Source organism: Triturus cristatus, chromosome 4_1 (assembly GCF_964204655.1).
Source record: "Triturus cristatus chromosome 4_1, aTriCri1.1, whole genome shotgun sequence".
Classification (NCBI taxonomy): Eukaryota; Metazoa; Chordata; class Amphibia; order Caudata; family Salamandridae; genus Triturus; species Triturus cristatus.
Genome location: NC_140585.1, coordinates 96,153,655 through 96,717,661, shown reverse-complemented (window position 1 = coordinate 96,717,661; position 564,007 = coordinate 96,153,655). Strand labels below are relative to the sequence as shown.

Genomic DNA, 564,007 nt, shown 5'->3' with positions numbered 1-564,007 from the left:
AGGACTGCAGGAGTTTGGATGAAGAGGACAATGAAACAGGCATGAACTCTTCCAGTGTAATGAGTTTGAAGGGCAGTTTCATTTTAAACATTGGAGAAATTCAAACCTAAATGTAATGTCCCAATTGGGGGTGTGATAATTAGATCATATGCTCATTCAGGCTCACCATATACAATTGTGTGAGGAAATTTGGAAAAAGAAGTTTGCCCAAAGAATGGCTCTAAATGACTGGAGTCTGATCCACAAACTGGAAGGTATAGTGGTGAAAAAATTGATATGCTGGGTTATCGATGGTTAGCTTTAAAGTTCAAGAATCAAACCACTAGAGGGAAGCTGTAAGAATGGTCCATTGGTATTAGGACAGAACGGTCAAGAAAAACTCCACATCACCCTTGATCTTTATAGCAAAGAGAAAGTGCTAGCTGTGGATGAGTGGGTTACTGTTGGGACAACCCTGCTAGACAAATTCTCTAACATGTTGAAAAAGGCATTAGGAAATTTGCAGAGATTTGATCATTTCACAGTCCTTAAAAGGAGTGCGGTACCTAAGATCCACAAGGCAAGAAGCACACCTTTTACTGTTAGAGAGGAGGTTTGAATGGATTTCTCCCTTGATCACAGCACACCACAGTAATGGTGAGATCAGGCTATGTGTGGATCTTCGCCATTTAGATAAGAACACTGCAGTGGACTGCATTGCGCTCCCTAAAATAAACAAAATGGTGGCATGTCTCAAGAATGTGAAGTGATTTTCCACTATTGACTAATTCTCAGAATACCACCAGATTTCGTTAGCTTTTGCCTCCTACCATTTACAGCCTTTATAATGTTAGTGGATTGTTTCCAGTTCAAGAAGATGCATTTTGGGCTGGCATCTGCTGCCTTGGTTTTCCACCATTGATGCACAAGCTTTCATCAAGGAACATGGGGTTACGTTTTTCCAGGATGATATCTTGATTTTTTGGGAAATAAAGAAACCTATGATAAGAGGTTAGAGAATGTGTTATGTATTTTACAGGCACACACCAATGTAAATTTGCAGTGAGATAAATAACTTATTTGGGCCATGTAATTGAGGATGTATGAGTGAATCCAAAACCATCTCTTGTGAATGCTAATTCCAAATTTCAAAAGGAACATATGATCGAAGGAATGATGAACAATGCAAACATTCACTCCAAGTCACAAAGATCTGGGATGAATGCACACTTCTTTTTCTCACCACGCCACCCCAGTTTGGACCCAGTGAAATGGAAATCAGTCTTGACCCTGCTCCTCATGGGAACAGTCCAGCCCGAACTGCCAAGCCAGGTATTCCTTGGACAGGAAACAAGCATCCTGGAATCCTTTTTGGGATATCACCCCTAATCAGCCAGGCTAGCTTGAATCCCATGGTGCAGTGATCACGAGACCCATGTCTGGGCATACCCTTCCCGCTTAGGGTGACAAAAGCAAAAGGAAACACTGATGGACGGAATGCTGAACAATGCAAACATTCACCCGCAGTCACAAAGATCTGGATTTAATCCATTGTTATTTTGCTCACCATGCTATCCCAGTTTGGACCCAGCCATATGCAAATCAGTCTTTACCCTGCTCCTCATGGAAACAGTACATCCTGAACTGCCAAGCCAGGTCCTCTCTGGACAGGAAACTGGCATTCTAGGAGCAGTTTTGGAACAACACCCCTCATCAGCCAGGCTAGCATGAATCCAGTCTAGTGGCGCCGTGAGCACAGGACCCATGTCTGGTCACACCCTTCCTACTTAGGGCAACAAAAGGAAAAGGAACCAAATTACCAGCACCTATCAGTAAGGAGGAAGTCAGATCCTTTTTGGCCATGGCTAAGTAGTGTACTAAATTCATGCCAATGTTTTGTTGACTGCACATATAGTATCTGGAGCCATTGAAAACTAAAGTTAGATTTGAGTGGACACTAAACTGTGAGGAAGATTTTAGGAATACAAAGTTGTGCACTTCCAGTGTTGCTAATTTAAGCAGTTTTGATCCAGAATGCAGTAACATCATCACCACCCATCCAGTAATAAGGGCCTACAAGCTGTTTTGACCCAATGGTATCAGGATAGTATAGACTCTGTGATTTCCTTAGATTCAAGGTCCATATTCCCATCTGAAGAAAAATATCCTATAATTGAGAGGGAAGCTTTGGCATGTGCATTGGACCATTTAAGAGTGTTCATATAGGGTAAACCTCAAATTATACAGTGTAACCACAAGCCCTTGGTCAGAGTGCTGACAAAAGAAGGAACAGTGAATGCCTCTGCGATATTAGCCTGATAGCCCCCAACTGACCATGTGAAGGGCCAGGGGGGATGGGGGCCCCTGATGTCCCTTTTCAACAGCTTTTTCATGCCGGAAAGGCCGACATGGAATAGCTGTTGGAAACCGATATCATAATCCCAAGTTTCGGAAACGTGTGCTGAGAGATTATAGTGCCTTTCCGATTGACTGACGGGCTCCTAGAGCCCATCGGAACCACATCTGATTTCCCCGCAGATTTAACCTCCTACTGCCATCATTTTAATACGCCGGTCAGACTTTAAACCTACCATGTGGGGTAGAAAGCCTCCGACCAGTGGAAATAGTTTAAGACAGAGCAACAGATGGCATCTGCCTAAACTTCAGATCTGCTTGTGTGAATTAGCAGTTTAATGCTTAATTTCAGCACAAGGGAGACAAGCATTAGTCATGGCAAAGTGAACGTGAGCACATAGGAACAACTGCAACTGGGGTCAGGATGGACTTGATCATTGCTACTGGGGGTTCTGGGCAAAAGAAGGCTTTGTCCCATTGGCAGGGGGTAAAAATTAGGCCTGGGCAAAATTTCCGTTCTGTTCGCGGAATTTGCGATAATTTGGCATTTCCGCGTTCCGCGGAGAGCGCGGAAATGTCAAAATTTCCGCATTCCGCAGCTTTGTGATAATTTGGTTCTTGCTCGCGCTGTAAAATAATACATTCTCGCGCCCGCGTGATCGCCTTACCTGAATCCCCGCGTTCGCCGACAAGTTTTCCCGATCCGGTCGCGTTCTCCATGAGATGTTGTATTGTTTTAGCCATTTGCGCTGTCTCGCGACAGTTCGCGCCCGCAGTGACGTCATGCGTCGCGCGATCACGTCTTTCTTCTCGCGATCATGCACCACGAGAAGAGTGAAAACAAGATGGCCGCAAGCAACCGCATGGGTAAGTTGGCGAGCCGCGAACACGCACAAAATACCGCGAACGGGCGGGAAAAAAACTTCCGCATCTTCGCGATATTTCTGCGTGTTTGCGGAGATTTTAAACATTTTCGCGATAATTTGCGAAAGTCGCTTTCGCAAATTCCGCCCACCCCTAGTAAAAATACCAGCTCCACCTCTTTTCTCAGCTCCTGTGGGGGTGACCCACTTGTGGGACACCCCCGCGCCGCACGGCCACCAGCTGCTGCGTGTGCCCCTTGCCTGCCCTCTGCCTCGCTGCTGCCTCGTTTTGCCGATTGCCGGCGGGCGCCGCTGCGGTTGTTTTTGCCCTTGTTTTGTCCAACATTTGTGCCTGTTTGATATAACTTTGGTTTTTTTCCTTGTTTTTCCTTGTTTTGTTGAGAATTTGTGCCCGTTCTGTATAATTTTTATTTCCCCCGTGTTGTGGTTTCCTTCCTTGTTGTCCGCCTACCTCGCCGCCCTCCGCCCTCCCTTCCCGCCACCGCCGCTTTTCCCCGCCCCTTTTCTATTCTGTACCCTCCCCGCTCCCGCCTCCCAGCTGCTCCGCCCACCCGCGCACTTGGCCTTAAATGGCGACCGTGCAACGCAGGTGAGTGTGACCCACTTGTGGGACACCCCCGCGCCGCACGGCCACCAGCTGCTGCGTGTGCCCCTTGCCTGCCCTCTGCCTCGCTGCTGCCTCGTTTTGCCGATTGCCGGCGGGCGCCGCTGCGGTTGTTTTTGCCCTTGTTTTGTCCAACATTTGTGCCTGTTTGATATAACTTTGGTTTTTTCCTTGTTTTTCCTTGTTTTGTTGAGAATTTGTGCCCGTTCTGTATAATTTTTATTTCCCCCGTGTTGTGGTTTCCTTCCTTGTTGTCCGCCTACCTCGCCGCCCTCCGCCCTCCCTTCCCGCCACCGCCGCTTTTCCCCGCCCCTTTTCTATTCTGTACCCTCCCCGCTCCCGCCTCCCAGCTGCTCCGCCCACCCGCGCACTTGGCCTTAAATGGCGACCGTGCGAACGCGCAGCGGTCACGCGCAGCGGGCGTGCCGAAGGCGCGCCAAAGGTAAGCCCGTCTACGCCCGTCCGCGCCTGGACCGCGCCCAGTGCCAGGACCCCTGGACCTCGAAGACCCCGACCGACCCGCCTGACGTACTCCGCCGCCACCCTCACCGCTCTCAACACCGGCCGACTCCCAGAATGCCATCAAGCCTCTCCACGACGTACCCACGGACCCTTCAGCTGCCACGCCTGCAAGTTCACCTGCATCCGGACCTGCCTCGCACCAGCACCCACCAAGCCGAACACCAGCAGCACCCACCTCAAGTGCATCCTGATCAACACACGCTCCGTCCACAGACATGCCATCGAACTCTGGAACCTCCTCGACACCACAGCTCCAGACGTTGCCTTCCTCACGGAGACCTGGATGAACGCCTCTTCAGCTCCCGACATCGCCATCGCCATCCCAGAGGGCTACAAGATCGTCCGGAGGGACCGAAACGCCAACCAGATGGGAGGAGGCATCGCCATCATCCACAGGAGCACCATCCGTCTCACGACCAGCACCGACAACTCCCTGACCACCGCCGAACACCTGCATTTCCAGATCCACACCAACCCGAACACCACCCTCAGAGGCACCCTGATCTACCGACCCCCTGGACCACGCACACAATTCAGCGAGGACATCGCCGACTTCGTCAGCCCGCATGCCCTCCCCTCCGCTGACTACATCCTCCTGGGAGACCTCAACTTCCATCTGGAGAACAACAACGACCGCAACACCAGCACCCTGCTCGACAACCTCGCCAACCTGGGACTCAAGCAACTGGTGTCCACCCCCACCCACCTCGCCGGACACACACTCGACGCTGTCTTCTCATCCAGCAAGGACATCGACTTCAGCCACGCCACAGAGCTTCAATGGACGGACCACAGCTGCGTCCACTTCACCTTCAAGAAAACAACGACCCACCACCACCAGCAACAGGCCGCCCGCAGAAGCTGGAACAAGATCACAGCAGACCAGCTCGCCACCTCCCTGAGCCAGCACCCTCCTGCCAGCTCAGCGAACCCCAGCCAGGCCGCCGACAACCTCACGAAGTGGATCAGCAACTGCGCGGACGAACTCGCCCCACTGAGGACCCCGCCCAGCAGACCCGGCAGCAAGAAAGCCCCATGGTTCACCGACGAACTCAAGAGCTCCAAGAAGAACTGCCGAGCCCTCGAGAAAGTCTGGAGAAGGGAACCGACACCGGACAACAGGACCTCCTTCAAACTTGCCACCCGGAAACACCACCAGCTGATCCGCGCCGCCAAGAAAACAGCATTCAAGGACCGGTTGGACAACAACGCACACAACTGCAAGGAACTCTTCAACATCGTCAAAGAGCTTTCCAACCCCAGCGCAGGAAACAACGACATCACCCCATCGCAAGACCTCTGCAACTCCCTGGCTTCATACTTCCACAACAAGATCGTGGACATACACAACAGCTTCAACAACCAACCAACGCACACCATGACCGAACAACCACCCCCCACCACCACCCTCCACGCCTGGACCCCGATCAGCACCGAAGACACCATCCGCACGATGAACTCCATCCACTCCGGATCACCGACCGACCCCTGCCCTCACCACGTCTTCAACAAGGCCGACGCTGTCATCGCACCCCACCTGCGTGACATCATCAACACATCCTTCGACACCACCATCTTCCCCGAGAGCTGGAAACACGCCGAACTCAGCGCTCTACTCAAGAAACCAACAGCGGACCCCACCGACCTCAAGAATTACCGCCCCATCTCGCTCCTCCCGTTTCCAGCCAAAGTCATCGAGAAGACCGTCAACAAGCAGATGGCCGCTTTCCTCGAGACGAACGGATCCCTCGACCCCTCACAGTCCGGCTTCCGAGCCAACCACAGCACCGAGACCGCCCTCATCGCCGCCACCGATGACATCCGAGCCCTGATGGACAACGGAGAAACAGCGGCCCTCATCCTCCTGGACCTCTCCGCGGCATTCGACACGGTCTGCCACCGCACCCTAGTACGGCGCCTCAGCAACGTCGGAATCCAGGACAAGGCGCTGGAATGGATCATCTCCTTCCTCGACGGGAGAACACAGAGAGTCCGCCTACCACCGTACAAGTCAGAGGCCACCGAAGTCATCTGCGGCGTCCCCCAAGGATCATCTCTGAGCCCCACCCTCTTCAACGTCTACATGAGCCCCCTCGCGGCCATCGTACGCAAACACAACCTCAGCATAATCTCCTACGCCGACGACACCCAGCTGATCCTCTCCCTGACCAACGACCCCGCCGCCGCCAGAGCCAATCTGCACAAAGGGATGAAAGAGGTAGCCGAGTGGATGACGACCAGCCGCCTGAAACTGAACTCGGACAAGACGGAGGTCCTCATCCTGGGCTCCTCTCCCTCCGCCTGGGACGACTCCTGGTGGCCTCCCGCCCTGGGCACCGCACCCAAACCGACAGACCATGCACGCAACCTGGGCTTCATCCTGGACTCCTCCCTCTCCATGACCAGGCAAGTCAACAACGTCTCCTCGGCATGCTTCAACATCCTACGCATGCTACGGAAGATCTTCTGGTGGATCCCCACCGAGACCAGGAAGACCGTCACCCAGGCCCTCGTCACCAGCCGACTGGACTACGGCAACGCCCTCTACGCCGGTACCACCGCCAAGCTCCAGAAGAGACTCCAGCGGATCCAGAACGCCTCAGCCAGACTCATCCTCGACATCCCACGAACCAGCCACATCTCCGGACTTCTGAGAGACCTTCACTGGCTCCCCGTCAACAAAAGAATCACCTTCCGCCTCCTCACCCACGCACACAAAGCCCTACACGACCAAGGCCCGAGCTACCTCAACAGCCGAGTCAACTTCTACGCTCCCAAACGCCACCTCCGATCAGCCAACCACGCCCTCGCCGCCGTCCCCCGCATCCGAAGAGCGACTACAGGAGGAAGGTCCTTCTCCTACCTGGCCGCCAAGACCTGGAACTCCCTCCCGACCGACCTGCGCCTGACCCAAGACCACCTCTCCTTCAGGAAGAAGCTGAAGACCTGGCTGTTCGAGCAGTAGCGGCTCCCCCCCCCCAGCGCCTTGAGACCCTACGGGTATGTAGCGCGCTTTATAAGTGTCACTGATTGATTGATTGATTGACTGCTATTTTGCTTAAGCTAATAGAAAAGTGACGGCTCAAGTAGGGGACAGCAAAGTCTGTATCAAGAATACCTGGCTCCCAGTCCTAGCAGATGGCGTGCCCCATGAGTTTAAATGCAACAATTACACATGGAGTTATCTTCAACACCGATTTCATTCCTTTCATAACCAGCAGAACATTCTAACCTCAAACCCCTCCCTTTGCTTGATACCGGAGTCACCTCCAGTCCCGCAATTTAGCTGATATCTGAAAACTGCTTACTTGTTTCTATCAAAGCATATGATAACTGGCCAGCAGGAGCCAAGTCGAAGCATAGGAGAAAATGGCAGTGGAATAATAAAGCAGGAGTGACTCTAGCGAGGACTCCACATCAACGGCAGAACTCTTTCACAAGCTGAAATTCAATTTGACTAGTTAACAGCATTTTTTCTTGATAAACTGCCATTAAAAACAAGGCGGTTTCCAAATGCACTCTATGGCCCAGTTGGAAGACATTCCATATTCCATAAATAAATAGGAAGAGGATAACGCATTGAAACTGCGATGACAAGGTCAGATGTTTTGGTCATTTTTACCATATATGCAAGTAAAAGAACAAGATTGGACTTTTTACACAATGGCAGACAGTGTATGAATATGAATATAAATTGCATTTTCAAACTGAAATTTTTCCTCATATTCTCCAAATGATTGGCGTAAAAAAACAAAGTATAAAGAGGCTGCCAGCGCTTTTCCCGCTCCACCCCTAGGTGCACATCCTCACCCCCCAGGCTCTAAACAGCACAAGCAAGATTTCATAAATGTAGGTATTTTTTAATTGTTATTGTTCTGCTCAGAAAGATCTTCCTGCAGTTCAATTGTAAATTCTAACATGTTGCAATGTTTTTTCACTGAGATTTCTTCATTCACAATAAGGGGCCGATTCCGATCCTGTAAAAAGGCAGTACGAATTGTCGTACGGAGCGTTTTCTCCGTACGACTCGTATCAGGTAAACACATCTTACAACCTAGGAAGTACGATTCGTACAGAAAGCCTTTTTCTGTACGAATCGTACAAAAGATCATACAGCTAAAAAATACCAACAATTCTGATCCGGAACTGCTTGTACGCGACGTCCGCACGTATTTAAGCAGCGGTTTCCGGCCCAGCAAGTACGATTCGTCCCGATGTCACTACATACCACGCTTTGATTACGGGAGCGAAAAACTGCTGGGAAAGCAGAATCCTACGCGACAGAGCCCCGGTACATTATGTACAGACATGAACCCCATCGTACGTGTCATCCCAGTCCTCTTGGCCTACGACCTGGTGCACCGCACCCGATGCACACACCGCAGAAGGTGAGAAACAACACCCAGGGGGCAGGGTGGGGGTGAGGGGCAGGAAACATACCCCATACACAAACCCAAACTTATAATATGTAGGCCATACATTACCACCAGAGTCTTGTCACTTGGGGGGGCTTGTCCAGCAACCCCTGCGTACCACAACAACGGAAGTGGATGTGTACGGTGCATACCACACGTACCCCTATGGCACAGTAGAACAGTGATGCGGACCGTACCCACGCAATGAATGCGTGGGTACGGTGCATACCACACGTACCCCTACGGCACCATGGCAACTCAGGTACGGACCGTACCCACGCCTTCATGATTGGGTACGGTGCGTACCACACGTACCCCTACGGCACCATGACAACTCTGGTATGGACCGTACCCACGCATTCATGCGTGGGTACGGTACGTACCACACGTACCCCTACGGCACCATGGCAACTCTGGTACAGACTGTACCCACGCATTCATGCGTGGGTACGGTGCGTACCACATGTACCCCTACGGTCCGTACCTGAGTTGTCATGGTGCCGTAGGGGTATGTGTGGTACGCACCGTACCCACGCATGAATGCGTGGGTACGGTCCGTACCAGAGTTGGCATGGTGCCGTAGGGGTACGTGTGGTACGCACCGTACCCACGCATTCATGTGTGGGTACGGTGCGTACCACACATACCCCTACGGCACCATGACAACTCTGGTATGGACCGTACCAAAGCATTCATGCGTGGGTATGGTGCGTACCACATGTACCCGTTACGGCAGCAGTAAATTTGGGATACGAGGCATACACACGCCAGGAATGTGGGCCTAGAGGACTGGCCCAGCATGTCACCTTCATATTGGTGTCTGTGTAGGTCCAGGCCAGCAGTGTACAGCTCCAAGGGGGTGTGTGCATATGACTCCCAGCAGCATCCAGACATATGTGGGGTGGGTGCATATCACTTCCAGCAGTGGACAGACATATGAGGGTTGGGTGCAGAGGACTCCAGCAGTGTCCAGACATATGAAGGGTGGGTGCATATCACTACCAGTAGTGGACAGGCATATGAGGGGTGGGTGCAGAGGACTCCCAGCAGTGGACAGACATATGAGGGGTGGGTGCATATCACTACCAGCAGCGTCCAGACATATGAGGGGTGGGTGCATATCACTACCAGCAGTGGACAGACATATGGGGGTGGGTGCAGAGGACTCCCAGCAGTGTCCCACTCCAAGGAGGATAGATGTCTTTCACACACTGCATGACACACCACATGTGGGTGTGAGGACATATAACACATGCATACCCACCCACGGCGGATGCAGCACAATACACACCCTGATTTCATGCCAACAGACTGTATAGTCATGTAACTGCATACAAAACAAAGATAGCCAAAGGGAACACACACTGTCACGGACATCCCAGAAGTGATAGGAATGTCCAAGTGCTGGCCCAGCCACCAAGATGTTGTCTCTCATGGAAGGAATAGGGTTCAATGCCACTAGATACAATGCCCACAATTGTGAGTCAGGTGCCCAAATACCCTGCATAACACATACCATTTGTGTGGTAGGCCGTGATTTCACACATACATAGTGCTGAAAAGGGGCAATTGGCCCCTGATGCCATTCCTACATACCCAAAAATACAAGTACAGTGACTAGCAAGGATGGCACAGACGATTCAGCAGGAGACATCGGTGAGCAGGCATGCACCAACAAAGGAAATGTTGACACAGGTCAGCACAACAATTGTGCAACTGTTTGCAGGGACGTTGTCAGGTGCCACAGAGGAAGGAACACTCCTTGGGACAATGTCTCCAAACAAAATGAACACACACTACCAATGATTATTTGCACAGACATTGTGATGGCACACAGATACCATGGTCCACCTCATGACCATCATACATAAACATATCTCATTACCAGAACACCAACTTCATGAGCCTCATCCCCAACATCAAGTACCTGAAATGCGATAGTGTTGAAAGTAAAAGAAAAGGCTTTATTCAGCACACAAAAATAATAAATTAATAAGACACTATGTACAAAGGCCAATGGCCAGTCCATTTCACAAGTCCAAGGGTGGACGTAGGGGACGGCGTCCACCCCTACCTTGCCTGCACAAAGGAACCTCAAGGTTTGTAGACCGGGGGGGGGCATCATCTGTGGGAGTACCAGGCACCACAGGGACAGGAGGGGGTTGGGTAGGTGTGGTGGGTGCAGGGCTGGACGTCTCAACCACAGGGGGTGGGGCAGTGCCAAAGGTGGAGATGAGCTCGGCGCTGCACACTGCTGCCAGGGCATCCAGAGTAACCCCTTTACCTGAAGATACCCCAGGGCCAACGGAGGGTGTGGTGGCCGAGGGATGGGGTGCAGCACTATTGGGGGAGGGGTTGGACATGGGGGAGGACTTAACTCCCCTGCCCGGGGACTTCCTCGCCCGCTTGTGGGGTGGTGTCACAGTGGAGGTGAGGGCCAGCTCACCCATGTAGACCTCCTTGGGTGACAGTTTGGCAGGGGAGCTAAGGGGAGTGGTTTTTGAGGAACTGTGTTGTGAGGACTGCGGACTCTGACTATGGCTGCGTGTCTGTCGTTTGCCCCCAGACCCTGTGGGTGTGCCTACATCCCGCTGAGAGTGCCTGCCAGGATGTGTGCGTAGTGCCCTACTTGGGGGTGTGTCTGTTGGAGTGCGTGCCCGTGAATGTCTGGGTTTGCGTTGGGCAGGCATGGGAGAGGGCAGTGTGGATGGGTCCGGGGTAGGGGGGGACGGAGCGCTGCAGGACAGTAAGTGCTGCCGTCAGTGAAGAGTCAATGGACCGCAGAATCCTGCGTTGGTCAGACATCGTTGCTGACATGCCCTCCATGAAAGACACCACATGTGTGAGCAGTCTAGTGTGGTCATGGAGGACATTCAGCACCGATGCCTGCCCAACCTGCAACTGCCACAGTATGTCCACAGACTCTTCACTGAGGACAGCAGTGGTGACAGGGCCGGGAGTGCGGTGCCTGGCCCGAAGGAGACATGGTGGGACGCTGCACCGACAGGAGGGATGGGAGCAACTGGGAGGGCGGAGATGGGAATGGAGAAGGCGGGGACAGATGTGGGGATGCTGCCACTTGGTGTTGCAGCCTCCGCCTCCTCAGGGAGTTCAGCCTCAGACCCGTCGGCATCGTAGCTGCTCTCGCCTCCAGACAGGCCCTCCAACTGACTCCCCTCACCCTCCATGCCACTGGCTGCTGCTGACTCCACAGCACTGGTGGCACTGTCGCTGGGTTCCTCCTCCAGGTCCATGCAGGTGTCTCCCTCGGTCTCGGGTGATGATGCTGTGGGCAAGGAGAAGAAACCAAAATGCATCAGTCACCTGTATACATCTGACACATGAGCACAAAACAATTGGTCACACTGCATATCCGGCAATGCATCATGAGTAACAGCTACATTACTCCGCACATATGTAAGCCCTGTACTGCCCAGTTGGTAGACCCACTATTCCACTTGGACACCAGGAAAAAAATAACACACCAGGCCACAACTTGGATGAGAAATACACTGAGAAGCTAGTGTCTGTGAACCGGTGAGCACAGCTATACAATTAAGTCATGCCACCTCTTGTTTACCCTGAAAGAAAAAGTAGTGGTGCACCCAAGGTAAACTAACACACATCAATACTCAAGGTTTCACCACACTCAGAGACCTGTAAGTACTTTGGAACACAAAACCAAAAAATTTTGTTACCTTGAGACTCACAATACTTTACACAATCGACATGTTTTGAATGTGCCAATTCGCCATCTCGTGAAAAGAACACTCATGTGCCTGGATGAAATATGTTGCACAAGGCAGTGCACACAAAAGTACATTTACCCTGTCATTGAAGAAACTGGCACCTTTTCTAAGAAGCCACTGTTAGAAATAAATGGTGTTGCAGAAAGTACATATACATGTGCCCACGGAGGTCTTGATGTCTTGAGACTCTTTAGTTTGTATCACCAACAACAAACGAGTCTCACAAAATCAAGACCACTGTGGGAACATGTATATGGAGAATCTGCAACACCAATTAATTCTAACAGTGGCTCCTTTGAAAAGGTGAAAAAGAAGGGGCACCGATGTACCCCAAACCGACCGCACTGCTGAATTATGCCACTTTGGCTAACAATTCAAGATTTATATCCATTTATAATCCACTGCTGAGCTACGTAAACCATTCACTATGTGTTTTTCTTTGCATTCCACATTTTCTTTAATCCACACGCGGGATGTTATGTTATTTTCAGGATTTCTAATGTAAAAGCTGTGCCCATCCGGACCTCTTGCTCAAACACGACAAATACAAGAGTTCATCCGAAGCAGCGTTTATTTAAAAAGACCAATGCATTTCGGGCCCCAAGAGCCCTTCATCAGGGTGCGCTGGAAATAACAATAAAACAAACATTCATTACCACCATAGAAATGATTAACATCTAACTTCCCCCCCACTTGAACATCCTTTGAAAAGGTGCCAGTGTGTTCAATGAAAGTGGAAATGCCGTTTGTGTGCACTTCCTTTGGAGATATCTTTCATGCAGGCACATCAGTGTTCTTAACACAAATCATGTAATTACCACATTTAAAACATGAAGAACTGTTGACAAGTGCTGTGAGTGCCAAGGTCCAATTTTTTAGAGTAACAACTTGAATAATGTAATTTGTCACATGGCTATCCGTCACCTGATTACACAGTTGGCTACACATATGACCTACTGCCTGTCATCTGGAGTGGCACACATGTCCACACCCAGGACAATGCATAAGCTAATGGGCCTGTAATTGGTTTGAAAAAAAGCCTAGCTGTACTGTGGGCACACCCTCATGGCAAGCCAGAATGTACACACAGATGTCAGTACACAAAGTCCAAACTGCGTAGCATCTGAACCACACACAGGTGCAAAGAATGTATGAGCAGGATACATGTTTGTAAAAAACTGACACAGGCTGCAAAGCACAAACATTAAGCACTGGCCACCATCACAAGGGTGCTGCACGGTGATTTTCTGTACAGCGAATTCTCACACACAAGTCAGACCTGGCAATGAAAAATCAGGGTTGCACATGTATGCCCCTCACGCACACACCCCCATACCTGAGTCAATGTGACTGATACAGATCAAGACGTGACACCTCTTATTCAGGGTTACAATAACTGTGCTTGAAAACTTTCTTCATTTACACAACATCACCTCGTGGGGCTGGCAATACATATTTGTGACAAACAACCATCAACAGATTGTTGTGAATAGCCACACAGGCACTGCCCAGTGTGAGTATGCACAAGCAAAATGGTGTATCCCTGTCCAGTGGACACATGTAGCACACATTTGAAAAATACAAACTAGGCCAGGGAACAATGCCACAGAGGCAGACCTATGCTGAACCCCCAGTGAATGTGCACAGTGTTGGATGACACACATGATTCGGAGGCCAGGGTGTCTCAGGGGACTGTAGCGGGCATACTGCTCCGTGGTCCTGGAATGAGCTGACTGTACCATGTTCAACCATCATGGCACTATGCATATCTCCCACTCATGCACATCATGTCTGAGGCCACAACATTGGTCATGCATGCTGCAAGGGTGTTCATTTGAAAGCTCACACTCCTCTGTTGAGAATCATCATCAGAGCCAACAAATATGAACCCCCAACATAGTGAACAGGTCATGGCACAGGCAAGGTACCAACACAAGTCACAGACCACCCTCCCACATGATGCAGAAAGCTATGTGCACTGAGATTTACTGGCACCCTAGATGAACATGTGCAAATGTGTTTACACACAGACCAGGGGACACATGTCAAGGAGGGGAAGGGATGAAAAAGAGCCCCAGGTGACATTGGGGAACAGAAAATGCACTGCACATAGAAACTCTGGGAGTGTATTCATGCATAATAGCACTTTCTAAAGCTGGCGACACATAACATGACAAAAAGCCATGTACCTACCCCCTCCTTGCTGCAGTCTCTCCTGTAACTGCCTATCGAGGTCAGGGAAGACCACCGCCAGGACACGTTTCATGTGGAGGGTCAGGCGTCGGCGGCCGCCATGGGGGCGAGGACTGTCAAGCCCCAGCTGGACCCGGGTGATCTGCCGGGTCCAGCACCGGATGTCCTGCCACCTCTTGCGGACCTGTGGCAGCTGCCGACTACGCTCCCCCGCAGTTCTCACGGCCCTGACGACGTTGTTCCAGATCACCCCCTTCTCGTAAGCAGTTACCTGTCAGGATGACAAAGTGACACAACATCAATACACCAGCTCCATGGCCCAGAGACACACATTAGAACATCTTTGAAATGTTGAACAGGGCATAGGATGCTGACATGAATAGCCTCATTCACAACAAGAAATTGGCCTGTGTGCAAGCGCCAATGCAGTACATGGCATTGAAAGTCAACAGGTGGCATAAGGGGTGCAACACACTCACTGATCATGCCACACACTGTGCAGCACATGCAACAGTAGGCTGATGGCCAGCACGTGCCAAGCAGTCACATGTCCCACTCCACTGACGCACCCTCAGCAGACTAGACAGACACACCCAGGCACAGATCACTCGCCTGTCATTGACAGCAGCGGATACAACCCTCACTCTGCACATGTGCCATTTGCCAGTGGGGAGTCACAGGTGTCGTGCTAGCTCTGCAAGTCAGACACAAAGCACGGCTTACTTGTCACATCAGATGGGTAGATCTGTTGCCTCCACCATGCAGCTGCGGTGCAACACTTCACATAGACACTCACCCACATGACAAGGTACATTCACACACATCAATGTCCATGAGGTCGTACACATAATTTGGACACTCTCACCACAGGTCCACTCAACTCATAAACATCTGTGGGTACAGTCACCTGTCACACCGGGGGGACCACTGAATCACCTCAGGACAACAGGAAAAAAAGCCACCAAGGATTTGCCAGGCTGAATGCATGAGAGCCATAAGCTTAACCCCCCCGGGACACACTCTAAACAACATTGCATGTGTGTCCCACCTGGACACAATATTGACTGTCACACAACAGGTGCGTAGGCAAAGGTAGGGGAGTCAGCACTCACCTGCTCCCCTGGTCTCCCATACAGGCTAGGGTACTGTGGGAGGAGGCTGTCCAGCAAGACCTCATTCTCCTCAAGGGTGAATGGCTGGGCCCTCTCCACAGCACGTGACATGGTCCAGAGGAAGCAGAGACAGCAGCAGTGTGGTCGACTGGAAAGTTGTGCAGGCAAGTGCCCTCTCGAGGGTTCTGGCTGCCTCATATAGGTCTTGCTGAGGGGCATTCATTTTGAGGAGTACATAGTGATTGGTCTGAATCATTCGCATCGTACGTTTACTCCAATCCCTTTAAACATACACCAGTGACAGCATTTGCATCGTTCAAATTTTGAGCATCATGTCAAGTCAACAACCACTTTGCAACATTGTAATTTGTGGCCAACTGACTTTTCCAGGACACCTGATGGACAAATTTGAACAGAAAACTCTGTATCCATGACAGCCAGCATGTATTTAGGGCCTAATACTTGTCCCTTATGTGTCCCCTATGTAATTTTGAAATCCACACACAGGTACGGTGCGTTTCACACGTACCCCTACGGCACCAGATGTACAGTGCGTTTGACACGTATGTGTACGCACTAGTAGTACAGGTATGTGTACTACTAGTGCGTGCATGTAAGGGGATCGCACTAGTAGTACACATACGTGTACGTACTAGTAGTACACATACGTGTACTACTAGTGCGTACCCGTAAGGGGATCGCACAAGTAGTACACGTACGCACTAGCAGTACACGTACATGTACGCACTAATAGTACCTGTACGTGTTCTACTAGTGCATACTAGTGCATACCCGTAAGGGGATCGCACTAGTAGTACACATACTTGAACGCACTAGTAGTACACGTACGGGTACTACTAGTGCGATCCCCATCCAGTGATGTTGCTCTGGGCGTAGTCGTCATTAATTTTACGCCTGACCGCCCTCCGCAGATCGTACCACATGGCTTGGCATTCAGTCCTGGTCCTTCTGATGGGTGCAACAGCATTCACCCTATCGACGATCCTCTGCCACAGGTGTGATTTTTCGGCTATGCTGGTCTGTCTGACCAATGTTCCAAACAGCTATGGCTCGACTCTGATGACTTCATTGACAAGGCTCTCCAGCTCTTCCCTTGTGAACTTTGGATTCTTGTCTGTGGGCATGGTGTGGGGTGAGGGTGTGGATGGTTGTGGGTGTGTGGGTCTGAATGTGAAGATGTGGGTCGGAATGTGAAGAGGGGGTATGTGTGACGGAGGTTGTGTGAAGGTGTATATGTTAAGGTGGATGGGTGCAGTTGTTGGTGTGTGCTCTCTAGCTGCAGTGAGTCTGTTGCAAAGGCTCATGCTTTGTGGGTGTGGGCCTTTTTTATTGGTCCATTTTTGGGTGGGCCTCAGTTTGAATTTTTGGTGGGTGTGTTATATGGGGTGGTTGTGAGTTTGCCCCTCTGTGTGCCTGTTTGGATGTGGCCAGGTCAGTCATTTCCATTTTTTGTGCACTGTAGACGTGTTTTGTGGTGTTGTGCGAGTCGAATAGACCCTCCTTGTGCTGTTTTACAGTGTCCGTGGTTCACTACGGTACCGGGGTACGACTCGTACAGTCACACCCCCCCATGCATTGTGTATGTACAGTGCATACACCGACATTGCATTTGTACTGTGCGTACACCGACATTGCGTATGTACGGTGCGTACACCGACATTGCGTATTTACGGTGCGTACACCGACATTGCGTATTTACGGTGCATACAACAACATTGGTGCGTACAACAGCATTGCATATGTACGGTGCCTACACCAGCATTGCGAATGTACAGTGCGTACACCGACATTGCGTACGTACGGTGCGTACACTGACATTGCATATGTATGGTGCGTACAACAACATTGGTGCATACAACAACATTGCGTATGTACGGTGCGTACACCGACATTGCGTGCGTACAGTGCATCCAACAACATTGGTGCGTACAACAACATTACGTATGTAAAGTGCATACACCGACATTGCGTGCGTACGGTGCGTACACTGACATTGCGTATGTACGGTGCGTACAACAACATTGGTGCGTACAACAACATTGTGTATGTACGGTGTGTACATACGCGATGTTGTTGTAAGGTGCTTACATATGCATGGGGGGCCTGTACGACTCGTACCCTGGGAACAACTTTTCCCTGGATAAGAGTTGTACAAAGTTCGCTTCGTAGCGGGTAAAGTCATTCCCCGTGTACGGGACGTTTTCCGTACAATTCGTAAATCGGAAAGCCGGTCCGGATCGTACTTGTGTGGTCGGACTGTATTTTTAGGCTTCGTACGGAAATGTGTCTGGTTCCGTCTCGTACAACTTTTCTCGATCTGATTCTTACAGATAGGGCAGATCCGTATGTATTTTTCCCATACGAATCGTTCTTCATGGGTCGGACGGAACTTGTAGGATTGGTACGGAAAAATTTACGGATACAGGTCGTACGAAAAAAAAAAATACAGGATCGGAATCGACCCCTTGGTGGCACCAGATTCATTGCGGCCGGCACAAGCACACCACCACGGGACAATGACTTTGGGTGCACTGAGGTAGGGGCACCTTAAGTGCTGAGCGGGTGTGCAGCCTGCGATGATGCCCCGTCCCGGCGGGCCAGACTGCTTAGGATTTGTGTGCCCTGCTGGACCGCAGTGTAGGCTAAAGCCAGCGGGCAGCGTGGGCCTACCGCCACGTGGTGTTGCATCCCATCCCAGATCACAGAGTTAGTGGCACCTCAAGGGCTGAGCGGGTGTGCAGCCTGCGATGATGCCGGGTGCCCTGGTATGGCCTCTGTCATGGCGAAATCAAGACCCAGCATCAAAAGTGAGACCTGGTGGCCTGCGGAGCAGGGCTGCATGATGTGGAGTGTGCCACGTCCGTGGGCCCCGGTCATGTGGCTTTCAGCGGCATGTGGTGGGCCCTCATTGCTACACGCCAAGGGCGGAATGTGATCGGTGAGGCCTGGGTGCACTGGGGTGGGCATGCATCACTGGATGGCAGGAAGGGCTGGGGTGCATCTGCCTGGGTGCGCAGGGGTGGGCATGCACTGCTGGGTGGTGGGAGGGGCTGGGGTGCATCTGTCTGGGTGCGCAGGGGCGGGCATGCACCGCTGGGTGGTGGGAGGGGCTGGTTTGCATCTGCCTGGGTGCGCAGGGGCAGACAGGTGATGATCTCACATACTTTGCCATTCATGTATCTGGACTCTGTTTCAGATGACAGATCTGTTTCAGATGTGTGACCTGGTCAACTGCACTATATACTGGCACGTGGCTGGAGACACACCGGTGGCAGCAGGTGAGCAGTGTGGCCTGGGTGCACATTGTCAGCACTGTCTCTCCCTGTCCATCTCTTCTGTTGTCTTTTTCTCCCTCCCCCTCTCTGTCCGTCTTTCTCTCGCTCCCCCTCTCTGTCCATCTTACTCTCGCTCCCCCTCTCTGTCCGTCTTTCTCTCACTCCCCCTCTCTGTCAGTCTTTCTCTCGCTCCCTCTCTCTCTCTCCTTCGCTCTCTCTCTCTGTCCTTTGATGTGTGCAAGACACACCTTCTCATCATGATTTTTGTCTTGCAGGCTGTGACCAATGGATTGTCCCGTGTGGAGCCGCCATGTGTCTTCATTTGGCATGAGGAACCTCCTGTGGAACAACTCCTGGTGGCCTTCGAGGGCCGGTGAGTGCCCCTGTCCTGTGCCCATGGTGAGAAACCTGGGTGTGCTGTTTGTCACTTAAACTTCTCAGCCCACGTCAATAGCCTTGCATCATCCTGTTTTTTTCTAATAAGGACTTTGCGCAAGATATTTCCCTTTATTACACCAGAGTTGTGCAAGACCGTTGTGGTGGCGCTTGTGCTATCCAAGTTGGATTATTGTAATGCCCTACTGTTAGGGATAAACAAGGCGCAGCTTAAAAGGTTGCAGGCTCTGCAAAATGCCACGGCGAGATTACTTCTGGACATTCCCAGGGATCAGTCGGTCTCTGTGGGAATTAAAACCCTACATTGGCTCCCAGTCCAACAACGGATAGATTTTAAGGCCATATGCTTGGTCCACAAGGCTGTTTTTGGAGGTGGAGCCAAGGATATCCAGAAAATATTGATCCCTTACACTCCTGGCCGTGTGCTAAGATCCAGCAGTCGGAGCCTCATCCAGATCAGCAGGATCAGGAAAGTTAGGTGGGGAGGCAGAGCCTTCTCAGTCCGTGCTGCTGGAGTTTGGAACAGGCTTCCCTGTTTGCTAAAATTAGTAGATAATCACCAACGCTTTAGGAAAGTTTTAAAAACCTGGCTTTTCCAAGAAGATCGTATTTGAAGACTGTGTTCCCTCTCTGTACTTACCAGCGCCAAGACGCTTCAGCTTTCGAGCGCTTTACAAGAACTACATCCTATCCTATCCTATTTCTGTTCTGTGTTTCTTTGAATACATTTTCATTTGTTACATCGAAGGTGAATGTGTGATGACACATGCATGTCAACAAATGTGATTGTGCGACATCAGGAGGATTCTTTGGTACGAGATTCTGTGTAGTTGATGTGGCATGACTTTGGCCAGTGGGGTAGGAGGGGGCCCTGGGAGGGGTGGTCCTGGGGGTGGTGGTGGTGGGTGTTGTGGCCCTGTTGGGGCTCCGAGCTGGTAAATAGACTAAATATCGAAAAAAATATGTATAGAATGGACATAATATCGAGTACAAAATATAGAATGGACATAATATCGAATGGACATAATATAGTTGTTAAAAATATCGAAATGCTGGTAAGTAATATCGAAGTACATAATATAGGCATTAAAAAATATCGAATTTTTATTAATATCTATTTTTTAAAGTGTTTTGTGTGTTAGTATATGTGTTAAAAGGGTATATTAGTTTTTGTAATGTATGTTTAATTTTTTTTAAGTAATGAATTTTATGTTATTTAATTCCGAAGTGGGTTGTGGGTTTATAGGGGAATAGGGTGGGAAGTGATTTAATTATAGTAAATTAAATAACCATTTTTAGAAATTAGTAATTATTTTTAATTTAATTTTATGTTTTAGTTCTGTAGCGGGTTAGGAGTTTATAGGGGAATAGGGTGGGATGTAATTTAATTGTAATTAAGTAAATATTTATTTTTATTTATTGGTATTGATAATTAATTTATTAATCAATTATTAATTGGCAATTAAATTGTATTATTTGGTAATTTATTTTTATTGACTGATTAATTGATAATTATGTTAATTGTATTAATTTATCATTTGTAGCGGGTTGTGGGTTTATAGGGGAATATGGTGAGAAGTAATTTAAATGTAATTAATTATTGAAAATATTTTTTGTGTATTGATAATTAATTTACTGTTAATTGTTAATTGTTTTTTTATTATTTATCAATTTTTGGTATTGAAAATTAATTGGTTGTTAATTAATTATTAATGTGTTATTGTATTAATTGGTAATTAATTTGTATTAATTGTTTTATTGATAATTATGTTACTTGTATTAATTTATTATTTGTAGCGGGTTGTGGGTTTATAGGAAAATATGGTGGGAAGTAATTTAATTGTAAATAATTACTTATTGAAATCATTTTTGTATCTTGATAATTAATGTACTATTACTTAATTATTATTTGGTATTATTTGTATTTACAAATTTTTGGTATTGAAAATTAATTGGTTGTTAATTAATTATTAATAGGTATTTAATTTAAAAAAATATATCGGTATTTATAATTAATTAATTGTTAAATATATGTTATTGGCAATTAATTGTAATACTTTTTTTATTGGTATTAATAATTAATTAATTTTTAATAAAATATTAAATTAATATTTTCCCTACTATTGAACTCACTGGAGTGGGAATGGTAATTTTACCCCTACGCTATCCAACGCTTTCCCTACTATTGAACTCACTGGAGTGGGAATAGTAATTTTTACCCCTACGCTATCCAACGCTTTCTCTACTGTTGCAAACTTTGGATTGGGAATAGTATTATTTACCCCTAATCTATCCAACGCTTTCCCTACTATTGCTCTCACTGGAGTGGGAATAGCAAATGTTACCCTCCGGCTATCCAACGCTTTCCCTACTGTTGCACTCTCTGGAGTGGGAATAGTATTTTTTACCCCTACGCTATCCAACACTTTCCCTACTGTTGCACTCTTTGGAGTGGGAATAGTAATTTTTACCCCTACGCCATCTGACGTTTTACCTGCTGTTGCACTCACTGCAGTGGGAATAGTACATTTTGCCCTCCCGCTATCCAACGCTTTCCCTACTGTTGCACTCTCTGGAGTGGTAATCGTAATTTTTACCCTTACGCATTCCAACACATTCCCTACTGTTGCACTCTCTGGAGTGGGAATAGTAAATTTGTACCCCTACGCTATCCAACGCTTTCCCTACTGTTGCACACTTTGGAGTGGGAATAGTAATTTTTACCCCTACTCTATCCAACTCTTTCCCTACTGCTGCACTCTTTGGAGTGGGAATAGTAATTTTTACCCCTACGCTATCCAACACTTTCCCTACTGTTGCACTCACTGGAGTGGGAATAGTAAATTTTACCCTCCCGCTATCCAACGCTTTCCCTACTGTTGCACTCTCTGGAGTGGGAATAGTAATATTTACCCCTACGCTATCCAACGCTTTCCCTACTGTTGCACTCTTTGGAGTGGGAATAGTAGTTTTTACCCCTACGCTATCTGACGTTTTCCCTACTGTTGCCCTCACTGGAGTGGGAATAGTAAATTTTACCCTCCCGCTATCCAAAGCTTTCCCTACTGTTGCACTCTCTGGAGTCGGAATAGTAAGTTTTACCCCTACGCTATCCAACACTTTCCCTAATGTTGCACTCACTGGAGTGGTAATAGTGAATTTTACCCTCCCGCTATCCTGAGCTAAAAATATTGATTATTTTTTATTAATATTACGTTAATATATATGTATTAAAAAATAAAAATGTATGTTTATTTTCTTTAACTTACGTTAATTATTTATTATATTTTAAGGTTATTTAAGTATTTTTAAGTATGTTTTAGTTCATCATATTTATTATTTAATTATTTTTTCATTACTTTTAAGACATTTAAAAAATTCGACATTTTTGCATTCTATATTTTGTCAACGATATTTTGGCCGGTCGATATTTTGGCATTCTATATTATGTCAGTGATCCCTCCGAGCTGCATGATCAGTGGCTCCATGGCATCTGTTCCCGTTCAGGTGTTGGTCTGGGCTTGGTTCCCTTTCTGGCTCTGGTCGTGGTCCGACTTTGCACCAGGTTGGAACAGGCGTTAGTTTCCTGCAGCTAACGCGCCTTATCGCCTGTTTTGTGTTCTTATCGCCGATCTGGCTGTTCATTGAGAATGTTGCGGAGTGATGTTTTCTCTGCTTTTTGCACGGGAATGCCTACCCTGCATCTCATTATCGATGGTTGCGAGGGTCATCTGTAGTGTTGTTTTTTGTTGCTGCTATCGCGGGTAAACTGGTGTTATGGGCTGTTAACACCAGCTTGTGAATGGGGCGATAAATTTATTGCAACTTTGGCTGCGATAATGTGCTGTTAACTCAGCGATAGCTCCTTGAGAATATGCCCCTTAAACTTTAAAGTTTTATGCTTTGACTAACTGGCTTTAAGGCCTTATTTGACTTCTGTATTTCTTTATCTTTATGGGAGATTTTTGCTAATTATTAATTATTGATTAGCCTTCCGAAACTCACTCTAGAATTATATTTTCTTGAAACGCTTTAAGAGATTTCTGACTGACAACACGGTGGCAAAGGTTCATCACCTTTAAGCCGTAAACCAGAGGTAAATGATGTTTTGCATTGAGAAATTACCGTGAAATTACTGCTCATACACAGCAAAGTATGTTAATCGGATACAGATTAAAGGAACAACACATGGGCTAAAATAATTGGTTCAGGAGTTTTGCAATAGTGTGTATCTAGAGTTTCCCCAACACTGGGATAGAATCTTCTGGAGCTAGTGGCGTGAGATTCTTTGTGACTCAGTTGGTTATTGGATTAATGTTGTCTGGTCAGATTAGTGTGCACGTACAGTGAATATTGGTTTGTTTTCAAGGAAAGGTGATGGATGATATCCTGAAGGATGAAGGGTACCATAGTGCTGGACAAGGAATGAAGTAGAAAGAGTTTAAGAAAATAAAAAATATGATGGTACAAAGAGGGCATGAAACTTGTTTGCAGGGAATAAAAAGTGGGTTAGAATGTGTATGTACAGTTTAGAGGGGCCCAGCATCAGACAGCCCTAGCATTGTTTTTTTCCAACTACAACAACGGCGGGCCCTTCTTGCCGCACCTCACTCCAGTTCTTGAGATAAATGTGATAATTGTTGTGCAATCCACCCCATACGCCAGCCGCTGAATGGCGCTACTGTGCTCCAGATCAATACGTCAAGAATAAATGAAAGTGCACAAATAAGATAGTCCAATGAGCCAAATTTTTTTTTAACTAAATGTCCTCTTTAATTTCCATTTCAATTTTAGTAGACGAGGAACATGCCGTCACATCTAGAACTCTGTCTAGGCAATTACAGAAATATGAAGTACTTGTGAAATACACTAGACTTCTTGGAAATCACAAGACTTGCTTTATTCACAAGAAAATACATATTGATTCAAGCCCTGATGAAGTTCCCCTTGACTGAATGAAACGCGTTGGCTGACCATTCCTTTTATCTACTAAAATGTAAATGGAAATTAAAGAGGACATTTAGTTAAAAAGAAATTTGGCTCATTGGACTATCTTATTCGTGCACCCCCATTTTCATTTATTCTTTTCCTAGCATTGTTTTAGTTGTAGCAGAGAAATGTGATTGTATATTTGCATATTCGTTTTATTGTTCAAATATGATATATAACTTACACCTCAGTCCTTCTTTCAGTTATGTAGTTAGCATAGTATAAATGCAATAAATGATGGACGGAATGCCCAATGATTCAAACCTTCTCCCCCAGTCAAGAGTTCTGGGTTAAATTCATTGTTCTTTTGCCCACTATGCCACCCCAGTTTGGACCCAGCCATATGCAAATCAGTCTTTACCCTGTGCCTCATGGGAACAGTCCAGACCTAATTGCCAAGCCAGGTCCTCCCAGGACCAGAAACAAGCATCCTGGGACCGGTTTCAGGGTATGACACCCTTCTTCAGCCAGGCTAGCTTGAATCCAGGGGCACAGTGAGCAAGGGACTCACATCTGGGCATACCCATCCCACTTAGAGTGAAAAGTGTAACTGCAACAAATGATGGATGTATTGCTGAATGATTCAAACATTCGCCCCAGTCAAGAGATCTGGGTTAAATCAATTGTTCTTTTGCCTACTACGCCACCCAAGTTTGGACCCAGCCATATGCAAATCAGTCTTGACCCTGTGCCTCATGGGAACAGTCCAGACCGAACTGCCAAGCCAGGCCCTCCCTGTTATGTTATGTTAAAAACATTTATTAAGCGCGCGTACACCAAACGGCTTCATGGCGCTAGAGAGACGGCGAGGCAGTGGTAGGGAGATAGCTTAGTCATCATATGCCTGGGAGAACAACCAGGTCTTAAGCTGTTTTCTGAACTGTGCAAGAGAGTTCAAAGACCTCATCTCCACCGGGAGGTTGTACCAGAATTGTGGGGCCAAAACTGCAAATCTTAGGCCACCGCGCTTCTTAGGTTTAAAGGAGGGGGATGCCAATAGGTTCAGGTGGGAGGACCTAAGGTCTCGAGAAGGAGTGTAGCATTGAAGTCTAGCTGAAATAAAAGCTGGACTATTGCCACGAAGAGCTTTAAAAATGGTGCATCCCAGCTTAAAAGCACAGCGCTTGATCACTGGAAGCCAGTGGAGGCTTTTCATAAGTGGTCTAAAGTGATGCCACTTTGGTTGATGAAAAATCAACCTAGCAGCTTGGTTCTGAACCAGTTGAAGGCATCTCAGTTGGTACGCAGGGATGCCAACATACAATGAGTTGGCATGGTCCAGTCGGGAGATTACCAAGGTTAAAGTGACAAGGATCATGGCTTATCTACTCAAGAATCTACTAATCTTCTTTATTCTTCGCAGTTGAAAAAAAACGGTAGAGACAGCTGAACTGATCTGGGCTTTCATGGATTGATCATTACTGATTATTATACCCAGGCTTTTGGTGGAAACAGCTGGCATGGGGGGAATGCCCAGTAGGGGGGGGGGGGCAAAAGTTGGAGTGCCACGGATTGGCTGACCCACCCGTGAGAATCAGCTCAGTTTTGTTAGGGTTCAACTTCAATTGCTTATTATTCATCCAGTCCCATATAAACATCATAGTGGCTTGAAAGTTAGACACTGATGATGCTGATGAATTAATGTCAAACACCAGTTGAAGGTCGTTGGCATAGTTAAAAATTCCAACTTTTCTTTCTCTCTGGGAACAGATTAGAGGAAGAAGATACAGGCTAAAGAGAAGCGGAAAAGAGAGAGGTGCCCTGGGGAACCCCACAGGTCATTTCCCTCTTGTTGGATGAAAAGTTGGCAAGACGCACAGCTTAAAGCTGGTTGCTAAGAGGAGAGCCACTTTAACGCCAGACCCTGGACTCCGGCATTACTGACACGGTCAATCAAGATGTCATGATCGATCGTGTCAAATGCTGCTGACAGATCCAGGAGAACCAGGGCCTGGTTATTGCTCCTATCAGCCCCCCCTTCTAAGTACGTCCATGACAGTAAGAATAACAGACTCTGTGGAATGTGCGGGTCTAAAAACGGCTTGATGGGAGTCCAAAACCTGAGAGTGTTCAAAGAAAGAACTGAGGCAATTTTCTACATGAGCCTCCAAAATTTTACCCAGGTAGGGCAGCAGAGAAATGTGGCAGTAATTGCTAAGGACCGACAGGTCTGCACACGATTTCTTCAGGATTGGAATAATTTCTGCCCTTTTACATGAGTCAGGGACAATACCAATCCTAAGCGAGTTGTTGAGAAATGATAGGGAAGGGACCGGAAACAAGCATCCTGGGACCGGTTTCAGGGTATGTCACCCTTCTTCAGTCAGGCGAGCTTGAATCCAGTGGCACAGTGAGCAAGGGACCCACGTGTGGGCATACCCATCCACTTAGGGCAAAAAGTGTAACTACAACAAATGATGGGAGGAATGCTGAGTGATTCAAACATTCACCCCTTGTCAAGAGATCTGGGTTAAATCCATTGTTCTTTTGCCCACTACAGCACCCCAGTTTGGACTCATCCATATGCAAATCAATCTTCATACTGTGCCTCATGTGAACAGTCCAGACTGAACTGCTAAGCCAGGTACTCCCTGGAAAGGAAACATGCATCCTGGGACCGGTTTCAGGGTATGTCACCCTTCTTTAGCCAGGCTCACTTGAATCCAGTGGCACAGTGAGCCAGGGACCCACGTCTGGCATACCCATCCCACTTAGGGCGAAAAGTGTAACTGCAACAAATGATCAACAGAATGCTGAATGATTCAAACACTCTCCCCCAGTCAAGAGATCTGGGTTAAATCCATTGTTCTTTTGCCCACTACAGCACCCCAGTTTGGACCCAGCCATATGCAGTTTTGACCCTGTGCCTCATGGGAACAGTCCAGACCAAACTGCTAAGACAGGTCCTCCCTGGACCAGAAACAATCATCCTGGGACCGGTTTCAGGGTATGTCACCCTTCTTGAGCAAGGCTAGCTTACATCCAGTGGCACAGTGAGCAAAGGACCCACGTCTGGGCATACCCATCCCACTTAGGGCGAAAAGCGTAACTGCAACAAATGATGGACAGAATGCTGAATGATTCAAACATTCTACCCCAGGTCAAGAGATCTGGGTTAAAATCCATTGTTCTTTTGCCCACTATGTCACCCCAGTTTGGACCCAGTCATATGCAAATCAGTCTTAACCCTGTACCTCATGGGAACAGTCCACACCGAACTGCCAAGCCAGGTCCTCCCTGGACCGGAAACAAGCATCCTTGGACCAGTTGCAGTGTATGTCACCCTTCTTCAGCCAGGCAAGCTTGAATCCAGTGGCACAGAGAGCAAGGGACCCACATCTGAGTATTCCCATCCCACTTAGGGAGAAAGGTGTAACTGCAACAAATGATGGACGAAATGCTGAATGATTAAAACATTCTCCCCCAGTCAAGAGATCTGGGTTAAATCAATTGTTATTTTGCCCACTACGCCACCCCAGTTTGTATCCAGCCATATGCAAATCAGTCTTGACCCTGTGCCTCATGGGAACAGTCCAGACCGAACTTCCAAGCCAGGTCCTCCTTGTACCAAAAACAAGCATCCTGGGACCGTTTTCAGGGTATGTCACTGATTGAGCGGGTAGTACAAAATGTTGTATACCCCCCTATTCAGCATGTTTATACTAATAAGAATAATCTATTAATTATAATACTATTAATGTGTTTGTGTGAAGTTTAACCAACATTACTAATGTACGAAATATATGTGGGATTTGTATTTTGCATGGCTAAAATAATTTGTAAATTAACATATGTACGCATACTAATACTAGGAAAATAGAAAATCGCATGATATATGTTGCTTTTGTGATGTTATTGTATGTTGTACCAGATGACATCAATGGGTGAATATGAATGCTTTAAATGTCGCCATAAGCTAGATAATTACAATCACATTGGGGAATTAGTGAGGGTTTAACATTTTATTCATTATTTCTATGTATTAATTACTTTTTGTGTTTGTTTCGCTTAAGTAGTCCTTTGGGCCTAAAATCAAGATGGCCGCCTGACTCACTTGACGCGATGGCAACCATTCCACGAGGTTTCAGACGAAGTGCGCCTGCGCCAACCACATGTACCAGTGGCCTCGACATGACCCTAGACTTGCTGTGCCTAAACAAGGTCACGACGGGAAGCTTGCCCAGTATCTCGACAATAGACTTTTATAAAAACCGGAACCAGCATGTAGAATGATATAACCCTATAAACCGTGCGAAACCTCACCGGACGATCTCGACTAACCAATGGGATGAGTCCAAATTTTGCAACATATATCTTTTAGACCTTATTTCCATTATAAAATAACGGTAGAATAGAGAGGAGATAGAATTGCGTTTTCATTTTGCTGACGGAGACTACGGTGACGCTACGTGAAGGCTGCATTCCTGAATCTTTGACAGACTGAATTGCTGCCCAATTTCTTGATGAACTAAGGACTTCCAAAAATCTATGGGCACTAATCGATACTTGCACGTCTCTGGTCCTTGACCAAATCTTTGGGACTGTAGCGTGCTGACGACTAAATTTGATGACTTAGAGGACGACTGATAGCCAGAATAGGTAAATATGGTGTTCTGTGATTTGCGTAATGATTAATTAATTTACTAGTTAGAACTACAATTCTTGCATTAATTAGATAAACGAAAATATTGATTAACAAGAAAATATGTTTGGTCGTTTATTGAAAGAGGATAGATCAGGATCTTTGAGTATGTTTTAGCAGGACTAAATTAAGGGTGGGCGTAGTTCGCGAAGTAGCACTTTGCGAAGCTACGCAAAGTGAAGTTCGCACTACGCGAGCTACGCGTAGCACTTCGCGAACTGCGTAGTAACATGTTCGCACTGTGCAAGATGTTGTTTTCAATGATTGCACAGTGCGGACAAGCAACCGGCACTGTGCAATCATTGAAAATGGCATCTTGCACAGTGCGAGCTGTAGTTTTCTGCTGCTCGAGTAGATTTTTACTCGAGCTTCAGCTTTCTCAATGCGAACTGGTAGTTTCTCATCGCGAGCGGTCGCGAGCATACGCGACCACTCGCAATGAGAAACCTGACCTCCTCGCGTTGGGAATCTCGCCGGGAGGTTTATTTTCCATGCTCGCGATCGCCAACTTGCAGTTGCTGATCGCGAACAAGGAAAAAGTCTCGCCGGGATGTCATTTTGCTTGCTCGCGGTCGCCAACTTGACGTTGAGGACCGCGAGCAAGCCAAAAATGACCGCAGCACTACGCAACACTACGCTACGCGTGTTCGCACTGTGCTACGTGCAGTTCGCGTAGTGCGAAGTAGCGCGAACTTCGCAAACTACGCGAGCGTAGCATAGTGCTTTGCCCAGGCCTAGACTAAATCATCAATATCAATCCACCAAATTGATCCATCGATCACGCGGGAGGAGTACCTTAATGTTTAGGTTTACGATGTGTAGAGATAAGGATATTAGTGTATAAAAGTGAAAATAATTCTTCACTATAGGTTATAAGGTATTCCTTTCATGTCAGCGCTTGGAACATTCATTTCTCCTGTAAGTGCAGACCAGTGAGAAGCGAAGTGTGATTGTTGGTGTTATGGGCCCCACCAGTGATTGAATGAGTGAATGAGATATCTGGTCTGTGACGAAGGGAGGATATTAGGTTCGGGTTTTGTCTTGGCTCCTGTTACCCAGGTTTCCGCGCTGCAACAGTTTTTCTGGTAGCAAGATGAGGGTTTTATTGTTTTGGTTTGGTGATTATTGCTTGTAAATAGCTTATTGAATATTGGAAAGTATTGGTTTATGTATTATGTTGAGTCGCGTTGAGTTCTACGTTGTTTGCATGGCTTCTGGGAGGTAGGAAGTCGGAAGTTTGTAACAGTTCCGTAATAGAGCAGAGGTAAGCGCTGCTCTCGGGAAAGACGGAATAGTTGTGGCCCTGTAGGTACACAGGGGAAATGTGTAACGATTGAAGTTGCACAACGCATTGTCTGGGTTCAATTCGGTGACATCGTCGTGTGTTGCATTAGAAATATATCTTGTATGAAAGAAGTGTATGGTAGCAAAGGTCACCTGTGAAATTTTGGTCTTAGGCACCAGGAGCTCAGAAGGAGCTCTGATAACGCCTATCACTGAAAAGGTAATAGGTGCTCCCTAAGCTTGCTAGAAGGATAAAGTAGAGGGAAGTCTACTTTGTTAACAAGTGTCATAATTCTGTAGTAGGACAGACTGTTCGCTGTTCTCTGGAAAAACAGAATTCTGTGTGGAGGAACTACATTTTCCGTGTGAAAGTGCGTGAATGAAATACCATTCACTATAATTGCGAAACTCTGGTTTTATTTTTCAGGAGCATTGTGTCTCCAACTAGGGAGTCGATTCCGATCCTGGATAAACCGGGTACGAACCGTCGGACGGAGCGTTTTCTCCGTCCGACCCGTACCCGGTAGAAATACCTTACAAACATGCAAGTACGATTCGTACGCAAACACCATTTGCGTACGATTTGTAAGAAACACCGACCCAACAACAAATACCCACAATTCTGATCTGTGACACCGCGGACGTGACGTCCGGACGGAGTAAGGCAGCGTTTCACGAACCAGCAAGTACGATTCGTACCGACGTCACTCCGCACGGACAATATTTTACGGGAGCCAAAAACTGCAGGGAAATCAGGACGACGCGCACAAGGAGCACCTGTACGCGACGGACAGCCATGGACCCCAACCTACGTGTCATCCCGGCCCTCATTGCAGTCCACCTGGTGTACAGGAACTGACGCAGACGCCGCAGAAGGTCAGAACAACACCCAGGGTCAAAGGGGGGGGGACAGGGGCAGGAAACATAACCCCCACCCAAGTCCAAAATCAAATATGCCCTGTACATACCTGACCCCCAGGGCCTGGTCACTTCGGGGGTGGGGGCGTCTCCACCAAGGCCTGCGTTCGCCACAACGGAAGTCAACATGGACGCGAACTGGCAACACAACAATTGCGGGACGCACCGGACCCACGCCTTAAGAGCGTGGGTAAGGGTCGTACCACGCCCACCCCTACATCACCCCAACAATGGCGGTGCGGCCCATACCCACGTCCCATAGGCATGGGTACGGGCCGTACCGCCATTCTTGGGGTGACGTAGGGGTGGGCGTGGTATGACCTGTACCCACGTCCTAAAGGCATGGGTACGGGCCGTACCCCTACGGCACCCCTACAATGGTGGTACGGCCCGTACCCATGCCCCCAGAGCATGGGTACAGCCCGTACCACGCGTACCCCTACGTCACTGCCACAATGGTGGTACGGCCCGTACCCATGCCCCCAGAGCGTGGGTACGGCCCGTACCACGCGTACCCCTACGTCACCGCCACAATGGTGGTATGGCCCGTACCCACGTCCCACAGGCATGGGTACGGCCCGTACCACCATTGCAGTGGTGACGTAGGGGTGGGCGTGGTACGACCTGTACCCACGTCCTAAAGGCATGGGTACGGTGCGTACCCCTACGGCACCCCAACAATGGTGGTATGGCCCATACCCACACCCCCAGAGCGTGGGTACGGCCCGTACCACGCGTACCCCTACGTCACCGCCACAATGGTGGTACGGCCCGTACCCACGTCCCTCAGGCATGGGTACGGCCTGTACCACCATTGCAGTGGTGACGTAGGGGTGGGCGTGGTACGACCCGTACCCACATCCTAAATGCATGGGTACGGTGCGTACCGCTACGGCACCCCAACAATGGCGGTACGGCCCGTACCCACGCCCCCAGAGCGTGGGTACGGCCCGTACCACACGTACCCCAACGTCACCCCAACAATGGTGGTACGGGCCATACCCAGGCCGTAGGACGTGGGTACGGGTCGTACCACACCAGTGGACAGACACATAGGGGTGTGTGGGCATCAGCCCAAGCAGTGCCCAGACACATGAGGGGTGGGTGCAGAGTCCCCCCAGCAGTGCCCAGACATAGGAGGGGCGGGTGCAGAGTCCCCCCAGCAGTGCCCAGACAAAGGAGGGGTGGGTGCAGAGACCCCCCCAGCAGTGCCCAGACATAGGAGGGGTGGGTGCAGAGTCCCCCCAGCAGTGCCCAGACATAGGAGGGGTGGGTGCCTATCACTCCCAGCAGTGCCCAGACACATGAGGGGGGGTGCCTATCACTCCCAGCAGTGCCCAGACATAGGAGGGGTGGGTGCAGAGTCCTCCCAGCAGTGCCCAGACACAGGAGGGTTGGGTGCAGAGTCCCCCCAGCAGTGCCCAGACATAGGAGGGGTGGGTGCAGAGTCCCCCCAGCAGTGCCCAGACAAATGAGGGGTGGGTGCCTATCACTCCCAGCAGTGCCCAGACACATGAGGGGTGGGTGCCTATCACTCCCAGCAGTGCCCAGACATAGGAGGGGTGGGTGCAGAGTCCCCCCAGCAGTGCCCAGACACATGAGGGGTGGGTGCAGAGTCCCCCCAGCAGTGCCCAGACATAGGAGGGGTGGGTGCAGAGTCCCCCCAGCAGTGCCCAGACATAGGAGGGGTGGGTGCAGGGTCCCCCCAGCAGTGCCCAGACATAGGAGGGGTGGGTGCCTATCACTCCCAGCAGTGCCCAGACACATGAGGGGTGGGTGCAGAGTCCCCCCAGCAGTGCCCAGACATAGGAGGGGTGGGTGCCTATCACTCCCAGCAGTGCCCAGACATAGGAGGGGTGGGTGCATAGTCCCCCCCAGCAGTGCCCAGACATAGGAGGGGTGGGTGCCTAACACTCCCAGCAGTGCCCAGACACATGCGGGGTGGGTACCTGTTAGAAGGCGACCTCAGAGGAGCCCGGAGGGGGCCCTGACTATCCTGAGACCAACCCTCGAGGTATCGTAGCCGGGCACTGGCGGGAGACTCCTCAGGGGAGGAATCTCGTATCTAGGAACGTACACTCGGCACCACACGACAAAGAGACGCCACACCGTGAGTTCTTAAGAACAAATCTTTATCAAATCGGAGTCATAGGATCTTTATGATCAGCAAGGCAAATATATACAAGTAGAGCACGGGCTCACAGAGTCTCAGAGGGGGGTAGGAGGTAGCGGGACAGTCTTTGAGGATATGGATCAAATGCAGGCGCGTACCTGGCGCACAGCTCACAATCCTCGAGCTGGGGGATACGCTTGTCGTCGTCGGGGTCCGGCGGGACCAGGAGAGTCTGTGGGAGCCGCGAGTCACTCAGCAGGGCTCAAGCACAAGTTCGGAGGTCTTACGATCTTTCGGGGAGCCGCGAGTCACTCAGCAGGGCTCAAGCACAAGTTTGGAGGTCTTACGATCTTCAGGGAGCCGCGAGTCACTCAGCAGGGCTCAAGCACAAGTTCGGAGGTCTTACGATCTTCAGGGAGCCGCAAGTCACTCAGCAGGACTCAAACACAGGTTCGGAGGTCTTACGATCTTCAGGGAGCCGCGAGTTACTCAGCAGGGCTCAGGTGTTTCCAAAGGCGAATCTGCCGGATCGTCCCAGAGCACCCCTTGTTATAGGTCGACCCCTCTTTGATGTCCGGAGTCTGTGCAGGCAGGGGTCTTGTCACCTGGGGGTCGCTTGTCGGGGTTTCCTGCCATTGTCTTTTGATCCTTTCAGGGCCGGGTCGGGAGGAGCCCCAGACACCCAGCAGGCGTGGAGCCAGCCCTCGGGGAGGCTGGAGGGCCGATCGAAACCCACCTTCCCAGGGGAGCTCAGAGGTGCGATGGAAACTGCTCCTCCCTCTCTTATCCCAATGGGAGAGCGATGTCCTCCAGCCGGAGAGGTGCCTCTAGGCCAGGGTCGCACTGGGGCCGGGCGGCCATCATGGTGCATGAAGTGGGCATGCGGGCCCGGTGTGGCCGAAAGGAGGAAGGCCACGGACGGGGAAGTCCGGGTCGGGTGTGTATGTGTTCTGATGGGAAGGATCAGCTAGGCCGTGTGCTCGTGGGCTGCATGAGGTGCATGGGTCAGGATAGGTGGTGCGGGGACAGGGATGGCCATGCCACGAGGCCAGGTCTAACAGTGCCTATCACTCCCAGCAGTGCCCAGACATAGGAGGGGTGGGTGCAGAGTCCTCCCAGCTGCGCCCAGACATAGGAGGGGTGGGTGCAGAGTCCCCCCAGCAGTGCCCAGACATAGGAGGGGTGGGTGCAGAGTCCCCCCAGCAGTGCCCAGACATAGGAGGGGTGGGTGCCTATCACCCCCAGCAGTGCCCAGACACATGAGTGGTGGGTGCAGAGTCCCCCCAGCAGTGCCCAGACATAGGAGGGGTGGGTGCAGAGTCCCCCCAGCAGTGCCCAGACATATGACACATGCATACCCACCCCTGGTGCTGGCAGCACAATACACACAATGAGAGCATGCAACAAGACTGTATACTCATGTGCCACCCTACTAAACTAAGAGACTCAAAGGGAACACACACTGTCGCACACATTCCAGGACTGATAGGAATGTACAGGTGCTGGGGCAGCCAACAAGTTGGTGCCTCCCATGGAAGGAAAATGGTGGAGTACCCACAGATACAATGCCCACAATTGTCAGTCAGGTGACCAAAGACCCTGCAGAACAAGTAACACATGTGTGCTAGGCTGGGAGTACACACATGCACAGTGCGGAAAAGGGACCATGTCCACATTAAGCCATGGCAAAATACTCCATACACAAGTATAGTGACTACCAAGGATGGCACAGACGATGCAGGTGGAGACATTGCTGAGCAGGCATGGGCAAAGTTGAAGGGATCCCTCACACAGCAAGGAACTGTAGACACAGGTCAGCACAACAATTGGGAAACACCCTGCCGGGAAGAAGTCAGGTGCCACAGAGGAAGGAACACTCCTTGGGACAATGTCACCATACAGTAAGAGCACACAAGATTATTTGCAGAGCCCTTGTGATGGCACACAGATACCAGGGTCCACCCCATGAGCAGCACACTACAACATTTCCCAGACACCTAACACATTATCACCAACAGCAAGACCAGGAAAGCATTAGTGTGCAAAAGAAAAAAAAAACTGCTTTATTCAGCAATCAAAATAAATTATTTTAAATGTCCACTATTTACAAGGCCCATGGGCCAGGCCAACAGCAAAGTCCTGGGGGGGGGGACACATCGGGACGTGTGTCCCCTAGCTTGCCTGCACAGTTCACATGTCCATTTCATCCACAGAATGTCTGATCAACGGATGTTGCTGACCCTACACACGCGTGTACGGACCGTATCACCATGGCGTACGCCTAGGGCTGCACAACCATAGTGGTACGGACCCTACACACGCTCTCAGAGCGTGTGTACGGTGCGTTTCACACCTTACACTGGTGACAGGCGGCACACAGAAAAGGAATTGAGCTGTCATACTTGGCCGAGGCTGGACATCAAGTCATTGTCAGTGCAGTCCTACATGTCTCGGGCCTAGGTGTGTCAGGCTGTGATGTGGCACAAATCTCCTCATGTTTGAACCCAGTAGATGTGTGATGAGCTGTGTACACATGTCATGTGTCAAGCTGCACTATGTGCCACACATCCCCTTCACACCTTTGACATGTGTGCATGTAGTACAGACTTGTTGAGCACTGCGTCACTGGCATGGCACAGTCGCCAACGCCCGCAACTGTCCCCTGATGCCAGGTACACGGATAATGACACCTGACATGTGACTACCGGCTTTGCACGATGTGAGTATGTCATGTGTTCCCATAAGCTTGCTGTTGGTGTTTCGTCAAATGCATCTGCAGTTGCTGCATCCAACATGTGCATGTGTGTGGATGGGCATGGCACACTAATATGCACACCAGGACACATGTGGAATCAGACTTAATGTGTGTATGTATGCATCGAACATGGACTTGCGAGACAAGGACATATCTGCGTAGTATCAATGTATGTGTGATCAGTTTTGACATGTACCCCTTCATGGCAAGGTGTGTGGTCTGTCCTTATTTCAGGGACATGTGACCTGTGCCTCTAGTGTTCCGCAACCTGTCTGTATGATATACACCCTTCTTCTGCACACATGTGGATGTCTGTCACCCCTGTAATGCGTCTGTCTGTTCACTTACACTGGCCCACAGCTAGTCTCATGCCATGTCATGTTGAGCTTGTGAATCCACGTTTGTAGATGGCTCTTGGTAGGAGTGTCACCTGCCTGGCATACGTGTCCAGGATATATTGCACAGACCTGACTCTGCATGTAGCATATGTGTATTGGCTGTTCAACATGTGCTCAGTACATTGACAGTGTTGTTGTACTGTACTCACTCTTCGTTGTCCCTTCCTAATTACTGCAGGGCTCCGCCTCTCCCCCGACCAATCCCAGACTTGGCTGCCCTGAGGGAACGTGACTGTATACGCCGCTACCGCTTCACCCAACGGTTGATTCTGAACTTGACAGCAAGGCTGGCACCACACCTCCAATCGCTACACAGGTATCCTACTGCACTGACACCCAAGATGAAGGTGATGCCAGCCCTACATTTCTTTGCCACGGGTACGTTCCAACATACCATTGCTCATGTTGGTGGCATATCCCAAACCATGTTCAGCCATGTCTTGCATGATTTTCTAGAGGCCATGTTGGTTCACCTGGATGAGTTTATACATTTCCCAACTCCTGAGCAGTTGACAGGTGTCAAGGGTGACTTCTATGCCATGTCATTGGGTCTATTGATGGGACACATGTGGCTTTGGTACCACCACAGGCACAGGAGGTAGCCTATAGGAACAGGAAACATTACCACTCCATTAATGCCCTTGTGGTGTGTCTTGCCAACATGGTGATTTCTCATGTCTGTGCTCGTTTTCCAGGATCATCACACGATGCCTACATAATGAGGCGTAGCAGGGTGCCTGGAATGATGCTGCAGCTGCGCAACGAACGAGCTTGTCTTGTTGGTGGGTATACTCTGTTACTCCTGTATTTAGCGTCATCTTTCTGTCTTACTGCTTCTCCTGACCCACTTCTGTCCATGATGTTTCCATGTAGGGGACTCTGGCTATCCCAACATGCCATGGCTGATCACACCTCTCCGCAACCCCAGTACGGCTGCCGATCACTGGTACAACAACGCCCATGGGCAGACCAGGCGAGTGATTGAGAGGACCTTTGGCCTCCTGAAGAGCCGATTCCGGTGCCTAGACAAAACCAGCGGCGCACTCCCATTTGCACCGGTGAAGGTCAGCAAAATCTTCCTCGTGTGCTGCATGCTGCACAACATGGCAGTGAAGAAAGTTGTGCCACTCATCCTGGATCCGGATGATCAGGAACATCCACCAGTGGAGGACGAGGGGCTTGGTGACGAGGCAAGTGATGTTGAGGAGGAGGAGGAAGAGGACATCCGGAGTCGGCTCATACGCAACTTCTTTGCTTAGTGGTGAGTTGCAGTGTCTGAGTGTACACACATTGAGCCTTGTGTAGCATGTGTTGCAATGTGTGGGTCCATCTGCATGTATGGCAAGTGAGTCAGAGGTGTGTTTGGATGTGTCACTCGAGTGATGGTGTAATGACTGTATGTCTTACCTGAGACACTATTTTCAACTAGCATGTTGACAACCTTATACGTGTCGAGTACATGCCCATGCATGCGGATGTGCTTCTTTTGGCTCACTTCTTGTGTGTCTCTCATCCCCAGGTATTTGCGCATGCTGTCTGCTGGTGGCATTGTTGTGCTCCTGCTATTCCTCATGAATACAGCAACGTGTGCTGAATCAGCGTAACATGCACGGACATGTCAAAATATCACCTTAGGGTAAGGGATGCACCATGGCTTTTTGGGTGTGCTATGTGTTTAGAATGTGTGTGCACTGCTCCTGTTCATGTTTGGTTACTTAGCATACATGTAGAATCACCATGGGTCACATGACATGGAGCTGGATTCACCTGAATTGATAGTCACACTTGGTGACAGTCATCTGTAATGTGATTGTGGATTGTGATGAAGGCATCAATGTGTGTGACACTGCCCTCGGACACATACATTTGCCTCACACATGTCACTTGTGTGCCAGTTCTATGGGTTTCCTGCATCTGTGGTGCAAAGGGGGGTGCCAGTGTAGGTTCCACAGGTTCATCCACATGACCTCTGCATCTGTTAATATAGATGCATTTGCCTTCCGGCAAACATGACTAATAAAGGTGTCCCTCAGCCAACAAGGTGCCTCATCTCTGTCAATGCAGGTCTCTTGCCACTGTGCATGCGGCATGTCTGGCATAGTTGTCACAGATTGTGCATATGAGTCTATGTGTAGAGTAGCAAGATGCAAGCTGTTTGTCAGGGATTATGATATGTATTGTGCATGATGTACATGGCTGTGTAGGTATTTTGCCATCTCAGTCCCCACAACGGCCACTTAGCTGCATGTGCATCCATTGTCTGTGTGTGCCATGTTGGACCAGACACTCCTCCCTTCTCATACTCCTTTTGCAGTGGTCCAGTCTGACATGCTTGCGTTAGTGTGCAACTTGTGGCATGGTGTCCAGGACATGGCGCCTGCTGCTGCAGGCCCTGCAGCAAGGGCACACAGAGTTTATAGATTAGCCCTCCCACACACGCCTCTAAGACGCAACCCCCTTCCTCCCTCCACCCATTCATTTTGGTGTAATCTGCTTGTGTGTGACACAGTTGCGGTGGCAAAGGATGGACTGTCTACACATGCCACGTGCACATTGCACGTGCCTCATGTCCTTGCATGTGCCACATCACGCTACACCATGATGTTGAGGCCACCCACCAAGCAATGTCCATCCAATACATCTGTTGCATGCACTCATCGCCCATACAACACCTTTGCATAATGAGTGTGCAACTCCAAATGCCTACACAGTGCTGGCATGCCTTCCAGGCCCTGTCACACCAACCAGGTAATGTCCCTCCTACTCCCCACAGGCTCTGTACCCCAACAAGGCCATGGGAGTGGTACTCCAGGCCTCTGCATGTAGTATGGTGTCGTTGTGGGACACATGGCACAGGTATCATGTCTCAGCGTGTCAGTCTACAATGTGTCCAGGATACCCCTCTACACCATGACATGCGCACTGCATCTCATCATCATCTGGTGTCCCATTGCCAGCCAGGTGCTCCTCACCCTCCCCAAAGATGCAGTCCTTGCCAGTTCCCATATTGAATAATGCATGGTATCCATTGGCAGATGGCTGCACGTTGGCCACCTGATGCTGGACTTGTACACGCCTAAGGTGTTCATCTGCGGATTGTCCCCTTACAGCTGGGTAAACTGCTTGTGTCCCACCCGCAAGGGCCCTGCACAGGCACACAGTGTCCACGCACACGAGCTGGTGTGCATCATGGAAAGCTTACCCACATGTGCTATGCTGATCAGCAGCATCTGTACCTCAGGCCTCAGCACACTCTGCATTATGCACAAGGTCCACTGTTCGACCCACCTCAAGGCAAGACAGACCATCCCCCAGGTCAACTTCGACATCCATGTCCAATCCTACCCTGCACTCTAGGGAGAAGTACCTTACAACTCCCATGACACTTGTCCACATCCAGGGTGCATCTGCACAGCTCTGCTTCAACATCCGGAAACCCAGCCACATCACCGTCCAACAGGGATGGCGGCAATGGATCACTGTCATCTGCAGGATGATCTTCAAAATCCACGTCCACACTCAGGATGCAGCCCACGACCACGCCCCCAACACAACCATGTGGCACTGTCATCCAAGACCCCATTGTGCCATCTCCATGCATCCAACCTTGGCCTGGCCACCATTCTCCACATCCACCTGACTCCTGCTTGCAGCACATAGTTCTCCCACCTGGCTACACATACCTGGGACTCCCACCCCAGGACACTCCACATGATCCCTGACCTCTGCGCATGACTGTTGCTCTTCGAAATAGGTCTGTCCGCACAGTTGTGCAGGCACCCCCTCAGCTGGTTGGGGCCATCACGGGTGAGTATGGTGCTCCATGTCTGAATTGGATGATACATTGTGACACATGTGTGTCCTGTGCCTGACTCAGACCCCAGGGTATGCATGGTTGGAGTTACTTCAAAACTCAGGCATGGTTTGACTTGCCAACACACACATGTAGTGGAATAATGCTAAATCATCTCGTGATTTGTAATGTTTTTATTGGTGGTGGGGTACGTGTTGGGGGGATGCAATTAGGTGCTGTACCAGGGGTATAGAATCCAAAGTTCACAGGGGGAGATGATATCCTTGCCATTGGAAGTCATCAGAGTCCATGCCACAGTGGTTGTTAACATTGGTCAGACAGTGACCAGCAAGTCCATGTGGCAGAGAATGTCATAGGATGAGGTGCTGCTGTTGCGCCAGGGGGCCAGGTGCCAGGCCAGGTGACCTGGGAGATGGTGATGGTCCGCTGACTTTCACGGTCTTTTGCGTGGACGACCCACCTTCCTCCGGGGACCCTCAGATGCAGGCCTTGATGATGCTGGGGACGCTCCGTCAGATGAATCCTCCTCCTCCTCCCTCCCTGTGTCTGGTGGTGGTCTACGCCTGGTGGCACAGGGAGGGTTTGCCAGGCTTTGGGCGATCTGACGGAGTGATTGGCTCACGTCCCTGTGCACCGCCAGGAGCTCAGCCAGTCTTGCCTCCATCCGTCCTTGGTGTTGTAGATGACTGGCATGATGCTCGACCTGCAGGTTCTTAACCTCATCGAGGGTCCCATGCTTTTCGGAGAGTGTTGACACGACCTGGTCGATGCCTCTGGAGTCACGCCGGTATGTGTCCAGGATGTTGCGGACGTGTGACATAACCGGGTCCTCAGCTGCCTGGTCAGGCTCGCACCTCCGCCATCCTCCACTCCCACCACCCCTGCCCACTTGAGCCTGGCCTGCCCTTGTGGGCACGTCGGGTCTCCGGGACCCCTGAGGGATGGCATTTGCGGGGTCGCCTGCCTCCTCCTGGGTGCCCGGGAGCCCTCGTCCCTCCTGGTCAGACTATCTGCGTTGTGTGCGAGCAGGGCTCCTGTGTGTATCCTGGGATGTGGCAGGAATGGGGGTGGTGGTTGGCACAGTTGTACCTGACGCAGGTGCTGCAGGTGCTTGGGCACCAGAGGGGCCAGGTTGGTCGGGGTCATCCACGGTGTGGTGAGAGTCGTCGCTGCCGTTGGGATCATCGTCACGCCGAGCCGGGTCCTGTGTGTCTTCCCCCCCAGTGTTGGGGGGAGATCGACGACGTTGCCCTGTGTGTGAGAGACAATGTTAATGGTGTTACATGCGTCATCCATGTTTCATACATATTCAAGTTGGCACAGTTGCTCTTGGTAGTTGGATATGTCTAGCCTTCCTCTCACAGTGCACTTGTGGATGGGTATGTTGCGGGGGTCAGATTGATATGTGCTCCTGGTCATTTGGCCTGTCTGATGAGTGTTGGGATGCTTAGTTGGCTATGGATTGGTCTTGTTGTGTCACATATCCATTGTGGGAGTGCAAATTTGCGTTGTGTGGGACCGGCCTCGTGGCGTGGGCCCCCCTGACCATTAGTCCCTCCAACCCGACTCATCCCACCCCCCTGATCCCTGGTTATAGACCCCCGGCCACCATGTCCCGATGTTCCGATGGCCGACCCAGGGCCCCAGCGAAACCTAGACCTTAGGCGCGCCATGCCCGGCCAAGGGAGAGGGAACCCCCCCAAGCAGGACAGGGAGGAGTAGTCTCTGTCGCACCTCTGACCTCCTCTCAATGGAGGGTTTCGATCGTCCTCCGGGCCCCCAGGGAGCTGGCTCCCCGCATGCTGGGTGTCTGGAGTCCCTCCCGGCCCTACTTCAAAGGATCAAAGAGCCGAGCGACAGGAAATCCCAACACACCGCCCCCCTCTCTGTGAGGAAGCTGGACTTCAAAGGGAAGAAGGCGTATAACAGAGGGTGCTGAGGGGACTGGGGGAGAGAAGACCTGGAACTACGAGAGCCCTGAGGACCTGGTCGCGGCTCGAGAGCACAGTGGTCCAGCTGGACCCGAGACTGCACCGTGTCCCCCGGCTCGAGGATTGAGAGCTGTGCGAAGGATACTCGGCAGTGACTCTGAACCAAGAACTGTCCCGCTTCCCCAACCACCCTATGCAAGAATTACCAAGCTTATTGTACCGACCAAAGACTACCTTGCGGATCATAAAGGTCCAACGAATCTTAGATAAAGATCTCCGTCTACTGAAACCTACTGTGTGGTGTCTCTTTGTAACGTAGTGCAAGCTCAGCACGTGCGAGGCCAAGTACGAGACCTCCCTTCCTGAAGGGGCCTCACCGCCGGTGCTCGGCCTGGTTCTGGGAGAGGCGGGTCACAGGGTGGTCAGGAACGTGTTCTGTAACCCCCCTGGGATCGCCCTTCAAACACGTTGGCTGCCCCGGGGGTGTGTGCTTGTGTAAGGGGGGGTGTGTGACCGGGCATGCTGTTGGGTGTGGTGTGATTTGTCATTGGGTCTACCAGGTGATGTGTCTATCCCCTCATGGTGCCTGCTGGCATGACAGTGACCCTCCTTCCTCCCTCTGTCTGTCACCCTCTGTCGCCCTCTGTCTCCCTCTGTCTCCCTCCCTCTCCCTCTCCCTTCGTCTGTCTGTCACCCTCTGTCGCCCTCTGTCACCCTCTCTCTCCCTCTCCCTCCGTCTGTCTGTAACCCTCTGTCGCCCTCTGTCACCCTCTCTCTCCCTCTCCCTCCGTCTGTCTGTCACCCTCTGTCGCCCTCTGTCTCCCTCTGTCTCCCTCCCTCTCCCTCTCCCTCCGTCTGTCTGTCACCCTCTGTCGCCCTCTGTCGCCCTCTCTCTCCCTCTCCCTCCATCTGTCTGTCACCCTCTGTCGCCCTCTGTCTCCCTCTGTCTCCCTCCCTCTCCCTCTCCCTCTGTCTGTCTGTCACCCTCTGTCGCCCTCTGTCTCCCTCTGTCTCCCTCCCTCTCCCTCCGTCTGTCTGTCACCCTCTGTCACCCTCTGTCCCCCTCTCCCTCCGTCTGTCTATCACCCTCTGTCGCCCTCTGTCTCCCTCCCTCTCCCTCTCCCTCCGTCTGTCTGTCACCCTCTGTCGCCCTCCCTCTCTCTCCGTCTGTCTGTCACCCTCTGTCGCCCTCTGTCTCCCTCTGTCTCCCTCCCTCTCCCTCCGTCTGTCTGTCACCCTCTGTCGCCCTCTGTCTCCCTCTGTCTCCCTCCCCCTCCCTCCCTCTCCCTCCGTCTGTCTGTCACCCTCTGTCGCCCACTGTCGCCCTCTGTCGCCCTCTCTCTCCCTCTCCCTTCATCTGTCTGTCACCCTCTGTTGCCCTCTGTTGCCCTCTGTTGCCCTCTGTCGCCCTCTGTCGCCCTCTCACTCTGTCTGTCTGTCACCCTCTGTCGCCCTCTGTCGCCCTCTCTCTCCCTCTCCCTCCGTCTGTCTGTCACCCTCTGTCACCCTCTGTCTCCCTCTGTCTCCCTCCCTCTCCCTCCGTCTGTCTGTCACCCTCTGTCGCCCTCTGTCGCCCTCTCTCGCCCTCTCTCTCCCTCTCCCTCCGTCTGTCTGCCACCCTCTGTCACCCTCTGTCTCCCTCTGTCTCCCTCCCTCTCCCTCTCCCTCCGTCTGTTAGTCACCCTCTGTCGCCCTCTGTCTCCCTCTGTCTCCCTCCCTCTCCCTCTCCCTCCGTCTGTCTGTCACCCTCTGTCGCCCTCTGTCGCCCTCTCCCTCTGTCTGCCTGTCACCCTCTGTCGCCCTCTGTCTCCCTCCCTCTCCCTCTCCCTCCGTCTGTCTGTCACCCTCTGTGTGAGACCGGCCTCGTGGCGTGGGCCCTCCCGACCAGCAAGTTACCCTACAACCACGCCGAACCTCGAGGACACGGCCTTCCGGCTTCCGTGGGCCAACATCCCGAGGGCCGACCCAATCCCCAACACGCATGCCCGGCCGAGGTAGAACGAAACCCCCCACCAAACCAGACCGAGAGGCGCCGACCCCGTCACACCTCTGGTCTCTCCCCCGAAGGAGGTTTCGATCGACCACCAGGCCCCCGGTGAGCGGGCGCCTTACCTGCTGGGTGTCTGGAGTCCCTCCCAGACCCACCTGAACAGATCAAAGGGCCGAGCGACAGGAAACCCCGACACACCGCCCCCCAGGCACCAGACCCCTCTCCGCGAGGACTTTGGACTTCAAAGAGGAGGGGGAGTATAACAAGGGGTGCGGAGAGGACGGGGGCAGAGAAGACCTGGACTGACGAGAGCCTGCTGACCTGGTCACGGCTCGATCGCTCACCAAACAGAAGAACGCTACCCGAACTCTGAACCACCTGAGACCTGCGGACGCTGTCGCGGCTCCCCGAACTCTGAATCATCTGGGCCCTGCTGACGCTGTCGCGGCTCCCCGAACTCTGAACCATCTGAGCCCTGCTGACGCTGTCGCGGGTCCCTGAACTCTGAACCATCTGAGCCCTGCTGACGCTGTCGCGGCTCCCCGAACTCTGAACCATCTGAGCCCTGCTGACGCCGTCGCGGCTCCCTGAACTACGACCCTCCGGTGCCTGCAGAGTGACTCGCGGCCCGCTCCTCCAAGAGAATCGGCAGAGATTGCTGAGAGAAGCAACATCCCCTCAGCTCGAGGATTGAGAGCTGTGCGCCGGATACCTCGCAGAGACACTGATCTAAAGACTGTCCCGCTACCCTTTCCCTTCTCACGAGATCGCTGCCGCTTGTGGCATTAATTCTGCACCTGCCTGCCGGATCATAAAGATCTCTGACAACCACCGATAAAAGCATATTGTCTTTCAACGAATTACTGTGTAGTGTCCCTCTATCCGAAGAGAAAGTAAGCGCAGCGTGTGCGATCCTAGGTACGAGACTCTTTGAGGAAGGGCCTCCCTGCTCTTGCTCGGCCTATCTCTGGGTAAGGTGGGCCTCCGGGTGGTCAGGAACGCATTCCGCAGCCTCCCCGGGTGTTAGACCCGGCCCTCGTAACATAATTAGACCTGACCCCTGCACCTCACACCGGCCCCCAAACCCACAGCCTAGCCGATCCTTCCCACCATAACTCGCACGCACCCAACCCGGACTTCCCCGTCCGTGGCCTTCTGCCCTTCGGCCACACCGGGCCCGCGTGCCCACTTCATGCAACAAGATGGCCGCCCGGCCCCAGCGCGACCCTGGCCTAGAGGCGCCACTCCGGCTGGAGGACATCACGCTCCCCTTGGGATGAGAGAGGGAGGAGCAGTTTCTATCACACCTCTGCGCTTCCCTGGAACGGTGGGTTTCAATCGACCTGCCGGCCTCCCCGAGGACTGGCTCCACGCCTGCTGGGTGTCTGGGACTCCTCCCGACCTGGCCCTGAACGGATCAAAAGACAATGGTAGGAAACCCCCAACGAGCGACCCCCAGGTGACAAGACCCCTGCCTGCACAGGCTCCGGACATCAAAGAGGGGTCGCCCTATAACAAGGAGTGCTCTGGGACTGTCCGGCAGATTCGCCTTGGAACACCTGAGCCATGCTGAGTGACTCGCGGCTCCCTGAAGATCGTAAGACCTCCGAACTTGTGCTTGAGCCCTGCTGAGTGACTCGCAGCTCCCTGAAGATCGTAAGACCTCCGAACTTGTGCTTGAGCCCTGCTGAGTGACTCGCGGCTCCCTGAAGATCGTAAGACCTCCGAACTTGTGCTTGAGCCTTGCTGAGGGACTCGCGGCTCCTCGAAGATCGTAAGACCACCGAACTTGTAACCGAGCCCTGCTGAGTGACTCGCGGCTCCCACAGACTCTCTTGGTCCCGCCGGACCCCACAACGACAACCGTATCCCCCAGCTCGAGGATTGTGAGCTGTGCGACGGGTACGCTCCTGCATTTGATCCACATTCCCAAAGACTGTCCCGCTACCTCCTACTCCCCTCCAAGACTTTGAGAGCCCACGCTCTGCTTGTATATATTTGCTGTGCTGATCATAAAGATCCTACTACTCCAATCTGATAAAGATTTGCTCGTAAGAACTCCTCGTGTGGTGTCTCTCTGTCGTGTGGTGCCGAGTGTGCGATCCTAGATACGAGGTTCCTCCCCTGAGGAGTCTCCCGCCAGTACCCTGCTACGATACCTCGAGGGTGGGTCTCAGGGTAGTCAGGGCCCCCTCCGGGCCCCTCTGAGGTCGCCTTCTAACATTGGTGGCAAGCGACGGGATTCGGGTCCATAATCTAGAGATCGTACCGTGAACGGCTGACGCACTACCGACAAAGATGGCAGAAGGAAACACCTGGGTTCTCGTAGAAAACGACGCCAGTACCGTGTTCCAGGTGGAACAGCTGGAGGAGTACACTCACAAAGAACTAAAACAATTCTGTAAGGAACTCAGAATCGCTACCACTGGTCTCAACACCAAAGAAGATATGCAAAAGGCACTGAAAGCTTGGGTGGATTCTGGAGCCTCCCGGCCAGAAGGAGCGGGGGAGCCCCACGACAAAACTGGACCCTCCCAAGGAGAACGCAGCAGCAACCAGGTGCGAGGCTTCGTACCAGACGGGGGCCTATCCCCGGAGGAACTCGCAGACAGAGAAAAAAGTCGCTATCATGAGCTCGAATTAGCCAAACTCAAAATCGAGGGCGAGCTGAAATAAGTCGAGAAAAAAATAGCAGTAGAACAATTGCGAGTACAAGGAGAACTAGAAGAGAAGAAACTCCAACGAGAACACGAGGGAAAGAGACTTCAACTGGAACATGAACGCAGCCTGAAGGAGATCGAACTGAGAGCGAGAAACGAAGAAACGCGGCCCCCGGGGAACTGGGAGGCAGCCGCCCCAGCGGAACAGAAGGTCCACATCCCCAAGGATGTGGTCAAAGAATATTACAAAAATGATGACATTCAACAGTGGTTCCGGGCCTACGAGGTCGCCATGACCTCCCATCGGGTCCCACAGAAGGATTGGGTGGCTGGGTTGTGGGGACGATTCCTGAGCGAAGGGAGAGACACCCTGCTCGACCTACCCACCTCCATGCAAACATCCTATGAACACATGAAAGCCGCCCTCCATACAAGGTACGGCCTCACCCCGGAGATGTACCGCCAGCGGTTCCGGGACTGCAGGAAGATCCCGGGTACCACCTGGGTGGAATATGTGAAGTTCTTCAGCCGCACCTTCGATGGATGGATCAAGGGCAGCAAGGTAACCACCCTGGAAGAACTAACAGACCTTATGCTGTGGGAACACCTGGCGGCCAACTGCTTTGTGGAACTCCGCCAGCATCTGCTTGATAGCAAGCGCACGGACCCAAGAAAGCTGGCTGTCGAGGCGGATCGCTGGACCAACACCCGGGTCTCCCGGGGCCCTGTAGGAGAGTACCCCCGAGCCAGTCAGGGACCACCCCGCCAGAGAGGGGGGGGAAACCAGGGAGGGCAGAGAGAGTCCCAGGCTAGTCCCCCGAAGTCCCAATCTCCACCTTTCCCTCACCCCCACCAGCTGTATCCGGCCCCCCCCTTAGACGGGGGCACCGGGTAACCATCACTTGTTTCCGTTGCCAGAAGCCCGGGCATTACGCCAACGACCCTGAATGCCCCATGGCCCCACGCACCACCCAGGCAGCACCCCCTGCTAGACAGATAGCCAATGTAGCCCTGGGGGAGGAGGTTGAGGAGGCCGAGGAGTGGGAACCCGCCGCTATGGCCCTAGTGTCCTTAGGAGATAGAGAGATGGTCCCTGGGAGCCTCCTGCCCTCTAACACAAAGAAATATGGGCAGCTAGTCACGATCAATGGCCACCAAGTAGAAGCCCTCTGTGACACCGGGGCCAGCATCACCGGTGTCCTTAGCCATTTAGTACACGAAGACCAGGTCCTCCCCAACGTCTTTTGTCCTGTTGTTTCAGCCGACAACACAGAAAGCCTATGTAAGGTAGCCCTGGTGCCCTTTGAGTGGGGAGGGGTGGTCGGTAAACTGAAGGTTGCAGTGAGAACCTCCCAACCCGTCGATTGTCTCCTGGGGAACGACCTGGAAAGTTCCCCCTGGGGACAAGTTGAGCGCAAGACCCATCTAGGGATGATGGGCCTCCCTGAGTGGGTGTGCGCCACCACTCGATCCATGGCGGCTCGACTGACCCCCCTGAGGGAAGTCGACGACGCCCCGACCCCTGAAAATAGGATGGTCCCAGCCGAGGGTCCCCCCATGTCTCTGCCAGAAGAGTCGATCGCCAGTGACGAACCCCCGCCTTCTGACTCCACCCCAGTCACCGAGTTCGGCGATCTGCCCAAATTAGCCCAGCGGCGCCACGAGGGGGGCCCCTCCCGAGAAGAGTTCTGCCGAGAGCAGGCTACCTGTCCCTCCCTGGACGGGCCCCGGCAACAGGCAGAGGCCCAGGCCGCAGGCGATCAGACGGGGACGCACCGGGTGTATTGGGAGAATGACCTCCTGTACAGCGAACAAAAGTCGGTGGAGCTAGGGTCCGGCAGGGTGCTGGTGGTGCCCCTACGCTTCCGAAGCCTCCTCCTGGGCTTGGCCCACGATGTCCCCCTCGCAGGCCACTTGAGCCAGGACAAAACGTACAGTCGCCTCGTGACCCACTTTTACTGGCCCAGAATGAGAGCAGATGTAGGAGCCCACTGCAAGTCCTGTCCCACGTGCCAGGCCAGTGGAAAAGGCGGAGGGAAGAGCAAGGCTCCCCTCCAACCCTTCCCTGTCGTCAGCACCCCTTTTGAGCGGGTCGGGATCGACATTGTAGGGCCCCTGGACCCCCCAACTTCCCAAGGGCACCGGTTCATCCTCGTCCTGGTGGACCATGCCACCCGTTACCCTGAGGCCATCCCCCTGCGCACCGTCACAGCCCCCGTGGTGGGCCGGGCATTGATGGGAATCTTCTCCCGCATGGGTTTCCCCCGCGAGGTCGTGAGCGATCGCGGTACCAACTTTATCTCCAGGTACATGAAGTCCTTATGGCAACAGTACGGGGTGTCCTATAAGTTCACCACCCCGTACCACCCCCAAGGAAACGGCCTGGTAGAGCGGTTTAACCGAACTCTGAAGGGGATGATCGCGGGCCTGGAAGAGCCCCTCCGGCGTAAGTGGGACATCCTGCTCCCCTGCCTCCTATTCGCCTACCGCGAAGTTCCCCAGAAATCCTTGGGGTTCAGCCCCTTTGAGTTACTCTACGGGCACCCCGTCAGGGGACCCCTCAGCCTGGTCAAGGAAGGCTGGGAGGCAGCGCCTCGAGGCTCGCCCCGAGATGTGTTCAGTTACGTCCTGACCCTCCGAAATCAGACTAGAAGGTTCCGAGAGATGGCCGAGGCCAACCTGGAGGCGAGTCAGGAGGAGATGAAGCGCTGATACGACCAGAACGCCACTCTGGTCGAGTTTCAGCCGGGCCAGCAGGTATGGGTCATGGCCCCCGTGAAACCCTGCGCCCTCCAGGATAAATGGACCGGGCCCTTCAAAGTGGTTGAGCGGAAGAGCCAGGTCACGTACTTGGTGGACGTCCAGTCCCCCCGGGACCCACTCCGGGTCCTCCACGTGAACCGCCTCAAGCCCCACTTTGTGCGAACGGAGCTGAGCCTCCTGCTGGCCACTGATGATGGGTCCGAGGAGGAGTCAGATCCTCTCCCCGATCTCCTGTGCACCAAAGAGAAAGATGGCTCCGTAGAGGGAGTGAACCTCTCCCCGTCTCTCACTCCTCAGCAGCGTGAGGATTGCCGCCAGCTCCTAGGGCAGTTTCCGGACCTTTTCTCCCTGGTCCCCAAGGTCACCGACTGGTGTGTCCATGATGTGGATACCGGGGACAGCCCACCAGTGAGACACCGAGCCTACCGAGTCCCTGATCGGGTCCGGTCCTGTATCCAAGCCGAAGTCTCGAAAATGTTGACCCTCGGCGTGATCGAACCCTCGGACAGCCCCTGGGCCAGCCCCGTGGTCCTGGTCCCAAAAGCAGCTGCCCCCGGGGTCGCACCAGAACTCCGCTTCTGCGTGGACTACCGAGGACTCAATGAAGTCACCCGAGCCGATGCTCACCCCATTCCCCGAGCCGACGAGCTCATTGACCGGCTCGGAGCTGCTCGGTTCCTCAGCACCTTCGATCTCACCTGCGGCTACTGGCAAATTGCGCTCACAGAAGGAGCCAAGGAGCGGTCCGCCTTTTCCACCCCGGATGGGCACTATCGCTTTCGCGTGATGCCCTTCGGGATGAAAAATGCCCCGGCCACCTTTCAGCGACTGGTAAATAGAGTCCTGGCCGGGCTGGAAAAATTCAGTGCCGCATATCTCGACGATTTCGCAGTTTTTACCTCTGAGTGGAGTGAGCACCTCCAGCACCTTCGGAGGGTGCTGACCGCCCTGCGCCAGGCAGGCCTCACCGTGAAAGCCAGCAAGTGCCAGATTGGGCAAGGTTCGGTAACCTACCTGGGGCACCAGGTCGGAAGCGGGCAGGTCGCCCCTCTACAGCCCAAAATCGACGCCATCCTAGCCTGGGAACCCCCCACTACCCAAACGGAGGTCCGAGCCTTTCTGGGCCTCACGGGCTATTACCGGAGGTTCATCCGGAATTACGGCAGCCTGGTCGGTCCCCTCACGGGACTCACGTCCAAAAAGCAGCCCAAGAAGGTGCAATGGTCCCCTGCCTGCCAAGAGGCGTTCGAGGCCCTGAAAGCGGCCATGTGTACTGCCCCCGTCCTCCAGGCCCCCGACTACTCCAAGGAATTTGTGGTACAAACTGATGCCTCCGAGCATGGCATCGGGGCAGTCCTCTCCCAGGTGAATGACCAAGGCCTAGACCAGCCCGTAGCCTTCCTCAGCCGAAGGCTATTGCCCAGGGAACAGAGATGGAGCACCATCGAGCGAGAGGCATTCGCCGTAGTCTGGGCCCTCAAGAAACTACGCCCTTACCTGTTCGGCACCCATTTCAAGGTCCAAACCGACCATCGCCCCTTGCGATGGCTCATGCAGATGCGAGGAGAAAACCCCAAGCTACTGCGGTGGTCAATCTCCCTCCAGGGGATGGATTTCACCGTGGAACATCGCCCTGGGACTGACCACGCCAACGCCGATGGCCTCTCCCGGTTCTTCCGCCTCAGCGAAGAGAACCCCCAAGAAGATGGGTAGTTCTCTCCGGCTTTCAGCTGGGGGGGACGCATGTTAGACCCGGCCCTCGTAACATAATTAGACCTGACCCCTGCACCTCACACCGGCCCCCAAACCCACAGCCTAGCCGATCCTTCCCACCAGAACTCGCACGCACCCAACCCGGACTTCCCCGTCCGTGGCCTTCTGCCCTTCGGCCACACCGGGCCCGCGTGCCCACTTCATGCAACAAGATGGCCGCCCGGCCCCAGCGCGACCCTGGCCTAGAGGCGCCACTCCGGCTGGAGGACATCACGCTCCCCTTGGGATGAGATTGGGAGGAGCAGTTTCTATCACACCTCTGCGCTTCCCTGGAACGGTGGGATTCGATCGACCTGCCGGCCTCCCCGAGGGCTGGCTCCAAGCCTGCTGGGTGTCTGGGACTCCTCCCGACCCGGCCCTGAACGGATCAAAAGACAATGGCAGGAAACCCCCAACGAGCGACCCCCAGGTGACAAGACCCCTGCCTGCACAGGCTCCGGACATCAAAGAGGGGTCGCCCTATAACAAGGAGTGCTCTGGGACTGTCCGGCAGATTCACCTTGGAACACCTGAGCCCTGCTGAGTGACTTGCGGCTCCCTGAAGATCGTAAGACCTCCGAACTTGTGCTTGAGCCCTGCTGAGTGACTCGCGGCTCCCTGAAGATCGTAAGACCTCCGAACTTGTGCTTGAGCCCTGCTGAGTGACTCGCGGCTCCCTGAAGATCGTAAGACCTCCAAACTTGTGCTTGAGCCCTGCTGAGTGACTCGCGGCTCCCTGAAGATCGTAAGACCTCCGAACTCGTGCTTGAGCCTTGCTGAGTGACTCGCGGCTCCTCGAAGATCGTACGACCACCGAACTTGTAACCGAGCCCTGCTGAGTGACTCGCGGCTCCCACAGACTCTCTTGGTCCCGCCGGACCCCACGACGACAACCGTATCCCCCAGCTCGAGGATTGTGAGCTGTGCGACGGGTACGCTCCTGCATTTGATCCACATCCCCAAAGACTGTCCCGCTACCTCCTACTCCCCTCCAAGACTTTGAGAACCCACGCTCTGCTTGTATATATTTGCTGTGCTGATCATAAAGATTCTACTACTCCAATCTGATAAAGATTTGCTCGTAAGAACTCCTCGTGTGGTGTCTCTCTGTCGTGTGGTGCCGAGTGTGCGATCCTAGATACGAGGTTCCTCCCCTGAGGAGTCTCCCGCCAGTACCCTGCTACGATACCTCGAGGGTGGGTCTCAGGGTAGTCAGGGCCCCCTCCGGGCCCCTCTGAGGTCGCCTTCTAACACCGGGGAACGCCTTCCAACATTTGGTGGCATGCAACGGGATCCGAGCCAACACCTAGAGATCGTGCAGTAGACGGCTTACGCGCTACCAAGAAGAAATGGAAGGAGAAACTTCCCTAGGTGCCGCAGGCACCAACCCGAGCACGACATTCCAAGAAGACCAGTTAGAATCTTATACGCACCGAGAACTGAAACAATTTTGCAAAGACCTTGGAATCGCTACCACCGGACTGAGCACGAAAGAAGACTTCCAGGGAGCATTAAAAACCTGGGTCGAGGCGGGAACTCCCCGGACACAAATAGAAGGAGAGCCTCCCAACGAACCACGAAGCACCCCGGGGAGGAACAGCGCCCCCGGGGGGGGCCTATCCCCAGAGGAACTAGCGGACCGAGAAAGAGGTCGCAACCACGAACTAGAACTAGCAAAATTAAAAATCGAAGGAGAGCTAAAACTGGCTGAAAAAAAACTGGCGGTGGAACAGTTACGCCTACAAGGAGAACTAGAGGAAAAGAAACGACAGAGAGAACACGAAGAAAAAAAACTCCAACTAGAGCACGAACGTAGCCTAAAAGAAATCGAGCTCAAGGCTAAGAAGGCGGAGGCCCGACCCTCGGAAACCCAACCCATCTCCTCCACCGTATAACCAAAGGTCCACATCCCCAAAGATGTGGTGAAAGAATACTATAAGAACGACGACATTCAACAATGGTTCAAGGCCTACGAAGTCGCCATGACCTCCCACAGAGTCCCGCAGAAAGACTGGGGGGCTGGGCTGTGGGGTTGGTTCCTGAGCGAGGGGAGAGATACCCTGCTGGACCTGCCCTCCACGGTGATGAACTCCTACAGTCACATGAAAGAGGCCCTGGTAGCCAGATATGGGCTCACCCCTGAAATGTACCGGCAACGGTTTAGAGACTGCAAAAAGATACCCGGTACCACCTGGGTGGAGTACGTGAACTTTTACAGCCGGGCCTTGGACGGATGGATTAAGGGCAGCAAGGTCTCCACCTTTGAGGAGCTGTTCGACCTAATCGCATGGGAACACATGTCCGCTAATTGCTTCGTAGAGCTGCGCCAGCACCTCCTGGACAGCAAGCTCACAGACCCTCAAAAACTGGCCGTCGAGGCTGACCGGTCGGTGAACACCCGGACCTCCCGGGGCCCCGTGGGAGACTACGGTCGCCACAGTCAGGGACCCCCCCGCCAGAGGGGCGGAGGGAATCAAGGCCGGCCAAGGGAGCTCCCGGGGGGATCCCCGCTCAGCCCAGAGGACAATCTCCGCCCTTTCCAGCTCCACCTCCGGCCAGCACCGGGCCACCAGGGAGGCCGGGGCCCCGAGTGAGGATCACCTGTTTCCGCTGCCAACAGACCGGACACTATGCCAGCGACCCTCAATGTCCCCTGTACCAGCGGACCGCCACAACAACCCCGCCGGCTCGACAAATGGCCTCCGTAGCCCTGGGGGAAGAGATGGAAGACTCCGAAGAATGAGAACCAGCCGCCATGGCCTTGGTCTCCCTAGGGGACCGGGAGATGGTCCCCGGAACGGCCCTACCCGCACACACGAAGAAGTACCGACAGCAGGTAACGGTCAACGGTCACCGCATCGAGGGCCTCCGGGACACGGGGCGAGTGTCACGGCGATTCTTTGTCACCTGATCTCCGAAGATCAGAACCTGCCTGGTGCCTTTTGCCCCGTCATATCATCAGACAATTCCGAGAGCCTCTGCCAGATGGCCCTGGTCCCCTTCGAATGGGGGGGAGTCACCGGCAAGTTAAAGGTGGCGGTCCGAACCTCCCAGCCCGTGGACTGCCTCCTGGGCAACGACCTTGAGAACTCCCCGTGGGGACAAGTGGAACGAAGAGCCCACCTCGAGATGATGGGCCTACCCGAGTGGGTATGCGCCACCACGCGCTCGATGACTCTCAGGGCGCCTTCCTCCGAGGGGGGAGAGGCCATGCCGCTGAGCACCGCCACCATCCCCGAGATCCAGAGTACACCACCAGAGGCCAATGACCCCCTTCTGGACGAACCGACCGCTCCCGACGAAGGGTCAGTGCCTTCCGACCCCGAACCCCTGACCAAACTCGGGGACTTGCCAGAACTGGCCCAGTGGCCCTGCGAAGGGGGCCCCTCCCGTGAAGAATTCTGCCAAGAACAATCCACCTGCCCGTCCCTCATTGGACCCCGACAACAGGCCGAGGCCCAAGCAGCAGGCGACCGGACTGGCACCCACTGGGTATACTGGGAGAACGGCCTACTGTACAGCGAACAGAAGTCAGCCGAGTTGGGATCGGCCCGAGTACTAGTGGTACCCCTACGCTTCCGAAGTCTCCTCCTGGGCCTGGCCCACGATGTACCCCTGGCCGGACACTTAGGCCAAGATAAGAACTACCAACGACTCGTCACCCACTTCTATTGGCCCAAGATGCGAGCAAATGTGGAGGCCCACTGCAAGTCCTGCCCCACGTGCCAGGCCAGCGGAAAGAGTGGGGGCAAGCGCAAGGCTCCGCTAAAACCCTTCCCCGTCGTCAGTACCCCGTTTGAGCGGGTAGGAATCGACATTGTGGGACCGCTGGACCCCAAGACCGCCCAGGGCCACCGGTTCATCCTCGTCCTGGTGGATCATGCCACCCGTTACCCCGAAGCCATCCCTCTCCGCACCGTGACGGCCCCTGTGGTAGGCCGGGCCTTGATGGGGATCTTCTCCCGCATGGGGTTCCCCCGCGAAGTCGTGAGTGACCGGGGTATGAACTTTATCTCCCGATATATGAAGTCCCTCTGGCAGTATCGTACAAATTCACCACCCCGTACCACCCCCAAGGAAACGGCCTAGTCGAGCGCTTTAACAAAACACTGAAAGGGATGATCATGGGCCTCGAGGAACCCCTACGCCGGAGGTGGGACGTCCTCCTCCCATGCCTCCTGTTCGCCTACCGGGTGGTTCCCCAAAAGTCCCTGGGATTCAGCCCATTCGAACTACTATATGGACACCCCGTCCGGGGACCCCTGAGCCTGGTCAAGGAGGGGTGGGAAACAACCCCCCGGGGGACCCCTCTGGATGTGTTCCGATACATCTTGGCGCTCCGCAACCACACCCGGAAATTCAGAGAACTCGCAGAAGCAAACCTCGAGGCCAGTCAGGAAGAAATGAAGCGCTAGTATGACCAGAATGCTACGCTGGTCGAGTTTCAGCCGGGCCAACAAGTCTGGGTCATGGCCCCGGTGAGACCCTGCGCCCTCCAAGATAAATGGACTGGACCCTACAAGGTGGTCGAGCGGAAGAGCCAAGTCACCTATCTCGTCGATGTGCAGTCCCCGCGGAATCCCCTCCGGGTTCTCCACGTGAACCGCCTCAAACCTCACTTTGTACGGACTGAATTGAGTTTACTCCTGGCCACCGACGATGGGGTCGAAGAAGACACCGAGCCCCTTCCAGACCCCCTGGGGGCGAAAGAGACCGATGGGTCCGTGGAGGGGGTAAGACTGTCCACCGCCCTCAAAGTCCAACAGTCCGACGACTGCCGCCAGCTACTGAGGCAGTTCGCGGACCTCTTCTCCCTGACCCCTGGGGTCACCAACTGGTGTGTCCACGACGTGAACACCGGCGACAGCCCGCCAGTGAGACATCGGGCCTACCGGGTCCCTGATCGGGTCCGAACCTGCATCCAGACCGAGGTGGCGAAGATGGTAGACCTCGGGGTGATTGAACCCTCCGACAGCCCCTGGGCCAGCCCGGTAGTCCTGGTTCCGAAAGCGACTACCCCGGGGGTTGCCCCCGAGCTGAGGTTTTGCGTGGTTTACTGAGGACTCAATGCGGTCACCCGAGCGGACGCTCACCCTATCCCCCGTGCCGACGAGCTCATTGACCGCCTTGGGGCCGCTCGCTACCTCAGCACCTTCGACCTGACCAGTGGATACTGGCAGATTGCCCTCACCGAGGGAGTCAAGGAGTGCTCCGCCTTCTCCACCCCGGATGGGCACTACCGCTTTAGGGTGATGCCGTTTGGAATGAAGAATGCCCCGGCCACCTTCCAGTGGCTGGTGAACAGGGTCCTGTCCGGACTAGAGGGGTTCAGCGCAGCATATCTCGACGACATAGCGGTCTTCAGCTCCCAATGGACCGAGCACCTCCAGCACCTCCGTCAAGTCCTGCTGGCTCTGCGCCGGGCCGGCCTCACCATCAAAGCCAGCAAATGTCAAATTGGGCACGGCTCCGTAACCTATCTGGGGCACCAGGTGGGAAGTGGGCAGGTCGCCCCCCTCCAGCCGAAGATCGACGCCATCTTGTCCTGGGAACCCCCTGCAACCCAAACGGAAGTCTGGGCCTTCCTGGGCCTCACCGGCTACTACTGAAGATTTATTAAAGACTACGGCAGCATCGCAGGCCCCCTCACAGAACTAACCTCCAAAAAACACCCCAAGAAAGTACACTGGACTCCCTCCTGCCAGAAGGCGTTCGATACCCTAAAGGCCGCCATGTGCGCGGCTCCGGTGCTCAAAGCACCCGACTACGCCCAGGAGTTTGTGGTCCAGACGGACGCCTCGGAACACGGCATCGGGGCAGTCCTCTCCCAGTTCGACGACAAAGGTATAGATCGGCCCATAGCCTTCATCAGCCGAAGGTTGCTTCCCCGGGAACAGCGGTGGAGCACCATTGAGAGAGAGAGACCTTCGCAGTAGTCTGGGCCCTCAAAAAGCTACGGCCCTACCTGTTCGGAACACACTTCCGAGTACAAACGGATCACCGCCCTTGCGGTGGCTAATGCAGATGCGAGGGGAAAACCCCAAGTTGCTACGCTGGTCCATCTCCCTCCAAGGGATGGATTTCACGGTGGAACATCGCCCCGGGACGGACCACGCCAACGCCGACGGCCTGTCCCGATTCTTCCGCTTCAGCGAGGAGAACCCCCAAGTGGATGGGTAGTTCTCCCCGCCTTTCAGCTGGGGGGGGCACGTGTGAGACCGGCCTCGTGGCGTGGGCCCTCCCGACCAGCAAGTTACCCTACAACCATGCCGAACCTCGTGGACACGGCCTTCCGGCTTCCGTGGGCCAACATCCCGAGGGCCGACCAGATCCCCAACACGCATGCCCGGCCGAGGGAGAACGAAAGCCCCACCAAACCAGACCGAGAGGCGCCGACCCCGTCACACCTCTGGTCTCTCCCCCGAGGGAGGTTTCGATCGACCACCAGGCCCCCGGTGAGCGGGCGGCTCGCCTGCTGGGTGTCTGGAGTCCCTCCCAGACCCACCTGAACAGATCAAAGGGCCGAGCGACAGGAAACCCCGACACACCGCCCCCCAGGCACCAGACCCCTCTCCGCGAGGACTCCGGACTTCAAAGAGGAGGGGGAGGATAACAAGGGGTGCGGAGAGGACGGGGGCAGAGAAGACCTGGACTGACAAGAGCCTGCTGACCTGGTCGCGGCCCGATCGCTCACCGAACAGAAGAACGCTACCCGAACTCTGAACCACCTGAGCCCTGCGGACGCTGTCGCGGCTCTCCGAACTCTGAATCATCTGGGCCCTGCTGACGCTGTCGTGGCTCCCCGAACTCTGAACCATCTGAGCCCTGCTGACGCTGTCGCGGGTCCCTGAACTCTGAACCATCTGAGCCCTGCTGACGCTGTCGCGGCTCCCCGAACTCTGAACCATCTGAGCCCTGCTGACGCCGTCGCGGCTCCCTGAACTACGACCCTCCGGTGCCTGCCTGCTGGCTCCTCCAAGAGAATCGGCAGAGATTGCCGAGAGAAGCAACATCCCCGCAGCTCGAGGATTGAGAGCTGTGCGCCGGATACCTCGCAGAGACACTGATCTAAAGACTGTCCCGCTACCCTTTCCCTTCTCACGAGATCGCTGCCGCTTGTGGCATTAATTCTGCACCTGCCTGCCGGATCATAAAGATCCCTGACAACCACCGATAAAAGCATATTGTCTTTCAACGAATTACTGTGTAGTGTCCCTCTATCCGAAGAGAAAGTAAGCGCAGCGTGTGCGATCCTAGGTACGAGACCCTTCCAGGAAGGGCCTCCCTGCTCTTGCTCGGCCTATCTCTGGGTAAGGTGGGCCTCCGGGTGGTCAGGAACGCATTCTGCAGCCTCCCCGGGGAACACCTTCCAACACTCTGTCGCCCTCTGTCGCCCTCCCTCTCCCTCCGTCTGTCTGTCACCCTCTGTCGCCCTCTGTCTCCCTCCCTCTCCCTCTCCCTCCGTCTGTCTGTCACCCTCTGTCGCCCTCTGTCTCCCTCTGTCTCCCTCCCTCTCCCTCTCCCTCTCCCTCCATCTGTCGGTCACCCTCTGTCGCCCTCTGTCGCCCTCTGTCGCCCTCTCTCTCCCTCTCCCTCGTCTGTCTGTCACCCTCTGTCGCCCTCTGTCGCTCTCTGTTGCCCTCTGTCGCCCTCTGTCGCCCTCTCCCTCCGTCTGTCTGTCACCCTCTGTCACCTCAGCCCAGCTTCCTGGGCAGACACACTTTGCAGGTATTTCAAAGGCCATTGTCTTGTTCATGTGGCTTTGGATGGAATCTCCCGCACCCCATTGGGCAGAGTGTCTCTGAGTCTGCGCTGCAGCGGCGGTGTGTGCTGACGCTCTTTCACAGTGTTGCCTCTTCATTGGCTGCTGTAATGTGCGAATTGGGCCTTCATACCCATGTCATCCTGCGACGCGGCCGCCATTTGCAGGTGACACAGTACAGTGTCGGGACACACTGTTTGTATAGCTCTGCCCTAGGCCATATGGGCTGAGGGCATTGGTGTCTGCTTCTGAGTTGCCCAATGTGACTTTGGAGGCCCCCCTCCCGGCATCACGGACATCCTGTCTTGTGTTGGTGTTTTGTGTGGCCTGTGACTTGGCATGGCCTTGCTTGGTGCATTGGCATGGAGCCGATAGTGGCATGTGCGTGTTGTTGGAATTTGGTTGCGTCCGGTGATGGCTTTGGGGTAGTTGCGTGCATTATCGGGAGTTGGGTTGTGGATGCGGTTCCTCCCATGTGGGCTGATTTGTTTGTGTACTCACCAGGCTCGGCGGGTCCTTCTAGTCCGTGTACTCTCACCCGCGGCAGCGTGCGCATCACCTTCTCCTCCCAGGGATGGTAGTGTACCGGTCTGTGGGCCGGCCCACCTCCAGTGATGTTGGCCTGGTTGTGTTCGTCGGTCATTTTGCGCCGGACGGTCCTCCGCAGATCGTACCACCTGGCTTGGCATTCATGCCTGGTCCTTTGGATGGGCGCAACAGCATTCACCCTCTCGATGATCCTCTGCCACATGGCTGATTTTTCTGCTACGCTGGTCTGTCTGACCAATGTTCCAAAGAGCTGTGGCTCGACTCTGATGATTTCATTGACAAGGATCTCCAGCTCCGCTGTTGTGAACTTTGGATTCCTGTCTGTGGGCATGGTGTGGGGTGTGGGTGTGGATGGTTGTGGGTTTGTGTGTGTGGTTGTGAAGGTGTGTGTGTGAATGTGATGAGGCGGTGTTTGTGAAGGTGGTTGTGTGAAGGTGTGTGTTAGACGGACCGGGAGGGTCGGCCGAGGACAAGGGGAGAGGTCTCCGGGGAGAGCCGTCTCCAGCGATCGTACAGATAAATAACTTCCCCCCCACAGACAGACACCACACAAGGAGAAGATTTAGCGTTCTTTATAGGCAATTTCTTACGGTACGATGAAATGGTACAAGGAGGTCTGGACTCAGGGGTCCCCTCGATTGAAGTCTCTCAAGATGGGGAAAGGGGGTAGCGGGACAGTCTGGTTACCAGTCTGGTAGTTGAGATGGTATGGTGGATAGCTCACAATCCTCGAGCTTGGTGTTCTAGCTGGGACGGGCCGCGGCAGCGCCAGCAGGTCCCGGTGAAGATGGTCGATATACGGTCCGCGGCAGCAGGTCCCGGGAGGATGGTCGATACACGGTCCGCGGCAGCGCCAGCAGGTCCCGGTGAAGATGGTCGTTACAACGGGCCGCGGCAGCGCCAGCAGGTCCCGACGAGGATGGATGTTGCAGAAGGCCGCGGCAGCGCCAGCAGGCAGGACGATAGTTCACAAGATAGGGCTACGGCAGCGCCAGTAGTCCGTCAAGGCTGAGTTCTCTCGGTGTCTCTCGACTCCAGGATACAACTGCCGTCCTGCTCCGGAGCTGCCCTAGTTATAGGTCTGGCGCCCTTTGATGTCCGGACCCTCGCACTTGGAGGTCGGAGGGTCCGGGATGAAGGTGTCCAGACACCCAGCAGGGGTGGAGCCAGCGCCTGGGGGAGCTGGAGGCGATCGGCACCTGGCGGGGGAGAGCCCTTGACGCTTCGTTCTCCCATTGACCTGCCAAGTGGTCCGCTCACCTCCTGGGTGGATGGTGGTGCCGGGATGTCGGGGCCGGCCAGGCCCAGGGTTAGGGTCGGGTGGAGGCCACGCGGCCTCGTGGCGCAGGGCCCAAGATGGCGGCTTGATCCGGCCGGGGGAGCCGGTGGTGGCTCGGTCCCGTGATACATGGAGGTCCGGGGGCAGGAGTTCCGTCGGGAGACGGGGTGCGGGTGATTCTTGTGGGTCACGCCTGGCGGGCCGGGGCTTGGGCCCTGTCATGCGGGGAGGGAGCAAGCCCTTCGTGTGGCCTGTCCAACAGTGTGCAAGTGTAAGGTGTAGTAAAGGTTGAGGTCTGGTGCTGTGGGTTGTCTGTGGGGTCTGGCAGCAGTGGGTCTGTTGCAAAGGCTCATGGTTTGTGTGTGTGGGCCCTTTTTATTGGTCCATTTGTGGGTGTGGCTGTGTTTGAACTTTGGGTGGGTGTGTTATAAGGGGTGGTTGTGTTTTGGGCCTCTGTTTACCTGTTTGGCTGTTGCAGGTCAGTGTATTGGGTGTCTTTGGGCTTGTTGGACGTGTTTTGTGGTGTTGTGCGATTCGAATTGACTCTCCTTGTGGTGTTTTGCAGTGTCCTGGTTCAGTACATGTTTTTTTTGCGTCTGTGCGGTGCGTACATCGGCTATGTTGTTGTACAGTGCTCACATTTGCTATGGCTTGGTACAACTCGTACATGCGCAGGGCTGGGTGAGGGTGCTGGTGTTGGGTCCTCGGGTAGGGTGCGTACAGGCACGGGCAGGGTGTGGGGGCCTGGGGGTACATGCCGTACATAAGTGAACCCAGGGTACGACACGTACATGGGAGGGCTGGGGGTACGGCGTGTACATACCGGGTGCTGGGGGTACGGTGTGTGCCCCCACCCCCGTATGGATGGTGCGTACCCCCAGCCCACATATGTAAGCACCGTCCCCCAGCACATACCCCCAGCCCCCGTATGTAAGCACCGTCCCCCAGCACATACCCCAGCCCCCTGCATGTACACGCAGTACCCCCAGCACCCGTATGTACGCGCCGTACACCCTGCCCCCCTATGTACGCGCCGTACCCCCAGCCCCCCCATGGACGGTGTGTACCCCCACCCTCCCACGTAGGTACGGAGCATACCACCACCCCCTGTCGGTACGCTGTGGACCCCCAGCGCTACGCGCTGGAGGTCCACTCCGTACCTACGGGGGTGGGGTTTGCTTCTTACCTACGAGGTGGGGTGGGGGTACGGCGCGGACTTGGGGGGGTGCTGGGGTATGGCGCATACGTGGGGGGGTGTGCTGGGGGGGTGTTCGGCGCTTATGCGGGCACATATTTGGACGTCTCCATAGTTGCTATGGGAGTTCGCACCGTACGGTGCTTTTTACATACGGTTGTGCATTCGGACGGACGGGACGGATCGTACTTGCGCGCTCGGACTTCAGTTTCCCGATTCGTAGGTAAAACTGTCCGGGGACGTGTCGGACACTATTTCCGACCCGAGGACGTGTGGGGGAATTTTCCCAATGCGATTCGTATGGATTTTTTCACATATGAATCGTACTTGCCAGTTTGTACGGGACTTGTATGATTTGTACGGTAAAAAAAACGGATACGATTCGTACGGGGGAAATTTTTGACGGATCGGAATCGGCCCCTAGGTGTCTTAATTCTGGAGAATCGGTTAGCTGATGCTTGTTAGAAGGGTAAGGTAGAGGGATGTGCTACTTTATCAACGGAAGTAACGATTCCGTAGTAGGGCAGAGGTAAGCGCTGCTCTCGGGAAAGACGGAATTCTTGTGAGAAAGGTCATTTACTATTCTTTGGTTAGCGAAGCGGACAATGGTGGCGTTTTTTATGTCGTTACTAACAGATTTGTGAATTGGAAGAACGTAAGAAGCTTACCGAGAGAATTTTGTAAAGGAGGGGTCAGCAGGAGCAGGAGCTGCGACAGTGAGAAAAGCTGATGTCAGAAAAGCCGCGCTGGGAATGGCTAGTCAGTGAGAAACGTAGACGCCCCTGATTAATGTGCTAGTGTATGCTGCGCTAGGAGTGGAGAAGTACAGGGTGACGTAGACACTGCTGATTGGTGAGCAGGTGTGAGACGCGCTGGGATTGGAGAATTGCAGAAGTGACGTAGACGCTCCGGATTGGTGCGCTAGTGTGAGTCACGCTACGATTGGTTAAAATAACAGAACAGTCGTAAGGAAAAGACTAGCGATACACGAAAGACAAAATTATGTATTACGATCCACCTGAAAAGGAGAAAAGGTCCTGGTTTGGAAAAATCAAGAAATGGTTTATAAAGGACAAACCGATTGTGACTAGGGAAGGACAGTTGCTTCTTCCGCCGAAATCGCCCGCATCCTTTATGGTTGCGAAATACGGATATCATACTTGTATTAGGTTAGACAATTGGGTAAAATACACTAAGACTGACAGATTTTTGGCAATTCCAGAGCATGGCTTGTTTAATTTAGCGGTTTTGAGAAATTTGAGAGAAAGAATGATGAACCTAGAACCGAGACCTAGACCGACACAGTTTGAAGCATTGACCGAATGGGAAGATGAAATGCATGACAGAGAGAGAGAGAGGAGTGGCGGAAGGTATAAGTACATGTTTGGTAGATATGGGCATGACACTCATGATGAGAGAATGTGAAGGTGGTGAAATGCAAGTATGACTGACGGTCTGTTTCCTGTGAGAACTGCTGAAGAAGTGGGAAGTAGAAAATGTACGGAAAAAAGACATGATATAGAATCAAGAGGGTATGGAGTGAATGAATCGGAGGATGATGTTCTTGATGACATGTTTTATAAAAATCCACCTCCGTATCAACCAGAATCTGAAATGTTGACACCAAGTGCCCCAATGAGAGAAACTTTCCGAATCATTAAGACTGAACCAGTTCCCCAAGAATTAGGGAAAATAATGCCATCAGAGAGATAGAGAGAAAATCAGATGATAAAATGAGTGGTGAAAATTCGGCAGAATTACCAAAAACAACTTTAGAATTAACTGAAAAGATAAGAGAATTGACTAAAAATTTAGAAGCTGTAACTGTTCCAGTGACTATAGGCCCTGTGATGCCTATTTTTGATAAACAGAAAGATAGTGAACATTGTTTAACAGTTCCTTTATAATAGCAATAAACAGACTGAGAAGCCAAGCAGAGCCCAAATGAAAATCCATGGAGACAGACAATGAGTATGATCGAACCAGATTGGGATTGGGACTCTCAGCTTCAGAGAGTTCATAGACTCCCTTCTTTCACAGTTAATAAGGCGAATAGATTTCCTCGTCCTTTTCTGATATATTTTGGGAATTTCCTCCTCAGGCAGGCTGTCTCACTCAAAGCTAGGCCCAACTCACCTGTCACAACCAATTCTGTTACTTTCTTCGTAAGATCAGACCTTAGCAAAACTACCATGGATAGACGCTGGAGGCTACGCCAGCTCATTGATCCATTCAAGGCTTTGGGTGGCCAGGCCTTCTTACAGGAGCCTGCTCGCCTAAAAGTCATCCACGGTGGGCGGACATATGCATTTACAGACGAAAAAGAAGCAGAACAGGTTCTAACGAAATTAACACCTTAACACCTAAGAGCTGAGAATTATACTACAATCTTTCAATATATAATCAGGGGGTAAATTTAAAATTAATAAAAAAAAAAAAAAGGGGGGATAAGAGTACGTGCACATTTATACACTCACACAACCATAGTATACTAATTGTAATTAAACTGCTTCAAAAGTAAGATCCAATTTTTGTTTAGCAGGTTGACTTCCTCTGCTGCTTCTCTCTTGCGCTGCCCAACCACCGGCAGCTGGGTATAAGAGGTTTTCCTCCTCTTTGGGATAGGGGTTCTCACTTGAACCTCCAAGGGTGGTCCTTTTGGGGTGGGTTTGGGGGGGATAAAAATGTTAAACTGATCAGGCTGGAGGGGAAGGCTATTTGTTACTATAATTTGTTGTCGTTGTTGCAATGCAGTATGAAAAATTATAATCAAAAACAGGCAAAGCGTTTTAACAGACTGAAATGACACACAGAATCAGATGTTTGGTTTGGAATGTATCGGGACTCAATGGCAGGAATAAGAGACGGCTTGTCTCCGAGGAGCTTAATTTGTATAAACCACAGATCGCTTTGCTCACTGAAACACATATCATCTATTCTGACCGCAAGCTTTTGGGGCAGTTAGGATACGACGTGCTTGTATGTTCAGAGTGTAGTATACCAACTAGAGGTGTCGCTATTTTGGCACAGAAAAGATTAAATATAGAATTGACTAAAACAAAGGTTGATAAAGCTGGCCGTTGGGCTACGGCTCAAGTGCTCTGGGACGACAATATTTTTACCTTTTGTGTATTTTATGGGCCGAATATTGATGACCCGTCTATTCTAGACAGGTTAAATATTGAACTATTGGATAGCTGTGGGGAACTTATTATAATGGGGGACTTCAACCTTATTATGGATTATAATATCGATACTACTCGACAACGAGCATTTCAGAGGATGCGCCGCTCACGAGCTGCACTTATCGAACTTGGACGTATCCATAACCTAAAAGATGCTTGGCGAACAATACATCCCTCTATTGCCGGCTTTACATACTACTCTGCCCCCCACCAACTTTGCTCAAGAATTGACATGGTTTGGGCATCAGATAATATTATAAAGAATAGCTTTATCGAGCTGTGCCCAAGAGTCACCTCGGATCACAATCCAATAGTGATATCATTTAGCCCGCCACGGACCAACCGGAAACTTAGGGCATTTACTTTTCCCAGACATCTACTATCTAATACTGATTATATAACCCAACTCAAAGCACACTTACGCGAATTCATTGCTATAAATATTAATTCTGCTTCTCTAAGTATAGTTTGGGATACGGTTAAAGCCAGTATCCGTGGGTTCACACAACAGTTTGTCTTCAATCAAAACTCTTTATATAGACGTGGCTGGGCGGTTTTGAGTAACACCATAACTATGCTTGAAAACCAGCTGTCACAGGCTCTGATACAGGATGTGCCAAACTTATCTGACATATGTCAAAAGCTAGCTTCATCTAAGCTCAATATTAAAACTAGACTTATGGAGAAAAATCTAAATAGTTTACAAAAATTCCATATATCTCAATACGAGAATGGGGATAAGGTTGGCAAAATTTTGGCATACAAAATTGCCGATGATAAATCTAAAACCCTTATAAAAGAAATTAAGGGCCCAAACAATTTGGTTTACACCCAACCTGAACAGATTCTCAAGCAATTCGTTGCATTTTATAGTACACTATATACTCCAGTGGAGCAACCTGAGCTGAATAAGATACAAGAATATTTAGACACTCACATAACTACAGGAAATCAGATTGAAAACAAGGATTTGCTCTCTGAAAATATTACTGAGCAAGAGATCAGAAAAGCAATTGCTTCACTACCCCTAGGAAAAGCTGCTGGAGAGGATACAATCCCACTAGATATTTACCAAAAATGCTCGGAGGAAATTCTGCCATTACTTACTGATGTGATTAGTAATGTTGGGATAAATGGGGAGGCTCCTAAATCCTGGAATACAACCAGGATGGTCTTTTTTTTAAAAAAAGGGTAAACCGGCGGACCAATGTGGGTCCTATCGACCCATCTCACTCATCAATACAGATGCCAAAATATTTGCCAAGGTACTTGCTTCCCGACTAGCTCCACTCATTCCTCATCTGGTGTCCCCTCACCAACATGGTTTTGTTATGGGAAGAGATACTACTGCCCATATTAATATGGCCATTACCGCATTCGATGTTGCCAGGTTTGGACCCACCCCACTCGGTATGATTCTCTTGGACGCTGAAAAAGCCTTTGACCGAGTGGGGTGGGAATTTCTCTGGTCAACAATGACCACTATGGGATTCCATGGTCGATTTCTTAAATGGCTCCAGGCTTTATATGACCGTCCTTCAGCTACGCTCTGCTATGATGGGCTAACCTCTTCTAGCTTCTTAATTTCTCGTGGTACTCGGCAGGGGTGTCCATTATCACCCTTGCTCTTTGCGCTATCGCTCGAACCTTTTCTCTTGGCACTACAAGCAAATCCTAATATTACCCCCTTCAAACACGGTCAGAAACAACTAAAAATAACGGCGTATGCCGATGATATTGCGGTATATTCAACCAATATACCGTCAGCTATACTGGGAATTACCGAGGAGGCTAACAAATTCGGGTTAGTCTCCGGCTATAAACTCAACTCACATAAAACGCAAGTTATTCTTAACTATAAACCATCGACTCAAATAGTAGGGACTTGCAAAACAGCCACTTACCTTGGTATTAAAATCTCTTCAGATACTAATGAGATAATCAAACTTAATTATGAGACTCTTCTTAAAGAAACCGCTACAACTCTAAAAAAATGGCACAAGGTCCCCTTAAGCATGGTTGGTAGGATCAACTTAATCAAAATGAACATACTACCTAAATTTTTATATTTATTCAGGTCCATACCTCTTTTTGTCAGTAACGCATACTTTAAACGGCTCGATGGGATCTTTAGCAGTTACATCTGGGGATACAAGAAGGCCCGCAGGTCAATTAGTCTTCTTAAACTACCTCTTAACCAAGGTGGCTTGACCTTCCCCGACTTTAGAGTATATTATTTCTCTGCTTTTTTGAGCCGTCTCCGTGGCCTGTTTATCCGCAACATACAAACGCTATACTGTTATCAATTCGCCCTCGGCGAGGACTCCAATATGTTTCTAGCCAAAACTACTGACCCAAACTATTTTAAACGGGTAAAATTTAAGACGATTAGAGACACTGTTAAAATTTGGCAACTTATTTTAGCCAAATGCAATACGTCTTTTTTCCATCCTCAATTGTCTCTATGGGCTAACCCCGGTCTTCCGGACATATTTCATGATGGTATATTTCATAAGTGGAAGGTTGCCGGAATTGAAACACTCGGTGATCTCTATGGTAATGATGGACTATTGGCCTTCGAGACACTAAGAGTAATCTTCAAATTACCTTCAGTTGCACAGTTTAAATACATTCAGATACATGATTACTTAATACGCAAAATAAAGCTACTTAAAATCGAAGATTCAGATATATGGAATTGCTTCTACACTGCTAAGGTTAGATCACTTATTAGTCTAGGCTATAAAGTTTTTACATCGTTCAAATCGGACGACTGCGGGAATATCGCGGATAAATGGAGCTCCCGCTTGGGGTTGAATATCTCAGCTAACCAGATATCATCTTCACTAATTAGTTTTAATCGCTGGGTCCAGTCTTCCAGCTTACGTATACAACAGTATAAAACGATATTTCAGTTATATTATACTCCGGAAAAAATCTCAAAATGGTCTAGTAATAGTTCCAGTAGCGAACGGACAAGGTGCCCCAAATGCAACCTGTTAGCTGCTAATCTTGAACATATGATGTTCACGTGTCCCCGACTTACTGAATTCTGGTCTAAAGTTAGCCAGGGCATTACGCAGATTTTGACACAACCAATTATAATAAGCTTGGCTAATGTTTTGCTTGGCATTCCCCTGCTGAATCATCCATCTCTAGCCTCACAAACTGATCTTATTAATATTTTGATTGGTTGTGCCAGACTTACTATCGCTAGGACCTGGATCTCTTGCAACCCTCCACATGTGATGGAGTGGTGGCTTCTTGTCAAAGAAATCCACACCATGGAAACTTCTCTAGCTAAGATCAGAGGTCACAAATGTCTTCAAAAAACTAATAGAATCTGGGGCGCCTCAACTCTAAGTAAAGACTGAGGTTGGTTTTCTTTTTTTTTTTTTTTTTTCTCTCTCTTTTTTCTTTCTCCGTGTTTTGTCATTGAGTTGATTCTGATAAAACTGATACGATTGCTGATCTGTATATACATGCTCTTTTTTGAATTGCCTGTTCGATTTGACCAATGTGTTTAATTGCCTGTAATTCTAATTATTATGTGCTGTCCCGTTCTCCTGTCCTGATCTCAATAAAAAAATTAAAAAAAAAAAAAAAAAGAGTATGATCGAACCAAATGTTTCAAGTAACCTATTTATAGGTCCAAATGTGGCAGAAAGACATACAATGACAATGGAATAAGTGTTAGAGACACAAAGGGACCCAGAACGAAGTAATGTAGAGAAACCAGTAGGTCCATCTTCGGAAGAATTGAGTGAATGGTTGAGAAGCTTGCAGAGAAAAGACAAAGAATCCCAATCAATAGATGTGGCCAAATTACGAATGATACTGGAAGAGTTAATAGTAGGAACTATCCCCACAGAGAAATTAAAAACTTATCAGGATAAGGAGTTACTGTTTTTGTGCAAAAGTGTAACACGGAGAGCAAAAAATCTGCATGAAAGACTAGAAGAAGTAGCAAATGAAATGGGTATACATATTGAAAAGGTGAAGGGTTTACAAAAACCATATCAAATAGATTTTACTGAAAAAGATATTGAAAATTTGAATACCACAGGACGGATAAGTCAGATTTAGGAGATAATTATTTTGTTGAGAAAATGGGGAGATGTAGATAAATGGAGAAGCAGGTGGTACCGAAAACGAGATGATGCCTCAGATAAAACATTTGCAGCATTCCCGGTGAGAGAAAAGGAAAAGGTAGTAACAGAATGCCCCATGAGAGAAATTCCAGGAGGAGGATATGTACATGTTCCATTGACTAGACAAGATATTTACAAATGATTTCCCTCAACTACGCGAAAAGGCTGTCGAGTGGTATAGGCAAGTGGACAGATTTGTGAAGTTATCTAAAGTATTATGGATTGATCTGAATAGCCTATTTGACATAATAGTACCAGCAGATTTATGGACAGAGTGCAAACTTATGATAAATTGGCAAACACAGGAATACACTAGGGATCCAAAGAGTTGATAAATGCCTATTACGAAAGGCTGATTTTGGCCTTTAAACAGTTCAGTGGTGATGAAAATTTGAGTGAAAAGGATTTAAGTCATTTTGTATACAGATTTGTATATGGTCTACGTCTAGAAATTAGTGAGATGATCAAACAACATACTGTAGATTGGCAAAATAAGAAAATAGATGAAGTATTGAGACATGCAAAATATTTCAGTGATGAGATTGAAGCAAAACTGCATAAATTAAAACAAAAAGCTATGTGGGCTCAAGTAAAAGTGGCAGAGAGGCAGGAATCTCAGTTAGCGGAACAAGCGAATAATACAGGCCCCAGACCAAAATAATTCCTGGGAAAGGTAAGGGAAATTTTAATATAGAAGAAGCTAAAAAGAAATTCCCATGTCATAATTGAGGTAGAGTAGGGCATTGGAAATCCGAGTGTAAATTTCCCCCAAGTACTAACAATGAAAATGCATCATTGAATCCACAGGTGCAGAATGAAGTGAGTGGTCAACCGCAGCGACAGCAGCGGGTTGTTACCCAACAGAATCAGGTGCCAAAACCGCCTTTTCCACAAAGCAAAAACTCACATAAATACAGTATTGAGACAGGATTCTACAACGAAGAACAGGTAACTAAGCTGCCGCACGCTATCGCTGTTTCGCAGTATTGGCTACAACACGATAAGAGCGATTCGGAAGAGGGTTATTGACGGTGCCGAAGGGAGGAAGAAGAGTGCATACTTGGCACAACTCTAGAAGTAGACCAGACAGGCCCATTTGTAGATGGAAAAATAAATAATGAAAATATTACTTTCCTAGTCGATACTGGTGCTACTCGATCAACTGTTAGGTCAGCTGATGTTAAGAATCTTCCTCTCTCGGATGAAACGATCCAAGTAGTTGGTGTATCCAACAGACAGATTAAAACGTATCTTACAGAACCAGTGAAAGTTAGCATAGAATTTTTTTTTAAATGCACCGCTTTGTTGTGTGCGACACAAGTCCTGTGAATTTGTTGGGTAGGGATTTGCTGTGCAAAATGAATTGCCCTATATTCTGTACCCCTGATGGGATAGCATTTGAGACCCCTGATGAAGATGTGCTGTATAAAATGACTATGGCAAATTGGGAAACTAAAATTACTGAAGCCTATGCTGTGTTTAACCCTGATGAATTACCTAAAGAATTGAAACAAACCGTAAAAGCAGAAGTCTGGGATTTCACAGGAGAAGATGTGGGACTAATAAGAAATGTAGATCCATAAAAATAACAGTGAAGGAAGGAATAAGCTATCCAAATGTCCCTCAATATAAATTGACACCTGAGATAATTGAAGGAGTTACTCCTGTGATTGAAAAGATGATCAAACAAGGCATTTTGAGAGAAATAATAAATAGTCCATGTAATTCACTGATTATGGGACTGAAAAAGCCTAATGGAAAGTTCAGGATAGTGCAAGATTTTAGAAAGATAAACAAAATCGTTGTATCATGTTGTCCCATTGTACCAAATCCATCTGTGATTTTGTATCAGATTCCCCATGATGCAGAATGGTATACTGTGATTGATCTATGCCATGCTTACTTTTCCATTCCATTGCACCATGACAGCCAGCAGATTTTTGCGTTTCGTTTTGGCGAACGTATTTTGGCTTGATGCCGAATTCCACAGGGGTATACCGAAGCCCCTCAATATTTAATCAGATATTGAAGAAATCATTAGAGAGTCTAGAAATGCCTGAAAATTCAGTGTTAGTCCAATATATCGACAACAGTCTTGTGGCGTCGAAAACCCGCAAAGCTTGTGAAATAGACACTATAGCCTTGCTGAATCATCTGGCTGATGGAGGACTTAAAGTGTCACCATCAAAATTACAATTTTGCAATTAAGAAGTACATTATTTGGGCCATAATATTGAAAAAGGACGGAGAAAGATAACAATAGACAGAATCAGGATCATAAAAGGAATGAGAGCTCCCATGACTCAAAGAGAGGTGAGAATGTTTCTTGGAATGGTTGGATACTCTCGCCAGTGGATAAGCAATTTCTCCCTGATTGCAAAGGTACGCTTGACAAGAAGTGATGTGAGAGATCCCAATGATTTGAACAAAGAGGAATTGGCAGTTTTTAAGCGATTGAGAGATGGTTTGTGTAAAGCGCCAGCATTGGGAATGCCCGATTACGAGAAGGAGTTTGAATTGTATTGCAGTGAGAGAAATGGATGTGCGCTTTCTGTATTAATACAGAAGCATGGAAAACTGAAGAGACCAATTGCATACTTTTCATCAATGCTAGACCCAGTAGCTGTAGCCTTACCTGGGTGCTTGAAAGTAGTGGCTGCTACCTGTCGGAGTTTGGAACAGAGTGAAGGAATTGTGATGGGATATCCTGTAAAAGTATTTGTACCTCATGATGTGGCAATCCTTTTAACAAGGAGACGCACTCAGTACATGACACATAGTCGGCTGACTAAGTATGAGAAAGTCATATTAGGTGCAACGAATGTGAGTCTTGTGAGATGCTTGAATGTGAATCCTTCTACGTTGCTGCCTGATGCTGAAAATGTGTAAGTCAGAGACGAAGCGGGTCATGATTGTCTGGATGTACTCGATTTTTGTACCAAACCACGTCCTGACATAAAAGATGTACCATTACCAGAAAGTGATTTCGTGATGTTTGTAGATGGGTCTTGCTTGAGAACAGATGATGGAATGCTGAGTGCAGCATATGCAGTATGCACAGTTGCAGCAGTAATGGAAGCATCCCACCTGAAAGGAGTAAAATCGACCCAAGTAGCTGAGCTTGTTGCTTTGACTAGAGCATGTAAGATTGAGAGGAGTGTGAGAGTAACTGTGATAACTGACAGCCAGTACGGATTTGGTGTGGTGCATGATTTCGGCCAAATATGGCTACAGAGAGGATTTTTGACATCAAGTGGAACTCCCATTAAGAATGCTGAGGTGGTTGGAAAATTGCTTAAGGCAATACAGCTGCCTAGGCAATTGGCTGTTGTGAAGTGTGCTGCACATAGTCAATCTGGCGATTACATCGCCATTGGCAACAAGAACGTCAATGATATGGCTCAGTACTGTGCACGTAACCAGAATTCGATAAACAGGGCAAAGGAGAAAGAAGTGACTTCTTTCACCTTAATGTTTACTAACACTGTAGGTACCTGAGAGGAAGTGAGGCAATTGCAGGAAGAAGCAGGAGATGAGGAAATGAAACAGTGGGTAAAAGCAGGATGTGCACCAAGGGAAAAGGACAATGTGTGGGTCTATCGGGGTGGAAGACCAGTTATGCCTGATAGCATGATGTCTGCCATGGCACGGAGGTATCATGGTCAGGGACACATAGGGAGAGATGCTATGATCAGGTTGTTCAAGCAGACCTGGTACAATGCAAAATTTAGACTTGTAGCAGAAAATCTTTGTCAAAGATGCCTTATATGTCAGCAATACAACCCTGGACGAAAGACAGTAGTGAGTTTGGGAACAATAGGTCGAGAAGGAGGGCCTTTTACCAGAATGCAAGTGGATTTCATTGAGATGCCTCCCTGTAACAGGTTGAGGTATGTTCTAGTTATGGTCTGTTTGTTTTCTAGATGGGTGGAAGCATTCCCAACAAGAAGAAATGATGGAATCACAGTGGCAAAATTACTTTTGAGGGAATTTATCCCTAGATTCGGGTTCCCAGTAACAATTGAATCAGACCGAGGAAGACATTTCCATAATGAGATCATAAAATTGATTTGTGAAGCATTGAATGTACAACCAAAACTACATTGTGCCTATCGCCCAGAGACTTCTGGTATGGTGGAAAAAATGAATGGTACTATCAAAAACAGGATAGGGAAATGTGTTTAGCCACAGGAATGAAATGGCCTGATGTCTTGCCTCTATGACTATTAGATCAATTCCAGACAGAACTATAGGGTTGAGCCCCCATGAAATCATCATGGGTAGAGCAATGCGTCATGTGTTCAAACCAGTCAACAAGCTGATGCCTATAACTGATGACATGGTGTTGGATTACTGTAAAAGCCTGGCTGACGCAGTTCATTCTGTGTTTCATCAGGTTGGAGCGGATGCCACCACCCTCGAAAAGAAGCAAGCCCATGATCTGAGCCCAGGGGACTGGGTAAGAATCAAAGTACACAGAAGAAGAAACTGTCTGGTTCCAATGTGGAGCACACCACAACAAGTAATTTTGACTACAACAACAGCTGTGAAGTGTGCTGGACTGAAAAACTGGATTCATGCAAGTCACACATTGAGAATTCCTAATCCAGTGGATAGCACAGAAAAAGAATATTTTGACGAATCAGAATCTAGTACTGAATCAGATGACGAAGAGACAAGAACAAAAGAAAACCCTGAAAGGGGGGAATCAGAGTCAAATCTAACGTTTGTCCCCAGAAGTATTTCTTTGAGGAGAAGGCTACAAATTTCTGATACCAGCTCAGATTCAGAGACTGAACAAAGAACTCTCCGTTCGAGAAAAGAAAAAGACAGTGAAAAGGCAATTAAAGAAATTACTGAGAGAGAAGATCCAGATGAAAGATTGAGAGAAATTCCACCTGAAATAACCAATTTAGATGGACAGGTGCCAGATACAGAGTGAGAGGGAACGATTTCTGCAGAAGACCCCCGAGGAGGTGTAGGGAACTCCATCATTCAGTTAGAGGTAGGGACAAGTAGTCAGCAGGAAGATTATGTGTCAGAGATTCGAGGAGGGACAGAAGTAAGGAGAACGAAAGAAGTGGTGGAAAAAGAAGCTGTTGAAAGTAAAAAGCAAGTTGAAACAGAGTCGGAGGACAGCGAAGACGAAGTACCAGAAGCTCGAGTTGAGTTGAGAGCTTGGAGAACTGAAAAGAATGATAAAGGAAGTAAACTGAAAAGAGCAGCCAAAGACGAAGTTTGGCTGAATAAGATAAAGAGGCTGAGATATCGACTGACACGAGTAAATTCACGAAGAGCTGAACAAGTGAATGAAGTAACGAGTCAAGAGAAATCAAAAGACGAAGAAATAGTTGTAATTAAAGAAAGCAAAAGAACGAGGAAGCCTAACCAGAAGTATAAGTCGCCAGAATGGACATATGTGGCCCTGCCTGAAGTTAAAGAAGAGGCGGATAGCCAAGGGAATCCAGAGGTGACTGTACCGGAAGTGGTTGAGGAGGACGAAGAATCGGAAATCCTGAGAGTTATCTTGTCAGATTTTGGAGAAGAAGCGGATGTTCAGGACATTCTGTATTCAGATCACGAAGGAAAGGTGAAAGATGATGAGATGCCAAACTGAATGAGACAAGAAAGCTGCTAATGTAAAGACAATAATATACGTGAAAAAGACAAAAACTGGTAAAACCAAGTAGGTGCTTAGAGCCTTGGGTTAGACAAACTAGTTGTGAAATAGAAGAGGCTAAGTCAAAAGACACTGTTCATTTTAACAAAAAAGGCAAACACAGATAGCAGAAAAGGTAGATGTAGATTTTTGAAAAGATGGTGTAAAATGTGTTGTTGTTGTACAGGATTACTAATGCTTCTGTGGAGTATACTTGCTCTAATGATCTCATTTAAGGTTACTATAGATACAATAGAAGGACGTAGTGAAAACTAAACTAATATAGAAAAGATTCAAAAGGTAATTCCAGCTAGAATAGATAGAAACTATTTGCATAAAGACAGGTCTATAACTGAATTTCTAACAATGTATTTTCGAAATTATTGTATGAATATGTAAAGACAATGGACGTAAGGGACTGCTACGTTTGTATGCAGTTACCTGCATCTGTATCGGAGGGAGTGACTTATCACCACCTTCCAGTAACTTATGGAATAACATGTAGTGTAATAGCTAGTTTATTTTATCAAACAGGGAAGTTAGAGTATTATTTTTTAGATGTAGATAACATATTTTCACAAGTACCATCAATTAACAAGCTAAACAAGGTAAAACCTGCAAAGGTATTAGGTGCATTTTTCTTAGAGACTAAAGAACTAACATGAAAATATATTTTTAGAAACAATTTGACTTGCAGTTTAAAGAAAGAAGAAAATACATTTTTGGATATGGTTGAAGAAAGGAGATTGAAAATGCAAAGGAAGGCATCTCAAGGAAAGGTGGAGAAGACAGTCTGGGATGTAGAAATGGAAAAACACTTGAAAGGAGAAGCTAGTCCAACTATGGCTTTAGATTGGCCTCAGAAAGGGAAATTGTGTATTAGAAGGAATCAAACTGCATATGATAATTACTTTGTAGGTAATAGTGAGTGCCATGATACATACCGAATCATGGATGGATGGGGATTTAAAGGAGGAAATGATCCAGTTTTTCCTGGGTTATACTTTATTTGCGGGAACAAGGCATATTATCGTTTGCCAGACCATTGGTATGGCACATGTTATGTAGGCCTGGTTTTCCCGAAGATTTTACATATGGGGAGAGGAGAAGATGGTGTACATAACTTAGGTAGTTGTTTAGCACGTAGGAAGAGAGAATCTTGGTCAGAGATTGTGGTTGATATCTTTGGAGCATTGATACCAGCAGTGGGAATATCTCTGAATGCAAACAAAATTAGAAGGCTATCAACAGTAGTGGATCGCTTGTCAACAAGCACCGCTGGAGGATTTTTATTGGTAAAGACTGAAATGGTTGCCATGCGTGCCGTGGTAATGCAAAATTGACTTGCCCATGATATATTATTGGCAAAGGAGGGTGGAGTCTGTGGAATGCTGAAAGTTCAACATTGTTGTACTTACATTCCAGACAAAAGTAAAGATTTGAAAATTTATATTAAAAATATAACTGAATTGCATGACGAAATTGCACCACTGGAGGTTGAAGGTGTCTGGGAAAAGATTATAAAGAAAATATCTGCTATTAAAAATTTCTTAGTAAACCTAGGTAGTCCCTTTTTAGGTAAAATTTTACTTCCCTTAACATGTGTGATTTTCCTAGTGTTTATATTAAGATTAGGATGCCTCTGTCATAAAAAGAAAAACATTCAGAAAAAGTTAAAAAGAGAAAATCTAAGGAGAAAAGATAAGAAACAAGAGAGGGAAGTTAAAGAAATAGAACTAGAAGAAGTTAAGGAAAATATGTATAAGACAGCAAAAAGAGAAGAGATTGGGGCGACTGAGTTGTGAATAAAAGCAAGAACCCACTTCGTCTCCATGAAAAGTAATACAACATTTTAATGGTGTGGTGATAAAATCACCAAAGAGGGGATTGATGGAGCGGGTAGTACAAAATTTTGTATACCCCCCTATTCAGCATGTTTATACTAATTAGAATAATCTATTAATTATAATAGTATCAATGTGTTTGTGTGAAGTTTAACCAACATTACTAATGTATGAAACATACGTGGGATTTGCATTTTGCATGGCTAAAATAATTAGTAAATTAACATATGTACGCATACTAATACTAGGAAAATAGAAAATCGCATGATGTATGTTGCTTTTGTGACGTTAATGTATGTTGCACCAGATGACATCAATGGGTGAATATGAAAGCTTTAAATGTCGCCATAAGCTAGATAATTACAAGAACATAGGGGAATTAGTGAGGGTTTAACATTTTAGTCATTATTTCTATGTATTAATTACTTTTTGTGTTTGTTTCGCTTAAGTTGTGATTTGGCCCTAAAATCAAGATGGCCGCCTGACTAACTCGACGCGATGGCCACCATTTCACGAGGTTTCAGACGAAGTGCGCCTGCACCAACCACATGTACCAGTGGCCTCGACATGACCCTAGACTTGCTGTGCCTAAGCAAGGTCACGACGGGAAGCTTGCCAAGTATCTCGACAATAGACTTTTATAAAAACCGTAACCAGCATGTAGAATGACATAACCCCATGAACCTTGCGAAACCTCACCGGACGATCTCGACTAACTATTGGGATGAGTCCAAATTTTGCAACATGTATCTTTTAGACCTTATTTCCATTATAAAATAAAGGTAGAATAGAGAGGAGATAGAATTGCGTTTTCCTTTTGCTGACGGAGACGACGGTGACGCTAAGTGACGGCTGCTTTCCTGAATCTTTGACAGACTGAATTGCTGCCCAATTTCTTGATGAACTAAGGACTTCCAAAAATCTATGGGCACTGATCGATACTTGCACGTCTCTGGTCCTTGAACCAATCTTTGGGAAAGTAGCGTCCTGACGACTACAATTGATGACTTAGAGGACGACTGATAGCCAGAATAGGTAAATATGGTGTTCTGTGATTGACGTAATGATTAATAAATGTACTAGATGGAACTAAAATGCTTGTATTAATTAGATAATCAAAAATATTGATTAACAAGAAAATGTGTTTGGTTGTTTATTGAAAGAGGATAGATCAGGATCTTTGAGTATGTTTTAGCAGGACTAAATCATCAATATCATCCAACTAATTGATCCATCGATCACGTGGGAGGAGTATCTTAATGTTTAGGTTTACGATGTGTAGAGATAAGGATATTAGTGTATAAAAGTGTAAATAATTCTTCTCTATAGGTTAGCAGGTATTCCTTTCATGTCAGCGCTTGGAACATTTATTTCTCCTGTAAGTGCAGACCAGTGAGAAGCGAAGTGTGAATGTTGGTGTTATGGGCCCCACCAGTGATTGAATGAGTGAATGTGTCAATGAGATATTTAGTATGTGACGAAGGGAGGATATTAGGTTCGGGTTTTGTCTTGGTTTCCGTTACCCAGGTTTCCACGCTGCAACATCACACCCTTCTTCAGCCAGGCAAGCTTGAATCCAGTGGCACAGTGAGCAAGGGACCCACATCTGGGCATACCTATCCCATGTAGGGCGAAAAGTGTAACTGAAACAAATGGTGGGCGGAATGCTGAATGATTCAAACATTCTCCCCCTGAATGATTCAAACATTCTCCCCCTGTCAAGAGATCTGGGTTAAATCCATTGTTCTTTTGCCCACTACAGTACCTTAGTTTGGACCCAGCCATATGCAAATCAGTCTTGACCCCGAGCCTCATGAGAACAGTCCAGACCAAACTGCAAAGCCGGGTCTTCCCTGGACCAGAAACAAGCATCCTAGGACCGGTTTCAGAGTATTTTACCCTTCTTGAGCCAGGCTAGCTTGAATCCAGTGGCACAGTGAGCAAAGGACCCACGTCTGGGCATACCCATCCCACTTAGGGTGAAAAGTGTAACTGCAACAAATGATAGGTGGAATGCTGAATGGTTCAAACATTCTCCCCTTGTCAAGAGATCTGGGTTAAATCCATTGTTCTTTTGCCCACTACAGCACCCCAGTTTGGACCCAGCCATATGCAAATCAGTCTTGATACTGTGCCTCATGTGAACAGTCCAGACCGAACTGCTAAGCCAGGTCCTCCCTGGAAAGGAAACAAGCATCCTGGAACCGGTTTCAGGGTATGTCACTCTTCTTCAGCCAGGCTCACTTGAACCCAGTGGCACATGCTTATTTTTCATCCAATAATGCTGATACCCTTAAAAATGTGGTTTAGGCAAAATTAGCTTTTAATAGGAAATCTACATAGGACGCCTCTGGAACATTACTGAAAGTTAACTCAAAATTTTATGGTGATCGTAACAGAGCCGGTATGTTGTTAGCAAGCTATCTGAAGGTCAAATCTCAAAGGTCAAGAATTGTAGAGATTACTGATGAGTGTGGTATAGACCGTTTCAAAACTGACGATATATTACAATGTTTCACAGAAATTTATAAGTCTTTATATACCCCCGAATCCTCTCTTTTTAATGCTGACTTAGACTCTTATTTCGATTCACTTCTTCCCCGCTCTTCACCGCTTCCAGATTGTTCCACTTTGGAAAATGCCATATCCCTCTCTGAAATCAAATCCCCTTTATATAAGCTACCTTAAGATAAGGCCCCTGGTCCTGATGGCCTTCCTGCAGAATTTTATTCTTGTTTCTCCCATATTCTTTTGCCTCATCTTCTCACCCTATTTTAACACTTTGTTTCTTGTAAAGAAGCTCGAGGTACTTTTTTGGAAACTATGATTTGTCTAAGCCCTAAAAAGGACACGAATCCTTCCCTTTGTGCTAACTATAGCCCCATCTCAATGATTAACTTAGATTGATACATTTTTGACACAATATTACCCCTTCATATCAATCAAGTTCTTCCTGAGTTGATTAGTCCTGAGCAGACAGAGTTTGTCAAGGGGAGGACAATAGCTGATAACACCAGAACCTTTCTAAATATTATTCATCTAGCATCTAAGAGTTCTTCCCCCATTGCTGCCATAACCCTGGATGCAGAGAAAGCATTTGACCGCGTTCATTGGCTTTTTATGATGCGCGCTCTCAAATGGCATGGTTTTTGACCCTCCATCTTATCTTTGATCAGTTTATTATACTCCTCACGTACAACCTCAGTTTTCGCTAATAGCTCCCAATCGTTTTACTTTTCTTTACAACCAGGTACTCGACAAGGATGTCCTCTTTCTCCTCTGCTTTTTATTCTTTCCCTTGAACCTTTTTTACATTCTTTGCATCATTCACCTTCCTTCCGAAGCTTTAATCATAAACCAGTTGAAATCAAATATACTGCATATGCAGATGATATTATGCTATATATTTGAGATCCATCACCACCCCCTTTTGTACCGCTTTGTTCGCCATAAGTTGGCAGGGTATGCTCAGACGTTGAGTCCCTTGCTCACTTTGCCACTGGATTCAAGCAAGCCTGGCTGAAGACGGCTGAAATGCCAGAAACTGGTCCTAGGAAGCTTGTTTCCGGTCCAGGGATGGCATGGCATGGGAGTTCGGGCTGGACTGCTCCCATGAGGCACAGGGTCAGACTGATTTGCATATGGCCATGTCTGAACTGGGGTGGCAGAGTGGGCTAAAGAACGGTGATGGATCAAACCCAGATCTGTTGACTGGGTGTGAGTGTTTGATTGGTTCTGATGCTCCGTCCATCACCACCCCCTTTTGTACCGCTATATATTTCAGATCTATCACTATCTCTACCTGCATTTTCAGATCTCCTTTCCTCCTATGCCTCCTTATCTGGGAACCAATTACATTTCTCCAAATCTGAAGTTCTTCCATTAAATAAATATTGTTTAAAGAGTAGGTTTGAGGGGTTTGCCCTTAAATGGAATACTAGTCGTATTACCTGTCTGGGGATTAAATACTTCTCCTCAGTTGCAAGAATGATCAAACTTAATTTGGACTATGTTTCCTTAAAAGTTAATAATATGACAAACAAATGGTCACCCATTTTCTGATCATGGTGAGGTGGACTGGACACCATCAAAATGATGATGCTTCCTGTTATTAATTTCTATTTGTCCATGTTACCAGTCAGACTTCCTTTAAAGTTCTTTAAAACTCTTAATGGGACTCTAAGTCAATTTCTCTGGAATGGACGCAAGGCCCGAATTTCTTTAGCCCTTTTATCTGCTCCTAAAGACTGGGGTGGTGTGCACTTCCCCAATTTCCGACAATGTCATTCTTCCTTCTTAATTCAACAAATGCTACCATATTTATCTCCCTCTGAAGGGACTTCTAGTTCCCTTTGACATAATTAGGAGGAATCGCTAATTCATCCTTTTCCTTTTTCCCTGTTGGCTAGTTTTGCTAATCTCCCTCCTTCTTTTAATCATCTGACGATTTCACACTTTATCTCTACCTTCCACCCAGTTAAGTGCAAATCCCAGTCACCTCTACAAGTACTTTTAGACTCTGCTCTGTGGCATAATAAACTTATTAAATAATTATTTTTGGGAAACCATGGGCTGCTAAATGGATATTCCTTGTCAAACATTTACTTAAAGATTCTCTTTTCCTCACCCCCCAAGAAGCACAGCTCAATTTCCATGTACCAGTCTCCTCATTACCTAGATATGATTCTCTGAGAATGCTTTTAACCGATAGATTTTCTCTCCTTTCCGGATCTTCTTCTTCTTCTTCGGATTCCATATTTGAACCCCTTTCTACTTCTTCTATTTGAGCCTCACACGTCTATAAATATCTCCATTTCTTCTCTCTTGATCGCCCTAAGACTAAAGTTGAACTTCTATGGGAATCAGATTTGCATCGTACCCTCTCAATTCTCACGTGGAATTCCATATGGGCTCGCATACATCACACATCCTCCAATGCTAGCACCACTCAAATCCTTTATTATTTTTTATAAAAGATTGTTCTTTACTCCTCTATCCCTTTCAATATATAATGTAGAATTATTCCCCAACTGTTGGTCTTGTCAACATAACCCTGGCACGTTAATGCACACTTTTTTCCATTGTCCCAACATTTATCTCTTTTGGACTCAGGTATGTAATTCTATATCTTCCATTTGTTCAATTAACTTTCCTTTCGATATTTATTCTATATTCCTTGGAAGTAACTCTGTAACATGGATTGGTTCCCGTAAGGCTGGTATCTTTGCGGATATGCTAATTTCTATTGCTTTTCAGGTAATAACCTCCAATTGGAAGGATGCTTTAAAGTTTCCTATTCCGCCTGGTGGAATCTTCTCTGCTACCATACCAGACTGGATAAAGCGTCCGTCAGCATGTCTCAACAAATGATTCGTAAAGAAGCCTTATGGTCTCCACTCACCAATTATTTATCCTCGTCTGTACTTCGTGACAATGACTCTTCTTTTGTTACCAACCGCCATTACTTTTTCTTTTCTTCTTTTACTTTCTTTCTTTTGCTGTCATAGCTTTTATTACTCAAGGTTGGGTATGTTTTCGCATCAATGATATATTATTATGTTTTTTGGTACTCTCTATATTGTTTTTGATAAGGTCATTTCTTAGTTTTCCTTCTTTGTTTCTTCTTTATCCTCCTCTGGTTTTTTTCTTCTTTCTTCTTCTCTCTATTTCTTTTTCTTTTTCCTTCTTTACTATCTTCTTTCTTTCTTTTTTCTTCTTCTTCCTTCTTTTCGTCTCTTTCTTTTCCTTTCCTCTCCTGTCTCTCCCTACTTTGAAAAATGTAAAATGCTATTGGTTTCAAGGTGGACCTTTCGTTATTGCTATATGCTGTGGGATATATATATCATTGTTAATTATCCTGTAATTTTTATTCCCTTATCATTTGTATGCTACTATATTATACTTTTGCTCTTTTTTATTGCAAAAGTTTGTTTGATGTTATACCTATGCCTTTTACTTGCTTCAATAAAAGCTCTTTAAACAAAAAAAAAGACACTTAGACCTGGTTGGAGAGGTTGGAGAGATTTGTTTTCAGATAGTAGGAACAACCCCTGAACAAATCCTCTCTCTTCAGCAACTACTCCAACTTCCCCACTGGAATTGCCATTCTAGAATGCAGTGAGGTTAGCAACCAGTTGCCAATACACAACACTCACAGTATGATGTCTTTCATCTGCCCACGTGTGCTTGTGTGTTCTCAAACTCAGTGATTCTCAACCTTTTGACTTCTGTGGACCCCCACTTTGTCAATACTTGAACCCAGGGAACACCACTGACTCATTATTGGAATCCTGGGACCACTGCCTAACGACTGTTGATGATTTGAAATGCAGAACAATGCACAGAAAATACAGAAACAAGCGTTCATCAACACATACACAAATGGTAAAATATTTTATTTCATTTGCAAACAGATATAAATTAAAAAAATATATATATTTTAAAATGGCGCAGCTCGATGCGTCATTTTAAAATGCATGGCTTGTGATGCTGCACTGCATCATTTTTTTGAAAATGATGCCCTGTGTGTTTGCATGCTATTTTCCTTCTTTCATTCCTCGTGCTTTATTGACAATCAATCCTCCATTCTTCTATGTGCCCCCTTTCTTATTGTTATTTCTCTGACTCCTCTGCGCCCCTCAGTATTTTGTTCCCGTTAGCCTCTTTTATTTTGCATTCCTGTAATCATTTTTCATCCTTCCTTGTTCAGCACAAGTTGTACAACTTCATTCCTTTCTGTTTTATTTGGTGTTTGCGTGCTTGTAGCATCTTAGCTCTAAAGACGTTCCCTGCTAGTAAGAAGCTAGCTGTAGGGCTCGATGATAAAAATGATGAAAATGCTGTATGTGCAGCTTCAAGTGAAGTGATGGCGGTTAATGCTGAGTGACATTCTTCTCACATATGACAGAAATAATCCCCTTTGTCGCCTAGGGTGCACCTAAAAAACATATTTCTGTGAGAGTCAGTTGTGTTGTTACAGGTACGTTTTCAGGGTGCACCTTGACTCAAATATCCCAGACACAATGGGGCCGATTCCGATGGCCGGTCGGACAGCTGTCCGTAGCCTTACCCTGCGACCAACACGTACCTGGAGCCGGTCCGTCCTGTAGAGTAAGTACGATGCGCATAACTGCCAAAAACGCGACCGACACGTAGGCTGTGAATCAAGCCCCATTCTCCGTCCGAGCCGTAACTCCCAAAGAGGAACCGTATCGCCCGGAAGCAGTATCCATAGCAGTTTCCGGCATGACAAGTACGATGCGTACTTCCTACACGCCGGACGGGTCATCACGAATGGCACGTCACAGCATCCGGAAAACAAGCATATCAGCTACGATTCATGCCACAAATCAATACACGGCTACGAGACGGACCAGCTTGCAGCGGCTACGAGACGGAGCAACAAGCAGCGTGTACGACACGAACACATCATGAATCCCATCGCGCAGGTCATACCAGTACTCTACATCAATGACCGGATCAGGGACCGACGCCGACGGCGCAGGTGGTAAGTCAGACACCTACCACCTAAACAAACAACACGTACCCACAAAATGGCACACACACACAGGGGATCCACATCCTGGCCACTAACAACAGCCCGCCATAGGGGTTGCATGGCCAGCACCACTAACACCCTAACCCAGGGGCTTATGTTGCCCATCACCCCTGCCACCCACACCCATAGGGGACCTGTTGCCCATCACTACTGCCACCCCCAGCCATAGGGCTTATGTTGCCCATCACCCCTGCCACCACCCCACATAGGGCTTATGTTGCCCATCACCCCTGCCACCCACACCCATAGGGGACCTGTTGCCCATCACTACTGCCACACCCAGCCATAGGGTTATGTTGCCCATCACCCCTGCCACCACCCCACATAGGGCTTATGTAGGGGACCTGTTGCCCTTCACTACTGCCACCCCAGCCATAGGGCTTATGTTGCCCACCACCCCTGCCACCACCCCACATAGGGCTTATGTTGCCCGCCCATCACCCCTGCCACCCACACCCATAGGAGACCTGTTGCCCATCACTACTGCCACCCCCAGCTATAGGGCTTATGTTGCCCATCACTCCTGCCACACCCACCCATAGGGCTTATGTTGCCCATCACCCCTGCCACCCCCACTCATAGGGCTTATGTTGCCCATCACCCCTGCCATCCTCACTCACAGGGGACCAGTTGCCCATCACTACTGCCACCACCCCATATAGGGCTTATGTTGCCCATCACCCCTGCCACCCACACCCATAGGGGACCTGTTGCCCATCACCTCTGCCACCACCCCACATAGGGGACCTGTTTCCCATCACCCCTGCCACCCCCACTCACAGTGCTTATGTTGCCCATCACTACTGCCACCCGCAGCCATAGGATGGGTGATGCGCAACACATCCAGCAAACGCAAACATCAGTTATGTCTGCAAAATACATACCCATGACATCATGACAACAGTGTGTAGTCTGTGACAAATGCCCACTACAGTGAATATGGCTACGAGCATACAATGTAAGTAACAGCACATGTGTGACCAACACATGAGTGTGACATACACAAGGCAAGCATCACCATACCACTGTGGCAATGTAAAAAGAACACCCCCTCACTGTGTAGAACAGAAGTTAAGTGGGGGCTTCCAAACTGCAGCAGATGTTGAGCATTGTGGTAATGGGGTCTAACCCCCCCCTCATCACAGTGACCAAAAGGTCAGTGTCATCATGGTCAAAGCTGCAAATAACAAACAGCATGTATGATCCCTGCTCCCAAAACATTAAACACTTCTGGGGCAAACTAGTGGTTGTGTCCCATTCCCACAGAGATGTGGTGAGGCTAACAGTGCTGTGAAAACCTAACACACTCTCGGCCATGTGCAGACAAGCACCACACATGGGGGCTGACAATGCATACACTGTACAATGACACATGAGCAGAAGTGACCATCACCAAGCATACACACATCTCGAAAATAGACACACTAATCAAAACAACCTGTGTAGACTGTAGGTGTCAGCTCACAAACTCACATTCCATGCCAGCAATGACACCTAACAACCAGGATGAATGTGCACAATGATGTGATATGACTCACAGGGACAGCAGGGAAAATCACAGAAACAGCATCCAGACAAAGGCCCACAACAGCAATACCAATGCACTGGTGCAGATGCACAAACACACACAGGCAACCTCACATTGCACATCTGACACATCATGTGTGTGTGTGTGTGTCACAGTATCCCCAGGCAACTACACAACACATGAGGGGGGGCTGAACAACAGTGATACAGATGTGGACACAGTGCAATACAAAAGTAAACCATCATTGGGACACCCTCGGTGGGCAATCAGGCATTGGGAGATGAGAGGGAGCACAAAAGACACATGTGACACAGGCCGGAATGACCACCAACTAACACAGCAAGAGACTGACACACAACAGCGATATCCCCAGGGACAAGACATTGGGGTGACACAAGCATGCATGACACCTCCACTGTGATGACTAAGGCAGATGTATTAAAAACTGGGAAACCCAGACATGTGTCCTGTGCCACAAACGTACATCACACATACACAAACACAAATCACTCAGCATGGCCCCTCATCCATGGACAAACGGGAGCTAGGGGACCATCCATGCAAACATTCACATCAGTCCCCCATCAACACCACGCACCTGAACTGCAACAATGTGTAACTGTGAAGACCACATGGACAGGTGACATTGCACATGCACCCATGAGAAACACAGGAATGTTGGCATGAACTAAGGTGCACACACACATCACACAAGGACTGTTTACAACCCTGGGGAATGACAGACACACTGCACAGTATGTGGTACATGGCCATGAACTCAAAGCTCATGTGACCTTCACAATCCCTGCCACAGTCCCAGGACTATGCAGATGCCAAGGAGGAACACAAGACACCCATGCTGACACCTGCCAGCATCGCTGCCGTGAACCCGACAAGTGGGAGCAGTCACACACACATACAAATGTCTCAATCACTGAAAACTACCACCTAGGGACAACTACATGATATTGCAAACAAACAAGTGCCTTGATGAACCCTCACTGTGTCCCATCTGTGTCTGACAACATCATCAACACTCAGAACTGACAAATCACAATGATGATATACCAATTAACAGTAGTGAGTCATGCACCCAAACATCTGGTAGCCCATTGGAAAAGTAGTGGGATTAACCCAGTGACACTCAGCAAGCATCAACAACAGGAACATATCAAGGGAACACTGTCTGTGTATGAACAGGGAATTGGACACACACATGCACATACAACACACACCATGGACCCAGGCCATGTCACTGGACAACACACGAACTTGAGGGGACACAACTCCTGTGGGAGCCCAGCTGTGCCAAACATATTAACAGCAAGTCCCACTCATGTCTGCAGAACACTTGGTCAGTCAGCCATCAGTTACCACACAATGAAGGCTCTGGTCACAACAGCCTGGGTATGGGAGTCACCCCTAAGTCAGCTGCACATACCCCAAACATATGTCTAGCAAGTTGCACAGAGGACCCAGTTGCTCCTATTACAATGATGCCCACACCTGTAGGGCCAGTAGTGATGAGCACGAAGTATGTGGAAGTGACAATTTGGACAATGGGAAGCACATCATATGTGCAGGGGTGCATACCACAGATGTGACCATGGCAATTAAATCACAGAGAGATGTACACAAAAAGTTGATCCAGACACACCCAGGTAGCTGCAAAGGATGACATGGATACCCACCAGAATAGGGTACATATCTCGTGGACCACAGGGAGTACCTCACATCAACACATCAGTATGCAACATTGTAAACCAAGCATTACATGAGCAAGGGAATGTAAAACATCATCAACATGATGTACAGCGAAATCAAGTTCACAGGGACAAAGTAAAAAGCTTTATTCAGCATATGAAAAGTGATTCCAACAAAAGGCCAATGGCCAGTCCATGTCAAAATGCCAAGGAGTGTACTAGAGTGACAAATGTCACACCTTGCTTGTCTGCACTGCTAAGGACCGGGGTCATAGCCTTGGAGGGGCATACATGGGGGCAGGCCAGGCATCGCAGGGACTGGATCAGGGCGCAGCAGAAGGAGGCAGTGAAGAGGTGGGGGATGCAGGCGAGACATTTGCAACTGCAGTGGAGATGACTGAAGTGGTGGGTGCTGTCACAACTGTGGGGCACAAGTCAGATGGTGTGGGTGCCGGCACAACTCCAGTGGGCAGGTCAGATGGAGTGGATTGGCTCACCACTGCAGTACCCAAGTCAGACGGGGTGGTCGTGGACTCCAAAGCAGTGCCTATATCCATGGGAGTGGAATGGGGTACAGGTGAGGTCTGCAGGGCAGGGGTGGGGACATGGACCCCACATCAGTGGCACCAACGGTCTGACCAGATGTGGAGGAGCAAGTGCTAGGGGGGGATGGCCTTAGCATTTTGGGGATGGTGTATCTGTGTGTGGGGGAACCTGGGGCAGGGAGTGGCAGGGGAACCTCTGGAGTGGTGGCCTGGGGGATGGAGGACGGAGACTTTGCCTTGGAGCTGCGTGGTGGTGGGGGGGTCTTGCTCTTTTTGCGCCGGGGGGACTTGCAGGTGGGCGTCTCGGTCTGACTGTGCCTGGGGGAGGGTGTCCAGATGTGAGGGGCGCTCCCTTCTGTGTGTGGGGACATCCTCTTCCCCTTGTAATCAGGATCTGCTGGGTTGGTGGGGAAGAGGCCAAGGTCACAGAGGAAGAGCTTCTGGGGGGATGGGGTTGCAGGTTAGGCAAGGGAAGGGGGCTGGGAGGGAGAGGTCTCGGAGGACTGTGTAGTGGTTGTGGATGACTGTGTGTGTGTCAGCAAACCAGCCCCTGTGAGTGTGGAATCAGTCCCCTGCGCTTGCTTGTGTGGACGTCTTGCCCTTGGTTTGGGGGTTTCTGTGCTTGGGACAGGTAGGGTGCTAGGAATCGTAGGTGCTGCAGGGGTAGGAGGGGTGTGGGACTGTTGGAGGAGGGACTCTGCTGCCGTTAGGGAGGAGGCCACGGACTGATTGGTCCTCTGTAGGGCAGAAATGCCCAAGGAAATGCCCTCCATGAATGACACCAGTTGTGTCAACAGACCTGTGTGTGCATGGAGGACCTTCAGCATCGACATCTGCCCTACATGTATCTGTCGAAGTAAGTCCACAGACTCCTCACTCAGGGCAGCAGGGGACACAGGGGCAGGGGGTGCGGTGCCTGGCACAAAGGAGACATGCTCACGAACATGGGAGCCCACAGTGCCCTCTGGGATGGGAGCCGATGGGAGGGTGGTGGTGGTGGTGGTGGTGGCAGTGGTGGAGACAGCCTCGCTAGCTGGGGTTTGGTGGCTGCTGACACCCGCCTCCACAGGGTAGTCATCCTCAAAGCTGCTGTGGTCTTCAGCTGGAGGGGATGGTGCTGACGACTCCTCTGTGTGGCTCAAATCGCCCTCCGTGCCACTGGGTCCACCTGACTCCTCTCCTTCTGTCCCTGTAAGGCTCTGTGGCTCCTCCTGGTCCTTGGAGATGTCCCCTCCTGTGGCTGTGGATGTATCTGGATAGGAATAGGAAGTAAGAGAACAACATCAGCCACCTGCACCGACGGCACACACCACAGTGAGTACATCACATCACAGGGCAAGCCCTGGCATCATCAGCTGAACACAGCTCAAAGTGCCAACACTGTTTAGAATAAGACAATTGTCATTTTCAACATCAACCATGGCACACATATCCCTCCTTGACTTGCACACATATGTATGTTGCATGTTGGATGCTAATGTCACGATCTGCCAACATGCACCACCCACACATTAGTTGTACATGCAAGTGAACATGTAGGAGTATGTCACTAGACCTACAGCACATCTCTTGTGACTGACTCAGCACAGGTGTCCGGATGAAGGGATGGGCAGAGACTCATTTCACATGCTTGGGATGCATGCCAGCAACACACACTATGATGTACTCATGTCCTGATTGGCAAGGCCACAATGGGGTGCATGGTGCACACTTGAACATAACGCAGGCTCACTCATAGCAAGTTCAATGCCATGGCACTGGGATGCCCTGAAAGTCAGTCAACACTGTCTCCTGTCACAGGGGCAGGGCATCCAGACAACAACATAATGCACTGACTCACAATCCTAGCTCAGGGGCAAATATGACTCTGCAGATGACCGGCGCACTTGCCCATCCCATGCAAACAACATATCCAGGACCCAGAAGACCCCACATGATGAAAATAAGACATATGAGTCTCAGCAAACACAAATCCATGTACATTAACACATCACAGTCTGCCATGCATATAAGCCAGCTGCATGAGGGACAGTGTTGCATACACCATTGTGCGCTGTCAGATGATCACACACCTATATGTCACACAGGTCTTGTCCCCCACAGTCACATTGCAGATGTCATGCTGACCCTCTGAATCATGGACACCGCAGTTGTACGTAGCAACAAGCCACACCCTAATGACACAGAGGCACACACCTGAGGGCACATGTCACAAAGCACAACCTGCAATTTCACACACAGGAGTGGGATTACAGAGTGTTTCTGAATGCTCTTGGGGGGGGCAGGACTGGACAGGACTAAGTGAACCAGTGTTTTGCCCCAAACAGTAGTCAGGTGGCTAAGCAATTGTGGCATACTTGATATACCTACTCCTGACGCCCTAAAATTGGAGTCATCTGCTGCATGGTTTTGTATTGAATACCCCAGAAACATGTTGCGAGTCAGACCAGCAATTGGTACACATCTCAAGGGCACACACAGTTCACATGTCAGATCTCAGGCATTGTGTAAACAATTGACCCACCCATGAAACACACAACAGAGTCACGGGAACTGATGCTGACTGGTACCTGATACATTGCTGACTGCAGGGACACAGTGCCCTAGTGACACAATCAAAAGACTGTAGGGGCCACACCTGTGGAACAGATGAGGAGGGTGCATCATAGAGATGAGGGACCTGATTTTGGGACTACAAGACCTACGTAATGTGGAAGTGTGACCCGGACAAAAGACTGCTATTTGCATGTCAGACATAGTACACAGATCAGGCATGGACTTACCCCCTTCCTGCTGCTGTCTGGCCTTCAGCTGCCTATCCAGGTCTGGGAAGACCACCGCCAGTATCCGGAGCATGTGGGGAGTCAGGGTCCGGTGTCCGCCCCTCCTGCGTGGAGGTGACAGCTTCAGCTGGACTCTAGCTATCCTCCGGGTCCAGCCCCGAAGGTCCTGCCACCTCTCCTGGCAGTTGCGGATGCGGCACTTGTAGACCCCCACAGAACGAACAGCCCAGGCGATGGTCAGCCAAATCTCTTCCTTCTGGTGGGCATCAACCTGTGAGGAGGACAAAGTGAAAAGTACATTAACACACATGCCTCAGATTTGTGCAGCACACAATTAGAAATACATGTCATCATCACAGAGGGAAATAAATTACACAGGTAGTGAAACCCTGGGGAATGAAAACTCACATGCATGTCTGACATGTTAACAATGCCTGGATAGTTTAAGTTTGCAAAAATGCACTTTAGCAGCAGGAAAACTATTCAGTACATGTACCTAAGAGTAGTCAGTGAGAATGCTTGCCACTGGTGTACACACTACTAGTACTGCTAGTCAGACAACATGCATGATTAGGAAGGCAATGGACAGCACACTCACCTGCTCCCCTGGTGTCCCATAGAGCTTTCTGTACTCTGGAAGGAGCCCGTCCAGCAGGGCCTGGTTCTCCTCCTCAGTGAAGGCTGGGGCCCTCTCCAGTGTACGTGCCATAGCAGGAGCCAGATGATGCAGAGACAGCAGCAGTGGTAGCAGGGATGTGGTCCAGTAGCATGTAGTGCAGGCAAGTGAGCTCCCTGGGGTCCAGCCAGCCTTATATCTGTGGTGCAGAGGCAGACTCTGTGTCATGTGTCCAAAGTGATAGGTCCAACACGGTTGCATTCTATGAAACTGGCCAATCCATTCAAAAGTATGACTCGTACACGGCCTCTGCATCGTTCAAATCTTCACCTTCATGGAACACTTGAAATTGCAACATTGTTGTAGGCATCCAACTGAATTTCCAGGGCACAACTCGTACAAATTTTGAATCCGCATTTGTCTCCATGACGTTCCTGAGCCAATGGGTGCGCCCGGCTCGGTCAACTGACTGTACAACGCGTATTTTGAATCTTCACATGCACCCGTCTCCATACGATTCAATGGCCAAGGCGTATGCCTGTCTCGGACCATGCCTGTCCGACGCGTATGCATGATAGTCACCCGCGTCGGACCTCATTGCATTCAATGACAAGGCGTACGCACGGCTCGAACATGACCTGTGCAATGCGTACGCATTGTCACCCGCATCGGACCTCATTGCATTCAATGACAAGGCGTACGCACGGCTCGGACATGGCCCGTGCAATGCGTACGCATTGTCACCCGCGTCGGACCTCATTGGAGTCAATCACAAGGCGTACGCATGGCTCGGACATGGCCCGTGCAATGCGTATGCATTGTCACCCGCGTCGGACCTCATTACTGTGACTATTTGACGGATGCAACACACATATACTCACCATGGACACCTGCACACACCTGCCACACTACAGCATTGGCCACACAGTGTCCCATGGCATGTGAGGCTGCATTCCCTGGGTGTTTGATGGGGCCACAACATTTTATTTGTCTGGCACTTTGTGCAGCCACTCCCATGGGGAAGGAGTCCTTTGTGTGTTGTGCACATTAGCACTGTGATGTGCAATTGGACAGTAATGGGCATGAGTGAAGGCCACAGTGTCAGGTTGGATATGTTTGGGGCATGTCACATACACCCTGAGTCCTGGGGGTGATGGCATGTACGTCACAGTGAGACTTGTAGCCCCAATACTGATGTGCACCCACAGTCTGTGTGCATGTTGTGTCTCTGATGTGGATGATCACATGTTACCAATGGGTGACAGTCTCCACATCCATGTGGTAAATGCATCAACCTTGATGATGTGTGTGTCTAAGAGATGTACATGTAGGGCCGGCATGAACAACAGTGGCCACTACCTGTGGAACTTTCGCTTGCCTTGTGGTGTGTAAGTGCTACGCCATGTCCATTGCTGTGTTGATGTGGCAATACAGGGAGCCTGGGTTTCTGCAAAGCAAAGATCTGTGATGCCTGGGAGACATGAGTCCTCATTAGTCACTGGGGTGGTTTTTTTTTAACGTTGCAGCAGCACATAGGTTGGGTGACACAGGCAGATGATTAGCCCATCGCACTACATCGGACTCATATGGACATGTCGAATTGAGATGTGAGGTGGTGGTCTTGTAGGTGACATATGTGTCCATGACCAACAGCACACACCTCAGTACATTGTGTAATGTCATGAACTGGCATGTGATAGTGATTGTGGTCATGGCCACATGGGGGGATGTACTGACAATCTTCCTTTGTGCATCTCTGGACTGCAGGGCACCAGCTGTGCATCGTCCGTTCCCAGACCTTGCAACCATGCAGGAACGCGACAACATCAGACGGTACCGCTTCACCAGGCCATTGATTGAGGAGTTGGCGAAGCAGTTGGCGCCACATCTGCTACCTGGCCGAACATACCCTGAGGTGAAGGCGATGGCAGCCCTGCACTTCTTTGCTACTGGTACCTTCCAGTACACTGTGGCTACTGCTGATGTTTAGTTGGGTGCTACGCGATGTCTTGGAGGGGATGTTGCAATTCCTCGACCTGTATATCAAGTTCCCGAGCCAAGATGAACTCCCTGAAATTAAGGATGCCTTTTATACACTGGGGAGGATGCCAAGCATCATTGGATCCATTGACGAGACACATGTTGCCCTGATACCACCACAGGCACATGATCAGGCATACCGGAACAGGAAGCACTACCATTCGATCAATGCTCTGGTGGTCTGTCTTGCTGACATGTTGATCACACATGTGTGTGCACAGTTCCCTGGTTCGGTGCACAATGCCTACATAATGAGGAGTAGTCACATTGCAACGCTGATGTCACAGATGTCAGCTCAGCGTGCCTGGCTTGTCGGTGTGTACTGATTGTTTCTCATTGTGTGTGTTTGTCAGTGTTGTATTCCACACTCTTACCAAACTCATCTACTTGTTCATTTTTGTGTGTGTAGGTGACTGCGGATACCCCAACATGTCGTGGCTGCTGACACCACCCCTCAGGAACCCTGTGACACCAGCCGAGCTGCGCTAAAAAGAGGCACATGGTCGGAGCAGGAGGGTAATTGAGCGGACATTCGGCCTCCTGAAAAGCCGCTTTCGCTGCCTGGACAAGACCGGAGGGGCCCTCCCATATGAGCCTGCAAAGGTGTGCAAAATAATACTGGTCTGCAGCATGCCACACAACATGGGGGTGCGGAAGGAGGTACCTCTCATCCTGGATGAGGATGAGGATGACCAACGTCTGGCACCTGTGGAGGATCCCGGCCTGGGCCAAGATGCCAGTGATGATGAAGACGATGGTGACATCCGCTCCCAGCTCATCAACAACTTCTTCACCTGAAAGTGAGTTTTGAGGGTTTGTTATGTCAATGTATGGAGGTAGCCTGGAATGTGTTGAGCCAGCTCTGTTGCTGTCTGAGTGTGTCTGTGTGCCACTTGACTTGATGCGTACTGTGATGTGTCCATTCAGGTGGTGTGTACTCCACAATAGGGTAGTACTGCTAACTGGTGTTTGTGTAGGTGTTTTACAACATGTTTTGTGCATGTGTATTGCATTTCTCTCCTGTTCGTCTGTGCTTTTGACTGTATCTTGTCTGTCCTTCCCAGGGTCCTTTGCCTGTTGTATGGTCAACACTGACCCCCAACACCCAGAAGCCAACACCAGTGTTGAAGTTGACAATTCCCATCAACTGATGTACCACACATCCCTGGACTTCCATTCTCCAACACATTGTGAGCATGTGTCCACTGTTACGTAGAATTACCGTGCAACTATTGTGGAATAAACGTGTTGCTGATGTGTAATGAACCAGTGCTACGCTTTGTTATGTGCGTTGTCTGTCTTCCCACGTCTGAGTGACATCTGCTTACCTCACCTGTGGACTTGTTACCACTGACTGTGCTTGGTGTTGTGTCTGTGCATGCCAAAGTGTTTCAGGTCAACATCATTGTGTGTGATGAGTCACATGGCCATGGTGAGTATGTTTTGTGTTGCCATAGTGGTGTGTCTCCCTCACATGTGTCACATCCCCATGACTGACCTTACTTTGGTCAAATTGTTGCAGTATTTGGCATGCACTGGGTTGTGCAGCAGATCGACTTCGCCCTGAACATGACAAGTTTGAATCACAACAGAGGCAAGTATGGTGTACTGGTGAGTTTATTTACAAACATGTGTGAGTGAGGTGCACAGGATGGTGGGTGCTGTACAGTGGTTTGGGAATCCAAAGTTCACATTAGAGTTGGAAGTGCTAGTAGATGAAATGTCCAGAGTAAAGTTCACAGTCATCTGCTACATTGGCCCAACATGAACCCTCCATGTCATGTGGGCGAGTTGTGTGCGATTGGACAAGGTGAACGGGTTGCCCAGAAAGAACATTGTCCAGAACAGGTTTAGAGGCCCTGGGGGATGTGCTGGGACATCTGCCTCTCACATGTCCTTCTTCGAATGACCCCTCTTCTTCCGGGGGGGGGGATCCTCATGTGCAGGCCTCTGCAGTGCAGGGGACTCTCTGCCAGAGTCCTCCTCCCTCCCTGTGGTGCTGGCAGATGGTTTTGCGACAGATGTTGTGGGCACACAGGGGGGTGGGGACAGGTTGGTGTTGATCTGGAGGAGGCATTGTAGTATGTCCCGATGCACCGCAGTAAGGGCATCCCACTTTGCCTCCATGTGGGCTTTGTGGGCGACCTGCTCCTGTTTTATGTCCTTGAGGATCCCCACTACCTGGCCAAAACCTCCGGTGCTATCCTGGTGCACATCTATGATGCGTGCCAGTTGGGGGTCATCATGCAGTCCAGACGCCTCTGCAAGGCGTGACTTGTGCCTCCCACCCCTCCCAGCACCCCTCTCCACACGGGCAGGACCAGCTGCGGTACGCACAGGTGACCCTGGGACCCTTTGGGTGGTGTTGCTGGTTGTCATGATCGCGTGGGTTGGACGGAGCGGAACCGAATCGCGAGAGATCCCACCGACACTACAACTCCCACAAGGCGTAGGGACCGAGCTCCCCCACGTGACTGGGAGCGCGGTTGGTCAAAAGACGGAACTACGCAGGAAGGCGGCGCCAATAATTCGCATTCGTAAATCGACAGCTGACCAACGACCCGCGACCCGCATCTACGGACCCCGCCAAGTTCCTCGAACCACAGCCTAACCCGGATTCCGCGACTGAAGAGTTCGCCTCCTGAAGCGCCGGACATCTCCAGAAACCCCCCTCTGAGACCGCTACTCCGGCGCTCCTCGGCCCCAAGGATTCCTGGGCCTTGAGTGGAAGCGCCACCTGCGGTGGTAGAGTGTTCCTAACACGCCCGTGTTTTCCTTGCCTGCATCCTCCGCCCCGGCGCTCCTCGACCCCACGGATTCCCGGGTCTCGAGTGGTAGCGCCTTGGAGAGGCTCAAAAGACGTATTTGGGTCCTTTTCAGCTAGAGAGAGCTCACAAGAGCTGTGCTACCCCCGTCCATCCGAACCAGAGCTCTGATCACAGCTTCACCCTACCAGGGGAGAGAGGACGAGGCAGGTAACGCAGGGGACACCAGGGGGGAATACGATTGCCTCCGGGAGAGAAGGAGAAAGTACTAAATCCTCTCTCTTTGTCTCATTACAGGTCCTATCCCAGCTGTCTCTCCCCGTCCCTCACCCACCTGTCTCCTGAGCCCGAGGGTCATTTACACGAATCCGGGCTGGGGACGGATGGGAGAGGGAACCCTACATAAGCATCAGCGTCATCCTGAGGAGAGGACCGAGTGAGCGCCACGACACTGGTGGTGTTGGCTGTAGCTTCCGGGGGGTCCTGTGTCCCTGTGCTGTGGGTGTTGATTGTCCTTGGTCTGTCTGTGTTGGCGGGGGTGCCCTGTCGGTGTCCAGATGGTGGAGGCATGGGTACAGGGGGGGCAGATGTTGCTGCTGCTGTTGCTGCATGATGGCTCCCACCGGAGGGGCCAGGTTGGTTGTCGTCATCCGAAGAGGACAGTGAGAGAGTCAGACCAGAGAGCTCAGTGTCCAACAGAGTCTGGGACTGGGTATCCTCGTCATTTGGTGCTGGGTGCCCAGCACGACCTGTGTTTGGAAGAGACACACAATGTGATTTATGTTTCTACATGCATCGTTGGTTCACAAACATGACATTTTCTACTTTTATAACAGATGCCTGCCTGTACACTGCTTTTTCCCAGCTTGTCACAGACAGAGTTTGATCTTGTTGTTGGCCATTTTCCAGCATGGCTTTGTGCTCCCCACAACAGAGCCCAGTGTCAGACATCTTGTCAGTCCCTTCCCACTCCCTGTGAGGCGAGTATGGTTCAGGTTGATCTTGCTGGGCCATGTGGGTGGGTGTAGGCTGTCTGTGACTGCGTGTCCCATCATACTCTTGGCTACACCCCCCTTCCCAGCATGCCCATGCTTCCTCCGCTTGACTCTGCTTCCCTGTGAGGGGGTGTGACATCAATGGCAAGATGGCTGACTGTGAAATCCTGGTGTTTGTTTGGCTACCAGTCCCAGCATGGCCTTGTGCTCCCTACAACAGAGCCCAGTGTCAGACATCTTGTCAGTCCCTTCCCACTCCCTGTGAGGCAAGTATGGTTCAGTTTGATCTTGCAGGGCCATGTGGGTGGGTGTAGGTTGTCTGTGACTGCAAGTCCCATCATACTCTTGGCTACACCCCCTTCCCAGCATGCCCATGCTTCCTCCCTCTTGACTCTGCTTCCCTGTGAGGGAGTGTGACATCACTGGCAAGATGGCTGGCTGTGGAATCCTGGTGTTTGTTTGGCTACAAGTCCCAAGTGAGCCCCTGTGCTTCACACAGCAGCACCCAGTACGGGGTATCTTTTGCTGATATTTCAATGAGGTGTGTGTCAATGCATTGTACCCGGTGAGTTGTGTGGAGTTTGTGTTGGGGGGTGTCTCTCCATGCTGATTAGTATGGTCAGGGCTGTCAGTCCTCCTTCCCATCATGACACGTGCTTCCATTGTAGGGCGTGCAAGTTGACTTTCAGGATGTCAGTCAGTGGTGTCCTGCTTCTGATTTGCACACGAGCCCTAGCAGGGCCTTGTGCTCCCCACAGCAGGACCCAGTGTCAGCCATCTTGTCAGTCATTTTCCACTCCCTGTGATGTGGGCATGTTTCAGAGGTGTCTTGATGGGCCTATCAGGAGGGGGAGCATTATCTGTGACTACAGGCCCCATCATGCTTTTGGATACACTCACTTCACCTGCATCCCCACTATTCCTTCCTGACAGTCAGCTGCACTGTGAGGTGGTGTGTTTGTGGTGGCAAACTGTCTGGCTTGGTGTATTTGGCTTAGTGTCACTGACTTGCTCTATTTGTTTGTAGGTTGGCGCATGTCATGACACAGTCCCCAGTCACTATGAGATGGCAGGTATTGTGTTTGTGTAACTGGCATACACATCTTGGGTTGATTATCTATTGGTTAGTGTAGCTTTGCTTGTGATGCATGGTTTCACTGTCCCCTTGCCACACAATCTTGGATATGTTGTTTGCGTACTCACCAGTCTCTGGGATGTCTGTTAGGCCATGGGCGCTCTCTGGTGGTAGGATGTCCCGCACCTTCTCCTCCCAGGTCCTGAAGTAGACTGGTTTGGCAGGAGGGCCACCGCCGGTGCACTGATTCAAGGCGTGATCTTTCTCGATGAGTTTCTTGACCCTCCTGCGCACGTCATACCACCTGTTCTGGATATCATCCTTTGTGCGCAACATTGGTGCTTGTGCGTTCACCTAGTCCACAATCCTCGCCCACATCTTGGTTTTCTGTGAGATGGGGGTCCTTTGAACCAATGTACCAAACAAATGTGGCTCTACTCTGATGATCTCGTCTACCAGCACTTCTAACTCACTATCTGTGAACTATGGATTCTTCTTTGGAGGCATGGTGATGGCTGGTGGTAGTGGGGATGTGTGTATGAGGGTGCAAGTGAGGGTGGTTTGGTGTTGGTTTTGCTGTGTGTATGTGTGTGTGCTTTTGTATGAGGTGCTGATGGTGTGTGAGTAGTGTGATGTGTGAGTTGTGGGTGTGTCTGTGGTTGCTGTGTACTGGTGTTTGCTGCTGGCTGTGTCTCCTGTTTGCAAGGGTTAATGGTAGTGATTGTAGTCCTTTATATAGTTGGAGTTGTGGATGTGTCTTTGTCCCATTTTTTTTTGTATTTATTGGCTTTGTCATTGCTTGCTTGGTCCTTTTTTGTGTTTTTTCCTTTGTGTTTTGTAGGCATGTAGGAGACGTTCATGTGTCGGAAACGGACGCTGCTGTTGTCTTGTGCAGGCTTCTCCGCCTCCTTCACGCTGCCTGTCTTCTGTGTTTGGTAGGCGTCGTTCGCGGCGGTCTCTATTGCTTGTGTGCCGGGTTGTCTGTGCGTATCGGTCGTGCGGCTTGGTCTCCGTGCGAGTCGGTCTGGTTTTACACGCATTGCATCGTACTGCGCTAATCGTACATCGCGGGTACGGTTCGGTCGGGTTGATTCCGGGTTCGTGTCGGTCGGTGAAAATCACGTCGGTTTTCCGGCCGGATCACTATTTTATCTCCGGCTGGGTCGTACGGCTTGTATTCCGTACGTGTCGGTTGTAATTCACTCGCGTTGGATCGTACTGCCCGGGTCGTACGGCGCTGGTCCGTGTCGGTCGGTATTTGGTCCAGGGCCGTGTCGGTCGGTTCGTTTTGCGGCCGGAATCGGAATCGGCCCCAATGTTGTTGAATACACAAATTATTAACATGTGCAGACTAATATATTATGATTTTCTATGAAACTAAATTCTAATGATGCGTATAAATGACTGGGTCACAGTAAAGAAAACCATATCTTTGCTGAAAGATGCAGTTTTCCAGGCCTTTTTAGTCCTGCTGAACTGGGGGATATTGTCCACAATAATCCCATGAAACATGGAAGTGTGCAAGTTTCACTGTTTCTTTTTTTATTTCTGCCCATGGAAGTAGGAAGATAGTGTAACAGGCAATGCTTTAAATGGGCAGGTAGTGTCCAGTACATAGTACCTGTGCAGCTGCAATTTTAAAGTCAGAGTACATGCACTTCTCAGCAATTCTGCAATGCATTTAATGGGAGAGTACCTGCACTTCTCAAGAGCAAAGAGGTACTCTAATGATTAAGTACCTGCACTTCTATAGTCCATTTAAAGCACTGGAAACAGGTATAAGTATAAGTATAAGTATAAAAAAGGCTTATAGAGCGCTCGAATACCAGATGGTGTCTCGGCGCTATGGTGTGTGTGATTCGCAGGAAAATGAATTATAGTTGGATCTGGAATAGGCGATGTTTGATTACCCTCATTTTAAAAGCTACCCTGGATCCTGTTTTCTCAGTCTTCCATCTTGCTTTGCTGTCACAGTAGATCACATGATGATAACTGTTGTTCTTCTTGTGCTAAAAAAAGAATTACTAGGGTCCACAATAGTAAACAGAGAGTGTTGACAGAGACTTTCTCTCGTTGAACCTGACCAAGGACACTTCAATTGTCCCAGGCTGTCACTATACAATGTACTAGTTGAATTGCTCCAGTACACTGTGAGAATGACTAGAATCCAATGTACTTTATAGTAAAATATTTCTTCCTGCTTTTTTTCTATCAGTGCATATCCCAAGAACCGTGTACTCATGTAGAATGTATGAATGTCTTTGTCTAAAGTCCTCTAATAGGACATGTGGATTTCTGTATTCAAGACAACCTTTTTCTACACCTATTGGAAGGCAAACATATATTAGATTTTACTTAGAACTGTACTGAGTTCTGTGGACTTACGATTTGTATGCTTTGCTATAAAATGTATTCATGGCATGTTCTATATCACTTGCCTTTTAATTCTTTAAAAAAAGGCTTTAAAACATCAACCATTGTCTGTCATTCTTACATGAATGTTTCAGCTCCTTCTATAGCTCTTAAGCTAATAGAAAAGGGACGGCTCCAGTTGGGAAGCAGCAAAGTCTGTATCAAGATCACTGCACTTTCAGTTCTAGCAGATGGCATGCCGCATGAGTTGAATTTTTGGGGATAATTATGCGTGTGAAGAAAAGTTTAAATTCAACAATTATACTGCCCCATGGAGTTATCTTCTACACCAATTCCTTCCATAACCAGAAGAGCACCCCACCCTCAAATTCCCTCCCTTTGATTGATACTGGAGTCATCTCCAGTCCAGTAATTTAGCTGATATCTGCAAACTGCTTATTTGTTTCTATCAAAGAATATGATAACTGGCTGAAAGGAGCCGAGTCGAAGAATAAGAGAAAAAAGCAGTTGAATAATAAAGCAAGAGTGACTCTGGTGAGGACTCATCGTTAGCGGCAGATCTCTTACACAAGCAGAAATCCCAAATGAACAGTTGGCAGAATTTTGGAGCTAGTGCTGCTGAGTAGGCATTAGGCCTCCAGCATTTTTGCTTTATAAACTGCCATCTAAAAGCAGGCGGTTTCCAAATGCACTCTATGGCCCACTCGGAAGACATTCCATATTCCATAAATAAATAGGAAGAGGATAATGTATTGATACTGCATTGACATGCTCTCATGGTTTCCTAATTTCTACCATGTTTGTAGGTAAAAAAAGACCATAGCAGATAGGGTATGAATATCAAAATCAAAGCATAAATGAGGCTGTCAGTGCTTTGCCCACTCCACCACTGCAAATCGTCTCCCCACAGACTGCACAGCACAAGCAAGATTTAATTAATTTAGTTAATTTTAATAGTTATTGTTCTGCTCAGAAAGATCTTTCTCCAGTTCAATTGTAACTTCCAATATTTTGCAAAGTATTCCGCTTTTTCCATGAGACGGTTGAATAACCACTGATGTAGTGGGTTAGTGCTTAGATGTTAAGGCACTATTACATTTTATGTGCTCTCTTTGATGAAGAAAATATATATTTGCTCACACCCCGATAAAACTTAAGAAATGTTGATTTTATATGCAAGATAATGTATGAAAACCCTCTTTTTTGGGCGATGAAACAGAACACTTTTATGGAGACTTAGATGCTTCCAGGGATGCTGTCTGATCCTGTCTGAGTTTCTATTGATTTTGCTGCCCATTTGGTCCTCAGAATAACTTCTGATCTTTGCATACTCTTTATAAATCTGCATTGAAAGACTTAATGTAATTAACAATGGAGCGCTCCATTTTTGAATTTTGTAATGAAACCCTTTAACATCTATTGACTTTGAACTCCATTATTGAGCAGGCCCAATCATTCTCAATTTGGAATAATTTAATCAATTATATTTTTTCTAATTCTGATGTTTTTGTGGGTGTCTTATTACAGGGACAAATTGCCTCATGCAATTGAGATTTAAGCACTGTCTCTGATCCAATGAAATATGGGGGATCTAGGTACATTTTGGAGTGTTTTGGGAGGGGTACAGTGTGTGGCTCCCATAAAACGTTAGTAGCACAAGATGGTTGCATGTTAAAGATCACCTTCTTTTCTGCATATACATTATTTTTCTGTCATGTCCACATAAATAGTGGATTTTCCATTGTGGATTATCCTAGTGGACTTTGCTGAGAAACCTGCTTTGCAGTGTTGTTCCTGAGTGATTTGGATCTGAAGTATGAAGAGGATGGAATCATTCTAATGATCTGAGAGTATGTTGGAGGATGTACAGGATTTTAATAGCGCATCAGAAGTGTTTAGATACATAATGTATTGTTCGTGTTTGTGATTTATATTAAAGAGAATTTTGTTTTATCATTGGTTGGTATTGGTTATTAGATTCAGCAAAATTCAAGATCTCAAGATACTGTGTTTTTACCTGTCTATACATGGTAGTGCGTTTGCGAGGCGCTGCATACACATATAGGGTTTTCCGAATTAATGAGTCTTCCTTTGCACAAAACTGAGCCTAATCTGGGCTGGTGTCCTTGTTCCTAGTCACACGGTGTGAATTATGGTTTAAACAGTGCTGACAAAGAGTGCTCTTGTTGAAAAGGTTTGCAAGGCTTGTATTACTCTACCTTGCTGATTTATTTTCTATTTAGGTTGAGAAGACAAGATAGCACCCTCAATCTCCCCTTTCGGTAAATTGGAGGAAATTGATGGATCGTATTCAACTGGATATCCAGTTATTGGCTCAGGCCCCCGAACTGAGAGGAGACGTCACGGCCGACTCCCGTAACTTTCACGTCTGGATGGATCAGATTATTTTAGAAAATTCTGACCCTAAAGGCGACCGCCGGAACTGTACCAAACGGAAGTTAAGGGCCCCATGGTATACCCAGGCCTTAACTGAGAGCCATCTACTCTGTAGAATTAGAGAACGGAAGTGGAGGAGTACATATGATGAGGCCTCAAGAGCCCTTTATGTTCAACAGAGGAAACTGTACCTCTCTAACATAAAGACTGCCAAAAAGGTGTATTACACTAAAGCTATTAACGATGCACAGCAGAAACAAAAAACTGTTTTTTCTATAGTCAAATCCTTTACCCACCCTAAAGCCCTCCAGCCCGAAATCCCGCCCTCTGAGAGTTTGTGCAACCAAATTGCAGAATTTTTCGAGGAGAAAATTGTAAACATCCAAAAGGATTTCTTGCCCCCTTTGATTTCTCCTTCTTTAGGCCCCCAAAAACATGTAGCCGCAAATAGCCACTCCATTGGTAGCTTCCAACCGGTCTCCCTTCAACAGACCCGCAAAGCGATCTTGGCTTGCAAATCTGGAGCACCCACTGACTCCTGTCCCCCCTGTATTCTACATCATCTGGTTGAGGTAGTGAATCCAACCATTAATGCCATCATAAACACATCCTTAAAATCAGGGATTGTACCTAAGGAATGGAAAAAGGCTATCGTAAAACCTCTTATGAAAAAGCAGAATAAATCGCCAACGGATCTGACCAATATGCGCCCCATTTCACTCCTGCCTGTTCTGGGAAAGATCACTGAACGGATGGTACATTTCGAGTTAAAAGCATTTGTAGAGAACCACAACATCTTGCACCCCCAACAATCTGGGTTTCGCTCTGGCCACTCCACTGAAACGGCTCTGGTAGAACTCTCTGACTCCATCAAGTTCCTGCAGGATGAGGGAAAGCAGGCCGTCCTCATCCTGCTCGATCTAACAGCAGCTTTTGACACCATCTCTCATGTCATCTTGAATGACAGGCTGCGAGAGATTGGTGTAACAGACACAGCTTTGGCATGGGTCAAATCTTTTCTGTCCAACAGGTCCCAGTCTGTATCTTTGGGCCATTACCTATCCAGCGAAAAATCTATCACATCTGGAGTCCCGCAGGGATCCATATTAAGTCCACTTCTTTTTAACATCTATATGGCACCCCTCCTTGCTGTGATAGAGGCACACGGGATCCTTGTTACGTCATATGCCGACGACACTCAATTGGTCGTCTCCATAGACAAAAATCGCACGGATACTGAATTGTGTTTTCGGAATTGTCTCACTGAGGTATTTCAGTGGTTAAACAAAAACCACTTAAAGTGCAACAGTGGGAAAACCGAAATCATACCATTGGGTCAGGACTTACCTTTCTGCCCGAGAGATTGGTGGCCTAAAGACTCTGAGGCGCCGCCCAGTGCTGTGTCTTCTGCTCGCAACCTAGGCGTGCAATTTGACGCTACCTTATCATTTGACGATCATGTTAGGATCACGGCTGGCTGCTGTTTTGGCCTTATCAAATCTTTAAAGAAATTTTTTGACTTCCTCCCCATTGCTTCCAGGAAATCGGTCGTGGTCGCACTAATACTCTCCCGACTCGACTATTGCAATGGGTTGATGGCAGGGGTAAAAAAGTCCACTTTGAAGAAATTGCAAAGTGTACAGCACGCGGCGGCACGGTTAGTGTTAAAACTCCCTAGGAAATCTTCAGCCTCAACTGCATTACATTCCCTACACTGGTTGCCACTACATAAGAGAATTCTTTTTAAACTCCTGCTCACAGCTTTTAAATCCTTGAAAAATATAGGTCCCAAATACCTTGTTAAACGTTTTATCCGCTATGATCCTGTACGCTGTTTACGATCCTCGGGGGCCAATCTTGCTAGGGTCCCGAGGCATAAATTCAAAACTAGGGGCGGAAAAACGTTCACAGTCCTAGCAGCAAGAGCTTGGAATAATTTACCTGTAAATCTTAGACTGACTGAATCCGAATGTCTATTTAGGAAACAACTGAAGACCTGGGTCTATCAGCAATCAGATACCTATGTGCTAGCAGCCATCTAGATCTTTTCACCGCTTATCCCCTATACGCATGCTCAGCGCCAAGATGCTCCTTCCGGAGCGAATGTTGCGCTTTATAAATACCCAAATAACAATAACAATAACATATTTTGTTTATTTTAGAGTAAGTGTATCAAGAAAGGCTTTTGTGGTGTCTTTCCTTATCTCCTCTCTTCTTCAAGTGGAACCTTCTGAGCGCTGGCCTTAAAATGTTGAGAGTGAGAAATGACAGTTGGAGTTTGGTAATTGAAGTCTGGTCTTTCTACCAAGCTGTGTGTTAGACTTGGCATCTTTTGGCGTGTTTCCCCCGTCTTTTTGCTTTCGAACATCCCGGTTGTGACTCTGTTTTTGCTAGTTTAGTGTCTCTGTGCACTATCTCACTGCTGTTCTGTGTTAAAGTGCAAGTGCTCCTGTTGTAGATTGTTGTTATGGATTGGTGATTCCATGATTGGTCATTTGATTTACTAGTCAGTCCCTAGTTCAGGGCACTGTGTGTGCCCATGGCTTTTAGATCAAATGCTGCTTGTGGGCTTGCAATACTAGCTGTGCCACCCACACAAGCAGCTTTTTAAAGGTAACTCAGACCTGCCACTGCAGTGTCTGTGTGCAGTCTAATACTCCCATGCTGACTTGGCAAGAGCACCCACTTGCCAGGCCCTGACCTTCCCTTTTCTTACATGTGAATCACCCCTAAGGTAGGCCCAAGGTACCCCGGTGGGAGGGTGTGGTGTATGTGAAAGGTAAGACATGCCCTGATGTGTGTGGCTTGTCCTGATAGTGAAACAATGCCAATTTCGATTTTCACTATTCAAAGGCTATCTGGCCTATAGGAAAGCATGGGAGTTAATTTACAACATCTTATAAATATAACTTCCCATTGGGAAATACAGGGAAATACAGTTTAGTATGCCTGTGCTCATTATTTAAAGGTGAATCTTTTAGTAAAGGCGATTTTTATATTCTGTGTTTAAAAATACCACTTTTAGAAAGTAGGTATTTTCTTGCTTAACCGTCCAGTGTGCCTCTGCTGGGTTTGTGTATTGACTGTCTGGCTTTCGAGTGATAGGGGCTGGGGATGTGCAGTGGCTCCAGAGAGTCTTGTGGGTCAAGGCTGGGCTGAATAAACCTGGGCTGCATTTAGATTAGTGGGAGGAGATATCCTTGCACCTGAATTGGCCTGGTCTGCCTAAGCAAAGACACTCTCTGCCTGAGAGGACAAAGGAACTTGGGGTATAAATATTGGGGCCCAAACCCCTAAACTTTAGAACTCTTGTGGAACCAAGAAGACTGCCAAGAAGAAGAACTGGAGAAGTTGTGAGGAGAGACTACCACTTTGATGTTTGCTTTGCTGTGTTGGCCTGCAGTGGCTGATTCTGTCTTGGGCAGTGAAAGGACTGGAGTGAACTTTCTGCCCCTTTTTGTGAGTTTCTCTAAGGCTTGAGGTAGAGTTTGCCCCCTGATCAAGAAATCTCAGGAACAGCAAAGACTTGAAGTTCTTCCGTGATCAGCATTGGAGACTGTTTGTTTTGTGCTGCAACAGAAGAAAAGCAACCCGACGCCATGTATGACGCCGCTGCCGACTCCGTGTCCTGATGGCATCACAGAGGGCACCACCGCACCACAACCCTGGTCTCTCCGTTGATGCCTCCTGAAGCCGCCACCTGCTTGCACGGTGACCTGTGGGAACTGTACTCCACACCACCCAGTTTCACACCGTCACCCTGGTATCCCCGTTGCCGCCGCTGCTGCAGGAACCTTGCTTCAAGGGCACCGCTCATAATTTACACGACGCACCGTTCTCATCCCACACCGCAGCCTTGGCCTACCGGCGCCATCAACTCCAGTTCATTAGCCGACGACAGCAGTTCAGCAATGATGGCGCTGCTGCTTGCACTATGACTTACCAGCACAGCGACGAACACCGCATTACTTCGCACCGTAGCCCTGGTTTCACCGATGTGGCTGGGCAACCAGCACCGAGCTGGTGCCAGCACTATGACATGGTGCACCGCAAGCCGCACTACTGCACTTAGCACCGCAGCCCAGATGCCTGCCGACACCAGCGCTCCTGACTTCAACCACGAGGAGTTCGATCTTCAACGCTTGACGCTTCAAGGGGCTGACAACTCCTGAACCAACCTCTGGAACCCGGCACCTGCGGACGCCAGTCTTTCGGGGCTCAGTGAGAGGTCACCGGTGCACTGCATTTACAAAAGGTACTGTTTTGCGGGTCATCCCGACACTGTAGCTGGCCGCCCATGTGGCGGTCAGCCAGAACTGTTTGGATTTGTTGTTCATGATGCCGTGATAGTCTCAGACGGAACTATCAACTTCAAGGAACTGTATTTCACGTCTATTTTTGACTATTGAAGATTTCTGAGAACTGAATGGTAAAATATTATCATTTTTGGTCTTCTTTTGGATGTATAAAAATACTGAATATTTTTCTAAACTGGTGTGGTGTCCTTTTGTAGTGCTCTCACTGTATTGCTATTGGTTATGTGCAAATGCTTTACACACTGCCTCTCAGATAAGCCTGACTGCTCGTGCCAAACTACCAAGGGGGTGTGCAGAGGTTTTTTTAGGAGTGTAACTCCCTTTTCCTGACTAGACTGAAGGGTCCCTACTTGGACAAGGTGCAAACCATTGCCAACTAGAGACCCCCATTTCTAACACTGGGGCTGGGGTGTCATCAATAAAAATTGAAGCTTCCTGCATTTCAGCCTCTTGTGGTGTTCGCCCGTCTCACACTAACAAGGAGGATGGGATGCAAGGAAGAACACCCCAACACATTGTGAAGTGACCTTTTCATTGTTAGGAGTTTGGGGAAGTGAGGTACTGTGATAGTGTTCTGTCAACCTCGTCTTAGTGCCTGGTAAAACCCTGTAGGAGAGAAAGTATTGTCATTTCAGCTGACTATGTGCCTCGCAGGTAATATGGCAATTTAATGTTGAGATGAAGAGAATGTTTGATCTGAAACTGCTGACCTAAGTGTTAAGTTGATGAGTAGATTTTTGTCAGCATTATTGCTCCTTTGCCCTAGGCGAGTGATTCATTTAAATGGTTGCATCCACAACAGTTTTAGTCTTGGTGACACAGTGGAAAGGCAACTGTACCGAGAGGAGAAAGATTTGCTAGGTTTACACAGTGAAAAACCATTGCAAGGTGCAGATCAGTTATTGGCAATGGGAACCCTGAGTTCTTAGAAAACCCACAATCCCTATTTATCCCCTCAACCAGAAGGGTCTAGCAGAGGTAATGATACTATGCTTTTGTGAATCGGCCATTGTGATGAGAAGTTACAAATGAAAACGTTGTCACAAATACCCATTTTTACCCGGATATAAAGTTATTGAGGCCTTAGCATGAATTACCCCAAAGAGCAAAAATAAAAAGGCTTAGCACTGGTGGGGTGGAGTCTAAAGGGTGAACAAAATATAGAACAAGAATGTGAAAATATGTCAACTAGATTTCCCCCAGTTTCACTTGGCATTAGCACCTGGTAATCTGAGAGCAAACACAGTGCCTCTGGGATGTGGTGTGCATGCAGGGGGGCACAACATGTACCCCTTGGGTGCATGCACCCCAGTTCCTGCACAGCATGGACTTCATAGCCCATGCAATTCGGGAACTTTTTTGGGGCGTTCCCATTGCAGTTCCCATTTTCAGAGGCACTGCTTTGGGACCGCCAAAAAAAGCCCGCCATACACAAGAAACACTCAAAAGCTGGCAGGCGGCCCAACCACGGGTTTTGCATCGTGAGAGCTGGCCGCCGGCATTGCGGCTTGCTCTCGCACCACCCAACTCATAATCAAACCATAAGTGTCTTTGGGAAAACCTCAAAGCATCTACCAAAATTACCTTTTCCTGAATTCAGAATATTGTCTAGTTTTCAGAAATGTATAGCTTTCCGGGATCCACAATGGGTTTCATACCTGTTTCCACCAAAAGTCATGCATTGCTGGAGCCGTGTCGCAAACACACTCAACTCCAGCAATGCATGTTGAGGCCTATACTTTTTGTACTGTGTCACTCCTTACACCTGCTTCAAGCAGCCGTAAGGTTTTGACGCAGTGCCGTCCTAGAAGTGGTGCAGTGAAATCTTGTAGATTTTACTGCATCACTTTTACGAGGCTTCTCTGCTTGGGAACGCCCACCCTGCAGGGCTTTACAGCGCGACGCATCTCCCTAGATTCGTCACGTTGTAAATTGGCTGCATTGAATCTGCTCCTTTGAGTATAAGTACAGAGGCTCACAGCCCATGATTTTAGACACTGTGTAGGACATGTAATCAGATGTTGCTGGCTCTAAATATTTTGGCAGAGGATTGCTGCACTGCCCGGAGGAACCGCAATTTAGATTGCTGGCCTTGTTGGACTGGTCTGCTGCCCACTGATTGTTGGGCTGCAGAAGGGACTGACACATTGCACTTGTCGCATCATGTGCTGGCCTGCTGCCTGCCCTCTACTTGTGCTCCATGTATTCTCTGAGGGCTTTCTTCTTGTTTTCCCCCAGAGTTCTCAGGGATACAAAAGACCTGGTTACGCCGTGATCTACAATTTTGCTGTAGATTCTAGTGCTGTCTGAGTGCTGTGGGCCTAGCACGCTGTGAGTGTTGCAATGGAGACCTCATGGTGTCTATTTGCACTGTTGAGGCCATTTTTAAGTTTGGTGCTGACTGGCGCCCTACAGCTGCCCTCTTGGCTCGAGTGGTGGCAGAGAGTTAGCAATTCAACTTGCGCCGGAATCCTGCTGGCCTTTTATTGCCTCTGTTCTTAGAACAGAACCCCCTTAGTGCGGCCCCTTGCATTGGCAAGGCTGCCAAGATGACACCAGCGAGTCCGAGCGAACACTGTGCCTGGTACCTGTCCCCTCAGCAACCTAAAGCGCAACAACGCATGCCCGTGACTGTAAACAGGGCCTGTCTTTGCTGAGATCTGCAAGATACTGAGAGTGGTGGGGGCCCACTGGGGAAACCTTGCCCTCATTCCACACTTCCCTCCTGGGCAGCCCCGGCTGTTTCATGACGGAGGGCTGCCCTGGGGGTATTTAACAGCTACACTGCACGCTTGTGGGTAGCTACATGGGCTGTTTCATTTTCTTACATATGGGGAGACCAAGCAGGGTCTCTCCATGAATCACTGTTTGTGGATGTATGACTGATGAGTCCTCTGAGGATAAGCGGTCATTGGCATGGGCATCCTATCCAAGCTACTGTATTTCATGCCTTGGTGCATTTGATGTATTTTTGTCGCCCTGTATTTTCTATCAATATTCGCTGCATTACATGACCTGAATATCTTGATATGTCATTTTAATAGTTGCCTTTGAATGCACACTGATGGTCTTTTGGTGACAATGTGCAACAGAAACTAAGGGTGGGCGGACAACTCCGTTCCGCCCACGGAATGTGTGGTGATTTGCCCTTCCGCCTTCCGTGATAATAGGCGGAGAAACAGGGAAAATCTACGCACACTCAGGGCGTAACGGAAGTTGTCCGCCCACCCTATTAAATACATAAACAAATACATGTTTAAATAACCTTACCTGATCGGCGGCGTCCCCGGGCTTCAAACCTCTTCCAGCGCGTCTTCTTCTGCGAACTGCGCATGCGCGGGAGCCCGCGCATGCGCATGCCTGCCGAGGAACCTCGTGACCCCGTGATCTACACTTTTGCTGTAGATTCTAGCGCTGACTGAGTGCTGTGGGTCCTGGCTAGATTGGTGTGTTCTGCATGACATAGGTGCATACACAAGCCAACTAGAAAGCCCATTTCTAACAGTAACTCTGACTTCCAAAATGTGACTGGAGCCATGGCCCCTCTCCTGGTGATACTCACATAATTGTCTGACGACTGCTACACTGTCAAGCCAAACCATAAAAACCATTAGGAGAATCTATGTTAGCGAATTATATCAATTTCCTGTTTATATTAAACATGGCTCACTCTCTTAATCAATTTGAGGGATACTTCCAGGATGTTGTGTAGCATATTACTCTTGCATACTTTGAACTGAGCCACCTTCTCAGATTGAGAACTCCGGAGTTGAGGCTGAAGAAAGGGCAGCTTTCTCACGGTCTTGTCAATGGGTGAAAAGAATATTCTAAATACATAGTCATCCAATCCTGGTCGATCTGTAGAGCCCATATAGCAATAGTCACCTATTTTAGTTGCAATTGTGATTCTATACAATTGTGTGTGATGGAGCTACACAGTTGTAAAAATATTGACAAGACAAAGTAAACAGTAGATAGGGTGCTTATAGGTGGGTGTTCAGTGGGTGTGCAGTGAAAGAGAAAAAGGGGTGCTGATGATAAAAGAGATAAGGTGCAAGATATTCAAATGGATGACATGTAGAAACAAAAATGAACATATATGTCTAACATGGAGTGAACGTAATGTGGAGTTATTCTAACATTCTGAAGGCCACTACCCCTTCCACAGTCCCCAGTAATGCTTAGTTCACTGTCTCAGTTTCAGTATTATTTACATAAAAAACATTGTTTCTAATTCATCTTGACTTAAAGACCTAAAAACCATTTTAGGTGCATTTAGGTGTGTGTCTGTTGGTGTGTTATGCATCCGAATGCAAAAACAGGAAGCTCAGAAAGGCACAAAAATACCAATCTAGTGGCACACTATGGATATCAAAGTAATTTAGTTTACATATTTATGCCATGCTTCCCATTACGAGTCACGTCCCATTTATATACTCCCACTTGTTTCACCCCACCCAAAGCTCTGAGCCTCTCCTGTCTCTTTGCTTCAGGAGAAACCAATGGCTGAGCTCTGGCTTGGCTGTCCTATTGCGTTCACTGCCATTTTTGCATAATTATGACTCTGCCTTTTTTGCCACATAATCTAATATCTGCTGCATAATCAACATATTTTAGCAAACAAATGTGTTCCTAGCTTAAATGGTTCAAAAGTTACTAAAATTGCACCAACACATTTCCCCATGCACTGGAAGGCCATTTGCTAAGTTTGACTGGTCACCTTTCTATTGCTATGTTTGGTACTAATGAGATGTAACCTATGCCCAAAAAGTGCTAACAAGTGAAAAAATCAATATAATGAAGTAAAATCATCTTAAGGTTTGCCACATTAAGCTCCACAATTTGCCTAATTTGGCCCTCTCTTGCTGCATAATTCCAATGGCCCTTACTGTTAGCAAGCAGAAGTAACTTCGCTATAAGCTTACTCTGGCAAGGTAAAGGTCAGGTGCGAGAGTTATTTGGGTCTCTGCATGTAGTTCTATCACACAGTAGTTCAGTAACAAGAAACAGCGGAGGAAGGTCATTTGAAGATCACACTCACCACGGACTGGCCAGCAGGAGCATCCAGCAGACCCTTCCTGAAGGTGACAGGGGCCCATATCCATATTGGTGTGTTGTGGTGTCTGTGTGTGCTTCTTTTTAAAAAAAAGTTTGTATCTATGTTTTGTAATTTGAACATACAAACAAAGAAATCATGAATACACGATGCAAATTGGATATCAGACCGTAGCATTAGGTGTAGGGAAAATAAAATAGCAACAATTCTTCTGCAAGAGAGCATGTGTGTAAACTCAAGCGCCGCAGATGCACAACGTCCGAGGGTCACATCTGGATTGCGTTTGCAGTGCTATGCGTGGATTAGCCCCGTCCCATAGAAGCAGGCGTAGCTCGCTGTTGTGATTTGCAAACACGGTCTCTGGCATTTTGCAGTAGGGTGTTTGTGTGTGTTTCCTTCACCACCTGAGCACATGCCTCCTCGTTCCTCTGTGACACCATCTGTGTGTTCACGAATGTATGCGTTTGCCTGTGGGTATTGAAGGAAGTGACCCGATTAGTGCCACCCGGGTCACTCTTGAACCCCTCTAGCCTTCCAAGAATAAAGAGTTGAGGACGCAGTAGAGAATACAAGAAAACTAGTTTATTTACTGCAGTGGAGTTCAATCAGACCAGCCTCCTATGATTGCTGACAAGGGACTGATTGTTACAAGCATAAAGTTACATTATGTACAAAGACCCGCCTAGCATGGAAAAACACTGGTAGCTGTCGTAATACAATGGGGGTACAGAATATAAGTCACGGTTCCTCAGCCTGGTACAAGGTATCTACGTTTCAAGGTTGTCTGGCCTATCCTCCCCTCTAGATAGGTGGGAGAAGGCTTTTATCACAGAGGAAAGGCATGCGCTAATGAGCTAAAATGGGCATTGAAGAAACTATACTTACCAAGAACCATTTCTGAAGTACTGGGAATTTTAAGCCCAGCGGTGCAGGGGAACACACCCTATGACTTCGGGTTCTTCCTGTTTCAGACCTACAGAAACACAGAGTCTTCTGGGTGAAGTCAAAGATCAGTTTATTGGCTGCAGACCAATTACAGGCATCCTAGAAGTACAACAGCGTGTATGTTCTCAGGAGACTGCTAAAAGTTACAGAAACGGGCTTCTCCTTAAATACAAAATATCCTGCTTCAGGCATACATTCCTTGTTTTATGATATGGCCATATACATGTATACATTACAAACGAAAAGGCAGAGTCATAATGACCATCCCACATTCCAGTTAAGCCAGCCCACAATTATTTACCCAGCAAGGCTCAGATCCCACATCAGATATCAACAGGCCCCAATAAACACGAGCATCTCCTGTTTGGAAAACAAGCCATAAAGCAGGAACAGTCAGGTGTGAAAGAGATTAGCTGGAGGCTCGTGTAGGATGAAAAGGCTTTATGGTGTGTCAAGCCCTGATGCTAATCACAGGTGGCCGTAGGACGGGGAGCTCGTGGGACCGTACTGACCTGGGGCAGCGGAGCCAAGCTGCCCAGGTCACAGAGAAGTCAAAGGAAGGCACATGTGCTCTAAAAGGCCCGTATTTGCTTCATGATATGTAGCCTATGTGAGGGCAACCATAAGATGGCCACCGCTCTAAGATGGAACCCACGGAGTCAATGTATAATAACGTATACACAGTGCATTCATTGCTAAAACGTTACACAAAGCACTTGTACATACCGCATTGACCATTCGCGGTTCGCTAATACCAGAATAGACAGGGGTAGGGCCCTGCCTCCTACGCGGTCCCAAATTTCAAAGTATGACAGACACTCCTTTTGCCCTTACATAGACAATAACTATGCTCATTTCAATCCGAGTCTAGGTCAATATTCACGAAGTCATGGAGATGTTGCTGTAGCATCATCCTATTACTTAGCTCGTCCCTCGATACAGGTTTCCTTACACATAATGTAGCACAGAGGCCACATATCGCAGGAGCACACTGTATGCACAGACAGAACAGGAAAAGGATGGCTAAGATCATTCCAATGACCATCAGAATCTTCCAACCCCAGGCAGATATCAGTTCCCAGAACCACCCCACTAGTGACCAACCTCCTTTATCCACGTGTATGGATTCAGATATTCTATGCAGTTTGGAGATGGCTTGATAAACTGTTGGAGCGTTATCTGGTATGAAAATGCAACAACTAGATTGGATAACCTTACATACCCCACCGCGGTCTGCAAGTATAACGTCTAGAACCATGCGGTTCTGCAAAGTCATGAGGCGATCCGCTTGGAGCTCAGCTGTTAAATTACCAAGGGAACCAGCCGTAACATTAACAGTGGATTCTATCACACGAGTCAGCTGTCTCAGGTTCCTACTATTGACCATAGGTCCCCAAAACGGCAGGAAACCCAAAAAGAAATCTCCCGCTTCCTGACCGGCAGTATCCTCCTTACTAATCACGCCTCTCACAACTCTGGTCTTGTGATAGTCGGAGGCAGCAGTAAATGTTGGCGGTAGCAGATTTGCAATGTAACATGTGCCCGAGAAATCAGGGGGCAACCATGTATATGCTCGGTCATTGCAGACAAAATATGTACCCTTGGCAGCCAAAAACGGAGGGGAAAACTGTGACGGAAAGGTGTACGTTTCAGTACAGTCACTTCTCCCCAGTTGAGCTCTTGGATTCTGACCATTACCTTGTAAACAGAACCGACCTATGTGGGGTACAACCCAGATTGGGGATGAGATCTTTCGCTGTCTTTCACCCAGACTAATACTATACCCCGTCGCGTTCCACCCTACATAAGCTCTCAACTCTTCTTTGGGAATAGATGAGTATGCATCGATATCTCTGCTCATATCGGCAACTCCTTTCATTAAAGCTTTATTATTGGTGCTAGGTCTGATGGAACGCGGTTGTCGCGGGGAGTAGGCATCTAGTGCAAAGAGAAACATGGTCTGGAATGGCCATGACGATCCATTGTAACTAAACGGCAGCACTAGATAAGGAATACCCTTATTAATGGTATGTGGCATTAAACCACACACCCAGCAATTGGTGGTATTCATGACTAGTTGGTGCTGGTGCAGGAGCTGAATAAACGAGTTGTTTACAAACTCTGATCGTCTAGCTTGTTCGTGTTCAGGCAGAGGGTGGAAAGAATGTGAGGAGACAGTAGGAGGAGGTATAGGCTGTACAGTGGGTGCCATGGGCTCTTGAGAGGAGAAGAATACAAATCCTACAGTAAACACTACCATACTACATAATATAAACAAACATAAAAATACAAAACGTTTGCTCGTCGTTATTTTACACATTTTTGCTTTAAAGTTCATTTCCTCAACGAGTCTCTCCATCTTGAAAAACTCCATCCTCTAATCGTGCCGCTCGCGGCGGGTGAGTATCTTCTGCTAAGGAGTACGCCTGTCAGTCCAGGGAACGCCCTAGACCAACCAGAACCGTTGACCTAACGTCTTCGGCCTGTATCCCAAAGTCTTGGCACCGCGACCCTGCGGCTGAACCCGGATGGTGGTTCGAAAAACAAAAATCAAGAAAGTCCTTCAGATGGGAGAGCTATGGTTATCAAAAATAAAAAGGTAAGGAAATCTTTATTTGTCCATAGGCCTTGGTCTTAAGTTATAGTGGAGACGGCCAGGTACTGTCTGATCTTAAAACAAGAGTTCTGGCTCTGTAGTGTCCAATCGAATTGACGGTGACACAGCTTCTTGCAAAATATCGTCACTTTCCTGTGCTGAAGCTGTGCCTCTTACGCGTGCATCACTGAACGGCACAAAACGAGGTATAGTGTCTGTTTCAGAGTCGGCGATACCCTCCTGGACCCACTGGTCATACAGTAGAGGCAAAGGTATCCTTTTGACGTGGGCGCCGTGGATCCAGTTCTTTTTCCCCTTTACTCGAACAGCTGATCTTGTAGACAGAAGTACGAGATCAGGGCCAATCCAACGGGGCTCATCGTTGCTTTTGCGCTGGAAATTCTTCACCAGAACCCACGTGCCAGGGCCGATAGGGTGTCCTGTAGCCTCAGAGGCCTGGGGGAGAGTATCATGCACCTGTTGGTGTAAAACACGCAATTTAGCCGTCAATTCATACAAGTAATCAAGCAGTACTGGATGTTCGATTTCGCTGAATTTCGTAGGTCTTGGCACACCCTATACATTGGCCGGGCGGCCAAAAATAACCTCGTTTGGGCTAAGTCCCACTCGTGAGTGTACGGTCATTCTGGTGGACAGGAGTGCTAGAGGCAGAGCGTCAGGCCATTTAAGACCGGAGCTCGCCTGGATTTTGGCCAGCTTGAGTTTTAGAGCGCCATTGTAGCGCTCTACTAATGCAGCTGATTGGGGGTGATTTGCAGCGTGGAACTTCTGCTTGATCCCTAATCCCTCACACACATTCTTCATCACTTGACCCACAAATTCACTCCCATTATCACTCCACACCATTCTTGGCATTCCAAACCTAGAGAAAAATTCCTTCACAAGGGCTTTGGCTGTGGATAGAGCAGTGTTGTCTTTTAGAGGATATGCCTCTATCCATTTTGAAAAAGCGCAGACAACCACCAATACATATTTCAGGTTGTTGCACCTTTCCATGTGGATAAAATCTAGCTGCAAAACTTCAAATGGATATGATGGAGGCGCAAAATGACCAGCTGGAGTTGGGGTTCCCCTACCAGGGTTGTACTTCAAGCATACCATACAATTCTTGACCACATTCTCTGCACACTTGGGAATTCCAGCATTCTGCCATACTGGAGCCAACAACTTACAGATTCCTTTCATACTGATATGTGCCATTCCATGTGCCATAGTAACCACTGGAAGCACATATGCATCAGGTAACAACCATCGCCTATGTTCTGACAGATCAATCCAACAACCATTCTCATCCAACTTACCCGTACTTTCTCTCCACTTGCTCAACTCTTTCTCTGTGGCTTCAGCTTGAAGGGACTTCACACTCTCTATTGTGTTTTCACACATTCCAACATCACCAACCCATCTGGCAGGGCCTGCAACATACATTCGAGTCTTTACATCTTTTGCTGTTTCTTTCGCGACTTCATCAGCAAACGCATTACCACGACCAACATCATCAGTGATTTTCTTGTGCGCACTGCATTTCATAATCGCAACTTGTAACGGTAGGGTCAGTGACTCAAGGAGATCATTCACCAACTTGCCATTCTGAATCTTAGCTCCATGCGAAGTCAGGAACCCACGTTCTTTCCACAATCGCCCAAAACTGTGCGCCACGCCAAAGGCGTTCTGGCTATCCGTATATATGTTCACTTTCATTCCTTCAGACAACACGCATGCTCTTGTAAGGGCAATCAGTTCTGCTGCTTGAGCCGAATTTTGTGGCACACGTGCAGTTTTAACAATCGTGTGCAAAGTCGTGATAGCATATGCAGCAGTCGTATCACCATTCGGAAGCTTGAAACACGAACCATCCACCCATAAAGTACCATCACACTCAGTCAGGGGAGTATCTTTAAGATCTACTCTTCCTTTCATTTCTTCTTCTGTTCTGAACAGACAATCATGTTGCTCAATCTCATCTAGGTCTGCTGGAATTGGTAATAGTGTAGCTGGATTCAACGTGTTGCATCTCTTTATGTGTATATGGTTTGCTAACAGTGTCAGCTCATATCCGGACAATCGCGCACTAGTTAAGTGTTATGTCTTGGTCCTGTTTAACAGTGTGTCCACAGCATGTGGAACCATAACAATCAATGTATTATCCATTACTAGGCCAGCAGACTGTCGAATAGACATAGCTGCGGCGGCTGTAGCTCTCAGACAACTTGGCAATGCCCTCGCTACCGGGTCCAAGGTTGACAAAAAATATGCGCATGGACGCGGTCTGTCGCCAAAAGGCTGTGTTAACACTGATAATGCGCAACCATCTTTTTCATGAACATACAATGTAAAAGGCTTGCTGTAGTCAGGGGTACCCAACACAGGAGCTGAACACAATGCATTACGCAATTCCAAAAAACTTTTCTGACACTCTTCAGACCATGGAATAGGATTCGGTGTGTCTTTGCATGTTAATGCTAACAATGGTTTTGCCAACAAGGAAAAATTGGGAATCCAATGCCTACAGTATGAAGTAATGCCCAAGAAAGCACGCACTTCTCTCTGTGTTCTTGGCACACTCAACTGTGCAATGGCTTGAATTCTTTCTGGGGTCAGTTTCCTTCCCTCCTTCGATAAGAGATGACCTAAGTAGGTCACTTCTTGTCGACAATATTGCAGCTTTGAGAGAGACACTTTGTGATGGAAGGCAGACAAATGACGCAACAATGACAAGGTAGCGTTTTTGCAAATCTTTTCAGTATCCGCGGCGATTAGTAAATCGTCAACATACTGAATAAGGATAGCGCCACTGGGTAAAACCAGTGTATCAAGCTGCGCTTTTAAAGCCTGACTGTATATTGATGGACTCTCACAGTAGCCCTGGGGAGCGCGTTTAAAGCGGAAGCTACGACCTCCTAAACTGAAGCCAAAAATGTCTCTGCTCTCCTCTGCAATTGGGATGCTAAAGAAAGCATTCTTTAGATCGATCACTGAGAACCATGCAGCGGGGGCTGGAATCATAGTTAACAAAGCAGTTATATCAGGGACAACTGGAAACTGTGGCACAACAATCTTATTAACCTCTCTAAGATCAATCACAAATCTGTAAATAGGTGGCTGTGAAGGGTCCGTTCGTTTTAAGACAGGTAAAACAGGACTATTGCAAACGTTGCCTCTTGTCTCTTCAATTACACCCTTTTTAATCAAATCACTGACAATTGCTAACAATGCTTTCTGACCTTCATTGGAGATCTTGTACTGGGGAATACGTGGCAATCTGACATTGGCTTTTAAAGTGACCACATATGGCGGTATTTCCAGGAGACCCACATCATTGGGACCAGTGGCCCAAAGGGCATCCGGAAGGGATGACAATTCAGGTGGCATTGCATTTTTAGACAAATACATTGGGGAAATCACTTTCTTACCTAATGTAAGTTGTACTCCTGAGGGAGAACAATATAGTGTTGCATGCAATCTTTTTAGCAAATCTAATCCTAGCAAATTTTCACCACAACCTGTCGTTAGGATGAGGGGTGCTTTTAGCTCACAAGGTCCAACAGAAAGTGACATAGGACTAGAAATCGGGTTCCTAACTGGGGCGCCAGAAAAACCTACTGAAACATTCATTTCGCCAGACAAAGGCGCGCCAGGGAGTTTTGAATGCATGATTGAACTCTTTGCAGCACCAGTATCCAGCAGAAAGGGCTCCGTTACATTTCTGTAGTTACTTTAACATAAGGTCCGCTCTGATCCACTGGCACTGAAACAACTCCCTCTCTCTGTCTACGGCTGTCCTAGTAATCATTATCTTCTACATTGTCATCTTCTGCATAATAATCATTATTGTAGTACTGAGCTGTATTACCAGTCGCGTTGGCTTGCTGATCAAAGCTATTTATGGTATTTTGAGGCGGAAGAGGACGCACGTTCTGGGGAGCATTTCCACGCCCTCTACCTCTAGGAGCTTGCTGACCACCCCTACCTCTTGCGCCATACGCATTACTGTTACGCTGCATTAATTTAGGGCAACTATATTTAAAATGACCTTCCTCTTTGCAATATGAACATTGGTTGGGACCTACAGGGATTCGTGGTTGATAATACCCATTCATTTGCTGATTATTCTGAAACTGTTGGGGTTGCTGATAGATACCTTGGGTTTGCCTATAATTATTCTGTCCTCCACGTGGTGGATAAGCCTGCTGCAAGAGGACCTTTGTTTTCAGTTCTTTTGTTTTCTTATCTGTTCTATCTTTCTCGTCTTTATCTCTATTTTCATAATATTGTGCAGTAGCCAGTATTTGCGCTGAAGAGGAAACAGCCCAAGAACTTTCGGAATCTTTTAATTTCTTACACAACTCGGGAAGTAGGTTCTGTACAAATTTATCAACAAATAACCGTTGGCCACCTTCAGTGCTCATGTCTTGACCACTGTGGTCGATAAACGTTTCTTCAAACCTGGTAAAGAAATCGGACACTGTCTCATCTTTCTTCTGCTTACATGCGGATAATTTATCCCAATTTACGCGCATCGCGGGCATTATGTTTTTCATGTAGGTAATAATTCTACCAGGGAGGTCTGCTACTAAAGGGTCAGGTTTCGCACCACCAACTTGGCCAGCATCTGCAGCAATGATATTAGCCCATGTGTTACCCAATTCTGCAGCGTGATCTACATTACAAATGGATCCCCATAAAGGCTGTGGAACCACATTCCCAAATAACATATCTATGTCAGCCAGATTCATGACACACGATTCTGCAGTTTGGGATAACTCCTTATAATATCCTGTAGGGTTTTTACGGGGGTCAGGCAATGTCTGCTTAAGTGCTAACACCTCAGAACGCTTCCATGGGACATGTACCCAAACACGCTGAAAATGAACTGGGTCAGCTGGATTAGCATTTAGATCAGCAGGTCTCCACACTGGGGGAACCTCACGCATCGGATATTGGCGCATTTTTACCTTCTTCCCCACAGGGAGTTCCTGTTCGAACAATGATTGCTGACAATCGCCATTCCTGAAGGACAGTAAAGTCGCGACTGCTTTATCTACATTGGGACCCACAATTGTACCTGCTTCAAAATCAAACCGCACTCGACACAATTCCTGCGGGTTGGGGTTTGAACCATTATCCTCCAATTCCTCACAGAGGAATTCACACATTTTATCAAAGACATACCTCTGTTTTGGGGCATCCCATTGGTGAAAAACGTTAACAACTGATTCCACATCATAGAGTGAAGGGAAACCAATCCACCTACGCGCCAGATGATCTAACACCTCTTTCTCGTCGGGACCAGGCAGCTGACTACGCAATTGCTTACGCTGTAAACCAGGAGTCGCACTAGATGACCCAAAGAGGGGCGACATTAAACTAGTAACTACATTAGCTAGTCGTTGTCGTGCTGTAGGAGAAGTTGAAGCGAAAACGGGGGGATAGACAGAGGGAAGAAAAACGGAGTCAGATACAGGTACCGGGGTAGTGCAAGAAAGAGCACCAGGGGAGGCAGCTGATGTGCTAGGCAAGGTCACAGGAAGCGCGGGGGCAACAGGTAACACAACTGGCGACCCTTGAGAGGGCTGCACTGCAGGGATAGGAGCCAGCTGAGGAGGAGCTGGCGGCTGTGGGAAGGCTTGCGGCATATTTACTGGGGGCTGCACATTTACAAGCTGTGGAGGTGCGGTGGCATTTTGCGCATACGGGGGTGGCGAACTTAGCAAATGGGACATTAGGGAATCTTTCTCTTTCTCTTTTGTTTTATCTTGCACAAGGGGTGACAAAACAGGGTAACATTTATCAATCCCTAGTTTGCGCTGTCTATGCAACTATTCATTCATTTGTTCCTCCTCCTTATCTTTAAATTGTACAGCTGCTTGCATCACTGACATACCTCTTTCTCTCTGTTAGACCTGGCACCTTGGCGTGAGTTTCCCTTCCACTTTTTTGATGGTGTGCCTCGACTGTTTTGCTGGTGTTGTCCGCTCAGGGCACTGCGCCACGGCTAATCCGTGCCGCAGTGCAAGTGCTCCCTAAAGTAAAGTGTACCTGTAATTGATGTTCATGATTGGTTTATTGGATTCACTGTCAGTCCCCAGTAAAGTGCACCAGGGGTGCCAGGGCTTGTGAATGCCAATGCTGCTGGTGGGCTTGCAGCGCTGGTTGCGCCACCCACGGAAAGCGGCCGTGTAAAATGTGTCTAGAGTCTGCCACCGCAGACCCTGTGCGCGGTCCGGGACCGTCGCGCTGACTGCGCAAGTGCCCCCACTTGCCAGTCCCTAAACCTTCCCTTACCTACATATTAGCCACCCCTCTGGTAGGCCCAAGGGCAGGGTGCATTGTAGGCATAAGGTAGGACATGCCCTGATGTGTGTGGCATGTCTTAGTAGTGAATTACAGCCCTTTTCGTTCTTCACTATTGAAGGCTACCTGCTCTCCATAGGCCAGAATGGGCTGCTGGGATCACGCCACCGCTGTGACCCCAGTGGACTCAGAGAGCATGGTAGAGTGTCGAGTTTAGTATGCCTGAACTCAGAATAATAAAATACTTCTTGTAGTCAAGTTTATTTTAATATCCTGGGTTTGTAAATACTGCTTTTAGAAAGTTAGTATTTACTGACCTGACCATCTCAGTCCGCCTCTGGTATGTGTGTGTGTTCTGCCTAGCAACAGTAAGGAGCAGGGTGGGGGGATCCCCAGAGACAGGTTGGCTGCCAGGTGGTGGGTAGAGAGATTACACCAGGATGGGTGGGAGGAGTACACATTGACTCTTGAATAGACCTGTGCTCTGCCACCACAAAGCCGGCGCCGCCCCCTGTGGGGCGGCTGATGTCTCTGCCCTGCTGCTGAAAGGAAAGAGCAGAGTCACCATAACAAAGTGCTCCAGAACTGGACTGAGCCAGGCCTAGGCCCCCTGGCGCTAAAGAACAAAAGAATCATGGTATAAAAGTAGGAGCCTGGCTCCTAAGAAATCGGAATCCTGTTTTACCACAAAGAACCTCTGCCCGACTAGAAGGAGAAGGAGACGCTGGAGGAGCTGGCCTGCTGCTTGCCTTGCTGAGAAAGGAGAGGAAGAGACTACTGAAAAGACTTTGCTGCTTTGTGCTTGAAACATTCTCCAAGGGCTTGATTTGAGCTTGCCCCCTGAACTGAACCCCAGGACCAGTGGGTTCTCTGTGCTTTTGCTCGTCCTCCGATTCGAGCCGTGTGTGCATCCCGCTGGAAAAGAGACTGCGCCCCTCAACGCCCCTCCTAGGGTCGTGACACTCAGGAGCTCGCCTGCCGCAATCCCGTGAGAGCCCCGCTCCGTCCGGAGCCGCTCTCTGTCCCCGGGCTAGGCCGCCTGCACCCCTGTCACCGCCTGCCACTGGAGCGCGCTGAACGCGCTATCACCCCTCCCGCCGGAAGCCGTCCGACGACTGTGATCTACGCCGGGTCATCCAGCTGCACTGATTGTGCCCTGTGACCCCGCTTCGCTATCCCCGGACATCTCAGGCTGCGCCGCCCCCGCTGTGGAGACCCCCCTGCACCGCCGTGCGGAGGGTCGCTGGCCGCGCCTGCCTACCTGCCCACACCCGCTGATCGAGGACCCAAGAACACTTCCCAAGCTGAGAGTCGCACCGACCTGTGCCGACTCTCCCCGTCACGAAAGAAGTTCCAGTATCGGGCTCGGGGCCCGCAACGCCTTATTTCCCCGTTCGCAGGAACCGATCTCTGTGAGTACTGGAACTACAAGTAACATTTGCGAGAGACTACAAAGTATCCATTTGAAACTACGAACCAAGAACATTTGCCTGCTGTATAACCTGGTGGCCTAGCAAAAACGTTATTGGTCTTGTGATAAGTCTGCTGAGATATATATACCTATTTTTACATAAAGAAGCGTATTTTTATATATATCCAAGTCTGGTGTCCGTTTCTGGGGGGATTGATGTATTTACTGTGTGTATGATTGTAAGTGCTTAACCAACAACACCTGAGGAATCGCCTTGGCTGCTCACGCCACGCACCTAGAGGGTGAGCAAGGGTCATTCGCAAGGGGTTATCCTGCGCCCTGACGTGGAGGAGAGGGTTCCCGCTTGACACAAGGGCAACCTTGCGCCAACCGGAGATCCCCGACTCTAACATTGTTGGCAGCGGGTGGGATTTCGGATTTGCACTTGTAATTTGCATACAGTGAATTATTAATCACCAGATAGTGAGAGCAGACCAAATAACGCAGCCACAGGTTTTCATTTTTGGAACTTTGTTGAGACATCTGCCATTACTGCAACCATGCCTAGCTCACTCTCCGCTGGGAGAGCACTCTCTGTGATTTCTGGAATAGATGAGGTGGATTGGGAGAGACTGGAAGGCTACTCGATGGAGCAATTGAAATGCTACAGTGTAAAATTCCGAGTCCCCCATGCTGGATTCAAGAGGAGAACCCAGTACGCCAAGGCGCTGAGAGCCTGGAAGGAGTCACGAGACCCACGGAATGCGGGGGACATCGTTCCACCCGACAACCTTGAGGAGCCCAGCAGAGTCCGGTCGCCAGAGGAGCTGGCAGACAGGGCAGCAGACAGGGCGCATGCAATGGAGATGGCAAAGTTGGCAGGACAAATGGAAATGGAAAAGCAGAAGTTGGCCCTGGAGGCACAACAACGCCAAATGGATCATGATATAAGATTGAAGGAGTTGGAGCTGAAGGCGAAAAGTTTGGACACCGCTCCTTCTGGTGGCAGCACTCCACCAGTGCAGGTAGAGTCCAAGGTGTACATCCCCAAAGATGTAGTAAAGGAGTATTTTAGAAAGGATGACATAGGGCAGTGGTTTAGAGCCTACGAGGTGGCCATGTCCTCACACCGGGTCCCTGAGAAAGACTGGGGAGCGGGGTTGTGGGGAAGGTTCCTTGCTGAAGGGCGTGACACACTGTTAGATTTACCCTTAGATCTCCAAACCTCATACCCCCATATGAAGGAAGCTTTAATGACCAGGTATGGGTTAACTCCGGAGCTATATAGACAGCGGTTCAGGGAGACGAAGAAGATCCCTGAGAGTACGTATGTGGAGTATGTGACCTTTTTCTGCAGAGCGCTGGATGGTTGGGTGAAGGGTAGCAAAGCGAATGATTATCAAGGGCTGCTTGATTTAATTGCATGGGAGCACTTGTCCAGTTAATGTTTTCCTGAGCTACGCCAGCACCTGATTGATAGCAAGCTGTCCAACCCGAGGAAGCTTGCTGAGGAGGCGGACCGCTGGCTCAGCACCAGGGTCCACAAGGGTCAAGTGGGAGACTCCGCCAAGGGTGGGCAGGGTCCCCAGCAGAAGAGTGGGGGGGACAAGGGTAAACAGAAGGGGTTCCAAAAAGGCCCCCAAAGTAATTCCCAAGGGAACCAGCAGAAGGGTTCTCAGCCTTCCCCACCCCCGCAGCAGAACGGGGCCCCGACAGGTAGACCTGTTCCAAAGGGGCCCTTCAATTGTTATAGGTGTGGTGACCCGGGTCACATTGCCTCTGATCCTAAGTGTCGCCTGTTTGGTAAGACCGCACCCACTGGTGCTCCCACCCGGCAAGTAGCTAGTGTTAACTTTGGGGAGGAGGTAGCAGTCCAGGAGGGTGGGGGTCCTGGGCAGATGACCCTAGTCTCGCTAGGAGACAGTGAGATGGTCCCTGTAACCTACTTGCCCTCTAACACTAAGAAATATGGGCAAGTAGTGACCATCAATGGAAAGAAGGTTGAGGCTCTTAGAGATACAGGAGCCAGCGTGACCTCGGTGAGGCAACACCTGGTGTCTCAAGAGCAGATTGTACCCCATGCCTACTGTAGGGTTGTCAATGCTGACAACATAGAGAGTCGTTGTCCAATGGCTCAAGTTCCCTTTGAGTGGGGGGAGGTCTCTGGTACTCTACAAGTCGCTGTGAGAACTGACATGCCTGTAGATTGTCTGCTAGGGAACTACCTGGAGAGCTCCCCTTGGGAAAAGGTGGAGAAGACCACGCATCTGAGGATGGTGGGTCTACCCGACTGGGCGTGCGTGACCACCCGGTCCATGGCAGCCAGTAGGGGTGTTGAGAGGGTCCTGGAGCCTGAGGGAGAGGTCCAGGAACCGGCCTTAGGGAGAAGGCGCAGGAGGCGCGGGAAACCGGCCCCCGAAGTTCCCACGGCCCAGGAGGAAGTAGACCCTGAGGGGGATGCTCTGGAGCCTACCGGGGAACAGATTGCCGAACTGGGAGACTTGCCTGAGCTGACCCATTGGCAGCAAGAAGGAGGTCCCTCCAGGGAGGAATTCTGCAGGGAGCAGAAAGAATGCCCTTCTCTCGTGGGTATGCGGCAACAGGCTGCAGACCAGGCCAATGGTGTTCAGGCCAAAACACACTACGTGTACTGGGAGAGTGACCTCCTGTATTCCGAGCCTAAGGCTGCTGAACCTGGGTCAGCCCGTGTGCTGGTGGTACCCCAGAAGTTCAGAACCTTCCTACTGGGGCTGGCTCATGATGTGCCGTTAGCAGGACATTTGGGGATGGACAAGACCTATGACAGGCTTGTCACCCACTTTTACTGGCCCCAAATGCACAAGAATTCAGATTCCTACTGCAGAACCTGTCAGACTTGCCAGGCAAGTGGTAAGAGCGGAGGGAAGCACAAGGCTCCTCTGCAACATTTCCCTGTGGTCGGTACGCCATTCCAACGAGTGGGTATCGATATTGTGGGGCCTCTGGACCCCAAGACAGCCCTGGGCAACAGGTTCATCCTGGTCTTGGTGGACCATGCCACCCGGTACCCTGAAGCCATCCCTCTGAGGACAGTGACGGCCCCCGTGGTGGGACGGGCACTGATGGGAATTTTCTCCCGAGTGGGATTCCCTCTAGAGGTGGTGAGCGACAGGGGGACCAATTTCATATCCACATATATGAAATCCCTGTGGAAGGAGTGTGGGGTAACTTACAAGTTCACCACTCCTTACCACCCCCAAGGAAATGGGTTGGTTGAGAGATTCAACCGAACCCTCAAAGGCATGATCATGGGCCTGGACGGTCCAATGAGGCGTAAGTGGGACGTCCTCTTGCCATGCCTGCTCTTCGCTTACCGCGAGGTGCCACAGAAGTCTCTAGGATTCAGCCCCTTTGAGCTTCTGTATGGTCACCCGGTAAGAGGACCTCTGAGTTTGGTAAAGGAAGGCTGGGAGCAATCTCCCAGGAAACCTCCCCAGAATGTATATAGTTACATGCTGGCCTTCCGAAACCAGACTCGGCGTTTCAGGCAACTTGCTGAGGCAAATCTGGAAGCCAGCCAGGAGGAGATGAAGCGGTGGTACGACCGGAATGCCACTCTGGTAGAGCTTCAACCTGGAAAAAAGGTGTGGGTCTTGGCCCCAGTGGAGCCTTGTGCACTTCAGGATAAGTGGACAGGTCCATTTGAGGTTGTGGAGCGCAAAAGTCCTATCACCTACTTGGTGGACATGCAGACTCCCAGGAACCCTTTGAGGGTCCTACATGTTAACCGCCTTAAGCCCCACTTAGAGAGGACCGAAGTGGGCATGCTGCTGGCCACTGATGATGGAATGGAAGAGGAGACCGAGCCTCTTCCTGACCTCTTAGTGGCCTCTGAGAAAGATGGGTCAGTGGATGGAGTTAACCTCTCACCCACCCTGACGCCCGAACAACAGCAAGATTGCCGCCACTTGCTGGGACAGTTTTCCGACCGATTCTCCCTGGTTCCTGGTGTCACAGATTGGTGCGTCCATGATGTGGACACAGGAGACAGCTTACCTGTGAAGCACAAGGCTTACAGGGTAACTGACAGGGTCAGAGCTTGCATCAAGGTGGAGGTCTCCAAAATGCTTGCGCTAGGGGTGGTTGAGTCCTCCAGCAGTCCTTGGTCCAGCCCCGTGGTCTTGGTCCCCAAAGCTGCTGCGCCGGGAGCCACACCTGAACTCCGGTTCTGTGTGGACTACAGAGGACTCAATTCAGTCACGAAGACTGACGCGCACCCCATCCCCAGAGCTGATGAGCTCATTGATCGGCTGGGGGCTGCCCGGTTCCTCAGTACGTTTGATTTAACGTCTGGGTACTGGCAGATCGCCTTGACCGATGGGGCCAAAGAGAGGTCAGCATTCTCTACACCAGATGGGCACTTCCAGTTCCGAGTCATGCCATTTGGAATGAAGAATGCCCCTGCCACCTTTCAGAGGTTGGTCAACCAGGTACTGGTTGGGCTGGATGCGTTCAGTGCCGCCTACCTGGATGACATCGCAGTGTTCAGTGCCACCTGGCCCGAACACCTGCGCCACCTCTGGGAAGTGTTGATGGCTCTGCGCCGAGCAGGCCTCACGATCAAGGCAAGCAAGTGCCAGATCGGGCAGGGTTCCGTGGTGTACTTGGGACACCAAGTGGGGAGTGGCAAGGTGGCACCCTTGCAACCCAAAATTGAGACCATCCTGGCTTGGGAACCCCCCAAGACGCAGACCGCAGTGAGGGCCTTCCTGGGGCTCACTGGGTACTACAGGAGGTTTGTCAAGGGCTATGGAACGATCGTTGCCCCCTTGACAGAGCTGACTTCCAAGAAGCAGCCCAGGAACGTGATTTGGACTGACACCTGTCAGAAAGCTTTCGACACCCTGAAGACTGCCATGTGCACGGCGCCCGTGCTCTTGGCCCCTGACTTCTCCAAGGAATTCCTAGTGCAGACAGGCGCTTCAGAGCATGGTGTAGGGGCTGTTCTCTCACAGATGACTGAGGAGGGCTGGGACCAACCCGTAGCCTTCATCAGTAGGAGGTTACTTCCCCGGGAAAGTAGGTGGAGTGCAATTGAGCGAGAAGCATTTGCTGTGGTCTGGGCGCTGAAGAAGCTAAGACCCTACTTGTTTGGGTCTCACTTCCGGGTTCAGACGGACCACAGGCCCCTCAGATGGTTGATGCAAATGAGGGGTGAGAACCCGAAGCTGTTGAGGTGGTCCATCTCCCTACAGGGTATGGACTTTATGGTGGAACACCGTCCTGGTACAGATCACGCCAACGCTGACGGTCTGTCCAGGTATTTCCGCCTTAGTGACGAGGAACCCCCTGGGCAAGGGTAGTTCTCCCCATATTTCAGCTGGAGGGGACACGTGTTAGACCTGGCACCTTGGCGTGAGTTTCCCTTCCACTTTTTTGATGGTGTGCCTCGACTGTTTTGCTGGTGTTGTCCGCTCAGGGCACTGCGCCACGGCTAATCCGTGCCGCAGTGCAAGTGCTCCCTAAAGTAAAGTGTACCTGTAATTGATGTTCATGATTGGTTGATTGGATTCACTGTCAGTCCCCAGTAAAGTGCACCAGGGGTGCCAGGGCTTGTGAATGCCAATGCTGCTGGTGGGCTTGCAGCGCTGGTTGCGCCACCCACGGAAAGCGGCCGTGTAAAATGTGTCTAGGGTCTGCCACCGCAGACCCTGTGCGCGGTCCGGGACCGTCGCGCTGACTGCGCAAGTGCCCCCACTTGCCAGTCCCTAAACCTTCCCTTACCTACATATTAGCCACCCCTCTGGTAGGCCCAAGGGCAGGGTGCATTGTAGGCATAAGGTAGGACATGCCCTGATGTGTGTGGCATGTCTTAGTAGTGAATTACAGCCCTTTTCGTTCTTCACTATTGAAGGCTACCTGCTCTCCATAGGCCAGAATGGGCTGCTGGGATCACGCCACCGCTGTGACCCCAGTGGACTCAGAGAGCATGGTAGAGTGTCGAGTTTAGTATGCCTGAACTCAGAATAATAAAATACTTCTTGTAGTCAAGTTTATTTTAATATCCTGGGTTTGTAAATACTGCTTTTAGAAAGTTAGTATTTACTGACCTGACCATCTCAGTCCGCCTCTGGTATGTGTGTGTGTTCTGCCTAGCAACAGTAAGGAGCAGGGTGGGGGGATCCCCAGAGACAGGTTGGCTGCCAGGTGGTGGGTAGAGAGATTACACCAGGATGGGTGGGAGGAGTACACCTTGACTCTTGAATAGACCTGTGCTCTGCCACCACAACGCCGGCGCCGCCCCCTGTGGGGCGGCTGATGTCTCTGCCCTGCTGCTGAAAGGAAAGAGCAGAGTCACCATAACAAAGTGCTCCAGAACTGGACTGAGCCAGGCCTAGGCCCCCTGGCGCTAAAGAACAAAAGAATCATGGTATAAAAGTAGGAGCCTGGCTCCTAAGAAATCGGAATCCTGTTTTACCACAAAGAACCTCTGCCCGACTAGAAGGAGAAGGAGACGCTGGAGGAGCTGGCCTGCTGCTTGCCTTGCTGAGAAAGGAGAGGAAGAGACTACTGAAAAGACTTTGCTGCTTTGTGCTTGAAACATTCTCCAAGGGCTTGATTTGAGCTTGCCCCCTGAACTGAACCCCAGGACCAGTGGGTTCTCTGTGCTTTTGCTCGTCCTCCGATTCGAGCCGTGTGTGCATCCCGCTGGAAAAGAGACTGCGCCCCTCAACGCCCCTCCTAGGGTCGTGACACTCAGGAGCTCGCCTGCCGCAATCCTGTGAGAGCCCCGCTCCGTCCGGAGCCGCTCTCTGTCCCCGGGCTAGGCCGCCTGCACCCCTGTCACCGCCTGCCACTGGAGCGCGCTGAACGCGCTATCACCCCTCCCGCCGGAATCCGTCCGACGACTGTGATCTACGCCGGGTCATCCAGCTGCACTGACTGTGCCCTGTGACCCCGCTTCGCTATCCCCGGACATCTCAGGCCGTGCCGCCCCCGCTGTGGAGACCCCCCTGCACCGCCGTGCGGAGGGTCGCTGGCCGCGCCTGCCTACCTGCCCACACCCGCTGATCGAGGACCCAAGAACACTTCCCAAGCTGAGAGTCGCACCGACCTGTGCCGACTCTCCCCGTCACGAAAGAAGTTCCAGTATCGGGCTCGGGGCCCGCAACGCCTTATTTCCCCGTTCGCAGGAACCGATCTCTGTGAGTACTGGAACTACAAGTAACATTTGCGAGAGACTACAAAGTATCCATTTGAAACTACGAACCAAGAACATTTGCCTGCTGTATAACCTGGTGGCCTAGCGAAAACGTTATTGGTCTTGTGATAAGTCTGCTGAGATATATATACCTATTTTTACATAAAGAAGCGTATTTTTATATATATCCAAGTCTGGTGTCCGTTTCTGAGGGGATTGATGTATTTACTGTGTGTATGATTGTAAGTGCTTAACCAACAACGCCTGAGGAATCGCCTTGGCTGCTCACGCCACGCACCTAGAGGGTGAGCAAGGGTCATTCGCAAGGGGTTATCCTGCGCCCTGACGTGGAGGAGAGGGTTCCCGCTTGACACAAGGGCAACCTATCGCCAACCGGAGATCCCCGACTCTAACACTCTCTTATTTCTTTTCGTAGCTTAATTTCCTTCTGTTTGGCTTCCTTTCGCCATAGGCGGAAAGAATCAAACATTGCCGGCCGGGCTTTCTTTTTAAACAATTTCACTTCCAAATTATCTAAGATATCTGTATCGAAACTACCATTTTGGGGCCATTTTAAAACACCGTCCTTTCTGGTGTACCGGATCCATACTTCATTATATGCAATGGGGCCCACGCCATGTTTTACATAAAGCTCATAAGTTGGAGTTCCAATTTTGAGGAACCGGACATGAATCCTCTAACTGGAAATCCCTTCTACAACTCAAACAAAACCAATTACCAAATACACTAGAACCAGGCATCTTCGCTCACTAGTCTAGTTCCAAACTTCAAAGGATTATCGATTACGATAGTCTCGTGAATACACGAGTCCTCTGGCTTTGGCGTTTGCAAACTTCAAATCAAAATAATCCCGAAGGATTCCAAATTCAAACTGAGAAGGAGCGCCAGGGGAAGCCGCTGGCGTGCTAGGCAAAGTCGCAGGAAGCGCGGGGGCAACAGGTAACAAAACTGGCGACCCTTGAGAGGGCTGCACTGCAGGGATAGGAGCCAGCTGAGGAGGAGCTGGCGGCTGTGGGAAGGCTTGCGGCATATTCACTGGGGGCTGCACATTTACAAGCTGTGGAGGCGCGGTGGCATTTTGCTCATACGGGGGGTGGCGAACTTAGCAAATGGGACATTAGAGAATCTTTCTCTTTCTCTTTTGTCTCATCTTGCACAAGGGGTGACAAAACAGGGTAGCATTTATCAATCCCTTGTTTGCGCTGTCTGTGCAATTGCTCATTCATTTGTTCCTCCTCATTATCTTTAAATTGCACAGCTGCTTGCATTACAGACATACCTCGTTCTCTCTTATTCCTTTTCGCTAGCTTAATTTCCTATCTGTATCGAAACTACCATTTTGGGGCCATTTTAAAACACCGTCCTTTCTGGTATATCGGATCCATACTTCATTATATGCAATGGGGCCCACGCCATGTTTTACATAAAGCTCATAAGTTGGAGTTCCAATTGGAGGAACCGGACATGAATCCTCTAACTGGAAATCCCTTCCACAACCCAAACAAAATAATTTTCCAAATACACTAGCACCAGGCATCTTCGCTCACTAGTCTAGTTCCAAACTTCAAACGATTATCGATTACGATAGTCTCGTGAATACACGAGTCCTCTGGCTTTGGCGTTTGCAAACTCCAAATCAAAATGATCCCGAAGGATACCAAAAATCCCGAAGGATATCAAACAAACTGGGAGACGCTCCACTTATACTTAACTGAATATCGAGGATCAATGGCGTCACCAGAAGACTCTCTCGATTGTTTCGCTCTACCAAAATCGTCAAGGGTCCAAAACAGGGCGATTAATCAGGGCAGCAGTCCTTCGTAGCCGTCGGGACGTGGAGAACCTCGCAGAAAAGACTTTCGGACCACGTCGAAATGCAGGGGTCGATGAAGTGGCGGCCTTCCTCCAGAATTTCCACACGAAGCTCCTCACGAACCTCTGGCTTGGACCGGTACCGCTGAAATCGCCCCACGTTGGGCACCAACTGAAGTACTGGGAATTTTAAGCCCAGCGGTGCAGGGGAACACACCCTATGACTTCGGGTTCTTCCTGTTTCAGACCTACAGAAACACAGAGTCTTCTGGGTGAAGTCAAAGATCAGTTTATTGGCTGCAGACCAATTACAGGCATCCTAGAAGTACAACAGCGTGTATGTCCTTAGGAGACTGCTAAAAGTTACAGAAACGGGCTTCTCCTTAAATACAAAATATCCTGCTTCAGGCATACATTCCTTGTTTTATGATATGGCCATATACATGTATACATTACAAACGAAAAGGCAGAGTCATGATGACCATCCCACATTCCAGTTAAGCCAGCCCACAATTATTTACCCAGCAAGGCTCAGATCCCACATCAGATATCAACAGGCCCCAATAAACACGAGCATCTCCTGTTTGGAAAACAAGCCATAAAGCAGGAACAGTCAGGTGTGAAAGAGATTAGCTGGAGGCTCGTGTAGGATGAAAAGGCTTTATGGTGTGTCAAGCCCTGATGCTAATCACAGGTGGCCGTAGGACGGGGAGCTCGTGGGACCGGACTGACCTGGGGCAGCGGAGCCAAGCTGCCCAGGTCACAGAGAAGTCAAAGGAAGGCACATGTGCTCTAAAAGGCCCGTATTTGCTTCATGATATGTAGCCTATGTGAGGGCAACCATAAGATGGCCACCGCTCTAAGATGGAACCCACGGAGTCAATGTATAATAACGTATACACAGTGCATTCATAGCTAAAACGTTACACAAAGCACTTGTACATACCGCATTGACCATTCGCGGTTCGCTAATACCGGAATAGACAGAGGTAGGGCCCTGCCTCCTACGCGGTCCCAAATTTCAAAGTACGACATTTTTGGTACATGAGCAAAATACAGTTTCGAGTATGTAAGTAACAGTTTCGATTGCATCAGAACATGGTGTCTTTTCTAACTAAAATGGCGGCACAGATGTCAACCTAACTGGCGTGACATCTGTATCAACTCATTACATCTTACACACAATACGTTAATACGATGTATTAGCCATATAAATGCTAACATAACATGAAGTAAAAACATGAGTAAAAAGCAAAACTACGATTCAATTCTATCAGTATCATGTCTTTCTCTCTATCTGCTTCTGTATGGACCTGTGTTCTCTAGCTCAGTGGTTCCCAACCTTTTGACTTCTGTTGACCCCCACTTTATAATTACTGGAACCCGGATATCCCAACTGAATTATTATTGGAATTCGGGGACCCCTAACGGACACCGTACTAAACATGGTTGATGAATTGTATCGCAAAACTATATACAAAAAATACAGAAACAAGCATTCATCAACACATACACAAATGGTAAGATATTTTATTTAATTTGCAAACGAATATAAACATAAAATAATTTAAAAAATGTATTTCAATATGAAGGTTGGAGCTTTTCTATTTCTTTGGAAACTACACATCATCCATACTATGATCTGTTTGGTGCACCTGCACTTCTCCTACGAATCAATCTGAGGGTACTATTTTAATTGTTTACCTCCAATTTCAATTCCTTGACATTTACAGGGTTGATATTATAACAATCAATGTCGATGTGCACAACAATACACTCATGTATAAAAATAAAACTGCATCCCTTCCAATTCGCCCGTCATGAACTCTCCATCAACCCAACTCAGAGATATGGTGTCAAACAAGCTCTGAGACCTAGGCCTACGATTACAGATTAACAGGACACAGCTGGGGAGCAAGTAGCCAGCAGACAAATGTGTGAACAGGAAACTCACATCAGTCCTATAGATAGGTGCAGCGACACCACAATGGTCCTGGGAGATTAGCTGCAATGAAGCACAACTGGCCGGAGGGGTGCACATATTACCAACACACCATAAAGTTAGACGTCTCTTGTAGTTATGGACAGTGAGATATTCAGAAAATAGCACACACAGTACTCGCAGCAATTACACATCCTTCGTGCCGGACATCTGGACACTTCACCCATCTAGCTAACATTGTGTACACGCAAGGTCGAGCCCCACCTGCATTTGTTATCAGGAACCGTATTTCTGACTCCAAGACAACTACCCACATTCTTTACCTAAAAAGGAATGCTCAAAGTGTTTTAGAATGTTTCATGATGCCTTGGAAAATTTATAAAACCATGTCCGAAATCATTGTACTTTGAGACAGCCGCAAACCCCATTTCTGTAGTTGTGTCCTGGTCGTAGTGTTTAATTAACCGTCTTTCATTTTTTCAAGATAAATTCACGTTTGAGCAGCAACAGTACGTTTTAAATTCTTGCCACTTTATCTATGTACACTTTGTTAATCTGTTAACACGATTTAATTTTTTAAGTAGCCGAGGATCCCCTTAGGAGGCTTTGCGGGACCACAGGGGTCTCCAGACCGCGGGTTGGGTACACTGCTCTATCCTGTGCCTGTGCTTTGTCTCACGTCTCTAGTCAGTGTATACGTGCATGTTTTTTTCCTTGTTTCATTGACAGTAAATCCTCCATTCATAGATGTGCTCCCTGTCACCTTTAATTTAAACACTCACGTTATTAACATGTACAAACAGATAGAATGTGATTTTCTTTGAAAGGAAAGGTACATGATGTGTAGAAATAACATCTTTGCTGAAAGGCGCAATTTTCTGGGGATTTTTTGGTCTCCTCGTGCACTGAATCCAGGGCTATTGTCTGCACTGTTCCCATTAAACATACAAGTGCGCATGCTTCACAGTTTCTATTAAGGTCTTGGCTGTAGACAACACGCATGCGCTGCTCAAACTGAGATGTGCTGTACCTACATTGTGGGCTTCTACCAGCATATAGACTTGACATTGACTGGCACCATCGTTGCTCCATTTTGCGAACTCTCCTTTGTCAATGGCATGCACACGTCATGCCTCTTCCGTTGTTTATTCCTCCTCGAGAGCACCGGCCAACCACCGCTAAACATAGGCAGCGACCATTATCAGGCTTGGATTCGGGACAATTTTTTCCTCCCCTCCCAAAACCCCAATCAATAACAGGTCGTAAAGGCCGCTGGCAGCACAGTCTGCCTTACTGTCAGCTAAGCAGTATCATACTCTGAATGACTGCTTGTCTCACACCAGGATCAACACTCCTTCATAAACAGCAACCTAAACATTGTTTTAACTTCTATATGATTTTGTGAGCATCCATCGGCGCATGAAGCAGCATTCAGAAACCTAGCTTTATAATCACCATGTGTTTCCTTTTGCAAACTTCAGAGCCCGCTACCCTACACCCAACCAAAGCCCTGGCTGGAAAACATTATTTTATACACAGGACATGAACAGAAGACGAGATAGCAAAAAGTCAGGGCTGCCAGGGTTACTTTGCCCCAGCGCCCTCTGAGCAGAGAAGGCAGAAGACGCGCCATCACAGGCTGGGTCTGTGCTTTCACTTTCTCTTCTGTGGCAGTTTCTGTAATACCCCGTGAGGGGACATTCTGAGAGCCCAGGAACGCCTTAGTACCGGTAAGGCGGCATTCTGGCAGCTCAGCAATGTACTGCTCTTAATTACTCACAGGCAGCTGCATGTTTTGGCAGGACAGGTCTGTCTCATTCGATCACCCCCTGTAACTATGAAACACAAGATGGCAAGGGGGGCTTACAAATATTGTGCAGTGTGGAGCAAGGTTGAATTATGCCAATAAAACTGCTGTTAAAAACACAAAAGCAGCTATTTTTCTAAGAAATCTTTTACAGCCTCCATCTAGACTAAAGCCATCTTTTTTTCATTCAAAAATAAACTCAGAATTGTAACGTGGTTCAGAATATAAAGGTTTCTGGCGAGAAGTGCAATATCTTAGCAGTTTTTTTAATTGTCAAAATTTCCGCAATATCACTGGCTGTCAATCATTGTATGATTCTGCCTCCATCACAATTTTGTACTTGTTTTATTATATTGTGTTATTGGCGCCACAATTTTCCGAGGTGACATGCTCTGTCAACTGTGTCATTCCAGTTGGTCAAGGGGGATTTCAGTGGGATGCCCCCTATTTCACCTTCCTTCCTGGACCAGCATTGCCCTGCCCCAGCCCGGCACACTGGCACAATTTTAAAGAGTGTGCCCTGAAAAAGTTCAAGGCAGAGCAACAAATGCCACCTGTCTAAACTTCAGTTCTGCTTGTGTGAATTAGCAGCATAGCGCTTCAGTTCAGCACCAGGGAGACGAGCACTAGTCACAGCAAAGTGACAGTGAGCGCATAAGAACATCAGTGGCTAATGTCAGGATGGACACGAATATTGCTACCAGGTGGGCAAAAGAAGGCTTTGTGTCCTTGGCAGGGGGTAAACCTACCAGCTCCACCTCTTTACTAGGGTCATGTGCTCAAGTGAACCATGACCATGCTTGTGCACCCTTCATCTCCACATTGCATTAATAGTGTGCATGTCTTTCTCATTCTAAGAAACAGTGGGCTGTAAAAAGCTGCTGAGTACTGCTGAGTCCACCTCTGAGTCTGATCAATTACTTTATTGCACTCTCTGCTTTTCAGTCTTTATCACTCTCATTCTCTTAGTCTGACTGTTAGTGAAAATTTGATTTTTTCTTTCCTCCCTTTCACTCTTTTTTATTTACTCTCTTCCTCTAGAATTACCATCCTGACTTTCCTGGCACATTCTGCAGATTTTACTAGTTGACTTTCACTTTTCTCTTCCTGTTTATCAGCCTTTGCCTCTCTGTCACCAACTCTGCACCACTGTATCTTGGTCTTTCAATGGTCTGTCCTCTGCTGCACTATTGCCACTCTCATAACTTACTTATTTACCACTAAGTCTGGTAACCTAGCTTCCCTCCTGGAAACTTTCTCTGAATTCCAACAGTGCAGCTCTTAGGTCTGGAACACCCTCTGAGTAGCTGTATGTGCTATACAAATCACACACACACACACACACTCGTTAATGTATGCAGTCATTCTTTCTTTAGGTTTTGTTCTCTGGTACAGATCTTATGAATTGACACTATGGGCCATCTTTTTTTTTAATGTCTTTATTGCTCTTTGAAACATGTTCAGAGGGTACATCATTTTTAGACATATTCCGAATCCTTAAATCAAGGGAAACAAACAAAAAAAACAAAAACAAAGAGGGAAAACCATATACATACAGTGCCATATCCAGGATATGAGCAGCACCCAAGATGTTATTACTTCACTTTATCCCCTCATCTTATATAACATACATTCTTAACTAATGCTTTCTTTGCAACAAAACCTTTTTGGTTAATCTTCCTCTCCCCACACCTACCTGTACCACCCCCCTCCATATCTGTGTGTGTACATTTCTCCTTCCTATCCTCCTCTGTGTGCCATCTTTCGCTTCGTAGTCAAGTATCCTCCTACCCCTTGTGACGGTCACCCTATCATCTGCGGGACAGCTCAGTTTCTGAGTTGTAGGATTGGGAAGCACCAGGTGTCTGCTCTGCCTGCATGTCTCTCATCATTGCCCTTGAAGTCCGTAAATCATCTTCCTCCTTTTACGTCACGTCCGATCCGCTGCAGTTGGACTGCCTTAGCCATAGCCCATTCATACAAATCCTGCACCCATAGAGTCGCTTTAGGTGGATTGTGGCTCAACCTAGACATGGCCACACGTAGCCTTGCCAGCACTAGCCCCAAGAGCATCAATTTCCTACTGGGGTTCTTATTTAGGCCGGGGCAGTAAACCCAGCAAAACCGTGCGTAGCTCCTGATGTATCACCCAACCCGCAGCCTCCTGAAACGCACCTTGGATATCGGTACAGTAAGGGCGTATGTACAAACAGGACCAGGACATATGTATGAAATCGGCGTCCACCTCACCGCACCAGGAGCATTGTCCCAAGCGGTTTGTATAAATCCTATTTCATGTTGTGGGAATAAAATAGGTCAGGTGGACAAAATTGTATTGTATTAGTTTAAAATGGTTATTCGAGCTCACTTGTTTCACCCCCTCATGAATTGTCATCCAATCCTTAACTGTTAGGGAGTCATCCCCTATTGTAGACCACCGTGCCAGTACAGGGAGTGTCTGAATCATCTTATCCTCCCAGATTGCCCGGTACAAATGCAATATAAATCTTCGTCCCTGGGCCATATATAACAGCACTTGCAACACATTTGCATTGGGGGGTTCGTCGGGAAACGAGAGCCACAATTCCCTTGTCAGCTGGGCTATCTTCTCTTATTGCAAAACCTGTCCATTGCCCAAATTAAATATGCTTACCGCCTGTTCTTGTGTAATATATTGTTTATTGTCATATAAATCACCCATCGTCAGGCATCCCCCCTCCTTCCATCTGTGGATAGACATAGAGGTTGAAATTTTAGAGAAGGGTTGTACCACCCACAGGGAAATATCGGGGGCATACGGTGCTCGTCTCAACACCTTCCTGACTGTGAGTTCCCATACTTCTGCTATGTGTCAGATTATGCAGGGGCACGCCAGAGGTAATCATTTCCCCATGATCAGTAATTCAGGTAGTTAGCGGTCCCTGAAGGTTCCCGCCAGCAAATTCTTTTCCCAGTTTTCCGCTTCATCTAGCTAATGAACTGTGTACTGTAACTGAAAAGCCATATCATAAAATTCCAAGCAGGGCATCTCCAGTCCCCTGGCCTGCCATGTTCTCTGCAACGTGGCCAGACTAACCGTTTTACGTTTAGCACCCCATTAGAGATTTACCAATAGGCTAGCTAGGATTACAAACAATTGACAAGGTATTCTGTAAAGAAGTGCTGCATTGCATAGAGACATTTTGGTAGGATAATCACTTTTTCTATTCCTATCTTTCCCATAAGGCACAGAGGTAATCCCTGCCAAAAGTGCATCGAACCGCGTATTCCCTCAATTACTTTTCCTATATTAAGCGTCAAATATTGCTCAGCTGTAGTCCCATGAGAGTCCCGCTTCTGGCAGCACCTCATGTGGCTGTAAATGTAACCTTCCTATCGGGAGCAGTTAGATTTCCCGGGGTTTATTTGCAGTCCAGAAATATTCCCGAACCTCCAGAGTACATCCAATAGGATAGGAATCGCTTGAGCAGGTTGGCGAATGTACACCAGATTATCGTCCGTGTATATGGATACCACATGATTAGTGGCTCCTAATGGGATTCCCCATGCAGCCAGTTCCTTTCTCAGAGTCACCGCCAGAGCCTCCATCGCTGTCGAAAAAAGGTGCGGCGACAACGGGCAGCCTTGCCTGGTGCTGCGTTGCAGTGTAAAGGCTCTCAAGACCAATCTCCCCATTCATATTCAGCATGGGGGACTGAGTAAAGTAACTGTATCCATTTAAGAAATTGTACACCCACCCCCATTATTTGCAGGACCTCCCAAATGTATGACCAGTTGACCGAATCAAATGCCTGCTCTATAACTAATAACGCCAAGGCCTAGTCGTCCTGATCCAGAGTGGGAGAATACCATACATGGGAGAGACTCCACAGATTATGGGTAGTCCTACGTTTAGGGATGAAGCCTGCCTGATCAGGATGAATTAAGTGGTGCACATGTGGTTGGAGCTGGGCCGCCAAGATCCTGCTCAGGATTTTTATATCTATATTCAATAGGGAAATTGGTCAATACAAACCCGGCAACCAGATAGCCCTGTCTGCCTGGGGAATCATAACTACTAGCGCTTCTCTCATAGAAGTTAGTAGTGTTTGTTTGTGAAGAGCTTCGTTATATACCTCCCAAAGGCGGTCCACCAGCACGGTTGCGAACTTCTTATAAAACTCGGACGGGAGACCGTCACTCCCAGGACTTTTAGATTGCTTTAGGTCTTGTATGGCTCCCAGTATTTCTTCTTTAGACATCTGGTCATCCAGCATCTGGAGTGCCAAATTTTCTAATCGAGGTAAGTCCCGGGTGGCCATAAACTCAGCTATCACCTATGGGGCCGAGGAAGGTCGACCCGAGTACACCCTGGCCAGATGATCAGAGAGGATGTCCAGGATTTTCCATTGGTTATATACTGTATTTCCCTCCTCGGACTGCATCTCTACTATGGGGGACACAGGTATGTCACTCTTGATTAACATGGCGAGCAAGGCGCCCGACTGGTCACCTTCCATATGCAGACATTGTCGGTGTGCTCTGTAATGGAACTTCTCTAAATGATGTAACGCTGCCAACAGCTGCTCCTGGACTGTGCTCCACTCATTCAAACAATGGGGATCCCTCTGAAGCGATGCCTCTATCTCTGCTAGCTACCCTTTCTGTACCCTAATGTCCCTTTCAAGCTGCCCGTGGACGCAATAAGTTGTATTAATGCAGACCCCCCCAGATCACTACCTTCATGGCCTGCCACTCCATTTCATTTCAAAATTTTCTAGAGAGCTCTTCTTCTCCCATGGCAGCGAAGGGTGGATCATTGAGCGCCTCAGCCTAGAGCCTCCATGTAGGGATCTCATATCTGAGTCTCTCAGTACCTAACGATAGCATCATGGGAGAATGTTCCGAGATGTATCTCGGGAGATATACTATTTCTCCCACAGTAGAGACTAGGTCTGCTGATGCAAAGAATTGGTCCAGCCAGCTTAATGTATCCGTCGCTGGAGTATGACAAGATAAGACCCTACTGTCTGGATGTCTCATCCTCCACACGTCCAACAGCCCCAATCCCTCAGGGCATCCCCCAGGGCTTCGGTCATCCCCGGTTTAGTATTTGCTTTGGGGGGGCTCACAGTTCAATGTCCCTCCCAGCACACAGTTATCATCCCCTAACATAATTACTCCCCCCCAGATATGGGGCTGCTGCGGCCACCATGTCAGGGAAGAATCCCAAAATATTTGAGTTAGGAGCATATACATTAATAAAACAGATCTCCTGGCTATCCAGCCTACCATATACAATTACATAAAGCCCTTCAGGGCAAATCATGTGATACAGGTGTTGAAAGGGGATCCCCGTGGCCACCCAAATGAGAGCCCCTCGGGCAAACCCCAAATGTGAATGGGCATACAGCTGTCCTCTCCATCTACGCCTTATATATTGCAGTGTGTCACCCCAGGTATGTGTTTCCTGGAGGCCTGCTATAGAAATTCTATACCCTCTTAAGTAGTCATACACCCTCCTCAGTTTTCTGAGCGTTTCCATACCTTGTACATTCCAAGTAAGAAATTTCATCACAGGGGAAAACATGGCAATACCAACCAATCATGGTTGGTATTGCCCCTTGGTTCTCCCCCATCCATCCTAAATGGAGATTAGTCACACATCAATAAATTACATCCCAGACATGGATCCCTTAAACTCCCACAAAACCATTGCACAACAAACAGAACTGATTGACTCCCCAATTACCCCCACAACCTCTGGGCAGTGAAATGGATCTGACCCTCCTGACACCGTAGAGAGCGAGCATCCCCATCTCCCACCCCATTCCACCCCCCACAAATTTCAAACAAGATACCTATCCACTGCAACATGAACCACAGTGTACGCTACATGTCCTTAGACCATTTAATGAGCAGGAGCCGTATCCCTTTAAAGAAGTGCATTGCGAGTGGCCAGGCACTCAACAAGGTGTGAGGACAAGGCCTCTTTCTCCCCAAACGGGTCCCAGCGTTTACTGAGGGGTGTGTTCATCCCCGGTCACAGTGTATAAATATATTATTTTCCCCCACGGAAAAAATGTTTTTGAAAGTGGGCCCCCCTATGTCTACTTATCTGAGTGTTCTGATTAGTAAACCTGCACGTCTTCCACGTAGCATGAGCTCAGGAAACAATAGAATTGCGCACAATGTCTGATGAGCCCGACAGTCCTTCCGTCATTGTAGGGTGCCATCTGCTCACACCCTGACCCGTCCGGTGTCCATTTGCCACTTTCCTCCGGGTAGTCGCTGCTGTCTTGTAGTAGGATCTGATTAGTCAGATGCCTTACTAGAGTTGGGCTCTGAGTTCCGGTGGTCGCCATGTTCCCCTATAGTGTCCATCCATTCAGAGGCCTCCGCCGCTGAGAAGAAAAACAGAACTTTACCTTTATGTTCAATCTGTTGTTTGGCTGGGAAGAAAAGGCTCTACTTCATCCTGGCATCCCTCATCCACCTTTTTACCGCCAAAAAGGTGCATCGCCGGTCTTGCACCCGCTGTGCATAATCAGGGTAAATTGCAATCGGAAGACCCTCAAAATGCTGGCATCCTTTGTACAAGTAGCTTGCAGGATCACATCCCGGTCACTATAATTAAAAAACAGGCTATGATGGCCCTCGGCGGTGCCCCAGGTCGCGGCGGGGGGACCACTGCTCTTTGGGTCCTTTTGATGTTGAAGAACTTGGACGTTCTTCCATGTGCAAGGACTTTTGTGATCCAGTTTTCCAAGAACAGCTCTGCTGACGGACTCTCCGCTCTCTCCGCAAATCCCACAAACCGCAGGTTGTTCAGTCTCGAGCGCCCTTCCTGATTCTCGGCCAGTTCATCAAGTTTAATTGTCTTTTTTGTAGCTCCATGACCATTTTCCATATGAAGGGATTCCACATGCTGTTCGGTCATTTCGACTCTATCAGAGACCTTGCGCATTTCACATTGAAGGAGATTGACGTTAATAACCACCACATCAATCCTAGTCACCATGTCATCCCTGGTATTCTTGTTAGCTGCAAGGACACCGGTTAATGAAGGGACCCGCTGGCCTCCAGTAGGCGCCTCTTCTGCAACATCGTCCCCCGAAGGTCACGCCGGTTTGATCCTTGAGGTCGGGGCTGCGCATAATTTAGGATCTTGGAAGACTGCACGTGGTTGAATTTTCTTTAACTATGATGGCTCAGTTTTCCCAGTGAACCCCAGGATGAAAGCAGTCTAAATAGTCACCGCCGCCTCCTTCCTCTGCAGTTATCTTGCCTTGGGTGAAGTCACCTTGGGGGCCCCTACATCCCTGCGTGCCCTTCTTCACCTGCAGAGTTGCCCCTCTTCTCAGATAGGATATGGCCCAGGGGGTCGGCTGGGTCAGATGCCCTCCAACTCCAGCCCTATCTTGCTACCCACTCCGGGAACCCAGGATCCAAAAAGTGTCACCCGGTAGGGCAGGGGATAATACAGTGACTGTAAGCCTCGGTTCACCGGGGGAGTTCACCAACCATCGAGTCACACACTGCGGTTGTCTGCCTGGACTCTCCACACTGGTTCAGAGGTTTACAGTGTGTTCAATCATAGCACGGGGACCTCTGACACCCAGTCGTCCTGCGTCCGAGTAGGCTCGGTCCCGGCCACTACAACCAACTCAGGCCCCAGGCACCTAAAAGGCCTCCAGCAGCCCCCGGTCCATCCCGTGGCACCAACAGGATTCACAGCTGCACCATCATTCATGCCCGGGCTGCGTCACATTCATTGTCACTCATCAGCCTCAGTAGGTGGGGGACCCACCCTGAGACAGCGACTCACCTCCCTTCGCCGCTGGTCAGGTCCCGTAAACTCAGCCACTGCAACCAGGCCTATTTCTCTTACTCTCCAGGCTAAGGGGGACACTGACTCGGCCAGAGCCCACAAGCGACCAACCACCACCCAGGAACATGCGTTCCTCACGCCGGGAATGGGAATCCCTGACCGATGCAGCTTTAAGTGAGGCCACCAGTCGCAGACGCTCCGCTTCAATCCTGGCCGCTGAGGCATCTGTGTTGACCCAAAATGGCGGGCTCGTGTACTCGTCTTCAGGCTACCACTGTTCGCTATGCTACATTAATGGGACCAGAGTAGCATTTCTCACACCAGGCCAGGTAATGCCTCCTAGCCCAGCCATCTTGTCGACCAGCCCCCACTATGGATCCACCTGTTTGGAAAGACAATGTTACATTTTGCTTCTCTTGTTGATATTGGCACGATGAAAAGGTTTTGAATACTGTCTTCTAAAGATATAGTTTTAACACATAAGGATAATTGATATAACATATAAATAAATAATGGAAAGAAACATAATGCATCAGCAAAGTAAAGTATTGGACGACCATCTCCAGTGGCAAAGTGCATTCTTTTCAGACAATTGCGCACATAATGAGGTAAAAATCCATCACAGTGTATTAGAGCCTTTGGCTGAAGCAGGCTGACCCATTCCCCCATGAAGTGTGCTATGGTGGGTGAAAACAAAATATAAATAACAATTTTAAGTTCAGAAATATGTTTATTAAGGGAAACACATATCTCAATACAAAAAGCAAAATAACAATACATAGTCACATGAATCACCTTTTAAATACAAAGGGAAAATAGGTGTGTGTACAATTAAAGTTGGTCTATCTGAAAGAAGAGGATTAATAAAAATATACAAATATATCAATAAAAAATCAAAAAAAATGCTGAGAAATTTCAAATCGCAAAGTACAGAGATTATGATGCGAGAGAAGAATAATCTTGCAAGTGAAAAAGCACTATAAAAGAAAGTCATGGAGGTTTGGAAACTTCTTGTTGTACAGGAGTTAAAGAAGAGGAGCGTCTAGCACTAGATTCAATGAATGATGTAATAGGTAACCATAGATACAAACATTTCGTTGCCATGGTAACAGGGTACACAAAAGCTGTATCTAATCTGTGATTATAGCAAATTGCATACCACCAAGCTTGATAAGATCATTTGGAAAAGTTTTCAAATGTTTAATAATCTGTTGAAATGCAACCACCAGTAAAAGGTCTCCAATTTTTGTATTAGAAGTGTGCTCTGACCACACCGGAGGTAAACTTCCTAAAAATACATTAGAAACAGAGAAAGGAAATTTGGAACGAAAAATTAAATTGATTTGGGCCCACACCTTTTACCAAAAATCGCAGACAAGTGGGCATGTGAACAGCAAGTGATGTATGTCCGCATGTGGGGAAGAGCACGACCAGCAATCATCCAAAACATCAGCATGTCTTTTATGCAACGCAACTGAAGATAGCAAAAACCTATTATATATCAAAAAGAGTATCTGTGTGGTATTAGCAGCTCTTGAAGATTTTCTGATTTTACTCCATATCTTATTCCATGTAGCAATGGACCAACTGACACCCAAATCCTGTTCCCAGGAGAGTTCTGTCTTAGATGTGTCTTGTGTAGTACATGAAGATTGTAAATAATTGTAAATAGCAGAGTCTTTGGAGTTGACCTGTAAAAGGAAGTGCAGTTTATCAATTGAAGGGGTGACAAGAGCAGTGGAGGAGAGTGGAGGTGTGCAACAAGTGTAAGCATTCAAAATAGCTTGTTTTAAAAGTGTATATTTAGATTGGAAGGATGTTGGTAAGTCAAATAGTCTTTTACCCTGTACAAAGGGCATGATCTGGTCCTGTAGATATAATTGATGTACCCATGTTAGACCTTTTTGCCTCCACGATTTCCAGTACAAAGGTTTGTCACGTATCAATATCATGTTATTATGCCATATCATGGAATTAGAAAGGAGTATCCCACTTATAGGTTCCGTTGAGGGTGTAGGTTTCAGAATCTTGGAAGTGTGCTTAATTATGGGTGGTGAAAGGTGTTGTGGTTTCCGCGAGAATGAGAGATATTCTTGAAAGGAAAAAGGGGAGAGAAAAGAAAGTTCAAGTTTAGCCCATAAAGAATGGTCATCAGAGGATTGAGAGAACCATCTTGATGCTTGACGAAGCAAAAAAGATTTGTGATATATAGAAAAGTTGGGAAAATTAACACCCCCTTCCAACTTTGGGCGTGTCAATTTTGATAAAGACATGCAAGACAAAAAAAAGAGGATAACAAGGAGTTTATTTTCTTGAAAAATGGGAGACAGCATCATTTTTATGGTATCGAGACGGCCCCACCAGGATAGGTAAGAGGGTGCCATTTAGCAGTTAAGGAAGTTATTCTCTGTACACAATTATCCATAGATCTTTTAACTGTGTTTGAGATGGATGGATTGAAATAGAGATCCAAATACTTAATGTATTGAGGACACCATGCAAAGGTTTAGAGAGCAAAGTCATCTTTAAAAGTATACTTCATTAGGGGTTATATTTTGCATTTATCCTTATTTAATTTATAACCAGAGACAGCTGCGAAGGAGTCAACTTCCTGTAAAAATGCAGGAATAGAAGATTGGGGTTTTGAGATGAATAACAGTATGTCATCAGCATGTGCTGTCAGTTTAATATGAGTGTAATTGAAATTAAAACCACGAATGTCCTTATTTTGACGGATTTGTAATAAAAAGGGCTCTAAGGCTAGGTTAAAAAGAAACGGGGACAATAGACATCCTTGGCGAACACCCCTACCCAAATTAAAAAAGGAGGATGTAGTGCCATTAGCGCACACTGCCGCACTTGGGTTAGAGTATAGAAGTAAAATTAAGGAAGTTATTTTGGGTCCAAAGCCAAACCACTTGAGAGTCTGAAAGAGGTACACCCATTCCACTCTATCAAATGCATTTTCTGCGTCTAGTGCAATGGCAGCTAAAGGATGTGAAACATGTGAGGATTTGGATAAAATATTAAAAAGTAAACGAGTATTATCTGTGATGGAACGACCCTTAACAAATCCAGACTGCTCCAATCCCTACAGGTCAGGCAAATGGGAATCCAATCGAAAGGCCAGAGATTTTGAAAAAATATTGTAATCAACATTAACTAAAGATATGGGCCTAAACGTTTTACAATATCTCAAGTCTTTACCCTCCTTGGTGGATAAGACAAATGAGAGCCTCTCAGAAAGAGCCGGAGGATAAACCCGAGGACAAAAAAGAGTTTAATAGAATATGTAGTTTGGGAAGTAATAGAGAGGCAAAATGTGTACACAATTCAACAGTAAAGCCATCTGGGCCAGGGGCTTTATCCTTTTTAAGTGCTAGTAGTGAAGTATGTAGCTCCTTTTGTGAGAGGTCAGATTCTAAATTAGAGAGGTCTGGTTGAGTAGAGGAAGGTCGCAGAGTATGTGTGAAAAACTGAGACATATGCTTCTCTGTGGGAAGGGCTTCTGATGTGTATAGTGTTTTGTAAAAAAGAAAAAATTCATTTAAAATGTCGTCATCCTTATATTTCAATGACAGCTGTTCGTCCATGATAGACTCTATATTGAGTCTGTTGTGTTTGACTTTCAAATAATTAGCTAGAACTTTATCTGCTTTATTTTGCCCACCATAAAATTTTGCGCTGGATTTTAGTAAATAAGTGGAAGCATTATTCGTAGACTCCTTATTAAATTGAAATTTAACGTTACTAAGTTCCGATAAACAATCTTTTGATCTTGAGGAGTAAAAAGAGTGCTCCAGTCTCTTTAGCTTGGCTAGAAGAGATGTGGTAAGTTCTTTTGACTTTTATTGCTTTTTGGAAACATAGCCAATAATAAAATCTCCAGCTGCTGCCTTGAAAGCATCCCAAATCACATGAAAAGGTCAGTCATCAGTCTGATTAAACAAAAAATACTCATTAAAAAAGGAAGTAAATGAGGAAGTGAAAGTCGAGTCCAGAAGAAGAGTATTGTTGAAACGCCACTTACGTGGAGTACAGGGTTTCTGTAAAATGTCTTACCGCATAGTAATAGGAGCATGATCGGAAATTAGAATATAACCAATCTCTGCTGCTATTAACGACTGTGATATGTTATGTGAGATGAAAAAGTACTCCAATCTTGATTGAGTATGATGGACTGGAGAGTAGTATGTGTATTCTTTAGTAGTGGGGTTACAAAGTCTCCAGGCGTCGATGAGCTTATATTGTTTAATAGTCTGCACAAATAATTTATGGGCGCTATGAGGAGCAAATGAGACCATTGAATTACGATCCAAAAAAGGGTCAAATACTTGATTACAGTCGCCTACAAGAATGAATTTGTTATCAATACAATCTGCAATTTGCTGAGCTAAGGATAACCAGAAGGGAGGGTCAGCAACTTTCGGGGCATAAATGTTTAGTAAAGAAACTTGAGCTTTATCAATCAAAAATATGGTAAGCAGCCATCAACCGCTTTCATCACAGCATTGTGGCAACAGCTTAACAGATAACGATTTACGACTTAAAGTCAGAACCCCATTTCGCTTGCCATCTCCTGGTGAATAAAAAACCTCTCCAACCCAACTTCTTTTCAATTTTATGGATTCCTCTTCTGTTAAGTGGGATTCCTGTAAACAGGCTATATCTGCACCCAACTTGACTAAATGAGTCGGAACTCTTTGCCTTTTAATAGGAGAGTGTAAACCTCTTACATTCCAAAAGACAATATTTAAAAACATTCAGGGAATAAGAACGAAAGTATGAAACAATCCATATAAGAAAACAGGCAATAAGGAATATGTCAGGAAACAGACCAACTAACTGCAACATGAAACAATTTTGCACAAAATAAAGGCAAGAATGTAAAAGTTAGTTTACATGTGACAAATGCAATGTACTGTGAGGGAGAACATGATGTGTGAGACTGAAAAAAGAATAATCAGATGAGAATAAGTCGAAGAAATAAAGATGAAGGGAAATAAGATGAGTGAGAGGAAGGATTAGGGAGAAAGAGAAAATGTGCGAAGACAAGTTGAAAGCCAAAGACAGTGAAAGGATGGAAAAGAAAGAAGTTGTTGTTAAAAAAAGTAAAAAGAGAAAAAAGGAAAAAATTGTAGCTAGAATGAATCCAGAACATAAAGAGGGTGGGGGGGGGGGGTAGGAGGCCACATGGAACGATGACACGTCCGGACTCCATGAGGTGAGATGGGGAAAATTTGAGGAGGAGCGATCACAAGACATAAGGGTCAGACAACACAGAGAAGAAGCTGTAAGGAGAGAAAAAGTTGGTTAAAGCACTTACACCAATATTAAAAGACGGGCGATTAATTTAACATTATAATTATGAACCTAGAAAGCCAACATTAAGTTACAATAGGTGGAATGAAACAGAAACTAAACTGGTAAATAGTCTATGAAATCTACGAATAACTCAGCGGAGTAGATATGTGAGGCTGTAACGAAAGATGTCATGAAGAGAGGGTAGTCAGGGACGAGGTTTAGAAATATCCATCTTCTCCAGGCAATGTGAGTTCAAGAAACATTTGAGTTTGATCGGGTCCTCATAAGTAATGGTATTATTGTTAAAAGTCACTTTAAACAGGCATGGGTGAAATAAGCCAAATCGTGCACCAATAGAACGTAGAGCCTGTCTCATGGCCATAAATTCCTTTCTTTTGTCTGCTGTAGACTTTGCATAGTCCTGCAAGAAAAAAAGTGGATTTCCTGAAGACGAAACCCGCTTCAAGGACCGGGCAGCAGCCAACGCCTTCAGAAGATCTGTATACTCGAGAAAATAGAGTATTACACCTCATGGTTTGCGCTGAGCAGATGGCGAAGAGTGGAGAGGGCCTAGCCTGTGAGCGCGTTGAATGTTCAATACAGTGGTTTCTGGCAAGTTGAGCACCGTCAGCAAGAACGATTTGAAAAAGGCTATAGGGTCGGACCCTTCTGAACCTTTCGGCAGACCATAAATGCGTAGGTTGTTCCTCCTGTTTCTATTTGTAAGGTTTTCGATCTGCTGCTGACAATATGCAACTTGAGATTGAAGGACTGCAACCAGAGCGCAAGTCGAGCCCAGGGAATCCACACAGTGTACAACTGCATTAATTCTCTCTTCCATTTTTGCCCAGCCGTCTGTCAAAACTTGTATCTTAGAATTTGTTTCCAGCAAAGCGCACGTATTTCCTCTAGAAAAAGATCCATTGAGACTGACGTAGGCTGCTTTGGTGGAGAAGGAGGGTCTTTTTTCAACCGCTTTGTTGATACCTTGGTGGCTGTAGAAGGAGAGGTAGAGACACTTTTTGGAGAAGAGGTCAAAGAATTATCCATTTTGGTATGCAGAGTATAAAGGTGTGCACGAGAAATAGATGAGCGATTTGCAGGGACCACCAGCGACTCTACTGATTTCAGTCTGCCCATAAATATGATGGCTAAAAATAGTATTGCCTCAAAAATGAGATAAGCAAGTGCAGCCTCTATCATTAGTAACAACAAGCACCTCAACTTCAGTGGCATTAAAAATGAAGTAAGACCTGTAAGAAGTGACCTGTAAGAATTATCATAATAAAAAAGATATGAAAAAAAAAATGTAATAGAAGGAAAATATCAATAGCCAAGTGTGCGGAAAAAGGTTACTGGTCCACACATAGAAGAGATTCCATGAATGCCACCGGTGTACAGAAGAGACCCTAATCATAAAGAAAGCAGTATAGCAAATATATGGTGCTTTGCATGTCAGTAATATTGCAATACAAGAGCAAAAGAGCAAACAATGCCACAGTTAATATAGACTACTTAAGATTCGTGGTGACACGGAGAACAAGAAATAAATAGGCAGGGTTAAACAAAATACACATTTGTCTTTTGATTGTGGTGAAGCGCGCCAAAATCCATGAAAAATCCGTCCCCAGAGGGTAGAGAGGATACAAAATGGCCGCTGATATTCCTGATAAGGGGGAGAAATCTCTGGTAGTAGCTTGAAGTAATAGGCAATACTTCTCTATATAAAGGATGCACAGTAAAGTAAATCTGCCACCAAGATGTTTTCAACGCAGTGTAGAAAGAGTTAGGGTGCATTGGGGCAGAGTTAAGGATTTCCACAGGGAACGAGAGTCTCCTCACGTCACGTGTAATTTCAAAATGGCGGGCGCCATGGAGTGTCAGGGAAAAAGAAGAGTTCTAACTGGAAAGCGTCTCTCTTCTGCGCCGAAAAGCACTCCAACATATACCACCTGGGTTCAAACGAGCGCGTTTTCATTTTCGCTGTTCTTCTCACTGGCGAAACATCGCTACTCCCTTGTTCACGCCGACAGCATCGGGAGCACTACAGAGACGCCGCCATCCTCCTTGGGCGCTGGCCAAGCCCCCAAAATATAAACAACAATTTAAGAGCCCAATCAAATAATAGCGCTACCCAGTGCTCTCAAACTATCTTTGTTTTTTTTCTTTATGCTTTCTTTTTGAAGGTCTCGTCTCTTGATGTTGTGCATGCACTGTCTCAAAGAGATACATGCTGTATCTACATTGTGGGCTTCTGCCCTTCAACAGGGTTGCCATTGGCTGGCACCATTTTTTCTCAGTTTAGTGTGCTCTTCATTTGTCAAGAACATGCATTTTTTATTCTCTCCTGTGTTGCATGTTTAACTGCTCCTTGTCTCATTTCTCCCAAGCTTCCCAGGAATAGAATTTCACCTACATCCTCTTCCTGTTTTTTAATTTCTAGTCTTTCATTTTCTTTTCTTGGCTTGTTCCTTTGCAGACTCTATTTGCACGCCATTAATCTCATTTGAGCTCCTTGCACCCGCTCCTGTTTTCTCTACATCTCGTTCTGCATTTTCTCTCCTGTAATTAGAGGAAAGTTTCCAGAATTTCCGAAGCCCCCGTGGTCCCTCCGTAGTTTTGTCAGTCGTGCTTTGAAAAATGAACCGAAATACCAAGCCACTCACAAACAGCAGGAGTTTATACTTTCATTCGGTGAGGTCAGAAAAGGGCCTTGGTGCAGATTCATGAGCCCCTTGCGCCACTTTTGCGTCACTTTTCCCAAGTCTGAGCAGCAGCGCTGGAACACCACTGAGGTTACTGGCAACATCTATTAAATAACAATGATTACCAAAGCCAATAGGTCCCTGCAATCCAAGAACTATAGGCATTGACAATGTAAATGCATTTGTGTACTGTTCTGTGCGTATTTTTATTCACATACACAAATGCATTAACATTGACAATACCAATAACTCTCGTAACGACAAGAAATATTGGCTATGACAATGCTTGTTTTTATTTCAGCCCATGGAAGTAGGAGGATAACACTATGTAACAGGCAGTGCCTTAAATTGGCACACAATGTCTGGCATTAAATACCCTTATGTCTTTAATTTGAAAGGGAAAGTACCTGCACGTTTTAGCACTGCTGCAAATAATTTAATGAGAGAGTGCTGTTACTCCTCAGGAGCAAACAAGTACTCTATATAGTGAGTGCCTGCACTATATTTCCATTTAAAGAACTGGTAACAGGTATCGATCATTTTATTTCCCTCATTTTAAACGCATCACAAACTGACTTAACGCTACCCTAGATCGCGTTAACTCTGTTGTCCATCTTGCTCCGACGTCACAGCAGATCACGTGATGGTTTCTGCTGTTCTTCTTGTGTCAAATAAAGCAATACTAGGGTCCACAATAGCAAACAGAGAGTGTTGCCAGAGACTGTCTCCCACTGTACCTGAACAAGAGCATTTCAATTGTCCCAGACTAACACAAGGCAATGCACCCATTGAACTGCTCGCGTAAGCAGTGAGAATGACCAGAATCCAGTGTATTTGCTGCTAAGAGAGAATCTTTAAATGTATTCTATAGAAAAAACATTATTCTTGCTTATTTCCTATTGGTGCATTTCCTGAGAACCATGTACTCATGTACAATGTATGAATGTTTTTGTCTAAAGCCCTCTGAAAGGACATGCAGATTTATGTATTCAAGGGACCCTTTTCCACCACGTACTAGAAGGCGGATCTATGCAAGATTTTACTTGGAACTCTGCTGAGTTCTGGGCACTTACGATTTGCATGCTTTGTTACTACATTTACTTCTGGCATGTTCCATGTCACCTGCCTATTAACTCTTTATATAAAGCTTTGAAACAGCAACCCTTGTCTGTCATTCTCATGAGAATTTCTTAGCTCCTGCTATTGCACTCAAACTAACACAAAAGGATCAGCTCAAGTCTGGGAGTAGCAAAGTCTGTATGAAGACTAATCTCTCCCAGGCCTAGCTGTTGGCGCGCCTAATGAGCCGGATGCTTTGGATAATTTGAGGGCCAACAAAAGTGTAGATACAGCAATTACATGGCCCCATGGAGTTATCTTCAACCACAATTTCATTCCTTCCAGAACCAGCAGAACACCCCACCCTCAACCCCCCTCCCTTTGCTTGTTACCAGAGTCCTCTCAAGTCCAGTAATTTAACTGATATCAGAAAGCTGCTTATTTATTTCTGTCAAAACATATAACTTGCCAAAAGGAGCCAAGTTAAAGAATAAGAGAAAATGGCAGTGGAATAATAAAACAAGAGTGACTTTGGTGAGGACTCCTCATTAGCAGCAGATCTCTTACACGAGCAGGAAACCCAAATGACCAGTTAGCAGCATTTAGTCTTTAGAAGCTGCCATCTAAAAGCAGGCAGTTTCCAAATGCATTTCCAAATGCATTCTGTGCCCCAGTTGGAAGACATTCCACATACCATAAATAAACGGGAAGAGGAGAATGTGCCGTGAAAGGGCTTTGACAGGGCCTAATGAGTACCTGCATATTATCCCTATTTTCACTCATTTTTGCAACAGTTGTACGTAAAAAAAGATCTGACTGTTTGCAAAACAGCATATTCTCCCCCTGTTTTGCACAAAAAGTATAAATGTGGCTGTTAGTGCATTCCCCAATTTCCCCCTCTATGCACATCCTTTATTAACTGGCTCTGTGTAGTACAGTCAAGATTTAATTAATTAATGTAATTTTTTGTATTGTTATTGTTCTGTTCATAAAGAACTTTCTCCAGCTCAGTTCTAACTTGTAACATGTTGCAAAGTCTTTCTCTTGTTTGCTGAGACCTACTCATTCACCTAATATGTTTTAGTTAATGTATCATATTTTGTTAGAACATCTCTAGCTGACATTAGCACAGAGTATGTTGAATAATTATTCGTGTTGTGGTTCAGTGCTTAGGTTTTAAGGCAATTTGAAGCTTACATTTTATGTGCTGATATTGCTGAAGAACTTTTATAGTCACTCACACCCCAATGAATTGAATGTTGATATAATATGCAAGATAATGTACGAAAATGCTCTTTTGGGAGGGGAACCAGAAGATTTTACTGGAGACTTAGGTACCGCTAGGGATGCTCTCTGTTTTTCTATTGGTTTTGCTGCCCATTTGGGCCTCAGAATAAATAATGTTCCCTGCATACTAATTATAACTCTGCATTGAAAGCCTTCTTGTCATTGACTATGTATGGCTTTGTTTTGATCTCAATTTGGATTTATGTGATCAATTAATTCTGATGTTTTTGGGGGGTGCCTTAATGCAGGGACACATTGCCTCATGCAATTGAGGTTTAAACACCGTCTCTGATCCAATCAAATGTTTTGTTTGTTTGGGGCTCAAACAAAACTTTAGTATCGGAAGATGGTTGCATGTGAAAGATCACCTTCTTTTCTGCTTGTAAATTCTTTTCCTGCCCAGTCCATATAAATAGTGGATTTTCCATTGTGGATTATCCTGGTAGATTGTGCTGAGAAACCTGGCTTGCAGTGCTGTTCCTGAACAGTTTAGATTGGAAGTATGAAGAGGGTGGAATAATTCGAATGCTCTGAGAGTATGTTAGAGGAGTTTCTGATGCTTAGTTGAGATCTTGAAGCTTGCACTGAGCGATGGATTTTTATGGTTCATATGAAGTGTTAGAATATGTAATGCTGATTCCGGCTTCAATGGGGGTTTATATCTGTTTTTTTATGTATTATTCATATTTTATATTGAAGAGAATTTAGTTTTATTGTTGGTTGGTATTGGCTATCACATTCATTGAAATTCAAGATCTCAAGAAACTGTGGTTTTACCATGTCGGCATATGTCAGCATATGGTAATGTGTTGTGCGAGGTGCCGCATACACACAGATAGGGTTTCCTGAATTAATGATTCTTCCTTTGCAGAACACTGTGTCTAATCTGGGTTGGTGTCTTGTTCCTAGCTGCCCAGAGTGAATTGTGATTGAAGCAGTGCTGACAAACAGTGCGGTTGTTTCTAGTTTTTGCAAAGCTTGTTTTATTCCAACTTGCTGATTTCTTCTTTATGTAGGATGAGCAGAAAATACTTATTTTGTTTTTTTTGGAGTAAGTGTATTGAGAAAGAATTTGAGTGGTGTCTTTCCTCATCCCCTCCCTTTTTCAAGTGGAACCTTCTGAGTGCTGGACTTAGAAGGTTGCAAGTGAAAAATGACAGTTGCAGTTTAGTGTTTGAAAATTGGCCTTCCAACCAAGATGGGGCTGAGATGTCATCAATAAAAAGTGAAGATTTGTATATTTCAGCCTCTTGTGGTGTTTCACTCATCCCACACTGGACAGGAGGATGGGATGTGCAGAAGGACACCCCAACACATTGTAAAGGGACTGTTTGGGTGTTCGGAGTTTGGGGAATTGAGGTACTATGATAATGTCCTCTCATCCTCGTCTTAGTGCCTGATAAATCCCTGTTGGAAAGGAAAGTATCATCATTTCAGCTGATTTTGTGCATCGCGGGTGATATGGCAATTTAATTTTGAATGCGCAGCACAAGCTTCAACTAGTGAAGAATGCCCTTGCGAGACTGGTTCTGGACATTGCAAAAAGAAATTCTGCTACTAATGGGCTGGAAACCCTACACTGGCTTACAATCAACAAAGACATCAGCTTCAAATCCCTATGTTTGGTCCATAAGGCTCTCTATCTCCCTATCCAAAGAGACTAAAATCCATGTTCACGTGGTACTCACCAGGCAGATCCCTTTGATCATCCTCTAATTTACATCTCCACATACCCGGAACTGTAAGGAAGAGATGGGGCCACTGCCGCCAGTAAGCTCTGGAATACCCTGCCTATAAACATTAAAGCCATTTCCCAGCATCTCCCTTTTAGGAAGGCCTTAAAGACTTGGCTATATTTTGCACGTAGCCACCCTCACTTTCACTTCCTTTTAGGGAATTTCTTTCTGGATGGAAGTCTACAGTGCCTTGACACCCTCGGGTAACTGCTGCGCTCAACAAATTCAAAAAATCAAATATATATAATTTTTTTTGTGAATAAGCCATTGTGATGAGAAGTTACAAATGAAAATGTTGTCACAAATGCCTGTTTTTCCTACTCAATATTTATTTTTCAGCACTCAGGACCTAATTAAGATGGCAGTCGGGCGAGCATCTGACCGCCATCGACGCAGGCAGAAGACCGCCCACCAATCAGTCAGAAGTCCCACCCACCCTATCATGATGAGACCGCCATGCAGGCAGTCAGAAACTGCCTTTTACTCCAGCTACTTATGCTGTGGTCCAAGAAAAGGGCTGCACAAGTTACAGCAGTAAAAGGCACTTTCTGCACATACATGCACCGTGTACCGGATACCTTGTTTTGCTCAATGAACTGTGGTGCCTGGCAGATGGTGCATGGATGTGTGGGGGGCCCCCCGGGGGCCACTCAGCAGTGGCCCCCGGGGGCCCTGCTTGAGGCCCGCAAAGTCCCTTCCTGGCTACCTTTCCATGATGGTGGGACCGCAAAGAAAGGGCCGTTGGAAAGGGACATTCTAATCCTTACTGCAGTGCCTGAGGAGGCACTGCCTTCATGGTAGGGTTAGGAGTTGGACTGCCACCCTGACAGGATCCTTAACCTGTCGCAGTCAGCAGTCCCACCGGCATTAAAATAATGCCCTACATATTTGGGAAAACATAAAATCTTGAAGGATCTACACAAATGAACCCTTTCTGATTTCAGAAATGTATAGCTTTCTGAGATCAACAGTGGTTTCATATCCATTTCCACCAGAAATTGGAAGGAGATTGAAAGCATAAAAATAGGAAAAATGGGTTATATCACGGTAAAATGGCAAATTGAAAATATGTTTCCTGAATGAAGTCCGCCAGTTCTTGAAAACTGGTAGGATGGTGATTTTAGCACTGCAAACATTTCCTTTATGCCATTTGCAGGAAAAAGCAGACACTTTGTTCTGCAGCACTTTTTCCCAAAAACCCAAAATGTACTTATGTTTTGGTTAATTCCTCGGCCCCTCCAGGGGAACCACCGACCTTGGGTACCTTTTGAATCTCTACGATGTTGACAATAAGTTATGGAGACCTAAGCGCTAACTACCCAAAGTAGCCACACAAAAAAGGCTTAGCAGTGGAAGGGGGAGCGCTAACAGCTAAAAGGGTAACAAAATGTAGAAAGTTAAAGTATGTTAACCAGATTGCCTCCAGTAGCACTTGGTTTTCCACTTAGATATCTGAGAGCAAACATTGTGCCTCATACTAGTCTAGATTAATGTCTCTTATGAAGACAAGAATCTGTGAATGGCTTATTAGGAGATTTAGCAAGCTGGATGTTAAGAGGACTGGGTCTGACTTTAAAACGGGTCCTAATCAGACTTTATGTTTATGTCTTCGGGTTCATTGGCAAAACACTGATCCATTTCACAAAAGTGACTGTTAAGATCTAATATCGTAGTTCATGTCAGAGATGTAGTTCCTGTTTACACCTCACGCTTTATGTCCTAGTGCATCCCATAAGAGTGTTTTTTTCCAGAAGGTTGAGTATCTGCATTTTTTTCCATATGCAAATTAGGACTCTTGACTAGTGCATACCATGATCAGAGCCACCTAATCGTATCCGGGGTTTTTCAGATCCAGGGTAGGTGCTTATCATGTGGTGCATGGACGGTGAAATTCTCTATGCCTCAGTGGGTCATAAATGAGTTCAGAATACATTCACAAGCAATCCTGACCTCTCTGTGGTACGCACAAACCGGTAATGAGACAGAATATCGAGGTAAAAAAATCTGAGCTACATCAATATCGAGTTGGAAATATCGTGGAATGGAAATACCGAGTGCCAGAATATGGTTGTCAAGAATATTGATTTGAAGGTAAGTAATATCAATTTTAAAAATAAAGAAGTCATTAGTGTAATTGGCAAAATATATCTTTGATTAAAATATCAATTTTTAAATTAGTGTTATTTATTTTAGTATATATTTTAAATGTATGTTATGTAATTGCTCTGTATTCTTTATGTGTTTCAATATATGAGTTACATTTCTAGTAGTTATTAAATTTAATTGAAATACATTTTGCTTCTATTAGTTCTGTAGTGGTTTGTGGGATTATAGGGGAATAGGGTGCAAATAATTTAATTATAATAAATTAATGATATTTTTATATTTAATTATATTTATTTAATTGATATTTTATAATGTTAATTGTGCTTTACATTTTTTGGGTACAATCTATATGTGGGTTTTGGGGTTTATAGGGGTAAAAGGTGGGAAGTCATTTATTTTTAATCGATTAATATTTCGTTGTTAATTAATATTAATTAATTGATCATTAATTATGGTAATTGTGTAATGTTTAAGGTGCAGGTTGTGGGACTAATACGGGTAAAAGTGGGAAATAATTTATTTTAGTTAATTAATAATTAGTTGTTAATTAATATTAATTAATTAATTGATCATTCATTATGGTAATTGTGTAAAAAACATGTAGGTGTGGGTTGTGGGGTTGATAGGGGCAAAGAGTGGAAAGTAATTTATTTTTAATTAATTAATAATTAGTTGATAATTAATATTAATTAATTAATTGATAATTATGCTAATTGTTTAATTATTTTTGGGGGTGTGGGTTTTTGTGTTTATAGGGGTAAAGGGTGGGGAGTAAAATGATTTTACTTAACTTATAATTAGTTGTTAAAAAATAGTAGTTATTTAATTGAAAATGATGATTCTCCAGTTATTATGCAGAGAGAATCTTGATTTCATTAAAGACGAACGGAGGCTAACATTATGCAAATACTTTTATTTGCTGCCCAAACATGCAGCCCTTTTAAGAATGTAAGTACATCATAATAAGTAGAACGTTGACAATATGATGAGTGGACTGCAATGACACAGCTGAACAACTTGAAGAAACTCCAGAAAAATCCAATTAGTCTTTAATATTGTTATCTGAGGACAAAAAGGCACATTGTATAGTGAAATGTATAACAACTATTAAAGTAATGTACAATAAAGAACAGTAATAATCTAAAAGCAGAAAAAGATAATAATACATCAAAGATGTAAATGAATTGAACCCAAACCTCTTCAGGTAGAGGAGGGTGGGATAATGTTAGCCTCCATTTGTCTTTAATGAAATCAAGATTCTCTCTGCATAATAATTGGAGAATCGTCATTTCATTACAACACCGGAGGCTACAATTATGCATGTTTAAAGCTATGTAGAATTACACTGCTAACATGCTCAATTGGTCTCAAGTAAAACTTAGAGAAGGTAGCTGCGCTGGACCAATCTGCTGCTTTAAGTATTTCGGGAAGAGAACCTCCTGCCCTGAATACTTTGCTAGCCATCGCACCCCTTGAAGAGTGAGCTCCAAATTTGGAAAGGTCAATACCAGCTTCATGCATAATCATCCTTATCCGCCTGGCAAGGGTGGCTGAGCTTACAGGTCTAAAAGGTCTAATATAGGATAAAAGAAGTTGATCGTAATCAATAGCTCTAAAATTTGAAACTTGTTTTCATAGCATTTCATACAATATACAACACATAGTTTTTCACATTCATGGAAGTAAGGATAAAAGATGGATTCAGACATTCTTTTTGTTCTTTTCCAGATGTCAAAATGGACCCCTTCAGATGAGTAAAATCTGTTAGAAATGTCTAGTGCTCTAATATCAGAAACCCTTCTAAAGGAAATTAGGCATAGGAGGGTAGCCAATTTAATTGAGATCTTTTTAAGGGAGAGTGCTTCGTTGGCAGGCCAGGAAAGGAAGAGATTAAAAATAAGATTAACATCCCAAAGGGAATGGTAACGTGCCTTTGGAGGTCTTCTTAGTCTAATACCCTTCATAACTCTTTTAACAAGGGAGTTGCTACCGATGGCAAGGTTATTAATGAGAGCGTGACCTGAAGAAATTGCAGATCTATAGCAATTGATAGTTCTAAAGGAAAGACACAAATCAAAGAGATGAGCAAGGTAGTTAGCTATTTGTTGAAGAGGGCAAAGTACGGGATCCAAATCCCTCTCCAGGCACCAACAAGACCATTTTCTCCAGATGCCCTTGTATCTTTTTCTTGTACCTGGAGCCCATGAATCTTCTAGTAGGCTTTTAGCTTCTCTTGAAAGATCAGAATATCTTCCTGAATTCCTGATATCCTCCAAGCAAGAAGGTTCTGTTACATTGATGAAAGTACTCTGGCAAGTAATGTAATCCAGGAGCCGTAGGTATAATTAAGTAGATTTATTCATTGTAAGTAGGATGGTAAAGAAAGCCCCACCGGGAGCAGCATCCAGCTGCTCAGCCAATCTCACTCAAACTGACCACACTTCAAACCATGCATCCACGAACATTCCGATGACATCACACACACAGGCTGAGCAGCAGGGAGAAGGAAAAGACCAGAATACAACACATCTCCCTCCTTTAAACAACGAAAACAAAGGATACAAGAGAAAATAACACAGTAAGTCCTGACGATGACAAGGTCAGGATTACAAATAAGCAATAACGAGAATGTATGAATAAATTTACATAAAATTTTGAAATAACATTACAGCACATTATAAGAACTCAACCCACGGTGAATATTTTAAAATGGTATGATTAATTGTATCACACCACATAACAAAACACCACTTACACTAAAATCAAAAGAAAAATAGGACGACACCTCTCACACAAAACATGAAGAGCAGCACAATTTCACTTAACACAACCCAATGCAAAAACAATACATGACAATACAATCCAACACTTTAATGTAAAACCTCACACGACCACACATCCGACAATAACCAATGTAAAACCACATATGACCATACGATTCAATCATTCAACTGACTCACTAAACATCACCTAACCACCATCCCTCATCCAAACCAAAAATACCCTAAATATCACAAATCATGCCAGAGTGGCCAGACCAGCACAAAAAGTGATAAACAGGAAACCCGAACTAAGAGAAATGGCGCCCCTCAGAATAACAAGGACAGAAATATATCATTTCATGAACTAAACACACACCACATTGGGAATAGGACTCCTCAAAACACTCAATGACTATTTTAAACATATGCCAAAGCATAACACGACTTTAAAAAGGTACTAGACCCCCAGCGCACAGGGTTCGCGACTCCCTGAAACGCACACCTAGGCAACACACACTTTAAGGAGTACATGACTCCCCAGCGCTCACAGGATACTGACTCCTAGAACGCACGCCTAGACAACACATTACACACTTTAAAAGGGTATTTAACCCTCGAAACCAATGCCTAGGCAACACACACTTTAAGGGGTACATGACTCCCCAGCGCTCACAGGATACATGACTTCCTGAAACGCACACCTAGACAAATAAATGATAGACTTTAAAGAGTAACTGGCACTCCAAAATAAAAAGATTGTGACCCGTCAAATGCAGAGGCCCACGCTAACTAATTAAACACAGCGCGACATCATGGTACTAGGATATTAAACTATGCCAGTGTTCTTACAAATCTGCACTCACGCCCAACTTAGAAAATAATTAACAAGCAAAACGCAGAGATTGGCAATACAATAAATATTTGATGATAGAACAAACTACTGCCAAAATGATCAAATTAACATTAAATAGCTTTTGCAAGACTTAACCACTGTACGTTCTACATTAACAATGCAGATTTTACTCTAAGTTTTGCACCGTAACTATAACATAACAAACTAAAATAAAAGAAAGTAGTCACCCTTGTCGTAACTGAGAAAGTTGCTTGAATAGAATGTCACCAGAAGACAAGTTGAAACCAAACTCATAAGGATCATCAAAATCCACAAGATGGCAGTGTTGTCAAAATGTGATAATGAAACTGTTTCACTCAAGGGCAATGCATCATTACAAGATGAGTTAATTGTATAGCGATCTTCTTTAGTAAAACCAACTTAACAAAAAAACACCTTGTCTTGTTTCTTTTTACGCGCCACAAATTGCATCAATTTCCTTTGCAGCAAAACATTTAGGATGAAGTACAAAAGATCGGTGCAGTTCTAGATATTAGGCTTCATTCGATGGAGTTTTTCCTTTCTTTTTTTTAAATATAGATGAAATATCTGACACGCGTATGCGACGCTCCTTGTAAACCTAATGGTTCATTGACCGTACTCAAAGTGCAATTTCGCAGCAGTTAGGCACACAACTCCGTGCTTCACTGATGGACAGCACAAGATGGCAGCACGCTGAATTGACGCCCGCCGGGTTGCTCAAGGCGCGTCTGTGAGTGAAGGCGTCAATCGGCAATGCGCAAGAAGTGATGTTGCTGCGACGTCAGAAAAGTACCTGCTCGTGCCCTCGGTGGTTGTACAACAGGTAAGAGCACGCGGAGTAAGCAGAGCACGCGCTTCAGTTTTAAAAATTTCACCATTTTCATAAAACTGCCAACTACAGTTCCATGGCAAAACACTTAGTTTAACACTTCAATGGTATTGCGAAACAACCCAAAACCGGCTGCCAACACTTGCGAGGCATCTCTCAGACTTGACATGACGGCAAATTAAATATGAAAAAACGACACACGATGTCTCCACCTCTTGATGAAAACGCTAACACTCTGACAGTTCACAAGGTCAGATAGTTCCATGTGATGATTCCGTGTGGCTTCACCATGTGAAACACCCTGGGTTAATGATTTAACACATCCAGAAAATACTGCGGGACATTTGCTGACCAGAGAAATAGATTAAGCATCCCCTCTTTAACCAGAGTCAGTTCAAAACTCAAAAAACGTTTTGGACAGCGTATTTTGGCATTAGCATCGTAACAGCAGTAGACAGCCAAAAAGTCCAATGTTAGCAGGTCTCAGATTTCAGGTCAAATACTGTCCAACACTAGTGGGATTTCTTTTTTTCTTTTTTTTTCGTTGTTATTCTAAGGTGAAAATATTAACAGGTTACAATCCAATTGAGCCACACAACTTCCAACGCCCAAAACATACCTCCGTAGGCTGTCTGTTATAAAAGACACCGGTGGAGCATACAAGGCGTGGATTAGCTTTGTCTTCAGGCTCCGCTTGCTTCACTTAAGCACAGTTTCATTAGTTCCTTACGTTTTCGCGTGGTTCTTTACTTCCAATCGTCGCCACTGTTACATTGATGAAAGTACTCTGGCAAGTAATGTAATCCAGGAGCCGTAGGTATAATTAAGTAGATTTATTCATTGTAAGTAGGATGGTAAAGAAAGCCCCACCGGGAGCAGCATCCAGCTGCTCAGCCCATCTCACTCAAACTGACCACACTTCAAACCATGCATCCACGAACATTCCGATGACATCACACACACAGGCTGAGCAGCAGGGAGAAGGAGAAGACCAGAATACAACAGGTTCATTTTCCCTTCTAAGACCAAAGGGTGTTCTTCTCCGTCTGGACCCTTGAGAAGGCCCGGGAATGAGGGAATCAGAAGAGGAAAGTCTACTGCTAATTCCATCACCAAAACCTGTGATTTCCAGAAGGGGGTTATCAGAATGATTGAACAAGACTCGAGTCTGACCTTCCACAATAGTCTCTGAATCATTGAGAAGGGGGAAAAGGCGTAGGCTTTGAACCCTACACAAGATTGGAGAAATGCATCCACTCCTGATGCGTATGGGTCCGGTCTCCAACTGAAGTATCTCTCTACTTGGTGGGTCAACCTGCTGGCAAAAAGTTGTAATTGTATCGGGCCCCAAATCACTTGAATCTGTGAGAAGATCTCCTGCTTCAATTTCCAATCGCTTGCATCGTGGAGGAAACATGAGTTCCAATCTGCTCTCACATTCTGAGACCCAGGGATGAATTCTGCTCTTATGGAAATCTTGTGTCCCCAGCAAAAATACCATATTCTTTTGGCAAGGTCTGATAGAATTTTTGATTTGGCGCCCCCAAGCCGATTTATATAAGAGACAGCTGAGAAGTTGTCTAAGCGTATTAGTATGTTTGAGTTTTTTAAAATTTCCTTGAAACTCATGATTGCATTGAGAGCTGCAAGCATTTCCAAAGAATTTATGTGAAGGAATTTTTCTTCCAGGAACCACCGCCTACCTGTCTCTAAGTCTTTTAAACTGCACCCCATCCTTGGTTGCTCGCATCTGATTCTAAGGTAAAGTCTGAAACATTGCCGAAGATAGCTTTCCCGTTCCAGGCTTGGAGGTTTTTCAACCACCAATGAAGATCTTCTCGGGCATCTTGTCAGAGAGGAAGGTAGTCTTGGTACCAGAGCCCCTTCCTCAGGCCCAATGCCTTTAATCTTTGTAGACCCCTGTAGTGGAGAGGACCTGGAGATATTGCCTGGATAGATGATGAAAGGAGTCCTAAGATCCTGGCCAGATCTTTTAAACAGATAGATTCTTTGGAAAGAGTATGAGAAACATGTTTTTTTTATTTTGGTAACCTTCTTGTGAGGGAGGGTTAAATTGGAAAGAACGGTGTTCACGTTGAAACCAAGGAATTCTAGGTTTTGAGAGGGAATCAAAATAGACGTTTCCATATTTATGATGAATCCCAAATCTTGAAGGAGATTCATGGTTGTGTTTAAATGTTTCGTAATTTCCAACTTGTCTTGAGACATGATAAGGATATCATCTAGATAAATTATAAAATGAATTCCTCTTTCTCGGAGGAAGCTTACTACTGGATGTAGGACCTTGGTAAAGCACCAAGGGGCTGAAGATAGGCCGAAAGGAAGGCATTTGAATTGATAAAGGGTTCCTTTCCAAGTGAAACAAAGGTATTTGCGATATCCCTCATGCATGGGAATGGTAAAATAGGCGTCCTTCAGGTCTAACTTTACTAGCCAATCCCTGTTTTGTAAGATGTCCCTCAAAAGATGGATACCTTTCATCTTGAAATGTCTGTATATTAGAAAATTGTTTAATAATTTGAGATTTATGACGGGACGCCAGCCCTTGTCCTTCTTTTTGAAGAGGAAAATGGTACTTAAGAAACTCTTTGAAATTTGTGAATGTGGGATTATTATAATGGCTCCTTTGTTTATCATTTGAGAAATTTCTATTTCTATTAATTTTGAATTTTCCTTGTCTAGAACAATTTTCTTTGGAATTTTCTTTTGGAAGGGTTCCTTCCAAAAATCTATCTTGAACCCAGTTACGGTTTCTAAAACCCATGGGTCTTGAGTGATTCTTAACCAATTGTTCGCAAAATGTTTCAGTCTCCCAGCCACTTGGAAAGGGGGGGAAGATTTCACACTTACCTTGGAAAGATTGGTTAGAGAACCTAGATCTTCCGCCACGGGACAATGAACCTCTTCCTCTTTGGGGATAAAAGTTTGATCTGGTTCCTCCGTAAGGACGAGTGACTCTTCCTTCTTAAGGGTAAAATTGTGACTTGAAGTAACCACGGCTGACAGGTTGTCCCCTCCTGTCAGCCCTTCCAAAAAGTGGTCTTCCACAAAAAACTCTGCGCATGTTGGATTGCGTCTTATTGAATACGTTAAAGATGGAAACGTATTTCCCCAGAGATTTTACAAAGTTATCACCAAACAACAAGCTTTTAGCATCGCACATGTTCTCTTTCGCAGAAAGGTCAGCTAGTTTGGGGTTCATTCCAAGTAGGCAGCCTTCCTCCGTTCAGTGATTAAGTTTGCGTTAGCATTTCCAACGAAACAAATTGCGGGTTGAGCCCATCCCCTTAAGACTTCAATGTCGAAGGGAGTATTGTTAGATCGGGCCTGTTCAGTCATATCAAGTATTCTTGAAAGTGGGCCCAGAACATCAAGAAGTTTATCTTGACATTGCTCAAAGATCAATTTGGAGGGAGAAAGAAGGGCTTAGATCCACTCAGCTTCCTTGTCTCAATATCAAAAAATCAATTGTAGAGTGGATCACTGGTCCTGGGAAACCAGGGTATTGCATGGACAGTACATTGTACCGTATAAGAAACCCTCATTCACGTTTAGTTGGGATCGAGATTAGCGGTATATCTTGATTCTCCGCTGAGTGTGGTCTTCAACGTGATCGCATAATCATTGGGTCAATCCAATGCTTCCTCCACCCGGAGGCTTTAACCACTGGTTATCACAGTAGTGATCGTGAATCAAAAAAAGAGTGGGGTGATCGTGATAAAGAAAAAATGTGTATTAAAATTCTCGTAAAGCCAGTAGATATTTTTATTAGTACTGGGTTCGAGACCAAGATAAAAATGTATTCTCGTTGTGCACGTATCTGACTGGTTATGGTCAAGTGCACTGGTTAAAAACTGTGTCCAAAAAAGGTCGACATGTTTCAGCCCTCGTCAGCCCAAAAGGGTCTAGCGGGCTTTCTTCAGGACCTGGTGCAAAACGGAGGCCCGTGCTATGGGCTCCCTTGTGGATGTGCAGGAAACTTTTCCTTTCGAATGCACATTCAATCTTAAACCCATGGATTGAAAGTGTTTGTGGGAGGAAGGAAAGAAAAAAAGAAAAGGGAAAACATAAAATCATTGCGAATTCATTCTGTATGCAATCATAAAATGGCAAAGCTTTGTTTGTAGGAGACCCCCAGTGGGGAACCCCTAGCATGGCAAAGTTCGTCCCTCCTTTACTTGTAAGAAGCAGATCTCATACACAATCCATTTTGTCATATTCCCAAAGCAATGATACACAAATCTCCGACCAACACCTCATTGTCACAAACGATGTGTATGCTCTGTACACCCCTATGCGTGAGGTGGGGCTGAGGGGTTCGAGAGAATAGCACCTACGAACGTTTTATGAGGGTGGCTGGGATCTCTGTCATCACTTGGGATCAAATCATTAATCAAAATTGAGTATGGCCTCATACAATAGTATACAGTCTTTGGATTTGGTTCAGACAGATTATGCTAGGTGGTATATACATGTTAATTCTAAACGGAAGCAGCTCTCCAGTGGAAGCGAGAAGATAGACTTATTGACCAGTGCAGTGCAATTATTTTGTTATTGTCAAACGGCTACTAGTCGTGAAAAAGCATAGAAATACACAGGACAAGGTGAAAAGATGCCGTGATTACCTTGTCTCCTTTGTTTCAGGCCACAACAGGTGCTCTAGGGGAGTCGCTACACGCTCTAGTGGTGTTTAAAGAGAGAGTAATGCTTGAAAAGAAAGTTATTTGGGCAATACGTTACGTTTTTGTTCTGTGTTCTCGATTTGTGCTCTCGGCGCTCTCGATCTCCTGCCATTACCTCTTTGGCGTCGGTCTGGGACCTGTGCTGACTCTGCCTCCTAGGACCCGGTGAAGACATTGAATCCGGGTCTGCTGGTTCTTAAATAGGCGGAGTGGTCATAGATATGGAGAAAAGACTTAGAGTAGAATTTCGACTAGGAGAAGAAATTCGTTCGTTTACTGATATATAAAGTCGAACTCTATTTTAAATCGCCAGTTTATGATCATATTGTGTAATTTAGTAAGTTTTCTGACATACAGCTTATGTCAAGAATATTCATTTCCTGTTGAACTTAAAGGAGCCGTAAAACTTCTATACAGATGTCGTATGTTATCATGTGACATTCTATTGACAGTGCTGAGTGGTGGAGAATTACTCAGTTATATACGATCCTTTCTTCTTCAGACATATCGTGATTCGGTGGGTCATATGTGTAATTGACTGTTAACTTGGTCAGTTCCAGTGCGTGGGTATAACGTCTCTGTGCGACAAAGCATTGCGGTCTCTCTACTGTTGTTCCAGGACGATGTTTGCAGCATTGGTCATTGTGCTGAACTGCAAAGGATCTTGTGAGAGGGAAATTCCATTAAGCCATCTCTATTCTATGACAAGCTGAAACGTCGGGCCGCCTAGGTCAGTGCCCATATTGATCATGTCCCTTTCTACATTTGTTAAAAGAGAAGTCAGTTTAGAAAGGTTGCTGGGGTTCCCAATATACTCTGTGTCGATATCAATCATGTGTTTTTAAAGCTGAGCCACGGGATATTGTCGTTCAGTCCTCGTCTGTGTGTCTGGAGACGGTACACCCATCTTTGTTCCTTTTCGAACAGTATCTTTTCTGCATTGGAGTTTTTGTAGGCTAGAGTCTCTAAGATTACCCATTGTAGATCATCTACTGTGTGTCCTTGCTCTATGAAGTGACAGCTCATCTTTGTGGTCATTTTCTTGCATCTTACATTGCTTCTGCGTTCTCCCAGTCTCATTTTGGCTTTTCGTGTGGTCATGCCAATGTATCTTAAACCGCAAGGGCAGGTAATCATATAGATTACATGCGTAGTATTGCAGTTTGTGTGTGTTCTGATTGTCCATTTCAGGTCAGGTAGTAGTTGCAATGTCTTGGTTGCTTTTGTTAGGTGACATACTGAGCAGGTGCCACAAGGGAAGTGTCCCGTTACGGGTGAGTTGTTCCATGGACCTCGCGGAATTTCATTGATGGTTCTCTCTGGAGGTCTTGTGTGGACGAGTAGATCTTTTAAGTTCCTGGTTCTTCTATTCGAGAACCTCGGTTTCGGCCATTTAAGAGATCCAGAGGTCAGGATCTTCCAGTTTTTGTTTATGATTTTCTTGATGTTATTGGAAGCAGTACTGTAGGTACTCACACAGGTGATCAGATCTGGTGTCGGTTCTTTTGGGATAGTTTCAAGTAGCGCTTCTCTCTGTTGATTTTTGGCCCTCTTACGGCATTTTTCAATGGTCTTTACTGGGTAGTCTCTTGCTTGCAGTTTTTCACTGAGGTCCTTGGCTTGACGTTTGTAGTCTCTCATCTCACTACAGTTGCGTCTTAACCTGAGGAATTGCCCATAAGGCAGATTGTCTCTTAATGGGCGTGGGTGGAAACTTTTGTAGGACAAGAGACTGTTCTTGGCGGTTGATTTAAAGAACGTCTTGGTGTGTATTGTGTTATTCTCGATGAAGACAGTGACATCAAGGAAGTCCAGACTGTTTGGACTTGCTGTATATGTGAATTTTAACCACATATCTCTTGCGTTCAGCCAATGGTGAAATTCAGTTAGGGAATCTCTATCCCCTTCCCATATAAGGAGCACATCGTCGATGTAGCGTTTCCAAAAAACTATTCTGTTTCGAAAAGGGTTAGAAATGTCAAAGATATGGTTTGTCTCAAAGTCACTGACATACAGCCCTGCCACACTAGGCGCAAAGGTGCTCCCCATAGATGTTCCGTGGCACTGTTTGTAGATTGTTTTGTTGTATTGGAAGTGGTTCTCTGTTAGTGCTAATCTGCAGCATTCAAGTACAAAGTGTCGTGGTGTTTTGTGTTCCCATGGTTGGTTAAATAGAAGTGCCTCTAGGGTCTCTAGAGTCTTCTGTTGGGGCAGGCTTGTATATAAGCTTTCAACGTCTAGACCAACCAGAAGCATCCTGTCTTCAGAAAATTGTAGATTCTGGAGAAGGTTCAAAAGGTTTTTTGTATCTTTCAAGTAGGTAGCAGTCTGCTGTACTAATGGTTTTAAGTAGTGATCAGCGAATTGCGATAATGGTTCTAGGATAGACCCTATTCCCGAAACGATAGGGCGGCCTGGAGGTGGTCGTTTTTCCTTATGGATTTTGGGAAGGGAATAGAAGTACGGCATTCGGGGGGATCTGGTCAGTAGAAAGTCTGCTTCTGATTTTGAAATCCAGTTATTGGTCTCTGCTTCATCGACCATTAGTGCGATCGTGTTCTTTAGGCGGGGGGTAGGATCTATAGTGATCACTTGGTAGAATTTGGTGTCGTTTAGAAGGTCTATGCATTGTTGGTTGTAACCTTCTTTACTTAGTAGCACGATACCCCCACCTTTATCTGCTGGTTTGATCACCAGTTCGTTGTTCAGACGTAATGAGTCTGATGCTCTTTGTTCAGCCTTTGAAAAATTGATGAAAGGTTTATTGACGGCATTCTTGAGATCTTCAACTTCCTTCATTACTGCCTGTTCAAAGGCGAGGATCTCCACTGGAACCTGATGGTTCAGTGGGCAAAAATTCGATTTGCGACGAAGTGTTGTGTCTGCATCTTTGGGTGTTTCTTCCTGGTTACTGAAAAAGGCTTTCAGTTTAATTGTTCTGCAGAAATCTGCCATTTCACATTGTAATTTGAATAAATCAAGTGGGGGTGTAGGGACATAGCTGAGGCCTTTGTTGAGGACGTCTTCCTGTTCTCTCGTGAGTGTGATGTCGGTCAAGTTGAAGACAAGGTTGTCGCGCTGGTCCCTGGTTTTGCATTCGTCATGCTTCTCGTGTGCACTTGACGTTCTTGGTCGAACCAGGTCACTCCTTTCCGTCTCGTTCTGTTGTTCGGTTGGCCTCTCCCTAAAAAAGGCGGCCTATGTGTATAGCTCTGTCCCATCTCTTGTGGTGTTGGGTTCCCCATAGGAGCAGGGGGGATTGGGTAGAAGGCATTTGCTCAGCTTTGAAGGTTCGGATTGAATGTATTAAAGGGGATGGGATGTGGCTGAGGGCCAAAGTAGGGGTTGAACCAATTGTTTGGTCTCCTCCTGTTCTGGCGTCTGTATTGGCCTCTGTTTCTTCTTGGTGTGTATGATTCATCGCCGCTCCAATCTGATCCATTTGAGGAGCTCATACTTGAGTTGCTTAGGTTGTCCGTTGTGCTGTCCGGGATCTTATAGTCATCCGCACTATATGGATGCATCCGTTCCATGGAGAATTTTTTAAGGTCTTTCCCTAGTTTCTGAATTTTATTGTTTGTGATGTAATCTTTAGTTTCGTTGATCTCCTTGTTGATCTCTTCCAAACGTTTCTTGTAAACTGTCAGTTGTACCATGTTTTTCAATTTGGTCTCAATAACTTGGATTTTGATAGTGAGTTCTTCTGTAAGCCTCGTGGCTGTCTTGATAATCAACACTAGATAGTCTCTTGTGCACTTCCAGGAGATGGAAGACCAGTCTTTGCGAAAGACCAGGTCATTCAGAAAGATGCGTGGGGCATTGTTAACCCAAAGTCCTCTTGGTGCCGCGTTAGCGCGTAGATATTCTGTCATTATTACGCCATGAATAGCTGTTCGTACTTGCTCTTTTTTGATCTCTGAGAGTTCTTCCCAGTCGGTGGTTTGGGCCAAGGTTTGCGTGAGGTCTTTATCCTGCAAGAGTGACGGGAGGGACAGAATTGCGTTGATTTCTTCTGTAGAATAACTTAAGCCTAGATTGTCGGCCATGCTTAATGTTCACCAGAAGAAAAAGGTATGGTTCGTGTTTATTGATGGAGAAAAACTCCCACAGCTGCACGCTGCTAAATTATTCAAAAATCAATTTGGAGGGAGAAAGAAGGGCTTAGATCCACTCAGCTTCCTTGTCTCAATATCAAAAAATCAATTGTAGAGTGGATCACTGGTCCTGGGAAACCAGGGTATTGCATGGACAGTACATTGTACCGTATAAGAAACCCTCATTCACGTTTAGTTGGGATCGAGATTAGCGGTATATCTTGATTCTCCGCTGAGTGTGGTCTTCAACGTGATCGCATAATCATTGGGTCAATCCAATGCTTCCTCCACCCGGAGGCTTTAACCACTGGTTATCACAGTAGTGATCGTGAATCAAAAAAAGAGTGGGGTGATCGTGATAAAGAAAAAATGTGTATTAAAATTCTCGTAAAGCCAGTAGATATTTTTATTAGTACTGGGTTCGAGACCAAGATAAAAATGTATTCTCGTTGTGCACGTATCTGACTGGTTATGGTCAAGTGCACTGGTTAAAAACTGTGTCCAAAAAAGGTCGACATGTTTCAGCCCTCGTCAGCCCAAAAGGGTCTAGCGGGCTTTCTTCAGGACCTGGTGCAAAACGGAGGCCCGTGCTATGGGCTCCCTTGTGGATGTGCAGGAAACTTTTCCTTTCGAATGCACATTCAATCTTAAACCCATGGATTGAAAGTGTTTGTGGGAGGAAGGAAAGAAAAAAAGAAAAGGGAAAACATAAAATCATTGCGAATTCATTCTGTATGCAATCATAAAATGGCAAAGCTTTGTTTGTAGGAGACCCCCAGTGGGGAACCCCTAGCATGGCAAAGTTCGTCCCTCCTTTACTTGTAAGAAGCAGATCTCATACACAATCCATTTTGTCATATTCCCAAAGCAATGATACACAAATCTCCGACCAACACCTCATTGTCACAAACGATGTGTATGCTCTGTACACCCCTATGCGTGAGGTGGGGCTGAGGGGTTCGAGAGAATAGCACCTACAAACGTTTTATGAGGGTGGCTGGGATCTCTGTCATCACTTGGGATCAAATCATTAATCAAAATTGAGTATGGCCTCATACAATAGTATACAGTCTTTGGATTTGGTTCAGACAGATTATGCTAGGTGGTATATACATGTTAATTCTAAACGGAAGCAGCTCTCCAGTGGAAGCGAGAAGATAGACTTATTGACCAGTGCAGTGCAATTATTTTGTTATTGTCAAACGGCTACTAGTCGTGAAAAAGCATAGAAATACACAGGACAAGGTGAAAAGATGCCGTGATTACCTTGTCTCCTTTGTTTCAGGCCACAACAGGTGCTCTAGGGGAGTCGCTACACGCTCTAGTGGTGTTTAAAGAGAGAGTAATGCTTGAAAAGAAAGTTATTTGGGCAATACGTTACGTTTTTGTTCTGTGTTCTCGATTTGTGCTCTCGGCGCTCTCGATCTCCTGCCATTACCTCTTTGGCGTCGGTCTGGGACCTGTGCTGACTCTGCCTCCTAGGACCCGGTGAAGACATTGAATCCGGGTCTGCTGGTTCTTAAATAGGCGGAGTGGTCATAGATATGGAGAAAAGACTTAGAGTAGAATTTCGACTAGGAGAAGAAATTCGTTCGTTTACTGATATATAAAGTCGAACTCTATTTTAAATCGCCAGTTTATGATCATATTGTGTAATTTAGTAAGTTTTCTGACATACAGCTTATGTCAAGAATATTCATTTCCTGTTGAACTTAAAGGAGCCGTAAAACTTCTATACAGATGTCGTATGTTATCATGTGACATTCTATTGACAGTGCTGAGTGGTGGAGAATTACTCAGTTATATACGATCCTTTCTTCTTCAGACATATCGTGAGTCGGTGGGTCATATGTGTAATTGACTGTTAACTTGGTCAGTTCCAGTGCGTGGGTATAACGTCTCTGTGCGACAAAGCATTGCGGTCTCTCTACTGTTGTCCCAGGACGAGGTTTGCAGCATTGGTCATTGTGCTGAACTGCAAAGGATCTTGTGAGAGGGAAATTCCATTAAGCCATCTCTATTCTATGACAAGCTGAAACGTCGGGCCGCCTAGGTCAGTGCCCATATTGATCATGTCCCTTTCTACATTTGTTAAAAGAGAAGTCAGTTTAGAAAGGTTGCTGGGGTTCCCAATATACTCTGTGTCGATATCATCATGTGTTTTTAAAGCTGAGCCATGGGATATTGTCGTTCAGTCCTCGTCTGTGTGTCTGGAGACGGTACACCCATCTTTGTTCCTTTTCGAACAGTATCTTTTCTGCATTGGAGTTTTTGTAGGCTAGAGTCTCTAAGATTACCCATTGTAGATCATCTACTGTGTGTCCTTGCTCTATGAAGTGACAGCTCATCTTTGTGGTCATTTTCTTGCATCTTACATTGCTTCTGTGTTCTCCCAGTCTCATTTTGGCTTTTCGTGTGGTCATGCCAATGTATCTTAAACCGCAAGGGCAGGTAATCATATAGATTACATGCGTAGTATTGCAGTTTGTGTGTGTTCTGATTGTCCATTTCAGGTCAGGTAGTAGTTGCAATGTCTTGGTTGCTTTTGTTAGGTGACATACTGAGCAGGTGCCACAAGGGAAGTGTCCCGTTACGGGTGAGTTGTTCCATGGACCTCGCGGAATTTCATTGATGGTTCTCTCTGGAGGTCTTGTGTGGACGAGTAGATCTATTAAGTTCCTGGTTCTTCTATTCGAGAACCTCGGTTTCGGCCATTTAAGAGATCCAGAGGTCAGGAACTTCCAGTTTTTGTTTATGATTTTCTTGATGTTATTGGAAGCAGTACTGTAGGTACTCACACAGGTGATCAGATCTGGTGTCGGTTCTTTTGGGATAGTTTCAAGTAGCGCTTCTCTCTGTTGATTTTTGGCCCTCTTACGGCATTTTTCAATGGTCTTTACTGGGTAGTCTCTTGCTTGCAGTTTTTCACTGAGGTCCTGGGCTTGACGTTTGTAGTCTCTCATCTCACTACAGTTGCGTCTTAACCTGAGGAATTGCCCATAAGGCAGATTGTCTCTTAATGGGCGTGGGTGGAAACTTTTGTAGGACAAGAGACTGTTCTTGGCGGTTGATTTAAAGAACGTCTTTGTGTGTATTGTGTTATTCTCGATGAAGACAGTGACATCAAGGAAGTCCAGACTGTTTGGACTTGCTGTATATGTGAATTTTAACCACATATCTCTTGCGTTCAGCCAATGGTGAAATTCAGTTAGGGAATCTCTATCCCCTTCCCATATAAGGAGCACATCGTCGATGTAGCGTTTCCAAAAAACTATTCTGTTTCGAAAAGGGTTAGAAATGTCAAAGATATGGTTTGTCTCAAAGAAGAGATCAACAAGGAGATCAACGAAACTAAAGATTACATCACAACAATAAAATTCAGAAACTAGGGAAAGACCTTAAAAAATTCTCCATGGAACGGATGCATCCATATAGTGCGGATGACTATAAGATCCCGGACAGCACAACGGACAACCTAAGCAACTCAAGTATGAGCTCCTCAAATGGATCAGATTGGAGCGGCGATGAATCATACACACCAAGAAGAAACAGAGGCCAATACAGACGCCAGAACAGGAGGAGACCAAACAATTGGTTCAACCCCTACTTTGGCCCTCAGCCACATCCCATCCCCTTTAATACATTCAATCCGAACCTTCAAAGCTGGGCAAATGCCTTCTACCCAATCCCCCCTGCTCCTATGGGGAACCCAACACCACAAGAGATGGGACAGAGCTATACACATAGGCCGCCTTTTTTAGGGAGAGGCCAACCGAACAACAGAACGAGACGGAAAGGAGTGACCTGGTTCGACCAAGAACGTCAAGTGCACACGAGAAGCATGACGAATGCAAAACCAGGGACCAGCGCGACAACCTTGTCTTCAACTTGACCGACATCACACTCACGAGAGAACAGGAAGACGTCCTCAACAAAGGCCTCAGCTATGTCCCTACACCCCCACTTGATTTATTCAAATTACAATGTGAAATGGCAGATTTCTGCAGAACAATTAAACTGAAAGCCTTTTTCAGTAACCAGGAAGAAACACCCAAAGATGCAGACACAACACTTCGTCGCAAATCGAATTTTTGCCCACTGAACCATCAGGTTCCAGTGGAGATCCTCGCCTTTGAACAGGCAGTAATGAAGGAAGTTGAAGATCTCAAGAATGCCGTCAATAAACCTTTCATCAATTTTTCAAAGGCTGAACAAAGAGCATTAGACTCATTACGTCTGAACAACGAACTGGTGATCAAACCAGCAGATAAAGGTGGGGGTATCGTTCTACTAAGTAAAGAAGGTTACAACCAACAATGCATAGACCTTCTAAACGACACCAAATTCTACCAAGTGATCACTATAGATCCTACCCCCCGCCTAAAGAACACGATCGCACTAATGGTCGATGAAGCAGAGACCAATAACTAGATTTCAAAATCAGAAGCAGACTTTCTACTGACCAGATCCCCCCGAATGCCGTACTTCTATTCCCTTCCCAAAATCCATAAGGAAAAACGACCACCTCCAGGCCGCCCTATCGTTTCGGGAATAGGGTCTATCCTAGAACCATTATCGCAATTCGCTGATCACTACTTAAAACCATTAGTACAGCAGACTGCTACCTACTTGAAAGATACAAAAAACCTTTTGAACCTTCTCCAGAATCTACAATTTTCTGAAGACAGGATGCTTCTGGTTGGTCTAGACGTTGAAAGCTTATATACAAGCCTGCCCCAACAGAAGACTCTAGAGACCCTAGAGGCACTTCTATTTAACCAACCATGGGAACACAAAACACCACGACACTTTGTACTTGAATGCTGCAGATTAGCACTAACAGAGAACCACTTCCAATACAACAAAACAATCTACAAACAGTGCCACGGAACATCTATGGGGAGCACCTTTGCGCCTAGTGTGGCAGGGCTGTATGTCAGTGACTTTGAGACAAACCATATCTTTGACATTTCTAACCCTTTTCGAAACAGAATAGTTTTTTGGAAACGCTACATCGACGATGTGCTCCTTATATGGGAGGGGGATAGAGATTCCCTAACTGAATTTCACCATTGGCTGAACGCAAGAGATATGTGGTTAAAATTCACATATACAGCAAGTCCAAACAGTCTGGACTTCCTTGATGTCACTGTCTTCATCGAGAATAACACAATACACACCAAGACGTTCTTTAAATCAACCGCCAAGAACAGTCTCTTGTCCTACAAAAGTTTCCACCCACGCCCATTAAGAGACAATCTGCCTTATGGGCAATTCCTCAGGTTAAGACGCAACTGTAGTGAGATGAGAGACTACAAACGTCAAGCCAAGGACCTCAGTGAAAAACTGCAAGCAAGAGACTACCCAGTAAAGACCATTGAAAAATGCCGTAAGAGGGCCAAAAATCAACAGAGAGAAGCGCTACTTGAAACTATCCCAAAAGAACCGACACCAGATCTGATCACCTGTGTGAGTACCTACAGTACTGCTTCCAATAACATCAAGAAAATCATAAACAAAAACTGGAAGATCCTGACCTCTGGATCTCTTAAATGGCCGAAACCGAGGTTCTCGAATAGAAGAACCAGGAACTTAAAAGATCTACTCGTCCACACAAGACCTCCAGAGAGAACCATCAATGAAATTCCGCGAGGTCCATGGAACAACTCACCCGTAACGGGACACTTCCCTTGTGGCACCTGCTCAGTATGTCACCTAACAAAAGCAACCAAGACATTGCAACTACTACCTGACCTGAAATGGACAATCAGAACACACACAAACTGCAATACTACGCATGTAATCTATATGATTACCTGCCCTTGCGGTTTAAGATACATTGGCATGACCACACGAAAAGCCAAAATGAGACTGGGAGAACACAGAAGCAATGTAAGATGCAAGAAAATGACCACAAAGATGAGCTGTCACTTCATAGAGCAAGGACACACAGTAGATGATCTACAATGGGTAATCTTAGAGACTCTAGCCTACAAAAACTCCAATGCAGAAAAGATACTGTTCGAAAAGGAACAAAGATGGGTGTACCGTCTCCAGACACACAGACGAGGACTGAACGACAATATCCCGTGGCTCAGCTTTAAAAACACATGATTGATATCGACACAGAGTATATTGGGAACCCCAGCAACCTTTCTAAACTGACTTCTCTTTTAACAAATGTAGAAAGGGACATGATCAATATGGGCACTGACCTAGGCGGCCCGACGTTTCAGCTTGTCATAGAATAGAGATGGCTTAATGGAATTTCCCTCTCACAAGATCCTTTGCAGTTCAGCACAATGACCAATGCTGCAAACCTCGTCCTGGGACAACAGTAGAGAGACCGCAATGCTTTGTCGCACAGAGACGTTATAACCACGCACTGGAACTGACCAAGTTAACAGTCAATTACACATATGACCCACCGAATCACGATATGTCTGAAGAAGAAAGGATCGTATATAACTGAGTAATTCTCCACCACTCAGCACTGTCAATAGAATGTCACATGATAACATACGACATCTGTATAGAAGTTTTACGGCTCCTTTAAGTTCAACAGGAAATGAATATTCTTGACATAAGCTGTATGTCAGAAAACTTACTAAATTACACAATATGATCATAAACTGGCGATTTAAAATAGAGTTCGACTTTATATATCAGTAAACGAACGAATTTCTTCTCCTAGTCGAAATTCTACTCTAAGTCTTTTCTCCATATCTATGACCACTCCGCCTATTTAAGAACCAGCAGACCCGGATTCAATGTCTTCACCGGGTCCTAGGAGGCAGAGTCAGCACAGGTCCCAGACCGACGCCAAAGAGGTAATGGCAGGAGATCGAGAGCGCCGAGAGCACAAATCGAGAACACAGAACAAAAACGTAACGTATTGCCCAAATAACTTTCTTTTCAAGCATTACTCTCTCTTTAAACACCACTAGAGCGTGTAGCGACTCCCCTAGAGCACCTGTTGTGGCCTGAAACAAAGGAGACAAGGTAATCACGGCATCTTTTCACCTTGTCCTGTGTATTTCTATGCTTTTTCACGACTAGTAGCCGTTTGACAATAACAAAATAATTGCACTGCACTGGTCAATAAGTCTATCTTCTCGCTTCCACTGGAGAGCTGCTTCCGTTTAGAATTAACATGTATATACCACCTAGCATAATCTGTCTGAACCAAATCCAAAGACTGTATACTATTGTATGAGGCCATACTCAATTTTGATTAATGATTTGATCCCAAGTGATGACAGAGATCCCAGCCACCCTCATAAAACGTTCGTAGGTGCTATTCTCTCGAACCCCTCAGCCCCACCTCACGCATAGGGGTGTACAGAGCATACACATCGTTTGTGACAATGAGGTGTTGGTCGGAGATTTGTGTATCATTGCTTTGGGAATATGACAAAATGGATTGTGTATGAGATCTGCTTCTTACAAGTAAAGGAGGGACGAACTTTGCCATGCTAGGGGTTCCCCACTGGGGGTCTCCTACAAACAAAGCTTTGCCATTTTATGATTGCATACAGAATGAATTCGCAATGATTTTATGTTTTCCCTTTTCTTTTTTTCTTTCCTTCCTCCCACAAACACTTTCAATCCATGGGTTTAAGATTGAATGTGCATTCGAAAGGAAAAGTTTCCTGCACATCCACAAGGGAGCCCATAGCACGGGCCTCCGTTTTGCACCAGGTCCTGAAGAAAGCCCGCTAGACCCTTTTGGGCTGACGAGGGCTGAAACATGTCGACCTTTTTTGGACACAGTTTTTAACCAGTGCACTTGACCATAACCAGTCAGATACGTGCACAACGAGAATACATTTTTATCTTGGTCTCGAACCCAGTACTAATAAAAATATCTACTGGCTTTACGAGAATTTTAATACACATTTTTTCTTTATCACGATCACTCCACTCTTTTTTTGATTCACGATCACTACTGTGATAACCAGTGGTTAAAGCCTCCGGGTGGAGGAAGCATTGGATTGACCCAATGATTATGCGATCACGTTGAAGACCACACTCAGCGGAGAATCAAGATATACCGCTAATCTCGATCCCAACTAAACGTGAATGAGGGTTTCTTATACGGTACAATGTACTGTCCATGCAATACCCTGGTTTCCCAGGACCAGTGATCCACTCTACAATTGATTTTTTGATATCTTGACATTGCTTCAGGCATCTTTCAATTCATTTTCTTGGGTCCCTGCCTGATTTAAAAAGGAAGGTGATCAATTCTGGATCAAGGTTGGGTGTATTGCAAATCTTGTCCTCCGAAGAGGGGAGAGGGCACTCATTACGCAATAAATTGCGTGTATCTCTGTCCAATGATTTTTTTACCCATTTTGATAAATATTTACCCACATGAGGCACAGGCCACCACTCTTTGCTGCGAGGGTGACGAATGGTAGTGGGATTGAACATTTCTTGACCAAAGGAATCTTTAACAGTGAGTGAAGAAGTTGAGGGTAAATCCAAATCTTCATCAACATCCTCAGCGATATCTTGTGGATCGAAAATAAATTTGTCCTCCTCTAGGTCTGAGTCATCAATAAAATCATTGGTATTATAAAAAATGCCATCCTCTATAATGCCGCTAAGGGCACCTCTTCTCCTAGTCCCAGGAAACTGGGATCTCTCTATTGTGCTGCTATGAGCACCAACATCTGTTGTAGCGCGGGGGCTACCAATTCCAATAGCATGGGTGGATGCCTCGTTCGTGTGTTTTTTCTTCTGAAGTACTTTCCCCCTAATCTTGGGTACACTGCCAGAGGGGCAATCCCCATCAGAAAGAGAGAAGTACGTCTCTTGTGGGGGGAAATTATTTTTCTTTTCAGTAGGGCAGCATTTACTGCTTCCTTAACTGATGATTTGATCTCTTCATCTATTAATTTCTTTAAGTTATCCTCCAGATTTTCTTTGTTTGTCTGAAGGGGATTAGAATCAGGATTCATTTCTATAAATATACTTATCTTCAATAAAGCTAAAAGAATAGCCTTAAAAAGCTTATAGCGTTACAAAATAAAACAGAAGTTGGTTTTTCCTCCTGGCACTGTTTACTCACGGTTGTATTAGCGCTGAGATCTATTCTCGAAATAGCTTGCAATCTAATCAGAGTACATTTAAAACTTCTTAGATGTTTTCAGTACGAGAGAAGTCCACCGGGTGGAGATCTTGGATCAAATGTCTTTGAAAGTAGTCTTTTCAGAGGTACCGACTCCGTATTAGGCTCCGTGTGTGTCAGTTAAGCTAACGCGCTCGTATAAACAGCGCGTAGCTATGGAAACTGACATCTGAAAGGAGACGTGACTTCCTGTTGAAGCCCGTCTCATTTCTAAGGATGTTGCCGGGGTAATGTGTCAACAAAGAAACTGACGTTGGAAAGGAGACGCGACTTCCTGTAGAAGCGCGTCTCGTTTCCTAGCGTGTTGCTAGGACACTGGGTCGATAAAAAACAAAGCTCCAAATCGGCTGAAAAGATAGTACATTTATTGTTAAACAACGCTTGATATTTAAAAATCCTTTATGCCCTGGAGGTTAATTCCTCTTTGAGAACAGTGCATACTGTGCATACTGCATACAGTGCATACTGTGCAACAGTGCATTCGTTAATTAATTGATAATTATGCTAATTGTTTAATTATTTTTTGGGGGGTGGGTTTTTGTGTTTATAGGGGTAAAGGGTGGGGAGTAAATTGATTTTACTTAACTTATAATTAGTTGTTCAAAAATATTAGTTACTTAATTGAAAATTAATTTTAGTTGTGTAATTAATGTGTAATTAATGTTCAGTTTTAGGTGCGGGTCATGGGGATCATAGGGGTAAAGAGTGGGAAGTAAATTAGTTTTAATGAATTATAATTTGTTTTTTAATGAATTATATTTGTTTAATTGACAATTAATTATGTTCATTCTGCAAGTATTTGTTTTTACATTTCAGATGAATTAATTTAATATTTAATTGTGGTGTGTGTTTTGTGTGGGTATGCTGTAGGAAGTACATTGATTGTATTTAATTATGAATGAATATTTAATTAATGAAAATTCATTTGCTGATGAATATTTATAATAATAGTGGAAATAATTTTTCAGGTGCAGGTTGTGAGTTTTGTGGTGGTATAGGGTGTGAAGTAACTAAACTAAATTTATGTAATAATGAATGTCTTTGTTAATAAATAATTGCTAATTAAAAATATTTATTTGTATGAACATTATTTTTGTATTTTATTTATAATAATATGTGTAGGTATTTATATGTATTTAACATTATAATATGTTTTTACTTTTTAACATTTTTAAATATATATATTCTTTCAACATATTTATATATTTTTTTATTTACAGATTTCCAGATGTAGTACGATTACAATTTATGACTCGAAAATTGCGCTCAATTGCAAGTTGCAATTTGCGAGTCGCAAAATGCCATGTATAACAGTGTCTGAAACACTGATTGCGATTCCCAATGGGGTCGCAAATTGCATGCCTCATCAGTATTCATGAGGCACTCGCAATTTGTGACTCCATTGAGAATAGCGGACCCTCTCAGTGTTGGTGGTCTACTGAGCTCAGCAGACCTCCATTTCTGGGACTGCTTTTAAAGAAAGCAGTTTTTTAAAAAATGCAGCCCGTTTTCCTTAAAAGAAAACGGGTTGCATTTAAAAAAAAAAAAAATGTTGTTTCATTCTTTAAGGGCAGGTAATGGTCCATGTGACCACTCCTTGCCCCTAAAAAATATTTTCCCCTGCATTTGCAAAGGGTAAGGGGTCCCCTGGGGACCCCTTCCCATTTGCGAATGCATTACCACCCCCTTGAAGAGGGCGCTTAATTGTGAGTGTTTTGCGACCGCAATTGCGGTTGCAAAACATTCATACATGGGGTAGAGAGTCGCTATTAGGAAGGGAAACTTTTGAAACGCCCCTTCCTAATAGCAAGTCACAATTCCTATTTAGCGAGTCGCAAATAAATTGTGACTCGCTAAATAGGAATTGTACATGGCCCTATTCATTTTTGCATGCGCAAATGGGTCGCTTACCCGTTTGCGCATGCAATTGAGAGGCGTACATCTGGTCCTTAGTTTTAAAAATATTTTTATTTTGTTGAAGATATTTTGTTTGGGATTAATCAAAAATGTACAGACCCATTGGTGTTGGTACGATCACTGGCAAGCAGTGCTTGGGAACCCACTAGGTGAGTAAAAGGCCCCTCACACACCAACCTAGTTGGTGTCATGCTTCATCATAGGGGCCCCAACCGGGTGGCCGAGCGCCTCCCGGTTGTGCTGCAACGCCTGACTACAGCGGAGCTGGTGTGGTGTGATAGTGTGATGTTGTGAAAAATTAAAAATACCTCTGAGAATCCTTGCCGGGGGAACTTTAATGATGGCGGCTCAGGATATATTAAAATTAAAAATTATGTGGAGCAACTAAGAAAGGAATTTGATTTCGTAGTTAGCTATGTGTGTGGTCTACATGTTTCAGCCCACCTTAAGATGTGTGGGGCTTTCTTCAGGACCAGGAAGTGCAGTGAGTGGCAAAACAGTGCCACGTGAATAGTGAAAAAGAAAAAAGGGGGTAATTTACCTACACACTCTCTAAGGTGTGTGGAAGCGATATCAGCTCATTGGCAGACACCGCAGCGAAAAACCTGTGGGAAAGAAAACAATACACAGACATAGATGGCAAAAGATGCTATAATAACCAAACAATTATAAAATGCAATCTTAGAATGACTGTGAAAGGATCTTTGAAGGCAGATGGTCGTACAGGTGGCAACACACACGTGGTGACATGCGGCTATCGGCTGGTGCTTCATGATATCAGATGTATAGGCGGGTGGAATACGCCCTTGGTGAGCTAACAGTGAGGCCAGCAAGGAGCGTGTGGGTCGCTCTTGTGGGGTGCCTGGACGGTGTGGCAGGCAACTATAAGCCGGTGACGGCGTGAAGCCACTGGCTAAAATAGTCGGGCTCGGTCGCAGCGAGTGAGCGAGGGTGCGACTAGTATATTCAAGTAGGTTGTGCGTGTATCGAATAATCTCTAGGGTACACTGTACTGAAAAGGGGCGATAACCCTTGAGTGGCGCTCTACAAATGGGGGCTAGAAGTAAAGAGTAAAAGCAAAAGGAAAAATATATTACACTATGGCTGAGTATTGATCGCCGATCAGGAAGGGGAGGAGTGCGCTCCTCCTGACACTGAATCTGTGAAGGAACGGTACAGGGTCAAGACAGGGCAGTAGTAGCAGTCAGAAGCCCGGCAATGCCAGAATTAGTCAGCGCGCGTCACCTTACTTGGTCTGAGAGCAGCACCCGCTTGGCACCTACTGTGGTCTCCCGGCTCCTGGATGGTGTGGAGACTAAGACTGTTGGGGATTTTAAGGAGGCGGGAGCCATGGCGTACGTGCTGACAGTCCGGTGATCGCGCGAGAGGCATGGCAGACTGCGCATGCGTGCGTGCGAGTCACTAACTGGCTGTGAGTGTGGGATGAGAGTGCGTGCGTCTAGAATGCTGCTCTCGCGCGCATGCGCAGGGACTGGGAAACAAAGTGTAAATTGGAAGAGTCGGTGCTAAACAGCGGACTTGTATTAGCGCAATGGCTAAAATATCTAGGAGTGAGACAGCCATGATGAATGGGGCGTACGTGCCCCTGGTGGGAAAGTTAATGTACGTGCCAAGTAGTTGCAGGCCAAGACTAAGACATGGAGTGTGAATTGGAGAAGTCGATGTAAAACAGCGGGCTTGTTTTAGCGCAGTGGCTAAAATATCTATGGGTAAGGTAGCCATGGTGGATGGGGCATCAGTGCCCCTGCTGGGAATGTTAATGTACATGCCAAAAAAGTTGCAGGCACACGATTAGGGTCTCCTCAGGCTGTTCCAGGGGATATTGTCGTTCAGCCCATTAAGGTGGCTAGAAAGGCGATAAATCCATCTTTGTTCTTGTTCAAACAGGCGGTTCTGGATATTGGGTAGATTGTTATCCAGGGCTTCCAAAACGACCCATCTCATATCGTTGGTGGTGTGGCCCTTCTCCAGGAAATGATTCGTCATCTTGGTGATGTTCTTTTTGCAGCGTATCGTGCTTCGATGCTCGCAAATCCTGGTTTTCACCTTCCGAGTGGTCATGCCAATGTAGACGAGATTGCATGGGCACGTTATGCGGTACACCACATTTTCTGTATTGCAATTCGTGTGTTTGCGAAGCTCCCATATTTTGCCTGGTTCTAGGTGTAGGCTTTTGGTCGTTTCTGTGATGTGGCAGACGCTACAATTGCCGCAGGGGAAATGTCCTTTGATGTTGGGCAGACCCCAGGCGTTCAGGACCGTGTTGGTAGGCCTGGGAAGGAGAGGTGGTCTTGTGGACACAACAGTGTCTTTGATGGTGCGTGCTCTCTTGTTAGATAGGAGTGGAGGTTCCCAGTTGAGTTTGCCTGTATTAAGTATTTTCCAATTTCTTTTGATAATCTGGGCAACTCTGTGTGTCACTGTGTTGTAGGTAGTGACGCATGTCAGTGGGGGATCGGTTGGTTCCTTGATGAGATTGTCCAAAAGGCCATCACGATTTTGATTCCTGGCCCTTTTGTTGGCTGTCTTGGTTATTTTTTGCGGGTAGCCTCGTTGGTGCAGTTTCTCACAGAGGTCGGTGGCCTGTGTTTTGTAGTCTTTAATGTCACTACAATTCCTACGGAGGCGGAGGAACTGGCCATATGGGAGATTCTCACGGAGAATTCGGGGATGGAAACTGGTGAAGTGCAGTAGGGAGTTCCGGGCTGTTGGTTTAAAGTGTGTCTTGCTCGTGAGGCCTCCCGAGGTTGCTTGTATATCCAAATCAAGAAAGGTGGTCTTGTGCCTATCTGCGTTGTGTGTAAATTTGAGATTGGGGTCACATGTGTTAATCCATTCGCAGAATGAGGCCAGGGACTCTTGTGATCCCTCCCAAATTAGGAGGATATCATCAATATATCGCCTATAGAACTTGATTTGGGGAATGCGTGGTGTGCTGTTATTGAGAAGGTGTTTAGTCTCAAAGTTGAATACATACAAGCCTGCTATGCTGGGGGCGAAAACGCTCCCCATAGAAGTGCCGTACTTCTGTAAGTAGAGTTTGCCCTGGTACTCAAAGTAGTTTTCTTTGAGTGCCAAGGTTGCGCATGTCAGTACAAAAGAGCGTGGGGTTCTGTGTTGCCAATTGGAGTCTCTTAGAGCCTCTTCTAGTACTCTCAATGTGTCATCTTGGGGAAGACTAGTATAAAGGCTTTCCACGTCAAGTGATACGAGAAAGGAGGTGTTGGGGTCATAGTTCACGTCTGCTAGTAGGCCCAGGAGGTCCTTAGTGTCTTTAAGATACGTACTGGTGGATTGGACCAGTGGTTGCAGGAAGTGGTCACAGAAGCGTGACAGGGGTTCAAGTAGTGACCCAATGCCTGAAACGATGGGGCGTCCAGGGGGGGGGGGGGTTTGTTTTTATGGATTTTAGGGACTGTGTAAAAGTATGGAATTTTGCCTTGTGTGGTGGTGAGGAATTTTGCCTCATTCTTAGATATATGACCAGAGCTTTCCGCATCATCCACTATGGTTTTGATGCGGGTTTTCAAGGTGGGCGTGGGGTCACGAGTGAGTAACTCGTAGTTTTTGGTGTCATTTAGTAGGCGCTCACATTCCTGATGGTAATCATCTTTATTGAGTATGACCGTACCTCCCCCTTTGTCTGCCGGTTTGATTATGATATCTGTATTGGTTTTCAAAGACATGAGAGCCATGCGTTCTGCTTTGCTGGTGTTTTGGAACGTGTGGGGTTCTTTGAGTGCTTCTATTTCTTTGTACACTGTCTGTTCGTATACCACGATCTCAGGTGGTATGGAGCAAGGTGGAGGCATGAATGAGGATTTGACCCTGAGGGTGGTGTCCCCCTGGTCTTCCAGATCAGTGGTGGTCGGTGTATTTTCAAAGAAGGCCTTGAGTTTGATTTTGCGGAAAAATTCCGCTAGTTCACAATGTAATTTAAATTTGTCCAATTTGGTTGTTGGAGCAAAGCCGAGGCCTTTTTCTAGGATGGTTATCTCTGTGGATGTAAGAGCATAGTTGGAGAGGTTGGTGACTAGGCTCAGCGCGTGCTCGGGCCTGGTTGTTGGTCTCTGGTTTGACTCCTCGTTTGGGCACCTTGCTGTGGGCTGTCCTGCCAGTGTACGGTGTTCCCTCTGCGTCTCCTTCCGCGTCCTCGTTGGCCTCTTCCTAAAAAAGCCTGTGGATGAGTTTGGTTCAGGTATGGCGGTGGGGGTCCAAAAGGCGGATTCCAGCCGTATCCGAACTGAGGGGGCCTCGGTTGGTACATAGGAGGATAAGCCAAGTTGGGTCCCTGGGGGCCGTGGGGCCATGGTGGTTGCCATCCGGGTTGTCCGTTTCTGCCTTGTTGGCGTCTGCGGTAGCTGTTGTTGCTAGAACTGCTACTTGCGGATGAGTCATCATCTGATGAGGTGCCTGTTGTGTCTGCCCGGTGGGGTGGTTGGTAATCAGCTTCTGCATAGGGATATGTCTTGGCGTAGGAGAATCTTTTAAGGTCCTTCTGGAATTTGTTGATCTTATTTTGTGTGAGGCCTTCTTTGTACTCGTTGATTTCTTTATTTGTTTCGTCCAATTTTTTCTTAAATGAAGACAGTGTGGCTTTGAAATGAGATTCTGTAGCTTGTATTTCAATGAGAAAAGCATCTGAGAGGCGTTTGGATGTTTGGATGATAAGTATCATCCAGTCACGGGTACACCTCCATGCTATTTGGGCCCAATCTTTCCGAAAGGTCGGGTCTTCAAGGAAGATCCGTGGGGCATTGGTGACAATTAAGCCCCTGGGTGCCGTGTTGTTTCGTAGGTATTCTGTCAGGATGACTCCGTGGAGTATAGTGCGTATTCTGTTGCGTTTTTTCTCATTGAGATTATCCCAATCTGCTGTTTGGGCAATGGATGATGCCAGATTGAAGTATACTGTTAACGTCGTCCAGCGTGAACCCTAGACCCGGGTTTTCAGCCATAGTGAAAAAAGGGGGGGGGAGGGGGGGGGGGAAGAGAGAGAGAAAAGAGAAAAGAACAGGCGAGCGTCGTCAGTAGATGAGGCTCTCGCAGCTGTGCGCTGCAAATCAATGAAGAGAACAATGGGAGAGCTAGGGAGGCAAGGGTGCGTCCGTATCCCCTGTAGTATATATAAGATTAATCAAAAATGGACAGACCCATTGGTGTTGGTACGATCACTGGCAAGCAGTGCTTGGGAACCCACTAGGTGAGTAAAAGGCCCCTCACACACCAACCTAGTTGGTGTCATGCTTCATCATAGGGGCCCCAACCGGGTGGCCGAGCGCCTCCCGGTTGTGCTGCAACGCCTGACTACAGCGGAGCTGGTGTGGTGTGATAGTGTGATGTTGTGAAAAATTAAAAATACCTCTGAGAATCCTTGCCGGGGGAACTTTAATGATGGCGGCTCAGGATATATTAAAATTAAAAATTATGTGGAGCAACTAAGAAAGGAATTTGATTTCGTAGTTAGCTATGTGTGTGGTCTACATGTTTCAGCCCACCTTAAGATGTGTGGGGCTTTCTTCAGGACCAGGAAGTGCAGTGAGTGGCAAAACAGTGCCACGTGAATAGTGAAAAAGAAAAAAGGGGGTAATTTACCTACACACTCTCTAAGGTGTGTGGAAGCGATATCAGCTCATTGGCAGACACCGCAGCGAAAAACCTGTGGGAAAGAAAACAATACACAGACATAGATGGCAAAAGATGCTATAATAACCAAACAATTATAAAATGCAATCTTAGAATGACTGTGAAAGGATCTTTGAAGGCAGATGGTCGTACAGGTGGCAACACACACGTGGTGACATGCGGCTATCGGCTGGTGATTCATGATATCAGATGTATAGGCGGGCGGAATACGCCCTTGGTGAGCTAACAGTGAGGCCAGCAAGGAGCGTGTGGGTCGCTCTTGTGGGGTGCCTGGACGGTGTGGCAGGCAACTATAAGCCGGTGACGGCGTGAAGCCACTGGCTAAAATAGTCGGGCTCGGTCGCAGCGAGTGAGCGAGGGTGCGACTAGTATATTCAAGTAGGTTGTGCGTGTATCGAATAATCTCTAGGGTACACTGTACTGAAAAGGGGCGATAACCCTTGAGTGGCGCTCTACAAATGGGGGCTAGAAGTAAAGAGTAAAAGCAAAAGGAAAAATATATTACACTATGGCTGAGTATTGATCGCCGATCAGGAAGGGGAGGAGTGCGCTCCTCCTGACACTGAATCTGTGAAGGAACGGTACAGGGTCAAGACAGGGCAGTAGTAGCAGTCAGAAGCCCGGCAATGCCAGAATTAGTCAGCGCGCGTCACCTTACTTGGTCTGAGAGCAGCACCCGCTTGGCACCTACTGTGGTCTCCCGGCTCCTGGATGGTGTGGAGACTAAGACTGTTGGGGATTTTAAGGAGGCGGGAGCCCGATTCACAGAACAAACTTAAGACAAAATCCTAAACTTAGTACCATTTTGGTATTCACAGAATGCACTTACTACTTCTGGTATTCACAGAATGAACTTACTACTTTTGCGATTCACAGAATAAACTTACTACTTTTGCTATTCACAGAATGGATTTACGACTCCTAACTTTACGTCTGCACTCGAGGCGGAGCTTCCGGACGGAGGCGGAGCTTCCGGCCCGGAGGCGGGGCTTCCGGGCCGGAGGCGGAGCTTTTGGCCCGGAGGTGGGGATTCCGGCCAGTGGTGGAGATCCGCCACTGGCCGGAATCCCCATCTCTGGGCCGGAAGCTCCGCCTCCGGCCCGGAAGCACCGCCTCCGGGCCAGAAGCTCCGCCCCCGGGCCAGAATTTCCGGCCCGAGTGCGGACGTAAAGTTAGGAGTCGTAAATCCATTCTGTGAATAGCAAAAGTAGTAAGTTTATTCTGTGAATCGCAAAAATAGTAAGTTCATTCTGTGAATACCAGAAGTAGTAAGTGCATTCTGTGAATACCAAAATGGTACTAAGTTTAGGATTTTGTCTTAAGTTTGTTCTGTGAATCGGGCCCTTTGTTTTTAATGTTGGATTGACTGGAGTGGGAATCCTAAATTTTACCCCTCCGCAACTCAACACTTTCCCGACTGTTGTACTGACTGCAGTGGTTATAGTAAATTTTAACCCTCCGTAATCCAGAGCTTTCCCCACAATTTTGCTGACTGAAGTGGGAATAGTAAATGATACCCCTCCGCATTCCCGCGCTTTCCCTACCGTTACACTGAATAGAGTGGGAATACTAAGGGGTCTATTAGGATGGTGGTTGGAAAACCATCCGACCGCCATTATAGCGGGAAAAGACCGCCCGCCGGACCAGCTGAAAAAAGACGATCAGATTATGATAAACCGCCAAAATATTCCGACAGCGACGGTAGGAGGCATCGAAAATCCGCCCGTAACCGGCGGAACTGGTGAAAATCCGACCGTGACGGTCAGATTCGCAGCGAAAAAGAAACAAACCGCTGCCAGGCACACGGAGTAACCGCCCGTGACATTTTAATATCCCCGATTCCACAACGATACGTTCCGCTGTATCTAACCTCCGCGGTCGCGAACAGTAATGAATGTGATATCCGCCAGATGGACTGCAGCACAGCCTTCGCTGCGGAGGCTCCGTGAAAAAAATGGCATTCAATGACAAAAACACACAATAAAGCCACCAAATGCACACAGGAAACAAGCCATGGCCCCAAATTAACCTGAAACCTCACAATGACACAACCCAATGGCAAATTCAAACCAACAAATCACAGGACAACCCACACAACTTACCTGAAAGCAATACACTAGCTTGCCACACCCACACAGTTGAGCATAAAACCAGCCCCTTCCCTGACCATGATCCTTTGTAAAACTACACAACTGAAGGCCCCAACAACAGAGCAAAAATTTGAGGCAAAGCTGCACACATCACACCACAAACATAACACATACACACACACACACACCACCTTCACCACAGACCCCACCAGCCACAAGTACACAAATGTGGTTAAGAATAGTGAACAAGGTAAATGTCGTAGGGACCACCCCCCCCCAACAAGCAGGAAATACAGAAGCGGTGGGATGACCGAAAGAGTGTCGTCAAGAGGAAAAGGGCAAAGAACCGTGAGCTGGCCGAGGGGACTGGTGGAGCCACCCCCTTCCACCCAAAACATACTCTGCAAGGGAGGAGAAGGGGCTTGCCAAACTGCACCCAGAGAGTCTTGAAGGAATAGCCGGGGGAGTGGGGGTTGGTAAGTACTAACACATGTATACCATCACACTGCTATGTACTGCCATGCACAACTACAAAGCTACACCTCCTAGGCCCAAGTCCATCATTCTGCACCACAATACCCAACACAGGTCTCACAGATGTAACCTCCATTCAACCTGATTCACCACAAAGGTACACAACATCAACTAAGTTGTATGTGTCCAAGCCAGCAAGCACTACAACTCCCACCAGCCACCCCTGTCCCCCCTCAGCAGGATGAAGCCCTCCACCCCAGCCAGAAGCACGTGTCAGCCATTTTCTGCTTCACCCCCAACTAACAGGTAGGTAGCCATCTTCACAGGGAGGGGGAATGTGTCTTGGGACCCAGCACTACAACTCCTACCAGCCACCCCTGTCCCCCCACTCAGCAGGATGGAGCACTCCCCCCTTAGCATGTGTCAGAAAGTTCCCCCCAAAATGACAACTGGACAGGTAAGCAGACAATGCATGCACCCCACCATCCCTCACCAAAAGCATTGAGCCATATTACAACACAAGGCCTCACTTCACACCAAAATATATGCAAACTAAATATATATTGACAGTATGCAGACAGCTAAGCGTACAGAACTGTGACAGAAACAGAACTGAGACTCACCAAAAATCATGTTTAAGGAAATCCGGGAACATACATGTACTGCCCTGTATGTCATCTGTAACTTCCATGGGTGCTGAGCATGAAGGACCATAGGAAAAACAAATAAGCATGGTCTGTTGTACAAAGAAATCCAAGCACAGGACATGCCCAAGGTAGACATGACATGACAATGGCTAGTTCATGCGCACATGTAATGGCTGCCCGGCAGAGTAATCAGCAAAGATGCCTCACATCAAGTTGTATTTCCGCCAGTTGTCAGATGACAACCTTTCATCGAAATGAGAAATCCCACACGTGAGGCTTTGCATCCAATTACATGTCACACCATTGAAAAAAATTAATGTAACTCCACATTATGTCATGATGCGCATCACTGTGCATACATACAATGTGTGAAAAACATGTAAATAAGAGAAATCAAACACAGCAAGCATGAAGGGTGTAAGGCAATGACCATCTACCCTCTGTCCCATAGGTGACCAACAACTGACTGCAGAGGACGACAACCGCAACCTGCTGAGCCAGTGTCTTTCCCCGGAACATGGACACTCAGATGCGGACTATCAGGAAACTGAAGATGTGGAAGACCAATCTGGACCATCTGGTGTGTCAGGGTGCAATCTGTCCCAGGCCCCCACTGCCCCATCCACCTCAGCAACAACATCAACGCTGACCCCTGCTGGAACAACCTGTGCCGCCGCTACCACCACCACCACCACTACCACTGCTGCCTGCAACACTCGCCCTGCCCCAGAGGATAACCAGCCCACCCCAACAACTGCAGATGTCAGGGAGAGTAAGCGGGTGCCTACAGTGGTGAGGCAACAGGTCCGTGACATCAGGCCATGTGGGAGGCCAAGTGTCACTCAAAGCCAGCAGAACACTGGGTCTGAAGCCCTGGCAAACATCACCAGAGTCGTTGGGCCTATAAACAGTGCCAGGGACAAATGGGCCAGGCTCAGCAAGATGCCCGTGAGCAACAACAGCTGCTGAGGTCCATAGACAACCTCATGGGCCAACTCGTGGCCCCCATGGGCCAAATCGTGGACCTCTTGGACCAGCTAGTGGCGGTACTAAGTTACAGGCCTGCGGCACAACCAACACCTCCACCTCCCTCCGGTGGCCCACAGGATGACAGTTCCACATCCTTCCCTGCAGTCACGGAGAGGGGGGGACCTTCAGAATACCATGAGCCTGCACCTGTGTCCCTCCCTGCCAAAAGATCAAGGGGCTGTCCAAAGAAAACCTTGGGATCATCCCGTGCACGGCACCTGTAAAACACAAGTCAAGGAGCCAGCCATGATGGCACCCCTCTTCACCCTGCCATAGGATTTGTACACTGTCCTCACCCACACTGCCATGGAAAAGGCATTCGTCTGTTGGACTGTGTCACCACATCAATGTCGTCCTTACTCGATTGCCTCATCTACCATCCCTGCCAAATCATTGATTCACCATTCACATTTATGTAAATATCCACTTCACTCTCACAGATACACATTGTGAATAAACACTAATCATGCAACAAAGTAATTGTGTTTGCTCCATGTTTATCACAGTATGTGCAATGTTACCCAGGATTACAATGTCACAGGAGCTGGGAATCACTGCAGGCAAGTAGAGGCTGAAGGGACCTAGGAAAACACAACAGAACATTATTCGCTACTCAAGTGGTGGCCTTTCAACCATCGCACAATACTTGTCATCAAGGTACTCCAATCTGCACACATTACAATGAGCAACAGTACTGACATAGACGTCAAGTAGCTGTGCCAAACGACCCTGTTACCAGCACATTTGCAGCCAGCACTGACTCAACAGCAGGCTGCAGTCACAAAGCTCACATAGACCTTTTCACCAAGCACAACATCCGCAGACAACATCCCCTTTGTACATTCTCACTCACCTTCAAGTGAAGTAGATGTTGATGAGCTGCTGACGCAGGTCAACACCTTCCTCCTCTCCACTATCCTCGTCACTCGGCAGTTGTGGGTTTGCAGGTGGGGGCTGCGGCTGGTCATCATCATCCAGGATCAAGGGGATTCCTTTCCGCAAGGCCAGGTTGTGTAGCATGCAGCATGCTACTACCATCTGACACACCTTTTTGGGTGAGTACTGCAGAGCCCCTCCGGTCTTGTACAGGCAGCGAAAACGCGATTTGAGTAGTCCAAATTTTCGCTCCACCACCCGACGTATCCTCCCGTGGGCATTGTTGTAGAGGACTTCAGCTGGTGTCCTGGGATTGCGTAGTGGCCTCAGCAACCAAGGACCGTTGGGATATGTCACCTAAGTGTGAAATACACATACAGATTGAGTGTCTTAACTGTGGCCGAGGACAGCATAGCACACATACAGCACACGACTTGACTCTGCGTACTCACCCACAATCCATGCCCACTCTGGAAGCAGATTGGCCATCATCTGGCGCACAATGCTGTTGCGCATGAAGTAGGAATCATGGGCTGATCCTGGAAACTTGGCACAGACATGTGATATGATCATATCGGCCTGGCACACCACCTGCACATTGATTGAATGGAAATGTTTCTGATTCCTGTATATATGCTCCCGTGCCTGTAGTGGAACCAGGCCAGCATGTGTGCAGTCTATTGCACCAACAACATTCGGGATGTGTCCAAGTGCATAAAAATCCCCCTTTACAGTCACCAATTCCTGCCTCCTTGGGAAATGTATGAATCGGTCCTTGTATTGCATCATAGCCAACAGGGCATCCCGTAGCACCATGCTGAAGGTTGGTTGAGACATACCCTCTGCAATGCCCACCGTGTTCTGGAATGACCCAGTAGCCAAGAAATGCAGGAACGCTATCACCTTTGACGTTGTTGTGAGTGCTGTTGGATATGTCCTGCAAGGATGCAGGTGTGGCTCCAACATTGCACGTAGGTTTGTTCTGTCCAGACGGAATAGGCGTAGTACGTCATTATCCTCCATGTCAGTCAGCAGGATGAAGGGATGATACACATTCGGTTGGCTCCTAGGTGAGATGAAAGGGGACACGTCATGGCAACACACTATTCGATGTGCCCAAATTTGCTATATTTTGCAGTCACAGCGCTAACATTGACTAGCATCACTTCAAGCATACAGCACAAGTAAGATGTTGTGCCACCTTGAGACGAAATTGTCGTACACCTGTTCTGTATTTGCACAGTGAGCAGAACCAATACGGGAAGTATCTCTGTGAATGCCAATAGTTACATTTCAAGCTCTTGTGTACCCAACCCTGAGAGTATATGATACAGGACATGTGGGAAGCAGAGACACTGGTGGCTTCCATCATCATCATAGGCTTTATTTCGATATGAACAATATCTTTAAAAGCAGTACAGTTAGTACAGAACAATAAGAGAATAAAAGGAGCCAGTACATTAACAAGCAATTCATATTACAAATGACCCCAATAAATTAGATAAAATCATTTAAGAACAAATTAAACAAGATAGGAACGCCTAGATGATCTAATGCGCCAGGCCCAACCCAGGAACTTAGCTATACCACAAGCAAATAGTGGGCGGGGATCATTTTTTAGAACACGTAAGGCCTCCTTAAAATGCCTTGTCCCAAGTTCTCTGCATAGTGGTTTTAACCACCTACTGCGGGGGAGAGCATAGGCCGGACATTCAAAAAACAAGTGTGGGATTGACTCTATCTTATGCTCACAAAATGGGCACATAGGGATGGTTTGAGCTGAGGCCTTCCACCTAGAGGTAAGTTCCCCTACAGGAAGTAGGCCTATCCTGAATTGAAAGTACAATGCTCTATCACTGCGCTTTATAATGATGTCCAAGTAGGGTTCGCAAAGGGGCATATCTTTTACTAGTAGGAAGTCCAGGGAGGTCCTGCACAAATTGGAGTTACCAGATCTGCTATCGGCTACCCAATTCCAATATAATTTCTTTAGCACAGGTTTAGGGGGGGCAGTTCTATTAACCCAGGCATTACCAAGGCCCATGTTGAAGAGAAGACGCTTGACTTCCCTCAACCATTGTATCTTAGACCAGCCCGGTGACTCCAACACATCAGTTAGGCCTTCCGCAAAGCAAGACAACTCTGGGACTCTCCAGATTCTTGCCCATAGAAGGAGAGGGCGGAGTCGAGCCTGATCACCAATTGAACTTAACCCCATATCCAAAAGCAGTGGGAGGGTTGGGGTACTATAAGGAAGTCCCATTAAATCTTTCAGAAACTTATTTTCCGAGCGAGTTAGCTGGTCCGCCTTATATGTCCCCCAAAGTTCTGCCCCATATAAAACTGCATTAACGCCCCTTGCCCTGTAGATGTCAAGAATTGTTACAATAGCTTTTAGGGTTGAGGCACGTTGTTCCTTGAGAAGGACACCCAAGACCCTTTTATGAGTCAACAACATCTTTTGTAAATGACATTCCCAACTCATCGAGTCACAGAGGCGGATGCCAAGATAGTCGAACTCAGTAACCCTCTCTAGAGGAACAGCATCTAAAATTGGTGGTTTGACTGTCTTTTTCGGGGGATTGAGAACTAAATACTTAGTTTTCCCAGTATTGATAACTAGCCCCCTTGCATCGCAAAAGGATTTGAACCTAGATAACAGGCTCTGCAGGCCTACAGGGGTCTTGGAGATCAGGAGGGTATCATCTGCAAATAGAAGAGTAGGTATTTTTCTGCCGGCCAGGGATGGTGCATCTGATGGAACTTCCGATAAAAATTCCACCACTCCATTTACATACAAGGAAAACAGAGTGGGGGCTAGAACACACCCCTAGCGTACTCCTCTATTTACAGGTATTCGATTTGTTTTTTGGCCCTGATTACCCCACCTGATCTGGGCAAAGTTGCCGGCATGCAACTTTATCAATAGGCTTAGAAGGTACGGGGGAATGCCCAAATCATTCAGCACACCCCAAAGTTGGTTACGCGGGACCAGGTCAAAGGCAGTCCGCAAATCTATAAAAGCGAGATACAGACTGCCTTTGCCCAGTACAACCACTTTCCAATAGAGCATCAAAAGCCGAAAAGATTGCTCTATCGTCCCCATACCTGATCTAAAATCAGCCTGGAAATCAGAGAGAATGCTTTTTTCCTCCATCCATTGTAGTATCCTACCTAAGACCACTTTGCCTGCCACTTTCTGTGAGGAGTCTAAAAGACTTATGGGGCGATAATTAGCGGGGTCGACCCGACTCCCTTTTTTAAAAATGGGAACAACTTCGGCACCCTTCCATGAGCCTGGAAAAGTTGCCCCACTGAAACTAGCATTCAGTAGGGCAGCAATAAGTTTCCCCCACTCTACTGGGTTGATACGTAATAAGTCCCCTGGCAAACCATCCGGGCCTGCCGCTTTATTGGGGACAAGACATGTAATTGCCCCCACCACTTCCTTAACTGTGAACATATGCTCCTCAGTAAGTTCACAGGGTTCTACAGAAAAGCATTCTGTCTGACATGTCCCCGCACTCAGGGCCACAGAGTAAAGCAGGGAAAAGTGGTCAAACCATGCATCCTCTGTTATATTGCATGTAATTAAGGAGTCCACAGGCTTGTCCCTTGCTCTTAGTAAGTCCCAGAAAACCTTGGAGTCCTTCCTTATGCTAGCGGCTTTTAGATCGTGCCAAAACTGGTCCTCCCATGCAATTTTAGCCTCCTTTATAATTCTCCTTTGGTTACCCCTCGCAGCACTAATCAAGGCTCTGTCCTTAGATTTAACCGCCTTGATTAGTTCCCTTTTGGCCTCTCGGCAAACAGGAGTAAACCACCCGACGTTGCCCTTTGTGGCACCTCTTGAATTACGTCTCTTTCCCACATTGGGGACTAAGAATAAATCGCCTAGTGCATGCGTGATTTGGTCGAACAATAATGAGATCTCCTGTGCACTAGCAGGGGGAGAATCTAGGCGATGGGGAATATTGGACATTATTAACTTTACCTCCTGAATCTTGCACTCCCTGGCAGCAAAATTATTCCATTTTAGGCGCCTACCACAATTTGAGGGGCATACTTCATGGGTAGCTCTCCACATATGCGGGATTCGAGGAGGGGAGTGGCCCAACCAGAAGGGGCACAGGGATAGTGACAATGGATTATGGTCACTGTCAGTAGACGGCAAGACCACCATATCCAACAAATAGGGCCACAAACAGTAGTTCAGCAGAATGTAGTCAATCCGTGAGGAATGCCCTACTCTGTTGAACGTGTGGGCCCCCATTAGGTCTGAGTTGGATCTGCCATTGGTGGCTCTAAGGTTATACTCCATACAAAGTGCATTGAGATCAATAGCACCTTGATTCCATCTCCTAATAGGTGGAAGTTGCAATATTGGAATGCCTCTCCTAGTGTCGTCTTCTCTATTGCCCAGCACATCATCTGCAGCAAGGGGTTCATACGTGCAATTAAAATCCCCCGCTAGCAAGATATAGGCATCAGATTTGATATTTCTGAGTTCTTCGTCAATGCCAGTTGAGGATAACATAGAAGAACCCCCCGTGCTCCTCTAATATAGATATTAAGAATTTCAAGTACTTTCCCTCCGCAAGGGCCTCTAACTATTAGCCTTTGGAGATCAGGAGACTTAGTGGTAATAGATTTGATAGAGTAACGCAAGGAAATATTCACCCAAATTGTCAGCCCTCCCGAAGGACGGCCTTTCCCTCCCTTAGGGTGTATGGCAGGGACAGAATAGGTGGTATAACCCATCTTGTGTTGAGGTTCCAGAGACCAGGTCTCCTGGAATACACAGATCCCAAACGATTCGATCAAGGCATTCCAATCTGGTATACCCAAATTCCGTCCAAGACCTGCTATATTCCAGCTAACAACCTTCAATGAGACACTGCCTCCCTCTTCCCGCCCTAACTCCATATTACTAACAAGGGGGGGGCTAGCAGTAGTTGGAGTTGTCTCAATGGCCGGCAGCGACAAGGTCTCTATAGTTGTGATAACCTCCTTCAGAGCAGCCTTGGTTTGGGAGGATGGGGCTAGCGTTTTTGAATATAGCAGAGGTGATTGCAATTGCTCCCTAGGGGGATTTATATTAGCTAGAGTATAAACGGGTGGCCTCGCCAATTCCGCACCAGTCAATTGACTAATTCTTAGTAGCTCCTCTATTCCCTCAGTATATATTTCCCTTGTTGGGCTGGTGGTAAGTCAATAATGTTGGAGAGGCCAATCTCGTGACTGGTATGGAGGCTTGACAGAGAAGCTAGGGTGGAGGAGGGGTCCATAGAACTGTCTGCCACCTCTCTCCTCCCGCCCATAGAAACCAGCTGTCTTCCCAGACAAGTTTGGGAATAAAAATAACTAAGATCGTATGTATCAATTTGGCCCCCACCGACGGGTGCACTATACACCCTCTGAGGCCTACTGCAAACATAACTAGCCACTCTTGGGTCGTCGAAATATACGATAATACAGTCGCCGTTTATGGTTTTTTGCTGAGGACCAATCCAACCAACTCTCCTAACATGTATAATCCGACCCCACAAGGGTTTAGGCAAAGGCCTATTTTCTTTGAGCCAAAAAAGAGTCTTATTGTATAGGTCCTCAAAGGTCTCCCGCTTGCCCGGACCAAGCACTGGCACCCCGGTCAAGACAGCTACATAAGGCTGGCAGGCAGGGGGGAGGTTGACATTAGTCGCCCTTCCCTCGCTTAATCCTTCGCTTAACGAATGTGAACCAGCTTTTGCAGGATTTAATTCTTCAGGGTTTAGGATCTTAGATGGGCTTGAAGCCACAGGCCTAATAGCTGGGGTAGTGGAATTTTCTTTGGGAGCAATACTAGAGGCTACGGAGCAAGTCTTCATTTTGCCTGACGTAATATTGGTGGTTTTAGTAGGCTTGGTTTTAACTGCAGATTCAGTTGCCGACAGGCCAGGCTTCCTTCCCACCCTTGCAGTTTTAAAAGTAGGCTGTGGGACACAAGCAGGCGCCTGGAGTACAACTGCTGTGGTGTCTATTGGAGAGACTAAACTTTGAGGCACTAAAGATGACTCCCTACTAGTATTCCCTCTCCCTTGGCCATCCTCCCTATTTCTCAGCTGTAGTTTAATAAATAATTTTAGCGAGAAAAAATTGTCCAGGGTTACCTGCTCCATTTTGTCCACCCGCTGTGAGAGGCCCTCGATTTTGTCCAGCACAGGGAGAAGTAAGGATTTCATCATTTTCTCTAAATTGTTAACAAGTAGGGAATCAGAAGGTGGTTGTGTTAAAGAGTTTCGGAGCGGTACTCCACAACCAGTATTCAATATCCCACCTGAAATACCCATCTCTAAAGCTCCGTGCGGTGGGCAGGAATCTCGCCCCACTTTCGCCCCACCCGACCTGGTGCCAATCCGCCTGGGCCGCTTAAAAACTTTAGCCAGATTGCCTTTCTGCGGGGTGAGCAGCCTTTTCTTTTTAATAGGGGCAGGGTGAATTTCTGTCTGTACCACTAAGGCTGGAACAACATTTGTTTTTGCGTGGGTGGGAAGACTGGCCAAGGGCAAAAGCAAGGTGTCCGCCTCGTTAATAGCTGTTTCTATGACCAAGTTAGATTCAGCTTGGAGCACTGCATCTGTCAGCACTTCAAGATCATCTATATTGGCACTCAGGGCAGCAACCCGGGGATGGTCCAGGGGAAAGGGGACAAGGGAAGGGGGCTCCTGGCCACGTTCAGGTGAAGGCACCAATGCTAATGAACCCAGCGATGAGCGTCGACTACTATGAGGCCCTCGCGATAAGCGGCGCTCGGCCATGCCAATTTCCTTGTCAATTACGTTGGCCACACGTGTAATAAAACGATCCATGGTGCCAATCATACTCCCCCCATCACCCTCCCCTCCCCCCCTCAAACTTTTACCGGAGCGAGTTGACATTTGCAATCAAGTACTCTGTCCAGATCAGGTCCCAAGGCACACAGCACAGTCCCACAATCGCCAACAGAAAATGGAATAATAATGTACTTATCCACAGGACTGCAGCTAGATGCAAAGAGGGTGGCCCAACCCGACCTTGTTCGACCTTGGACGGCCACAGACGGCCCGCCCTCTGCCGGGCTCAGCGGAGGGAGCCTCGGTAAAAGTAGCGCCTCCGGGCGCGTTCTCCGGCAGAAATGGGCGGAGCCAGGGAGGATGCTGGGGCCTGTAGTTTCCCCCTGCTGCGGCCTCAGGTGACGAAGGCGGCAGGGGAGACAGGCAGCCACGAAGGAGTGAAGGCTAGAATCAAACAACTCCCCAATAATGTCTGAGAACAACGTTCGCAGAGGGAGAGTAGAAATCCAATTGGAACAATAAGGCATGAAAAGATATCCGCTTTGTACTCACAGAGGCACGGACGCTCGCTCTTGACAGAAAGTTAATTCCACTTACAGTCTCTGCCTGCGAGCTTGGTAGTGCCAATTCGACGAGTCTCAGTAGGGGAAGCTCTCCACCTTGGAATGAATACAAGGCGGCTTCAGAGGACGAACTCTGTCTCAGTCAACCCTCACTGAACATGCGAGGAGCAGGTGCAGACTAATTGGCCACAACAGCGAAGTCTTGTCCTCCGTCGGTAAATTCAATAAAGTAAAAAAAAAAAAAAAAAAAAATCCTGGTGCCTGGTGTAGTTAATCCAATAGGGAAGCAAAACTTGTATTTCTGTCAGAAACCGTTGAGCCTCTTAGCGGTTCTTCCGTGATTTCCTGGAGACGGAACTTCAAGTCTCATTGACCCATTCGCTCTTCTGTGTGGCAGGCATACTGGGTTGGAATCTCGGCTCGTCGGTGTTTGGCAGTCAAACAGAGATTGCCGCAGTCCGAGCTACTGGTGACCCCCTCTACGGAGAAACCACCAAGCTTCCAACAGCCCTCTCCTCTAACGCCTCCCACCTAGCCGAACGCCAATCTACCCAGTTACCTTGTTTTAAATCACTTCTGTGGATCGTGGGTCTTAGAAGCGGGTGCCTTTTCAGGAGTCCATCACTTGTGTGTCGGATGACAGGGTCGCCTCTCTGCGCTCGGGTGCTTGACGTTCACGGTCCGACACCACGTTTTACTGGAAAGGATTTTCCTGCGTCTCCCCTCGATTCGTTTCACCAGGATTCCAGAGGGGCACAGAAAGGTAGCAGTGACAACAGCAAATCCACGGCAAGTCGTAATTGTTTAAGCATTCTTTATCTTACTTTTCTTCTGTTATTTTCTCAATTGTCAATTGTCAAGCATTTCAAACGTGCAAAGTGCAGGGTGCATCAGAGACAAACAAACGACCCATGTGGCTGCTGTACCTGCCACTCCTTCTTGTGTAATCATAACAGGGGACACATTAACAACAAAATGTGGAAAGTTCAGTAGGACTGTTTTTGGATTGAGTGCCACTTAAAATCCACGCAAGTTCAGAGACATTCACATACATATTCACAGGCATGTGCTAATATCCACTGTTATCAGTAGACATGCCACATCTGCTGCAAATTAGAATCCAAAGCTTGACAGTGACGGATAATGCAAAGCATTTGCAGAGTATGTGTACCCGTGTAACAAGACACCATTACACCACTGCCCAATAATCTCAACAAGCACACAGAGTGTCAATGTGGCACACAAAAAGTTGATAAGGTACGTGATCAGCAGGGAGTGGGGACAACCTTTATTCTGCTCTGAAGTTGAACAATGACATGCAGTATGAAGGTAGCACTGCCCAAAGACACATATGAACTGCAACAGATGACATGGAGATATTCATCCAGCTGCTTGGAGACACAACAGTGCCACTACACCAACCTACAACACTACCAGGACAAACCCACCCCAGAATACCAACAAGTCAGCGCATGAATGGACTGGGTGCCTTACAAATGCACAACAGCCTCAGACACATGACACCAGTGGATGTAATTGCACACCACATATTCCAAAGGACATGCATCCAGAACCACATTCCCCACAGGCTGGCAGGACCGACACAGCGGACAAAAAGCATCCGTCCACAGACAAAGATGCTGGCCCTGCATCACTTGTTGGCCACTGGTACCTTACAATGAACTAAAGTAAGAGTTGGATGAATATCACAAGCAGCATTATCAAGGTACATCTCACCTGTCTTGGATGCCCTCATCATCTTGATTCACCAGCACATTCAGTTCACCCACACTGCGCATGAACAGCTGGTGAGCAAGCAAGGCTAACACGCCAAAGCAGGCACATACACTTGTGTTGGTGGCAATTGACTGCACACTTGTCCTACTAGTGCAACCTACCAACACCGCACACAATTACTGCAAATTAAAGCACACCCATTCCATCAATGTGCAGGAAATAGTGGACCACTGTTGACTGTTCACAAATGTCATATCAAGCTTCCCAGGCACTGAGCACCTTCCCCAATTTTGCCTACAGTCCATCATCCAACGCAACATTCTGGATGTGAACAATGTAAATGCACTGGTCATTGTTGACTACCAACGGAACACACCACACAACTCAAATCCAATATCAACTAACTCACTATTGTTGAAATATTAATGTGACAAAATCACATACGATCGGCCCAACAACATGAGCACATACCAGATAAAACAACACAAGTCACTGTGGTAACAGGTGGCAGACATGGAGACAAAACATCCACTAAGGCATATACCCAAGTGACTATGAATAAGAATGTACAGTATGTGTGGCACTGATGTACTTAACATCCTTGAGTATGTAGAGCACCCACATGTACATGTGGACATACACTACAGGAGTTGCTAGTGTGTCTAATAGCATTACATAAAGGCTGTAATTGTTCTTACCGAAATGACAACAGGGTGACATATGTGTTCAGTGATGACATTTGTGCTTAAATTATGAGTAAAAATTGAAATTTAGGGTGAGATATGGTCTCCGAAATGCAATTGGGGGTAATTTATGGTGTCAGGTATGAAACTGGGGGTAATTGTTATGCAACATTAGTAATTACAATGTGGCATTTGGTGGGAGATATTACGTGAAGGCTGTCAATTGTAACAGGATAACGTATCAATGACATCCAGTGCCATGATTAAATGGAAGTGTCCACTGTTCTAAGTCCGTGATTTACCATTGATATTGACACAGCGTGATCCCGGTCACCCATGTCTCTGTATAGCACCCAACTTGCGGTAGCTACCACCTGGCCCCTGCGGTGTATCACCGCCAAAGCCCGGGACACAATTGCAGTAGTGACATGCATATGCACATTGTGAAATGGTGGTTGCCAATGCTCCGCCACCCAAATCCCAGTCACCCATGTCTCTGTATGGCACCCAACTCGCGGTAGCTACCGCTTGGCGCCTGCGGTGTGTCAACGCCATGGACCATGCCCTTACAGACAATGGCATCCGCAATCGTGGTGGCCTGATGCAATTTTAAAAATCGCTGTAGGCGTGCTCCGCCCCCGCTGAAACGGTCATTTGAAAATTGCTGCAGGCGTGCTCCGCCACCGTGGAGTCGGTCATTGGATGCATTTGAAAAAGAATGACCTGGAACACCAATTGCAGCAACTTAGAACCACTGAAACAACACCAGGGGCTATATATGTGTGGGAAGGAGCTAGGGGTGGGCGGTATTTGCGTAATCGCGTTACGCAAATCTCCGCAAAACGGTAAAAAATCTCCGCGAACATGCTGAAATTCAGCGAACACACGGAATTGCTTGTTCGCGATGCTTTTTTCCTGTTCACAGTTGCTCTTTGCGTGCTCGGGGAGAAATATCTTGCGAACACGCATTTTGAGAACGCGAACAAGAAAAAAATTTGCAGAATTTTGGGCATTTTCGCGTTCTCCGCGGAACGCGAAATTACCGAAATTCCAAAAATTCCGCGAGCGGAACGGAATTTACTGCCCAGGCCTAGAAGGAGCCCCACACCTCCACTGCTCACAGAGCCTGCTGCCTGAGACCCCTCATCTGCTGCTGCCTCCAGGGACTGCTGCCTGAGAGCCTTCACCTGCTGCTGCATCCAGGGACTGCAGCCTGAGAGCCCTCATCTGCTGCTGCCTCCGGGGACTGCTGTCTGGGACCCCTCACCTGCTGCTGCCTCCAGGGGCTGCTGCCTGAGACACCTTACCACCCACTCCCACCGCTGTTGTCTCATATCCACAGTGATGGCAAGGACAGAGAAGATCTGTGCCAGTCCCTTCACAAGCAAGGAGCTGGAGGTCCTGGTGGACAAGGTGCTCACACAATACCCAAGGCTATATGGTGCCCCAAATGTCGTGGTACATCCTCAACAGTGGGGGTGAGTGTGCAGGGGGGGCACACATGTAGTCGGTCTGATGCAGTATTTGCCTGAGAATGTGGGGTTGTGTCATGCACTGCCTAATATACTGTTTCCTAGGGTGAAGGGGGTGTACCCTACTCCACACGTTTCCCTGCCTGCACATCAAGATTTGAGGGACATGTCTTATCTTGTCAGTCATACAGTGACGCAGCAAGTTGGTAATGCAGGAGTCAGAAGAGTGATTGCTTGTGTGAATGGCTGTGTGGGTCCCTGTTGTCCATCTCAGTGTGAGCCCACCTGGCCTGCACAGTCACCGCCCAATCTGACATGGACACATCACTGAATGTACAGAGTGTTACTTTGTTGTGTTTTTTGCAGGACTCTCCATCAGTGAGCCATATCAGCACTGTAGATTGCACACGACTGGCCCAGTGAGAAGGGTGTGGGTTTGTGAGATCATGTTCCTCAATGTGCCCTACATGATACAGTGAGCTATTCACAGGGCAAGGTCATTGAGGCCTGCGCAGTGTTGGACACAGTGAGGCTCCCCCAAACACATTTTGATATGTGACTTATGTCTTGCTCTACATGGAAATGGACAGTAGATGTGGGCAGACTACACATGGCTTTCTGTGCTGGCATCCTGCTTGTATATGAGATGTGTGGGTACTGTGTCCCCCTCACACCTGCATGCATTAATGTGTGCTTCTCACATGCAGATGTACCCTGTGAGATGCATTCCTGTCTCTGCAAGACATACCTGTGGAGGTGGGATTAGTCAGGATCATGCTTCTGAGCTGAGAGATTTTGCTACATAATAGTATGTCACTGATGTTTTCTCCCTCTTGTCTCCCATGCCTGCAGCTCAAAGTACACCAGTGTAAGGCCGTGTGAAGGGCCATTGCAACCAAGGTGCGGGCTCTGGGTGTCTCAAACCGCCGGCGCACCCACCGCCACAAGAGGTGGGATGACATTTCACGGCTGGCAAAGAACATTGCGGAGATGACACTGGGGCTGCTCCCTCGCACTGGCAGGTCGGCATGATGCAGCATGACACCACTAATGTGCCACATCTTAGCCGGTACACAGCCTGAGCTGGATGCATGATTGAAGGAGCGTCAGCAGCAAAGTAGGGGTGAGTATTCTGGGAAGGGTGACCTTGGCTGTGAATGGCTACATGTGTACCAAGGCTGTGCCTGCGCTGGGCTATGTGATGTTGGTAGTGTGATGCAGTGGCTTGTAAGTGGCCTCTGTGCTGGGTGCAGCTGTCATGCATTTGTCCTACCTACACTTCCTAAGGAAATTCAAGTACTGGGAATTTCAATGGCATTCTGGGTGGTGGGCTTCAGGTCAGAGCAATTTGTGTTACTCTTTGAACGGAGCCACATGCAGGATGTTGTGCTGTGTGGTCATCACATGGCTCTCTTATGCCTGTTTATCTTGTTTATGTGCACTGTTTGAGCAACAAAAGTATGTTTGCAAAATGTTATTACACAGGGTGGCGTGCGACATGTCGATTTAGTCATCCTCAGTGTTGCTTTGCTTTCATTTGTTTGTTCTGTTGCTGACACTGAACTGACCCTACATCTCTCTCTCTCATGCAGCATCTCCCGTGGTCACTAAGGGACAGGGGACAGACACCAGTGAGCACAACAGTTTAACAGGAGCCCAGTGACACAGATGTGACCAGCACCTCAGAGGGGGACAGGAGTCTGCTGGAGGAATCACAGCCTGAGATGAAAAGTTCTACTTCCTCCGATGCCAGTGGTGACGCATCCATGTTGGCGGGTACATGGACCGGGGACTCTGCATCATCTTCCACAACACAGCAAACAGTGCCCACCCTCCCAGCCACTTCCTCTGGTGCTGCCCGTGTTCACACCAGTAAGAGGGGAAGAGTGTAGTTCACCCCAGGCACCGCTGCCCCACCCCTGTTCCCCCTGCTGCCATCAATGCTGAGTTTATAGACCTTTTGCACCAGCTGGGTGTAGGCAGACAGCTCTTCTCAATGCATTCATAGACCACGACAAAATATTGGCACCGGTGTTTGCTTTCATGGAGGGCATACATTCAGATGTGGGGGGGCTGCATCGGACTGTCCAGTCAATGTCCTCCGCAGTGAAGGTAGCCCTTCAACTGGCACAATCTCGTAGTCCAGCTCCAGTCCCTTTGTCCACCCCCATGCCAGTGGCCACATCTGACGATAGTGACCATGCTCCACAGACCTCATAGTCATGATGCAGCACACGTAGCACACAGCAACAGCAGCAGAAGCCCAAGTTGTCCAGGGCGCAGACACGATCCCCACAGAAAACCAAAGCCACCCCAGAGCGCAAAGACAAAACCCCGTCAGGCGACACCAAGGACCAAAAAGTGAAGAAGCAGACCTCAGGGTCACATGCCTCAGAGCCATCCCCAGCCAAGGACTCTCCTGTCCCAAAAGCATCTCACAAAGACAAGCAGACAGTTGCCGTGCCCACTGAGAAGGTGCTGCCTGACAAGGCTACACATAAGAAGGGCTCCAAGGCAAATTCACCCACTACCTCGACTCCCATTCCAAACCCAGTGAAGCAGGGAAAGGAGGGCACTGTAGGGGGAACACCTGGTAAACGGGGAATGGAGGGGCAGAAGCAAGGCTAGGCGAAGAGTATCCAGCTCATCCCCAGAGGGAGGGCCAGCCTCTGCACCTGCTGCAGCCTTCGTGTTGAGTGTGCCTGTTGTGTCCACACCACTTCCCATTGATCCAAAGTCAGGCAAGCCATTTAGAGTCCCCAAGAAGTGGAAAGGAACCCCTCCACAATCTCCCACCCACACTGTGTCTCACATCAGCATGACTCCTCCTCCACATGCCACTACCCCACCTGGTCCAAGCAGCCCTCCGGATTCCCAAGCCACTGATAGCTCTACCACAGCTGGGCCTCTCTCTCATCAGTCCAGTGCTCCGACTGTGCCCGACACACAGCCAGCTCCCAGTTCGACTGACAGCCAAGTCTGAATGTTGGTCAACCTCACACACCTGTTTCTCCCACAGCGGTGCCTGTGCTGCCCATCGTGACACCCCAGACTGTGGTGCTCACCATGGCAGGGTACAGTCTAACACATTCCCTGTGTAGCTTCTTATGGACTCACTCTGCACTTTGTCCTGCCCACTCGCCTTGTCGTTCACTGCTGTGTGCCCCCTGCCTGTGCAGCATCTCATGGACTCACTCTGCACTTTGTCCTGCTCACTGGCCTTGTCATTCACTGCTGTGTGCCCCCTGCCTGTGCAGCTTCTCATGGACTCACTCTGCACCTTGGACTGGCCACTGGCCTTGCTGTTTGCCCCCTGCCTGTACAGCTTCTCATGGACTCACTCTGCACCTTGGACTGCCCTCTGGCCTTGTCGATCACTGCTGTGTGCCCCCTGCCTGTTTAGCTTCTCATGGACTCATTCTGCACTCTGTCCTGCCCACTGGCCTTGTCGTTCACTGCTATGTGCCCCCTGCCTGTGCAGCTTCTCATGTACAGGCTCTGTACTTTGTGCCTTGCTCTTATCTGCTATTGGTGCCTATCTGTGCATTTTGCGAATAAAGACAGTTGCTCCTGTTGTCTGTTTGATCAGTGTCCTTACTATATAAAGTTTTTCCTGTGTGTATATGTTTTATTGTGCCACATGCCCTGCGTGCCACTTCAACATTGCTAATGGCTTGTCTGACTTGTTCAATTTTGTACTGGGGTGATAGGGACTTCAGTCCTTACTGACTGTGATACTTGTGTGTGCAATGATGTTGTTTTTAGATGGTGCGCCGTTGTGATTTTCATTCTTTGTTCATGTTGGCTATCTTGTACACATGTCAGGTATGGGGGCACTGCCAGCACAGTGTGGGATTTTTTCCACAGGCGTGCAGGCAGGCTGGCCAGGGTCATCATGTATGTGTGTTCTTACTTTCTGTGTCCCCAGTAGTGTAGGTGTATGGTTATGTTGTGATGGGCAGTCATCCTAGTCACATGGGTTACTTTCAATGTATGCACTTGGGTGGTGAGGAAGTGAGCAGTGTGAAGGGGTGAGATTTGATGTGTGTGTGCCCATGCAATGTCAACTACACACATGTGTCTCTCAGGAATAGAGTGCCTGTTTGTGTGATTGTTTAGGCCTGTGATTGTGATTGTGTGCACATGTTTGAGTTGTATTCTTGTGCACTGTGCAGTGTGTTGGTGTGTCCTTGCAGTTCTGGCTGACTCCTACTTGTTGCTTTTGCCAATTGTGTGTATGCAGAGTGTGTGACTGTCAAGTCAGGGTCTTGTTTTGTTGAACAGCCGTGTGTCTTGATACTGTTTGTACTCACTGTGCATATCTGCTCAACCACACTGACATTGTGGGTGTGATGTTCTCATGCATTGCTGTCACATGGTGCTTTGTTGCCTCCAGTGTGGCATGTGGTGTGCGGTGTCATACCATCCCCTATCTGTGCTTCAGATGCCTTGACATTGTGAGTCAGCACTCCCTCTATTTGTGTATGGTACACTCCTGCCATGTTCACTCATGAAGTGCACACCACTTCAGTTTGATGTCAGCTGTCCCCTTGTGTTGCCTGCGTGTGTGCCTCCCCAACACTTCATTTGTGACACTGTGCTTTGTGCAGGTCTTTGGCCAGGAGCACTGTGCCACTCATGACATTTCCCCAATTAGTTATCTGTGTTGTTCTAATACTGTTCAGCAGTCATGGTTGCTCATGTGCAATTTCAACTGTCTGTGCTGCCCAGTCCTCTGGTCAAGTTGTTTCCACTTTTGTGTCACAGATGTGTGCATCTGTGGGTGTTGTGTTTGGTGTATGTATGTATGCTGGGGTACTGCTTGACTTCCTGAGTGTGAAGTTGTCAGTGTGATATTTTGATGTGGTTGTTCATCGTGTGTCACTCAAGGCTGTGTGGGACTGTTTTATGTTTTGTGTGCACACACTGCTTGCTGTGAGGCTATGTTGCCTTGTCCTTGCCTGGTGTGCATTCCCTGATGTCCTGCTGTGTTTGCTATGTGATTTATTGGCATGTGCAGCTGTTGTGTGTTTGATGTGGCTGTGTTGTTTTGTGATGGTGCTCTTCTTGTCTGTATTGTGGTATGTTGTCTGTGCATTGTTCCTGACTGATGAGGTTGTGCCTTCCCACAGTTTGACTGCACAGGTCATGTGTGGTTTTGTTTTGGTTCTGTGTGTGTTTCTGTTGAGTGATGTGTTGGGCTGTTGTTTTTGTTCAGACATTGGTTCTGGCATCCCTGTGTGTGTGTGATATTTGTGGATACCCCCAGGAAGTGTGATTGTTTGTCTGTGTATTGACTGTACATTATTGACACCCTTCTGTGTGTCTGACACTGGGGTTGTGTGCTGCAGGTGTGAGGGGGTATGTGTGAAGAATCCTACTTGTGTTTGATAGTCATGGAGCGTGTCAATGTGCCCTGTGTGTTGTGCTAAATGGCATACTCCTGTGTAGTTGTTGTGTACATATGTGTGGCTGTTCACAGTTTGACTTGAGGGCCTTCCTTTCATCCCTGTGCCTATACATGGGTTGCCTTCCTGCCTCCCTGAGTTGTATGGGTTGCCTTGCTGTCTCCCTGAGGTGTTGCACTGAGGTGACTGTGGTTTGAGTTCACTCACTGTGCCAACCATGTGTGCTTTGCTTGGGTGAGGGTGTAATTCTCTGTTCCTTGTCTTGCATGTGATGTACACATGCGTGTTGGTTGTCTCATTGGCCTTCCATTTGTGTGCACCTCACTTTGGTTTTCCTATATGTTGTGCTCCATTGCTGGTGGCATGTGGTCTGTGTCTGTGGCAGTGTGTCAGTGTGGGGTATGTCTGTGTGACTTGGGAGGCTGTGTGTCCAGTAGGATGTTTGTTTGTTCATTGTATAGTGTGTGTGTTCATTTGGTGTTTGTACTCAGCTTTCTTCCAATGGATGTGCTGTTGTTGTGGTGTGTAGGTTGCCCTGGGCCTGTGCTTCTGTGCTGTGTGTTCCTCTGCAGCCACTCCTGCTGTGGCGGTGTCCCTAGTTGTTTGTTGTGGCGTGCAGGGTGTGGATTCACCTAGCTTGTTGTTGTGCATGGGGGTGCACAGGGTGGGCATATGGAATGTCTCTTCATGTTGGGGGGGCTAGTGTGTGGAGTGGGGAGGTGTGGCTCTGTGAACTTTATGCCCTGCCCATGCCTGTCACTGGCCCTGTCTTCTGCATTGTGCGTATGTTTTCCCTTGTCTTCACCGCTGCGGTGACGTGACCGGGACATTACTTGGAGGTCGCGGTAATGTGTAACCTGGCTGCGGAGGGGTGACTTGGTGGCAGGTAGGATATGTGTGGGTACACTTGTGGATGTGTTCCTGTCCCCACCAGGGTGCCTGGTGTGGGCCAGGGACCCTGTATCAGCCCATGAGTTGTGTGCTGTGATTGTGTGCAGGATTGTGTTGTTGCATACCAGCGGTGGCGTCCGCGATGGTCCATGAGTTGCTGGTGATGTATCAAGTACAGCACCGGAAAGACGGGAGTCAGGTTTCACGTTCCGCCGTCGAGCTTCTGCCATCTCTAGTTGGGCAGTTTCTCCACTGCGGTGTGACTGGCTTTTTGAGGCATCCTGATTGGTATGGCGGACGGGATGTCATTCCGCATGGCAGTGAGTCTCCATTGGCTCCCACTGCCGCGGTGGTGGGTGCACTTTGATGGCGGTGTGCGTCGAACCGCGGCGGACGGGAAATTGGCTGTGTTTGGCCATACTAATATGGCGGGCGTGAGGCCCGCTGCTGGCGTGCGGAAAAAGGAATTTTCCGCCACCACAGGTGCCGCAGTGGTGCCACCGCCCGCCATTCTAATGACCCCTAAGTTTTATCCCTCTGCAATTCAACACTTTTCCTACTGTTGGACTCACTGGAGTGTGAATTGTTAATTTTACCCCTCCGCTATCCAACACTTTCCCTACTGTTGCACTCACTGGAGTGGGTATTGTAAATGTTACTCCTCAGCTATCCAACTTTCCCTACTTTTGCATTTACTGGAGTGGGAATAGTACATTTTACCCCTCAGCAACCCAACTCTTTCCCTAATAATGTACTGACTGGAATAGGAATAGTAAATTTTACCCCTCAGCAATCGAACACTTTCCCTACTGTTGTACTGACTGGAGTGGGAATATTAAATTTTACTCCTCCGCAATCCAGCACTTTCCCTACTGTGCATTTACTGGAGTGGGAATAGTACATTTTACCCCACCGCAATCCAACACTTTCCCTACTGTTGCACCGACTGGAGTAGGAATTGCTTTTTTTTTGGTTAAATATACATTTTATTGCTGTGTTAACTGTGGTGGGAATAGTAAATTGTAGAATTTTGTAATGTTATATTTGATGTAATTTTATATTTATTGTAGTTAGAATAGTAAATCATATTTTTGTGTGGTATAAAATAATGTATTACTGTTGTATTGTTTTAGGTGGGAGTAATTATTTTTATATTTATGTAATTGAAAAATCTTTTCTTTTTAATGTGGTGAGAAGTGTATATATATATTTATTTTAATTGGTAATAATTTATTTTATGTTGCAATTCATATAATTATGTGCTTAATTTATTATGATAATATTATAATTTCCAATAGTTTTTGTTTGCAAATTGTAAAATATGTGTGTTGTTTAATTTCTATTTTAAAATAAATGGATTCCCTTTTTTAATAATTTATGTTTTTGGTATATTTAAATATGTGTTCATATATATTTTTTTCTTTTTATTGATAACCAACTATAAATATTCATTGACGTTGGTGTGTATATATTACAGCCGTATTACATCAAATGCACGTATTGAAATAGCCAATAATTAAACAGTCAAAAGTTCATACTTTGAACTGAGCTGCCTCATCTTATTTATAATTGGCCAAGGGTGAGAGCTCTGGGGTTCAGTCTGAAGGCAGTGCGAGTTTCTCACAGCGCCTGTCAGTGGGTTTAAAAGATAATCAGAATACATGGTCATCCAATCCTTGGTCTATCTGTAGAGCACATACAGCAAAGGTCAACTATTCTATTTGCAATTGTCATTGTGATTGTATGGGAAGGAGCTGGACAGTTGTCAAAATACTGACAAGGTGAAATAGAAAGAAAATGTACTGCTTACTGGTGAGTGTTTAGTAGGTGGTGAAGCGTAGGAGATGCAAGTATGTACATTAGGGAGAGGGGAGAAAGGGATTCTGAAGAGGAAAGAGATGAGGTGTGTTATATGAAGATAGGCAAGATGAGGTGAGAAAAAGGGCATATATGTCTAACATTGGGTGAATATAACAAGGGGATCATTCAAACACCCTGAAGGCCACTACCCCTTCCATATACCCCAGTAATGTTTAATTCACTGTCTCAGTTTCAGAATGTAAATAATTTCAATATTATGCACAACAAAGTCATTGGGGCTCATTAGGATGGCGACGGAGGCACATCCGCGGTGCTGGCAGTGGCGTAAAATGTCCTTTTCCGCACAACATTGGCGGTCCTCGCATCCGCCATATTGCAATGGGCAAACATCTGACACTTAAATCAAACTTAAACATTTTATTTGAATCTATACTATTTAGGGGGTGACAATCAGTTAGTGTATGAACCTATTCATTTAAAATGTTGGCACTCATGCGGAATGAGGTAAGCAAACGGGATGAAACTTTATTTTAAAATTCTCTCCCATTCCTCCCTATTGTTCAACCCGTAACGGTGTGTTTTAAATTTACTCATGTAGTATTGTTCCCTACATTTCCTCTTTTTGTCAATGTTTCCGCTTATTTTGTAACCAGATATTCTCTCCAGTATGTACCATTTTATATCTTTCTAACCTCAGGTTAAGTTCTAGCCAATGTTCTGTTAGTGGTGCATTTCTTTTACCTGTTCTTAAGGCTAACCTATGTTGGTTGAGGCGTAGTCACATTTCTCGACATAGCCTTTGTTACAGGGACAAATAAGTAGGTATATCCTGTTTCTTGTCTTCAATTAAACATAGCATTAAAAGTATGTTTAATGCCATCTAGTTTAATCTCTTTTTCTTTTATAATAGAACCACAATTAATGCAAGAGCTACATGTGGAATTACCTTTTATTTTGTTATTATCTATACCAACCTGAGATGATTTTGTGGGTTCTCTATAGGTATGGACAACACAGTTCCTGATGGTTCTGTTGCTTCTTTATGCAAATAGATGTTTTTCTATTGTGACGGTGATCCTATCTGTCAAAAGAGACCAGTTTCTATGTATTTGATTCTTTATTTTATTGCTCAGACCTGAGTAGTTGGTCACACAGACTAGCTGATCCATTTCAGTACTTTTTTGATGTCCATTGTTAGGGTAGCCCCTACATTTTAATATTTCTTTCAGAGTCTCAGAATGTCTCACATAGTCCATTCCGTTCGTACAGTTGCTCCTCAAAAGGAGAAACTGCCCATATGGTATATTGTCTTCGTGGCATCTAGGATGATTGCTACCATAATGGAGAATTGTGTTCCTATCACTGGGTTTTGTGAAAAGTTCTACTCCTAGAAACACCTCTCTCACAGCAATTTTGATGTCCAAAAAATTACAGAATGTTTGCCTCATTCTGATTGTAAACCTCAGATTCAGATCTCCACAATTCAACCACTTTATAAAGTTGACCAATATTTCTTGGTCGCCCTGCCAAACAAAAAGCACATCGTCAATGAAGCGCGACGAGTGTAGAACATTCTCATAGAATGGTGCTGCTTCATTGAAGATGTGCTTCTGTTCAAAAGCTCTCACATATAAACATGCCAGGCTTGGAGCACAGGTAGCACCCATACTGGTCCCCTTTGTCTGGAAAAAAACCCATCATTGAACAAAAAGATATTATTTTTGAAAATTATGTCGGTGAACTTAATTATCAATTGAGCTTGAGGAGTCACATAGCCCTCCTCATCCTGTAACAAATTCCTTATTGTCTCCTCTGGGATATTTGTATACAAGGCTTCTATGTCTCAAGATACAGGCTATTGGTTATCTGAATCGTAAGATATTCCCCATACGTTCTTTATCATCTCTGTTGTATCTTTAATGTACGACCTTTCTTCTTCTATGAGGTGTCTTAAAAAATTATCAACATAAAGCCTAAGAGGTTCAGTCAGAGAGTCTATGCTGGAGACTGTTGGGTGCATAGGTGGATCCTGTAAATTCTTATGTACTTTTGGTAGTCCATATAGTGCTGGAAGGACCAAATGTTCATTATGGAGATATTCAAACTCATCCTAACAAATTATTTTATGTTCCTTCGCTACGAGAAGGCATCTTTTTTATTTTTGCTTGAATGTTCTTCCAATCAATTTGAATGGAAGGTCTATAGTGTTACCTCGCTGATAGAAGTACCATCATTCTCTTAACATAATCTTCAGTGTCCATAACAACATTAGTACTACCTTTGTCCACCAGTTTTATAGTGATATCTTCATACTTTTCCACATTTTTTAAAGCAATCCGTTGGTTGTGTGGAAGATTGGTGTCCTGGTACGTTTGTTTTTTAAAAAGGTCTTCTAATCCCTGTCAATAGCCCTTTCAAAGGTTTCTACCCCTTTTCTACTATTTGTCTAGAGGGAGTCCAAGTTGACACAGGTTTGAGCCCTGAATGGCTTTCATTTTGTATATGGTCCTTATTAGAAAAAAACAAAATTAAATCTAACTTTCGTAAAGCAACTTCTCACATCTTTCTCTATTTGGAATTTATTAGGGAGCGCTGTAGGAGCAAAACTGAAACCCTTTTCTAATACTAAATTTTCATTCCTTGTCAATGTTCTTTTAGAAAGGATTATTATGGGTGCTTTCTCATCCATTAATCACAGTTTATCTGGCTCCGAGTTCTCATGCATTGGTTTCTGTAATATGTTTGTTGTCATTGGTAGGTTCTTCTCACCCTCCCTCTCGAGTTCGGATGAGTGACGTGTCTTTGATGTTGATCTAAAAAAGTCATTTGTCCTTCCTTAATTTGACTACCCCATTTTCTCTTCTAGTTCTTTGATCTGGGCCATTTTCATCTTCAGATTCAGTACTTGTATATGAAGTAGCTGAGAAAGTTATATGTTTTTTAGAACTTCTTTCTCTATTGGGGTACCATCTTTTATTTCGGTACCCATCATGATTTTGTCCCTCATAGTAATCTTATTGGAGATAGGGGTACACTTTCTCGATATTATATCTGTTTACATCCTTACGCAGCTTGTTTGTTTTCTTATTAATCAAATAGTCCTTATAGCCCACTATATCTTCCTGTATTTCCTCTAGTTTGCGTTTAGCTTCTTCTAGGACTGTACTGTCTTTTAACTGTGCTTCCATTTTTTCTATTTCCCTTTTCTCCTTAATAATTATTTCCTATGCTATTTCAATGATTAGAAGCATCCAGCTCCTGCTGCATCTGTTTGCTATCAAGGTCCAGTGTTCTTTAAATGTATCATTTGGCAATAAACAGACCCGGTTCATTCTTCACTTGTAGTCCTATATATACCCTTTTTTACTATAGTCCATTAAGAATCGGAGTGGAGTACAGTGCGAAACACTTTCTTCTTTAAATTCGTGCCGTGTTCCATTTTTTAGAATTCTCATACGATATCATGAGAGTACTAATGGTTTCAGAGTTACCACCTATGATTTTATTGAATTGGTCTTCAGAAAAGCCAAAGGTTTTTAAAGAAGCCATTGGATATTACTCAAAACACTATCCAGCTGACAAGCTGTATCTAACTTTTAAACTAATTGAGAGTAACCATTCAAAGGAACAAAGGGAACTGAGTTCCAATAATCTGAAAAAAACTATCGGCCCCCTTGTGCTGATTTAATTAATCTTGTGGAACACCCTATTGTTCTTCTATTATCACATTCATGCATACGTACTCAAAGTACCTAAAACCTGTTTTTTCGCAGAACGATGTCTCCTCCTTTGTTACAAAAATGTTCCTTTTATATTCATGTAACACTGAATCACAATAATTGATATATATATACAGAGCCACAGACCCAATGTCAATATTCCAAATAAATATTTCATAAATATTTTTTGATCAATCAATCTTATACGAAGATGTAAAACAAAAAAAGAAGGTTTGCCAGCTGGGTCTCCTCCTGAACATATTCACTCTGGGGAATATTATCCCCCTCCAGTCAACAGGCAGCACAGGCAACAGAGCATCCACATACCAAAAGACGTTACCAATTGTTTGAGGTTTGGTGCTGCTATGGTTATGCGCTAGCAGAAGGCACTGGTGAGGTTGGCCTGGGTTGTGCAGGTTTGTAGTAGGAGGAAATATCAGTGGTCTGTGGAAATGGGGCAATAGTGCATCACATCTGCTTTTATTAGTCTGTTTTTGTTAAGGGGCAATGTTTGGCTATCTGTGTGGTATTTTTGCTATAACATGTACTTGCTTTCTGCTTTTACTTTTTCTCATTGGAATAGTGTTGTAGGTGCTGGTTGACTGAGGGTACTCCATTTCAGCAACAGTTACTATTGGATGTGACACTCCATTTACAGCCCTGCCTAGTCAAATACTTTCTGTGAGTAATACATCCACAAGTCCTTGTGTGTGTCCACCTGAAGTAGCCCACATTCTCATGGCTTGGTAAAAAAGAAGATGCTGGTAAATTGACACGGAGTAGCTTGGTGTCCTTTCTCTGACCAGACCGTGTGGTCACTACTTATTTTTCAGTTGTGACTGGCAGCATTTTTGTATGTGTTTAGTGGCCAGAAATTGTCATTGCCAAATAAGCCCTTATAACTGAGTCCTTCAACACTGAAGGGATTCCCTTTGATTTTAGAACTTAATGACGGCTCATGCTTGCTTTATGGCTACAGTAATAGATATAGCATTGCCATCTTTAGTGCACCCAGTCAGCCTAGGACTAGACCCCTTGGTTCTGCACATACCGAACCTTTGATGTTCTACAGGAACTTGAAAGAATGATTTTGGATTCAACTCTCCTGCAGACCCCCCAGTGAAGGGACTCATTCCATCCAGTAAGTACTTGCTGACCGGATGATCCTCATCTTAAGTCCAGTTGTTCTGTCCAGTTCGTGCTACCATTGATGCCATCACAAAACCACTTGATCCTGTCCTTGTCAATAATGAACCAGACCCCGAAAGCTGAACTTCAATTGGTTGAAATTGAAGAGTCCTTGGACTTGTAAAATCTAGTCCTGGAATCTAAGCTTAAAGATGCCTAGTTGGGTTAACAACCTCTCTTAACATTTAAGAGCAGAGGACATCATCAAAAAGATTTGACTTTTACCCAACAAAGGTGGTAAATTGATATTCTAATACATTCACAAGCACTAAAGAGCACAGGATGGAAACATGTTAATCTATTTCGCCCTTGCTGGCCTTGGATTCTCTCTTAGGAAAAGAAGACGTACTGATGATGGAAACCAAATCTTAGAATATTGCAGCAACAGTGGTCTGAACAATGTACCATTAGAGTCAGATGTTTTAATCTTGAATACTATTGTAACTACAAAGGTACTCAACAGTAATTCAGCCAATCATCCGGGAATGGTAGCCAAAGATTTGCAGACGGAGATTGAGTTCACCTTAATTTGCTACAAAAACAGATGAGCACGTTTTGCATTGGAAAGACACAATCTAATGTAAAGGAAGCAATTCCCACTCACCCAGAAAGTATCACACATTCCAAGTCTCAGTCACCCATTTACTGACAAAACACCTAAAGCCTCTGAAAAGGTTAAAACAAATCATATCTTTAGGTCCAGTCCCATCCTGCTAACTTTGATCCAGCCATTCATGACTCTGTCTCACTTCCTTCCTCAACACCCCACCCCAGGTTGCAACACTGAGAAAAGTGAAAAAGTGCCCATGGACGACAACTGCCAGCCAGTACCCGTAAAGAAATTTCATCAGGATTACCATCAAGGCCCATAACACAAATACTTACCAACTGAACAATTTGTCAAGACAATCTGAGTAGACTCACTCAGTAACCCTCACAGTTAAATGCCCACACACAGGTTCTTTTCCTGACCAAAGTGGCAATTACAGGGCTCCATCTTATTGCAACACCACTAATCCTTGGAGTGTTTATGATCTGGTTCCAGAATATATCTCAGAAGATCTACATGATCTTCCGCTTAGGGGCAACCTGCATTTCATCTGTTAAAGCCTCTTGCTGGTCTACAAGATGTGCTATCAAATGACATATCCTTTGTGGAATTTGTTACTTGAGCTGGAGCAAGCAAAAACAAGAAAAGCAGGTTATCCTGGGCATACCAAAACATCACAAAATCTTGTGGGCCGCAGATTGAAGCCATTTAAGCTAGGTGTTGAATTCATGAATGTACCCCTCAAAGGGTACTCATTCTTGCTGAAGAACCCTCAGAATTTCTCAGCATCTGATTTCGACTCCAGCCTCACCATCAGAAGGGTAAGTCTGGTGAGCAGCAAACTAATTAATTTGAGGGGTCCAGAGCAGAATGTTGTGACTTTGAACCGCTATATGCAAATCTGATCTGATCTGATCTGATCATGCTTACTTCAGACAGATAACTGAACATGCCACCTATAAAAGGTGGAGAGTGAGTGGATCTTTCCCAGCTTTAAAGATCCCTGTACAGCTCCACAGCCCAACAGATATCAAAGAACCCTTCAGACAATGCCCCTGATAAAACACTTGACTCAGAAAACTTCCAGTTAAATTTTCCAATTTCTTTTCATGACTTAGGAATCAGGGGAGAGAATAAGTTTCAATATCGCTCCCTGAAAATTCAAGTTGGAACACTACTGGTCTTCACAGAAAACTAGAATGCCTGATTTGTTAAATTTGGCAACAAATACTTATTTTTGCATCATTTCAAGAAACTAGTGCAAGTTCATTATTTGGGGTACACTGCATTTAATATGTGTGTACTATTGGGCATTAGAGGTAAGCCAGTGGGGGTGCAAGGGGATTTGACAACGTAGGTAACATTCAGCCTACATTGCATTATCAGAGACAATGCAACCGACCACAGGAATATCCAACATAGCTTTTGGCTTTTAAAAGTGCAAATCAATTAATGGTTTTCAATGTTTATAACAAGGGCACAAATCGCAGGGTAGATTCAGCAATGTTGCTTTGTCTTGATGCCTGCTTTAACATACTTGATTTTCCCTTAACCAATAAAAGAAAGCCAGGTGCAACTACTAACACATACAGGCTGGTTACAAAGGAAGAACATTAGGTTTTACCTGTTCTGAGGCTATAGGGGAGCAACGTATAACATTGCATACTCTCAGGGCATCAGCTTATGCTAACACTTGGTTTGCGGGCATGCAACCGCTGTCAGATTAGATTCCCCAGACACTTCTCTAAGGCTTCACTGCCATACCTAGATGACATTCTTGGTTTTATAAAGATAGCAGATGTGTACGGTTATCATTAACCCTGGGCGTAGTTTGCGAAGTAGCGCTATGCGTAGCGACGCAAAGTGCACATTCGCACTACGTGAGCTACGTGTAGCTTCGCAAACTGCGTAGTGCACTGTGCAAGATGCTGTTCGCACTGATTGCACAGTGCCGGATGCTTGGCCGCACTGTGCAATCAGTGCAAACTGCATCTTGCACACTACGAGCGGTCGTTTTCTGCTGCTTGAGTAGATTTCGACTCGAGCGGCAGCTTTCTCAACGCGGACTGGTAGTTTCTCATTGCCAGCGGTCGCGAGCATACACGACCATTCGCAATGAGAAACCTGACCTCCCCATGTTGAGAAGCTCGCCGGGAGGTTTATTTTCCACTTGATGTTGCTGATCGCGAACGAGGAAAAAGTCTCGCCGGGATGTCATTTTGCTTACTCGTGGTCGCCAACTTGACGTTGAGGACCGCGAGCAAGCAAAAAATGACCGCTGCACTATGCTACACTACGCGTGTTTGCACTGTGCTACGTGCAATTCGCGTAGTGCGAAGTAGGGCAAACTTCGCAAACTACGCGAGCGTAGCGTAGTGCTTTGACCAGGCTTTGTTATCATTCCGTGTTACAATCAAAGGTAACATTATAACAGAAGTTACTGACTACACAGTATTCTATAGGGGACCCATCTGGAAATGAAGAAGACAAGAGAACATACAAAATGTATAGGGGCTAGACTTATGAAGCATTTTTTAGGTTGTTAAAGGACTTATTCCCAAATGCAAAAATGCACAAAGCCCAAATTATTACAGAATTGCAATTTGGCTTTTGCGATTCGGTATTTGGAAGTGGTGTGTTGAGGGCATCCCTTTTTAATACTGAAATGGAATGGTATGTCTAATGCTTTACGACCAAAACGCGATCGCAAAACATTTGCAATTTACAGACAATTGGAAGTTGGTGCCAACCCATTCACAACGAGGAAGGGGTCCCCCAGGGACCCTTCCCCCAAAGGACCCCTTCCTATTTGAGAATGGTTGGAAAATTATTTTTTAAGAGCTGGCAGAGGTCCAAGGGTTCACTGCCCACGCTTAAAAAATGAAACTTCAAAGTGTAACTTCTTTTCCTTTTAAACACATCCCATTTTCCTTTAAGGAAAACGGGCTGTGTTTTAAAAAAGAAATATTGGTTTATTTAAAAGCAATCACAGACATGGTGGTTTGCTGACCCCAGCAGGTCATCATCCCTGTGATGGAAGCAAACCGCGATGGGTTATAAATTGCAACCTACCTCTGTGTTATTCATGAGGGAGGTCTATTTGTGACCCACTATGAATCACTAATGAAACTCAAAAGTGTTTCATACATTAGGAATAGTGTTTTCCTAATTGCAAGTCGCAAACAATCGCAGTTAGGTAATCTCTGTTCTTTTTTTCGTACATCTAGTCCAGTATCTCAGCAGGGCGATTAGCATGAAGGGCTCATGACCTTCTGGCATATTATAGCCAATGGCAGTAAATATCATTTGCCATAGCAAGCGGCGTACATTACTGAAGGCTTTCGGTTAACACTTTTCATCCTTATATTTTGACTCCTCAGACACGGTTGGAAGTGATGTGCATTGCAGAGTAATAACTAATAGGTCTTGCAAATAGAGCCTTTCACTCTGAAATTTGTATGGCAATTAACAAGCAAACAAAGGGCAAAGCCCCTGGCATTAATCAAATCCAGGCAAATCTCACAAATCAGACATTGTCTTCTAGGAGCATTACATTAATTTTATAATTAACTTCTTACTGGACATGGCGCCCATACCATCTTCTTGGCATTGCGTAGATATTATAAGGGTGACAGATATGACCCAACCAACAATTACCCGATTAGTCGTCTTGATAACATAAAAAAATGCTTTGGTAGTATTGTCTAAACTTGAAGCAGGGGCTAAGATTTAGGAGATTCTGTCCAGAATCTGGGACAAGTTTATCAGATTGAAAGGGTACCTCTATGTTGTTTTGTGGATCTATGATCCACATTCATCAACATGTCAAGGTATATTCTTTTCTAGAAATCTCTACATGGTATCAACATTGCTTTGGATCTTTTGTGCATCTTAAGTTGACTCCATGACAGGAACTTGTAATGATCATATCAGGGCAGCAAGCGAAAGAGTACAACCATTTTTGGTTATTGAAGGTGTCCGACAGAGTTGCTCTGTAGCACCCCTCATATTCTGACTGTACATAAATCAAGTAGTTTCTAAGGTTAGTAACTACCACCAGAGAAGCCTCAAGGCTAGGGGGGGCTAAGATCTCCATAATATTCTGCATGGTATTTTTCAATGATGATACTATCTTGGTCTTCAAGTCCCCAAAGGGTTTACAGAAAATATGTGACCAATTTTCAGACTTCTACAGAGCTAAGGCCCTACCAATCAACAGTGAAAGGACCTGTGCTCATTCCCTAAATCATGGCAAAGTTGGTGCACACCTGAATGGTACTAGTATAGTGCTATATCAGATACCAAGGGCTAGTACTGTTAAATGCTACTAGTCGGCCTGCCGCACTGATTCTGCCGCACATTTAAGTAGCCCGGCAAAACATGTCTCACACCTGCCATTGCAGCCTGCCAGTAGTTTTAAACTGCCAATTTGACTTCACAAAATAACCCTCTTGCCAAGCCTTAAACGTCCATTTTAATACATGTAAGTCACCCATAAGGTAGGCCCTAGACAGCCCATTGAGCAGGGTGCATTGTAATTAGAAGGTTTTAAGTTTTACAGTCCCTCGTTGTGAAAAACTCACAAATTTGTTTTGCACTGATCGGAGGCCTACGTCTCCAATAGAAAAAAATTGGGTTGCCTTATAAAATTTACTAAGTTCTAACTTTTGATTGGTAGCAGGTAAGAAGGTTATGTTTGATGTCTGAGAAATTGCATTAAAACCCACTTTAATGGCAAAGTCAGGTTTTGGGTGTACTTGGCAGTTAGACTTTCAATATTTCTCTGACGCAGCCAGGCATAAGAGGACTTAGGTGTGACTGAATGGGCCTTAACTGGCATGAAGGATGAGGGTGGTAGAGCTGTGCTTAGCCCCTCTTACAAGTCAATAGGCTGTGCTCTGCCTTTACACAAAGAGTTTCACACAAGCCCATTGTGCCAGCAGCAAGGCTGGAACCAGGGCAGAGAGGCAAGGAATTCTAAGCACCTCAAAGTTAATCTCTAGCCACTTCTCCAACTCCAAAGAAAGCACCAGGTATAAAAGTAAGACTGTCTGACACACAGTTCAGATCACTTCTGGACCTTTGAAAGAAGGACTGCTCTGCTACCTGGTGCTCTGCTTCCCTGCTGCTCTGCTACACTGCTGCCTGAGTGAGAAGTATTGGACCTGCACCTGGCATCCAGGACCATCACAGTGACCCCATGGGCTAGTTGGTTGGCCTCCTGATCATAGTTTCAGGGCAGGAAAGGCTCCAACCGTCCTGAACCCTGGTCCTAGACTCTGTCTACTGTGAGTCCTAACCCCCTCAAGTGGTGTGCCTCCAGTTGTGGTCCTTGCAAGGTTGGAATAAAAGTGCTTTTTCAGCCCAGCTGTGGAATTTACCAGAACCAACTAAGTGAGACACAAACCTGCTTTGCACTCTTGGTTACTTCTCATCCTCAACACATACTTTGCATCGCTACTCAGATCCACTGCTGCACAGTGCAAAGCTCTTCATCCCAGACTTAACGTACAAATACCAGCCGGCCTAATTTGGTCCTTGTATCCAGCCTGCAGTCCATCATGTTCGGCCTGCACTTTGGACTCTGTCCGGATCCGGTGCAAACATGTAACCACAGTTGATGCTTTTTGCTTTTAATCCCTTCACAGCTAGGCCTTTGACTCACCCCCCCCCCCGTGCTAATCATTTTTTTGGCTATTTGGCGTAGCTCGCGCTTAGGCCCCTGTAACATTTGGACAACATAAGGTATCAATGCCAAATTTGCGTCCTTTTCTTCCAACATCATGGGGATTTTAAAGGTACCCAGGGTTTGTGGATTACACTGGAGGGACCCAAAAAATAGCCAAAATACAGCTAGATTTATTTTTGTGGAAAATGGGGAAAAAGTGCTGCTGAAGAAAGCGTCTGTGTTTTTTTCCCTGCAAATGGTATAAACAAAGGGTTTGTGGTGCTGAAATCACCCTCTTCCCTGCTTTCAGGAACTGGCACACTTTTGCCAGAAAACCAAACTTTTTTACACAGTTTTGGCATTTTACTGGGACATAGACTATTTTTGCAATTTTGTGTGCTTTCAACCTCCTTTTGGTTAGTGGTAGAAATGGGTATGAAAGCAATAATGAATCCTGGAATGCTATACATTTCAAACAAGTAGAAAAAAATCCAAATTCAGCAAGGGGTAATTTATGTAGATCATTCAAGGTTCTTTTTATAGAAACTAACAGTTGAAAATAGCAAAAGTTGAAAAAAAACAGCCATTTGTACCTATAATTTCACCTGTCACTTCTTCTAAGTATGACAGATTTTTTAAAGCAATAAACTGTAACACCTGCTGAACCCTTCTGGTTGTGGCGATATAGGACTTGTAGGTTCACTGAGAACCCTAGGAACCCAGTGCCAAAACCTGAGCAGCGTCTTGCAATGGTTTTTCATTTTGTACCGGGTATATAGCAATTCATTTGGTAAAATAAAAAGAGTGAAAATTAGGTATCAAAGATACCTATGTATTTCTGAAATGGGAACAAAATATAGAGTTTAGAAACAGTAGCTATTTCCACATCTCTGAAATTGTGGGTAACCATACTAGCATGTGAATAATAGGAAATTTTTTAAAATGACTTTTTTTACACACTGTCTTACATTTGGAAGGCAGAAATGTATCAAAAGTCAATAGTTAATAACAGATGCCCTACAATTCTGTGTTCCTCTAAGTCTCACTTATGTGGGTAGGCCTAGTGCCCGTGACAGGAAATGGCCTCAAACGCAACGTATACACACCACATTTTTACAGCGAAAACTGACCATTTTTTTGCAAAGTGCCTAGCTGTAGATTTTGAACCCTAGCTCTGCCAGCACCCAGGGAAAGATAGCAAACCTAGATATTTTTGAAAACTAGACACCCAAGAAAATATAGGAGGGGGCGACTTGTGTGGCTCTCACCAGGCTCTATTACCCAGAATCACTTGCAAACCTCAAACTTTGTAAAAAAAAAATGGTCCTCACATTTCTCTGATGGAAATTTCTGAATCTGCGTAGATCCAAAGAATTCCACCGACCCCTTTCCTTAAAGTCTGCCGATAAAAATGGTACCTCAATTGTGTGGGTAGGCCTAGTGCCCGTGACAGGAAATGGCACTAAACGCAACGTGGGCACACCACATTTTTACAGTGAAAACTGACCCTTTTTTTGCAAAGTGCCTAGCTGTAGATTTTGAAACCTAACTCTGCTGGCACCTAAGGAAATCTAGCAAACCTATACATTTTTGAAAACCATAAAACCAGGGAAATCCAGAAGGGTGTGACTTGTGTGGCGGGGCCTAAGTCTGGTTGTCCCTCAAAAACTGTTCAGCATACAAATTAGTCTGCTCAACAATCACAACTAAAAATACATCATCCAAAAACAACTGTACAGGCAAAACATTTTCACAATCCACCCTACACCTTGCATCACCACTAAAGGCAGTCAACAATAGCTGCACCATGTTTGGATTAACACATTGTCCAGCACTTCCAGTAGGAAGCCTTGCAGCCCCAGGCTGCAATCCAAATGCCTCTTGCTGCACCATCGACACATCAGTGTCCTCCTCTAAAACAGGCACTCCATCAGCACTGAGAGTAGCTTCATCACCACACCCTTGCACCCCCTCCTCTCCCTCAGACGCACTGTCAGTCTCATAATCATGGTCTGAGGAAGATTCAAAAAGCATACCAACCACCTGCAGAGCAGTAATTCTGCGGCTACTCATGAGCCTTAATAATAAAGCTAACAAGTCAACAACAACAAACACTTTGTAAAATAAGTAATAAACAAAATGTGGCTTTATCACACAGACCTATATACTCAAAAACTATACCACTCGCTTGCCAGAAGCAGCTAGACTCACTCTACCTACTCTGCACAGACAGAGTAAGGACTAACAATATCCCCCTAAAAAAGAAAAAGAAAGGAAAATTACAAATAAGAAAATGGAAAACACATTGCAAAGAATGTCATGCTCAAAACACTAGCTAAATATGCTGCTATTATGACACCACTTACAAAAAACGTATTTATGCATGACAATAATACTCATTTGGAGTACACACAACAAAAATGTTTTTCTTATCAAATAATGCAACTACTCAAAACTGCAGATTAACCACTGCAGAAACCGCAAAAAAGAATCAAAAGCTTTGAAATAGAATAAAAAGGATAAAAAAAACATTACAATCACATATGCAAATAATGCCCTAGTCCACACACAATCCACCAGCCAAGCTCGGAGGTAGATGGGCCTAAAAGCATAAGGACGATCTGCCCCTAAGGGGGGCAGAAACAGCCAAAAAAGTGACCCCCACAAAAGGGGAGTGACCCTTGCCCAAGGGGTCACTCCCCAACACCAACATTTAGAAATACCTGGTGCTTAGTGGCTTCTACTCCCCTTGGGTACAGATGGGCCTGAAAACATATGGCCGATCTGGCCCCAAAGGGGACAGAAATGGGCACAATAATTCCCCATAAAGGGAGCGACCCTTGTCCAAGGGGCCACTCCCTAACAACACAAAAAAAATCCCTGGTGTCTAATGGGTTCTGCTCCCTTTGGGGGCAGATGGGCCTAAAAACATAAGGCCGATCTGCCTCCAAGGGGGGCTGAAACAGCGATAATTTTCACCCCCATAAATGGGAGAGACCCTTGCCCAAGGGGCCGCTCCCCAACAACACTAAAATATTCCCTGGCATCTAATGGCTTTGGCTTGGGGGCAGAAACAGCCAAAATAAATGCTTCCCAAAGGGGAGTGACCCTTGCCTAAGAGGGCGCTACCCAAAAACATATGTAAAAAAAAAAAAGATTATCACAGGTAGCCTAGTGGGCACACAATAACATTATTTATTTATTTGGGCTGATCGGCCCTCCCAGGGGGCAGAAACAGCCCAAATAAATGCTCCCCAAAGGGAAGCGATCCTTGCCTAAGGGGCCGCTCCCCCAAAAACATATTTTTATCCCTGGTGGCCTAGTGGGCACACTACAAATGTTTTTTTTTTTTTAAACCTACCTGCCCCTACGGCAAAACAAATTGTTCCTCGACACAAAGGGGTATATTCACAAGAATGTGAGCTAAACATCACCAAAAAATGCTAACGCAACTTTACACATCGCAGCCCATCGTGGGAAAATAACCCTGTGTCAACGTGGAAATCACAACACGGCGGTAGCATGCGATAGTCTGCCGAAAACGCGTCCAATGTCTGCAATACAACCACCCCGACGGAGATAAAAACACAAACCACAACACCAGAAAACGAACGATGAGCCCATTCGTGATGCGGAAAGCAGGGATAAGCACCGCCACGATTGCGAAACAGACGGCAGGCGGGAATGAGCACAACAAAAACATGAAAAAGTAAGACAGACCAAACAGAAAACAACAGCCAACTGCAATGAAGGTGACCCAAGTCAGCAGACAACCCCACCAAACCCATTGGCAGCAAAACATTGTACATTGCAGGCCATCTTGGACAAGATGAATGCAGCCTAAGAGCGGAGGAAGACAATGGCAGAAAACCAGAACTCCAGCAATGATGCGAAAGGCATAAACAAGCAGAAACACGCCAACAACAAGAAGGCAGCAATGCACACCGGAGGTGGGAGTCCAGCGCCACACCATGAGCTGGATGACATGGAGGAAATGGTGTCCACTAACCCTGGGCGTAGTTCGCGAAGTAGCGCTACGCGAAGCCTCGCAAAGTGCACTACGCACTAAGCGAGCTACGCGTAGCACTTCGCGAACTGCGTAGTACCCTGTTCGCACTGTGCAAGATGCCGTTTTCAATGATTGCACAGTGCGGACAAGCATCCGGCACTGTGCAATGATTGAAAACGGCATCTTGCACAGTGCGAGCTGTATTCTTCTGCCGCTCGAGTAGATTTTTACTTGAGCTGCAGCTTTCTCAACGTGGACTGGTAGTTTCTCATCGCGAGCGGTCGCGAGCATACGCGACCACTCGCAATGAGAAACCTGACCTCCCCGCGTTGAGAAACTCGCCGGGAGGTTTATTTTCCACGCTCGCGATCGCCAACTTGATGTTGCTGATCGCGAACGAGGAAAAAGTCTCGCCGGGATGTAATTGTGCTTGCTCGCGGTCGCCAACTTGACGTTGAGGACCGCGAGCAAGCAAGAAATGACCTCTGCACTACGCAACACTACGCTACGCGTGTTTGCACTGTGCTACGTGCAATTCGCGTAGTGCGAAGTAGCGCAAACTTCGCAAACTACGCGAGCGTAGCATAGTGCTTTGTCCAGGCTTAGTGTCCGCCACATCAGTCTGGAGATTGTGGCAGGACTCGGGGACCGGAAACTGCACCAACAACAGACACAACAGCAACAGGGAGAGGAAATAGCAGGGACTGGGGAACGGGGAGAGATGGGCACAATGGCACACATGCACAAGTAAGCACAGCTGCAGACAAACCATGCCCAAGAGTAACAGCACCAACCAAGAACACAAGTCAACCCGGCAATGTCACACCACTGAACAAGCACAGAAGTGAAGACAACACTGCCTGAAAGGGAGAAGGGTGAGCCAAATCAGAGCTGAAACAACATCTCCCACACAAAGCAGCACACGCACATAGGAAGCAGTGTACCCCAACATTGAACACAATGTGGTACAAACACCAACTTGTGCACAACCAAACACAGGACACAAGTGCATCTGCCTGTGGCCGGTAAATGGCCATACGCATCCGGCAAAGCATGAAACAGGAACATGACAATGCACAAGTACAAACACACAGTCCTGATGGGGTAGCAATGCACATATGGCAGGGAGGGAACCAGGGAGTCCGTGACACACACATTGGCATACAAATCAAGACACAACACAGTTGGAGACAAGTGAAAGTGCGAGTCAGTATGGCCAAGAGAAGTGCCAGACAAATGTAGCAGCATGTCTGAATGAGGAACGTAGGAAAGCGCCCTTGTCCACCTCGGGGGAGTCCCTCACCAACACAAGTCAGTGCCAACCCGCGTTGGTTGTCCGCGCCTGGAACATGAGTCTTGGCCAATGCAGCCATGTCCACTGTCGTCTTGGGACATGTGACCATATCCACAACATGCAACCATGTGTCGGGACACGTGCAAAATGGCTTACATCCAGTTGTGGCAGCATGTACCTTGTCACTCATCCATGAACGCGAGTGCAGATGCGTAGGCCAACATCTCCAATGAGCGATGGTCCTCCACCACATCTGACATGTCGTGGACGTAGTCCATCAGCTGACCTGAACACATGTGCTGACTCCAACCACTGGACCCAATGTGCACCAAAGCCCAATCGGGTAGTGGCTTAATGTGCTCACTGCACATGACGACTCGTGCGATCTCCCAGGTCCAATTTCCAGCCTGCATGCCAAACAGCCATGCATGCCATAAGCTGTCACCCTGGTGACACTCCTGGCCGTAGGCCAACAAGGGGCGCACACACACGTCATAATCTAGGTCAGCTACCATTACGTTGGAGAGGCAGACATTAATGGAGCACTCGAATATGCACGAGTGACAATGCAACACAGGCTGCACGCAGGTGACGTGCGCAAGGCGGAAGCTCAGCCGGTAACTGATCCACAGCACTGCCCCAGTACATGCAGCAGACGTGCACGGTACAGCTTCATGTTACTGAAGTCGAGCATGTGTCCAAGATGGTCTGCCATTGCGTCAGTGGCTCTGCTTGAAGCGGCACTGGCTTGCCCGGAGACAGTCCGGTGGATGAAATGGCACAGCTCGGTGCAATGAGCAGTGTCTGTGTGTAACGTGTGCAAGCCTTGGGTGGGGTGGGAGTACGTGTGAAGGCCATTCCATGCACCCCAACTGCGACCAAGGACCACTGCGTGTGGGATGTGTACACGTTGTTCTCTCGTCGGGCAGTGCTTAGTGTGTGAGTCGCAAGCAAATGCTATTGTATCTGTCAGGGGGTGCTGGGCACATGCAAGTTCCTGCTCAGAGATGCAGATGTGCTGCTGCCTGATAGTACAGACAAAGGATCGTTCATCCCTATTGTAACTTCACCAGCTGCATGCATACAAGAGATGTACAGAGGCCGATGGTGGGTGTGGTGGGACGTCTGCGACCCTGGGAATCATGGATGATATGCCCAGCAAGATGCATATGAGCAAACTAACTGTGTCACGTTGCCACACAGCTGCTCCTTCCCGCCACGGGCACCCACACTTGTGTGAGCTGCATGGTTGCATCATGTGCACTCCTACGGGACACCATTCTAATGCCTGTCTGCGCATGTCCAGCGCCATGCCAACAACACGGCAACGCTGGCCTTCAAAGGTGTGTGCCCACTTGGGTGTAGGGCAGACACAGGTGTTCAGCCCATGGCTGGCAGGGATTGCGCTGCGAATGAGGCCAGGCAACAGACTCAAGCATCCGCAATACTGATACACATAACACCTGGCATGCATGTGCCAAGACCCCAAGCGTTTTTGTGCTCCTACATGTCCCCGTACCCTGTTATGTTATGTTATGTTATAACAATTTATATAGCGCAACAGCTGCCCCAACAAAGGGGCGTCCCGGCACTCCTGACAAGGACTAAGCCCTCAAGGCACCTTCCAACACAGATTAGACTTTGGGGAAGAGATGAGTCTTAAGGGCCTTCCTGAAAGGCAGATAATCCCTTAGACCACAAATAGATGCTGGGAGAGAATTCCACAACCTGGCTGCCTTATACCTAAAAGATCTACCGCCTGCCCTGGTTTTCTTAATCCGTGGCACCTTCAACAGGTTTTGGCTAGAAGATCGAAGTTGGCGCGTAGGCTCATAAGGCTAAATCAAGTCTGTTAATATCTGTGGAGAAGCCAGCTTCCATGCCTTGAAGACCACACAAAGTGCCTTGAACTCTATACGTCTTTCCATAGGCAACCAGTGTAGTCTTCGAATTGCATCCGAGGCAGAGCTAGATCTACGTAGACCCAGCAACATTCTAGCCGCAGCGGTCTGGACTCTCTGTAACCTATGGACCTCAACCTTATTGGCCCCCAAATAGAGAGTCGAAGCATAGTCTAGCCGTGACAGGATTGTGGCTTGAATAATCAGCTGTCTAGTGGGGGCATCAAAGAACTTAAAAATAGACTTAAAGCTCCTAAGCAGCCCAAAACATGTGCCAGCCACCTTCTTAGTCTGGGTTTGATAATTAAGATTGCTATCTACCCAAACACCGAGGTTTTTCACCATCGACTTTGGAGGGGGTGCATGTCCAAGGCTCTGGGGCCACCAATCATTACTCCAAAGACCCTGGTCTTTCCCCGTCAGCAGAATTTCCGTTTTCTCTGCGTTTAGCTGCAAACAGTTGATGGTAAGCCAATCCGCTACTGCTGCCCAATTGGTGCAGAAGCGGGCGGCGTCTAGGCTCTTACCCCTAACGGTATTGCTAGACAGGGCTACCACCAACTGTGTATCATCAGCATAAGAGACAAGGGTCAAACCACGGCTCTTCGCGAGAAGAGCCAGTGGCAGCACGTAGATATTAAAAAGCAAAGGGCTCAAAGATGAGCCCTGAGGTACACCTTGTTTCACCCTGAAAGTCCCTGAGGAAAACGGGGGCACAGAAACCTCGAAAGTCCTATCCTCTAGGAAGGATGCCAGCCAGCGTAAAGCCAAGCCCTTGATCCCAACTTCCTCTAATCGTCTCAGCAAAATGGCATGGGACACAGTGTCAAATGCGGCACTCAAGTCTAGCAGGATTAATGCCGCAGAGTGCCCATTATCCAAAGATGCCCAAAGATGTTCTGTCACGGCCAACAGTGCTGACTCAGTGCTGTGACCGGGGCGAAAGCCATTTTGCGAGGGATCCAAGATGTTATTAGAGGACAGGAAGTTGGAGAGCGTGGCATTGACATATGTCTCTAGAATCTTCGATGCCCAAGGTAGGCGGGAGATAGGCCTATAGTTCTCAGGACGTTCTGGATCTAAGTTGGATTTCTTTATTAAAGGCAGGACTTTGGCTATCTTCCAAGCAGTGGGCACGATTCCTGTGATCAATGAAGCATTTAAGATGTCACACAGAGGTCCCTGAATTGTAGGAAGAAGCTTAAGAAAATGACCTGGCCTAAGCGGATCAAGGGAAGAACCAGATTTTATTTTAAAACAGAGTGCCTCCAGCAGGGCGGGCACGATCAGCGGTAACTTATCCAATGAACAGGCCGTTGCCTCTACCGAATCAGTAGATTGTATTAGCGCGGGAAATTGTTTATAAATCCTTTCCACTTTGGGAATTAAATATGCCGCTAAATCATCACATTGCTTGTTGGATGAAATAAAATGCTCCGTAGGAGCTGTCGTTAATGAGGCAACTAAGGAAAATATACATTTAGCCTTGTTCCCACTGCCTGCAAGTTGTGACGCATAGAAAGTGGCTCGGACCACCTGGATCTTTTTTTGGTAGTTCTTAATGGCCAAACGATATTTTTCATTAGCCATCAAGTCATAGTCCCTTCTCCAAGTGCGTTCAAGTTTTTTACAGTCCTTACGCAGTACGGCAAGTTCTCCGTTATACCAGGGGCTGTAGCTAGATTTGCGGGATGGTTGCCATTTTTCCGAGACTAGCTCGCCCAAGGGCTGTCTGATCCAGGTAGAAAAGGCAGTATATGCCATGTTAGGGTCCGCATTAGACATGGGGCGGGAGGTCCCCAATTTTTCAGCGTAATTAGCCCAGTCGAGCTTATGCCATACTCTCTTGCATGTGAGGTGGCTGCAATCTTTGTAGCCCCTTTGATTGACAGATACATCATGATCAAATAATGATCAGTCAATAGCAATTTTAATGGGGCCGCTACAGACAAGACGTTCAAGTTGGTAAACACTGGGTCTAGAAGATGACCCGCCGTGTGAGTAGGATCTTGCACCAACTGAACCAATTGACAGGCCCAAAGGTCTGCTATAAAATTAGCTATATCGGGTTCTTCTATATTATCTAGGTGGAGATTTAAGTCACCCACAATAGTAAAATTGGCCCACCCAAGTGCCAATCTGTTCACAAGCTCTACACAGGCTGCTCTAAATACGCTCGAGCTCCCTGGTGGTCTATAGATCAAGAGCCCCGCTACAGTATAATTTTGCGAGATAGTGATTTTGAAACTTGTACATTCACTACCCGCCAGGGTTTGTTTCTCCAAATTACAGGTAAGGTAAGATTTAAAAACAACCGCTATACCCCCACCCCTGGTCTCTCTATTCACGGTCCTAATACTGTAACCAGCAGGGAGCGCTAAGAGAGTTTCAAGCATGGTACTATCGGTAAGCCATGTTTCTGTAAGAAAGCAAATATCGGGTGAATAGTTCTCCAAAAGGACAAAAATGTCCTCGTGGTGCTTAACCAGCGTACGACAATTAAGGGAAATAATCGCTATCTTCCTCATCTTTTCGGCACGTCTGATATTAGTAGGACAAAAAGAGGCAGTAGAATGTCTATTTAGTGAAGTATACCGACAGGCCCCGCAACTAAAAGGACCCTCATGAGCCTCTTGCCCAGAGTAAGTGCACGTGTCACCGATATCTCTTAGTGCTAAAATAGATTTGCGCCCCAAACGTTTCCTTACCGCAGTAGCTTCTACAGCATCTCTGGCACCTGGCAGCGGTCTGGCGCGGAGGCGAGCGGTGCGCCTGCTGCGCGCGCGCGCTGCACACTTGCATCTGTCTCAATAAATATCTGAGGCCGAAGAAACACTAGTGCGCCAACAGCCCAAAATGGCGGCCTCCGGTATCTTAAGGAACACAAAAGAAGGACACCAGGTCAGTAAGGAAATGCTAAATAAAACTTTAAAAACCTAATGAAAGCAGCCAAACTAAACTATTGTAAAATAAGGGACCAAATGTACCCTTTGTGAAATCGTTTTTTAAAGTGCAAGTGTGCCTAATAAAATGCAACAGCAGCAGGAACAGAACTTAGCAGCAAAAATCGTGGTCTAGAACAGGAAACAACCTTCTGTCAGCCTCCTGGCACATGCCACATTGCAACATCGTGGACTGTGGCCCTCGTGCCGACAACACCCCAAAACAGAGACACACTTACCGCACTTCCTGCACAAGGCCAGGGCCGGACCACACCCTGCCCCCCCCTACCGAACAAGCACACACAGCCTGTGCATGCAGGGGGGTAGGTGCAGAGTTACATGTCCAGGGTCACTGCCAACGCTGAGATGACATAGCAATTCCGCAGAAGACAGCACACTGTGATGTTGCAGGGCCCGTGCCATCATGCTGACACAATGAACACACGGACAGACTTGCACAGATAGTGTAAATGGCTACGGGCACGTGTGCACAGCCACATTTATTCTCAGGCACACTTACCGAGTGACACCTGTGTTGGATGTGTGTGGGGTGTGTGCACACCAGCCAGAAAGGGCTGCCTGGTGCAGTAAGAAATCAACAACATGTGCATTGTAAAGAACACAACCATTCAACCATAAAGGCCCCGGATGCACTGCGTCCTGCACAGGCCTGCTGTCATGCGCCGCTGACTTGCGGTGCACTGTGGCAGGGTCACAGGTGCAGAGCAGGTTCACGAGATGACAAGGGGCCTTGTTGCGGAGTGTCTTGATGGACTGTGGAAGGTGTACCCTCGGGGCAGGATGCAGAGGGCAGGCCCACACTGATACAGTCACAATGGTGGAGATGAATGGAACTGACACATGTCAGACAACAAGTCCGGTCCAGCCAGAAGAAGATGCAGAAAACCACTAGGCCATGGGCTCTGCCCCACCAATGTCCAACCAGGTGTTGCCCATAACTCATTGCGCACAGAGTTAGTGACATCCATGCTGTTAGGGGATGTCGCCTGCGATGAGGCATGTCTAATGGTGTGGATTCCTCCACATCTTACCCAAGACACAGTTCCACATGTGTGACCTACTGGACTGCAGTGTAGGCCTGAGGCAGCAGTCAGCATGGGCCATTCATCGAGTGTCGCCGGAATAGGTTGAATGGTGCCACCAGCCTGTGTAGTTCAGGTTCAGTGGCACTACGGGATGCGGACTAGCAATGAACAGGATTGATGGCACCAGGTCAGTTGTTGATAGTGTTCGGTCACCTCCGTGACTGTGACCCAGCTTTCGTCCGGACTGAGCCGCTTCTTCCTCTTACTCCTCTCCGTGCGACCACTGGTGTGGACTCTGTCATTCATGATTCTCGACTAGGAGCTGGATGTGGGACCTACTGGTTTGCAGGGTAGTCGTGGTCCCTCATCCACGTGCCGCAGGCTGGCATTAAACAGGGTTAGTGGCACCACGTGCCGCCGACTGGCATTGACAAATGCAAAAACAACAGTTGATGGACAAAATGCAGAACAACGTCATACATTCACCCCAGTAGAGAGATCGGGGCCTGAATCCATCGTTTTTTTGCTCACCATGCCACCCCAGTTTAGATCTGGCCATATGTAAATCAGTCTTGACCCTGTACCTCATGGGAACAGTCCAGCCCGAACTGTCAAGCCAGGTCCTCCCTGGACCAGAAACAAGCATCCTAGGACCGGTTTCGGGGTTTCACCCCTCTTCAGCCAGGATAGCCTGATTCCAGTGGCATGGAGAGCACGGGACTCACGTCTGAGCATACCCGTCCCAAAAGGGGTGACAAATGCAAATACAACAGTTGATGGACAGAATGCAGAACAATGTCATACATTCACCCCAGTACAGAGATCTGGGCCTGAATCCATTGGTTTTTTGCTCACCATGCCACCCCAGTTTATACCTGGTCATATGCAAATCAGTCTTGACCCTGTGCCTCATGGAACAGTCCCGCCCGAACTGACAAGCCAGGTCCTTCCTGGACCAGAAACAAGCATCCTAGGACTGGTTTCGGGGTTTCACCCCTCTTCAGCCAGGATAGCTTGATTCCAGTGGCATGGAGAGCAAGGGACTCACGTCTGAGCATACCCGTCCAACTCGGGGTGACAAATGCAAAAACAACAGTTGATGGACAAAATGCAGAACAATGTCATACATTCACCCCAGTACAGAGATCTGGGCCTGAATCCATCGGTTTTTAGCTCCCCATGCCACCCCAGTTTAGACCTGGCCATATGCAAATCAGTCTTGACCCTGTGCATCATGGGAACAGTCCAGCTCGAACTGCCAAGCCAGGTCCTCCCTGGACCAGAAACATGGATCCTAGGACCGGTTTCAGGGTTTCACCCCTCTTCAACCAGGATAGCTTGATTCCAGTGGCATGGAGAGCACGGGACTCACGTCTGAGCATACCCGTCCAACTCGGGGTGACAAATGCAAAAACAACAGTTGATGGACAGAATGCAGAACAATGTCATACATTCACCCCAGTACAGAGATCTGGGCCTGAATCCATCGGTGTTTGGCTCACCATGCCACCCCAGTTTAGACCTGGCCATATGCAAATCAGTCTTGACCCTGTGCCTCATGGGAACAGTCCAGCCCGAACTGCCAAGCCAGGTCCTCCCTGGACCAGAAACATGGATCCTAGGACCGGTTTCAGGGTTTCACCCCTCTTCAACCAGGATAGCTTGATTCCAGTGGCATGGAGAGCACGGGACTCACGTCTGAGCATACCCGTCCCACTCGGGGTGACAAATGCAAAAACAACAGTTGATGGACAGAATGCAGAACAATGTCATACATTGACCCCAGTACAGAGATCTGGGAATGAATCAATCGTTTTTTTGCTCACCATGCCACCCCAGTTTAGACCTGGCCATATGCAAATCAGTCTTGACACTGTGCCTCATGGGAACAGTCCAGCCCGAACTGCTAAGCCAGGTCCTCCCTGGACCAGAAACAAGCATCCTAGGACCAGTTTCGGGGTTTCAACCGTCTTCAGCCAGGATAGCTTAATTCCAGTGGCATGGAGAGCATGGGACTCACGTCTGAGCATATCCGTCCCACTGAGGGTGACAAATGCAAAAACAACAGTTGATGGACAGAGTGCAGAACAATGTCATACATTTACCCCAGTACAGAGATCTGGGCCTGAATGCATCGTTTTTTTGCTCACCATGCCACCCCAGTTTAGACCTGGCCATATGCAAATCAGTCTTGACCCTGTGCCTCATGGGAACAGTCCAGCCCGAACTGTCAAGCCAGGTCCTCCCTGGACGAGAAACAAGCATCCTAGGACCGGTTTCGGGGTTTCACCCCTCTTCAGCCAGCATAGCTTGATTCCAGTGGCATGGAGAGCACGGGACTCACGTCTGAGCATACCCGTCCGACTGGCATTGAACAGGGTTAGTGGTACCACGTGACACCGGCTGGTGTTGAACATGGTTATTGGCACCATGTGCCACCGGCTGGCATAGACCAGGGTTAGTGGCACCATGTGTCACCGGCTGGCGTTGAATGGGGTTAGTGGCACCACGTGTTGCCGACTAGCATTGAACAGGGTTAGTGGCACCACGTGTCGCCGGCTGGCGTTGAACAGGGTTAGTGACACCATGTGTCGCAAGATGCCCATATGGAACTATGCCTCACTGATCGGGAGGGTCTGGTGCTGTGGCCGCTGCCCCGGCTTTGGGGTCACTGCCATTCAGGACTCAGGACACAGTTTCACATATGGGAGCTACTGGGTGGAATAGAACGCCGGTGTAGTATGTGAATGAGGAAGGAGTGATATGGACCAGTGTCGGGGGCCAGCGATGGTCTGAGAGGGTGCCAGGGTTGTGGCCCGTGGGCTTGGAGCTTACACCTGCATGTAGTTGGTGCTCTGTGACACACACCGGTGTCGCCATGTGATCAGTGTTGCCTGGCTGTACAGGGGTGGGCCTGACGGGTTTGGGGTCCAGCAGGCCGGGGTACGGCCTTTACACAGGATCGCAGGCAACTCCACTCACGAGGACGGCATTAGCGTCATGGCGGGGTGAGAGGCACTACCGCGACGGTGACTTTGGGCTTTCCGGAAGAGGACCACGCCCAGGGCTACATGCTTTTTATTCACACCCCTACGCTGGCCTGGCGTACGCGGGGCCATCCCACTCTGCTCATGCTTACGGGGGGACGTAACAGGCAACATTTCCATGAACTCCCCAACTGGCCAGGGTGACATGGTTGCGTCCACTGTTCACTACACTCCATACACCAGAGGTGTATGTCGCCATGGAAATGGGTGTGTTCTGCATACTGAGGTCTGTCCAGCACATCTCCGCCACTCTTGGCATTGTGTACTTTCCCAATCATGGTTCTCCTGCTTCCTTCACACATGCCTGGTTGCCACCTCTCCCCACATTTGACTAGTGTGTGGCTGAGGTGCCATGCCGTTGATTGCTCATGTTCAAGGCTTGCCCAGGTTACCATTGTGCATTTTTCTGTTGTGTCTGGTGGGTGGGCATGTTGTTTTGCATGTTGGTTTTGATTTTGTGACGTGTGCATTGCCAGAGTTGTGAGTTGCATGGTTGTGGAGTTGAGGTGAGTGGGGTTTTCAATTGTAACTTGCCATGGGGCTGTGCATCCCTTTGTGCTGGTTGCTGATGGACTGTCGGAGGATGGAGGAATCATGGACACAGGCTGGGTATTGTGAGACGACATTGGTGGAGGTTCCGCGGTGTTCCGTTGTTGCCTGCACATTGATGTGACACGTGTCCTTTCTGTTGCGGTGATTGTGTGCTATGTCAGCAAGGGGCACAGGTATGACATGTGTGCTGTGGATTGCCCAAACACGTGCGTGCATCCACCTGGTATGGTATGGTATGGTCCTTGCTTGGTGTCCAGCAGATCCTGTACATTGTTTTGGACGTATAGGGACTGGGGTACCAGGCTGATGGTGATGTCCAGGACAGGTGTGAGGGACTTGGATATGGTTGTCTGTGTGACTCCTCTGACTCTGGTGGGTGTTGGTTGGGGGGTACCAGGGGCCAACAGGTGCAACACAGCCAGCAGCTTTGTGTGGGGTGGGATGTTGGTTGTCTGCTGTGTTAGTGCTGTCGGCCTGTTGGGCTTTGGGGGTCAGGATGCGTACGATGGTTGTCCTTTTGGTCCTGTAGTGGGCAATGACATTGTCAGGTGTTGGGTCTGTGAGGCTGGTGCGTTTCCTAGGGGTCCGCTGTCTTTGTCTGTGCTGCCTCCGTGGTGGTCCAAGGGGGGTGTTCTGGGTGGGTTTGGGGTCCTGGGGTGGTGGCGGTGGGTGTTGTGGCCCTCTTGGGTGTTCTGGCCACATGACTAGTGGCTCGATGGCATCTGTTACCCTTCGGATGTGGCTGTGGGTTGTGCTCCCTTTTGTGGTGCAGGCTGTGGTCCGACTTTTCACCAGGTCAGAGCAGGTGTTATTTTCCTGATGCTAACGTGCCTTATCGCCTGTTTTTTGTTCTTATTGCAGTTCTGGCTGGTCATTGTGAATGTTGTGGAGTGGTGTTGTCGCGGCTTTTGCCAAGGGAACTCCTACTCTGCATCTCATTAGCGATAGTTGCAGGGGTCTTCTGTGGCGATGTTTTTTGTGGCTGCTATCGCGGGTAAACTAGTGCTGTGGGCTGATAACACCAGCTTGTGAAAGGAGCGATAAATTGATCACAACTTTGGCTGCGATAAAGTGGCATTAACTCGGCGATAGATCCTTGTGAATATGCCCCAAAGGGTATTTCGAAGAAAAAAAATTCCTGGTGCACAATCGTGCCCCATGCACGAACGTGCAACAGGAATGCTGAAAAGAGACATTGGAGGAAAGGAAAACCCCTTCCTTTCTTCCGATGTCTCTTTTTAATACCCTTCACCCTTCTGGAGGAGAAACTTACCTTCTCCTCCTTGGATGAGCTGGAAGCAAATGGGTCCCAGCATGTCCGGTTTCACCTATAGACATCAGCGAGCGGTGCGCACTGAGGTCATTAGATGATGTGGCGAGGCATGTGGGGGGCAGCATGATGGGCAGCCAATGGGGGAATTGCCAGCACTTCTCCTGTAGGTGGGTGCTAGGACAGCCGGAAGCCGTCCAACACACACACCCACGGTGACATCTGACGGCTCCTGGCCCTCCAATGCACGGTAAGGATTAAGCCCTAATTATACCTACATTTTACTAAACGTTTCAAACTACATATCTCTGTTTCTATGAATTGGATTTTGTTATCAAATATTTGTATTAAAATTTACTTTATTTTCCAAAATTTCTGTGAGACTTTTTTGTGTTTCATTTTTGCTGTGTTACTGTTTGTATGCTGCATCAATACTTTGCACATTGCTTCTATGATAAGCCTGAATGCTTTTTTGGCAAGCTACCGGAGGGTTAAGCACATGTTAATTTCGTGACTTTAGTGGTTCACCCTGACAGTGATTGTGACTGTTGCTTGAGCATGGTTTACACCCCACTTAACCCACAACCCAATTTTTCACATAAACTTTTTCATTCTTTTGTCCACCATATATTACGATATAGCAAAAAAGAATTCTGTTCCCCACTAAGAGACTCTGACATCTGAAATCTGATTTTAGCCTTGAAATTATTGACAATCTCTGAAGAAGTGAATCGGTGTTTGCCATATCCCGGTACTTGTTCACTGCATGGCTCATTATCATCATTTTTATTGTACTGGGAGATGGGAGCACTCAGATTTGACACAGAGACCGTCGAAGCAGGGGCATAGCTTGGTCGGTAACATTGGGGGGGGGGTCGTAAGCTTCAGATTTCCCAAAAATCATGCTGGCATACCTTGCTAAAATATATTATTAAAAGCAGGATAAGACAGGGGTTAAGGAGGCAGTGGAAAGAGCAAGTAGCGAGGATTTTGTAGGGGTACTTAAAACAATAGTTTTTTAAAGAATTTGGGGGCATATTATCAAGAAACGGCGTTAAAATTATCACCGCTTTAGCGGCAGGAAACTGCCGCTAAAGCGGCGATAATGGGCTTGATAATATGTCCTTGAGAATTCCCATAGAAGCCCATGTTCTGGTGTCAACATGGGTTTCTATTGGAAGTCTCTGTGGCATATTATCAAGCCCATTATCGCCGCTTTAGCGGCAGTTTTCTGCCGCTAAAGTGGCGATAATTTTAAAGCCGTGCTTGATAATATGCCCCTTAGTTTGAAGGCAGAGAAGAGGGAGAGTATGTATGTGTATATGTGTGTTTTTGTCAATGTGTGCATGTAAAGATCCAGGTTGAAATCCGAGAGACACCTCACCAGACCGAAATGAAAGCAACTGTACCCAACTTTTTACTACAAAATACATTTTTAGGGGGTAATATCACTTCAAACACTACCCCAAAGATATGCTGAAAAGTTGTTCCACAGGTCCCAGGTCTGCTGATGCATCCCCAAGGTTGACTTCCTATGGGATAAGTTGACCAGGCTTGTTATGGAGACCATGCCACTTTCAAGAAGGTAGTGTTCTTTGGAGAGTGGATGCAGAGGAAGCTATTGTGAGAGTTACAGATGCCATAAAAATAGGAGGAGAAGCAGGTCCCTTTTAGGCAGCAGTGACCAGGACCAGCGGCATTGCCATGAAGACAGCTATGTGCGCTCCTTGAGCTATAATGGACGTTTCCTATGAATGAAGACTCTGTGACCAGCTTACTGCGACCACCACAGATGATGTGAGAACCGCAGGGACTGCTGTTAATGCTACTATGAATCCAGTGGTTACTGGGGGCATGGCCATGACAGCCACCAAGATGGCTGCGATATTGTGAGGCTCCGGTGGTAGCGGTCTCTATCCTTGCTGAATCAACGCCGTCATCATCCCCTAAATTGGGACAATGTGCTGCTGCTACTGAGTTCCTGACCTGCCGTATGCGTCATCTTTGAGGGGAACCAGCATTTTCCAGGCATCATACCTGACTAGAGCAGCCTGCAAAGCCCGGCATTGCCTTGGAGGCCCTGTGGCGACATGGGCTGCGGGTCGCCTAAAGCCAAGGTCACCCAATCTTGCCATTGTTGCACGCTGCCTATCAAACCACGGTGGATGTGTTGTAGTTGGGGGATGCCCCCATCCTCATTGTGCCCCCTGGTCGCCGTGGGCTGATACTGCCAGCCTTAGGACTAAGGTCTGCACTGGGCTGTTCACCGCTGGTAGTTTAGTACAGCCTTTGGTGCCCCCTGGAGTCTGGGGCTGTGGGCATTGCAGGGCTGCTTTGGCTCTAGTCTGCTAGCATCACTGGTCCCTGTGCCACCTGGCTGCGTTTGTCCGTGGTGCTGTTGCCAGTGCCGTCCACACCTTGCAGCCGTGGTGCTTTGTGGCTGGTTGTATGATGGTACAACACATGCCTCAACAACGCATGCCTGAACCATGTTGTCTCAACCACAACCGCGTCTTTACCACGCATGCCTTTATCTTGCATGCTTTTACCACTTGATTTGTGATAAAGACATGATTGGTAAAGTAACATGTGTGGTAAAGATCACACTCCTGCCCCCATCCCTGAAAACTGTCCCTTTTCCCCCACCTTTCCTCCACGCCTACACTTCCTGCTAACCGTGGCCTTACCTAGCAGCATTTCTTTGAGGCTTCTAACTTACCGTGGTGGTGCATTTTCCCCTACTACTTTCATTGCAGCTTGCATTCCTGTATAAATGGGCCACGGAGATACAAAACAACATAAACTACTATTTAACTGGGTGAAACCTGTGAGAGCACAGGCCACCCATTCCGACACAGATGAACCCGTGGATTGTGAACAAGATACTGATGCCAGCAGCGGAACAACCTCCATTATGGCGGAGCGCAAGAAAGGGTTCCGCGCTATGGACGCATGCTTCGACACACTGGCCGAATGCATGGAACGATTGAGGGAAAGTCTTGATCGCCAGGGTGTGCAGAAATATGGCACTGAGGAGTGGCCATGGGGATTGGAAGATGGCCCTGCTACCATGCTGAAATGCTTGGATAAGATGGCACGTATCCTAAAACAGGTTGCTATCAAGAATGAGGACCTAGAGGCCAGATCCTGTAGAAATAATTTTTGTATTTCTGGCATTGAAAAAACTACAACCATGGGGAGACCAGATGCTTCTGTTGAACAGCTACTCACTGATCATTTTGATCGCACCTGCTCCTTGTCTACCTTTGCAGTGGAATATGCTCCTCGCTCCCTCAGCCTGAGTGTTCCTGAGGGCACTCCATCTCGCTTCCCCATAAGGCGTCTCCTCAATTATAAAGAAAGAGACACTGCTCTCCACTTGTCTCGGGAACGTAGGCCTCTTCACTATCAGGGAGTCAATATCTCGATTTACCTAGATTTCACCCTCACAGTGCAGGAGGCCCATTTAAAATTCAACAACGAAAATAACTCTCTCCACAATCTTAGCCTGAGGTATGCAGTGCTCTACCCTGCTAGTCTACGAGTCAAATACAATGGAAAAACCCGCGTTTTTAATACTCCAGCAGAAATGACTGCTTTCTGTAAAAAGCCACCTTCCAAAATATCCTCTCCACAACAGGCAACACTGGAATGAGCTGGATCCATCACCCCTACACTGTCATCATCTCCGGAATAAACTAGATTGATGTAATGAGCCTCTTCTTTGTCAGTGAGCTACCCATATAATTTCATGTCCTTTAGGCAAGGCCTGTCATGTATGCTCACCTTTTACATACATTGTCCCATCCGCACAGCAATGACGGCTTTGAATGGTAAGCTTTTACCGACTAGTGTGCCACACCGAAGGCTACTCGGTCTCTACGAGACCAGGCTCATACATTATGCATGAAGCTTCTTTCATAATCTTGTGTGCAAGACGTACATAAACAAGCCTTTATGCACTGCACAATTATTATGTACAAGGGTCACCACATACACTTCTGTTTCATCATCCTTGGACAACAGGCCAGCATTGCATAATCATGCTGTTTTGAAAATACTCACCGTTGCTTTTCAAAACATATTGATTCAAAAGGAACCCCTGGAGTGACCACTTAGTATATAATACCCTTCCTCCCCTCCAACTTTAGAGGAGAATTCCTTCCACGCTGACACTGGGTCCTGCATGCTGATTCTTTGACATGCAGCGGTCTGACATACCTTGCAGGGTGTCCTTCTTTCTTTCTCATCAGGCCAGGGGGTTGGCTCTTCACAAGGGGATTCTTGGCTACATGCATGCACATATACCTACATGCATCACCTACATATCTAGGCTAGGCTAGGTACATTTAGGCAAAATGGGCAGGCTGCGCATTGTAGGAGTACGCAAATGCCACTGTTTTATCTGCACTACAAATGTTTATCTTTTTAGCACCATGGTGGAAATGTATCTACTGTTCACTTTATTTGTGCTTGCAATCTCTTTCGTATGCTTCTGCCTCCTGATTGTTGCAGCACTTATGTTTTACACTAGACTGACTTTTGGGCAATAAATAATGTTTGAAAATGTCCCCAGTCCTTCATTCTGTGTATTTTCGAAGAATAAGTGAGGACGAGTGACTGAGCGAAAAGTACTGTACTGTTTTTCATGATCCCTTAGGGGTCAGGATTGTCATGTGCAGTGGTTGCCGTAAGCTTCCTACACCACTGTAGGAAACAAAGGGGGTGGGAGAGGCACTGTAAAGCTCACTGGTCTAATAGCTGACACGTCCTCTGGGGGTATTTCAAATTAGTCTGGACAAGTACTCAGTATAGGTCATCCAAAATGCGCAGGTCCTAGAAACTAGACAACAAAACGGCACCTGTGCCAGATCTTTCATATTGTGCATCTTTCATTATCCCACTTTTTTTTCTCTGTGCATGTTAATATTGCATAGTTGCGACTGATTCTCCTTTACTATATAAGGATCTTTTTTTTATTAGGTCACTTCACGTTGAGCGGTCGCCTAGACCCCATGGTGAGCACCATGTCCCTACAGTTGTGATTGTTTTGTTTTTTGTTTTTCTTTGTTTAGATGTGTTTTTTTGTTTTTTGTTTTTCTTTGTTGGGATTCACAGATGTATTACTATCTGGTGTGGGTGGGCGTTCGGGGTTACACTGTTTTGCTTTTGTTATTGTTTAATATGTCTGCTGGTTGCGGCACATCACTTAATCTATGCACCACTCCCTGGCAATGAGTCATACTTTATATCCTCAATTCTTTTGCTATGCCATTCCCAGACCTAAATAGAATGACTAACGTCTCCCTTATCACCTGGAAAATGTGTGGCAATAACAGCCCATGAAAAGTGAAGCAGGTGTTATCTTATTTGAACAGGCATTGTGTTAAAATTGCCTTTCCACAAGAGACACATGTCCCTCCTGGCACTCATCCACCCATGCTGAAGTCTGGGGACCACATAGGTACTTCTCATGGTATAGTTCGTATCCCTGTGGCACATATATTCTCATACACAAAAGTGTCCCCTTCACTCTCCACAATTGCCACTCGGACCTGAATGGTCACTATATTCTCCTTCACGGTATCCTCACCGACAAACATGTTTTACTGCATAATGTCTATGCCCCAAATATAGATGACTCCAAATTTTTCCAGGAGCTCTATGCTCATATTGGATGCCTTGATATTTATTATGTGATACTGGGTGGTGACTTTAATATATTGTGCTGTCCGCAACTGACTCCACTAGCACCCAACACAGCAGTAAATCCCGAGCCCGGGATGTGCTCTGCCATATTACTGACATATATGTATTGCGAGATGACTGGCGTACTCGCTATCTGTCTGACTCCAGTTTCACTTTCTATTCTGCCCCCCCACTCTGTCTGGACAAGTTTGGACTATTGGTTCCTCTCGGCTAATGTCTATCTCTGGGTCTCCGAGGTCACTGTGAGGACATTATCTGACTATAGCCCAGTTCTCCTACAGTTGCAAATCCCATATGGATACATCTCGTACCTCATCTGGAGGTTCAATGATGAGGCCCTTCTCGCACCAGTGTTCCACGGCGAGGTCCTCGACTCTGTAAACAAGTATTTTTACATTGAATACTGGAACAGTATTGGCACAAACCGCCCTTTGGGAAGCCTTCAAGGCCTTTATTCCCAGGGTAGGCATATCCAAACAAACTGGCATTCTTCATGATATCTGCACCCAGCTACAACGTAGGGAGGCGGAGGTGTGAGATATGGATCAAGCTGTGACTTCTGGTGGAAATCCCTGGATACATCACCACTCGGTCTTGTTGGCTGAATTCCGCGATCTTGCCGATAGGAAGATTGCATATTTGGGGAAGTATACTCGAGCCCGCTGCTATGGGGAGGAGGAACATCCGAGTTGCATCCTTGCACAACTTCTGCATCCAAACTGGCTCAATAACTATGTCACTGAATAACAGAGGGACTCTGGTTCATGGGTGCTGGCCAGTGAGAATGTCATGGCCGAGTTCCAGCAATACTATGAATGCCTATATGCTTCCTGTATATCTGACACTCCATGAGCGATCTCATCGTACCTTGAGGAGGTCTTGATGGTTTGGCTCACAGGTGGCCAGCAACAGTTTCTTAACAAGTCAATTACCGTAGAAGAAAATATTCAGGTGATCGATACCTTGGACAGGTCTTAAGCACCTGGACTAGATGGCTTAACAGGAACCTTCTATAAAGCCTTCAGGCAACATCGCTCTTCAACTTTTAGCATTTTATAATTAGTCTTTAACCAGTGGTATATTGACCCCTACTTTACAAGACACAGTTCTACCGCTCCTTCTGAAATCGGGTAAGCATCCCTGTCTTTGTGCTTCCTATCATCCCCATTCCCTCCTAAACCTCAATAATAAAATATTAGCCAAGGTCCTCGTTACTAGACTATCCCTCTTGATAGAGCATATTATCTCCCCTGCCCAATCTGGCTTTTTACCCCCATTGGTCTACCTCCTTTAAGTGGTGCACCATCTTTGCAGTACTCAAAAACAATTCATGCCAAAGGTAGGACATGCCAAACACACCAGGGCATGTCCTAACTTTTACATACACTGCACCCTGCCCACAGGGGTACCTTGGGCCTACCTTAGGGGTGCCTCACATGTAAGAAAAGGGAAGGTTAGGGACTGGCCAGTGTGTGCACTGGCCAAGTCGACATGGATGTTACAAACTGCACGCAGACTCAGTAATGGCAGGTCTGAGTTACCTTTTCAGGGCTACTCATGTGGGTGGCACAATCACTGCTGCAGGCCCACTAGTAGCATTTGATTTACAGGCCCTGGCACACTCAGTGCACTTTACTAGGGACTAGCAAGTAAATAAAATATCCAATCATGGAAACACCAATCCATAACACAATATACCACAGGAGGACTTACACTTTTCCACTGATCAGCTGTACGAAAAGTGCACAGAAATGCTACGCCAGCAAAAACAGAGTCAAAACCGGGAGGTCAGAAAGCAAAAACTCAGGGGAAACACGCCAAAAGATGCCAAGTCTAACAATCAGGGTGGTTCAGTAGTGCTGATTATGCTCGATCTGTTGGCGGCTTTTGACACCGTCGCTCCCACTTGGATGGTTCAACGTCTGAAAGAGATGGGACTCTCGGGTAAGGCCTTGCAGGTCCTCCACTCCTTCCTCACAGAGAGAACCAATGCTGTTAGTTGTGGGGGGTTCAAATCTAAGGCTTTTAGCCTACCCTGTGGCGTTCCCCAGGGTTCATCCCTGAGCCCCACCCTCTTTAATGTGTATGTAGCCCTGCTGGCCAAGCTGGTCAGATCCTATGGGTTTCAGGGGATCTCCTACCCTGGCGACACGCAGATCATTGTTTCCATCTCTCATGATCTGCAGTCGGTAGCCGGGAAATGTAACCATTGCATGGTCAGTATTATCAGATAGATGCAAAATAACTCCCTTAAGATCAATGCAGAAAAAACGGAGGTCCTAGTTTTTGGTCCTCAGACTTCAATCCGGTCAAATGCCTGCTGGCCGGTAGTTTGCGTTCCCCTTCCTGTTCCTGCCAAGACAGTCAAACACTTGGGGGTTATTTTTGACGTGGGCCTGTCTTTTGAGGCTCAGGTCAAGTGAGTACTTGCTCTTACATTCTGAAAACTCTCAGAAAGATGATCTTGTATATTCCACCAGAATTCCATTGGCCCACGGTCATTGCACTGGTTACCTCCCGGCTTGACTACTGTAATGCCTTATATTTGAATGCTAGTACGGCCTCCCTGAACAGGCTTCAGGTCGTACAAAACATGGCTGCCAGGCTAATTCTTAATATCGCGAAAAGGCATTCAGCAAAGGAGGGGCTTTGCACCCTGCACTGGCTCCCTATTAGGAAGCGAATCTCCTTCAAATCCTTGTGTATGGTTCACAAGTCCCTGCATATTATAGGTCCGCAGCAGCTGAAAACCATGTTTAAATAATAAACGCCTGGGAGAACATTGAGATCTTCTGCCCAGAGAAAACTGATCAGCCCTAGAGTTCACAAAGAAAGATGGGGAAGCTACTCCTTCTCGGTGGCGGCAGCCAAACGTTGGATTACTCTACCCTCCTCGATCTCCCAGGTGGAATCCTTTCTGGTGTTCAAAACACTGCTGAAGACTTGGCTTTTCTCAGTTTAGTCAGCAGCCTCTCATTCTCCTCTCCTCTTCCTGTCCACTCAGCGCCTTGGCATCTTCGGGTTTTAGTGCGCTTCATAAATCCCTCTACTATCCTATCCTGTTATACATGTGTTAACATATTAAAGTCAGAGATATTGGCATTGTCAATGCTTGTTTCACATTGGAACTGCATGTCATTCTGAAAAGGTAATATCTTAGGCCATCTCTTTTCTGGATAACTCTTGTTAGATCAGCCTCAGTCACATTAGAATGAAAGATCACTCTATAGCAATGTTGGATGTTCAATCTTGAGCAATGTTCTGCATGTTTAGTCTACAGTGTGGTTCATGATGATATATTTATTTATTTATTTATTTTGAAGCACAGTAGACCATTTTTAATCAAGAACCATGATGTGTGTGAGTGATCTATAGTGTTACTATGTATGGCTCTCATAGAGAGCCTCTATTGTTTATTCCCATTTCTGAATCTCATATCCCACTGATATGACACCAGAACAGCTGATACAAAAATTGGTTACTTATTGTTGTGAGGACGTAAAAGCCTTCCGGGCCAGTCAGACAGGCCTCAGTGAGAGCTTGTCAATGCAGTTCAGCTTAGCTGCATTGTCTGAAAGCTGAAAGCATAGCTGCAGGTGGGGAAAAGAAGGAAGAAAGGGTGGTGGTGAGTTGGTCAAGGATACCAAGTAAGTTTTGTTTTTATGCTCTTCAACCTTCTTATGGAGCCTCTAGACGAAATCTTGAATTCCTATAACACCCACTACCACATGTATGCGGATGGCACCCAACTGTACCTGAAAATCTCTTCACCAGAAGATATTATTTCCCTCAACACAACCTTACTAACAACCCAAAACTGGTTAACCTTCAACCACCTCAAATTCAACGCCATAAAAACAGAATTACTTCTAATAGTCCCGCCCAATCACTCGCCCAAAATCAATATATGGATAAATGATCTAACTGCTCTCAACTGCACACCACACATTATAGACTCCACAAAATCCCTGGGAATGACACTTGACAAGAACCTGAACAGGCGGGAACACATCAGTTCCACAGTCCAAGGTGCAAATGACCAAATGAACATTTTAAGGAATTTAAACCCCTTTCTCCCTCAAGACAACTTCAAATTAGCAGTCCAGGCTCCAGTCATTCTCAGATTAGACTATGGAGGTGCAACCCTCTGTGGTTTTCCTAGAGCTTGCACCTCTAAGAGCATCTTGAATTGCTGCGGCCAAGTTCATCACAGGATCAAAAAGAAACAAGCAAATCTCCCTGGATCTTAAAGGCCTAACTTGGCTCCCAAATGAGGAAAGAATACAGTTAAAAATTGCCTGCGTAAACCACAAAGCACTACACCACGACATCCCAAAGTACTTGGCACAAAGCCTAGAATTATCTGGTGGATGTTGAAGCAACAGCTCGTTGGAACTGAAACCACGGAAGATCCATAAAAAGAAAACTAGAAACAGAGCCTTCCAGGGTATTGCCCAGAGAATATGGAATTCCCTGCCAACTGAAATCAGACAGATTCTCTCAACTGCATCTTTAAAAAACAAGTGAAACTACTACTTATGAACAAATTCCTGGCCTAAGTCATTTAATTCGATTCGAGATTTATAACCAAAAGGATTATCACTAGACTGTCCGACCATATCTATTGTCTCGTCGACTTGTCCTAGAGACATTACCTTCCACATTTCAAGAACTTACACACTTGATACATTTCTAGATTATGTTGTTCTTTGCTTTACTATTTTTCTTCTTTCCGAACAATTGTGAAGCGCATGTTATGTATGGCTGCCCAATTACTCCCCTGCCACTTTGTAGCATTTGGAAGCAGGGGGAGATGATTTTGGGGGCCATACATAACATAAAATTACAGATGGGTAAAAAGTGAATTATGGGGATGTTTTTCACCTCTTGATTGTGAGTGTCATCATGTACAACTTGGGCTTTGATACTGTTGTCTATTTGATGTCACTCAGAACCCCTCAGTGAAAAACAGCCCCGTAATTCACTGTTACACATCTTTAATTCTATATGTTTGTCCACTTTTATTATAGAGCTATATTTAGCATGTTATTTGAGGTACCTCTTGGACAAAAGATTCTTGAGGCTCCCAGGGATCTCGGAATATTGAAAATGTGCTAATGCAATTGAATGACTTTTCAAGGTCACAAGAGGGTGGCACATGAAGCATAATGCCAGGTCCGTAAAAGACCTGCGTCGCAGAAACTAAAAACCCATTTGACCTCATGAGTCCTTTAACAATATCGACAACTAAAGATACTAAGTGTAGAACACCTGTGTATAGAAATGATAATATTTTCTGTTGGAAACTTGGATTGATTTAAATATCTATTTATTTGCAGTATTTTCCTACTTCTACATGGCAGTGAGATAAGTAGAAAAGGCAGCAAATGAAGGCAGCGGTTTACTTGTTGATGAAGGTGGATGGATCCATGGCTGTGTTCCATTATATTCTATGCAGCCTTTATAGAACACGTGGCTAACCATGAGCATCCCAGAGCTATTAGTGCAACATAGTCTAAACCAGAGTGTTCTAGAGGGGTATAGTCTCAAATAGACAGGTGTTTAGAAGTCTTCAAAAAGATATTTTATTGTCTGCTGTCCAAAATGTGGAGGTGGGGTCCATACTTTGGCCCCATTGTAGCCAAAGGACTGCCCCCGCTTCTCACCTTTCTGATGGTGAGGAACACAGCCAGTTGGGCATTGGAGGATCAAAGAGTTCTACTAGCAGTGTATAGAGGAATCAGAGGTTGTGAAATAGGGGGCTGTTGTCTGAAACTGCCTTGTGGACTATGCAGAGGGCTTTACATTTGATCCTCTGAGGAACTGGGACCCAGTGGAGGGATGCCAAGGTATGTCGGGCCGAGTTGTGTCTGGGGTTATTCAACAGAGTCTAGACTGCAGAATTATGTACTACTTGAAGTTTTCTGGTAACAAATTTTGGAGTTCCCAGATAAAGTGAGTTTTTAAAGTCTAGACAGAAAATGATAAGTGCCTGGTCCACAAGAGCAGGGGGGAGCAAGTGCAGGATTTCACAGAGCATTCTGAGTGTTCCATGGCAGCTGGCCAAGAGCTTTGTTATCTGGGCTTTCATGGACAGAGATTCGTCTAGCCATACTCCCAGACTTTTTAGAGCCATCTTGGGGGCGGGAGGCGTACCCGGGCAGTCTGGCCTGCCGAGTATCAAGTGGGGATTGAAATTGTTTCCATGTATCATCAGCTCGGTCTTATCCCTGTTTAGTTTAAAGATCATGTTTAGGAGTGAGATAGAAGACCAGTTGTGTATCATCACTGTAGGAAAATATACAGAGCCGAAATGGCAAGACAATGTCTGCCAGTGTGCACATATATAGGCTAGAGACGAGAAGCTCAATAGGGTTACCTTATGGACAGAGAGAGCCACACCGCTTTAAACTTGTTCCTTGAGTGCATTTAAGATGCCGGTGAAAAATGGAGCAGTGTGAAAGCTGAAAAGTCCAAAGTTTACTTTTGAATAGTCCCCCCAGTGAGTGGTGTCATAATATATATTATAATATGCCACAACATCCTATCAGACCTCCTCAAACGACGGATCATTCTATATTGGTGACTCTTAGTGATGCAGGACTGGGTTAAGAGAACTCTCTATTCATTGGATGACCCTATAAAAGATGCAGATGCATTCCTGACAGTAGAAACCGATAGGTGCTGTTCAGTGGGACTAACACCCCCACTCTGTAGAGAACAGAAGACTGTTGTGGGAAAATACCAAGTTTATTATCTATCGCTCATTGTTTATTTGTTTTGTATGGAAAAAAGTTACAGCTTGGAAAATCATAAGCATTACATTCTGGCTTAAATGATCACATCATCTTTTCATACAAGGTATAAAGATGCACTCAAGAATACAGAATTTAGGTCACTGGGCTGGCACCTGGGGTCTCTTCATCTCCCTGTCTGTAGTGAATCATCTACTTATTTGTTCATCACTGATTTCTTAGGCATTTCTTGGGCACCGCGTGCTGCTCACAGTCGCTGGGGGTGTTTCCTGCTTCCTTGATGCAGCTGGAATCTTTAACAGCCAAAATGAACTATCACAAAAAAATGGCAAAACCTTTTTTGAGATATGAATACAATTTACAGTGCCCAAAAAAGCCACAACTAATATCCACGGGTTGTTTTGGTGCAAAAACAAGCAAGATTATTAGTTGTGGCTTTTTTGTGAACTGTAAATTGTATTCATATCTCAAAAAAGGTTTTGCCATTTTTTTGTGATTTTTTTGTGATAGTGCATTGATAAGAACCATTGTATAAAATAAGTAGCGGTTGTTTGGTCATGATCCCTGGCATTTATAATTAATGTCATTAGGTCTGGTTGGCCAGGTTGAGGTTTTTTGTATGATTGTTGTCAAGTGTGGGTTATAAATGCTTGGTGAATGGAGTATGTGAGTAGAAAGTTGGAACAATTGGCATGAGTGTTTTTTTATTGTTCTTTTGTTCAATTATGGTATGGCTGGGTATATATAAAAATGTCTCTTTTGCGTCTCTTTTTGATACATTTTTGTGGTATATCGAATAAAATAATAATTTTGAATTGAAAAGTAAAAAATCGATTTACTAAATTTAAAATAAGCAAAATAAGGCTTGATGGTGTGATAAATCTTTTCTATGCACTAATGAAGTAAATGTTTGATGTATTATCAGTATTGGCAATTCTTTGTTATGTTGTTCCTCTTCTTTGGGCCATTCCTAGTCGTGACTCTGTGTGGGATTCGGGTGTAACGCCGAATGGGGGTCGCCTCAAGGCTCTTTTTCCGGTCTGGGAGGGGTTCGTTCAGGATCAGCGAGTCCTGCGGATTGTCAAGCTTGGATAGCAGATCGAATTTGGGGTTCATCCGCTGGATGTGTTTAGGGCTACCCCTCTTCCCCCATCTCAGGTCAAGTGTCGATCTCTGTTGGAAAGGCTTTAGGACCTGGTTTCGAAAGAGGCTGTGGTGAGGGTGCCAGTGTGTCAACAGGGTCGGGGGTTTACTCAATCCTGTTTCTGATTGTTAGAAATGGGATTTCTGGTTGGCTAGGGCTTGCGCCAAAGCCAGGCAGAAACCACCACTCTAGTCAGGGCAAGGAAGGTACACGCCAAGGATAACCCCTGCTCACCCCCTTGGTAGCTTGGCACGAGCAGTCAGGCTTATCTCTGAGGCAATGTGTAAACAACAACACCCAAGGCCCACCACAAAAGAAACTCCACACAAGGTATTATATAAAAATAGCCTTTGTATTATACCAAAACACATTAGATAAAAACACACACTTTACAATGTGCCAACAGGCACGGGCGGAATTTACAAGGGATTATATGTACAGGGGACAGGGCCACATGGACCACTGTCAGGAATTAGCACTTAGAGCATAGGATATAAAATTACTGTAGCACAAAATAACACATGTAGCACACTACCAGTAACTACTGGTAACAGGTAAGTACCACCTCCGCAACCCTAACCACCTTAGGAAAATATTACGCAGGGAATCAGGATCTCTCCTAATACACCTTTACTGGGAGAGAAATAACCACCTAAGTATCACAATACCTGTAGGGGTAAAAGCACATTACACATGACGCATAAAAGCACATTCAGAGGTGTAAACACAAGGCACATGACGCATAAAAACACATTCAGAGGTGCAGGTTAGGAACAATAGCGCAAAACTCACATTAGCCACCACCTGTGGCAGTCCCTAGGCCAACTGGCCTTGTAGGGGGGGCTAGGACGCCCTATGTCAATGTCAGGGGAAGGCGGCGCAGGCTGCGCAAGCCAGGGCGTACAAAGCACAACCTACACGTGGCAGTTGCCCACTAAGTGCTGGGCAACTGGAGAAATGTTGGGGCACCACTGTGCCTTCTCAAACCAATATAGCAGGGGTTGGAGCCTCTCCTGGACTCTAGACAAATGAAATGCCCCCTAGAGCCTGTCAGGGCTCTATTAAAATATTGCCCCTGACGTTGGAGCCTCACGGGCTCTAGAGCAAAGGTGGGGGTGACGGTGGAGCAGCCCGTTGCCTTTCGGGGCCGCTCTGCTCACCAGGAAATGCAAAAAGTTCAGGGGTGAACCTGCCAGAAGGGCCAAGTCCAACACTGATCATAAAGCTGAATGGGTCTTCTGTCCAGTTCTGGATCTGAAGGCTGCGAGTTTGTGCATCTCTCATCGGTCCTTCAAAATGGTGTCACTGCAGATGATTCTGCCCTTCCTGTCAGTGGGGGATTTCCTGGCTTCTCTGGATCTCCGGGACGCCTACTTTCATGTACCGGTTCACTTGGCTTCCCAAAGGATCTGCAGTTCTACGTGGGCATCGGTCATTACTAGTTCCAGGGCTTGCCTTTGGGGATGTCTGCCTCTCCTAGGATGTTTACTAAGGTGTTGGCACCATTGGTGGGGTTGTTGCATGCTCAGGGGATCCATGTGTTTCCTTACTTGGATGACTGGTTGATATCGTCTTCTTCTTTCCTTAAGGCTCAAGCACATACCCAGGAGGCTTGCCGGCTCCTTCAGCAGTTCGGGTGGATTCCAAACTTGGAGAAGTCCCATCTGTGCCCCACTCAGGAACTGCTGTTCATTGGGGGTGTGTTCAACACCAAGATGGGGAAGGTTTTCCTGTTGGAACCCTGCAGACTGACTCTGTTGCGTGAGCTGAGAAAGGTGTTGTTAGCCCGGTCTTCCATGGCTCGGCAGTGGTTACAGGTTCAGGGGTTGATATCTGCTACCGTACTGATTGTTCCTTGGGCCTTTTTGCACCTGTACCCCCTGGTGAATCATGTTCTGGGGCATTGGGATCCAGTTTATTCTGGGGGGTGTGGACATTGCCAGGAAATTGCCCTGGTGGCTGGAGGATCAGAACCTCTTGCAGAGCTCTGCCTTTGTGGCCCAGGAGCGGTTTATGCTAACGACAGATGCCAGTGCGCTGGGATGGGGGCGGTGTTGGCTCAGGAATTTGTGCAGGGTCTGTGGTCTGTCCAGGAGGCAGGTATGTCTTAGAATTGGAGGGAGTTAAAGGTTGTGCAGTTGTCCTTGACTCATTTTCTTCCTTGGGTCCTGCAGCGGGATGTGCTGGTGCGGTCAGACAACACAGTCGTGGTGTGTTATGTCAACCGACAGGTGAGTGCGAAAGTGGCTTCCTTCAACTTGTTAGCGCAGCAGATTTGGCAGTGGGCAGAGTTGAACTCTGAGAACGTTGCATCTGCCGGGGGTTTTGAACTCGGAGGCAGATCGCCTGAGAAGGTTGTGTCCCTCCCTGTCTGACATGTGCCTGATGCAGGAAGTGTACAGGGGCTTGATGGAGAGGTTAGGGGTTCCAGTGGTGGACCTGTTTGCTGCCCCTGGAAACGCCTTGCAGGAGACGTTTTGCTTCCTGGTTCGGTCGGACTCGGTTTGGAGGGTGGATGCGCTGTCCTTCCGGTGGGAGGAGGGACTGATGTATGCCTTTCTCCCGATTGCCCTGATTCCGCTGGTCCTGCTGAAAGTCAAGTGAGATCGGCCTGTGGTTGTCCTAGCAGCTCCCGCTTGGTCCAGGAGGCCTTGGCTCCCTCTGTTGTTGAGGTTGGCAGTGGGCCCTTGCTGGCGGTTGCCAGTGGTTCCTTGTCCCCTGTCGGTTGCTCTCTGCTCCGGGATTGTCTTGTCCGCTTGCAGCCTGGGGGGTTTGTCTGTTGAGAGGCTGAACCTGGTGGCTTTGGGGTGTTCTCCTCCTGTGGCTGAGTTTATCCAGAGTTCCCGGCTCCCTTCAACTCTCAAATCCTATGCTAGGCATTGGATGTTGTTTCAGGGGTGGTGTGCGGCTCTGGGTTGGTCTGCTTTGAAGGTGGAACCCGTGGATATCTTGGATTTCCTGAAGGATAACTTTGACTTGGGTCTGGCTGTGTCTTCCTTGCGGGTGCAGTGGGTGGCTGTGAGGGCCTTTAGGGGTTCGGCCTGTGAGCCTGTGGTTCCGTTGGTATCCCGGATGTTGTGGAGATGTTTCCTCCAGAAACCTGCTGTTAAATCCTTTGTGCCTAGTTAGGATCTTCCCTTGGTTCTGGGGGCCTTGCAGGGGGCTCCCTTTGAGCCTCAAGGTGATGTGTCTGTGTTTTTTTTATTGTTCAAGGTGCTTTTTCTTGTCACTATTACCACGGCCCGGATGGTTGGGGAGTTGAGCTCCTTGCTTTGTCGGAACCCTTTTTGTGTTTTTGGCCAGATCGGGTTGTATTGCGGCCTGATCCTTCCTTTGTGCCCAAGGTCTCTTCCTCGTTTTACTGCTCAGAGGATCTGGTTTTGACAGTATTCTTTCCGGATCCTCTTTCAGAGGGCGAAGTGCGGCTTCAGTTTGGACATTAAGCGGGCTTTCGAGGTGTACTTGGTGTTTTTACACCTTTTCATAAGGTAGATTCACTTTTTGTGACCTTTGGTCTGGCTGGTCAGGGTCTAAAGCCTTCAGTGGCTACTCTCAGTTGTTGGCTGAGGTGGGCTTTGGGGGCTGCGTATGAGGATTCTGACATCCTGGTGCCTGGGTTGGTGCAGGGGAGATTGACTCGGAGGATGGTGGCTTCCTGGGCTTGTTTTCAGGGGTCTTCCATGGCGGAGATGTGCAAGGCTGCTACTTGGAGTTCTCCTCACACCTTTATGTACCATTATTGTTCGGTGGTTGGTCGGACTGGATTGGAGGTGTTTGGGGACGCTGTGTTGCGTTCTGTTCAGGTGGTGTAATTTTCTGCTTGTGCTAATAAAGTCTATATTCTGCTACTTGGTGAAGCTGATTCTTGCTTTGGTATCGGCTCACTAGGTATTGACTGTGACGGGGAGGTCTGACGAGGAGGCAATGGCAGGTTACTTGCCGGTAATATTCATTACTCCAAGTCGTAGACCTTTCTGTAGTCGTAGTTCCCATCCCTCCCTCTCTGTTCAGCTTCTTGTGCTTGGGTGTACAGGATGATTTTTTGGGGGTCAAGGGTTATATGCTACAGGATGTTGGAGTAGCATGGAGGGTAGTGAAGGGCTACACAAGTTTTGTTTGGAAATTCTGGGGAGGAGCTATGCTTATTAGGTATTGACTGTGACGGGGAGGTCTACGACTCGGAGTAATGAATATTATGGGTAAGTAATCGGTCATTCTCCAGCATAGGCTTTATCAAACAAGAACATTGCACCCATTTACCTGTGTAATAATCGGGACCGTGTTTGTACTAATCCGGACCATGTTTACCCTTGTACTAATCTGGACCGTGGGTTTCCAGACACTCAGGTCCCAGGACAAACACACATATACACACACACACACCGGTCCATCTTTTCACTCCAGTATGTGTTCTTCAGCATCGTGACGTTGTCTGATTGGCACTTCAGTGAGAAGAGGAGGGGGTGGTGATAGTGAGTTGTAGATGTTAGCTTCTGCCCCACCCCCTTTTAATTAAGCAGCTCGCATCTCCTCCGCACAGGTTGTGGTTGCTTGTGGAGGCCCCCGCTCCTCATGTTCACCTTGGGTGGTGTGGATATGTCAGAGCCAGCCTGGACTGTCTCTTAGGAGACTGCGACCTTCATGGTTTGCTAAAAGGCAACAGGCGAAGAGTTTGCTGCTCCCTCAGCCCAGCAGCAGTTTTCTATTTCCTCTGTGTGGGGGTAAGAGAGGACCGGCCCCTACTGCAACTTTTCTCGCTCTTGGAGTTTGCTCTAAGTGGTCATATCGCTGCCCTTTGGCCATGTTGGAGCTGTGTAAGCCACTTACATAGCATGGCATTCTATAAATCGCGTTAAAGGACGCAGAGCGTTTAACCATGTGCAGGCAGAGTGTCTTCCATTTAGCATTTTATGCTATTGCCATGTCTATGTTCACTTGACCGATAGAATGAATGTGTCTGGCAGGAAGTTCATCATTTGTATACGCTAAAAAATGAATGGAGAAACGAATATGCATTAACGTCGAGCTGTTTCGCTAGTTTCCCATATGTGAAAATCTGAGAAATTGTCCTTTCAGTCTTACATGCGTTAAATAAAAATTGTAAAGGCAGAACTCAGCAATGTTCTCCTTATGCCCCTCTGGGACAAATAGCTCATCTCCTGTGTGTGCATAAGTTAGTTGGACTCTTTCAACGTGACAACAGTCCCTAACAAAGTCACTCAAACACTGCAGAAGGGAGATTGCCTTTCGGACAGTCAGAGTCCCGTCAGCCCTTCACCTGCAGCTTCACATCAATGGCACTAAGGGGTCCCGGAGTGCGAAGCCAGCTGTATACACTGATCAAAGCCCTTTCATGCCACTCCCGACTCAACCATTGAAAAAGCCCTGGCACAATGGCCGGCTTGTTGCACTTCGTTATCCTAAGTGGCACGTGGAATCATTCCGTGCCTGCAGGAACATGCACTGTACTGGGCTTGCAAAGCACAGCGACCTTGCAAGAATGAAAATGTAAAATAAAAACGTACTTTAGGTCTGAGGTCTGGTCATTGACTTGAGTTTCACTTCGCTTTATTTAGTGACAAAACCAACCAATCATTACCATCCACTGTGTGCGTTTCACCTCATCAACAAATGTTGGGTCACCTTTCAGAATGCAAGGAAATGTCAAAGACTTAAAACTCTCCTTCAGACTTGCAATTCAGATGTGTTTGTGCCACTATTGTTTTATGTCGCCAAACCAATGATTTTTCATGGAGTGCAACATTTTCATTGGTTACAACTATATCAGGACAGTCCTTCCCCTGTTTTCACAATGCTTCATCATGAGCTGCTTTCAGCAGAGAGACGTACATTGCCACATTAATGGCCTCACAAAATGTAGATTTTCCTAGTAGTCTATGTCGGAAAGTCTTAATTTTATTAAAGACACGGAGGCGAGTATTATGCTTTCTTATATTGCTTTAATTTCCAATAGCAGCCAAGATAAGCAAAAACTACAGTTCCCAGGGGGCTCAGCGGAACAACTGGCCAGTGGGAACACAATAAAACTAAAACCATGTAACCAATCATAATGTAACAGCACCAATAACGTCACTTCTGACTGCGAACATTCCTCTTTTCGTCGGCGAGCAGCTGATAGAAAGTCACTAAACAGTGGAACAATCGCTAAAAAAATAGAAAAGGCTAAAGTCCAGGAGCAGAACTCTTGACCCAAATCCAACCAGGAAAGTTGAGATACAGAAGACACCGTAGGAGGCTCCGAAGAGGAAGAATAGGAGACCAGCTGAAGTGGAAGACGTTCCTGTCTGTTGGAATCGACGTCACGAAGATGCCGGCGGCAACGCTGGAGTCATTAAAGGGAGGGAGAACACAGATTAGAAGTGTAGAAGTGGGATAATACTCGCCTCCGTGTCTTTAATAAAATTAAGACTTTCCATCATAGACTACTAGGAAAATCTACATTTTATGGCAAGCCCGGAGACTCCTATTATGCTTGTTTAAAGCATATGAACCACCATAGAAGCCACAGTATCAACAGGTTTGCAATAAAATATTCGAAACACATTGCCATTAGACCAATCCGCTGATCTCAGAATGTCCTCTAAACGGGAGCCAGCCCAAATGGCCTTAGAAGCCATTGCTCCCCTGGTGGATTGGGCTCCGAAAGTGGAGACATCAATGCCCGCAAGGGAAATAATCCAATGGACCCAACGGGTAAGGGTAGCAGAGGAAACAGGGAGATGGGGTTTAAGAAAATAGATGAGAAGTTGGGAATGAGAGGACATTCTGAGCTCAGCAGTTTTTTGTTCATACACTTTGAGACATTGACCCACACATAGTTTAGGATGGGAAGGAAAATAAGGTTAAAAAACAGAGTTCAAATTTGTCTTTGTCCTTCTATTAATATGAAATAAAACACCTGTAGGAGAAAACTGGTGAGAAGAAACATCAAGAGCTTTAACATCTGACACCAGTTTGATAGAAACCAGGCAGAAAGAGCGGAATTATCTGGCCAATCAGAAAACAACTTATGTACCACATTAACATCCCATGAACTTGAATACTTAGCCAACGGAGGTTTGGAAAATCGAACTTCTCTTACAAGGCGGCAGATTAAAGGATGCACACTAACTGGCTTCCCATCAATAGGGGAATGGTTTAGAGAAATGGCCGATCTATACAAGTTGACTGTTCTATAGGACTTACCTGCACTGGCTTCAGAAGCCAAGAAATTGACCACACAATTTAGAGGGGCTGAAAAGGGATCGCTATGTCTTTCCAGACACCAGCATGCCCATAAAGACCAAGCGGACTTGTAAGCTTTGGAGGTCCCAGGGGCCCAGTCTTTGCTGATAAAGAGAGAAGCCTCTTGTGAAATGAGGATGTCAGGAGGGACAGGCCGGAAACTTTCCAGGCCGACAGAACCAAAGAGTTGTCCAGGATCAAATTGTGAGGAAGACCCAAGGGGTTCTGAAGCAGATCTTTGCGAACGGGGAGGAGAACTGGGAAATCCATTGCCATTTCCAGAAGGGAAGGGAACCAAATCTGGGACTGCCAGAAAGGAACCACGATGACTAAGGTTGTCAATTGGCGATGAACTTGGGCAAGAACCCTGTTGATCATGAGGAAAGGGGGAAGGCATAGTTGAGGTGAAGGGGCCAGTCTTGAAGGAAAGCATCCGTAGCTAGAGCCGAAGGGTCTGGACGCCAACTGAAAAACCGAGGCAACTGGATGTTGAGGTGAGAAGCAAACAAATAGATATAAAAAGGGCCCCTTTTTTGTGAGAGAGATTGGAAGACGGATGGAAGAAGCCCCCAATCACTGGAGTCCTGCAGATAGCGAGAGTGCCAGTCTGCTACCGCAGTTAGATCTCCTGGGAGATACTCTGCTGTCAAAGAAAGTTTGTTTGACAGGCAATACTCCCAAAGGCTCTTCGTGAGCTCCACCAGGGGTTTGGATTTGGTGCCACCTAGATGGTTGATGTAGCGGACCGCAGAAACATTGTCCATGCTCAGAAGAATGGAACACCAAACCCTGTTCTTTGTGAGGCTTTGAATTGCAAAGGAACCTGCAAGCATCTCTAAACAATTGATGTGCAATTTCGATTCCTCTTGAGACCATGTACCGCCAGTCGATATTGGACCACAGCGGGCCCTCCAACCTGACAGGCTTGCATCTGATTCTAATACAAGATCTGGGGCCGAAGCGAAAATTGTTCGCTCATTCCAAGCGTCTAAATGGTCAATCCACCATTGCAGCTCGACGCAAGACTCCTGATCTAAGGAATAACATCTACGTAGGCCTGCCCCTGACGAAGATGTCTGATTTTTAGACGTTAAAGGACCCGATAATGAAGGGGGCCCGGAAAGATGGCTTGAATGGAAGCGGAGAGAAGGCCTACTATTCTCGCGAGAGATCTGACAGAAATGAGGGAGGTCCGAAGAAACTGAGCAATTTCTGACTTGATGGTTAAGACCTTTGACTGTGGAAGCAGGAGAGATGCCGTGGAAGAGTCCACGAGGAAGCCCAAGAACTCTATGTGCTGAGAAGGGAGGAGCATGGACTTCTCGCGATTGAGGAGGAAACTGAAATCGAGGAGAAGAGATCGAGTAGTACTGAGGTCGGACAGAAGAGGCAGTTTGTCTGTGTTCTTAATCATAATGTCGTCCAGGTAAATTATGAGTCTGATCCCCAGGGACCGAAGGAAAGCCACCACAGCTTTCATGACCTTCGTTACGCACCACAGTGCTGACGACAGACCGAAAGGAAGAGAGCTGAAACAATAGGTTACCCCTAGCCATTGGAATTGAAAGAATTTGGTGTGAGATGGATGAATCGGAATAGTGAGGTAGGCGTCCTGTATGTCCAGTCTGATCATCCAATCGTTTGGATGGAGGGTGTCTCTTAGGTGAATTATAGTCTCCATTTTGAAGTGACAGTACACTACAAATTGGTTGAACCATTTTAAATTTATCACCGGATGCATCTTTTTGTTCTTTTTCTGTACCAGAAAGATAGAGCTGAAAAACCCTGAGCGATTAAAATTGCCCTTTTTTGAAGAAGGCTTTGGACCTCCAAGGAAATGAGTTGGGACATTTCTTCCGAGAACACCAATGGAGGAGGGAACACTGTTTGGGAAGGCAGCTCGTAAAGCTCTATAAGATAACCTTGGACAGTATTGAGGACCCAAGGGTCTGCGGTGAGAGATCTCCACTTTTGGAGAAAGAACTTTAAACGACCTCCTACTTGTGGGGGTGAAACATAACCTACCTTGTTGGTTGTTGTTGTTGTTTCTGAAGTTCCTTTGTCCTCGACCCCTGAAACCACGACCTCTCTGAGGGTAGAATTGGGGTTTGTAATCTTGGGAACCGGAGTTGAAGGAACCTCTGGAGCCTTAGTTGGAGGAGGAACGTCCGGTACAGCGACCCCTGTCTCTGCCGGCTTGTCCAAAAACCCAAGGAGAAAATACTTTTTTAATTGCATGTTGAGCCTTGTCCAAAGAGGCAAAAGTAGAAACGAATCTGCTGAGATCCTTGATCAAAGAATCACCAAAGAGGAGACCATTAGCTTTAATACCAGGGTCCTGGGAAGCTAGATTCGCCAATTTGGGGTCAAGTTTAATTAATAAACCTTTGCGGCATTTGTGGGTGATCGCAGAATTAGCGTTTCCCAAAAGTCAAAAGGCACTCTGGACCCACAGGGAGATGACCTCTGCAGACAACTCCGTACCTACCAGGCGAGCAGAAACAGCCAGATCAAAAATGAGAGCCAAAGGACCCACCACATCAAGCAACTTATCCTGGCAGGTAGACCAGGCCTTGTCCACCCCTTTGCGCGGGTCTTTACCAAATTTGGAAAATAAAGTCAGCAGGGGTTGATCAATGACAGGGACAAGGGCGATTTTCTCCACCAAAGAGGGTTTAGGACATTCAGATTTCAACCTGGCCCTAGTAGTACAATTCAATGGAAGGCGAAGCCTGGTGGAGATATAGTCACCCACGTGTGAGGCAGGAAACCACTCAGTGGAGTTCGGGTGACGAATGGAAGAAGGGTCAAACATAGGAACCTCTTCGGAATCCAGGAAAGGCTCAAAATTGAAAGAATCCACGGAGGACCTGACTTGGCAGTTCAGGCTGGACTGTTCCCATGAGGCACAGGGTCGAGACTGATTTGCATATGGCCAGATCTAAACTGTGGTGGCATGGTGATTAAAAGAATGATGGATTTAACCCAGATCTCTTGACTGGGGATGATTTTTTTGATTTGTTCTGCATTCCGTCCATCAATTGTGTGTCTTTCGCTTTCTCGCCTAAAGTGCGCCGGGTATGACCAGACGTGGGTCCAGGGCTCAATGTGCCATTGGATGCAAGGTATCCTGGCTGATGAGGGTTGAAAACAAAAAAACAGTCCTAGGATGCTTCTTTCTGGTCCAGGGAGGACCTGGCTTGGCAGTTCGGGCTGGACTGTTCTCATGAGGCACAGGGTCAAGACTGATTTGCATAAGGCCAGGTCGAAACTGGGGTGGCATGGTGAGCAAAAGAATGATGGGTTAAATCCAGATCTCTTGAATGGGGATGAATGCTTTGATTTGTTCTGCATTCCGTCCATCAATTGTGTGTCTTTTGCTTTCTCACCCTAAGTGCGCCGAGTATGCCCAGACAGGGGTCCTGGGCTCACTGTGCCACTTGATTCAAGCTATCCTGGCTGATGAGAGGTGAAACCCCGAAACTGGTCCTAGGATGCTTATTTCCTGTCTAGGGAGGACCTGGCTTGGCAGTTCGGGCTGGACTGTTCCCATGAGGCACAGGGGCGAGACTGATTTGCATATGGCCAGATCTAAACTGGGGTGGCATGGTGATTAAAAGAATGATGGATTTAACCCAGATCTCTTGACTGGGGATGAATGTTTTGATTTGTTCTGCATTCTGTCCATCAATTGTGTGTCTTTCGCTTTCTCGCCTAAAGTGCACCAGGCATGCCCAGATGTGGGTCCCGGGCTCACTTTGCCACTGGATACAAGCTATCCTGGCTGATGAGAGATGAAACCCTGAAAACAGTCCTAGGATGCTTATTGAAGGTCCAGGGAGGACCTAGTTTGGCAGTTCGGGCTGAACTGTTCCCATAAGGCACAGGGTCAAGACTAAATTATTCTCACAGACTTCCAACCGGATGCCCTCTTTCTAACTGAAACCTGGCTCAATGAGAGTTCCGGACCTGACATGGCGTATGCTCTTCCCCCTAACTATACTTACCATGGAAAAAATCGCATTGATCGAACTGGTGGGGGCATAGCTATAATTTTTAAAACGGACTACACATGTAAAGGGGAAGACTTGGACTTCAAGGACTGTGAAGCCGGGTTGTTCAAACTCCTGCTATCTCCCAATTTTACTTTCTCCAGGGCCCTTATTTACCGCCCCCCTGGCCCCGCTGGACCTTGGGCAGCGATCTTCCCTGACCTTATTGCTCCCCTATTATTAGAAACCACCAACTTTATGATTCTAGGTGACCTGAACTTACATTTCAATGATACATCTTGCACTCCGAGCTCTACTCTTTCAGCTGATTTAGCGGCACTGAATGTTCGTTTACATAATTCAGGCCCCACGCATAAGGCAGGACACCTATTGGACCCTATTTTCTCCAACCTTGCTATCATTTCCTGTAAACAAGCCATTCCCATCCCATGGTCTGATCATTTTCTTGTGGAATTTATGATTGAACAGAAACAAGGTCCGACACCTTTTGCCCCTCTTGCCAAATCCAGTACTCATAGAAACTGGAAAAATATAGATATTAGTACTCTGAACTCAACGCTGAATAAAACTATGCCGACTATCACGAGTCTAAAAGATAACAGGGTCATCTACAATTGGCTAACCTCTGCCATTGATGAATGTCTTCCTCTATCTAACAAAAAGAATAAACAGGGCTACCAGCACCTCCCAGCCCCCTGGTTCTCAGAAATACTTAAAACAGAAAAAACTAAATGTAAAAATTTGGAAAGAAAATGGTGAAAAAATTATGAGCCAGACAGGAAATCTACTTACAAATTAGCCCTTCATAACTATCATCTGATGTGTAATACCGCTCGAGCCAAATACGCCACCCAGATTATTTTACAATCTCAAAACTGCCCCAAAGTGCTGTTTGGAGTGGTAAAGGAGCTCTCAGGTGACACTCGCCTACCCAAGCCTCCTGACCTTAACTCTAAAAAATGCAACGATCTGGCAATTTTCTTTGTGGATAAAATAGACAAAATCTACTCCGAATTCCACAATTACTCTAATCATCCCAATGCCAGTACAAAACCCCAATCCACCCACTCCCTACCTCCTCTTCCCACACAGGAAATGACCCAAGCTAATAGCACTAATCTACTTAATGAACGGCTTCCCATGGACACTGCTTCTTTTCATAATATCCTCACAAGCATTGAGTCTGGTTCCCCGCAAGATCCTATCCCCACTACTGTACTCCAAAAACTAGATCCCCCCCATACTTCTCTCCATCATGCAGCTCCTAAATATGTCACTCATGGAAGCTTGTGTTCCTGCAACCTGGAAACATGCAATGGTCCTCCCCTTATTGAAAAAAGCCAACTCCAACTCTGAAACTCTCTCTAACTTTCGCCCAATCACTCTCCTTCCCATTTTTTCCAAGATTTTGGAAAAACACTTTAATCTTCAACTGACCCAGTTTGTCGAAACTGGTAACATCCTCCACTCCTCCCAATCAGGCTTTCGTGCCGGCCACTCAACAGAGTCGACCTTACTGGGTGTGACTGAAAATATCGGCAAACTAATTGACAAAGGAGAAACGGTAGCTCTTCTCCTATTGGACCTAAGCGCAGCTTTTGATACCGTGTCTCACTCCTCTCTCCTAGAAATTCTTAATGCTAAGGGCATCGGCGGCAAGGCCCTCATGTGGCTGTCCAGCTTTCTATCCAATAGGGCTTTCCAGGTCTTCTCCTCCACAGCTCTTTTCCAGACTCACGTATCCCCATATGGAGTCCATCAGGGCTCCATTCTCAGTCCACTACTCTTTAATATATATGTTAGTCCTTTGGCTAGTATAGCAGAACAAGCTGGTCTGACTATTTATTCTTACGCTGATGACACTCAGCTTATTTTCTCACTTTCCCCCAAAGAAACCTCCAACCCACCCTCCTTGCAAGCAGGATTATCTAAGATAGCCGACTGGATGCAGACTAACAAACTCAAGTTAAATGGAGGAAAAACCGAACTCCTCATTTTTGGAAACAAAAAAGATCTCCCCATCCCATCTCTTTCAGCACGTAACCTGGGCATCACTATCGATGACCAACTGACTATGAAACAACAGGTGATCAGAGTAGCTTCTACTTGTTTTGCTATCCTGAAGTAGCTTCGGAAAATCCTTTGGATGCTTCCAGCAGCTACCCAAAGAACTGTCATCCAGGCTCTGGTTATTTCCAGACTGGACTACGGAAATGTACTCTATCTGGGTGCGAAAAAAGAAGTGCTCCACAAACTTCAAGTAGTCCAGAATTCTGCGGCCAGGCTTCTTTGCCAACTTCCCAGAACCGCCCCAACCTCTGGTGCACTTCGTGAACTCCACTGGCTGAGAATTGAGAACCGCACCAAATTCAAAGCCCTATGCTACATGCATAGAATAAATATGGGCTCAGCTCCCAACTACCTTAGAACTTTGGTCCAACACTACCAGCCCTCACGATCACTCCGATCCTCTAATCAATTAAAATTCCAGGTGCCCAGAATCAAACGTGCCAAAATGGGGGGACGTTCTTTTGCCTTCCTGGCTCCTTCTCTCTGGAATTCTCTTCCTACTCACTTACGTCACGAAAGGTTGTATCTTAGATTTCGAAAGGAACTTAAGACATGGCTCTTTAACCAGTAATCTTACCGAGTTGACTTCCTGACCCTGCCTCTGTCTTGCAATGTCCTATGCGCCGGGAAACCTCCGGGTAGCTGTACGCCATATCAATCCAATATAATAATAATAATAATAATATGGCCAGGTCTAAACTGGAGTGGCATGGTGAGCAAAAGAATGATCGATTTAACCCAGATCTCTTGACTTAGGGTGAATGTTTTTATTTGTTCTGCATTCCATCCATCAATTGTGTGTCTTTTGATTTCTCACCCTAAGTGCGCCAAGTATGCCCAGACGTGGGACCTAGGCTCACTGTGCCACTGGATTCAAGCTATCCTGGCTGATGAGGGGTAAAACCCCGAAACTGGTCCTAGGATGCTTGTTTTCAGTCCAGGGAGGACCTGGCTTGGCAGTTCAGGCTGGCCTGTTCCCATGAGGCACAGGGTGGAGACTGGTTTGCATATGACCAGATCTAAACTAGGGTGCCTAAGTGAGCAAAAGAATGATGGATTTAAGCCAGATCTCTTGACTGGGGAAGAAGGTTTTGATTTGATCTGCATTCCATCCATCAATTGTGTGTCTTTTGCTTTCTCACCCTAAGTGTGCCGAGTATGCCCAGATATGGGTCCTGGGCTAACTGTGCCACTGGATTCAAGCTTTACTGACTGATGAGGGGTGAAACCCTAAAACAGGCCTAGGATTCTTGTTTCTGGTCCAGGGAGGACCTGGCTCAGCAGATCAGGCTGGACTGTTCTCACTAAGCACAGGGTCAAGACTGATCTGCATATGGCCATGTCTAAACTGGGGTGGCACGGTGAGCAAAAGAATGATGGGGTCGATTCACAGAACTAACTTAAGACAAAATCCTAAACTTATTACTTTTGGTATTCACAGAGGTTAAGATTTTGTCTTAAGTTTGTCTTAAGACAAACTTAAGACAGACTTAAGACAGACTTAAGACAGACTTAAGACAGACTTAAGACAAACTTAAGACAAAATCCTAACTAAAGTCTGTCTTAAGTCTGTCTTAAGTTTGTCTTAAGTCTGCCTTAAGTCTGTCTTGAGTTTGTCTTAAGTCTGTCTTAAGTCTGTCTTAAGTTTGTCTTAAGACAAACTTAAGACAAAATCCTAACTTCTGTGAATACCAAAAGTAGTAAGTTTAGGATTTTGTCTTAAGTTAGTTCTGTGAATCAGGCCCGATGAATTTAACCCAGATCTCTTGACTGTGGATAAATGTTTTGATTTGTTCTGCATTCCGTCCATCAATTTTGTGTCTTTTGTTTGAATCTGTGCAGCATGACAATAGACACTTTCTTTCCGAGAGGGGCAGCTTGTCTGTCAGGTGGCCCGAGGGCACCAGAGGGTGTAGGAAAGAGCGCATGGGTTATATAACATCTGAATCATTGAGAGGCACATTATTATGCCTGATCCATAAAAACAGTGACCTTCTTAACCCAAGCAATTACCGGCTAATCACCTTTTTAGATCTAGAAGCAAAATCTTATGCCCAAATCCATCTGAAAAAACTAGAAACCTGGGCAGAAGATAACGAGCTTCTCCCCTTATTTCAAACAGACTTTCGCGGAGGTGCAGTCACAAGCGACAACATAACGTCTGCCCTGTGTCATCAAGCCACCCTGTTGAACCAACCACCACTGTTTTGTTGCTTTGTCGACTTAACCACAGTCTTTGATAAGGTCGACAGACAAACTCTCTGGAAGAAACTAGTAAACTGGTGCACTCCATCCTCGCTCCCAATGGCCATAACGTCTCTATACCCGGAAACCTGGGTACAAGTGAAAACAGGCCCTACTTCCCTCTAAGCTAAAATCAACATGACTGGCACCCTAAAAGAAGGCTGCGTGCTTGCTCCCCTTCTTTTCAACCTGTACACAGTGGACTTGGGAAAAGATCTCTCCAACAGTTGCCTTGTGCCTCCTAGTCTTGGCCATCATCATTTCCATATTCTACAATTACACGGATGACATTGTCATTATGGACCACACCAAAGTGGGGTTGCAACACACTCTGACAAGCCTGCACAAATACAGTATGATGAATTATCTTACCAATAATCCAGATAAAACCAATATCCTCGTATATGATAGGCAAAAGACCAAAAAATAAATCACATGCACCATAGGCTCCACGACAATCAACTCAGCGCAGAAATATAAATACCTGGGGTCTGGTTCACATAAACCACTGAAACTACCACTCGTAAAAAAGATCTGATTAAGAAATTGACGACCATTACCTACGGTTTATCAAAACTCAACAACAGACTGAAAAGTTTGTCAGCACAGGGTATGAGGAAAGTCACCAAAGCTTCCCTCCTCCCAGCTCTCTCATATGGGCATCAAGCGTACCCGGGAACCTGCTCGGAAATTCTGGAGTGGGCACAGTGCATGGCGTCTAAAGAAAATCTTTCAACTCCCTCAACATCTCTCTAGGGCTGGAGTTTGAACTGGTCAGACAAACATTAATCCTCGGTAACCGCTCAGCCCTCCACAGGGCTTGGTCGCCCCACTCACTGCTGCCGCTCCTGCCTGCCTTTGCCGCCTCCTGCCTGCAGATTCCTTCGCTCGCTGCCCGCTGCTCCTGGGAATTTCCCGCTGCTCCTGGGAATTTCCCGATGCCCGCTGCTTCTTGGAATTTCCCGCCGCTGCCTCCCTGCGGCCCCGCCCCCCTGTGATTCCATTCGCCGCCCCGCTCCCGCCACCCAGCTGCTCCTCCCTCCCGGCTCCTTACTTATGACGCCCCCAGAGCGACCGCGCAGCGGACGCGCGCAGCGGGAGCGCCGATTGAGCGCCGAAGGCACGCCAAAGGTAAGCCCAGCGCCAGACCCCCTGGTCCTCGCCCTCGCCAGCACACCCTGCACATCTACGACGCCATAACCCTCCATGCACTCAACGGCGGCCGAAACACCGCCTGCTACCAAGCCACCCCGAGACGCACCCACGGACCCTTCACCTGCCTGACCTGCCGCTTCACCGGCCTCCGACCCAACACCGCACCTGCTAAACCGAGCCCAAACAACAAACACCTGATGTGCATCCTGCTCAACACCCGCTCCGTTCACAGGCATGCCGTCGAACTCTGGAACCTCCTCGACTCGACAGCACCAGACATCGCCTTCTTGACGGAAACCTGGATGAACGCCTCCTCAGCGCCCGACGTCGCCATCGCCGTCCCGGAAGGCTACAAAATAACCAGGAAGGACCGCGTCAACCAGACAGGAGGAGGCATCGCCACCATCCGCATCACGACCAACTCCGATGACACCTTCACCTCCGCCGAACACCTCCACTTCCAGATACACACCGACCCCAAGACCACGCTCAGAGGCACCCTCGTCTACAGACCACCGGGACCATGCACACATTTCAGCGAAGACATCACAGACTTCGTCAGCCCGCACGCCATCAATTCCACCGACTACATCCTCCTGGGGGACCTCAACTTCCACCTGGAGGACAACAAGGACCGCAACACCACTGCTCTGCTGGACAACCTGGCCAACCTCGGACTCAAGCAACTGGTAACCACCCCCACCCACTACGCCGGCCACACGCTTGACCCAGTATTCTCATCCAGCAAATACGTCACCTTCAGCCACTCCACCAATCTCCAGTGGACTGACCACAGCTGCGTCCACTTCAGCTTCAGTAAAACGACGACCCACCACCACCCTCAACAAGCCCCCCGCAGGAGCTGGAACAAGATCACCGGCGACCAGCTCACCACCTTCCTCAGCCAGAACCCCCCCACCAGCTCAACCGACCCCAACGAAGCCGCCAACAACCTCACACAGTGGATCACCAACTGCGCAGATGCCCTCGCACCACTGAAGAAGAACCCCCCCAGCAGACGCGGCAGCAAGAAAGTCTCCTGGTTCACCGACGAGCTCATCACCTCCAAGAAGAACTGCCGCTCCCTGGAGAACACCTGGCGCACCAACCAGACCACAGACAACATGACGGCCCTCAAACACGCCACCCGCAAACACCACCAACTGATCCGCGCCACAAAGAAGACAGCCTTCAAGGAACGACTGGACAACAACACCCACAACAGCAAGGAACTCTTCAGCATCGTCAAAGAGCTCTCCAACCCCGACGCCGGAAACAATGACATCACTCCCTCGCAAGACCTCTGCGACTCCCTCGCAGCCTTCTTCCACGACAAGATCGCCAACATTCACAACAGCTTCGGCCCACCAACCACGAACCCCACCACCGAACCGATGCCCCCCACCGCCACCCTCCACACCTGGTCCCCAGTCAGCACCGAAGACACAACACGCACAATGAACACCACCCACTCCAGATCCCCTACGGACCCCTGCCCACACCACATCTTCAACACGGCCGACCACATCATCGCACCCCACCTCCGCGACATCATCAACGCCTCCTTCAACACCACCACCTTCCCGGAGAGCTGGAAACACGCCAAGATCAGTGCCCTGCTGAAGAAACCAACTGCAGACCCCTCCGACCTCAAGAACTACCGCCCCATCTCGCTCCTCCCGTTTCCTGCCAAAGTCATCGAGAAGACCGTCAACAGACAGCTAGCCGCCTTGCGTTCGACACTGTCTGCCACCGCACCCTGGTACAGCGCCTGAACAACACCGGCATCCAGGAGAAGGCCCTGGAGTGGATCACCTCATTCCTCGCCGGAAGAACCCAGAGAGTCCGCCTCCCCCCGTTCCGTTCAGCGGCCACCGAAGTCATCTGCGGCGTTCCACAAGGGTCATCGCTCAGCCCCACCCTCTTCAACGTCTACATGAGCCCCCTCGCAACCATCGCACGTCAATACAGCCTCAAGATCATCACCTATGCCGACGACACCCAGCTGATCCTCTCCCTCACCAGCGACCCGGACGCCGCCAGAGCCAGCCTACACGAAGGGATGAAAGACGTCGCCGAATGGATGAAGAACAGCCGCCTGAAACTGAACTCAGACAAGATGGAGGTTCTCATCCTGGGATCATCACCCTCCGCCTGGGACGACTCCTGGTGGCCCCCTGCCCTGGGAGCCACCCCCAAGCCAACGGACCACGCACGCAACCTAGGCTTCATCCTGGACTCCTCCCTCTTGTGACCAGACAAGTCAACGCCGTCTCGTCTTCATGCTTCAACACCCTGCGCATGCTTCGAAAGATCTTCTGGTGGATCCCCACCTAGACCAGGAAGACGGTCACCCAGGCCCTCGTCACCAGTCGGCTGGACTACGGGAATGCCCTCTACGCCGGCACCGCCGCCAAACTCCAGAAGAAACTCCAACGGATCCAGAACGCCTCAGCACGACTCATCCTGGACATCCCCCGACACAGCCACATCTCCGGACACCTGAGAGACCTGCACTGGCTCCCCGTCAACAAAAGAATCACGTTCCGACTTCTCACCCACGCACACAAGGCCCTCCACGACCTGGGCCCCAAGTTCCTCAACAGCCGCCTGACCTTCCACAAGCCCACCCGCCAGCTCCGTTCCGCCAGCCTTGCTCTCGCCACCGTCCCCCGCGTCCGCAGAGCCACCACCGGAGGAAGATCCTTCTCCTACCTGGCAGCCAAGACATGGAACTCCCTCCCCATCCACCTCCGGACAACGCAAAACCATCTCGCCTTCAGGAAGCAACTCAAGACCTGGCTGTTCGAGCAGTAGCGTCCCCCCCCCCAGCACCTTAAGGGTGAGCAGTGCGCTATACAAATGCCTATGATTGATTGATTGATTGATTGATGCTGACTTTTTAAAATATGACATTTGAATTTTTTTCAATCCACAGAGTAATCCCTACAGAGCAGTCTGTGAGACATATTTGAGAAACGTGGCTCCCCATGGAACACACAGCTCGAGAGATCTATGGTTGCCACATAAATAAATAAATTAGCACTCGCTCTGTCTTACATCTCATATGGTACCTGGAATAAGCACATTAACAAACAAGTCTAATTAGCTTCGTTTCTGGCAACACTAAAAACTTGTCATTTCCTTAGCCCACTAAATGCCCCATATCTGGTAATCAAACCACAGCCATATCTCCCTGTCTCACTGAATTAAAAAACCAGAAGAAACATCATGTATATGCGACTGCATGCATTACCAATCGTGGACTTTAGGCAAAACAATATACAGGAGGAGCATGTCAACTGCATAGCTACAAACATGAATCATGGCTCCACCTCCTGTGTTGCTTTTCGACTTTAGCTAATGAAATGAGAATCTTCCTTAGGGAATTATATCTGAGCAAAAAAGCATGCACCTGTCTCAAGGCCTCAGCAATATGTTTCACACAAAAGGAACCTCATATCCTGGCCGCTGTGGAAGATTCATACAATCTGTCAGGGATGCTCTCCAGCCCTGTACTAGTCCCCGACATCGCCCACGCACAGTCCAAAAGATGATATTGGATTATTTTAAACACATCTCGAAAGTACGCTGATCCTGCCTTGAAGGAGAAAACTGAGAACGGAGAAACTTAATGGTTTTATTCAAACAACGGTCTAACTTAAATTGGTAAATAGCCACAAAGCTCAAGCACTTTATAAGAGAATTAGGCCCCAAGATAAAACAAGAGGAGCTTGAGGAGTACTGAAAAGCAGGAGAACAAGGGCATCCGATGAGCCAGTCGGGTTTCTTCACTAAGGCTGATCAGAGATTTGCTGCTAAAGTGGCAAAGCCCAAGCGCTTTACAAGAGAACTGGGTCCAACGTTGAATACGAGGTAGATAAGGACAATGGAATACAAGGAAGAACTGGGAAACAGATGAGTCAGACGGACGACATCTACAGGGGCCGGCAATAAAGAGAACTAGAATTTGATATGGGTCACCTTGATACCTCTCAGACATCCCTACACATTAACAAGACTGCGCCATATCACACATCATCAGGTGCCCCCATAATGTGCTCTCATGTGCAGTGCTCCTAATCAACAATCCCACGACGCACGGCATGCACTATCCTCATGAAGCGCAACACCTAAATCTCCCTTGAGGTACATCAATCAATCAATCAATCAATCATGGCATTTGTAAAGCGCACTACATACCCGCGAGGATCTCAAGGCGCTAGGGAGGGGGAAGCTGCTACTGTTCGAAGAGCCAGGTCTTGAGAAGTCTTCTGAAGGTCAGAAGGTCTTCGGTCTGCCGTAGGCGGATGGGGAGGGAGTTCCATGTCTTGGCGGCGAGGTGGAAGAATGATCTGCCGCTGGCAGTCATTCTTTAGATGCGGGGGACGGTGGCGAGGGCGAGGTCTGTGGAGCAGTGCTGGCGGGTGGGGGTGTAGAGGCTGAGTCGGCTGTTGAGGTACATTGGTCTGGTGTTGTGAAGTGCCTTGTGTGCGTGGGTGAGGAGTTTAAAGGTTATCCTCTTGTTGACAGGGAGCCAGTGAAGGTCTCTCAGGTGGGGTGTGATGTGGCTGCGGCGAGGGATGTCGAGAATCAGGCGTGCGGAGGCGTTCTGGATGCATTGAAGCCGTTTCAGGAGTTTGGCTGGGGCTCCTGTGTACAGTGCGTTTCTGTAGTCCAGTCTACTGCTGACGAGGGCCTGGGTGACCGTCCTTGTTTCGGTGGAGAGCCACTTGAAGATCCTGCGAAGCATGCAGAGGGTGTTGAAGCAGGAGGAGGAGATGGCGTTGACCTGCTTCGTCATGGAGAGGGTAGAGTCAAGGATGACCCCTAGGTTGCGTGCGTGGTCAGTGGGAGTTGAGGGTGTTCCTAGTGCAGTCAGCCACCAGGAGTCGTCCCAGGCCGAGGGGGTGGATCCGAGGATGAGGACCTCCGTCTTGTCCGAGTTCAGCTTCAGTTGGCTGATTCTCATCCAGTCGGCGACAGCCTTCATTCCTTCATGGAGGGTGGTTTTGGCGGTGTGGGGGTTCTTGGTGAGGGAGAGGATCAGATGGGTGTCGTCGGCATAGTTGATGATGTTGAGGTCGTGCCGTCATGCGATCTGGGTGAGTGGTGCTGTGTAGCCGTTGAACAACGTTGGGCTGAGGGATGAGCCTTGGGGTACGCTGCAGATGATCTTGGTGGCTTCGGAGTGGAAGGGGGGGAGGCGGACGCTCTGTGTTCTGCCAGAGAGGAAGGAGGAGGTCTACTCCAGAGCTTTCTCTTGGATTCCGGCATCGTAGAGGTGTGTTCGTAGTGTGCGGTGACAGACCGTGTCGAAGGCAGCTGACAGGTTCAGGAGGATGAGGGCCGCGGTTTCTCCGTTGTCTAGCAGGGACTTGATGTCATCGGTGGCAGCGATGAGGGCAGTTTAGGTTCTGTGGTTGCTGCGGAACCCAGACTGGGACGGGTCCAGGATGCTGTTCTCCTCGAGGAAGCTGGTCAGTTGTTTGTTGACGGCCTTTCATCACTAGAGCTGCACTAGTGAACATGAATCACTAGAGTTGCACTGGTGAACACAAATCACTAGAGTTGCACTAGTGAACACGAATCACTAGAGTTGCACTAGTGAACACGAATCACTAGAGTTGCACTAGCGAGCATGAATCACTAGAGTTGCACTAGTAAACATGAATCACTAGAGTTTCACTAGTGAACATGAATCAATAGAGTTGCACTAGTAAACATGAATCACTAGAGTTGCACTAGTGAGCCTGAATCACTAGAGTTGCTCCTTTCTTGCACATCACCTTGTGCCCGCATGCTATACACAGCTGTTTGCCGTGTGCTGCACACTGCATTGTACCCCTATGCTACACATTGCTGCTGCACTTCGCTCTGTACAAGGTCATAAGTGATCACTGCCCAGTGTGCATTATTGCCTGCATGTGTACGGGACTTTATGAAAATAGGTGCCCATGCGTGTTATCTTTGTGCTTTGCACCTACTTGTTATGTGTCTTTACGGACTTACACTATACACAAGGAAAAACCTATTGCTTTAGGCAATGCTTGCTGATGTTATGTGTACCCAGGGCTTTAAGTGGGCCGGGTCCTGCTATGCTCAGCACCAGCAGTTCTAAAAAGCAGGCACTGACTGCTGAGACGGGTCCCTATCGGGCTCTCCATTTTTGCTCTCAGGTGAAAAGAAAATCTTAACTCTGCAGCTGTAGCACCCTTCACTGCCTTTGAGGTAACTTCAAAGAGACTCGTCATAGTTCTTTCTCAATCTCATCATTTCAGAACTGAAGCATTTTCAATATTATATACAAGGAAGCTATAGCTGTTTATTTATCTTCTACAACTGATAACCATTGGCAAAGCCAATAGCCCTGACATCTTGTAGGTGTAATGTTAATGACAGAAACAGCAAAATATCAGTCAGGCAGCACACTATGCTGAGAACCAATTTTTAGCTTGGATATTTTTTAAGCCATGCCTTTAATTACTTCAGCCACGACCCTTTGAGAACCCCCTGGGTTTTTATTCCACTTAAAGCCATGTGTGTACCTATAAATGAAAACCAATACAACCAGTGAACACAAACCAACTAAAAAAACAGAAGAAAACAATAACTGATCTTGCAATTACAGGGCTTTAATGAAAAGACACATTTAAACTATGCCACCAACTAGTCCAGTGATTACTCCTCTTATACCATTACTTTTATAACACAGGGGCATATTATCAAGAAACGGCGTTAAAATTATCGCCACTTTAGCGGCAGAAAGCTGCAGCTAAAGCGGCGATAATGGGCTTGATAATATGCCCTGGAGAATTCCAATAGAAGCCCATGTTCTGGTGTCAACATGGGCATCTATGGGAATTCTCGAGAGCATATTATCAAGCTCATTATCGCCGCTTTAGCGGCAGTTTTCTGCCGCTAAAGCGGCGATAATTTTAACGCCGTGCTTGATAATATGCCCCAGAACCATTTAAGGTTTTCATGTAGCAGGTAATCTTTCCATATTATAGAAATGTATTCTGCTGCACAACACTTGCATACCATTCACCTTCTTTCAGGCACAGCTCACCCTGCACACTCACCAAACATTTACTCTGCACAGTCTTCCTGACATTGGGCTGTCAGTCACCTACCACTCACACAGTGCCAAATCTGCACTTACACACCATTGACATACCTCTCACTCACCAGGCACGCAAACCTCTCACCCTGAACTCAAACCGATCATCCTGCTCTTATACTGGTGACATACTACTCACCCTACACTTGCACACCTCTTACCTTGTACACGGTAACACCTCTCATCCTATACATTCATACAATTCTCATTCTGAAGTAAACATTCATCAAACACAATGCATTCAAGCACTTTCACCCTGCACTCAAACACTCAATCTTGATTCATGCACCACTCACAATACACAGAGAACACCCACACCACTCTCCCTGCACTCGTACACTGCTCCAACACCTTTGATTATTAATCCAAAAGGCGAAACCTAATGTATTGACCAATGCTTGTTATGGGTAGGAACTAACACATGTTGTTCCCTTTTAAGGCCATTTAAAAAGTCTGTTAAGTTGTAAGTCTTTTGGAAGTTGCTCTCATTATTGGCCCAGCAATTAAAATCACCTAAAACAAGTATTTTTGCAAAATCTATCAAAACAGAAGAGTTTAGCTCAGAAAATTCCTGAGGAAAAGAGGGCATACTGTCTGGGGTCCGATAAGCAAGAATGCTAATTGGAGGTTGGTGCAAAAACTCTATTTTTATAATTAAAATATTGGTGCCTGAAATGCTATGGCAAGGAAGTTTGGAAAATTGACATTTTCTTTTTATTTATTATTTTCTTCTCAGGTATTTTTCTTCAAAAATTCTCCTAAATATGAATGTAAGGCGGGCCCGGGCCCAATCCCCTGTGTGTATCCAAACTGCTCTCTATTACGGTTGGCAATAACTTTCCACTTTGCCACGTTCTCGCATGACCAGATCGCTGTGGTTGGCGGTTTGTTATCTTTTGCGCTATTTTTAAAATACATTTTAAATATCCATAACTCCGGTTCTCTTAATTGTTTTTTTGTCATTTCTGCTGTCAAATAATTTTTTAAAGTTTATTCTACTTTTCTAAATTACTGTATGTTCTTGTGTTGTGTTTTCACTTTATTACTGTTTGAGTACTGCATAAATATGTTACACATGGCCTCTAAATTAAGCGTAACTGCCTTAGTCCCAAGCTATCAGAGGATTGAGCAAAGATTAATTTTGTGACTTTTTTGGCTCACCCTGACAAGGATTACAGCTATTGCTTGAGAACCGCTTACACCCTCCTCAGCCAACAACATCTCACATCTGCAAACACAGTAGATTTGCTTTTCACAAATAAGATTTGATGTAGTTTACTAAGAACCAAACTTTGTCAGGCCAAGAGTGCACTCTGTATCCTCATATATTAGTGCTCTAATGAGAAAGTCAGCTAGGTACAGAGAACAATGGCATAAATGCACCCTTTGGGTCAGGAACTTGGCCAAGACCGATGGGGAGGTGCTGAAACTGTGGCAGAGTTCTCTAATGATAATGGTTTCCTGTTTTGACAAAGCACTACATTCTTTGATCCTCCTTGATAGGTAGATTTAAGTAGGCATTCGAAAGGTTTCAGCCTGTTTATGTTTTGAACAACTATCACCACCTGATCCTAAGCCAGCATCTTTAACTTCAGTATAAATGGAAAAGGTTAGTCATAATATGTTTAGGGTGGGGTGAAGCCCACATCCCCTTTTCCTTGCAATAATACTGATGCACAAATCTGAGAATGGGATCAGCTTGATTGCTCCTAAAAGGAGAAGCTGTCTACTTTCTTCTGAAGTTCTTGGGATGCAGATACTGGCAGCAGAGGCCTAGCTGTGTGAAGGCATAGCGTTGTAGAGCAAATTCATTTTACAGCAATAAGAGGCCCCATGTACCTCAAGCTAGTTGAGTTCAGTGATGGGTACAGAAGGCCAACCCTTCCCAAAATAGAGTAGGCCTCATGAGTTGGTGGGGTTGAGGGTACATCATCGCACAGATAAATCTTTGGGACTTGTTGAAGGGTGCTTCACAGAAGGTTTCTGAGCATGTTAGTGCATCCATGTGCAAATCTTTGGGACTTCTAGAGTGACAACTGCTGAGATGGTCCTGAAGAGGGTGTCTCATTCACTGGCAAGAATTTCTGATGTGGGCCCTCAAAAGATAGTGGTGAGGGAGCTAGGTGGCTTCAGTGCGGAAAGCTTTTGTGAATTTCCGAAGTGGCACCATGAGATAGTGCTAAGGAGGGTGGCTCCTCCACATGCAGGTCTCTGACACTTGTTAACTTCTGGTTATATTGTGAGATTGGGTTTTGTCTTCCCTCAAAAGCACCTCCTCTTTGGCTGCCTGTTGCCTGAAAAGAAAGAGGAGGTTCTAGCCAGGGTCTTTGAGTCAAATACCTTCCTCCCCTACAAGGAGGTGAAGCCCTTTGTTGGCCTTCACTGGCAGGAAGAGACAGGTAGCTCCTGATTCAACTTCTCCTGTTAAGAATCAAATGAATCTATCTGCATGGAATAAGCATCGTCATACCTTATATTGTTATATCACAATATAAGGTATGACGATGGGGAGTGCACAGGTTGTTAATTTGACTACCACAAGTTCTTCTCCGGTTTAGAGCAGCCACTCACATGAAGAAAACATGTGACAGGGAGAGGGCAACTACCCTCAGAAAGACATCCTACACTAGAACTGATGCCTGATCAATGAGACTTTGCCCTAATCTTGCCCAAAATTCACAAGAGTTGGGATAGGGTGACACCTGGGCAGCACAATGAAACTTCACTCCAGAGAAGGGTGAACGTGCAAACAAAACACTAACATTAATGAAACCAACAACAGACATTATTCATATCTGAGGTTGTGGTATCCATTTATATCAAATTACGCATGCAGAACCATGACTTCTGTCCACAGCTACTCACATACCCACTGCATAACAAGCACAATGAATGCAGCAAAGAATATATGTTTCACCATCCAAGCATTGATTTGAAAGCACTCCTTTAACAGTGTTAAATTTAAAATATATTTTCAATAATCCACCAGCCTCATTCAGTCAAGTGAAAGAAAACAACACAAAAGTCTGTGCCTAATAATTTATGAAGTAATAAAAAGCAAGATGCCATTCCCCAGTTAGACACACCCAACGGCTGCACTGATGAAATGCTTGTATGACTGCATAATGGCAAAACTTGTCATGTTACAAACAAGTACTTACAACAGCCAGTGACTGTTGTGGATTAGGCTGTTGTTTCTCCATGTGTTGACCCTAGTAACTATGTTAGGTTAGCTGGATTTTTATAAATAGCACATACATCCAGAGGTTGTCTTGGGACTAAAAAGAGACACCCTAAACTACCGGCCTTCCCTCCTTTAATGAACGCAGTGATCTAGAGCGGTTTCGAAGTAACCACTGCCAGACCTAGCAAGTGTCTTGTCAAAAGACATCAGTGGCCAAGTCACATAAAGGAGCATAGGAACTGTTGGTTTGATTAAAGGCCAGTGCCATAGTTTGTGCCATATGGTATTCTAAAGGTATAGACCAAATTTCATAAATACATCATGTGTTCCTGTCATTACTTTGAGGATAAGAAACTGTAACAGGTTACAGTATTTGTGAATCTCTGACAGTGGTAACTATTTTGCTCCACTGCCTTTGGCAGCAATCCTAGTGTTATTTCTAGTAGTCTATAAAGGAAGCTACTTAACACAAAAATAACATAAAAGAACAAAAATGAAACAAAGCAATAAAGCAACACAGCAAACAAATAAGAAAAACAAAAGAGCAACCCAATAACAAGACAGCACAAGCTCAACCCATCAAAACACAACATAAAAAACCGAAATGCATAACTGAACTAAAAAATACAGAAGTTCAGTGGTGGTGTGTTTTACTGTTGTGTTGCTGTTATGCTGTTAATTGGTGTGATGGTGTGTTTTGTTGGCATTTTCTTGTACTGTATTACAGTTGTGTTGTTGTAATTTAGTGTTGTTTTACCTCCACTGTAGCCCCTATAATTAAACAACTTATACATGGACACAGTCTTATTACACAATGCTATGGGCACAAACCCATTTTCACGATACAGTGATTGAAAAATTATGCTATTTATCACTCAAGTCTTATAATTGGAGACACTGTAACACAAGGACTAAGTGTTCAGGTCCTACCAGTCTGCGGCACTTTAGAAAAATCTTGTAGATCTGCTGGCCATAGGCCAGAGCACCACCTGTAACATTAAGACTTCTTGGGTTGAGTCCAGTAGGAACACCACATTCTGTGATTTGGGTCGTTGTATTCCTTTCTTATATTATACTCACCTTACCATCTACAACGGGAAATAACAGTTTTGTCCTCGACCTGAAAGAGACAACATAACAGATTTAGACCAATACCTAATCAAGGATAAACACACTAATACAACAAAAGATGCCACGGACAATGCAGTTACATTTGCAGCTGAATAAAACGGTGGTGTCAAAAAAAGGAGATAGTGTGTAAATCCCAAGGCACCATCCCATGAAAAGTAGAGAGAGTGGGGTTTCATTTTTCAGTACAGGTCATTTCAGTATCACTCACCATGGTCATCGTTCCTTGTGACAATAGTGAATTTCAAGACATGCGATGGATCCCCATAAGATTAGCATCTCAATTACCAATCCATTCCTCTTCACTGTCACAGCCTTTACATCATGAGGGCGAGTCATGCCCAGAAAATAGACAACTGTGCTAGCCCTTTAAAGCTACCAAACTTTTTAAGTCCTCCTATTGACATTAAGTTGAGTAGAGCTGGTTTGAAAAGGAACCCGAATGGTGTGCAAAGCATGTAGACCGTTTCCCTAAAACTCCAGATATTTTGCAAGGCTGTGCGCACAGTCACCAAAGCACCCATGGATTGGGTTTGTGTGGTGTTTCTGCTGGAAATTTGGGGTTACCATAGAAGGACTCTTGCCCAGAAATTGGGGTAACAGTGTATATTGTTAGGAAGAAATTATGACATCGCCAGTTATGCCTTGGACTAGCCTTGATGATTGACAGTGCCTGAATCTGCCTGATTGGCCAGGGAGTGTCTGAGTGCTCTGATGTTTCCAGAGTAGAAATATTTTTCAGAGGGGGATTTGAAAGGTGAATTCCCATCATTGTATTACTGCGGGACCTCAGCCCTGCACCCCTAGCTTTGCCAAGTGTCTCTTGAAGGAAAAATTGGAATCCCAGGGGACAAAAGGACTTAAGGGCTGAATGGTCTAGCACCAGACTAGGTCTCAGACACCATTCGGTAGATTACCCAAGGCGACCCGTGTCCAAAGACCATCTTCAAAAGCGGCAGAGAAGAAGAGAACAAAAAGAGGTTGTAGGGGGCCCAAACGCAAAGAATTATAAATGGCAATATGCATGTGACACTCTATTGTGCATCACCAATTGTTACGGATACCAATCTCAGAGTATGAGACAGGGTAAGTTGGAGCAGTGGTCTATTGTTCAGGATACGGACATCCAAGTCTGGTCCATCAACTAAGTCCCGGCCATATGCATACCTGCCAGGGATTTAATGTATGGCATACTTTGGTTTTCTTGGATCCTCACAGGGCGCAGGAAGATCAATCCCTCATAACGGCTTACATTTGTCTGCTACAACCTCATTGCTTATTTGTCATCAAGGGAAAGTAGGGCACATCTAGCCAACAACATCAACATGCCCTCCTATGATGACAACACACAACTCATACTCTCAATCTTGGACAAGACCCCCAGGACAAGAAACAATTTCACCACTTGGATGACGGAAGTCGCCCACTGGATGAAGTCCAACTCTCGCAAGCTCAACACAGACAAGACAGAAGTAGTGACCTTCGTCAAGAGCACATCACCATGGGACTCTGCCTTCGGTCCACACCCACCATCCAAGCCAGGAACCTCAGGATCATCATTGATAGAAGACTGGAGAAGATTGATCAATTTAATGCTGTTTCAACATCATGCTTACACACCCTGAAGATGCAGAGGAAAATTGTTAAATTGCTCCCTAACAGCACCCAAAACCAAAATCACACTTACTCTTGTCACAAGCAAGCTGGACTACAGGAACACACTCTATGCCAGAATAAGTAGAGAAATTGACCAGACCACGTTAAACCACCCAGAACGCTGCAGCCAGACTCACCCCTATCCTCTGAAGAATAATGCACATCACAACACATCTTAGGAGCTCTTCTGGCTCCCAAAAAACAAACACACCCAGTTCATACTTCTTACTCACATCTTTAAGGCAATATACATCCTAGCTCCCGCCAATCTGAACAGACGCATCTCCTTCTACTATCCCCCAAACACGTCTGCTTTGCTAGACTACTACTTGCACACATTCTGCATATACATCTAAACAGATCCAGAGGTTGAGCCTTCTACATTGCTCCTAAAGTATGAATTAACCTCCCACTTCACATTAGAGACTCCTTCTTTCCTCTAGAGTTCCATTAGAAGCTGAGAATCTGGCTTTTCCCTAGGCTGGTTTAGGCACACAGAGCTGCTAAGCGCCAGGATAATTTCCATCTGATAACCCACTCTACACATATGCATAACATAACATTACAATCTTCTCTGCACTCTCACCAACATTTTCCCCATTAAAAATGCAAGCATGTGTGGCACAAAAACGAGCAACTTTATCCGTATGTCGGTTTTCTGCGGTGACAAAATTAGGCCTGGGCAAAGCACTACGCTACGCTCGCGTAGTTTGCGAAGTTTGCGCAACTTCGCACTACGCGAACTGCACGTAGCACAGTGCGAACACGCGTAGCGTAGTGTTGCATAGTGCTGCGGTCATTTTTTGCTTGCTCGCGGTCCTCAATGTCAAGTTGGCGACCGCGAGCAAGCAAAATTACATCCCGGCGAGACTTTTTCCTTGTTCGCGATCAGCAACATCAAGTTGGCGATCGCGAGCATGGAAAATAAACCTCCCGGCGAGATTCCCAACGCAAGGAGGTCAGGTTTCTCATTGCGAGGGGTCGCGTATGCTCGCGACCGCTCGCGATGAGAAACTACCAGTTCGCGTTGAGAAAGCTGCCGCTCGAGTAAAAATCTACTCGAGCAGCAGAAAACTACAGCTCGCACTATGCAAGATGCCATTTTCAATGAGTGCACAGTGCCGGTTGCTTGTCCGCACTGTGCAATCATTGAAAACAACATCTTGCACAGTGCGAACATGTTACTACGCAGTTCGCGAAGTGCTAAGCGTAGCTCGCGTAGTGCGAACTGCACTTTGCGTAACTTCGCGAAGTGCTACTTCGCGAACTACGCCCACCCTTAGACAAAATCATCTCCCTTCCCATGTGCAGAGCACCAAATAACCACCACTTCCATTGGCAATTGTAATGCTTCCAACAGTTGTCTCACATATTCCCCGTTCCTGATGGGAGAACCTGATGACGTTAGGAACCCTCTCTGCAACCATAGCTGTCCGAAGTCATGAACCACAACAAAACCTTTCTGGCTCTTGGTATAGATGGTGACTCGGATCTGCTCCGAGATAAGTCATGCACGGGTCAAGGCAAAGATTTCAGCCACTTGTGCAGAGTGTACTCCTTGTAAATGAACAATATCTACAACTCCAGAGATGGGACAAACACCAAATGCTGCTCTCAGATTACCTTCATCGTCTCTAAGACTTGAACCATCAACAAAAAGGACTTGGTCTGGATTATACAATTGTTCAACGACTATGCTAGGTCTCGGCTTGGTGCAAAGCTTAGTAAAGTCTATTCAGTCATGGTCTTCACAATCTTCTCCATCAGCATTTGGAACAGGTAACAAAGTAGCAAGATTTAACACAGAACAGCGCTTTAGAGTTACATTTGTGTATGCTGAAAGCAGCGCTTGTTCATTTCAGGTCAGCCAGTTATTGGTCAAACGCCGTGTTTTGGTCCTCGTCATCAGGAGTTTGACTGAGTGCGGTACATTTACAGTAAGTGGATGACCCATCACAATGCTTTCACATCGTTCAATACTAACACCTGTTTCAGAAACGGATTTGATACATCCGAGCAATGCTGAAGCCACAGGATCTAATGTAGCTGAGAAATAAGCCACCGGTCTACGGACACCTCCATGTGTCTGGGTGAAAACAAAAAGAGCACAACCCTCCCATTCATGACAGAACAGCAAAAACGCTTTGTTGTAATCAGGAATTCCTAAAGGTGGAGCAGGACACAGCCACTCTCTCAGCTCCAAGAAGGCAAGTAAACAGTCATAATCCCAAGGTGCCAGATCACTCACAACCTTGTAGGTCAGCATCTGCAAAGATTTTACCATCAAGGAGAAGTTCGGGATACATTGCCGGCAGTAGCCAACTATTTCCAAAAACATCCTGACCTCTTTCTGGGCCGTAGGCAGATACATTTTTATGATCACCTCCACTCATTATGGTGACACCTTCCTCTTGCCTCTCTCAGTTCAATCACCCAAGTACTGAACTTCAGTCAAACAGTACTGAAATTTGCTTGGGTACACTTTATGCCCAGTGTCAGCCAAATGGTTCAGTAAAGCGATTGTATCATCCCTATAAGCCTCTCGTGTTTCAAATGCAATGAGGTCAACAATTAACTGAACCAGTGGAATGGAGAAAAATGCTTGACAGAGGTCAATCACTATGTACCAGACAGATTCACATGGAATGTGAAATAGGATCACAGATAGATTCTGTATCACAGGCTACATGGAATCACTATGTTATTTACATTTCTAAGGTCCTGTACTGTGAGATACTTTACGCTCGATTTCTGCAATCCTATGATGGGCGAAATGCACAGTCTTCCTATGATCTCTTTCAGTATGCCCTGAGCGATCATGGACTCAATTGCAGGTGCAATCCCTGCCACCGTTTCCGGGGTCAGGTTGCACTGAGGTATTCTCAGAAATTCTGCATTAGGCTTGATCTAATATGCGGACTGGCTTAACTTGACTCCTTACCCTTTGTTTCATGTGTTGTATGTGGCTTCTGTACCTCTGTTTTGGGCAGTCCTGTTGCTGGAACAGCTTTGTGCTTTACAAGTTCTCTTAACATAAGATGACCTCCAAAACTTCTTTTGTAAATGAAAACACAGTAAAATAGTTCTAATAAACAGGGCATTAAAATTCAAAAAATGTTTATTTTTAAAACTAAAGACTAGTGCATAAAATATGAACAGTAGGTAATGACACAGAACTAAATTTTTTACTTAAGGTAAACTTTACGACTTTTGGTATTCACAAAGAGCTTATAGGAGTAGTAAAGTTAGGATTTTGTCTCAGTTAAACTTAAGTTTTACTTAAGCTAAACTTAAGACCAAAACGTAAGTTTAACTGAGACAAAATCCTAACTTTACTACTCCTAAATGTAAAGTTAGGATTTTGTCTCAGATTACTTCTGTGAATCGGGCCCATAGTTTTGGAGTAACAGAATGACTATGGACTAAATAAATTGAATTTGAGAGTCAGTCCAAATATTCCAAGACTTCATATATCTTTCGGCTTCAAATTTAGGATCTCTTGCTCTGATGATAAAACCTTCTTTAACTAAAGGCTGCTGTATTCTATTAATTATCTTTTATGGGCCTAACAACATGCCCGGGCTTTAAAGCTTTAAAGCCCGCTTATTTTTCATAGTTTGACTAACAGATTAAATTCCAGTATTTTATGTTTAAGTGCAATGCTCTTATTGCTATACAAATGTTTATCAAATGAATACACAGTTTTAATGATGTTTGGTGAATCAGTTTTAGCTTCAGCTTTTAATGGCTTCTTTATCTTCTTGATAATTAGTTTATACAAAAATAATGCTTTCCATTATAACCAATGTACCAGGTTGTATATTTGCAGTTTAGTATCTAATTCATAATATCACCTGACGACAACCTTAATGCAACTGTTGACGGCCATTCTTCTCCATTTTCGTTACATTGATGTGTGACTAAACTTTATCTCATTTTTACTCCATTAGTGCCATCTTTGCCTCTCCTGGAACTTTTCTGGGGACTGCTTCTAAAAAAGATTGTTTTTGTACTTACACTACTTTTAATTACCCTACTTACATCTGAATCTGCTGAACTAATGTTTATTTCTCTTGTATTACCCCATTTCATACAGTTGCATCTTGCCATTCTCATCTTGTAATCACTGACTAATTGTAATTGGTGATGCCTTCATAATTATCCGGATCATGGTAAATCTCCAAAAATGTACACAACTTACTTTGTTTAACCTCTTTCTTGTATTTTAAAAGCATTTCATCTAGCAGTTCAAGTGACTCTTTGATGTCATACCCAACTCAATAACTTAAACTTAATTTGTTGTTATTGAATAGTTATAATGACTAAATAAAGTGATCATTTATATGCACTATTACTGAAGAAGTACCTTCCTGTTTTCAAATAGTAAGATTTTCAAGTCTTATGGTATCCTGTAGTATTTGTGTTACAATATGTAGGTTGTGCCTTGTATGTCTTCCTAATGCTTATTTCAATTGTTTTAAATCAGATTGTGATGCCACCACAAAACTCCATGTGTCATAAATGACATTTATAATCAACCAGTGATTTATGAATATGGGTTGATTAATACGTGGCTGACACTCTAAAAAAAACAATGACTTATGGGTGCTAACTGTTAGCTCTTGACTTGCTTGGAGGGAGTGACTTTGGTGGGGTCAATCTGCTAAGAATATATAATTATATATCACAGAAATATAAAATATATCACGTTTTGTCACATGACTCATCTATTTCTAAATTTATACAGCATCTTCACTTAATTTTTCCAACCTGCTTCGTCAGTAGAGATTCTCTGTCCTATGTTATGGGTGTGTTTCTTCTTGGAAGGGACTGAATGGGATATTACAAGGAATACAAAACTCACAATCAATGGCCAAAGACAACATATCTACCTACTGATGTATAGCAATACATAAAGATTACAGGATCAGGAAGAATACATAATTGCATCCAACAGCAGTAATGATAATATCAGAGAGAGCTTTGTAGTGATGAAATGACTCAAAATAAGTCATGAAATAACTAGGTGTGGAAAATTTGGTTTGTGATTTTTATATGAAACTTGAGGAAAATCCTGTTAAAGAACATGAAATGCAAATGTATAAGTGCTCTTTTTTAGCATGAAATGAGTTATTGCGTGGGGGCGTGGCTTGCGCCCGCGGAGTATGGCGGCGTCCGAGTGAGGCTCCGGGCTCACCTCGGCGAAACCGCGCTTTCCGCTTTCCATCTGGGAGTCTTCCTTTAGAAATGGATACTTGAAGGTATGCTGCTTGTACTGCGTGCAATGCCATCTTCGCTCGCACGCTGACTCTGTGACATTATTTGCCTCGAAAGTCTCTCAGAAGTGGTGCCCTGCAGCGGCCGCCATTTTAGCTCTCTGCCGTGTCTGGAGCTTACGGGAAATGAGGCTCGTTTTTTAATGCTGGCTGCCTCAACTTGCTGCAGAACAGTGATGGGGCTAATTTAATGTTCCTCCTCCTCATTTGACTTCTTTGTTCCAGCTACATTTAACAGCATTTCTGTGTGCTTCTCCTCATTGAGTCAAGGTACTACTGGCCGCCATTTTATGATGCCCATTTACAAGGAATCCTGTCTGCAAAGTTGATGGAATGTTGCTTGGCGATTTTTATACCACTTTCAACATTATTTTTTAGTTAAAAGTTTCATAGCTATTTTTTGCTCTATATATTGCATCCTGGATTGACTTTTCCTGGTCATTTTGAACAGAGTTTCTGTCAACCTCATCCTCACGTCCTCATGTTACCTGAGCCACATAAGCCTTTCTACGACAGGGAGTGAAGCTACATACTTTCTGAGGAGTGATGCAGACAGCTGTGTGCCTTCTGCTGTCCTGTTATTGGTTTTCCCCTCCTTTGCTTTGTGTGTAACCTTAATTTTAAGCACTATACTTTGCATCAACCGTCTGGGGAACGATAGGATTTCCTGGTTACCTTGGAACACGTAACCCGTCTGGGTGCATCTTCATTATTGATCCCTAATTTTTTCCCTTGGGGTTTTCATTAATTTCTTTTTTTTGATGGGCAGAATCAGAAATTCTGCTAAAGTGAAGCAATCTTTTGTCAAAAACTCAAGACTCTTCAAGCAATTTTCTAAGTTTGAGGATTCACTTTTATCTACGCAGCTGCCTCTCGATTCTAAAATGGATCCTCCTTCAGCAGTTTCAGGGAAATCTGTCACGAAGCGATTGAAAAAGGACCCTCCCTCCCCGCCTAAATCTGCCTCACCAGTCTCTATGGAGCTCTTGTTAGAGGAAATAAGAGCTCTCCGTCCCTTCATGGAGGAGACTAATGTTAAGCTGCAAGTCCTTACGGATAACTGGTCTCAGTTGGATACTAGAGTCTCGGCAGTTGAGCACAGCGTTTCCTCGCTCACGGCTTTGTGCGAAGGTGTTTCTCAATTGCACTCCCAGGTCTCTGTGCTCCAGCGCCAAGTTGAGGACCTTGAAAATCGTAATCGGCGAAATAACCTCCGAATTTATGGTTTGGTTGAAGGACTTGAAGGGTCGGACGCTGTCTCCTTTTTTAAGTCTTTTCTCCCTCAACTGCTTCACCTACCAGATGATACTGCACTTAATATCCAAAGGGCACATAGACTGGGCAGAGTTGCTTCTAATGCTTCGTTATCGCAGCGGCCGAGAGGTGTAATCCTGTACTTCTTGGAGTATACGGATTTGATCAAAGTGTTATCAGCTGCCAAAGCCATCCCAAAAATCACATGGTCTGGTTCTACTGTATTTTTTGCTCAAGATTACGCCAAAGCCACAGCAAATAGGCGTAAAGCATTTTTAAATATGATACCCGATCTTCGTTCTCTAGGGGCTGCTATGGTCTGTTTCATCCTTGTCTCTTCAAGGTTACTTACAACAACAAGACTACTACATATGAAGATCCGGTGAGATTACAGAGCTTCATTAACTCTTGCAGACCAGTCGACATGGATTCCCCAGCCTCTTCATCGTCCTTTAATACTTGATTTTTCTTGTCATCTTTTAAGGGTGTTCCAGTCTCTCTTCTAAATGTCTATGCCCCTACTTGTGGAGAGCCTTCCTTTTGGCCCACACTTGCCAAACAAATTTCTCTCTGCATCAGCGATAACTTTATTCTCGCTGGTGACTGTAATCAAGTTTTTGATCCATTCATCGATAGGAATTCAAAAATTCCTTTTGTACCCAACAAGCCTCACAAATCCTTTTTCCACACCATAACTCAACATAAACTCCTTGAGGCGTGGCGATTGTGTAATCCGACCATCAGGGAATTCACCTTCTATTCTCCGACTCATCATTCTCAATCAAGAATCGACTATAATTTTGTCTCCCATCATATTTCACAGACTCTCACTCATGCAGACATTGGCCCCATTTTGTTGTCTGACCATGCCCCAGTTTCAATTGGTCTTGACATATTGCCCAACACCGTAGGCCCAAGGAGATGGCGCTTTAATAATTCCCTTCTTTTAGATTCAAAATTCACTGCCTCTTTCACCAATTTCTTCCTGGAATTTTACGCGATAAATCAAAATGATTCCATGCCCTTTCCTACTCTGTGGGATGCCTTTAAGGCCTCAGCTAGAGATTTTATACTATCCTTTGTTGCGAGAAAGTGCAAGGTTTTGCACGTAAACAGACTGCAATTCTTCTTCAAGACATCAAGAGACTGGAGCACTGTTATTATACTTCACATTCAAAAGACTGTTTAAATGCTTTGATTAAAGCCAAAATGCAATTTAATAAGAGCTCTACGGCGGATGCTTCTCTTTATCTGTTAAAATCTAGCGCAAAATTTTACGGGGGTAAGAATAAGGCTGGGAGAATTTTGGCTAATTACTTGAAAGTCAAGCACAATAAACTAAACATTGACTCTATTTATGATGCAAATTTAGATTTGAAGTTTAAAGATGATGATATTCTGCACAAATTTTCTATTTTTTATAACACACTATACACTTCTGAAACGCAACCCTCTGACCAAGCTTTATCGGAACTTTTCTCTACTATTCAAAAACCCCACGGCACTTTACCGGATCTATCTTCACTAGAATTAGATTTAACACAGCAAGAGTTGATGACCGCGCTGCAGTCTCTCAAACATGATAAAGCACCTGGCCCTGATGGTTTCACTATTGAATTTTATTCTCACTTCTCTAAACTTTTATTGCCTAAACTGTATTCACTATTACATTTCTTCACCACGTCAGGATGCTCATCTGGCTCCTTCTCAGATGCTCATATCTGTCTAATTCCCAAAGAGGGTAAAGACTCTAAGTATTGTAAGAATTATAGGCCTATTTCTTTGGTAAACATTGACTATAAGATCTTCTCTGAAGCATTAGCCTTACGCTTAGATTAATTTTTACCAGATCTCCTAGGGATAGAACAATCTGGATTTGTTAAAGTCCGCTATATAACTGATAACACGCACCTTTTGTTTAATGTATTGTCAAAATCTTCACGTGTTAAAGATTCTCTTGCTGCTATAGCTTTAGATGCTGAAAAGGCATTCGACAGAGTCGAATGGAGATACCTGTTTTATACCCTCAAATGGTTTGGCTTTGGTTCCAATTTTATTGCCTTGATCTCTCTTCTCTATTCCAATCCTAGAGCAGCTGTCTGTGCCAATGGATTGGTATCCCCATTTTTTGATCTAGGGAGGGGGGTGCGTCAAGGCTGTCCTCTTTCACCTTTCCTTTTTAATTTGGCTTTGGAACCATTCCTCTCAAAATTACGTCAGAATCCCAACTTGCATGGTTTTAAAACACTCCAGTCGCATATTAAATTAGCAGCTTATGCAGACGACATCTTGCTCTTTATTTCTCAACCAATTGATTCAATACCTGCTTTTTTATCGGAAGTACAAGCTTATTCTCCTATTTTGGGTTATAAATTAAACAACGATAAGTGTGAGATTCTGCCGTTAACAAAATACACCTTTAAACCTGACTTTACGGCTTCTCATTTTACTTGGAGTCCTAATCACATAAAATACTTGGGGCTTCATATCACACATTCACTTTCAGATACAATATCCTTGTGCATGGATAAATGCATACAAAAGATTTCGGACCTCACTACTAAATGGCAACCCCTCTTTCTATCATGGTGGGGTCGACTAGATACTATTAAAATGATGTTATCACCTATAATTATTTACACCATTTCCAACATCCCAATTCTTATCCCAGCAAAGTTCTTCAGGAAGATCAATTCCATTCTTCTTCTTTCCTTTGGAATAAGAAGAAACCCCGAATGTCAATACTTAGGCTATCTCGTCCCAAAACTGAAGGCGTAGTCAATTTTCCCGATTTCCCGACATATCAAAAGGCATTCCTTTTACGTCAAGCTTCTTTTTGGTTGCGTGATCCTAAAGAGAATTGCCCTATGTGGACCACAATTGAACTCCAGTTTGTATCCCCTTTTTCCTTCAATGAATACCTTTCTTTTTCACGCAAACCTCAGGCCCTATCTACTCCCATTATTAAAACAACTTCCAAGCTTTTATCGCCTTTATTCCCTTTTCCCCATAATACTGTTGACTCATTTCTTGGTTCTACAATATGGCATAATAAGAATTTGCTTATCTGGAACAAACCATTCTACTGGAAGACTTGGCACCGAAGAGGTCTCATTTGGATTTCTCAACTTTTTTCAAACTCAAATTTTTTACCCTTTTCCTTACTCAGACACTCTTTCAACTTACCTGCCTCATTCATGCACAAGTATTTCATTCTCAAACAAGCTGTGTTGGACGCATTGACTCATTTGACAGCGGCACCCATTGCTTCAAATCTTCCAGCCTCCTCATCACAACTGCGCACTCTATTAGTCACAGCTTCCAAAGCTTCCATTTTGTATAACTTTCTGCATGTTCAGGGCAAAGTCCGGCAGAAATCTACAACTGAAGAGGCTTGGGAACGGGACTTCACGATCTCTTGGTCAGTGTCTTTATGGGATAAGTTATGGATTAAGATACGTAAATCTTCCAGAGCCGCAAACACGTCACAAACACTGTTTTTTGTGTATAATAGACTCTTGTTGTCACCTAAGGTTCTGAGGAAAAATTACACCACGTTACCTGATACTTGTTGGACCTGTTCTTCTGAAAAAGCTGATCTATTTCATATGTTTTTTTCTTGTCCTTTTGTACTTGATTTTTGGAAGCGAATTTGGTCTCAAATTAACTTGATTTTTGGTACTGCTTTTCCCTTTTCTTACACTCATGTTTTCCTAGGGAGTCTCGCACCTTGTTGGGCGAACAGTTTGTCTAATGTTAAAATTGTTGATTTACTACTCGCAATTGCATTCCAGCAGATCACAGCAAACTGGAAAGACTTTTCTAAGATCTCCTACAGAGCATGGTGGTACGCTGTTTGCCATAACCACAGGTTGGATACATCTTTTGTATACCCTATACATTTGGCATCGAAAAGACTGGATTTATGGTCGCCAATTACATTGTATTTGAATGCTAGTGCTCTCCGTTCTTTTATGCTTCATCCAGCCCAACAGGAAGTTTCAAAACCCCCCTAAAATACCCCTAATTGTTCCTATATTATTTGATACTTCAGTACGTGCACCATTATTTTAATTATTCTTTTTGTTTCTATCTTTCAACCCAATTCATTAATTGTATTGTAACTCCTTTTTTGTGCGATTTGAATTTTACTTGTTGTACAATGATGTGATGCCTTATATTTCTTCTCAATAAAATCTTTTTGAACTTAAAAAAAGAGTTATTGTGTCACTTTTTTAACACAAGAGTGCATTTTCCGGTAAAAAGCATGAAAAACACAATTGTTGCATACCCACTAGGGCTCTGTTTGTTCACTTTGTTCCGCTGCTACTAGGCTATAATTTTGCAGTGAACAGCAGCTAATTATGCAATGTGGTGTAATGGTGTAATGTTGGGAATCTCACCTTACAAGCATAAGGCAAAATTCTCAAAATTACACAAACCATACTGCTGTAATTTAAAGTTAGCTCCGGGCTAGAAGTAACATCCATAGCAATAATCATCATGTAATTGCATGCAACCAAAAATGGCAGTAAGCCTCCCAAACTCAACATCTCTCTTATCCATTCAATAGTAGCTTTAATATATGTTACAACAAAGCCGGTCACTTAGAGTCTGATTACGATTTTGGCAGATGGGATACTGTGTCACATACGTGACGACTTTCCAGTCGCGGTATTACAAGTTCAATAGTATATAACGTAATTGTAATATGGTGGGCGGGAAATCCGTCACATTTGTGATGGAGTAACCCTGTCCATCTAGATCGTAATCAGGCCCTCAGCCTGTCCAGCATCATACTCTCATGATCAGAGCATCAAGAGGCCGCAACATATTCAGTCACATCAATTAACTGACATTTCTGGAAGCAAGGACAACATTTGTTTTGACTATAGTGCAGTGCCACAAGCACAAATCTTAACTTATTCCCACTTGTGCTAACTGTTTCAAATAATTGTAAAGCTATCAAACATAGTTTGTCCAGAGTTGTAACTGCAGTGACACAGCCACCTACACTGTTTACAATTGCATACACACCTAGAGTAGTTTGGGTAATCTTACCTTTTTCAAGTTGGTGGGTCTGGGTTAAGTATCAGTGTTGATACAAATTCCTTTTCTTCATGGCCTTATTTCTTTATAGCCATGGAATATGCTCTTATAGCACATTTATTTCTTTTGTGCAGTTGTTAATATTGACTTTCTCACTATATTGTGTGTCACGACTCGCAAAACAGGGTCACATACTGTATTCACAGCTCATTGTTTGAAATGATGCAATCTGAAAATCCACCACCACTGTTTCTAGACTCCCCTACTCAACCACCGATTGTATAGAAACAATTGTTTGACCCTTTTCAGACGTTATCTGGCCAGTATAAGTACTTCATATGTTAGGCCTTTAAGGAAAAAACGTTTTTATTATATTCTCTAAGATTTGAAGGAAGTGACATTTTTCTACTAGATTTTGTTTTATGAGAAGGAGTGAAGTGGGGCAAATTTGAGGAGACGTTCTCCTTGGCCGATTCCACAAGCCACCTCCCTACGCCCACATAAAAGAAGCCCCGTATGCTCTACTGACAGGAGAAATGTGTCAGGGATTACTAAACAAGTTGCCAAAAGGAGTTTTATTAGAAGCTGAAATCCACCCTAGCCCTGGTCAAGTGTGTCTCAATACTTTGCTTACAAATGCCACTGAGGTGCTGGCACTGATTATGAAGAGGCAAATGCCTCGCTTACAAAATGGTATGATAAGCAGTTAAAAATGACCTCAAAAGCTATAAGGGAGTCCCAATGGCAACAACGTTTGGAAGATTACGTTTTTCTAGATCTATTACTGCCACAAAAGAGCTAATGTTAGAAATACAAGGTTTATGCCATGACAAAATTAAGTATTATGATACTTTATTGTGCAGTTGCAACTCCTTTGGGAATACCATTGTCAGGTCACCATTGTCATTCTCTTCACCAGCTATGGTGCAAAACAAACCCTTCTTGAGAAGTGAAACAAAGAAATATTCAGACATATTCCAACATTTGTTCATTGACTGACCGATTACAGACAACGGAACTGCTTGAAAAGTTTTTCACTGGGTCATTGTCAATAACTGCTGTTCGTAGCTAAAAACTATATTTTTGATGTACCCTCTAAGGTACACAGTGCTCATGCTAATAATAAATCTAGAGGAGATGAGGGAATCTCCCTGACACTGTCGTACCCTCAGTGGAACCCATCTGAATACTGTCAACAGACAGTGGTGCCAGTGCAAAAAGCATACCCAGCCCTTTTGCTGTTCTTGCGTGAGGTGCCCTATGTCGGTAGCAAACAACCAGCATGTGTCCATGTTCCCTGGTCACGAAAGACTTCCCTAAGCTACTTGAGAACCTCACCAATGGTGGACTGAACTGCACCATTTAACTGCAAAGGGAGGGCTGCTGTGGAAGGACTTGGATGTATTGTTCAATATTATTTACCTAAGCATGGGTGTGACAATTGTAAACAAGCATTGGCATAGCCAATAGATCTCGCCTTTGGGACCTTATAAGTGTTTAACCATGCAACAGTTCATGGTGTTGCACCAAGGATATTGTGATGCATAACTAAATACTTATAAGTTCCCAAATGCGAGACCTATTGTCTATGCCAATGCTTGTTTTTTATCGTAGTGCACTGAGACATGGAGTGAAGGGGCGTGCGATCAGGAGGGGGAGAGGTAGCCTGGTCTGGGAGGGAAGATGTGACAGAGGGGGAGAGAGGAGTAACTGGAGGGAAGGGGCGGGATGAAGAGGGAGAGAGACGAAGAGTAGGAGGGAAGAAGTTGTCATGAGGAGGAAGAAAGGATTCTACTGAGGTCAGGGAGCGGGCTAAGGCAAAAGAGAGGTGAAGAGACGGATATGTGGTAAGGAGGGGACAGGACGCCACTGACAGGAAGGAGGGCAGGCTGAAGAGGGAGAGATGCTGTGAATGAGAGGAAAGGAGTATGGGGGAGAGCGCCACTGGAGGGAAGGGAATTAATATAAAGCATGAGGAGAGCATGGGGAGACAGAGGAAATGGAAGGAACGAGAGGTGGGCAATGAAGGGTGAATTAAAAGACATTTTGGGGCAGGGAGTCAGTGAGAGACGTGCGAGACGGAGACTGCGCAGAATATCTCACTTCTCGGCTGCGCGTGAAGTCATTAGCTTTGTATTGACAGTCCACGCCGCGAATGGTATAATCTTTGTCCGCACCGGGCGCCTAATCACAGCAGTAAAGAGGGCTAATTGAAAACTGTAGATATCAAGGTTTACTCCAACTTTGCAAACTTTACTCATGCCAGTTTTCCCCCTGGTGCAGATCTCCCCGAGTAAACGAGTGAGAAACTTTCCAGCACACCTGTGGATCAGAATAGTTTTCATCCCTTTACAGAGACTTTTTTCTTTCCGGCACCCCTGGAATACGGGTGTGTTTCATTTTCTGTCATTGGTTTCAGGGCGTGGGTTAAACTAGCAATGAAATAGCGCTCTACTGTGGACAGCAACACACCGCTCAATACAACTGCATGACATCCAGGATGTAGCAGGTAGAAGCGGGGCTTCAATGGGCGCATAGAGCACAGTTTGCAATTAACATATCTTCTCACTGAGTGGATCTTTTTAAACGTGCAGCTTTTCCGCGACTTTCCAAATCCCAGGAGGGCGATAGTCTGGACGGAATATACATTTTCTGGGCCAGACACAGGGCGCGTGGCGGTTGCTTTCACTCTCAGCGTCTACGGGTGACCCGGAGGAAGGCGAAGCTTGCTTCTTGTCTAGTGAGAGCCCTGTGCACTGATGCAAAGTTCAGGTCATTACTAGAGGTGTGTGTGTGTGCGGGGGGTGCAACGCAGTTTGTAACATGTAAACTCGCAGAGAATACGTTTTTACCTTTTCCACTGTGGGGGGATTGATTCGACCGTGAGACTTTCTCGTGGTGCACAAACAAACCTTGCACAGCTGATGATGGTAAACCCAGCTGCAGACTTGGGATATATCGAAACTTTACAAACATTGCAGGCCTAAACACAACGTGCCACTCCTATCATTTGCCACTTTGAAAAGACGCTTGATCTTACATTTGGCAGTAATATATGTACGTTCGTTTCCAGGGTGAGCCGCCACCTACAAACTGATTGTGAATACTAGTGGGTGCACGAGTTTGCACACGTGCGCTTTATTTTGCATTGAAATTGTCATTGTTCAAAACAGATTCACGGCTTTGACACCATCTGACTGAGAGAGGGCCTGTGTTTGTGCCTTTACGATTTTTAGGCTGACAAATGACACGTTTGAAACTCAATGTAAAAAAACAACGGGGACACAGAATTTCTCTGCTCGGTGCGTGCCCCGCCACTTTTAGGAATGCCACGAGATCTATCATTCATTTTCCGCTACAGAAATGAATGACAGCTTAAAGGAGCCCCTCGGCATCTGTAACTCTGGCTGAAAGCTGTTGACAATTTGCAGTGAGCAGCCGGTGGACCATGTTACTGGACGAATGCCATCTAGTGGTTACCATGCGTAATAGCAGTCGAAGTGTTTCAATAGCCTCAAGAAAGAAAAAGTGAAAGTGATCGTGATTACGATCGCTAAAAGACACATGGCGCTGCGCGCGTGCACGTTCACGTGCACTGTAGCTTTAGGCCACGGCAGCACTTTGAAAAAGCCCAGATATAAAATGTCTCTTCGAGCCTTTGGCTCACGAGACCTAAAAAGAGGTCAACTGGCAGACATCAGAGCACCACAGGGCCAAAGGCAATGAGCCACGGTCTGAGGTGGAAGTTAAGTTAACTGGCGTTATAAAGTGATTAAAAAGAAGGTTCCTGAAGGTAGGGTGGGTTGGTGAAAAATGATAAACACTACTTAAAGTAAAGATGACACAGTGCATGCGTATTGTGAATGCTTATTACATTTCTTTACTCGTCGTTACGTGAGCTACGATATCTATGTTTTTATGTTTTTTAATTGAGCATTGTACTAAGATTAACACGCTTGAACAAACACGCATAAAAACAGTGCATCTCAGCACATAAGAGACGGCGGTACACATTGATAAAAGCAGTCCAGCAGAAGCATACAATGGCGCATCGTACGATAAGCAGTATGACTGAGGATAAAGCGGCTAGAGGCTAGTGATATAAAGCCCCGAGCACGGTTAGCTGGGGAATATGGTCACGTTTTAACTTACATTACCACCTAGATTGACATGGCCTGGGGGCCGGCATCTGAGGAGCTTGGGCCAGCGTCTGTGTCGTCCAGTGTTGAATAAGTATAGTGAAACATGTGAAACATGCATGTACATTTTAAGTGGTGGATAGGTTAGTCAGTTATTTGGATTCGGAAAGATAGAAGAAGGATAGAAAAGGAAAAAAAAAGGTTTGCATTTATATAGCGCTTGTTACCCCTGAAAGTGATAAATATATAGATCCATAAGTACATTGAAAGTATATAGATGCATAAAGGAGGTAAGTATGTATAGATTAAAGATATTTATAGAGGTACAGGATGAGAAATAGGGTAGTGCATTGGATATGCTTTTTAAGGAGAAAGGTGACAGACACACAGATCCAAGTACATGGAAGGTACATAGATGCACAATGGAAGTAAGTACATGTAGACCAAAGATGATTTTTATTTATTTATTTATTTATTTATTTACAACATAATTATTTAACATGTTTATACAAAGCAATACACAAAGATAGGTACATATCTATAGTGAAAATAAATGCTTATATACAGAGGAATATGCTGTACATTTCTGTTTGCTTATGGTGCTTATGTGATGAAGAGCCAATTCTTGAGTAGTTTTCTGAAGATAAGGTGGTTGTCGGTGGATCTTATGTTGGGGGGTAAAGAGTTCCATAGTTTGGATGATTGAACAGAGAAGGATGTGCCACCCATGGTTTGTTTTTTTCTTGTATCTTGGGATTTCGAGGTGAGATGCCACTTTAGAGCGGAGGTTCCTTTGTTGAATGTGTTTGGTGATTTTGTTACTGATGAAGAGCGGTCCCATTCCATGTATTGCTTTGTGGATGATACAAAGTAGCTTGAACGTGGATCTTCTGGCAACCAGTAACCAATGCAGCGACCCTTGACCCTGTCACCAGGTAGGTCGCCCCCCTCAGCCACCACACGGTCCTCCTGTGCCGCTGTCCCACTGCCGCTACCCGCTGTGACAAGGATCTGCTTGCTGCCTGAGTCCGACCTGTACTGTATTTCCACGGTTTGATTGACTGTTTTTGTTACTGTTGTTTTCTTTTTCACCCTCTAGTGCCCTTTGTGCCCTCTCCCCCCGCCCCCTGTTTTTTCTTCTGTATCACCTCCTGGCCCCTGTTTTTCCTTCTGTACTACCCCCCCTCCCGCTCCCCTCCCTCGCGCTTCCCGCCGCTGCTTCCCCTGCGGCCCCGCCCCCCTGGTGCCCCATTTGCCACCCCGCTCCCGCCTCCCAGCTGCTCCTCCCTCCCACAGCCCCTCATATGGAGGCCGCGCGGTGGTGAAGGGAGCGACCCTTGACCCTGTCACCAGGTAGGTCTCCCCCCTCAGCCGCCACACGGTCCTCCTGTGCCGCTGTCCCGCTGCCGCTACCCGCTGTGATCAGGATCTGCTTGCTGCCTGAGTCCGACCTGTACTGTATTTCCACGGTTTGATTGACTGTTTTTGTTACTGTTGTTTTCTTTTTCACCATCTAGTGCCCTTTGTGCCCTCTCCCCCCTGCCCCCTGTTTTTCCTTTTGTATCACCCCCTGCCCCCTGTTTTTCCTTCTGTACCACCCCCCCTCCCACTCCCCTCCCTCGCCCTTCCTGCCGCTGCCTCCCCTGCGGCCCTGCCCCCCCTGGTGCCCCATTCACTGCCCCGCTCCCGCCTCCCAGCTGCTCCTCCCTCCCACAGGCCCTCAGATGGAGGCTGCGCAGTGGCCGCATGCAGCGGGCGTGCCGCTGGTGCGCCAAAGGCCAGCCCGTCTGCGCCCATCCACACCTGGACCGCTCCCAGTGCCAGAACCCCTGGCCCCCACCGAAACCAATAAACCCGACGAAGATACGACCCCACCACCCTCCACGCACTCAACACCGGCCGACCATCTGCCTGCTACCAAGCCACTCCGAAGCGCACCCACGGACCCTTCTCCTGCCAAATCTGCAAATTCACCTGCATCCGAACCTGCACCCCACCACCCGGACCAGGCAACAACAACAAACACCTCAAGTGCATCCTGCTCAACACCCGCTCCGTCCACAAGCATGCCGTCGAACTCTGGTACCTCCTCAACACAACAGCACCAGACGTTGCCTTCCTCACAGAAACTTGGATGAACGCCTCCTCAGCCCCCGACATCGCCATAGCCATCCCAGACGGCTACAAGATCACCCGAAAGGACCGCGTCAACCAAACCGGAGGAGGAATCGCCATCATCTACAGGAACACCATCGGCGTCACGACCAACTCCGAAGATGCCCTCACCACCGCCGAACACCTACACTTCTAGATCCACACCGACCCCAAGACCACCCTCAGGGGAACCCTAATCTACAGACCCTAGGGCCCACGCACACAATTCAAGTGAAGCCATCGCCTACTTCTTCAGCCCACATGCTCTCGCCTCACCAGACTACATCCTCCTAGGGGACCTGAACTTCCACCTGGAGAACAAAAATGACGACAACACCACCACCCTGCTCAACAACCTCGGACTCAAGCAACTGGTGAACACCCCCACCCACTACGCCGGCCACACGCTCGACCCCATCTTCTCTGCCAGCAGCCACGTTGCCTTCAGCCACTCCACCGGACTACACTGGACCGACCACACCTGCATCCACTTCACCTTTAAGAAGACCACATCCCACCACCGCCTGCAACAGATCCCCCATAGATGCTGGAGCAAAGTCACTGCAGGCCAGCTAACCACATCACTGAGCCAGAACCCACCAATCAACACTACTGACACCAACGACGCAGCCCGCAACCTCACACAGTGGATCGTCAACTGCACCACTGAAGAACCCTCCAGGCAAGCCCGCCAACAGGAAAACAACATGGTTCACCAACGACCTCAAAGAATCGAAGAAATCCTGCTGAACCCTCGAGAAAACCTGGCGCTGGGAACAGACGACAGAAAACATGACAGGCCTCAAGAACGCCACCCGCAAACATCACCAGCTGATCCGCACCACCAAAAATACATCGTTCAAAGAACGGCTGGACAACAACACACACAACAGCAAGGAACTCTTCAGCATCGTAAAAGAGCTCTCCAATCCAAGCGCCAGCAGCAACGACATCACACCATCGCAAGACCTCTGCAACTCCCTCGCCACGTTCTTTCACCGCAAGATCTCCGATATCCATGACAGCTTCGGTGCCCAGACTCCGCCCCCAGCCACCGAACCAATGCCCCCTACAACCACCCTCAGCGCTTGGACTCCCATCAGCACCGAAGACACCGCCCACACTATGAACACCATCCACTCCGGCTCTCCTTCCGACCCATGCCCTCACCACATCTTCAACAAAGCCGACACCATCATCGCTCCCCACCTACGAAACGTCATAAACAACTCCCTCGCGTCCCCCACCTTCCCAGAGAGCTGGAAGCACGCAGAGATCAACGCCCTACTGAAGAAACCCACAGCGGACCCTAAAGACCTCAAAAACTTCTGCTCCATCTCTCTTCTTCCCTTCCCTGCAAAAGTTATCGAGAAGATCGTCAATAAACAGCTGACCGCATTCCTCGAGGCCAATGGATCACTCGACCCATCCCAGTCCGGATTTCTAGCCAACCACAGCACCGAGACCGCCCTCATCACAGCCACCAACAACATCAGGACCCTGCTTGACAACGGGGAAACAACCGCCCTCATCCTCCTAGACCTCTCAGCCGCCTTTGATACAGTCTGCCATCGTACCCTAATAACCCGCCTCCACAACGCCGGGATCCAAGGTAAAGCCCTGGACAGGATCACCTCGTTCCTCTCCGACAGAACCCAGAGAGTCCGCCTCCCTCCCTTCCGCTCTGCGGCCACCGAGATAATCTGTGGCGTACCCCAAGGCTCATCGCTTAGCCCAACCCTCTTCAATATCTACATGAGCCTCCTCGCCACCATCGCACGCAAACACAACCTCAACATCATCTCATACGCCGACGACACTCAGCTGATACTCTCCCTCACCGAAGGCCAAACTCAACCTCCAGGAAGGAATGAAAAACGTTGCAGAATGGATGAAACTCAGCCGTCTGAAACTGAACTCAGACAAGACGGAGGTCCTCATCCTCGGACCATCCCCATCCGCCTGGGATGACTCCTGGTGGCCCACAGCACTGGGCATTGCACCGACACCCACTGACCACACACGCAACCTCTGATTCATCCTGGACTCCTCTCTCATGATGACCAAGCAAGTCAACGCATCTCATCCTCATGCTTCAACACCCTGCGCATGCTCCGTAAGATGTTTCGGTGGATCCCTACCGGAACTAGAAAGACGGTCACCCAGGCCCTCGTCACCAGCCGACTAGACTACGGTTATGCCCTACATGCAGGAACCACAGTCAAACTTCAGAAAAGACTCCAACGCATACAGAACGCATCCGCACGCCTCATCCTCAACATCCCCCGCCATAGCTACATATCAGCCCACCTGAGAGACCTGCACTGGCTCCCCGTCAACAAAAGGATCACTTTCAGGCTCCTCACCCACGCACACAAAGCACTCCATGACATAGGTCCCAAATACCTCAACAACCGCCTCACGTTCTACACTCCAACATGCAAACTCCACTCTGCCAGCCTCGCCCTCGCCACTGTCCCACGGATCCGCAGAACCACCGCCGGAGGAAGATCATTCTCCTACCTGGCGGCCAAGATGTGGACCTCCCTCCCCGCCCACCTACGAGTGACCCAGGACCACCTCACATTCAGGAAACACCTCAAGACCTGGCTCTTTGAGCAGTAGCGGAACCCCCCCTCTCCCCCAGCGCCTTGAGACCCCTACGGGTGAGTAGCGCGCTCTACAAATGTATTGATTGATTTCAAGGCAGGTGAGATGTGGTCTTGCAGTTTGATATGCAAGAGTAGTCTGGCAGTCGAGTTCTGAATCCGTTGTAGTCTTTTCATGGTCGTTAAAGGTGATCCGTGGTAAAGGCTATTGGAGTAATCGAGTCTGGACAGAAGAAGGGAGATGGTAGCTTGGACCTTGTGTGGAAATCCCAAATGAGGGAAAATTTGTTGCAGTGTTTTTTATAGTGACAAAGCTTGATCTTGCTGGTTTGTCCACTTGGACATTCATCAACAGCTTGGAGTCCATGGTCATTCCGAGGTTTCTTACTTCCTTCAATACTTTAGGTGGTGATCCCAGTTCATCAGGCCAGGCAGCAAGCGAGTCGTAATGTTTTCAATCGCGACACGTGAGTATTTCCGTTTTTGAAGCATTCAATTAGAGATGGCTCCAAGTCATCCACTGATCCACGGCTCTGAGACAACTGCAAATTGGGGAGTTTTCAATGTCTTTAGGGCATTCAAGTTGAAGGAGTATGTGTGTGTAATCTGCATAGTTATAGCACGTGAGGTGAAATTGATTAATCAGTACCGGTAGTGACTTCATGTAGATGTTGAAAAGCATGGCCGAGATGATAGAACCATGAGGGACCCCTGCTTTTGTGGAGTATGGTTTGGACAAGAAAGGTGCGGTATGGATGACATTAGTTCTGTTTTGAGGTAGGGCGAGATCCAGTCTAGAGCAGTTCCCTCTATGCAGGCTTCACTGAGTCTTTGTTTCAGAGTGTCATGGTCAACTGTGTCAAAGGCAGCCGAGAGGTCCGAGAGGAGTAGTGCAGCAAACCCGCTGCGGTCAACTGTTTTCTTCAGATCATCCAAGATGGGAAGGAGGGCAAATTCAGTGCCTCTTCCCAGACGGAATCCTGTTTGGAAGTTTGAGAGTATGTCGTTCTCTTCAATGAATTGTGACATCTGGGTGAACACTGCTCTTTCTATTAGTTTGCCCAGGAAATGTCCATTTGTAATGGGTCTGCGGTTGTCAGGGTTCAGCGGGTTCAAGTTTGTTTTCTTCAGTAAAGGGCGTATGTGTGATTTTTTGAGTTCTTCTGGAAATATTCCTGTAGTTAAGGAATCGTTGATGATTCTTCTTACTGGAGTGGCAGACAGAGGTTGTATTGAAGGTTTGTGGTGGACAGGGGTCAGAAGGGCTGCCGGCAGGCCTGCTTGCTTTGACCAGGTCCATAAATTCATCATGTGAGATGTGTTGGAAGGAAAGGAGAGGCTGGGTTAGAGTATTCTTCGATTGTTGTTTTGTACAGGGGTCAGTGCTGGTGCTTTGTTACTGTTTTAAGTACAAGTCCAATGTGTCTGCTTTGTCTGTGTAATGATTTGCCAGTTTGTCTGTGAAATCTTGAGTAACAGGATGAGTTCCTTCTAGGCAATTTGGTTTGCGAAATTCATTGAGTATTTTATAGAATTCTTTATTTGCACATTTAGCATTTTGAATTCTGTCTAAATGATACCTTTTCTTAGCTTTTTTGATAGCCAACTTGTAGAATCTGTTAATTTTTTGGAGGTGAAGTTTGTCTTGTTTGGCATTTGTTTTGAGCCAGGTACGTTGCAGCTTTCCAATTTGTTGTTTTATGTCTTTTATCTCTAAGTTTCTCCAAGGCGCTTTTTTTCTTTTGTGCAGTTGTGTGGTTTTGAGTGGTATCAGGATGTCAAAAGCTTCCTGTAGCCACTCATATAGATTTTGAAGCAAACTTATTGTTTCCAGGTTTGTAATTGATGTTAGTTGTGTTTCTAAGTGTTCCAAATTGAGTTTGCTCCACGGCCGATAGATAGATGGATGGATGTAGGCTGGTTTTAGGTGAGTCCCTTAGTGTTGTTTTATGTTGGAAAGCAAGCGAGTGGTGGTCTGACCATGTAACTGGAGTTATAGTCTGAAAGGTAACTAGTTCAGTATTAGCAAAAAAGACATCTAGGATATGTCCAGCGATGTGTGTGGGTTTGTGGACAATCTGGTGCAGGTTCAGTGAGTCTGGGCCAGTGATTATTGTTTTTGGGATGGGTCATATTGGGATTGTCAAACCAAATGTTGAGGTCACCCAGAATGCATACGTTGGAGTGTATTGTTATCAGGTTTGCAACTGTGTCTAGACGTGCGTATGCTCGTGTTCCGTGAAGGCACTTTTCTAGTCATGCGTGCGCATCAGCGTGCGTGTCAGAGTCAGTGTCTAAAATGCTGACCTGAGCGAAAAAAGCCTGTTGACTGTCCATGCAACCCCCTGGAGCAATAACACAGCTCCTTAACAGTGTAAAGTCATTATATGGAGAAATCGAGTGGCAGTTAAAAAAAGGCTCAACCAGTCTGCAGTGGCAGTATGTGAGACATGATTCACCTTGTAGTACTCATGATGGCACAACTATTGCTGAGGACCATCACACTTCAAACCCTAGGTACGCCTGGTACCATATACTAGGGAGTTACAAATGAGTTTAGCTATGCCAAATGGGTGTAATACAATAAAACACATACCATTTTGAGTTCAGCGCACACACACACTGAGCCCTGAAAAGCAGGGCTTAGGGCATTTCAGACCCATTACACCAGTGCCTAGTAGTCAAACTGAGGGTGAAACCTGCAATAAGCCAGTTTCCTCACAGTGTTGCTCAACTACATGTTGGCTCCATACTGCCATAGAAGTGATGGAGCAGAGCAGCAGATAAGCCCCACCCCTGCGCACTAAAGTCATTTACTCATCCTTCTCTTTTTGCTCCTTCAGGTGTGGATCATGAACACAATTCTTGCTTACAGTGTGCTGAGTACTAACTTGGGACCTTTTTAAAATGTTATTAAGATATCACTCCATCGATTGGGGAGGTGGAAATGAAATGAGCAGTCTCAATTATAGTATCCATCACAGAAAGCATTACTGAAGCTAAGTAACTTGTTCTTTTGATAGCTACCTTCCAATTGCAGATTCCTCACCTTAGAATTGATGCCAATGCAGTACCTTCCTAAAGTGGAGGGTCTGTGAAGTGACTCAGACCAAATGAATTGCAGAATCAAGTGAGAGAAGTGTCCTTCCTGCGGTAGCTGGCTGGCATTGCTTTGCGAATGTATGCACCAGCGTCCACGCAATAACCTTGAAGATATCGAGGACAGGCACTCCTCACTTCAATACAGTGGTAGCAACCTCAGCATTGGTTAAATGTGCTCCCAAAGAGTTCGGAAGGCAAGGAAAGAAAGTAGCCCAGTGCAGCCTCATATGAAGTCACCTAGCTGCATGCTGTGGCATTTCTACAAAATTGTTTAAATCGAGCCTAGCACCTTGTGGTTAGCTAATTGGTGGACTCTGTGGCTATAAATGCCATCAGAACCCAGAATTCTCCAATGAATTTGGTCAAACGAGCCACATCATCAGTTTAGAGTTGCATTAGGGAACTAGCTGCAATATTTCTTCATCAACAATCTACAATCCTACTGTGCTGCTTGGAGGACCTGATGACGAAAGCTATGTTATCTCACCTCCTTCCAATTACTAATGTGATATATGTCACTTAAAAATTGAATCACTGGAGGAGAACAACTGCTGACTACCGCCGACACAAAATAGGTTCCTGATTATGTCGTTTTTTGTTTTTTTACAAGGACACAACTTTCCTATCAGCCACTTCTTATCTAATAGGTTAGATTAAGTTTAAGAGGCTGGTACCCCAAAAAAAGAATTGTCCATCCCTTCAACCTGGTTCCATTCCAGTTAAATTATCAGCAGGTACAAAGATGTAAATCTCAGCTTTTGATTTTGTGGTGAATAAGCAAGCCTTAAAACTTCAGATAAATATACATCTTCTCTTGCACTCTTGACAATGGTATTTTGCACTCTAAACTGACCTATTTATTGACTCTAAGAAAGCAACTGAATAATCGGGGGAGAAACCAAAGTCAAGGAAGATCAACTTCTACTATGAATAAATATAGTAAAAATGTAAGCATGCGGAGACTTGGCATTCAGAGATCAGCACAATCCTTCCTGAAAATTGTACTTCAATATGCCAACTGGAAACATGGCACTACACTGGGAATATGCCCTAAACTTCAGCACTAACAACCATCCGAAACATATTTTACTAAACTGATTCACAGAGTCCTAGGCTAGCTTCCAGATAATAGGGCCGGTTGCCTCTGCAGTGTTTTGGGCCTTTTCTCACTAACTGCTTCCAACTTATGTCTCTTACAACTTTTTCACTACAACCATGCACTTTAAGTAGTGCAATTTGTGGAGGCCCCTTACTTTCTCCTCTCTGTTTCACTGTCCATATTGAGCCTTTGGCATGCTGTATCCAGTCCTATAGCAGTCTTCATTTGACATGTATACTTAAATATCATCAAACATAAAGGAGAATTGCTCATTGATTTAAACATGAAAAATATCTAAACTGATTCAGGGGCCTTTGACTCAACCATAAACTCCAGTAGGATGGGGGTACATCAAAGTGCACAACTACATAGGATACCTCAACACAAAATATCTAATGAAGGCGAGCTGGGTATTATATGTTATATAAAATATCTCCTACAGCAAGGGATATTAAAGGAAATACAGAACAGCCCCTCTAACACCCCAATTATGTCTGTAAAAAAAGGCCTCTAAGGGCTCAGATGGAGGCCCGAGCGTTTGTTTTGTTCAAACTTTAAGAGCAGTGAACACGATTGTAGGTCCACCATTCCCTGTGGTACCAAATCCAGCTAATATTTTGGCCATCATCCCTATCACAGCAACATATTACACTGTTCTTGATGTGAGTTCTGCCTTTTCCACTACCCTTGCACCACTGTAGCCACCTGTTTTCTTTCTAATTTCGCAATTAAAGATACACATGGACCCGGTTAGGACAGGGGTACACAGGAAGCCCCTCCATTTTCAGTAAGGCTTTAAGAGTGATCAAGATTCTCTTACACTAACAAAAGGCTCTACCCTAATACAGAATATAGACAATATACTCATAGCATCCCCCACTAGGGTGGCATGTAGGATTGACACCATGGCCCTTCTCTGTCATTTGTATGTGTACGGTTATGAGGTGTCTCCAAAGAAGCTTCAATACTGTTCTCACAGTGTGACTTACTTGGGACATATATTATCAAAAGGCATTGTCGGGGGGGGAGTGGCCAGCGCCAGAAGAAGATGGCGGACTGTCCCTAGCTCTCCTGGGACGCGGGAGAGAACGGCCAACATAGCGCGACTACGAACTCACGCACGGACCTCAGGAGTCGAGCTCGCCCGGCGGAAATGAAGCTGCATACATTGAGATAGGCGGCAACAGCATGTAAGGGGCGTTTTTTCTTTGGTTAGCACGTCGGAGTTGTCTCGTCACAGAAACGGCCGCCATTTCAAATCACACTCTGTGCGGAATTTTACCTCGCATTGCATATGGGGAGTCTTCTGCATATTGTGCCTCTGTCATGCCCCTCAGCTGACTGACTAAGCTTAATATGGCTATACTGTAGCCCACAATTTTTCCTTTGCCCGGTTTCTTGCATATTGTATGCGCTTTACCTGCTATAACGAAGTTCACTTCCTCATGCAGCTTGCTCTCCTCGATGCTAAGCAATATTTTCTACAGCCTTCAGGAATCTCATATTTGACTTTCTTTTTCCTGCTCACAAGTGCTTTGCTGCCATCTACTGCCCAAGCGCCTCAGTGCATCAGAGACTAATTCTTTTAAACTGAGAACGTGGTTCTTTTTCAAATGCTTGCTTTCTGCATTGTTAATTTTCCAGCTATTGGGGGGGGACACGGCTAACGCCCAATGAGTATGGCGGCGTCGGAGTGAATCTACTCGACCCGGCGCAACGAATTGCGCTCACAGGCTACTTGATATGTAACTAATCAGATGAATACTCCGCTGAAATATCGCGCATCTTCAAGAAACTTCATTTGCCGCTCCCCAGGACAATAAAACGTCGATTTTGCAAGGTGTAAACACCATTTTGAAGAGTGTTTTCTCATTCCCATTTACACAAATGGAAGAACTTATAGATCTTCACTTCGATTTTTTATGACTTCAAGTATTTCTTCCTGTACAATTGTTTTGTTAGAGGAGCACCTTGTGAGGGGAAATGTCTTACAGGGCCACAACTGTGCTTCCTCTCACACTTTTGTTATTTCATTCTACTTCTGCCTGACCATGCTTGCTTTTGCTTCAAGTCAGTCTTGTGGTGACTCCAGCCTGTCTTTCGCGTTTGCCTGTCTTCCTTGGACACAAGTTTCCTTTATTTTCATCATTGACCTATTGCTTTCGTTCAATTGACTTTTAGACTCTTCATGGGGAAACTCCGGAATTTAAAGCTGGCTACTTCTTCTCAAATACCGGTGGATTCAGATTCGGATTCTCTTCCTCAGGACATGGTAGACACCACAGCATCAAAATCAGATTCAATACGACACGCCATCCCAAAAGCGCGCAACAAAGGAATGCTGCCGTCCTCTCTAGCTTCCTCTAAGCGCCTGAAGAAAGACCCACCATCCCCAGGGAGTAACTCCTCATCCGTCCATGGATCTCATTTTGGAAGAACTTCGTGCGTTCAAACCCTTTATGGAAGCTACCACAAAGAACATGCAGGCTATGCAGGAAAAATGGTCGTCTCTGGAGTCACGTGTTCAAACTTTGGAATCTTCCACAGACTCTTTGCAATCCTCTTGTTCCCATATTCCGTCAATAGAGGCAGAGATACTTCTACTTAAACGTCAGACGGAGGATTTGGAAAATAGGAATCGTAGGAACAACCTACGCCTATATGGTCTTCCAGAACTTACGGAGGGGTCAAATCCCACCGTCTTCTTCCAGTCCTTTCTTGCCAAGATCTTAGATGCTCCGGCCTTAACTTCCGTTAACATCCAAAGGGCTCATCGCCTTGGTCCGAAGGTCGCTAGTAAGCCTAGAGGTGTTATGTTATTCCTGCAATTCACTGACCTCCTACAGGTCCTTTCAGCTGCCAAGCTCAAGAAGCAAATTATGTGGGAAAGTCATCGCCTCTATCTTTCACAAGAGGTCTCCAAGGCCACTGCAAATCGAAGGAAGAAGTTCTTGGACATGCGATCTCAGCTACGGACCCTGAATGCTAGATATGGACTACTACATCGTTGTCTCTTCAAGGTCACATATAAAGACAGAACACCACATATGAAGACCCTGCAGCCTTGCGTTTCTCCAACAGCAAGGCCCAGATGTTATGGATGTATCCAGACCTGGTTGACAAGACCTGCTACTTCTTCTTGGAACTCGTTGTGTTATGATCCTGTTGTCTCTCCATTATCGTTGAGGTTGTGAATCCCCTACTGTCTCTTCTTCCGACAGCCGTCTCACTCTCATGTGTCCCCCCTGTAGTTTCAATTGTAGTTTGTTTTTTTCCTGTTTCCCTGTGACACGTCTTTCCTTTCATTGTATATCTCTCTTGTTTCTACAGACATCTCCATCCTCCCTCCTACCCTGATGTGCCATGCTGCTTTTCTATATGCTGCGTTTTTAGATCCATGATATTTGAGGTTTGATGTCTGCTCTGGATGTTGTCGTCGCTGTCTCCCAGCGCCATCACCCCATCCTCGTTCTTGAGTTTTTCGGTCCGTAAGTATGTTTTTCAGTCGTTCGTTTCGAACGTGTACTGTATTCTTGTTGGTTTTTGTTTGTCCTTTTTTCTACACTTGATCTCCTACCATTTGCTCTTTCCTCTCTCTTTTCACTTTCTTTCACCTCCCATCTCCCCCCCTTGCTCCTTCCTTTCCTTGGATTCAGTATTATATTCATAGCAGTTCCTTCCTTCTCTTCCTCTCCTTTTCCTCCTCTTTGCTTTCTCTCCTTCTGCCCTCTCTCCTTCATCAATTCGTTACACTTCTCTCAGTTTTCTCAAGTTATTTTTTCTGCAATAATAAGCATGCTGCTGTTAGCTGTTTTTCTTTGCTGTTCCATGCTGTGTTACATCGTGGAACGTTAAGGGTTTAAACAACCCCATTAAAAGGCAAAGGGTTTTATCACATTTAGCGAGACTTAAGTCTGATGTTGCCCTCCTTCAGGAGACTCATCCCTCTGAAACGGAGGCTCTGAAACTCAAACGTTGTTGGGTGGGTCATGTTTTCTGCTCCCCCACAGTTTCCAAGAAAAATGGGGTTGTGATTTTATTACATAAAAAGTTAAATGTTTCCTCAATTTCTCACGAATGTGATGTTGATGGTCGATGGGTTATTGTTACACTGCTTATAGATAATATTCCTATCACTCTTTTTAATGTGTATGCCCCAACTGGGATTGACAGATTTTTTTGGCCCTCTATTTCAACTAAGCTGTCCTCCCTTTCTGATGATTACATACTTCTCGGGGGAGATTGTAACCAAGTTGTTGATCCCTTCTTCGATCGTCATTCCAATGTTAAATTTGTCCCCTCTAGGATGCACTCTCAATTTGTTAACACCTTTCAAAATAATGCCTTGGTGGATATCTGGAGATTGTGTAATCCTGATCTTGGAGATTACAGTTTTTACTCCCCTCCACATCAATCACAATCCCGCATTGATCATATCTTCCTTAGTAAATCCCAGCACACTATACGCTCTGACATTGGTTCCATCCTAATCTCGGACCATGCTCCGATTCATGTGGACCTTGACCTACTTCCTTTTTCCCCTCACTCTGGCAGATGGCGTTTCAACAAAGCTTTGCTTTTGGAACCTACTTTTTGTTCTGAATTTACTGCCTTTGCCACTGAATTTTTCCTTCTCAATAATACCCCTGATTCCCCTTTTGTTACTGTTTGGGATTCTTTTAAAGCAGCCTCTAGGGGTTTTATTAATAATTTTGTAGCCCGACAAAAGAAACTTCGAGAAGCCAAGTCCGAACACATTTTAGCTAATATTAAGACTTCAGAGCTTGATTATCATGCTTCTAAATCTGAGATTTCTCTTAAAAAGCTTATTGATGCGAACATTTCCTTCAATAAATTTACAACCGATGCTGCCTCTAACCTTTTGCTAAAATGTAATTCTAGGTATTATGGGGGTCAGAACAAAATGGGGAAACTTTTGGCCAATTACTTAAAGATAAGGATAGAGCGTACAAAGGTTGAGTCCATTAAGACTTCCACTGGGAACTCTTGCTTTAAAGATAAAGACATTCTTTCTGAGTTTGTTAAATTCTATGACAATCTTTATACCCCCGAACACATCCCAGAGACTACGGATCTTCTTTCATATTTTCATTTGCTTCCCTCCCCCCTGGCTTCTCACGTTGATTTTACTGCCCTAGAACGGGACATTTCGATTTCTGAACTCTCCCATGCTGTTTCTAAATTGCGGCACGGTAAGTCTCCAGGCCCTGATGGTTTCACTACTGAATTTTACAGCCACTTCGCCTCTCTACTTCTCCCTAAACTGTTACTATTATTCCAATCCTTCCTTGTAGCGGGTTCTTCCAGCGGCTCCTTCCAACAGGCTTTAATCTGTTTAATTCCCAAAGAAGATAAGGACCACTCGTTATGCAAAAATTACAGACCAATTTTTGGTCAATACGGATTATAAAATTCTGGCTAAAATTTTGGCATTGCGCATGGATCCCCTTTTACCCGATCTCATTGGCCCTGAACAATCAGGCTTTGTCAAGGGCCGTCTCTCATCTGACAATTCCCGTGTTTTTCTTAATATACTTAGCAAGGTTTCCTCTCTGTCACTTCCCTTCGCGGCTATTTCTTTAGACGCGGAGAAAGCCTTTGACAGGATGGGATGGGATTTTATGTTTCAGGCCCTGCGCTGGATCGGCTTTTCTTCTAAATTCATCTCTATTATTTCTTTACTCTATTCTAATCCCCAGGCTTCCATTTTTGTCAACGGGATGACCTCGGATTATTTCTCATTACACAGGGGAGTGCGACAAGGCTGTCCTCTATCCCCCCTACTTTTTGTTTTAGCCTTGGAACCCTTTCCTACCAAAATTCGTCTGGACAACAGTATTTCTGGTTTTAAATTTGGTTCGGTCAGGTTAAACTCTCGGTTTATGCTGACGATATTCTTTTTTACTGCTCTGATTCGGTTTCCTCTATTCCCTCTTTTCTCCAGCAGGTGTCTTCCTTCTCCGCGGTCTCTGGTTATCGCCTAAATGCTGATAAGTGCAAGATTCTACCTTTAAACCCTATTTGTCAAAAGCATCTTTTTTCCCAAACGTGTTTCTCATGGCAAACATCTAAGATCAAATATCTGGGCGTTTGGTTCGCTCCTCTCGTCTGACACGCTCAAATTTAATTTTGATTATGTCTTCAAGAAAATGGACACGGCTATTCAACATTGGAACCCGCTCTTTTTGTCCTGGTGGGGTCGGCTCAATTCTATAAAAATGATGTTATCTCCTCTTCTTCTTTATACCATTTCCATGCTCCCAGTACACATTCCAGTTTCCTTCTTTAAACGGATTGATTCCTTGTTGCTGAAATTCTTATGGAATGGTAAGCGGTCTCGGATAGCTTTGGCTTCTTTACGCAAGGATAAGGCCCAGTCTGGTGTGCGCTTTCCGGATTTCAGAGAATATCATCGAGCTTTCTCGTTGAAACAATCGACCCGTTGGTTCTCTTCTGATCTTCCGCACTATCCACCTGTCTGGTTAAGTATGGAATCTTCCTTTCTATCCCCCTTTACCTTTCGCAAATTCTTATCCTTCACGTCTTCTTTAGTTCGCTTTCGTACGCCTGTTATTTCTCATTCCCGTACTCTCCTTCTCCCTTACATAATATCATCTTATCCCTCCCTACTTTCCATCCACGAACAACCGATATGGCACAACTCTCTTTTCAAAATTCGTAATCGCACCATATTTTGGAAGACATGGCATTCTCGAGGATTGTGTTGGATCTCTCAATTAATTTCCCACGATACTCCTCTCTCATTCCAGGAACTTCAATCCTCTTTCTCACTACCCTCTTCTGCTCGATCGCAATACCATACCGTTATCCCAGTCTTGATCTTATATCTTCGTTCCTTGGCACCATCTACCGATATTCCTTTGGACCGCAAAGCTACTTCTTCATTATTGGAGACGTCTCCCTCAGCCTCTGCTATTTATAACTCTTTTCGGTACTCTACTGACAGACTAAAATCTAAAATCGAGAATGCATAGGAATTGGATCTTTCTCAGGACTGGCCAATACCTTTTTGGGACAAAATATGGGCTAAGCTTCATAAAGCCTCTAGAGCTGCTAATACTACCCAAACCTTATATTTCATTTCTAATAAAACTTTGTGTACTCCACATGCTTTATCCCGTTTTTCACCTGACACACCCCCTATTTGTTGGTCCTGTTCCTGTCCCGTTGCAGATCTCAAACACATGTTGTTTGAATGCCCTTCTATTTCCAAGTTCTGGCACCTAGTTTGGACGCAAATACAAAAGATATTCCAACTTCAAATCCCCTTTTCCCCTTCGCAAGTTTTTCTAGGTTCCCTATCACCGAGAATCCCGCAATCTCCTTCCCATTATCTATTACTTGACCTTCTAGTTGCTGTGGCTTTCCATACCATTACTTCTAATTAGAAACAGGCTGCAAATGTCTCCTACCAATCTTGGTGGAATGCAGTTTGCTTCCATCATCGCCTAGATACTAATTACGTATCTCCCGTTTCCCTAGCAATTAAACGCGACCTGATTTGGCTCCCTTTGGTATCCTATCTCTCCTCCTCTGCTCCAACGCACGCCTCTCCAGACCCTGACACAGTTGAGGTGCGTAAGCCACCGTGATTTTCTTGTTTCTTTAATGCCTTTTTGTTATGATATTACGTTCTACTATATTATATGGTACTTTTCATTCCTATACGTAGGTTCTGTTCATGTAAGCTTCATGCTTGTTATATTTGCTTTTAATGAGAGTTTCTATTGAATTGCTTATTTATTTTTTTTGTATATGTTTATCATGATGATTATACCCCGTTCCCCTCCTTCTCCTTCCCTTCTTTATTTCTTCAATAAACTCAAACTTAAAAAAAAAAAAAAAGGCATTGTCGGCTTCGCTGCCGCCTCTGGTGTAGGAAATCAGGGTTCGAGCCTCGAGGTCGTGTCCACATCATGTGATTCTGGGCAAATTACTTAATCTCCCCATGCCTGAATGTGTAATGTAAATACAGTGCTATGGAGAGCACTCCAATACCTTTGGGTCGAGTTCGCGCTATATAAATATGCAAAAAAACCAAACAAAAAAAAAAAGGCAACTGGTGCCAGATCGAGTATCTGCTATTGTGAAATTCCCGGCTCTAAAACACAAAAGGATGTTAGAGCGTTCCTTCTTTTTCTTCGATAGCCCATCCACACACAAGGGAGCACCCAGTATCAGTGAAAACAATACTGTTATACTGTTCTGAACACAACAGTGTGCTCTTCACCAACTGTTTGCTATGTATATTCGTAATTATACCTGGAGTGTCCTCTGCTAAGCACACCTTATACTGTAAACATTAGGCAACATATTCATCAATGTATACCGCGTATGGAAAATGTATAATGTGTTAAGTTTGGAAATGTGCAATATTATCATATAGGAAAAAAGTATATTAAAAAAGTAAGCATTGACAAAGCTACTAGGTCTGCCTTGGCAAGCTGATGATTTTATTTTCATGTGTGTTTTTTGTACATATATGTAATAGGCATTAAAAGTTTACAAGCAATCAACAACTACAAATGCTGCTATTTAAAAGTAGAGTGCATAGTAAAGGATGACAAAGAAAGCTTGGTCCTCTACAAACCAGTTTGAATTATTGAAAAAAGTAATAATTTTCTTACCTCTATAGCAACAAGTGAACCAATTGCAAAACTTGTTACATCCTGAAAAGTACAAAATGAAAACTTATGAGCAAACATTTGCAAATTACTTTTATTTGCACCCATTATCTCTTTCAATAATGCTAAAATGACATGCTTCTCTATGAACATGTCACAATGACAGGTGACACTTGATGTTATTCAGCCAATGAATGACACGTATGATACTGTAGCATATTAGTGGCTGTTTCATTAATCTGTTACAGAGAAATAGGACTGAAACACATATGATATAAAAACAAAGAAGATTGACCCTCCTCCTTCTAATTGTTTTACAGAAGAACCTTTTAAGGAACATGTTTTATTGATCAAGTTACTTACCTTCGGTAATGCATTATCTGGTAGAGACAATATCTAGCTGCAGATTCCTTACCTTTGAATTTCCCAAGCTTCAGACTGAATCCAGAAGATTATTGCACAAACAATAACCCTAGAGCCTGTAGGTGATGCCAGTCTGTTCTGCGTGGCGTTGTTGGTATCGTCCACGCCTTAATGATGTTCACATCACCTATATAGGCACCATCTCGGCGCGCTAAAGCCAGTTACTTTTCCATGACTTTCCACGCCAGAAGCGCAGAGCCATGAAGTGCAATGACAACTCTGCTCACTCACCTTTTTATCTACAGGGAATGGGAGCATCCATAAGCCTCTCCTAAGTGGCATCTTCAACACGGTTTGTGGCAAAAATCGAAGTCCACTGGAACTAAATGAATAGACTGCATCTAATTGGTAGCCCATTGGACGCCAGACTCTAAAATGGCGGCATATTAACACGAACCCGCATTTCTTTAAACATTTCTTTAAACATCTCTCTAACCGCTCTAACTAATACCAAAGCACAAAAAGCGATCCAGGCTTCATTAAAGGGAGCTAGTTCACTGCTCATTGCAGAACTGTTTAATTCTGATCCACTGTGCTCCCTGTGCTTTATCCCAAACTGGAGGTGACAGTTACTGTGCGCTTTTAACTTTGCTCAGTGTTCACTCTCTGGTTAACCACAGAAAATAGACGCATCCATAAACCCTATCAAAGCGGCGTCCTCGAACCTGCTCATAACAAAAAACAAACTTTATGGGACCTAATAAACCAAGTAATATTGGTCGGAAAATGATGCCTGATTCTAAAATGGCGCGAATCCGCAATTACTTAAAAGCGACCCAGCCATCAGCAATATAAATGCAGGCATAACTCACTGCAGACCTGTCCATCTGTGGTTCACTGTGTAAGAGATAGTAAGAGATAACTATCAAGGTCACGAGATTGAGGCCACCAGATATCTACATCAAGCGCCTGACCTTAAAATGGCAACCTTAAAAATAGCAACTTGGTGAGCAGGCAAGATCAAAGTGAGTGAGCAGACAGGGGGATACAGGATCGAAGCATACAGGATCAAAGCGAGTGTCCTAAAAACGCTTAAAAAACACATGGTAAACGCATGATATTGCATTTTACATATTGCTTACTGCTGATGCATGGTTTACCTCACCTGGCTGCATTCAATACTGCCATTCAACACTGCCTCCTGTCCTTTATCCATGTACCACTGCATCTATGTATCTATGCTCCATGCTTAGCTCAGGTACAACAGCTGCAATAAATCACATTACACAAAAAATATGAGGTCAATGTCTTACGTCTTGAACTTTATGCACTGCCTACAACCAACGCAATGAACCACATACAGAAAATCTGAGGGCAGCTTCTTGCGCTTTGCGTTTTGCATTTTGCGCCTTACCGATACCCACCGAAAAACCAAGGAATAACAGTGAGTGACATTGTCTGTCAATGAATGAAAAGGTGAAACTTTTACAATACGTGACAACTACCAATACAAATACAAAACCCTACTACTGATACAGCTACTGCTACAACTACAACTACAACTACAACTGCTAACTGGTTCCATACCGGGGTACCAGTGTAACTGCGATCAACAAGCGCAAATAAGTCTTAACAATCATAAACAACCAACAGTCACCAAACAGCAGTCTACAAAAACCTTCAATCTAATCTACAAGTCTTGATCTGTGCATGATACAGCGAGGGGAGGATAAAATGGCGGACAAACAATCGCTAAAAAGGATTTAAGCGGACCCTCCACACCCAGACTCTCCAACAAAAGGTAAACAAGACATTAACGCAATGATGAAAATGATCCTAAAAAAACTAGCGAATGTTCACGATCTGGCCAAATCAACAAAAACAAATACTGACACTATGCAAAATGAAATTGCAGCCATCCGTCATGATATGAAAGAAACAAGCTCCAGAATTGCAGAAGCGGAAAAGAGGATCAGCCACCTGGAAGACAGCAGTAATATCATGAAGAAGTCCATTAAAAAACTCAGCAGTTCCTCACGCTCACAAGCTAAAGACTCAGAGTTAGAGGACAGGAACAGAAGGGGCAAACTTTGTATCTTTGGCATGCCAGAAACCGAAGAGGACTCTGCCCATTCATGCACTGCTTTTCTTGAGAAATGGTTCACCCAAGCTGCTACTTTAAAATTTGACAAGGAACTGGAATTCAACAGGGCCCACAGAGTCCCAACAGGGCTATACCCCAACCAAAAAGCCCATCGAGCCATAGTTTGCAAACCACTAAGATATCAGCATGTGGAGCTCATCCTGAGTCACATGAGGAAACATAACCATATTTTGTGAAAGGGTGCAAACATTTTCATCCCTCAAGATTACTCAAAGCTGACTGTTGAAACACGCAAAAGCTTCCTAAGTCTCCGTCCTAAAGTGAAAGCAGCGGGCTTTCACTGAACTTTTATTACACCAGCAAAATTTAGGATAGTTTCACAAGGCACCTGTCATGTCTTCACAAACCCGACCTTGCTCAACAAATTTCTGGATGAAAAAGGTGAAACGCAAATGGACACTTCAGTTCACAAAGACCAAACCATTTGATAATGTTCAAGAAAGACTTAACACTTAACCTAACTCTTAACAAATTGATGGTTACTTCTACTCTGTCCATTTCACTGCCCGTGTTCCAGACAAGATGCGTACTCTCTCTTTTACAACTCTCACCTTGGTAAAGTATTGACGCCTAGTAACTATCAACACCAATAGATCACAGTGGAGTACATGGTTTTACATAATCCTTGTACATAATCCTCTCACTCACTTGTTCCACGTACTACAATCCACGTCAGGGAACATAGACTCTATTACAAACCTGGCGCTCAACACCAGAAGTGGTTGTGGCTCATTACATATGTACCCGTCATGAATGACTCATTTTGTTTCAATTATCACTTTTCTCGGGTCCCTGGCTTCTGCTAACTTTTCCTTGTAACAATTATTTGCATACAAAGCAGCGTCACATAGTCTGCGCAAAGCTGCCTGTAGTAATAGGTAGTAATAAGTACTAAGAGGTACTAATAGGTACTAAAATGCAATGACATGCTCCTTACACTCATACACACTCCCACACTTTCTACACTATCACTAGCTGTATAAACAAAATGTTTTGACTGTATTGATATGCTTATAGTTATGTTTTAAGTTATGCTTATAGTTATCTGATGAAAGTGGACTTCCTCCACTAAAGTTTGATTGATGTTGAGCCATGATGTTGATTCATGACTCATGTTGTACTAACAGAACAAAACAATGTAGTTCTTAAATCGGTTCCTCCGGAGGAGCTATTCTCCTCTTGTCGCTACACCCGTTGGCAATTTTGGTGCTTAGTGGGGAGGGGGAGGGCTGAGAAGAGCTCGGTTCTCCGTTTGTACTCTCATCTCTTTGGTTGGCTCTCTTGCCTATTGATTTGCATTTCTAATGTCTCATGTCAAACTGTCACACACAAAGGGAAGTTTGATAACAAGATGTGGCTCTTGATATCGACTCCTCAAGGAATGGTAATACTAGACTGTAGAAATGATCTCTCACACACTAAATGGCGGGTTTAAATCAATGTAGTAAAGTAAGGTCATTAAGGGGACGATTCCAATCCTGGAAAAAGGCGTTTTCTCTGTACGACTCGTACCCGGTAAACTTTCCGTACAACCTAGGAAGTACGATTCGTACAGAAAGCCTATTTCCGTACGTTTAGTACAAAAGACCGTACCGGTCAAAAAGCCAACGATTCTGATCTGGAACATCTTGTACGCGACGTCCGGACGCATTCAAGCAGCGGATTCAGCGTACCGCTACGCAACGGAGCCCCGGTACGCGATGTACACGCCATGAACCCCATCGTACGTGTCATCCCGGTCCTCCTAGCCTATGACCTGGTGCACCAGACCCGACGCACATGCTGCAGAAGGTGAGAACAACACTCAGGGGCCAGGGGGGGTTAGGGGCAGAAAACATACCTCATACCCAAAGCCAAACCTATAATATGGAGCCCATACATTACCACCAGGGTCTGGTCACTGGGGGGGCGTGGCCACAACCCCTGCATACCGGGAAGTGGGCGTGTACGGTGCATTGCACACGTACCTCTACGGCACAAGTAGAACAGTGATACGGACCGTACACACGCAATGAATGCGTGGGTACGGTGCATTGCACACGTACTCCTGCGGCACCAGTAGAACAGTGATACGGACCGTACACACGCAATGAGTGCGTAGGTATGGTGCATTGCACACGTACTCCTACGGCACCAGTAGAACAGTGATACAGACCGTACACACGCAATGCATGCGTGGGTATGGTGCGTTGTACATGTACTCATACGGCACCAGTAGAACAGTGATACAGACCGTACACACGCAATGAATGCATGGGTACGGTGCGTTTCACACGTACCCGTACGGCACTAGTACAATAGTGAAACGAAGCGTACACACGCAATGATTGTGGGTGTACGGTGCGTTTCACACGCTTACAATGGTAATACAGGCATACACATGCCAGGAATGGAGGGCTTCGAGTCGCACAAGGATGTCCATCAAGTAGCTGTCATTGCATACTTTCATGTGCAGGCCCTAGGTGTGTCAGCCAGTGATATTGTCTTGTAATCAAAAGAAGGGAGCTAGAAGGAGCAGTCATCCATTCTTCTTCCTAGTTATATATCATGAATCATAAGGGAATGGATCACTTGTAACTGGAAATAGGGGTCTTTCGGGTCGTTTCCTGAACCACTAATACCTGAATAGGTATTATGAGAACCCTCAATCACGTATTTTTGATGATGGTATTGGCGGTGTATCTTGGTTCTCCGCCTTTTAAATACGTTTAAGCATTATCATCGGGTCTCTTGTGTGTTATGCTTTCCTCCACCTGGAGGGAACCGCTAATTCGCAGTAGTGATCAGAAATATTGGTGCAAAAAAGGTGCAAAATAACGTGAAAAGTTAACGTTAAAAATGTCTTACCAGTACTACCTTCAAAAAGCGAAATTTATTCTGTCAGGTGTATTGGTAGACTTTTAAAAAATGGTGGTGCAGTAGGTCAGATTATGTGACCCCAGCACTTTAAAGTGTCCAAAACAAAAATGGTCGACATGTTTCTGCCCCTCTAGCGCCCCTGGAGGGGGTCGTTGGGCATTCCTCAGGACCTAGTGAATGTGTGAACCGGTGTTCTCCAGTTCAGAGGATGAGGTTTATGATGATTTTCATAAACATTATCTTATGGTTATTCTGTTCCTACAATAAGGAAGAACAAGTAAAATAAAATAAAATAAAATTAAATAAAAGAGACAGTACAATGAAATGCACACCACTCTGGGCGATTATACAGCAGATTTCTTATTGGAAAATGGCAATTCTTTAAAATACTGTACTGTAAAGCAATGTCAAAAATGGCAAATCTTCACTGTATTCCAAGAAAGCGATCTCAAGATGTTCGTATCTGTATATTGTTTTAGCACATAGGACCTGAATGGAGGGCTGGGTATGAGGAGAGATAGTATGTGGTTCTTACTATCGCAACGAGAAATAAGGAAGTTGAGTAATCTGGTAATGTACAGTTTCGATACTTTTGATTGTTTGACATTCAGATGAAAAGTCACAACGTCAAGGTTATAAAACTCATAAGCGGTACGTTTTTTATCAAAACAGAAAAGAGAACGAAACCTCGTCAATTACCTTTAGGGTGCATCCGTGTTGCGGCTGCTGCCTGCCACCGTAAGCGCGTAGCCTGTAAATAGAAACGAGATAGGGCTGGGATGGGTGGGGGTAGGTTTATTTTAAATACCGTGTGGTTGTTGAGGGCTGTTGAGCTGTTCGCCGTTCACCGGATTCCTCCTTCGTACCTCCTTTGCGGGCTATGCACAACTTGTGCTGACGCTGGCTTGCAGGGCTCGTACTGAGCGAGATCCCGTGTTCTTGCCTTTTTGTGCTTTCTTCATAGATATCGAGGAAGGACTATATCTGTCATCGTTTGTATGCATCGAAGAAAGACTCGTAATGTGTATGACATGATATGTACTATGAAGTATGGTTTGGATTTAGGAAAGAAGTGATATTTAAAAAAGGCTTATTTTTAATGTTATAGATAATTTATGAGCTGTAATTAATTATTAAAAACTAAATGTTAAAAGGTGGAGAAGGAGGCTATACAAGCAAAAGAATTTACTTATAGAAATTTTATACATATGATATGTGTCGATGATTGGTTAGCACATCTATTATAGATTTGGTTTTCACGGCAGGAGCCTTGTGATGTTTTGTGAATGTCTTTCTCTTTACGGCTGAACAAAGGGAGGTTTTTATTGGGAGCAGGTTAGGGTCTGAAATTTATGATAATCTCGTGTTAAAACATGATATTGTCCATCGCATCAAAGGTACAACATGAGCTTGCACCTGGCATAGTTGGGTATTCAGGGTCAAGACCTTGCACGAAATTATTTGAAACTTAACCAGGGTATGTTATCGTTCAATCCATTGGTGTCTGTGCAAAGGCGGTGTACCCATCTTTGTTCTCTTTCGAATAGGATTTTTTCGGCATTGGTCTTTGATCCTACTAGTGTTTCAATTACGGTCCATTTCAGATCGTCCACTGAGTGTTTTTGTTCGATGTAATGTCGGCTCATCTTTGTAGTTTCTCGTTTGCATTTTACGTTGCTCTTATGTTCGCAAATTCCTACTTTGATTTTCCTGCATGTCATGCCGATGTATCTAAGGTTGCAGGGGCATGTGATCATGTAGACAACAAAGGATGTGTTACAGTTTGTGTGTTGTCTTATGGTCCACTTCATGTTTGGAGTTAGTTGGATAGTCTTTGTCGGTGTGGTCAGGTGACAAACTGAACACTGTCCACAGGGGTAATGTCCTGTGACTGGTTGTAGGTCCCACAAGGTGTTGATCATATTAGGGGAGGGAGGGGGTGGTCAGGTATGTACCAGAATGTCTTTTATGTTCCTTGTTCTTTTATTGGCAAACCTCGGTTTCTGCCATTTTAAGGTACCTGAGGTCAGGATCCGCCAATTTTTTTGGATTATTTTCTTTACAGCATTGCTCGCTGTACTGTAGGTTGTCACGCATGTAGGTGTATTATCTGCAGGGTCTCTCTTTGTTGTTTCCAGAAGACAATCCCTGGGCTGGTTTCTCGCCCTTTTCTTACATTTAGATATTATTCTGGTTGGATAGTCCCGTTTGAGAAACGTAACTGCAGTGATCTAGCGGAATATAAGAAACAAGCTAATGACCTTAGCCAAAAGCTTCTCAAACGGGACTATCCAACCAGAATAATATCTAAATGTAAGAAAAGGGCGAGAAACCAGCCCAGGGATTGTCTTCTGGAGGGATGCCCCATGTCATTGGGTCCATTGATGGGACACATGTGGATTTGGTACCACCACAGGCACAGGAGCAAGCCTATTGCAACCGTGAACATTACCACTCAATAAATGCTCTTGTGGTGTGTCTTGCTAACATGCTGATTTCCCATGTCTGTGCACGTTTTCCAGGATCAGCACACAATGCCTACATCATGAGGCGTAGCAGGGTGCCACAAATGATGCTGCGGCTGCACAACGAACAAGCATGTCTTGTTGGTGGGTATACTCTGTTGGTCCTGGGTGTTGCGGTATCTTTGGTTCTTACGGCATCTCCTGACCCACTTATTTACATGATGTTTCCATGTAGGGGACTCTGGATATCCCAACATGCCATGGCTAATGACACCTCTCCGCAACCCAAGAACAGCTGCAGATCACCGGTACAACAATGTACACGGGCAGACCAGGCGAGTGATTGAGAGGACGTTTGGCCTCCTGAAGAGCCGATTCCGGTGCCTTGACAAGACAGGCGGGTCCTTCCCATATGCACCAGAGAAGGTCTGCAAAATCTTCATTGTGTGCTGCATGCTGCACAACATGGCCATTGAGAAGGCAGTGCCACTCATCCTTGATCCTGATGAGCAGCAACATCCACCCGTGGAGGATCCAGGGCGTGGTCACGAGGCAAGTGATGAGGAGGAGGAGGATGATATCCGGAGTCAGCTCATACGCAACTTCTTCTCATAATGGTGAGTCACTGGGTATGAGTGTGCAAGCTTGTAGCATTGAGTGGCATGTGCTGCAATGTGTGTGTCCAGCTGACTGAATGCAAAGTGACTTTGATGTGTGTACTGATGTGTCACTCGAGTGATGATGTCATGCCACACAGTTTTGTTCATCTTTTGTAACTGACCATGTGTGCCGCAAGATTTGTTTTAGGTGACTTCTTGTGTGTCTGTCATTCCCAGGTTTTTGCCCCTGTAGTCTGCTCGTGTCATCTCTGTCCTCCTGCTATTCCTCAAGAGGATTGCAACGTGTGCTGAATCAGCATTCCATGCACGGACATGTGGAAATGTTAGTTTGGGTAATGATTTCAGCAAGGCTTTTTGGTGGTGGTACGGTTTGGGAATGTGTGGGGACTGCTTCTGTGCATGTTGTGGTACCATGCATACATGTCTTCTTACCATGGAGCATATAACATGTAGCATCACTCCCATGACATGATAGTCACCCTTCTTGACAGTCATCTGTAGTGGAGTGTGGAGTCTGATGAAGGCATCAATGTGCGTAAACCTTGCCTCTGAAATATTGCGGATGCTACGGGTGGACATAGTGTGGGACATCACAACAACAGGCTCTATGGTGAATTGCAGCCTCTCTGTGTGCAGCAGGATGTGTTTGGCTCATCCCCTTAACTTGTGTGCCAGTTAATTGGGATTTACAACATCCGTGTTGTGAATGAGGGGTCCAGCGTATGTCCCACATGTTCTGTCAACTGACCTGTGAACCTGTTCGTATGGATGCATTTCCCTTTGTGTGAGTTTGTGCAATAAATAAATGTGTTCAGCACAATCCAAAGTGCCTCATCTCTGTCACTGCTGATCTCTTGCCAGTTTGCATGCGTCATCTATGGCATAATTGTCAAAGATTGAGCATATGAGTGTATGTGTACTTCGGCAACATGCATGCAGTTCTTCATGGCTAATAATCTCTACTGTGCCTGAAGTACCTGGCTGTGTATGTATTTGTGCAGGTTGCTCCCCACAACGGGACATCAAGACCTGCTGACGGTGTGTCTCCTGTGCTCAGCTCCGCATTTTTTTGCCTGATCCTGTGGCCATCATTTTTGTTGATTCTTCATCTATTTTCTCGGAGTGACCCATGAGTAACCTGACACTCCTTGCTTTACATACACCTGTTGCACTGTGCCTTTCTGACCTCCTTGTCATTGTGTGCTACATTTTGCATCACTTCTGGAGTTAGTAGCATTTGCACTTTTTTGATCTCAGCACCAGGGTGTACCAGCTGGCTACTTCTGAGGTTGTGCTGGCTTTCGTTAGTTTCCGCAGAGAGACTATGTTGGCGCATTTGTTGATCAGATGGAGAAGTTCTAGATGGCCTGGTTGAGGTACGCTGACGTTTCGGGTTGTTTGGTACTGAGGTTTTTAGTCGATAGAGTCTTGGTTACCTTGCCTCAGCTGCGGTGGGAGTTTCTGTGATGCTTGGCGGTGGGATGATGGTAAAGTGAACAATGGCCTAATCAGTCCAGGTGGGTTCTTTGGGTAAATTTGATTCTGTCTCTGGAGGTAAAGATGGCGTTGAGAGTGTGTCCGGCTTTGTGGAGCGGTTCTGTGACCAGCTGGATGAGGCCGATGTTGTTAAGGTTCTCCAGGAGGGTGGCAGAGTTTGCATCGTTAGGGCCGTTGATGTGGAAATTGAGATTGCATAGCAGAATGTAGGGGAGAGTATCAATGACAAGGGGGAGGGCGATGAGGTTGAAAATACCGTCTCAGAATGCTGGTTGGGATCTCGGGGGTCTGTAGGTGAGGGTGCCTCTTATCATTTTTTTTTTTTTACATTTTTTCTATTTTATTGTTGTTGCTTACACACATAGGAAAAAGGAACAACAAAAAAGAGTAAAAGGAAACATTGACAAGAAAACACATTACCAATTGACACATTATAGGTAATTCCTGGATATATACAAAAAAACAATAAGCGAATCCATATTTCATTTCATATTGGCACATTGTGCCTAATTCCTTAATATGTGCACCAACAGAGATATTCTGCCCTTACGTCATCTGAGATAGGCCAGCATTTGATCACAAAAATAGATACAATTAATAAAACCTTTGATATCTGAAAACCATATCATAATCATAATCACACAGGACATCAATCACCGAAAAAGAAAAGAGTTATAGCATATTTACATGTTTACACCTAAGGGGGCTACCAGCAATTTATATCCATCAGTACCCATATTACTGAAGCCAGTCTGTTATAGGGGCCCACAGTTTTCGTCCCTTTTCTCGTCTCCTTCGTCCCTTTAGCCGATACACTGAACTTTCTATATTATATACAGCTGAGAGTGCCAGTTGCAGAAAGAAGGGGGGGGGGTCAGGGCTAATCCAATTAGAAGTGACACATAATCAAGCTAAGGCCATTGCCATAAAGACAAACCCAGTAACAGCATGCGACCAGCTCCCATTCCTCCCCGCACCCATAATGACCATGTCTGGAGAGATAGATCTAGGAAGCCCTAAAACCTAGGTCAGAAAATGTTCCAGATCCTGATAAAATGTCATTAACATAGGGCAAGAGAAAAACATATGCACTTTATCTGCTAATGACGTTCCGCACCTATTACAGGAGCCGCCCACACTTCCTCCCCATTTGTCTATTTTTGCCAGTGTATAATAAAGATCAAAAATGGACATGAATGTACTATTCTTTCTTACTCAACTGGATAGGACTGGCCCGCGGTTGTTGCGTATCATGCAGGTGTTTGGGGAGACTACGGGCCTTTATATGAATGAGCGTAAGTCTACCCTGTGGGTCCTGGGTGGAGGGGCTAACCCTGGTGCTTGGGCCTCCGCTGTGCAGGTGGCACGTGGGGGGCTGAAATACTTGGGTGTGTTTCTTTCGGACGCACGGTCGATCTCCTGGGAAAGGAACTTGGTGCCGGTGTGGAACAGGGTGCGATCTTAGAGTCTGGTCCCACATGCCCTATCTATATATGGCCGTTCTGCCATTTTCAAGATGGTCTCTCTTCCTCGCTTGATGTACCAGTTGCTAAACCATCCATATCCTATCTCCCCGGGTTGGTTCCGCCAGGTCAATGCGGCCTTGGGCCAGTTTCTCTGGGGCGGGGTGTTGTTAGGCTGGCTCTCCGTACTTGCTTTAAATCCACGTACTGTGGGGGACTCGCGACTTCCGACATTCTCTCATACTATATGGCCTCACACATGTTGGTTCTTAACGAATGGTGGTATGGCGACAGGTCGGATCCGGCGTATACCCTAGAGCGTCGTTTGATGGGAGATCACTCACTATATACGCTTCTCTATTCTGCGCCCTTGCGGCGTTCTTTGCTGAGTGTGACACAGTTGGTGTTTCAGGTTTGGAGACAGGCGTTGCGGAGGATGGGCTGGTGGAATCGCCTAACTTGTGAGACGCCGCTTTGGCAAAATAGGCGTCTGGCGCTGTTGACGGCCTTGTCCGGCTTCCATGACTGGGATTGATTGGGATCTCCACCCTGGGGGATGTCATGAGGGGACCTGTCCTGAAATCATTTCAGGACCTGCAGAAGGACTTTCAAATTCCGCGCACACAATTTTTTTAATATTTGCAGTTCCGGCATGCTCTCTCTCCTAGCTTGGTGGGTCTGGGGGAGCTGGCCAACTTCAGTCCGGTAGAGGCAAAAGTTTTCATGGGGGACCTGCGGGACCATAAGATATCGAAAATGTACCAGTCCCTGGTAACACACTGCTCCCCATCTCTGCAGCGTCTCTGCGGGGCATGGGAGGAGGATGTGGGCTCACTTGAGGAGGAGGACTGGACGGAGGCCCTGGCGTCCCCACGTGGGGCGGCTATTGCTGTGAGCCTTCGACTTATCCAGTTTAAATACCTTCATAGAGTATATGTGTCAGACTGCACAGGGCTGGTCTGGTGGCATCCCCGAATTGCCTTCGCTGCTTGCATGACGAAGGGACTCTGCTGCATACTATATGGGAATTTCCTGCGCTAACCAGGTTTTGGCAGGGTGTACTGGCATGCCTCTCAGAGGTTCTGGGCTGGGATCTCCCTCGGTCTCCTAAATTAGTGCTCCTGCATGTTATGGATGATATTGGAGGCAATGTCTACAAGCGCCACCTGATGCTCCTGGGTTTTACCCTTGCCAAGCGTGATATTGCGAGGGCTTGGAAGGCGATGGCCGCACCCTCCGTCTCAGTGTGGAAGGCAGGATTGGATTTTTGTATGGGCCTTGAAGCCCCCATTTTTATAGAACGAGGCTGCCCGTGTAAACATTATAAAATCTGGAAGCACTGGGCGGATTACAGGGGATTGGATTTGGAGCCCATTCCAGCGTAGGGATTGGCTGGGTTGTAGTCTTTTCCTCCCTTGTCTTGGGGGGGCATGTAACATACGCGTGTTGGGAGGCATGGTGTCTATTGGACATGTTTCATAGCGAGGGTAGAACTGTAGCTTCAATCATACCTGCTGATTTTGCTGGGCTGGTTGTGCGATGGGGTGTGGGGTGTTATTTGTTTTTTAGTTTAATTGGGTTGTATTGTATATGCATGTCCATTCTTTATTCCTTTTTTTGTTATTACATGAGAAAACTGTCAAAGTCAGGATTTGGTTCATTGATGCTACGGAAGCCTCTGGGTCACAGAGTTACGCTGAATGTGCATTTGACAAATAAAATTTGTTTAAAAAAAAAAATGGACATGAAATGTTGACTCCAAAGACTACCTGATAATAAAGTCTGATTAGCTTCTTCGAGTGACTCTTCGATATTCATACCCTCCTTCCCGAATTTCCGCTCCCATTTATCATTCTGATTGGCTAAATCATCAGGCAGGGATTCCAACAAAATCTGATAGATCCCCCCTATCCGGGATTTCTTTTGAATTGATTCAACTAATAATACCTTGTCATATTTCCCACACGAGCCTTGTGTTTTGCTATCTAAGAAACTGCAGATCTGTAAGTATTTAAAAACATCCCGTTTGTTCAGACCACATTTCTCTTGTAAGAAAGAAAAAGAGGCTAATTGGTCTTCCTGACCCAGATCCCCCACCATGCTGTTCCCAAGAATGCTCCATCTGTGTATGATTTGATCTTGGAAGATTGGAGGTAAGACCCCAGAGGCCGAAAAGGGTGTATAGCTGTTAATATTGTGAATTTTAATATCTGCTACTCACCTTCCTCCAAATCAGATAAGCCCCCTGCATTGTCTTAAATCTAGTCTTTTTGTAATAACTAGGTTCTAGGATCTTAACCAGGCAGTGTTTAGCATCCTCCTCCATACCAATTTCATAAATAGTTGGGCTGACCGCCTCTGAGCGCTGACTCCTATCTGAAACCAAAAGTACCCCCATATGTTGCAGCATACATGCCCAGTAATAAAACAAGAAATTTGGGATGACCCAGCCCCCATGCAGTCTGGGGAGGGTCAGCCACTTGGCCGCTCTCCTAGATCTGTGATAGCTCCACATAAACCTGAAGCACATCCTTTCAATCTTTTTAAACCATGGAGTGGGAAATTCCAAAGGAATAGTCCTGAATGATGGTATTTTTGGAAATACCATCATTTTGATGATGTTACTTTGCCCATACATAGACAGGTGTAAGTGGTCTAGTCTTTCCAATGTCTGATTAGTTGTATTGATTATGGGACCTAGATTTATATCTGGGATTTGATAAACCTCTACAGTAAACTTAATCCCCAGATATGTCGCTACTGACACGATTGGCAGATCCGGAAAAGACTCCCTGCCAGAATAAAGAATCTGAGTCTTGTCGGTGTTTAATTTATACCCTGAGTGGATACCATAGCGCTCAGCCTGATCTTTAACTGCCGGATATGCCGAGATTATGTCAGGGTGCCTCTTATCATGGTGTTAATGTCAGTTTGTAGTTGGAAGCTGCCTTAATGGCTGAAAAAGACACCGAGTGGACCATCCCTGAGCTGACAACCAAACCAGCCATGAAGTGGCCATTAGTGGCGCTCAGAGTACTCCACCTCTGTTCTAGATTATGATTTAAGAGCGGCAAATGTATGTACCAAGTCTCAATATTTCACTTGTCTTACCTTTAAACTAGGGTTGTATACCAACTTTATAGACTACATATTACCAGATCTAAGGCTCTGGTCTTTTATGGCTGATATGATAGTAGTCAGTCAGACAGATAGCAATCATAATGCGCTTCTTTCTGAGTATGAAATATACTACAGTGTGTTTTGTCCAGTCAAACAATTGCTTAGTATCAGGAGTAATATTCACAAATACCTCAATTAAAGAATGGATAAATCGCGACAAACCAGATAAGAAAAATAAATTTGATTGTTTTATATACCCATTAATTCATGGAGTATATGGCTGTTGTCCATTTGTGTCATAGGACAAAACAAAAAAACATTTAGAAAAACTAAATACACAACATATAATGTGAAGATGTGAGATAAATACTTACAACAGATAACTAATGCACAGATATAGACATAACAAAATGAATTGGTTTAAACAATCAGTCCAATTACATATATTGTTCAATATACACCCTATATAGTCCTTAGCCTTGATTTGTTGGGATATGGAGACTTACGACGTGATATTGTTAAGCGTCGTCGTTTCAACCCATGGTGTATGTGTCAATTAGGAAAACATCACAGGGGTCTTTTTCAGGACTATTGAGTGTCATATCAACAGCCGGTGGTGGAAAACAGCCATTACAATGCGGTTTTTACTACGCGTAGCCGTTACAACGCATGCGATGTTACAATGCTATGCCATTACAACGTAAGTCTTTACATCGACTTACGCTAGATGGCGTGCTAACATTACAAATAGTGTAATTTACTACTTGAGTTGGAATAGTAAATTACACTTTTCTAATGTTAGCACGCCATCTAGTACAAGTCGATGTAAAGACTTGCGTTGTAATGGCATAGCGTTGTAACATCGCATGCGTTGTAACAGCACGCGTTGTAACAGCACGCGTTGTAACAGCACGCGTTGTACCAGCACGCGTTGTAACATCATACATCCGCCAGTGGTGGATTGAGGATTCGAAAGTGATCAGGGGGAGCATTTTTCATTAATTCCCTTCATAATTCGAATTTGACAAATGATCATAGGAACATAAAGTGGGATATTATCAGTGGAAAACGGTGGTAGGGCCAACACCATGGGTCTTTCCCATTGTGAAGCTGCATCTCCCTAAATGTGGAGTATGTCCCCAGGGCACTGGCTTAATGTCCTCACTCTGAGGTTACTTCATTTTTGGTCTCCCAGCGTAAATCAATAAACTCAAACCATGAGTTGTAAATAACGTTGATTTATTCTTTGTAATGTGGTTTTTCATTCATGATTTAAATTCTTTTGCGGTTTTAACACTACATATCCCAGTGGACATTTCACAAATCCCAATGCATTTCAGCTTGTAGAGCCTTCATCAAGGGATAACCTGTAAATGAAAAGTTAGAGCCATCGCTTAATATGCAAGAGGGACCACATGTGATTGTTATTCAAAATAAATTATATGCATATCCATATGGCTTTTATAATTTTGCTTAATGTGTCTACGTGTGCACTAATGTGATCATATCATGCTCATTAGATAGTCCTAAATGTCATAATAATGGTGCCCGATATTCATTTGTACCCGTGTCATGCCGCTTAAAAAATATGTGCCAGTCCTCTCTCTCTCTCTCTCTATAACCATATTGTGCTGGTTAACGAAGTGTGTGGGTGATACGTGTGTCCACGGATCTGTTCATTTGAAGATTAACAAAAGTTAAGAAATATTAACGAAAATGTTTTGACAAAATTGCTCATATGACTACGCTCACGTGCCTTTAAGAATATTTACCGCATTTGTGTTAGCATTATAGCCCGTTAGTGCCGATCCTAATGTCTCCGATGAAAGTGCCCAGTGTTATCATATCATGCTAAAATCGAATTTATGCCTACTGTAAGAAGTTCCATAGATTAATCTATGGCAGATTAACCTTAGACACATACTGCTGTGCTCTCCTACTTACTTGTGGAACGTGTTTACCGCGTCTCAGTTCGCCTATGGTGTCTCCTCTGATGGTATGTTTGGTGCGAGTGCGCTTCACTGTTTATTACCTTGAAACAAATGACGGACTACTCCCAATCACACCCTGTGGGTCATGAACGTTGAAAGGAGACTGACGTGCGCTATGCGAGTTTGTGTGGTTTAACCTGATTGTGTGTTTGTGCGCTGTGGAATACGGTACGCTGTTACTTGACAAATACATACACCTATTTCAATGTCGTGTGAACACGATTTTAAGAATTAAGGAAATTAAATAGTGATAAAAGAATAACGATAAAGAAAATAAATAGCAATAAAGGAAATAAATCAGAGTAAGCTCGTTAATCAGTACATACACATTCATTGTGTCATAGAGTCCAGTTTTTGGCTTGAGGTCCAGTCAATTAATACATACTCATTTATTGAGTCATAGAATCCAGTCCGTATTATTTATAGGTAACATTGAAATTCCATGCGTTCGTTTAACCCGTTGGGCTTAAGGGAATTCAACAGTCTGATCCAATAGTTTTCACGCTGTAGGAGATAGGTGTGATTGTTTCTCCCTTCTATTTTTCAGTTTTCTCCAGGATGCAAAATTTTAATTGCCAAATGTTGTGTTGTTCTTCGATAAAATGTTGTGCTACAGTTGACTTCAGTTGTTTCGTTCTTATATTACTTTTGTGTTCATTGATCTGGACTTTCAGTTTTCTCTCCGTTTGGCCAAAGTATACCTTCCCGCAGGGACATTTCAGTAGGTAGATGATATTGGTTGAGACACATGTAGCATTTACTTTCAGCTTGATGGTGTGTCCTTTCATTGGATGTGTTATATTCGATCCAGTTATGACATTATTCTAATTGTTACAGTTCCAACATGGGACCGTATCCTTGTAGGTTCTTGGGGTGGACTGATTGATGGGATGTTTGATTATTTCCCCAACATTTTTTCCTCGTGTACATGCGAAGTTGGACGTTTGACCGAATATCTTCTTGAAATCCGGTTTGAGTGTCCGTATTGGCCAATGCTTTTTGATAATTTTTTTGTACTTCTGACTCAGTGTAGAAAATGTAGATACAATGGTTATACGATCTTGTGTGGATTTGTCTTTCCATGTCAGCAATTCTTCCCTTATAATCTGTTGGCAACGTTTTTTTGCTTGTTGCAAGATTTCTTCCGGTTATGCCCTTTGTCTGAATCATTGAATCATCTCTTCCGTTCGTTAGGTGCTTATCATTGGGTCTGAAACAATCCTCTTTGTTCTCAATAGTTGAGTGTAGGGTAAATGCTGTTTTAATGCTGGTTGATGGAAGCTCCCATAATGCAACATGTTGTTTCTGTCAGTTTCTTTTCTAAACAAATCAGTTGTGAAGCCTGAGTCAGTTCTGGTCATTCTTACTTCAAGGTATGTTATTGATTGTGTCTGAACCTTATGGGTGAACTGTATTCTACTGTCAAATTGGTTTAGATTATTGAGTTAGTTTTCAAGCTCCATGATAGAACCATTCCAGAGAATGAAAATGTCATCTATAAACCTCAGGAATATTTTTACGTGCTTTTTCCATGTGGGTTTCGACAAGATACCTTGTCCTAAAATTGGTTCATAAAATTTTTCGCGTACGAGGGGGGCAGCACAGTTGCCCATTGAACTTCCAGTCTTTTGTAAATACCAATCATCTTTCCATCTAAAATAGCTGTGCAGGAGGGTACATTGTAGCAATTCCATGAGGAATATTGTCAGTGTTTCATCAAAGACTGTTTGTAATAAAGCCTGTTCAATTGCACCTATTTCCAATTGATATGGAATGGAAATATATAGAGACTTCACGTCCACTGTTGCCATGATTATGTTTTCACCCTCGTTTATGGTTACTTGATTCATTTTAATCAAACAATCAGTAGTGTCCTTTATGAATGTTCTCATTTTTGTCACTGTTGGTTGTAGATGGCAATCTAGAAATATTCCTAGGGGTTTCTGTAGACTTCTTCTCGTAGAAACTATAGGGTGGAAAGGTGGGTGGACTGGACCTTTATGGATTTTTGGTACCATATATATTTCTGGACTTTTTGTATTGGTTGGTCTTTAAAACCCTCTAGTTTTTTCATTGATGGTACCTAGTCAAAAAGGCTTTTTGTATGATGGATTTTAAAACCTCCAAGAACTGGTTTGTAGGGTTCATATCAAGTTTCATATAGATGTTTTAGTCCGATAGGTGTTTTTCCACTTCGTCATTCTAATAACTGGTGTTTAATACCACCAGTGCTCCTCCTTTATCTGCTTTTTGACATGGGATGGTTGGATTTTGGGCTATGGCTCTTAATATCCCATATTTTTCTGGGTAAGGTTGTTTTGTTTGGGTGTTGGTTTAAAATTCAAGTAAATCATGTTTAACAAGGGATTCATACATGTCCAAACCTTTGTGGCTTATGGGAGCCATGAATGTGCTTCTTGTTTTTAAGCCCATGAGTCGGTCTCTGTCTCTGTTTTGCTGGTTCATTAAGATGTTATCAAAGAAGTGTCGGAGTCTCAATTTCCTCATAAGTTTGAAGAAACTCATTTCCAACTACAGTAAGTTGGTGTGAGTGGTTGGCACAAATGGCGTTCCCTTTTGGAGGGTCCTTATTTCTAGGTCAGAAAAATTGCAATCAGAAATGTTGATCACAAGGTTATCGGGTGTATTCACTTCTTGGATTTGGCTTTCTTGGCAGTGATAGTACGTGTCTGAGGATGATTCCACATTTCCTGCACATGTCATACATAGCAACATTAGAATAAAGAACCCAGATATGTCATCCCTTACAACCACAGTAGGAACAGAAGATACCACACATCTCCCTTCCTTATAACAAAAAAACAAAAATACATTGGCATGACATACTATAAAAACTGAAATAAATAGGCATGACATATCCAAAAAAAAAATATATATATATGTACAAAGTTAAACATAATCTTTCAGATAACCAGGATATGAAGCAACTCTCGATGAACGTCGGACCACCACTGCAGGAATGCATGGATTCTTACTTAAAGAATTCTCCTTTTCTTTGTTTTCCACAGTCTCATTCAATTTACGATGAGCATCCTTCAAAAGTACCACTCTGTTCAAATTCCATACACGGTGATCTTGCGTCTTGACAGCACTCCTAAAAACCTTAATAACAGTCATAGGATCAAAATACTTAAGATTTGAATTACCAATCTGACCAGGTTTTTTTACGGCGACTAGATCACCAACCTTTACCTTTAATGCCTTGACACCTTTCCTATTGTCAAACATAATTTTCCTCTCATCAGCTTTACAATCCTCCCTTACTTTGAGATCCTCTTCATCACACACATTCTCTTTACCCCTACTCACACCATACTCATTAACCCAACTTGGATCCAAAAAAGTGTTGGGGATTCTTCTTCGAAACAAAAAAAATGGAGTTTTCCCTGTAGTGGAATGAGGAGTTCTTCTATATTCCTCAACTTTCTTTAAAACCTCACCCCTCCAATCCAAAGAAAGAGACTTCGCAAGAGTAATCGTCTACTTTAAAACTCTATTGAATCTCTCCACCATTCCATTGGCCTCTGGATGGCAGAGAGAACATTTCTTGTGCACAATCCCTCAAGAACTCAAAAATTCCTCCATTTCTTTAGATACAAATTGTACCCCATTATCAGACAGCATAGATTTGGGGAAACCCTCTCTACTAAACAACTTCTTCAAACATTTGATGATATTCATTGAATCAATATGAGCCAAGAAAAATACCTCCGGCCAGCGAGAGTACATATCGATTACAACTAAAAGATAAACCTGAGAACCAATAATATTAATAGGTCCCAAAATATCCAGCGAAATCTCATCCCAAGGAGCCTTGGGACGAGACCTCACAATCATTGGTTGTACCCTAGGTACCTTAGATTTGTCACTTAAATTACACAAGACACATTCACGAATTTCTCTTTCAATAAACTTGTCCATACCCGGCCACCAATAAGATGACCGCAACCTCTCTTTGGTTTGAGTAATCCCAGGATGACTAACATGACTAAGGTCCACTAATTCTTTCCTAATTATGTCAGGAGGAATACGTTTCGAACCTCTAAAGAGAATACCTCCATCAACCGCAAGTTCACTCCTCACATACCAAAAAGGTCTCGTCATATCAGACCCACACTTCGCACTTAACCAATTACCTTGAATTAGCTTCATAACCTCACTAAGTGTACCATCCTGTGCTACTTCCTCTGACCATTTCTCCTCTGAAATATGATGCGGTTCCACCGTGCAAACACATTCATCACCTTCTTCAACCTCATCACCATCACCACAATTCTGTGGCACCAACCTTGAAAACACATCCGCAACCATATTGTCCGCACCAGGAATATACCTGACAGAAAAAGAATACTCCTGAAGTCCAATCACCCATTTAGTAATCCTGCTCGATATCAAATCCAAACCCTTTTCCTGAATTATATTTCCACCAACGGCTTTTGATCTGTCCTTACTTCAAAATCAATTCCCCACAAAAATTTCTTTAGCTTCTTCACAGCCCAAAAAATCGCTAGAGACTCCCGCTCAACAACCGAATACCGTGATTCAGGTTCCCTCAAAGCACGTGAAAGAAACATGACAGTCTTCACACCTCCTGAACCCACCTGCTGCAGCACCGCACCAAGACCCTTTAAACTCGCATCAGTCGTCAAGATAGTTTTCAACTTGGTATCGTAACTTTGTAAAAATGATGCACACACCAATTTTTCCCTAATACTCACAAATTCCCTTTGACATTCACTTGACCAAACAAAGGTAGCACCCTTCCTAAGTAATGATCTCATTCCAGATGTGAGTTCAGAAAACCCTTTAACAAATTTTGCATAATATTCGATCATGCCAAGAAAACTCATAAGTTCATCTTTAGAAGTACGTGGAGATAACTTGTGAATCGAGCTAACCAAATCCTCCTTTGGTCTAACACCCTTCCCAGAGATGTTATGACCAAGGTAATTCAATGAATCTGACCTAAATTTACATTTTTCAATTTTAACAGACAAATTACCACTACTCAGCTTTGTTAACACAGCTTCAAGACGAGCGTCATGTTGCTCCGTATCATCACCAAACACCAGTATGTCGAATTGATAAACACATACACCTTTCACACCTTTAAGTAAACTTTCCATCACCCTTTGGAAAACCGAAGATGCTGAAACAAGACCAAAAGGCATCCTGATGAAGCGGAAAGTTCCAAACGGAGTAATAAATGCCGTAAGATCTCTACAAGATGGTTCCAATTCAATTTGATGGTATGCCGACGTAAGGTCGATTGTACTAAAAACCTTAGCACCACCCAACAAGACCAACAACTCATTTATGTTAGGTAGAGGATACCTATCCACAACCACACTTTTGTTCAATTGGCACAAGTCTACACATAGACGCAAATCCCCATTGGCTTTCCTAGCTGCGACCACCGGAGAAAGCCACTCAGTTCCTTCTACCTCCTCAATTATTCCATTTTTTTAACTTCTCTAATTCCTTCTCCACCTCATCCTTAACGGACAAAGGTACGCCCCTAACTTTACACATAAAAGGAATCGAATTGTTCTTAAGTTTGATCTTGTGCTGATACCCTTTCAAACAACCCAAAGTATCATTGAACACATTGGGAAATAGCATCTTCAATTTCCTCGTAAACTCACACTCATCACCTTTACCAAGCACACACACTGGATCTTTCAACAATATTTGTGGATCTGAATTGGGATCCAGATAAACACCGAGATCACCCTGATGTAACCAACTTATTAAACTATCCCCCTTCTTAGATACATAAACCTTTCCTGAAGTCATCCTTCCTTGATACTCAATCATGCCCAAGAAGTAACCATGCAATTTTATTGGTTCGCCCCCGTAAGCAACTGGCGTTATGTCAGGTTTGAACAATTTCACTTTGTGTCTCAACTTGTTCACATATAACTCATTGGACACAATTGTTATCTTTGCACCAGAATCAAACAAAACCCGGGTCGAAATTCCATCCACGACGATATCATCAAATGGGCATGATTTCTTATTATTACTACAAACTACCTCCGAAACAATCTATCCACACTCATACTCATCAGCACTTGTATAGGCGCCAACATCCTCACATACATCTACTCTCTTAACCCTTGTAGTAAGTTTGGTTCTACAGACAGAGGGATAATGCCCCTTTTTTTTACTAAGCGCGGGACATTTTCGGTCATTCGCAAGATGACCACTCCTATCGCATCTAAAACACCTGAAAGAGGAAGGCATGCTATTCATTTTCCCACTGTCAACAGTAGACTTCTCCCTTGTGTCTTGCATCCTGGGAACCACTTTCTTTTCAATCACAGATCGCAGCTTTTTCTCTCCTACAGCTGGTACCTTTGCACCATCAGTTTTATCTTTATTAATTATAGCTACACACTTCAATGAATGCTCAATCCTTTTGGCCACCGCAATGACCTCATCCAACGTTGGTTCATCCCTTAGCCATAACTCCTCTCTAACCTTATCCATATTACAACCCAACATGAATTGATCACGTAAGTGCTCATCCAACAAAGCATCAAATTTGCACGCAGATGCTAACTTCCTCAAATCCGTCAAATAGCTTTCAACAGTCTCTTCCTCACGCTGCATCCTTTTCCCAAAGTGATACCTCTCAAGTATCGTGCTTATTTTGGGAAGATAATACTTATCTAACTTGCATATACAGATCTCATAATCATTCAAATCAGCAGCTTCATTAAAAGGCAAATCTGGTAAATGGTCAAAAACATCTTGACCTTCAGATCCTAAGCAATGAAGTAGCAGAGATGTTTTCCTTTCCGCACTCAATGATGCACCACATACTCTTGCATACCTTTCAAAGACTTTTTTCCACTTTTTCCATTTAATGGTAGGCTCGCCTGGAGAACTTAAAAAAAAATGGAGCAGCAGTAACATTTTGCATTGCTCCAAACATCTAACGTGACTTGAAAACTTATATATATTTTTTTTAACACTATTCTTCCAAAGCCACCTTTTAAACTTTAACCTTGTCACACGTAAAATGCAAGATTGCTTGAACAGCACTCTAACTTAACATGAAATCTAATCAAAACCAAATTCATCATAATATGTATAGTGACGCACGAATTTACACACTGAAGAAATGGGAATCCACTAGTGCTATACCAGTGCTATACTTGTAATAAGCGAATAATGCTTATACCAGTGCATATAGTTGAACCATCACACTGTAAATAAAATGTAATCAGAAAGTAAAATGCGTGCTCATCGCAGAACAAGCACATATAGGTCAAACCCTGTAAACACGATGCTCACTAAAGAAGCGTGCGTGTCGCTGTTGGATTTATAAAAAAAAATACAATGTAATCAGCAAATAAAATGCGTGCCCATCGCAGAACAAGCACATAAATGTCATTCACCCTGGAAGCACAATGCTCACCAGAGAAGCATGTTTATCGCTGATGAAACGCTGATGAAAGTCTACTCGACGATATAAAAACTTCCAGTGTCCTTGATGACAATCTGCCGTATAACTGGACAACCACGCAGCTAAGCGCACGTCAAAATGTAAAACAATCTGCTGCGTAACTAGGCAACCACGAAGACAAGCGCACGTATGAACATGTCATCACGCGCAGCCACGCTGGAATAAATTACGTGCTTCGCATTTCTATTATTCCCTTGCGTGATGAGGAACTCCAAACAATGACGATAGAACGCCGCTCGCGCTTGCCAAGTGAGTAGAACCTTCCAACAAAACTGCTAGCGTTTGTATTTTTTTAAAATACTGCTAAATGCCGCTCACGAAGTGGAACAAACTTCAAAGTCCATAAAATAAACACAGCACAGCGATCGCTCCCAACTCGAAACAGCATGTACACGAGTGAGCGTTGTGTCGTTAATTCTTTAACTTATGTGATTTTAAATTGTGCCGCTTGCAATTTCTGCTCAGAAGCCTTAAGAGAACCCTTGAGAGCTCCTCATGTGTTGCGCTGATCAGCACACAAGCAGAGACCTTGCGGAGTACTGAACCCTTAAAAATCACAACGATCTTCAATTCTGCAGCCCCAGCCACACACCGATCGCTCCCAACTCTAACATAAAGCTTCCCACACAGATACGAGTGAGCGTTGTCGATGAAAGCAAGCCCCACACACCGATCGCTCCCAACTCAAACACCCAGCTTCCCAAGCGGATACGAGTGAGCGTTGTGTGTCGATGAGAGCAAGCGCGCACAGAAATTAGTTGTTTGTAAAGGAAAGATCTCACCATCCACCAGCACAGCGTTGAGAGTCTTTCAGTCCTGTGTTAGGATCTTCCTGTTGAAACAGCTGCCGACTACGCCAGTATTGTATTTCAAAGCAGGCTCGGACGAGGGGAATTTATACTCAAAGGTTTATTCCTTAAGGAAAGATCCTATCCACCAGTAAGCAGAACAACAGCTCAACTCCAACTGTCCTTTACAAGAACTTTCTCCTCCCAACCTTCCAACCCACAAGATTCCACATATCCTGCACATGTCATACATAGCAACATTAGAATAAAGAACCCAGATGTGTCATCCCTTACAACCACAGTAGGAACAGAAGATACCACAGGTGTCAAGGCGAATTTTCAGATTTTTCTTTCGTTTACTTCTTGGGTATGTTTCGCCAGTTGTTCATTAATGTCTTTTAGCCCTTTATTCCAATCTTCTGTGGCCAAGGAGTCACTCAGTTCTGATTTGATGATGGATATTTCTTTAGATAGTTCATCAAAGATGTTAGGTAGCTCCTCTATTATAAACAAAATAGGATCTAAAGAACATTTGTTCAATATAGCGTACCACCAGTCCTTACATTTTTGCACATTCTTACACAATGATGGCTTTAGAGGTATTCTCAATCCCCCTGGGATTCTTTGCACTTTGTGATATCTAATCATGGTGCTTGCATGTAATCTCTAATTTATTTCCTTTTTGGACAAATATAACAATTGTCGGATGTTTAGTTCCTTGGTGCGGTTGGAGGTGAATTCTGTGGTCTCTTCCTGTATAAGTGCATAGATTCTTGTAGCTTCTTCTTGTGCGAAGGTGAATGTTTCTGCTCTTGCTTCTGTTAAACTAGATATTTCCTGGTATTCCATTTTGGTTGAGGTGTGCTACTTCCTATTTTCAGATTGGATACTTTTAGGTTAGGTATTAGTCGGTGCACAACCAAATAATTGTGGCAAGAGAATTTAAATCATGAATAAAAACCACACTGCAAAGAATAAATCAACGTTATTTACAACTCATGGTTTGAGTTTCTTGATTTACGTAGGGAGACCAAAAATTAAGTAACCTCATAGCAAGGACATTAAGTCAGTGCCCTGAGGACATACCCCACATTTGCGGAGATGCAGCTTCATTGACTTTGAAAGCAATCAGGTTCAGTGAGTGAGACCCAGGAGGCACGGAACACAGTGATTACATCAGGACCACAAATATTTGGTTGTGCACCGACTAATACCTAACCTAAAGATCTTTCCCATTGTTGTCACACGGAAGCCATATCAACCAGGGATGTGAGGGTATGTGTGGATATGCTGCTTCCAAATGCAGCCAGAAAACAGGAGCGGCACCTCACTCCAATGGTTGACAATATTGTGGGAGAGTTGTCGAAATCCAAATGGGTCTCAAGATGGACCAAATCCTCCTGCCCCCTGAGTCACACCACATAACCACTTTCTTGACACACATCAGTTTACAGTGCTACAAATGCCTCAGCTTCGGCATTTCCATTGCAGCCAAAGTGTTCAGGACATTATCTGAGGGGAGCTAGCCAGACTCCAAGGGCTATTATATGTCAGTGATGTCATTCTGGTATGTACCTCCAGCATGGAAGAGCATCTTCAGCAGGCTTAGGATTGTGTTCAAAGGTTTTCAAGAAAATAGACTCACTGTACACCGCGAGAAAAGTGAGTTCCTTAAGGAAAGCATGTGTTTAATCAGCCATCATTTTTCTGTGAATGGAGTCCCACCTGATTCAGCCCAGGTGTGGGACTTTCAAGCAGCACCTGCCTCTACCACAGTCACAGGACTATGACGTTTTCTGGGGATTGTGATGTACTGTGGTTGTTTCATTAAGAACTTACTACAGCTCACTGAACTGCTCTGGGAACTCACTAAAGTTTCAGCCCCTTGGTAGTCAGGTGTAGGAACAGGCACTCCTGGCTTCGAAACAGGCACTATATGAGGACACTACTCTAACATGTTTTGACCCGACTAAAGATTCAGAACTTCCTGTGGATGCCAGCCCCACGGGACTCAGAGCTGTTCTATTCCAGAAACAACAGGTTGGCAAATGGGCTCTCATGGCCTTTGCTAGCAGTGCACTAACCCCAACCAGAGGTATTCACACATCGAAAATGAGGAGATCACCATACACTGGGGGTACCAACCTTCACTTCTATGTATATTTGTATGGACACCCATTCAAAGTGAACACTGACCACTAGCTGCTCATTCCACTGTTCAAGAGGTTTGCATCAAAACCTCCAACAAATATTTAGGAATGGATCCTCCAGATGCAGGAGTAAAACTTCTCAGTTGAATATAGGGCCCATAATTGAGCAGACTGTCAAATCATGGACAGGCCTTTACTAAGAAGCTTTGGAAGCTATAAATACGCAGGAGTATGTGAAACTGATCATGGAGCATTCAAGGCCCCTACGAGTCTCCCTAGCCAAACTCATGGAGTCAACCGGAACTGATGACTGTATTCAGTCTGCATTGCTGCCACCTGCTCTGGGAAATAGGCCAACATACTTGCTAATTTGACCCACAACACAGCTGAGGCCACTATGTTTTACAGTCTATACACAATGTGAGGAGAGGGCTCACAGCCACTGAGGACGTCTCCTCAGGGGACCTCGTTTTGGAATCCCATCTTGTCTGACACAGCGGATGGTCAATCTCACCCATGGGGCACACCAAGGAATGGTCATAACCAAGAGTAGGCTGCCCAGTAAAGTGTGGTTCCCTGGACCAAATGATATGGTGAAATGCATGTGTGATTTGTGCCAAGCAACAGATGGCCCAGATCCTCTGCTATCCATCATCACCAAGCCGATCCTGGGCACCCTATGACACCGTACAAGAATGGATTTTGACAGTTTTCCGGATGGTCATCATTTTCTAGCCATCAATGATGATTTTTTTAAGTACCCCGAAGTGGAATTTATCTGCGGAGGAAACCATACCGAAGTTTGAATAGGTCATGGCCACTCTTGACCTGATCAAGGAACTACATATGGACAATGGGCCCCCTTTTAATAGCCAGGATACCGCCAGCAATTTGCAGTCAAGAAACTCAAACCGTCCCAAAATCACTTCACGTTGGCCCCAGCAAACGGAGAGGCTGACCATTTTATGAGAATCACCAACAAGGTAGTGTGGATTGCTTTTTGAGTGCTTCTCGTGGCAAGTCCCGAGGATAAATGGAATGATGGTAACAGCTACAGGGGAGGATGAACCTGTAACAACATTTATTGTACGTAAAGAGATTCCATGAGGCCTCGGTCAGCCCATGATGTCCCTCCTTTTGGATGCCTGGGGATAATACTACCATCGGATGTGAAAGACGAAGAATTTGACAGAGCTGAGTTGCCTTTTCCCATGTCAGAAGTGCCACAGTCTTTATGCCCGAGTCCTAGACCACCAACACCTCTTTCATCCACAGATGACGCATCTGGACGCGGTCTACTGCAATACAACTTCAGAAGGAACCCCACTCCATCCAAGTAGTTCTAGGAGTATGTGGTGGACTGATCATATTTTTAAACCAAGTAACATCACCAGGGTGTCGGTTGGAGGGATCAAGAGATGAAGCCAGAAACATTTCCAGACACCAGTGTTTTGTGTGCTTTAAAGTACTGTTTTTGTTTATTTTGTTTGTTTCTCTTAAGTTAAAGGAGAAATATAATGTTGCTATTGTCGTAGGGGTGTCTCGCACCCCGAGAGTGTATTCCCATTGTTGTTTGCTCTCAGGTCACATGACCTTATACCATAAATAAACGGGGCAGGGCCGCGTAACGGCAGTGCCGCACCAACTATACTCATGTGTGAGTGTCCCGCCATTTGCCCAGTGACTCAGTGTGTCCTAATGAGGTTTGTGTGGGTGTCTCCCTGCAAGCCAGCAATCCACAGCACACTCATGGGGGGTGGACTTTGATCTGTAGTGCTCCCTGGATGGATTGGAGAGTTTTTCATTGGATGACAACATTATTTGATATTGACTGCTAACTCTCACCATAGAATCATTATTGGGCAGCAACCGCACTCATGGAACCCATGCTTAAATCGTGCTCCTTATCTTCTGAATTATGGGGCATACAGAGAGAAGCAGATAGCCAGCTGGAGCAATGATGTGAAGTCTAATTAAGATTGTACACTTCAATTCTTTCTGCAGTAATGAATGTATCCTGGTGGAGGGACTCATGTGTCTGGAAAGTTTGCGAACCCCCTATCTGGCAAAAGTAAGCATGTTGAGATTATTCTGAACAGTAAATTGGATATTCACATCTTCCTATTGCTATAGAATCTATATCTGAGATAGTATATAAGTGTTGTATAGAGTGTCCCTGACATTGGTGCAGAGCCCTGTCTTCTTTCTTTCAAGTAGGCGGTCTATATCAAGAATGGGTTAGTGGGTGGGGGCACTGTTGCAAGCCCATCTTTTTTCAGCACTATATAAGATTTGTTTTGTTTTAATGCACTTTGTTGAGGGGAGCTAAGAATGTGATAAAAAAAGTTTGCAAATTTCTTCTCAACAATAGTAAGCTTGTTGGGAACTATTCAAAAAGTGAATCGGAGACCAACCTCCAATGGCTCTTCATATCGGTATTTACATCACATCTGACATAGTACACCAGTGTTTATGAGAAAGTAATTAGAGTGCCATCTTATATTTGTTTTGTCGCTTTTTATGTTCAGAATATAGGTATCCAGGAATGCGATTCAGTATAGTGCACACACTTTAGTTTCCCTGACTCTTGATTTATGAGCAGATTTAATCAACTGAAGAAGGATGAATATATGGATGAGAGGATAGCTTAATGAATGGACTGCACCCTATGAGCACATGGTGAGGGACATGACTGGCGAGGGTAGGCTATCTTGGCACATACGGTGCTGATGATTGGCTTTTAGACTTTTGACATTACATGTAAATATGGGAGACCAATGGTGAGGGAACTGTAGTCGTTAAAGTGGTTGTGAGTAAGGAAGTGAACTATTGGCACCTGTGAATTTGGTGGATCTGGTATCCTTACCTGTAAGACAACACAGGTGTATGGATTATTTTATAATTGGAAAAATGTGCATATTGTTGAACTGACCCTTATGTAAAGAATGTCTGTACTGTATCTGGAACAAACCCCATGTCCATATTGGAATGAAAATAGACTGAAGAAGGGGGTTGGAAATCAAAATCTCAACCAAAATGTGTATTGAAAGGGGTGGGTGAAGAACTCTGCTCCGCTGGTAGAATTCGCAGAGTTTTGCCCACTAGGCGCTCACCGCAGAGTTGAAAAAAACTCAGCGAAGTGACGCGGAGCAGAGTTTTTACTCTCGAATGACTCACCAACGTAAAGTTGAGGAGCGCTCCCAAGAAAATATTGCGTGCTAGACCTCCTTCCGGTGAGATTTCCCAATGCAAGTGGTCGTGGAAGGTCGCAACCGCTCATGTTGAGAATTCTGCCACTCGCGTTGACGAAGCTGCCGTTTGAGTAAAATATCTACTCAAGCAGCAGAAAGCAGCAGCCCCCTCTGGCGCAACGGGCATTGCCGTTTGTGCTGATTTTACAGCATGGGACAAATTCCCAGTGCTAAAAAACCAGTGCAAGCAGCACAACTTATCAGACTCCACCGCTGGCGGAACTCCGCAGAGCATGGCTGAGATTTTCTGCCACTTTGCGGCGTTCCGTGAACTCCGCAAACTCTGTCCATGCCTAGTGTTGACCATGATCGTTTGCGGAGTCTCGCAGCCGAGACACAACTCCTGTAGAAGAAAGACTAATCATCTTCTTGTTGGTCATTAAGTATTCTTTGGGACTGCGTGGTTGAGTCTGCTTGAGTAATTGCTAGTCGAGCTCCAATTCTGGACTCCTAGAAAGGGACGGTAGTAGTTCCGATTAAAAGAAAAAGGGGATAGATCACATCCTGGGAATTACAGACTGATCAGTCTGATCAATCAAACACAAAAAGTTTTTGGTCAATGTGTTTAAGCCAAGATTCAGGAGTGGAAATATTCAGATAACATCTTAAGCCCATATCAAGCTGGCTTTAGGAGGAAGGTATTTACTGTTGACAAAGTGTTTTATTTCTTATTGAACTATTGGAAAACAGTTGTAATCAGCAAAGGCGACTTATATGTTGCTTTTGTCGATTCAAAATCAGCTTTTGATCTGGTCCACGTCCTAAGCTATGGCAAGTACTAGTACTCAGGGATATGGGTATGTCCTCTGATTTATTAGCAATTGTAGCTTGCTTACATGACCAGTATTTCGTTAGAGTTTCTTGACGATTCCATATATGTCAATAACCTTTTTTACGATGAATCTATGAATTGAGAAATTCAGATTTTACTCTTTTTATCTTTTGTATTGTCACTTTCCTGTGTGCTTTTAAGGCTTTGACAGCCAAATTACCGTTTTATTGAATTGGATTGGGTATGCATAAATGGTATGTATGTGAGGTGTAGGAGTTGAGTAGGGTTTATTCTGATTGAGCAATTGGCTTTTATTGTTTTTTTGATTCGCTAAAAAAACATGATTACTTTGTAATATTTTGTAATGATGCATGTTACATTGAATTTGATAAAAAGATATAAAATTATGAAAATGTATTAAATGAACAAAACAATGTGATGTCCATGGTTATCTTTTGATAGGGGTGCTATTGAGCCCAGGGCAAGATGGCCGCACATTAGTGCAGCTCTGCCAGCCAGGAGCAGAATCCTACAATTATCCTTTACATTGCGGTGTATGTCTGCACAATAATCAACACAGAGTCTTGGGAAAGTTATGGGGACTCTGCTGGGAGTATTTTTGCCCTGAAACCACCTGAAAATACTGCATTCTGGCCAGGCCCGGTTTTAGAGGGTGGGCCGGGTGGGCCAGGCCCACCCAAACATGAGCCTTGGCCCTCATAGTGACTCTGCCAATGATATATAAGCGGCAAATCGGGCCCGCAGTGGCTCACCCTGATGCACCGTTGGCCCACCCAAATAAAAATTCCTGGAGCCGGCCTGATTCTGGCAGTGTGGCCGCAGCGCCTCGTGTTGAGTGTTGGCACAAACAGAGCCATGGCTCAGCAGGGACAGAGTTAGAGCCAATGTCCTGGATGGCAGGAGTGGACTTCTGCAAAAACATAGGTTAGTCGCTCAGCATATTATGAGCGGTCCGGGCATCGGACATTGGTGGTGTGGGGGGCCACTGCTGCCCTGTGGCTGTGACCAAATACCAGTGCTAGCCAAGTGGTGACAGCCCTTGCGGGTGAACTAAGGGGAATGGAAATGACCGTGGATTGCCAGGAGGCTGTCACATGAATTCGGAGCTACACTCCCGAGAAGCACCGGAAGGGCTGTGTGGCTGCGTCAGTGCCTGCCGGACATATGGCCTCCCGGCATGACTGCTGCCCCTGTGAAATATTGTGAGGCCTGCACCCAAGGGCAAGAGCCTACGTAAAAGACGTGACGGAGTGGTGTTTGCTGTGGCTGGTCTGACCAGGTGGCTGTGTGTCCCAACTGTGTGTCCTGATTGGGGCATGTAAATAGTTCTGCCGGCAGTGTCGGGCCATTGACTCGCTCCCAGGTCGGGGCCCGTGGCAGCCGGGAAAGTTACTCGCCACGTCAACCTTAATTGATGGTGCCCAAAGAGGGGGTGTAGTGGAGACTTGAAGGTGCGGGGATCGCGAGGAAGATCTATGTGGTTCCCGACGAGGCTCATCCTACAATTCAAAGGCACAAACACTACAAATTGATAAAGGCTGTTATAAGATTAGAGTGCTGTGGTGAACCCCACATGGTGTTGTGATGAATATGTGAAGACCTGTGGAGCCCACATGATGCTGGAGGGCTGAGACCTGAGCTGGGATGCTGGACTTGAACGGAAGAAAAAGCCAGTTGATAGTATGTGACACAGAGCTTCACGAGTCTGTGAAGTCTCGGGGACCACACTGGCTGAGAGGCGTTGCGCCACTTTGCAGCACGAATATTGAGGACACATAAGATACATCCAAGTCAGCCAGGCTGTGACCGCTGCCCCGCTTGCGTGTCTGGGCCCCTGCAGCCTGCTACCTGCACATCTGAAAGGTGGTGGAGGAACAGCCGGCCGTAGAGAGAGCATATAAAACCAAACCAGTGGCCATTCCTTTTTTCCATGTTACAACATAAGGGTATGCCCCGCACCTTTACTAAGTGGGTAGAATGACTACATACTGGACCGAGCCCGAGGCTGAGAATGAATGGATTGGTAGCAACACCATTGCGTATCAGTAGAGGCACGCGGCAGGGCTGCTCCCTGTCCCCACTGCTGTTTACCCACACCCTTGAAGCGCTAGCATGCAAAATAAGGCAGCGTCACAGATTCGGCCCTGTGCTGTCACCTGTAACCCATCAGCATATGATGATGACATGGTGACCCCACAACACATTTAGCTCCAGTAATCAGAGAATATAGGGGTATATTAACAAGGGCTTTATCTCCGCTTTTTTGGCGTTAAAAGCCAAAGAAGTGGAGATAAAAATATCGCCCTATCAACAACTGGGTGCTAACATGCAAAATCGCATGTTATCACCCTTTTTCACTACGCTTCCCTTTGCATCTCTAATGAGATGCAAAGTGGGCGTTCCAGAGCAAAATAACAGGAGAAATGTCGCTAAGCGACATTTCTCCTATTATCAAGCTTCACGCTAACCCTGTTAGAGACAAAAAAAGCAGCGCTAACCACGGTTAACGCTGCTTTTTTACGTCTGCTAATTTTCAGATTTAGCCATGTAATCCAATGGGAGGTGGATTACATGGCTAAGTCCACCATGGGCTATCAACAAGGATATCCCTATCCTGGTAGTTTTATCGCTGCATTACCAGTGATAACCTCCCAAAATACCGCTGTCGCTGGATTTTTTATCGCCTAGGCGGTCAGCGTTGTTAATAATGTGATAACCAGGCGATATTATCCAGCGATAGCGGACGTTAAAAAAATGAACACTAAGCGCCCTTAGCGTTAATTTTCCCTGTTCCTTGCTAATATGCCCTCATATAGCTTTGAGCATTATGCAGGGTTAAGTATGAATTCATTGAAATCAGTTATCCTGACATTAACACTGCACACCCAACAGTTCCCACTTGATTTCCCATTGGAATGGAGTGATGACCCCATCACATACTTAGGAATTTGGACCCGGATTTGTTATGCGGGAGAATTATGGCAGAGCAATAGCCCATATAGAGGAACAAGTCACTAGATGGATCAAACTCGCACAGTCAATGGCAGACAGAATTGGGCTTCTAAAAATGATAATCCTGCAGCGGTTTCTATACCTCTTTGTTAATATTCCAATCTCACCTCTATAACACTTAGTTCAAAACTATAAAATCACATATGATAACTTTCACATGGGCGGGAAAACAAGCCAGGATAAAATGCTGCACTGACACTTTCATATGCACAGAGTGGATTTGGGGCCCCAGATCTGTATCTATATTATCTTTGTGCCCAAGCACACTTTGAACACTACTGGCACCACCACCATGATTATGTACCACATCTGGCTGTTCAATTGAATGATGCGTACCCTTGCCCTCTCATTGCCATTCTGCCACAAAACAGGTCCCCCGCTCGGAGATCAACACAATAAAATGCACAACCCAGCCATGGCACACTCTGAGTGCCTGGGCCAAAGAGACGCTGATTTATGCACCAGCACTTCCCCTTGGGCACCACCCGGATTTGTCTGTCACACAAGATGCGGGGCTCTGGCTATCCTTAAGGGCAGCAGCCTTGCACCCATGGGGGATGTGTTCGCGGGCGGGTCTTTCATCTCACTCCCAGAATTTGCTGCTAGCTGAGCATAAACCCCTCTCCTGATTTTCACATATCTCTGTCTGCGAGGTGCTCTGAAGCACCTATGGGGCATATTTACAACAACCGGCGATAATTATCGCAAAGCGCACTTGGCGCTAGGATAATTATCGCCGGCTTGCGCGGATTTTTATCGCTGAGATAGCGTGCTATTAGCAACGCTTATCTCAATAGCGATAAAAATCCTCACGCTAACTGGCTAACGTGAGATTATCGCTGGAAACCTAGTGATAATCTCACGTTACTTTGTTGATATGGACTGACAAACTTAGCCATGATATCCTCCTTCCATAGGATATCAGGGCTAAGTCAGTCCTGAAGCTGGTGTTAGGAAAGTAGCGATAACAGGTGTTATCACTACTTTTCCTGACGCTATGCTTCATAGTGTGGGGCTTGATGATAGGAGAAATGTCGCTTAGCGACATTTCTCCTGTCATGTCAGGTCAGGAACGCCCACTTTGCATCTCATTAGAGATGCAAAGCTGGGCGTTAGAAATCCCCAAGCTAAAGCAAGGTTTCACGCGTTAGCGTGACCTTGCTAATATAGCGATAAAATTATGGCCGCTTTTCGGCTCCTTGTAAATATGCCCCTAGACACGTTGTTCCCCGCTGAACTTGCCATCCTAAACACGCTTTGGGTCCTGCTTACCAGCGGGCAACGCTTCCACATCTTATCACAACACTTTACACTGGCATGCTGAGGCAAAGGCACGCCAGCACCAGCAGGCTCTTGACAAATGGAATGCGATACTACACAGGCCCCTGATTGCTGAGGAGGGGGCGTCTGCTGTGCACTCACTGGCGTGCTTACGCACAACGGCAGTCTCCGCATCACCCATTTTAAATCCCTCCATCAGGCGTATGACACTCCAGTGCAGCTGCTCCGATATGAACTGCGTCTGCTCCAGCTGTGGAGCGGCACAGGCTGATGTTCCACATTTAGCCTGGCCATGCCTCGAAGTGTATCGCTTTTGGGCCAAAATATCGAATGCCCTTACAACTATGGTGTCGGAAACTGTCCCACACACCCCACAAGTTGGTCTCCTCGGTTATGTCCAGCCACTCTAAGCAGCTCACAGACACTTTGTGGCAGCTGCACTGTTACTGCAAAGCGGAGAGTGGCTGTGAACTGGGGAAACAAGGGTTCACTTCTGCTAAAACAGAGGATTAAGGAGATGGTTGACTGCAATGGGCAGTTGGAGTTATTTGATGTCGTCACGGCCAAAAGATATCATGAGGCCGCTTACAGCCTATTTGTTGTCCACCTCTGCTGTGACACAGCGGAATAGTCCTGATTGTAACACTGCATTGTAATTAACAGCTTAATGAAAGATAATGTCTGCACTTATTGTCTTGTGTATGCGCTGTGCTCCCCCGTGTGCCCCATTCTTTTGTCTGGCTCTGTACACTGTACATTATATGTTGGACATGTTTAAATACCTTTCTTACCTTTTGATTAACTCAGGGCTTGAGGGAATAAGGTTACGTTGAAATATTATTATCATTTTCATGAATGAAGCAATAATGGAGTAATTCGATGCATGCAAGGATGCTGTTGCAGATCTTGGGGCTCCCTGAAAATGTAGCAAGCGCCCTCTAAAGTTACACTTGGGTTTTCCTCCCACTGTCATACTCAGGCATTGGCCAATCCAAGATTAGATGGCCACGATAAACACCACGTCTAACTGTAACAAGCATTTGCAATGTAATAGGTCTCGCATTTGCGAGAGTTTGAGCTATTAGCATTGTAAATGACAGTGGCTTTTATTTATGTTTTAAAAAAAACATACTTAAATAAAAAGCATTGTCAAGTACAATGCCAATAGCTCAAACTCGTATAAATGCGAGATCTATTGCGTTGCAAATGCTTGGGTTTCTAATTCCTCGGATGTCTCTTGTCTGGCTCGCTGACTCTTCTTGGTGACATTGCAGAATTACAGTACTAATTATATGCTACAGGCATTAAAAAAAATATTTGGTCGTGTAGTAGATACCATGTCCTTATATAACAGGTAGTGATAGCAAATGGCATTAAAAGTGCGAATGTGGATGTAGGTTTCCTAAGCTTTGACTGTGTCGAGGCTAGTGGTGCTCTTGAACAGTCACCTCTTTGCAACAGCAAAACAATCTTAGATGTTGCTGAATAGAAATGCAATGCAGGCACAAGAAAGGAGGAAAAGTGTTCTCTTAGGCAGACAACGAGACTCCGAAATAATCTGTAGCTCATGGGGGGGGGGAAAAACAGATCTTGCCAAAAAAAACAATTTGTGTTCCAAAAAATATGGGAAAATTCCGTACAGAAAATACATATTTATTGCTGTTGTACACCTTTCAGCCCTGAATGAAAAGCAAGAGATATTAACGTCGTAACGCAATGACAGACAGATGGGCGAGCAGAGGGACAGGGCGGATGGGCAAAGACAATGGGCCCAATTCACAGAATGAATTTAAGACTAAATCCTAAACTTACTACTTTGTGGTATTCACAGAATGCACTTACTACTTTTGGTATTCACAGAATGGATTTACGACTACTAACTTTACGTCCGCACTCGGGCCGGAAATTCCGGCCCGGAGGCGGAGCTTCCGGCCCGGAGGCGGGGCTTCCGGCCCGGAGGCGGAGCTTCTGGCCCGGAGGTGGGGATTCCGCCCGGTGGCGGAGATTTAGCCATGGCCGAAATCTCCACCTCCGGGCCGGAAGCTCCGTCTCTGGGCCGGAAGCTCCGCCTCCGGGCCGGAATTTCCGGCCCGAGTGCGGACGTAAAGTTAGTAGTCGTAAATCCATTCTGTGAATACCAAAAGTAGTAAGTGCAGTCTGTGAATACCAAAAGTAGTAAGTGCATTCTGTGAATACCACAAAGTAGTAAGTTTAGGATTTAGTCTTAAGTTCATTCTGTGAATTGGGCCCAATGAGGTTAAACGGTGTTTGTGACCAATGTGCTACATGCGGCTAAGAGAAAGTAAGCTGTAGCTTGCGTTTCCTCTGCTCTGTAAACCCATATTTCCTATCCTAATTATAAGATGCTTTTATTCATAACCATGATCTGTTATTAAAAAAAAAAATGATTTCTTATGGTTACTGGTTACACTGAAACAAATTTTTTCCCAAGAAGATTATAAATAAATTCATGGATGTGCTATAAATTAAGTATATTATCACTAATGGACAGCTATTTGCACTCGGAACAAAAAGGACAGTCAATACACATGGTGGCATGGTTAACTTTAGGGTCTATAGCTATTTATGGTATACACTGATGGCATTTTGTCAAAATCTTTTTCATTAGAGAGTTTCATGATGAACGTGCAAATAAAACAAACTAAATTAGTATGAAAAGAGAAATATTTACTTAACAAATTAGATTCATTTAAACAAAATGGAACACTATTAATTTAACAATGGTGCAGTATGCAAAATGCAGCTAAGACCCTCATTTTATGCATTTCAGTTATGCTGTGGAAAGGGGAAAATGTGCGGTATTTACTATAAGGTGGTGCAAAATGACAAGTGTGTATTTTGTGGAATTTCAAAAATCTGCAAAATTACACGAGATTTCAAGAAATTCACTTTGCAGTATTTCACATGATATGATCTAAAGTGAAAGTACAACAAGCCCGGAGGAGCGTGGGGCGCGCCCTTGGCGGGGGTGGGGGAGCGCATTCCAGGCGGGGGAGCGGACCCTTTGAAGTGCGATGCCAAACGGATTGCATGGCGGCACGATGCGCGTGATTGTGCGTGTGCTCGCCATGCGATCGCTTACGCGATAGCAAGGCGAGACCTAAAAATGAATGTAAACTCACTTTAGTCTTTTGTGCGATGTAGTAAATGTCCTCTCCTCACTCCCCTCAAGTGTCTGATGGTGGGATAAGATGCAGGTCAACAAGTTCGTGGGTAAATATTTTTTAAGGTCTTCATTTTTGCATCTTCATCTGATGAAGTATATTTTGAGGGTCTTTCTTATGGGACTGTGCGTGAGGCCTGCGTTATGCGACTCGACTGAATGCAGCGGTGTCTGGGATTGTATAACCAGCGAGCGAGTGTGTGGGGGAGAAACAGAGTCTTTGGTTAGAATCAGTGCTTGGGTGAGTGTGCCAGGGTAGGTGTGCCCACCTCGGTGCCTGATACAGTGAGTGCACCTGTGTGGAACAGGGAGTGGTGCCCGAGGAGCAGAAGCTAGTGAATGAACTATGGTATGTCAGTGACAGAGGAAAGGAGAGGGCACATTTCTACTTTTACTTCTCCTATGTTCCATTGTTACACACACACACGCATACACCCACACACACACACACATACATAGCACCGGTGCAGTAGATTACCGAGGCGGTTGATGATCCCGACAGTAACAGAGATGAGCATCGTAAGCCCCACAGGCAGGCCAATCGCCAGACCTTTGGTCAAATCAAAATTCTCAGTTGATAGGCCTGAAAAAAAGGAAATACACATTTTATATTATAACCAGCCTTCTCTGTTAATATATGGAATTCAGATAATATGCTTACATTGGTATGAGCGACTGTAGAGATGACCCGTAGGCAGCAGTTAGTAAACGGAAGTTTATTACCATTAACCTCAGGCATGTCCTGGTGAGGTACAGGCTAACAGGCAACTGTCATACAAAACAATATGTAACTGACATCTGTGGAATGTTAGGTGTGGAGTGACAATGTGGAGGTGTGGAATACAGTACGTAATAAAGCTGTGTGAGGCTCACGCCACATGACATCATTACAACACATCTTCAAAATCTGCTGCGCCAATAGGGAGGGGGAGAAAAGAGGAGGTGGGGTAGCCATTATTGTGAAGGACTCCTAGGAGATCTCCACCTCAGCGCTGCGTAAGATGGGGTCGATAGAAAGTTTCAACTTCTGTATAAAGATCAACCTTCTGTATAAAGATTGGCCCCATGGCATCCTTTGCGGCATTCTTGATATACAGGCCTCCTGACTGTTCTCCAGGTGTAATCTCTGATCTCTGCAACTTCATTACCGAGAAGTCACTGCAATATTCCAACTTTACGACGCTGGGTGATTTTAACCTGCATTTCAATGATCCTGGTTGCACTCATGCGTCTCAGCTCTCCATGACACTTAATAAAGCAAACATGTTTCAGCATGTAAAACTCCACACCCACAGGGCAGGCCATACCTTAGATCCCTTGTTTTCAAACAATCCATCCTTGGTAGCCCAGAGCCCATATCAACTGGTCTGGACTGACCCCTGCTTGATCCCTTTTTCATTCAGTCTGGAAAAACCAAATCAAGGGGGGGAACTCGCTATCTGCCTAAAAGAAATTGGAAGAAGTTAACTGCTGAGACCCTTGGTCCAGTATTGCGGGAGAGTCAACCACAATTAACAAGCAATCCGAACATTGACACGCCCACACTAAATAGGTGGATTTCCACCACCCTGGATACCACCGCCTCAGCAGCGAAATCACGAGAAAAATTCCCTCGGCCCCTTGGTTCTCTGAAACTCTCAGAGTGGAAAAAAGTAGATGGCAGAAAGTGGAACACTTGTGGAGAACAGATTACAGCTCAAAGGCCAAACTGGCATATAAGGAAGCCCTGAAAGAGTTCCCTAAATTGATGAGGGTGGCAAGGAGGGATTACTTGGTGAAGCGCATTAACTATGCAGAAAACTCTGGCAAGGAAATCTTTAGGATAGTCAGCTCCTTTACCAAACCGGTGGAGCTGGAAAATTTCAATACAGCCGTCCCCCTCACTGTGTGTGAAGCTATCGGACTTTTACGACGGTAAAATTCGGAAAGTCTACAACACCTTCACGAAGGGGGTGGAGACAGAATAAACAGAAGGATTGGGTATCTGTAATACTGAAGATACCTTCTCGGATTTTCTTCCAATCTCCCAACAGAAATCCCTTGCGGAGATCCTGAGATGTAAGTCAGGGTCCCTGGCGAATCCGTGCCCCTCAAAATTGTGGAAGGAGCTGGCCCATCTGGTGAACCACACTCTGATTCATATATGGAACTCCTCACTTTCCACGGGCATCTTCCCTGATGTATGGAAACATGCCTTGCTACTGCCCCTCATGAAAAAAGCCAATGTGGATAAGGGGGAGTTAAACAACTATCGGCTGATATCACTATTACCAGCACCAGCAAAGATGTTGGAAAAAATGGTACAGTAACAGCTGGCCAATTTCATTGAGGGGCATGACATTCTGCATGACACGCATTCTGGTTTTCGGGCCGGTTTTAGTATCTGAAACAGCCTTGCTGGAGGTGGCAGAGTCAATAAGAATGACTGTGGATGCAGGAGCATCAGCAATGCTGATACTCTTGAACTTGTCCACAGCTTTCGATACTATGCACAACCAAATTCTAGTAGGTAGACTCAAAGCAATAGGACTTAGTGGAATGGTACTTACCTGGTTGTAGTCCTATCTTAAAGATTGCACACAGAGGGTCGCCCTCCAACCCTTTCAGTCGGAACCCAAGCCACTATGGTGAGGGTTACCGCAGAGATGGGCCCTGGGCCCGCTTCTTTTCAACATATATCTGGCCCTTTTGTTTTGGCTCATAGCAAATTGGGAAGTGAAGGCAATATCATATGCCGAAGACACCCATCTGGTGTTCTCCTTTAAGGATCATTCTGCGGAATCCTTCATTAGGTTTAAGGGATGTTTGAGGGACATCTGTTGGATGAACAATAACAAACTTAAACTTAATGCAGAGAAGACTGAGGTGTTGTTCTTTGGCAAGGTGCCCCCACCGAAAGCTGCTCTTTCGTGGCCGACAGAAATGGGCCTGCCAGCTACTCCAGCAATCACGGCAAAAAACCTAGGTGTAAAATGGGAAGCGGATCTATCTTTCGCAGCCCAAATACGGCAGGTGGCAGCCTCATGCTTTAGTAAATTGAGAAACCTGAGGAAATTTTTACATCTACTGCCGGAGGACTGTCGAAGAGTCATTGTCCATGCCACAGTGACATTGTGGCTGGACTATGCAAGCTGTCTATACCTGGATTTTCCCGCCTATCTAGTCAAGAGACTACAAATGGTACAAAATGCGGCTTCGAGATTAAATCGGTGAGTACAATTTTGGCACCAAATCTCTCTGCACATAAGACAGCTCCACTGGCTGCCGGTAGAGAAAAGGATTGAGTTTAAGGCCTTAACAATGGCCTTTCAGGCGCTGCACGGCAGAAGTCCTAACTATCTTAAGTGCCGTTTATGCCCCTATCAACAAAAACGATCACTGAGGTCCAACTCGCAGAACTTGCTTTGCAAACCTCGCTTTGCTAAAGCACGCATATGGGGCAGATCCTTCACAGTGGTGGCGGCCAAGTTGTGGAACTCCCTGCTGAATAATATGCGCCTAATCCAATCTGAACCGGTTTTCAGAAAAACCCTGAAGACCTGGCTCTTTAGCCTTGGTTAGAACTTTTGGCTTTACACCTCTCATGCCTCTCGCTATAGCGCTGGGACACCTCTGCTTGTGGTTGCTGTTGCGCTTTATAAATACTAATTATTATTATTATCTTCCGCCTTTACATTTGATAGAGGAAGAAAAGGGAGAAAAGGAAATCAAGTGAACAGAGAAGAAAGGTGTTAATCTATAAAACTGTTATAAAGTCATCAGATATTTTGGGCTTGATAATGGGTCTACCAAACCTGCCAGCAATTTCTTGATTGTCCACAGCGTTATCTGACAACGTGGTTAGCATGAGGTCATTCCTGCGAACCGACATGTGATTCGAGAACGAGTGCGTTTAAGATGTTGCCTCTCTAACCTCAGTATTACTCTCACCATTTAAATTTCCAGTAACGTCATGCATAGTGTCCAATTCATTTTCACCATAATCAAAGTCTAAACACACCTCCCTGTTTCTATCACAAAAATCCAAGAGTTCATTGCCTGGTGGTTTATCTTTGGATGTACATCTGACTACTCCACTCATGTGCCAGACTTTTCCGTCACTTAGTTTGACTGAATTCCAATAAATTTGACAAATGCATAAAGGACACGTGAATCTACTCTTACCCTTGCTGTTCTTTTCCAAGCGAACCTTGACCATCTCGCCACATTTATAGGGCAAAAACTTTGCACAATTTATTCTGTCATATCGTTCTTTGTAACATTCTTGCGTTAAGGCAATTTATCTCCCCATAGAATCAAGTGACCATTCAAGTTGTTTGGAAACTAGCATCCAACATAGGGGCATATCATCAAGGGCAATATCGCCGCTTTAGCGGCACTTTTTGTTGCTAAAGCGGCCAAATTTTTATCTCCCTATCAGCAAGCTGTCGCTAACAACTGTTAGTGACAGTTTACTGGTAATAGCGCCCCGTGTCAGCACGCCTTCCATCGCATTGCTAATGAGATGCAAAGGAGGCGTGCTTGACAAGACTCCCTTGGGAAACTATCGCTAACCCAGCTTCGTCATATTGACAAGGAGGGTTAGCGATATTTAAAATCACGTTAAGTATGCCTTAACACAGGAATTTAACGTCTGTTAAATTCCTGACTAAGGCATACCTAACATGGGGGTGGATTGTGCGGCTAAGACCACAGGCCCTATCATCTAGGATATCGCCGTTTTCCACCGTGGAAAACGGCGATATCCCCCCTATCGCTGGAATTTTAATCGCCTCGGTGATGCGCGTTATTGATAACGCGCTAACCGGGCGATAAATTCCAGAGATAGCCGGTGATGTATATCTAAGCACGCTTTGCGATATTTATCGCCGGACCTTGATAATATGCCCCTTAGATTTTTGCTCAAAGCTTGTCTACCCCTCATCATAACAAAAGGACTGTTGCCAGTGATTTAACTGGGAGTAATTCTGTAAGTCCAAATCAATTTTTGAATCTCTAGTTTCAAGTTTGAATTACTGTTCCTTGACAATTGATTACGCCTAATCCTCCTACTTTATTTCAATGGCTGGCTCTCATAAAAGACATTTATGAAAGAGAACAAGCATTAGTTAAAACTAGAACTATTTCACTCATTACTAAGATTTGAACGTATATGGAAATATTTTGAATGAACTAGGATGTTCTTTGGAGGTAGCACATGTATAGCTACTTCTGTTTATTTATACGTTTAGTATGATAAAAACAATTTTACTATAATATCTGGTATTTAACTTATTGGATGTAATATATGTGTAGGTATTTTTTTTTATATGTTGAGTATGGATATTTTCCTACGAAATATTTTGAATTTCTTCTACTCTTTTGATGAGCTTTGTACCTTCTGTAAAAAAAAATATATATAAAAAAAAACAGACATTTGTATACAACCCTTGTGCACTCTGTTAAAGCGCTTGACTAAACCATTTCCTTCAGAATGGTAGAGCGACGTGGTATTGTGTGTAATACAATTACAATAAAGGAAAGCTTTGAAAGAAGATGGCAAGAATTGTGTTCTATTATCAGTTATAATACATTTGGGAAGCCCTTCACTCGAGAATATCTTGTCAAGAAATGGGATGACATTAGCACAATCCACATTCTGAACAATTTTGATTTCAGGCCATTTAGAGAAATGATGAACAAGCACTAGAATGTACTTATACATTCCATTATGACCCTAAACCTGACCCAGAAAGTCCAGTCCTACTTTTTCCCATGACATGCTGGGCAAGTTAATGGGACTCAATGGAGTTTTGAACGTTTGAAGGCTCTTATCGGAATCATTACATGCCACACCATCTCTGACTAACAGCTCAATGTCTTTGTCCAGACTGGGCCACCAATAAATACTCTAACCCTTTGTTTAGTTTTAGAAATACCTAGGTGTCCCTCATGGCATCGCCTTAAAACCCTTTTCTGTAAACTGATTGGTGGGACCACTTGACCAGCTCTAAATAGTAACCTATCATCAACAAACAACTCATTTCTGACTTCCCAGAAAATTCTTTCTTCTGATTTGAGATTCATTTTGTGGGGCCAAACTCCACTAGTAAATTCACACATTCTCTGTAACACCTTGGGGCATATTCTCAAGGAGCTATTGCCAAGTTATCGGCACTTTATCGCAGCCAAAGTCGGGATAAATTTACTGCCCCATTCACAAGCCAGTGCAAACAGCCGACAGCACCACTTTTCTGACGTAAACATCCGCAACAAACATCGCCAAGGATGACCCCGGCAACTATCGCTAATGAGATGCAGAGTAGGCATTCCTGAGCAAAAAGCAGCAACAACATCACTCCGCAACATTCCCGGCGACCAGCCAGCTCTGCGATAAGAACACAAAACATGAGATAAGGTGCGTTATCACCAGGAAACTACCACCTGCTCTGACCTGGTGCAAAGTCGGACCACAACCAGCACCAGACAAGGAAGCACAGCCCATAGCCAAACATGAAGAACAACAGATACCCCCGAGCAACTGCCCATGCAACACGTAATACCCAGAGGGCCACGACACCCACCAACACCACACCCAGGCCCGCAACCCCCCTCCCCAGACCCCCACCCCGAGCCCCCCAACCCCTGACAAAGAAACTGCACACCAACACTATGAATCCCAAAACAAAATTTCTTGCCTGATATCGCACAAGCAGAAAAATCAACATACATGCGTGGCCAGAAAATGGAGAATCAGTCATACAGCAATGCAATCAACAATACAAAACACAATTCAAACAAAAGCCAAAACAACCATTCGGATGAGTCCTAGCGGGTCCTTACTGGACAATCTGTAGGACACAGCCTGGAAGACAAAATCCAAGAGAAGAAGGTGTGTCATGTGCCCATCTAAGGAAAGAGAGGGAGAGAGGGAGGGAAAGAGTGAGGAAGAGAGACGGAGTGAGATTGCACAAGCAGCGCAAGACCTTGTCCCAATCTTAGCGCCAAAGCCACATCACATTTCGAAAACGTAAGACAAAAATTAGGGATGAAAGCTTCTTTGAACCAATGCAGAAGGCGGGAGGACACCTGCACCTCTGACCTTGGTCCTGAACGCGGCTGGAACACCCTTAGAGAGATGCCATGGCAGATGGGGATGACTCCCACACCACGCATTGTGCAAATGAACTATCCAACTTATCCACACCCCACACACAGAAGCCCCTGCCTGAGGTACCCCCGCATGGGATGCCCTTGACACTCAGGGAAGCAGCAACCCATTCTCCCCAACGTTGTACACACAATCGAATCATTGCTCAGAGGTGTGGCATATACTCCACACAACTACTGCAGTTCAGAAGAGTGCCGGTTCCACACGATGCATCAACGCAATGGCAGGCCATCCCGGGCACATGCACAACCCCTGTCACGAGGAACAGTACCGTGCATGTATGCTGCCTTTACTGAGCGCACTGCCTCTGGCAGTGCTGCGGATCACTTACCGGCTTAGATTCCGCCTTGCCTACATCACCTGCATCCAGCCCTGGTTCCACTGCCAAACATGCACATTCGAGTGTCCCATGGATGCTGCCTATCCATCACAATGGTAGCTGAATTGGACTATGACTTGTGTGTGTGCCCCCTGTTGGATCACGAAGAGGAGTGTAACCGAGACAGCCGTGCATGGGATGCCTTGACATACTGAGTATGTGTTGGCAGTTGTGCATCGGAGATTGCACAATTCCTCGTGTCCAGTGACCACATCGAGGCGCTCCCCTATTGGGCTGTGTTGCGGATTGGTGAAACGGTGTGGGCTGAGCACACATGCCCGGGCCAGTTAATGGATTGACTCACCCTGGTGTTCCTTGAACACAACAACGATGTACTATTGGAACACTTTGCACATGAAGCTGTGCTGGCATTCATGAACGAGTAACTACATTCCTGCATCCACATCAAATTGTCACCCACTGCACAGATCTCAACACCTTGTTGCATCGTGGGGAATGCTCACATATCCCACCACAATAGAGGACATGTCTGCCTTCATCATGACTCTGGATGCATGTGCGTGATGTGCGTGAAACTACACGTGTGTACACACACCTGTGCAAGGTGATGCAGGTCCATGGTCGGAGCAACACAGCGTCACTTGGCAACGTTAAGAAATTCTGACACACTGCTGGGGGGAGAGTACACACATGGCAATGTAGCACGACATGTGAACTAGTCGGACCCTTTCACATGATCACTGTCAGCAGAGCAGACAGTTGGCGCACTCCGGGGGCAGAGCACTATGCAGACCCCATGGGCAGTGAATCGTGCCCCCTCACACGGAGCAATGTGCAGACGCCAAACAACACATGACTCGTCCACCACGGCAAGGTGGGCTGAGACCTTTGTCATCCGTGATGATTGTTGTACATTTTTCCCTCACCATTTTCTGCACCTCCACATGTTCCCATGCTGCGTGTAAGTGTTTTAAGCATGTCCCTGCACATGCCAATAAAGTCTATGCAACTCCACCGGTGTCTAACTATGATGAGTGTTTTTTTTTATTTTTTTTTATTATTCCTCATTTACTGCCATGGTTCCAGACTACTGAGAGCCTGCTGCTTGGGTAACAGGAGCTACGGGCGCACCGTTGTGCTGGCACAGCAATTGCTGGGAGGGCAAAAGATGAGAGATCAAATATAAGAGCCCTACAGCCACCACGGCCGCCCTAACAGCTCAACCCTTGCTAGCCAGCTGACAGAAGTTAACCATCTTTGTGATTATTCGTGCTGGGAAAGATATGTGCGACCTGGGCAAGAGAAAGAGGGAGACCATCAATGAGACAGCAAGGTGGTACTAAGGCAGAATAATCATCGGAGCTGGGGGAAAAAAAAAAAAAAACCCCAGCAAGTTCAAACTGTCCCGTCCAGCATCTTCCAATAGTTTCTCCTGTCACGATTACCGTCCCTAGCTATATCTAGTTTAGAGAACTGAAGCAGAGATCTACGCCACTCAAAAAGAGATGGTGGCGTAGGTTCTTTCCAACGTTTACAAATTTCTCTTCGAGCCGCTAACATTGCGTAGAATAGTAGGTTACCAGCCATAGATCGTGAATTGTCTGCTGTTCCAAAAATTACAAGTTTCAGATCTATTAATATTGGACGACCCAGGCTGGCCGAGAGTTTACTGCTAATTGCATCCCAAAATGGAGTTAAATGAGAACACTCAAAGAACATATGTGTATCTGCAGCCTCCATAAGTCCACATCTCGGGCAAACCACCGGGCCTCCTGCAGCAAATTTCGAGAGTCTTTGTGGGGAATAATAAGCTCTATGTAAAGTGAACAGGTGGTTCCTGCGTAGCCAAGCTGGTTTGACTAATTCCCACAGCAGTTTACAGGACATCAACCAGAGATCTGCAACATTGGAGGCTGGCAATGAAGAGCTCCAGAGCTGTTCTGGGAGATCAAAATCGCCGTCCATTTCGTCCAATATTAAAGAATACCATAGCGAGACCTCTTTTTTTACAGGAGTCTGATCAACCAAAAGAGTTTCCAAGTGGTTTCCTCCCCCTAGAACAAACTTATCAAACCGTGTGGGTCATGATGTTCCTGCTTGGGACCAACTTACTATTTGTAGATACTTAAATCTTGAGAAATTGGGCCCAACTTTACGAGCTAAATCCTCCCAGGGGATCAAGGTCCCTTCCACAAAAAGATCTCCCCAAACAGCTATCCCTGATTCCCTGAGTGGTACTGCAAGTGCATCACTTAGCCAGTTTGGGGGCTCTGGAAGATCCCAAAGGGGAGCTCTACTAGAATAATACCCTAGTTTAGTAGAAAATTGTATTTTTGCCCAAGTTCTTGCCAGGCCCTGTAAAATCTTTAACTTCACCTTTTTAAAAAATTTGGGGTCTCCGAACTTAAACAAAAAACCTGACTGCCCAGCTCCTTCGCTCTTCAACAAGGTAGAAAACAAGTTGCCAATCCCATCACCTGCAGGAGTTTTTAAGAGCATACGTGAATGGGAGAGCTGAAAGGCCCAGGCATAAATTTGCAGATCGGGCCCTGCCAAGCCCCCCTTCTCCCTTCGACGCCTTATCTTTTTCCAAGCTATCCTTGGATTTTTATTGCACCAAATAAAAGAACTGATCTCACCCTGGAGTTTAGACAACAAAGCAGGTTCAAAATAAAGAGGGATTGTATTAAACAAAAAAGAGATTTTGGGAAGGATAGACATTTTGACTAAGTTAACTCTGCCAATTAGAGTAAGAGGAAGATGTACCCAAGCTCTCATCAATTTCCGGCATTCTTTTGCGATCCTGGCAAAGTTATTAGACGCGATCAAATTGATGTCTTTCATAATATTTAACCCCAAATATCGAAGACATTTATTTGAGCCGTTGCTAAAACTGCTCCCGACGTCATTCCATACCAACGTTTCTGTTTTGGCAGCATTTACTTCGTAACCGGAAACATTTCCAAATTCGACAGCCAAGCTAATAACTGCCGGGAAAGCAGTATCAATGTCCGATGTCATAACCATGAGGTCATCCGCGTATAACGCAACTTTCTTCTCCCATTCCCTATATATGAAAGGTTTGATACGGGGTTCCTCACGAATGTTTTGAGCCAAAGGTTCGATATAGAGGTCGAACAAAAGAGGAGAAAGAGGACAGCTATGATGAGTGTTGATTAGATTGTCCACTCATGTGCCACAGTGAGCATCGTCCCTACACAGAGAGAAACTGACTGACGCGACGTGAAGATCTGTTGTCATATGTGATGTAGGACACCACTTATGGCCTGCTACCAATTTGGTCATTCCTACACACAGCCCCATTCAATACATAGACGTGTGCCTACGTTGGGGGGTTGTGAGATTGTTGTTGATGTGCAATGGGGACACAGCTAGAACAACTCACCTTCACAGTCATCCAATTGGCCATGTGTCTCAGGGATAAACATGCACATAGATGTCAATTACCAGGGTGTACCTTCATGTGCAATTATTGTCCCTACATCCAGCCATACTTCCATACGTGAGTGAACATAGTCATGTCACACCTGTGTGATTTAGAATGTTTTATTCACATTCTGGTGAATGACGGAGCTGGAGCTGTAAATGGCCATCCAAGCCCACATTACATGGAAGCCCAGTGGTGGGCCAACCAGAGTCCTTTGTGGATTGAAAAGTGATTTGGAAGAGGAGGAGAGCAGCCCGCTGCAGGATTGCTTGGTAAATGTCAGAGAAGATATGGCAGTCCGTGTCGGGGTCTGGGTGGATGTCGCAGAGTGTTCTGGGGGTGAGTGGAAGGTGTTGTCCCAGGGCATGATGCATAGGTCAGAACCATGCAAGGACAGGCCATATGGCGGTGATGGATGCTACTGCCTCCTTCCGCACACTCGTTACTTTGTTAACCTGCATCTCCCCTTCACATTGCAGAGGAACAAACAACACCTCCTGCGGAGCACATCACACTTCTCATCATTGATGATGAAAAGGACAACCTGCACATATGTCAAGACACCCTCAAATGGATAATGGACAGCCTCCGCACCCTATCCCCAGGGCAGGCCAGCTGCCCCGAGGTGACATCACCACCTGCACAGACCACACAGCAGGAAACACACACCACCACGGCTGTCTCCCAGGACCCCCCGACCAATACACGGAATTCCAACGCCGTGTGTTGAGTTGCCAAGTGGAGTTGGCTGATCAGCTGTGGGGGGTTCGAGCTCGTGGCAGCCAAACTCGATGCCATACGTGGTTGTCTGAGTCCCATCAGGGACCACGTACAGTGCCTATCGGCCACCCCCTGTCCACACCATGCTCCACCACAGACCATGGCTGACCTCGCTGGGGCCATTATTCGGATACAAGAACTGTCTGGTCAGACAGGCATCAGCGATGACAGCACAGAGTTGGCACACATGCGGAGGCCAATGGACACCATGGAGCAGATGCAGGCTGGAAGTATGGCTGCCACGGCTGGACACCAGCGAGTAGTAGCTGGGAACTTCAATGCCCTGCAGTTCATCATCTTGCCTTTGCTGCCACTGAGCCTGTCCCAGATGACTGCAGCGGCAACATCGACACACACAGCTCCAACCCCTGATGTGGCAGTGGCACACAGTGATGCAGCTCCATCACCTTCGCAGTCTGATGTGTCAGTGGCACACAGTGAGGCAACCATAACCCCGCCAAACGCACCGGACACAGAACCCGTTACTCACCCTGTTACTGTTGGGTCTGGTTGTATCGAGCTGTGTACAGGCCCCCACGTCTTGCCACTGTCTCCACACTGCTGACTGTGACCACCATTTCCTCCAGCTCATCCATCTCGTCCTGTGGCACAGGACTCCCACCTCTAGTCGCTGTCGCTGCCTTCCTGTTGGCGGCGAGTTTCTGTTTGGTCACCTCCTCCAGTGACCTCCTCGACACTCAACTGTATTGACGCTGGTGACGATGGCCTGCCATATTTCCGTTTGGGTCGCCAGTGCCACAGTTGAGGTGCCGAACAGTTGTTGATGGTGTTCTATTACCTTTGTGACGATGATCAGGTCTTCCTGGGGACTGAACTCCGCATCTTCTTCCTCTTCTCCTTGCCCTGCCCCAAACACGAGGTTACTGCCTGGTCCTCCGTGGGGCTTGTGGAGTTTGGCTTGTCTTCTGCACTCAGTCCAGGTGCATCAATGGTGCTACGCAGTTTGAATTGGTTTTGGTGTTTTTTTAAATTTCTTTTATAGTGCATTTTCCTGCATGGCGGAGTGTGAATTGCAGGCCTGTCGCTGGTTTTCACAGATCTTTGTATCGCGATTGGCCTCATCGCAGCTTTATTTGCGTTCACGTTTTGCATTTTTGTGGCATGACATTGATTGTAATGCAATCAGGTGACTCGTTATCTGGGGAATATCGCATGGTGCCGCAGGGTTGTGAATACTTGGTAAACATGTCGTTACTTTCCCGCAATAGACTGCAATGTTGGAGGTTGCGTTAAGTTACCCATGCAATGGTTATCACACGTTCTTGAGAATATATCCCCTTGTCTTTGGATAATTGATCCTTTCACTCTGCAACAGGAACGCCTTCTAATCCCTCATTGAAAAGCAAAGCCACTTTATCATATCCGTCCATAAATTGCCCCTCTCCCTCCTCAAGAGGTAACGGTAACCTGCTCAGGGAATCTGCTACTCTATTCTTGACCCCTGGCCAATATTCAATATCATAGTTGTAATCAAGCAACTTCACCGACATCTTACTGATCCGGGGGGAGTCATTCTGCAGGCCTGCCATTACAATATTTTAGTAAGGGGCTTACGTTCTGAACGTAAGATGAAATCCCCAAACAATTAACCAGAAGTGATTAAAAGCCTATGTACAGGCTATCATTTTACGCTCGATCACTGAATATTTTGCTTCAGCTGACGTAAGTGAACGTGAAGCAAAAGCTACCACCCATTCATTATTCAATACTGCCCTTAACCCTTTATTGCTGATATTAGTTGTCACAATCATCTGGGCTGCAGGTTCAAAACGTTTCAGAAAAAGAGATTGCTGATCTCCATTTTCATGTTATCAAAAGACTCTTGGCAAATCATGGACCACTCAAAGCTCCCTTTCGTTTTTAAGGAGTTGACGAATATAGCAAGTTTTCTCTGAGTAATTTTTAATGAATTTCGAACAGAACTCACCCAGTACCAGGAACACCCTGACATCATCTTGTCCTGGGGGTCTGGGTGCATTTACAATTGCATCGACGAGACCCTGTTTAGGTTTTATGCTCTCTCTGCTGATGCTATATCCTAAATACACAACCTGCCTATGTGCGAACTTGCATTTGTTAAGTTCCACTGTCAAAATTTTCTGTCTCAAAATCTCTAGGACTAGTCTAAGTCTGGCATTGTGGTCTTCTTTATTGCTCCCCATGATCAGGATACCATCCTCAAAACATTTCATACCAACCACCCCATCAAGAATACTAGCCATTATTCTTTGAAACAGAGCAGCAGCAGATGCCAGACCAAAAGGTACCCTGGTAAATTGAAAGCAGTCAAATTGTGTGATAAATGTTATATATCTTTTGGTGTCAGCATGCAAGGGTACTTGGTGGTAAGCAGATTTTAAATCAATAGTCATGAACCAACACATTTCTTTTGTGACTGAAAACATTTTGTTGATGCGAGGTAATGGGAACTGATCAGTCAATATGTTTTTTTAAGGTCCCTAAGGTCAATGCATAGTCTGACCTTACCAGTGGGGCGCTTTACAACTACTAATGGAGAAACACACTCAGCAGACTCCATAGGTTCAATGATGCCATCTGCAACCAACTTCTCTAGTTCCCTGTGTACTTCGTCCCTACTGTAGATATGCAAATGTCTGACTTTGTGTAGCATTCTGTTTCATTTTAATTTTATACTCAAAATCATTTAATTTTCCAAGCTTTCTAGAAAAAACTAATGGAAACCTCCTGCTCAATTCTGTACAGTTTTTTTCACATCAATGATTGAGAGAACAGGATCAGCGCTATTATGAGTAAGAATAATGCCTAGTTCACCCTGATCATTCCAACCGAGTACAGAAGATCCCCTCTTTGCAACGAAAAGCTTACAATGTGCTTTCCTATTCTTAAATTTGAAATCCAGATTCCTTGATCCAATAAAGTCAATACTGTCTCCAGTATAGCTTTTTGCAATTACTTTGTGTTTGCAAGGTGTGAACCTAGTACGTCAACAAAGTTACGTTTTCAAAACTCTTCGCTTACATTTGTGAAAGGTGATCCAGAATCAGCTACCACCTTTATCAAAACACCACCTATATCCACCTCACACGTGGCTTTTTAACCCTCGTTATCTTCCTGTACAAACTGTACCTTTTTAGTGAAGTTAATATTTTTCTTTCTGCACATTTTGACAAAGTGCACACACACACTTTTGGTATTTAGATGGACATTTTTTTAAATTAGCTAAATGTTCACTTGAGCCACATAGGTAACATTTCCTAGAACTCTGTTTTTCAACTGTTGACTTCCAAAGGTTCTTTTTTTAAACACTGCATTTTTCTCTTGAGATACCTCTGAGTTTATTACTACCTTTGTATTCTACCTTCTTGATTCTGTTACCACCAGCCTTACTAATAAGCTTAACTTCAGTAGATTCATCAAGCACTGCTCTAGCACATCTCCCATAAGTTCAGCTTTCTTGACCAATGCCACCACCTCTTTTAGGGAGATTCACCATTTACCCACAACTTGTCCTGTATGTTTGGATTGCATAATTATTTGGTCATGTATACATTCTTTGATGTAATATACAAAACCTGCATGCTAATGGCAACGCTCTTAAAACAGACACACAATCATCCACACTTTTGTTTTCCCCCTGTTTACGTTGGAAAAACTTGAATGTCAATGTCCTCTTATGCATGTGTAAAGATATCATCGCCTTTGCAAGGTTTCTTCTCTATCTGATTATGTGTTTTAAGACCACCCGGACCCAGGCAATATAACAGTACTGTTTGATGGTAAAAATTATTGTGGGTTTGTCAAATTCATAAGATTCAATGCACACATTGTTAGTCAATAATGTATGCCAACAATGTCTACACAGAATCCAATGTAAAGTTAGGATTCCTAACTTTACTACTCCTACATGCCTTTTGTGAATACCAAAAGTTGTAAAGTTAGCATTAAAGATCATTTAGGAGTAGTAAAGTTAGGATTCCTAACTTTACTACTCCTAAAGGCCTTTTGTGAATACTGAAAGTCGTAAAGTTAGGATTTTGTCTCAGTTTAGGAGTAGTAGAGTTAGGAGTCCTAACTTTACTACTCTTAAATGCATTTTGTTGATACCGAAAGTCATAAAGTTAGGATTTTGTCTCAGATTACTTATGGGAATCGGGCCCCTTGTTCTTTGGGTGTTTGGACAAAATATCAGATTAAAAATATTGGGAGTCAGAAATGTGGGAAAATAAATCACAGCCTTCCAATGTGGTCAAATTGTGCGATCTTAGGTATTCACTTTTTGGCTTAGGTATTCACTTTTTGAAAGTAATCTTCAGAAAATTGGATGGTGAGTTGTAGGGAGGGGGTGCCTTAAAGAAATATACAAGAAATGTATTTGTCCATGTGAAATAAAGGAATGCAGTGCTAATGAGGTAGGGAGAACCACCCCACTCCTTATTTTGCAGTCAAAGACAACATAACAATGTATAGATCATCCTCCAGCACACGCTAACATATCATATCAATAATAATAATCAAAGATTAGCAGGTGTCTTCTTATTTATTTATTCTATTTTGATTCTTTTGTCCAATTGTTGAACTCTTTAGCCTCAAAAGCAAACATGTGTTTTGTCGCTCAATGGAAAATATCCTTCGACATCCTCAGGGCTAAAAGAAAAGTGCAAAAATAGAAATCCACAGTAATAAGGTACTATGTACTTATGTTAAATTGTCTTCCCCAACATAGTGACTTTTTTTTGTTAATCATCATTCCATTCCGACAAACTCAATGGCGTCCAAGCAGTGGAAACCCATGGACATATACACAACCTATTTTAATCACAGTGCCGGTGCAAATGTTGCTCAGTTTGGTGACTTGTAACTTGTGACTTAAGGACAACTTTGTGCTTGATACAAGGTTAGAATATATTACATCGTGTAATGTGTCCAACGGATACCATGTGATGACATTCTAAAGTAGGAATTTTACCTTTCTGGGTGCCAACAGAAAGGGGAGGGGAATAATATCGGCCGTAGTGCCCACCCATTGGTCATGTGCAAAACTAAACTGTGAATAATTATAATGTATTCAATATTTATACATTTCCTACATTCTCTTCCAAAGTTCCCTTTTAGAGTAGGGAATAACAGCAAAGGTCTCAGCATCAAAATTAAGTATCCTCACTGAAGATGTTTTTATCATTGAACGCACTGGTTAACTATTCTTAGGACTTAGCATACCTTATGATCGGATGTAATTACGTCCTGGTCTTATTAGCTTCATACACATATACTACTACTGTTAATTAACTCAGTACTGGGCCTGTTATAAACTGTTGGTGTGTAGGTTCATCAGTAACTTGCTCCACGTGTAAACTATACCTTTAATGTAGGTTTCCGTTCCTTGGGAAAACTATTTAGTTTTGACAGGCAAAATTGTGCAATAAAAGTTAAATTTGTAATAACTATTGTTGGAAATGATTGACTTTTCCGTGGTATTCCCTCAGATGTTTGTCATCTGTTGCTGAACCCATTTTTGTTGTCCATAAAACTCTGTGCACTTTTCCCCTGCTAATCAGTGTTAATGTGCTTGTGTTCTCCTTTTTAAACATGGTAGAATTGAGACACCAAGGGGTCGATTCCGATCCTGTAAAACCCGGGTACGAACCGTCGGACGGAGCGTTTTTTCCGTCCGACTCGTACCCTGAAAAAAGACATTACAAACATGCAAGTACGATTCGTACGGAAACACCATTTCCGTACGATTCGTAAAAATCACCGACCCACAATAACATACCCACAATTCCGATCCGGGACAGCGCGGACGTGACGTCCGGACGGAGTCAGGCTGCGTTTCACGACCCAGGAAGTACGATTCGTACCGACGTCACTCCGCACGGAATATATTTTCCGGCAGCCAAAAACTGCCGGGAAATCAGGACGACGCGCAGAAGGAGCACCTGTACGCGACGGACGGCCATGGACCCCAACCTACGTGTCATCCCGGCCCTCATAGCAGTCCACCTGGTGTACAGGAACCGACGAAGGCGCCGCAGAAGGTCAGAACAACACCTAGGGGCAAAGGGGGGGGGGGGCAGGGGCAGGAAACATAACCCCCACCCAAGTCAAAACTCATACATGCCCTGTACATACCTGACCCACAGGGCCTGGTCACTTCGGGGGGTGGGGGCGTGTCCACCAAGGCCTGCGACCGCCACCACGGAAGTCGACATGGACGCGAACCGACAACACAACAATTGTGCTATGCACCGTACCCACGCCTTAAGAGCATGGGTACGGGTCGTACCACGCCCACCCCTACGTCACCCAAACAATGGCGGTACGGCCCGTACCCACGTCCCAAAGGCATGGGTACGGCCCGTACTGCCATTGTTGGGGTGCCGTAGGGGTACGGGCCGTACCCACGTCCCAAAGGCATGGGTACGGGCCGTACCACCATTGTTGGGATCCCATGGGTGTACGGCCCGTACCCATGCCTCTAGGACGTGGGTACGGGTCGTACCACGCCCACCCCTACGGCACACCAACAATGGCGGTACGGCCCGTACCCACGTCCCAAAGGCAAGGAAGGAAATCTGAGTGCAGCATATGCAGTATGCACAGATGCAGCTGTAATGGAAGCATCTTAACTGAAGGGAGTAAAATCAGCCAAGGTTGCCAAACTTGTAGCCTTAACTAGACCATGCAAGTTGGGAAAGATTGTGAGAGTGACTGTGATAACTGATAGTCAGTATGGTTTTGGTGTTGTGCATGATTTCGGCCAGATATGGCTGCAAAGAGGATTTCTGACTTCAAGTGGAACTCCTATAAAGAATGCTGAAGTGGTTGGGAAGTTGCTTGAGGAGATACAGCTGCCTAAGCAATTGGCTGTTGTGAAGTGTGCTGCCCACGTTCAGAGGGGAGATTATGTCGCAGTTGGTAATAAATACGCCAACGATATGGCTCAATATTGTGCTCGAAATCAGAATTCGATCAACAGGGCTAAAGAAAATGAGATGAATTCTTGCCCCCTACTGTTTGCTAACATTGTGAGTACCTGGGAAGAAGTAAGGCAATTGCAGGAAGAAGCAGGAGATGAGGAAATGAGACAGAGGGTAAAAGCAGGATGTGCACCAAGGGAAAAAGATCATGTGTGGGTCTATCAGAATGGAAAACCAGTCATGCCTGATAGCATGGTGTCTGCCATGGCACGGATGTATCATAGACAGGGACACATAGGGAGAAACGCGATGATTAGGTCCTTTTAGCAGACATGGTACAATGCAAAATTTAGACTTGTACCTTAGAGCCTTTGTCAAAGATGCCTTATATGTCAGCAGTTAAATCCTGGAAGGAAAACAGTTGTAAGTCTAGGAACGATAGGTCGAGAAGGAGGGCCTTTCACCAGAATGCAGATTGATTTCATTGAAATGCCTCCCTGTAACAGGCTGAGGTATGTTCTAGTAATGGTCTGCTTGTTTTCTAGATGGGTGGAAGCATACCCCACAATAAGGAGTGATGGAATTACAGTAGCAAAACTGCTTTTGAGGGAATTTATCCCTAGATTTGGGTTCCCAGTTACAATTGAGTCAGATAGAGGAAAGCATTTCCATAATGAGATCATGAAGTTGATTTGTGAAGCATTGAATGTACAACAGAAACTACATTGTGCCTATCGCCCAGAGGCTTCTGGTGTGGTGGAACAAATGAATGGCACCATTAAAAACCGATTGGGAAAAATGTGTTTAGCCACAGGTTTAAAATGGCCTGATGTCTTTCCTCTGGTACTCATGACTATTAGGTCAATTCCAGATAGGAACACAGGTTTGAGTCCCCATGAAATTATCATGGGATAAGCAATGCGCCATGTATTCATACCAGTCAACAAGATGTTGCCTATAATTGATAACTTGGTGTTGGATTGCTGTAAGGGGCTGGCTGACTCAGTTCATTCTGTGTTTCATCAGGTTGGATCGGATGCCACCACCCTTGAAAAGAAGCAAGCTCATAATCTGAGCCCAGGAGACTGGGTGAGAATTAAAGTACACAGAAGGAGGAACTGTTTGGTCCCACGTTGGGGAAAACCACGACAAGTGATTTTGACTACAACAACAGCTGTGAAGTGTGCTGGGAATAAGAACTGGATCCATGCTAGTCACACATTGAGAATCCCAAATCCAGTGGATAACAAAGAACGAGAATATTATGAAGAGTCAGAAAGTACCTCTGAATCAGTTGCTGAAGAAATAAGAACAAGAGAAAATCCTGAAAGGGGGGAGACAGAGCCAAACTTGACATTTGCCCCGGAGAATATTCCCTTGAGAAGGAGGTTGCAGATTTCAGATACCAGCTCAGACTCAGAACAAATACCGGTACGCTTCGGAAAAGAGAAAAGCTGTGAAGGGACAATCAAGAAGTTATTGATAAGAAAATTCCTGATGAAAAGCTGGGAGGAATTCCACCTGAAATAACAAAAGTAGATGAACAGGTGCCAGATACAGAAAGTGAGTTAAAGATTTCTACAGAATACCCCCGAGGAGTCGTAAGGAATTCCAACATCCAGTTAGAGGAAGGGACAGTTAGTCCACAGGAAGATATTGTGCAAGAAACACGAGGAGGGACAGAAGTAGGGAAAACAAAAGAAGTGGTGGAAAGAAGAACAGTTGAAAGTAAAAAGCAAGTTGAAACAGAATCAGAGGATAGTGAAGGAGATGTACCAGAAGGTCGAGTCCTGAGAAAGAGAGCATGGAGAACTGAAAAGAATGATAAAGGAAGTAAACAGAAAAGGTCAGCAAGAGATGAAATTTGTCCAAACAAAATAAAGAGACTGAGATATCGGCTGACACGAGTGAATTCATCAAGAGCAGAACAAGTGATTGAAGTATCTAGTCAAGAAAAATTGAAGACCGAGAAAGTAACTACAGTAGAGGAAAGCAAAAGAATGAGGAAACCTAACCAGAAGTATAAGTCGCCGGAATGGTTGTATGTGGCCCTGCCTGAAATAAAAGAAGAGGCGGATAGCCAAGAAAACCCAGAGGTGACTGTCCCAGAAGTGGTTGAGGAAGACGAAGAATCAGAAATGCTGAGAGTTATCTTGTCCGATATTGGAGAAGAAACGGATGTTCAGGAAGTTCTGTATCAAGATTATGAGAGGAAAGTGAAAGACGATCAAATGCCAAACTGAACAAGACGAAAGTGCTGCTAATGGAAAAACAATAAAAGAAAGGAAAAGACATAACTGATAGAACCAAGTAGGTGCTTAGAGCCTTGGGTTAGACAAAACTAGTTGTGAAGTGGAAGAGGCTAAGTCAAAAGACACTGATCATTTTGCAAAAATGGCAAACACAGAAAGTAGAAAAACTAAATGTGTATTTCTAAAACGATGGTTTAAAATGTGTTGTTGTTGTACAGAATTACTAATGCTTCTATGGAGTGTGTTAGCTTTGATGATCTAATTTAAGATTACTATAGACACAATAGAAGGACATAGTGAGAATAAAACTAATATAGAAAAGATTCAGAAAGTATATCCGACTAAAATAGATAGAAATTATCTACATAAAGACAGGTCTATAAATGATTTCTCTAAAAATGTATTTTCAAAACGTCTGTACGAATATGTAAAGACAATGGATGTGAGGGATTGCTACGTTTGTATGCAGCTACCTGCATCTGTATCGGAGGGAGTGACCTACCATCACCTCCCAGTAACCTATGGAATAACATGTAGTGTAATAGCTAGTCTGTTTTACAAAATAGGGAAGTTAGAATATTATTTTTCAGATGTAGATAACATATTTTCACAAGTACCTGCGATTAACAAATAGAATAAAGTAAAGCCTGCAAAGGTGTTAGGTGAATTTTTCTTAGAGACTAAAGAACTAACATTAGAATCTATATTTAGAAACAATTTGACTTGCAGTTTAAAGAAAGAGGCAAAGACATTTTTAGATATGGTTGAAGAAAGGAGATTAAAAATGCAAAGGAAAGCACATGAAGAAACAGGAGAAAAGACCGTTTGGGATGTTGAAATGGAAAACATTTGAAAGGAGAAGCTAGTCCAACTATGGCTTTAAATTGGCCTCAGAAAAGAAAGTTGTGTATTAGAAGGAATCAAAGTGCATATGATAATTACTTTGTAGGGAACAGTGATTGCCACGATACATACCAGATCATGGGTGGATGGGGATTTTAAGGAGGGAATGATCCAGTTTTTCCTGGGTTATATTTTATCTGCAGGAACGAGGCATATTATCGATTGCCGGACCATTGGTATGGCACATGTTATGTAGGTCTGGTTTTCCCAAAGATATTCCACATGGGAAGAGGAGAAGATGGTGTACATAAGTTAGGTAGTCATTTAGCAAGTAGAAAGAGAGAATCTTGGTCAGAAATTGTAGGAGACATTTTTGGAGCATTGATACCAGCAGTGGGAATAGCTCTGAATGCACACAAAATTAGAAAACTACCAACAGCAGTGGATCGCTTGTCAACAAGCACCGCTGGAGGATTTTTATTGGTAAATACTGAAATGGTTGCCATGCGAGCTATGGTAATGCAAAATCGACTTGCCCTTGATATATTATTGGCAACAGAGGGTGGAGTCTGTGGAATGCTGAAAGTTCAAAATTGTTGTACTTACATTCCTGACGAAAGTAAAGATCTGAAAATATACATTAAAAATATAACTGATTTGCATGCGGAAATTGCACCACTGGAGGTTGAAAGTGTTTGGGAAAAGATTGGAAAGACATTTTCTTCTATTAAAGATTTCTTATTAAACTTAGGTGGTACCTTTATAGGTAAAATACTATTTCCATTAACATGTGTGATTTTTATAGTATTAATTTTAAGACTAGGATGTTTATGTCATAAAAGAAAGAAAATACAGAAAAAGTTCTAAAGAGAAAATTTGAAAAGAAGACAGAATAAGAGACAGGAGAGTGAATTTGAAGAAGTAGAATTAGAAGAAATGAAAGAAAGTATGTATAAAACAGCAAGAAGAGAAGAAATTGGGGAAACAGAGATGTAAACTAATTAAAAGAATTCATTTCGCTTTCATGACAAATTGATACACAATTTTAGTGGTGTGGTGATAAAATCACCAAAGGGGGGATTGATGGAGTGGGTAGTACAAAATGTTGTATACCTTCTTATCCTGCATGAAAATACTAATTAAATAATCTATTTATTATAATATTATTAAACGAATTTGCATGTACATTAAACCAACATTACTAATAAACGAATTACGCGTGGGATTGCATTTTGCATGGCTAAATAAACCTTTATAACTAATATCTGTATGCATATTAACGGTAGTATATGTGGTAGTAGAATACTGCATGATATATGTTGCTTTAGTATTGTCTCTGTAATGTTGCCCATGAGGAGGATTGAAAAAGGTGAATATAAATGCTTTAAATGTCGCTATATGCTAGATAAATACAAACACGTAGAGGGATTAGTAAGGGGTTAACATTAGATGTATTATTTCTATGCATTAATTGCTATTTTGTGTTTGTTTTGCTTAAGTCGGCATTTGGGCCTAAATCAAAGATGGCCGATGACGCTAAACGACGAAGTGGCCACTGTCCCACGAGGCGCGGAGTGAACTGCACTTGAGCGAGAAGTCTTCTAAACCTCGTCATGACCTATGTTCCCCATGTATCCGAAAGAGGACACAGTGGGAAGACGGCCAAGACAGAAAACAATTGACTATACAGTAAACCGGAACAGACTGACTTTTAAATGAACTTGATGACCTCACCCCTCGAACTGTACTAAGATCCCAAAACCTTACATCGGACAATCTCAACCAGCCAATCACGACTGTGCTAAAATATAAAATGCATCATATTCGCTTCGATTTTATTATAAAAATGCATGGTAGATTAGAGAGGGTACAATGACGCTACGAGGACGCTACTTATGACGCTACTTTCGATGCTACTTAGGCGACTTCTGCATTTTCCTGAATCCTAGAGGGCCCGGATGCTGCCCAAATATTCGATGACTGCGAACTTTCCTTAGATCTACGGGCAATGATAGATGCTTGCATGTCTCTGGTCCTTAGCCGATCTTTGGGACTGTAGCGTGCTGAGCAAAGAACTTTGAACTTTGTCTAGCTTTCGGACAACTGACTGCAAATGTGAGCCACTGAATTAGAGGACTCCGAATAGCCAGATTAGGTAAATATGATGTTCTGCGATTTACATGAAATTATGATATAATCTTTCCAAATGCGAATCTAACTCATCATGAAAATTTAGATAAACAGATATTGCTTAACAAGAAACGAGTTTGTGGTTTATTAAGAAAGGTAAGATCTAAATCTTGAAATGTGTTTTAGCTGGTTCTAAATCACCATCAACCAATCCAACTAAATGGTCCATTGACCATGTGGGAGGAGTGCCTTGATGTTTAGGATTGAGATGTGTATGCGGAAGGGGTATTAATCTATATTTTGTATAATAACTTTTCTCCCTATGGGTTGTAAGGTATTCCCCCTACATGTCCAGTGCTTGAACCGCTCATCCCTCCTGCTGCGTGAAGACTGGTGAAAGGTTAGTGTGAGTGTTGGTGTTATGGGCCCCACCAATGACTGCATGTGTGAATGAGTTAGTGTGATGTCGGGTCTGTGATGCAGGGAGGATATCGGTATGGGTTTGGGTTTTTGCGCTGCAACACCTACACAAACAACTCAAAGAATCCCGAAGGAAATACAAAAAGCACATCAGCAGCAAAAAATCCACCTTCTTATGCGCTGCCTTGGACAACGCAAAAAACAATCCCAACAAACTGTTCAAAATCATCAGGCAACAGACCTCCAAGCCCCTCGAATCCTCTCTACAGGCCTCTATGGACTTGTGCGAAAACTTCAACCAACTTCTTCGAAGAAAAAATCACTAAGATTGAGCTCTCACTTGACATCAACATGGACCCCATCTGCAAAAGCCTGCCCCCAGTGACAGTAAACAGCACGCTCAATCACCCCTTGAAACCAGGAAGTCCTTCAACCACATCCTGGAAACCAAGATCCTCAAACTGATCTCCACCTCCAAACCAGCCTCTCACGTCCTTGACCCGATACCCACCCAATTGACCAAAAAACTGAAACTCTCCATAACCCCGTTCTGGTGCAAGATCATAAACAGCTCCCTGAGAACCGGCATCATACCTGAATGAATCAAAGTTGGCCAAGTCACGCCACTACTAAAAAAAAACAGGCCTTGACTCCAAGGAACTCAATACCATCAGACCTGCCTCAAATCTCCCCCTCCTATCCAAAATCCTTGACAAATGTGTCCTCCTACAACTGACTCAGCACAAGAACAGCATCATCCTTTATTGATTACCACCAATTGGGTTTCAGAAAAGGCTATAGCACAGAGACCGCGATCCTTAACATCACAGAAAACATCCACAAATCCCTCAATACCGACCAATGTCACCTCCTTATTCTCCTGGACCTATCGGCAGCCTTTGACATGGTTGATCACCAACTTCTCATCAAGGATTTACAAGAAAGGGTAGGTGCTGATGAGGTGGTCCTACGCTGGTTCTCCTCCTTCTTACACAGCCTCTCACAAAGGATAAAAATAAAAATCTTTACCTCCGACCTACACCCCATCAGCAGGGGCGTCCCCCAAGGTTCAGTGCTCTCACCTCAACTATTCAACATATACATATAACCCCTCACCACCTTACTCAAAAGTGCCACCATCCCTTTCCACCTATATGCAGATGACACCCAAATCTATCTAGAAACCTCCTCCATAAATGACATTCACAGACTAAATGACACTCTAAAAGAAATCCAACATTGGCTGTCGCTTAACCACTTAAAACTCAACCAAGACAAAACTGAGATCCTCCTCATCTCCAACAAAGAAGAGAACACTCAGATTTCAGAATGGCTAAAAGCTTTGGATGCTCTCAACGGCAATTGCACTCTGACCAACTCCGTAAAATCATTAGGAATCCCCCTAGACTCAAAACTTGACATGGCCAAACACATCAAAGAGTGCCTTCGTTAATCTGAAGCTAGTCAACAAAATAAAACAATTAATCCCAACCAAAGACCTCAAACAACCCACCCAATCACTAATGCTATACTGACTTGACTATGGGAATGCCACCCTCACTGGTACTACGAAATGTCACCTAGCTCCCCTCAAAACTACTCTCAAGGCAGCTGCCAGAATGGTCCCTGGAATTAAGAAATACGATCACATTTCACTAGCACTCAGAGAACTTAAATGGCTCCCAATCAAACTGTGTGCCAGTTTCAGAACTGTCTGCCTCACGCACAAAGCCTTGCACACAGGAAAACCTGAGTATCTGGCTGCTAAACTCAAGAAGGCTGGTCAGACAAAGAACCTCAGGAGCTCCAGCACCCTACCACTTATCCCTATGAAAACATGCAAACAAAAAACTGCCACAAGGTCCTTCGCCTGAAACGCGCCCTGAATCTGGAACTCTATCCCAGTCGGTATCAGGACTATCTCCTCCATCACAAAATTAAAAAAACACCTAAAAGTCCCCTTCCTTAACCGCTCACTGCTGAATGGATAGCCGTCGTCCAAACGCATTTTCCTGCTTGCCGTTGCTCCCAGACATTGTATCACTAAGACCTGCCTCCTACTTTCAATTTGACCCCTACCTCCTCCCCCCCAAGAGGTTCAACCCAAGACAACATGCTCTCAATGAGGTTATCTCAGGACTCACATGCTACCTCAATGCTGCTCAGCACACTTGGACTTCCAAACCAATATGTATAATATTGTCCTATTTTATGACTCTTGCACAAAAAACTGTTGTAAAGCGCTCCGATACCCTTGGGTCAGGCCAGCGCTATATAAAACTCCTTACTAAATAAATAAATAATATATTTACTATTTCCACTACAATCTAAACCAACTTGGGTAAAGTGTTGGATGCTAAATGGGTGACAGTTACTATTCCCACTCCAATCTAAATTAACTGGAAGAATGTGTTGGACGCTTAAGGGGTGACATTTTCCATTCCCATTCCAATCTAAACCAATTTACAGAAAGTGTTGGGCATTAAATTGATGACATTTACTATCCATACTCCAATCTAAACCAATTTCTGGAAAGTTTTGGATATTAAAGTGGTAACATTTACTGTTCACACTCCAATCTAAACCAACTTGAAGAAGGTGTTGGGCACTAAAGGGGTGACACTTACTAATCCCACTCCTATATGAAGCAACTTGGGAAAAGTGTTGGCCACTAAAGTGGTGACATCTACAATTCACACTCTAATCTACTCTAATTAGGGAAAATAGCATTGTACACTAAAATCATAACTACAATTCACATTAATATGTATGTACCTAAAATATTATAAAATAAAATTGTAATAAAAGAAAAACTGCTTTATTCAGAACTATCTTCAACCTTTATATTACATTTTTTACATACAATTGAAATCTGTAGTTTTTTATATTTTGAAATTGATGTATAATCTCAATATTTTCTATAATATTTCCTATGTATACACTTTAAAACATCTAACTATATATATGAAATAAAATGATCAATATAGATTTTATAAACATTAAAAAATGCAAATGTTTTAAATTATCAAAATATTTTGTAAATTGATTTTATTTATTTATATTTCAATTAATATTTTTTTTTAATTTAAATATCCCAAAAATAGCAAATATATTACTCAATACATATTTATTTTAAATATATATATATATATTTCAACATTTTTTATTGAAATATATTTAAATAAATTCCATTAAAGTATTTATGTTTTAATATAAAATCTACTTTTTGGAAATAAAATACCATCATAACAAAATATATTCTAAAATTAAAGAAATTATTTTGGATACCTTTCAAATATTGACATTTTTTATTTAAATACATAGGGGTCATTAGTATAGCGGGCAGATCGCTATCACCCATATGGTGGTGGCGATCCGCCCGCTAAAAATCACCGCCTGCTTTCAAATTCTCCCCGCCACATTACCATAGAGGGGTGACCCCGGCGGATAGAAAGACCGTTCGCCGGTTTCCCGCCGGTAGGCAATCCGCCCGATTGCTTACCAAGCGGAAAAGCATTTTATATGGTGGCGGTGTCTGTAAGACACCGCCGTCCATATTACAATGCAGGTGGGGACCTGCCTTTCCGTGGCAGCAGTTTTTGAGATTGTGGACCCGTAGCAGGTCCCCAGGGATTCTGGGGGATGGGCGGTACCTATGGTACACCCCTGCAGTTCCATGCACAACATGGCAGGCACCATGTGGTGCCTGCCATATTGTGCATGGAAGTGCATGACATGCCTTTTTGGCCGCAATGTCAAGAATGCAGGATGTGCCCGCCAGTATGGCCGGCGCATCCTAATTTCACCAACGGGATCCCCGCACCAATGGCGGGCGGTCTCATTCCACAACAGGATGTCCACCCGCCATCCTAATGACCCTCATCATTTTTTTTAAAACTTGCCCACCTATATCCATTAAGAACCCAACATCACACTAATAAAAAAAATAAAAAAGTTCTAAAAACATTTCAGGATATACTTTTTTACTTTAAAAAAACAAACAAATGTGATAAAAATAAATACAACACATTACATACTAATTAACACAAAAAAATGATATTATGGTGCAGATTCCGATCCTGTAAAACCCGTGTACGAATGGTCGTACGGAGCGTATTCTCCGTACGTCTCGTACCCGGGAAAACCACCTTACAAACCCGCAAGTACGATTCTTACAGAAATACAATTTCTGTACGAATCGTAAAAAACTACGTGCGACAAAAAAATACCCACAATTCCGATCCGGGACATCGCGTACGTGACGTCCGGACGGGGTCAGGCAGCGTTTTACGGACCAGCAAGTACGATTCGTGCCTACGTCACTCCGCACAGCTCATTTTTTACGGCAGGCAAAAATTCCCGGTAAATTGAGGACGACGCGAAGAAGGAGCACCTGTACGCGACGGACAGCCATGGACCCCATCCTACATGTAATCCCGGCCCTCCTAGCCTACGACCTGTTGCACAGAAACCGACGCAGACGCCACAGAAGGTCAGACAACACCCATGGTCAAAGGGGGGGGCGAGGGTCAGGAAACTTAACCCCTACCCAAATTATACCACATATATCATGTACATACATTACCTCCAGGGTCTGGTCACTTTGGGGGGTGTGTCCACCAATCCCTGCATCCCACCACAACGGAAGTGGACGTGGACGCGTCCCGTCACCACAACAATGGTGGTACGGCCCGTACACACGCACTCAGAGCGTGGGTATGGGCCATACCACGTGTACCCCTACGTCAGCCCAACAATGGTGGTATGGCCCGTACCCACGCCCTCAGAGTGTGGGTACAGGCCGTACCCCTACCTCACCCCAACAATGGTGGAACGGCCTGTACCCACGCCCTCAGAGCGTGGGCACGGGCCGTACCCCTACATCACCCCAACAATGGTGGTACGGCCCGTACCCATGCCCTCAGAGCGTGGGTATGGTCCGTACTACCATTGTTGGGCAGACGTAGGGGTACGCATGGTACGGCCCATACCCACGCCCTCAGAGCGTGGGCACGGGCCACACCACGCGTCCCCCTACATCACCAAAACAATGGTGGTACTGCCCGTACCCACGCTCTAAGAGCATGGGTGCGGATCGCATCACGCATACCCCTAGGGAACCAGTACATTAGTGATACAAGGCGTACACACGCCACAAATGTTGTCATAGAGCATGGTGCAGCATCTAACCAGTATATTGGGGTGTGTGTATGCCCAGGAGAGCAGTGTACTGCACCAAGGGTGCAGGTGGGTGGGTGGGTGGCTGCCTAGGATTCACATCAGTGGACAGAGACATGTGAGGGGTGGGTGCCTATCCCTCCCAGCAGTGGACAGAGACATGGGGGTGGGTGCAGAGGACTCCCAGCAGTGGACAGAGACATGTGAGAGGTGGGTGCCTATCACTCCCAGCAGTGGACAGAGACATGTGAGGGGTGGGTGCCTATCACTCCCAGCAGTGGACAGAGACATGGGGGTGGGTGCAGAGGACTCCCAGCAGTGGACAGAGACATGTGAGGGGTGGGTGCCTATCACTCCCAGCAGTGGACAGAGACATGGGGGTGGGTGCAGAGGACTCCCAGCAGTGGACAGAGACATGGGGGTGGGTGCATCATCCTCAGATGACAACAACTCCATGGGTGTATGAACGTATCCCCTATGTGCGTCTACGTTGAGAGTGCCATAAAAAACACATCAGTGACAGCAGTGTCCCACTCCCATGAGGATGGATGTCCTTCCCCCACTGCATGACACACCATATGTGTGTGTGATGACAAATGACACATGCATACCCACCCCTGGCGGATGCAGCACAATACACACACTGAGATCATGCCAGAAGACTGTATAGTCATGTGAAAGCCTACTAAACTAAGAGAGCCAAAGGGAACACACTGTCACGCACATTCTAGGATTGATAGGAATGTACAGGTGCTGGGACAGCCACCAAGTTGTTGTCTCCCATGGAAGGAATAGGGTGGAGTTCCCACAGATACAATGGCCACAATTTTGAGTCAGGTGCCCAAATACCCTGCAGAACAAGTACCAGATGTGTGCTAGGCTGGGAGTACACACATGCATAGTGCAGAAAAGGGACAATGTCTACATGAAGGCATGGCAACATACTCTATACACAAGTACAGTGACTAGCAAGGATGGCACAGACGATGCAGCCGGAGACATTGCTGAGCAGGCATGGCCATAGTTGAAGGGATCTGTCACCCACCAAGGAAATGTAGACACAGGTCAGCACAAAAATTGTGCATCTCCCTGCAGGGAAGATGTCAGGTGCCACAGAGGAAGGAACATTCCTTGGGACAATGTCTCCAACCACAAAGAGCATACACGACCAAAGAATCTTTGCAGAGACCTTGTGATGGCACGCAGATACCAGGGTCCACCCCATGAGCAGCAGACTACAAAATTTCCCAGACACCTAACACATGATCACCACCCCAACTCATGGAGCATCAGCACCAACATCAATACCTGAAAATCAATAGTGTTCAAAGGAAAAACAAAATGCTTTATTCAGCATGAAATTAAAACGTATAGAAGGACACTATTTACAAAGGCCATAGGCCAGTCCACATGCGAAGTCCTGGGGGGGACACATGGCCACGCGTCTCCCCTAGCTTGCCTGCACATCAGAAACCTCTGGTTCATCCACTTGGGGGGGCTTCCTGTGGGGAAGGACCAGGCACCACAGGGACAGGAGGGGGAAGGGTAGGTGTTGTGGGTGCAGGGACGGATGACTCCACCACGGGGGGTGGGGCAGCGCCAAAGGTGGAGGTTAGTATGTTGCTGCACACGTCCGCAAGCTCGTCCAGCGTCTCCCCTGCACCCGAATAAACCACAGGCCCCAAGGAGGGGGGGGTTGGAGGGATGGGTTGCAGCGCTACTGGGGGAGGTGGTGGACAGGGTGGGGGACTCAACTCCCCTACCTGTGGAGTGCCTTGCCTGTTTGCGTGCTGGTGAACCAGTGGGGCTGAGGCCCAGGCCAGCCAAGTATGTCTCCTTGTCAGACTGTGGGGCAGGGGAGCCGAGGGGGGTGACATTGGAGGGACTGGGGAGTGAGGCATGCGGACTGGGACTGTGGCTGCGTGTCTGCCTGTGTGCCCTAGACCCAGTGGGTGTGCCTTCTTCCCCCTGAGTGTGCGTGAGAGGAGGTGTGCGCTTCCCCTTCCATGTTGGTGTGCTGCCTGTGTCTGGTGGGGTGGGTGCCTGGGAATGTCTGGGTGTGCTTGGACAGGCATGGGAGTGGGAAGTGTGGATGGTGCAGGGGTAGGGGGGAAGAAGCGCTGCAGGAGACTCACTGCTGCCATCAGTGACGAGTCCATGGACCTCAGCAATATCGGTTGGTCAGACATTGCTGATGATATATGCCCTCCATGTACGACACCATCTGTGTCAGCAGTCTGGTGTGGCCATGGAGGACACTCAGCAACGATGTCTGGCCAACCTGCAACTGCCGCTGAATGTCCACAGACTTGGCAGTGAGGGCAGCAGGGGAGACAGGGGCAGGGGGTGCGGTGCCTGGCACGAAGGAGACATGTTATTGCCTTACACGGACAGAAGGGACCCGAGCAACTGGGAGGGCGGTGATGGGAATGGAGGGGGCGGTGACAGATGTAGTGCTGCTGCCAGCTGTTGGAGCAGCCTCCGCCCCCTCTGGGAGTTCAGCCTCGGACCCGTCAGCGTCGTAGTCGGTGTTGGTACTAGACAGGTCCTCCGCCTGACTCCCCTCGCCCTCCGTGCCACTTGCTGCGGCAGACTCACCAGCACTGGTGGCACCGGTGCTGGATCCCTCCTTTAGGACCGTGGAGGTGTCTCCCTCGGTGTCCCCTGATGATTCTGTGGGTAAGGTGAAGAGAAAGGAAATAATCAGACACCTGTATACATATGACACAGGAGTCCAAACAAAATAGGTCACAGTGCATATCAGGAAATGCATCATGAGTAACATCTAGAATACTCCGCACATATGTAAGCCCTGCACTCCCCAGTTGGTTGACCCACCATGCCACTTGGAAACAGTGAAAATTAGGACACAACAGCAAATAACTCGATATCCTATTATACAGAAAATATGGTGTCTGTGAACAGTTGAGCACAGCCAGACTATGAAGGCATGCCACCTCTTGTTCACTGTGAAAGAAATATTATTGGTGCACCCAAGGCCAAATAACAGACGCCAATGCTGAAGGTGTCCCCACACTCAGAGACCTGTGAGTACTTTTGAAAGCCAAAAGAAATACATTGTGAACCCTTGGGAATCACAACACTTTACACAATTAACATGTTTGGAATGTGTGAATGTGCCACTTATTGATCAGAACACACATGTGCCTGTATAACAGAAGTGCACACAAAACTACATTTACACAGTCATTGTATGAGCTGCCAGCCTAATTCAAATAAGCCACTGTTAAGAAGAAATGGGGTCTCAGTAAGTACATATACATGGCACCACAGTGGTCTGGATGACTTGACACTCATAAGTTGGTATCAGCAACAACCAAGGACTTACCCAAATGCAACCACACTGTGGGAACATGTATATGTATAATCTCAAAACATATTTTTCCAAACTGTGCCATTGTTTAAAATGTGCCAGGGTGTCCCAGAAAAGTGTAAAGGTGGTGTCTTGTGCACTTCCTTGGGAGACATCCGTCATGCAGGCACATTATTGTCATTCACAACAAAACATCAAAGTCAAGCATATAAACTATTGAGACATGTTGACAAGTGTAGTGAGTGCCAACGTACAAGACTTCTTGACTAACAATTTGAATCATGCCACCTGTCACATGGACATCCGTACCATGTAAAATTTGGCAACACATCTGACCCACTACCTGTCATGTGGAGTGGCACACATGTCCAAACACAGGACAATGCATTAGCTAATGGCCCTGCAATTGTGTCGGAATAAGGAGCACCTACACTGAGGAGACACCCTCATGGGAACCAAGATTGTCCACACAGATGTCAGCACACACAGACCAAACTACGTAGCATCTGGACCACACACCGGTGAAAAAAATGGATGAGCAGGAACCATGTCTTTTCACTTGTGACACATGCTGCAAAGCATAAACATTAAACCCTGCACAACATGACTGGGTCACTGCATGTTGAGTGTCTGTCCAGACAATTATCACACACAGGTCAGACCTGGCAAGGAGACATACGTTTTGGACATGTAGGCCTTGCCCGCACAATCCCCCCCTACCTGAGACAATGTGATTGAGACAGAGCAAGTACTTACACCTCTTAATCTGGGTTTACTAAAATGTGCATCAAGAACGCCTACATGTACTCAACATCACCTCGTGAGGCTGACCACACATATTAGTGACAAACAACCATCATCAGATAGTTGTACATAGACACACAGGCACTGGCCAGTGTGAGTATGCACAAGCCAAATGGGGTCACCCTGTACAGTGGACACATGTAGCACACTATGTAAATACAAATGAGGCCAGGGAACAATGCCACAGAGGCCAACCTATGCTGAACACACCGAGAATGGGAACAGTGTTGGATGGCACACATGATTCCTAGGAAAGGGTGTCTCAGGGGACTGTAGAGGGCACACTGCTCCATGGTCCTGGAATGATCTGACTGTAACAGGAGCAACCGTCCCGGCACTATGCATATCTCTCACTCATGCACATCATGTCTGAGGCTACAACATCGGTCATGCATGCTGCAAGTCTGTTCATTTTAAACCTCACACTCCTATGTTGAGACTCAGCATCAGTGCCAACAATTATGGACCCCCAAATTACTGAACAGGACAGGGCACAGGCAAGGTACCAACACATGTCACAGACCACCCACACACATGATGCAGCAAGCATTGTGCACTTGGATTAACTGGCAGCCTAGATGATCATGTGCAATAGTGATTACACACAGACCAGGGAACACATGTCAAGGAGGGGAAGGGAGGAAAAACAGCCCCGGTTGACTTGGTACAACAGGATATGCACTGCACATATAAACCCTGGCAGTGTATCCATGCGACTGAGCACTTCCAAAAGCTGGTGACACACAACAAACACACATGTACCTACCCCTCCTTGCTGCTGTTTCTCCTGTAACCGCCTATCCATCTCAGGGAAGACCACCGCCAGGAAACGCTTCATCTGGTGGGTCAGGCGTCGACGCCCGCTGTGGCGGCGTGGAGGTGAGTCCTCCAGCAGGACCCGGGTGATCCTCCTGGTCCAGCACCGGATGTCCTGCCAGCGTTTCCTCACTTGGGCTAGGCACCGACTGCGACCCTCCACCGATTTCACGGCCCTAACGGCCCGCTTCCAAAGTCTCCACTTCTCGTAGGCGGTTACCTGTGAGGATGACAAAGTGAGACAACATCACTACACCTGCTCCATGTCACAGAGACACACATTTGAACATCTTAGATTTTTTGAACAGGTCATAGTATGCTGCCAACTAATAGCACCTTTGTCATAGGGACATTAGCCTCTGTGAAAGCCCCAATGCACTACATGGCATTGAAAGTACACAGGTGGCATGAGGGGTGTGACACACTCCCTGATCATGGCACACACTGGGCATCACAAGCAACACAAGGCTGATGGACAGCACCTCAAAGCAGTCACATGCCCCAGGCCACTGACGCAACCGCAGCAGAGTACACAGACACACACAGGCACAGATCAATCACCTGCCATTGGCAACAGCGGATACAAACCTCACTCTGCACATGTGCCACTTGCCTGTGTGGTGTCACAGGTGTGGGGCTAGCTCAGCAAGTCAGACACACATCACAGCTTACTTCTCACATCAGATGGGTAGAGCTGTTGCCTCCTCCATGCAGCTGTGGTGCAACAATCCACATAGACACTCACCCACATGACAAAGAACATTCACACACATCAATGTCCAGGGGGCATACACATCATTTGGACACTCTCACCACAGCTCCACTCAACTCACACACAACTGTGGGTATAGTCACCTGTCACACCAGGGGGACCACTAAATCACCTCAGGACTATAGAACAAAAATGCCCAAGAGGATTAGCCAGGCTGAATGTGCCATGCACCATGCAGTGATTGTCACAGGAAGCACACTGCAAGTGAGGAGTGCACACATGAACTACATCATGCTCTGCTTGAGAGACACAAGCCATTCCCCCCCCCCCCCCGGGACCCACTCTAAACAACATTGCATGTCTGTCAAACCTGGACACTATGCCAGAAGTGACAGTCACCAAAAAGGTGCACAGTCAAAGCTAGTGGAGTCAGCACTCACCTGCTCCCCTGGTCTCCCATACAGGCTGGGGTACTGTGGGAGGATGACGTCCAGCAACGTCTCATTCTCCTCCTGGGTGAAAGGCTGGGCCCTCTCCACAGACCTGGACATGGTGCCAGAGGAAGCAATGACAGCAGCAGTGGTGTCCAATGACATGTTGTGCAGGCAAGTGCCCTCTCATGGGTTCTGGCTGACTTATCTCTGCCTTGCTGGGCTATTTCATTTACAGGAGTACAGAGTGATTGGTCAGACTCATTTGCATCCTACGTTTCCTCCAATCCCTTTAAACATACACCAGTGAGTGCCTTTGCATGGTTCAAAATTTGAGCATCATGTCAAGTCAACAACCACTTTGCAACATTGTATATTGTCTCCAACTGACTTTTGCTGGCCACCTGATGGAAAAATTTGAACTGGAAACTCGGTCTCCAGACAACCAGCATGCATTTAGGCCATAATACTTGTCCCTCATGTGTCCCCTATGTAATTTTACAATCCACACACAGGTACGGTGCGTTTCACACGTACCCCTACGGCACCAGTTGCACAGTGGGTTTGACACGTATTTGTACACACTGGTCGTACACGTATGTGTATGACCAGTGTGTACACGTATGTGTACTACGGTAGTACACATACGTGTACACACTGGTCGTAAACGTACGTGTACACACTGGTCATACACGTACGTGTACACCCTGTTGTACACGTACGTGTACTATGGTAGTACACGTACGTGTACACACTGGTCGTACATGTACGACCAGTGTGTACACATACATGTACTACGGTAGTACACGTACGTGTACGACCAGGGTGTACACGTACGTGTACCACCAGGGTGTACACGTACGTGTACGACCAGTGTGTACACGTGCGTGTACTACCGTAGTACACGTACGTGTACCACCAGTGTGTACACGTGTGCGTACTACCGTAGTGTGTACGACCAGGGTGTACACGTACGTGTACTACCGTAGTACACGTACATGTACCAGCAGTGTGTACACGTACGTGTACGACCAGTGTGTACACGTACGTGTACTACCGTAGTACACGTACGTGTACCACCAGTGTGTACACGTACATGTATGACAAGTGTGACAAGTGTGTACACGTACGTGTACTACGGTAGTACACGTACGTGTACACACTGGTCGTACACGTATGTGTGTACGGTCCGTACACACATGCGTACTCCTACGCCAACACCAATATAGTGAGACGGACCCTACACACGCCCTCAGAGCGTGTGTACGGTGCGTTTCACATCTTACACTGGTGATAGGAGGTGCACAGGAAAGGAATGGAGGTCTCAGACTCGCACAAGGCTGTACATCAAGTCATTGTCGGTGCAGTCCTTCTTGTGCAGGGCCTATGTGTGTCAGGCAGTGATTTGGCACATGTCTCCTCATGTTTTAGCACAATAGATGTGTGATGACCTGTGTACACATGCCATGTGTGATGGGGCACTATGTGGCACACTTCCCCATAACATTTTTCACATGTGTGCATGTAGTAAAAACGTGTCAAGCACTGCATCACTGGTATGGCACAGTCACCAACACCTACAAATGTCCCCTGATGCCAGGGACAGGGACACTGATAACTGACATGTAACGACCAGCGTGCCACGATGTGACTATGTCATGTGTGTGTCATGTGTTCCCATGAGCTGGCTGTAGGTGTCCCGCCAACTGCATCTGCTGTTGCTGCATCCAACATGTGTCTGTGCGTAGATGGCCATGGCACACATATATGCACACCATGCCATATGTGGATTCACACGTTACATGTGTCTGGATGCTTCAAACATGTTCTTTTGATATGAGGACATATCTGCGTCGTCTCCATGTCTGTGTTTTCTTATTTCGCGTGTACCCCTTCATCACAATGTGTGTGAGCTGCTAATTTTTAATGACATGTGCCCTGTGCGTCTAGCTTGCCGCCAGCTGTCTGTATGAGATGACATCCTTCAAATGCAGATATGGCTGTTCACTTACACTGGCCCATAGCTTGTTTCAGGGCATGTAATGTAGAACTTGACAATCAACAGTTGTAGCTGGCTCTTCGTAGGAGTCTCACCTGGCTGGCATATGTGTCCTGGATGTATTGCACAGACCAGACTCTGTATTTAGCAGATGTGTATTAGCTGTTGAACATGGGCTCAGTTTATTGACATTGGTGTTGTAATGTACTCACTCTTCGTTATTCCTTCCAAATTTCTGCAGGGCACCGCCTCTCCCCCGACCAATCCCAGACTTGGGTGCCATGAGGGAACGTGACTGCATAAGACACTACCGCTTCTCGCAAGAGTTGATTGAGCACTTGACCGCCCGGCTGGAACCACACCTCCAACCGCTACACAGGTATCCTACTGCGCTGACCCCCAAGATGAAGGTGATGTCAGCCCTACATTTTTTTGCCACCGGTACCTTTCAATTCACCGTAGCTGATGTTGGTGGCATGTCCCAGACCATGTTCAGCCGTGTCCTGCATGATGTTTTAGATGCAATGTTAGAGCACCTGGATGAATTCATCCATTTTCCGACTCGTGAGCAGTTGACAAGTGTCAAGGGTGAGTTCTATGCCCTCGGAGGTAGCCTATCGAAACCGAAAACATTATCACTCCATCAATGCCCTTGTGGTGTGTCTACCTAACATGCTGATTTCCCATATCTGTGCACATTTTCCAGGCTCAGCACACAATGCCTACATCATGAGGCGTAGCAGGGTGCCACAAATGATGCTGCGGCTGCACAACAAATGAGCATGTCTTGTTGGTGGGTATACTCTGTTTGTCCTGTACTTAGCGGTATCTTTGTATCTTACAGCATCTCCTGACCCACTTCTTTCCATGATGTTTCCATGTAGGGGACTCTGGCTATCCCAGCATGCCATGGCTGATGACGCCTCTCCGCAACCCCAGCACAGCTGCAGATCACCGTTACGACAACGCCCATGGGCAGACCAGGCGAGTGATTGAGAGGATGTTTGGCCCCCTGAAGAGCCGATTCCGGTGCCTTCACAAGACAGGTGGCTCCCTCCCATATGCACCAGTGAAGGTCTGCACAATCTTCATCGTGTGCTGCATCCTGCACAACATGGCAGTGGAGAAAGCTGTGCCACTCATTCTGGATCCGGATGAGCAGGAACATGCACACGTGGAGGATGAAGGGCTTGGTCACGAGGCAAGTGAGGAGGAGGAGGAGGAGGAGGAGGACATCCGGAGTCAGCTCATACGCAACTTCTTCTCATAACGGTGAGTCACTGGGTCTGAGTGTGCATGCTTGGAGCCTTGCGTGGCATGTGTTGAAATGTGTGTGTCCAGCTGACTGTATGCTAAGTGACTTAGAGGTGTGTTCTGATGTGTCACTCGAGTGATGATGTCATTCCACACATTTTAGCTGAGACTGTAAATTTAAAACTAGCATGGTGACAACCTTATTCATGTAGAGTAAATGCCCATGCATGCGGTTGACTATCTTTTCGCTGACTTCTTATGTGTTTGTCATCCCCAGGTAGTTGCGCATGCTGTCTGCTCGTGGCATCATTGGGCTCCTGCTATTCCTCATGAGTATTGCAACATGTGCTGAATCAGCGTTACATGCACAGACATGGTGAAAAGTCTCCTTTGGGTAAGGATTGTAGCAAGGCATTTTGGGTGTGGTAATTGTTTGGAATGTGTGGGCACTGATCCTGTGCAGGTTTTGTTACTATGCATACATGTCGACTCACCATGGGGCACATGACATGTAGCATGACTCCCATGAATTGATAGTCACCCTACGTGACAGTCATCTGTAATGGGATTGTGGATTCTGATGAAGGCATCAATGTGTGTAAAACTTCCCTCTGAAACATACGGGAGGCTACGGGTGGACATTGTGTGGGACATCCCCATAAGAGGCTCAATGGGGAATTGCAGCCTCTCCGTGTGCAGCAGGGGGTGTTTGGCTCACCCCCTTCACTTGTGTGCCAGTTCAATGGATTTACAGCATCTGTGGTGTGAAGGGGGTGTCCAGTGTAGGTCCCACATGTTCAGCCAAATGACCTGTGAGTCTGTTCATATTGATGCATTTCCCTAGGTGTGAACCTGAGTAATAAAGGTGTTCCTCACCCTCCAAGGTGCCTCATCTCTGTCAATGCAGCTCTCTTGCCACTGTGCATGCGGCATCTCTGGCATAGTTGTCAAAGATTGTGCATATGAGTCTATGTGCAGATTAGCAACCTGCATGCTGTTCTTCATGGATTAGAATCTCTATTGTGCATGAAGTCCATGGTTGTATATGTATTTGGGCAAGTTGGTCCCCACAACGGGCCCTCAACACCTGCTGAGGGTGTGTTTCCTGTGCGCAGCTCGGCCTTCAGTTTCCTGATCTGGTGTCAGTCATCTTTGGTGATTGTGCATCCATTGTCTCTGGGTGTGCCATGGAAAATCGGACACTCCTTCCTTTACATACGCCTGTTGCAGTTGTCCTTTCTGACATCCTTGTCTTTGTGTGCAACTTGTGGCATATTTTCCAGGACATGCCGCCTGCTGCTGCAGCCCCTGCAGCAAGGGCACACAAAGTTTCCGGATTTGGCAACACACACGCCTCAAAGATGCTCCTCCCTTCCTCCCTCCACCCATTCATTTGGCTGTCATCAGCTTGTCTGTGCCACTGTTGCGGCCACGCGGTGCCAAAGGCTGGACCATCTGCGCATGCAACGTGCACATTGCACGACCCTCATGTCCTTGCATGACCCACATCACACTACAGTCTGATGTTGCAGCCACCCTCCAAGCAATGTCCATCCGCAAATCTACCGCCTGCTCTCAGGCATACACTAAGCGCACACACAACACCTTTGCATGATGAGTGTGCAACTCCGACTGCCTACACAGCGCTGCCACGCCTCCTACTCCCCACCGGCTCTGTACCCCAGCAAGGCCATGGGAGTGGGACTCAAGACTTCTGCATATAGTATGGTGTCGTCGTCTGGCACATGGCACAGGTATCATCTGTCAGCGTGTCAATCTACAATGTGTCTAGGACCCGCCTCTCCACCATCACATGCGCACAGCACCTCATCATCAACTCGTATGCCATTGACAGCCAGGTGCTCCTCACCCTCACCAAAGGCGCAGACATTGCCAGTTCCAATATTCAATATGCATGAGATCCATTGATGAATGGCTGAACATCAGCCACCTGAGGCTGGACTTGTACAGGACTGAGGTAATCATCTGCGGATTGTCCCCTTACAGCTGGGTCAACTGCTTGTGTCCCACCCGCAAGAGCCCTGCACAAGCACCCAGTGGGCACGCACACAAGATGGTGTGCATCATGTATTGCTCCCTCACATTTGCCATGCTACTCACCAGCATCTGTACCTCAGGCTGCAACACCCTCTGCATTATGCACATGATCCACAGATAGATCCACTCCAAGGAAAGACACACCATCCCCCAGGTCCACGACCACATCTGTGTCAAATACTGCCATGCCCTCTACGGAGCAAATACATCCAAACTCCTGGGAAACTTGTCCACATCCAGGGTGCATCTGCACACATCAGCTTCAACATCCGGCGGCCCAGCCACATCACCGTCCAGCAGAGATAGCTGCAATGGATCACTGTCTGCTGCAGGATGACCTTCAGACTACCCACCCACACTCAGGAGCCAGGCCACAACCCCGACCCCAAACCAACCTTGTACCACTGTCATCCGAGTCCCTGTTGGGCCAGCTCCATGCATCCAACCTTGCCCTGGCCACCAGTCTTCACATCTACCGTACTCCAGCATGCAGGACATAGTTCTCCCACCTGGCCAAACATACCTCGGACTCCCTCCCCGGGAACCTCCACATGAGCCATGACCTCTACGCCTTAATGATACTCTTCTAGATAGGTCAGTCCGCACAGTATTGCAAGCCCCCCCTCAGCAGCTTGAGGCCATCACAGGTGAGTATTGTGCTCCATGTCTGCATTGAATGATGCATTGTGACCCATGTGTGTCCTGTACCAGACTTAGATCCCAGGGTATGGATGGGTGGAGTTAGTTCAACACTCAGGCATAGTTTGACATTTACACACACATATGTCGTGGACTAATGCAAAATTACTGCAACATCTCATTAACAAACAAATCTTTTTATTTGCGGTGTGGTACTTGTTTTGGTAGATAAAATAAGCTGCTCTACCGGGTGCATGGAATCCAAAGTTCACAGGGGGAGATGGTATCCTTGGCATTTGAAGTCATCAGAGTCCAGACAACAGTGTTGGTCATCATTGGTCAGACTGTGACCAGCAAGTCCATGTGGCAGAGACTGTCATTGGATGTGGTGCTGCTGTTGCGCCAGAGGTCCAGATGCCAGGCCAGGTGACATGGGAGACGTGGATGGTCCGCTGCCTCTCACGGTCTTTTCCGTGGATGACCCACCTTCCTCCGGGGACCCTCAGATGCAGGTCTTGACGATGTTTAGGATGCTCCGTCGGACGAATCCTCCTACTCCTCCTCCCTCCCTGTGGCTGGTGCTGGTCTGCGCCTGGTGTCACAGGGAGGGTCGCCCATGTTGTCGGCGATCCGACGGAGTGAATGGCTTATGTCCCTTTGCACCGCCAGGAGCTCAGCCAGTCTTGCCTCCATCCGTCCTTGGTGTTGTTGTTGACTGGCATGTTGCTCGACCTGCAGGTTCTTTATCTCCTCGAGGTTCCCCTTCATCTCTGTGAGGCTCCTTACCACCTGGCTGATGCCCCTGGTGTCACGCCGGTATGTGTCCAGGATGTGGCATATGTGTGACATACCGGTTCCCTCAGCTGGCTGGTCAGGTTCGCACCTCCGCCTGCCTCCACTCCCACCACCCCTGCCCACACGAGCCTGGCCTGCCGTTGTGGGCACATCGGGTCTACAGGACCCCTGAGGGATGGCATTTGCGGGGTTGCCTGCCTCCTCCTGGGTTCCCGGAGAACCTTGTCCCTCCTGGTCAGACTGGCTCTGTTGTTCAGTGCAAGCAGGGCTCCTGGGTGTCTCCTGGGGTGTGGCAGGAATGGGGGTGGTGGTTGGCACAGATGTACCTGAAGCAGGTGCTGCAGGGGCTTGGGCACCAGAGGCTCCAGGTTGGTCGGGGTCATCCACGGAGTGGTGAGAGTCGTCGCTGCCGGTGGGATCATCTTCACTCCGAGCCTGGGACTGTGATTGTTCCCCCCCATTGTTCGGGGGAGATCCATGACGTTGCCCTGTGTGTGTGAGAGAGACTAAGTTAATGCTGTTTCATGCGACATCCATGTTTCATACATAATCAAGTTGGCACAGTTCCTCCAGGTAGTTGGATGTGCCTAGTATTCCTCTCAATGTCCACTTTTGGATGGGTATGTTGCGGGGGACAGATTGATATGTTCTCCTGAGTGTTTGACCTGTAGAATTGTGGCTAGGATGCTTATTTGGCTATGGATTGATCTTGTTGTGTCACATGTCCATTGTGAGAGTGGGTAAATCTGTTGCCTGCCCCAGGGGTGTGTGCTTGTGTAAGGGGGGGGATGTGACCGGGCCTGCTGTTGTGTATAGTGTGATTTGTCATTGGGTCTCCCAGGTGATGTGTCTGTCCCCTCATGGTGCATGCTGGCATGACAGTGAGTGTGAGTTCCTGTGCTAGATATCTGAGCTTGTGGCGTTGGTGTTTGAGTGTACAGTGGTCACAGGAGGGCCTTGTGCTGCATACAGCGGGGCCAAATGTCAGCTACCTTGTCAGTACTTTGCCAGTCCCTGTGCCTTGGGCATGGTGCATGGGTATGTACCTAGGCCATATGGGCTGAGGGCATTGGTGTCTGCTTCTGAGTTGCACAATGTGTTTTGTGAGGCCCACCCTCCCAGCATCCCGGACATCCAGTCTTGGGTTTGTGGTTTGTGTAGCCTGGGACATGGCATGGCCTTGCTTTGTGAATGGGGCATGGACATGTTAGTGGCATGGGCGTGGTTTTTGAGTGTGGTTGTGTCCGGTGATGGCTTGGGGGTAGTTGCGTGCATTTGGTGTATTTGGGGTGTGGATGCCATTGCCCCCATGTCACGTAAGTAGTTTGTGTACTCACCAGGCTCTGCGACTCCATCGACTCCGTGTACTCCCACCGCCGGAAGCAGGGCCATCACCTTCTCCTCCCAGGGATGGTAATGTACGGGTCTGCGGGGCAGCCCACCTCCAGTGATGTTGCTCTGGGCGTATTCCTCGTTCATTTTCCGCTGAAATGCCCTGCGCAGATCGTACCACCTGGCTTGGCATTCATGCCTGGTCCTTCTGATGGGCGCAACAGCATTCACCTTATCAATGATCCTCTGCCACATGCGTGATTTTTCTGATCTGCTGGTCTGTCTGACCAATGTTCCAAACAGCTGTGGCTCGACTCTGATGACTTCATTGACAAGGAGGTCCAGCTCCACCCTTGTGAACTTAGGATTCTTGTCTGTAGGCATGGTGTGGGGTGTGGGTGTGGATGGTTGTGGGTGTGTGGGTGTGAATGTGACGGTGTGGGTGTGGGTGTGAATGTGAAGAGGGGGTGTTTGTGAAGGAGGTTGTGTGAAGGTGTGTGAGTTAAGGTGCAGTTAAGGTGTAAGTAAGGTGCAGTTGTTTGTCTGTGGGGTCTGGCAGCAGTGGGTCTGTTGCAAAGGCTCATGGGTTGTGTGTGTGGGTCCTTTTTATTGGTACATTTGTGGGTGTGGCTGTGTTTGAAATTTTGAATGGTATGTTATAAGAGGTGGTTGTGATTTTGGGCCTTTGTTTGCCTGTTTGGATGTGCCAGGTCAGTCATTGAGATGTATTTTGTCATGTAGACGTGTTTTGTGGTGTTTCGCGAGTCGAATTGACCCTCCTTGTGCTGTTTTACAGTGTCCTGGTTCTGTACGAGTCTTTTTCGCGTAGGTTAGGTCCATACATACGCGATGCTGGGTGAGGGTGCTGGGGTACGGTGTTGGGGTACGGTGCGTATAGGTGCGGGGCTGGGGTATGGGCCTGGGGTACGGTGCGTACAGGTACGGGGCTGGGGTACGGGCCTGGGGTGCGGTGCGTACAGGCACTATGGGCCTGGGGTACGGCACGTACATGCACGGGGCTGGGGTATGGGCCTGGGGTGTGGCGCGTACAGGTTCGGGGCTGGGGTACGGGCCTGGGGTGCGACACTTACAGGTGCGGGCTGGAGTACGGGGCTGGGGTGCAGCGCGTACAGGTGTGGGGCTGGGGTACGGTCCTGGGTTACGGTGCGTACAGGTACGGCCTTGGGTATGCGCCTGGGGTGCGGCGTGTACAGGTGCGGGGCTGGGGTACGGGCCTGGGGTACGGTGCGTACAGGTACGGGCTGGGGTATGGGCCTGGGGTGCGGCGCGTTCAGGCCCTATGGGCCTGGGGTTACGGCACATACAGGTGCGGGGTAGGGGTACGTGCCTGGGGTATGGTGCGGACAGGTGCGGGGCTGGGGTATGCCCATGGGGTGCGGTGCTTACAGGTGCAGGGCTGGGGTAGGGTCCTGGGGTACGGTGCATTCAGGTACAGGCTGGGGTACGGTGCGGACAGGGGAGGGTACGGTGCTGACGTACGGGGGTACGGTGCTGACATATGCAAGGGGGAGGGAGGGCTGTACGACTCGTGTCCGGGCACACGTTTACCCGTGTACATGTGTGCTACTGCGTTCGCTCCGTATGGGGCCTTTTACATGCGGTTGTGTATTCAGACGGGCGGTATGGATCGTACTTGCATGCTCGGACTTCTGTTTTACGATTTGCACGTAAAAATGTCCGGCTCCCTCTCGTACACTTTTCCTGACTCTATTCGTATGTGTTTTTAACGTACGAATCATACTTTGCCGGTTGTAGTGCACTTGTACGACTCGTACGTAAAAAAATACGGATACGAGTCATACGGGCAAAAAAAATACCGGATCGGAATCGGCCCCTATATGCAAAGTTTTTTCTACATCGATATCTTTCATAACAATATTTAAAACAACACTAAAAACAATATTTTTATCTTCGGTATTCGATATTCCTGTCTCAATATTCTTGACACAATATTTCTGTATCTCGATATTTTGTATAAGATATTTTAGTTCAGACACCTCCAGTCCAAGGGGCCGATTCCGATCCGGGTCGGAAAGCACTCCGACCGAGCCGGATCCGGACTGTTTTCCGACCGATCCAGAGTCCTGCAGTTCGACCGAGTGAGTACGAAGTAGCCGTATGCTGTTAGTCTCGGTTCGGTCGGACTCCCATAGAAGTCACTGGGAGCCGGTTGTACGACGAGTACATGGGCTCCCATTGACTGAATGAGTATGTCGTGGTCAAGTGCGCCCCCTACAGTGAGTATGCGTCGGTGCCATCCGCACCGTACATGCCTGTGTTGGGGAGACCCATGGGTCTCCCCCTGTGTCAGAGTCGGAGGACTGCGGGTGACAGGGGTTCCAACGCGGACCTCCAAAGGCAACCACCGGGACGATTTGCAAGCCAGACACTCTGGCTCGCACAGGCTGTCCGACGCATGCATCGTACTGGCTCGGTCGTGAATCGCATCCATTGCACGCCACGATTAGCTTACATCCGAGACGTACGGAGCGGTTCGGACCCGGAAACTAGTCGGTCGGTGAATTTCATGTAGCTTGCATCGTACTTGCTCGCTCGTACAGCTGTACAAGACGGACGGAAAACACGCGTACGGCGCGTAGTTTATCCGGCCGGATCACGTTCGGTGCCCTTCCGACCCGGATCGGCCCCTGAGTGTCACAGTGGAGGGCAATTCATGAATCTTGTATCACCAAGGACATTTCATCACACCTTCTATGCCTCACTCTGTTCCTGGGGAATTAACATAGCCCACCGTATCCATCACTTGCCACACCCTTTTAACAGCCCTTAGGCTGTTCTCCCTCACCCAGTCAATTTTCCCTTTCTAAACCACTTGCCCATCTTTCCAAAATACTTCCATCTTTGAGACCTCATGCCCTACATATCTTTGTACTCCTTGTCGCAACCCTCAGCCCCTGCAGTCTTACTCAAGACCTTGTGTCCTGCTTCTCACAGTCTGTCCTACTTAAGCTGGCAGGAATCCTTAGTAATTGTTGTTGATGCTGGCTGCCTTTGGTTGAGCCATGGTGCTGAAGGTTGCACTCAGTGACTCTGCCTCTGCTGACGGATGGCACCAACAAGAGGGAACATCTATGCAAGGAGCAGAGCACCTTTGCCAACTTTTGTGATCTGATCTTTGTAGGTGTAATCGCTATATTTCAATCTCCCCCTTTGGGACTGGTAAATAGCTGACACTGCAGTAAAGCGGACCTGAGGTATTTGTGGCCAAGCGCCAAGCTGAACCTTATTAACATCAGCCAACTCTGCCATGAATACCACTCTTCCTTTGGAGCATTTCCCATCACTTCATCTCCCTTTTCCAGCTGTAGACTCCTTTTTGTCCTTGTTCTCCTTGGTACCCCTTCACTGTGCCACCCCTCTTATCACGTCATGCCCCTGCGTCCTCCATCATTGGTGGTATTCTGGGAGAAGTCGGAAGGTAAAGGTGGAAGACTCATGAGATAGGTACATTTGACACGATATTCAAGTCCAACTTTCTGCTGTCACTCTACAGTCATAGAAGCCAGACAGTTCTGTCCATCACCGAGACCATTAACAACTGACTAATAACACCCTAGCAATTCTATTTCCCTCTTCAGTAATCCTGCTCATTATCCGACCTTGGAAGCATGCCCTTATGTGCACTATGCCCTCCCCTAAGTCCCTTTGCTTACATTCACAAGCCAACATGACAATATGTTATACAGGAGTGGGTCTATGCAGCATCCTTTGTGTAACACACAAAGTATGACAACTTCAGCGAACAGACTCGGGACACTAGCCCCCTCTCCTCGACCAACAACCAGCTGACCATCACCACCTGTAAACCTGCCACCATTGAAGATACCACCTTGACCATGAAGAACACCCACTCAGGAGCCCCCATGGACCCCTGTCCACCGCACATCTACCACAGAGCCGCCGCAGCAATAGCACCCGAACTAGGCCGAACCATGAACGCCTTCCTCGATTCCGACATCTTCCCCGACGACTGGAAGCGAGCAGAGGTCAAGCCCCTCCTCAAGAAACCCTCGGCCGACCCGACGGACCTGAAAAACTACCGGCCCATCTCTCTCCTCCCCTTTGTAGCCAAAGTCATTGCCCAGCTGACCACCTCCATTGAAGAGAACGGCATCCTCGACTCCGCCCAGTCCAGTTTTCGCAGCAACCACAGCACTGAGACCTTCCTCCTTGCCGCTACTGACGACATCCGCATGATACTCGACCAGGGCCTCACTGCAGCCCTCATCCTACTAGACCTCCCAGCAGCCTTCAACACCGTCTCACACAGCAGCCCCGCTGCAAGACTCCACAATGCCGGTATAAGAGGAACTGCCCTCGACTGGATCCGCTCCATTCTCTCAGGCAGAACCCAAAGGATCAGGCTCTCTCCATTCCTCTCCGAACCTCCATTGATAAACTGTGGAGTACCACAAGTATCCTCGCTCAGCCCCACAATCTTCAACATCTGCATGGCCCCTCTCGCCGCCATCATCAGACAGCATGGGCTCAGCATACTATCTTACGCCGACGACACCCAGCTCATCCTCTCTCTCACAAAGAACCCCGAAGACACCAGACTCAGCTTCTAAAAAGGAATGAAAGACATCACAGCCTGGATGAACAACAATTGCCTGAAACTGGACTCTTAGAAGACAGAGGTCATCATCCTGAAGTGAGGACAGGGTTCTTCCTGCTCACATTGCTATGTTAGCATAAGAGTTTTAGAAGTTTAAACGTCATCTTGCCGCTTTGCCGCTTTTGCACACAACACTACAGGTAACTGTTATTATAAGTAAAACCGCGTGCTTGCTTTTTCTTCACATGAGAATGGTCTGTTTTTCACATCCCTAGACGTACATCACGATATCAGTCTGTACACTGTGTGCAGAAGGCTTCAAGGTCAAATATCAATATATGCTGTTGATTCAGGTTGATCGGCCCACGCTCTAGACACAACAAGCACACAGCTGCAAATATTTGAAACTCGGGTGCCTTTAATATTGCATTGCATGCATGATGCTGGCACTTGGAGAAAACATTTCCATCTACAGAGAACGTTGCTGATCCTGTGATGTGATTCACCTAAGCTGATCATGGAGGTATGGGGTTCCCCATTCAAACCTAGAGACCTTCTATTATTATAAAACTAGCTTCTAGCCAAGGGAGGGTGGTACACAAGTCTCTATAAGACCTGTTTCCACTATCATTATAATATGATTTCTCCCTTTGTGTTTTATGGAATGGTAACAGTGCTGATTGTTTTACTTCTAATTATTTGTCTGCTTTTGCACACACTGTGCCTAAGAAGCAGGCGCAGAACTTTGCTCAAAAGTGGGCTCAGGTGCTTGTACCGGCGTTGTACCGTACTCAGGTCAGATGGGATAAACTGTCGCCCTGCCATGAGATTCCATTGTGGTTAATGCCACAGCCACAACCCAATATTCCATGCCCCAAAAAGCGAAAGCTCCCGTCCCAGAAATACTTGAACAATTGGAATATCAAGGTGTAATTGAAACATGTGTGTCACCCATGAATAATACTCTTTTCACTGTAACCAAACCTGATGGGTCGTACCACCTAGTTTTGGATTATCGGCATTTGAACTCTCACTGTCGGACATGCGCGGTACAGAATATCCACAGTTCTGCCCTAGTTGATAATCTTGTGAGAAAAAGGTTTAAGACCACACTTGACATTTCAAATGGCTTTTATAGTCATAACCTGTCCCCTATTAGTAGTCAATGGACAGCTTTTACTTCTGGCGGCAAAGAGAAACAGTTTAAAAGATTAGCCATGGCTATAAAAACAGCCCAGGCGTCTTTGCCGCACGTGTTGTCTCTCTGTTGGAGAGCATTGACCCTGATATGTACTCGTATGTGGATGATATTTATCTAACAGACGCCGAATTATGGCCGCATCTGTGTTGCGTTGACCACATCATTGTTATGTTTGCGGACTTCGGTTACAAATTTAACTTTGCGAAATCACACATTTCAGAGTATACATTGTTGTTTTTGGGCTATGAGCTCAACAACGAAGGACGAGGTTTAGCACCTCACTTCCTGGAGAAATGTGCATGTTTGCGAGCTCTCACAACTCTGAAAAAACTACAATCCTTGCTGGGTTTTTTGACTTTCGGGCATACTTACATTCCCGATTATGCCCAGAGTATCAAGCCGCTATATGCCTTGGTACAACCTACTTTTACCAAATCTTGCTGGCTGCCAGAACATTCAGCTATACTGCACTCTTTGCAGGCTGATCTTCTTGCATCTAAATACTTATTGACGCCTGATAACCATACAAACCTCGTAATAAGAATTGTGCCTGGTGCAGTGGGTTTCACGTACTTAACATTTAATGAGGGAGACACAGTCTCTATTGCTTACAAGTCACACTTGTACACTTCAGCTGAAATGCGCTTTTCCACCGTCGAGAAAGTATTGACTGCTGTACAGATGGCGTTTCTGAAAGAGAGAGCGCTGTCGCAGGGGAAACGCATGTTGGTTGTCACACAGTATCCTGCCCTTGAGGCAGTAAGGAGAGCCAGTGTACAGAATTCTAGGGCTTTGCATCCACGTTGGATACAATGGGCCACTTCCTTGATGTCTTCGGATGTCACCTTTATCTTTGATTCCTCATTGCAAACTCAGGAGTACTTACAGTATGAATTTGTTCATCCTGCTCCTCTGTCCACGCGCCTACTTGAGGATTACTATTGTATCATTTACACTGATTGTTCGGCGCAACTGGCAACGGATTCTAAGCATACTTATTCAGCGGCCTGCGCAATAGTGGCTGGTACCATTGTGAATGGAGAATTCAAGTCCGATGTCATGCACACGCAGACATTAAGGGACTGTACCGCCCAGTTGGCAGACCTACGTGCTCTGGTGCTTGCACTAGAGTTTGCTGATCCCCGTGTGACTGCTCTTATTGTAAGTGACTCTTACTACTGTGTTACATCTTTCAACGACAATTTATTCTTTTGGACTCAAAATGAATATTGTGATTCCAAAGGTAGCACAATCAAACATAAAATGCTATGGGATTGAGTCGCAGAACTTAAAGAGCGTCTGCCTCTCATGAATGTAATTCATACTCTTGGTCACCAGCCCGTAGGAGTACACGCTGTTGGTAACAGTTTAGCTGATGAAGCAGCGAAAACAGCAGTGGCGACACATCTATTAGCAGCAGTTACAAGATCCAAAAGTAAGATTGATGATGAGATCTTGGCAGCTATATCTGCAACCGAGAAGGGAGATAATTACCCTAGAGGTTTCCCTTCTAAATACTCTTATCATTTAAGTCCTGATAAAGTTCCCTATGTGAGAATTAACTACGTAGTTGACAGATTGATTCGCAACGCGGACCGCAGGCTTTCTTTGATACCAGCCGCTCACGAAGGTATGGCCTCGGCTCATGCAGGCGTTTCAGCGAATGTCACTATTTTGCAACAACGTTATTCGTGGCGCGAATTATATAAACAGACTTGTGATTAAGCCTTCAACTGCTGCGCGTCCACCTAAAACACAGTTGTACATATGTAATAAACCACTTGGGTGTGTTTATTTAGATCACTGCAGCCCTTTCTCCTCTGATACTGCGTATAAGTTCATCTTAGTTGCAGTGGATTTGTGCACACGCTTTCTATGTGTTTGGCCACAAAGCAGAGCTGATGCTCGAACTGTCATCAGGGATTTGCGTGTCTTTGTGGGAATTTTTGCATGTGGTACTCTCCATTCAGACCAAGGTCCGGCGTTCGCCTCTAAGGCATACAAAGAAGCCATGAGGTCTTTGAGGGTCCAAGTCAAATTTTCTTCTCCATACCGGCCTGAGGGCAATTCTGTTGTGGAACGAATGAACCGTGACTTAAAGCAATCCTTGACAGCTAGGGTTTTAGGTACTGGCAGAAATTGGTTTACCCATTTGTATAGCGTACAACGTGCACTTAATAATCTCCCTAGAAGGGCTCTGGGTGGGTGGACCCCATACGAAATGCTCTTTGGCATCAAAATGTTTCTCCCGGACCTTGATGGTCTAGACATGGCGGCATCAGCCACACCCTTTGACGTAGATTATCATTCTGCTATGTTACAGAACCTACAAGAGGCTCGAGACAGTCTTGCAAAGGAACAGTTGCCCTCCACAACTGATGCTGCACTTCGGCCCCTCTTATTGTGCACCTGTTCCAGTGCTTGGCGTGCAGGGTACAAGAACCGTCATTTTACCTCCCTTTCCTTTTCGCAAGGATAACAGGTACATCTCCATTGACTATGTCAAACTACAACGAGTGGCCGATTCTTCTTAGTATGACTCCAGCGATCTCTTGTCCAGCAATTCTGTTTTGGCCATTGCCATTGAGATGCATACAGTTACAAATCCTTTATTGACACCACCATCTGGTGATCCTCATGAAGATACTGAGTATACCTATCCCACAGATATGTCGTTGCCTGGTGTGCAAACAAGTGCAGTTGACCAGTCACGTTTTTCATTTGACACTAACTCTACAACATCGAGTGCGCCATCGAAAATTTCTATTTTTGCTGTTAGGTTTAAAAGACATTTTTTAATTCCCCCTTGAACTTACATTTGGCTGGTGCTCATATCTATTTTTTTGTTGATGTCGATTGGGTTTTTGGTTGTCTTTTTCCGTCCAGTGAATGGACATTATCTTACCGAAAGATCTGCAATTAGATTCATTAATGGAACTTTGGAACCCTACTCCTCATCACACATTATGAAGAGGGACCGGACTTTTGTTAATATTACTGCCTGGCCTGTGTTAGATGGGATTATATGGGATGCTGTAAAATTTCAAATTCATGGCCCTACAGAGGTGATTAATGTCACAAATGTACTTCGTGTTTCTATGGGGGATGTTGTGAAACAATACATTGGCTCTGATGATTGGGATGTCCAAGCTGTTGAGGCTCTATTTTCTGATTTGAAATATTATGCTGCTTTTGAAGCTGAAGATTTGTTCTTGGACTCAGCTAATTATGGAGAGTTGTTTTGTTACCAGCACTATGGCAATAATTTCTTGCATAAATCAAATACATTCAGCAATGTCATTAATTATACACAATGGGAACATTGCCCAGCTCCCATTGAAGGTAGTACAAAAACTCTATTGAAAAAATGTACATATTTTACAGATTTTAGTGAATCTGATCCTGAAGCCTTTTTCAAAATATCTGCTAAATCAATTTCCAAAGTTAGACTTACACACACTAAATTACTTTATTCAAAGTCCTTTATGGATGAATTAGCTATAGGGGGCTATGAGCTGTGGAAGGATACCATTGATCTTAAATCTTTTGGGGTTCTAAAGGCTGGCAAGTGCAAGGCACCGAAGCTTTGCATTGTGCATGCGTTATCCTGACCCACATGTTGTTTTTTAATTCTACTATTTTTCAAACCACTTTCTTTGGATTGGCTACTTCTAAAAAAATGAATGCCCCTACCATTCCTGATCTGGGTGCTTATCCTACCTGGGACAATCACACAGATATGTCCCTTGATGAATTGCAGTCACTAATTACTAATACATCCTTCAATATTTCCAACTTAGATCCCCAATGATGGTTATTATTGCAAAAAACTTCAGATTCATGCCAACATCATTTTCTGGGTCTGAGATCAGGCTATATACAGGTTAGGGTGGACCCCCGGTTTGAAACCTCCCATTCTGTTACTACCTATTCAGTAGGCAAATTATGTCAAAACTGGCTTAAACATTCCACCTTAGCGTCAGTTAAACGGGACCCTCCTCCATGGCGTGGGACAGCTCCTGGTGGCCCCTGCCATCGGCAACCCAACCACCCCGACGGACCATGCCTGGAACCTTGGCATCATTATAGACTCCTCCCTCCCCTTGACCCGGCAGATCAATGCCGTTGTCTCCACTTGCTTCAACTCCCTCCACATCCTACGTAAGACCTTCAAGTGGATCCAACCGAATGCTGAAAGACCCACTCACTCATATCCAGCAGACTGGACTATGGTAACGCCCTCTACGCCGGAATCAACAAAACCCTGCTACACAGGCTCCAAACCATCCAGAACACCACAGCCAAACTCGTCCTCCAAACCCCATGACACAAAACACATGACCAAGCCCCTACGAGACCTTCACTGGCTCCCTATCGAGAAGAGAGTAACCTTCAAGCTACTCACCCATGCCTTTAAATCCCTCCACAACACCGGATGCAAATACCTCAACAAAAGAGTCGCCTTCCACCTATCCAGAAGGAACCTCCGCTACACCGACCTCGCCCTCGCAGACACCCCACCCATCTGCCGAAGCAGAGCAGGTGGAAGAGCCTTCTCCTACGTCACAGCAAAGACCTGCAACACGTTCCCAGTCACCTTCAGATGCTTCCCCATTCTGTACACCTTCAGGAAGAGCCTCAAGACCTGGCTCTTCAACTGATGCGGAGCAGCACCCCTTCTCCCCCCGAGCGCCTTGAGACCCTCACTGGTGAGTAGCGCACTTTATAAACCCCTGATTGATTGATTGATTGATTGAATCCAAGTGTGATCCTTTGAGGACAGTCATTATGCAACTGACCATCCTGGAATTCTCACCAGTCAATTTTCTCTTAATGGAATGCCAACCTTGTCATAATAACATATTACATCATAAAACACCCCATTCCCTTGCTGCGATATGTCCTGATATTTCCAATACAAAGTCTAAATAAAAGATAACATAACAACAAAACTATAATCAAAGTAAAGTTCATATGATAACTTAACAGTAATTTGAATACAGTCACTAAAGAGAAACGGGTCCCCTAAACAACCCAACAAGATAATCACCTCAAATAATCATGAAGATAGATGAAAGTCTACATTCTCTCACACCACACAACTCCTATTCTTCCATCAATATCACTTCAGAGCACCCTTCCTTCTCTCTGTCACACACACCACCTCTCTGGTACAGCACAACATTTCTAAAATTCCACCTTACTTCATTCTCAGAATGTGGGAAATTTTGCGTTCAGCATTGAATGCGGGATTGCCAAAGCATTTGCGATACGCGGCTTCGCGGAATGTTTTGCTTGTTCGCACTTTCAAAATGCGTGTTTGCGAGATCTTTCCCCCTCAGCACGCAAACAGTGTTCGCGAACAGGAAAAAAGCATCGCAAATGGGCGAAACAAGCAATTCCGCGTGTTCGCAGAACTGTGCGTGCTCGCGGAGATTTTGTACCGTTTCGCGGACCTTTGCGTAGCGCGACTATGCAAATCCCGCCCACCCCTAAAACTTATATTCCTAATGTGTGAAACTCTTTTGAGTTCCAGTAGTGAATCCTAGTGTGTCGTAAATAAGACAACCTCATGCATATTGATGAGGAATGTCGCAATTTGCTACCCATTAGGATTGGTAGGCATTACAGGGATGGTGGCCTGCAGGGCTTAGCAGACCACCATGTCTATTAAAGCTTTTTAATAAAGCAATTTTTTTTTTAAACAGAGGCTTTTTTCTTGAAAAGGAAAACAGGATGGGTTTAAACAAAAATTACAAGTTTCACTTTAATTTTTTATTAGAAGGCAGTGGTTTGTGGTTGGCAGCTAGCAATTAGAGGGACAAGGGGAAGTGTAAACCCATCCCTGAAGCTCCCTGAGTCGAGGCTGATGGGTTCCCTGAAGAGGAGGCCCCCGAGCCAACCAGGGAAGACATTGCAACCCTAGGTGACCTACCAGAGCTTGCCACCTGACAGGGTGAGGGTGGGAATTCAAGGGAGGAATTCTGCAAAGGCCAGAAAGACTGTCCCACTGTCGAGGGCTTGCAATACCAAGGCTCAGCCCATGCAGCAGTTGATACCTCTGGTGATCACCTGAGCTACTGGGAGAACAATCTCATTTATAGCGAGCCTAAGATTGTTGCTGCTGGGGAAGCCTGTGTGCTGGGGGTCCCCCAGTGTTACTGGACCTTTCTACTGGGTTTGGGTCATGATAAACTCCTGGCAGGACATTTGGTGTGGGACAAGACCATTGCCAGGCTTGTCTCCCACTTCTATTGGGTTCAATGAAGACAGCCTCAGATGTCTTCTGTAGGTCTTGTTTCACCTGTGAGGCCAGTGAGAAATCAGGGAAAAAGCATAAAGCTCCTCTGAACCCATTATCTGTCATTGGCAACACCATTTCAAAGGGTAGGCTTCGACATCAAGCCCTGGGCAACAGGTTTGTCCTGGTATTTGTGGACCATGCCACCCATTACCCATAGGCCACCCTCTGAGGTCAGTAACGGCAACTATGGTGGCTAGAGCTCTGATTGGGCTCTTTACAGATGTTGAGTTCCCCAAGGAGTTAGTGTCTGACAGAGGCACTAACTTAATGACCGCGCACATGAAATCGATGTGAGGTGAGTGTGGTATAACTCACCACACCGTATCACCCCCAAAACAATAGTCTTATGGAGGGATTCAACAAGACATTGAATGGCATGAATATGGGCCTGTCTGAGCCCATGAGGCATAAGTTGGATGTCCTCTTGCTATGCCTTCTCTTCACCTACAGGGAGGAGCTACAGAAAGGAGTAGGGTTTAGCACCTTTGTATTCCTATATGGACACCCTGTTAGGGGAACTCTGAGCCTTGCCAGGAAGGGGTGGGAGCAAGCTCCCAAGAAACCCCCACAGGATGTGGTCAGCTACATGCTGGCCTTCTGCAACCATATGTAATATTTCTAAAAAAAATGGGAAAAGTAACCTAGGTGCCAGCCAAGAAGTCATGAAACTCTGGTACAACCACATTGGTGGAGTTTCAGCCTGACCAAAAAGTATGGGTAATGGAAACAAGAGAGCCCAGAACTCCTCAGGACCACTGTACTGGCCCATAAGGGATAAAAAAATAAAAGGCCCCCTAACTGGTAGACCTCCAGACCCCTAGAAACCCCCTAAGGGTGGTCCATGTTAACCGAATCATGACTCACAGCATGCTTCTCGTGACAGATGAGGGGGTGGAAGAGGACAGTGAACCTCTCCTTGACCACTTCTCTGCGCATGAACATGATGGTCAGTGGAGAGTGTCCACCTCTCTACCAGACTGGCCCCAGAACAGCAGAAGACTGTTAACAGTTGCTGAGACAGTTTGCCCCCCTGTTTTCACTCACCCCTGGACTCACACATCTGTTGTCCATGATGTTGACAAGGTAGACAGTATTCGATGTCTAAGAGATGTCAGTATTCTGAGCCCCTGAGGGCCATTGCCGATTGCGGATGATGCCCTTTGGATTGAAGAATGCCTCTGCTACCTTCCAATGGTTGGTTAGTAGAATCCTGGTTGGTGGGGGGTTCTTTCTGTGTCACCTACGTGGACCATATCGCTGTCTACATTTCAAGCTGGGTAGAAAACACCTGCATCACCTCCATGTAGGAGCTTCAGGCTCTGCAACAGGCAGGCCTGACCATCAAGACCAGTAAGTGCCACGATGGGCAGGATTCCATGGTGTATTTGAGACACCTGAAAGGTGAAGGCAAGGTGCACCCCCCTCTAGGGTCTCACTGGCTACTATAAAATATTTTTCATGCTATGGCACTATTGTTGCCCCCTTAAATGAAATGACTCCCAAGAAGCAGCCCAGATTGGTGAGCTGAACCGAGGCTTGTCGGAAAAGCCATGTGCAGAGCCCCTGTGTTTAGGGCCCCTGACTCTTCCAAGGAATTCATCTTGCAGACAGATGCTTCAACGTATGGCATGGGGCAGCCCTAGAACAGCTGAATTAGGAGGGCCTAGACCAACTGGTAGACTAAATTAGTAGGAGGTTACATCTAATGAAACAGAGGTGGAGTGCCATTAAAAGAGAAACTTTTGCTGTGGTCTGGTCACTGAAGAAGTTGAGAAAATCCCTATTTGGGACTCACTTCCTGGTTCTGACAGACCACCGGCTCTTCAGATGTCTCATGCAGATGAAGGGTGAAATTCCCAAACTATTGAAGTGGTCCATCTCCCTACAGGGAATGGACTTTATGGTGGAGCATCATCAGGGACAAACAATACCACTGCTGATTGTCTCTCCAGATTCTTTCACCTTAGTAAAGAGAGCTCCCAAGGGGTTGGGTAGTTCTCCCCACTTTCAGCTGGGGGAGCACATGTTAGACCTGACAGCCTTAAGGTGATCTTCCCTCAACTTTTTTCCTGCCTCCCTCAATTTCCTGACCTCGATTTTTTTTGTTTCAGGACTCTGAGCACTTTACCTCTACTGACCAGTGCTAAAGTGCTTGTGCTATCTCCCCTAAAGATGGTAACATTGACTTAACCCAAATTGCCATCATTAATGTACTTATCCTTACCTAGCAAAGTGTGCTACGTGTGCCCAGGGTCTGTGAATTAAATGCTAATAGTTGACCTGCAGCAATCATTGTGCCACCCGCTTATGTAGCCCTCTGACCATGGCTCAGGCCTGCAATTGCAGAGCCTTTATGTGCTTCTACTTGGAAAAGTAACCTTCTTGCGAGGCCTAAACCTTCCACATTTATACATATAAGACATGCCTAAGGAAGGCCCCTCCTAACCCAAAGGGCAAGATGCAATGTATTTAAAAGGCTGGGCTTGTACTTTTAAGTCTTAAATGTCCTGGTAGTATAAAACTCCCAATTTCGTTTTTCACTACTGCAAGGCCTATCTCTCCCATAGGATTGCATTGGGATTACTTCTTACATCTTTTAAGTGTAATTTCCAATTGTGAAGAGATAGACTTTTCAAGTTTGGTGTCACTCACTTATGGTGAAGTTTTAAAATTGCGGTTTAGCATATGCCACTTTTGGAAAGTTGGTATTTACTTACTTTAGACATTTTGTCCCTGCTGCTTGTTTCGTTTCAGTCTGGGGTTGGTGACAGCTGAGCTTTATGAAAATAGTTTATTATTTAATAAAAATCATAAACATAAAAAGCATACACCAAATTACAATAACCATTTCTACGAGAAGTAAAAAAACATAGTGCACAATCTTAAAAACAAGAAGTGGTAAATGCATAGCATAAGTCCCACCATATTTATGGAATTGTATAACATCATGAACACAGTGCTTAGGACTTGGCATATTTAGTGCATCATATGGATACCCCCGTCATGGCAGCAAATGTGAAAAAACCTGGAACATAGTATATGGGTATTATACTATAGATTGCATAGTGCATAGCAAAGCGCTGGATGCCACCAGTTCCCCTCCTGACCCGGACCTTTGTTTATCTGGAACCCATAACAGTGTTCAACCAAATTGAGTAACATCATCTACAAAAGCAGAAAATTAATTAATACACAAGCTATGGCACATCCATCTGACCATAGCAGCAGATAATGTGCAGAGGGCTTGAGCCTTATCTTATTTAAAATACCAAAAGAATCCCTCTCTTCATCATAGTATAGCCACATGTTTATTAAACTATAAAGTACATGATGCATAACAAGTAGAGTATAAAGATGCCCTCATGGGCTAAAGAATGGATAGAGGGTGCAAACTCCCTGGGGCCGATTCACAGAACTAACTTAAGACAAAATCCTAAACTTACTACTTTTGGAATTCACAGAAGTTAGGATTTTGTCTTAAGTTTGTCTTAAGTTTGTCTTAAGACAGACTTAAGACAAACTTAAGACAAAATCTTAACTTCTGTCAATACCAAAAGTAATAAGTATAGGATTTTGTCTTAAGTTAGTTCTGTGAATCGGGCCCCCTCTCACTGAAAAGCCTAACGCAACATGTTAACCGAATCATGACTCACAGCATGCTTCTCGTGACAGATGAGGGGGTGGAAGAGGACAGTGAACCTCTCCTTGACCACTTCTCTGCGCATGAACATGATGGTCAGTGGAGAGTGTCCACCTCTCTACCAGACTGGCCCCAGAGCAGCAGAAGACTGTTAACAGTTGCTGAGACAGTTTGCCCCCCTGTTTTCACTCACCCCTGGACTCACACATCTGTTGTCCATGATGTTGACAAGGTAGACAGTATTCGATGTCTAAGAGATGTCAGTATACTGAGCCCCTGAGGGCCATTGCCGATTGCGGATGATGCCCTTTGGATTGAAGAATGCCTCTGCTACCTTCCAATGGTTGGTTAGTAGAATCCTGGTTGGTGGGGGGTTCTTTCTGTGTCACCTACGTGGACCATATCGCTGTCTACATTTCAAGCTGGGTAGAAAACACCTGCATCACCTCCATGTAGGAGCTTCAGGCTCTGCAACAGGCAGGCCTGACCATCAAGACCAGTAAGTGCCACTATGGGCAGGATTCCATGGTGTATTTGAGACACCTGAAAGGTGAAGGCAAGGTGCACCCCCCTCTAGGGTCTCACTGGCTACTATAAAATATTTTTCATGCTATGGCACTATTGTTGCCCCCTTAAATGAAATGACTCCCAAGAAGCAGCCCAGATTGGTGAGCTGAACCGAGGCTTGTCGGAAAAGCCATGTGCAGAGCCCCTGTGTTTAGGGCCCCTGACTCTTCCAAGGAATTCATCTTGCAGACAGATGCTTCAAAGTATGGCATGGGGCAGCCCTAGAACAGCTGAATTAGGAGGGCCTAGACCAACTGGTAGACTAAATTAGTAGGAGGTTACATCTAATGAAACAGAGGTGGAGTGCCATTAAAAGAGAAACTTTTGCTGTGGTCTGGTCACTGAAGAAGTTGAGAAAATCCCTATTTGGGACTCACCTCCTGGTTCTGACAGACCACCGGCTCTTCAGATGTCTCATGCAGATGAAGGGTGAAATTCCCAAACTATTGAAGTGGTCCATCTCCCTACAGGGAATGGACTTTATGGTGGAGCATCATCAGGGACAAACAATACCACTGCTGATTGTCTCTCCAGATTCTTTCACCTTAGTAAAGAGAGCTCCCAAGGGGTTGGGTAGTTCTCCCCACTTTCAGCTGGGGGAGCACATGTTAGACCTGACAGCCTTAAGGTGATCTTCCCTCAACTTTTTTCCTGCCTCCCTCAATTTCCTGACCTCGATTTTTTTGTTTCAGGACTCTGAGCACTTTACCTCTACTGACCAGTGCTAAAGTGCTTGTGCTATCTCCCCTAAAGATGGTAACATTGACTTAACCCAAATTGCCATCATTAATGTACTTATCCTTACCTAGCAAAGTGTGCTACGTGTGCCCAGGGTCTGTGAATTAAATGCTAATAGTTGACCTGCAGCAATCATTGTGCCACCCGCTTATGTAGCCCTCTGACCATGGCTCAGGCCTGCAATTGCAGAGCCTTTATGTGCTTCTACTTGGAAAAGTAACCTTCTTGCGAGGCCTAAACCTTCCACATTTATACATATAAGACATGCCTAAGGAAGGCCCCTCCTAACCCAAAGGGCAAGATGCAATGTATTTAAAAGGATGGGCTTGTACTTTTAAGTCTTAAATGTCCTGGTAGTATAAAACTCCCAATTTCGTTTTTCACTACTGCAAGGCCTATCTCTCCCATAGGATTGCATTGGGATTACTTATTACATCTTTTAAGTGTAATTTCCAATTGTGAAGAGATAGACTTTTCAAGTTTGGTGTCACTCACTTATGGTGAAGTTTTAAAATTGCGGTTTAGCATATGCCACTTTTAGAAAGTTGGTATTTACTTACTTTAGACATTTTGTCCCTGCTGCTTGTTTCGTTTCAGTCTGGGGTTGGTGACAGCTGAGCTTTATGAAAATAGTTTATTATTTAATAAAAATCATAAACATAAAAAGCATACACCAAATTACAATAACCATTTCCACGAGAAGTAAAAAAACATAGTGCACAATCTTAAAAACAAGAAGTGGAAAATGCATAGCATAAGTCCCGCCATATTTATGGAATTGTATAACATCATGAACACAGTGCTTAGGCCTTGGCATATTTAGTGCATCATATGGATACCCCCGTCATGGCAGCAAATGTGAAAAAACCTGGAACATAGTATATGGGTATTATACTATAGATTGCATAGTGCATAGCAAAGCGCTGGATGCCACCAGTTCCCCTCCTGACCCGGACCTTTGTTTATCTGGAACCCATAACAGTGTTCAACCAAATTGAGTAACATCATCTACAAAAGCAGAAAAATAATTAATACACAAGCTATGGCACATCCATCTGACCATAGCAGCAGATAATGTGCAGAGGGCTTGAGCCTTATCTTATTTAAAATACCAAAAGAATCCCTCTCTTCATCATAGTATAGCCACATGTTTATTAAACTATAAAGTACATGATGCATAACAAGTAGAGTATAAAGATGCCCTCATGGGCTAAAGAATGGATAGAGGGTGCAAACACCCTGGGGCCGATTCACAGAACTAACTTAAGACAAAATCCTAAACTTACTACTTTTGGTATTCACAGAAGTTAGGATTTTGTCTTAAGTTTGTCTTAAGTTTGTCTTAAGACAGACTTAAGACAAACTTAAGACAAAATCTTAACTTCTGTCAATACCAAAAGTAATAAGTATAGGATTTTGTCTTAAGTTAGTTCTGTGAATCGGGCCCCCTCTCACTGAAAAGCCTAACGCAACACTTAGTAACTCCTCTTTTAGGAGCCCAAAGGAACATACTCCTTCTGTTTGGTGTGCTACTTCATTCAATACCGAAGGGTGCTGTGTGAATGTAGTTCCACCTCATGAGGTTTATTAAACTTTGCGTTTTCTATTCCAGTTTCTGTGCCAACTTCTTCCTATTGGTCTGAGGACTCTGTGCAGAGAAGGGCGAACCCCTTGCACTGGTAGGCCTAGCTAAGGCCCACTTCTACAAATTGGCACCCAACGTGGGGCCCATCGGCGACTCGGATGCCCAAAGGATTGGTCGCGACGAAGGATTGGAATCTCGCTCTGGACGCGATCGTTGCCCGATGAGACCCGAGTCTTGGCAACCACAGCGTTTTTCCTTTCTTTCTGATCTGACCATCCAGGTGGTGCCGGTCCTCGACTGAGATCTCTTCTGTTGATTCACCGTGCAGTGACCATTTGGTCGATTTTAGAACTTGGCAGTTGGAACCTGGACACCAAGTAGTGATTGGTAAGTGTCCTTCTGCGGCACTTGCTCTTCGTTTTGATGCCTGGGATTGGTAAGGTAGTTTAGTAACACTTACTGCGGCTTTTGTATTTTGGAATTTGTTTTGGCCAACTTAGATTTCTATGTGATTCATATATAATTTGCAATTTATATAGGCAGGTAATGAGGAGAATTTTCTCTATCTGAATTGATTTGAAAAGCACATCGTACTAAAGGTACCTTAAGTGCTACCTTGATTATAATACTGCATATTCTGCACTATTTTTGGCATGCCTGTTTTCAGCACACTTCGTAGGATGTGTTGCTTTTGTAGTGGTACCAATTTGAGACTCGATGAAGCACAACCGGCCCCCCCAGAGGGGACACCTAATGGGGATATGTATATTAAGTATGGTCTTTCTTCTATAATGTACAGCATATTATGGAATAAATACACTCGTAAGGATTCTGAGTTGCATTGGCCTATGCATGGGTCATTTGATTTACGAAAGATTGAGTATGTGGAACAATGTATGTTTAAGCGAAAGTCTAGGCAAGATATGTTTGACTGTGTACGAATGTGGGAGAAAGAAGTGCGTGAACGAATGAAGCGTGAGCAAGCCTTGATTGAAAAAGAACAACGAAAGAACATTTATGCGAAAGCATTAGAGTTGAAAAACAAAGAAATAAAAGAGTTAAAAGAGAGAGAAGATAGGGAGCGCAATTTACAGGTAACTGGCCAATACGCTGTTCGGTGGCCCCTTTATCCTATACTTAATAAACCACAAGATGATTTCTTATTATTAGATCGTCCTCCACCTCCGTATACTGTTCCTTCTGCCCCTCATGAGTCAGATGAGGACTCTAGTTCGGAGGAACACAAGGCACGATAAACTCGTTCTATGTTGACCGCTGAGCGTGCGTCCCAGCTTAGATCTGCTGCTCGTAAAGCAGTTCTTAGCACTGCCCCCACCTCTGAACTTCTAGATAGTATGAAATGGTGGCAGGAAAGGAAGCAGCTGTATTTTACTGAGGTGTTTGCCGCAGAGGTCCTTGAGCTGTTTAGGAAATATTCTGAGGAGTTAGAGCCTGACGATGTAGCAGTTAATTGTAAGCAAATGCATAATGGTCTTTTTGTTTTCCCCCAGGTGACTGATACAATCAGGTGTTTGGTTAAACTGCGTGTTGATGCAGTCCGTTTGTGAGAGGAGAAAAAGGCTGCAGACATAGCTGCACAGACATCTCAGACCAGCATGGCACAAGCTTCTATCTTCGGAACAGATAAGACTATGATAGTTCATGCGAAACCTATGCGGGAGGCCGCGCCTTTGTATGTTCCTCCTAAAGGACAGGGTACAAGTGATGATAAGGCCTCTATCGATGCAAAGGGTTATTTTATTTATAATTGGGTTTACACTCCTTGGAATAGGACGGATGTCATGGTACTTAAAACTGCATTGCCTGATCCGCGGAAAAATCCAGCCACTTTTTATGAGGAAGTTGAGGGTGCTATTAGCTCTTGTACTATGACTTTGCCTGATATTGATTTATTTTTCGGATTGATATTACCGCCTGATATGTGGATAACTGTTTGTAAAATTGATGATCGTGCAGCTTTTGGGGCGTTATGGAAAGACTTAGAACAAATGGATGTAGAAAGGGAACCCGCACAGCAGCCATGTCAGTTAATTTTAGATCTTCCCGCAGCTATATTAGATACGTTAAAAACGATTATGCCCCATAAAAAGATAGATTGGACTGTTTTAGCTTCTTGTAGGCAAAAGGCAGATGAATCGGTCTCTGATTTCTTTACACGCTTTGAAGACGCGTTCCACGATTTTAGTGGCCAGTCATTGACAGATGACACGGGCAGACATCTGTTTGTCGATAAATATGTCGCAAACCTGTTGCCAGGAATAGGTAGTCGCTTAAAGGCCAGTGAGAGTTCATGGACTACCTCTTCTCCTGTTTCTCTTTTGACTATGGCTCAGTATTATGAACGCCAGGAAATAGAAGCAAAGGTTAATGAGGATAAGAAGACTAAAGAATTAAAAACGAAGGTTATGTTGGCTCAGGCTTATGGTCCGCCTATTAGAGGTAGTGATAGAGGTGGACGTGGATCTTATGGTTCGTCTTTCCCTTCTTATACTCCTTCGAATTTGTCTGTTGACCAGTGCGCGTACTGTAAGAAATTTGGGATTGGGCTTCCGATTGTCCAGCACTGCGTGCTCAGCAGTGTCCACGTGGTCGGGGACAAATGAGAAATCGTTCAGGATATTCAGGGCCTAGAGGAAGCACAGGTGATCGTGCTAGGTTTGATTCTAATGTACGTGGGCAGGATGGGTTTAACGCTTTTGATAGAAGGAACCAATATCAAATGTCCAACTATGTGCCGTCTGATTCTCAAGATTCTGCTTATGCATAGGATTGCCTAGGATGGGGTAAGGAATCAGTTGAAGTTCCAGTAGATCAGAGGGGTCCCTATGTTACAGCAAATGATTTGGGTTCTACTGATCAGTTTCTGGTTGATACAGGAGCTACTCGTAGCGCCTTGTCTAAACAATTGGTTCCAAGGGCTCCCCTGTCTGGCTTAACCATTACATCGATAGGTTTCGATGGAACCCCTTCCCTTAGCCCACTGTCACAACCGCTTACATTCCATGTGGATAAATTTACTGCTCCATGTCCATTTTTGCTTTCCCCGAATACACCAGACAATATTGTGGGTCTTGATATGCTCAAGTATTTCAGGGCTACGATACGATGTTCTCCAGAAGGTGTACGTGTTATCTTGAATGACAACCATCCTGTGAAGGAGATAGCTTGTCTTGTTAAAGAGGATATTGCATTAGCTTGACTCCCTAGTAATTTGTGGGCTACTTCAGACACTGATGTAGGGCAAATGGTTATTCCACCAGTACATATTAGTGTTAAGGAGGGCGCTGTGCTGCCACGTTTGCCTCAATAAAAAATTTCACAGGAAGGTGAAGAAGCACTCATACGTATTGTCCATGATCTCATTGAAGTGGGGGTTGTTGAGGAAGTTCCTTACAATGTTTGTAACAGTCCGATTCTTCCTATTCTGAAAAAAAGATACTGACACTAGGATTTACCGATTCATTATTGATTTGCGAGAAGTTAACAAGATTGTAGTACCACAATACCCCATGGTTTCTGACATAACAACACTTCTTACTTTGGTTCCTCCGACAGCAACTACATTCTCTGTGATGGACTTGAAGAATGCTTTCTTTTCGATCCCTATTCATCCTGATAGCCGATATTTGTTCGGTTTCACTTTGAATAATCGATCGTATAGATTTTGTAGAGTTCCTCAAGGCTATACTGAGAGTCCTAGTATTTACAGTCAAGCATTAAAAAGACAACTTGATTCTTTCGTTTTGCCTGAAGGTGTGGCTCTCCTACAATATGTCGATGACATCTTGTTGGCAGCTGATACCCCTGAACAGTGTGAAAAATGTACTTTGTCCTTGCTTTCTTTTCTTGCTTCCCATCATCCCAAAGTGTCACGAAAGAAATTGCAATATTGTAGACCGACGGTAACCTACTTAGGTCACCTTCTGTCTAAGGAGGGCCGTGCACTCACACCAGATCGTATAAAAGCTATTTTATTCACACCAGTGCCCCATACTCAGAAAGATGTCCGTGCATTCATTGGTCTTACTTCTTTTTGTAGGCAATGGATATTAGGGTTTTCACACATTGTTAAACCCTTGCTAGCACTTTTGACTAAAGATACTCCAATGCCCCTCCCATGGACAGATGAATGTGAGACTGCTTTCCGACAGTTACAACAAGCTCTTTGTTCAGCACCAGTGTTATGTACTACAGATTATACGAAGCCTTTTACACTCTATGTACATGAGAAAGATGGATGCGCATTGTCAGTTTTAGTGCAGACACACGGTGACAAACAGCGTCCCTGTGCATATTTTTCAGCAGTACTTGATCCTGTTGCTTGTGCATTACCTGGATGCTTCCTTTCAGTTGCAGCAACAGCTGTCTCACTACGTCAGAGTGAAGGGATAGTTTTGTCACATAAGCTGTTGGTGCTAGTACCCCATGCGGTTAATGCCCTTTTAAATCAGACGAAGACGCAGCATTTAACTAGTGCTCGTCTGATAGGATACGAATTGACATTGTTGGCCCCTCACATTACACTAAAGAGATGTGCTACACTAAACCCAGCCACTTTGTTGTCATACCCGGTGACTCAGTCTCAGTCACAGGAGTCTCATGATTGTATATTCCTTACTGAGGAACAGACAAAGGGTTGTGTCGATTTGCAAGACACGCCCCTTTCAAGTGTTGATGGGGAACTATGGGTTGATGGGTCCTGTTTGAAGTTACCAGATGGTACAACGTCAGCTGCATATGCAATTACAACACTTCAGACGGTAGTTGAGACAGCTCCTATTCCACAGAAGTCAGCTCAGGCAGCTGAGCTAATAGCTTTAACACGAGCGTGTGAACTTAGTACTGACTTATCTGTGAACATTTATACAGATAGCCGCTATGCTTTTGGAGTGGCTCATGATTTTGGGCTACTCTGGAAGGAGAGGGGCATTCTTACATCCCACGGGATGCAAATAATGCACGAAGAATTAGTACATAATCTCTTGACTGCTTTAACATACCCGAAGAGAATAGCAATTGTTAAATGTAGCGCACATAAGAAAGTAACTGATAAGTTGGACAAGGCAATGCTTTTGCAGCCCAAACAGCCCGTGAAACTGCCATGCAGCGAAGCACCACGTCTATGTACGTAGTGAAGTCACAGGCTGAACGCTGGCTGATACCAGACAGGAAGTGCTAGATATGCAGAGATCTGCTTCTGCAGAAGAAATTGAGCAATGGTCTAAGGAGGGAACATTGGACGATGAGGGCTGTTGGAGGAATAAAGAGATGAGCAAGTGGAGATTGTCTACAGCCTATTTACAACCTATGATACATATGGCACATGGGCCGTCACATGTTGGAGCCTCCTCGATAACGAAATTGCTCATGCAAGTTTGGGAGTATCCAGAAATTGCCGGCACAGTTAAAAAGATGGTGCAGTCTTGTCTGATTTGTCTTCAGCATAATCCTGGTAAAGGGACACGAACTCCTACAGGAGGGTTTGCTACGCCAACCGCACCTTTTGAAGTTTTGCAAATGGATTACATCCAGCTTGAGCGCTGTAACAACTTAAAGTATGTTTTGGTAGTGGTATGTGCCTTCAGTAAATGGATAGAGGCATACCCCACGAAGGACAATACAGCTCTCACTACAGCAAAGGTACTTTTGAATGAATTCTTCCCTAGATTTGGTGTCTATAAACTTTTATGGAGTGATAACGGACCCCATTTTATTGGGCAAGTTGTTGAATATGTCCTGAAGGGACTAGGAATTAAGCAGAAATTTCACGCTGCTTTCCATGCCCATTCATTGATGCAGTAGACGCTGAGACGTAGGATTCTTTCTTTTGGTGAACTAGCAGTGATTTGTCTCCAGCAGTTCGACCATCCACAACACCTGGATTGATCTCCAGGCAATGCCTTTCCATTAATCTTAAGACTTAACCCCCACGAGTTGTGGTCGATGGTGTCCACCACTCTCTACGCCCGTCAGTTACCACCGAGGAGCTTTGATTCCCTCTCTCTCTGACGACCTGCGGACGTCTTAGAGGCCTGTCCACCAACGGACATGGTGCCCACCCTCCCTCTGTGTCTATCCCTGTCCTGATGAAGACCCCACTTCGTAAGGTTACATCCAACACCTACAACACTCAAGGGGTCGAAACGTCGACTCAACAGCTTCGGCCAATATCGTCAACAGTACATGATGCACTGTGATTGTTTCTATATGGCATTATTCCGAATTGTCAATATTGTGATTATGATTGAATCTGTTTTCAAAATACGGCAGTGACTCAAATATGCCGTCCAATTTGAGTGTAATTCAGTAACTTTTACCACTGTGTTCACTTCCTTCCAAATTCTGCACTATTTCACTCACCCCCCATCCTTCCCTTGGGCACGTGTTTTACTTTTTCAAATTGTTGCTTAAAAATCCTTCTGATTCCATTTGAAAGAATGTAACATGTTCGATGTGATTAAATAACATTCGAACCTTTTTGAGTTATTCGTCTAAATTATGTCCCATTAATGTTAATGTTTTGTTTTGAATGAACTGTATGCTGGGACCACCTTTCTTTATACTACTCCATCCACAATCAGCAGGGCTAGTGGAAAGGTATAATGCCACCATTAAACTAAAACTAGCAAAAATACTGGCTTCCACATCCTTGAGTTGGCCAGACGCATTACCTTTGGCACTGTTGTCCATTAGATCAGTGCCACATTCGCGATCTGGTCTTACACCATATGAGGTGGTGTTTGTAAGGCCTATGAACATTTGGGGAATTCCTAAACCACGTCCCATACATGATGTACCATGTGTGTTTATGAGTGACTACCTATCACAATTGACTGACAGTTTGGTTTCTATTCATCAACAGGTTCGAGAAGCTCTTCCTGATAGGTCTGCAGGTGAAGGCCATGGACTTCGACCTGGAGACCACAGGTGATGATCCGATCATTCCAGAGGTCGAGCAGCTTGGAACCGAGGTGGCGCGGCCCAGAGCAGGTGCTCCTTTCAACGAGAACTGTGGTCCGAGTGACGAACAGGAGGAACTGGGTGCACTCTACCCACTGCAAGAAAGTGCTGTCTACCTTGGTGGATCCTGCTGCCTTAATCGACCATCGGGACATCCTGGATACAGAGAAAGGCCAAGCCATATTACCTGACGAACCTGAGGGAGTCTTCCCGGACCACACGATTCCTGGAGTATCCCGATACCAAATGAGACAACGGAAAGAGCCTGCATCGTCGAAATAGACTGGTTGAGCAACCGCCCTGGGTTAGTGAAACGGAATGCCGATGTGGCAAGGGGGGGGATCAGTCCTGTATAGTGTAGCAACACCCGTCTTGACCCTCGGTGAAGAAACCAACGGCTGCCCAGGGATAAGAGCTCCAACGATTGTTTCCAACGACAAGCTGATCATGTCCACAATGATATCAACTGTTGCTAAGAGAAAGATTATTTGTGCTATAGGGTTTGTTGTTGCTATGGTGGCTGTAGCAGTGATAACCTGGTTTTTTGAGAAAGTGGATCCTGCTCGAGTGCTTTTGATCGCTACTACTCCAGTATCAGTTGAACACCACTACTTTACGCTTCCCTACCATGAGCAGAAGCATCGACAATCTTATTTAAATAATACCTTTATCCAGATGTTGCATCATACTCATAATGCCACAAATGCTACCAACTGTTGGGTGTGTGGGATGATACCTGCACATCAAAAGAAAGGAGGAACACCTTTTATTCCTCTTCCCTTTTCTCATAATGGTTCTTGTCAAGCTTGGTATGCGCTTTTGTTTGCATCTGGAAGATGTACATTAGGCGGGCTTCTTTTTCGCCTAAATAAAGTATGCTACCAAGATAAAGATGGGTATCCTCAATCCAAAGGGACCAAATGGGAATGGGAAGAGTATCAGCCGGACAATATTTCAACACCATATGTCTTCACAAATATGAGAACTTTTACCAGTAATGAACATTTTGTGATTTCTGTTACTAGAGCTAAAGCAGATATATGTGTAAGCAGTATTGGAAGGATTCCAGTGGGGAAAAGCAAATGTACTGTAATTCTGACTATTGAAGGTGTAAACAACAGTAGTTTTATAACCTCACATAATACTTACTTTATCTGTGGTAGCCACGGATATTATCAACTACCTGCTGGATGGTCAGGTGTGTGCTATGTGTCCTTTCTATTGCCCCCTGTGTTTCTGGCACCTGCATCATACCACCGGGACCTTAAATTATTCAACGATATCTCTAGAAATAGATATAAAAGGACAATAAATGCTGACGAAGTAGACCAAACTGATACCACTCTGCAACAATATGTCGATTTTAAATTAGGTTTGTTCTTTGTGGGTGCTGCATTAAACAGTAGGAAAATAAAACGATTGACTAGAGTTGTGGAAGCTGTTACCAATCAGACAGCTATGGCACTTGGGAACATTATGGAGGAGCTGCAAATTGCAAGGATTGTAGCTCTCCAGAACCGAATGGTTCTAGATGTGGTTCTGGCTGATCGAGGTGGTGCATGTCGCATCATCGTTAGCAGCTGTTGCGTATTCATACCGGATCACTCACCTTCAGTATATGACGCAATATCAAAACTGCATAAAATTGCTGCAGAAATTCATCCAGAGACTGGTACTTGGACTTTTGCTGGATGGTTTTGGACTCTTGTTTCTGCTTGGGGCTGGAAGCTCCTTACTATCCTGTGTGTAATGATTACGATACTTTTTGCATGCTGTGTATGTATCCAATGTGGTCCAATGCTTTGCTCCATTTGCATCTCTGTCTGTACACCTGTCAAAAGGAATGTTGCAGAAACAAAAGCCCAACAAATGTTGAATAAAGGTGGCCGAAATAATGCTAATAGATGTACGGGATGCATATTTAGATTACCCCAGAGGAACGAATGTCTTCAGCTAATGCTAAAAGGGTTGTCTGTTGTAAATTGGCAGCGATTGGATTAGCATTAGCGGAATCCATCTTGTATTTAGAGGCTATCTTGTCCATTTTGTGGAATCCATTTTGTATTTCTGGCAGCCATTTTGTTTGCCATGTGCTGCCACGTGCTCATCATGTGCTTTGTTTTCCCTCAGTGCTGACTGCTCTTGTAATCTGCCTAGAAACTAACTATATTTAGCATCTTCCACCTTTGCACATCCCCAGTGAGTTTTCAGCTGTCCTTGCAGCTGTTAGTAGTATGTAACTGTCAGGATGTGTTTACTAGCATTGGCAAACTGTTAACTCCTCCTACTTGTTGACTGTGCAGTTCTATATGACCTTATATGTACATAAAACCTTCTCCTGTACTTGTACCGCCCTCTTTTAAGCCCCTGTGTGGGTATAAAAGGAAGATTCTCCTTCTGTTTGGTGTGCTACTTCATTCAATACCGAAGGGTGCTGTGTGAATGTAGTTCCACCTCATGAGGTTTATTAAACTTTGTATTTTTTATTCCAGTTTCTGTGCCAACTTCTTCCTATTGGTCTGAGGACTCTGTGCAGAGAAGGGCGAACCCCTTGCACTGGTAGGCCGAGCTCAGGCCCACTTCTACAACTATGCCCAACTACACCAGGATCTTGACGCCGTTCCTGGCAAAGTTTAGCACAGTTGCTTTCCTTACAAAAACTTCCTTTTGTGGCTCATAGGCTGTGAGTCCAGTTTAACACTCAGACATGTGTATGTGGCTGTTTCTTCTATCGGGGACCCTTTGAGTAACCATTTACCCTGCTTAGTAATTCAATAATTTGAACAATTACATTTGGCTTTTTGAGGTTATTCTTCAGCTGGTTGTTGTCAGAGTCTACTGCACGCTGGTTCATCAGTCTTTGTAACCCCACTTGCATGTTACTTAGTAGGAGCAAGTTTATTTATTTTAATATGTAGTGGTATTTATAAAGTGCAAACATTCATTCCTAAGGGATGTCATACCACTGTAGAACTTCACATTTTCTATCACTACTTTACTGGGGGAGAGACCAAGGCAAAAAGCAATTAATCGTGAAAAAGCCAAGTTTTTAGCTTCTTTCTGAAGCTAAGGTAGTCAACTGTGCGGCGAAGCTCCATGGTTGGGAGATTCCAGTAGGTGGCCACAAGATAGGTAAAAAGACAGCTGCCGGGTCTAACATTTTTTATCCTTGTAGTTTTGGCCAAGGCTAAATTAGTGGATTTCAACTTTTTTGAGGGAATTTAGAATTCCATTCTGGAATCATGGGGCCATAATTATATAAAGCCCTGTGCGCATATCATAGAAGTTTGAATTCTGCCATTTTTCGTATAGGAAGCCAATGAGGAGTTTTTAGGCTGTCCGAGGCGGAACTGTGTCTGCCGTTATTACATATGACCATTAATTACTGGGTCCATCATCGCATGCTGTTCCAATTTTGCTTTCAGCAGGAGGAAAATATATGCAAAAAAAAATCCGATTTTCTTGGAATTAGACATTGTTGTATCTCCCATTGAGATACCCCTCTGCCGCAATAGGGGAGTATGTTTCAAATGTAATCATGAACCCTCAAATTACTAGAAAGTGGCAAGTTGAAGTGTGAGTACTATGTTGTGATGAGGTTTGAAGAGAAGAAGCACGTCTACCAACCAGGCAGGGATGGTGAGGGTGAGTGTTTACAGGCTAGAAGATAGTTTAAGGAACCTAATGTATAGGATAATATGCACTGTGCAGGGTTCAACACCGCAAATGAAACTGTGAAAGTTCATCAGCAGCCCCAATACTGAGGGTAATGAAGGCAACATTTCTCCCCGCTGTGATATATGACCACTTTGCATATCCAGGAACATTAGACGTAGCCTTGGAACAATCCCACTGGAGGGCATACAAGAAAATCTTTCAACAACCATGCTTCGTTTGTCATTCCAGGCTAAGGCTGGAACTGGGTTGGTGTCTCAGACTCTAGACTGCCAAGCGGCCATGCGGAAGTAGTATATCAGGGTCAGGACAATCATTAAATAGTCACCTAAAATACATCTCGGACACCAGAGGCAATCCTCGGTATGCCCAAGTAAATAACGCATTGAAGACTTTCGAGATGGAAGACTTCATCCTCCAGGCAGGAAGCGTCCCATTCACCGCCTGGAAGAAATAACTAAATCTGCAGCTAAATTGCCTCCAACTTAGTTGGGATTCTTCAGCCATACTCACTCAAAGCTCTAAATGTGGAAACCCATTGGCAGATCTTCGATATGTGACTGCTGTTAAGGATTTTAACCCTTCCTGTGCCATTCACAGAGGCAAACGAGCTTGCAGGCTTTGCTTTGTTCAAAATGAATCATGGTGAGAATGACTCAGAATGCAGCACACATAGAGAGAGCAAAGCATGAGGAGAAATACAATTATTTCTCCTCGTTGCACCAACTGTAACGCCTCCGCTGTAAAGGTGTAAGGTTTTGGAGCTGCCTCAGATTTACGAATCTTTGTAAATCTGGAGCAGTGTCAACAAGTCATGGGTGTTGCATAGGAACACCCATGGTATATGCCTTTGATGCAGACTATTGTGTAAAAGAGGACCATTTTGACATGGCTGTGTAAAGCCGTGGAAAGTGGTTTGCGTGGCCTTGTAAATATGGGCCAACACAGAGCGCCATTTGAGGGTCAAAAAAATATAATGCACCGGAGGCTCTAGGGGCTTGTAAATATACACCTAAATCACTTCTTTCATTTGTTAGTAAATATAATCTGCAATGTATTGATTGATGTTTACATACACTCTTCACATGCTTTTTATACAGAAACTTTTAATAATTGTATTAGATAACTGCATTATCCACTGCAGATCTTACCAATTGTAATGGCTTTAGTTGACTGAACAATAAAGTTTACAACAACAAGTAGAAACTGTGATGGCAAAACCAGTAACAACCAATAAAACTGTGAGTGAATATTTATTGAAAACATAATGACCAACATACAGTGCAATCACTCAAGGATGGGATGAGCGACGGAGAAAATTGACTGATCTGTGACACAGAGGGACACAGCATGCAGCAGAAAGAACAATTGTGAGATATTCACACACACTAACCCCATCATAAAGCATAAAAGACCACTTTATTAGGGCAGGTTCCTATTATTGCTTATTAACTTGAATACAACTTTAACATATCATCAACTTCATTAATAAATCCAATTTTTGACAACCCCTTTCCCCGAAACAATTCTCAAGGTGTACCAACCATCCACCCAAGTCCCCTATACCCGACCTCATTCTTTAATCTTCATTCACCGTCCTTCTTGCATTCCACCAGTGTCTACCTCACTTACCCTACCAACATCCTCTAATGAAGCCTCCTCGTCCTGTTCCAACACCCCACATACCATCATCCCCTCCCTTGTTCTCCACCGAGGGAGACTCTCCATCCCAGCAAACTACTGTATAAATCCACTGATGCACAAACCTTGTACTGTGGCGTAGCTTGAAAAACATCACTCCTAACTCGCAAAGTATGAAGGGGGAGAAGGGCTCTGAACTTCCCTACCTTAAATTTCTCTCCCTAACATCTGCTCCTTCCGCTATCCCTAACTTAGCCCCTACTCTGTCTTGGCCTGCTCCATCTCACGACACATCCCATGGGTAGACTCGCTATAGCTGTCGCTCCCCCCAGGTCCATTCATTGACAAAAGTACAGCAAGTGAACAAACACATCAAGGAGATATGCAGGAGCATGCCCCAGCACAGAAAGACATCCTTCCATGTGCACCAGGTCAAAGATGCCGCTACATTTACTAGCATTTGCATCTGCTCTGATTCAGGTGCCTTTCAGCACAATGCATGAGGCAGCGGGGTTCCTTTCCACAGCAGCTGAGCACACACTCTGGAAACCTTCTGTGCAAGATTGTCTCAGCACAAAAACAGCTCAGCGGCTTGCATCAGCCTCAGCACCCAAGGACACTGAGTTCAGAGGCAGTGAGGAAGAGGCTGGCAGGTCTGGAGACAGTGTAGAGCCCAGGTGGCATGTGATACCCAAAGCAAGGTCTCAAGCTCATGGAGGGTCGAAATGAAGTCTAATGAGGTGAACAGTCATCAATTGCCAAAAAGTGAATACTGAAAGCAGCAAAGAGCGATCTGGCATCAGAGGCAGGAAAACTGCTTGAGAAGCCTTAGCTAGTGCATGAGCCAAAAAGATGTCTAACGAAAAGCACTGCATGCAGCACATGTTGGCTCGTATAGAAAGTTATTCAAGTTAGACACCTCTGCCGATTTTCTGGGATTTTGCTTCATCTGTCATGTAAATATTTAAAGGAATTTACAGAGCATTTAATTGTCAGTCCGGTATTGGGGAGATCTCTGAATTAATGTGGTTTGTTTGGTCGTCATTAGGTCTGGCTACAGATCTCTTTGACTTTTGCCAGAGCTGAAAAAAAAACGCCACCACCATTTAGCACTTCAATGAGCAGTTGAGGAAATGTGATGTAATAATTAGCAACACATTGCACACCTAATCTGTTGTCTTACTGATTTGTCTGTCTGGACCAAGTGTTTTGCACCTAAATGTAATGCTAATTTTCTGCTGAATTTATATAAAAAAGTGAATTTGCACCTAAAAGTGTGTCCACACTCCTGTTGATGTTCCACCATTAATGTCTGTAAAGATAAATATTATTTTGCACCTGTGAAAATGTGTATTTTTAGTTTAAGTGGGTAGTACTCCTTTCGAGTATTAATGGCTCTATCCTCTACTAGGTCCAGTTAGGTCTCAATAATTTAAACCTGAGCTCCACTCCTGGTAGCTGTAGCTGCCAGGGTAAACGGAGGAGAAAAGGGTAAAGCATTTACCAGTCCAAAAACAGTTACAAGGTAGAAAACACAATAAAAATCCAACTCCAGTTTAATAATAGAGTAAAATTGCAAACATCAGATAAATAACAACGGGGATATGATTTTTAGAGTTTTTAGGGAAAAGTAGCACCTAAGAGCGCAAAGCGTTACTCATGGCTATCTAGTTGCACTAGACTGGTCCAAGTCAAAAGTTAAGGCAGACTATGATCTACTGCAGGTCGGAAACAGGGACCAGGTTCATCCTGGTCAAAAGTTTACCTTCCAATATAGAAAAACATTTGGAGAAAAGTCCTCATCGACGAGCTGTCAGCGAGTCAGGGTGGAGGCTGGAACCAAAGAAGGGTTTGATGATGGCAGCGAAGTTAGGCACTGGTCGTAGCTGAGATCCCACCTCCAGCTGGAAACTTAGCACTATTGTCAGTCATCAGAGGTGGGCAAAGTCTAGAATCCGTGCCAATGAACAGCACCTCAGTGGAAGAATTTTGATTTCTGTCTTGGTAAAATCCCCCTACACCAGACTTAAAGATCTTTCTGGAAGTTGAGAGCCTTCCAGTGGGCATGTTGAATCTAAATAGCGATTTAATGGTGGCAGCAGCAGCTTCGATGTTGACCCTGGTCTCCACTGGTTCTCTGGAGGGAAAGTTCTAAAGAAGTTTCTAAGGGGCGGATTATGAGTTTGGCAGTGTGGTGGTGGGACCGTCCCGCCGCTGCACCGCCAAACCCTTGTGAGACCACCCACCATATTATGACTTTTTTAGTCACTGGCGGGCAGTTCTTTTGGCATTCCCACAGCGGAGCCTATAAAATAGGCACCGCAATGGAAACGTCAAAGGAAGTTCTAGCTTTATCCCTCTTGGAAGAGCTCTGGGCATACACTCTGCAACCCAGTTCTGAAGCAGGTTTTTCCCCAATTAGGATTGGTGACATCCTGACTTCCTGAACAATGGCAAGGGCAGCCCCAGTTGTTGATCGTAACACACCCAGAACTTGCTAAAAATATGCAGTCCTTCAATACTTTACAACAAACGTTTGTAAATCAAAAGGTTTTAGTTTTAATGTGGTAACATATGCAAAGACAAGCATGCATCATGCACACATACTAGCCTGTGTTACTGTGCAACCTGTCTCTTTCTGTGCTTCCTATGCCTGTGTGTTGTTGTTATTCCCCAAGCATGTGATAGAGCTGATGTTTACTCTCAGATCTGGTGATGTGGGTACCATGCATCACTGCAAGCTTGAACAGTAAAAATATGGTACAGATTTTGGAGGCACAGAAAAAGGCATATTGTGCTGAAAGATGACAAAAATAATTTGCTTGCATTTGTGCTTCTTATATTTCCACATTACATCCAGACCTGTAAATGACAGACCAGTCCTCATTATGGAAGCTCAACTTTTAACAATGTGCTACTAACATAACATGATCCCTTCTCTTCAGTGATGTTAGAGTTAGTTCAGTTTGCATCAGAAAACAACCTGTTAGGGCAGGGTTGGTATATTTCCAGGGCTTAATTATATTCTTCTGTGAGTAGCAACACAATCAGGGGAAGACAGAGTTGTATAAATACATCGCTGGGTTTAGGCACCATGGTGGTGTTGTATTACCTTTCAGTTCGATGTCATTAACTTCTCCTTGACTCTCATTGTGGTTAGATCTTCGCCGAAGGGGGAGTTTCCTGAAAAATTGACATTCTTAGATGACATGGAATTTGGAGCATCAGGCTGCATCACTGAGGTAGAAAGAAGTTTGCAGGTTTCCAAGCAAGCACAATTTGAAAGACCAGAGGCAGTGGCGAGCATTACAAAATAGCATATTATCTAATAAATCTCGGCAATGCAGTTCTACAGAATTCTTATCATAGACATTGGTAACAGTGATAGAAAATGTATATCGTTTTCTGGGGTAAAAAAGTGAATCCAGAATCTTCGTGACGGATGATCACTGGTAGCCAGCAGGAAGTAATATACCTCCATCGGTTATGAGCAAATGGACTATGAGGAAAGATAAGAGATCAATATTTGCAAGAATGCATGGGATTATAAAACTGATATGCCCTGCGGGTACAGCACTTATATGCTAAAAACGTTGCTTCTTTAGAAAAAGAAGACCCGGGCCAAGTATGGGCGCTGATCAAGATGACGTTGACTTGCTGAGCTCCCCTCGAGCGCAGCGCCCTTCATCTCTCTACAGCATCTTTTCGTGGGCTTTGGTCAGCTGTTTTATCACCGCAATGTCTCTGCAAATTGTTGAGGCAATCTTAGGGGCATATCAACAAGGGCTTTATCTCTGCTTTTTTGGCTTTAAAAGCCAAAAAAGGAGAGATAAAACTATCACCCTATCAACAACAGGGTGCTAACACGCAAATTTGCATGTTAGCACCCTTTTACTCTACGCTTCCCCTTGCATCTCTAATGAGATGCAAAGGGGGCGTTCCAGAGTAAAATAATAGGAGAAATGTCGCTAAGCGACATTTGTCCTATTATCAAGAATGTCGCTAACCCTGTTAGAGACAAAAAAAGCATCGCTAACCGCGGTTAACGCTGCTTTTTTACGTCTGGTATTTTTCAGACTTAGCCATGATATCCTATGGAAGGAGGATATCATGGCTAAGTTTGCCTGTCCCTATCAACAAGCTAACGTGAGATTATCGCTGGGTTTCCAGTGATAATCTCACGTTAGCCAGATAGCGCTAGGATTTTTATCGCTATTGAGATTAGCGTTGCTAATAGCACGCTATCTCAGCGATAAAAATTCACGCTAGCCGGCGATAATTATCCTAGAGCTAAGTGCGCTTAGAGATAATTATCGCCGGTTGTTGTTGATATGCCCCTTAGAGCTGCTGGTGTGTCTTCTTCAATTCGGAACTGCAGGCACAAGTAGCAGCTGTTTTGCTAACATGCTGCTCTTGCTCTATGGCTCCCTGTTGTGGTGCACCAGTGATTCTCTCATAAAACAATCTGCAACACTTCTACATTATTTTAAACTTTCAAAACAGATGGCTCTTCAACAAAAGACATGTTGTCTGTATATCTCCATGCTTATTTGGGCTTTTTTTTTTTACTGAACTCTCTTTACCAAATGCTACTTGATATGTCCACATGCTGTTACATTCTCAAAACATTTAACCCTTTCTCCTGCATTTTCATTCTCTCTTCATGCTAGAATTGTGATTGTTTGAGTGCCTTCTTTGCTTCTGATATAATATTTCTCTGCTTAAACTAGATACTTTTTTCATTTACCTTCATTTTAGAGATTATTGCTTTTCATTTAAAGCCACTTGCATATTTGTGCATGCTGCCCCTACAGTATATGGGCAATGTCCGACCACTTCAAAAGATAACACACCGACCTTTAAAGTGCGCTAAAATGTCCAGTGACATTCTTGCTACTTGTAAGCCTTCTTCTTTAGGTGGTGCAGACAGAATAGCCATGTAAAAATATTATGGTAAAAATATCGTTGGTCAAGAATATAGTTGGTCAAGAATATCGAAAGAAAACATATTGTGATGCAGAATATCGATTTTGGGTAATTAATGTCGATGTAAAAAACCTTATGAGGTCTGGTCACAATATTTACATATTTCAAATTCTCTCCAATGAATTTAATACCAGAAGAAAACAATTTCTTGCTTTATGTCCTTAAATAAGGCAATTACACATTTGTTATGGAATTTTACTTCCGTGATTATGTAAAATTACTTATGAAGGCACCATACAATCTTTTGAGGATCCTGTCAAACTAAAATCTTTTCTCCAAAGTATTTCACCTCATTCTATGTATGCCCATCACTCCTAAATAACTCCCTTAACTTATAATTATCCTCTACTTTTATTTTTCTTCTACTATAATTCTTCTAATTGGCTGTTTTGTCTTCTATATTCTATTCTCTATCTACTTGCTGCTCTTCTTGCTCTTGGTGTTGTTACGTCATTCTCATTTTTATGCTCTTCATTTAAGATCTGGATTTCAATCCTTGATCTGTGTCTTCATCTTAATGTCTCTTTCTCAGTTCTAATTTTAAATTTCATATTCATTTTCTGCTTCTTTTATGCTAAGTGCTTTTAAGTTTTTTGTTTTTATTTTTGCCTTGCGTAGGTGTTATATATTGCTTATAAATGGTGTATTTTTATTTCCTTCAGCGTCTCTGCAGCTGGTCACTGCGGTTCCGATATTTCTCATCCCAATACCCAATATGTTTAACGTTCTCTCGTAGAATGTTTATGGTCTGGGACACCCTGTTAAAAGACAAAAGGTAATTTCTCATTTGTCTAGATTCACTAAACATGTTACTTACTTGCAGCTAACTGACTGCAAGTATTTTGGATCGCGTAAATGGAAATGGGAATGGGTATGCCAAGTTGTTTATTCTCCAGCTATTAATCTGACGGTGGTGTTGCCATTCTTCTTCATAAATAGTTGCAGGCATAAACTATATCAACTCAACGTGATAATGATGGATGATGGGTACTGGTTACAGTTGCAATTCACAATAGACAGATTTATTTATTTCATATGTATGGGCCCATTAAACCAGATCCAGATTTTTGGAACAGCATCAAGATAACATTAGTTTCCATTAACAATCCTAACATTCTTGTTGCAGGAGACTTCAATCAATGGTTAGATCCTTCTCCTGATAGGAAGTCCAAATGTAACTTTAATCCTGACAAATCTCATAAAGCATTTCAATTTGCCATTGCTACTCGTTCAGTTTTTTTGATGTTTGGAAAACAGGTAACCCTGATGCTTGCAAATGTATGTTTTTTTCCAATGTGCATCACCACAGCTATAGAATAGACTATATTTTGGTTACTAAACCTCTTCTTCCTTCCATCCAATCCCCATAAATTGGCTCCATTTTCATCGCGGACCATGCCCCTGTTTTCCCTTTGATTTATCTCTAAATAATTCTAAAACTGGTCGTTGGAAATGTAATAATTTTCTTTTATCGGATAATTTTGTTTCAGAAGCTTCTAAGTATATTAATGAGTTTTTCTAATTTAACCAAACTCTAAACCCATTTATTTTTAACACTTTGGCTTTTTGGGCTTTCTCCACAGCCTACTCAGCGGAAAGGAAAAAACGAACTCATGCGAAATATATTACATTACTACAACAAACTAATGCATTAGAACATATGTTTTTTTCCTCTGAATCTTCTTCTGTTCCACACAACTTGATTAAAGCCAAGTCTGCCCTTAACAAACTTGTCACCATTGATGCTTGCAATATCCTGCTTAAAGTTAAATCCATACACCATAGAGGTCAAAACAAAGTGGGCAAGATGTTGGCCAGTTATTTAATACTTAAATCTGAATGTATACCAACAAAATTGCATCCTCTGATGCTGACATTTCTAACACTTTCCAAGAATATTATCAGTCATTGTATTCAGATGACACCAACTCTTTAGAACAAAATATGCATATGTTTATCAATGGATTCCCCCCTGGTCCAGATCGCTTTTCTATTGAACATTTTTCCTCTTTTTCTTTAATTTTTACACCTAAGCTACTTGAAATTTTTCATTCTTTTCTTTTAGATTTTAAGGCCAACGGCTCCCTTTCTAGAAGCCCTGATTGTCCTTATTGCCAAAGCTGATAAAGTTCAAACCTTCTGCACAAATTATCGTCCAATTTTATTAATTAACATGATTGTAAAATATTTGCCAAAATTCTAGCATCCTGCATTGAGACTATTGTTCCCTGTCTTGTGAAATCTGACCAATCTGGTTTTGTTAAGGGCAGACTTGTTGCAGACAATGATGCAATGTTTTCAAATGTTCTTGCATTTGGTAAAATATACCATTTGCCCCATCTCTTGATGCCGAAAATGGTTTTGGCCATGTCAACAGGCAATATATGTTTATTACTCTCCGTTGGTATGGCTTTGGACCTCATTTTATTTCATTAGTAAAATTATTATATTATGATCCCTGTGCCAGTGTTTATGTTAATGGTCATTGTTCCTATTATTTTCAGTTACATAGAGCTACATGCCAAGGGTATTTTCTACCTCCTTTGCTTTATATTCTTTGTTTAGAGACTTTCCTTGAACATATTTGTAATATATTTATATCAGGTTTTAAACATAATTCCACTGAAACCAAATTATCAATTTATGCTGACAACATTTTAATTTATATGTTAAATCCCTTGTCATCTTTAACTCCGTTTTTGCATGAAATTCAATTGTACTTCAGTATCATTTGATATAAATAAAAACATCCTAAAACTGAAATATTAATATAACATGTTTGATGCTATCAATATATGTTTTCTAAACTGATTTTACCTGGTGCCATACAAATATAAATTACCTTTTATTGTTGGTTCTCTTCTACCAATTCGGACACAATCGGTTACATCTTTAACATTTTAAAACCCCCACTTCAGAAATTATTTTCATCATGGTTTCCTCAACACCTATCATGGTGGGGTAGGTTGGATACCTTTAAGATGATGATTGCACCACATGTCGTTTATACATTCTCTATGTTACCATAAGATACCTGAATATATTTCTTCAGACTAATAAGCATTCCCGTATTGTTTTGGCTAAACGTAAACGTTCCAAGAATGAAAGTGGTGTCCTCTTTCCTGATTTTAAGTTATATCACTCCGCATTTTTAATTCAATAATTTTTTGCTTAAACCCATGTTTTTCAGGATTCTCCCGTACCACGATGAATTGTATTTAAGAGTTCTTTATTGAAAGATTTCTCATTTGATGATGTAATTTATATGTCTAACTGCACCTTTATATCAACCAACCTGATACTAAAATACTCCCAACAATTATTACATACAATATATTCTATAGGCTTTGACTTATATCATCGTTTCCTTGCTTTCTCTATTTTGTATAACAAATGTATCAAATTTTTGTGTAAATTATCCTATTTCAAACACTGGAAAGAGAAAGATATTATGTGTATTCATCACCTTGTACTACATAATTCTGTTGTTCCTTTGTCTCAATTGCAAACACAACACAATCTACCAAGTTCGTTTCAACAGCAATATAATCTAATATCGTCTACACTTCAATCCTATTGAACAGCCAGTAAACTTCCCCCAGATACTTTATCACTCACATCCCATACACCATTACATACCATTTCTCATGATTCTACACCTAAAGCTGCTTATTTGTATAACACATATTATTCCCCAATTATTATAAGATCCAAAACTTCTATTGAATTTCTATGGGAAGCTGTTTTATATATCTTGTTTGTTACGCATATTTGGCAAAGATTATGGCTTAAAATATTTAAAACATCTAAAGCTGCTCGAATTACGCAATTTATATTTTTTGTTTACAACAGACCTCTCATTACCCCTGAATTTATTTCTTAATACCCTTCGACCTCCTCACCATTATGTTGGTCTTACTTTTCCGCCATAGGGACTTTAATTCATTTACTTTATTATTGTACAATGTATTTACCTTTTGTGAAACTATCTAGTCAAATTTTTTAAAACTGTTTCAATGTATCATTCAATTATCAATTCAAAATGTTTTTCTTGGAACTGCCTCACCAGATTTTGATTGACTTTCTTCTAAAAACATGTTATTTGAATTTCTTACTCATACATACTTTCTTGTTTGGAAGATACTTCTAAATTACATATATTAACAAGGAGGAATGTTATGTGTGATGAACATAGACTAGGTACTGTTTCTTCATTCTCATTATCTCAGAAAATTAAATCTGATTTATTCTGGTTACCTGTCATTACATATATTTTTATCACTCACCTATATCTTAGATATTCTATTTCTATCTCTAGTCAATCATTATATCTGTCTTCCTTATTTCCTTCTCTCTTTATCTTTCTTTCTTATTTTGTCTCTTTTGTTTCTATCTTTTTCTTTCCTTTCTTTTTCTTTCTCTCCTCTTTTTCCCTTTCCCTTTTATCTATATAAAAATATATCTATGATGTATTTATAGTCTTATGTTACTACTTTTACATTCTGAGCAATACCATTATTTTGTAATTTGATTGTTATTATTCAGTATTGATGTTGAATTGCTAGTGTTGACAATTCTCTTGTTTTACCTTTTCAATAAAAAACTATTTATCAAAAAAAAGCAAAAGAAAAAGAAAACCAACAAAAATACTTTCTATATGTATACTTTTAAATTTTAAATACGGTTGTTTTACTGCCTCTTCATCTCTTGCATTCTTTTTTGCTTGATACATCCACCCATATACTGCTCAGTGGTAATATGTAACAGTCTGGTCGTTAATAGTGGGGAGCATACAGTGTTGGCCAAGGGAGTAGAAAGAAAATTTAAAAAAAAACACTGTGAACCCAAGCCCTGATGGCACCAAGCAAGCAAAGCAAGTGACCCTGATCCTCCCTAGAAGAGCTCCCTTGTCTATTTCATCTAAGCACCCACCCATCCATTTTTTCATTTGCTCTGAATTCCTTTCACCTACACATCCATTCATCCATGCTTCCATTTATCCATCTTTCCATCCATCCATCCATCCTTCCATCCATCCATCCATACATACATACATACATACATACATTCATTCTCTCAAATTTCCATTTACTCTATCATCCTTTTTCTCACTCATCCACTCATCCTTTCACCAAAACATTATCTTACCCACACTCATCTATCTATCTCTCATTCACCCATTCATCCATATTTTCATTCTCCATACATACTTTCACCAACCCATCCATGTTTTACCCATCATTCCTTTCATCCATCCACCCACCCACTCATCCATCCATCCTTTCACCCTCCATCATTTCAACCACTCAACGATCCTTATACCCACCAATCCTTTCATTCTCTCATCCACCCATACAGCCTTTCTCTGACTTGCACTTTCACCTACTCATCCAGCCATTCTGTATCATCTAAAGTGAGGCATTCATGACACCCCAGGTGTTTTTGTATGTGTGGTACATTTTGTATATGTGGAAGAAAATATATATTACTGCATGCTATTCTGTGTCTGCACTATGTGAGGGAAGTTGACATTGCTGCTGGCAGTGATGTTCAGGTTCCATGTGTATATGAGGGGGATTGCAGTGGCAGACAGATGTGATCTGAAGTAGTGGCCGACAGTTGTGGGCTGGTATTATATCTAGTGATTACTTACAGCAGTCCTGGCTGTGATCAGCAGTGATGGTTTGCAATTGCAGGTGCTTTGTCTAGTGTTTACTTATAGTAGCGCTGGCTGTGATCTGCATTGATGGGCTGAATTTATGGGCAAATGTGGTCTATAGTGGATGACTGTGATCTGCAGTGGTGGTCTGGAGTTGTGGGTAGGTGTGTTCTGTAGTGGTCATGGAACGGTATCGGTCTGAAGCATTGTGTGGTGTGTAGAGCAGGCCTGCAGTTGTGTGCAGGTGTGTTCTGTAGTACTTGCTTGAGTGGTGGCAATTTGTAATCTGTAGTAGTGGTCAGGTATGATCTGCAGTGGTTGTGTGCAGGTGTGTTCTGTACTGGTTGCTAGCAGTTGTGGCCTGCAATTGAGAACAGGTGTGCCCTGTAGTCAATGGTGGTCTGTTGTCGTCATCAGTGATGCTTGCAGAGGTAGCCTGCAGTTGTGGGTAGGTGTGTTCGGTCATGATTGCATGAGTGTTGGGAAGGTGTGATCTGCAGGGATGGCTGTCAATTGTGGGAATGTGCCTGTTGTAACAGTTGCTTTCAGTGGTGACCAGTTCTGATTACCAATAGTGTGCAAGTGTAATCTGCAGTGATGCCACATGTGATCTGCAGTGACAGCCTGCAGTTACGGGCTGGCATGTTCTGTAATGGTTGCATGCAATGATTGCTTGCAGTTGTTAACAGGTGTCTTGTCTAGTGGTTAATGGCAGTGATGGCCAGGTGTGATCAGGAGTGGTAACCTGCAGTTGTGAGCAGGTGGGTTTTATAGTGTTTGCTTGCAGTGCAGCCAGGTGAGATTTTCAGTGGAGGCTTACAGTTGTAGGCTCGTGTATACTCTAATAGGTGCTTGCAGTGTTGGATGGGATGGTGACCTGTAGTTGTGGGCAGGTGTGTTCTGTATGGTTGTGTGGCAGCCAAGTGTCATCTGCAGTGGTGGGCTGCAGTTGTGGGCAGGGGGTGTTCTGTAGTGGTTGGTTGCAGTGGTGGCCAGCAATTGTGGACAGGTGCTTTCTGTAGTGTGTTCTTCTGTAGTGCTTTCAGACGTGACCTAGTGTAATCTGCAGTCATAGGCAGGTGTGATCTGCACTGGTGACCTACAGTTGTGGACAGGTGTATTATGTTGTGCTTGCTTGCAGTGGTGGGCTGTAGTTTTGAATAGGAGTACTCTGTAGTTGTTCCTTGCAATGATGGCCAGGTGTGATCTCCAGTGATGATCTTCAGGTGTGGGCAGGTGAATTTTGTAATAGTTGTTTGAAGTGGTAGCCTGCAGGTGTGATTAGGTTTGTTCTGTGGTGGTTGCAAGTGTGGTGGCCAGGTGTGATCTGCAGGCACCTATTTGCTGGCTAGTGTCTTCTATAGTGGTTGCTTGCTGTTGTGGCCGGTTCTGGTCAGCAATGGTGTGCAGGTGTGATCTACAGTGATGCCATGTGTGATCTGCAGTGATGGCCTGCAGGTGTTTACAGGTGTGGTATGTAGTGGTTGCTTACAGTGGCAGCCAGGTGAGATTTTCAGTGGTGACTTGCACTGTAGGTAGGAGTGTTCTGTAGCAGTTGTTTGCAGTGGTGGCCCATTGCGACCTTCAGTGGTGACCTTCAGTTTTAGGCAGGTTTGTTCGGTATGGTTGTTTGTCAGCCAAGTGTGGTCTGCAGTGGTGGCCTACAGTTTTGCACAGGGGCATACTGTAGTGGTTGCTTTCAGTGGTACCTTTAATTATGAGTTCTGTAGTTGTTGCTTGCAGAGGTGGCCAATTAGGATCTGTAGCGGTGGCCTGCAGTTGTGAGCAGGTGTGTGCTATAGTGATTGTTCTCAGTGGTGGCCAAGTGTGATCTGCAGGGATGTCCTCTAGTCTTGGGCAGTTGTGTTTTGGATGGCTGCTTGAAGGGGCAGCCAGGTGTGATCTGCAGTGATATTCTGTAGATGTGACTGGTGCATTCTGTAGTGGGTATTTGCAGTGGCAGTATGTTCCATAGTGATTGTGTGGCAGCCAAGTGTTGTCTGCAGGGGAGGTGTGCAGTTGTGGGCAGGTGTGTTCTTAAGTGGTTACTTTCAGTGGCGGCCTGATGTAGCCAGCGTTCATGGGCAGATGTGATCTTCAGTAGTGGCCAAGTGTGGTCTGTACTGATGGCCTGCAATTATGGGCAGATGTGTTCTGTAGTAGTTGCCTGCTGTCTTGGCCTACAGATGTGACAGGTGAATTTTGTAGTGGTTCTTGCAGCGGTGGCCAACTTTGATATGCAGTGGTGGCCTGAGATTGTAGGCAGGTGTGTTCTGTAGTGGTTGCTTGCAATGGTGGTCAGATATAATCTGGAGTGATGGCTTGCAGTTGTAGGCAAGTTGTTTTGCAGCAATGGACAGATGTAATATCTTCTGCAGTGATATATATATAACGTTTTGTGCAGGTGTGCTCTGTAGTGGTTACTTCCAGTGGAAGCCAGAGGTGATCTGCAGTAGTGGCCTGCGTTGTAATCAGGTGTGCTCTGTAGTGGGGGCTAGCAATGGTGGAGCAATGGTGGACTGGTGTGATCTGCAGTGACTGCCTGCAGTTGTGGGTAGGTGTGTTCTGTTATGCTGGCACACAGCTGTGGCCAGGTGTGATCTGCAGTGTTGGTCTGCAATTGTGAGCCTCCCATCAAGTTTGAGGTGCAAGGACCTCCCAAACCAGTTGAGGTGCCAGGACCTCCCATAGTGCAATCAGAATGAGGCTCAGAGTGTTTGGACTTTTTGGTCCTCTTGCCATGAGTGGCATATTGGGGATCACGAGAAGTGAGGTCGTCGGGGAGATCATCATGATCAAAGGCAAGGGATCTCTTAGAGGACATCACCTCCTTAAGGGTATTTAGCATTCAAGACCTCATCTCTCTTTGGAGGACGTTTTTAAAAGATCAGATATAGTAATAGTTGTTTCTTGATAAGGTATGCTTACAATCTCCCTTGTTATGTGTGGGCAACAGAAAGGTTTAAAATAAGGTGCCGTTTCTCTTATTTGGCGACAGTATGGGTTTCTTTTAACTTTTCAAATGCCTTAATAAATTCCCCCTTTTTTTATTTTATTTTTTTAGATGTAGCGTTTAGGATTTGCGTGGTAAGAAGTATAGATAACGATCTACGGCAGCAGTAGACGAGAGCGATGTAACTGAATTGATCGCTCGAGCTCAGCTGCTGCTGGAGAGTATAATTAGAAGAAAGACCGTGGGCAAGTGGGGGACACGACGGCACAGTTGCTAAGGTGCATTTCTCAGCTGGGGAGACGCACTCGCAAGGATGGAGCGAGCGCGTATTAACATTTCCCAAAAGTATGATGCGCAATATAATTAGGCAATAGAAAATATGAATGAAGGCCAGAGCATTGAGTAAATGAGGAGAGAGGCGCTTACTGAAATGTCTGCGCCTCGGCGAAGCGAGAGCGGGCCCGCCGGAGAAACGAAGAGGCATTTCGGTGAGGAAGGGAAGGGCGGGGAAGACTCGACAACCATACACTGGAAGTCGAGGGGGGTGAGGTAGGATGGGGGAAAAAAAACAGGTTCTCCCGCAAAGTTGAAGGTTCAAAATCATGAAAGAAAGAAGTACAGAGTATAAAGAGTACAGTTTACAAATCCATAAGCGATGTTTTGTTGTTTTTTTTTTTTAAACGCATAATACATGTTAAAGGCAAGAAAATAACAAAGAGAAGGTAACTTATCTGCTTGCGAGCCACATTTAAAAGAGGCAGTCCGTTTGCTCCTCATGCCTTTTATACCATTTGTTCACTGCATTCTAGAATAGTTTTCTTTGTGATGTAATGCGGCTGCTTATTACTGCATTAAAAGATTAATGCATAATGATAGCCTCCATGTCTGTAATGAAATCCAGATTCTCTGGTCATGCTAATAGGAGAATCGCAATTTCGTCAGAAGTGGTTGCTTAAAACGGTGGCCAGTGTGATCTCAAGTGGTGGCCTAAGGTGTGTTTTGTAGTTATTGTTTGCAGTGGTGCAATGTGTAATTTCCAGTGATGGCCTGTAGTTGTGAGCAGGCATCTTAGGTGTCTTGTCTAGTGGTTACTGGTAGTCAAAGCAGTGGAAGCCTGCAGCTGTCGGGTGGTGTGTTTTGTAGTGGTTGCTTACAGGGACTCAAGGTGAGATCTTTAGTGGTGCCTTGCAGCTGTGAACAGCTGTGTTGCATAGTGGTTGCTTGCAGTGGTGGCCAAGTGTGATCTGCAGAATTGGCTACAGTTGTGGGAAGGTGTCTTGTTTAGTGTTTGCTTGCAGTGGTTGTATGTGTGATCTGCAGTGATGGCCTGCAGTTGTTGGGCAGGTGTGTTCTGTAGTGGTTGCTTGCATTGACAGCCAGGGTATGCTTGCATTGATTGTCACGTGTGATCTGTGTGAGATGGTGGCCTGATATATGCTGTTCACTAGTTCTAGTGGGCACCTTGTATCAGTCCAACCAACCCCTTATGGTGAATCGTTAAAGAAAACCTTATATGAAAGCTATCCTAGTGGTAGCTATGGAGAGCAGCCTTCAGGCTAAGTCTTGAAGGAATGTAAAGCAGCTTTTTTTACCAGTCTATAATCTCTTGAATGATCAAATGAAAAAGCAACCACACCAGGTATATATTCAAAATATATGTATTCAAGATAAAACCCACCCCTCTAGTCTCTTTATGAGACTGGAGTTCGAAGTACTTAGTTTACAAGTCAGCAACTATCAGTAATAGCACAAATACACGTTTTGGCCCTAGGGGTGTACCAAACCATATACCAAAAAAGTGGTATAAGAACCACAACTGGAATAGACACTATGCCTATAGCCTGTAGAATCGCTGGGACCCCAAGGAACCACCCAAGGTAGTGACACAGGGGACCCACGGGGATTATATGCAGTGTGGAAACACAACCGCGGGTTCCCGTTATCTTCTATGGCAATTTCGCGGTTGGAAATTTAAAGATTAGGGACACTTTTAATCGAGTCAGGACCAAACCCTTTTGAACTTAAGAAGGTCTAGGGCTAGCACCCATGAGAGCACCGGAGTACTCGAGTTACCTCACCCAGGGAAGCCGGGTGCATAGGTGTCGGGTCGCGTCGTCAATTTCAATGGGAGCCTGCAAAGAACTGCTGCTGCTGTGAAGAGGAGAAGTGTCCGGAGAGATCCAATCCTGGATCTAGGATTTAAGGAACCTGAAAGCAGAGGGGACAGAGTCTGGGTCACTTGCCAGTAACCTAGGACAGAATGGACCAATGCCCACAGATGTCGGGGGCTTCAGATGAGTTGATGGGTGTCTTGACTCTTCAGCCACGAGGTCCAGGAGGCGTCGACGAAGTCCACGAGCCGGATTCAAGCTGTCCCACAAAGTCTGTCGAGTGCAACAGTGTCGGCGACCAGAATAGACCCAACAAGCCCTGGCAATGGCAAATCACTGGAATTTAGAGAAAGGACTGCGGTGCAGACCAATCAGAAAAGGAGTCACCTTTGTGGGGACCTGCTAGCCAACAGGCTAGTGATCGCGAAGGAACCTCAAACAGTGGCACTGGAAGCTGGCCCGCGGGTCACTCGTTGAGTGGAGGCCAACAATCTTCAGTGCAGAAGGTGCTCAAGGCTGGGGCTACTCGGAGCCCAAAGCACAACTTCGAGGAGGAACAGGAAGATAGTGTTGCTGCAAAAGTTCATGGAGTCCAGGGGTCATGGTTCCACATCACCCACGATAGCCATGGCCCTCAGCTTTGCTGTGGACTCAGGGTAGCCTCGGGGAAGTCTGGAAATCCACATCTGGGAATGCAGAGACGTCGGCGTCCGGCAGGAGCTTCAGAATTCCAGACCGGTTAGTTGCTTCTTAGATGCCTGCCAAGCAGGGGAGTCACTCCTTGACCCCAAGGGAGATCTCTTAAGTCTTCTAGTCAGGATAGAACGTTGAAGGTCCAGGATGTATGTTGCAGAGTTTCGTCCAGGGTAATCTAAAGTCCTAGGGACTGGATTCCTATAATTATAGTGAGTTTAGGGGATGGACTAACTCTAAGGCCCCACCCATGGGTGGGCCAGGAAAGTTTCACGCCAGAGCAGGGGCAGGAAGCCCCTGCAACCGGTTTGAACTGGAGTATGCACAGGGACACTAAGTGTGCCCCCAGTGCAGGACTTCAAAGCACCAGAGAGTGCTCCCGCCAAGCCCCAATACACATCAGCCTGTCTGGGGAGGTGGGGACACCTCCCCTCGACAGGAAACCTATTGTCCAGGCCTCCCCTGCTGGAGTTTCAGTCAGCAGCAGGAGGCCAGACCCGTGTCTGTGGCAGAGGCATCCATTTTATGATGCCAGGGCTCAGGAAAGTCCTACCGGGTTTAGCCAGTGTGAACATGCCTCTCCCTCTAGAAGGGTGGAATGCTACCCCTGCCACCAGGACTGGCGGGGGGGGTAGTGTTCCAAAGCATTTGACACCAAACACGACATGTTTTGATGCAGCCATTACAAAGTTAGCATTTACCGCAATGTTATAATGCACTTAAGAGTATATGGTATGGCTGTATCACAGAACAGCCATAAGGAAGTATTTCCGAAAGCTGCAGAGGGGCTCAGCTCATGTTTGGGCACCCTCTCACATAAAACCAAGCACTCTGCCTTCAGGATTGTCAAGGTCTGCCATAGGAGTGGCTTATAGGTTTATATGTGTCTGTATAGGGTAGTGATATCGTTAGCCTATACCACAGTAAGGGGTGCAAGCACACCCTTACCCAGGCTGCAGTAGCAGACCTGTGGTGCCATTTTGGAGTGCTTCCCAGGGGTGGCATAATATATGCTGCAACCCCTGGTAGGCCTCTGAGGTACCTATGCCCTAGGTACATAGTATACCATATACTAGGGGCTTATAAGACACTCCAGAATCCAATTAGATATGTACCTTATGTACATGGAAACCATTTTACAGAGAAAGAAGATATACTGGGGCCCTGAATAGCAGGATCCTAGTCCAACTAAGTCATTAACATTAACCAGCAAAACACCAGGCAAAAAGTGGGGGCAACCATATAGTCAGATTCCACCTTCCTACAATCTGCAGTGACATACTGCAGTTGTGATAAAGTGTGTTCTGTAGTGGTTGGGTTCAGTGGGGGCAAGATGTGATCTGCATTAGTGGTCGGTAAAGCCAGACCAATGTGATCTTTACATGTTACCCCAGTGGATGATGACTATCCTAAGTGGACACAATAAGAGGCTGGCTTGATTCAAAGATATCATTTGACTTAAGTTTGAGGGCTCACTACTCAAAATAGAAAGCCCATATCCCTGGACAAAATATGCTTTACTGGGTTCCAGCTATTACCCTCAGAAGGTGTAGGTGGCAGTTATGAGCAGAGGTGTTCGAAAGTGGTTCCTTGCAGTCTTGGCCTGCAGTTGTTGGCAAGTGTGTTCTGTGGTGGTTGTTGCTGTGGTGGGCAAGTGTGATCTCGAGTGGTGGCCTGAGGTGTGTTTTGTAGTGATTGCTTGCAGTGGTGCAATGTGTAATCTGCAGTGATGGCCTGTAGTTGTGAGCAGGCATCTTATGTATCTTGTCTAGTGGTTGCTGGCAGTCACAGCAGTGGAAGCCTGCAGCTGTGGGGTAGTGTGTTTTGTAGTGTTTGCTTACAGGGACTCAAGGTGAGATCTTTAGTGGTGGCTTGCAGCTGTGAACAGGTATGTTGTATAGTGGTTGCTTGCAGTGGTGGCCAAGTGTAATCTGCAGTATTGGCTACAGTTGTGGGAAGGTGTCTTGTTTAATGGTTGCTTGCAGTGGTTGTATATGTGATCTGCAGTGATGGCCTGCAGTTGTTGGGCAGGTGTGTTCTGTAGAGGTTGCTTGCATTGACAGCCAGGAAATGCTTGCATTGGTTGTCAAGTGTGATCTGCAGTGACATACTGCAGTTTTGGTAAAGTGTGTTCTGTAGTGGTTGCTTGCATTGACAGCCAGGATATGCTTGCATTGATTGTCACGTGTGATCTGCAGTGATATACTGCAGTTGTGGTAAAGTGTGTTCTGTAGTGGTTGCGCGCAGTGGGGGCCAGATGTGATCTGCATTAGTGGTCGGTAAAGCCAAACCAATGTGATCTTTACATGTTACCCCAGTGGATAATGAATATCCTTAGTGGACACAATAAGAGGCTGGCTTGATTTGAATATATCATTTGACTTAACTTTGAGGGCTCACTACTCAAAATAGAAAGCCCATATCCTTGGACAAAATATGCTTTACTGGGTTCCAGCTATTACCCTCATAAGGTGTAGGTGGCTGGTCACTTTCCACTTGGATATCCTGCAGGAAAGATGCATCATGGTGGAGTTTGGTGTCGCTTGGCCATCCTCCGCTGCCGAAAAGTTATTATTGGGCTGGGTGAAAGCGTTTTTAAACTGCCGTTAAATGGCCCCACAAGGCCACTGCATAGGCTCAGACGTGTGCTGGAAGAAGGTCCATCATCCTGAGTGCCAGGTAGAAGCAGTTGGCCTCATCCCTGGGCCATTCGGCTACCCACCTTTGTGGGACTGCCAACATATTTAATGGCGATGTCAGAAGCAGGAACCTGCTTTTGGCTGCAGCATGAATGTCAGCTGCTGCCTGAGTATATCAAGATATTAGACGAACTTCACAATATCAGTGGTAGGAATGTCACACTGAGTTTTAGCCCAGTGCATTGAAGCTTCAACTGGTTCTCCCTGGTATCCATATTGGCACGCAAGACAAATACTGAAGTCAGCACAGGCACCCCTTCATAGGTTTGAAAATTTGGACCCCAACCTGCTTAAGCTGGTGCAATGGTGCAGCCATGCTGGAGGATTGGCGTGTGCTAAGGATAAAGACACAAAGTAACAGTCGACAAGTTTGTTTAGGGACCTCTGGTGATCATCATGAAGTCTGTGTTAGAAAGAAGAGTTTGTTGGCAGGAGACTCCTGATTAATTATTCCTGAGCACTGCAATTTGGTAGATGCTAGGAGTGAAGGGTGATACAGCATTGCTTGTGCACAGTGGTGAAGTTTCTAGGCCAGGCCTACCCTTTTATCTGTCCTTGATAACTATTTCAGAAAGCTGATGAGAAGGGCAAAACTTCACACCTTATTGTGCCTTATTATGAGTGCTGCAGGTTGGAGATAGGTCCAGTCTACCTGCCGTGCAAAGGAATAGCTGTATCTCAGAAGGGCATTTGAAAGAGAACTTCTTCAAATTATATACAATTCATTAAAGTTATGAAAAAGACTGACAGAAGAGAAGGATGTGTCACTAAGATATCTATCTTAAAAAGAAGAAACCAGGAGCACATTTGGTCTTGAACTCCAAATAGGGAAAGAGCTGCAAAAAAGTCTTGAATATGAACGCATTGGACATTTAAAAAAAAAAAAAGAATACGCACCATCACAAATGAAATGCAGTTTCTCTAGTCTCTGCTAAGGTAAACTCTGAACAAGATGACATTTAGGAGGACCACATTCAGGTGATCCCCTTCTTAGGGGAGACAGATCTTTGCTGGTTATCCTCTTTCATCTCTGATGCTCCTCCATCAAAGCACATAATACCTCTGAACAGTCTTCAGAATGTCCATCATATTTGGTCTTGGGACTGGGACCTTTGGAGAGAACAGATGCTAGGTCAATTGGTTATGGAAACTCATACAAGAAGGGCCACTGGGTCTTCATCACTATATCAGTATATTAGGATGATGGAGCACCATACTCTGTATCTGGAATGGATAGGAGATCTTTAGCCAGATCGGGAGACAGAGGCAGCATCCCTATTTTTATCTATGGTCCAACTTGAATTTGGAGTTTGGGCACTTACCACTGAAGGAACTGGAAAACCCCTAATTTGGCTTAAGGACTGGTATGTTATATCAGATACCTCTAAAACTGATGATGTTGAATGCCTCAGTGTTGACCAGGAGTAGGAACCTCACAATTGAAATTAAGACTGAAGACATTGTGTAGCTTTTTGTTTTGGAGGAAATTGCAGACTCTGAAGGGGCATTTCACACCTCTCCTAGTCTACCCCAGCACACAAAAGAGTATAATTAGATGAAAGATCGTGGGCAAGTGGGGGGCGCGACGGCACTGTTGCTAAGGTGAATTTCTCAGCTGGGGAGAGGCACTTGCAAGGACGGAGCGAGCGCGTATAAAAAATTTACCAAAAGTATGATGCGCAATATAATTAGGCAATAGAAAATATGAATGAAGGCCAGAGCATTGAGAAAATGAGGAGAGAGGCGCTTACTGAAATCTCTGCGCCTCGGCGAAGCGAGTGCGGGCCCGCCGGACAAACAAAGAGACATTTCGGTGAGGAAGGGAAGGGCGGGGATGACTCGACGACCATACACTGGAAGTCGAGGGGGGTGAGGTAGGATGGGGGAAAAAAAACTGGTTCTCCCGCAAAGTTGAAGGTTGAAAATCATGAAAAAAAGCAGTACAGAGTATAAAGAGTATAGTTTACAAATCCATAAGCGATGTTTTTTTTTTTAAAAGCAGAATACATGTTAAAGGCAAGGAAATAACAAAGAGAAGGTAACTTATCTGCTTGCAAGCCACATTTAAAAAGAGGCAGTCCGTGTGCTTCTCATGCCTTTTATACCATTTGTTCACTGCATTCTATAATTGTTTTCTTTGTGATGTAGTGCGGCTGCTTGTGACTGCATTAAAAGATTAATGCATAATGATAGCCTCCGTGTCTTTAATGAAATCCAGATTCGATGGTCATGCTAATAGGAGAATTGAAATTTCGTCAGTAGTGATTGCTTAAAACGGTGGCCAGTGTGATCTCGAGTGGCGACCTAAGGTGTGTTTTGTAGGTATTGCTTGCAGTGGTGCAATGTGTAATCTGCAGTGATGGCCTGTAGTTGTGAGCAGGCATGTTAGGTGTCTTGTCTAGTGGTTACTGGTAGTCATAGCAGTGGAAGCCTGCAGCTGTCGGGTGGTGTGTTTTGTAGTGGTTGCTTACAGGGACTCAAGGTGAGATCTTTAGTGGTGGCTTGCAGCTGTGAACAGCTGTGTTGCATAGTGGTTGCTTGCAGTGGTGGCCAAGTGTGATCTGCAGCATTGGCTACAGTTGTGGGAAGGTGTCTTGTTTAGTGGTTGCTTGCAGTGGTTGTATGTGTGATCTGCAGTGATGGCCTGCAGTTGTTGGGCAGGTGTGTTCTGTAGTGGTTGCTTGCATTGACAGCCAGGGTATGCTTGCATTGATTGTCACGTGTGATCTGCGTGAGACGGTGGCCTGATATATGCTGTCCACTAGTTCTAGTGGGCACCTTGTATCAGTCCAAACAACCCCTTATGGTGAATCGTTAAAGACAACCTTATATGAAAGCTATCCTAGTAGTAGCTATGGAGAACAGCCTTCAGGCTAAGTCTTGAAGGAATGTAAAGCAGTTTTTTTTACCAGTCTATATTCTCTTGAATGATCAAATGAAAAGACAACCACACCAGGTATATATTCAAAATATATGTATTCAAGATAAAACACACCCCTCTAGTCTCTTTATGAGACTGGAGTTCGAAGTACTTAGTTTACAAGTCAGCAACTATCAGTAATAGCACAAATACACGTTTGGGCCCTAGGGGTGTACCAAACCATATACCAAAAAAGTGGTATAAGAACCACAACTGGAATAGACACTAGGCCTATAGCCTGTAGAATCGCTGGGACCCCAAGGAACCACCCAAGGTAGTGACACAGGGGACCCACGGGGACTATATGCAGTGTGGAAACACAACCGCGGGTTCCCGTTATCCTCTATGGCAATGTCGCGGTTGGAAATTTAAAGATTAGGGACACTTTTAATCGAGTCATGACTAAACCCTTTTGGACTTAATAAGTTCTAGGGCTAGCACCCATGAGAGCACCGGAGTACTCGAGTTACCTCACCCAGGGAAGCCGGGTGCATAGGTGTCGGGTCGTCGATTTCAATGGAAGCCTGCAAAGAACTGCTGCTGCCGTGAAGAGGAGAAGTGTCCGGAGAGATCCAATCCTGGATCTAGGATTTAAGGAACCTGAAAGCAGAGGGGACAGAGTCTGGGTCACTTGCCAGTGACCTAGGACAGGATGGACCAATGCCCACAGATGTCGGGTGCTTGAGGTGAGTTGATGGGTGTCTTGACTCTTCAGCCACGAGGTCCAGGAGGCGTCGACGAAGTCCACGAGCCGGATTCAAGCTGTCCCAAAAAGTCTGTCGAGTGCAGCGGTGTCGGCGACCAGAATGGGCCCAACAAGGCTCGGCAATGGCAAGTCACTGGAATTTAGAGAAAGGACTGCGGTGCAGACCAGCAAGGTCTGAGGGACTCACCCAGTGAAGGTAATTCGGGGCACATCTGGAGCAACCAGGTAAGCCCAATCAGAAAAGGAGTCGCCTTCGTGGGGACCTGCTAGCCAACAGGCTAGTGATCGCGATGGAACCTCAAACAGTGGCACTGGAAGCTGGCCCGCGGGTAACTCGTTGAGTGGAGGCCAACAATCTTCAGTGCAGAAGGTGCTCAAGGCTGGGGCTACTCGGAGTCCAAAGCACAACTTCGAGGAGGACCAGGAAGATAGTGTTGGTGCAAAAGTTCATGGTGTCCAGGGGTCATGGTTCCACATCACCCACGATAGCCATGGGCCTCAGCTTTGCTGTGGACTCAGGGTAGCCTCGGGGAAGTCTGGAAATCCACATCTGGGAATGCAGAGACGTCGGTGTCCGGCAGGAGCTTCAGAATTCCAGACCGGTTAGTTGCTTCTTAGGTGCCTGCCAAGCAGGGGAGTCACTCCTTGACCCCAAGGGAGATCTCTTCAGTCTTCTAGTCAGGATAGAACGTTGAAGGTCCAGGATGTATGTTGCAGAGTTTCGTCCAGGGTAATCTAAAGTCCTAGGGACTGGATTCCTATAATTATAGTGAGTTTAGGGGATGGACTAACTCTAAGGCCCCACCCATGGGTGGGCCAGGAAAGAGGGGTGGTTACACCCATTTCCTTTGTCCAGTTTCACGCCAGAGCAGGGGCAGGTAGCCCCTGCAACAGCTTTGAACTAGAGTATGCACAGGGACACCAAGTGTGCCCCCAGTGCAGGACTTCAAAGCAGCAGAGAGTGCTCCCGCCCAGCCCCAATACACATCAGCCTGTCTGGGGAGGTGGGGACACCTCCCCTCGACAGGAAACCTATTGTCCAGGCCACCCCTGCTGGAGTTTCAGTCAGCAGCAGGAGGCCAGACCCGTGTCTGTGGCAGAGGCATCCGTTTTATGATGCCAGGGCTCAGCAAAGTCCTACCGGGTTTAGCCAGTGTGAACATGCCTCTCCCTCTAGAAGAGTGGAATGCTACCCCCGCCACCAGGACTGGCGGGGGGTAGTATTCCAAAGCATTTGACACCAAACACGACATGTTTTGATGCAGCCATTCCAAAGTTAGCATTTACCGCAATGTTATAATGCACTTAAGAGTATATGGTATGGCTGTATCACAGAACAGCCATAAGAAAGTATTTCCGAAAGCTGCAGAGGGGCTCAGCTCATGTTTGGGCACCCTCTCACATAACACCAAGCACTCTGCCTTCAGGATTGTCAAGGCCTGCCATAGGAGTGGCTTATAGGTTTATATGTGTCTGTATAGGGTAGTGATATCGTTAGCTTATACCACAGTAAGGGGTTCAAGCACACCCTTATCCAGGCTGCAGTAGCAGACCTGTGGTGCCATTTTGGAGTGCTTCCCAGGGGTGGCATAATATATGCTGCAGCCCCTGGTAGGCCTCTGATGTACCTATGCCCTAGGTACATAGTATACCATATACTAGGGGCTTATAAGACACCCCAGAATCCAATTAGATATGTACCTTATGTACATGGAAACCATTTTACAGAGAAAGCAGATATACTGGGGCCCTGAATAGCAGGATCCCAGTCCAACTAAGTCATTAACCAGCAAAACACCAGGCAAAAAGTGGGGGCAACCATACAGTCAGATTCCACCTTCCTACAATCTGCAGTGACATACTGCAGTTGTGATAAAGTGTGTTCTGTAGTGGTTGCATGCAGTGGGGGCCAGATGTGATCTGCATTAGTGGTCGGTAAAGCCAGACCAATGTGATCTTTACATGTTACCCCAGTGGATGATGACTATCCTAAGTGGACACAATAAGAGGCTGGCTTGATTCAAATATATCATTTGACTTAAGTTTGAGGGCTCACTACTCAAAATAGAAAGCCCATATCCCTGGACAAAATATGCTTTACTGGGCTCCAGCTATTACCCTCAGAAGGTGTAGGTGGCAGTTATGAGCAAAGGTGTTCGAAAGTGGTTCCTTGCAGTCTTGGCCTGCAGTTGTTGGCAAGTGTGTTCTGTAGCAGTTGTTGCTGTGGTGGGCAAGTGTGATCTCGAGTGGTGGCCTGAGGTGTGTTTTGTAGTGATTGCTTGCAGTGGTGCAATGTGTAATCTGCAGTGATGGCTTGTAGTTGTGAGCAGGCATTTTAGGTATCTTGTCTAGTGGTTGCTGGCAGTCACAGCAGTGGAAGCCTGCAGCTGTGGGGTAGTGTGTTTTGTAGTGTTGGCTTACAGGGACTCAAGGTGAGATCTTTAGTAGTGGCTTGCAGCTGTGAACAGGTATATTGTATAGTGGTTGCTTGCAGTGGTGGCCAAGTGTAATCTGCAGTATTGGCTACAGTTGTGGGAAGGTGTCTTGTTTAATGGTTGCTTGCAGTGGTTGTATATGTGATCTGCAGTGATGGCCTGCAATTGTTGGGCAGGTGTGTTCTGTAGTAGTTGCTTGCATTGACAGCCAGGAAATGCTTGCATTGGTTGTCAAGTGTGATCTGCAGTGACATACTGCAGTTGTGGTAAAGTGTGTTCTGTAGTGGTTGCTTGCATTGACAGCCAGGATATGCTTGCATTGATTGTCACGTGTGATCTGCAGTGATATACTGCAGTTGTGGTAAAGTGTGTTCTGTAGTGGTTGCACGCAGTGGGGGCCAGATGTGATCTGCATTAGTGGACGGTAAAGCCAGACCAATGTGATCTTTACATGTTACCCCAGTGGATGATGAATATCCTTAGTGGACACAATAAGATGCTGGCTTGATTCGAATATATCATTTGACTTAACTTTGAGGGCTCACTACTCAAAATAGAAAGCCCATATCCTTGGACAAAATATGCTTTACTGGGTTCCAGCTATTACCCTCATAAGGTGTAGGTGGCTGGTCACTTTCTACTTGGCATCATGGTGGAGTTTGGTGTCGCTTGGCCATCCTCCGCTGCCGAAAAGTTATTATTGGGCTGGGTGAAAGCGTTTTTAAACTGCCGTCAAATGGCCCCACAAGGCCACTGCATAGGCTCAGACTTGTGCTGGAAGAAGGTCCATCATCCTGAGTGCCAGGTAGAAGCAGTTGGCCTCATCCCTGGGCCATTCGGCTACCCACCTTTGTGGGACTGCCAACATATTTAATGGCGATGCAGCATGAATGTCAACTTGCCTGAGTATATCAAGATATTAGACGGACTTCACACTATCAGTGGTAGGAATGTCACTCTGAGTTTTAGCCCAGTGCATTGAAGCTTTGAGCTGGTTCTCCCTGGTATCCATATTGGCACGCAAGACAAATAGTGAAGTCAGCACAGGCACCCCTTCATAGGTTTGAAAATGTGGACCCCAACCTCCTTAAGCTGGTGCAGTGGTGCAGCCATGCTGGAGGATTGGCGTGTGCTAAGGATATAGACACAAAGTAACAGTCGACAAGTTTGTTTAGGGACCTCTGGTGATCATCATGAAAACTGTGTTAGAAAGAAGAGTTCATTGGCAGGAGACTCCTGATTAATTATTCCTGAGCACTGCAATTTGGTAGATGCTAGGAGTGAAGGGTGGTGCTGCATGGCTTGTGCACAGTGGTGAAGTTTCTAGGCCAGGCCTACCCTTTTATCTGTCCTTGATTACTATTTCAGAAAGCTGATGAGAAGGGCAAAACTTCACACCTTATTGTGCCTTATTATGAGTGCTGCAGGTTTGGAGATAGGTCCAGTCTACCTGCCGTGCAAAGGAATAGCTGTATCTCAGAAGGGCATTTGGAAGAGAACTTCTTCAAATTATATACAATTCATTAAAGTTATGAAAAAGACTGACAGAAGCGAAGGATGTGTCACTAAGCTATCTATCTTAAAAAGAAGAAACCAGGAGCACATTTGGTCTTGAACTCCAAATAGGGAACGAGCTGCAAAAAAGGTCTTGAATATGAACGAATTGGACATTTAAAAAAAGAATACGCACCATCACAAATAAAATGGAGTTTCTCTAGTCTCTGCTAAGGTAAACTCTGAACAAGAGGACATTTAGGAGGACCACATTCAGGTGATCCCCTTCTGAGGGGAGACAGACCTTTGCTGGTTATCCTCTTTCATCTCTGATGCTCCTTCATCAAAGCACATAATACCTCTGAACAGTCTTCAGAATGTCCATCATATTTGGTCTTGGGACTGGGACCTTTGGAGAGAACAGATGCTAGGTCAATTGGTTATGGAAACTCATACAAGAAGGGCCACTGGGTCTTCATCACTATATCAGTATATTAGGATGATGGAGCACCATACTCTGTATCTGGAATGGATAGGAGATCTTTAGCCAGATCGGGAGACAGAGCCAGCATCCCTATTTTTATCTATGGTCCAACTTGAATTTGGAGTTTGGGCCCTTACCACTGAAGGAACTGGAAAACCCCTAATTTGGCTTAAGGACTGGTATGTTATATTAGATACCTCCAAAACTGATGATGTCGAATGCCTCAGTGTTTACCAGGAGTATGAACCTCACAAGTGAAATTAAGACTGAAGACGATGTGTAGCTTTTTGTTTTGGAGGAAATTGCAGACTCTGAAGGGGCATTTCACACCTCTCCTAGTCTACCCCAGCACACAAACCCTCTCTCTCTCAGATATCTGATGGCATCATGAAACACATTCTATTCTTGTTTAAAGAGTGAGGGATTAGGCAAGTAAGCAGCCAGCCCATACCTTGTACTCTGCATTCCATAGGTACTTCCCCCACAAGGAAGGCAGCTTTCAAAAGGGCCAGAATATTGATAAAACAAATAAAAGCACTTAAACAAATCAGAAGAAAAGCAAACTTTTAAATGTCAAAAAGTATACACAGCTAAAGCTCTAATGTTTGGGAATGTTTGAGAATCCTAACTCTGTCAAAGGGAACAAAACTGCATTCTCCTACTATCACTGTGGTGATTTTATGAAGGCCTTAGCTGTGATCAAAACAGGGCTGCTATTTTAAGTCATTTTTAGAGAGCATGGCATAGTAGGAGGCAGCATCCCAACCGAGTGGATCAAGCTATTTAAAGAGCCTGGTTTTGATTGCTTTCTGAAAGCTAAGCTTTTTTTCTATCATACAAATAATTGGTGGTAAGTTGTTCCAAAGCTTTGCTACATTAAATCTGAAGGAGCGACCTCCTCGTCTTATTTATTTGATAGTTCTCACAGATGCCAGATATAATTCACGTACCAAAGTGGATTATTCAGAGTGTAGGGATGGGTGGACCATGACTACTCAGCTCCTTGGTATCAAATGGAGCTAAAGCTTAAAAAATATGCTTTTAAGAAACATGAAAGAACATGGCATATAACATAAATTCTCCAGGACAATAATCTCTATAAAGTAGCATTTTCAAGACACCACCATTATATAAAGTCCACGTGGAAGAGTTTTTTTACTAATCAAAATGAACAAGCAGGTAACTCATCCAGAGTTATTTAACATTCTACATTATTGTTTGAGCCCTCTGGTGTGCTTCCAGTCTACTTTGGCATCTCAGGAATTATGTGAGTCTCTTGGCATTTTCTTTCAGGATAACATTTCACAAATATACTTGAACTTTAATATTCCAGTCAAAGAAAACAGCAGTTGTGTTATGATTAGCTCTTGTTTAATTTGTACATTTTTCCCATGATTCTGGCCCTCCGAAAGAGAGAGGTCGTAACTTTCAGCTATGCTGACGATCTTCTGCTAGTGTTCAAGATCGATGCCTCCCCATCATCGATGGATAGTTTCCAATCCACAATGAATTTTATAAGTAATTGGATGAATGCCAACCAGCTCAAATTAAATCCCATGAAAACTGAGCTTTTTCTTACTGGTGGCTCTTCCAATCCGAGGAATTCTAACTTTTGGCCTCCATTACTAGGGTGTCCCCCCTCCCCTGTAAGCTCGGTGAAAAGTTTGGGAATCATGATTAGTGATGAACTCACCATGAAGGCCCAGATCAGCTAAGTGGTCTCTGTTTGTTTCTATCATCTGCGGAGAATCCAGAAAATCAGCAGATTCTTGACCACTGAGGCTCTGATTCAAGTCGCCCTCGCTCTGGTAATGTCACGTATTGGTTACGCAAACTCTTTGTATGTTGATATTTCTGCATACCAACTACGTCAACTTCAATTTGGCTCAGAATCAAGCGGCCAGACTTATTTATGGTCAACCCAAGCACCATCACGTGAGACCTTTATTGAAGAGCCTCCATTGGCTCCCGGTGGCCCAACACTGCCTCTTCAAGTTGGGCTATACCATCTACGATGCCCTCTCGGGTTGTGGTCCGGCCTTCATCGCCTCAAAAATATAGGGGTATGGTCCCTCCCACGACTTACGTTCTTCAAATAAAAACCTACTGATTTCCAGCTCTTTAAAATGTAAAAAACATGGGGGCCTCAGATTCTCGACCTTTGCACCTCAGTTCTGGAATTCTCTCCCTCCTGAACTACGATTGGCCAGCTCCTACACTCAGTTCAGGAAATTACTTAAGACATGGCTATGCTCCCAGGCTCATAACTGAATTCATCGTCTAGTGTCTGTAACTGCTTTGGCTGAGCGCCAAGAAACCATTTGGTGTACGTGCGTTTAACAAATCTTTTTAACATAACATTTAACATCACAGATCTGCCTCTATAGCTGTAGAGGGGAATCCAACTTTAGGAAAGTTTAAACCTTTTTCATTAGTGGGCGTCCAGAGATCCTTAGATATGGTGAAATCTGGCTTTCTGCTGGACCTTGGTCCTTCTAAATTCATGGCTCTAGTCTCGAAGCATATTGCTTTGGCTAACCTAACAGTTGAACAGGCGTTATCCCCTCTGAGTGGAAATCTGCACAAGTTCTGCCTATCCTAAAAAAAAAACTAATTTCGATCCTAATATCTTATCCAACTATCACCCTTTAGCCTTACTACCCCTTTTGGGAAAGCTTTTAGAATGCCTAATTAATAAACAATTAACAGCCTATCTCGAAGAGAATCAGATTCTGAACCTGTTGTAATCTGGATTTAGATCTAGCCATAGCACTGAGACAGCCCGTCTGGCTATCACAGATTCTTGAAGACTCTCACTTGATGCAGGACCTTCATCTGCTACTCGACTTGTCTGCAGCTTTCGATACAGTATCTCTCTCAAGGCTGTTGCAGAGACTTCAAGAGATAGGTAACCATGGATCCAATCTTTTTTGGAAGATAAAACCTAAACTATTGCTCTTCGTCCCTTTACCTCCAGCAAGATGTGGTTTGACAAGGGTGTACCACAAGGCATATGTTTAAGCCCTAATTTGTTTAACAAACATGTGGCACCCCTTGCTAAGATGTAGAGCCATTTGGCTTCGAAATAACATCCTACACTGATAACACTCCGCTGATTTACACTTTTGATAAAGATTTGACAAAAAAAAAGATTGTTTTGCTAAGGGAATGCTGGCCATCTCTAGTTTGATGACAGACAACTGTTTACAGCTGAATACTGAGAAGATCGAGATTATGATGTTTGGTAAGGCAATGACTTTTTGGTCTGATGACCAAACATCTCGGTGTAAAAATTGACGAAGTTCTTTCCATGAAAGAGCAGATTTTGGCTACCACTGGAGTGTGCTTTCTCACCATGCAAATACTATGAGGAGTCTTGCCAGAAGATCATCAGCCCAGGCCCTCCTTGTTAGTAGGCTGGACTACAGCAACGCTTTACTGGCCATGGCAAACAAGACGCTTAAGAATAAATTGCAAGTGGTGCAAAACACTACAGCCAGGCTTGCTCTCAGATTTCTGTAAAGAGTGCCTTCGGACCCTTCGCTGAAAGCCTTACATTGGCTTCCAGTAAGGCAGAGAATGATCTTTAAAATCAGCTGCATCACCTATAATGCCTAATGGGGCAAAGGGCCTAGATATCTCCAGCAGAAACTCAAACGCTACTTACCTACCAGAAGCTTGAGATCTCAGGATAAAGCTTTGTTGAGTGTACCCTGTATCCGTCTGTCCAGATATGGTGGCAGAGCCTTTACTTAGCTGGCTCCACTCTATTGAAACAACTTACCTCTTCACATTCGACTCTGTACTAATTACTGTCAATTTAGGAAACTTGCTGAAAGCTTCCTTATTTTAAGTCATTTTCTTCTGTTTGTGGTTGCTTGCAGCTGTATACGGTCCCGAGATGCCCTCAGATGAGTCGTGCACTATATTAAATTCAATTGACATGACATAACAATAGGACCAGGTATCCTAGGACAATTATGGATGCAAAATGCCTTAGAGAAATAAATAAATTAATTGATTGATGATTCCTCCGTACTCCTTACTCTACTTTCCACTTTTGTTCCCAGCTCCTTCTCAGCACAAGGAAAGCAGGCAACATCTTGGTTTCCGTGTATGAGTAAAGAAAGATAATAGTGCAGAAAAATGTAAATATTATGAGCCCTCACTGAAAGGGACTTCTTCCCATGCTATGTAAAATCAGTAGTGTAAAGGCATTTGCATACTTCTGAAACAGTGGGAGGGACTCACTGGCCAGGATGGGATGAAACCCTTTCCTGATAGTGATACCTTTGTCCTAGAATGTTTGAATAATTTAAGAAAGAAATTAAAGGAACCTAAGAATAAAACACTTAAAGAACAATGGCCAGCATTCACTAAATGGTATGCTGAAGTGAACAAACACAGACTTGAATCCCAAGTCAGGAGTAGGCCTGTGAGGAGTCTCTAGAGTTCAGCTCTGCGGACCTCTGCGAAGTGCTGTAAAAACTCAGCCACGCTCTACTAAGTTCCGTGAGCAGCAGAGTGTGGTAAGTTGTGCTTCTCGCACTCATTTTTAGTGCCAGGAGTTGGTTCTGCATTGTAAAATCAGCACAAACGGTACTATGTGTAACACCTGAGGGTGCTGCTTCTTTCTTGTGCTCGGGCGGCAGATTCCTCAATAACGGTGGAATTTCATTGGTTTTTTACGAGTTAAATGTCCAGCTAACTATAACATGTGTGAAACCTATGGTTTTTTAAGTGAATTTGCAAGGTTTTTTAAATGCTAATTTCTAACTATAACGTGTGTGAAACCTGTGGTTTTTTAAGTGAATATATATATATATATATATATATATATTATCTACTGGCGGTCGCCAGTAGATAGTTATAGTTAGGACCGAGTTTCAATTGGAAATCTGAAAATTCTATTTTGAATAACTTTGGCGCCGGTTGCGAATCCTCGCAAAATTTTCAAAACTAATGGGGCGCTCCGCTCAGCTCCTACCCTGAAAGTCTCGGGGTGATTCGTCAAGCGGGGGCCGAGAAAAAAGGGGGGTCCCAAAACGCGTTTTCCCCATACATTTTCCCATAGGATCTTTAGTCGAAGGTACAGCCCGAACGGCTGAACAGAATTACTTGAAATTTGGCAAAGAGGTAGTCCTCAGGTCAGGGAAGTGCCTTTTGCATATGTGGAGTCAATCTGTTTAGTAGTTCCTGAGAAAATTGCAGTTAAATGTACATATATATCTAAATGCGCGCACTGCGTGCGCACCGTGCGCGCGCGCCAGCGTAATTCTGATTGGTGGCTAGATGTCAGTAAACATTCGAATCGGTCGAAATCAGGAAGTGTCGGACGCCATTTTGTGTGTCGCACTGAAAGAGAAAGGTGGAGAACGTGGACAGGGGACAGGGTAGAGAGTTCCTGATCCCCTAGCCTTTGTCAGGGGGTCCCTGAAGGACCCCTAAGGGTGAAAAAAACATTTTATTTTTTTTAAAAAATTCACGGTGTGCGCGGAAGGTGCGTGCACGGTGAAAAACCCTTAAAAAAACAAAGAAACATTTTAAACTGTTTAAGGGGCAGGGTAGATTGTGCCTGACCCCCTAGCCTTTGTCAGGGGGTCCCTGAAGGACCCCGAAGGGTGAAAAAAACATTTTATTTTTTTTCCAAAAATCACGGGGTGCGCGCACCGTGCGCGCACGGTGCACGCACGGCTGAAAAAAATCTTTAAAAAAATAAAATTAAAAAACAAGTTTCCGGGCCCGATTCACAGAACTAACTTAAGACAAAATCCTAAACTTACTACCATTTCGGTATTCACAGAAGGCACGTACTCATTTTGGTATTCACAGAAGGCACTTACTCATTTTGGTATTCACAGAAGTTAGGAGTCCTAAGTTTAGGACTCCTAAATGCCTTCTGTGAATACCGAAAGCCTTAAAATTAGGATTTTTCTCAGTTTAGTAGTAGAATAGTTAGGACTCCTAAATTTAGGACTCCTAAATGCCTTCTCTGAATACCGAAAGTCTTAAAATTAGGACTTTTCTCAATTTAGCAGTAGTAAACTTAGGACTCCTAACTTTAGGACTCCTAAATGCCTTCTGTGAATACCGAAAGCCTTAAAATTAGGATTTTTCTGAGTTTAGTAGTAGTAAAGTTAGGAGTCCTAACTTAAGGACTCCTAAACTGAGAAAAATCCTAATTTTAAGACTTTCGGTATTCACAGAAGGCATTTAGGAGTCCTAAAGTTAGGACTCCTAACTTCTGTGAATACCGAAGTGAGTGAGTGTCTTCTGTGAATACCAAAATGAGTAAGTGCCTTCTGTGAATACGAAAATGGTAGTAAGTTTAGGATTTTGTCTTAAGTTAGTTCTGTGAATCGGGCCCTAAGTGTTTAGATGTTAGGTGGCTCTAAAAAGAGCCGTTGTGTTTATTGAGTGTTTTTTGGTACCTACAAGTAAGTACCGATGCAGAGTCTAAAGTTCAAGAGGAAGACTCTGTTCCCTTCATCATTACAATGTACACCATCTCCTCTATAAATGTCTTGCATGTTGTAACGCAAGTTGTTGTGGTATATAGAATCCATACCATAGTCTCTGAGGAAAGCAGAAACAGACATATTGACGTGCTTTCTTGCTTTGTCAATCTGCGGACAATGTTGGTTGGACCAGTTCCACTTTTGCCTTTGGCATATATTAGAATATACAAAGGTAGTTTGTGGAAAAAGTGACATCAATTGCACAAAGGTGTCCTTAACAAGCATTTCCAGACCTACCCCAGTTAAAGTGCCTAGGTCATTTCCACCACAGTGCACAATTATTAGGTTAGGCTGTGGGAGATGTAGAAAGGAATTCACCAAAGGCATTAATTGGTGCCACTTTAACCCTCTCTGACCAATCCATTTAATGTCTACATTTGGCAAAGCAAGGTCTTTCACAATACCTCTTTTTTCTGCATACTTTTCACTCCAGAAGACATAGCTATGACCTACAATCCACACTGTGAACATCTTCCAAGGAGATCTGGATGCTCTCAGAAGGTGTCTTTCAGTAGAATGGCAATATGAAAAGAAATATAGTTGTAAAATGGAGGCTTACATACTTTTTTTAAAAATAAAAATAACTCATTGGCTGTTTCAAGCCATTCTACACTAAAAACTAGGTTGTATGTTTACATTTTTAAAAGCATGTTTTGTATTGGTTCAGAAAAATGTGTTCCCAGAGAACATTAGTTTGGATTTGCTGTTAGGTTTGAAAAGTCAAGCACTCTTGCTCTTTGGATTAGAAACATTGTGTGCTGAACTTCTGACCTCTCGGCTCACACCAGTGTTCCATGATCTGTTGCTATGGTAGCAGACAGAAGTCATGTTGGGGATAGGGATCATTTGGAAAGGGTTGAAATTTGCAACCAATAGAAATGTGTGTTTCCATTTGAAAAAATGTGGGAAGCAATGTGATTTGAATCTAACATGTATATGTGTGAAAAAAGAGAGGGAAACTTTGCCATTTACTGGTTCTGGTGAGAGGACTACAGCTCAGAGATTCTGCCTCTGATAATCTGCTGTGTGAGTGCCACATTTCTTTCTCAACTAACTACTTTTAAAATGAGTTATGAATTTGAGAGGGGATGTATGTGGTGCATTTTGATATAAATAATATAAATCTGTTTCTTCTTTTAAAGTTGTGTTTTACATTTTGGAAGATATTTAACTGCCTTGAACTTGTAAGATATTATGGAGTATGTCTTCACCATAAGTTAAGGTGTACTGGCATCACCCAGGAATACTGTTTTGTGCCTAGAATCACACCATGAGTCTGTGTGCACACAGGAATTGTTGTCAGAGACTTAATTCGTGTTGTAGTTGATCTGTAAGACTTGCACTCGCAGGAAAGGGGCAGCTTGTTTTCTTGAACTGTGATGGTTAGCATTTTGCAGAAATCACTATCTCACAAATGAGATCTAACACATTTGAAATCAACATGTTTGATTTTCCTTCTACTCCTGCAATGGGTGAGGTAATTCCCATATGTTCAAAACTCCAATTAACCCTTACCACACATGTACTCTTACATACATCTCTGCAGTGTTCATGCAGTTGTGCAAGTGTCCATGCAGATCTCTCTTGCACCTGACAATACACAGTCTCCAGAAACACACTCTTAGCACACAGGCAAATGCTTCTCTTGCAGTCCCATGCTTACTATTCAGCACTGGGTGGTATTTCAGATAGCAGTGTGTAACGCTAACATATTCAACGTCACCAAGGCTCATTTCCTTTGCTCTAGTCTAATAACTCACCCAGGTAACACATGCACATGGTCTCAAGTAGCTGTTAGGATATTTGCTCTTTTCTGCCTGTCTAAACTATAAGAAAAATGTGTCAGGCTCTTACAGTAATTATCACTTACTGTATCACAGTAGTAAATGGGCTTTGAAATTGCCAATCAAATATAGTTTTCTGCCTAGAATCACGCCATGGGTCTGTGTGCACACAGGAATTGTTGTCAGAGATTTAATTTGTGTTGCTCTTGTTCTGTAAGACTTGCACTCATAGGAAAGGGGCAGCTTGTTTTCTTGAACTGTGATGGTTAGCATTCAGCAGAAATCACTAAGATATTTAACTGCCTTGAACTTGTAAGATATTATGGAGTATGTCTTCACCATAAGTTAAGGTGTACTGGTATCATCCAGGAATACTATTTTGTGCCTAGAATCACACCATGAGTCTGTGTGCACACAGGAATTGTTGTCAGAGATTTAATTTGTTTTGCTGTTGTTCTGTAAGACTTGCACTCGCAGGAAAGGGGCAGCTTGTTTTCTTGAACTGTGATGGTTAGCATTCAGCAGAAATTACTATCTCACTAATGAGAGGCAAATGCTAACACATTTGAAATCAACATGGTAGATTGTCCTTCCACTCCTGCAATGGGTGAGATAATTCCTACATGTTCAAAACACCAATTAATCCTTACCACACATGTGCTCTTACATACATCTCTGCAGTCTTCATGTAGTTGTGCAAGTGTCCATGCAGATCTCTCTTGCACCTGACAATACACAGTCTCCAGAAACACACTCTTAGCACACAGGCAGCTGCTTCTCCTACACTCCCATGCTTACTATTCAGCACTGTGTGGTATTTCAGATAGCAGTGTGTAACGCTAGCACATTCAACGTCACTAAGGCTCATTTCCTTTGCTCTAGTCTAATCACTTACCCAGGTTCTACATGCTCATGGTCTCAAGTAGCTGTTAGGACATGTGCTCTTTTCTGCCTCTCTAAACTATAAGGAAAATGTGTCAGGCTGTTACAGTAATTATCACTTGCTCTACCACAGTAGTACATGTGCTTTGAAATTGCCAATGAAATATTGTTTTCTGCCTAGAATCACACAATGAGTCTGTATGCACACAGGAATTGTTGTCAGAGATTTAATTTGTGTTGCTCTTGTTCTGTAAGACTTGTACTTGTATGAAAGGGGCAACTTGTTTTCTTGAACTGTGATGGTTAGCATTCAGCACAAATCACTATCTCACAAATGAGAGGCAAATGCTAACACATTTGAAATCAACATGGTAGATTTTCCTTCCACTTTTAAAGTTGTGTTTTACATTTTATGTTTTGGAAGATATTTAATTGCCTTGAACTTGTAAGATATTATGGAGTATGTCTTTGTCACGATCAGGCTGGATACCTGCGCAGAGAGGCGAGCCCGCCAGAAACCAGGAAGAACTACAAGTCCCAGGCGCCCCGGCAGTCCACGAGTCACGTTGTGGGTGTGCCTTGGGAAGTACAAATACACGTCTTCTCCCTCACGACCAGCCCGATTATTCCCGGACGTATCCAGAAGAGCTGCAGCAGTACGGGGTCTCCGTGAACTCGTCCTTGTGCCCGGCAACTGGGATACGACGCTTCGACCTTTAGAATCTCCCGCCTTTCCCGGCGTCCGCCTACGTCCCTCAGAACAGACCGGGGAATGGTTTCCTGTTCTTGGCTCCCGTCTCCCCCGAGAGACCGGAGTGGAGGCACCTCCCATCGGTGCCCTTCGTCACCCGCGGAGTACCGGAACGGGTACTTCCGCCTTGGCTCTCCACGCCTCCTGGCTCCTCCGCGAGAAGAGGCGTAGTGCCAAGAGACCACCAACGCCCAAGGATTCCGGGAGAATCAGCCACTGAGGTAATTCTTGTTCGCAGACCTGCCCAAGGATTTCCGGGCATTCACAGTCAGTAGGTATTGCGCTCCTCGGCTCAAGGATTCGGAGCCTGGCAGTAGTAGCGCCTTCACCTACCTACACCTACTACCACGCCAATTGGGCGCCATTTCAGTGAGCTGGAAGACAGGCTCTTGGGGATTACCAGAGACCTCTTGGTCCCGCTCACCTCACTCACCGAGCACTCACCTCCCCTGGGGGTTGCCCCCGCTAAGCGGAACTTACCAGACTCCTGTGTTGGAGATACTTAGCCTACGCACCGCCCCATCACTTCACCGCCCCGCACCTCAGTAGGTGGGAGGAGACAGCAGGTAAGCGACTCACACTTAGGGGGAAACACAGAAGGGGGAGCTCGAATCAGTCGGCTATCACTCATTGTGTGTTTGTTTCCTTTTAGATCTCCGTCCCCACCGTTCCTGTCTCACTTCCCCCACTCTCCTGCCTCCTCCATCCGAGTGTGTAACACGTCCTCCGGACTAGGGGCAGATGGGAGGTGGACCCCATATAGCATCAGCGTCATTCCGAGGAGAGGAAATCCGCGGGTACGCGACAGAATAATCGGCCCACGAAAATATCTCCTCCCGATCACGCTGATCAGGTCATGGCTACTTTAGAAGACGTGTTAGCCTCACTAGCCGTGATGTAGGTGGAATTAGCCGCTTCCCGGTCATAAACGGCCGCCTTGCATGCACGTATGGATAGACTGCAACGAAACCCCTTCGATGCCGGGGCCCAGTTTCCCTCCCAGACCCCTCAGGTAGTGGTAGAAATGCCTGCCCAGGTCCCGTTGCCCCCCCCCTGAAAGGTTTCATGGGGACATACACAAGGTACAGGTGTTCATGACGCAAGTCATGCTACACTTCCACTGTAAACCGAAGCTGTTTCTCACCAATCAGGCCCGGGTGGCCTTCTTGATTTCCTACCTGGCAGGAGACGCGGCTCAATGGGCCGTTCCCATCGTCCGCAGGGACGAAGCCCTTCTATATGATTGGGACGCGTTCCGCAGCGCATTCGAAGACACCTTCGATCGCAGGGCCGACACCTTTGGGGCTGACCGCGACCTGCTAACCCTCCGGCAAAAACCAAATGACTTTCTGGGCTATATGAACAGCTTTCGTCGGTTGGTGGCAGAAACCGACTGGCCGAAAACCAAGCAGTCGGCTATCTTTTATCAAGGGCTCACAGACGAGCTGAAAGATGTCATTGCCCAGATTGACCCACAACCCCAGACCTGCGTCGCGATGATAGAACTGGCCTCCAGGTTGGAGCATCGTCTCCGTGAACGAAAAGGGGATCCCAGAGGAAGAGAGAAGACATCCGGCTCCTATGACAACACCCGATCTCCCGACCACGCGAGTCCCAAATCGGAACCCATGGAAATAGGGACCGTGAGGGCCTCGCTGACCCCAAGTGAACGCGACCATCGCGCAAACAGGGAATCTGTCTGTACTGCGGCAAGAAGGGGCACTTCCTACGCGAGTGCCCAGTTAGGCCTAAGACGAACAGACCGCGGTCCGGACAAGCCGCCCCCGCCATAGAAGAAAAGGCACCGGGAAACGACAGAGCTTGAAGGACCAAGGAGGGAAGCCTTCAAGCCCTCACTTCATCCCTTCAATGGAATCCACCCTAGGCCAAGACCCGGATCACTTCTTTATCTCGCTAACTGCTGTCATCAACCAACGGAACAGATCCATACGAGCTATGATAGACTCCGGAGCCACTGGGTGTTTTTTGGATAAAGAAGAAGCCGACCGGCTCGGAATCCCGCTCACACGCAAGGAGCCTCCTGAGCTCGTGTACGCGGTGGATGGAAAAGAACTGGAGTCGGGGCCCATAAGATATGTGACTCCGTCTCTCTGGGTATCCATAGGAAACGACCATGGAGAGTGGCTGCAGTTCAACATCATTCAAGCCCCGCGATGCCGACTCATTCTAGGGCTACCCTGGTTACGGAAGCACGAACAAACCATAGAATGGTCCACCAATACCATCTCGTTCAACTCTGCTTTTTGTAACCACCACTGTATCCAAACGGCCCACCAGCAACTCGCGGGTCCATCTATTGCGCAACACATCGCCACCGCCGCAGAGAAGGATGTTACGCTTCCCACCTGGTACACGTCCTATCAAGATGTGTTCAGCATCCAAAAGGCAGAAGAGCTACCCCCTCACCGAGAGTACGACTGCCGCATTGACCTGGTACCTGGTGCGGTGATCCCGTGTGGACGCATCTACGCCCTCACAGGGCCGGAGACCACCCACCTGCGAGAATACCTGGACACATACCTGAAGTTGGGGTACATACGTCCCTCGCGGTCCCCGGCCGCGTCGCCCCTCTTCTTTGTACCGAAGACTAACGGCGAACTGCGCTGTTGCATTGATTACCGCGCCCTCAACACCTTGACAATAAAAAACAGGTACCCGTTGCCCTTGATCCCGGTCTTGTTTGAACAAGTACGGGAGGCCCGTTTGTATACCAAGTTGGACCTCCGAGGGGCGTACCACCTGGTCAGAATGAAGGAGGGCGACGAGTGGAAGACCCCATTCAGAACTCGGTTTGGGCTTTATGAATACCTGGTGATACCCTTTGGCCTTTGTAACGCCCCGGCGGCCTTCCAGTTTTTCCTCAATGAGGTACTATGAGAATTTCTGGATAGGTTTGTCGTGGTTTACATCGACGACATCCTGATCTTTTCCAACAACCAAGAAGACCATGTCGTCCATGTGAGGCGGGTATTACAAGCCTTGCGGAACCACAGACTGTACTGTAAACTCACAAAGTGTGAGTTCCATGTGACCACCGTGGAGTTCCTCGGAGTCCATCTAACTCCCACCGGACAGGTGATGTCCACCCGAAAGGTACAGGCGGTACAACAGTGGCCACCACCTCGAACCATCAAGGAGATCCAGAGCTTCCTTGGCTTTGCGAACTTTTACCGCCGGTTCATACACCACTTTTCCCAGATGGTGTCACCGCTCACCAGGTTGACTCGGAAGAACGTACCGTTCCTCTGGTCGTACGAAGCCCAAAGATCCTTCGACCAACTCAAGGAGGCCTTCACGTCTGCTCCCATCCTGCGGCACGCCAACCCCGACCTTCCCTTCTCAGTGGAGACCGACACCTCCGACATCGCCGTAGGGGCGGTTCTTTCTCAACGACATCCAGAGACAGGCATTCTTCACCCAGTGGCCTACATGTCCCGGAAGCTGAGCACCGCCGAACAAAACTATGCGGTTTCCAAAAAAGAAATCCTCGCCATACGAGAAGCGTTCCTGGAATGGCGACACTGGCTACTGGGGGCGCAACACCAAGTCACAGTCTTTACCGACCACAGAAACCTCCAGTTCCTGCGATCGGCGAGGCATCTCACTCCACGGCAGAGACGATGGATGCTCTTTTTTGCCGAATATCATTTCCTCGTGACCTACCTCCCCGGCTCGCAAAACCTAAAGGCTGACGCCTTGTCACGACAAGATGTGCACCGGCTCCCGGCGGTGGAACCCAAGCATGCGATCCTGTCTCCCGGGCAAGTCATAGGACTAACAGAAACAGAGTCCTTCCTACACGACGTCAAGCGAGGGATCTCCTCGTTTTCATGGATAGCCTGGACGAAGAGGCACCAGGACTGGCGCCTTCGAAGCGGCATCCCCATGCGAGGCGCACATGTTCTGGTCCCCTCTCTCAAGTTGCGGCAGCTCGTTTTTCGTTGGTGTCACAAGCTTCCTAGCGCCGGGCACATGGGAGGAACAAAGACCCTAGAGAAAGTCCTTAGACACTCCTGGTGGCCCTCGGTCAGGCCGGACATTTTGCGATGGGTCAGTCATTGCACCGTTTGCTCCCAAATGAAGGCCGATCATCGCAAACAGCAGGGCCTCTTGCGTCCGCTACCAACCCCCTGTAATCCCTGGGAGAGGATATCGGTGGATTTCATCGTGGGTTTACCTAAGGACCAGAACTGCACCGCCACCGTGGTAGTGGTTGACTACCTGACCAAGATGGGACACTCCTAGCCTGTGAACAACTCCCAACCGCTGGAGCCCTTGCAAAACTTCTGTTGATCAATGTCATCAGGCTACATGGCCTGCCGCTTGGTATAGTGTCGGACAGGGGGTCTCAGTTTACAGCACGGTTTTGGAAGGTATGGTGTGCCGAACTGGGAATCCAATCCTCCTTATCCACCAGCTTCCATCCCCAGACCGATGGACAGACCGAGAGGCTCAACCAGACGCTTAAGCAGTATCTCCGGTGTTATGTGGACCAGGCATCCAACGCTTGGGTGGACTGGTTGTGGGTCGCGGAGATGGCATATAACGATTCCATGCATACCTCTACACAACACACCACATTTTTTCTTTCTGCAGGGTTCCATCCTAGGTTCACACCCTTCGTGCTCCCGCACACCAATCTCAGCGTCCCTGACGTACAAGACAGGCTATCCACAATACGTGCAACCCTCACCCAGGCCCGCAAAACGCTTCTAGTAGCCAAATCCAGATACAAACATCAGGCAGATAAACATTGCAGACCCAATCCAGTGTACCATAAGGGAGATAGAGTATGGCTGTCCACGAAACACATCCGCTTCAAACGCCCTAGTGTCTTTAACCCTAAGTTCATAGGCCCTTACCCAGTTGTCAGGCACGTGAACCCCGTGGCCGTCCAACTGAAGCTCCCGGCACGTTTACGCATCCACCCGGTGTTCCACGTCTCCTTGCTCAAACCCTCCCTTGGCCCCAGCAGGAGACGGCCGGCCCCCGTGTGGGTCCGCCACGAGAAGGAATACGTGGTTCAACGGGTGTTGGACTCCAAGACGGTGCGAGGGAAACTCTGGTATCTCCTGGCCTGGAAAGGGTATGGGCTGGAGGAGAACTCCTGGGAGCCCGCGACGGCGCTCCACGCAGACCGTCTTGTGGCGGCCTTCCATCGCCGGTGTCCGGACAAACCTGGCCCCCCCGCTCGTCGCGCCCCTTGAGGGGTGAGAGGGGATGTGCTGTTATGATCAGGCTGGATACCTGCGCAGAGAGGCGAGCCCGCCAGAAACCAGGAAGAACTACAAGTCCCAGGCGCCCCGGCAGTCCACGAGTCACGTTGTGGGTGTGCCTTGGGAAGTACAAATACACGTCTTCTCCCTCATGACCAGGCCGATTATTCCCGGACGTATCCAGAAGAGCTGCAGCAGTACGGGGTCTCCGTGAACTCGTCCTTGTGCCCGGCAACTGGGATACGACGCTTCGACCTTTAGAATCTCCCGCCTTTCCCGGCGTCCGCCTACGTCCCTCGAAACAGACCGGGGAAAGGTTTCCTGTTCTTGGCTCCCGTCTCCCCCGAGAGACCGGAGTGGAGGCACCTCCCATCGGTGCCCTTCGTCACCCGCGGAGTACCGGAACGGGTACTTCCGCCTTGGCACTCCACGCCTCCCGGCTCCTCCGCGAGAAGAGGCGTAGCGCCAAGAGACCACCAACGCCCAAGGATTCCGGGCGAATCAGCCACTGAGGTAATTCTTGTTCGCAGACCTGCCCAAGGATTTCCGGGCATTCACAGTCAGTAGGTATTGCGCTCCTCGGCTCAAGGATTCGGAGCCTGGCAGTAGTAGCGCCTTCACCTACCTACACCTACTACCGCGCCAATTGGGCGCCATTTCAGTGAGCTGGAAGACAGGCTCTTGGGGATTACCAGAGACCTCTTGGTCCCACTCACCTCACTCACCGAGCACTCACCTCCCCTGGGGGTTGCCCCCGCTAAGCGGAACTTACCAGACTCCTGTGTTGGAGGTACTTAGCCTACGCACCGCCCCATCACTTCACCGCCCCGCACCTCAGTAGGTGGGAGGAGACAGCAGGTAAGCGACTCACACTTAGAGGGAAACACAGAAGGGGGAGCTCGAATCAGTCGGCTATCACTCATTGTGTGTTTGTTTCCTTTTAGATCTCCGTCCCCACCGTTCCTGTCTCACTTCCCCCACTCACCTGCCTCCTCCGTCTGAGTGTGTAACACGTCCTCCGGACTAGGGGCAGATGGGAGGTGGACCCCATATAGCATCAGCGTCATTCCGAGGAGAGGAAATCCGTGGGTACGCGATAGTCTTCACCATAAGTTAAGGTGTTCTGGTATTACCCAGGAATACTGTTCTGTGCCTAAAATCACACCATGAGTCTGTGTGCTCACAGGAATTGTTGTCAGAGATTTAATTTGGGTTGCTGTTGTTCTGTAAGACTTGAACTTGCAGGAAAGGGGCAGCTTGTTTTCTTGAACTGTGATGGTTAGCATTCAACACAAACACTATCTCACTAATGAGAGGCAAATGCTAACACATTTGAAATCAACATGGTAGATTTTCCTTCCACTTTTAAAGTTGTGTTTTACATTTTATGTTTTGGAAGATATTTAACTGCCTTGAACTTGTAAGATATTATGGAGTATGTCTTCACCATAAGTTAAGGTGTTCTGGTATTACCCAGGAATACTGTTTTGTGCCAAGAATCACACCATGAGTCTGTGTGATCACAGGAATTGTTGTCAGAGATTTAATTTGTGTTGCTGTTGTTCTGTAAGACTTGCACTTGCAGGAAAGGGGCAACTTATTTTCTTGAACTGTGATGGTTAGCTTTTAGCAGAAATCACTATCTCACAAATGAGAGGCAAATGCTAACACATTTGAAATCAACATGGTAGATTTTCCTTCCACTTTTAAAGTTGTGTTTTACATTTTATGTTTTGGAAGATATTTAATTGCCTTGAACTTGTAAGATATTATGGAGTATGTCTTCACCATAAGTTAAGGTGTTCTGGTATTACCCAGGAATACTGTTTTGTGAATAGAATCACACCATGAATCTGTGTGCTCACAGGAATTGTTGTCAGAGATTTAATTTGGGTTCCTGTTGTTCTGTAAGACTTGCACTCGCAGGAAAGGGGCAGCTTGTTTTCTTGAACTGTGATGGTTAGCATTCAGCACAAATCACTATCTCACAAATGAGAGGCAAATGCTAACACATTTGAATTCAACATGGTAGATTTTCCTTCCACTTTTAAAGTTGTGTTTTACATTTTATGTTTTGGAAGATATTTAACTGCCTTGAACTTGTAAGATATTATGGAGTATGTCTTCACCATAAGTTAAGGTGTTCTGGTATTACCCAGGAATACTGTTTTGTGCCAAGAATCACACCATGAGTCTGTGTGATCACAGGAATTGTTGTCAGAGATTTAATTTGTGTTGCTGTTGTTCTGTAAGACTTGCACTTGCAGGAAGGGGGCAACTTATTTTCTTGAACTGTGATGGTTAGCTTTTAGCAGAATTCACTATCTCACAAATAAGAGGCAAATGCTAACACATTTGAAATCAACATGGTAGATTTTCCTTCCACTTTTAAAGTTGTGTTTTACATTTTATGTTTTGGAAGATATTTAACTGCCTTGAACTTGTAAGATATTATGGAGTATGTCTTCACCATAAGTTAAGGTGTTCTGGTATTACCCAGGAATACTGTTTTGTGCCTAGAATCACACCATGAGTCTGTGTGCTCACAGGAATTGTTGTCAGAGATTTAATTTTTGTTGCTGTTGTTCTGTAAGACTTGCACTCGCAGGAAAGGGGCAGCTTGTTTTCTTGAACTGTGATGGTTAGCATTCAGCACAAATCACTATCTCACAAATGAGAGGCAAATGCTAATACATTTGAAATCAACATGGTAGATTTTCCTTCCACTCCTGCAATGGGTGAGGTAATTCTTACATGTTCAAAACTCCAATTAACCCTTACCACACATGTACTCTTACATACATCTCTGCAGTCTTCATGCAGTTGTGCAAGCGTCCATGCCGATCTCTCTTGCACCTGACAATACACAGTCTCCAGAAACACACTCTTAGCACACAGGCAGCTGCTTCTCCTGCACTCCCATGCTTACTATTCAGCACTGTGTGGTATTTCAGATAGCAGTGCGTAACGCTAACACATTCAACGTCACAAAGGCTCATTTCCTTTGTTCTAGTCTAATCACTTACCCAGGTTCCACATGTTGATGGACTCAAGTAGCTGTTAGGACATGTGCTCTTTTCTGCCTGTCTAAACTATAAGGAAAATGTGATAGGCTGTTACAGTAATTATCACTTACTGTACCACAGTAGTAAATGTGCTTTGAAATTGCCAATCAAATATCGTTTTCTGCCTAGAATCACACCATGAGTCTGTCTGCACACAGGAATTGTTGTCAGAGATTTAATTTGTGTTGCTGTTGTTCTGTAAGATTTGCACTTGCAGGAAAGGGGCAGCTTGTTTTCTTGAACTGTGATGGTTAGCATTCAGCAGAAATCAATATCTCACAAATGAGAGTCAAATGCTAACAGATTTGAAATCAACATGGTAGATTTTCCTTCCACTCCTGCAATGGGTGAGGTAGTGTTTACATGTTCAAAACTCCAATTAACCCTTACCACACATGTACTCTTACATACATCTCTGCAGTCTTCATGCAGTTGTGCAAGCGTTCATGCAGATCTCTCTTGCACCTGACAATTCACAGTCTCCAGAACCACACTCTTAGCACACAGGCAGCTGCTTCTCCTACACTACCATGCTTAATATTCAGCACTGTGTGTTATTTGAGATAGCAGTGTGAAACGCTAACACATTCAACGCCACCAAGGCTCATTTCATTTGCTCTAGTCTAATCACTCACCCAGGTAACACATGCTGATGGTCTCACGTAGCTGTTAGGACATGTGCTCTTTTCTGCCTCTCTAAACTATAAGGCAAATGTGTCAGGCTGTTACAGTAATTATCACTTACTGTATCATAGTAGTAAATGTGTTTTGAAATTGCCAATCATATATCATTTTCTGCCTAGAATCACACCATGAGTCTGTGTGCACACAGGAATTGATGTCCGAAATGTACTCTTACATACATCTCTGCAGTCTTCTTGCAGTTGTGCAAGCGTCCATGCAGATCTCTCTTGCACCTGACAATACACAGTCTCCAGAAATACACACTTAGCACACAAGCTGCGGCTTCTCCTACACTCCCATGCTTACTATTCAGCACCGTGTGGTATTTCAGAATGCAGTGTGTAACGGTAACACATTCAACGTCACCAAGGCTCATTTTGTTTGCTCTAGTCTAATCACTCACCCAGGTAACACATGCTGATGGTCTCAAGTAGTTGTTAGGACATGTGCTCTTTTCTGCCTCTCTAAACTATAAGGAAAATGTGTCAGGCTGTTACAGTAATTATCACTTACTGTACCACAGTAGTAAATGTGCTTTGAAATTGCCAATCAAATATCGTTTTCTGCCTAGAATCACACCATGACTCTGTGTGCACACAGGAATTGATGTCCGAAATGTAATTTGTGTTGCTGTTGTTGTGTAAGACTTGCAGTCGTAGGAAAGGGACAGCTCAAATGATAGGATTTGAAAAGCTCAAAAAAATTCGTAATATATTTAAATTACATAAAGGTATTTTTTTTAGTTTCATTCAGGTATTGCTGAACAACACTGAAATAAATTAAAGATGGCTATAAAGTCAAGAAAGAGAAAAGGACAGCAACAACATCTATATTTGAAGACAACTGGACAAAAAAAATTAGTTCAAGAACCTCATGTTGGAAAAAAGAAAAAGTCTTCTGGTAAGCAGACTAAGGATTTTTAAAAAAATATCCTCAAACAAAGAAAAAATGTTAAAAATATATCCACTGCAAATAGTTTTTCAAGTACAAAACAACAACACAATCGACAGAAAATACTAAATGCTAATGTAGAATCAGAAGTAAGAAAGAATGACTTAAAACGAAAAATAGATTTTAAAAACATTCGTAGAAAAATGTTTCAGAGAAGAGTGATGTTAAATTTGCTAAAGGATGTGAAAAAATATAAGAAGAAAACCAAATGTTATAAGAAAAAGAAACATATTGAATCAATTGTTGCAAAGGCTATGGAATTAAAAAGAAAACTATTCATTTTAATTTTGAACAGGATGCGTACATTAGATAAATTAGTCAATGCAATGAAGTCAATAAGCAAAAGGAAAAGAGTAGTGAAAAAAAATAACTTTTGTAAAGTGTTCTTAGGAGAATGGAAGCATAGTTCAAGTACTGAACCATTTTTTAATGAAGAGAGTTATCTTCAAAGTAATAGTTTGCTGCATGCAGTTGACACCAATGGTCGAGCATATGAAGTTAAAGATGGCTGTGTAAAGGAAAAGGAGAAAATGGTTCCAAGAAATGAGGAAGAAGTGTTAGCTGATGAGGTTATGGGGAGACGTCCTAAAGCCCCAGTGTACACTTGGAATTGTTGTAGTATTTGTACTGTACGACAGGAATCTATTGATAAATTACGTGACTTTCTAAGAGAATATAGTCAAAAAAGTGTTAAACAGAAGATTACGATGCTTCAAAGACTGAATCCATGCAGAGTGAGAAATAATACTGGTTTGCAAGGACAGTCTCTGGCTTGTCTTTCTAGGAAAGTTTGTCAAAGTGATTTTCATCATTTTAGGATGCTGGCAGTACATCATACTGAAATGAGAAAGTTTGTGAGAAGATTGTATTTTGCTAAAAGTCCAGCACTAAAGTTAAATGAGTTGAATACTGCTTTGTTCCATGGATCTGTATCAGATGTACAGAAGGTTACTGATGATATTCAGTTTTGTTATGTGGTAAATAAATTCTTTACCTGACTGAATTTCATACTGGATCTTTAATCAAAATAGCTCAGAATAATAAGAGGCAGAATCCGTGGTATAAGAGGTTTCTGAATGGGCTTTATTCCAAAATGGCCGACTCGAGTCGCGGCCTTCAGGTTCCGTCACCAAGAAGGTTCAGGAAGTGAAGTACGATATTTTATTGACAAGAAATTGCTTTTATAGGACATACATTACAATGAAACGAATACAGAAGGCGTAACAATTGATAAGAAAAGTGACATAGTAAATACGTAATCGAAACTAGGCGTAATAAGGAATAAAAGAAACATGATTGGTTAGGATTATCCTACATAGGTGGATCTATAAGATAATACTTGGCATAGATGCGTGCGCAGCAGCATGACGTGTGGTTGACGTGCAACTAGGGGGTGAAGGGACTTGACATTTAACTCTACATGTGGAGACGAAAAGTCTGGGGGGTCAAGTCAACCTAATCCCAAATCATATCTAACATCCTATGTTTAAAGAACTATGTTATCCACAAGGAAGGACTCTCGGACAGAATCTATTCTATACTGACTGTGTGCGTGCACAAAACGTCTAAGTGTCTATATGAGATGTGAGAGGCAGAAAACTTTCCATGGCAACTGGGCTATGAATTACTTGCATGAGGACAGGGAAGCAAAGCCCTTTGCTCGAGAGCTAAAGGAAATGTTTACCTAAATCACTAGACAGGAATGCATCGGCTGAAGAGCAAAGTAGATAATTCGAAGGTGAAATACAGCTTCTTGGCAGGCGGGCAAAACTGGCCGAGGCAAGTACCGTTAGCTGCACAAGAAATAGGACAAAGTTCATGGATACAGATGCGAGCTCAAGCTGACGCTTGTCAGAGACAGAGAGCAGGGAAAGGCTGTGAGGACAGAATCGGGCCTACTTCGCCTGAACTGTAAAAATGGAGTAACTTAGCCATATAAAGTCGGTGGCCTTTCATACTTAGGAATCGAATGTCCAGCCCATTAATGGCGGATCTGACAGAGAACATGTTGATGGTGGACGCACATGTGTTTGCGTCTTTGAAACTGGAACTGGAGGGAACATACATGTATTTGTAACATGCATATAGAACCGTTGGGGTCCAAGATAGGGGACATAACTGATCAGGAAAATCCACTTTTCCACATTCCCTCCTTGTCCCCTACTTGCCCGTCAAGAAACATCAATCTTCATTAATCCATCGATTTGCTCATGGAGCATCATTTCTTCTTCTTTCTTCTTCCGGGATTTTGAACGAAAACCTTGATGTGGAATACACGATGTGGCACACAAACCACAAATCGCTGGTCCACATTGCAGGCATAAGCAGCAACTGAATAGTATAAGAAGGCCAATACCTAGGAAGGATAGAACTCTCCATCCCCAGGCTGATATCACACTCCAAAACCACCCGGACCAAGTCCAAGTGCCTGGATTCTCGTGTATCTGGCTCACAATCTTATGAAGGCGGGTTATAGCTTTATATACAGATGGCGAATTTTCTGGGATGAATACGCAGCAGCTGGATCCGATGACCCTACAAGCTCCGCCCCTATCGGCCAAGATGACGTCAAGGACAAGCCGATTTTGAAGAACAACAATTCTCATCACTGATTGTTCCTCTGTCAGATTGCCTAGGGCGGCTATAGTCTCGTTCACTACAGCTTCAAGAGTCCTTGTTAGTCTACGTATCAATTTACTATTTGAAATTGTACCTATATATGGAAAGATACCTTTATTGAAATCTACATACTTGTCCCATGCTGTCTCAGTATAATCGACAACTGGGAGATCTCTTCGCTCTCTATTGTGTACTAAATGAGTATTTCGATAATAATCAGGAGGAGCTAGGAAAACAGGTGGCAAAAGGAATGCTATGTAACAGGTACCATCCCAGTCTAGTGGTAGACCCATATAGGCAGTCTGACCACATATGAAGTAGGAGTGGCGTGAAGCTCTGAATGAAGATTTGCCTTCATCACTAAATTCTACTGTAATGGTGCATTTGCTGTGGCCCATATGTATGGAACCAACTTTTCGTATACATAATTCACCTTTAACTGGAAATACTGACATGGTGGGTAAAATTAATTCAACTTCGGATTCGACATTCAGAATCATGAGATTAGGTGTAAAATTACCTAATCTGTATTCTCCCATTAGTAACATGTCTTTAATTTCTCGGTGGAAACCCGCTGGGTCTTTGTCATGACTTGGTACTACTTTTTTCATTTCTAACAATTCGATTTTTGTTATGGGTGTATATACAAATACACGGTGAAAATGATTGTCTTCACCCTTTATTGGGTGCACTTCTCGTAAGGGATTCTGTCTATCCACGTAGTACGGCGTTCCTTCTTTGTTGGGGATCGAGAAAGGATCTGGACTTACAAAAAGAACGTACTGTTTACGTGACATTAGTATTTCTTTAATTAACTTGTTACTAGAACCTCTCCATCTATCCGCAAGTAGTTCAGTTAATATATCTGGTAAGGGACCAGGATCAGCATGTTGGCTCTTATATAATATAAGAAGTTGCTGAATCATATAGATCCCAGCTAAACGTTGCTCATCTGGACTGAGGTTCAAAAACGTGTGTGCAACTGTCACATCACCATATTTACCGGGACTGTCCATCCAATGAACAGCTGACCTTGCTAATTCTTGTTCGTCCATAGAATCGAGGAGGTGGTAACCCCTTCGTTCCCGGAGTATTTTATCTGCGGCTTGAAACAAACGTTCGGGAGATTTCATATTTATTATAGGTGTCGGATAGGTTCTGCTATTGTTTGGACATACAGAATGTATTGGATCAGAAAAACATCTGGTATTATTACAGGACCTTCCTCTGCCTACATAGGCTATGGTGTCTGGCTGTCTCCCTGAATCTCCTGATTCGGACTCTTCATCCTGCTCGAACTCATCCGTTTCCAAACTCTCTGCATGTATGTGTTCTACTTCTTTCCTAATTTTTCGGCACATGGCTACTATACTTCCTTGTCTATCATGTTTTCCATCTGAGATATTCTGACTCCATCTAGTAAGAGTTTGCATTATTTCCGGGTCTACCCCCGGTCGGTCTTGATTTCTGATCACACAATTTACAAGAAAACGTAACAATTCTCCCTGTATCTCTACTTTCCGATATTCCATAGCTCTGTTAATGCATTCAGGATCTTTTCCTGTTTGGACAAAATGATATATGTTATCTAAATGCATAGCCATTCCTGGTAGCCTCCCTAAAAACGATGCAGCTCGTCTAATACGTAATGATGTTAGAACCATTTCGTCCTCTTTACCAGGCACCGGATCATATCTACAATCTATCATAAGATCCTTAAGCATACGGGTATTTACAAGTTTGGGCGTACGTGCATGTACTGGTTCTTGGAAAGAAAATTTACTCCCTCTGGGTGGCGTGAAATGAAGGCTAGTAGCACCTCCAGTAGCCCCCTCTGAGGTGTCAGACGTGAAAGGATTCGTTGAACGGGCTACAGCCACTACAGGTGTAGACACGGCTGTAGAATCAGTTGCGGGGACAGACGCGGAAGCAGATGTGCTTGCCGAAGCTTGTGTCGTGACTTGTGTCGGAGCTTGCTGTTGCACAGAGACAGCTTGATCTTGACGTTGAACCCCAGACGGTCTATGCGGTGCGGGGTTAGCATATTCGGGAACTGCGTCATCTAGATATGAGGAAAGAAAAATATCTTCTGCGGTTCTAGGATGTCCTTTAGGATGTACCTTTATTGGAAACAATGGGGGTGGCAAGTCTTTTGGTATGGCCGCAGTGGCTTGAGGCAATCCTTCGGCCAGAAGGGGATACATTCCTTTCATAAGGGCATTTCTTTGTCTCTCTGTTTGTTCTGCTTGTACTCGTGTACCTTCTTCAATCAACTGCTTCTCTCGAACCTTATTTGCACTTTCTTTACTTCTCTCTTCCTGTCTTAGCGCTTTTTCGGTGCGCCTATGCGATTCTTTACGCCATAATTCAATAGCGTCTTTCTGTGACTGTCTAGCTTTCCTCTTCCACAACTCTTCTTCTACTTTCATGATACATTCTGCGTCCCAGGTCCCAGCTACGGGCCATCTCTGATTTTCTGGTAACTCTCTGGTGTAGTCCACCCATAGATCTAGGAATAATATGGCGTCTAAGCCATGCTTGTGATACATGAAGTGCCCTGGAGTGTCCCTAGGAGGAATAGGAACTGCCTCTTCAAGCACCCCTTTTCTAGTAGTGATCTGTCTTAACTTCGAAAAGAGCGGCATATTGACAACTAATCTGGTACTTACTCTTGAACACAACTGATCTGATACTTAATCTTGAACACACTTAGTACAAAAACACAATAATGAACAATGCACAATGGACAAATCATTCATACCACAATTGTGCAGGACATTTTAACACGTTAGAAATTAAACACTAAATATTTAAAAATGACCAACAATGATGATAGTCTGCGTAACTAATCACCAAGCAGAATTCTTGACAACAACTAGATACTTCGGAATACTTGATATACGGCTAAACCGTACATATACACTGCTAAACAGTGCAGACCGGATTTGTGTACCCAAATCCGTCTTGACCGGCACAACCTATGTGCGCGTCAACACGCCTCCCCGGCGATGGTACTCACCGAGTAGCTCACAACGAAAGGCCTCGGAGAATGGACAGGACTTGATTTCGGACATCGGACCCTCTGGACATCGGGACTTCGAAAACCTGGTGGGCCTTTGTATACCTCGGATCTTGCTCTCTCAGCTAGGCTCTGGTCGGGATACTTCGCGCTTCTCACCGCCTCGTCTGGGTTGATCGCAGCCTCAGTCGCCCCCGCTTGACCGGAGGGAGCTACAGGAAATCCTGCTGGTACGCGTTATGGTCCGTCCAGCTGTGGCAGGAGACCGGGCCTGCAACGCACCGCCGGCGCGTGAGATGAGAAAGTGTCCCTGTTCGGGCGCCATTATGTGGTAAATAAATTCTTTACCTGACTGAATTTCATACTGGATCTTTAATCAAAATAGCTCAGAATAATAAGAGGCAGAATCCGTGGTATAAGAGGTTTCTGAATGGGCTTTATTCCAAAATGGCCGACTCGAGTCGCGGCCTTCAGGTTCCGTCACCAAGAAGGTTCAGGAAGTGAAGTACGATATTTTATTGACAAGAAATTGCTTTTATAGGACATACATTACAATGAAACGAATACAGAAGGCGTAACAATTGATAAGAAAAGTGACATAGTAAATACGTAATCGAAACTAGGCGTAATAAGGAATAAAAGAAACATGATTGGTTAGGATTATCCTACATAGGTGGATCTATAAGATAATACTTGGCATAGATGCGTGCGCAGCAGCATGACGTGTGGTTGACGTGCAACTAGGGGGTGAAGGGACTTGACATTTAACTCTACATGTGGAGACGAAAAGTCTGGGGGGTCAAGTCAACCTAATCCCAAATCATATCTAACATCCTATGTTTAAAGAACTATGTTATCCACAAGGAAGGACTCTCGGACAGAATCTATTCTATACTGACTGTGTGCGTGCACAAAACGTCTAAGTGTCTATATGAGATGTGAGAGGCAGAAAACTTTCCATGGCAACTGGGCTATGAATTACTTGCATGAGGACAGGGAAGCAAAGCCCTTTGCTCGAGAGCTAAAGGAAATGTTTACCTAAATCACTAGACAGGAATGCATCGGCTGAAGAGCAAAGTAGATAATTCGAAGGTGAAATACAGCTTCTTGGCAGGCGGGCAAAACTGGCCGAGGCAAGTACCGTTAGCTGCACAAGAAATAGGACAAAGTTCATGGATACAGATGCGAGCTCAAGCTGACGCTTGTCAGAGACAGAGAGCAGGGAAAGGCTGTGAGGACAGAATCGGGCCTACTTCGCCTGAACTGTAAAAATGGAGTAACTTAGCCATATAAAGTCGGTGGCCTTTCATACTTAGGAATCGAATGTCCAGCCCATTAATGGCGGATCTGACAGAGAACATGTTGATGGTGGACGCACATGTGTTTGCGTCTTTGAAACTGGAACTGGAGGGAACATACATGTATTTGTAACATGCATATAGAACCGTTGGGGTCCAAGATAGGAGACATAACTGATCAGGAAAATCCACTTTTCCACAGTTACATTGGTCCAGAACAAGAAAGTGCAGGAATTGACACAGTTATTGAGGAAAATGTGGAAGAAAATGTAGAACTCACTGTTAGTAAATATCTTGAAGATCAAATGACAACATTTACTATCATCTCTAATGAAAGACCAAATATTACTTGTATTTGTTGCCGGAGAAGCCATTATAAAACTCAAACAAGGAATGTTGATCTCTATAAAAAAAGTGAAAAAGAAGATAATCATGTGTGGAAGGATTTTGCTACATATTTATTTCTGGAAAATTGTTTTGATTTGGGTGAAGATCAGCGTATTTGTAAATACTGTTATAACAAGTTAGAAGAAAATAAAATTCCAGCTAGGGCTGTACATAATAATTTAGAATTGGTTGATATTCCTGCAGAACTTTCTGATTAAAATACGTATTAGTCTATACTCATTCAATGTGTCCATCCGTTTCAGACTATAGTTCGTATGGAGCCCAAAACAGGTAAATTACCTCCTTCAGGTTTACAAAGAGGTTTAAAAGGAAGAGTTGTCTATTTGCCATTGGATTTGAAAAAAAATATTGAAACAATTGATGCAGATAGTTTGGAAACTGAACCATTAGTTATTCTGGTTAATGGTGTACCTACAAAGGATAAGAAAATTTGGCAGGAGCTGGTAGATGTACGAAAAGTACAAAGAGCAAATTTATATTTGAAAAGAAATAATAAATGGTATGAATCAATTTATATGGATGAAGATGAAGAAGTTTTACTAGAAGACACAGGAATACCAACTGGGCAAATTGAAAAAGTGGATAAGTCAAAAGAAGAAGTAATTTATGAACATTTCAGCATACATCCTCTTCATTCTAAAGAAGTTATGGGAAACGCTATTGATCTGTGTCAGATGAAAAAAGCAAAAGGAACTCCCGTGAGTGTATGGGAGGAGAGCTTGGAAGCTCGTTGTTTTCCCTGGCTGTTTCCTACAGGAAAAGGTGGACGATATGATGAACGTCTAGTACAGATTCCTGCATCTCAGTATCAGACTACAAGATTATATGCAGAAGATCCAAGATTTCGTCAAAGTATTCCTTATTTGTTCCATCTTTTATTTGAAAGTGACTTGTCTGCACTATCTTATGCAGTAAATCACATTTTAAAAAGGATTTTATGAACAAAGTGCAACAGCGAGATGATCATTTGGAATCTCAATTGATTAATGTGATGGCTTGTCAGCGTGGGACTAATGAATATTGGTACCGACGCCATGAAGAATTAAAATGTATGTTACGGAATTTAGGAACTCCTACATGGTTCCTTACCCTAAGCTGTGCTGACTACGCTTGGGATGATTTACTGGATTTTCTTCGAGAGGCAAATTCAAATATTGAAAACAACCAAGACAGCAGGAGAATTGTGCTCATTGGATCCGGTTAATGTTTGCAGATATTTCAATCATATGCTGTTGTGGATCAAGGATGCCCCAAAATTTGGAACAGATTCTGATGATGCAGTTTTATCTTTCATTGAAGAATATGCAACATGTGCTATACCTAAAAGCACAGAAGAAAAAAACTTAAAAGAGCAAGTTTTACGTTTCCAAAGTCATCGGTGTGGAAAATATTGTCAACGAAAGTACAAGAGTAAAGATAAATTCTACACAAAATGTCGATTTGGATTTCCACAACCTGATCTTTCAAAAGGAAGAGTAAACAGTTTTATGTCAGCTGTGCAACATACTATTACAAGAAAATCGCCGAAAAATACCTACAACCTAAGAAGAAAAGAAGAGTCAAAATACATAAATGACTACAACCCAGTCATTTTATCCATGTGGAATGCTAACATGGATTTTCAATATGTAGCTGACAATTCTATTGCTGTTGCTCGGTATGTCACATCTTACATCACTAAATCTGAGAAAACGGAATTGAAAGAAATGTGGGAAGAGATTTCTCACTAGAAGACTGTCAGTAAAAAGCTATACAGTTTCAGTTTAAAGATGTTATCGCATCGAGAAATTGGGTCATACGAATGCTCAGATAGGTTATCATCTGCAAGTCTGTACTCCAAATCCAGAAGAATAATTTGGGTAAGTTTAGGCCTTGCAGGAATGCGAAATCGGGTACTGAAATCTATTCGTGAAATTGAATATTTAGCAGAGAACGAACCAGAAAGTACAGACATTTTAAGAACAAAAATGTTGGACACATATTACCCACAAAGAAGTCATCATCTTGAGAACATGTGTCTTTATGAAGTGCTGCAGAACTACATTTTTGAACGGAATGCCACAGAAGACATCAACAATGGAAAATGTAAAGTCATTGGTGAGGAAGGATGTTTGGTGAAACAAACAAAAGGAAGTTTGATTAATCACAGGAAGCTGAGTTGCGACACTACTCACAAAAAGGAATTTTACTACTTAGCACTTTTACAGTTGTTTAAACCATGGCGTTCAGAGGATGAATTACTTGGAGATTTTCAGAGCTATGAAGATTCCTTGAATGCATGCAAAGATAGCATAGAATGCAGTATTTTCACAACTTATGCACAAATGTTAAATGAAGAAATTGAACGAGAAGCAACAATTGCAGCTGAAGTAGCTAGAGACAGTTCTCAAGACAGTCAAAGTTCTGGGACGTTCAGTCAAGATCCTCTAGGACAACCAATCGTAGAAAATGAAGATGCAATAGCCATGACTGAAGTGGAAAAAGCTATGAATCAAGCTCAGGAAGATTTAATAAACTTACCAAAATTGGAACAACAACTGAATGATGAACAACAACAAATTTATGAGGAAGTCAGAAAACAAATTGATCACGGATTACTACATGAAAATAAAGAGTGCTCATGCACATCATTTGAACCAATCAGAATGTATGTGAGTGGACAAGCTGGAACTGGAAAAAGTTTCTTAATTAAAGTAATTAGAAGCTACCTACAGAAAAAAACTGATTCAACTTTGTCTTGTGTTGTTACTGCTCCAACTGGTTTAGCAGCGTATAACATAAAAGGAATTACCTTACATCGTTTGCTAATGTTACCAGTAGAGCATGAAAACAAAATACAATACCACAAGCTAATAGGAGAAGCATGTTTTGAAGTTTCAAGAGTATTGAAGAAAATGAAAGTACTCATTATTGATGAGGTAAGCATGGTATCAAACTTAATGCTTGCCTTTGTGCATTTAAGAATGCTGCAAATACTAAAGACAGACTATGACGTGTTATTTGGAAGAAAACACGTCATAGTTTTTGGGGATCTTTTGCAGCTCACTCCAGTTAAAGGACAACCAGCATTTCATATTCTTACACATGAAGACACAAAAAAGTTGTTAGGAAGTATAGGTAATGTGAATATTTGGACATACTTTGAGTATAAAGAACTCATTACCAATACGAGGCAAGCAAATGATGAGGATTATGCAAGTATTCTCAAAGATATCAGAATTGGACTACTCACAGAACATGGCAGAAAAGCCTTACAGAGTCGATTGCTATGTAATTTGTTTCCAACAGCACAAATAGTTCCAGAGAAAATATACAAGAAAATTGCTGAAAAAAATACTGTAATCTGCTTAATGCCAACACTACATGAATGCTCTATATTCAATCAAGAACTTTTGAAATTGGAAAATGAAGAGATTATAAAACTGGAAGCTGTGGATAAAATACAGAATGAAGGAATAACTATTATATTGACAAGCAAATTGACAACTAAATTGGATTCTCTAGAGAAAAACATATCAAAAACAGCTGGTTTAGAAAAAAATATTTATGTATGTATGAACTGTCGAGTAATTTTAAGACGTAATTTCGATGTAGAAAAATATTTAGTGAATGGAGCTATGGGTAAAGTTGTGGGTTTTGTTAATTACCAGAAAAAAAAGGAATTGAATTTTTAAAAATAAAATTTGATCAGATTGAAGAGGTTAAAGACATTAGTCGTTGTTCAGTTCGTTTTTTGATTGTGAAAGACTTATATGTACGTAGGAAGCAGTTTCCGTTTTCTCTAGCATATGCTGTAACTATTCACAAATCTCAAGGATTAACTGTAGATAGTGCTTTTGTAAACATTGGATCTAGTGTGTTTAAAGAAGGTATGGCATATGTTGCTTTGTCACGAGTGAAAAAAATATCTGGTTTATTCATGATAGACTTTGATGACTCAAAGGTTAGTGCTGATGCAAACTGTGTAAAGGAGTATAATAGATTAAGAAGAAGCTATGCTCCTCATTTAGGTCAGTATCACGTGTTTGAAAAACGTGTTGTTTGTCGGAAAAGGAGAATTGAGAATATCTGTAATGAGGATGTACAGAAGAGTAAACAAATAGAGAATGATGTGATTGCAAGCAAAAAGAAAAAGGACAATGTTGAAGAGGTTGTTGGCTGTCATTTTGAAAATAGCTCTGGTGTCAACTGCTACGCTAATGTAGTGCTGAATGTTGTATTTTATCTTCAAAGTTTGCAAGAGCAGATAGTACAAATTCATGAAAAAAGATTCTGTTCTCTGCTGAGTTTCCTTTATGAGAAGCTGAGTAATGATACAACTAAAATAAAAAAGTGCTTCTGATGTTAGAAATCTTTTAGATGTATGTTCTGGATGTACACAGTTTACACAAAATGTCCAGCAAGATGCACAGGAATTCTTAATGTATATGTTTATGGTACTGGAAGATGAAGGGGTAGAAATAGAAAATATATTTGGTCTCTCTTATAAATGGGAACATTGTTGTGAAAACTGTATGAACACATGCAGCAGTAATGTTGATTCTGAAAGGTTCATACATTTAACATTACCAGAGAGTAAATCAGTGACTTTTAGTAAATTAGTTAAAGATGCAAATCACAACATGGAATGTTCTCAATGTAAATCAGAAATGTTGTCAACGTTATTGTTAAAGAAATATGGACAGTATATCATTTTAATGATGCAACGTTGCAGAGCTGATGGAACAAAATTGGACACTTTAATAAAGAAGTTTGTAGGAAATCAATTACCAATATCAGGAAAAACTTTTGTTGCAGTTGCAATAATATTCCATGATGGACCTTGTATAACTTCTGGTCATTACACAGTTTATCTAAAATGTGAAAAAGGCTGGACACTGTGTAATGATTTTCAATTGATTTTCAAGCAACGTTTGCCTGCCGAATTACCAAATTGTTACTTAATTTTTCTAAAACCAAAATTTTAGATACAAATTGCAGCATCTGAAGAAACCATTATTTCAATTTTATAGGATTAACATTGGTTATTTCACTTAAAAAGGATTGAAAAATTACCATTTGGCCTCATGGAAAGGTAAATGTTTATATTGTGGACTTCTTTGACAAATAATATTTTGGTGTATGTGCTTAAGCAAGAAGATTTACAGACGTTATTTATTGCAAAATGTTATTGTTCTTAGAAGATATTTTCAATATATATGTTACATTCTATCAAGGTATGTTTTAGTGAGGATACATTCAGGGCTTTTTTAAACAATCTTTCAGATTGTTTATTTTTTTGCCCGCTGTTAAATGATGAATACAATTGATATCACTATTTTCAGTGAAATTCAATACATTCTGAAAACAGCAAAAAAAGGGCAAAAAATGTCTTTGTTAAATATGAAAATACATGTACCTTTTTCTAAAATGTATTGTTGAATATTAATACTTTTTTTCTTTTTTTGCAGATCTCGAAAAAAAAATTAGGAAATTGAATCCATTTTTCTTGCAATTAAAAAAAAACATTTATTTCTAATTAAGTTATTTTGTTGGACAGGTAAGTTTAAAATATCTGTATTTCTCACCCCTTCACTTTCATGCTCCCTTTTCTTCATTTCTCCTCACTCTGCTTTTCTCATACCTCTTCCTTCTCTCTTCTTCCTTTAATGCTCTTTCGTAACTCCCTCACTCCTTCTTTACTACTCCCCTAGGTTTACTGCCTCCATCACTATTTTTTCAACCATGTTTCTCTCCCTGTCTTCATATGTCTCAGTCATTCTAACTGCCTTACTCCTTCTCGGTTCCTTGCTCTCTGTCTCTGTTTCTGTCTCTCTCCCTTTGTCTGTCTTACCCTTAATTTCCTTAACATCTCTGGGGCATATTTACAAGCCCCCTGCGCCACCACTACGTCACTTTTCATGACGTACTGGTGGCGCAGGGGGCTCCTTCATATTTACAAGGAGAGGAAAAGCCACCCTGTGTGACTTTTCCTCTGCTTGTAAATACAGCCACTTCACACGCAGCAATGTGCGTTGGAGGGGCGTTCCATGGGTGTTGTTCCCACGCAACACTCATAAAACTACACACAGCTCCAGATTTACGAGAAATCGTAACTCTGGAGTTGCGTGTGAATGCTCTGCCACCCTAGAGGTGGCGTAGCGAGGCACAACGAGTAGAAATATTTTCATTTCTCCTCATTTCTTCCACTTTCAGTGCGTGCTGCATGCTACAGCACACATTGAAAGAGGAAAAAGCCTCATGTGATTGTTTTTGTGCAGGAAGGTGTCCCTTCCTGCACTAGAACAATCTCCCCACCACGCAGGCATCCTTGCACCATGGTGCAAGGGAGCCTGTGCTCCAGCACAGGGGAAATATAGATATGCGACATATTCTTGTAATTATGCCACATCTCTGTGCTTCGAAACTAACGCAGCACGGCGCAGCAAAATTACTTGCTGCACCGTGCTGCTTTAGTTTGTTATAAATCTGCTCCTCTGTTTCTACCACTCCTCCTCTCTCCATCACTCATTTTCCATCTATGTTAATTTTTTAACCTTCTCCATCATTCTCCTTCCCTCACCTCCCCTAACTGTCACTATCCTTTACTCATAGTCACTCCTATTCTCCTACTTCACTTCCTCCTGTCTGTATCTCACACCCTTTCACCTTTTTGCATTCTTTCCTTCAATCTCCCTCACTCTGCTTTGCTCATTGACATCCTGACTCCCTTTCTCTCACTCCAGTTTCCTAAATCCCTCCATCCCCTCACTCTCCATCTCTCACTTTCCCTTACCCCCTTTTCTAATCCTCATACCCGTAAAAAAATAGAATTAAAAATCAAATTTAAGTGTTTAGATGTTGGTTGGCTCTAAAGCGAGCCGTTATGTTAATTGAGTGTTTTTGGGTATCTATAAGTAAGTACCGATGCAGAGTCTAAAGTTCAAGAGGAAGACTCTGTTCCCTTCATCTGTGAAATGTACACCGACTCCTCTACAAATGCCTTGCCACTCCCCTCACTATTTCTTCTTATTTCCTGGGACAAGGAGCTGAACAGGTATGAATTTTACTTGAAAATGGCAGAACAGCAGTCTACTTCAGGGAGTGAGGAGGAAACCTGGATGCACTCAAAAGCATTGGTTCATAGTAGTTTCTCTTCCAGAATCTTCTGTTCCCTTCATCTGTGAAATGTACACCGTCTCCTCTATAAATGCCTTGCCACTCCCCTCACTATTTCTTCTTATTTCCTGGGACAAGGAGCTGAACAGGTATCAATTTTACTTGAAAATGGCAGAACAGCAGTCTACTTCAGGGAGTGAGGAGGAGATCTGGATGCACTCAAAAGCATTGGTTCATAGTAGTTTCTCTTCCAGAATCTTCTCTTCCCTTCATCTGTGAAATGTACACCGTCTCCTCTATAAATGCCTTGCCACTCCCCTCACTATTTCTTCTTATTTCCTGGGACAAGGAGCTGAACAGGTATCAAGTTTACTGGAACATGGCAGAACAGCAGACTACTTAAGGGAGTGAGGAGGAGATGTGGATGCACTCAGAAGGTGTGTTTCAGTAGAATGGCAATATGAAATGCAAGATAGTTGTAAAATGGAGGCTTACATACTATTTTTTTTAAAATAAAAAGAACTCATTGGCTGTTTCAGAGCATTCAACACTAAAAACTGGACTGTATTTTTACATTTCTAAAAGCATGTTTTGTATTGGTTCAGAAAAATGTTTTTCCAGAGAACATTAGTTTGGATTTGCTGTTAGGTTTGAAAAGTCAAGCAATCTTGCTCTTTGGATTAGAAACATTGGGGCAGATTTACAAGCCCCTTGAGCCACTTTTGCGTCACTTTTTCCATGTTAAAAGTGACACAAAAGAGGCGCAAGGGGCTTGTAAATCTGCCCCATTGTGTGCTGAAGTTCTGACCTCTCTGCTCACACCAGTTTTCCATGATCTGTTGCTATGCTAGCAGGCAGAAGTCATATTGGGGGTAGTAATCATTTGGAAAGGGTTGAAATTTGCAACCAATAGAAATGTGTGTTTCCATTTAAAAGAAAGGTGGAGAACGTGAAAAGGGAGCAGGGTAGAGAGTTCCTGACCCCCTAGCCTTTGTCAGGGGGTCCCTGAAGGATCCCAAAGGGTGAAAAAAATGTTTTATTTCTTTTCAAAAAATCGCTGCGTGCGCACACCGTGCGTGCACGGTGCGAGCACAGCGGCAAAAAAATTCGTAAAATAGAATTAAAAATCAAGTTTAAGTGTTAGATATTAGGTGGCTCTAAAAAGAGCCGTTGTGTTAATGGAGGAACAGAGGAACAAAAAAACAAAAAAAAACTATGACGTGGAGCATGTGTGCTGCTCTATCTTCTTCAGGTTAATGCTGGTGTCACTGTAAGAGAGAAGAGCATTGCACATATTGCACCGTATATGCACATTCCGAAAAAGAGGGTGCATATCCAGAGGAACAGAAGCAGGTGAAGCTACCGCCGCAGATGAAGTGCTCGGCTGAGCTGCCAATGATGTGCTCGGCTGAGCTGCTACGGATGTGCTCGGCTGAGCTGCTGGAGGGTTGTCTCTAGCAGCTCGAGCAAAAGCCACAGGATGCACTCCTTCAACGTGCCTGATCATAGTGAAAATACTAAAAGAGTATTTCTTGTTAGGATTTCCTCTTGATAAAGTCGCTCCACAAATAGTGCAGGTGACTTTTGGAGCATTCACCTTCTTCTGCCCCTCAGGTAAAGTGAAAAATTGCCATATAAAAGAGTCCTTCTGTTTTCTCTGCCTCTGTGACTCAAGAGTCTCCTGCTCACTCCCAGAAGATGGGTGCTGCTCTGCCATTCTCAAGAGAAAAGCTGCTCAGCTCCTTCTCCCAGGGAATCAGAAGAAAAAATGATGGGAGTGGGTGTGGTGTTGGAAGATTCTGGAACTGAAACTACTATGAACCAATGAAAAGTGTTGTTTCTTCATCACATGACTTGCCGTGTGCGCACTGTGCGCGCACGGAGCACGCGCGTACGGAGCACGCGCGCATGCGCGTACGGAGCACGTGCGCGCGCGGAGCACGCATGACGTACGCATGCGCACATGGAGCATGTACACATGCGCACACGGAGCATGTATGCATGTGCACACAGTGCGCGCACGATGACGGTGCGTGCACGGTGCGCGCACGGTCAAAAACCCATAAAAAAAAAGTGTTTATAAGTTTATAGAAGATATTAACTATGCTGTTCAACTTTATCCAAATTAAAAAAAAAAGAGCTGAGCCATTCCATATTACAGGATACAGCCAATCTATAACTATACATATAGGTAGCTTATTGTAAAATAAATATTTTAAAAATATAATATTACATTCATAAATTAGCATTTAAAAAACCTTTGAAATTCACTGAAAAAACCATAGGTTTCACACACGTTATAGTTACGAATTAGCATTTAAAAAACCTTTGAAATTCACTGAAAAAACCATAGGTTTCACACACGTTATAGTTAGGAATTAGCATTTAAAAAACCTTGCAGATTCACTGAAAAAACCATAGGTTTCACACATGTTATAGTTAGCTGAACATTTCACTCGTAAAAACCATTGAAATTCCCCCGTATTCACTAAGATACACTTAATCAGTCAGTTATGCAATCAATTTTTCAAAAACAAATCATCCATTTAGACACTTATATACACATTTATTCTTCCATCGACCTTGAGATATACATATATAAAACATATGTAATTTTCAGAAAAACACACATTCACTGGATGATGTCATCAGTGATGTCATCAGTGATGTCGTTTGAGATGTCATCAGTGATGTCATGAGTGATGTCACTGACCATGTCATGAGTGATGTAATATGTGACGTCATCAGCAGTGGATTGCGGGTGCGCGAGTTATAGTTAGCTGAACTAACTATAACAGGGGAAATTCAATGGTTTTTTACGAGTGAAATGTCCAGCTAACTATAACATGTTTGAAACCTATGGTTTTTTCAGTGAATATATATATATATTCAGTGAAAAAACCATAGGTTTCACACACGTTATAGTTAGGAATTAGCATTTAAAAAACCTTAGAAATTCACTGAAAAAACCATGGGTTTCACACACGTTATAGTTAGGAATTAGCATTTAAAAAACCTTAGAAATTCAGTGAAAAAACCATAGGTTTCACACACGTTATAGTTAGGAATTAGCATTTAAAAAACCTTAGAAATTCACTGAAAAAACCATAGGTTTCACACATGTTATAGTTAGCTGGACATTTTACTCGTAAAAAACCATTGAAATTGCCCCGTTATAGTTAGTTCAGCTAACTATAACTCGCGCGCCCGCAATGCACTGCTGATGACGTCACATATTACATCACTCATGACATGGTCAGTGACATCACTCATGACATCACTGATGACATCTCAAATGACATCACTGATGACCTCACTGATGACATCATCCAGTGAATGTGTGTTTTTCTGAAAATTAAATATGTTTTATATATGTATATCTCAAGGTCGATGGAAGAATAAATGGGTATATTACTGTCTAAATGGATGATTTCTTTTTGAAAAATTGATTGAGTAACTGACTGATTAACCCCTTCGATGCTGCGCAGATTCCGCCGCTGTGCTGGCGGAATCTTGCGCGGGCGTGGTCATGACGGAATGGTTCCGTCATGAGCACAGCTCAACCGTGGGTCATGACGGAACCATTCCGTCATGAGCACCGAAGGGGTTAAGTGTATCATAGTGAATACCTGGCTTAGTGAGTAATGTTTAAATATGTAAATATCTGTATCAGTCTCTCACTTTGTGTATAAGTGGCTGCATGGGTTGGTGAGTAGCTACATGGGTGTCTATATAGGATATTAGTTGGTTTTTTGAGTATCAGTATGAGTGTCTGCATGGTTTGGTGGAGGGTATTACGTAGTGCATAGGTGCATTAATGAGTGACTCACTGTTTGTATGTGTTGATCACAGCATGTGTGCAGGACTGTATGGGTGGATGAGTGTGTGTATGGGTGTGCTAGTGAGTGAATGACTGTCTCAATAGTGTCTTTATGAGTAACTACATATGTTTTAAACTAGTATATGTGACTATTGGTGTATATAAGTGAGTATATGTGAGAGTGAGAGATTGAAAGAGTTCCTGTATGAATAAGTATGTGTTTCTTTAAGTGATTGTTTAAAAGACTAAGTATGTGTAAGTTTCTGTAGAAGTAAGTGTGGTGGTGTGTGTATAACTGTATATGCAAGTAAATGGATGTTTGATTCTTTATTAGCATGAGTGACTATGTGTGTGAGTAACTCTATGGATGAGTGGCATTGTGTAACAGGATGTATAGGTGTATGAGTACATATGATGAGTGAGTACATGTATGAGTGACTGTATTGAACAGTTGGTGAATGAATGGATGTGTATGTGGATCTTAGAATTACTGAAGAGGTTGTTGTTACTGGTATTGGTATGTCAATTCGTTTGTAAATTTTAGTCTCTATTTTTGTATGTGTGTATCAAAGGTTATATTAGGGTGAGAGGAGGTCTGCCACTCTATCACAAGGATGATGTCATCAGTGAGGTCATCAGTGATGTCATTTGAGATGTCATCAGTGATGTCATGAGTGATGTCACTGACCATGTCATGAGTGATGTAATATGTGACGTCATCAGCAGTGCATTGCGGGCGCGTGAGTTATAGTTAGCTGAACTAACTATAACGGGGCAATTTCAATGGTTTTTTACGAGTAAAATGTCCAGCTAACTATAACATGTGTGAAACCTATGGTTTTTTCAGTGAATTTCTAAGGTTTTTTAAATGCTAATTCCTAACTATAACGTGTGTGAAACCTATGGTTTTTTCACTGAATTTCTAAGGTTTTTTAAATGCTAATTCCTAACTATAACGTGTGTGAAACCCATGGTTTTTTCAGTGAATTTCTAAGGTTTTTTAAATGCTAATTCCTAACTATAACGTGTGTGAAACCTATGGTTTTTTCACTGAATTTCTAAGGTTTTTTAAATGCTAATTCCTAACTATAACGTGTGTGAAACCCATGGTTTTTTCAGTGAATTTGCAAGGTTTTTTAAATGCTAATTTTTTTTTTTTCTTCTATTTTTTCTAACATATTTTTATTTTAATTTTCTTACCTTTTATAAAGACTATGATTAAATTTTTAAAATTCTTTAATATGTTTTTTTAATATATTTTTTAAAATAAACATGTAAAATTTATTTGCAGTACTTTTTTTCTATTTTTTTTTATTTTTTTAGTACGCGTACCGTAAGCTCACGGTAAGCGTACGGTTTACGCAACGTCCGTAATTTTTCTACGCTGCTTGCGTATAGTTACGCAATTTGCGTAGCCGCGCGTACTCCGCGTGGGACGCGTACGCGTGTACGCTACACGCGCACGTTACGCGGAAGTGCCGGGGAGTGACTGTTATGCGCATGCGCGCAAGCGCGTGTCTTTTTACGCGCATGCGTACTTTTGCCGTAAGCGTACCATAAGCGTACCGTAAGCGTACGGTAGGTCATGTGATCATGAAACACAACTTTTGATTGGTTGAAACTACTTTCAGTTCTAGAACTCTCCTACACCACACCCATTCCCCTCATTTCTGCTTGTGATCCCTTGGGAGAAGGAGCTGGTTTGTCTTTGGGATACGATGGCAGAACAGCAGAGCCCTTCTGAGAGTGAGGCTAGCACTAGCAGCACTGTCTTGAGGCAGAGATCGAGGAAACAAAAGCCCTCTTATGTATGGGATTATTTTACTTTTCCTGAAGGCCAGCAAAAGGTGAATGCACCCTTAGTAACTTGCAGGCTGTGTCAGCGTGTACTTTCTAGAGGTAATCCTGACAGGAAGTATTCCTTTGGGAATCACACCATGAAGAGACACCTCCAGGATGTACACAGAAGGACACATGGTCATCTTTTTGGAGGTAACTCTTCAGAAAGACAAGCCAGTACATCCACAGCAGCTCAGCCTGGACCATCATCTGCAGGGCTGACTCCTTCTTCTGCAGGTCAGGTGAGCCCTTCATCTGTGGGGGGAGAATCTCCTTTTGCTGGCCCTCTGGAAATGAACCCTCGATTTCGGAGGGTTGATATTCGATGCGTCTTTTGTCAAGATCTAATTTGCCATAGGGAGACCATTGTTTCCCTAGTGAACAACAAAATAGATCAGCACATTTGTCGCTTTGAATAATTTTCCCATGCTTTCTTTCCTCTGTCCCTGCATGAACACAACGGTTCTTTTAAGAGCCAACCTTATCTTTCATCTTTTTTTTACATATGTTTTTAAAAACTTTTTTTTATTTTTTTTTACCGTACGCGTACGGTGCCCGTACTTTTTTTTTATTTTTTAAAAAAAACACTAAAAATCATTTATCACATTACAAGGTCCTTGAGAGACTACAATTATTATTATTGACTTACCATACTCACTCAAAAAAATATTTATTCATTTGTTTTTTTTAAAAATAGTTTTAAAAATGGTTCTAGTTTTCGAAAATTTTCTATATCTATCTGGAAAAAAAGAAAAAAGTATTAATATTTTTAAAACAATTTATAATATAGTACACATATTTACATTTTTTTCAAAAAAATATTTTTGCCTTATTTTTGCTGTTTTCAGAATATATTGCATTTCACTATAAATTGTGAAAGCAATTGCATTCATCATTTTACAGCGGGCAAAAAAAAATAACAATCACAAAGATTGTATTAAAAAAGCCCTGATTCTCTTTTTACTTAAACTTAACATTATAGAAATGCATAATATTCTAAAAAAATATCATCTAATACCAATACTTATTTCTTTAAAATACCGTCTGACATTTTTGTTTCAGAAGTATAATCACAATATTATATCTCAAATAACTCCAAAATACATCTGATTCCATTTCCTTTAGACCAAATAGTAATTTTAAATTTTACAGACTGACACATTATGAAACCACTTTTTTTGATTTATTTAAATGCACATGTCCAAACTTCTTTTTCAGACCACCTCCATGTGTAACCTGGGTGGCTGCCTACACTCTAGCAAGGGCAACCAGCCTTAGTGATGCTGAATGTATTTGCATTACAGACTGAAACCTGAAAACCCCACTCGCTTGTAAATACTGTGCATGATTATACATGGCAAGCACATGGGTGTGTGCTAAGAGTCTGCTTCTTCCCCCAAAAATTCGCTCCCCCTTTCCATCTAATGCAACTGTGAAATCACCAGAGCAATACGCAATAAATCTCTGCCTATAATTCCTCTCTGCACACAGTCATGTTTTCACATTAGTCCCAAAACGAAATTTCTTTGCCAATTTGAAAGCACACTTACTGCTCTTTTTTTTTTGGGGCAAGTGAAAATCACTTTTACAGACTGACACATTATGAAACCACTTTTTTTGATTTTCTTAAATGCACATGTCCAAACTTCTTTTTCAGACTACCTCCATGTGTAACCTGGGTGGCTGCCTACACTCCAGCAAGGGCAACCAGCCTTAGTGATGCTGAATGTATTTGCATTACTGAGTCCAACCTCAAACCCTTAAACTATTCTTTTTTTTTCCAGTACACCTTAATTTATTGTGAAAACATACTCCATATTATTTTACATGTTCCTCACATTTAAATTTCTCCCAAAACAGAAAATGATAAACGCAACTACAACAAAAACAATTTCCATTTCTATTATTCATTTCTTAAGTTACCACATACATCCCCTCTCAAACTCTAAACTCACCTTTAAAATTAGTTAGTTGTGAAAGAAATGTGACACTCAAACAGCAGATTATCAGAGCCAGGATCTCTGTTGTGTTCACCTCTCTCCTCTCAGCAGAACCAGATAATGGCAAACTTTCCCTCTATTTTTCCACACATATACATGTAAGTTTCAAATCTCAGTGCTTCCCCCTTTTTTTCAAATGTAATCACACATTTCTATTGGTTGAAAACCAACCCTTTTCCAAAAGTACCCTTCCCCCAACTTGACTTCTGCCTAGTACCCTTCCCCCAACTTGACTTCTGCCTGCTACCATAGCAACAGCTCATGGAACACTGCTGTGTGGAGTTAGGTCAGAAGTTCGCCAAACAATGTTTCAATTCCACAGAGCAAGAGTGCTTGACTTTTCAAACCTAACAGCAAATCCATAGTACTGTTCTTTGGTTACACATTTTTTTGTACCAATACAAAACATGCTTCTATTAATTTACACATACAGCCTAGTTTTTATTCTAGAATGGTATGAAACAGCCAATCAGTTCTTTTTGTTTTGAAAAAAATATGTATGCCTCCATTTTCAAACTGTCTTTCTTTTCATATTGCCATTCTACTGAAAGACACCTCCTGAGTGCATCCAGTTCTCCTTTGAAGATGTTCACAGTGTGGATTGTAGGGCACAGCTATGTCTTCTGGAGTGAAAAGTTTGCAGAGAAAACAGATATGGTGAGAGACCTTGCTTTGCTAAATGTAGACATTAAATGGATTGGTCAGAGAGGGTTAAAGTGGCACCAATTGATGCCATTGGTGAAATCCTTCATGCAAATCCAACACCCTGACCTCATAATAGTGCACTGTGGTGGCAATGACCTAGGCACTTTGACTGGGGTAGGTCTGGAAATGCTTATGAAGGACACCTTTGCACAACTGTTTTCACTTTTCCCTAAAACTGCCTTTGTGTTTTCCAACATATGCCAAAGGCAAAAATGGAACTGGTCCAATCATTTCTGTCCGCAGATTGACAAAGCAAGAAAGCACGTCAACAAATCTGTTTCTGCTTTCCTCCGTGACTATGGTATGGGTGCCATTTACCACAACAACTTGCGTTATGACATGCAAGACATTTATAGAGGAGATGGTGTGCACTTCAATGATGAAGGGAACAGAGTCTTCCTTTTGAACCTTAGACTCTGCATCAGTACTTACTTGTAGGTACCACTAAAAAAATGACTTCATAAACACAACGGCTCTTTTTAGAGCCCCCTAATATCTAAACACTTAAATCTGCATTTCATTTATTTTATTTTATTTTTTTTACCGTACGCGTACGGTGAGCTTACCGTACGCGTACCCCGCGATTTTTTAAAAAATCAATAAATGTTTTCTTTGTACTTTACAGTCCTTCTTTGACCCCCTCACAAATGTAAGGGGGTCTGTAACTCTCCTCATTGCCCCCTTTTCTTGTTTTCACTCTTTTTTTTCTGAGTGAAACACACAAAATGGAGGCCGCCGCTTCCTGGTTTCGGCCGATTCGAATGTTTACTAAGATCTAAGAGCCAATCAGAATCGCGCTCGCGCACGCCACCGTACGCTTACGGTAAGCGTACGGTAAGCGTACCGTAAGCGGGCTCAGATATATATATTGATTTAAAGGCTATTTTCTCAGAATCTACTGAACAGATTTACACCAAACCTACAAAAGGCACTTCCTTGACCTAGGGACTACCTCTCTGCCAAATTTCTAGTAATTCTGTTCAGCCGTTCGGGCTGTAGCTCGTTCTAAAGGTCCTATGGAAAAATGCATGGGAAAAACGCGTTTTGGGACCCCCCTTTTATCTCAGCCCCCGCTTGACGAATCCCCCCGAGACTTTCAGGGTAGGAGCGGAGCGTAGCGCCCCACCTATTTTGAGAAATTCGCGAGGATTCGTCGACCGGCGCCAAAGTTATTCAAAATAGAATGTTGCGGATTTCCTATGGAAAAGGGGTCCTAACTATAACTACCTACTGGCGACCGCCAGTAGGTAATATATATATATATATATATATATATATATATATATATATATATATATATATATATATATATATATATATATATATATATATATATATATATATATAGATATAGATATAGATATATATATATATATAGCAGGAACTAGGAGGGGAAGAAAAGATTAGGTTAGGGGATATAAAACATCAGTACAAGAGATGAGGGTAAAAGTCCAGTATCTTCAAGCAAATAAAAAGAGCCAAATTAGTGTAAGAACTTGCACATAAGGAATAGATTTACTTCCATTTTGAAGGCAACCGTGGATGTGAGTCTGCGAATTTCAGGAGGGAGAGAGTTCCAGATCTGTGGAACGGAGCCAGAGAAAGCTCTTTGACAAGTTCTCTTTTTGCGAAATATCTGTGGTTTAAGAAGGAAGGTGATAGCACTTCTTGAGGGTCTACCACCTACAGATAGTTCTAGCTTTTGGCATAGGTATTTGGGGCTTTTGAGATGGAGAGCTTTGTGAGTCAGGCAGGTGATCTTGAGCTGTATTCTTGCTTCAAAAGGCAACCAATTTAGAGATTTTAGATCTGGGGAAATGTGCGCAGATCTTTTTGTGCCTGTGGTCAGTCTGGTCGTCGCATTCAATACAGCCTTAGGGGATGCCAAGGTATATTTCAGGAGGCCATATAGTTTAGTACTGCCATAGTCTAACCTCAGCAAAACCAGTGCTTGAACAACCAGCTTGTGGGAAGAAAGGTTTGAGATTCCTCACTAATCTCATCTGGTGATTCACACCCTTACAGACATTACTAATGTGGTTCTTCAAATTAAAGTGTTTGTCCAGTGTGGTTCCGAGCGATTTGGCTGAGTCAATAATGACGGGGGGCAGTTGAAGGCAGTGAGATGGTTCAACCAGAGCTCTACCTTAGGGGTATGATTCGGAGGAGAAATGAGCAAGAATTCGGTTTTGGAAGTGTTGAGTAGGAGGTGGTTCTCCATTAGACAGTTTTGAGTGTTCATGAGGGTAGTGTTGACTGATGGGAGATTGTCGGGGGAGGAGATTTTCAGGTAAAGTTCCATGTCGTCTGCATACATGTGGAAGAGAATGTTCATTGAGTTTAGTGCATTTGCAAGAGGTTCCAGGAATAGGTTGAATAGTATGGGGGATAAGGCGGACTCTTGCGGGGCATCCATGGATACAGGCGTGGGCTGGGATAGAGATGGTTCACCTTTATTCTTTGAGATCTGTGGTAGAGGAAGGACGAGAACCATTGTAGCACCAGATCAGAGAAGCTCATCCTGTGCTCCAGAACTGATAATAGGTTATCGTGATTTACAGTGTGACATGCAGAGGAAAGGTCAAGGAGGATCAGGAGGCAGGATTCATTATGGTCGAGCATTTTTAAAATGTTATAAAAACATGAATGAGAGCTGATTCAGTGCTGTGCTTGCTCCGAAAGCCAGATTGGTGATGGCCTAGGAGTTGGAAGTTTTTAATGTGAGCACAAAGTTGGAATTGGACACATTTTTCAAGGAGTTTGGCCAGAGTAGTGATGTTGGAGATAGGGCAAAAGTTGTTGAAGTCTGCCCTATCAGCATTAGGTTTTTTGAAAATAGGAGAAACCTGAGCCGCTTTTAGGCAAACAGAGATCATACCTTGAGACAGTGAGGCATTGACAATATTTGTCCAGATGGGGGTGATGGCTTCCTTTATTTCTTTGAAAACGGCGGGTAGTAACAGGTCGTTAAAGTGATTGGATGGGTTAATACTCTGAAGAATTTTAATAATGTCTCTTTCACTAAAAGGGGTGAAGGTGCCCCAGGAGGCATTATTTTTGGTGCTCAGACTACCTGGTATGGGCTGTCCAGAAGGGAGTGGGGGGAGCGCAGGCCAATGGGATGGTAACAAGGCCTTTTTAGATTCCAGTTCAATATTGATGAGTCTCGATTTCTCAGAGAAAAACGTAGCCAAAGCGTCGCAAGAGGGTGGGCTGTGTCCTGGGTCAGAATGAGTGAGTGCGTCACACGATTGTTATTTAACAATTTCAAAAAGGTTCTTGGGACGATTAGAGGCTTGGTTAAGTTGAGATCTGAGGTAGTCTGTCTTGACACTCTTAATTTGTTTGTTACATGAGCTTCTTACTGTTCTGAGGACTTTTAATTTGATCCGAGGAAGGATTGGATTTCTAAGATCGCTCAGTTAACCTTAGGTTGCGTCGTTCGGAGCTTAGGTTGCCATTAAACCATGGTTTAGAAATTTTTGTTGATGCATTTTTCTGTTGGGTTGGTGCAACGGAGTCCATGATACTTGAAATAGTAGAGTTGTAAAAGTCGGTAAGTGAGTTATCCTCTGGCTTGACAACTTCGGCGGAAAAGGCAAGTTTACATTAGGTTGCTTGTTCCGCTGTATTAATATGTCTAAGGTCCCTTTTCCATACATTTAGCTTCTTTGACTGGGTCTTCCTCACTGACAACACCCGGTTAATGTAGAAGATGATGATGTGATAGACCAGTCACGAGGGGAGATGTTATCCAAAGATATTGTGTTTCCTTTGGAGATGATAAGATCCAGGATTTCTCCTTTATTATGCGTTGGCCTGTCACAATATTGGGTCAACTCATGATCATCTAAGGAGGATTTCAGGCATGTAACAGCTTTGTCATTGGGATTAGACCAGTGAAGGTTGAAGTCACTGAGGAAGATTTGGGGAACTGCGGAATCGGCATTACCGGAGATGATTTCCAGTAATTGTTCAATAAAGGAGATATTGTCCCCTGGGGGATCATAGAAAGTATATAGTTTGCAAATCGGGATGGCGTTACTTAAAATGTTGAGACAGAGGTATTCACTGGAGGAGGGTGCAGAGGTCTCGGAGTGAGAGACCGAGAGAGTGCTCCGATGAATACAAGTGGGAGGGGGGGGCATCTGTGTGATGTTCACTCTTTTGAGGTTGTCGTTGTTAATAACTCTGAGGTTTATTGGGGGTTCTCTGTTCGATTTAGGGTGAATGGTTTGAATTTGACTGAGAGGAGTCTTTATAGGCAAGATCGGTCTTCGCCGTTCTAGGCCGGGAGTCTGTGTTAGGGAGAGTTAAGGAAATTGGACAGGGTGGGCTATCAAGCTCGAGGGGCCTACGGGCAAATTTCGGCGGGAGAGGAGGGAGCTAATCGGAGGGAGATGCACAGCATTCGGGAGCCAAATGAGGTAATAAAACTTAAAGAACAGATCAAATCAACACAATAATGAATGAGAACTCGGGGAATCAGGATTCAGGGAAGATCTCAGTACAGAGTGGGGGGTTCTCGAAGAGGGCAAATCCGATCTGCCCAACAGAAGCCGGGAGGGTTCTCCAGGGTTGGGGGGAGCTGGGGTACACATAGCATAAGTATAAACATGAGGTGTGGGAGCATTTGGGAAAACAATGAAAAAATAAATGTGTCCAACATACAATACAGAAGGAAAGACAAGGCCCTATCTCTAGAATCTCGGCAATAACTGAGCCTTATAGTAACGGTAGAAAGAAAGAATATGGTAAATATCAAATTGAAGATCATGTCTTGACAAGTGAACGGTTTTAGAGTAAAAAAAGAAGACAGAAAATTCTTGAATATTTCAAGATTGCGAACCGAGAAGATATAATCTTACAAGAGACACATTTATTGAAAACAGAATGGTAAAATGTCATGAAACATCAAAAGTGGGTGGATTGCTATGTCTGTACGAATCAAGCATGCTGTATCAAAGGGGTGGAGAGTCTATTTAAAAAAGCGGCAAATGCGACAGTCATGGAAGAAGTAACTGACTTAAGAGGGAGATGGGCAATAGCCAGAATAAAGATACAGAGAGAACTATATAACATTGTGGGATTCTATGGCCCAAACTTAGATGACCCTGCGCCCCTCCAGCCACTTTACTCTCAGCTTTTAGAAGAGTCCGCCCCAATAATTTTGGGGGGGTTTTAACATATTAATAGATCCAAAACTAAACAGATCTCCCCCAGGTAAAGTTTAAACTTACCAAAAAAGAGGGCATGCTTTAGAAGATACATGGAAGTCCTGGGGATGGTGGATGCGTGGAAAAACAAAGGTGACCCAAGTAATAGGTTTACCTATAGAAACAAGAAATATGGCCACGCATCTAGAATCGATTTCTTCCTGGTAGATAAAACCCTAATTATCAGCGTGGTTAGTATGGATCACATTCCTGCTCATTAGTTAGATCACTATCCGGTGTCTTTGATAATAAAAAATGGGAAATACCCAGCAACAACCAGATGGACTTTATACCATACCCTTCTTTTAGACCAAAAAGTTATAGATAAGCTAAAGATAGTAACAGAAGAATACTTTAAATATAACAGTAACCAAGAAAACCCAATACAGATAGTCTGGGATGCCAATAAGGCAGTAACTAGAGGGACTCTAAGTAACCTCTCCTTGTTTAGGAATAAGGCCAAAAGAGCTCAAATTAACCAACTGGAGACTAAAATCTTAGACCAGAATAGGAAATTAGAAGCTGCTGAATCCGAACACAACCTAGAAACAATCAAAAAAGTAATACAGAATGAACAAATCAAACTAACTAATATGTTAGACACCAGAATTAGGGAAAAATTAGACACTAGTGAGTTAGCAAACTATGAATATGGAGAAGGTAGTGGTAAATTGCTGGCATGGAAACTTAGAACTAAACAAAATCGAAATAGAATAACTGTCATACGAACAGGAAAGCAGGCTGAGCAGGAAGCAGAGCAAGAAGGGATTGATTAAGCCGTCACTGATTTTTTTCAGTCTTTGTATGTTGAAGATCTGAAGTTGACTGATGATCAAGTTGACTCCTACCTTAGTAAGTTAGCCGTCCCTAGCCTAGAAGAATAAGAAAGAGAAATACTTAATGCAGAAAGAACACTCGAAGAAGTAAATAGTACTTTGTCAAAGTTAAAAAAAGGTATAGCTGCTGGCCCGGATGCTTTACCAAATGAACTGTATAGTCACCTGAAAGAAATACTAGCCCCCTTTTAGTAAATCTGCTGAATTGAATTTTTGGTCAGAGGATTAAGTTACCAAAATCATGGGATGACCCTACTATCAATATAATTCCAAAACCAGGGAAGGACCCTCAGAAATGCGAGTCAAACAGACCAATATCCCTTATGATCAATTACTATAACATTTGCTCACAGATTTTAGCAACAAGACTGGGGCAAGTGACAAACCAACTAGTCTATGAAAATAAGAAAGGATTTATGAAGGGAAGACAGCTCCATGATCTAACCCATGAGCTTATTGAAACATTCGACATAGCCACACACAAAAAAATTCCCCTTTCATTTCTTACATTTGAGGCCTTTGACCGAGTAATTTGGGTTTTTCTCGGTAAAGTAATAAAGAAATATGGGCTGGGGAAAGTATTTCTGAAGGCAGTTATGAATATTTATGATTCCCCGGTGACAAAAATGATGATAAATGGGAATTTGACCAAAGATATTGGAATCGAATGAGGTACTTGTCAAGGATGCCCCCTTTCTCCATCACTATACAACCTGTATATCGAGCCATAAGCCAACTTCATAAGAACATCAGTGGAAGTTATCCCATTCAAATTTCGAGGGTGGGAAAAGAAAGTAGCACTTTATGCAGATGACCTAATGGTTTTTACAAGTTATCTTAGGGCGTCATTACCAAATATCACAAAGATACTAGACCATTTTGGTGAAGTTTTAGGTTATCAAGTAAACCACCCAAAAATCATGGAATGGAACTTTCCACTGCCACATCCACTAGCAAAAGCAGAATTAGGTATCTAGGTATAGAGATACTACAGAAGACTGATGAAATTGCACATGTAAACTTCAAGATGAAGGCAAAAGAGTCAAGGAAACTTCTGAAAACTTGGAATGGTCTCCCACTGTCCTTCCTGGAAAGATCTAATGCTATAAAAATGACGATTTTACCCAAATTTACATTTTTGTTTAATTCTATCCCACTGGAATTTTAGACACAGTGACTCAAGAAAATGCAAGGGGAACTGAATAGCTTCATTTGGGCATCAAAAGGGATACGTATAGCCTGGAAGGAATTGTGTAGAAAAAAGTAGCAAGAGGGTATTGCCAGCCCGACCTCTCACATTACTTAAGAACCTTTCAATTCAAAAACATCAGGGTTTTACTCAAGGAGCATTCTCTTTATCCCTCTTTCTACAAAGCTATAGTATTAGAAGATGTCTGTCTATATAAATTCGGCCACCCAAAATGTTTCAAAAAAATTAAGTTGAAGGTCCTACGTGCCGCCTGTAATCTGTGGCATCAGATCAGAAGAGAACTACATAGAATGTGTTATAGTACCACCGCCCCAATTTGGGATTCCCCAGGCACTGCGGAATGCTTGAAAGACACACTGGCAACCCCTATAAGACAACCAGGCATAACAAAGTGGGGTCAGCTGAAACAAACAGAAGCATTGGTTAGATGGGACTTACTGCAACAAAGCACTGATGGGAAACTGTCTAGGTTAAAATATTACCAACTGACAAGCTCGGCAAAAAGCCTGGACAAGGGATTTGTGGAAAAGGTGACCCTAGAGGAAGACCCAAGGAAATAAGTATCAAAGTGGTACTGGCTATTTATACAGGCAGGGGAGGAAGATTTTAAATTACCAGCAGAACTTGTCACCAAGGGATCTCCAACACCTAGGGCCAGTATCTATGATTACATGATGGCGTGTTATACAATCTTCACCTCTTAGTACTGAGACAGGACATGGAGGTAAGAGCGCACACAACTATTTTTGGAGTAATGAATGATAACGGTGGCCCATCGAACCTAAACAATAAGCAGACAGACTTACTATTTTTATTTATTTTAACTGCTAGACGCGAGATATGTATGAAGTGGATAAGTGTGAATCCCCCAACAGTAAAGGAATGGTTGACTTCGGTGAACAAGATAAAAAAACTAGCTTTGAGCAAAAAGGGAAGAAAGTGGACAATATTTTGGGAGATATGGGACAGAAATACCTTAGACTAGAGAGAAAGGACTAGGAAGGGAGGGAAGTCCAATGATTACCTAATTTGCAACAAATGAATTCCGGGATAGGCACAGTGAAGGAACTATGAGTGACCTTCGTAAAGAATTACGAGATCAGAAGGCTACACTCTACCTCAAATTAAGAAAGGTTCCAAATGATGTGATGTGAAGATGTGAGAGAGATCCAGTTCGGCACAGTTACGTATAAGGATCCTTGTCTTCCTATATCTCATCTTTGCCTGATATGAGGCCCAAAAAAATAATTAGGAAATAAGCAGCAGAATCTGAAGGGAAGGGGCCAAGATGCTCTCAGTGAGAGCCACACGAAGGAAAACGGAAAATCGGGAGCTGGTTGTAGGGATGGTATAGGCAGGGAAGATGACCTAGGATGGTCATGTTCTAATGGTGGGCAGCCTTGAAAAGAGATTGCCTTAATGATGCTCCAAAGTTACCCGTTTCATCCAACCCACCTAAATTTACCAAGGTCACAAAGAATCTGCACCCTGAATACTATGACAGCCCAAGAGGTTCTAACTGTACTGTAAACACTTTCATTCCCACACCCACTACCTGTCTCATTCAGGGTGGTACAGGCCAATGTGCCCTCAAAATCTCAGAATTTCCTTCACTACCTCTCTCAGGCTTATGCATAGTCCCAGTTGGTATTTTGAATCAACACGTTCTACAACACATTTTTAAGCTTTTTTCCATAATTCTTGGTCCTACCATCGACCTGTATTCTGAATTACTTACAAAAGATCCCTCAGCTTCATAGTCCAAAATTCCTAATGCTGTGGCTGTATACTTTCCATTGATCTTGTATATATAAAGATAAATCCTATGGGAAATATCCCATATTCCCCTGTATTTACTGAAGCTGGAAAGCAGAGCTGGAATTTAAGCTGGAAGTCACTGTGGACCATATCACATTGGTTGTTTTGGTACAGATTTATAGCAGATTGAATACTCCAATTCCTACTGCCAAAAAGATGTGAAAGATCAATGTGTACTGTTTTGTGCAAGACCTCTCTGCTATCAATATTGTGGTTATGCCTAGCTTTCCTGTGATCCCCAACCCTGCAACCATCCTTTCCTATAGCCACACAGATGCCAAATGGTTTCACCGTGGTGGATCAGTGTTTCACGTTCTTCTTCATGTAGGTGCATGAAGAGAGTTCATTTTTCTTTTTCTTTCTCATTTGGTGCATCCTAACTTGTGTGATGGATGGATTTGTTGAAGCTTTACATAATCCACTACACTCTTTTCCCAGCCTTTAAAAATATATTTGGACACCTAGATCTTTCATGTAAACTCAACTTTGGTTCAATGTGTTGATGATATTCTTCTTGCATCTGTTATTTTAGATCAATGGAAGATCAACTCTGCTTATCTTCATATTAAATCGGCTAATAAGAGGCACAAGGCATCAAAGCAAAGCTATAATTTTGCTTTCCCCATATAACATATGTAGATGATGGGATCTCTGCAGGAACGTCCAATCTACTGAGAAAGTATACTGAAGCCAGCTGTACGTACAGTGTCCAGTAACTGTCTCCCAGGTACGATCTTTCTTGGGAATGGCTGGGTAAAGTAGACAGTCGATCCTTGGGTAGTAAATGAGTTGCAGAATTGTTTTAAAAAGGACACCTCTGAACCCTTGAGATGGTCTTAAGAAGCTTACCATGCATCTATCCAAATAAAACAAGCTGTCACTTCTGTTTACCCTGAATTGTCATGAATGAGAAGGATCACCCTTGGAACACTGGTTTAGGATCATGGTTACTAGAAAAAGCCCAAAGAATGTTGTTCCTCTGCATTAGATCATGTAGCGGCAGTACTCCATCTATGCCTGTGCTCTGCTGCTGCTAATCTGGTGGAAGCTTCTAAAAAGTCCCACCTTGATTGTAGCTGCCACGTCGTCCTGATATGAAATCCTATTGTTTTTTGCCTCTCACATCACATAGATTTGCTGCTCTACCTTAAAAACAGCACCTCTAATGCCCACTAGTGAAAAGGGAGACCCCATAATTGTCTTTTGGTAACTTGACTTGTGACAAAGCACTGCACTGACTTCACAGATGCTCCTGTAACACTGTGAATTAATATATTTTGCAGATTGTTGCCCTTGCTTTATACTGTAGAGTCTTCCACTTGGCTACTCAGCTAGGAGCATGTTTTCTAAGACACAGATCAGCACTGTCTGTGTGGGTGAAAGTACATGTGACATTGTAATAAATACTATTCCAGGTAAAGGTGAAGCCTGCCTCCTGGTATTAATGGACTTGGCATTAGGCTTTGACACAGTAGACCATGATTCACAACAAAAACACCCTGGAACGAAGGGTGGATGTATTTTTCAAGATAGTGAAAATACGTATGGTCTTGGTAGACTGAGTGGCTCTTTTTCTTTTGAGTGATCATCTATCTCTCAGTGTGATTTCCAATGCTGCTCAGCATCATCGAGCTGGCCACCCAGTTTGAGATGCTCTGAGACTAAGGGGCATATTTATGAGAAGGTTGTGTCACGTTTGCAACACACTTGGTACATGCATGACCCCAACCTCCATGCCATGCAAAGTCATTTTGTGAGGCTCCAAAAATCTGAAGTATGGCAATGCAGCACATGCCTCCCAGGATTGTTTTTATTCAGGAAAGTGACATTTCCTGCAGAAATGTCACTTCTGCCCCAGCGAATGGGAAAAGTCAGGAATGTGCTCTATGCCTTAAATACAACGTATTCCGGCCCTTTCCCAGTGACCCAGTGAAGTGCAGCAGGGCAACTTTCTGCACTGCTCTGAGCCACCTGTCACATAAATATGCCCCTAACTGTTTCTTCACCTTTCATTTCCCTATGTAAGGACTAACTGAGGCCTTACGAGAAACCACAATCAATGATTGTTTCTTTGAAGAGACCATGCTGCCACTTCCATAGCATTGAGGCTAGTGGCTATGCAGCCAGACTACTAATAAAATGTCATATTGCAAAACAGAATGTAATATTTATTTATATATTTATTTAGTAGTTCCATAAAATGGCAGGTCACCAACAGGTATTCAAGCACTCTACATAGTCAATGGTCTAACATGTTTATTAGAATAACAGGGGAGACTAGTGGATGGGGGTAAGGGAAAAAGGAACAGGATGCAGGGATGGAACAAGGCTGAATGTTAGTAACCTCATAACCAAAAAAAAACCCATCAAGATTCTTGTCCCAAGGTCTGGATTTAGTGGCAGGCAGATGGCCTGAGAGCAGTGCATCCTTGATTGCGCTACTAATAATCTGAAGGACCGAGGTCTCTGAAGAGGTTTTCAAGAGGGGAGTTTTATCACCTTTTTTGAAGGATAGGGTGTCAGGTGCTAATCTCAGATGCATGGGTACAGAGTTCAAAGAGCTCAGATTTGCATCTGAGAAAGATTGTTTCAGGGAAAAGAAAATCTGAATTTGGATGGTTCCAGTCAAAGAGAGCTTTTTGCTTTTGTATTGTCATAATGCCTCCTTAGACAAGCATCTATGTAGGTGAGTCTGTGTTGGTGACATGCCATGTATGAAAGGGAACATGTTTTAAACTGTATCATGGCCTCTACACAGAGCCAAAGGAGATCTCATGAATGTTATCCACTGTTATGCACCTTCAAATGACAGCAAAGAAGAGGAAAATGAATAATATTACAATCGACTCCAATCCATCCTGGAGAAATGGCTTGAGAGAAACATCACTATACTGATGGGGGACCTCAATGCCAAGATTGGAAGCAACACGTCTGGGTACAAAGAAGTCATGGACAGCCATGGCCTTGATGATATGATTGACAATCATGAATATCTTGCAGATCTCTGCACAATGAAGCATTTGGTGATATGTGGCAGTGTATTCCCTCACAAAAGAATACAAAAGGCAATGTGGGTTTCACCAGACCATTTAACAGAGAATCAGATCAACCATGTTTGCATTGCCAAAACGTTCTGGAGGTTCCTGTAGAATGTGAAGAGTTTTGAGAGGAGCTGACATGGGTTAGATCATTACCTAGTTGTGGCCAAGCTAAAGGTAAAGCTGGAGAAAGCATGGATGGAACCAATAAGCTGACACCAAGAATATAATACCACTTTCCTTAAAGATGCACAGAAACTGAGTGAATACTTAGGGCCTCATTACCATGTAGGACAGAAAGCAAACTGCCTGGCTCCTTGTCAGATGTGTTCCGACCGACTCGCACTCAGTGCTTCCACACGACCGATTGCGCTGCTTCCGAACACCGTTCAGAAGGTCAGCCATTGAATCCCATGGGAGCCTGTGTTTTAAGACTTACAACTCAGACTCCCATTGCAAAAAGGGTTTGTGGAGGAAAAACTTGCAAGATGTCACAGGCACCCCATGGTGCCAGCCACACTGTGCATGGTTTTACTGGGCGGTCCTTAAGTTCCCCTCACAGCCCTCAACCAGAGGCCTCAGGATGAAGGGGGCTTACTAGTGGCCCCCAAAGTCAGTTTCTGAAAGCCTTTTCGTGTCGGAAAGGCTGACTCCGAAAGGCAGTCTGAATCCAACATTGTAATCCGTCGGTCGTAAACTCTGTCCATACCGCTGTACGATTCAGCTTCGACCGACTCGGATTCTCCGAGTGCCGGTCAAAACCGATTCGGAATGGCCGAATGGTTTCCCATATGACCGCGAGCATCAAAATCGGTCAGTCGGAATTGTTTCCCACTGAGTTGGGCGGATGGGTTCTGACACAGTGTGGGGGAATCAGACAGTCAGTCGGAGGCTTTCTGACCGACTTCGTAATAAGCCCCTAAGTGTCCCTTAGTAACAAGTTTAAAGTCCTGCAAAAACTAGAGGATGACAGAGACCCAGTTGAAAGTTAGTGGGAGAAGATAAAAAAACAGTGATATCAACCTGCCATGGGGTGCTGGGCCCTGAGAGACATCAGCATTAAGAATGGATCACCATATCGACTGTCTGCAAAACCCAAGGTAGAAAGCTGCAGTCAGCAACAGCCGAACATGAGCAGAAAAAGAAAAATCTCAAAGTCTGTACACCAAAACCAACAAGGAAGAAAAAAGAAGCTTAAGAGCTGACAAGGTCTTGTCACAGAAGCCCAGGATGCACCAAGAGATGGAAACTTGAAAGAACTCTACAACATAACGAGGAAACTCTCCTGCAGATACAGCAAGCATATAAAAACCTGATAATGACAAAGCTGGGAAGATAATCATGGGTATGAAGGTCAAGAACAAAGATTTATGAAGCACTTTGAAGAACTGCTCTAGCAGCCTTTACCGCAGTCTCCACCAGCCATACAGTCAGCTTACAAGGATTTGCCTATCAACTGTAGTGGACCAACTATGGCAGAAATATGGAAAGCCATCAAACCACTGAGAAATGGGAAGATCAGCAGGACCTCACTACATTCCTTTGGAGGCACTGATGGCAGGTGTTGAAACAGCAGTTGACATCCTCTACCCATGTTTGGAAGGATCTGAGAAGACCAAAATGTGCCATCAGACTAGAAGGAGGGATATCTCCTCAAAATCCCTGCGAAAGGTGAGTCGAGTAACTTGCAAACTACAGAGGGACGGATGTATGACGTTACAACGCATGCTTTTACACCGCATGCCGTTACAACGCATTTTTTACACCGCAAGATCTGTTACAACGCCAGCCTTTACAACGCATGCTTTTACAACGACGTACACTAGATGGAGTGCTGACATTAGAAATGTATAATTTACTATTCTAACTCCAGTCCACGTTGCAGTAGGGAAGGTGTTTGGATAGTAAAACTACACTATTTCTAATGTTAGCACGCCATCTAGTGCATTTCGTTGTAATGGCATGCGTTGTAATGGCATGCGTTGTAACAGATTTCGCGTTGTAATAGTTTCGTTGTAATGGTAGTGCGGTGTAAAAATTGCGTTGTAAAGGTTGTTCACCCAGAGGGACATCTCTTCTATCAACCCCAGTCAAAGTGCTTAACAGAATCATTCTAAACAGAATATAGGAACACGCTGGCACTCAATTGCGAGACCAGCCTGATGTTTGGTGGTTGAGATATATTCCTTGAGAAAAGGATGCATGATTAAATGAAGCCAAGCAGTGGCAAACAAATGGAAGTTTGATTTTGCCCTGGAGCTGTCCTCGCTGCTAAGGAGGACTTTTTTGCCTTGGTTTGGTCAGAATGTTCTTCATGCCTACCTAACACTTAATTCAGCATTCAGGAACAAATAGGTCACATTAAGGGACTTGTCAGTGACTTGCATGAGATTAAAAGAATCTTTTAAATGAACAAAAGTACCATCCGCTATTGGATCTCTCAGTTCACTGACAAAATATGGACCAGTAAAACATCGACCTACAAAAATATCAAGACAAAAATATTCACTGCAAAAGTTTCAACTGTCTGTACTTAAAAAGGTAATTAAATATTGATTTTTAAATACATGCAAATTAAAATATTAAAAATAAGATATATTAAATATTAACAATGATTTAATAAAAATAAAATATATTTAATATAAATTTTAACAAATATAACAAATAAACTTACTTTCAAAAAGTTAAACACACATACATATATATTAATTCACTGAAAAAACCATAGGTTTCACACATGTTATAGTTAGCGGAAATTTTACTGATAAAAAACCAGTGAAATTGCCCCGTTATAGTTAGTGCTGGCAACTATAACTCACGCGACCGCAATCCTCTGCTGATGCTAATACTGTATTTAGACACTTATTTGCCCATGTCTTCTTCCATACATTTTTAGCTATACATATATTACAAATATTTTTTTTTCATAAAGACACATATGTCATCAGCAGAAGATTGCGGTCGCGTGAGTTATAGTTGCCAGCACTAACTATAACGGGGCAATTTCACTGGTTTTTTATCAGTAAAATTTCCGCTAACTATAACATGTGTGAAACCTATGGTTTTTTCAGTGAATTTGCAAGGTTTTTTAAATGCTAATTCCTAACTATAACGTGTGTGAAACCTATGGTTTTTTCAGTGAATTTGTACGGTTTTTTAAATGCTAAGTTACTTTACGCCATTCGAGGCGTGCGCGCCCACTTAACGCAGTTCGTTCCGTGCACGGTTTTTATCAACTTTAATAAGCCCTGTACATTTGGTGGCCTTCGGCCACCAAAAGCACAGGGGGTGGGGTCAATGTGGATAGTGTTTTTTTTATTTCGATTTTATAATTTCATGTTGCCAAAATTTAGTTTTTTTTACCTATTAATAAGCCTTGTACATTTGGTGGCCTACGGCCACCAAAAGCACAGGGGGTGGGGTAAGTGTGGATAGTGTTTTTTTTATTTTTATTTTTTTACCGTACGCTTACAGTAAGCGTACGGTAAGCGTACTCGGCGAAATTGCCGAAAAAAAAATAAAACCGTTTTTGCTCTTGGGGGATGTTTGGGGACTCCCTCAACATTACTATGTGGGAGGGAGTTGTCAAAACAGCCCCGTAACATGTTTTTGGCCATCATGTTTGATAAACAACACTCAGTGCGAGAGACAAAATGGCGGACGCCGCTTCCTGGTTTCGGCCGATTCGAATGTTTACTAAGATCTAAGAGCCAATCAGAATCGCGCTCGCGCACGCCACCGTACGCTTACGGTAAGCGTACGGTAAGCGTACCGTAAGCGGGCTCAGATATATATATTGATTTAAAGGCTATTTTCTCAGAATCTACTGAACAGATTTACACCAAACCTACATAAGGCACTTCCTTGACCTAGGGACTACCTCTCTGCCAAATTTCTAGTAATTCTGTTCAGCCGTTCGGGCTGTAGCTCGTTCTAAAGGTCCTATGGAAAAATGCATGGGAAAAACGCGTTTTGGGACCCCCCTTTTATCTCAGCCCCCGCTTGACGAATCCCCCCGAGACTTTCAGGGTAGGAGCGGAGCGTAGCGCCCCACCTATTTTGAGAAATTCGCGAGGATTCATCGACCGGCGCCAAAGTTATTCAAAATAGAATGTTGAGGTTTTCCTATGGAAAAGGGGTCCTAACTATAACTACCTACTGGCGACCGCCAGTAGGTAATATATATCTATTTAAAAATATATTTAAACTAATATTTTTTCATTCTATCCTAATTTTAAAAAATCAATAATATAACAAAGTTTTCCGCCCACCAAATAATAATGGCATGCAGCAATGTGGTGATCAGAAAGAGCCATCGCCACAGTTCAGACAGGTGGTCATTTTCTGACTGCCTCATGCAGCAGTAGCATTGCCCAGCATTGCGGCAGTGCCTGTCAGGCATCGCCGTCGGGATAATAGTATCTCTTTTTGCTAGTCGTTTTGCAGCAGTAAACCCCCACTAAACGGCAGGCAGAAACAGATTTTGCAGCCTGGAGTGGGCCCCCCTTAATCCTTGGGCACCGGGCAGCACCTATACTGCCCCCCTACATTTCCCTGCACCATGTGGCAGGCACCACATGGTGCCTGCCCTGTAGTGCAGGGAAATGTTGAAGGTGGCGGGTGCTGCAGCCAGCAGCGCCCGCCACAATGTTAAGTGTTGCACTTGCGGCCGCTGTGCTGGGGGCAGCATCGTAACACCACCTGTGGGACTGCCGCCTTAAAGGAGGGCAGTATCACTCCCCGAGACTGCAGCGCTGTTGGGCTTACTTGAATGAAATTGAAGTGGATTATGCATAATATGTTCCAACAGACTTTTGTTCCATATATATGACTGCTCCTTCCACAGTTGTACAGTATTCCTGTGTAAATAGGAAACATTTGTGAGTATTTGCAATCAGGTAATCCTAGCTTACATACGTCATGAGTAACACCTGCTTTGGAAAATAGTGACTAAAATAAATCCATATAGACCAACATACCTGGAAGAGCCAAGCTGCACCATGGAAAACCTGGAGAGGAGAGGAGAAAAAATTGCTGTTAACATCAGGAGGTGGGTGAGAAAACAGTGGAGGCAGCTCACATTGAATATTGCTGAGTGACAACCCAGCAGAGGGAAGAGAAGTGCACTACAGAGAGCTGAGTAGAAAGAGGATACCTTTTTTGTTTTACGAAGTTTTATATAGCGCAAACTTGATCCGGTATTGGAGCACTTTACATAGCACCAGTTGCATTACATGATGACTAATTCATTTTTGTGACCTGACCTGACCCTGGTCGGTAACGGTCGCTCCACCCGCCGCGCGGCTCTCCGTGAGTGTGCACGGTCTCCCTACCTGCCTCTACCTGCTCGCTACCAGTGCTTGTTTTTGTTTCGTTCTCGCCGTCTTTCCGTCTTTTCTTGCCCTCCCCGCTCCCTGCCGCTGCTCTCCTGCGGACCCGCCCACCTTTTACCTTCTGTACCCCGATCCCCTACCCGTGCCACCCCGCTCCCGCCTCCCAGCTGCTCCTCCCTCCCTCCGGATACTTAAGGTGTTCCAGCGCGACAGGGAGCAGTGACCTGACCTGACCCCGGTCGGTGACGGTCGCTCCACCCGCCGTGCGGCTCTCCGTGAGTGTGCACGGTCTCCCTACCTGCCTCTACCTGCTCGCTACCAGTGCTTGTTTTTGTTTCGTTCTCGCCGTCTTTCTGTCTTTTCTCGCCCTCCCCGCTCCCTGCCGCTGCTACCCTGCGGCCCTGCCCCCCCTTTTGCCTTCTGTACCCCGATCCCCTCCCCGCGCCACCCCGCTCCCGGCTCCCAGCTGCTCCTCCCTCCCACTCCACCCCTCCCGCTACGCTATTTATGGCGGAGTACGCGCGTACGCGCAGCGGGTGCGGCCATTGTGCACCGAAGGCGCGCCAAAGGCAAGCCCGTCTGCGCCTGTCTGCGCCTGGACCGCGCCCAGCGCCAGGACCTCTGGTCCCCTCCGACGCCAGACCACACTTCGGACCTACGATGCCACCACCCTCTATGCACTCAACGCCGGCCGAACCCCCGCCTGCTACCAAGCCACCCCAAAACGCACACACGGACCCTTCACCTGCCAAGCCTGCAATTTCACCTGCCTCTGGACCTGCACCACACCCGCCAAGCCATGCACCAGCAGCAACCACCTCAAGTGCATCCTGCTCAACACCCGCTCTGTCCACAGACACGCCGCCGAACTCTGGAACCTGCTCGACACAACATCACCAGACCTCGCCTTCCTGACGGAAACCTGGATGAACGCCTCCTCAGCGTCCAACATCGTCATCGCCATCCCGGACGGATACAAGATCACCCGGAAAGGACCGCGTCAACCAAACTGGAGGAGGCATTGCCATCATACACAAGAACACCATCCGCATCACGACCAGCTCCGACGACACCTTCACCACCGCCGAACACCTCCACTTCCAGATACACACCGACCCCAAGCTCACACACAGAGGCACCCTCATCTACAGACCCCCGGGACCACGCACACAATTCAGCGAAGACATCACAGACTTCATCAGCCTGCACGCCCTCCCCTCCGCTGACTACATCCTCATTGGGGACCTCAACTTCCACCTGGAGAACAACAAGGACAGCAACACCACCAACCTGCTGGACAACCTTGCCAACCTCGGTCTCAAGCAACTGGTGAACACAACCACCCACTACACCGGCCACACGCTTGACCCAGTCTTCTCCTCCAGCAAGCACATCTCCTTCGGCCACTCCACCGGACTACATTGGACTGACCACAGCTGCATCCACTTCAGCTTCAGAAGAACCACGACTCACCACCACCCGCAACAGGTCCCTCGCAGGAACTGGAAAAAGATCACCGCCGACCAGCTCACCACCTCCCTCAGCCAGAACCCTCCCGCCAGCACAACGAACCCCAACGAAGCAGCCAGCAACCTCACACAGTGGATCACCAACAGCGCAAATGTCCTCGCACCTCTGAAGACCCCTCCCAGCAGACCCGGCAGCAAGAAAGCCTCTTGGTTCACCGACGAACTTAAGAACTCCAAGAAGAACTGCCACACCCTCGAGAAAACATGGCGCAAAGACCAGACCACAGACAACATGACGCGACCCGCAAACACCACCAACTGATCCACACCACCAAGAAGACAGCATTCAAAGAACGTCTTGACAACAACGCCCACAACAGCAAGGAACTCTTCAGCATCGTCAAAGAGCTCTTCAACCCCAGTGCCGGAAACAACGACATCACTCCCTCACAAGACCTCTGCGACTCACTCGCCTCGTTCTTCCACCACAAGATCGCCGAAATACACAACAGCTTCGGCGCACCAACCTCGCACCCAACCACCGAACCAACGCCCCCCACCACCACCCTCTGCGCCTGGACCCCGGTCAACACCGAAGACACCACCCGCACGATGAACACCATCCACTCCGGATCCCCAACCGACCCCTGCCCCCACCACGTCTTCAACAAGGCCGACTCCATCATCGCACGCCAACTCCGGGACATCATCAACACCTCCTTCAGCACCGCCACCTTCCCGGAAAGCTGGAAGCACGCCGAGATCAGCACCCTCCTGAAGAAACCAACAGCGGACCCCTCCGACCTCAAGAACTTTCGCCCCATCTCGCTCCTCCCTTTTCCTGCCAAAGTCATCGAGAAGACCGTCAACAGACAGCTTGCCGCCTTCCTCGAGATGAACAGATCCCTCGACATCTCGCAGTCCGGCTTCCGAGCCAACCACAGCACCGAGACAGCCCTCATCGCAGCCACTGATGACATCAGATCCCTGCTCGACAACGGGGAAACAGCGGCCCTCATCCTCCTGGACCTCTCCGCAGCGTTCCACACGGTCTGCCACCGCACTCTAGTGCAGCGCCTCAGCGACATCGGAATCCAAGAGAAGGCACTGGAGTGGATCATCTAGTTCCTCGCCGGAAGAACCCAGAGAGTCCGCCTCCCCCGTTCAGATCCAAGGCCACCGAAGTCATCTGCGACGTACCACAGGGATCTTCGCTCAGCCCCACCCTCTTCAACGTCTACATGAGCCCCCTCACAGCCATCGCACGCCAACACAACCTCAACATCATCTCCTATGCCGACGACACCCAGCTGATCCTCTCCCTCACCAACGACCCAGCCACCGCCAGAACAAGCCTACACGAAGGGATGAAAGACGTAGCCGAGTGGATGAAGAACAGCCGCCTGAAACTGAACTCAGACAAGACGGAAGTCCTCATTCTGGGATCATCGCCCTCCGCCTGGGACGACTCCTGGTGGCCCCCTGCCCTGGGCACTACCCCCAAGCCAACGGACCACGCTCGTAACCTGGGCTTCATTCTGGACTCCTCCCTCTCGATAACCAGACAAGTCAACGCCGTCTCATCATCGTGCTTCAACACCCTGCGCATACTCCGAAAGATTTTCCGATGGATCCCCACCGAAACCAGGAAGACGGTTACCCAGGCACTCGTCACCAGCCGACTGGACTACGGAAACACTCTCTACGCCGGAACAACAGCCAAACTTCAGAAAAGACTCCAACGCATCCAGAACGCCTCCGCACGACTCGTCCTGGACATCCCCCATCACAGCCACATCACCGGCCACCTGAGAGACCTCCACTGGCTCCCCGTCACCAAGAGAATCACATTCAGACTCCTCACCCACGCACACAAGGCTCTCCACGACTTGGGCCCCAAGTACCTCAACAGCCGCCTGACCTTCTACACGCCCACCCGCCAGCTACGGTCGACCAGCCTCACCCTCGCCACCGTCCCACGCGTCCGCAGAGCCATCGCCGGAGGAAGATCCTTCTCCTACCTGGCAGCCAAGACATGGAACTACCTGCCCATCCACCTTCGGCTAACCCAGGACCACCTCTCCTTCAGGAAGCAACTCAAGACCTGGCTTTTCGAGCAATAACGGACCCCTCTCCCCCAGCGCCTTGAGACCCTTCCAGGTGAGTAGCGCGCTATACAGATGTCACAATTGATTGATTGATTAGGCACGGGGAGATTAAGTGATTTGCCCAGAATCACAGGATGTTCAGCGTCATTGCCGAGATTCGAACCCGGTTCCCCAGATTTGAGGTTGACCGCCCTAGCCATTAGACCAACTCCTCTCCCTTTCAACTTTACATTAAGAAGACGAGAATGGAGATTGTCACTGAGAGGATGGCAAGAGAAGGATGACAAATGAAAATAGAGTGCTGCAAGCAAAATAGGAACATATGGGAATATGGACAGATGCGGAGCGCAGCAGAGGAATGAGAAGCTACTGGGAAGAAAAGCAGGGGTGGATAGTATCAAAGAAAGAAATCAGGGATGCTACAGTCGGACAAGAGCTATACGAATGAACTGGGGTTCTAACTGAACAAACAAGAGAACTTGGAGAAAAACCTGAGTCAAATTTTGAAGGAAGAGAGTAGAATGATGAAATTTTGAGATAGAAGAAAAATACTAGAGAAAACATAGGAGTTCATGCACTTACAGGAATTGTCTGTTTGAAGAGACTAGAGACAGTAAAGAGAAAGCAAGAGGACTCTGATGGGTGAGGAATGATTACTAAAGAGATCTCTTTGGAAAGAAAAAGAAAGTGCTGAAGTGCAGCTTTGAAACAAGTGAATGAAATGTGAGAAATTGTAACCACTGGAGGAAAACAGAGGGGAAACGACCAAGATGAGAGACAACTGTATGAATGGAGACTGGAGAAGTCTGTGTATTGAAAGGCAGAACTAGGAACACCAAAGATGAAGGATGAAACAGCATAGGGAGTACAGAAACCGCAGGAATTGTAATAGAAAAAATGGTGATAGCTTGGAAGCAGCAGCTAGAAAATTGAGACCTATAAAGTACAGCCTGCTTTGGATACTGACGTTATTGTTGGTGACTGGCAGAGAAAGGTACGGGTGACCAGAAGGAATACAGAGTACAATCACTGATTCCAAGGGTTCTCTGCTCTAGTGCTGATTGTGTAAGGAATCTGTATGGCTCATCCCAGGGCTCATAACCACTGTGACATAAGAGGTATGTTGCACTTGGTCCTTTCTGATGGGTCATCAAAAGTCTGAAGGACGTAAAGTGATGTTTACATGTAAAAAGAAGTTTTGTTGTATATCAGATGTGGATTTGTGTTTCCACATGAAGGAAAGTGCCCAACCATTGGGCAGATATGGTAAGCAAAACCATTTTGTCATGATGTGTAGAGTGAAGAAAAAAGTATGTCTGTATAAGTATAAGTATAAAAGAAGCTTGTAGAGCGCTCGAATACCAGAAGGTGTCACAGCACGAAGAAAACATGGCCACCAGAATTTTCAAGAAGCAATGTACGACACGCCCACAAGGTCAAGCAATGATATCAGTTGAGGCAAATAGATACTAAATGCTGTGGATTACCATCTTCATCATCGCTAAATAGTTCTACAGCCATGATAATAAGTGAAAGTGAAGAAACCGATTGTGTCATTTCAATGATTACCTCAGCAAAATGAGCACTTTCGACTAGTTGCCTTTGAGGAGAAAAGTTAGTTAAAAAAAGGCGAAATAACATACAAACACTGCCCAAAAGATTACATTGAAAATTAATGGATGTATTGGTAGTGATGTTTCAATAAATATAATGCGTGAAGAAAAGTGCAGTTGGGCTGCATCGACACCTATGAAGAGCAGAGGTTCATTTATGGCGACAATAAAACATAAGGAAACAAAAGTAGAAGCACCAATTCATGTACTTCAAGGTTCAGAGGCAAGTGCCATCTTGCTCAGTTTCAAAAGGCTGCTGAAATTGATTTCAGTAAATATAACATGAATGCTCATCACAAGAAGGTAAGTCAATTTCCTTCATTGTTTCATGGTTTAGGAAAGTTAAAGACTATGAAAGTAAAACTGCACATTAATGAGAATGTTCATCCTGTTGCTCAGAGACATAGATGAGTTGCTTTTCATCTACAAGAAGCTGTTGAAAAAGAACTTTAATCATTAATTAAGCATGACATGACCACGAGTTTCTCCTATTATAGTTATAGAAGGAGCTGTGTGTATATGCATTGACATGCGATTGAACGAGAGCGACATCAAGGTATGTACATTGCTGACATGATTACGCAATTGAATGTTGCCAAGATCATCTCTCGCTTTGATAGTTAGAACTAGAGAAAAATTGCAGATATATTACAACCTCGTTTACACAGATTGTTTGTTTAGATTCAAGGACGGCTATCCCGGCAACCAAGATGTAAATCCTATAGGATATAATGAGATTTCGATTTCGATTGACCGGATCTCCATCCCCATTGTGACAGAGTAACCCGTTCACCAATATCTAAATCAGGACCTTAGTTTTGGTGTGTCATCAGCTGTAGAACTTTTCTAAGACATCATACGATGTGTTATACAACCTGTTGTGAATGCATTTACCTATAGCGATGACATACTGGTTTTCAGAGCTACACAAAAGGAGAATGATAGAGCCCTAACAAAAGTATGTCAATTATTGAATGATGCAGGCATGATTTTAAATGCCAACAAGTGTGAGTGCAATAAAACAAAACTGGAATTCCTTGGCTGCATATTTGAAGATGCGACATGATGCCTGATCCTGCAAAAGTGGAAGCTTGAACAAATCCTGTACCCACACAAGATATATCAATGGTATGTTTGTTTCTTGGAATAGCCATCCACTGTTACTATATATAAAAGACGTTGTCACTGTCAGTGCTCCATTACAAGGGTGAACCAAGAAAAATGTTTCTTTTAAATGGTCACAAAAATGCGAAGAGAATTTCAAGCAAATCAAACATGCCATAGAAAATGCTACAGAAATGGCGTACCTCAATCCAAAGCTCCATACTGAAATTGTAGTTGATGCTAGCCCCATTGGGTTGGAAGCGATACTTGCACAGCTTAGTGGATGCCCCAGTGGAAGAAGATATATTGTGGCCTATGCTAATAGAAGTTTATCTCAAACAGAGCGTGCTCTCTCCCAGCCTGAATAGGAAAGTTTGGCTGTGGTATGGGCTGGTGAATATTTCCATGTATTCCTGTATGGAAAGACTTTCATGCTAGTGACTGAGCATCAAGCCTTGCTGAGCATCTTCGGCAATCCAAATGCCAAGATGCATCCTTGAATTGAGCAATATAGACTATGATTGCAAGAGTACAATTATACAATTGTGCATCGCTGGGGAAATGATCAACATACTGCTGATTACTTTCAAGAATGCCCTCTCAAGGTCATGGCACTCCATCCAAAAGGCTAAGACCCACAATAATGTTCTTGTCAAGGAAAGCTCAACAAGCTGCTCTATTGTTAGCACAAATTGTGATTGCTGCAAGTCATGGTAGTTAGCTGCTCAAATTGAAAGACAATATTACACATCGGTCGTAGAACAAACACGTTCAATCTCTCAGGAGAGATGGTGAATACCAAAAGTACAAGAATGTCAAAGATGAAATGTCCCAAAGTTAGGAAGGAGTTAATCTGCGAGGATCGAGGAATCTGATTCCGGCGAGATTGTGACAAAAGATGATAGAAGTGGCTCACAAAGGACATCATAGTATTGTTGCTAAGGGAGCTCTCCAAGAACGAGTTTGGTTTCCATACCCTGATGAAAGAGTTGAAAAGAACTGAAGCCCCATCACATATGCAATTGCCTATCAACAAAAGAAAATCAACATACTATAAATATGTCAGAATTCCCTAAACGTGCATAGGAGAGAACAGACATGGATTTCTTTGGGTCACTTGATAATAGACATCATGTAATGCTGATAATAGATGAATATTCATGTTTTCCATTAGTCAAAGATCTCTCATCCATAGCACAAGAGCGAGTAATCGAAAAACTTAATAGCATATTTGCCAGTCATTGTGAAGTCTGACAATGGTCCACCCTTCAACAGCAAATAATTTAAAGAATTTCTTGAGCATCTGAACGTAAAGCATCAGAGGATCTGATCCTTGTGGCTGCATGCCAATGGACTGGTTGAGTGGTTTATGAATATGCTAAAGAAAGCAGTGGTGTAGCATGCAACTATTGAAAAGCTCAGTCTTAAGACTACTGAAATCTACTTTACGAGCTTATCATTCAACACCTCACTCGACAACAGGTTAAGGTCCTGTGACTTTGGTGTGTGTGAGGGCTATGGCAACCAGGAAACCCTAATGGACCTCCGTTAGAAATACAAAAGTAACTTGTTTTGTAAGAGGGCCTTGGTTCAAAATCAGAAAATGAAAGTATATGTAGATAAGAGGCGACATGCTGAAGAGTTCTCATTCTGAAAAGGGGTATAAGGATCGCTTGACAGCTACGTAAAAGAAAATGTGATGCTCCGTATGATGGTGAACCTTTTCAAGAAGTGTCTACCAAAGGACACTTGGTGCCTGCTGAACGACTCAGGAAGTCCCTTACCAGAGATTCTTCTAACTTCAGGCCTGTATTTCATCAATCTTCAATTTGAGATGGTGAAAGACAGACTGAGTATGAAAACTCTATGACTGTTGCTGATTCTTCACTATCTCTGGCAATTTCTGACATGGAAGACAACATTTTGCAACTTCCAGTTAGCAGATAGGATCGACAGATCAAAGCACCAAGTAGATTAATTGAAGAGATTTCATTGTACATGTTTTGATATGTAGATATTTGTCTCTCATCATTTCTTAAACATTTGCTATTTTTCATTTGACATAGGGGGAGATTTAGTGTCTTGCATGATTTAGAATAAATTCTTTATGGCTCGCTGAGGAATCTGTATCAGTGTATGTGATGTAATTGCTAGAATAGAATGTATGAGAGTTTGCTTAGGAATGTTGGAGTTCTCAGCTACACTGTAGAAGTTGGATTGTTGAACGTTAGAATCTTTTCTGGCTACAACTGCTATATCAAAAGAGTTTGCCTTGGCGGAAAGAAGACAATCATTGGGAAGGGCTAGCAGTATGAATGGGGCCCTTCGGGTGTCTGATAATGCACTGTCTGTGTTGGAAACATCAGTCATAGCTTCCAATACCACTACTATGGACTTACCAGCCTTACCACACTCATTACGCATTAAATTTGCCTGTCAAAAATCTCTTGTTAAGAGAAAAAGAGATGCCCCAAGAGAAGTTTTATCCAACAAACTAAAAAGATCTAGGAAGGCATCATCCATACAGACTGCCTAAATCAACCACAGGAATCGCATATCTCTAAGCCTACTTCAAATTAGAATGATTAAACAGACAAATTAACATTATTATTACAACCTATAATATCACGTTTGGATGCTATAGAGCTCATGCTGAAAGAGTTGTTAAAAAAATAAGGCAGTTGATGTAAGAGCAGGTATTAACTGAAGATCTTAGAAAGTATTAAACTTCACCTATCCCACCCAATACCTGTAAGTAACCAATCGATGGTTTGAGAAAAACTTTTCTGAGGCATCTGCTAATCTCTGTAAATCTTGAAAACAAAACCTAGGGATAAGGATCCCATTCAAACTCTTAGCGCCAAATATAAAACAACCAGAGAAAATAGTAAGAAACAGCTAAGAGCAGAGGCTTGGGAGAAATTAAGGCTCCCACACATTAACAACAGCAAAGCCTTATGGAAAGTGATCTACACTCCCTTCATGCAAGATGAGGGCGGCCCATGGCTGGATGTATATATAGATGAGAAAACATAGGTTTACTACTTCCAGAGTATCTTTCAAAAGAAAGATAAAGATACCTCAGATGTGTTGTATGCAGTTCCAGGGTATAATCTCCTGTTGAATTTCAAAATAGAAGAAATAGACCTTGCCTTGTCACAATTGTCGACTTTAAAGGCAACAGGCCCAGACTGGGTTCCTGTGGACATTTTTATGCTAATAAACCACTCTGGCTTCCCATACTCACATTAGTTTTTAATGTAATAAATAATAAAGGGCCTATCACTTCTTCCAAGCAACCTTTAATTAGTCCGGTATTTAAGAAAGAGAAAGGATCACACCCAGCAAATTACTGTCTTATTGCTTCAATAGATAGCGTAGCAAACCTAATGGGATGGTTATTACTAAATAGGCTGGAAGACTTGGTGGCTGTAAATAAGATCCTTGCATAAGTGCAGTATGGATTTAGGAAGGGTATGAGTACGCTGGATCAGTGCCCTAACCTAGCCTTACTAGCAGCAAAATACTCTATAGCCAAGCAAGGACATCTTTATATGGCCTTCATGGACCTATCTGCGGAATTTCACAGTGTGGCCCATAACAAACTGTGGCCCATCATGGAGGCGATGGGCGTTAATGCTGCAATAATCAGCTTTATTAGGCAATTATGCTCAGGAGCAAGACGATAGTCCGCTATGGGAAACAGTGGGAATGTACCAAACCTTTTGAAATTGAAGAAAGAGTAAGATGAGGTTGTGTCCTTGCCCCATTTCGATTCTAATTTTGCACTATTAGATTAGGCAAGGTGTTGGTTGAAAAGAGCAAATACATTCCTTACGCAGACTCAACTCCTCTCCCCATATAGCTGTATACGGATGACGCAGTACTGTTGGTGAGGACTCCTCTGTCCTTACAAAGCTGTATTACGAATAATGTGACCTTCATGACAGATTTGGATCTGTATGTTAATAAAACAAAGTCCCTTATCATGACGGAAGGGGGTGATAATAAAAAGAAAACAAGTTTCCACATAGAAGGTAGGAAAATTGAACACATGGACAATTTTTTATACTTGGGTATTCTTTTTGATTCTAAAGTAATATGGAACAAGATGGTAACATCTAGAGCCAACCACATGACTAAAAGTATAGCCACGTTCTTTAGATTTGCCAAACATTCAGGTAACAATCCTATACAGGAAATGGTCAAAATGTATTTAGCAAAAACAATACCAGTGGCTACATATGGGGCCGCAATTTGGAGTATAGCACCAGTTGAGATTTTACGAACAAAAGAAGAAATATTTGCTAAAAGGCTATTGTTTGTCCCAGGTTGTTGTTCCAACCTTATTCCCCATAAAGAAATAGGTTTACCTTTTATTAGCGATACTATTAAAATCTCCTCATTATTAATATGGCTATCAATCTGGAAAAGGAAAACGGTACAATTAAATTAGCTTACTATAAAAGATATTATGAATTTAGATTACCTTCACTATTGCCTGAGGCTTGAGCCGGGCTGCTAGCTTTTAAAAAACGCTCTGATTCAGATTTTAACTTGTTACTGTGATTATCCTTTGTGTCCTACCCCCCCCCTGCAAGCAGTCACGGAATTTCGCGCTGCTCGATCTATTTACCGCTCAGGCGATTTAAAATACTGAGCTTACTCTCTGGAGGGAGCGCTGCACTTTCGCTCACCTGCCTCCTTCCCTGGGTGTACAGCCGATTCAGGGCTGACTCAGGAGGGCCACGCTCGAGCAGACGGCGGCGGCCATTTTGGATAGGGACAGTATAAAAACAGACGCCCATTGCTTCGCGCAGCGAACGCGCACAGCGGGCGCGCCATAGTCGCGCCGGAGTCCAGCCAGAGTCCTGCCCGTCTGCGCTCGTCCGCGCTAGGCTGGGCTCTGGGCTCTGGCATACCCTTTATTGGTAAGTAAAGCCACTATATCCATCATGACTCTTACATACTCCTCCGAAGAGTTATTTGCGCTACGTGGTGCTCCCAATAATAACTGCTCCACCTACCCTTTCCCGCCTCACAAGTTCAGCTGTCCTCGCTGCAACTTTTCACTAAAAACCCCTACCACATGCAGATCCCTCCAACATCAAGGCAGACGAAAGAGACAGGTATGCTCTAGGACAACTTCCACTCGCCCCCTCTTAAGATTTTGGAGCATAAATTGCCGATCCTTACCACAACATAGATACAATATCCACGATTTTCTAGATCAAAATCAACCTGATGCTATATTCCTGACCGAGACGTGGCTCAGAGACTGCTCGGGCCCGGATGTGGCAGACGCCATTCCCTCTAACTACGCCATTCTTCGTCAGGATAGAGTTTCCGGTAGGGGTGGAGGAATTGCAATTATTTACAAAAATGTATACACTTGTAAATTGGTAGACACCACTCAAAAAGATTGTGAATCAGCCCTTTTTAAATTATCCATTACCCCCCAATTTACGCTGTCAGGGCTACTGGTATACCGTCCCCCTGGGACAGCGAGCCCTTGGATAACATCGTTACCGGACTTCCTAGCCCCAGTACTGCTTAAAGCGCCTAATTTCACAATCTTAGGGGACCTAAATATACATTTAGACGACCATGAGTGCCCTAATAGGAATCAGCTTCTCCCTATTCTGGAAGCTTTTAACCTTCAACTTCTAAACACAGGTCCCACTCATTGTGCCGGTCACTTACTGGACCCGATCCTATCTAACCTGTCCCTAGATTGTTCTCGTGAAGCCCTACAAATCACCTGGTCCGACCACTTAGCTGTCCCCTTCTCTTATGACATGGCTGATACAGTAATAAGACCTGAGGTGGAAACTACGCGGCCAGTTCGGAATTGGGGGAAGATTAATTTGCCAGAACTCAATAAACTACTGATCAAAACACTTCCATGTGTTGAACTACCAACTGCCGCTCTCAATTGCGCCACTGAACTCTGGCTAACCACTGCAGTCAATACAGCGCTTCCAATGACATCAAAGCCCGCATTTTCACACCACCCTCCTGCTCCATGGTATTCGGAACAACTTAAAAGCCTCCGCTCACATTGTAAGACCTTGGAGCGTAAATAGAGACAAGGCTATTCTCCTTCACGTAAAGCCACATATAAAGAAGCCTTAAAAAAATACCACTACAGTTGTAAAACTGCTAAAGCAGACTACACAAGGAAAACTGTGACTGATGCACAAAACTGCCCAAAGGTGCTATTCTCTGTTGTCAAAAAATTGACTGGTGCTAACTCGATCCCTCCTCCCCCGGCACTTGATGGCACTCAGTGTCAGTCCTTAGCGGATTACTTCATAGATAAAGTTGATCTTATCTATGAAAATTTCACTACACCTCCAGGTACTATGTACACTGCCCTTGACATAGTCCAAAAATTGGAAAACAATGACACTGATGCAGTAGTCACTACTTGGCAGCCCTTAGACGCCATTTCTTTCCTCTCCTGTTTAAATAGCGTGAGATCGGGCTCCCCACAGGACGCTCTCCCGGCCAAAATATTAAAACAATTAGACCCCCTCACTCATCCCCCCATCATTAAATTACTCAACGCTTCTCTGAGCGAGGCCCATGTCCCACAACCTTGGAAACACGCCATGGTTGTACCGTTATTAAAAAAACAGGGTGCAGATCCTTCAAATCCTGCTAACTTTCGCCCTATATCTTTGTTGCCAATTTTCTCAAAGATATTGGAGAGACATATAAATTCTCAGCTCTCCAAACTGGTTGAAAACACTGGATTTCTCCATCCTTCTCAGTCGGGCTTTCGGCCTAGGCACTCAACCGAGACAGCCCTCCTGGGGGTGACAGAGAGTCTTAGGCACGGCGTCGATCAGGGTAACACCATGGCGCTCATCCTGCTGGATTTGAGCGCAGCTTTCGACACCGTGTCACATTCCATCCTCATTGACTCTCTGAAATCTCTAGGTGTGGCAGGCCAGGCCTTGGCCTGGCTGGCGTCTTTCCTTAGTGACCGAAGCTTCCAAGTGTTTTCTTCTAAAGCTGCCTCCGCCATTTGTCCATCCACCCGCGGCGTCCCCCAGGGCTCAATTCTTAGCCCTTTATTATTTAATATTTATGTTAAACCCTTGGCAACCATAGTCGAACAAGCTGGGCTAACCCTGTTTTCCTACGCAGATGACACCCAGATTGTCTTCTCCTTGTCAGGGAGAGACGTAAACAACATCTCCGCACTCAAGTCGGGCCTCACTCTTGTGGCCGACTGGATGCGGAGAAATTGTCTCAAGCTGAATGGGGAGAAGACCGAGGTGGTCATTCTGGGACAGAACAAACATCTTTGGGGTCCTCGCCATTGGCCCATCGAACTGGGAAATGCGCCTACACCATCTACTGCAGTTCGCAACCTGGGCGTCATTATTGACGACAGGCTAACTATGAGACAACAGGCTACTAAGGTCTCAGCCATCTGCTTTTCAACCTTGCGATGGCTTCACAAGATTTTGTGGATGCTCCCCCTCTCCTCTCGCAGAACTGTAGTCCAGGCACTTGTAACATCACGCCTGGACTATGGCAACATTCTCTATTTGGGCGCAGATAAAGCTACTATACATGTGCTGCAGGTGGTGCAAAATGCGGCCGCGCGCCTGCTAAAGAATGTCCCCAGACGCACCTCAGCCACTGCCGCTTTGCGTGACCTCCATTGGTTGAGCATCCCAGAACGCGTTAAATTCAAGGCACTCTGCTATATGTTCAAGGCTAAGCAGGGTAGCGCCCCAGTATATGTTCATGGGCTGGTAAAACCCTATAGACCCCTGCGCTCATTAAGGTCATCGGACATTGGCAATTTCACAGTACCAAGATGGAAGCTGGCAAAAATGGGAGGCCGCTCCTTTTCCACTCTTGGTCCTAAACACTGGAACTCCCTCCCATTGGCATTAAAATCTGAGACCAACTTACTCCGCTTCCGTAAGGCTTTGAAGACCCTGCTCTTTACTAAGCGTGACCAATAGTCGGCAGAGGCCTTAAGTCAAGGTGACATTCTCTTTTCTTCTACAGTCTATCCCTGGCGCCGGGAAACCCATTGTGGGTAGCTGTGCGCGGTACAAGCTTAAATAAATAAATAAAATAAATAGATCACGCCGTCAAAATCCCATGATTATTTTACATTAGACCACACACTTGTTTCTTTTGGATTTGGGGATCTTTATGAAAACACATTGTGAAACCTTTTCTAAATCAGAATTACAATAACTTTTTATGGCCAAAAGCACACAAGACAGATGGGATAGAAATAAAGTAAAATGTACACCATTTGCATATTATGCTTTACCCTCTTTGTTATTTGGGTGTTCTTCTTGTCAGGCTTTTGTTGAAAATTCACGTCGTTGTTACATTCTGACATGATTTTGCTATGTTATGTCCCTTTAATGTTAGGTTATCCTTCAAATTCATACTCATTTAATCATCTTTCTGTGCGTCCATGTGATGCTAAAGCAAAGCAGTTGATAGTACATATTTTACTATATTGCTTGTTTTATCAGATGGAGAGGAAAAGGTTTATTGTCCCATTACTGAAGAAATTTAGCCTGCGAAACTGTATGACAGCACTTCTAGTTCTTCAACAACTAGAAACCTCATATGTATGTTTTGTGACTGTGTCCTTTTTACAGGCTGCTATAAAAACTCGTGGGCTGTTATTTCTTTAGCAGACTAAGGTGACATAAAGAAAGTTAACTATGAGAGTAACAGTAAAAGCATAGACCTGCTCCTTATGTACTTTGGGACTTCCTTCTGCTGACCCTTATTGGTTCCGGTGAGTGCCCATCGACAGAACTATAGGAATTGGATGTAATTATAAATGATGGCTACCCATAATGGAATACTATTGATAACACAGGTTTTATGGTGCAATGCTTTGTAAGAATTTTAAAAATCTGGTTGTGAATTAATTGATGCCAAAGAGGACTGGAAACGGTCCTGCTAGATATTTTACACCCTGTATAGCATTATGTTTATGCTTCATGTTTTTCATACTAATTAGTTTTATTTTTTGATGCACATTTATGCATTTTTCATTCAAAATAAAGTTTCAATTGATTGATTGACTAGAAAGAATCTGACACACCAAGAAAACACCCAGAAACCGAGCCAACTACAAACTGCCACTCAATAAAAATCACATATGCCTGAAAAATGTCAAAAATAAGCCCTAGCCACCCTCCTTGAAGCTGGCTGCAACCTCAGCAAGGAACTCTTCAGCATCATCATCAAAGAGTTCCCCAAACCCTTAGCAACCAAGAACACCACAAACCCCTCCCAGAAGCTCTGCGACACCCTTGCAATCTTTTTATACAACAAAATCGCCATCTAACAACACTTTGACCCGCAACCAGCCAGCGACAACTTCAACGAACCCCTCAACAGCAGTGACTCCACCTGAAACACTATAACCACTATGTGGGATCAGCTAACCACACAAACCACCGCTACCATCATGAGCTCCATCCACTGAGGAGCACCCAGAGACCTCTGCCCCCATCACATTTTCAGCCTGGAGAGCAACTCCAACAGGAAGAATCTCACCACCATCCTCAACTCATCCATCACCTCTGACTCATTCCCAGAAGAATGGAAACATGCAGTAGTGAAACCTATGCTAAAAAAAACACAGCTGACCCAGAAGAACTCACAAACTACTGGACCTTCTCTGTGCTCCTGTTCCTGGCTAAAGACCTGCAGAAAGGAATAAAAAGCATATTTGCCAACTGCCTATAGATCAATAACCTCCTGGATCCATCCCAACCAGGATTCCACCCTTATCACAGCACAGAAACTAACCTAATCATAGCCACAGGTGACATCTGATGTCTCCTAGACCAGGGAGATACCCCAGCCCTTATTCTCATTGACCTCTCTGCAGCCTTTGACACCATGTCAAACTACACCCTCCAACAGGAACTCCATCAGATGGGGATCCAATGAAATGCCCTCAAATGGATCGTTTCCTTCCTCATCGGAAGAACCCAGAGCATCCTCTTCCTGCCTTACACCTCAGGCCCTGAGAACACTATTTGCATCATTAACAAAGGGTCCTCGCTGAGTTTGACCCCGTTCAACACAGACAAGGTCCCCCTAGCCACACTTGTCAAATTCTATGGTATGAACATCATATCATAAGCTAATGACACTCAGCACATCCTCTCCCTTGCCTCAAACCCCACTAACACCAAAACCAATTTCCACAGGTGCATGACCAGCATAGCCAATAGGATGCAAAACAAATGCATCAAACTCAACACCGACAAAATAGAGGTACTCATATTTGGGAGTAACACATCCTCATAGGACGACTCCTGGTGGCCGGCAGAACTGGGCCCATCGACCACTTCCACAGACCATGCAAGAAACCTCAGCATCATACTCGACAACAAGCTCACCATAAAGAAGAGATAAATGCTGTCTATTCAGCCTTCTTCCTTACACTCTGCTTGCTCCAGAAAATATTCAAATGGTTCCCCATTATCACCACACACACTGTCACTCACGCCCTCATTATCAGCTGCCTTGACTACTGAAATTCCCTCTACATGTGCATCACCTCACAACTACTTAACAGACTGTAAACCATCCAAAATGCTGCTGCCAGGCTCATACTCGACCCCCCAAGAAGAGCTCAAAACAACCCCCACCTCAGAGTGCTCCACTGGCTCTCCGTCTAAAAAAGGTGCAAGTTCAAATTACTGACCCATGCCTACAAGGAACTGCACAACAAAGGACCAGCTTACCTCAACTTCAGACCAACCTTTCACCAACCCGGCAGACAACTACACTCTGCCTCTCTTGCCCACATGCCCCGCTTCCACAAAAGCAGGAGCAGCAGCCGCACCTTCTCCTACCTGGCTGCTAAGACCTGGAATGGCCTCCCACTCCATTTCCAGACTGCACCCACCCTACAGAAGTTCAGAGATCGCCTAAAAACCTGGATGTTTGACTGACAACTCCCAGCAGCAACCTCCCACCCTACAGCGCCTTGATACCCTCACTGGTAATAAGCAGTTTTCTACAAATTGCTGATTGATCGTTTGAATGAAGGTGGTGTGAGGTGATGATGCAATAGGTGGATCGTATATGTGAGTGATCCATGTCTGCAGTTAGAACTGTATTAAAGTCACTGCCCCACAGTAACAAAGACAGACCTATGTATGTGACACGGTAAGGTAGGTAATCAAAGAAAGTGGGCTAGTTTGTGGTAGGTACGTATCAATTTACAATTGTAATGGTATGGGAGAGTAATATCCTCTACAATATTGTGCAGAGGTCCTGTAAATCGCATAAGGATTCCTGTGGTAGGCACAGTAATCCCTTGCATATGAGGTTAACTGCCCCATGCACATATGAGGAATATGTGGAGCAGTCTGTGGTAAGTCCATCTGTCTACGAAGGTTGTACCAATTGCTGTACCCAAGTGAGTCTTTTGGAACATAACATTGTGGGTGCCTATCGAGATAGGACAGGCTCTCCCAGTCCCTGAATGTTCCATGTGATGCATTTATAGGGTGTTTGGGAGGGGGAGACATCAGCTCTGGTTGCATTGGTCATTATAAGCCGGGAAGGGGTGCAGATATGGTGAGAAGTCAGCAGGTTTTAGACAGCAGTACTGCACAGTGCCAATTGCAGGGTAGTCAGCAAAATTTAAAACATCAAGCAATTCCTGTTGCAGGGATTCTGCTCAGGAACAGAACTATGCTTGGAACCATGGAACATCAGTATGTAGGGACTGAGGGGCATATTATCAAGACAGGCGATAAGATTATTGCTGCTTTAGCGGCAGAAAACTGCTGCTAAAACGACGATAATGGGCATGTTAATATGCTCTATGGAGTTCCAAATGAAGCCCATGTTAGATGTGAAGGACATCTAACCTGAGCTTCAATTGGAATTCCATAGAGCATATTATCAAGCCCGTTATTGCCGTTTTAGCGGCAGTTTTCTGCTGCTAAAGCAGAGATAATGTTATCGCCTGTCTTGATAATATGCCCCTGAGTCACCATACCACATCAGTACCTATGGGCTCGAACCCGACTAATTTATAGTGTCTCACTTGCCCTCCTTACCTTCCCAAAGCGACAAGCGACTTGACTTCTGATAACACAACACTATCGACTCTCTCAGGGATGGGGATAGCGGGCGTCCCTTTCAATCTTTCTCTCATAGTTGTCCACAGTAAATTTGAAAAGAGATGTGAAAGAAGCTTACACTATTTATTGAAACTATTCTGCTCTAGTATGCAATTATTGCACCACAATTTGAAAACATATACAGGTCAGTAATGTCATCAGCATAATTAAAAGACCAGATACGATAAAAAGCCCTGTTATATAAGATGACAGATTTGCCTAACCCCCCCCTCACTACAGAAGCTTAGTGATTATAGATTATAGATGACTGGGACTAGTGGCGAACCCTCATACCTCAGCATCCATATATAGTTGCTCAACATGTCAGCGGATGCAGCATTTCAGTCTCAGGACCTTTGCTCTGCCTGCAAGTCTTTAATCTGCGTGTTTCAAAATGATGAGTCCCGGATTATATGATAAAGCACTTCTGTACATAAACAACAGCTGGATTTTTCTAATATGTCTAGGTGCTAGTTTCCGGCCACAGAAAATAACAAGGAGCAATGTTGTTTTACCTTGTATCTGCTGTTTTGATTAAATCCCAGCTGAAGAACAAACTACGAAAACATGTGCAGTCTATTTAAATAATAGCACTGTGGCACATAAACAAGCATGATGTTTTATAACATGTGCAAAGCAAGCGTGGCCTACAACATGCATTGTTAGGCTAACATAGGGAAAGTGACAATGGGCGCCCGGTCCTTCCCACTCCTACACTCATGGCCCAATACCAAAAACTAAAAAACAGTGCATGAATGACAAATAACAAAAATTCCATAGAGAAAAAAAGATAAAAAGGGGGAAGAAATAGTAATGGGAACTATTGCAGTCAAGGATAGCTTGCAGGGTACATCCATAGAGGCAGCAGGGTCATCCCCGTAGAAACAAGGGTGTCCAGGGACACCCAGTGTAGCTTCATCCAGATAAATGCAGCAATGAGGCGGCAGCCCTAGTGGGCCATCGGAGATGCCCCGAGGGGGGATTACATCTGCTGTGTGATAACTAGGCAGAACGTGGGACAGACAGTACCACTGAAGATAAGGAGCATAGTCTGATGCTGGAGAGGAAGCACATGGCAAAGTGGCTAGAGTTTTCTCAGCAGGCATACGTTCTGAGTTTCGGCATAAGAAGTCTGCAACTAGTTGAGGATTTGTAAAAAAAAATGATCTTTGCCCTGAAAGGATATGCGTAGGTGGGCCAGATTAAGCATGCCATATGGGATGGCAGCCTGGCATAGCTTCTGTTTGACCGGAATTAATTTGCGTCTTGCCTTCTGGACCAACCATTGTGAAAACAGGGTACAGTGTCACTTTGTTGCCATTAAACTGCAGGGGGCAATAGGGAAGGGCAATAGGGAAGAGGTGTTGCGCCGCGGCCAGGGCCACTGATGCTGGAACCTGGGGCCCATGGTTCAATCCCCGGCACCGGCGGCAGGTCAGCCCAGCACCATGTGACTCTGGGTAATAGCTTGCTTAATCTTCCTGACGTCCCCCAGCGCCGGGATGCCTCTGGGTAACTGTTTGCGCTTTACAAATACTGGATTTTTACATTTTCCATCATTCTCTGGCTAATTGTAGAGCGGTATTGCGTCCCAAAAATGAAAGAGTCTGGCAATACTTGGGTGTGCCGGGGCACCTAAAGGCGACAGTGACACCAGGGTGCAGAGCACACGTGTTACTATGAGGAGCTTTGAGAAGGAGTCAACACCAAACAGGGTAACAAGTATCATCTCCACATATTTTATCTTGCCTGTGTCAGTGGATTCCAACAACCCTAAAATGTGATGATTGTTACAACGGGTATGCACCTCTTGGTCTTTCTGCTGCTAAGACCTTTATAACATTCTCCATGCTGTGCAAGGTGTCCCATTCAGATGAGATTCCAGTTTGTGCATGTTGGGCTTTGGCTTGATTTGCCCATTGTGCTCTCAGCTGTATATTTCTAGAGGATTCAAGTATGAAAGCAGAGTCAAGGGCAGGACCCCTCCACAAGAAGATCACAGACTACAGTAGCAGAGGGCCCTAAAATGTCATAGGAGGAAGGGGTTACAAAGTGTATGCAGGCAGGTTCCACCTGACCCTTGGATAAAGAGACAATATGCGGGCATGGATGTGTGTACCAGTAGTTACGAACAAGGTCTCCCACCATAGTTGAAGTAAGATCTCTGTGCTTTGTCACTACAACCAGTAAAAATGCAGGTCACTGGATGACACTCCTGTCTGTTCAGTCCAGAGCGCCCCACCTGTAAGGGTTTTTATTCGCCTCTGGGGGCCAACCGGATCAGCAACAAATATCCATATCCTCATGAAGAAGCCAGGAGAGGGATGCTGATGGTGCCCACCAGAAGGGAGAGACCGGATCCCATCTCACCCCCACTAACAGAGCAAGAGTGAGGAGCATGAGCAGACACAGTAACTTCCTCAAAGCGCTATGTTCGGCATGTCAGGGACACATTCACAACCATAGAGTGAAGCCCTCCAAACTACTACTCTTCCAATCAAGAGTCAAAGATGCAGATATGCTGAAGAATGGCACCTGGGCAGCGGAGCTCAGGAGCCCTCTCTGCCCCTACTGTATTGCCTCCTTTAATATGGCCATAAAGTCAGGTCATGGCTCTCCCCATGACTCCCCATTCAGGCTGGGCAACTGCAACACTGGATGTAGCGAAAGAGTCAGCCACACCAGTTGGCAATCGTCTTCGATGTCAACACCCCAGAGCACAAGGCACAGGTGCAGGCAGACGGCCCCGTGCTCTCAGGCTTCCAATCAGCAGTAGACTGCATCCGTTGGGTCCCTCGCCACTCACAGCCGCCAGCTTCTCACCTGTGGCGGCCGCCCATTTTTCCCCGATCCCACGTGGAGTCAACCGGGGCCAGATTTAGGACGGAAAATTGCATGCGCAAATGGGTTTGTGACCCGTCCGTTTGCACATACAGTTTTCCTCTGGCTCAAGTACTAACATTATTTTATGAGTCACAAATAATTTGCGACTCGCAAAATAGTGTTTTGCAACTCGCTATTAGGAAGCGGTGTTCCCGGTAGACGCAAAGTCGAGCACTGAGAGAACTCGAGCTTCGAGCTAGGGGCAAGAATCCCTTAGAGCGGCGACCGCAAACCAGCGGGAAAAAAAAAAGCAATAAGATGAAACTGGATGCCTTAGCTTGGAGTGTGGATCGATTTCAAGGTAGCGGAAAGCTGCGGAGGGCGGCGGCGGGAAGCGGAGGGCTTGTACTATCGGAGGCTGAGCACTGGAGCGCTGCTGCGCTCTGCGCTCGATGAGGGTAAGAGCGCAAAAAAAAAAAGTGCTTCAGCACAGTTTGTTGCCCGGCCGTTTTGCTTGCCCGAGGTCTTCGGAGACAGAGCTTGGCAGAGTCCAAACTAAGTTAAGCGGTGACATTACCATTGCCAGTACCATTGCTAATGGGACAAGAGCGACGCAGGGGGGCAAACTCTTAATGAGCTAAGCAGGCACTTTGGGAGCAGTGGCAGCTGCAGCAAAGGAGATATTAAGGACATGCCAACTGTTGCCACTATTTTTGGGGACTGCCAGACCCACAAGCCACCGCTCCCTGGTGGGAGGATCTACCGCAGACCAAGCGCTACAAGAGCGCTCACACAGATCGCCGCGCGGGATGCGCCAACTGTTGCCACTATCTTTGGGGACTGCAAGACCCACAAGCCATCGCTCCCTGGTGGGAGGAGCTACCGCAGACCAAGCGCTACAAGAGCGCTCACAGAGACCGCCGCGCGGGACGCGCCAACTGTTGCCACTATCTTTGGGGACTGCAAGACCCACAAGCCATCGCTCCCTGGTGGGAGGATCTACCGCAGACCAAGCGCTACAAGAGCGCTCACAGAGACCGCCGTGCGCGGGCGTCGCCCGGGCGAAGCCCGGGACAAGGGCGGGCCCGTCCTTGCCCGTCAGGGGCCGGAGGAGGCCGGGACGGGACACTTCCCTGACATTGCTTCTGGACACCCTCGATAGCCAGGACATTTGCCCAAAGGTACTCTTACTACTGTCCTTTGTTTTTTGCTCGCGCTTTTTAACATTGGATTTGTAGGACACGACTATCCTTTCTAGCCAACCTACATAATGGGTAAAAACCAAAAGGCTGTAGTTTCCCGCCCCGTGACGAGACAACATGTGGCCACAACACAACGTCTCCCTACGCTAACGGCTATCGATAAGATGCTTCAAAAAACCATCAGGGTAGTGGTAACTGTTATTGAAAACACAGAACGAAGGCTGTCAATTACCCCCGTTGCCCCCTTGGTAGAGCATGCAGGGATTATTCAGCTATTGTAACTACCCCTCCAGACATAAGTTCCTTCCTTACGCCGTCTTTTGCTGATTTACCCTGTGCCCAGGTCCCTACAGATGCAAATGTTAGCAAGGCATCCCTAAGCTCACCTCCATTTGCCCCAAATACCATTATAAAAAATAAACCGGGCCCTAGAGGCAAGAAAAAGAGACCTGTAAATAAGCCAATTAAAAATACAGGGCATAAGTACGATTCTGTACAAGGCACCAGCGGCCCTTCCCCAGCGAATATGGGAGCACCGCTGTGGGTTACTAGCTTAGTAGCAGACTTTCAGTCTCTTTTGGAACAGACCATTGGTAAACATATCAAACCCCTGGCATCTAGGATTGATAGATTAGTCTCTACCCTTAACAATATGGGTCTGGGGAAAATGTCCCCTACGGTCCCACATGGGAAGTTTGCCTCTAGCGATGCTGGCGGTATTGCTCCTCAAGTTGGGACTGCCCTAGTAGTTGATAGTGTTACTGGGAGCCAAGGAACACGATCGGCCCCCATCAACAATGAGCCAGCTTTGGAAATTGTCAGCCCCCCTCTATGTATAAACACAGTTGCTGACGGTCCTCAGGTAGCTAGGAACCTTGTCCCGGTTTCTGCCAATGCAAAAGCCATTCCCACCGATGAGAAAATAGGATGTGAAAGATATAGATTGGTAAGGGGGTCCTCCGATGTTCTGGTTTCAACAAATACAAATCCATCTTCTATAGCTACCCCATCAGAGTTGCAAACCATCAATCTTCCCCCAGATTATTTACCGTATGTTGTAGTCTTAACGGGGGTACCACCTCTAAGCCAGGGAAAAAATTAAGGCCATACTGACTTAAAAAATAAGTGTATACAGTGGCTAAATGTGAACAGACCTCTCCCCTCTTATATTTCTGGGGAAATACTCTCTGTAAGACGTATAGACTGGATTGGGAAGGGTCCCAAAACTATTGCAGGGAATTGTGCAGTAATAAACTTTAGGGATACTGCTGCCATTGATTACATCTGTGGTATGTCCCCTTCTAGATTAACTACACAAATCCTCCCCCTACACCTGTCATACTTCTATCCTATGCTCCATCTGAGATCAGCTTATTTTAAAAGTGCCAAATATGACGAGGGCCGTAATGGTTGTCCATCCAGAGTGCACCAAGGGCAAACAAGCTGGGTGGACTTCTATCCCTATAATCCCGCTTTGTCATCTTTTGCGCATAGAAATAGGTTTGGTGTACTGAACCAGGTAGATTGACGTTCACTTGACAAGGAACTAGTCCCGAATAACACTAGTGAAACAGCTACCCCTTTAATTACACAGGAGGGAAAAATCAAAACCCTTACCTCTGCAGAAGGTACCTTATTTAATTCTTTGAATTGGGTGGGAAGGAGCGAATTGGGGGATGGAAAGCACCTGGGGGGAGTTTCCACTGAAGGGGGGGAAGTAACTAGTATAGACAAAACGGAGAGCGACGTTCAGTCTGAGACCCTCATTTGCGATAGTTTTTCCACCATGGCAACAGGGATTTCAAAAGTCACTGGTAAGGTAGATGATGGAACTATAAAAATTCTTTCGTGGAATGTAGCTGGGGTAAAAAACAAATAATCTATTCCTGACTGGGGTTCCTTCATGGCAGCACATGATATCTGCCTGATCCAGGAAACATGGGCCCTAGAGGAGAGGGCTAGCCCAGGGTACGCAACTTTTCACATCTTGGCAGTGACTAGTGGCAGAGGTCGCCCATCTGGTGGCTTATCAATTTGGATAGGCACTAACTTGAGCGTCCAAGCCACTCAAATACCTACTAACTCCCCTGATGTTTAATGTGTGCTATTGACACCCCTGAACACAACAAAAATAGCCATAATAAATATCTATTCTAGGTCAGTTAGGAGTGGGCACGAGTCAGACACGATTAAAGCACTAGATCTCTTTATCCAGACACTTGACCCCTCAGTTACAATAATTCTTAGGGGGGGACTTCAATTGCCAATTTGAGCCCTTGGTTAACCCTGATTTGGATGAGCAGGATGATGAAGACCTACTCTGGTGTATCCCGGAACCAAAGATCCCTCCTGTTAAGGTATGGACTCGGCTGGTCCTTCAAATAAAATCATTCTCACTTGCAATGTCTCTGCGAGCGTGTAATGGGAGACTGGACCCTGACTGTCGGGGATTTCCTACATTCAACAGGGTAGATCAAGCTTCGAACATTGATTACATCTTGATGGAAGCAAGACATTGGGATAGGCTCTTGCAATTCAAAGTGCGACCGAGACACGGTAGTGACCACAATGCCCTTGTCCTAACACTGAAGCCGGGGAGCTTTGGGCTGTCTAATCCTGAGGTTCTATTAATATGACCATACCCCTTATGGTTTCGAACAATCGACGTAGGGTCAAATGGCCTTATTTCCAGGACTCCCTGTCTAGGCTGGGTGAAGTATATCAGCTTGCTATCCCATGGATAGCTGAGATGGCTGATCTGCCCTCAAACGGCCACGCTGTAAAAATCCATAGGCAGTTGGTCAGTGCGTTGGGGGATGTTTTTTGCCCTCTTAGTAGGCCAAGACGTGGTGGGGCTAAGACACACACATGGTACAATGTCACCTGTAGGAAAGCCAAGAAGGACCTCCTTACTGCAATCAAAGTTAGGGACAGTCTAGAAATTAGGTCATCTCGTTTGCTCTATAAAAAGGCAATCGAGGGAGCCAAGAGGGACTGGGAGGAAACAAGGTGGGAAGAGCTGAAAAGTGCGCTCCTGACTAAGGACGCAAAGTCATTTTGGACCATTGTTAGTACAGGCACTAAGGGAGGAGGGCAAGTTACCTTCCCAAACATTGCACCCCCAGTGTGGGAAGCTCACTTCGGGGCTCTATATGCTTTTCTGGAGCATGATGACTCACTTCGGCTAGGCTCTAAGCTAGTCCTAGGGTTCCAACAGGAGGGAACTGAGACACTTGCCCGGCACCCTGCCCCAGACCCCCGCCATGAGTATCGATTGATGGGGGCCTCGGAGTGAAGGGTTGGGATCGAGTGTGAATCTCTCTGCCCTTCCAGAGAGCATCACCCTGAAGGAGGTAGAATCTGCCATAGCTAGATTGCTCCCAAATAAGGCTCCCGGCCTTGACAAATTGCTGGGGGACCTGTTTCGATCCCAGCCAAAAATATGGGCGCCATATCTTGTTATCTTGTTTAATGCGATCCTTATGGGGTCTGATCCACCGGACTCCTGGTTGGGGGCTGAGATCGTCCATATCTATAAGAAGGGATGCCCACTCACCCCTTCAAACTATAGGCCCATTAGTCTGTTAGATACAACACAGAAACTAATGGGTAGAATTATATTGGACAGGATACAAGCTTGGATGGAGGAATGGGAAATACTGTCTACCCTCCAGGCTGGTTTTAGATCCGGTATTTCAACCTTGGACCACATTTTTCGGCTCCAGGTCCTTTTTTGGAAAACCACAAGGGTTGAGGGGGGCAGCCTCTACCTTGTCTTTGTGGCCCTGCGGGCTGCTTTTGACCTAGTGCCAAGGGAAAATTGTGGGAGGTATTGGCTGACCTGGGCCTTCCGCCCTACTTGCTTAACATCCTGACCCGTTTGCATGTTGGAAATTATGCAGAGGTTAGGTGTGGGAGATATGGGGATCTCTCGGATCGTTTCCCTGTATCCAGGGATGTCCGGCAGGGGTGCGTTCTAGCTCCTACCCTTTTTAGCCTATTCATTAATGGTCTTGTAGCTACCTTAAATGAAATAAAGGATAATGATGCTCCCTGGTTGACGACCGGGCGGGTCCCCGTATTAATGTTCGCGGATGACACCTTGTTGCTATGCCGAACATCTTCGGGCATCCAGCGTATCCTGGACGGTTTCGTGCGCTTTTGTGCCTCGAGGGGATTGGAGATCAATTTGGATAAAACCAAGTTTATGATCTTTAATCCCCCGAGGCGTGCGCTCCCGAACCCTTTTCTGAATGGTGTTCCGCTGGAACGAGTTAAAACCTTTGTATACCTTGGGACTACCTTGACGGAGGACTTTGGCTGGGGCCATCAGATCGCTAGATCTGCTCTTAGTCTTTCACAAACAGCAGGGGGCATTGGTAAGCTCCAGAGAGCATCGGTCTCCAAACTGGTTGCGCCCGCCCTTGAGATCTATGGCCTCCAGGCTCGGTCTGCATCTCTTTATGGCGCGGAACTTTGGGGCCATAAGAACGTATCTAGCCACCTGAGGGTTGAACAGGCCTTTATGAGGAATTTGGTGGGCCTACCGACAAGTACACCCCTCATCCCCTTGCGAATGGACTTGGGCCTGGAGTCTATTGAGAGATTGGTAGCTGCGTGACCCTTGCTCTATTGGAAGAGGCTCAGGTCAGTGTCAGAGCTGGTATCCTTTAGAGTTGAATTTTGGGAGGTCTGGGAACAGTTAAAAAACAAAAATATTCCATGGCTTTCCCACATTAAGGCTCTTTCTCTCAAAATAGGTTTGCCTCAGTTATGGGCGACCCCTGAGCTGAGCTGCCCGAGGATATCTAGGGCCCAGTTGCTAAATCTGGTGAGGCAGCAAAACCTATGTGCATCACAACGGTCAACATCTTATGGTAGGCTCTCCACTGAGTTCCTCTCAATCAAATTTGAAATGGGGTGGGAGGAATTCCTTGATGTAGTCCAACCCCCTCTCGCGAGGAAACTATATGTTCAATTAAGGTATGGCTCCCTACCCATCAGGTCATTTACCTCGAAATGGGCAAAAACTGAAAATGAAACCTGCCCGGCATGTAACCACACTAGAGAAGATGTTATCCATGTTTTATTTTTCTGCCCAGCATACAGCAATATACGCAAAACCTGGCTTATTCCAATATGTAGAAATGTGGGTTTTAGACATTGTGTGCAGGCATGTAGAGTTCTTAAATATGATACCTCGCCGCCCATAGTATTTGCTGTTTCCCGTTTCCTCTATGGTATGTGGCGCCGCAGGACAAGTTTTAAACCAATTTAAACTATTGAATATATGTTTGATAACTTACTGTTTAATCTCTTTTTAAAAAATACCCATATTTATTATTTTATTAGATGTGTTATGTATGTATTTATTTTATTTGCACTTTTATGGTCTTTGACCGAAATAAAGTTACCAAAAAAAATAGCGACTCACAAGCCATGTACACATGTTTTGCGACCGCAATTGGAGTCGCAAAACAGTTGCACTCTACCACCCTCTTCAAGTGGGTGGTAATGTAGTCGCAAATAGGAAGGGGTCCTCAGGGGACCCCTTCCCCTTTGCAAATGCAGGGGAAAATATTGTTTAGGGGCAGGTAGTGGTCCCAGGGACCACTACCTGCCCTTAAAAAATGAAACAAAAACGTTTATTTTTTTTAAATAAAATGCATCCCGTTGTCCTTTAAGGAAAACAGGATGCATTTAAAAAAAAAAGAAACAGCTTTATTGAAAAGCAGTCCCAGACATGGAGGTCTGCTGAGCCCCGCAGGCCACCATCCCTGGGATGGCCAGCCCTCCCAATGAGGTCGCAAATTGCAAGTGCCTCATTAACATTCAGGTGTGAGGGGGTTTGAGGGCAGGGCCAGGATGTCAGTAAAGCACAGCTACTGACATTGTTAAAGGACTAGTAAACAAAAATATTAAAAGTGGACCTAATGTATTCATGAGCGAATCAGGGTATGAACATCGACAAAGAAAATGTATTTTCTTTGTTGAACTATTGCCCAATAATTACAATGAAATACAAATTTCAATAATTCACACCGTGCAATGTTTAATAAAACAGATTATCATACAAAATTATTAAAGTTTAATTTAATAAAATCATTTGTTTGTTTAAGATTTTCAAGCTGCAAAGTGCAGCCATAGAACAAACTGCAATGGGGCACTGCACTCCAGCCGACAAGCATAGAGCTCCAGCAAGTAATGAAACAAACAAGGACAATGCCAATAGGTTAGGCTTATGAATGCACTGTAAAGGCAGAGCTAAAAATCCACGTAGGTTAATGAGTGCCTTCCTCCAGGACCAGACTGAGAACACAAAGCAGCCCTTGCAATACTGTTGGGTGGGGGCGTGGGTGCTAGTGTGAAGCCGCAGTGCAGCTTTTGTTACAGGGGGGCGATGTGTGGCCCTGAAAGTTCAATCTCAAGCATCTGAATCAATAAACAAAATGATCACAGCTGTGTGGAGGGCAAGCGCTTTGCTAGTGGTAGTGTGCAATGCCTGCCCAATCAAAGCATGTACTTCAAGCTTCCAGGTCCCTCTCCTGGTGATAGTCACATAATTGTCTGGTGACAGCTGCACTGTCAAGCCAAACCATAACATTCATTAAAGTAATCTATTTCAGCGATCTATATCCTGTTTATATTTCACATGGCTCACTCTTAGTGAATTCAAGAGATACTTCCAGGATGTTGTGTTTATGTATTTTTTTCATCTAGCATGTTACTCTTGTATAGTTCATACTTTGACCTGAGTCACCTCTGAGGGTTGAGGGCTCTGATGTTGAGGCTGAAGGAAGTGTGAGTTTCTCACGTGGCCTGTCAGTGGATCAAAAGGATATTCAGAACACATGGTCATCCAAGCCTTGGTCTATCTGCAGAGCACATAAAACAATGATGATCCAAATCTATTTGCAATTGTGATTCTATACAAATGCGTGTAAAGGAGATACACAATTGTAAAAATATGTATAAGCCGAAATTAAAAGAAGATACACCTAATAGGTGAGTGTTTTGTGTGTGGATAGCGAAGGAGATATGAGGGAGTGCATGAAGGAGAGAGGGAAAAAGAGGTGCTGAAGAGGAAAGAGGTGAGGTGTAAGATCTGCATATAGACGTCGTGGAGACAAAAAGGGCATATATGTCTAACATGGTGTGAAGATAACAGGGGTGATTCCAACACTCTGAAGGCCACTGACCCTTGCACAGGCCTCAGTAATGTTTACTTCACTGAATCAGTTTCAGAATTGAAAAATGTTCAATATAATTTACAAAATAATTGATAATAAATCATCTTAAGCAGTTGCTTTTAGGTGCATACCTGTCATTGTGTTATGTATCTGGATGCAATAACAGAAAGCCCCGAAAGACACCAAAATAACGATCTGGTGGCGCATGATGGAGAGCAAAGAATGGTATGGCCATATGGCAAGGAAGTGGCGGAGCGATGCAATAGCCTTATTGGCTGAACGCCCCGTACCGCCACTTTTGAAATGCAGGGCTGCACTGTACTTACAAGAATACGGTGCAGCTCTCTGTTTTCCCCTGCACTGGCGCTAATTTAGCGGCCTAGTGCATGGGTATTTGCGTTGCAGGGGAATGATTGTTTATGCACAGGAAGGTGTCTCTTCCTGCACAGAGACTAGCTGAAATGGCGTTTTGTAACTTCTATGTGTGCTGCTTAACGTAAAACGTCATTTTTGTTTAATGATTGTTTATGTGCAGGAAGGAACAACTTCCTGCGCATAAACAATCAATGCTGTTTTGCTGTTTCTATGTGTGCTGCACAACGCAGCACATATGGAAACAGCAAAAACAAGGAGAAGTTAAACATTTCTCCTCGTTGCCCAGGTTTTTCCTGGTCTTAATTTTGGCGCTGCCCCATATTTACGCCACCCTTGTAAAAATGGTGCAGTGTCAAAATCAATATGTATGGCTATGGAATGTCCACCACAACACCCATTGCCCTCCACTTTCACACTAGTATGACGTGAAAAGTGTGCCTTATTTACAAGGCAGCACTAAGCCATGTTGAGTGACTTAACGCTGCCTTGTAAATATGGCGAAGCTCATATCGCCTTTAGAACGTCTTTAAAAGAGATATTTCTGTGTCGATAGGGGCTTGTAAATATGCCCATTAGTTTACATATTTAAGCCACTGTCTCTGTTCGAGAAACTGGTCTGTGCTGCTTGCCATCGTTGGGATTGCCTGGACCCTCACTGCAGCTTTTTGAATCACCACCGCGCCTCGCGGCCCCCGCTTCGCGGGGGCCGCTCGAGAGACCGGGACTCTGTTGCTTGCTGCCTGGAGCATTGTTGGTGTCCTGACTCTACGCTGACAGCTCCGCTGCGTTGTGCCTCAGGCTGGCGAGGGGACGTTGATGGTTGCTCGTATTGTTGTGAGCGCCCGGCGTATTCGGGACTGCGAGGACCAGGGTGCTGCGTGTGAAGCTGAACAGCCGCACCTGGTCCTCTTCCCGACTTCTCCCCCAATACCTTAATCAGGCGGTGCAGCCCCCGTATCACGGGCTCTGTTCGAGAAACTGGTCTGTGCTGCTTGCCATCGTTGGGATTGCCTGGACCCTCACTGCAGCTTTTTGAATCACCACCGCGCCTCGCGGCCCCCGCTTCGCGGGAGCCGCTCCAGAGACCGGGACTCTGTTGCTTGCTGCCTGGAGCATTGTTGGTGTCCAGACTCTACGCTGTCAGCTCCGCTGCGTTGTGCCTCAGGCTGGCGAGGGGACGTTGCTGGTTGTTCGTATTGTTGTGAGCGCCCGGCGTATTCGGGACTGCGAGGACCAGGGTGCTGTGCGTGAAGCTGAACAGCCGCACCTGGTCCTCTTCCCGACTCCTCCCCCAATACCTTAAACAGGCGGTGCAGCCCCCGTATCACGGGCTCTGTTCGAGAAACTGGTCTGTGCTGCTTGCCATCGTTGGGATTGCCTGGACCCTCACTGCAGCTTTTTGAATCACCACCGCGCCTCGCGGCCCCCGCTTCGCGGGAGCCGCTCGAGAGACCGGGACTCTGTTGCTTGCTGCCTGGAGCATTGTTGGTGTCCAGACTCTACGCTGTCAGCTCCGCTGCGTTGTGCCTCAGGCTGGCGAGGGGACGTTGCTGGTTGTTCGTATTGTTGTGAGCGCCCGGCGTATTCGGGACTGCGAGGACCAGGGTGCTGCGCGTGAAGCTGAACAGCCGCACCTGGTCCTCTTCCCGACTCCTCCCCCAATACCTTAAACAGGCGGTGCAGCCCCCGTATCACGGGCTCTGTTCGAGAAACTGGTCTGTGCTGCTTGCCATCGTTGGGATTGCCTGGACCCTCACTGCAGCTTTTTGAATCACCACCGCGCCTCGCGGCCCCCGCTTCGCGGGAGCCGCTCGAGAGACCGGGACTCTGTTGCTCGCGGCCTGGAGCATTGTTGGTGTCCTGACTCTACGCTGTCAGCTCCGCTGCGTTGTGCCTCAGGCTGGCGAGGGGACGTTGCTGGTTGCTCGTATTGTTGTGAGCGCCCGGCGTATTCAAGACTGCGAGGACCAGGGTGCTGCGCGTGAAGCTGAACAGCCGCACCTGGTCCTCTTCCCGACTCCTCCCCCAGCACCGTTTCCCTCCACCTTATAAACACCTCTCTGCCCACACGCGCTAGCGGGACGCGCGCGGGTCTCAGCACGGGGCTAAGACCGGGCAAAGAGCGGGCCGTTTGAGGCCGTTCGAGACTGGAGAGGCTGGGTTGGGCCACCCCCCCGTGCATCAAACTAACCCATTTGCAAGAGGTAACTATGTTGAAAACTACTGGAGGAATGCCCAGGACCAAGAGTACTGTTGCTGGCACTTCCATAGCAGGTACTTTAGACAATTTCATTGTAAGAGCAACTAACCTATTAGAACGAGAAATTGATCTTACAGAGCGTCGTCTCTCGCTGGATCCCTTAAATGCCAAACGTTCTTCTCTAAGGAAAATTGCTCTAGCTACTACACCCGTGGTTTACAACGCAAACTCCATTTCAACTAATTGTACGAATAGTGAGGGGGAAAGTATTGACTCTTCTATGGACATAATTCCGGAAAGGAAAAGGGATACAGGCACTAGAAGTAACATCAGGAATGATTTTATTGCTGTTGATGTTGTAACTAATCAATCAGAAGGTGTACTTACTCGAGCTCAAACACACGCAACATCTGAGGTTATTCCATCCTCCCCTGCCCCAATCTTAGGGGCTAAGGCAAAACAGAAGGCTGCCCCGCGTGGGATAAAGGGGAATCAGCTAAGATCGACTAAATCAAAAAGTGCCAAACTTCCACTTAATCATACTTTGGGAGCTGCTGACTTACCTTTGACCGAAGTCATCCCAGCTCTCCCTAGACAACTAGATGATGGTTTTTATTTAAAAATAAGGGAAGTCTTTGAATATTCAACCCGTCCGATTCTTGATAGACTTACCAAGATAGAGGAGCGTCTTAAGAAAATAGAACAAACCGCTCTAACAAATCTGGAACTTAATCAATTGATGAAAACAGATATACTTAGAGAGCTTTGTAAACAGCCCCCACTTGTTAACACCGCAAGCAATCCTAAAGAGAAAATCTCTTCTCCCTTGTTAGGAACATCTCGGGGCAAAGGTGAGGGCACCGCTTGTAACGCTGACACCATAAATACTAGCGGCACTCAAAACCCAACCACAGGAGTTATGTCCCCGCGGAAATCCTCTAATGCCAACGCTAAAGCTGACCATGTTCGGTCACAGAATTTAAACGAGAAGGTGAACAGGTCTGAGCCCTCCCATTGTAACGCTCACAAATTACCTACCATAGATCTTCCACCAGAATCTGCACCATACGTAGTTGTATTGACGGGGGTACCTAGTCTTGAAGGAAAAAATACCGAGTCATACTATGAGCTAAAAAATAAAACAATGCATTGGCTCAATACCAATCGTCCACTTCCTCCCTGTACCCACGCCAAGATCTTATTTGCCCGGAGAGTCAGCTGGGTGGGTAGAAGCAATAAAGACTCATCAGGGGATTGTATAGTTGTCAATTTTAACGACATGCAGGCTGTAAAATACATCCTACAGGCACAACCTTTTTTGCATAATACTAATATCACCCCATTATCACTTGCTCATTTTTATCCTCATCAAGCAAACAATGACAAGTGGATCAAGGTAGGGAGAGGTAATCTTAACACTAACTATGAAAGAGGTACTTTTGTCCCGATAGAACAGGGCTGGTTGGACTCCTTTCCAAGAACAAATAGGTATAGCTGCCTAGACATGGTCGATTGACTATCCCCAAAACCCCATGTATCTGAGTTTGAAGGGGAGGCTGCACATGATGACGTTTTACCATCATTGTCTGATCAATGGCTTGCACAATTGCCAGACTCCCCTACGGACAATCCTGAAACTACCACCATAAGTACTGTGGACGAAGAGATACAAATTAACCCTACTCGGCCTAACACAGAAATATTAGCAAGGGCCGTCCCCTGTGAAAGCATTCTTGCTCCTTCCCTGCCAGAGGGTGATATTGGTTCTGTTCTTACATTCTTGTCCTGGAACATTGCTGGCCTGTCTTCTAGGCTAAGAGATATAAATTGCATTTCTTTCCTAAAAAAGCATTCGATCATCTGCCTTCAGGAATGCTGGACTGTAGAACCCATTCATATGAACGGATATCGCACCTACCACACGCCAGCAATACACACCTTAAGAGGGAGAAACAAAGGGGGCTTATGCACCTATGTTTCAAATTGTGTAAAGGATTTAAAGATATCTTTTTCACCTGTTTCAGCTTTTTACCAAGTTTTGCACTTAACGTTTGGGGGTAAACAATACATAAACTTGATTAACTTTTATAATAACATCCCAAAAGATTCATGGGCCTCAACTTTAAAAGAATTACATGAGACCCCAAATGCTACAGATGAAAACGAACCCTCAGATATTTGTGTGATTTGGCTCGGCGATTTCAACTATTTTCTATGTCCACTTAGTGATCAAAATATATGTGACTTGGGGGAGAGGGAAGGTTGTTCTTCATCACATTTCTCTCACACTTCCCTGGGAAACCAATTAAATGATATTTTGTTTTCCCTAGACTTAGGCTTTGCAAATGAACTTTGCTCACCACCAGTTCCGTTTAATTCTACTTTTATAGGAAGGGGCTGTAATTCAGTCATTGACTTCCTCTTAGTATCTAAACGATACTCTCACCGCATCCGTGCATTTGAACTATGTGAGGTAGCAATGAGTGACCACTTACCCCTTAGCATGTCCTTTGCTATTCCGACGGGCAAAAGTACTACTGATTCTACAGTTCAGAATCTATATAATTATAGGCTAGAACTTGCCAGGAAGAATTGTTATACCTTAAAATGGGACAAAGTGGATCCAGCTACCTTCCTAGGAACTTTAATTCGATCCAAGGAAGTGGAATTCAATATTTGCCTTACTGAGAATGCAGAATTCTCTAAAGTGATCGATGCATTCCTTAGCATTACTGAGGAAATTGGAAAGCTACTTACAAAACCTTCACACGCTGGGGTTAATAGATGCAGGAGATGGTTTGATAGAGAATGTAGTAAGACTCATGCCTTTCTAATGACCCAACTTAAGCGAATCCCCAGGGAAATGGCTGAAGTCAGATCCGCTAGATTAGCATACCAACAGGCAGTCAAAAAAAGGAAAAAACTAATTAAACAAGATGCTTGGCACACCCTCTGGGAAGCATGCCATTCCCAAAACAATACTGCTTTTCTTTTTAGAAAGCAGTAAATGCCCCTTTCTTTACCGATAATGAATCAGCATCCATTGAAATAGCCATCACAGAAGAGGCTTGGGTGACCTATTTTCGGGAGCTCTATCAAGAAGACCCCGAGGTAGTTATAGAAGGGGGGCAAAATTTAAGATCTCAGGATGCACTGCTCTATCCAATTAATGTAGATTTTTCTTTGGAAGAAATCTCGACAGCCATTGATAAGAACCCAGCGGGTAAGGCACCGGGACCGGATGGAATACCCGTGGACATATTTAAGGCTAATATTAACTTATGGGCTCCTCTTTTAACCAATGTCCTTAACAGCTTTACAAAATTGGGTTTTCCAAAGACATGGCAAGAAGCCATCGTGGTACCCATATTCAAGAAAGGAGACCGCAATGCACCTAAGTGTTATAGACCGATCTCCTTACTTGATTCTTTCATGAAGATCGCTGGGAGAGCTATCCTCAGTAAACTGCAAACCTGGGCAGATGAAAGAGGTATCCTCTCCCAGTTCCAATATGGTTTTAGGGAAGGTTTGGGGACAACGGAGCAAGGTTTAAACCTAGCATTATTAGTAGCCAAATATGTCGAGGCCAAAAATGAGAACTTATTTCTCACATTCGTGGACTTAAGTTCGGCTTTTGACTGTATTAACCATAATAAACTATGGCTAATTATGCAGGACATGGGAGTAGACTCAAATCTTTTAATATTCATCAGAGAATTATATCGAGATGCAGGTGCCAGGGTCCGTTTTGGGGATAGGGGGGACTGCACTTCCAAATTCCCTATAGGAAAGGGAGTGAGACAAGGCTGTATTTTAGCTCCTTTTCTGTTTAATTTATATATCAATTCAGCTGCGTCTCACCTTTTGGAAGACAAACAGGATTATCCTAAAATCGGCAACTCCTATATGCCCATCCTTTTATATGCAGATGATGCTGTAATTATGGCTCGGACTCAAATTGGCCTCCAAAGATCGATTAGTAATTTCTCAGATTATATGGGTAATAGGGGCCTAAAGATTAACATAAGTAAAACATTTACTATGTGTTGCACAAAAAAGATGAATCTCCATTGCAACTCCTTTTTGTCCAACATAAAATTATGACTGTTAACACCTTTTCCTATTTGGGCATTAATTTTGATAAAAAGGGCACTTGCACAGCAGCAGGGGAATCACGAAAACTAGCATTTTCACGAGCTATAGGGGCCGTCAAGCATTTCTCTAACAAGGTAGGAGGCCGTCCTGTACCAGTGTTGTTAGATATATACAGATCTAAATGTGTATCCACAGCACTGTATGGTGCAGGAATCTGGGGGATTGTGAATACTTCGATGATTCAGACTTGCCAGAATGCCTTCCTTCGTTTTTTACTGGCTGTGCCCAGGACTACCTCTTCTTATGTCTGTCACCAAGAATTGGGTATATTATATATCTCGGACCTCATCAAGCTGGAGCCCATTCTGCTGTGGCACAAAGTGTGGTCTGGAGCCGAGACAGGCTTGAACAGGGACATAATCAAGGACTGTTTAAACCTTGATGGGGTTTCAAAGATTTCATGGTTTAATTATCTCAAAACATTTTTTACTAAGATGGGCCACCCAGAATTCTTTGACTCCCCAGAAAATTTAGCGGATTTGTCAAGAAAGAACCTCAAGAAATCCTGCCTGCATTTTCTACTAGAAAAACGCTGGCACTTAGAGAAATGTAAGAGTACTGTTATGGCTAACCAATTACTTATTCAAACTCCCCGATGATCTCACTAAAGCAGCCTTCTAATCCCTCTCTGTTCCCAGACCGGTAATCAAGGATTCTCAGCGCCATGATGCTCCTTCCGGAGCGAACGCCGCGCTTTACAAATACCCCTACAAATACAAATACAAATACTTGAAACTAGTCCCCAGCTGCTATTCCCGAATGCTCTTGACCCGTTTTAGGATAAATGTTTTCCTTAGATTAGTCACATTCCCCAATATTAACTGTTGGACAAAGGACCTCATTCCCTGCCCCTGTGATCAGGTCTCTGCCCAATCATCCCTCCATTGTATCCTTTTTTGCAAATATTACTCTGCACCAAGGAAAAGCTTGCTCCGACCCGTTTTAATAAAATTAGGGCTGAGGCAATGTAGAGTGGCACTGGTTAAACTGCAAATGCTAGACAATGAATTTCTTATCTTCTCTGTGTCTCAGTTCCTTAAGGCCATTTTAAGATTTAGGATCTCCATGAATTAGATTATCTTTTAAACCTTGTATTTTTAAAAATGTTATTGTTCTTCTGCTAAGAATGTATTTATATATGTGTATGCTTTTATGGTTTTGCTTTTAAAATCGAATAAAGCTGTTTCTGACTCTGACTCTGAAGCCACTGTCCCAATTACTTGAACCCCCCACTATTTTTCATCCCACTTAAAGCTATCTTCCTATTGGTAGCTCGGCTCCTGTCTCTCTGTGAGGAGAAGCTCTGGCTCGGCTCTGGCTCGGCTCTGGCTCGGCTCTCCTCTTTCGTTCACTGCCTCAACCTCCTCCAGCTCACAGGAGGGAGACAGTATCTGAGCGTTCCTGGTCCGAATAACCCCGGGCTGCAGGGAGGCCGGCACTGTCAGCAGGGCCTCTGGAGTTACAGGATTGTGCGGCTGCAGCTTTTTTCGGATAATTACGGATCTGCTGCATTTGTCACAATAGCCATTATCTGCTGCATAATCAATACATTTCACCCCAAAAACGTATTTCTAGCTCAAACAGTTCAAAGGTTACTGATAGTGTTCCCGCGCAGTGGAAGGCCATTTGATAACTTTGACTGGTCACCTTTCTGTTGCTTATTTATGTTTGGGTGTGAAACTAGTACTAATGAGTTGTAACCTATACACAAGTAATACAAAAATCAAATAATGTAATAAAACAATCTGAAAGTGTGCCGCAGGATGCAGCATAATTTTCCTTTTCTTGCAGGATGATGTAGTCAACCCTGCTGCATATCTTGGCCCTCTCTTCCTGCATAAGTGCAGTGATGCTGGCTATCAGCAAGCAGAAGTAAATGCACTGTGTGATCCCTGTGACGAGGTACACGTGAGCGCGAGAGCTATTGGGGCATCAGCTTGCAATTCTACACACAGTAGCGTCACTGACACGAAGCAGCGGAGAAAGGTCACTCGGAGGTCACACTCACCACAGTCCGGCCAGCAGCAGGATCCAGAGGGCCCTTCCTGAAGGTGACAGCCTGCTCACGTCCATAGCGGTGTGTCCTGGTGTCTGTGTGCTTCTTTCACCCTCGGGCGCGCGCTTCCTCTTCCCTCTGTGACACTGTCTGTGTCTACTCTTCACCAACGTGTTCTCTTCGCTTGTGTCTGTGCTGTGTCTCTTGTCTCTAGTCAGTGTGTGTTTGCGTATTATCTCCCTTCTTTCATTCCTCGTTTTTCATTGATAGTCAGTCCTCCGGCCTTCTGTGTGACTCCTCCCTTATACTTTTTTGTCACTTCTTTGCGCCCCTCTGTGTTTCGTTCCCATCAGCCTCTCTGATTGTGCTTCCTGTAACCATTTTGCGCCCTCCTGTTGTTCAGCGTGAGTTGCACACCTTCATTCCTTTCTGTGTTTTTTGTTTGGTGCTTGTGGTATCTTGGCTCTAAAGACGTCCCCTGCCAGCATGAATCTAGCTGAAGGGTTTGATGGTGAAGATGCTATTCGTGCCGCTTGTGGTAAAGTGGTAGCGGGTACTGCTGGGTGACATTCCGCTCACAAATGACGGAGATAATTGCCTTTGTCGCCTACGGTGCCCTTAAAAATATATTTCCTCCGAAAAATATATTTCCGTGAGAGTCAGTTACGTTGTTACGGGTAGTTTTCAGGGCGTTCCGAACTCAAAAATCTCAGACACAATGTTGTTAAAGATTTTTATGTGTTTACACGAAACATATATTTAGGCACACTCATTACTACCATGTACAGACAGATAGAATGGGATTTCATTGAAGCAAAATACTTATTATGTATGTGTAAGACTGACTGTGCTTCATATTAAAGAAAAAACATATTTTTGCTGAATTAAGTTTTTTTTGGTTGTTTTGGTTCATGGGTCCCTAATGGTTTTGCGGCTTTGTCTACCTCCAGGTTCCTTGAGTGGGGGTTCTGTGTGTGTTTTGTGAAGAATGATGGCACACTCTAAGGTGAGAAGTGTTTGTGGCGGCCTGGCTTGCTCCTGTTTGGTGGGTTCAGTGTCCTCTTGGGCCGGTTGTTATTTTATGAACTTGCGTCTTCGTTGTGAGGCGATGTTTGAGCCAGCCTCCCATCTGCTAGGCTTAGAAACCTTGTGAAGCTGCGGTTGAGTTGGGTAGCGGTTGAATTGAAGCAGCGCTTCACTGTCTGCCTACAGGACCAAGGGCCAGATATACGGCCATTGGAAACCTCAACTCACTAATTATGCCAAATTGCGAGTCGCAATTTCCAATGAACAACAGTTTCTGAGACACTGCGATTCCCAATGGGGTCGCACATTGCATGCCTCACGAATTTTAATGATGGATTCAACCCAGATCTGTGACTGGGGGTGCGTGTCTGAAAAGTTTCAGCACTCCATCCATCATCTCCTTGTATTTGTTATGATTATGATTGGCCATTCTTCTTCATTGAAGGTGATTGTTGTGGTTACTGCCTGTATTTCACTTGGGGCTGGTAGTAGGTAGATATTGTAACAGGCAGTGCTTTAAATGGGAAGGTACTGCTTGGTACTGAGGACCTGTACTTCTTTAATTTGACAGGAAGAGTAACTGCATTTCTCAGCACCACTACAATGCATTTGATGTGAGAGCACCGGCACTTCTTGGAGCAAGCAGCTACTCTAATTACTAAGTACTTGCACTTTTATATTTCTATTTAAAGACCAATCATTTTTCTCCCCCCCTTTTAAATGCTTCACAAACTGAGTTTACACTACCCTAGATTGTCTTTGCTCTGTCATCCATCCTACTCCGATGTCACAGTAGATCACATGATGATTAATGCTGTTCTTCTTGTGCTAAATAAAGCATTACAAGGGTCCACACTACTAAACTGAGAGTGTTCTGAGAGGCTTTCCCTCACTCTACCTGACCAAGACCATTTCAATTGTCCCAGGCTGTCACTATACAATGCACCAATTGAACAGCTCGAGGTAACTGTGAGAATGACGAGAATCACTCTTATTACTGCCACGGGAGAATCTTTTAATGTATTCTCTAGTGAAATGTTTCTTCCTGCTTGTTTTAGGTGTTTCTGTGCATATCCTGAGAATCATGTACTCATGTAGAATGTATGAATGTCTTTGGCTAAAGCCCTCTAAAAGGACATGTGGATTTCTGTATTCAAGAGATCCTTTCCCCCCACCTACTAGAGGGAGAATCTCTGCCGGATTTCACTTAGAACTGTACTTGAGTTCTGTGCACTTATGATTTGTATGCTTGCTGCTAAATTTACCTATGGCATGTTCTATGTCACCTGCCAATTTAGTCTATAGATAAATCTTTGAAACAATAGCCCTTGTCTGTCATTTTTGCAAGAACGTTTCAGCTCCTGCTGTTGCGCTTAATCTAATAGAAAAGGGGCGGCTCATGTTGGAGAGCACCAAAGTCTGTACCAAGACCCCTCCGCTCCCAGTCCGAGCCATTGGCGTGCCCAATGAGTTGATTGATTTTGATAAGTTTACTCCAACAAAAGTTTAGATGCAGCAATGACATTGCCGAATGAAGATATCTTGGACAACGATTTCATTCCTTCCATAATCAGCAGAACTCCCCAACCTCAAACCACTTCCCTTTCCTTGTTACCGCAGTCATCTCAAGACTAGTAATTTAGCTGATATCTGAAAACTGCTTATTTGTTTCTATCAAAACACATGAAAACTGGCCACGAGGAGCTGAGATGAAAGATAAGAGAAAATGGCAGTGGAATAATAAAACAAGATGGCTGGTGAGAATTCCTCATTAGATGCAGATATCTTTCACAATGAGCAATCCAATGTGACCAGTTAACAGCGTTGTTTCTTTATAAACTGCCATCTAAAAGCAGGCTGTTTCCAGATGCACTCTCTGGCCCAGGTGAAAGACATTCCATATTCCATGAATAAATAGGTAAAGGATAATGCATTGAAACTGGGTTGACAAGGTCAGATGCTTTCCTCATTTTTACCATATTTGTAAGTAAAAAAAACGGCTGGACTTTTTGCACACGGAAGACAGGGTATGAGTGTGAAGAAAAATAAATAAGGCTGTCGGTGCTTTCCCAGCTCCACACCTCTGTGCACATCCTCTCCCCATTTAATGAATTTAGTTATGTTTTAATTGTTCTTGTTCTGCTCAGAAAGATCTTTCTGCAGTTCAATTGTAACTTCTAATATGTTGCAAAATATTCTGCTTTTTCACTGAGACCTATTCATTCTGACCACAAGTTGGAGACTTTCTGAGCCTCATTGTGTGTTTCACTTCCGACTACGTAATTACAACCAAGATGGTCGGATTTGAAACTGGCAGGTCTTTCTGGCTGGATTCCGATGGGCTCAAACTGGCCGAAGGGCTCTTTGAGCCCGTCGGAATCCAGCCAGAAAGGCCAGCCAGTTTCAATTCCGACGATCTTGGGGCCTCCGAGTGGGGGCTGAAGGTGCACCTATGGTGTCCACCTGTTAATCCCTGTGCCCTGTGGCAGGCACCTCAAGGTGCCTGACACAGGGTGCAGGGATTAACACAATCTGGTGCTGCTGGCAGAGGAGGTGACACGGCTAGGAGCCTGGTGCCCAGCTCACAGCAGAGGCAACGCCGCGGGATGAGCTCCAGTGCCCAGCACGGCCCCGGTGGGATCCTTGTGGCCCATGACCCTCAACGCACCCTGATGTCTGGCTTCTAGAGGCGCAGTGACCCTGACTGGCAGAGCCAGACCTGCCCCACCACGAGGCCTGTGGGGACCATCGGCCCAGAGTGCAGGAACAGTGGCCTGTATTTGTGTGGGGCTGGCGAGCCTGCGGCCCCTGCCCGGGAGAGCAATGAGAGACAGAGGTGGTTGCTGGGACCCTCAGGTGTGGATAGCTGTTGAGCTGGGGCAGCCCGGGAGCAGAATGACTCGTGGGCCCCAAGATCTGAAGAGCTTCATGCCTGAGTAGTGGTGAGTGGCTGACATTGCGTTAGCCCTGCTGTTGCGCCCAGTTGCTGGCCCGCCATAGACTGAATGCTGGGGCCTGGATTCCTGATTGTCTAGCCCACTGCTTGACTGCCCGATCCATGTGGACTCGATCCAAAGTGCCGCCGGGGTGAGTCTGCTCTGCTTGGCTCCGGCGGCACTGACCTGTGATATGACCTCCACCCAAGCCAGGAGGGACAAGAATCAGAAATAACCTAAACCCAACCTCACTGTGAAAGACCTCTTCTCCTGTGCACAACAGGCCCCCCCAAAGATGGCTCACTCGCCCCAGGATGCTGCATCCACCTTGCCGGCGGGGACCGCCCGGAAGGAACCGGTGACGCCTGCTTTCCTTGAGTCCCTCTTCACGACGCTCCGAGAAAACTGGCAGATGATGAAACGCAACCTCACCTATGAGATAAAAGATATCCTCAGGGACGTCGATCGCATTGGGGAACACGTTGCAGCTCTTGAAGACCTAGACGATGATAGGGACACAGAACTTTCCACTCTTCAGCAAGAGGTTATTCGCATTCATGAGCAGCAGGAAGACCTCCAGGCGTATCTTGAAGATCTCGTAAATCGCTCCCAGAGGCATGACATCAGGATCCGGGGAGTTGCCACAAATGCGGAGGCAAGGGACATTTTTGCTTATGTGAGGGGTCTCTTCAATCACATTCTAGGAAACCCCCGGACTCTGACATTAAGATTGATAGGGCCCACTGATTCGGGTCCCATAGGGCGGACAGGACAGCGCCAGCGGGCATTCTGGCCTGCATTCAGGACTTTCGCACAAAGGAGGAGATCCTCCACAAAGCCAGAACCATGCACCCAATCACCTACCAGGGCCAGAGTCCTACTCTCTACCAAGACCTCAAGGCGATTACCCTGCCGAAACGGAGGCTTTTTCACCCCATCACGTCTCACCTCCGTCAGCGGGGTATTGCTTACTCCTGGGGACATCCGTTCCGACTGATTTTCCGCCTGGATGGAAAACAGTATCAACTCCGCTCTTTCTCTGAGGCCTGCAAGCTTCTTGGCGTTGACCCCTGGAGGACGAGGGGGTGAACCGTTGCCCGAGCCTCGAGATGGGTGTGTTGCCATTGGGTTGGCACCGGCAGAGATGCCTAAGACACCCTAAACACCCAGACCCCACGGAAATCGCATTAAGTCAGAAGGCCACCTTGGAGTCACTCTCAGGGGAACTGGCAAAAACGCAAGCTTCTTGACTTTGGATGGGGCTGTCTGTTCCTTGTATTGAGGTGGGAGACAGGGAGGGCCTGCACTTGGCCACACATTGGACCCCTTGATGTGTTTTTTCTGTTCATCCTGGGATGACGGACTCCCACGCTCCAGATGTCGTCTACTCATTGCTCTCCTTTTTTTCGTTAGGGGAGCCAACCTCCTGTCACCCGTAGGGGACGGATTGGACTCTCTACCTCCACACAACATCGTGGCACTTGTTCTTTTGGGGGTTTTTCTTTCCTTTTTTTGTTTTTTTGAGGGGCCCCCATCCACTATGATTCAAGTTTGGTGCCCTTGGTCTATAAATCCCTCTACTTGTCAGGTCCAGGCATTCAGCTATCTCTCCGGTCCCTTTCCCCTTAGATGACACCTAATATGCTCCCTATTCTTACCCTGAATGTGCGGGGGCTTAACAATCCCACTAAGTGGAGGGCGGTCCTTTCTTATCTGGATCACTCGAAAGCGGACATTTGCCTCCTCCAGGAGATGCACTTATTAGCCTTGGACTTTTACCGCCTAAAATATCGCCTTTTCCCCACCCAGTTCTTTCTTTCAGCACTTCTGAAACAGCGGAGGTGGCTATCTTGGTTTCTCGCTCTTTTCGGGGAAGAGTTCTCCAGAAAGATGCCGAGATTAAGGGGAAAATTCTCACATATCACTTTGCCGTTGGGAGGTTGACATTGATCATAGGGTCTGTCTATGCCCCTAACCAGGGACAAGAACATTTCTTGCATGAGGCACTGATAGAGGCCACAGTGACCATAGAGCGTAGAATTCTTTTAGGGGGGACCTCAATTTGGTATTTGACAACTCAATGGACAGATCGGTGCAGCGCTTGGGCCAGTCAGAAGCGTTTTCCTCGAGGGGACTGGACAGACTGCGGGAGCTGGGGATGGTGGACCTGTGGCGTTTCTCCCACCCAAATGACCGTGAATACTCTTTTTACTCAACTGTGCACAAGACATATGCCTGCCTTGACTACTTCCTTGGTTCGGAGAGTCTACAGACCCTGATGTTGGGGACGGAGATATTGACCGCCTCCCTCTCCGATCATGCCCCGTTTGTAGCTTCCCTTACACTTCCCCCACTGCAGTGACCTACCCGCCACTGGTGCTTGCATGACACTCTCCTCCACCGCGTGGATGTAGTCAAACAGGTGCAGAATGCACTGGACGATTTTCTAGTACACAATAACAATCCTGACACTTCACTTTCTACACAATTGGCAGCGCTTAAGGTGGTGTTGAGGGGAGTTTTTATCGCTATTGCGATGGCTGATGAAACCGAACGCGAATGTAAAAGGGTAGATCTCACGCAGTGAACTCGGGAGCTAGAACAGATGCACCAGTGCACTGGGGTGCCTAGGACATGGTGACAACTGCGCACAGTGAGAGCCCAACTGGCAGCCATTGATAACAACAGTGCGGAATACCCAGCCCTTCGCCTGCGCCAGAATTTTTACACGGGGGGGACCGGTGTGGCCGGTTACTTGCTCACAAACTGCACGAAGCTAGACAACAACAGGGGGTCCAGGAGCTGCACGTAGATGGGGGACGAGTGGTGACTAACGATGCGGACATCGAGGACACCTTCCATGACTTTTATGCCCAACTTTATGCGGCGCAATCTCTGGATGGCGCACTTAGCAATGCCTACATTGCATATGCATATCTTCCCACCCTCACGCAGGCACAAGCAGACCATCTGGAAAGGAAGGTTCGGGTAGAGAAGGTCATAGCGGCGATTTCTCGCCTTAAGTTGGCTAAATCCCCCGGTCCTGATGGATACACGGCCGCCTTTATTAAAACTTTCTGTACAACGCTGGCACCCCTCCTCGCCTGCCTATTTAACTCCTTTGCACTGACTGGGGCCATCCCGGAAGACATGTGAGAGGCAGCCATTGTGGTCATTCCGAAGGCTGGCAAGGACAAGACAAATTGCGGGGCCTATCGCCCTATATCCCTCCTTAACATAGACCTCAAGCTTTTTACCGGGATCCTAGCCTCCCGCCTGGCTCCCTACATGCTGGGACTCATTGACCAGGACAGACCAGTGATAACACCAAATGGGTGCTCCACCTGATCGAGAAGGCTTCTTGGGTCCCTGGGGATTATAAGCTTCTCACCCTAGACGTGGAAAAGGCCTTTGACAGGGTCCATTGGCTGTTTCCGGAGCAGGTACTGATACACTCGGGATGGGGGAGAAGTACCAGACCCTTATCCTTAATTGTTACCGGTGCACCACAACCTCTGTCTGCGTTAACAGACATACATCAGACCGCCTCTCTATTACCAGGGGCACAAGACAATGGTGTCCGCTTTCTCCCTTGCTCTTTGCGCTCTACATGGAGCCTTTTGCCCGAAGTGTTCAGCGCAATTCTTGTGTCACCGGAATAAAGTTCAGAGCTGATACCCACACCATTAGCCTTTACGCCCATGATGTCCTGATCTCCCTCTCTGATCCGGCCCCGGCCTTGAGTGTTTTTATGTAGAAGATGGACCGCTTTGCCCAGGCGTTGGGTTTTAAGGTCAACATAGTGAATTCGGTGGCCCTCAACCTTTCACTGTCACCCCCGACATTGGAGTTCTTACACTCCACACATCCCCTCCAAAGGGTGGAGGGCACTGTTCCCTACTTAGGTATCCAACCGGCACCTACTTTGCCACCGCCAATTACACCAAACGACAG

The 564,007-nt window shown here is 45.7% G+C and overlaps 1 protein-coding gene across 1 annotated transcript; it reads right to left on the bottom strand.

Moving 5' to 3' along the window:
• Nucleotides 1–260,145: 260,145 nt before the first annotated feature.
• Nucleotides 260,146–556,383, bottom strand: LOC146839639 (uncharacterized). The gene is made up of 7 exons (XM_085650375.1): nt 556,104–556,383; nt 517,348–517,377; nt 433,545–433,615; nt 356,344–356,448; nt 317,373–317,414; nt 282,318–282,357; nt 260,146–260,546 (listed from the first exon to the last, which is right to left on the bottom strand). Exons 1-6 carry the CDS (start codon nt 556,166–556,168, stop codon nt 282,326–282,328), a joined length of 345 nt encoding a protein of 114 aa, XP_085506501.1. The 5' UTR covers nt 556,169–556,383; the 3' UTR covers nt 260,146–260,546; nt 282,318–282,325.
• Nucleotides 556,384–564,007: the final 7,624 nt, after the last annotated feature.

Coding starts and splice junctions, on each gene's coding strand:
- LOC146839639 (XM_085650375.1), bottom strand. CDS start 556,168: ATGGACGTGAGCAGGCTGTCACCTTCAGGAAGGGCCCTCTGGATCCTG. Junction 433,616..517,347: donor GTGCAGCTTGGCTCTTCCAG/GTATGTTGGTCT, acceptor TCAATTTTTCAG/GAAACTCCCCCTTCGGCGAA. Junction 317,415..356,343: donor CGGGATCATCAACCGCCTCG/GTAATCTACTGC, acceptor TGTACTTTTCAG/GATGTAACAAGTTTTGCAAT.